We start from the raw sequence: 576716 nt of genomic DNA on the forward strand, positions 1-576716 counted from the left end.
AAGATTCCATCTTTAAATCCAGGTGTCCAAAACCAGCTTATGTACCCAATATTCTGTGATAATCTATGAGGGAAAAGAATCTGAAAAAGAATGGATGTGTGTGTATGTATAATTGAATCACTTTGTTGTACAATAGAAATTATCCTAACCTTGTAAATCAACTATACTTCAGTAAAACTTTAAAAAATGAAAAAACAAAACAAAACCAAAAGTGATTTAGATCTCTGTCCCTTCCTCCATGCCTAAACTTGTCCTCTTCTAGTGTCCTCTATCTTAGTTAATGGCAACATCATCCAACTTATAATATAGGCCAACAATCTAGGAGTGTGTTCCTTTGCCTACACCTGTGGCATGTGGAAGTTCCCAGGCCAGGGGTCCAACTTGCACCATAAGCTGATGCAGTGACAATTCCTGATCCTTAACCCGCTGCACAAGAGAACTCCTAGGAGTCACTTTTGTTGCTTTCCTTTCCTTCATCTTCCCATCCTAGTCCATTAGCAAGTCTTCTTGCTTTTTATCTTCTAAACATGTCTTCAACTTATTGTGCAATTGTCCCTTGAATTCTTTCACTTTTCATAACCTCTACCATCACTACTACTTTAAAATACAACACCCCTGCCCCAATTACAACAATTATTTTACACATAATTTTTCATAATTAGCAATCGAGTGTCTGTTATGGAAGATGAAGATCTGCTTTTCTACTACATTTTCAGAACCCTTCCATCTTTCTAGTATATCTATTTTAAAATTTCAGTTTGAATAGTAATCACTTTTACATTCTGACTACTTAAATGCTATTCACACTTCAGTCATGTACCATACCACAATTTTTATCTTTCTCTTATTTGAATAAGTGCCTTCTTTGCATCTTTAGTTATCATATGCTATCATTAAAAAAATCCTCAATTCTTCCTCAGAATTATTAATCTCCTTTCAATATATTTATCACATTTAATATGTGCCAGGTTCTCCTCCAAATGGTTTTAATCCTCATAATAGCCAATTGTAGTAGGTATATTATCCCCCAATTTGTCGATGAGGAAATTTAGGAACAGAGAGAAACAGTAAGAACTGGTATAAGGATCTAGGCATTTTTGTTCTTTTTCTTTTGTTTTGCTTTTTAGGAAAATATTTTATTTATTTTTATTGAGATGTAATTGATATATAACATTATGTTTCATATGTGCAACCTAATGATTCAATATTTGTATATATTGTGAAATGATCACCACAGTAAGTCTAATTAACATTTATTACCACATAATTGCAAAAATATTTTTCTCGTGTTGAGAACTTTTAAGTACTTGGCAACTTCCGAATATACAATACAATATTATTAATTACAGCCACAATGATGTAACATACATCCATGTTATAAACAGAAGGAAGAAGGAGGCAGAGAAGGGAGCAATGAGATCTGAAACAGGTTTATGGACCAACAGAGTGGCAGGGAGCACTGAGCAGAGAGAACTCAGCCTCATAGCAGCTTAGGGGGCAGCTAGTTATATATAGAGAGCGGTAGTTTCTATTTTTAGCACAGGGAAGATACAAGTTATGTGACAATTGAACAGTTTCTCCAACTGCTCTTGTCTTGCAGCTTTGTGTTTCATTTTGTAGTTACCACCTAACAATCCATATATATGTGTGTGTGTGTACATATATATAAAGTATATACTTCTTTATCCTTTCATTCACTGATGGATGGATGGATACTTAGGTTGTTTTTATTCCTTTGCTATTGTAAATAATGCTATTATGTATACTGAGGTGCACATATCTTCTTGAGTTGGTGTTTTCATTTTCTTCAGATAAATACCCAGAAGTGGAATTGCTGGATCATATAGTTCTACTTTTAATTTTTTTTGAGAACACTCCATACTGTTTTCCATAGTGGCTAATCAATTTACATTCCTACCAACAATCCATAAGGGTTCCCTTTTTTCCATATGCCAGCCAACACTTATTTCTTGTCTTGTAGATAATAACCATTCTAACAGGGGTGAGGTGTTATCTCACTGTGGTTTTGATTTGGATTTCCTGAACGATTAATGATGGTGAGCTCTGTTTCATGTGTCTGTCAGCCATCTGTATGACTTATTTGGAAAAGCGTTTATTTTTAAATTGTAGGCTTTTTTTTTCCTACTGTATTGTATAAGTGGTTTATATATTTCAGAAAGTTACTTCCTATTAGATATATGATTTGCAGATATTTTCTCCCCTTTGGTAGGTTGCCTTTTCATTTTATTTAAGGTTTCCTTTGCTGTGCAGATTTTTTAGTTTGATGTAGTGCCACTGGTTCATTTTTGCTTTTGTTGCCTCAGGCATCTATGTTCTTAACCGCTATGTTATGTGATCTCTCCTTGAGGGAGTAAACCAAGACTGAAGAGAATATGCAGTCTATTAAGCTGGAAGAGGAGAAGAAGAGTCACGTTAAAGAGAGATCACAGGCTTAGTGGATTGTGTATCTTCTTCTGTCTTGGCTTACTTTCTTATTTGGGTAGAGTACATGTTTCAGCAGCTTCCTGAGAGGGTATGTAAGATGTCAATTTTTAAGACCTTGAATATCTGAAAATGTCTTTATTCTTCCCTCATACTTACTTAGTAGCTTACTTGGATATGTCACTCTAGTTTGAAAATAAGTTCCCATCGGAATTTCGACAGCATTGCTTCTTTTTCTTTTGTCTAACACTGCTTTTGAAAAATCTGTTGCCATTTTTATTTTCACTCTTTTGTGGGTAATTTGGTTTTTACTCTCTGAAAGTCTTTAGGTTGGCCCTCTGTCCTCATTCTCCTTAATTTTACAATGATGTGTCTTGAAGTACTCCATTGTCTTCTTTTTTATTGAGAACTTCTTGGATCTCAATCTTTTGAAGATCATCTTGCCTTGTATCCTTCTCTCTCTTATTGGACTCAGACCTCCTGGACTGTTCCTCTAATTTTCTCATATTATCTCTTCCATTTCACATTTTATTTTGTTTTGCACTATTTTCTGGAATTTTTTTTAAGCTTTGCCTGTCAAACATTCCCTTGAATTTTCCATTTCCGCTTTATTAATTGAATTTCTAAGAGCTCTTCTTCTTTTTTTTTTTTTTTTTGCTTTCTGACTATATCTTATTTATAATATCCTAGTGTTCTTTCATCAATGCAATATTTCATCTCTTTCAGGACATTACTGATAGTGTTTTAAAGTTTTCTTTTGCCTGCATGATCGTTTCTTCAAAATTATGTTTTGTGTTTGAGAATTTCCTTATAAATCTGGTGACTCTTTGCTATCTATGTATATGTGTATTATATACATGTATATTTTATGTATACTCAAAATACCATGTAATATATGTATATTATAGTGGAACACACTGAAAGGCTAGTTAGAAGCTCTACAAGGATAGGTGGGGCTTTGTGACTGGGCTAAAAAATGTGTAGGGTGAATTGCCTGGGCTAAATCATATGGTACCCCCGCCCCCCAGTATTGTTTATTTTTTCCTCTCCTGTTGTGCTGATCAAATTCCCCAGAAATAAACTTCTCCCTGAAAGATTTAAGCCTGGCAGCCAGGTTTAGTAGGGAGAGTGTGAGTTTCATCCTTGACAGAATGCCCTTTTCCATATAGAGCCCCTGATCTCATCTGTACCCGCTGTCCCCTTGTCATACTCTAACCTTTACTCTTCTGTTTTGGTGGGGGAGAGACAGTTTTCCTGTACTGGAAGGAAAGAGTCTTAAGTGTGTATCTTCAGTACATTATAAACTGATGTTCAACCATTACTGTTTTCTCCCTCTTCCTCTACAGAAGACCGCGAGGCTTCCTAAGCCTTTGAAGACTTGTTTGTACATATTAGGTTGCTTCTTAGCTTTTCCACTGTCAATTTAGGATTCCACGTTCTTGGATTTGTTTTATTGCTGTTGCCTCCGACCCTATCATCTTCATTCTTGTCAGTTTTTGCTTTTTGTGAAAGTTCCCTCACCAGTATTTTATTTGGATTTCTGAAAGGAGTGGAAGTAAGTACAGCTCAGACTGTCACCTTAAACTGGAAGTCAAAATAACCTGTTAACCTCTCTTCATGTGCATACTCTTGCCACCCTCTAATCCACCCTCCAGACCTCAGCTGGAGTAATTTTTTGAAAGGCAAGTCACCTCTTTGCTTAAAATAGTTCATTGGTTTTCCTGTGGAAAGCTCAAAGTCTTTAACATGAACCGTAACCCCCAGCAGGGTCTGACTTCTTCCTGCAGCCTCCTATTGTCCTGTGCCCTCCTGTGTACTCTGCCCACACTGGCTTCTTTCAGTTCTCTGAATGCCACTAAGCCCATGCACTGCTATGCCTGGGGCACCACTCCTCCCTCCCCTTTCCCAGCAATTTCCCTTTACCTTGTTAACTCTTCTGTTTCTTCCAGTTCATCCATCACTTCTCTTCTCACCTTCCATGACCAGGCCAGACTCTCTTATGAAATACTCTCAGAGCAACATGTATTTCCCTTTTACAGCTCTTATCTGTGTGGTAAATTTACATTTAGTCGAACAATTCTTTCATTAATTTTTCTCTCTTCTCCTGGACTGCAAGCTTCATGAGAGCAAAGACCATTTCCACTTTTGCTCACCACTGTCTCCTTGGCACCTGGAGTTGTGTGTGATACATTATAAGAATTTAATATACATTTTTTGCAATGGAAAAAAAAATCAAAACTTGCTTCATTCCCTCATTCTGTAGTTAATTGCCGTCTTCCAAACTCCAAAGGGGAGCTCAGTGCTCTCTCCCCTCTTTCCATCCCTGGGAAGGAGGCAGAGGACCAATGTAGGTTAGACCTGAACCACAACTCTGGCTGTAGTCCTTAGGGACAGAATTTCTTTATGTGTCCACGTGACATGATGTCAAGCAGAATACCATGCACTGGTTATAGATTCCAGGGGAAGACTCCCACACTTCTGCCCATTGCACAAAAAAATACAATGCACTTGAGTCCTGAATGGGACAACATTTGACTTAACATAGAGAGAGACAGAGCATGATCAGCTTCAAAGGTGGGCATTGGTTCCCTGTAGCCAGCAGTTCTCTCCTGGCTGCTGACACAAGGTAACTGGCCTAGGCACTGCATCTCATTCATGCTGAAGTTAAAGGAACCCTGTCCCCTCACTTTATAGGACAATTATAACAGTGGGGTTGGTCAGACGCCATATGATGCACATGTTTTAAGCAAAGACAGAAGAATATTACTCATTGAGTAAGGATATTCCCGCATAAAGTGATAAACCAGGCATAGTCTATATGTGCTCTTTATTTAGTTATCTTCATTTTTTTAAAATTTTTCTAAACTTTCTACCATAAGTAGGCTTTTTTTTTTTTTTTTTTTTTTTTTTGCCTCTTGCCTGCAGCATGTGGAAATTCCTGGGCCAGGGATTGAACCTAAGCCACAGCAGTGCCAAAGCCAATGCCAAATCCTTAACTGCTAAGCCACTAGAGAACTCTCTGAATAGGCTTTTTAACCCTTGGTGGGGAAGTGTTCCAGACCCAAGGTCCATTCTTGCGTGTGTGTGTGTGTGGGGGGGGTTACACCCATGGCATATGGAAGCTCCTGGGCCAGGGATTGAAAACGAGCCAGATCCGAGACCTCCACTGCAGCTGTGGCAAAGCTGGATCCTTTAGTCCTTTGTGCTGGCCAGAGATCAAACCCAAGCCTCTGCAGAGACCCGAGCCTTTTCCAATGCAAGGTCTTCTGGACTTTGGTTTTCTCTCTTTGGAATTTCTCTCTCTCTCTGTTTTTGCTTTTTAGGGCCACACCAGCAGCATATGGAAGTTCCCAGGCTAGAGGTCGAATTGGAGCTGCACCTACTGGCCTATGCCTCAAGCCACAGCAAAGCCAGATCCAAGCCATGTCTGTGACCTACAGCACACTCACAGCAACACCAGATCCCTAACCCACTGAGTGAGGCCAGGGATCAAACCCGTGTCCTCATGGATGCTAGTTGGATTTTTAACCTGCTGAGCCACAGCAGGAACTCTTCTGTTTGGAATTTCTCTGTAGATCCTTGGCTCTTCCTCTTGCTTCTTCCTATTGTTTTATGTTCCTGGGACTGGATGGAACCCAAAGGAAGGAAGCAGAAGGAGACATCCTGTTTCACACATGGTCCTGCCTTTTACTAGAAATAGGATCTACAATGAGATTTGGGGGGCCAAATCTTCCTCTGTAATAATACCCAGAGATTTTATTCAGTGCCTTTTCTGCATGCCTCCTTTTTGTTAACCTATACATCCATAGAATGTTTCAAGATCTCAGTCTCCTCCATATTTCTACCATGGAGACAAGTCTTTCATTTATATTAGGCAAGAAGTTATCCAAGTTAGAATGCTGGGCTCCTGTTCAGTTATGATTTACTACACCATCACTCATTGGTTGATTCTGCTAAGTCTTTTGGATCTGACTTCTGTCTCACACAACTGAGCAACCTCTTTTATTTAATCAGTGGTGTCCAAACAGTGCTCCAACAATCCCTAGAGATTTTGTATATGTGCCCCTGAGGACCACTGCAGGGGACAAACTGGAAAGGAGCATGGAGGGCAACATGTTAAATTTCATGTTATATACTTTTCCTGGTGCTTTACTATGTGTCTTTAATGTTTATATATATAGGATATATAAGACCATTTTATCTCCACAACAACTCTATTATTGTCATCTTTGTGAAGAAACGGAGGCAGAAAGGTTCAGCAACTAAAGCGACAGAGCTAGCAAGTGGCAGAGTTATGCTTGGAACTATGGTATTCTGATTTCTGAGGAAACCTTTTTGATTTCTAAGTTATACAGTTGCCTCTTTATATCTATGGATTCTACTTCAGTGAATTCAACCAACTGCAGATTGAAAATATTTGTGAAAAAAATCCCAGAAATTTCCAAAAAGCAGGGCTTAAATTTGCCACATATTGGCAACTATTTACCTAACAGTTACACTATATTAGATATTATAAGTAATCTAGAGATGATTAAAAGTATACGTAAGTATGCATATATGCATAGGTTATATGCAAATACTACACCATTTTATACAAAGGATTAGAATACCCTTGTATTTTGGTATTGGAAGGGGTCTTGGAAATAATCTCCTGAGGATACTGAAGGACAACTGCACTGTAGCTTACTGTGTGTCAGGAACTGCTCTAAGTGCTTTACAAGCATTATTTCATTTAGTCCTCATAATGGTCCTGTATGGTGGATACTGTTATCTTCGTTCTACAAATGGCAAAGTCAAAGGATAAGGAATTTGTCCATGGTCATGAAGTGCCAGAGCTGGGATTTATACTTGGATCTGCCTGATTCAAGAGCCCACTGTCGTAATTTCTATGCTCTACACCTTCTCCTGCATATGATGACTAGTTGCAAGAGTGGGCTTGCCTTTTCTGCTATAGTATGAACTTCTTGAGGAAAGAGGGCTGAGTTCTTCATTTTAGTCTTTCAGAAGCTTTAGCAAGGTTCTTGACACCGAGTGCATGCTCAGTAAATGCCAGTTGAATTGAATGCAGATCAGGACATGCAAGAGGGTCCTCGGAGTTGAAAAGATGGAGAGACTCTGAGATTAAGTGATGAAAGTCTTTTCTTGTGGACGTTGAAGAACTAGGGAGCTCTGAAACTGTCTGACACTAAAATCATTCAAGAGGGTAGACAGTGCTACAGTTGTGGTAACATGCTTAGTGAGGCTAACTAGTTGCCCAGGCAGAGCCACAGAATGGCCATGGCTCAGTGTGGTTACCATTTTCAGGGTATAGTCTTCCGTTTTGCTCTCCCAGAATCTCTCTCTCTGTTCTCTAAAATGATTGGGTTTTCATGTTGACACACTAAAGGTTCAAGGTACTGTTCAATAACCAGAATACCATTCCGTTAAACCCAGTAAACTTGACTGATTTTCTTCTTTTGATTGTAATGGGGTAGTCATCAGAGAATGGCAGAAGGCAGACTAGAAAAAACAGTCATTCATTATACTCTTCTGTTTGGAGAAAATACGTGTGAATAGCAAGGGGATGGTCATCTACAAACCACAAAGGCAGCTGGCAATACCTGTCTAAGCCTCTCCAAGTGAAAGAGTCTGATCTAAGTACGCTTGTTCAGATGGGCCTTATAGTAAGTTGCTCATTAAATGTTAACTGTTACTTTTGTTAAGATGGGTGAGATGGGTTTCTTAGGTACCCTTAACTGGAAGACACTTTTAGAGTGTCTTTTTAACTCGTGTTCTATTTTCATGCTTAGCAAACAATCCTCTCATCTTTTGACTCCCTATTGAATGTGTTTATGGCCAATGAAGTGCTGGTCAGCTTGAGTTGATCTTAGGTTCACTTTACTAGTGTTTCTTCTTGTGAATTAATATTGACAATATTGACATTTTGGAGCATGGTTTCTGTGTGCTTGTTTAAAGGGAGTTTGCCTCAGAAGACAGAATCCTCTCCTTGTGTAATACAGAGCAGTGTTCTCTGGAAGCAAATCATTATGGTTCAATTCCTGGCTTGTATTATCTCTGCAACCTTGGGTAAGCTAAGTAATCTTTTATGCCTAAGTTTCTCTTATTTGAGAAATAGGAAAAATAACAGTACCTACTTCCAAAAGTAGATGTAAGAATAAAAATGAGATAGTGCAAATTAACTGGCACATAATAAACCCTCAATAAATGTTATCTGTTAAGTTCAGTTTCTTGAGCTTGCTAGGCTAGGACCAAACCTTAAAAGTTTGGGAAATAAGATAAATGCTACTAGAAGTTCCATCATGGTGCAGTGGGTTAAGGACCTGGTGTTGCTGCAGCTGTGGTGCAAGCTGCAAGTGCAGTGTGGGTTCCATCCCTGGCCTGGGAACCTGCACCACATGCTGTGGGTGAGGCAAAAAGAAAAAAAAAAGATAAATGGTACCTAGTCATTGAGCCCAGCTCCCTGAGGCGATATTTACTGCTCCTCTGTGGGAGCACCTTGACATTTGAAACACGAACACTTACGTTGCCTCAGATATTTACATATATTTACTCATTGAATGTTTCCAGCAACCCTAAGAAGGTATTAACATTAATCTCATTTTACAGATGAGGAAACTGAGGCATAGAGGCGAAGTAATTTGTCCAAGTGAGTAAATGGTGGCTCTTGCTCAGGGAACCACCTTTTTAATTCATTTGTTAAACTACCTCTTCTTTGTTATAGAGAATGGGTATTTTGCTCATGGAGTTCCGGTCATGGCTCAGTGGTTCACCAACAGGACTAGTATCTATGAGGATGCAGGTTCAATCTCTGGCCTTGCTCAGTGCATTTGGGGATCTGGCATTGCCATGGGTTGTGGTGTAGGCTGGCAGCTGCAGCTCCTATTTAGTTCCTGGCCTGGGAACCTCTATAGGCCTCCAGCGCTGCCCTAAACAAACAAACAAACAAACAAAAAGACAAAAAAAAAATTTGGAGTTCCCTTTGTGGCTCAGCAGTTAACGAATCTGACTAGGATCCATAAGGATGAGGGTTCGATCCCTGGCCTTGCTCAGTGGGTTAAGGGTCTGGCATTGCTGTGAGCCGTGGTGTAGCTCGAAGACCTTGCTAGGATCCCGTGTTGCTGTGGCTGTGGCAAAGGCCTGCAGCTGTAGCTCCAATTTTCCACCCCTAGCCTGGGAACTTCCAAATGCCACAGGCGCGGCCCTAAAAAAAAAAACCAACCAAAAAAGCCCCTCATTTTTCTCTCTTATCTGTAATACTGCTATAAAGTAAGTTTCTACTTTCTTAGTGAGTTTTGATTCCACCCATAAGCGCATCATGAATTATAACATGTGATGCGTTGCTTTGCAAATAATAAAATAAAACATAGGGTTGTTCACCAGCTCTTACATAGTAGGCACCACAGCACATGCCTGTAATTGTGCTTTTCACGTCCCAGTTTTCAAAATTGGCCCAAGTGTTCTCACGTTTCAAAGGACCAGAAGGTAGGAACAACAACTGTATAAAGCACTTCTTCATAAATGTCTATAAAACGGAAGAAGCATGCACGTATTAAGTCCCTGGGCGTTAGCACTGTACCTGGAACATCTAAGGCAGTAGCACTAACATTTCTTTGGCCTTTTAAAAGTGTTTACAAAGAGCCTTTCGGAAGATGCTTAGAACATATAACTGCAGCGCTGAAAGACGACGAAGAAATCGCAAGGTTTTCTCTGCTTTTGTATCTCTTCTTAACTCCTGCGAGTCACAAACCTTTGCCTAGTCTATCTTGCCTGTTGCCTACTGAAGCTTCTCATTACAGCAACCGGTAGTCCCTGAACTTTGCCTTAGAACGTCTCCTGAGTACAGGTTCCAAGGTTGGCTGGAATCTGAGCATGCGCAGGAGCTCAAAAACCCCAGCAGGGGCGAGAGCGCTCGCGGGAGCCACCTCCCTTTCCCTGGCAACAGGAAGCGAGCGAGCGTCAGAGCGCGTGCGCAAACGTGGCCGGGGCGCCGGGGTGGTGGGTTACGCCTGGAGAGCGCATGGGCAGACAAACTGTACGTCCGTTTGTCCGGAGCGGAGGGGAGAGTGGGCGCCATCTTCTTCTAGGCTCACTGAGGGCTCTACCTGTTTTGGGGAGGCAGCTTCGACGAGGAGTGCTCCCCGTCCCCAGCCTTGTGGTTCTGATTCGGCAGCAGCGGTGTGTGTTTACTGCCAAGTGCGAAGCAGTTACCCTTGGGGCGTCGGGGGCGGGGAGGGGTTGGCGGCAGGGACGGAAGCACAGGGAAAGGCGGGGCGGCGCCAGGAACTAGCGTAGCTTCTGCCGTTAGGGCACCCTCTTTCCTTGCTAAACACCGACTCCCCCGACAGCCTCCATGTGGTGTTGTGTTTGCACTTACCAGTCGGCACGAGAGTGAAGATCTCGAAGGATTTCATAGGTATTTTTTTCTTTGCTATGTCATCGTAGTCAGTGGTGGCAGAAAAGCGCTGAAGGCCCAGCTCATTAGGCTTGAGAGGGGCCAGAGTGTTTGAGTTAGGTGTGGGAGCAGTTCACCCTCTGGAGAGTTAGGGTGGAATGTTTGCCCTTGGGACGGTGTAACGGAAAGGCACGGAGGTTGGGCGGTCCAGGTTAATTTGAAGGCTGATTTTGGCTGAAGGTCTGGCGACAGCATCGGATCCCACGTAGAAACTTTGGCTTGGCGCGAAAGAAGGAAGCTCTGACCCCTGGGAGTATGGACAAAGGCTTTGGGCTATAGAAGCAATGCCTTCGGAGGACCCCCCCCCCCTTGAGGATGATGGATGTTATGGGAAAACCTGTGCCGTGTGGATTCGTCTTCACTTACGGTTCCTACTGGGGACTTTGGCTCTGTGTCGTCATGCCTTTGATTTTTATTTTAACCATCTGCATTATAAAAGGATAAAAAAGGCATATCGTCATAAAGAATCTTTGTGGACCGCGGTAGATTTTATTCTGCAGGGGAAACTCATGCATTTAGAATTGGAATGTGCTTCATCGTAACTTTTTTTAAGAAATAGTGGCAGTTTTCTCTCCTTCACCGTGTCTGGAAAATGACTTGCTGTTCTCTAGTTAAAATAAATGGATCTGAGATAATATCTATTTAAATTTAGCATTCCTCCCTTTGCCCTCAGGCTTAATTAGATGCACGTTTCCTGTTGTTTGTGATAATCGTGATCGAGTGGGATGAATGGTGGGATGAAATCAGCAAAATAATTTAAAATGAGCTTGGTAATTTCAGCGACTTGCCCTTAATTGAGCTTTTAAGGACCCACTTTTTTCATAGGTTGAAAGTTCTTACGGATCAGTCTTTAACACAGTCACGAAAATACTTTTATTGCATTTATAAGTAGAAAAATGTAGGTGCAGAGTACTGTAGAGTATTGTTGTGTTTTGCTTTTTTGTGTGTGTAATGCTCCAAAAATAGAATTTTTCGGGTTGCTTAAGGAAATATCTATGGGAACCACAGGAAAGGTGCTCATTTTGAGAGCTGGTCTCTTATAGGTAGTCTCCTAGGTGTTTTTTTTTTGTTTTTGTTTTGTAGAGGGATAAATGGTACATTACTATTTCAAGGGCAAAAAAGTTTAAGCAATAATTATATTTAACTGTGGAAAATTAGAAGACAGTTTTTATATAGTCGAATTGGAATTTATTAATTTGTACTCATGGAACTACTTAGTTAAAATACTGTTTTTAAATTAGGATAAATTACCAGACTGTTTTTTTTTTTTTTTTTTTTACTTTGACAAACAATAAGTATTCTTTGAAAGGACCTCAGCTTTTCTTGTAGGTATATTTATGTTCCCTTTTAAATTTTTTTAAAAAGTTTAAGAGGGATAAAATGTTTATTACACTGCTTTCTAAAAATACTTTAAAGGTAAAAAAGGAGTAGCTTATTTTGTGTAGGAAGGAGTCTTGGGACTTTAATGTGGACAGCTATTCCAGAAGCCATTTACAGTTTCTGTTAAAAATGTTGTAGATGTTGGTTTGCTGAAGAAACTAAGCTTTTTTTTTTTTTTTTTAATAACTTTCAGATTTTTTTCTCTAACAGACACTTTTTCATAACAGTTTTTCGGGTTCACATTAATACTGAGTGGAAGGTACAGAGATTTCCCATATGTCTCCTGCCCCCACACATGTAATGTGCAGATATTTTAACAGTAAACTTCATTAATACATTTTTTTTTGGCTGCACCCACTGCATATGATCTTTAACCATGGATCAAATCTGAGCACCTGCGGCAACACTGGATCCTTAACCCACTGCACCAGCCAGGAGTCAAACCCATGCTCCTGCAGAGACAGTGCCAGATCTTTAACTTGCTGTGCCACAGCAGGAACCCATTAATATTTTAATTATCAATTTGGTATTGATAATTCTGATGTGTAAAATGTGCCAGTTAATTTGATTGTTAGTTGACCTTATAGTTTAAGAAGTTTAATCTATGGACCTTTTTCAAAGCAAAATAAACCTTGTGGACTTAAAGACCATGTTTTCAGACACCACTTTGTGGAAGAGTGGTACTTAAGTGAATTAAAACATTTATTTGCACATTAATAACAAATTTATAATTATTAACTTAGCAGGTCTTTAAAAAAATCTACAGTAAATATTGTTAGTTTGGTATCTCTGTAAGTATTAGATGTAAATTTCCTTAAGGAAATATTAAATTGAGATTTTTCAGTAGTTAATACTGATACCCCCAAATATTCCAAATCAATGTATTTTTATTATATTTTTACTTTTTACTTTGTCATTTGGGTTTCCTCAGAATGCAGAACAGTTGTTTGGAAAGTAATATGCTTACTAGCATAATAAGATTCTGTGTTTATCTGCACATTTTGTGTTTGGCTTCAGATGAATTTTAATAGTAATTGTATTAGGAATTTAAGATGAGGAATAACAGGTGAGCTTAAGATAAAGAGTAGTATTAGTTGAGAGTTTTGTTTTTAGGGATACTTTACTATTTGTCTTAATTATAATGGAATCAGGAAATTTGGGTCCATGCTTGAAAGTGTGGGACGTATATGTAGAACTTAAAATTGTATCCAAATGGTAGCCATTGGTTTGGATTTATTGCTTTAAAAATTGGTTTTTGAATTTGAAACATTAGTGTTTTGTTCATTTGGTCTTATGAAAGGTAGGAGATTTACAGGAGAGTTGGACATAATGAGTTAGATGTTTTGTCTTTTCATGGGTGGAAGTGATGATAGATGTTTGGTGGGGAATTTTTGGTGTTTTTAAAATGTCATTTTACTTGTAGAACAGTTGTCTTTTTTTTTTTAAGTGGATATGAAATGTATATACAGTGAAATGCACAGACTTTACAAGATATTATTCATTTAGCCTTGATAAATTTATATACCTATGTACCCAAAATCCAGTCAAAATATATAATATTTTCATTACCTTTTTCCTTTTGCCTTTTCCAATCAAGGACTGATTGTTAAATTTTCAGGGTTTTTTTTTGTTTGTTTTTTAATTTGCAGATATCTGCTTGGAATTTGTACTTCCTTTTTGCTGAAGGATGATTAATTTCCCTTTGGAACAAAAACAACCATTTTATAATGCCCTTAGTTGTGGTTCCTTATATTGTTTCACCTTTAATAGGTAATTCTGTAGTGAATATCCTAATCTGGCGTTGTTTAAGATCGATTGCAGGGTCCAAGGATTAATTATATTTCATTTTCTTTCCACAGTTAAGTTGCTTTTACAGAATTAACAGGTCTCCAAGAAATAAAAAAAGGTAAGATATCCAGAGCTTAAGGCTTTTCACAGAGGCTTGACAAAAAATGTAAAGTAGAATAGTACATCTAGGTACAGGTGGCTTCTGTACTTTATATCTGGCCAATGATGCACTAGTGGTAGGCATTTTATTATCATGAACAGAAATTATATACTGACCATAGATGGCTTTTCTAAGTATATAAAATTCTTTGTGGTTGGTAAAAGTGTTTAATCCTTAAAGCTCTCTCATGTTTCATAGAAGATAAATCTGAAGATAGTTTGGTCTTGTTGTGAAGTAGCACTTGGCAGACTTACAAAGAAGATTTGATATTTTTGATGCTCATAGTTTATAGGATAGGTGAAATGTTTCTTCAAAGTAGCTGGTTTATTTGTATGTTTAGTTGGGAAAAAGTTTATTCTTTTTTTTTTAAGAATTAGATACATTCAATATCTCTGTGACTCATCTTTTTTTTTTTCATTTATAAATGCTGAGGAAGGTAGGAACCAAGTAATTATTAAAGTTAGTTTGGGATTAGGTACTTCAAAAATAAGACTTGCTATTATGTGTACCTTTCTGTCTGCAGGTCATTATTGCTGTGGTTTGAGCTCAGCATGGCTGTAGTCATCCGTTTACTGGGGCTTCCTTTTATTGCGGGGCCTGTGGATATTCGTCACTTCTTCACGGGATTGACTATTCCTGATGGAGGAGTGCATATAATTGGAGGGGAAGTTGGGGAGGCTTTTATTATTTTTGCAACAGATGAAGATGCAAGACGTGCCATAAGTCGTTCAGGAGGGTTTATCAAGGATTCATCTGTAGAGCTCTTTCTTAGTAGTAAGGCAGAAATGCAGAAGACTATAGAAATGAAAAGAACTGATCGCATGGGAAGAGATCGACCAGGATCTGGGGCACCAGGGGTTGGCAGCTTATCTAATTTTGTTGAGGCGCTTAAAGAAGAAGCAAGTAATTCTGGATATGGCTCTCCAATTAATCAAGATGCTGGGTTTCATACTAATGGTACAGGACATGGTGATTTAAGGCCAAGAAAGACACGGCCATTGAAAGCTGAAAATCCTTACTTGTTTCTGCGAGGTTTGCCTTACTTAGTAAATGAAGATGATGTACGTGTCTTTTTCTCTGGTTTGTGTGTGGATGGAGTAATTTTCTTAAAGCATCATGATGGCCGAAATAATGGTGATGCCATAGTAAAATTTGCTTCATGTATTGATGCTTCAGGAGGTCTTAAATGTCATAGAAGTTTTATGGGTTCAAGATTTATAGAAGTAATGCAAGGCTCAGAACAACAGTGGATTGAGTTTGGTGGTAATGCAATGAAGGAGGATGACATTCCTATGAGGACTGAAGAACATTCTCAACCAAGAGGAATTAATGATAGACATTTTCGGAAACGATCTCATTCAAAATCTCCCAGAAGGACACGTTCTCGTTCTCCTCTTGGATTTTATGTTCACTTAAAAAATCTGTCCCTAAGTATTAACAAAAGAGATTTAAGAAATTTCTTTAGAGATACTGATTTGACTAATGAACAGATTAGATTTTTATATAAAGATGAAAGAAGAACAAGATATGCCTTTGTGATGTTCAAGACTCTGAAAGACTATAATACTGCTCTAGGTTTACATAAAACTGTTTTACAATATCGCCCGGTTCATATCGATCCAGTTTCTAGAAAACAGATGCTGAAGTTCATTGAGTGTTATGAAAAGAAAAGACCAGCCTCAATAGAGAAAGAGAAGCTTGGACACATTTCACAAAAATACTCTCAAGAAGGCTACTCTGGCCAGAAACTGTGCATATATATAAGAAATTTTCCATTCGATGTTACAAAAGTTGAAGTGCAGAAGTTCTTTGCAGACTTTTCTCTTGCTGAGGATGATATTTACTTGCTTTATGATGACAAAGGAATTGGTCTGGGAGAAGCATTGGTGAAATTCAAATCAGAAGAACAGGCCATGAAAGCTGAACGTTTAAATCGTCGAAGATTCTTGGGGACAGAGGTTTTGTTAAGGCTTATATCTGAGGTACAAATGCAGGAGTTTGGTGTAGATTTTTCTTTAGTGTCCAGTGAGAGAATACATGACCATTCACAGTCGTGTGATAGAGATGATCATTTCCATTCATTTGATTCAAATGATCTACCGGTATACTCAGTTGGCCCTTCTGAAAACTTAAGGCATCAGCAAGAGGACTTGAGGCAACTGGACAGTTTCAAGCATTCCCAGGGGGATTTCCGACTGCCTGATAGGCGCCCTCCAGGAGACTTTAGGCATTCCCCAGAGGATTTCAGGCGCTCTCCGGAAGACTTTAGGCGCCTTCGGGAGGAACATTTCAGGCGACCACCTGAGGATGACTTCAGGCGTCCTTGGGAAGAGGACTTCAGGTACCCTCGAGAGGAGGATTTCCGGTACCCTCGGGAGGAGGACTGGAGGCGGCCACCAGAAGAGGATTTCAGACGGCCTCCCAAGGATGACTTCAGGAGACCACCTGAGGAAGACTGGAGGCGGCCCCCTGAGGGAGACTTCAGACGGCCACCTGAGGAGGATTGGAGGCGGCCTCCCGAGGAAGACTTCAGACGGCCTCCCCCAGGAGAATGGAGGAGACCACCTGAGGAAGACTTTAGGCGGCCCCCTGAGGAGGATTTCAGGAGACTTCCAGAGGAAGACTTCCGACGGCCCCACGAGGAGGACTTCCGGCGGTCTCCTGAGGAAGATTTCAGGCATTCTCCAGAGGATGACTTCCGGCGGCCACCTCCGGAGCACTTCCGGCGGCCGCCACCGGAGCACTTACGCCGGCCACCGCCAGAGCACTTCCGTCGACCGCCTCAGGAGCATTTCCGCCGGCCGCCCCAGGAGCATTTCCGACGGCCGCCTCAGGAGCATTTCAGACGGCCGCCTCAGGAGCATTTCAGGCGGCCACCCCAGGAGCATTTTAGGCGCCCCCGAGAGGAAGATTTTAGGCACCCACTGGATGAAGATTTCAGGGGCCCTCCCAATGAAGACTTTGGGCACCCTCCTGATGAGGACTTCAGGAGTCCCCAGGAGGAAGATTTTAGATGCCCTTCTGATGAGGACTTCAGGCGGCTCCCAGAGGAAGACCTCAGGGAAGCTCCGGAGGAGGACCCTAGACTTCCCGACAATTTTAGACTTTCTGGTGAGCAGTTTAGGAGCCCCCCTGATGATTTCAGAAGTCATCGCCCTTTTGTGAATTTTGGTCGCCCAGAAGGTGGCAAGTTTGATTTTGGAAAGCGTAATATGGGAAGTTTTCCTGAGGGGAGATTTATGCCTGATCCGAAACTAAATTGTAATTCAGGTAGAGTAATACCCATTAAGATAATGAATCTTCCATTTAAAGCTAATGTTAATGAAATTCTAGACTTTTTCCATGGTTATAGAGTCATACCTGACTCAGTTTCAATACAGTATAATGAGCAAGGACTACCTACAGGGGAAGCCATTGTTGCCATGATAAACTACAATGAAGCTATGGCTGCTATTAAAGATTTGAATGATAGGCCAGTTGGCCCCCGGAAAGTTAAGTTAATTTTGCTTTAGAAAGCATTTCTAAATTCAGTTACCTCCCCACAGTATTGATGCCGTAAAATGCATTTATGTTTTTTTAAAGTGTTGATTTTTAATTGTCTCATGAAACATTTAAATTTTGACTGTGAATAGAACAAATGTAAATAGTAGAATGTGAATCTGGTCTTCTTTTGCTTGCAAATTTCCATTCACTTTTTCTAACTTTAAATTAAAATGCTCATTTTTTTTTTTTCACAGTGGAGAGAACTAATTCCCTGAGTGCATTAATTTTTGTTGATGTCATAAGTAAACGTCAAGACTTGTATAAAGTAGAACTGTATTTGGGGAAGATAAGTTTTATATCCACTTTTGTTTTCATTCTGTAGTTTACATTTTTATTCAAACTGTATAAAGAAGTGGTCAGTGACTGATTGTTCAGGGTTAGCATTTTCATTGCTAATTGCCTGCAGACTTAGTGCCCTTTTCCTTGTCTGAGACATTACTGTGTTAATAAGCCTCTCATTAATCATAAGTAGTTCAAAATGGACAGACTGTGAACTTGAAGTTTACTTATGTAAAAAACTTAGCAAATTCTTAAAGTTTTCATGTTCATAACTTTCAAAGATTTATAAAAATAAAACTTGCAACTAAATAGACCAACTAATTAACTTGTATTTGTATAAAGAGGGAAGAGAATTACAGCTCCTTTTGTGATGGTTTCCATCAGCTACATTAAACAATATTTATAATAGGGACCAAACATTATGTGATAATAGTGTAGAGTGCTATGTATAATTCTGGTTTCTTCCAACATCTCATCAGCCAAATTGGTAAGATTTACTCAAAATACTTAAAAAAGTAATTATAGGTACAAAAGGACTTTCAGGCTTATGCTGGGAAGAATCTGATAAATGGATATAGTTTGTGTTTCTTGGAAGAACTTACTGATGATTCATGTAATTTGTAATTTTTATTAGGTTTTCATTTCTTAATTTCAAAACTATTCAAAGAGTCAATGATTAAAACTTAACGACTTCTGTGAGACTGAATTTTGACTTCTTTGATATTTGACATTTAGTGTAAACATTTTGCGAACACTGGATTTGATTTTCTGTAGCAAAATAATATTAATGCTAACATCAGGAACTTACCATGTGATAGGCAGTGTAAGTGCTTTACATGCATAATGTCAATATTCCCTAAGAAGCTGAGAGTATTTACTTCACAAATGAGATAATGAAATTTAAAGAGTTTAAGTAACTTGCCTAAAGTCATAGCTAGTAAATCTTGGAACCAGTTTCCACCCAGGCAGACTACTGACTTCAGTTCATGCTCTTAATACTTTGGCCTACTAACTTTGTTAAATGGTATTTTTAATTTTAGTAATACTGTACTAAAAATATTTTCAAGAGTAAAGAATATTTTCTTACCTACAGATAAAATGAGTATGCCCAAACATTGTTAATAGAAGACAGAGTTATATATCCAGGGCTTCCCTGGGAAACTTAACATTATATATTGGCTTCTAATTTAAAATTGTCCATTTTATTAAACATGATTTGACTTTGGCCTTTTATAGTTTACATAAAACAAAATTTCCTCACATCTGTGAGATATTTCCCACATTGATCAAATAAGATTAAAACTTGAATTTATTTACAGTAATTTAGTCATTTAATAGTAAAGTATTGCAGATGTAGAATACTTAGCCAGTTAGTACTTAAGTATTTTGGATTAATCATTAGTTATTTAATGAAGTCTAAGAAAAGTCAACCAAAGTTTCTGTGTTTTTAATTATGGTGAATATCCTGCTTGCTAGTAGAATGAATAAACTGGTAAATTTGGTTCAGAAAAGCACATCAGTATGGCTCTTGAAACTAGTATACTTATTAGCAGCTGGGAGAATGACAGTAGGAAGAAATGATAATTTCAAATGCTCAAAGATTATATAGATTGACTTATTTGATCAGATTTCTTGAGGAATGTTATTGGGAGACTTAAAAATGCTTCTAAAATATCAATAAATGCTAAAATGAAGCTTAAAGTAACACTTAATATGGAACTGCTTTTCAGTCTAGGTTAGGGTGGGACCGGTGATGGTAGATTAGAGGCTAACACAATGGTAAACACAGGCTTTGTATTTCGATTGTAAAGTTAATGGATTGATATGAATAATTTTACTCTCTTCAGTTTAATGTATTTTTTAACTTTTGAAAATAAGATTATTATAGAAAGCTGACTTAGGCTTGCGAGCCCTTTTGCTCATCTCTTCCCAACTCTGCCTTCAGTGATGGGTTAATATATTGGCTTTGATAGGAGTAGTTATACCATGGAAACTGGTAAATACAGAAAATCAGGACTTTCCACCCCAGAGAGCCAGTTTACCAGCATACCACCAACTTCAATCACATAAAAGAGAATGGTGTACTAATTCCTCCTGTACCCACTGCCCAGCTTCAATGATTCTCACAGCCAGTTTTGTTTGCCAATACTAGATAGATCAGGTATACTAGTGGCATACTGGTTCTCTAGTTTAATACCCAGTGGCATTTTAGTTATCTTAAAGCCAAACATTTTTGTCTCGAAGTTATCTGAAAAATACAGATCATGTCTAGAAGTAAACATAATCCCATAAGCAAGAGATAGGTAAGAATCACTATATTAGTAGTGCCCACATCACTTGCTGAGAACCCTGTAAAGAGCACTGGCTTATAGGCACATGTGTCTTAAGCAGTGACCCCATTGCCTCTCTCTTTGTATTTAAATGTTAGCTAACATTTATTGAGCTGTAACAGAGACTATATGATCTTTAATTGTATATGATTAACTGTGTCACTTAGTCCCAATAACCCTAATAAACCTACTCTGAAGATAGGAAATGGAGTCCTGTAGCCAACTAGTCAGGTTGGTTGCTTTTTTGCAAGGAAGCTAAAGAAGTTTTTACTTTTTTTGGGGGGGGGGGTCTTTTTAGGGCTGAGCCTGCAGCATATTGAGGTTCCCAGGCTAGGGGTTGAATCAGAGCTGGCCGCTGGCCTACACCATAGCTCGTGGCAATGCTGGATCCTTAACCCACTGAGGCAGGCTAGGGATCGAACCTGCATCCTCATGGATGCTAGCTAGTCGGGTTTGTTTCTGCTGAGCCACGATGGGAACTCCAGAGGTTTTTACATTTTTAAATGTGGTTACAGAAGTATCTTAATAGCCTTAATTTTGTCTCAGCTCACAAATTAGAAAAATATTTATTGTGTAGCCCCTTAAGAAGTTTGCCAGCCTATGTCTGGTTTAAAGTTTAATGTTAAGTTGAAGGTATTAATATTTCTTTGTCCTTAGAATATTTTTTTGAAGTAGAGCATATGTTTTATGTCAGAATTATTTGCTCATTGCTTTACACATCAGGCACTGTTTTAACTTTACAAATAGGGCAACTGATTCCAAGAGAAGCGAGCTACTATCACATGCAGCAAGGGGAATTTTTCTTTTCCCAGCCACAACACCAGGATTAAATACTGAGAAAAATAAAAATAGTGATATCCTCAGTTTCTTAAGAATATCAATTTATTTAGTTTTAAAATAATTTGAATATTTTATTTAAAAGTAGTCAAGTAATTTTATCTTATCACTTAGGACTGTTTTCAGGAAGTGCTGCTTTGTTAACAGAACCATGAATAACAAAGTCACAAAAGCTTTCTAGAGAGTCTTTATTTTTCTGTTAAGAATAATTGCTTTTTTGCGGTAATCCCAAATGGTTTTATAAATTGTCTTAATTTTTATATGCCTGACCAGCATCTATGAAATAAAAGTACAATTCCCATACAAATAAAAGCATCAGACATACTGAAAGGCTCTGATTAAATTGTTTTATGTTTTCAGGAATAAGAATGTGACTATATACTCTTATTGATCAGATAGTAGTTTGATAAAATTTTCATAGAATTTTTAGCGATTTATGGGTTTCCATGATGTTTTTTCAAGGCAACATTCCTTTAGATTCACAGCTTTCCAAAAGTTGGAGTGCCATGTGTAATGCTTTATTTAGTATGACAGTGGTTTCATTTTAAAGTGAGAATCAGGCTGAATGTTGCTTTTTAAAGCTAAAATTTATACTTTGTGTATAGTAGTAAAACACTGATATCTTACTGTTCCATTACTGTTTTTCAAGAACGATTACACTTGTTGAAAACTAAATTTACATATCAAATGATGAAACTTCAGGTTGTAGCAGAAGTAAAAAAAAAAAAGAAAAACTTGTCTTCGTTTAGAGCTTTATGGAATAGAATTTGTATTTCATTAGAATAACTATCTGAGGACCCTTTTTCTGGTGTTGAAAGCATGGTATCGTAAGCTAAAAGAAGCAAGTGGAATTGTTGGATCTTTGTTTTTTGTTATCTACCTAACTGTTGCAACCTCAGCTAGGTATAGTGCATCAATATGAAATACTTCTGAATACATACTGTTTTTTAAAAAAATGGAAGCTGGAGTTCCCTTCGTGGCTCAGCGGTTAAGGATTCTGACTAGGATCCATGAAGATGCAGATTCAATCCATGGCCTTGCTTGGTGGGTTAAGGATCCAGCATTGCTGTGAGCTGTGGTGTAGGTCACAGATGAAGCTTGGATCTGGAATTGCTGTGGCTGTGGTGTAGGCTGCCAGCTGTAGCTTTGATTCGACCTCTAGCCCAGGTGCAGCCCTAAAAAGCAAAAAAAAAAAAAAAAAAAAAAAAAAAAAAGGAACCTATACAAAAAGATCATGTGCTGCTAGATAGAATGTTGAAATAACTAGTGTGTAATATTCTTTAAAACCATCATTTTTGGTTAGCATAAATTTCCTTTAATAACTTCTCTGTTTCTGGTAGGATTTCATCTTGAGGTTTAATGTATCAAGCCAGTATAAAGTTTTACAGTTGAGTAATTCTGGATATCAAGTCATTTAAGATGAAAATGGAAATGCAAAGTTTACATAAGAAAATTAATTTTCTTCTTCGGTAATGTCTAAGTCTTCATCCTCTTCATCATCATCATCTTCTGTTTGTTGATCTTTTTTTAGTCGACAGGTGGATACCTGTTAAAAAAAGTTAATGTTTTTAAATTAACTAATTTAAAAATATTTTTACATGCTTGGTATCTTTTTAATGTGCCCTGTTAGAGAAGGACACATGAAACAAATATTCGAGAAAATGTCCATAAGCAATTTTAGCAATGAAAATTTCCTACAAATTAATATATTTTAAGGTTTGAAAACAGTCACAAAATGTTTTCATTCACTTATTATTTTCTGAATAAAAATGTATAACTAATCATTTGATTCCAGTTGGATACCACTACTTTAGTAATGTTTATGTACTGAAATATCTGACTGGAATTAAATGGATATAGAAATATTTTAAACAACTTTTAGGTTACAAAAAGAGGTATCAGAAAATCATCAAAGGGATGGCAAAAACAGTATTTCAACTAGACAACTCAAATATTAAACTTGAAAAATAGTGTGATTTACGTGGGATAAGTTGAGAATCTGAATTCACATGATGTTAATTTAAGTCCTGACTGTTGCCACTTGGATCATCTTGCTTCAGACTTTTCTGAGGGTGATTCCACCTCCCACAGAACATTTGGCAATGTCTGGAGACACTGTTGATTGCCACAACTGTGTGTGTGTGTGTGTGTGTGTGTGTGTGTGTGTGTGTGTGTGTGTGTGTGTGTGTGTGTGTGTGTGTGTGTGTGTGTGTTACTGGCATCTTGTATGTAGGGGCTAGGGATACTGCTCAACATCTGTACAATGCACAGGGTGGTATCCACCCCTTACTACGAAATTACCTGGCTCAAAGTTAATAGTGCTGAGGTCAAGAAACTCTGGGATTAGGTGTTTTAAAGTGCTCACAGATCTTGGCTAACTTAAATGAAATCATTAGATGTAAACAGTCAACCAAAACTTTGTACTGTAATACTAGATTATGGAACTTATGTGCAAGGCACTTAGTGCTGGAATTATATAATTTGGCTATGGGGAGAGATGCGTAAATAAAAAGCAGTAAATAAGTGTTAGAGGAGAATCAAATGAAAATAGAAGGTACTGATTGGGTTAAATTTACGTGAAAGTTTCATTTTGAAAATTTTAAAATCTAAAGGCTAGACGTGAAAAAGGCCATAGCTCTTTAAATCAGGAATTGGCACGCTATAGCTGTTTACTTCCTTTTTATCTTTAAAATTTTATTACAACATACTGATTTGTTAATGTATTGTTTATCGCTGCTCTTGGCTGGGGCGGAGAGCTTATGGGCCCACAAAATCTGGTATTTTCTGTGTGGCCCCTTAGAGAAAAAGGTGGTTGACCGTTGATCTAGATACCAGGTAACTCAGGCTTTCTGAATATAGAAGAAAAGATGCTTTACTTAAAGATATGTGCTTCTGGATCTATGATAATGTTCAACAAAAGCCCTTTTTAGGTATAATTTCAGTAAGCCATTAATAATGGGATTTAAACCCTTAGCAATTTGCTTTCAGAATTTGTGCTCTTCATATTATACCAGAGAACTAATCTAAGTTGGCCTCTTCATCCCTTCCACCTCTGTTCTCAAGAGTTCTGCTTTAGAGAGTAATATAGTGTAAGAAATAACAGCCTCACCTAGTACAATCTTACATCATTTTATGTATGAGGCAGAGGGTAAATTTTAAGAAGTCAAATGACTTAAGGGAAACATTTTTAGTAATGAACCAATTCTAAAGTGGCAGTTCAAACTATTACGGTTTTTAGCTTACCTGTCCTGTTCCAGATACACACTTAGTTGACAGTGATCTCTGAAGAGGTGACTTTGAATTTGCTCTTACGATATCTAAACGAGATGAATAATCTGGTGGACACAGAGAATTTCGGAAAACCTGTTGCAATGATAAAACAATGTTATAAACTAGATACTAAACAATGGAAATCTAGAAAGTCACAAGTTCCCCTTAGTTAAGAATTTTTTAAAGCAACTTCCTCCTCCCCATGCCGGAGACAAAGTTTCATTTATTAATCATAAGTTTAAAACAAAATACAAAAATATTTTAAGTCAGGAAGACGAAAGCTAAAAAATTCTAATGTAAGATAATCATTCCTGAAAACAGTCACTTGAGAGCTCTTGCAGGGGGAGCATGAAAAGTTCTGACCTTCAAAGAATATGAAAGCCAATGGGGAGACTGTAAGTCATATTTCTGATTCTTTCTGTTCTACCTATTCTCAATTCCTAACCAGTTTAACTTCACAGCAATACTTTTCTTTGTCTTTTTCAGGGCTGTACCCACAGCATAAGGAGGTTCCAAGGCCAGGGGCTGAATCGGAACTGTAGCTGCTGGCCTATGCTAGAGCCACAGCAATGTGGGATCTGAGCCAAGTCTGCCACCTACACCACAGCTCATGGCAACGCGGGATCCTTAACCCACTGAGCCAGGCCAGGGATCGAACCTGCATCCTCAAGGATGCTAGACGGGTTCATTAACCACTGAGCCACAATGGGAACTCCTAACTTCACTGAAATGGTGTGACAGTGCATTACAGAAGAGTAAATGAAGCCACTTTAATTTATGGATTCCAATCTCACTAGGATCTGGAATGCCATTTATTGCTTGTCAGTTCTTTTTCCTTAAAACAGTAGTTCCAAATATTACATGCTTTTAAACTTTTATCTATCTAAAAGCTGTCTTTTCTTCTTCTACCATTCTGTAACATAGAGAAGCCAAGTCTTTCAGATGTTGTTTCTTCATATTCCCTCCCCTTTCCCTCAACTCTTCACCCCATCTTTTTCCTTTTTTTTAAAGCAAATATCATTCTGATTCTCTCCAAGGTGGATTTTCCAATTAGCCAAAACTTCAACAAATAAAAGCTTGCTTTCTTCACAGGTTTCCTCTCCCAGCAAATAAGATTAAGAGCCATGTAAAAAAAAAAATTACTTCAAGGTATAACTTTACTCTTTGTCTTTTCTAGGGCCGCACCGATGGCATATGGAGGTTCCCAGGCTAGGGGTCTGATCAGAGCTGTGGCCGCTGGCCTGTGCCATAGCCATGGCCACACGGGATCCAAGCAGCCTCTGACAGCAACGCCAGATCCTTAACCCAATAAGTGAGGCCAGGGATTGAACCCGTAGTTTCATGGTTCCTAGTCGGATTCGTTAACCACTGAGCCACAACAGGAACTCCTAACTTTACTCTTTAAAAAACTTCTCAAAACATTTTATGTCATTTCCATTTGTCAGCAAACTACAATCAGGCTTTCCTCTTCCACTGAAATTGCGCTTGCCGTTTATCTTGCCAAAGTTGTCTTTTTGGCTTCATCTTCAACTGACTTCTTTTCCATGTATGCCATCACTTACACTCTTCATGTGCTAGCTGTCCTCTATTTCTTCACATCTCCTTTCCTACTGTTTGCACCTGAAATATTTTTTAAAGGATTTCCCTTAGGCCACCTTTCCTTTTTCTGTGACAGATCTTATCTACAGTGTTGATGGCTACCCTTCCACCAACACCCAGCATACTCTCTTCTGACAGCCATATTTATGTTCCTCACTTCTGTTCTCCTAGACAGCACTATGCATAGAATTTTCTGAGATGATGGAATGCTTGCTGTTTTCTGTGCTGTCCAAAAAAGCCACATGTGGCTCCTGAGCCCTGGAAATGTTTGTCACTGAAGCACTGAATTTTTAATTATAATTTAACCTTAAATAGCCAAATATGCCTACTGGCTATTCTATACTGGACAGTGTAGCTCTAGATTCACCTTTTTAATGAAAGACATTACCATAGGCAAGACCAAGCTAGAAACCTGGGCATTCTTATATTTAAAATAGAGCTACTTCTATTTTAATTTATTGAGTCTACACATCTTTAGCTTACTTGGGGGTAGCAGACTACAGACCAAAATATAATTTTTGCTACCAAAAATCTTTGTGGTGGCTGACGACTGAGAGTCTAAATGCCTTAGGTGACATTCGAGGCTTATAATTACCCAAACATACCAATTATACGTCACTTCTAGCTTATATACTTATATGCAGAACATGTTACACTGTGTCTTTGAAATGTTGGTTCCTTAGCCTGGAATTCCAGCATACTTACTCATTCTTCAAGCGCCAAGTCAAATGCCATCTTTTTTCTGCTTTCCCCTGTTCTCTAGTTAGTAGCACCTCATGTTCAAATCCTCAGTACAGCTTTTATCTGTTTTGTAATTACATATCTGTTTCCACAACTAGTTTTAAGTTCCTCTACAGCAAGAAGCCTTGTTTTATCTTTGCAACTCTTTCCACCTTAAGACACTAACCTGGTAAATGAATGATGTTAACATGAACTTAATTTGAATGTTTTGGAAAAAGGAGACTCAAGGTAGGGGATGTCTCTACCTTTTTCGTTAAATCTTTAAGTTCAGGTCAGACACAAATGGAATCAAGGGATGGAACCTAACACAAGAGGTAAGACTTGTGTTTTAGGGCAATGCAAGCATGCTAATTAGGTTATTTAATAGGTTACTGAGGACCCAATTATATTATGGTGCCAGACATAGAACCTGGCATCCTGGTATGATATCACAACTGGATGGATGACTCAATCTACTAGTACTTGGAAGAAATATATTTTTGCTAGAACGACATTCCTTTTTTTAGGCTTTTCTAGCAAAAATAAAGTTGAAAGTGGGAAATGGAAGATCATATACAACCCTTGGGATAATGTCTAAACCAATTAAATATTAAAACTAATCTCTTACTGCAAAACAACAGATTTACAGGGATATTAATTTACTGGCAATAATGCATTTTCCAATATGGTCCAAGATCTCTTCTAGGAGTGAGTCTCAAGATCTGAATATGCTCTGAACTGAATGCACAGAGATGATCTTTTGAAGGGGAAAATTGGCCTGACCATACTTTTTATGTGAAGAGCAAATCAGGTAAGATGATTTCTGATATAAATAGATGCAAAAAATTAGCTGCTGCTTCAGTCAGCAGTTCTCATAGAGTAAGGACTACTACCTAAGAACAGCAAGTTATTTCTCTGTTCCTCTCTACATGTTTTCTCTACTTGTTTCCAAGGAACCTTGTATTTAAAGGGTCCTTCCTCTTCTTGGTATCTGTTTGATGTAATTTTACCCCTGCTGGTCAGTCCCACACAACTCTGCCCAACCTGCTCTCCTCTCCTATCCACGACTTCTGTATGGCATCACAGTGATTGCTTATGCCTGCAGTTCATTACACCTCAGGACCTGTGTTTATCTATCTGTACTCTATGCCTGACGATTGTTGCCAGGTATCCTACTCATCTTCCCTCAAACTTTGGATTAAGATAACATTCTTTAATTCTCTAGACTATTTAGAATCCTCCATCACATAAACACTCACAGCATACTGTATTTTTTTTTTTTATGGGACTGGTTGCATTGTAAAACCTGAATAGTTATATACTATCTTTTTAATTACCAGTACCGAGCAAGCCTATATACAAACCTACATTTATTTCATAGCTTACTGATTAAGTCACACAAAACTAGTTATAAGCCAGATTCTGCTGTTTACTAGCTAAGTGGCTATGCCCAAGTTAAGTTACTTAAAACTTCTAAACCTGTTTCTTTAGCTGTAAAATGAGCATGATACCTCATAGGATTTTGTGAGGAGTGAGTGAGAAAATGCATGTAAGGCTTTGGGTGTTGTGTATGGCATAAACACTCAAATGGTAGCTCAAACTAATAAATGTTATTTTTAGCATACATAAGTGACTTATGTCATTAGTCAAAATGATATACTATTTCATGTAATGGTTTTACTTCTATTATATTTTTCTAGTTATTAAATTAACTCTTGGAACTCTACCATGGTTAATTTGAAAAGTTAAACATAAAGTCATTAAAGTTCAGCTACTCGTAATTGTATACAATAACATCTAAACCATTATAGTGTTCTAATTTAATTTTTTCACCCAAGCTAGTGTTCTCTTTTAAACATTTCTGTATTGATAGAAGAAGTGAGGTTACAAAGACATAATCCTGGAGTTCCAGGGTGGCTCAGTGGTAACACACCTGACACACCAGGGATTGAACCCACATCCATGAAGATGTGGGTTCAATCCCTGGCTTTGCTCAGTGGGTTAAGGATCCTGGCATTGCTGGGAGCTGTGCTGTAGGTTGCAGACACAGCTCGGATCTAGTATAGCTGTGGCGTAGGCTGACAGCTGCAGCTCTAATTTGACCCCTAGCCTGGGATCGTCCATATGCTGCGGTGCAGCCCTAAAAAGACAGACAGACAGACAGACAGACAGACAGACACACACACACACACACACACACTTCCTACCTCTAAATCTTCTTCTTCATCAATCTTCTGTATATTTTGGTAGGCAGAAGTGTAGACCTCTAAAGCTTTGCCATGAAATAACATTTCGATGGTGATAAATTCTGAAAATATTGTCTAAAAGAAACCAAATATTTGAATTTAAACAATAATATAAATTGCTTCATGACTATAGTAAATTTATTCCTTACTAGTCTTGGCATTTTATGAAAAACAGAGGTATCTGTTTTTTCACAGGACAGACGATGTAGAAAAGATAACAGAGATAAAAATAGTTGCAAAGACCCTCTGCAGCAAGACTTTCAAATTATACAAAATATTTCCTAACTCACCATTTACTTCCCTTTTTAAATCAGTTCTTGTATTACTTAGCAATTTATGATTTTAAAAAAAAGATCTAACTGAACTATATGTCGTACTCTGTTGCCAAGGGCCTATAAATATTAAAATAACGCAGTTCAGTTCTGAAGCTGTTACTTTAGCAACTATAACTGATGTTTAAAAGAATGTTTTGTAGACAAGAATTCCATCCCATTCATATTTCTGACTGTATGTAACATACAAGTAGTATTCTCTAACCACAAAGAGATTACTTGGTAATAATGACATTCCCACTTTTTTTTTTTTTTTTTTTTTTGCTTTTTAGGGCCACACCTGTGGCATGTGTTAGTTCCCAGGCTAGGGGTCAAATCAGAGCGTAGCTGCTGGTATACCACAGCTGCAGCAACAGCAGATCCTGGCCCCACTGAGCAAAGCCAGTGATCGAACCTGCGTCCTCATGGATACTAGTCAGATTTGTTTCCGCTGCACCACAGTGGGAACTCCCAATATTCTCACTATTGATATATCTGCATAGAGCTTTCCAGTTTACGGATACATGACTTGCCAAGTGTTGCTCACAGCTAGAACACTGAGACTTGGACCTCGGTCTCTGAGGTTATAGCTCTTGCTCATTGTATTGTGTGGTTCTCCTTGGAATCAATCATTTCCTTCACAAATAAACTGCAGGTAAACTACGAGCATGAGGACAATTTAGTGAACAGAGGTCAGATCTTGAGCAAAGAGAATAAATAAAGATGTGCATGGTGATCTAAGCAGGGGTGAGATAATCAGGCAAGGAAAGTATACAAACTGGACAAGTTTTCAATAAAAAGGATCTTACCCTTTTGTTAATTATCTGATCTCTTGTCAGAATAGAAAAAAATCAGCATTAATGTAGAAAGAACTGAGCAGAATAAGAATATTATAGAAAATACTCAAGCACTGTCCTGAAAGGGGCAAGATTAGACAAGGTGGATTAGGCTAGAAGACAGTAATAGTCAAATAACCGTTTTCTGGACTTGCCTTGTGGTTCAGTGGGTTAAGGATCTGGTGTCGTTACTGCAGTGACTGGGGTCACTGCTGTGGCATGGGTTCAATCCCTGGCCCCAGGAATTTCCATATGTTGAGGTGCAGCCAAATAAATAAATACATACATACCCATTTTCCTTCATTCCTGCTCTCCTGTGTTAGGCACCCAGAAAGGAGTAGTCCTGCACCTTAGAAAATAGTCATGTAGATATCCTTTAGTGTCCTGTGATTTTTTTTTTTCCCCTCTCCATCTCCATTCTTAAAGAATAGAAAACTATTTAAGGGCACATAAACAAGTCCCGCTTGCTACTTAGTGGAAATAGATCTGTAGTTGACAGTATCTGTTTTGGTATGCCAAGCATGTATGTTGGTTTAACTACAAAGACTGGGCTCTGGGATAAGAGCCCTAACTATGACTGACAATAACCTTTACTGTTACTTCACAGAAGGCTCTGGTATACTGGACCAGCAACTACTAAACAGCATTATGCCAAGATACAATTTTGGATTCTATGCAAGGAATACCTAGATACCCAGGAATACTTTAGAGGTGGAATGGCTTTTGACTAGGTCCGGGACTTCTCTTACTTGTCAGCCTTCCTAAGATAGCTGGCAACCTAGAAAGTGAGGGATTAAAGCTATATCACGCAAGTAATTTGGGTGTTAATCCTATTTTTAAATAATTTTACAAATGGACATTTTAGGTCTTTAATAGTTAATAACTAGTCACACTAGTTAATAACTAGTGAAATACAAATATTTATAGCCTTATTACACCTAAATTTGTAGGTGTAGGCTTAATTCAAATCTATTCCACTGTGGTAACTTTGGGGACTATGCAAAAAATTCAAAATAATTTAAAATATTTTTCAAATATTTGAATATAGTCATTAAATTCCTGATGCCCAGAATCTCTGAACATGATGTCATCTTTGAACTAACAGTTTTTTAACAACAGCATTTTATAGGAGTTCTGTTTCCCTTAGCTGATAAGTAAGCCCTGAAAAGTATGTAGATACGCCTGTCACTGAAGAATGCTATCTTTTGTTTATCTGTATCCTCTGATAAGAGAATCTATTACACTCTCATTGTGTTTTCTTTTAAAATTTTTTTCTTTTTGCAGCTGCACCTGCAGCATATGGAAGGAAGTTCCTGGGCTAGGGGTCGAACTGGAGCTACAGCTGCTGGCCTACGCCACAGCCCAGCAGCACCAGATCTGAGCTGCATCTGCGACCTTCTTCACAGCTTGTAGCAACACTGGATCCTTAGCCTACTGAGCTAGGCTGGAGACTGAATCTGCATCCTCAGAGAGACAATGTCGGATCCTTCCTTAACTTGCTGAACCACAACAGGAACTCCTACACTCTCAATTTTACAAGACAGTGGTCAGCATTTTCCTCAAATTCAGTTTCAATTACTGATAAAAAGTATTTTAAGAAGTATCTTTAATCAATAAATGGCTATCATTTACTGCTTGGTAGGTGAAGGAAAAATCACTCTCAAGTTTTGTGATACTTCGGTTTAATCCTTGATGATTTGACCTTTCATTTCTTGATAAAAACTATATACCTATTTAAGATGGGAATGGCCTTGTTAATTTTTTATACTATTTTTCCATCAACAGCAGTGATGGAGAATCAGTGGCATTTGTTATGCTAGTATCCTAGAATTAGAATTTTTGACCCAAGAGCCATGATGCCTTAAGATTATCACAGGAGAGATACATACTTGAGCACAGTGTGGAGGGAAAACCACCAGTTAATACTTTTTTTTCCCACTAACTAGAATTTCAAATACTTTTTTTTCCCACTAGTTAGAATTTCATAAACATTGGAAAATGGGCAGAGAGGAGGAAAATGCTAGCAAGAAACAGAAGAACTAGAGGACAACTGGTATAAGAAAGGACAACTTTATGAAAGTATTATGTTTTTGAAATAAAATGTGAGTCACCAGTGAGGTGGACTTTCAAGGATTCAATCATATTTAGAAATAATTTTTTTCAAATAAATAGAGCTTTTCAGTTACCTCATGTAATCTGCTTATATGGAATGTGTCAGTATGATCAGGGGACACAAGCATTAATGAGTTACTTTTTCCCCTCTATTTTATATGACTAGAAGGCCACTTGGGTACACACTTCATTATTACTACTGGTTGGGGATGGGGGAGCTAATATGAAATTTTCTTTTCACTGACAAATATTTTGCAAAGCAGAAATAGTAGATAAAAATGTGGGCTCTCGGAGCCCCTGTCGTGGTTCAGTGGTTAACAAATCAGACTAGGAACCATGAGGTTGCAGATTCGATCCCTGGCCTCGCTCAATGGGTTAAGGATCCAGCATTGCTGTGAACTGTGGTGTAGGTCGCAGATGTGGCTTGGATCCTGTGTTGCTGTGGCTCTGGCAAAGGCCTGCGGCTACAGCTCTGATTTGACCCCTAGCCTGGGAACTTCCATGTGCCGTGGGTGCAGCCCTAGAAGAGACAAAAAAAAAAAAAAAAAAAAAAAAAAAAAAGGCTGTGGATTAAGACAAACTTGGGTTCAAAACAAGACTGAAACAAATCACCTAATACTAACTTGTCTGTTCATTTTCCTCATCTGTACAATGGGAATAACAACAGTAGAAACATCATAGGTTTTGCCTTAAGGATTAAATGTAATCCAAGAAAAAGTGTATTATGGTAACTGGCTTAGAGTAAGTACTCAACACAAGTTAGCTATTTTTATTCCTCAAGATGTAAACCAGTTAAGTCATTAACCAGTTAAGGATAATGTTCCTTATAGTAACATTAGAGCCTCCATCTAATTTAGTCCTGTTTGATTAGCAAGCAAAATATTTAACAAGTCATAAAAAGTTAACATTTTGGGAAATAAGGGGGACATGACAGCTCTACAGTGTAGAGGCTATTCAGTAAATGATGTCAAGAGAAATTTTTATTCCTTTGAAGATAATAAAGTTAGACATCTACCTCATACCATATGCAAAATACAACTGCATAAAATAAAGTACTTAAAATATTTTACAAAATCATACAAATACTAGAGGAAAATATGAGCAAATAATTATATGATCTTAGGGATAAAAACTCCTTTCTAAGCATGGTAACAGGGCAGAAATCAAAAGGGAGAAGACCAACAGGTCTGACAGTAAAAATAAGACTTTCATAATATAAGCAACAACATGGGATCTCTTTAGTATAACAGGTTAATCTCAATATAAAGGTTTTTTTTTTACAAATAAGAAAAATGCCAACACTCAGTAAAAATATAGGCTAAGGAAAAGTATAATTTACTAAAGAAGAAATAAAATGTCATTAAATATATGAAAAAATATTCTGCCTCAAGAGTAGTAACTGCAAATTAAGATGGTATTTTTACCTATCATACTGGCTGTTATTAAAAATACTATACTATTTCATCACTTACATTGGAGTGCTCATGTGAGGTTCTGTAGAAATGTAAACTAGTTGGAACTTTGTGGAAGGAAGTTTAAATTTATCCAAATTGAAAGTGTATATGCTCTTTGAATCAGAAATGCCATTTCTAGTAATTTATCTCAAAAGAATAACTGAGGCAAAAAAGCTGATGTTTAATGATGCAATGAGACCTATAATTGCAAAAATAATCTAGATATCCATCAATGAGGACTGGTTAAATAAACTAATATATCCATATAGCAAAATACTATGAGGATACCAAAAAGGATAATAGGGATTTTTGTTTCTTGGCACAGATATGTCCACTGATATATTAAATTTTAAAAAGAGAGGCTACATATAGTATGCTTCCCTTTACATATAGCTGTATAGGGATAACATCACCACCTTTCTCATAGGATGTTGTGAGGAGGAAATGAGTTTATCCATATAGAATGCTTAGAATGTGTGACATAATGTCTAAGAAGGATGTTGTTGTTATTACTATATTTCTGTGTATATTTCATAGAAATAACCTGGAAGGATATAAACCAAATTGCTGATTATTTCTGAATAGTGGGATTATTACATTTTTCTCAATAATTTTATGAAAAAAGTTGATGATTTTATATTTTATAAGAAAAAATAAATACTAGAAATTAAATTTTACAGATGTTTTTTGCTCATGTCAGCTACTTCACCAATACTGAATTCCTGTCCCTGTCTGTTCTGACAGTGACCCTGGTCAAGGTCCTTTTCATGGATCTGAAATCCTCTTGATATCATGTAACTGATGACTTTTCCCACAGTGCTCATTGGGCTCAGTTTCCTCCCCCAGGGAGGTTAAAGAAGGAGCCAGAAGCTCTGCCCCCATCGGAAGCAGTAGCCTGGTAATAAGAGTGTTCTAAAAGAATAATAAAGAATAATAATAATGTTCTATGTCTATTTTTTCCAAAGTACGAGTGGCATAAACAATTTTGACTTTTCCAAGAATTTATCTTATAAACAGAAGTGTTTGTGAGACATGTTAATATCAGCATGGCAATATCTGAATATTATTATTAGAAATAAGGGGGGATACCTTTATTGACCCTTTTTTATTGACTTTTAAGACTTTGGGGTATGCAACTTGTCCTTCCTTCTTTATCATAAAAAATTTCAAATGAGGCCTAACTTTGAGAAGGAATAATTTGAGAGTAAGGAGGAAAGGTGTACAGAATAGAGATTCATAATCTTCACAGACTCTGGTATTGATCTGTAGAACTCATATTTCTGGGAGTTTGCCAGAGTCATTGGGGGGGGCCGTTATATTAAGACTGCACATTTTCACAGATGACATGATGTTGTATATAGAAAATCCTGGAGTTCCCGTCGTGGCACAGTGGTTAACGAACCCGACTAGGAACCATGAGGTTGCAGGTTCGATCCCTGGCCTTGCTCAGTGGGTTAAGGATCTGGTGTTGCCGTGAGCTGTGGTGTAGCTCGCAGACACGGCTTGGATCCCACGTCAATGTGGCTGTGGCGTAGGCCGGTGGCTATAGCTCCAATTGGACCCCTAGCCTGGGAACCTCCATATGCCGTGGGAGCGGCCCTAGAAAAGGCAAAAAAAAAGAGAGAAAATCCTAAGAAATGTGTAAACAACTATCAGCTAATAAGTGAGTTCTGCAAGTCTGCAAGATAGAAGATCAGTACACAAAAATCAACTATTTCTGTGCATTTACAATGAATAATCTGAAATGAAATTAAGTAAACAATTCCAATAGCCTCAATATTTATAAAAATACTTAGGAAAAAGTTTAAGAAGCATAAAACATATATTTTGAAAATTACATTGTTAAAAGAAATTAAGGATAATTTAAATAAATGGAAAAACACCCCGTGTTCATAGACTGGAAGAATTAATCTTAAAATGGCAATACTCCCCAAATTGATCTACAGATTTGATACAATCCCTATCAGAATTCTTGCTGACTTCTAGAAACTGATAAGCTGATTCTAAAGTCCAGACTGAATTTCAACAGATCTAGAAATGCCAAAACAGAACAAAATAGAACTGATTTTAAAACTTGCCTCAAAGCAATTAATCAAGAGAGTGTGGTACTGGCGTAAGGACAGACATATAGATACATAAAAGAGAAGGAGTTCAGAAAACAAAACCACGTCAACTGATTTTCAAGACTGCCAAGATTATTCAATGGGGAAAGAACAGTCTCCTCAACAAATGGTGCTGGAACAACTAGATAGTCACATGCAAAAGAATGGAGTTCAACCTTCAGTTTGAATAATACATAAAAATGAACTTAAATGGATCAAAGTCTTAATGAAAACCATAAAGTGTTAGAAGAAAACAGCTAAGTATGATCTCAGATTTGGCAATGGCTTTTTGGACAAGATATTAAAAGCATAAGCAATGAAAGAAAACATAAATTGGACTTCATTAAAACTAAAAAGCTTTGTGCTTCAAGGGACATGAACAAGACAGTGAAAAAAATCTCATGGAATGCAAGAAAATAACTGCAAAACAATCCGATAAGGGGTTTGTATCCAGAATATATAAAGAAATCTTAAATTGCACTAATGAAAAAGATAAGCCAATTAAAATTTAAGCAGAGGATCTGACTAGACATTTTTTTCAAGGACAATATCAAATGGCCAGTAAACATCAGCAAGGAAATGATAATCAACCCCCAATAAGATTCCATTCTGCACCCGGTAGGATGGCTATAATGAAAAAGTCTGATGAACACCAGGTTATCTGTTAGGACGGAGAAAAACTAGAACCTCATACATTACTAGTGGGAAAGAACAATGGTACAGCCACTGTGGAAAATGGTCTGGCAGCTTCTCATGTAACCAAAGATAGAGTTATCATATGAGGCAGCAATTCAACTAGGCAAATGTTTGAACTGAAGTGAAATGTACAAGATAAATGAAAATATGTCTATACAAAACTTGTACATGAATGTTTAGATCATTAATAGTAACAATCCAAAAGTCCAAATGATGATAAACAAGAGTAAAATCCATACAGTGGAATATTATGTTACCACGAAAAGGAATGAGATACTGGTGCATGCAACAATATGGATAAACCTTGAAAGCATACTACGTGAAAGAGGTCAGTTACAAAATCTATGTATTTTACAATTCCATTCATATGACATGTATGTTCAGAATAGCCAGATCCACAGAAACACAAGGTTAAGGATGGTTACTTAAGCCTGGGGTGGAGGCTGGAGGAGTGGGGACGTAAAAGCTTAAGTGTAGACCTTATTTTGAGGTGATAAACATGTTCTAAAATTGGTGATGGTTGTTCATATCTGAACACACTAAAAACCACTGGGTTGTACATTTAAAATAGGTGAGTTGGGTGGTTTATGAATTACCTATTTTTTAAAAGGTAGGTCTCTTCCTATCTTCCTTCCTTTGTGACCAACACAAGACTTTCCTCGTCCAGGGGCATAATACAGCAGGCAAAGAGAGGAGCCTGGAAGCCCCTTTCTCTGTGTCCCCTCCAGTGTCAGTCCCTTATTCCAGGGAAATGCCAGGTAGTAGGAATTGTAATTCGTGATATAATTGTAGTTCCTGATAAGGGATTGTAGTTGGGGTATGGGACTTGTGCTTCCTTTTTTTTTTTTGGTCTTTTGATGGCCATACCCCACAGCATATGGAGATTCCCAAGCTAGGGGTTGAATCGGCGCTTTGCTGCCAGCCTACGCCAGAGCCACAGCAATGCCGGATCCAAGCTGCGTCTGCAACCTACACCACAGCTCACAGCAACGCCGGATCCTTAACCCACTGAGCAAGGCCAGGGATCGAACCCACAACCTCGTGGTTCCTAGTTGGATTCATTTCTACTGTGCCACAACGGGAACTCCTGTGCTCCCTTCTTTATCATAAAAAATTTCAAATGAGGCCTAAATTTGAGAAGGAACAATTTGAGAGTAAGGAGGAAAGGTGTACAGAATGGAGATTCATAATCTTCACAGACTCTGGTATGAATTATCTATTTTTTAAAAGGTAGGTCTCTTCCTATCTTCCTTCTTTTGTGACCATCACAAGACCATCACCACACTCACTGCCCCAGTTTTGTAATCTGTGATGCTCATGGAATTGAAAAAAAAGCCAAAACTCTGTAGAGTTGGCCAGCATGCAGGTGCAACACTGAGGTGAGCCCAGAGACCAAAGACGCAAATTGCCGTGTGTAAAGAGAAGTTTTCAGGAATGAAGAACAGTGGTAGAGGAAGCAGACTCTCAATTACTAAAGAAGGTCTTGGGTGGCAATGAATCGGGTACACCTCACAAATCTCCAGTAGCATTTTTCAGATTAAGATTATTATTATTATTGTTTTTCCTAGGGCTGCACCCGTGGCATATGGAGGTTCCCAGGCTAGGGGTCTAATTGGAGCTGTAGCCGCCATCCTAAACCAAAGCAATACAGGATCCGAGCCATGTCTGCGACCTACACCACAGCTCACAGCAACGCAGGATCCTTAACCCACTGAGCAAGGCCAGGGATTGAACCTGCAGCCTCATGGTTCCTAGTTGGATTAGTTAACATTGAGCCATGACGGGAACTCCAAGATTAGGTTTTATTATTTACATCTTCCTTTTTTCAGTTTAAGAAAGGATGTCAGCAATTGTAAAACGTTATAAAGGGTTTGTCTCAGGCCAGCCTCCTGAGGTGCTTTTCATGAGTAGCAATCTACCATTACACAGCAGAGTGCAGACTGAAATGAAAGGCTGAAATTTTTTTTTTTTTTTTTTTTTTTTTTGCTTTTTAGGGCCACACCCAAGGCAATATGGAGGTTCCCATGCGGGGTCCAATTGGAGCTACAGCTGCTGGTCTATGCTATAGCCATGCCAGATCCAAGCTGTGTCTGTGACCTACAAGAACAGCTTATGGCAATGCTGGATCCTTAACCCACTGCCCAAGGCCAGGAATCAAACCTGCAACCTCATGGTTCCTAGATGGATTTGTTTTCTCCTTGCCACAACGGGAACTCCAAAAAAATTTTTCTTGATCTTCAGAACTGAAATGGAGACCTTTGAGCTTGGCCATCAGAAAAGTCAGACTTCTGAAATCTTATGAAACTATGATAGGAAGTTTAAAACAATAAAAGAGCAAATGAATGTTGTTCCATGGATTGTAGAGAGGAATAATTTATTTAAGTGAAAGTTTTCTTTGCTAATAGTTGTAAAATGACAAAAGAAAGGCTGTTCCAGGAAAATTTGCAGTCATCCTTGGATGACTTATTTGGAAGGATATAGCATGGGCATAAGTAATTCTCTAAATCTTTCCAAGATGCCAATTAAAAAGTCCATGATCCTGAAAAGACCGTCTCAAGTCCATGATCCTGAAGGTCTACTGATGTGATACACTAAAATAAGGCAATGCTGCTTGTGACATCATATAATCACAGATGCAGGTGTGTGTGGTTAGCTACTCTTATCCTATTTGATAATATGTATTTGAGAGCTTTAAGTTATAAAAATTAATGTTAGTGTATTATAATGGAAAGCACAGATGTAAAAATTACATAAGTGGTTTATAGTTCAGATTTTTGGGATTTTTGGCTATGATTCAGGAAAGTTACTTCATATCTCTGCTTAATTTTTTAAGACATAATATATGGATTATACCACCTCACTCTGATGGAGTTGCTGTAGAGATGAAAAGATAATTTGTGTAAAGTGCCTGGAATAAGGCCTGATACATAAAAACATAATAAATGTTAGTTTCCTTTGATTAAATAGTATTTTTGATAACGTGAATATCTGGCTTCTGACTGGGAATGTGGCCCCTTTATATGCCATTGTTTCCTTAAAAATATCATTTTATATATTTTTATTTACATCTTTTTCACACAGACTGTTTATGGGCTAAAAACAACCAATAATTTAAATCTATCACATATTTAAATAAGATTAGAAAACATATTTTGAACTTTAATTGTTAATTTGTTACCTTTATATCCTTTATTTTCTGCTTTTCAAAACTGTCAATAGTTTCCTCCAGATGGCGAGTTGTTCGGGTAGCATCCATGGTAGCTCTCTGTAATTCAGTTTCTGCCTACAAAAGTATTCCCCAACCAAAGATATTTAAAAAAAAAAAAAAAATCAGAAAGTCACAAATCATTTCACTCTGTTTTTGTAAATGCTACCACTGCAGCATTGGCTTTTTGCCACAACAGTGTACATCATTAAAGAATGTATTTTACTACGTAAAATAAAATGTCAGAATAAGCAACCACATGCAGAATAAAGAACTTTAAATCCATTAGATTCATGATCTCAAACAAAAAGAAACAAAAGTCTTCCCTTTTATTTACATAAAATCATTTCCCCCCATATCACCCTTGGATGATTTACTGTAAAACAATTTTCTACATTTTCCAGTGCTTTCACCTATTTTACTGTCACTGCCGTTTATCATACTCTCCTTTTTATACTATCTCTCTTCCCTTTAACCTTTCCTCCCCTCAAACGAAAAGACCTGTAACTTAAGTATTTTCAATTTTCTAGAGCAGGTAGAGTAGAATATACACTACAAATATTTATTTCAGCATAGGGTTTCTATTTGTATATTCTTTTTATAAGCTACTGCTACACTATTACTATTTAGTTAGTACTTACTACAAAATATATATGCGCACCAGTAACTAATAAATTCGATGGCAATTATAATGCTTTGCTTCAAAGTACTCATATTATCCAGATCTGTGTCATATAATCAATATGGTGGCCACCAGCCACATGTAGCAATCTGCATTTAAATTAATTATAATTAAATGAAAAATTAAAAACTGGCTACTCTAGTTGCATCTCAAGAGCTCAACCGACATATATATGGCTAGTGGCCACGCTACTATAAAGGGTAGAATATTTCCAATATAATCATGTATTTTTTAAAAAAATCATCTCTTCCTTAAGGATAATAGTTGCCCAAAAACATTTCAAGATTTTTGTTAAACAATAATATACATTTTAAAACATGGCCCAATTTTCTGATTCAGTTCTTTACAATAAAGTTTTATTTCCTATGCTAGTATTGTGTTTACTCAAAAGTATCATGTCATCATTTTAATAGCTAACGAACAGGAAAAAATTTGCAGTTGCAGTAAGTTTTGTCACACATAATGACATTTAAGCTCTTTTTCAAGAAAATGTATAAATTGAAATAAGTAAAAGAGTTTACTATAGGGATCCATCTCTTGACACATCACTTTATTACACACCTGTGACTGAAGTTTTTCATAAAGGAAAAAATACATTTCAAAGAGAACAATTTTCCAATAAATTAAAATCATATGCTCATAGAATTATATAATCTTGTATATAGGTTATATATTAACCATAACTTCATACTGTATATATACTCTTAAAACTAGGTTAATTCAGATACACAATTTCAAGAAACTAAGCATTTATTTGTTTGGGGCTATGCCCGTGGCATGCAGAAGTTCCAAGGCCAGGGATTGAACCCATGCAACAGCTATAACAAGAGCCCTAGCAGTGACAATGCCAGATCCCTAACCCACTGAGCCACCAGAGAACTCTAAACTAAGCATTTAAACATATTTATATATACCTCTATGTGTGTACATTTGCTATATAGGGGGTAAAGTTTTCTTAAAACTATGCAAACTTTTAACTTTTAATCATAACCTGTAATAAAAACAATTCTCTATATACTGGGCTTTGGATTTTTAAAAATACAACTTTATCACAGAAAATTCTAAAGTAAAACAGAGCTTCTCTCAAGATTAATATGAAAAAATTACTAACAGGTATTATGCATGTTAACGTTTTACTAACGAGAATATTCAAGCAGACTATTTTTCTAATACTGTTCATTACATATGACTCATGAAATTCTTCACTGTGACTACTTAGTTTTGACATATCTTTTCCCTGCCAATTTCCTGACAGTTTGATTTTAAAATCTGGAACAGTAAGTAGAGTTGGCTAAACTAGGGAAGAGCAGGGAAGCAGAAACCACAGCTGGAACAGTGTATCTTAATTTTCTGTCACTGTCTAGCAACTACTATTCATTTCTTAAAGTCTCAAATCCTTTCACTCCTGCATAGCAACTCACCCAAAGTTACAAGCTATTTTTAGAAAAGTGGATAGAGATTTCTATTTCTTCCTTTTGTTGAAAATTCTTTAAAATCCTCTTAATATACCAATTTGGGTAGGAAATACTTTTGATTAAAATATTATGGTACATTTTTGTGAATAAAGTCCTAATAAGGACTTTACCCTAATGAAAATTAGTTACAAGTGCAAAATGGCTTATAAAAGAGTGAGCCAGATTGGTGTGTTTTTCTTTTTTCCTTTTTTCTTGCTTTTTTAGGGCTGCACCTACGGCATATAGAAGTTCCCAGGCTGCTACAGCTGCTGGCCTATGCCAGAGCCACAGCAATGTGGGGTCTGAGACTCGTCTGTAACCCCTGCCACAGCTCACAGCAATGCCAAATCCTTAACCCACTGAGCGAAGCCAGGGATCAAACCTTTGTCCTCATGGATACTAGTTAGATTCGTTTCCCCTGAGCCACGATGGGAACTCCTGTTTTATTTTACATATTGACCTTTAATGAGCTTTTTTTGAATAGTCAGATGAATTTTAAGGGCCTGTGCTGGCAAATATTGTACATTGCTATGACTGAGTATTTTTATGTATACATTGAATGCATTTATATATAGACTGTCTTTTATTTTCTGGTCTCAGGTTGTCAAAATCCACTAGAGTTATAAATCTTTCCCAGTGAGAATGGCAATTCATCTATAGCAGTAATCTATTCAGTTGTTGCATTTATTTTCTCCCATGTGAACCCACAGACCTGCTTCATCTACGGTAGAAAACTACCTCCTCCATAGCAGTACTTAGAGCAGAGCATTTAAATCAGAAACATCTTTGTCTTAGGAATAGATTCATTTCCGTATTGAATGCCCACATTAATACCCCTAAATCAATCTTACCAGCCACTCAAAATTCCAGATGTGACATTTTTTTCTTTGCCCTTTGAACTCTCCTCCAAACAAAACACACATTTAACTTCTGGCTTGCATTCTTAAAAACTGGTGATATTCCCTAGCCTCTGTCTTAGTCCACAGTTGCCTGCCATAAATTTTCCAGTATTCTCTGGTTTGTCTGACTTGCTTGAAACCCAGACTCTTTAATCTTAAGCTTCAACTACTGTCTAGATATTTCTTTCCCAGCCTCTGGTGGACAGTTCCAGCCATGCAGCTGCTCATTTTTATTACAAGGTTGGGCATATGTACCTTTGGTCCAAAGGAAAGAGGACCAGGCTGTTGGCACAGCCCCAAATCACTGCTCAAGGGATTCCCCTCAGAAATGGAGATGTTCTGGAAACTCAAATGTCCCCAAAGAGCCATTCCTCATGTGGTTTCTGGCTAAAGTGGGCTGTAAAGACCTTAAAGAAGTAGGAAGGAGACATAAGGAATGAGAAAAAGAAGCAGTGGGATAAGTTAGTACTTCCTATATAATTGTACCTATCCCAGTTGCTGAATTAGCCAGATGCTATTTTCTACTCTTTTGTTTTTCATTTAGTTATAAACAAAGCACATTCTAGCTGATAAAATTTTTTTTTTAGGGCCACACCCACGGCATATGGAGGTTCTCAGCTAGGGGTCGAATCAGAGCTGTAGCTGTCAGCCTATGCCACAGCCTCAGGAGCACAGGACCTGAGACCTACAACACAGCTCAGGGTAAGGCCAGATCCTTAACCCACTGAGAAAGGCCAGGGATCGAACCTACGTCCTCGTGGATACTGGTCAGATTCATTTGCACTGAGCTATGACGGGAACTCCAAGAAATGGTCATTCTTAACAGAAGAGACTTGTTATAGTAGACACTCCTATTTTCATCTCTTTGTGTCCCAGCTGTGGGCCTTAAACTATACTCTTAAATCTTCTGAGGGTCTTTGGCTGGAAGTTATAATTGTGGTTTCACATAGTCGTTTTTTAAGATGAAGGGAATTTAACTGGGGAAAAAATTATTTTTCCTTCCTTTTTTTAAATGCAGAGTTGAGAAGGCATTGATGTATTATGGTTAATGACAGACCTTTACGTTAATTTTATAAGTAGTATTTAGTCACCATTTATATGAAAAATCTAAGAATTCTGTATTCTTTATAAAAAAGTCTACATTTATAAGCATTTTATATTTTGAAAATCTATTGTGGAAAACAACATAAGAGGACTGAATTAGGTTGTGTATTCTCTTTAAAATTAGCTAATTTCCACAGTGAGAATTTGGAAATGCATGCATTTTTCAAATTTATATTCACATTCTTTGCACATTTAAAAGTAGAAATGCATAATTTCTTATATATTTACTTTTATCGCATACCTTACAAAACATATTTTTAAAGACCAATACTCAAAGGATACAATAACATGTCGATCAGATGGGTTTCTCTGACGTGTTCTTTCTAACTGAGTTAACTGTTTAGCTTCTCGATTCCTTGCTGTTAATGTTGCTTTGAGGTCATCCTGCAAATAAGGCATTTTTTGTTAATAAACATCTCTGATTTATGTAATAAAATGTATACTTCTCTATTTTAAGAATGAAAGAATGCTCCCTGTTTGTCCATCACCACCACAGCAGCATCACCAGTGTTTGTTAGACTGTGCACATGAGTGTGTCTAACATCGTCTCAGTGATGTAATTTCATTGTACACACAATGTTTTGTTTTGTTGTTTTTTGTCTTTTTGTCTTTTCTAGGGCCGCTCCCACAGCATATGGAGGTTCTCAGGCTAGGGGTCTAATTGGAGCTGTATCCGCCAGTCTATGCCAGAGCCACAGCAATGAGGGATCTGAGCCGTGTCTGAGACCTACACCACAGCTCACAGCAACGCCGGATCCTTAACCCACTGAGCAAGGCCAGGGATCGAACCCACAACCTTATGGTTCCTAGTCGGATTCATTAACCACTGAGCCACGACGGGAACTCCATGTACACACAATTTTGATTGTGGTGATAGCTACATGTGTGTACACATTTGTTGAAACTGAGTGAACATTTAAAACTGGAGAATTCAATTGCATGTAAATTATACTTTAATAAAGTTGATTTAAAAACTAGAACTCTGGGAATGTAACGTCTACCATGGTGACTAGAATTAATAATACCATATTGCATTTTGAAAGTTGGTAAGAGTAAATCTTAAAGTTCTTATCGAAACAAAAAAAATTTTGTAGCTATGTATTGTGACATATTAACTAGACATTGAAATCATTTCATAAAATACACAAATATCAAATCATTATGTTGTACACTTGAAACTAATATATATCTATTGTACCTCAATTAAAAAAAAGTCACACTAATTTTTAGTTTTCATGCTATTGCCTGCTTTAAAACAAAAATATAAACATTCATTTAGTAAAATAATTTCTATCCATATATTTTTCATTTCTATAAATATTAACTATTTTAAGTTTCCATAATAAGCAAAATAATGTTTTATGATGCTACAGTAGTATACTTAGTAAGCTCAATAAAAATACTGTTATTCTCAAAAATGTAAGGAATAACACTTTACAGAGGGTGTAAAATAATGACTACTCTGTACTTTTTATTAAAAGGACAGTTATGGTAAAGCTCATGTTTTGCCAGAATACCTAGTAATAATAGAAAAGAAAGAATTTACTTACTCGTTTCATTTTTACAATGGTTCCATAAGCTTTCAAAGGTTCAACTACTTTGGCTTCAAGTCTTTCAACCTATTGAAAATTATTATAAAATATAATTGAAAAAAAAACAGACATATCAAAATTTAAATTCTGAGATGAAACCTGTGCTATCTAACCTGAACATAATTACTACACAGATTAATATTTGAAAAATTTTAAATTAAAAAGTCAGTTACCTTTATAAATAAAAGAATAATCTCCAGAAGCTGATAAGACTCAGAATCTAAACTCAAATACATTAAGAACTGTTAAGCTGAACCGAAACAATAAAAGCTTTTGGCTAAGTTTTAAGACATTGCAAGTTTTATTACAGCTACCACTTTCGGTGTGTTTAGCACAGTGATGGATACTTTACATACATTACATCCGAAAAGTAATAAATAGCCCAACTTTCCAGATAAGAAAATTGAAGCTTAAAAATATAGCATATTGGAAAAATTTCAAGCAACACAATCCTCAAAAGCAAAAAAGCCTAGAGGCTACTTTATTAGCTGTAATTTTTTTTTCCGCCTGGGGAAGCATTTGTAAATAATCAAAGCTTAGAGAACAACATAAATGGTTTCAGTGTTGCTGAGCTGTCAAACTGTATGGTTGATCTCTCTTTTAATTAGTACTAAACAGGTTTTCTTAAATGTTACAATTTTTATCAGATTTTTCTGATAAAAAGTCATTTCTCCTTTTTCTAATAGCACTAGTGGAAGGCACTAAAGAAACGGATTTTCTTTTCTAAGGAGATTATATAAATATAGCATAAGAAAAGTAACTCCTGGACTTTAAAATTTTCTTTTTCAAGATAGGTAACACTGAATGACATGTATTAATTTTTTAAAATGAACCTGTATTACTTTTGTAGCAAGAAAAAGCATGTTTTGATGATACATGTTTATATAATCAGTGAGTATATATCCATTCTTATTGTTGATTATTTAGTTTGTATAAGCAGAATGTATATGAATGTTTCACTTTAAAGATTTTAGGAAAAGAAAGAAGATCCACTTCTCACTGAGCATTTTAATATTAGGAATTTTAAAGTCAAAACCATGAATATTTGGGATAATTTATTCTGTTTCAAATAATCCATACACTGATTATTCAGTGTAAGGATTAGCCAGATTTTTTTTTTCTTTTCTCCTTTTTGTAGCCTACCTTTTGTTCATTGTTCTTTAGCACCTCCACCATTTGGTAAGCAAGGGAAATAAAGAGGAGAACAAATGTAAATCAATTCACTCTGCTATTTGAAAATAGTATAAAGGTTTTCTAGAAAGGGACACAAATTATTGGCCAATGTGGGATTTTAGGATTATCTGTGAGTATAAATTATTTTTGAAACAGTAAGTTTCCACTTAATGTATAACTGAGAGTTGCTTGTTACAGAAGAATATGACAAGAACTCAACATTTTCCCCCAGAGTACTCTCAAATGTAATTACTACTCAAATTTCTGTATGATTAGCAGTTATAGGTTCAAAGATCATTATGTTCTTTTTGATTTTGAGGGATTTTTTTGATAATTGAAATTTCTGCTTTAGGCTTTTCAAAAAGGACCAAAGGCACTGATGAGAAAAGTACAAAAGAAGCAACACAGCTCTAATTGGGCAACTTCTAACAAGTTAGAAGTTAAAGTTAAAACTTCTGACCTGTATCTTGAATCCTAAATTAAATACAAGTGAAAGTGTTTATGAGGTACTGAAGTAAATGGGCTTTTAGAAAGAAAACAATTACAATACCACCTTATTCCCTCTCCCCTACCCCAAAAGCAAAACAACAACAAAAAACTCCACAAAATTTCACTAATCTGCATGCATAATATAAATCAGTGCACTTTTCTTTTCCTTTCAATGAAACACTGGTCACCTTTCCAGAGCATGGAAGCAGCAGGAAAGATCTCTTGTCCATTTACTACTTAATCTCTCAAGTTACTGTTCCCAGCACTCTGCATCTCCAGACATACTTTAAAATACACCTACCTGGGAGTTCCCGGCTCAGTGGTTAACGAATCTGACTAGCATCCATGAGGATGCAGGTTCCATCCCTGGCCTTGCTTAGATGGGTTAAGGATCCCACATTGCCACAAGCAGTGGTGTAGGTCCCAGCCTGCTGGGATCCTGCGTGGCTGTGGCTTAGGCTGGCAGCTACAGCTCCCATTTCACCCCTAGCCTGGGACCCTCCATATGCCTCGGGTGCGGCCCTAAAAAGCAAAAAATAAAATAAATAAATAAATAAATAAAACATACCTACCTGCACATAAGACACAAGTCATGCTGCTTTTCTTCCCATAGGTACTATGTTTACCACCCCCTGTAAATAGCCACCCCTTGGCCAAAAGTTGGCAAATGAGGTGGGCACAAATTCAGGACTTCAAGACACCCTCGAGTTTAGTTTGAAAACAGTAAAATCACAGGAAGCTTCCCTTTAATAGACTCACACAGTGTTACTGACATGAAAATGTACGTTTATCATCAAGTGCGTTTGCCACTGCAGTTAGGTAGATTACAAGTCTTCAAGGCTCCTCCGTCCACTACTTCAGGGTTCATTCATAATATGACGCCGTGACCTCAACTCCATACCTCTGCTTGTCGATAATCCTGAAGTTTGGCAAACTCGTCAGCAAAGTTTTTCAGGCCCTGCTTTAAATTTGGGGTCTCTGTGGAGGCATATACGTTGATTTCATTCACCAGGAGGTCTGCTTTGTCTCGCAGTCTGGCAGTTTTCCGCACATAAGCAGCAAAGATTTGGCACAGTTCTCCAAAATGCTTCTCCACGTTTGTGACGGCATCTTGCAGTTGTTTCGTTTGAGCGTCCCTAGAGAAAGAGGTGACACAAAAAGGAAATCATTCTCATTTGGGATGAGATGGTTTCATCCTCACGTTAATTCGATATACTAACATTCCCGAGGCATTTTGCAGCTTTGAAGGCGCAAACCTTCAATGATCCCACCATCTCCCAAGGTGGAGCCGCCTCCTATAGGTCCCCATTCCGGGCCTGACCTCAATATCCCACAGTACAGGCGCTGGAAGAGGCCTGGCCCCTGGCCGGCGGCGCCGCGGCGCGGGTGGCGGGAGCCTGGCAGTTCCGCACTGCGCGTCCCGGACGCCCGGCTGCCTCCAGGCGTCTGCACTGTTCGCGGCACCGCGGGGGCCGGCGCCCGGGGAGCGTGGAGGGTTGGCCGCCGGGGCTCACCGCAGCCCACCGAGGTAGGCCCCAGAGCGCGGCAGGGACGCTCCAGCTCCCGGACCAGGGCCGGAACTCGTCGCGGAGGCTCACGGAGAGAGGCTTTTCTCCCCAACGCGAGCCCTCGAGTGTGGGAGACCCTCTGCCGCTGCAGCCCGGGGGCTGTTACCGGTTTTCCAAGCTGCGCCTCAACATCTTGCCTCGCGCACAGCCGGAGACCCCGGGCTGGGGCCCAACGACTGGGGCTCAAAGGCGCCCGGGCGTGCGCAGGGGCGCGTGAGCCCGAGAACCCGCCCCGCGCGCCGCAGCGCAGGCCCCGGCGTTTCCACGGCAACGCGGCGCGCGTCCTCCGCCGCGTCGGGAGCGCGGCGAGGGCGCGGGGCGGGCCAATCTTCAGGAGGGAGCAACAGGCCCCAGGCCCGCTCTCGCCCACGGCCCGGCGCGTCCGCCCGTGAGCTTCTGCCTGCGGAGAGTGTCTCTGGAACGTGGAAGGCGTGCGGCTGCCGGGCCTCTCCTACCGCTGCAGAGCTCAGCTTACCAGATGCCCGTCTCGGTCCCAACGAGCTGGACTGCGAGCAATTCAGGAAAAAAGCTAGTCAACCGGTAACGAGGAGGGAGACGTAAAACTGAAGGCCATTGGGGTCTAGTTTCTGCTTATGCGATGTTGAGTCTTAGAACAAAAGCGCAACTTCCATCTCTTTGTGTTGAATATGAAAGTGTGGGCTCTTGGAAGGAGCGGTGCTTTCCACCTCGTCTTTAGCTTTTCATTTATCTAACGAATATTAACTGAGTTCCCATTTTGTGGAAAAGATAATATTAAACACTGGGAATGATGCAAAGATTAGAAGATAACACCCCCACCCTCGCCCTGAAGGACCTTAGAATTTGATGAGACAGACGCTTAAACCTTAATATTTTCTTAGAGAAATAACGAACAGGAGCCTTTCACTTGCCTTTGAAAACCGTTGTCCTTGGCCTTCGTTTATGCCGCTCTTCTAGGTAAACATCTTTGGGACTAAATCTAGGCTTTATTTATCCCAAGAAACCTCCCTTAACAACTTCCACACACCAGACAGCATTAGGGTCCCATCCAGTGTAGAATCAGACTGTTGATTTTGTACCGACTCTGTTGTCTAGACTTTGAGATCTTGGAGGCAGAGGAAATGCTATCTTAGTCTCCTATTCCTCAGTGTCTTGGGTTGATGAAAGTTTGTTTTGGACAAACAGGTGTTTTGGAACTTCTGTTCTCTGGCATTCTAATGTGTTCCTCTCTCTTCCCTTCATTCATTCAGCAGGTTACCCATTAGGTACCAGGTATGTCCAGGTATTATGCTGGTCTCTGAGCAGGGCGTGGTAACCTGAAATCAGTCCTTGCTCTTATAGAGCTCACAGTCTCCTCTGAGGGATAGTCACTAATCAAACAAACACAGGTACAGTTGCATCTGAGGTGTGTGCTACTGTATCGGATTTTGCTGTGTAGCAAACCACCACAAAACCTTGTGGCTTACAACAGTCCTTTAGCTAACTCTGGATTCGGTGAGTGACCTGGGTGGTTCTTCTGCTTGGGTCTGCTCAGCTGGCCTCCTTCATACTTTTCTGCTCAGCTGGTGGCTGGATGAGCCAGGACGGTCTTACTCCCAAGTCTTCTGGTAGGAAGGCTGTGAGCAGGGGCAGCAGGGGCAACAGAGGCAACATGTTTGTGGCCACTTTTGCAATGTAACACAGGGACTAAGGAAAAGTATATGACACAGAGAGCATATACTGAATATTGATGTTTGGTTTAAATTATATGGGGAAAGGGCTTTGTTGCTAAAGTGACGTTTGAGCTGAGATCCAAAGATTGGGAAGTGAAGAGGGAAGAAAAAACAGATCAGAGAGAGGGACAGTAGAGGCAAATTGCCCTTCCCCCAACCCCATTCCCATTTCTCCCCCAGCTTCCATGTTTCAGAAAATGGTACCACCCACCAGCTGATGGTTCAGGTCAAAACCCTAGCACTCATCCTTCCTTTTTCCCAGGCACACTGGCAGTTCCCATCTGTCCTACCTCCACAAAACGTATCTTCAATTGTTCCTTTCTTCGTTTCTACATCACCACAATCCAGGCTACTATCATCATTCACCTTTGCTACAAACCCTCCTTACTGGTCTCTCCATGTCCATATTTACATATTGCAATGCAAAATAAAAAATGTGGATCAGACCATGCCAACCTTTCAAAGCTAGATGGGTCTGAATGTTTGTGTCTCTCCAGAATTTGCGTGTTGAAATCCTACCCCCTAAGGCGATGTTATTAGGAGGTGGGCTTTTGGGTGATGCTTAAGTCATGAGGGTGGAGACCTCATGAATGGGATCAGTGCTCTTATAAAAGAAGCCAGAGAGCTCCTTAACCCCTTTTGCCATGGTACCCAGAGGAAATAGCCAACAATGAGGAAGAGGCTCTCACCAGGCACAAATCAGCTGGTGCCATCATCTTGGACTTCTCAGACTCCAGGACTGTGAGAAATACATTTCTTTTTATTTTTTTATTTTTTGTCTTTTTGACTTTTCTAGGGCCGTTTCCTGCAGCACATGGAGGTTCCCAGACTAGGGGTCTAATCGGAGCTACAGCCGCTGGCCTACGCCAGAGCCACATCGATGTGGGATCCTGGGATCCGAGCCATGTCTGCGACCTACACCACAGCTCACAGCAACGCCAGATCCTTAACCCACTGAGCAAGGCCAGGGATTGAACCTGCAACCTCATGGTTCCTAGTCAGGTTTGTTAACCACTGTGCCACGACGGGAACTCCAAGAAATACATTTCTGTTTTGTTTTTGCTTTTTAGGGATGCACTTGCAGCATGTGGAAGATCCCAGGCTAGGGGTTGAATCAGAGCTACAGCTGCCGGCCTACACCACAGCCACAGCAGCTTGGGATCCGAGTCTCATCTGCAATCTACACCATAGCTCATGTCAATGCTGGATTCCTGACCCACTGAGCAAGGTCAGGTAGCAAACCTGCATCCACATGGATACTAGTTGGATTCCTTTCCATTGCACCATAATGGAAACTCCCATATTTCTGTTTTTTATATGCCATCCAGTTTTTGGGATTTTTGCTATAGCAACTCAACTGGGCTAAGACACATTTCCAGTGTGCTTAAAATAAGATTTTAAATCCTTACTCCGGCCATAAAGGCTGTATCTTGCTTACTCATGTACCATTTCTTACTACCCCATTGTGCTATAGCTACAATATGTTTCTCTCTGTACCTAGCATATATCAAGCTCATTTCAGAGTCAGTTTTGTGTGTGTTGATTGTCTTTCTACTTCCTGAGATGTTCATGTGGCTTGGCCACATCTCATCATATAGAAGTCTGCTTAAAATGTGCCCACAGAGCAAGGCTTTCTCTGATCACCTAGTTATTACCTTTTTTGGTTGCCTTTGAAGCACTTGCTACTCTCTGAAATTAACCTTTTTGTTTATATGCTATTTGCCTCCTGTGGCTGGAATATATTCTCTGTGAAACTAGGCACTTTGATATCTTGTTCATATTATCATCCCCATACCACCGCAGGCACACCTACTCATAGTAGGAAGTCGGTAATTAGCTAAGTTTATCAATGGATGAATGAGTGAGTGAATGAAAACCCCATGACAGAGCGAGCATGGTGTGTGAGGAAATGGAAGACAATCAATGAGGTTGGCAGGTGGGGAGGTGGTCCTGATGGTATGTGTTGTAGTTGGGGGGGCGGGTAGGTAGGGGTGAGGTTATGTAAGGCATTTTGGCCATGCTAAGGAGTTTGGTCCTTGTATTGATCAGTTTCTCCAGCGAGAACCCTATATATGGTTTTATTATAAGGAATTGGCTCATGGAGTTATGGAGGTGAAATCCCAAGATACGCAGTCAGCAAGCTGGAAACCCAGGAGAGCCGATGGTATGAATTCCAGTATAAAAGCTGGCAGACTCAAGTGTCAAGGGCAGCTGATGTTTCTGGCTGGATCTGAAAGCGGAAAAACACAAAATCTGAGCTCAAACAGGCAGGGAGAATTTCCTCTTCCTCAGCCTTTTTGTTCTAGCGAGGTGTTAAATTGGTTGGATGAGGTCTGCCCACATTAGGGATGGCAACTTGTTTTACTCAGCCTACCAATTCAAGTGTTAAGCTTATCCAGAAATAGCCTTATCAACACACCCAGAATAACTTTTGGCCAAATGTCAGGACAGCCTGTGACCTAGTCAAGGTGACACAAATTAGCCTTCATAGTTCTTGTCTTTGTATTTAAGTGAAGGTATTGATGTGTGACAGCAAGGTCTATCTTTTTTTTTATTTGGTCTTTTTAAGGCCACACCTGCGGCATATGGAGGTTCCCAGGCTAGGGGTCCAGTTGGAGCTGTAGCCGCTGCCCTACGCCACAGCCACAGCAACACCAGATCCGAGCCGTGTCTGCAACCCACACCACAGCTCATGGCAACGCCAGATCCTTAACCCACTGAGCAGGCCAGGGGTCGAACCTGTAACCCCATGGTTCTTAGTCGGATTCGTTAACCACTGAGCCACGATGGGAACTCTGGCTATCTTATTTATCAAGTAAATAAAGTCTTTTAGCAGGTGATATATATATATGTCATATATATATCAATATGATAGCAATTGTTGAACAAGTATTATTTATTGAATTGCACTCTTTCAGTCTCCACCCAAAATATGGGACAAAGTGTTCTAAGAACCTTTCTCCTGAGATCAGAGCTCTTTGATCTTATTCTCCTTTCAACAGACTCTTTTTGTTTGTTTTTTTAGGGCCACACCCTAGGCATATGGAAATTCCCAGGCTGGGGATCAAATCAGAGCCTTAGCTGCTGGCCTACAATACAGTCACAGTAACTAACGCCAGATCCAAGCCACCTCTGCAACCTTCACCGTAGCTCACGGCAATGCTGGATTGTTTAACCCACTGAGTGAGACCAGGAATCAAATCCACATTCTCATGGATACTAGTTGGGTTCATTACTGCTGAGCCACGATGGGAACTCAACAGACTTTTCAAAACATATATCAGCTCCGTTGCTCTCAAGTCTTTTCACTGCTTGGTGGCACTTTCTTTCTCATAGGCTACACTTTCTCTTAGGAAACCTCACATAGAAGAGGAGCTAGAGGCCTGGGGAAGCTAAGTCTTGGCTAAGGTCACATAATAAGATAAAGGAGATGGAATTAAATCTTTGCCTTCCTTTTCCTCCAGTGCTCTTTCCACTGTTCCAGGATCCAACTCCCCCTTCCTCCCCTTAAGGTTTTTTTGCAAAGTTCTTAAATGTATGTAAATATAAATAAATTACTAAGTAGTGAATGAATATCATTTCATGTTTGGAATAAGGAGAGCGTGTGTCAGTGATCAGCCTGTTAGTTGGTTGTATCATTCTCTTAGGATTATTGTTCCAGGTTACAATCTATATAACCAGACTTTTCAGTGACTTTTTTCTTTCTTTCTTTCGGGCCTCATGTGTGGCATGTGGAAGTTCCCAGGCTAGGGGTTGAATTGGAGCTGCTGCTGCCAGCCTATACTGAAGCAGTGCAGGATCCGAGTTTCATCTGTGACCTACACCACAGCTTACAGCAATGCCAGACACTTAAACCACTGAATGAGCCTGGGGAATGAACCTGAATCCTCATGGACAGCGGTCAGATTCGTTACTGCTGAGCCACAACGGGAATTCGTTCAGTGACTTTTCATAAACTACAATTGACTTTCCATAAACTTTTATATGGTATTTGTATATTTACAATCTTATTGTGTATAATATGGAATGGATTCCAATTTATTTACGATGGCGTAAAAGTTGTGGAGGCAAAGAGTTATATTAATTGCACTCACTCATTTATTGAGAACTTTTCATGTACCAGGTGCTGGATTTGCCAATCTTTAACCCAAGTGCTCTGAATAACGCGGAAAGAGACAACTTTACACATAACTGGATCATGAAAACAATTTTTTTCTAGTCTTATTTCTTTGGAACCTTAGAATTAATGATGTTGTTTACATTAGATTATATTTAAAAATTGTGTTATTGTTTTGTTAATATATCTCTTCCCCTACTCCTTTGTCCCATTTTAGAAATGAAGAAAGATGTTAAGTGGCCAAATATGATATATTGTATTTATTTTCTAGAGTTTATGGCTAAACAATATGGCCTCAAATACAGCTGTTCCCTGTTAAGAAGCTTAAGCAAATAGTTTTAATGCTGAAACATAGAAATAAAGCCTTTCCAGTAGAACTTTAGTTTTTTTGTTTGAGTTTATTTTTTGCTTTAAAAATTCAGTATTTGAGAGGATATAGGGGCTCCCTCTAGTGGTGAATTTGGTACTTAAAATTATTTGGTCAAGCACTAGAAGCCAGGGGGATAGAATGAAACTGCTCCAGAGTCCTATTTCATGTAAACCAGTTTTCCAGTCGAAATCATGTATAACTTGTTTTCTCTTTAGTAATTCAGGAGGGAATATTACTAAGTGATAAATCACATGGACTTTGATGGGCTCTGAGGTCTCACACCTGGGATTAAATTCTGGACTCCATCATTCAAGGGTTAGCATGCCTCAGAATCACCTGGAGGACATGTTAACCCTCCGTTGCCACCTCCCCCCCTCCCCAGAGTTTCTGATTCAAGAGGTTTGGAGTGAGATCCAAGAATACACATTTGTAACAAATTCACAGGTGATACTAATGCTGCTGGAACAGGGACCACACTTTGAGAAGTAGTGCCCTTGACTCCTAGAGTGATGAAACTGGGTCTTTTGTGGTTCCATATAAACGTTTGGATTGTTTATTCTAGTTCTGTGAAAAATGTCATGGGTAATTTGATAGGGATTGCATTGAATCTGTAGATTGCTTTGGGTAGTATGGCCATTTTTACAATGTTGATTTTTCCAATCCATAAACATGGAATAGCTTTCCATTTCTTTACATCTTCTTTGATTTCTTTGATTAAAGTTTTATAGTTCTCAGCATATAAGTCCTTTACCTCCTTGGTCAGGTGTATTCTTGATACACCTCACAAAATCAAATAATGATTTTGTGAGGTGCAATTTTGAAAGGTATTGTATTTTTGTATTCCCTTTCTAATATTTCATTGCTGGTATACAGAAATGTGACTGACTTCTGGATGTTAATCTTGTATCCTGCTACTTTGCTGAATTTATTAATCAGTTCAAGTAGTTTTGGGGTTGAGTCCTTAGGGTTTTCTATGTATAGTATCATGTCATCTGCATACAGTGACAGTTTTATCTCTTCTCTTCCTATATGGATGCCTTTTATTTCTTTTGTTTGTCTAATTGCTGTGGCTTAAGACTTCCAAAACTATGTTGAAGAGCAGTGGTGAGAGTGGGCATCCCTGTCTTGTTCCAGATTTGAGTAAGAAGGCTTTCAGTTTTTCTCCATTGAGTATTATATTTTCTGTGGGTTTATAATAAATGGCTTTGATCATGTTCAGGAATGTTCCCTCTATACCCACTTTGGCGAGGGTCTTGATCATGAATGGATGTTGGACTTTGTCAAATGCTTTTTCTGCATCTATTGAGATGGTCATATGGTTTTTGACTTTTGTTAATGTGGTATATGACGTTGATTGATTTGCATATGTTAAACCACATCCTTGTGAACCTGGGATAAACCCCACCTGGTCATGGTGTACAATCTTTTTGATATGCTGTTGGATTCCGTTGCTTAAAATTTTGTTGAGAATTTTTGTGTCTATGTTCATCAAAGATATTGGCTGATAGTTTTCTTTTTTTGATGGTATCTTTGTCTGGTTTTGGAATTAGGGTGATGACGACATCATAGAATGTCTTTGGGAGTATTCCTTCTTCTTCAACCTTTTGAAAAAGTTTAAGGAGTATGGGCACCAGATCCTCTTTGTATGTTTGGTAGAATTCGCCTGTGAAGCCATCTGGTCCCGGGCTTTTATGTTTTCATGACATATTCAATTTCATTTCTAGTTATCAATCTTTCTGTTCAGTTGGTCTATTTATTCTTGATTCAGTTTTGACAGGCTGTAAGATTCTAGAAATTTGTCCATTTCTCCTAGGTTGTCAAATTTGTTGGCATATAGTTGTTCATATGGTTTTTTTGTATTTCTCTTATGGTTTTTTTTGTATTTCTGCAGTATCCGTTGTGACTTCTCCTTTTTCATTTCTAATTTTGTTTATTTGGGTTCTTCCTTTCCTCTTCTTAGTGAGTCTAGCCAGGGGTTTGTCAAATTTTTTTACCTTTTCAAAGAACTAACTCTTGGTTTTATTAATTTTCTCTATTATTTTTTGAATCTCTATTTTGTTGATTTCCTCTTTGATCTTTATAATTTCCTTTCTTCTGCTGACTTTAGGTCTTTTTTGTTCTTCTTTTTCTAATTCATTTAGGTGGAAGGTTAAGTTGTCAATTTGAGATCTTTCTTCTTTTTTGAGGAAGGCCTGTATTGCTATGAATTTCCCTCTGAGCACTGCTTTTGTGGTGTCCCATAGATTTTGAGCAGTTGTGCCTTCATTATCGTTTGTTCCAAGGTATTTTTTAATTTCCTTCTTGATTTCCTCATTGACCCATTGGTTTTTTAGTAGCATGTTGTTTAGTCTCCATGTAGTAGGTTTTTTTCTCATTTCTTTTCCTGTGGTTGATTTCTAGTTTCATGTCATTATGGTCAGAGAAGATATTTGAAATAATTTCTGTGCTCCTAAATTTATTGAGGTTAGCTTTGTGCCGCAGTATGTGATCGATTCTTGAGAATGTTCCATAAGCATTTGAGAAGAATGTGTATTCTGATTTTTTTGGATGTAGTGTCCTGAAGATGTCAATTAAGTCTAACTTTTCTGTTGTTTCCTTTAGAATCTCTGTTGCTTTATTGGTTTTCTGTCTAGAGGATCTGTCCATTGGTGTGAGTGGGGTATTAAAGTCTCCTACTATGATTGTATTCCCATCAATTTCTCCCTTTATGTCTGTTAGTATTTGTTGTATGTATCTGGGTGCTCCTATATTTGGGGCATGTGTGTTGACGATAGTAATATCCTCTTCTTGGATAGATCCCTTAATCATTAAATAGTGTCCTTCTTTGTATTTCTTTATGTCTTTTGTTTTATTTATTTATTTATTTTTTGTCTTTTTGCTATTTCTTTGGGCCGCTCCCACGGCATATGGAGGTGCCCAGGCTAGGGGTCGAATCGGAGCTATAGCCACCGGCCTACACCAGAGCCACAGCAACGTGGGATCTGAGCCACGTCTGCAACCGACACCACAGCTCACAGCAACGCTGGATCGTTAACCCACTGAGCAAGGGCAGGGACCGAACCCGCAACCTCATGGTTCCTAGTTGGATTCGTTAACCACTGCGCCACGACAGGAATTCCCTATGTCTTTTGTTTTAAAGTCTATTTTGTCTGATATGAGTATTGCAACTCCTGCTCTTCTGTCATGTCTATTGGCATGAAATATTTTTTCCCACCTCCTCACTTTCAATCTATATGTGTCCTTTGTCCTAAGGTGAATTTCTTATAGGCAGAAGATTGAAGGTTTTTGTTTTTTTATCCATTCAGCCACTCCTTGTCTTTTGATTGGAGCATTCAGTCCATTGACATTTAAGGTGATAATTGATAGATGATTATTTATTGCCATTTTAAACCTTGCTTTCCAGTTGATTCTGATTCTCCATTCTTCCTTTCATATTTTGGTTGTATGGTCTCCAATTATTTCCTGCTTGAGTGTTTTTCTTTTCATTTTTTTGCGAATGTATTGTTTGGTTTTGATTCGTGGTTGCCCTGTTTTTTAAGTGTGTTAACCCCTTCCTATAATTATGTGTTTTAGCCTGATAGTCCTGTAGGTTCAAACATTTCATTACTGTACTAAAATTAAGAAGAAAAAAAAGAGAGAAAACAAAAAAAGAAAAAAAATTTAAAGAGTCTATTTATTTCCTTACTTCCCTTGCCCACATTTTATGATTTTTGACGTCTCTTTTTTTCTTTTTAATTTTATTTTGTTTTGAACATGTTCATGATTAAATCTGTATGCTGGCTTATTTGAGTGACTGCTCTCTGATTGTGGTTTCCTCAATCCTAGTTCTTCCTCTTTTTTTTTTTTCTTTTCTTTTTGGTTTAGAGAAGCCCTTTCAATATTTCTTTTAGCCTGGGTTTTGTATTGCTGTATTCTTTTAGCTTTTGTTTGTTGGAAAAATTTTTTATTTCCCCTTCTATTTTAAATGATATTCTTGCTGGATAGAGTATTCTAGGTTGCATATTTTTTCCTTTTAGCACTTTAAATATCTCTTGCTGAATTGGCAGGAACACCTCGGGATGGAGGCAGATGTTGCACGCCTGGGCCGAGCTTGTTTGAGCTTTTCTGGGCTGTGGTCCTTTTCCAGGGGGCTGGCGGTGCTGGGTGCTGCTCCGTGGGGGTGTGGCCCCCCTCCAGGGGGCAGGCAGGCCAGGGCAGGGAAAGCTCCTGCAGTGGTCAGCTTCCTGCAAATGGTGAGGCCAGCCCTCCAGGATGGCAGGCAGTCTCAGGTCCAGCGGGTGAGCATGGGGTAGGGGGAGGGGGGGATGAACTGGGAAGCACAGCTTTCTGATAGCTGGCAGGCAAGTGAGCTCACTGTGGTGTGGGGAGTATTCTATGGCTGCCTTCTCCTCTACCCTCCCCAACACTGGCGCCTGGTCTCTCCTGCAGATCCAGCTCTTCTGCCAGGTTCCCTCTGATGCGGCTTTCCACCCCCCAGACCTTAGTGTAGTGCTTCCTCCACCCATGACATTCATTCCGCTTTCTAGACTCCCAGGCAGTCTCCACACCGCAAATCCGACAGACCGCTTCCTAGACACCCAGGGCGGTTGCTTCCCTGTGAACCCGACTGACTTGTTCCTAGTTCCCCAAGCTGTCTCTGCACCACCCACCCCAGCCTGTTCCCCAGGGTCTAACCTCCTGAGCAGAGGTCTTGGTGCCCAGCCCCTACCCAAGCGTCTCTGTTTTTGGTGACTGTGCCAGTAGTTCAGATGATCTGTTCGGTTCTCATTCTGCTCTTCAGATATCAGACTTACGGCTGCACTCTTCTCTGCATCTGGAGATCCCTCTGATTTGGTTGATCTTTCCCTCGAGTAGGTGACTTTCCAGGGTATGGAATCCCTTTCTCCTCCACAGTTCTCTTTCAGGAGCGCCCATCCAGCCCTGATTCCCCTTCTCTCACTCTCCTCTTTTCTCTTGTTTTACCCAGTTGTGTCATGAGATTCTTGCTGTTATTGGAGTTTAGGTTCTTCTGCCAGCAATTATTGCTGTTCTGTGTGAGTCATTTAACCTGTAGATGTGTTTTTTTTTTTTTTTTGTTGTTGTTGTTGTGTTTGTGGGAAAGGGCAAGTGTATCCCCCTACTCTTCTGCCATCTTGTCTCTCTCCTCCATTTTGTGTTTATTTTTGTGTATAGTGTTAGGAAGTAATCTAATTTCATTCTTGTACATGTGGCTGTCCAGTTTTCCCAGAACCACTTAGTGAAGGGGCTGTCTTTTCTCCATTGTATATTCTTTCCACCTTTGTCATAGTTGACTGTAAGTGCGAGGGCTTAATTCTGGGTTTTCTATCCTGTTCTACTGCTCTCTGTCTTTGTGCCAGTACCATGCATTTTTGATGACTGTAGCTTTGTGGTATAGTTTGAAGTCAGGGACCCTGATTCCTCCAGCTCCATTTTTATTTCTCAGGATGTCTTTGGCTATTCTGAGTCTTTTGTGCTTCCAGACAAACTTTAAAATATTTTGTCTGAGTTCTGTGAAAAATGTCCTTGGTAATTTGATAGGGGTTGCATTCAATCTGTAGATTGCCTTGAGTAGTATAGTCATTTTGATAATATTAACTCTTCCAATCCAAGAGCATGGTATATCTTTCCATCTATTTGTGTCATCTTTGATTTCTTTCATCAGTGGCTTATAGTTTTCAGAGTACAGGTCTTTTGTCTCTTTAGGTAGGTTTATTACTAAGTATTTTATTCTTTTTGATGTGAGGGTAAATGGGATTGTTTCCCTATTTTCTCTTTCTGATCTTTTGTTTTTAGTATATAGAAATGCCATCGATTTCTGTGTATTAATTTTGTATCCTGAGACTTTGCCAGATTCATTGATGAGCTCTAACAGTTTTCTGGTAGTGTCTTTAGGATTTTCTAGGTATAGTATCATGTCGTCTGCAAATAGTGATAGTTTTATTTCTTCCTTTCCAATTTGGATTCCTTTTACTTCTTTTTCTTCTCTGATTACTGTGGCTAGGACTTCCAAAACCTTGTTGAATAATAGTGTCTTGTTCCTAATCTCAGCAGGGATTCTTTCAGCTTTTCACCATTGAGAATGATGTTAGCTGTGGGTTTGTCATATATGGCCTTTATTATGTTGAGGTAGGGTCCCTCTATGCCCACATTCTGAAGGGTTTTTATCAGAAATGGGTGTTGGATTTTGTCAAAGGCTTTTTCTGTGTCTATTGAGAGGATCATATGGTTTTTATCCTTCAGTTTGTTAATGTGGTGTATCACACTGATGGATTTGCGGATATTGAACAACCCTTGCCTCCCAGAGATAAATCCCACTTGATCATGATGTAAAATCCTTTTAATGTATTGTTGGATGTGGTTTGCTAGTATTTTGTTGAGAATTTCTGCATCTATGTTCATCAGTGAAATTGGCCTATAGTTTTCTTTTTTTTGGAGGTATCTTTGGTTTGGTATCAGAATGATTGTAGCCTCAAAGAATGAAGTTGGGAGTATCCCCTCCCATGCAATTTTTTGGAATAGTTTCAGGAGGATGGATGTTAGCTCTTCTCTAAATGTTTGATAGAATTCGCCTGTGAAGCCATCTGGTCCTGGACTTTTGTTTGTTGGAAGTTTTTTAATCCCAGTTTCAATTTCATTTCTTGTGATTGGTCCATTCATCTTTTCCATTTCATCTTGGTTTAGTCTTGTAAGATTGTACTTTTCTAAGAATTTGTCTATTTCTTCTAGGTTTTCCATTTTATTGCCACATAGTTGCATGTAGTAGTCTCTTATTTATGATCCTTTGTATTTTGTGATGTCCTGTGTAACTTCTCCTTTTTCATTTTTAATTTTATTGATTTGAGTCCTCTCTCTTTTTTTTTCTTGATAAGTCTGGCTAAGGGTTTATCAATTTAGTTGATCTTTTCAAAGAACCAGCTTTTCATTTCATTGATCTTTTCTATGGTTTTCCTTGTTTCTATTTCATTGATTTCTGCTCTGATCTTTATGATTTCTTTCCTTCTGCCAACTTTAGGGCTTGTCTGTTCTCTCTCAAGCTGCTTTAGATGTAAAGTTATATTGTTTATGTGAGCTTTCTCTTGCTTCCTTAGGTAGGCTTGTATTGCTATAAGCTTGCCTCTTAGAATGGCTTTTGCTGCATCCCATAGGTTTTGGAGTGTTGTATCTTTGTTGTCATTTGCTTCTAGTTATTTTTTAATTTCCTCTTTGATTTCTTCAGTGATCCATTGATTGTTTAGTAGCATGTTGTTTAGTCTTTATGTGTTTGTGTTATTTACAGTTTTTTTCTTGTTGTTGATTTCTAGTTGCATAGCGTTGTGCTCAGAAAAGTTGCTTGATGTAATTTCAATTTTCTTAAAAATTTACTGAGGCTTGATTTGTAGCCCAGAATGTGATCAATCCTAGAGAATATTCCATGTGCACTTGAGAAGAATGTGTATTCTGTTGCTTTTGGATGGAATGTCCTATAAACATCTATTAAGACCATCTGGTCTAATGCTTTCTTTAGGGCCTGTGTTTCCTTGTTGATTTTCTATTTGAATATCTGTCTATTGCTATAAGTGGTGTGAACAATGTCCTACTATATATAGCACAGGGAACTATCATCAATCTCTTGGGATACAGCATGATGGAAAATTAAATATATATATTTGTCTTTTTGCCTTTTCTTGAGCCACTCCCATGGCATATGGGGGTTCCCAGGCTACAGGTCTAATCAGAGCTGTAGCCACCGGCCTAAGCCAGAGCCACAGCAAAGCAGAATCCAAGCCGCGTCTGCAGCCTATACCACAGCTCACAGCAATGCCCACTGAGCAAGTGCAGGGATCGAACCTGCAACCTCATGGTTCCTAGTCAGATTCGTTAATCACTGTGCCACGATGGGAACTCTGGAAAATTATATATTAAAACATGAATGTATATATATATATGTGTGTATAACCGAGTCATGCTGCTGTAAAGTAGAAATTGGCACAACATTGTAAATCAACTATACTTTAATTTAAAAAATTGTTTTTTCTCTGCCCCATAGATTTTGGATCAATTTTTTTTTTGTTTTTTTTGTTTGGTTTCCAGGTATTTTTTGATTTCCTCCTTGATTTCATCAGTGATGCTTTGGTTATTTAGTAGCATATTTTTTAGCCTACACCTTTTTTTTTTTTTTTTTTTTTTTTTTTTTTTTACTGGTTTTACTTGTAGTTAATTGATTAATAGCATTTTGGGTAGAAAGGATGCTTGATATAATTTCAGTTTTTTAAAATTTACCAAGATTTATTTTGTAGTCTAGCATATGATCTATGCTAGAGAATATTTCATGTGTGTATTCTGCTTTTGGAAGGAATTATATATATATGTATATGTATGTATACAGTATTACATATATGTATATATATGTACATATATATATATACACATATGCATGTATATGGTTTGTGGATGTAAATGCAGTGTTATAGTTCCCTTTTGTTATTGTGTTACTGTCAATTTCTTCCTTTACATCTTTTAATGTTTACTTTCTGTATTAGTTGCTGCTATATTGTGTGAATATATTTTTACAATTATTGTACTTCTTGGATTGATCCCTTTATCATCCTTCTTTCTCTCTTAGTACAGTCTTTTGTTTTAAAGTGGGTTTTTTTATTCTGATATAAGTTTTGCTACTCTGGATTCCATTTCATTTCCATTTGCATGGAATACCTTTTCCCATCTCCTCTCCTTCAGTCAGTGTGTCACTCCAGATCTGAGGTGAGTATCTTTGCAGACAGCATATAAGTGGGTTTCGTTCTGTGTCTTTTCAGTCACTATCAGTCTTTTGATTAGAGCATTAGTCTGTTTACATTTAAAGTAATTATTGATTTTGTCCACTTACATTTAAAGCATTTAGTCCATTTCCATTTAAAGTAATTATTAATAGGTATCTACTTATTGTCATTTTGTTAACAGTTTTGTTTTTGTACTTCTTTTTTTGTTCCTTTCTTCTTCTCTTACTCTAGTTTCTTTTGATTTGATGACTGTCTCTATTGTTATGTTTAATTTCTTTCTCTTTGCCTTTCTTTTACTTTTAACTTATCTGTGTCTTTTTGTTTTAAATGAATTTCTTGTAGGTGCATATAGTTAGATATTTATTCTTTATCCAAACTGACAGTCTTTACCTGTAATTGATTTGTTTAGACCTTTTACAATTAATGAAAGAATTGAAATATTATTATTAAAATTTACTTCTTTTCTAGTTGTTTTATATATATTCCATATTTACTTTGTTGGAAGACCTGGTTTCTACTATTTCCTGATGTCTTTGTTAATGTTCTGTATTAGGGTTTCCCCATGTAATTAGAGTATAACCTATACCTATGGTGTAGGGTATCTGCTGGCTCCAGTTCAGAATGTGGCAATGGGATATAATCACTTCATGGGATTCCTCCAGCCTAGTGGTGCTTGACTGTGAGTGTACATTACACCTGAGGTGCTTTATTTTTTTAAATTAAAATTTTTTTAATTTTCAGGGACTCATCTGTGGCATTTGGAAATTCCAAAGCTAGGGGTTAAATTGGAGCTGCAGCCATAGCAACACCAAATCTGAGCCATGTCTGTGACTTACACTGCAGCTTACAACAATGCCGGTTCCTTAACCCACTGAACAAGGCCAAGGATTGAACCCACATCGTCATGGATATTAGTCAGCTGCTTTACCTCCTTTGAACCACAATGGGAACTCCCTGAGAGGCTTTAAAAAACACCAGTGCCTGGGAGTTCCTGTTGTGGTGCAGAGGAAATGAATCCAACCAGGAACCATGAGGTTGTGGGTTTGATCCCTGGTCTTGCTCAGTGGGTTGGGGATCCGGAATTGCTGAGGCTGTGGCATGGGCTGGCAGCCATAGCTCCAATTTGGCCCCAAGCTTGGGGGCCTCCATATGCCACATGTGCAGCCCTAAAAAGCAAAAAAATAAAAATAAAAAAAAACAATGCCTGTGTACTACCAATAAAAAATTTAATTTAATTTATATGGAATGCAGCCTGGTAGCTGATTGCTTTAAAACCTTCCCAGATGATTTTAATGTGCAAGCAGTTTCTAGCTTCTGGGCAGATCCTGAATGAGAAATAGCAAACTCTAATCTGATTAGTTTTCCTTGATGTTTGAGCTGTCTACTTACTTTCTTGTCTAATTTCTCTAGAAATTTGAGGATAAAGGGAGAAGTCCTAGAATTTCATTGAACTCAATATTTTCCCTCATAATCATTCCTAGGAAGAAGGTATGGGAGTATGATCCAGTCTTGGCAGAAGCTTTTCAATGTTGCTCTCCTTTACTATGCTTTCCATTTGCTTGTAATTTGTCGGTTTGCTTTTGCAACCTTTAATTATTTATTTATTTTGCCCAATATTGGAGGGTAAAGATTCTATGAATTAACTTTATCCTATCACTTTTACCTGGAAGTCTTTACAGTTTTTATTACATTATGTTATTTTCTCTAATGCTCATAATAATCCTGTGAAGTAGCTGTTGCAACAACAATTAATGCCACTGTTATTTCTATTTATACATTTCCTCATTTTACAGATTCCTAGCTTTCCTCCTTTGAAAAAGGAAGACAGTAATGGTGCCCACCTCATATGTTGCCTTGAAGATTAAATGAAAGCATATATGTAAGACCATTTTCACAACTCCAAGAAAATAGAAAGTGCTCAATGAATGTTAACCAATAGCAATTGTTTCGTATTAAATATTATCACTCATCAATATGAAGACAATAGTTATATTCTACTCATGGCCCATTGATTTTATTTCCTGGTCACATTAACTTTAAAATAATAAAATTAGATATAAATTATCATTTTTTTCTGGTGAAATTTTAAAACATTCAAACTAATATATTTTGGGCTTACGTTGTAAAGTTTTTTGTCCTTTGACTGGAAGATTACCTTCTCAAATGGATAATCTTGTGTTATCAACCAATTGTATTTCACATTTTATCTTCATAGTTCTTCCCATATGTATTTTTTAATATGTTTTCAGTGTTGGTATGAGTTTTTCAGAGTCTTCACAGATATTTTTGCTTAGTCAATGTATTACAAGTGATTACAGCCATTATTCTTTTTGTCAGTCCAATATCCAAGAGCTGGTAGGTAGAATCCCTTCCACCTGGCTCCTGTTTTGAAATATTCCTATTTTTCTTAAATGTTCCCTGGATTCGGACACAAAATGTCCCGGGACCACCTTGTACCTTCCCTTCTCAAGACTTGGAATCAGCCAGTTTTCTGAGGAACAGCTAGACATCACTCGAAGCTGAAAACTTCGAAGTCCTTATTGAAGTGTTATCTCAAGATAGTTTTGGGAATAGCTAGCCTGCTGAGAAGAGTTGAAAGCATCTCTTTTGACTTTTAGTTATGATAGTCACTGAAATAATATGTCTATCTAAAAAAGATAACAGTAGAATTTCATAGTCAAAAAGCTGGGTTAAATCATAGCTCGTTGTGCTCTTATACTTTTGACCTAAAGTAGTAAAATTCTAAAATAGCCTGTTTGAGATAACACACTGTATTTGTACTAAAGACACTTTTATGTGGTTTAATATACTCACAGGCATAGCATAATGAGATGAAAAAGCAGTGTCTCTTCAGATCACTAGTTTTTGGAAATACTTCTCATTGTGATTTTTAGCAGAATCTAATAGAGACAGTGTTTATATGACAGATACCATGGAGTAAAAAGTTCAGTCATTTTTCAGAATGACTTAGAATGTGTCTAAACAATTCATAAACAAAATTCTTTTTTTTTCTTCCTCTTTTTGAGGCCTCACCTGCAGCATATGGAAGTTCCCAGGCTAGGGGTTGAAGCTGCTGGCCTATGCTGCAGCAAATGCAGGATTCAAGCTGCATCTGCGACCTATGTCACAGCTTGCAGCAATGCCAGATCCTTAATCCACTGAGTGAGGCCAGGGGTTGAATTTGCATTCTCATGGATATTGTTCTGGTTCTTAAACCACTGAGCCACAATGGGAATTCCCTGAGATAGAATTCTGACTAATTTGTCTTTAATCAGTATGTGTTCAGATCTATATTCTGGAAGTAATTGAAACATTTCAATACTTTTTCAAAACATTTACTTCTTATTTAGATGATGTCATACTATCATAGAAAAAGAAATGATTATTTCCATAATTTAAAAAAGAGCATGTTGACCGAGCTCTGGCCTCAGCTTTGCCCAGGCTGACAGTGCTGCTCCTGGACGTGGCTCAGGTCCTACCAGACCAGCCCAACTCCTTTCTCCATCTCCATCTCCTCCTCCAGACCCCATCAACAAAGACATGGACCAGCAGCAGCTCCAGGAAGTCCCCTTCTCCCAAGAAACCCTTCCTAATTGGATCGGTGAGTTGGCATCAGCCCCTAGTGCACAAGCCTCCAGGAAGAGGATGTGAACTCACTTGATGATGGAGAGGAATGCACTTGGAACAGAAACAAAGGTGCTTGGAGTTCCCATTATGGCTCATAGGAAACAAATCCGACTAGGAACTATGAATTTGCAGGTTTGATCCCTGGCCTCGCTCAGTGGGTTAAGGATCTGGCATTGCTGTGAGCTGTGGTATAGGTCCCAGATGCAGCTTGGATCTGTTGGTGTGGCCCTGGCATAGGCTGGTGACCACAGCTCCAATTTGACCCCTAGCCTAGGAACCTTCTTGTGCCTTGGGGGCAGCCCTAAAAAGCAAAATGCAAAGAAAAGAAAAGAAAAGAAAAGAAAAGAAAAGAAAAGAAACATGCTGATACAGTGTATGCTCCCCACATTCTCTGGTGGTTGAGTAAGAGGGAGGGTGTGGGAATGGGGACACCTCTTCTTCCAGGGGTTAGATTTAGCATAAGATGACTGTTGAGGCAGCCCAACTGCCTTGCATTTCCTCTTCCTAGGGACCACCAAGCCTTCTTGATCTCCTCAGTCTTGTTGTGTAAGAGGGACTACCTCCTCCAGGAAACCTTTGACAGAAATGGCCAGGAACACACCCTAACCTTCAGCAGATGGGCACCGAAACAGACAATAGCCTGCTGTCAACTTTCTCATCAGTGTCAAAAGTCTCAGGGATGAGTCTTCCCTTCCTTTGGAAATATAATAAAAAAAACTACATTTCCCAGAAAAAAAAAATAAAGAGCATGTCTTAGGAGTTCCTGTAGTGGTGCAGCTGAAACAAATCTGACTAGTATCCACGAGGATGTGGGTTCGATCCCTGCCCTTGCTCAGTGTGTCAAGAATCTGGTGTTGCCATGAGTTGTGGTGTAGGTTGCAGATGCAGCTCGGATCCTGAGTTGCCATGGCTGGTGTAGGATGGCAGCTATAGCTTTGATTAGACCCCTAGTTTGGAATCTTCCATATGCAATGGATGCAACCCTATAAAGCAAATAAATAAATAAATAAGAGCACTTCTGGGAGTTCCCTCATAGCTGAGCAGGTTAAGGATCTGGCATTGTTACTGCCGTGGCTTGAGTTTGATCCCTAGCCTGAGAACTTCTGTATGCTGTAGTTGTGCCCACCCCACCAAAAAAACCTAACTTCCCAAAACAAAAAAACCCAGAAAACAACAAAAAAAGCAGAAAAAGAGCTCACCTCAAAATTCTATTTTCTTGAAAAATTCTCACATATTTATTGCTTTGTTATTACTATAAAATTTATATTACTTTTTAAAGATAGCCTAGAAAATTCAGATCTGCTGTTGATCACTCTTTAACTGATAGCCCATACTTCTCTCATAACATTTGATCACAATTGTAAGTAAATGCTTGTCTCGGTAATGAGTTTAATTTGTGTCTCTCTAGTCCTGCTAGTATGTAGACTGCTTGTGTACAGACACTATGCTGCATTTTTCAACAATGCATGCCCAGAAACTATTGCTAGATGATAGAGTCTTTGAGAGAAGACATCTAGGGAATTAGTTCACCTTTCTATTTCTATGTAGGACATTAGTGGATTCCGAACTCACATTCCTAAGAACTCTTCTGAAATTAGACACAAACTGTATTGGTAAACAAAGAGCTTGGGGGAGGCCAAGATGGGCATCTTGAGATGAACAGGCAATGAATTCCCCCACCATCTCGTCCCCTTTCTGCACTGTTGGCAGGGTCTATTCTTCTTGCTTAATCCAAAGTGGCTGCCCAAACTCCATACTAATCTGCACTTCACAGCACTGATGACATCACTGTCAATCATTCCACTGACTTTCCAGATCTGGTTCCTTGATCTGCTCTGTTAAGTCCCTCTTCTACACAATATCTAGGCTCCTCAAACAACTCTCTGCTAAATTGGATGACTTGACAAATCTATGGGCCACTGTGTTATCATGGACGTATTTCTAATTTGTTCTCAAATTTTCTTTTGGTAAATACTTTTTTTATTATAAAAGTTATTTTTATTGAAATATAGTTGATTCACTGTATTATATTAGCTTCAGGTGTACAACATAGTGATTCTATATTTTTGTAGATTATATTTCATTTAAAATTATTATAAAATAGTATTTGTATTCCCTTGCTGTATGTTATATCCTTGTATCTTTTTTATTTTATTATTTTATAAAAGTTTTATTGAAGTATAGTTGACTTACAATGTTGCGTTAGTTTCTGTTGTACAAAATGATTCATTTATATAAGATTTAAAATTATATAATATATAAAAACTGAATATATGTGTTTTTCGTATTCTTTTCCATTATAGGTTGTTACAAGATATTGAATATAGTTCCCTGTGCTGTAAAATAGGACTTTGTTACTTATCTATTTTATATATAGTATTTTATATCTGCTAATCTGAAATTCCTAATTTATCCCTCTCCTCCTTCTCCCTTTGGTAACCATAAGTTTTTTTTCTATGTCTGTAAGTATGTTTCTAGTTTGTAAATAAGTTCATTTGTGTCATATTTTAGATTTCACATATAAGTGATATCATACAATATTAGTCTTTCTCTGACTTACTTCATTTAGTATGATGATAATCTCTAGGTCCATCCATGTTACTGCGGATGGCAAAATCTCATTGTTCTTTTATGGCTGACGGATATTCCATTATATATATATATATATATATATATATATATATAAAACACATCTTCTTTAACCATTTATCTATCAATGAATGTTTAGGTTGTTTCCATCTCTTGGCTATTCATAAATAGTGCTTCTATGAACAAGGGAGCCCATGTATCTTTTTTTAAAATTACTCAATGAATTTTATTGCATTTATAGTTGTACAATGATCATCACAACCCAATTTTATAGCATTTCCATCCCAAACCCCTGGCACATCTCCCCACACCACAACCTGTCTCATATGGAAAACATAAGTTTTTCAAAGCCTGTGAGTCAGTATCTGTTCTGCAAAGAAGTTCATTGTGTCCTTTTTTTAGATTCCACATGTAAGTGATAGCATTTGATGTTGGTGTCTAACTGTCTGACTGACTTCACTTAGCATGGTAATTTTTATGTCCATCCATGTTGCTGCAAAGGCCATTATTTAATTACTTTTAATGGCTGAGTAATATTCCATTGTGTACATGTACCACATCTTCTTGATCCACTCCTCTGTCAATGGGCATTTAGGTTGTTTCAAATGGTCTTTGTATTTTTAGTTTTCTGAGGAATCTCTATACTATTTTCCACAGTGGTTGCACCAAATTACATTCCCATCAACAGTGTAATAGGGTTTCCTTTTCTCTGCACCCTCTCCAGCATTTATTGTTTGTAGACTTTTTGATGATGGCCATTCAGGCCAGTGTAAGGTGGAACCTCATAGTGGTTTTGATTTGCATTTCTCTAATAATTAGTGATGTTGAATATCTTTTCATGTGTTTTTTTGGCTATCTGTGTGTCTTCTTTGAAGAATTGTACATTTAGATCTTCTGCCAATTTTTTGATGGGGTTTGTTTTTTTGGTGTTGAGCTGCAGAAGGTGTTTATAAATTTTGGAGATTAATCCCTTGTCAGTCGATTAATTTGTAAATATTTTCTCCCATTCTGTGGGTTGTCTTTTCATTTTGTTTAGGGACATGTATATTTTTGAATTAAAGTTTTCTCCAGATACATGCCCAGGAGTGGGATTGTTAGGTCATATAGTAACTCTACTTTTAGATTTTTAAGGTAACTCCATACTGTTTTCCATGGTGCCACCAACAGTATAGGAGGGTTCCCATTTTTCCTCACCCTCTCCAGTATTTATTTATTTATTTATTTATTTATTTATTTATTTATTTATTTATTTATTTTTAGGGCTGCACCCATGGCTTATGGAAGTTTCTGGAGCTAGGGGTTGAATTAGAGCTTCAATTGCCAGCCTACCCACAGCCATAGCAATGCTAGATCTGAGCCGCATCCGTGACCTACACCACAGCTTGTGGCAAAGCTGGATTCTTAACCCACTGAGCAAGGCTAGGGATTGAACCTACAACCTCATGGATGCTAGTCGGGATCTTAACTCACTGAGCCACAGTGGGAACTCTTCTCCAGTACTTATTATTTATAGACTTCAATGATGGTCATTCTGACTGGTGTGGTTGATACCTAATTGTTATTTTGATTTTATTTCTTTTTGAATTAGTGATGTGGATCATCTTTTTATGTGCTTTTTGGGCATTTGTATGTCTTCTTTGGAGAAATGAGGATCTTCTGCTCATTTTTTGATTGGGTTGTTTGTTTTTTGTTATTGGGTTGTATGAGCTCTTTGTAATATTTTCAAAATTAAGCCCTTGTCGGTCAGTCACATTGTTTGCAAATATGTTCTCCTAGTCCATAGGTTGTCTTTTCATTTGTTTATGTTTTCCTTTGCTATGCAAAAGCTTCTATGTTTGATTAGGTCCCATTTGTTTATTTTTGCTTTTATTTCTATTGCCTTGGGAGACTGACCTAAGAAAACATTGCTAAGATTTATGTCAGAGAATGTTTTGTCTGTGTTCCCTTCTATGAGTTTTATGGTGTCAGGTCTTGTAATTAAATCTTCAAGCCATTTTGAGTTTATTTTTTGTATGGTATGAGGGAGTGTTCCAACTTCAGTGATTTGCATTTGGCTATCCAGTTTTCCCAATACCGTTTGCTGAAGAGACTATCTTTTTGCCATTGTATATCCTTTCCTCCTTTGCTGAAGATTAATTGACTGTAGGTGTGTAGGTTTATGTCTGGCCTCTCTATTCTGTTCCATTGATCCATATGTCTTTTTTTTCCAATACCACATTATTTTGATTACTGTAGTTTTGTAGTATTATTTGATGTCTGGGTGGCTTATGCATTCAACTTAATTCTTTTTCCTCAGGATCGATTTGGCAATCCTGGGTCTTTTGTAGTTCCATATAAATTTTTGCATTATTTGTTGTAGTTCTATGAAAAGTGTCCTGGGTAATTTGGTATGAATCTCATTAAATCTGAAGATTTTTTTGGGTAGTATGGCCATTTTAATAATATTATTTCTTCCAATCTAAGAATGACGTGTATCTTTCCATTCTTTGAATCATCTTCAGTTTTTATAAGACTTTTACCTCCTTGGTCAGTTTTATTCCTAAGTGTTTTATTTTTTTGATATGATTTTAAAAGGGATTGCTTTTTTGGTAAGTTTCCATTTCTGATATTTCATTGTTAGTGTAAATAAATGCAACAGATTTGTGTATGTTACTTTTGTATCCTGCTGCCTTACTGAATTTATCAGTTGTAGTAGTTTTTGTGTGGAGTCTTTAGGGTTTTCTATATATAGTATCATGGCATCTGCATATAGTGACAATTTTACCTCTTCCCTACCAATTTGGATACCTTTTATTTCCTCTTGTCTGATTTCTGTGGCTAGGACTTCCAGTACTATGTTGGATAGAAATGATGAGATTAGGCATTCTTGTCTTATTCCAGAATTTAGTAGGAAGACTTTCAGCTTTTCATCATTGAGTATTATGTTGGCTGTGGGATTGTCATAAACAGCTTTTATTATATTATGTTCTCTCTATGCCCACTTTGGTGAGAGGTTTTTTTTTTTTTTATCATGACTGCATTTGAATTTTATCAAATGTTTTTCCTGCATCTACTGAGATGATCATGTGGTTTTTGACTTTGCTTTTGTTGTGGTGTATTACCCTGATTTATGTATGTTGAACCATCCTTGTGACACTAGGATGAATCCAACTTGATTGTGGTATATAATCTTTTTTATGTGTTATTGGATTCCATTTGCTAATATTTTGTTGAGAAAATTTGTATTCATCAAAGCTATTGGACTATAATTTTCTTCTTTTGGTAGTGTCTTTATCTGGTTTTAGTATCAGAGTAAGAGTGGCTTCATGGAATGACTATGGGGTTGTTCCCTTCTCTTCACCCTTTTGGATGAGTTTGAGGATTGGTTTATTTAAGTTTTCTTTTTTTGTCTTTTTAGGGCCGCACCTGAAGCATATGGAAGTTCCCAGGCTAGGGGTTGAATCAGAGCTGTGTCCGCCAGCCTACACCAGAGCCACAGCAACAGGAGATCCAAGACACATCTGTGACCTACACCACAGCTCATGGCAATGCCAGATCCTTAACCCACAGATCAAGGCCAGGGATCTAACCTGTGTTCTCATGGATACTAATCAGATTTGTTTCTGTTGAGCCATGATGGGAACTCCCAGGACTGGTTTATAGAAACTCAATTTTAGTTTTTATCCTTTAACTTTACCAGATTCATCGATGAGCTCTAGTAGTTTTCTTCAGGACTTTCTATGGATACTATCATGCCATCTGCAAACAGTGACAGTTTTACTTCTTTCTTTCCATTTTGGATTCCTTTTACTTCTTCTTCTTCTCTGATTGCTGTGGCTAGGACTTCCAAAACTATGTCAAAGAAAAACAGTGAGAGTTGGCACCCTTGTCTTGCTCTGATCTTAGAGGAAATGCTTTCTTCTTTTCACTATTGAATGTGATTTTAGCTCTGGGTTTGTTGTATATGGTATTTATTATGTTGAAGTATATTCCCTCTATGCCCAGTTTGGAATATTTTCTATCATAAATGGATATTGAATTTTGTCAAAAACTTTTTCTGTATCTATTGAGATGACATATATATATATATATATGCCATCTCTATGTCTTCTTTCAAATAAAATCTACTCAGGTGCTGTCTATTTTAATTGTTTTTTTAGTATTGAGTTATATGACCTCAATGTATTTTGAATATTAACCCCTTATCAGACATGCCACTTACAAATGTCTTCTCCCTTTCAGGAGGCAGCCTTTTCATTTTATTGATGGTTTACTTTGCTGTGGAAAACCTTTTAAGTTTAATTAGGTCCCATTTGTTTAGTTTTGCTTTTGTATTCCTTGCCTGAAGAGCCAGATCCAAAAAAATTTAAAAATTTTAAGACTTACGTCAAAGAGTATAATACCTATGTTTTCTTCTGGAATTTTACGGCTTTAATTTAAGTCCTTAATTTATTTAGGGTTTATTTTTGTATATAGTATGAGGAAATGTTCTAAGTTTATTTTTTTTATATAATAGCTCTCCAGTTTTTCCATCACTGCGTATTGAAGAAACTGTCTTTTCCCCATTGTGTATTTTTGCCTCCTTTGTCTTAGAGTAATTTACCACATGTTCATGGGTTTATTTCTAAGCTCTCTATATTGTTTCCTTGAGCTGTGTGTCCTATTTTGTGCCAATACCATACTATTTTCATCACTGTAGCTTTGTAGTATATTCTGAAGTCAGGGAGCATGATGCTTCCAGCTATTCTTTTTTCCCAAGGTTTTTTGGCTACTTGGTTTCTTCTCTGTTCCCATGCACATTTTAAGATTATTTGTTCTACTTATATGAAATGTGTCATGGATATTTTGATAGGGATTACATTGATGGCTTTGGGTATTATGGACATTTTAACAATATCAATTCTTTCAGTCCATGAACATGGGATATATTTCTTTTTCTTGTATTGTCTTTAATTTCTTTCATCAGTGTCTCATACTTTTCAGAGTACAGATCTTTCACTTCCTTGGTTAAGTTTATTCCTAGGTATTTTATTCTTTTTGATATGTTTATAAATGGGATTGTTTTCTTGGTTTCTCTTTCTAATAGTTCATTATTAGTGTACAGAAAAGCAGCAGCTTTCTGTATATTAATTTTATATCCTGGAACTTTACTGAATTCATTATTGGTTCTGATATTTTCATGGTGGAGACTTTAGTGTTTTCTGTATATAGTATCATGTCATCTGCAAATAATGACAGTTTTACTATATTTTCTTGCCTTCCCATTTTGGATGCCTTTTGTTTCTTTTTCTTAACTGATTGCTGTGGCCAGGAGTTTCAATTCAATGTTTAATAAAGTGGAGAGAATGGGGATGCTTGTCTTTTTCCAGAACTTCAAGGAAATGCTTTCAGCCTTTCTCCATTGAGTATGATGTTAGCTGTGGTGTTTTCATATATGGCTTTTATTATCTTGGGATATGGTCCCTCCATACCTATTTTATTGAGTGTTTTTATCATGAAGGAGTGTTTAATTTTATCAGATGCTTTTTCTGCATCTATTGAGATGATTATGTGATACTTATCTTTCCTTTTGTTAATGTGATGTATCACATTGATTGATTTGCAGATATTGAACCATTTTTATATCCATGGTGTGTGAACCTATTTGTGTGTTGTTGGTTTGGTTTGCTCATATTTTGTTGAAGACACTTTCATCTATATTCATCAGATATTGACCTGTAATTTCCAATTTCCTCCTCCTCCTCCTTTTTTTGTAATATCTTTGTCTGGTTTTGGTATCACAGTAAAAATGACATCATAGAATAAACTTGAGAGTCTTTCCTCTTTATTTTTTATTTTTTTGGAGTAGCTTGAGAAGAATAGTTATTAATTGGTCTTTATATGTTTGGTAGAATTCCCCTGTGAAGCTGTCTAGTCCTGAACTTGTATTTGTTGGGAGTTTTTTGATCACATATTTAACTTCAATACTAGTAACTGGTCTTTTAAGATTATCTGTTTCTTTCTGATTCAGTCTTGGAAGATTATATAGTTCTAGGAATTTATCTGTTTCTTCTAAGTTGTCTAGTTTGCTAGCATATAACTGTTCATAGTATTCTCTTATGATTGTTTGTATTTTTGTGATATTGATTATAACTTTTCCTATTTTTTTTCTTATTTGTTCATTTGGATCCTTTCCTTTTTTTTTTTTTTTTTGTCTTTTCAGGGCCACACTCAGGGCACATGGAACTTCCTGTACTAGAGGTCAAGTTAGAGCTGCAGTTGCTAGCCTATGCCACAGTCACAGCAATGACAGATCAAAGCCATGTCTGCAACCTATACCACAGATCACAGGAATTCTGGAACTTTAAGCCACTGAGCATGGCCAGGGATCTAACCTGTGTTCTAATGGATACTAATTGGGTTCCTTTCCCACTGACCCACAATGGGAACTCCCCCTTTCCCTTTTTAAAATGAGCCTGGCTAATGGCTTATCAATTTTGTATATCTTTCTAAAACACCAGTTCTTGGTTTCATTGATCTTTTCTAGGTCATTTTCTTATCTCTTATTTATTTGCTCTGATCTTTACTATCTCCTTCCTTCTGCTGGTTTGCTCTTTGTTCTTTTTTTCTAACTCCTTTAGATGGTAGGTTAGGTGGTTTATTTGAGACTTTTTTCTTGTTTCATAATGTAGGTCTGTATCAGTATAAGCTTCTCTCTTAGAATTAGTTTTGCTGTATCACATAGATTTTGGAAGGTTATGTTTTTATTCTAATTGGCTTTAAGTTTGTTTTCTGATTTCTTTGATTTTTTTTCATAGACAGATTGGCTTTTTATATTAGCATGTTGTTTTTCCTCCATGTGATTGTATTATCCCCATTTTTCTTTTTTTAATTGGTTTCTAATTTCACACCATTGTGGTCAAAAGGATGTTTGATATAATTTCTGTCTTTTTAAGTTTGTTAAGACTTGTTTTGTGGCCTAGTACATGGTCTATCCTGGAGAACCCTCCATGTGCCTTTGAAAGAATGTGTATTCTGCTGGTTTGGGATGGATCTACTAAGTCCAACTGGTCTACTAAGGCCTGTATTTCCTTATTGATTTTATGTCTGGATGATCTGTCCATTGATGTAAGTGGGGTATTAAAGTCCCCTATTATTATTCTATTATTGTCAATTTCTCCCTTTATGTTTGTTAATGTTTGCTTTATATACTTAGGTGCTCCTATATTAGGTACACATATGTTTATGAACATTATATCTTCTTTTTTTTGTGGGGAAAAATTATTATTCATAATTCATAATTTATTATAGAAGTAATAGCTGTTATTTATTTTGCTGCTCTCCCCTATGGATTATTACTTATGTCTTCTTTTTTTATAATTTTTTTATTTTCCCACTGTACAGCAAGGGGGTCAGGTTATCCTTACATGTATACATTACAATTACATTTTTTCCCCCACCCTTTCTTCTGTTACAACATGAGTATCTAGACAAAGTTCTCAATGCTACTCAGCAGGATCTCCTTGTAAATCTATTCTAAGTTGTGTCTGATAACCCCAAGCTCCCGATCCCTCCCACTCCCTCCCCCTCCCATCAGGCAACCACAAGTCTCTTCTCCAAGTCCATGATTTTCTTTTCTGAGGAGATGTTCATTTGTGCTGGATATTAGATTCCAGTTATAAGTGATATCATATGGTATTTGTCTTTGTCTTTCTGGCTCATTTCACTCAGTATGAGATTCTCTAGTTCCATCCATGTTGCTGCAAATGGCATTATGTCATTCTTTTTTATGGCTGAGTAGTATTCCATTGTGTATATATACCACCTCTTCCGAATCCAATCATCTGTTGATGGACATTTGGGTTGTTTCCATGTCCTGGCTATTGTGAATAGTGCTGCAATGAATATGCAGGTGCACGTGTCTCTTTTAAGTAGAGTTTTGTCCGGATAGATGCCCAAGAGTGTGATTGCGGGGTCATATGGAAGTTCTATGTATAGATTTCTAAGGTATCTCCAAACTGTTCTCCAATATCTTCTTTATTATTCTTTATCATTTTATAATGCCCTCCTTTGTCTTTCATTATAGACTTTGTTTTAAAGACTGTTTTGTCTGATGTGAGTATTCCTCCCCAGCTTTCTCTTTGTTTCCATTTGCATAGAATATCTTTTTCCATTCCTTCACTTTCAGTCTATGTGTCTTTAGCTCAGATGTAAGTATCTTGTAGTAGCATATAGATAGGTCTTATTTTTTTTTTTATCCAATCAGCCACCCTGTGTCTTTTGACTGGACACTTAGTCCATTAACATTTAAAGTGATCATTGGAGTTCCCACTGTGGCACAGCGGGTTAAGGATTCAGCATTGTCTTTGTGGCAGTGTGGGTTTGATCCCAGGTGTCACAGTGGGTTAAGGATCTGGTGTTGCTGTAGATCACAGCAGTGGCTTGCATTTGATTCCTGGCCTAGGAACTTCCATATGCTATTGGTGCAGCCAAAAAAAAAAAAAAGAAAGAAATTTAAAATTTAAAGGAATTATTGATAAGTATGTACTTATTGCCTTTTTATTAACTCTACATTTCAATTCCCCCACCCATGTTTTGTGTTTTTATTTATATCTTTATGGCTATCCCTTATAGTTTTTCTAGTTGATTTTTAATTTTTGTTTCTGAATCTTTGTACTAGCTAATTTAAGTGGTTGATCCATAGCCTTTACCGGCAGGATTTTTCTTTTCCTATAATTACTTATTTTTTCTTGTAACCTTTTCTTTTCATTTAAAAATAATACTTTTTAACTTCTTGTAAGATTGGTATATTATTGATTAAATGTTTTAGCTTTTGCTTGTCTGAAAGTTCTTTATCTCCTCTTCAATTCTGAATAATAACCTTGCTGGGTAACCTTGCTTTTAATACCCAGCACTTTCAGTTTATCATGCCACTCCCCAGTGGTCTGCAATGTTTATGCTGAAAAATCAACTGATAGCCTTATGGAGTTTATCTTATATGTAACTATTTTTCTTTGCTGCCTCTAGAGTTATTTATTTAATTACTTATTTATTTCCTTTTTATGGCTGCACCCATGACATATGAAAGTTCCCAGGCTAGGGGTTGTATCAGAGCTGCAACTGCCAGCCTATGCCATAGCCACAGTAATGCAGGATCCAAGCTGTGTCTGTGACCTACACCACAGCTCATAGCAATGCTGGATCCTTTAACCCACTGAGTGAGGCCAGCAATCAATTCACATCCTCATAGATACTAGTTGGACTTGTTACCACTGAGTCACAGTGGGAACTCCTAGAGTTATTTTTTTTCACATTTAAATTAATACATTAAACTATTAAAAAATAAAATGATATTACAAAAACCATATTGCTGCCTGGCCAAAAAAAAAAAAATTTAAATCAGCCCATAAGAATATAAAATCTTATATAATCACCGTCAACAGCTCCTAGTGTATTAATGTTTTTTGATGTTTTTAAATGTTTTAATTGATGTACATCCAATCATATTATACTCTATGTTCTGAACTTAGATTTTTAACCAATACATCTTAGAGAGAGCCATAAATTTATTTACCCATCCCTTCACGCATCTCTGACTTATTAGGTGGTTGACTGGTGTGCAAGGGTCTGGTTATATCCAGATGTAGGTCATCCTTCCTCTTGTCAGTGGAGCTTGTATTCATATGGATGGATGGTTCCACTCTGCCTTCCAGAGAGGCATGCCCGCAACAGCTCTCTGAATGCCTCTTTCCTTAAGTCTTGGCAGTGCTTGTGCCATCATCAGATTTTGACATTGTCGCTCTCTGGTGAAAAATACTATTTTGCTTCTTCCTTAATTGACACTGCTTTTTGAGTGAAGTTGAGTGGTCCTTTTTTTATTACTCAAATGAATTTATCACATCTGTAGTTGTATAATGATTATAACAGTCCAATTTCACAGGATTTCCATCCCATAACCCAGGCACATCCCCCCACTCCCCAAACTGTCTCCTCTGGAGACCATAAGTTTTTCTTTTCTTTTCTTTCTTTTTTTTTTTTTTTGTCTTTTTGCCATTTCTTGGGCCGCTCCCACGGCATATGGAGGTGCCCAGGCTAGGGGTCGAATCAGAGGTGTAGCTGCCAGCCTATGCCACAGCCACAGTAACGCGGGATCCGAGCCATGTCTGCGACCTACACCACAGCTCACGGCAATGCCAGATCGTTAACCCACTGAGCAAGGGCAGGGATCGAACCCGCAACCTCATGGTTCCTAGTCGGATTTGTTAACCACTGCACCATGACGGGAACTCCGCATAAGTTTTTCAATGTCTGTGAGTCAGCATCTGTTCTGCAAAGAAGTTCAGTCTGGCCTTTTTTCTTTAGGACTCTCTAGGTATAGTATCATGTCATCTGCAAATAGTGATAGTTTTACTTCTTCCTTTCCAGTTTGGATTCCTTTTATCTCCTTGACTTCTCTGATTGCTGTGGCTAGGACTTCCAAAACTATGTTGAATAGTAGTGGTGAGAGTGGACATCCTTGTCTTGTTCCTGATCTCAGTAGGAATTCTTTCCACTTTTCCCCATTGAGAATGATGTTAGCTGTGGGTTTGTCATATATGGCCTTTATTATATTGAGATAGGTTTCTTCTATGCCCACTTTATGAAGGGTTTTTATCAGAATTGGGTGTTGGATTTTGTCAAAGGCTTTTTCGGTGTCTATTGAGAGGATCATATGATTTTTATTCTTCAGTTTGTTAATATGATGTATCACACTGATGGATTTACAGATACTGAAGAACCCTTGCCTCCCAGAGATAAATCCCACTTGATCATGATATACAATCCTTTTAATGATAGATGGATGCGGTTTGCTAGTATTTTGTTGAGGATTTTTGCATCTATGTTCATCAGCCTACAGTTTTCCTTGTTTTGTTGTATCTTTGTCTGGTTTTGGTATAAGGGTGATGGTGGCCTCATAGAATGAGTTTGGGAGTATCCTTTCCTCTGCAATTTTTTGAGATAGTTTCAGAAGGATAGGTGTTAGTTCTTCTCAATGTTTGATAGAATTCACCTGTGTAGCCATCTGGTCCTGGACTTTTGTTTGTTGGAAGTTTTTTAATCTAAGTTCAATTTCAGCTCTTGTGATTGGTCCATTCATCTTTTCTATTTCATCTTGGTTTAGTCTTGTAAGATTGTACTTTTCTAAGAATTTGTCCATTTCTTCTAGGTTTTCCATTTTATTGACGTATAGTTGCATATAGTAGTCTCTTATGATCCTTTGTATTTCTGTGATGTCCATTGTAACTTCTCCTTTTTCATTTTAATTTTATTGATTTGAGTCCTCTCTCTTTTTTTCTTGATAAGTCTGGTTAAAGGTTTATCAATTTAGTTGATCTTTTCAAAGAACCAGCTTTTCATTTCATTGATCTTTTCTATAGTTTTCTTTGTTTCTATTTCATTGATTTCTGCTCTGATCTTTATGATTTATTTCCTTCTACTAACTTTAGGGCTTGTCTGTTCTCTCTCGAGCTGCTTTAGATGTAAAGATAGCTTGTTTATTTGAGCTTTTCCTTATTTCCTGAGGTGAGCTTGTATTGTTATAATCTTTCCTCTTAGAATGGCTTTTGCTGCATCCCATAGGTTTTGGAGTGTTGTATCTTTGTTGTCATTTGCTTCTAGTTATTTTTTCATTTCCTCTTTGATTTCTTCAGTGATCCATTGGTTGTTTAGTAGCATGTTGTTTAGTCTCCACGTGTTTGTGTTTTTTGAAGTTTCTTTCTTGTTGTTGATTTCCAGTTGTATAGTGTTGGGATCGGAAAAGATGCTTGATATGATTTCAATTTTCTTAAAGTTACTGAGGTTGGATTTGTAGGCCAGGATGTGATCAGTCTTAGAGAATGTTCCATGTGCACTTGAGAAGAATGTGTATTCTGTTGCTTTTGGATGGAATGTCTATTAAGTCCATCTGGTTTAATGCATCATTCAGGGTATGTGTTTCCTTATTGATTTTCTGTCTGGTTGATCTGCCCATTGCTGTAAGTGGGGTGTTAAAGTCCCCCGCTATGATTGTGTTATTGTCGATTTGTCCTTTTAAGGTTGTTAGCAGTTGCCTTATATATTGTGGTGAACCTGTGTTGGGTGCATAGATATTTAAGATTGTTATATCATCTTCTTGGATTGATCCTTTGATCATTATGTAATGTCCTTCTTTGTCCCTTAAAATATTCTTCAAAGTCTATTTTTTTGGTATGAGTATTGCTACTCCAGCTTTCTTTTGATCCCCAATTGTATGGAATATTTTCTTCTTATGAATTTGTATTCACTTTCAATTTGTATATGTCCCTAGAAGTGAAGTGGGTATCTTGAAGACAGCATATATATGGGTCTTGTTTTTGTATCCATTCAGACAGTCTATGTCTTTTGGTTGGAGTGTTTAGTCCCTTAGCATTTAAGGTAATTATTGATATGTATGTTCTTATTGCCATTTGATTAATTGCTTTGGATTTGTTTTTGTTGCTCTTTTTTCTTTCCTTCTTCTCTTGTTCTCTCCTCTTGTGGTTTGATGACTACTTTTAGTGCTGTATTTGAGTTGATTTTTCTTTGTGTATCAATTGTAGATTTTTGGTTTGCAGTTATTCTGAAGATTTGATATAAGAGTCTATATGTATATGAGACTGTTTTAAGTTGTTGTTCTCTTAATTGCAAGTTCATCTCCAGTGTCCTGCATTTGTACCCACCTCTTCTCATGATTTCTGATTTTGGTGGCATAATTGTGTGTGGATGATTTTGTATCTTTACTATATATATACCTTTACTGGTGAGCCTTGTCATTTGTGGAATTATTGTTTCCTGTTGCTGTCTTTTCTTTTCTGCCTAGAGAAGTTCCTTTAGTATTTGTTGTAAGGCTGGTTTAGTGTTGCTGGATTCTCTCAGCTTTTGCTTATCTGTGAAGGTTTTGATTTCTCCCTCAAATCTGAAAGAGAGTCTTGCTGGGTAAAGTAATCTTGGTCGGAGGTTTTTTCCTTTCATCACGTTGAGTATATCATACCACTCCCTTCTGGCCTGCAGAGTTTCTGCTGAAAAATCTGCCATTAACCTTATTGAGGTTGCCTTGTATGTTATTTGTTTCTTTTCCCTAGCTGCTTTCAATATTTTCTCTGTCTTTCATTTTGGTCAGTTGATTATATGTGTCTTGGGATATTCCTCCTTTGGTTTATTTTATGTGGTACTCATTGTGCCTCCTGGATTTGAGTGAGTGGTTCTTTTCCCATGTTAGGGAAATTTTCGGCTATTATCTCTTGGAATATTTTTTCTGTCCCCTTCTCTCTCTCTCCTCCTTCTGCCACTCCTATAATATGGATGTTGGTGCATTTAATGTTGTCCCAGAGTTCTCTGAGACTCTCTTCATTTCTTTTCAATCTTTCTTCTCTTTTCTGTTCTGCATCCATAATTTCTACTAATCTGTCCTCCACCTCACTTATTCGTTCTTCTGCCTCCTGTATTCTGCTGTTAGCTGCTTCTAGTGAATTTTTTATTTCAGTTGTTGTATTTTGCATCTCTTCTTGCTTAAGTTTTATATCTTGAATCTCTTTGGTCAGTATTTCCTGTAAGTCATCCATCTTTGCCTCCAGTTTATTGCCAACAGTCTAAAGACTTTTTCCTGGAGGCTGAGAATCTCCTGATCACTTAGCTGATTTTCTGGGGTTTTTTCTTTCTCCCTCATCTGAGTTGTAGTTCTCTGTCTTTTCATTTTTATAGGTTTTTGGTGTGTAGTGATCTTTTTACAGATAATAGAGTTGTAGCCTCTCTTCTTTCTGGTGTCTGCCCACCTTGTGGCTGAAGTCAGTATGGGGGACTGGCTGTAGGCTTCCTTTTGGGAGGGGCTGATGCCTGCCCACTGGTGGGTGGAGCTGATTCTAATCCCTCTGGTGGGTGGGGCTTAGTCTCTGGATGGGATTAGAGGCAGCTGTGTGCCTGAGGGGTCTTTAGGTAGCCTGTTTACTGAGGGTCGGGGCTGTTATCCCACCTGGATTCTTGTTTGCCCTGGGGCTTCTCAGCACTGACTGACAGGTGGGGCCAGACTGTCCCAAAATGGCCACCTCCAGAGAAGGGCACTGCTGCTGAATAGCCCTGAGAGCTTTGCTTTCAATGTCCTTCCCTCACAACAAGCCACATTCACCCTTGTTTTCCCAGGAACTCCTCCTGGGAATCTGTGTTTGACCCAGATTCCTATGGAGACCTCGCTCTGCTCTGGGACCCAGTGCATGTGAAAATCTGTGTGCGCCTTTTAAGAATGAGGTCTCCGTTTCCCCCAGTCCTGTGGAGCTCCTGTGCACGAGCCCCACTGGCCTTCAATGCCAGATGCTCCAGGGTCTCTTTCTCCCAGTGCCAGATCCCCACATGTGAGAGTTTGATATGTTGCTCAGAACTCTCACTCCTGTAGGTGAGTCTCTGTGAACCAGTTAGAATTATTTTTTATCTTTAACTTTTTCCATTTTAATTATGATGTCTTTCTCTTTTTTTTTCATCTTGTCTGAGACTCTCTTTGTGTCCTAGACATGGGTGTCTGTTGCCTTTTTCAGGTTCAGGAAATTTCTGTCATAATTTTACTCAGTACCCTTTTTACCCCTTTCTCTCTCTCATTTCCTTCTTAGACTCCTAAAATGCACATGTTAGTATGCTTGATGTTTTATCAGAGGCCCCTTAAACTGTCATTTTTAAAATATGTTTTTCATTTTGGTGTTCTGATGGGTGATTTCCATTATGCTATATTTCAGATCATTTATGTTTTCTTTATCACCTAATCTGCTATTAATTCCCTACAGTGTATGTTTCATCTCACTTATTGTATCTTCAGCTCTGGCTGATCAGTTTAAAAAATATTTTCTAGTTCTTCATTAAAATTCTCAGGGTTTTCATTTATTATATTCTCCAGTTTAGTCAGCATTCTTGTTATTATTGGTTTGAGCTCTTTTTGGGGTGAATTATCTCTTCCTGTTTCATTAGGGTTTTTTTCAGAGTTTTTTCTTTTTCCTTCATTTTTACCATATTCTTCTGTCATCTCATTTTGTTTAATTTTGTCTCTATGAAATTAGGTGGATTGTTATCTATCCCAGTCTTGAAGGCATGTTCTTGTGTAGGAGCATCCCTATGCAGTCTGTGTGTGCGCAGATGCTTTTGTTAGATAACTGGATTTGAAGTAAGTAGGGGTCATGTCTTCTCCAGGGTGCACTGGCAGCCACCACGTTGGTGGGGGGTAGGACTCTAGAAGGAGTGGCTAGAGTCTGAACCAGGTGCAGGTTGGGGTTTTTCCCATGCTGAATGGCTGTCACTCTTCTATCAGGGGTTGAGGCAGCCTACAGGGCTGGAGCAGGAGTTTGAGGGAGTTGGGTTTCTCCCAGGTGTGATGGTAGTGTTTGTCATGGTTTGGGATGTGGCCTGAGCCTGAGGGCTTGGGTCTGCACTTATGGGCTGGTTTCATTTTTCTTCTAGTGTGAGCCCCTTGGTTAGTCTCTGTTTGTGGTGCGGGGGTTGTTGTCACATCACCAAGATGTCCTTACCCCTTCCCAAGTGTACACAGGGATGCATGCTATGATGGTGGTGAACTCTGCTGTGGAGTTAGCCTAATTCACTTTCACTTGTTTGCAGTTGGAAAACATGTGCTAGCAATGGCTGCCTCCATGCTGGTCAGAGGCAGGGCCAGCTGGCTCTGTTCCCTCCAAGTATGTGAATTATTGTTGGCAATGGCAGCTTCCCTCTTAGTGGAGAGCAGTGTCAGAGAAAGAGAGGCTGGAGCAGGAGCACAGTGTGGGCTGGGGAAGTGCTCTGGGGCAGCCCTGGAAGGGTGGTAAGAGCCCCAAGCAATTTTCAGTCTGCTACTCAGTGCCATTAGTGGGAGTACGCTAGTCTGTGTGCATGCTCTTTAATAGCAGAGTCCCAGTTTCTATCTTGTTTTTTCTCTCATTTTAAAAAGTTTAGTTAGAATTTACAAGTTTAGAAACTTAGAACTTTAGTTAGAACCTAAGAGTTTAGAAGTAGAGTTGATTTACAAGGTTGTGATCATTTCTGCTGTACAACAAAGTGATTCAGTCACACATATACAGACGCCCATTCTCTTTCAGATTTTTTTCCCATGTAGATTATCAAGGAATATTGGGTAGAGTTCTCTGTGTTATATAGCGGGTCCCCATTGGCTAAAGATTCCATATGCTTCAGTGTGCATATGCCAATCCCAAATCCCTGGCCCATCTCTCCCCCCACTAAGAGTCTCAGTTTCTTATAGCCCTCTGATAAGTCCCACTGGTTTCGGACCAGCTAAGAGGGTTCATATTCATGGTGTTGACCCCAGGGCTGGCTGCCTGTTGACCCCAGGGCTGGGGTGTCTAACATGTAACTCAAACTCCTCAGTCCACAGGGAGGATCCCTGGGCCTATATTCTCTCCTCACTCTATCCCCCACTAGTGCTGTGGGTCCCAACCAGATTTCTTCTCTTCCCTTCCTACCAGACTTGGTGTGGATCTTTATAACTGTGGTTGTAGAAGAGTTCTGCTAGTCCCAGATCAATTTCAGCAAGAGTCATTCTATATACAGCTGTAATTTTTATGTGTTTTTGAGGGGAAGTGGGCCCACCAGCCTCCTACTATGCCATCTTGATATTTATCTTTTGGTAGATATTTCTTTTCTGTTGACTAAAGTTTTAAAACTTATGGTGACACAAGTTTATTATTTTATTTTATTTTTTGTCTTTTTGTCTTTTTATGGCTGCACCTACAGCCTATGGAGGTTCCCAGGCTAGGGGTCTAACTGAAGGTGTTCCTGCTGGCCTGCACCAGAGCCACAGCAATGCCAGATCTGAGCCACATCTGCAACCTATACCACAGCTCACAGCAATGCCAGATCCTTAACCCACTGAACGAGGCCAGGGATGGAACATGCAACCTCATGGTTACTAGTTGGATTCGTTTCTGCTGTGCCGCAATGGGAACTCCAACACAAGTTTATTTCTTAATGAGATTTTACTATGTAGGCTGTTTGGTAAACTGTTCAATAACATTAACAATGTATTTGGAAACTTTTCTATAATAGAATATACATCTACATCATTCAATTTAGTGGCTATATTGTATTCTATGGTATGAATGTTTCATTATGCATTAATCATTAACCTTATGTTGGCTATTTAGGTTACCATGTTTTTGCTAAGATAAACAATACTGAAATGACCACCTTATAACCTTATCAATGTGCACAAGTGTGTTCAGTATTTAAAAAAAATCCTAAAATTTGAACTTCTGGGTTTAAAAGGTTTAAAATTTAAACTTCTGATTTTAAAGATTAATAGTGCTAAATTGCCCTCTAAAAATTTGTAATTTCTATTCCTTTTAGAGGCAGGGTCAAGTTGGCAAAGGAATAAGATGTGTTGCTAACCGTTTCCTACAAACACATAAAAAAATCTACATATAGAACAATTCATGCAGAACATCTACTGAACACTAACAGAAGAACTTAAATCTCCAAAAGGGGCAAGAAACCCTCCATATAACTGGCTAGAACAAAAAGAAAAAAAAGGGAGAGAGAAGAGGAAAAAAAGGGAATCAGGACAGGACCAGCACTCCTGACAGGGAGCTGTGAAAGGAAAAAAATCTGCACCCCAGGATGGGAAGATCAGCTGGAGATGGAGGGACTTCAGAATCTCAGAGAAAAGTGCAACAGCTGGATTGAGGAGTACCACCACCCCCAGACAACACAACCTGAGACCCTCTGGTCTCAGGGGCTGGGCGTAGACTCAGGCTCTGAGGGTCAGCTCTGGGGAGACGACTAGGGTTGGCTGTGTGGAAACAGCCTGAGGGGCAAAATTGCAATGCGTCATGGGCTGGGGAGTGGAGTGCCACAGCTGAGGGAATCTGTAAGGAGGCCTGGGTCCACAGGAGAAGCAAAGTACCATTGTTGGGAGGGTGAGAAAAGGTGGGGTAGGATACCTGCACACCCCCATCAAGGTGATAACAGTTTATATACATTGAGGAAAGAGACAATGAGCATCCAAACTAAAAGCAGGCATCATACCAAATAAATAAGTAAGAAGTAAGCCCTCACAAACCACCCAGGGGGTGCTCTCACGTGTAAATAGCCCTCCAAACCTACAGTAGTTGTTTTCCCTAAACTCACAGAATAAGAAAAATGTAATTAAAATGAAGAAGCTCATGAAATATTTCCAATCAAAAAAATAGGAGAATTCCTCCATAGGAGCAAACAATGAAACAGACCTCTGCAGCCTAATAGACACTGAGTTCAAAAAGGAGATAGTGAACATACTGAAGGAATCAAGAGCAAATATGGAGGAATTAAGAGCATATATGCACAGTAATGAAGATTACTTTATAAAGAAACTAGAAAACACAAGGAAGAACCAAGAAAAATCAGAAAATGCATTTGCAGAAATTCAATCTGAACTAAAGGCACTAAAGAGGAAAATGAATAATGCAGAGGAACTAATTAGTGACTTGGAAGATAGAATAATGGAAATCATCCAGTCAGGGCAGCAGATAGAGAAAAAAATGAAAAAATGTGAAAGCAGTGTTAAAGATCGATGGAATAATATAAAATGGGCCAATCTATGCATAATAGGGATTCCAGAAGGTGAAGAAAAAGAAAAGGGGGTTGAAAATATATTTGAAGAAATTATGGCTGAAAACTTTCCAAATCTAAAGGAAACAGATACCAAGAGAGAGGAAGCACAGAGGGTCCCAAACAAGTTGAACACAGACTCACACAAGACATATTATAATAAAAATGGCAAAAGTTAAAGATGAGAGGATTCTAAAGGCAGCAAGAGAAACACAAAGTATTAATTATAAGGGAACCCCCATAAGGCTATCAGCTTATTTCTCTACAGAAACACTACAGGCCAGAAGAGAGTGGCAAGATATATTTAAAGTTCTAAAAGGGAAATATTTGCAGCCTAGAATACTCAACCCAGCAATAATATCATTTAAAATAGAATGAGAAATAACAATTTTCTCCAACAAACAAAAACAAAAAGAGTACAGCAATACTAAACCCATTCTAAAAGAAATGCTGAAAGAGCTCCTCTAAATAAAAAAGAAATAGGATGGAGGAAATCACAATGGGAAAAAAATCACTTAAATAAGCCAGTATACAGATCTAGAAGAAGAAAAAAACTATAGTTAAATTGACGATAACACAAGAAACAGCAAAAGGACAAACATGAAGATGCTTAAAAAGGACTTCAAAATCATTAAATGTGGGGAAGGAAAGTAATAAAATCTAGACTCTCTCTTTTTTTAGAATGTGTTTAAGCCTATATGACTATCCAGCTAAAGTAGGCAGTTATAGGAAAGAGTTAACATACTTGAAAAACAGGGCAACCACAAATCAAAACCAAACACTACATTCACAAAAACTACAAAGAAGAGGACACAAGCGTAAAATAAAAGGAAATCATCCAGTCCAAGAAATAAAGAAATCAGAAACCGAATCAGCTGGGGAAGAATGTTTAAAATGGCATTAAATATGTATTTATCAATAATTCCTTAAATGTCAATTGACTGAATGTTTCAACTAAAAGACAGAGTAGCAGATTTGATAAAATAACAAGAGCCTACAATATGCTGCCTACAAGAGGCTCACCTTAGAGCAAAGGAGTATATAAGTTGAAAGTGAGGGGATGGAAAAAGATATTTCATGCCAATGGACAAGACAGGAAAGCAGAAGTTGCAATAGTTATACCAGACAAAATAAACTTTAAAAAAAAGGAGGGGGAGGGAGTGGGAGGGATCGGGAGCTTGGGCTTATCAGACACAACCTAGAATAGATTTACAAGGAGATCCTGCTGAATAGCATTGAGAACTATGTCTAGATACTCATGTTGCAACAGAAGAAAGGGTGGGGGAAAAACTGTAATTGCAATGTATACATGTAAGGATAACCTGACCCCCTTGCTGTACAGTGGGAAAATAAAAAAAAAAAAAAACAAAGGCCATAAAGAAAGACAAGGAGGAACACTACTTAATGATAGAAAGATATTATAATTGTCAATATATATGCTGCTAATATGGGTGCACCGAAATACAAACAACAAATACTAATAAACATAAAAGAAGAAATTGATGGGAACACAATACTACGAGATTTTAACACCCCACTCAATGAACATATCCTCTAGATAGCAAGTCAGTAAGGCAACAGAGACCCTAAATGACACAATAGCACAGTTAGATTTAATTAATATTTTCAGGACATTACATCCAAAAAAACTAGAATAGGGAATTCCCATTTTGGTGCAGTGGAAACGAATCCATCTAGTATCCATGAGGATGTGGGTTTGATCCGTGGCTTTGCTCATTGGGTTGGGGATCCAGTGTTGCCACGACCTGTGGTATAGGTTGCAGATGAAGTTCAAATCCCAAGTTGCTGTGGTTGTGGTGTAGGCTGGCAGCTGTATCTTCAACCCCTAGCCAGGGAACTTCCACATGCCTTAGGTGTAGCCCTAAGAAGTGAAACAAACAAACGAAAAAACAAAAACTAAAATATGCATTGTTTTCAAGTGCACATGGAACATTCTCAAGAATTGACCACATACTGGGGCACAAAACTAACCTCAAGAGTATTGAAGTTAATTTCTATTCCTTTTAATAGTGTATGAGAAAAGTGTATTTCTCTATCCTCTTGCCTTTATTGAATTTTTTATATCCTTTACATTTTTTTTTCTTTTTAGGGCTATACCCACAGCATAAGGAAGTTCCCATGCTAGGGATCAAATCAGAGCTGCAGCTGCTGTCCTGCACCACAGCTCATGGCAACACCAAATCCATAACCCACTGAGCAAGGCCAGGGATTGAACCCACGTCTTCATGGATACTTGTTGGGTTTGTTATCACTGAGCCACAGTGGGAACTCCCATCCTTGCAGTTTTGCAAATAGGGAATAATGCTTTCTCATTCTTTTTATTTGCATTTTTTTGAAAAGCAATAAATGAAGTTGAGCATCTTTTAAAACATATATTTGTTGTCCCTTTAAAAACATTTCATTTAGAAATAATTTAAAAACTGCAATTATAAAAACAGTACAAGGAAAATATGCACACACACTTTATTTAGTTTCAGCTGTTTCTAGCATTAGGCCCCATTTACTTTATCATTTGCTCTCTGCATGTTTGCATGGGTATATATATATATATATATATATATATATATATATATATATAGCATTGTGTGTGTGAATAATTACTGATCTACTTGAAGGTTATGTATAATCTTTTAAGTATTTCATTTATATTTGCTAGAAATAGAAATACTTTTCTAGATAACTATAATGAAGTTATCAAATTCATAATTAATATTGATACAATACCTTAGTCTTGCATTCATATTCTGGTTTTGTTCATTGGCCTAAAAATGTCCCTGGTAGCAGTTTTTCCACTCCAGTAAAAGATCCTATCTAGGGCAAGGTTTTGTATGTAATTGTCATGTTTCTTTAGCCTTCTCTGACATGGAACATTTCCACAGCCTTTCTTTATTTTATGACGTTAATATTTTGTATGACTGTAATCCTCTATGCCCCACTTTATTAATAGAATGTTCATCATTGTGCTTGTCTGATGTTTCCTAATAACAGACTGAGGTTATGCATTCTTGGCAAAAATGCTGCATAGTTGATGTTGTGTTCTCAGGGTCTCACATCAGGGGCATAGGTTGTCCATCTCTTCCTTATTGGTTATGGTAATATTCATATGTCAAGTCTTCAACCTCATCCCTTATACGTTAAGCACTGGGTTCAAAGATGAGTAATTCTTTTGTCAAGGACGTTACAGTCTAGAGATGAAGCAGAAATGAAAACAGAAAAAAAAATGTGTCGAATGATGTAATAGAGGCATGAACAATAGAGTAACTAAGTCTGCCCTCAAGAGTAACTGGCCAGGGAAGTTGGGGAAACTTCACAGAGATAAGTTACTTGATAGCATGGACTATTCTTATGGATATTTGTTTCCTGTACAGTATTTTGTGTTATACTCATTAAATAAGTATCAAATAAAAATATCTGTGTACCTCAAAATAAAACTGTGGAAAGATGATACAAAATGTTTTTACCTCTCTTTTTAGCTATCAGTTACAGAATTGAATGTTTTATACACTAAAGAGATATATTAACATGCTGAGAGAAAATATTCATAGTTTATTATGTGCAAATTGTGGTTTATAAACTTATGATGTAAGCTTTTCTGATATAGTTTTACATCCAGTTAGATTGCAAAATGGAAATATGTACAGAATCGTAGATCTTGATGCAAAAAAAGAATTTCAAGAGTGCATTAATTCCAATCTCTTCTCTTCAGGTAAGGCCAATTTTACAGATAAAGCCATGGTGCTCAGAGAAATTGAATGCTCCAACAAGATCAGAGTTATATAGTAATCAAGGAGTCTATAGACCAGATCTAATGCTAGGCATGTGCCTGGCAATAATTGGGATTAATCAATATTTGAAGAATGAATAGTATTCTTTCTTCCTAGTGCATTGTGTTATCCACTATTTACACTGAACTTTTAGGAATTCCTATGATTACAGTTCTGTTTGTGTTCTCTGAGGGTTGTAGCTAATCCTTCAAGTTGTATCTTAAAGTTACAAGTTCTGTTGCTGTGGACTAACACCACTCTCTAATAGAAAGATAACGTAAGCCATGTTTGTAATTATAAGTCTTGTAGTAACTACATTAAAAAAGTAAAACAAATTAATTTTCATATTTTATTTAATGAATATATCCAAAGTTTTAGCATTTTAATATGTGAATAAGGCAAAAATTACTGATATATTTTACCTTCTTGCTTTTTTTCGTAATTGCTTAGAAATCCAGTGTGTATTTTGCAGCCCAAACTCATTTTCTGCTCAGTATTTATGTGTGACTAATAGACCATTACTGTTAATAGTATGAAGTATGTGTTGGACAGTGTAGATATAGCATGACCTTCAGTAATCTACCTTTATCCTCTGCCCTGCTCAGTGCCAGCTGGCAAAGGGAAAACGTCCCAAAGAATTTCTTTTCCCACCAGACCTGACTGTGAAATAGTCTAAGCGTTATGAGTACAATCTTTATATTGTTCTTTCATAGAATTGTAGAATTTTAGAATGGAATGAGACAATACATTAGTACTTTAATAAACACACACACACAACCACTTGCTTCTCATGCTTATGATATCAACAGTTACTTGTGAGGTTTTCAGAATTACATCATGGATAATGTTTTTATCCAAGTTTCTCTCCATGTTCCCTTTATAGATTGATATATCATCAAGATAAAATTGCATACTCCTACATTTGAAGGGAGGAAAAGAAGGTAGCTTTGATGAAAATTTGACATGCAGATTTAAAATTCTCATTTTCATATGTCAGCATATTGATAGTTAATGTTTTTCTTTGCTGTTAATGAAGGTAAGAACCTTTGTTAACATTTCAAATTAGTAGGTAAAGATAATGTAGTTAATACATAGTCTTGGGACAACTGAGCACACATCTGTAGAACTGTAAAATAATAAAGTTGGAGCCTAACTTTTCTTCTGTACTACTATGTTGCCTACGAGACATTTTGTCTCATATATTGTGAGTGGAGTACAAAATATAAAGATAGTTGGGCAATGTCAACTTACACTGTATATTTCTACCTCTAGGAATGAATCCAACATGCATATTCATACAGGTGAACAAAGAAATATGTAAAATGTAATTCACTTTGTCAATTATTTATAATAACAAAAAATTAGAAAACAACCAAAATGTGTATCAATAGAAGATTGGTTAAGTGAATGTTGATACATCCATGCAGTATCTTATTATATAGTTCTTTAAAAATGAGAACTTGGGGGAAGGATCAAGATGGTGGAGGTGTAAGATGTGGTGCTCACCTCCCACAGACACATTAAAAAAACACATCTACCTGTAGAAAAATTCACACAGAACATCTACTGGATACTGGGAGAATTTGACCTCCGAAAAGCTCAAGAAACCCTCAACATAACTGGGTATAGCAAAAGAAAAAAGAGAGAAAACAGGAATCAGGACTAGACTAGCATTCATGAGAGGGAGCTGTGAAAGAGAAAAGGAAACCACATCCTGGGAAGCCACCTAACCAATGGGGGGATCAGGTGAGGTGGAGGGACTTGACTTTTCTCAAAGTCACTGATAAAAGTGCAGTAGCTGGACTGAGGAGAGCAAAACAGGGTGAGAGCTGCACAGATCATCTTGAACACTACAGGCTGAGCTACTTGGGTTGGGGCTGGGCATTGAGACTCAGGCTCCGTAAGTCAGTGCAGGGGAGAGGACTAGGATTGACTGGAGACAGCCTGAGGGGCTAAAAAAGTGGTGTGCCACTGGGCTGGGAGTGGAACACTACAGCACACAGGAGAAGCAAGATACCATTTTTGGGGAGGATGAGAGGAGGAGGGGTGGACCACCATAGGGATTCCCATGCACATGCACGTGCTCTCAGAGGGCAGGGTGTCCCTGGTGCAGGCTATGGGTGGTGAGAAGCCACTTGCTGGAGCTATGGGAGACTGGGTGCTTCTTGTGCAGGCCAAGAGGTGGTTGGGCACTTCTTGTGTGGGCTAAGGGTAGCAGGGGTGCTAAGCATGATGTGGTGACTCTTGTGTGACCTACAGGCTTCAGGGACAAACCACAGTAGTCATCTCAGAAACCAGAGGGAGGTGTGACCTGCCACCACTAGTGGTATATGAACAAGCATCACCTGAGGCCCCAATCACCTCAGAGGGGCACCACAGCCGATAGCCTTATGGGGGTTCCCTTATAATTAATACTTTGTGTTTCTCTTGCTGCCTTTAGAATCCACTCTTAATGGCACATTATCCATTGTGACCGAACACAACCTGTTGTTGCTTTCACACCCCTGGGAACACACCTGCCTTGCTGCTGCCACTGCCAAATGCTCTGGGCAGCACCCACATGCCTTATCGCTGTCCATTCCCAGGACCCTGCAACTAGGAGAAGCTTGTGTAGCACTTTCTGCATGGGCTAAGTGGGACAGGATGCCCCTTTCATGGTCTACAGGTGGTGGGGGCAAACCACTGCAGTTTCTCTGATTCCAGAGGTGGGCAAGGCCTTCCACCACTAGGGGGTCTGTGAACAGGCATTCCTTATGGCCCCAATCACCTCAGAGAGCACCACAGAGGAGGGCATTGTGACTGAACACCACCTGTTATTTCTCTCACTCCCCTGGGAACTCACACACCATGCTGCTTCCCCTGCCAAATACTCTAGGCACCTCCTAAATCTGCCAAAGGCTCATTATCACTTTACAGGGCCCTGCAACTAGGAGTAGCCTGCACCACCTTCCAGTAGGTCTTTGCTTCTGTCAAGATTCCAACAACCATTGCCTACCCATTGCCTCCTTCTCCCTGGATACACACTCAGCACCTGGGGATAATAACCTGGTCACACTGAAGAAAGAGACAGCAAATATCTATACTGCCACACCAAAAATAAATAGTAACCCCCCCAAAAAAAAACAAAGGGGTGATCTTGCAGGGAAATAGCCCTCCAAGACTAGTTTTGTTTCCATAAATTCACAGCAAAAGAAAAATACAAGCAAGATGAAGAAGCTCAGGAACCACTCCCAGTTAAAAGAACAGGAGAATTTACCTGAAGCAGCAAACAATGAAACAGACCCCTGAAGTCTGATAGACCCTGTGTTCAAAAGAGAGGTAGTGAAAATACTGAAAGAATTAAGGCTGAATATCAAGGAATTAGCAGATATAAACAGTAATGCAGATTACTCTCGAAAGGAACTAGAAAATATAAGGAGGAACCAAGAAAAATTAGAAAACTATTTGCAGAGGTGCAAACTGAGTTAAAGGCACTAAAGAGGAGAATGAATAATGCAGAGGAACTAATTAGTGACTTGGAAGGTAGAATAATGGAAATCACCCAATCAGAACAGTGGACATAAAAACAAATGAAGAAATATGAAAGCAGTATAAGAGATCTATGGGATAAAGAAAGCTGGCTAATCTATGCCTAACAGGAATTCCAGAAGAAGAAATTAAAAAAAGGGATTGAAAATATGTTTGAAGAAATTATTGCTGAAAACTTTACAAATCTAAAGAAAACATATCAAGATGCAGGAAGAACAGAGGACCCTAAACAAGTTGAACACAAACAGACCCACACCAAGACATATTGTAATAAAAATGGCAAAAGTTAAAGAGTGGATTCTAAAGGCAGCAAGAGAAACACAAAGTATTAATTATAAGGGAACCCCCATAAGGCTATCGGTTGATTTCTCTATAGAAACACTATAGGCCAGATGAGAGTGGCAATATATATTCAAAGTTCTAAATAGAAAATTTGCAGCCTAGAATACTCTACCCAGCAATAATGTCATTTAAAATAGGGGAAATAAATAATTTCTCCAACAAGCAAAAGCTAAAAGAGAACAGCAATACCAAACCCATTCTAAAAGAAATATTGAAAGTGCTTCTCTAAATAAAAAAGTAAAAAGAAATAGGATGGAGGAAATCACAGTTAGAAAGCAATCACTTAAGTCAGTAAACGGATCTAAAAAGGGGAAAAATCCTGCTGTAAAAGTGATGATAAACATAAGGAACAGCAAAAGGATAAACATGAATGTGTTAAAATAGGGCTTCAAAATCATATACTGTGGGGATGGAAAATAATAAAATCTAGACTTGTTTTTTAAATAATGTGTTTGAGCATATATGACTATCAGGCTAAAGCAAGCAGATATAGGAAGGGATTAATATACTTAAAAAACAGGGCAACCACAAATCAAAACCAAACATTATATACACAAAAACTAAAAAGAAAAGTACACAACCATAAATAAATGGAGGTCATCTAACCAAAAAAAGGAAAGAAACAAAGGAGAAACAGAATCAACTGGAGAACAAGATTTAAAATGGCAATAAATACATATTTATCAATAATTACCTTAAATGTCAATGGACTGAATGCTCCAATCAAAAGACATAGAGTGGCAGATTGTATAAAAAAGCAAAAGCCTACAATACACTGTGTACAAGAGACTCACTTTAGGGCAAAGGACACATATAGATTTAAACTGAGGGGATGGGAAAAGATATTTCATGCCAATGGATGAGACGGGAAAGCAGGAGTTACAATACTCATATCAGATGAAATAGACTTTAAAATGAAGCCCATAAAGAAAAACAAAGAAGGACACTATATTATTTAATGATAAAAGGATCCATACAAGAAAAGGATATTAGAATCCTCAATATATATGCCCCTAATAGAGAAGCACCCAGATACATACAATAAATACTAACAGTCAAAAAAGGAGAAATTGATGGGAATACGATAACAGTAGGAGACTTTAACACCCTACTCATATCAATGAACAGATCCTCTAGACAGAAAATCAATAAGGCAACTGAGATTCTAAATAGAAATGTTAGATTTAATCAACATTTTCAGAACATTACATACACACACACACAAATAAGAATATACAATCTTCTCAAGAGCACATGGAACATTCTCAAGGATTTGACCACATACTGGGGCACAAAACTAACCTCAACAAATTTAAGAGTATAGAAATTATTTCAAGTATCTTCTCTGACCGCAATGACCTGAAACTTGAAATCAACCACAGGGAAAGAAATGAGAAAAAACCTACTACATGGAGACTAAATAACATACTACTAAAAAACCAATGGGTCAATGAAGAAATCAAAAGGGAAATTAAAAACTGCCTCAAGACAAATGAAGTGAAGACAAAACCATTCAAAATCTATGGGAGACCACAAAACTAGTGCTTAGAGGGAAATTCATAGCAATTCAGGCCTTCTTCAAAAAAGAAGAAAAATCTCAAATCTACAACTTAACCCACCATGTAAATGGATTAGAAAAAGAAGGACAAACAAAACCTAAAGTCAGCAGAAGGAAAGAAATCTTAAAGATTAGTGAGGAAATCAATAATATAGAAGTTCAAAGAACAACAGAAAAAATCGATAAAGCCAAGAGCTTGTTCTTTGAATAGGTAAACAAAATCAATAAACCTCTGGCTAGACTCACCAAGAAGAGGAGAGAAAAAATCCAAATAAACAAAATAAGAAATGAAAAAGGAGAAATGTCAATGGATACTGCAGAAAAAAAAATAAGAGAATACTATGAACAATTACATGCCAACATATTTGACAATCTAGAAGAAATGGACAACTTTCTAGAGACTTACAGCCTGCCAAACTAAATCAAGAAGTTGATCAACTGTATGGACCCACCACTAGAAATGAAATTGAATATGTAATAAAAACACTCCCTACAAACAAAATTTCAAGTTCAGATGGCTTCACAGGTGAATTCTACCAAACACACAAAGAAGAATTTTACCCATCCTCCTTAAACTTTTCCAAAAGGTTGAAGAAGAAGGAATACTCCCAAAGTGTTCCATGAAGCCACCATCACCCTAACACCAAAACCAGACAAAGATACTACCAAAAAAGAAAATTATAGGCCATTATCTTTGATAAATATAGACACAAAAATTCTCAACAAAATTTTAGCCAACAGAATCCAACAACATATAAAAAAGATCATACACCATGACCAAGTAGGATTCATCCCAGGCTCACAAGGATGTTTCAACATATGCAAATCAATCAACATCATATACCACATTAACAAAAGAAAAGTCTAAAACCACATGATCCTCTGAATAGATGCAGAAAAAGCTTTTGACACAGTCCAACATCCATTCATGATAAAAACCCTTATCAAAGTGGGTGTAGAGGGAACATATCTTAACATAATAAAAGCCATTTATGACAAAGCCATAGCCAATTTAATGATCAATGGAGAAAAGCTGAAAGTCTTCCCACTCGAATCTGAAACAAGGCAAGTATGCCCACTCTCACCAGTTTTATTCAACATACTATTGGAAGTTCTAGCCACAGCATCAGACAAACAAAAGAAGTAAAACTATCCAAATTGGAAGAGAAAAGGTAAAATTGTCACTCTATGCAGATGACATGATACTATATATAGAAAACCCTAAGGACTCAGCCCTAAAACTACTCAAACTGATCACTGAATTCAGCAAAGTAGCAGGATACAAGACTAACATTCTGAAATTGGTCACATTTCTGTATACTAATGATGAAATATGAGAAAAGGAATACAAAAATACAATACCTTTTAAAACTGCACCCCCAAAATTAAATACCTGGGAATAAACCTGACCAAGGAGGTGAAAGACTTGTATGCTGAGAACTATAAAACATTACTCAAGGAAATTAAAGAGGATTCAAAGAAATGGAAAGATATTCCATGCTCCTGGATTGGAAAAATTAAAATTGTAAAAATGGCCATGCTACCCAAAGCAATCTACAGATTCAATGCAATCCCTATCAAATTATCCACGACATTTTTCACAGAACTAGAACAAACAATGCACAAATTTATATGGAACCATAAAAGACCCAGAATTGCCAAAGCAATCCTGAGGAACAAAAACTAAGCAGGAAGCATAACTCTCCTAGACTTCAGGAAATATTACAAAGCCACAGTCAATAAGAGAGTGAGGTACTGGTACCAAAACAGACATACAGACCAATGGAACAGAATAGAGAACCCAGAAAAAAACCCAGACACTTAACAGTCAATTAATCTTTGATGAAGGATGAAAGAACATAAAATAGGAAAAAGACAGTCTTTTCAGCAAGTATTGCTGGGAAACCTGGACAGTTGCATGCAAATCAATGAAACTGGAACACACCCTCACACCATGTACAAAAATAAATTCAAAATGGCTTAAAGACTTAAATGTAAGACAAGATACCATCAAACTCCTAGAAGAGAACATAGGCAAAACATTCTCTGACATCAACCTTACAAATATTTTCATAGGTCAGTCTCCCAAGGCAACAGAAATACAAGCAAAAATAAACCAATGGGACCTAAGCAAACTGACAAGCTTTTGCACAGAAAAGGAAACCATAAAAAAACCAAAAAGACAACCTATGGAATGGGATAAAATAGTTTCAAATGATGCAACTGACAAGGGCTTAATCGCTAAAATATACAAACAACTTATACAACTCAACAGTTAAAAAGCCAACAATACAATGGAAAAATGGGCGAAAGACCTGAATGGACATTTCTCCAAGGAAGATATACAGATGGCCAACAAGCACATGAAAAAATGCTCGACATCCCTGATTATTAGAGAAATGAAAATCAAAAGTATTATGAGATACCACCTCACACCAGTCAGAATGGCCATCATTAATAAGTACCCAAATAACAAATGCTGGAGAGGGTGTGGAGAAAAGGGAACCCTCCTACACTGTTGGTGGGAATGTAAATTGATACAACTGCTATGAAAAACAGTATGGAGGTATTTCAGAAAACTATACATAGAACTACCATAATCCCACTCTTGGGCATATATCTGCACAAAACTTTCCTTGAAAAAGACACAAGCACCTGTATGTTCATTGCAGCACTATTCCCAATAGCCAAGACATAGAAACAACTTAAATGTCCATTGACAGATGAATGCATTAGGAAGATGTGGTATATATACAAAATGGAATACTACTCAGGCATAACAAAGAACTAAATAATGCCATTTGCAGCAACATGAATGGAACTAGAGACTCTCATATTAAGTGAAGTCAGAAAGAGAAAGACAAATACCATATGATATCACTTATGTCTGGAATCTAATATATGGCACAAATGAAACTTTCCACAGAAAAGATACTCATGGACTTGGAGAAGAGACTTGTGGTTGCCAAGGGGGAGGAGGGAGGAGTGGGATGGACTGGATCTGGGGTTTGCAGATGGAAACTATTGCATTTGGAATGGATAAGCAATGAGATCCTCTGTGTAGCCCTGGGAACTATATCTAGTCATTTATGATGGAGCATGATGGAGGACGATGTGAGAAAAAGAATGTATACATGTATGAGTGACTGGGTAAATTTGCTCTACAGTAGAAAATTGACAGAACACTGTAACCCAGCTGTAATGGAAAAAAGTAAAAATCATTTAATAAACCAAAAAAAAATGAGATCTCGCTAATGTTCTGATATAAAATTCTCTCTAAGATATATGGTAAAGAGAGAAAAATAACATACAGTGTTGTATATAGATCAGGGGTCAGCAAACAACCCAGCTTAGTGCCTGTTTTGTAAGTAAAGTTTTATTGGAACACAATATCTCCCGTTTTTATGTTTTGTCTATGTCTGCCTTTGTATTACAGAATCGGTAGTGGTTAAGAGACCATATGAACTAAAAAGAAGAAAATAATTACTGTCTTCCCTTGAGAAAAAAATGTTGCTGAGCCCTGTATGCTACTATCTGTATTATATAACTTCCACTAGTTAAAAAAGAATATAAAATAATCAGACATTATCCCACCTCAGACATATATAGCATTTCACAGTTGTATACCTGAAAATATTCTCAGTGCATGTTGTTGAAATTCTCTACCTTTATGTTACAATAAAATCAAGGATACATTTCTATGTGATTTTTAATATGATCAGTCCTAGAAGGAAATTCCATTTCCCTATGATAGGAGCTATATTCAACTGAAGAGCAGTTGAAAAGGTGGAGAAGTTTGATCAATTCATAATTTTGTGTACAGAGTAACTGGTTTGAAGGGTTTTTTTTTTCTCCTTGAACTCACTATAACACCTACTTTGCTACCAAGTAAGTTGACAGAGTAGTGTTTTTACCAGCTAGCCATGTAACTAACACCACAAGCTCTCATAGTGAGAAGACTGGACATGATGATTATTAAAGCTCAGTGCTGGACTAACATGCTATCATCCTGTAGGTTCCAGCCTTCTGGTATACCCTGTTAGCATTCTTGCCTGCTGGATGCATTGCCTGGGCTTCAAAGGGGATGGTATAACCAGGCAAGGATAATCTGTTTGGACAGTGTTCTGTGGCTGATTTAACCTCCCTGGGACACTAGGATGGTGGCTGTAAAGCTAGTCAGGGTCACTCAGTTTGGGCTCCCCCACCTCCTTTTTTTGGAGAGAAAGTAGAGTTTATTGAGATAAGAGATGCTGCAAGTGCAGTTGGACAACTTTCTGACAATCAGGGAGAGCTGCTCCCGCTCCCCTTCTTAATTGCAGGAGAGAATGTTTAACTTGAGATTTCAGAGACAGCTAAATAATTTGCTGAGAAAAATTGCATTATACTCTGGAATGCATTATACCAGGTAACCAGGGAACTTAAATATTAAATACGTATATGTCTACCTATGACAAATTTGTGATACTATCCAGGCATAACAATAGGGTGACTGTGGCTTAATGTTAAATCTGCCTCATTCTGGTTGTTCTGGAGAGGCCACTTAGCAAGGTCCTCTTTTGGCCCAATGCTGAATGCTTTTCTTCTTTTTCCATCTTAGCTAACTCCAGCCTCCCTCTGTAGCCTGTGTAGTTGTTTTGATACTTTGATCCATAAAACTTTTCTTTTTAATGTAACAAAACATTTTTATAATACTTTGGACTCCCCCACAGAATAGAGTCATGGTTAACTTCTTGATATCTTCCCCATAACTTCCTCTGACTCTTGTTTCTTTATATTTTCTGGTTCCTTACTTGTTCTGACCTTGGCTTATCCATCTACAGTCCCCTGGCCTCTTCTAGTCTGGCCTCTGCCCCTCATTGGTACTCTGTATCTCAGTTTGTAGCCTTGCCTGGTTCAAATCAAAGCAAAGCAAAAACTCTGTTGATACCCATAATCACAAACATGGCCCTTGCACACCTGAGGGCGTATCAGCCAATAATTACTGCAACCAATCACCTTTTCCCCATTATCAGCACCCCATGCTTCTCTACATCCCAGATTCTGTGCTCTTGCATGGTTCTGTTTCAGGCTAGAACACATCTCTCATCACAGCTCTGCTGTCTCTGACTCCCCTGGAGAGATTTATACTCTCTTATTTTCAACACTCAACATTTTGTTCTTAATTCTGTTACTGTATTGACATTGTATGGAAATTATTATTTTTTGTGTGCTTGCTTGCCCCTTGATGGCCATTGTGCAGTAGCAAGTTTGTAGACGGTGCCCCTTGAACAATAGTAGTCACAAGTAAGTCTTCAACAAAAGGTTGATGAATGAATGTTCTGTTCTTGAAAACTCCTTGTGACCTTGTCTAAGGTTTTATGAATATAGACAGAATTATAGCAGCAAATTCATTCAATAGCAATATTTATTAAGTACCTACTCTGTGGCAGACTCTGATATGGTGCTTGGCATGCATCAAAGAGCAAAACAAACATCCCTGTGCACCTGGAGTTTACTTAGTCATGAGATGCCAGCAAAGAAACTTAGATGCCTTAAATAATCCAATTCTGTAGTATGTGGGAAAGGCAGTAAGTGCTACAACAAAAGGAAAAATAGAGCAGGATCAGAGAAATTAGCACTGCTAGTGTCAAGGCGGACAATCTCCACTTCCTCACTGTTTCTCTTAAATATGGCATCTACTAATACCTAACATTAGAGCCAAACAGTTGAAGCACTTTATGAGTTTATTTAATTCTCATACTAACCATATGAGAATGGTTAGTAGGCAGTATTATTCTCATTGGCTTCATTACTATTGATTAAGCACATTCAGAGAGAGGTTCAGAAAACTGACCAGGGTAACACAGCTAGTACATGGCAGGCACTCTGATCTAAAAGTGTATGTTCTTTTTCATTTTTATTATTACTATTTTTTATAGCCACACCTATGGCATATGGAAGTTCCCAGGATAGGGTTGCACTGGAGCTGCAGCTGAGGCCTATGCCATAGCCATGGCAGCACCGGATCCAAGCTGCATCTGTGAACTGTGCTGTAGCCTGTGGCAATGCCAGATCCTTAACCCACTAAGTGAAGCCAGGGATCAAATTGCATCCTCATGGAGACTAGCCTGGTCCTTAACCCACTGAGCCACAATGGAAGCTCCTAAAAGTTGAGGTTCTTAATCAGTATTAATTAGTACCCTGATATATATGAGGTGATATATTTCCTATATTCTCTACTTTACTTTTTCAATATATAGTAATTTTTTCCTTTTACAGATAATAGTTTTATTCAAAGATAAGAAATCTCTACAGCCAGGGGGCAGCAAATGATTGCTCTTGAACTATACAGGGCAAATGAAAAAGTGCAGATGTGTTTTTAAATTGTTTAATTGGAGTTAACCCCAAAAATAAGAAACTGGAAGACTTCCCTGGGCTTTTCTTTATGGTATTAGAATAAAATTAATTACTTTCATGTTAAAGAAACATTTAAAATTATTACTTTAAAATAATAAATTTATGGAAAGAATATCACCATCTTGATCTGAGTCTTGATCTAAATATCAGCATCTCTAATATTTTTCCATTTTGATTTTATAATATTTCAAAATTCCAGAATCTATATTCATTTACAAAGATTTTAATTACTGTTTTCACAAGAGAATGAAATAAAATGCATATTTATGTGAATAGATTCTGAATTAGAAATGGAATTTAAAATTTATGTATACAAGAAATATTTTTAAAGATTCAAAAAGGAAGAGAGTGGTGTGGAAAAATGATCATTCACTTAAATATGAATTTAGATTTTCTTTTTTTATTGTTTTTTTTTTTTGTTTTTTAGGGCCACACCTGCAGCATATGGAAGTTCCCAGGCTAGGGGTTAAATCCAAGCTACAGCTGCTGGCCTACACCACAGCCACAGCAGCACCGGATCTGAACCACGTCTTCGACCTACACCACAGCTCACGGCAATGCCAGATCCTTAACCCACTGAGTGAGGCCAGGGATAGAACCTGCATCCTCATGGATCCTAGCTGGGATCACTAACCATTGAACCACAAAGGGAATCAAATTTAAATTTTCTAAATTTTAAAAAGATACAATTGCTAGATACTGTAAATGAAGATTTGAGCTTCTTAAAGGGATAATACACAGAGTAGTGGAATGGGGTATTTGCTAGTAAATAGCAAATTGATAATTAGATAACCTAATGGGAAAACTGAACTTAGATCTTAGTTCTCTGAATCAGTGGAAAGAATTGGATTTGGGACACAGGGTTCTTAACATTCTGAGGGACATGAGTTTTAAAGCTGAGTGACATCGTAATTCATCATTAACCATCAAGAAGACACCAATCCCCAAAACAAAATGAGGAATGCAAGCATTCCCCTTGAGGAAGGGCAGGGTGACTGGCGGGGTGAAAAGAAATGAGGCAGAGAGGACAGTTCCAAGGCATTGGTGGGGGTGAATTTTGCTCCCTGGACTTTAGGTTCCTGCATGAACTTTTCCTGGAGCGGGGTTACCTGCCTGATATCTAACCGCCCCCCCAGCCTTACTACTAGGAGAGGGGGTCTGAAGTCCCCTCCCCCAAGGGTCTCTTTGCAGTAGGCCACCACCCAAGGTCGGTTTCTTTTATTTAGAAGAACCTCTTAAAACTAGTAAGTGTGCTAGAAGGAAACACATTGTGCTACCAGTCATTATTAATGCTTTCAGATAAGATTTTCTTGGCTAACTTTCTTCAGAATAGAGAGCAGGATTTACCCTTTCTCCCAGCACTCAGCCTCCAGATCTTGGTTTATGAACCCTTCCTCCTGGAGCCTCCCCTAACCTCCCTGAGGCCAAGGACCATGTATTGCTCTTGTCTGAATCCTTCTGATTCCAGCACAGGCCTGGCACAGACTCAGTGGCCAGAAGAAAGGGGGGAGTGTAGGTGTTGTTGGCTTAAAAAAACACACAATTGGGGCACAGTCTTCAGGGAAAAAGCCTGCTGTGGCCTCCTTTGCCTGGCAAAGCAATAAAGCTATTTCCCCCACTCCCCAAAATATGCACAACCTAAAAGTTGAGAGTTAAGTTTTATTTGGGGCGAAATGAGGACTATAGCCCTGGAGGCAGCATTTCAGATAGTTCTGAAAAACTACTCCAAAGAAGTAGGAGGTATGGTCAGTATATATGTGATTTTGGTGAATAGAGAGGTACATGCAACCAAGCCCACATTTTTACACAAGGTTGCTGCTAGTCTCAGCTAGTCCCTTGAAGATTACTGCTGGTCACAGGGAGTGGACATCACCATGAAGGATTTTAGTGCTATCTAGATATGAGGAAATGCAAGAATTGGGCTCATAAAATCTTTTCCCCCAAATATCTATCCGAAGACCTGTTCTGCCACTTTTCCCAGAGCACCGCATGCCTCATGTCTGCTCTCCACCCTGAGTTCCCTTCAGGGGGTGTTGAGGGTCAGTAGCTGCAGTGGTTCATGACTCAATCCTTGTAGAGGCAGATGGCAAGTGCCCATCTTCAGTTCAGAGCATAGGGAGACAGATGGTGGCCAGGAGGGCCTATGCTGAACAGGCAGGGCTTAGACCCCTGGAGTGAGAAGGAGGTTGTGGTCACAGCTTGCAGTTTGGCAGGTAGGAGGCTGTGAAGGATAGAATCTATTTCATCATATGGCTAAATGGCTGTCATTTGCCTAGGTGAGAGAAAATCATTATCTGGACTCTTCCAGGTTCTAAATTAACTCTGAATGCTACTTCCTGCCACCTCCATTTATAGGACTTTTATATTTGACAAAGAACTTTTCACTTCTTTTAATCAAATAACAAATTTAAGAAGAGGCCCTTTTGATGTATACATTTGCAGAATGGAGGAAAGTTCTACGTACTAGGAAACATGATATATTTAGTATATGTCCAAACAGATTTTAGATATAATATAAATATTACATAATATTTATAAATTTATATCATATGCATATCCAGATACTTATATATCTACATAATATTTGTATTTTTCCCTCGCCTTTATCCTTATGCTCATTGGCCCCATGGATGCTGCTTCATTGTCTCACATCCTTTGTATAGACTCTTGTCAGCTTTGAGTTCCTTTAGGGGCTCCCCCCGCTTCACCCCATCAATAACCCCAACCCCACCTCCTGCTGCCTGATGAGCTTTCCCAACTGTTATTGCTATAGAATCTGAACTACTGTGGAATCATATTTGTATCTCTCTTCCAACTCTTAAAACAGTCTGCTCCACATTAGTTTTAGTGCAGTTGTATTTTCAGCTTCCTTACAGGGTTTAGGTTCTTTGAGCTTTTTCGCACTATATCCTTTGCAATGCTGTGGACAGCATGTAGCAGTGTTCCTACTCTAGGCCTTGGCACTTGCTGCCCCTCTGTGGGATACCTGCTTGGCTAGCATCTCCACTTCCTTGAGTTTTTTTTTTTTTTTTTTTTTTTTTGCTTTTTAATGCTGCACCTGAGGCATATGGAAGTTTCCAGGGTCAAATTGGAGCTACAGCTGCCAATCTTTGCCACAGCCACAGCAACACCAGATCAGAGCCGCATCTGCAAACTACACCATTGCTCATGGAAACGTTGACTCCTTAACCCACTGAGAGAGGCCAGGGATTGAACCTGCATCCTCATGGAAACTAGTTGGGCTTGTTACTGCTGAGCCACAATAGGAACTTCCTTCCTTGAGGTCTTGACTCAAACACACCTTGTCAGGGACTAAAACCCTCCTGCCCCACATCATTTTGTTACTTCCTTTCCTGCTTTTTTTTTTTCTTTTCTCCTTAGTACAAAATATATCTCTTATTCTATATAGTCTAATATTTAATCTGGTTTATTTTTCTGTCTAGGCTACATGTTACACTGTCAGGAGACATGTTTCTACAATATTTTCTTAGCCTTTTTGCTTCTATTTTCTATGCTGAAAACTCCATCTTGTCCTGCTTTACTTTACCCCATATTCCTGCTTGAAAAACAGTCACAGTGCTGGTGGTAAATGACTTAAGCTTAAGAACAAAGACCTAAAGGCATAAGTTATTCATATGGTCAGCTGCATTGGTCTAGGTATGCTGGACCTGTGCAGATAGGCACGCCATTTGCATAGCATGATATGTCCTCTTAAGAATAAGAGGAAGATGAGCCTCATGGCCCTAAGGGGTTTATGAGGGGTCGTTAGCAGGATATTCATTAGCAAGGAGAACCAAGGTGCAAACCTAGGCACACCGGTTGCTACAGATAGGCATGCCATTTGTGGAAGCCCAATGATGGTTCTCTAGATGCTATACATGGATAGCCAATGCCATGCATGGATAGCCGATGCCAAGCTTCCTCAATGCTAATGATTGTTAAATACCTAAAGGTCAGAATAAAAGCTTAACCATCTACCAGCTATGTGACTTTTAAAATAATAAAAGAATGTGTGAAATAATAAAAAGAACTATATCCTGCACCTGTAACCTCCTCCTCACTTGACCTAATCCTAAAGAGCACCATAAAAGCAGTGTGTTATTTTCAGGTGGGGCTCTTGGTCCCTGAGACCTTGAGTCCCCCAGTTCCCACCTTTAATGAAGATAAATGTCTCTGTGTCTTATTTTATGTTAACTTTTTTCCTGAAGTTTCACAGCACCCGTTCTTCAGCCCTCACCTGCTGGGCTGGTCTTGGCATTCCATGAGGACAGAGGTTTCTGTCTATGTTGTTTAGACCTGTATCCCCAGTGCTCAGTGCACAGCAGGTGTCTAATAAGAATTTAACACGTAAAGGAATAAATAAATGGCAGCATTAAATAAACGCAGTAGAAATGAATCAGAGTATACAGGCATTGGATCTGAGCCTAGAACCGATGTCGAGGGAAATGAATGATTCTTTCCAATATGTGTAGAAGGGCAATAACTAAATTAATTCACATTTACTTGGATCTTTTAGGTTTATGAAATACCAACTAATTGTTTCATTAATGTTTCATATACATGCATATATATATAATTAAAAACTAAAGAGTGTATATAAAGTATATAAAGATTTCCAACCTATTTTCACAGACCAAAGGGAAACATAGGTCTTTGTCTCCTGGATTGTCAGAGAAATGATTACGCTTCTCAGACATCTGTTCAGCTCATCATTTTTGTTTCCTCCTGTGGTTTATACAATTGAGCCCATTGGTATGTATTTGTTTACATAATTTAGCATATGGTATTGGTCAGTTCTGACCATAGAAATGTCCTGAAGATTTGTGGTAGCACTGGGCTTTACAGTGTATGGTTTTGTCATTGAAAAATTAGATTTTTATACTGGCAAACAAATGAGTACTAAGCAAGTGTATAGATAGGACTTTTGAATAGAGAGATTCAGATTTCTCACCCCACTATAAAATAGTGAATTGCAACATTTAGTGAGCTAATACTTAAAGAGTAATTTTTTCTCTTATTAGAGGGAAGTTTGGACCTGGGCAAATTTGGAGAACTTGATAGTCCAGAATGAAACTTGAAAAACACTGGGACTTTTAGTACAATTTGTGAAAAAAAAAATTGCTATACATTTGAATGCAAATATTTTCCAGAAAGCATTGCCCTTGAAAAATTTTGAAATTTTGGCACAAAGAAAAAAATATGAGAAATATGATTACACTTATGAATATTATATGATTTTGCTTCTAGAGCAAGAAGACTTTATCTTAGAATTCTTGGTTCTGTCAAATAAAAAATGGACTTATGAGGAAAGACTTTATTTGAAAGGATTATTGCAAAAGGGGATGGGGCTATTATAATGTTGTGGGGGCCTACTGTCACAGAAAAAACACTGTACCATGAGATCATCATTGTCTTTTTTTAAAATTTAATTTAATTTTTATTTTTTAATTGCAATCCTTATTTCCCCAACACTTTTTTTTATACTGTACAACATGGTGACCCAGTTATACATAGATGTATACATACATTCTTTTTTCACACATTATCATGCTACATCATAAGTAACTAGACATAGTTCCCACTGCTACACAGCACGATCTCATTGCTAATCCATTCCAATGGCAATAGTTTTCATCTATTAACCCCAAGCTCCCAGTCCATCCCACTCCCTCCCCCTTCCCCTTGGCAACCACAAATCTATTCTCCAAGTCCATGCTTTGCTTTTCTGTGGAAAGTTTCATTTATGCTATATATTAGATTCCAGATAGAAGTAATATCATATGGTAATTGTCTTTCTCTTTCTGACTTACTTCACTCAGTATGAGAGTCTCTAGTTCCATCCATGTTGCTGCAAATGGCATTATTTTGTTATTTTTTATGGCTGAGTAGTATTCCACTGTGTATATATACCACATCTTCCTAATCCAATTATCTGTTGATGGACATTTGGGTTGTTTCCATGTCTTGGCTATTGTGAATAGTGCTGCATTCGTTGTCTTAAGAGTTAGGTAAAAAGGGCTTTTATAAGAGGAGTGGACAGGAATTCCCATTGTGGCTCAGTGGGTTAAGAACCCAGCTAGTATCCATGTAGATGTGGGATGATCCCTGGCCTCAATTAGTGGGTTAAGCCTCTGGCATTACTGAAAGCTGTGGTGTAGGTTGCAGATGAGGCTCAGATCCGCCATTGCTGTGTGGCTCAGATCTGGCGTGGCTGTGGCTGTGGTGTAGGCCAGCAGCTGCAGCTTTCATTTGACCCCTAGCCTGGGAACTTCCATATGCCACAGGTACAGTCCTAAAAAGAAAAAAAAAAAAAAAAAAGAAAGAAAGAAAGAAAGAGGACAAGTTACGGAACCAAACTCAGGTCTTCTTGCCAGTGTGCATGCACCATAAAGCCTACTGACACCTGGTTGTGGTGAAGGAAAGTGCAGCATTTATTGTAAAACACCATACAAAGAGCTTGGGACAGCTAGTGCTCAAAAAGTCTGAACTTCCCAGGGGATTCAGGAAAGCATTTTCAAAAGCCAGGTGAGGGAGAGGGAGGGTCTCAGGGTTTGTGATCAGCTCATGCATGATTCTCTGAGGTGCTGATGGGGAAGTAACCGGGTGGTGCACTTAGGTGCCAGTAGCCTGGGGGCTATGTGTGCTCCTGGACTTCAAGTGGTTAACTTTTTCTATGTAGCAGGGGTTTTCATAAAACAACTCAGGAACTGTGCATCAGATACTATTATTTAGCTACTTCACAGAGGAACTAAAGCAGGAGATATGGGGGAGGGTGTGTCCCAGGAAGTCCTGATAAGGTCCTGCTGGGTTCAGCCATGGCTAGCAAGAACCTAGTGTGGGGAAGTGGAGGGAAGGATGGCACGCAGGACAGGAGATCAGAGAATATTTCACCCTGACACCACCCTCTTCTCTGGGGGGACTGATAAATAGGGGCTGTATGCTGTCTCAGGCTGAGAGTGCGCAAGTTTAGGGACCTGAGAAAAAGGAGTTTAACCAAAGTTTGGTTATCAACCTTCTTTTTTTTTTTTTTTTGGCCAATGTGTGCAGCATGTGGAAGTTCCTGGGCCAGGGATGGTTGAACCTGCACCAGAGCAGTAACTGGAGCCACAGCACTGACAACACTGGATAGATCATTGCTAGGCTGCCAGGGAACTCCAGCGGTTACCAAACGTTTTGTTTCGATTGGTCAATGGGAAAAGGGGTTGAGCTAATCATGTGTAAGGCTAAGGCTGGCTTGGCCATAGGTCTCTGAGGGAAGGGTGGTTCTTTGCAGCAGACTGTTTTCCAGAATGCAAAAGAGTGGGAGAATTCCTATCATTGTCACTGTTTGCCAAGAGCACAGGGCTCAGATAAAACTCAACACTGCCAGCTTCTCTACCTGGAATAATTTTGGACAACACTCTTGTCTGGCCTTGTTCTGTTTTCTTTTTTTTTCTTTTTGTCTTTCTAGGGCTGCACCTGTGGCATACAGAGGTTCCCAGGATAGGGGTCCAATCAGAGCTGTAGATGCAGGCCTACACCACAGTGACAGCAATGCCAGACCCAAGCCGTGTCTTTGACCTACACTACAGCTCATGGCAACGCTGGATCCTTAACCCACTGAGCAAGGCCAGGGATCGAACCAGCAACCTCATGGTTCCTAGCCGGATTTGTTTCTGCTGCGCCACAATGGGAACTCCTATTTTCTTTATGAAAAGATTATAATCTGATGATTGCTAATTTTGACATTTGAAATTTCCTCTTCAGGGTGTTCCTGGAAGGGAAACTGTGAATATATAAAATATCTCATTAAAAGAAAAAGGTGTGTTTGAAGCTTTTTTCTTGCAGATATTAAAGGATGTGATTTTTCCAGTTTATGTGACAAAAATGACTTGAGGAAGCACTGCATATTTAATTGTTGCAAATGAGAATTGTAGTAGAAAAATCTTCTTTAAAACATTGATTAATAGAGATTAACATTTAAAAACTTTCCATAAAGGTAAATACCCAGGTCACCCTAAGCTATTTGCTTTGCCAAAAAAAAAAAAAAAAAAAAATAAAGACTACTACTTCCTGACCCTCTAGGAAATTTCATTCTATAAGAAATACTGTTGTTATGGCAGAAAGTTGTATAAGGATAGAAGGAATTAAAGATAAAAAGCTAGATATTTCATTCTGTTGTATTGTGTTTAAAAAGACCATCAAAACACAAAATTTATGTTTAAATCAGTTTGTTCTTTTCAGAACACTGTATTGGATGCAGTGTTAGAGATCCTGCCCATTTTCTTTTCTCTTGTAGGTGGGTATTTATATTAAATTCTAATTTTCCTCAAAGTACCTCAAAGAAAATGAGGAAAATGTATACAAGGTAAATTATAATTTTATTAATCCTCTGAAATTCCAAACATATGCAAGTAAATAAATAAATAAATAAAAATAGGCTGGAGGTGGGGGAACTTTTGAAGGACGTTTTGTAGGTGTGACCAGCTTGCAGGAAGATTTATTCCCACTGGGCCCAGACCTTGGGGAAAGCTGAGTTCCGTCACTTACCAGCTGGGGGAATCCAATGTCACCTAAAATTTCCAAGCTTTAGTTCCTCATCAGTTAAAGGCAGACTAGATAGTCTGTAAAGATAAGTCAAGTTTCAGGAATTTGAAAAAAAATTATGTATTTATTTTTTGCTTTTTTTTTTAGGGCTGCACTAGCAGCATATGGAGGTTCCCAGGCTAGGGGTCAAATCAGAGCTTAGCTGCCAGCCTACAGAACAACCACAGCAATGTAGGATCCGAGCCACATCTGTGACCTACACCACAGCTCACAGCAACACCAGATCCTTAACCCACAGAGAGTGGCCAGGGATTGAACCATCGTCCTCATGGATACTTGTCAGGCTCGTTATTCACTGAGCCAGATGGGAGCTCCTAGTTTAAGAAATTAATTGTATTGTCTTAAAGTCAGAAAATTCCTTAATTTAGGAAGCAACTTTTAAAACTTTGTTCATCAACAGATTTCCAGCCCTAAGAGTTTTGCCAAGGTGCCATTAGAGAGAAGGGTAAGAAAGGAGAAAAAAGGACAATATATACAGTAAAAGGCACAAGAGAGAGATTTTCCCTTAAAAGAGGTAAGTGCTCAGGGAAAAAAATAGTGTTTCCTGGTGACACTTTCCCCAGGATCCTGTACTCCCCCTCACCTCTGAAAAAAACTCATCCTGTCCAGATGTATTTATAGTGTCACCACATATGGCAAAGCAACTCCCCCCTATTTATGTATTTCTTTTCTTCCTCCTCCCCAGTCTCTGCAGAACCTTCACCCTCTCAGCATCTTAGCCTAGTTTCCAGAATTGGCTGCACCTGTGAGAGCCGCACCACTTTTTTTTTTCCTTAGAACCCAGTACAAACCGTGTATAAAGTGGCTCTTGTTGCTATTTCCACTTTTCGACAGTAGATGTCGCTGGTTTACTACTAAAGAGGTCTTCCTGGTTGTATTCCGTGTTCCCAGGTCTCATAGCAAGTTGCTGTGTTGTACCACACATGAGTTAGAAATGTTTGATTTTCATTTGTTTGTAATCATATCTTCCAGGCAGTAATTTTACAAATTTATGTAAAATCTGCAAACAGTGCTTCCTCGTTTTAGATACTTCTGTGGAAGGGTTATTTTTTCATTGTGATGCTGGTGGGTGGGGAACACTAACTCCTTGTCTTGGAGATCTCATTAAATCATAACATCCTCCGTGAGGTGTTGCGATGTTGCCTTTTGGAAAATGGATTTTAAAAAAAAGCTTGTATAATTGGCGATATCTTCCAGCTAAATCTTTGAAGTTCTTGTTCGAATTTTTAAAAAAACTTTTAAAATTATATTATCCATTTGGTTTTTTATGCCTTGTGTATATTTCCCTTTCTCTTTAAGCCATAAGACATTCTGTCATCTTAAAGGATGAAGTTCAGAATTAGTTTTCTGGAGATGGTTTGCCATTTTCTCTCTCTCTCTTTTTTTTAGGGCTGTAAACAGCATACGGAGGTTCCCAGGCTAGGAGTTAAATTGGAGCTACAGCTGCCAGCCTATGTCACAGCCGCAGCAATGTGGGATCCAAGCCACATCTTCGACCTACACCACAGCTCATGGCACTGTGGAATCCTCAACCCACTGAGCGAGGCCAGGGATTGAACACACATCTTTATGGATGCTAGTTGGGTTTGTTAACCGCTGAGCCAGGACAGGAACTCCACAGTTTTCTCTTAATGCTGTGCCAATAAGATGAAGGGAGCATTATAAAGCAGATACACATTTCTTCAAACAGATACCCAAAATAGACTGCCTCTAGAAAGATCTGCCTACCATTTGTAAAAATTTCAAAAATACCTTCATGGGAGGTATCTTAAGAATTTTCACAGAAAGCAGAATTATGGAGTATCTGAAGAAAATTTATCATACCATTAATAAATTTATAATTTTTGTAACTCTAGTGACTCGTGTTCCAGCATACAGCTCAGTTTATTTCACTGAATGGATGTTTAAAAACGTAAGCTCTTTCTTCCTTTTTTCCCATGGTATTTGACCAAATGCCACATAAAACCAAAAACCTAAATGCAAAAATTAAAGAAGGTTACTGCCATTAAAAAGATCTCTAAAACTCCCAGCCTTTCACAAAATCTTGCTTCATATTAGCTTTTCTGGAAAATGTCTTTTCAATTAAAAAAATTAATCAGTTCTTGAGGCTTTTGTTTAGGAGGGTAACCTAAATACATTTTAGGAGGTTATTATTATTATTATTTGCCTTTTAGGGCGCATTTTGGGCATATGGAGGTTCCCAGGCTAGGGGTCCAATGAGAGCTACAGCTGCTGGCCTACATCATAGCTACAGCAACTCAGGGGATCCGAGCCACGTCTTTGACCTACATCACAACTCACAGCAATGCCAGATCCTTAACCCACTGACTGAAGCCAGGGATCAAACCCACAACCTCATGGTTCCTAGGGGGATTCATTTCCACTGTGCCATGACGGGAACTCCTGGGAGATAAGTTTTTATGGTATCTCTTCCAACAGTTGAGTCCTGTCATTTCACTGCTTCCCTCTTACTCTCCAATTACCTGAATGTCTACACACTGAGCACGGTCCTTCTTCAACTTGACGATGGCTTAGTGTAGCTGTCAAGTCTAGATTTATTGCTTAGTTTGGGAAAGGGCTGTTTCAACAGCACATGCCCTGCAGATTTCTCAGAACTGGCAAAAACTGTTCATCTGAAGCAGTATATTAGCCTATACCTCATGTGCCTGTAATTCTGAAAATTATGTAGGGTTTTTTTCTTTTTTCTTTTTTTCCTTGAATAAAGTTAGAAATCCACAATGACAACAAAAATTTCTTAACTTCATCCTAACTCTGTGATATTGCTGTCTGGCAACAGCCACAGCCAAACCTACGATTTAAATTTCAAACTTAGTAAGTGAGAAATCATCCCTGAGCGCCAGAATACACAAAGCAGCAGTTGCAACAATATCCTTCTACAACACATGTTAGAAAGAACATCACAAACACATTGCCAAAATTATTAATTTTCTAGAAGAAAAACACACGAAGCAAATGTTCCTGTAGACCTAAGTCAGTACATGCCTTGAAAACTGCTTTAACTAGCAATAACATATAGCTGTTGAATTATATGTTCAAGACATTGGAATTTTTGTTAATTCATACTTTAACTGTTTCATAACTATACATATTTGAGGAAACCAAATAGCTTTTTTTTTTTTTTCCCCTTTTCTTTTTTGGCCACCCAGCAGCATATGAAGTTCCAGGCCAGGCATCAGACCCAAGCTCCAATTCTCACCTATGCTGTGGCTGTGACAGTGCTGGATCCTTTAACTCGCTGTGCCAGGCTGGGGAGCAAAACTGTGCCCTGGTGCTGCAGCGATGCCCCTGAACCCAGAGCACTACAGTGGGAACTCCCCACATATCTTTAAAAGCTGAAGTTCTGAGGCCTCAGACAATTTTCCAGGATTCAATCCCAGTTCTTTATATCTAAGAATGAAAAAAAGGAAAAGTAAATATGCAGGTAATATTGCCTTTCTACTTCTTCAAATTTCCCATGACCAGCACTGATTCGATAAAATAATTTCACTCAGGTGGTCTGTCCTCAAGTTCAACATCCCAACCCACTTTTCTCTTTTCCAAACAGTAGCATTTTTATTCCCCTTGTTTCTGTCTCTTCCTTCAGGTTCAAAATGCCCATGGCTATTTGGAATCTTCTGTCCCTCTTATTCCTCTTCTGAATCCTTGTGATCACTGGGTTCTTTCTTTGAAGCATTTCCCTTTTTCATTATTTAAATGTCTTCACTCTCATCTCTTCACATCGGGATTTGACAGGTCAAAATTCAAATTTGTCTGTTTACAATGTTGTGTTTGATGTTTTTCTCTCATCTTCCCAAAGAACTTAAGAGTCTAGACTTTGGCGCTGGTAAGAACAAATTGAGACTTTCCTGGTAGATTAAAACAGAACTTAGCCTGACTGCTATGATCTTTATTACTCCACAAAGACGGCACCACTTCTCCGCCTCTCCACCCCTTTCTGGGATCATTTTACCTGCCGGCCTTTTTTTTGCACCATCTCTGACCCAGCTTTGTTCTGCCCCCTCAGCTTCAGCCTATTCTTCATTCAGGGTGTGGACCAAGTCCCTGGATGCTGCCTTGTTTCCCTAGAGAGCCCACGTGGCTCTCGCCCTACTGGAAGCCGTGCGCTAGCACCTGTAATGCACATCCTGCAGCTTTCCTTGTGTGCCTGCTGTGGCCTCATGTGACGACTGCTACATCCCAGAATCTTTCAAACTCCTGAGGCTGAGAATATGAGCTTCTTTTCAATTATCCACCATGTTTTGTTGGTGCTGCTGGTGGTGATTATTTCCTCGGGGACCCTGAGGACTGCTCCTCCAAGCGATCTTCACTCAGGAGGCCATGGTTGTTCTTTGTTAGGAAACCACCTCCTTTTCCAGAGAGAGAGAGGATTGGTTTGTGGTTCCAAATGCTGCTGCTTCTTTTGGCTTTTAAAAACAACAGCTTTATTTAGATATAATTTACATACCACAATGCGCACCTGTTTTAAGTGTACAGACCAATACATTTTCGTGTGTCTACAGAGTTATGTGACGTCCACCATAATCTAACTTTAGAAGGTGTCCGTCACCTCCGAGAGAAACCGTGTGCCATTTTCAGTCATTCCACTGCTGGTTGGCATTTAACCCACCAGTGTTTTAAAATCCTGAATGCATTAGGACATCTCTATTCAATAGTGTGGTTATTATTGGGGGAAAGCTATTAACTAAGTTTTAATGGATCTTTTAATCTACTATAAATTTTCCCATCACTCACTAATGCTTAAAGCTACTTGGTTAGACACTCTTGTTTTAAATTTTTTTTTTTTGATTCATCAAACTCTGATGCATAAGAACATTTGGTTCCTGTGCAATGGCAGATCATTTTTTTTTTAAGGAAACTGTGTCAATAGGACAACTAATTCAACAATCTTGGATTGAATTGATGAGTCAATTTAGTTTTTATAACACTGTTAAGAGTGAATATTTGATCAAGAACATTTGCCATTTTATTCAAGTTAGTCAAATAATTTGAGTGTGTGGACAACTCTATCTGCATTAATTAATTTAAGAATCGGTGGCAAAGAAATAGGACCTAGTGCAAAAAGAATTTTCAAGGGAGCACCACTTTGGAATTTATCTATGTAGCTAGTTCCAAAGCTCCATCTGCTTTTTAAAAATTGACAATGGGGAGTTCCCGTTGTGGCACAGTGGAAATGAATCTGACTAGGAACCATGAGGTTGCATCCTTGCTCAGTGGGTTAAGGATCCGGTGTTGCCATGAGCTGTGGTGTAGGTCGAAGATGAGGCTCGGATCCTGCATTGCTGTGGCTGTGGTGTAGGCTGGCAGCTGTAGTTCTGATTTGACCCCTCCCTGGGAACCTAAATATTCTGTGGGTATGGCCCTAAAAAGCAAAAAAAAAAAAAAAAAAAAAAAAAAAGACAATAGAAACTTAAAGTTCTTTATTAAACAGATGTGCCTGGTGTGTCTAGTAAACATCACACTAATTTATAGATGGCAAATCAGGACCTGCAGTTACTATTGGGTAACTTAGGTACCTGTGACTGCTTCCAGTATTTGGAAACCATTATTGTACAAACCAGTGAATTTTAGTATGTCTCCAGAGTTATGATATCACATTAAATGTCACACTGTGATATTTGCTTTTTTCTTTATTATTTCTTCGTGGTTTTATGTGGAACCTGTCGATTTTACCCTCTAAATAGCCATGAATCTATTTATAGCATCTCCCAGTTGAAGAGCTTAGACTCTCCTGGTACAAGCCTAACTTGCATTCCTGCTTCTGCTCTCATGCCCTTTCCCTCTAACCCCATCCCCAAGCTGATCCCTTCACACTGCAGCCAGAGTGATCCCTCAAGATCAAGTCAACCTGCATCGACCCTCTTCTATGGGCCTCTGTTACAAGGAGAGCAAAGGGCAAGCCTCTCTGCACAGCAGGCAAGGCTCTGTGCTCCCTGCTCTGCCTGACCGCCTTTGCTGCCCATCACCTTGTGCACCAGGATATTCTCCTTTTTTCTTTTCTCTCCTTTTTTTTTTTTTTTGCTTTTTAGGGCCGCACTTGTGGCATATGGAGGTTCCCAGGCTAGGGGGTCTCATCAGAGCTACAGCTGCCAGCCTACATCACAGCTACAGCAACGCCAGATCCGAGCCACGTCTGTAGCCAGCACCACAGTTCATAGCGATCCTGGATTCCCCAACCCACTGGGCAAGGTCAGGATCAAATCCTCAACCCTATCGTTCCAAGTTGGATTCGTTTCCGCTGAGTCACAAAGGGAACTCCTGCACCGGGATATTCTAATAATGCTTTCCCGCTGGACGCTTCTCTGCACACACCCTCATGTTTCATGCTTCTCTTCAAGCAGTTCATTCTGCTTGCAGTGTTTGCCCTTCCATCTTTCTTGGTGCAGATAATTTGGATTCATTTACTTTATTTTATTTATTAGCTTTTTAGTGAACTTTCTTTTTTTAAAATTATAGTTGATTTACAATGTTGAGCTAATTCCTGCTGTACAGCAAAGCTATACACATATATGCGTTCTTTTAAAAAATACTCCTTTTGGAGTTCCTGTAGTGGCTCAGTGGTTAACGAATCTGGCTAAGAACCATGAGGTTGCGGGTTTGATCCCTGGCCTTGCTCAGTGGGTTAAGGATCCAGTGTTGCCATGGGCTGTGGTGTAGGTTGCAGACGTGGCTCGGATCCCGTGTTGCTGTGGCTCTGGTGTAGGCTGGTGGCTACAGCTCCAATTCGACCCCTAGCTTGGGAACCTCCATATGCTGCAGGAGCGGCCCAAGAAAATGCAAAAAGACCAAAAAAAAAAAAAAAAGTATTATTTTATCTACCATCTTCATGTATCATGTACTTACCATGTGCCAGTCTTTGTAAAAACCCCTTCACCATACGTTTGTCATACTTAAACATCGTAACAATGAATGTAAAAGAAATTATTATTCCCATTTTACGTCTAGGGAAATTGGGTCTCAGAGAGGTTCAGAAAGTTGCCCAAGTCACACAGCCATACGTTGTATAGCTAGAATTCAAGCCCAGAGGTGTTAGCTCCAGAGTCCATATCTTTTCCACTTAGTCTCAATGCCTCTTGGGAAGGTGATTTCTGGAAGCATGAGCCACAAAGTAGGCAAATTACAAAGACAAGGAAGTAGAAAGCAGGAACAGTCAGACATGGCTTTGGAGGGGGTAGCACTGAAGTAAGAGGTCATGACCAAAGTTAGGGTGGCTGAGCGGGTGTTCCTGGGTTGAAGGAGAAGGTCAAGCCTGTTCCATTTGTGAAGTGGGCATAGAAAGAGAGGGGATCATCTGCCAAAGGCATCGCATGCCCAGGCCCCATTTTGCAAGTGACTGTCCTCCATAGGACATGATTTGGTGCTCACTACTCATAACATGACCTGGGAAAAACTATAAATGGTTCTTCCCCTACTTCTAAGTCTCTGTCTTTCTCCCCCCACCCCCTGCTTTTTTCTTTTGCGAAAGCCATGAAAAAGAAGAGAAATAAATTTATGTAAAAAAGTATGTAAAATTAGTAAAGAAATACAGGGAAAAGTTTAGGAAATAAATCTAACAGAGTTGAGATTGGACACCAGATCATTTTCTATGCAAACATCAGATCCTCAGAGAAATGAGTTCTTTCTTTTGGGAGCTGAAGTTATATATGCCACAAATTATTTTTCAAGAAAATCCATTTGGCTCGATTTTAACTTCAATATTTAAAAGACCGGCAATCATCATTCTTTTTCACACTTTATGATTCTTTTGAGGTCCTATTTTCTCAACATTTGACCAAATTATTGAAACAGAAATGGAAAAACGTGGATTTCTTCCAAATGGTGTGAACATTGCTTTATAATTTTGTTAGCATGTAGAAGTGACAGAATGTTCTATAATTTTGTCTGCAAACTCTGAGCACGGACGTTTAGTTTAAAAATGAATATCATTTGTGAAAGTTGGTACATCACTTGCTTTTAGGGTTTCCAATAAATCCTTTTCCCTTTTTTTGGTACTGAGTTAAAACTTTGGTAGGCGAGCCTCTTTCCAGTATGAGGGCAGGTTCGAATTAACAATCTTTTTAAATTGAAAAAATGGTAAAAGTGTAGTGATAAACTGTGTGATAAGTGGTTGTGTAGGAACTATTGACATTGCGTGGTGGATTACAATTTAAAATGACAATTTTCATATGTATGTATGTATATACATTTATTCTTGCAAATTAGACTCATCCACATGCCTTTCCTTTTAGCTACATATCTATATATGATAGTACATTTTAAAACAGGATAGTTTATTTTAAAATGAGACAGAATTAAAAAATCCGACTTAGGAAAATTGAACAAGGGGGAGAATGAACTTTCTTTGACCTGGGATAAATGAAAAAGTGATTTCAACCAAAAATAACGTTTCTCCCTGCAGAGCAGGAGGGTAATATATGGAGAAACCTTTACAGCATCCAGACGTGTGATTTCAGGATACTGCCAGATGTTATATGTGCTCCAGGAGACCTCACAGAATTGGGTACGAAGCATGGAATTTGCTGCCCGAGTGACATGCAAGGGGGACCGTGCACCAATAAGGAAAGATTGCTGCCTGAATCAGGGCAGGAGAGCTGCTAGGGGAGGGGCTCAGGTGCACCCAGGTGCTGGCCTTGGTTTACCCCCATCAAACAGGAGGCAGATTGGAGTGGGGAGAACCAGATTCAAATCTTGCTCCTAATCCATTTTCTCATCTTCTTTCCCTAAGATGTGGGAGGAAAGGGCATGTAAGGAAACTTCAGGATTCACTTCAATTTAAATTTCAGGCCATGTTGATATGACTGCTGTGGTTAGGCCTGCCTATCTGCATATGTTCTCCTTTTTATTCTCTTTTACAAATGGGCTGATTTGTTAATTTATTCCTTCATTTCTTCCTTCACCTACCTATCAAACAGAAAGTGCACTATCATTTTGCTAAAATCTGTTGGTGATATAAGGCAGGGAGTCCATAAGGAACTTGTGAATGAGTGTTAACATCCACTGCTCATGGAATTCAGTCCAGTTGGTGGTATAGTCAGTAAATTAGTACAAAGAAGAAATAACCCATGATTACACATTGTGATGGCTGCCAGGAAAGAAATGAACAGGATACAATGACAGAGAACCATGCTGGGCAGAAAACGACTAGATAGTGTGGTCAGGGATAGCTTCTTTGAGGAGGGGGCGTAGAGGCTCAAATTGAAGTGGAAGAGGAACCAGCCTTGCAAAGAGAGGGAGCAGCATGTGCAAAGGCCCTGTGGGTTGCATTCCTTGAGGCATGAAGGAGCTTGGCATTTTCTTTTTTTCTTTTTTTTTGTTTGTCTTTTTTGCCATTTCTTGGACCACTCCCAGGCTAGGGGTTGAATCAGAGCTATAGCTGCCAGCCTACACCAGAGCCACAGCAACACAGGATCTGAGCCACGTCTGCAACCTACACCACAGCTTACAGCAACGCCGGATCCTTAACCCACTGAGCAAGGCCAGGGATCGAACCTGCAACCTTATGGTTCCTAGTCGGATTCGTTAACCACTGAGCCATGACGGGAACTCTGGTATTTTCTTGTTTTTCTTTTTTAGGTCACGTCCACTTCATGCAGAAGTTCCCAGGCAAGTGGTCAAACCACACCAAAGCAGTAACCAGAGCCATAGCAGTGACAACAGAAGATCCTTAATCTGCTGTGCCACCAGGGAACTCCAGAGCTTGGTATTTTCAAAGCACAGAAGGGAAAGTATTTTCTTCCACAGCTGCAGCTTTTGTGAGTAAGGGAGAGAGTGGCACACAAAGGAGGATGAGTAGGTAGAAGCTGCATTGTGCAGGATTTTGTACTCTATAACCACAGCAGTGTTGGATCTGAGCTGCATCTGCAAACTATACTGCAGCTGGAGGCAACACTGAATCCTTAACCCACTGATCCAGGCCAGGGATTGAACCCATATCCTCATGGCTACTAGTTGGATTCATTACCACTGAGCCACAAGGGGGAACGCCCAGTGCACAGTTTTTTAAGGTGAGGCAAGCAGCTTAAATTTTCTTTGAAATGAAATGTGGAGCCATTACAAGGGCTTAGGCAGGTGAGAAATACCAACTAGTTTAGGTTTTAAAAAGAATATTGGAGTGAAGAGCAGATGGAGGTGGGCAGAACAGAAAGCAAGGGAAGCCATAAATAGGCTTCTGCACTGACCTGGATGAGAGGACAGTGGCTGGTGTCAGGTGGTGACAGAGATGATAGGTTGAAGATAGGGCAGGTGAGCAGGGAGAGTGGGCAGGGCTGAGGATGGGGGATCTTCTCTCATCCTCTGTAGCCCTGTGGCTCTGGGAACACGGTTTGAAAATCACTAATCCATATACTATAAAAACGAGTTTGACTGACGTTTTCAGACACATAAAAACAATTTGTCTGAACCGACCAGATTCCCTCGTGGGTTAGTTCTTCTAAAACAAAGATTCTAGTTTGTTGTATTCAAAAGCTACGTGATGGTTTTTGATGATGGAAGTATATTTTATGGAGGTCTATCAACACTGTTTACTACACATGTTTTATTTAAAATGTTCTTTGGAGGAAATAATTTCCTAATCCTTGACTTTTCAGTCTTTATGATTGAAATCTCATAATAGAAAGTCAAGATCGAGGGGCGCAGCCTAAACAAGGGAAGACGCCCTCAGGAGGAAGAAAGAGCAAAGATGAATCGAGTCAGTGATTTAATGGCACACAAAAAAATCAAACTAAGTCACACTGCTGTGCTCAATCTTAATTTTTTAAAAAAACCACGATGTTCTTTCAATGAACACTGTTTGGAAGGTTAAGACAATGGTTTTGTGCTTTTTAGGCCTTAGGCAGGTTGTGCTTCTGTATTTAATTTTGCTGCAGCAACACGCGCCCTGATGGAGCTCCGGCTTGATTATTGTAATTCCCTTTTAGTAGGACTTCCAGCAGGGCTCTGCTGTCACTCGCAGCTCACACAGAAGCAGCGGCACATCTGCCGGCTGATTTGAGAACTGGCAATCATATTACCCCATCCTGTATAATTTGATCTGTGTGGGTCACCGTGGACTCTGGCAATGTTTCTTTGTTTCTCGCTCTCTTTCTCTCCTTTTTTTTTTTTAAAGGATGAAAATTACATTCCTCTGTATCCACGCCTATGTATTTTCGCAATCATTTATCTTTTCTGAGGGAGAATTGTGTGGCTTTTTACCTACTCTCAACTCACATGTCATTTTAGCCTAAAGGTATTCATGCTGTTTGTAATATGAATGACAAGGAAAAAACACACACACACACACAAAAAAAACTGGGAGGTAAGATGATGAGGAACTGTTTTAATAGATTTTATTTCTATTTAATCAGAGGCATATATTCCCCCGGATGAAGAGTTGAGCTGTTCTGTTCTATTCTATTCTATTCTATTCTATTCTATTCTATTCTATTCTATTCTATTCTATTCTATTCTATTCATTTAATTCCTTTCCTTTCCATCTTTTACTCACCAGTTCTTAACCTGACAACAGCCTGGAAGAGAAAGACAGCTGCTGCTGATGTTGCAGCTGTGTCTGTGTAATTTAGCTTTTGACCCACATGGTTTGTAAATGTTGGAAAAAGCTGTGGATGCAGAGGTCAATTCAGGAATCATGACACTGTGGGCTTCTCTGGACGGCCAGGTGCCTCTGTTTATTGTCTGATGAGCATCCTAGTTTAAGATTGTTCAGAATGATGGGAAATTAGTTTGGAAGAAAGATCATCAATCTATGTACACGACTCTGGTCTCTTACCCAGAGGGGAAATGTAAGACAAAGAATATAGATAGGGGGCATATCCTGCCTTCAAGGCCAGATGGGCATTGGACCTTTCTCCTTTCTTCTTTCCTTTCTCCCTTCTTTTCCTCCTCCCTCCCTGCTTTCCTTCCTTCCTCCCTCCCTCCTTCCTTCTCTCCCTTCCTTTCTTTCTTCCTTCCTACAAAGAGTCAGAACACAGACACAAAGACATTCTTTTCTAATTGGTGTAAAGATCAGATTAGTGATTATGTAGCTTTAGTAAACTAATCAAATTCCAAGAGAAAGCTGTTCATTTTAACTCTGTTTTGTCTTTTAAATCATAGAGTACTATGTCTGAAGATTTACTTTATACAAATACAGTGGAAGCAGTGTGTAAGAGATTAAAGGATACTTCATCAGAGTGAGGTCTAAGAAAAGCCAAAGAAAAAAGAATCTAACCAGTAAGAATTTTAGTAGATGGAGAGTTCTGCTGAGATCAGAGAGTGGTTTGTAGAGAGAAGTCGGAGGGCCATAATTGGTGCTGGATACAAATGGTTAAAGTAAGGAAGTCTTCTTTCATTCAGAGTGAAAGCCATCCTTGCTGTAAAGTAGCATCACTTTTACACAGTGTGGTCTCGGCAACGGGATTGGAGAACCTAATTCTTGTGACACTTCTCAACCAAGGAGTACTAAAGCTCTCAAGATAGTGCAGATATTCAGGGATACCCTTGGCTTCATAGACTTGCAATGACATATTGCTGGGATCTGGTAGGTAACAGAATTTGTTATTGGCTTTCAGAGGGATCTCAGTTTAGATTTGGAATCTCCAAGCCAAGAATGGGACCCTTTTTTCCCCTGCTGTTCATGATAAAAATCAGTCTTCAATTAAGCTCTCTCTTTGTCAGCACCTATGGGGCAGCGAGCCCATCATTAAAGGCACTGTTCTTGTGGATGAAGGACAGGTAACAATTAGATGCTACTTTATAGTATTTCTTTAAGCACTTAAGTGAAATTATTATATATATTTAGAAGTAGTAAACATTTTGTGTGCATATACTAGAATCAGTCAGTTCATGGACTCCAATAATGATGTGAAAAAGAGTTGTGCAGGGATCCAGCCTGTGGCCTCTGCAGGATAAGTCCATGGGGGAGTCTGACAGACATTGATGCATCCATCTGAAGGAGACATTTTCTAAATCCACCCTTGAAGGCAGAAAACCGAAAGCAAGTGGCAGGGAGACTTGAGGAAAATGCTTCCTCTTGGGATCTGGAAAGAAGTGGCCAAGGAAGATAGGACCCATGGCTTGGAAAAAATAGGGTGAGCTAAGAGGCTTCATAGACAAGTTTCTAGACTGTTTGATTAATAGGCTCCCCATGTTTTTTTTTTTTTTTTTTTTTTTTTTTTTTTTTACAAAAACACCTCTAAAGATCCTAAGGGGATTCCTAAAGTGAATTTCTGCATATCACATTATAATATGCCTAAATAATCATCTTTCAAGTTGTGTTATCTTAGATGGATCAATTCCACCAGACCTTTCAAGGGATCAGTATAACCTTATAGAAATAGCTAGACTCAAATTAAGTTGTGATGATTGTTGTACAACTATAAATATAATAAAATTCTTTGGAATTTTTTTTTTTGGTCTTTTTAGGGCTGTACCCACTGCATATGGAGGTTCCCAGGCTAGGGATTGAATTAGAGCTGTAGCTGCCAGCCTACGCAACAGTCACCGCCACAGCAACTTGGGATCTGAGCCGCATCTGCGACATACACCACAGTTCACAGCAACGCTGGATGCTTAACCCACTGAAGCCAGGGATTGAACCCGCATCCTCAAGGATACTAGTTGGGTTCATTAACCACTGAACCATGACGGGAACTCCCATTGAATTATTGAAAAAAGAAATAGCTAGACTCATAGGGAGTTTTGGTTTTGAGATTATTGAGTACTTTAATAAACACGTGATTCATTGTATTTCTTTCAGAAAATTTAAAAAGTGTGTATATATGTATTTTTTTTTTTTAGGGAAATGGCCAAAAACCTTATTGAAAAGCAGAAAGAGTACAAGAGGATTCATACCTTCTTGTGACCAAGGGCTGTCACTTCATGTCTCTTGCCCCAGTTACCGTGACCATAAAATGAGAGATCCAGTGTAGGTGCTTGGATTTGTTTAGCTACTTCTAAGTACATGAGGCCATTTGAGTGAAAATATCCTTTTCATGCACAGGGACTGTTGCTTATCTTTTTCACTGACCACGGTGGGGTGGACACTTACCTGGAGGAGTGGAGAAGGAACGTGGAGGAGCAGGGATGAGGGTGAAACTGACCCAGGAGAGGGAGCCTCATGTGGATTGATGACTCTAGCACACCCAAGGAGCAAAGCTGGACAATCTGTTTAATCTCATTAGCTAGCAATATCTCAAAACCAATCTTTGGGGGTTGACAAATCACATTTCGTAAGGACATTAAAAAATCTAGTATGATGTATTACCTTCATGTTATAAATAATATGACATTCACATCTGTAAAATACAGGGAGTGCATATTATTAGGAAAAAACCCCAAACAACCCAGTTCTTTAAATTCAACAGATTCGTCTTTTGGAAAACTCATCCCATTGCCCTCACGTTTCTCATTTTTCCCTGGACTGGTAAAAAATGTTATCTTAAGGGTCCATGGGTCCTAGGACTGGCATTTAGAAACTGGTGAGTCTTTTGAGAATCCATGCTCTGACTCTTGTTTGTATTTTCTGGAGGAGGAGGACTAAATGAGTGCTTGCCTGGGCTTGTTTAAAATCCCCAGAGTCCAGTGCTTAGTGCTGCTAGTCACGCAGGGTGTGGAGGGGAAGAACACCTCGCTGTCTGTTTCCTTCTTGGGGGACCATGGAGCAGCTCTGTGTGGGGAGGGAGTGCAGGGCATGAGTGCTTTTGGAAACAGTGGGGAGCGCTGCCTTGCAACCTTTGTCACCCTGCTGAGCTGATCTCTTCTTCGTCTTCAGCTTGGGTTTTACAATTAGAATGGTATGAATAACATAAATAAACTGATGGTGATTTACCTTGCTTTTTTAATTTCATTTCCTGGAGTTTTATGCCTGGAGTTTTGTGAAAATCTCCATTATCAGTCGGCGGGTAGTCCACCCATCTAAAATTATTTGTTGATTGTCAGAGAAATAATTTTCCCCCAAGGAAGTCCAGCACTGACATAGCACTGATTTAATTGTTAAACAACTCTGCTTATTTTTCCACAGCCTTTTGGCCATATGTAGCCTTTCTGTGTTCTGAGCGGGTTCCTAGCTGCGGTGGTGCTATCCATGTCAATCAGTGGACACTTGACGGGAAAGCCTGCTTCCAGGGGACTCAGTTTCCCCCTTTGTGTTGGGAGGATGATAACAAGACAGTCATCTGCTGGAGGCAGATAGGAGCTTCCATTGTCCTGTCATGATTCCCTAATAGAACTGTGCTCACCAGCAATGTTTCTTTAGACCAGAAGCTTCCTGCTTCCCGAAGCCACAATTTCATTTTCTTTTTCTTGTCTTTTCAGGGCCTCGCCTATGGCATATGAAAGTTCCCAGACTAAGGGTCAAATCAGAGTTGTAGCTGCCGGCCACATCAACTCCAGATCTGAGCCATGCCTGTGACTTACACCACAGCTCATGGCAATGTCAAATCTTTAACCCACTGAATGAGTCCAGGGTTTGAAACTGTGTCCTCATGGATGCTAGTTAGATTCGTTTCCGCTGAGCCACAGAGGGAACTCCTGAAGTCATGATTTCTTATTGCAAAGCTTCAGTATGTAAAGTGGCAAATGATCAATGTCCCTTAAGAGGAAACTAGAAAGCACCTTGAATTATTTCTGTTAGTGCATGGGAGCCCTCTGAGCTTGGGCATTTTTCTGATCAGTCTGTTTGGCAGTCAGGAGGCCAAAGTTAGTGTTGGCCCAGAGGTGCGCCACTGTGGAGAGAGAGAGGGTGAGTAGGCGACATCTCTCCTTGTTTAAAGTCACATGGGGACCCTCAATGGCATCCCTCTGATGTTTAGACCAGGTTACTCTTTCCCTCAAAGAGGAATGTTAAGTTCACTCTACTCGTTTACAACTGAATCTGCTGTATACAACTGGACTTACTGTCTTTTCAATTTTTAAGTTTTAGTAATGAAGTAGCTTTGAAAACCAGCCTTTTTGCTTTATGAAAACGGGGCCATTTAAAGGTGGGGGTGACAAAGAAAGGGGCCTGGATTAGGTTTAAAGGTAGCAGCCGGGAGAGTGATGGGTGAGTGACTGTTTGGATAAGACTTCTTGTCATTTTCCTCCTTCCTGAAAACACAGAGGTTCAGCTTCCCAGGAAACCAGAACACTGCCAATGTAATGCTTTCATCCTGCCATTCTCTAGGTCTCAATCAATGAAACCATGTAATTTCATTCGTCTGCAGTAAACATTCTATCTCATTTAAAACTTTATCAACGACCTTGACTTTTCACATTTGATCAATTACTAGGTGAACAAGTTTTCTTCCCTAAATGGTCCTTTCCATCCTCATCATAATTGCTTAATCCAGGACCCCACAGCTTCCTTGCCTAGACTCTGGTGTAGTTCTCCCAGCTTGCTTCCTTGGACTCAGTCTCTTAGTTCTAATCCATTGTGTGTGCTTGTTTGAGGACTTTTCCTTCTTCTACCCCCATTCGCATCATTATCTTCCCTGCCTTAACCAGTGCTGGGTGCATGGAGTCTCAGCTCTACTGCTTGAGATTCTCCAGCACTCATTTGCTGCACATGCATTTATTGAGCACCAACAATGCATCAGGCACAGTACTAGGGCCTGGACATAAGAAAAACATGCAAGCCCCATTTTTTTAATTTTTATTTTTTATGATTTTATTTTTTTCCCCATTATTGTTGGTTTACAGTGTTCTGTGAATTTCTACTGTATGGCAAAGTGACCTGTACATACATATATGTGTATATATATTCTATATCTCACATTATCCTCCATCACAAGTGACCAGATATAGTTCCCTGTGCTATACAGCAGGATCTCATTACTTATCCACTCCAAACATGACAATAGTTTGCATCTGTTAACCCCAACCCCCCTGTCCATCCCACTCCATCTCCCTCCCCTTTGGCAACCACGAGTCTGTTCTCCATGTCCATGAGTTTCTTTTCTATGGAAAGGCTCGTCTGTGCCATATATTAGATTCCAGATATAAGTGAAATCATGTGGTATTTGTTTTTCTCTTTCTGACTTAATTCAATTAATATGAGAGCATCTAATTCCATCCATGTTCTGCAAATGGCATTATTTTGTTCTTTTTGGGGCTGAGTAGTATTCCATTGTGTATATATACCACATCTTCTAAATGCATTCATCTGATGAAAAACATTTAGGTTGTTTCCATGTCTTGGCTATTGGGAATAGTGCTGCAATGAACATACAGGTGCATGCATCTTTTTCAATGCAAGTTTTGTCTGGATATGTCCCCAATAGTGGGATTGCTGGGTCATATGGTAGTTCTTCGTATAGTTTTCTGAGGTACCTCCATACTGTTTTTCATAGTGGTTGAACCAATTTACATTCCCACCAAGAGTGTAGGAGGGTTCCCTTTTCTCCACACCCTCTCCAGCATTTATTATTTGTTGACTTGTTAATGACGGCCATTCCGACAGGTGTGAGGTGTTACCTCATGGTAGTTTTGATTTTCATTTCTCTGATAATCAGGGATGTTGAGCATTTTTTATGTGCTTGTTGGCCATCTGTATATCTTCCTTGGAGAAATATCTATTCATGTCTTTTGCACATTCTTCCACTGGGTTGTTGGCTCTTTTATTGTTGAGTTGTATAAGTTGTTTGTATATTTTAGAGATCAAGCCCTTGTCAGTTGCATCATTTGAAACTATTTTATCCCATTCCATAGGTTGTCTTTTTGTTTTTTTTTGGTGGTTTCCTTTTCTGTGCAAAAGCTTGTCAGTTTGATTAGGTCCTATTGGTTTATTTTTGCTTGTATTTCTGTTGCCTTGGGAGACTGACCTATGAAAATATTTTTAAGGTTGATGTCAGAGAATGTTTTGCCTGTGTTCTCTTGCAGAAGTTTGATGGTGTCTTGTCTTACATTTAAGTCTTTAAGCCATTTTGAGTTTATTTTTGTACATGGTGTGAGGGTGTGTTTCAGTTTATTTACATGTGGCTGTCCAGTTTTCCAAATGCCACTTGCTGAAATGTTCTTGTCTCTTTTGTCAAAGGTTAATTGACCATAGGTGCCTGGGTTTATTTCTGGGTTCTCTATTCTGTTCCATTGGTCTGTATATCTGTTTTGGTCCAGCACCACACTGTCTTGATTACTGTAGCTTTGTAATATTGCCTGAAGTCTAGGGGAGTTATGCCTCCTGCTTGGTTTTTGTTTCTCAAGATTGACAAGCCCCACTTTTGATGAGCATCAGTTCTTGTTGAGGAGAGAGACATAAAGTGTACAGGGAAGTTCTGGGGTAGGGAAGCCTTTGCCAAGAAGATGACCTTGGAACCTGGTCTTGAGGGAGTGGAATTCATCAGAAAAAAGGTATTCCCAAGGAAAAGTAACTGTGAGTATAGATTCGAGAGGTGGCATGAATTCATATGTTAGTTCTGGATGTCTTGAGGGTGGGTGTTAGTAAGAGTGGCCGCAGTTAAGACTTGACAGTAGGGAAGAGGCAGGGCTGCAGCCAGGCTTCATGGTGGTTCTGCTCTCCCCAGCAGAGAGCTTAGGCTCCAACCAGGTCTGCCTTGTGCTATGTTGCTCCTTTTCCCAGCTAGGGCCTCACTGGCATGTTCCCCTCATTGGAACGTGTCATTTTCCCAGATCTTCCTATCTTTTAAGGTACAATTGTGCTCTAAGAATACTTGCTCTAAGGAGACTTCCTAGACTTCATGAACTCTCCTTACTGTGCCCTCTGTTTGTAAACTTTTTTAAATGGTAAAATTACATAACAAAAAATTTACTATTTTGGGAGTTCCCATGGTGGCTCAGCAGTAACAAACCTGACCAGTATCCATGAAGATGTGGGTTCGATCCCTGGCCTTGCCCAGTGGGTTAATGATCTGGTGTTGCCATGAGCTATGGGATAGGTCAAAGATGTGGCTTGGATGTGGAATTGCTGTGGCTGTGACATAGGCTGGCAGCTGTAGCTCCAATTCAACCCCTAGCATGGGAACTTCTATATGCAACAAGTTCGGCCCTAAAAAGCCTATTTATATATAATATATTGTGTAAATATATATATTATTATATATATAGAAATCTATACTAATATATATTATTAGTATATATAATATATATCTATATGTAGAACTACCATATGACCCAGAAATCTATAATAATATATATATTATATATAGAAATCTATAATAATATATATAATATATATTATTAGTATATTATTATATATATATATTATTAGTATATATATAATTTTTAACCACTTTTAAGTGTACAGCATAGCATTAAGCATATTCACATTGTTGTGCCTCTATCACCACCATTCATCCTCAGAACTTTTTAATCTTTCTCAACTTGAAACTCTTGAACAGTGACTCCCTATACTCCATCTTTCTAGCTCTTGGAAGCTACCATGTTACTTTCTGTCTCCATAAATTTGACTTCTTTAGGTACCTCCTGTAAGTGGAATCATACTTTGTCCTTTTGTGACTGGCTTCTTTCATGTAGCATAGTGTCTTCAAGTTTCATCCATGTTGTAGCATGGGTCAGAATGTCCTTCCTTTTTAAGGCTGAGTAATACTCCATTGTCAGGTATACACCCCCTTTGTTCATCCATCCATCCACCAATGAGCACTTGGGTTACTTCCACCTTTTGGCTGTTGTGAATAATGCTGCTATTAATGTTTGGGTCCCTGCAGTCACGTCTTTGGGTGTGTTTCTCTACTTTAAAAAAATTAGTCTACTTTACACAATTTGGTAAAAAATTATTTCTTTTCTCATTTATTACTGATCTTATTTTATAATACTTTGAACACCTACTAAATGGTATGGAATAGGCATTTCATATAGAGAAACATCCAGAGCCACTAAAATTTATCAAATGCTTATGATATACTGGTCACCATTCTGTGGGCTTTACATGTAATAACACATTAAATCCTCACTCTTAGAAGAACACTTATATCCCCATTTTATGGATTGAGGAAATGAAAGCACTGAGCAGTTATGTAACTTACTCAAGGGCGTATAGCAAGTCAGAGGTACACATAACTAATTCTCACAGCAACTCAGAAAGGCAAATATTATCATCTTCAATTATTCAGATGAGAAAATTATTGTTGTGAGAAAGTAAGTGTCATACCTAATACCACAAAGTTAAGAAGCAGCAGAGTTCAAATATAACCCCAGTTTACCTGACTCTAGTTCCCATCTTCTGCAGTGTATTTTATTTTATTTTATTCTATTCTATTCAATTTTGTTTTATTTTATTCTATTCTATTTTACTCAGTTTTATTCCATTCTACTCTATTTTACTCAATCTTATTTGGTTTTATTCTATTCTATTTTAAAACCAAATTGCACATTCTTGCAAGAGAATATCCCTCTGGTTATTGCATGTTTCTAAGTACATAGTCAGTGGTCACTAAATATTTGATTTCTCACTGTTAGGTTAATGAGTTGGTGAATGTGTAGGACTTAAGGAAAGGACATAATAGTTTTGAGTGGAGACTTGAGGTCTTTGAGGACAAGGGAATGGGAAGAAATCATTCAAAATAATACTTTAATGGAATAATTAGTGCTCAATAACCATGGTATTTCCAAATCCATAAGTAGGTCATAATACACGGAGTGCAGTGTTGCATATGCTGCGGTCCATGGAAAAAAAGCCATTGATGATTTGCAAAGCTACATTGCTCTTGTGAATAATTAAAATTTGCTAGTGAGATGAGACGCTCCAAACCCCACCAGGCTGCTGTTTCTGCTCCTGCCGTGGAGGGGCCTTTTCTGTGAAGAGGGGGGAGCTTGAGGGAAGCCAGGCAGGGAGGGGACAGTGACAGGGAGCGTCAGTGTGAGGATGGATGGCCCCGGAGGGAGGAGGGCACGCGTGAATTGAGAAGTAGGATCCATCCATTACATAAAAATAAACAATAGGCAACTTTTGAATCGTGGTGCTGTATTTCCTTCTGGGATTCAAACGACTACACAAACCACTTGAGCTTCATTTTTATGGTTTATGAAGCTCAAGGGAATTATATGCTCATAATTTATAGTTGCTGGTTCTGCGTAGTGTTTATGGCTCCGTATGCTATGTATGATGATATCGTGTGCATGCCTGTACACAGGGTTTAATTAATGACCTAGAGATTATCCTTGGCCTGACTTATTGATGCCTCTGGTTTGGAAAACATGTCCTCACAGGCTGAAAAATAAGAGCCATTCAGGGCCAAGAGCAGTATCCTAGAATTTGGAGTGAAATTTCATGCCACTCCATGCTTATATCAGCTGCAGACCCAGCGTTGGGAATTCTGCATGTGTTGTGCCCCTTTCCAGCTCATCCTCTAAGTTTCTACAGTAAGTGAAGCAATTAAAAGTTGAATTGTTTTCTAAGTCCTTTTGAATCTATGCTTTCCTATATTGTTTGGGAGACTGCAATGGATATAAAAGTTACAATTGATTTCTTAGTTGTTTTCTTTCTTAGAAAAGCAGTGAGTCTCCTCCATTTCCTGCAGTGAGGGGGGTGTTCTGCTGTGGAAGAGTGAGAGGATGTCTTTGGGGCCCACGTGTAAAGAGGAGAGGAAAGGTCAGTGGTGCAGGTTGGAATTTTATTAATTTTTTTTTTTTTTTTGTCTTTTGTCTTTTTAGGGCTGCACCCATGGCATATGGAGGTTCCCAGTCTAGGGGTCTAATCGAGCAGTTGCTGCCGGCCTACGCCAGAGCCACAGCAATGCCAGATCCAAGCCATGTCTGCGACCTACACCACAGCTCATGGCAATGCCGGATCCTTAACCCACTGATCAAGGCCAGGGATCGAAACCACAACCTCATGGTTCCTAGTGGGATTCATTTCCACTGCGCCACAACAGGAACTCCACTTTTATTAATGTTTTTCTTTAGAGTGACTCTGCTGAAGTTAGATTTTATTTTTATTTATTTTTTATTTTTTATTTTTTTTTGTCTTTTTTTGCTATTTCTTTGGGCCGCTCCCACGGCATATGGAGGTTCCCAGGCTAGGGGTCGAATCGGAGCTGTAGCCACTGGCCTACGCCAGAGCCACAGCAACGCAGAATCCGAGCCACGTCTGCAACCTACACCACAGCTCACGGCAATGCCAGATCCTTAACCCACTGAGCAAGGGCAGGGACCGAACCCGCAACCTCATGGTTCCTAGTCGGATTCGTTAACCACTGCGCCACGACGGGAACTCCTGAAGTTAGATTTTAGAATGTGAAAGTGACTTAATTAGATTGAGTTCAATGATTTTCAAACTTGAAAAAAATTCATAGTTCCTTTCTTTAAAGAAAAGCAAGTGTAGAAGCAACAGATAAAACAAATGAGTAGCTGTCTTTGTCGCTTTGGCCAGGTGAGAGGCAGTGTGTGGTGGTTGAAGGTATGAACTGTGGGAGGAGTTCCTGTTGTGGCTCAGCGGAAACAAGCCAACTAGTATCCATGAGGATGTGGGTTTTCTCCTTGGCCTTGCTCAGTGGGTTAAGGATCCCATATTGCTCTGGCTGGGGTGTAGGCCGGCAGCTATAGCTCCAATTTGACTCCTAGTCAGGGAAGTGTGACCCTAAAAAGCAAAAAGCAAAAAAAAAAAAAGCAAAAAAAAAAAAAAATATGCACTCTGGGAATTCCCACTGTGGCACGGTGAGTTAAAATCCAACTGCAGAGGCTTGGGTTGCTGCAGAGTTGCAGGTTGGGTTGCTGGCCCAGTGCAGTGGGTTAAAGGATCTGGTGATGATGCAGCTGTGACCTAGGCCGCAGCTGTGGCTTGGATTCAGTTCTTAACCCAGAAACTTCCATATGCCCAGGTGAGGCCATAAAATTTTTTAGAGAAAGGTACGAACTGTGACAGGTTGGGTTCAGGTCCCAAGTTGTCCCACTTACTTAGAAGGGCAAGGTACTTAATCTCCTCTTGCCTCAGTTTCTCCATCTAATACAATGCTGGATGATAAGAATAAACTTGTCTAATGGGACTGGTGTCAGGTTTAAAGAAAGAAGTTGATGTAAGTTAACTGCTTAGGCTGTCTCTGCCTTGCAAGTGGTACCTTCTATCAACTACTGCTATTGTGTTTAACCTACTCAAGCCTCAGGGAGGCAGCCTGAAAACCTCTTGAGTTCTTGAAATATGTACTGAATACCGGCCACTGGTCTAAATGCTGGAGGAAGGGCAGTGCATGGAACAGTCTGCTTTTCTGGCTCTTACATTCTGGTGGTCCAGCCCCAGGGTTGGCAAACTTTTTCTGTGAAGGGTGGGATATATAAATGTTTTAGTCTCTGCAGACTCTATCTGTCATGACTGCTCAGTTCTGCCATGGTATTAAGCAACCAAAGACAATACATGAATGAATGGGCATGGCTGTATTTTAGTAAAATTTGATTTATAGAAGCAGGAGGTGACTGGGTTTGGCCTGAGGGTAGAGGTTTTCCTTTCCATGGTCTACCTTAACCTTTTCTTTATAAACAAGACAGTTGAGGTCCAGGTCACATGATAGTGACAAAATCAAACTAGAATCCTCTTTCAGACACCCTGTGTGAATATTTTCCATCCTGTGATGCTCTCTGGCTCTGTGAAAGCCCAGCCTTCTCTCTTATCTTCTATTAAGCTGCACAGTGAGATGCTGAGGAGGGGGTGACCAGGGGTCTTACCAACAGATCCTGCGATTTGCTTGCTTTTGTATCTCTCTCTCAGTTAATGTATCTACTCATTCAGCAACTATGTATTAGGTGCCTATTGTGTACCATGTACTGTTGGCAGTGGCTAGTGATTAACAAAGTCATGGTACTTGCCCTCTTGGAACATTAATTCTAGAGGGGAGAAGGGAGACGGTAAACAGTACACAAAACAAAGGAGTAAATTATCAGATAATCGGGAGGATCTGGAGTATAGGGTTTCCGAGGTGGTCAGAGTAGACCTCACAGAAAAGGTGAAATTGTGACGGAACCAAACTTGGGTTTGTGCGCCTGGATGCAGTAAAGCCAATCAATGCCGGTTGTGGTGAAGGAAAGTGCAACATTTATTGCAGGGCACCAAGCAAGGAGTTTAGGGAAGCTACAGCTCAAACACTCAAACTCCTTGATGGGTTTCAGCATAGCATTTTTAAAGGCAAGGTAGGGAGGGGGTGTCCCAGGGTATGTGATCAGCTCGTCCACAGTTCTGATTGGTTGGAGGTAAGATAACAGGAATTAAGTTTACCAGTCCTTAGATACCAGGAGGCCTGGAGGCTTTGTGCTCAAGATCATTAAGTGGTTGATGTCTTTCATGTGGTGGGGGTTTTTGAATCTGTAAAACAGATCAGGAAATGTGGCTCAGGTACTATTATCTAGCTACTTCAAGGAGGAGCTAAAAGCAAGGATATAAGGAAGGAGTCTGTCCTGGGAAGGCCTTGCAGTGTCCTGCTCAGTTACAAAATTTGGGAAAAGCTTTGAGGGAGAACATCAGCAGAGTAAAATCAGGGCAAGAGCCTTTCTGGCAGAGAGAACCACTGGAGTAGAGGGTAGATCCTGTCAAGAGTGTTGGAGTTTCCAAATGGTCCATCAGGCTAAGGATTGAGTGTTATCACTCTGCAGTTCCGGCTACTGCTGTAGCGTGGTTTCCATCCCTTGCCTGGGAAATTCTGCATGCTGTGGGCACAGCCAAAAAAAAAGAAGGAGTGTTGGAAGAATGGAAAATAGGCCAGCGTGGCTGGAGAGGAGTTGCGGGCAGAACAGGAGTGAAGGTGGGGCAGGGCAAAGACCATGCAGCATCTGTGAGCCTGAATGCAACTGGGAAGCATTGCAGCATTCTGGACAGAAGACTGGCATTCTCTGGGAGAAGCAGCTCCTTCCAGGAGCTCGTGCGAATGGAGTGTAGAAGCAGACTGGTTAGAGGCCATAGCATATAATCCAGATGATTGGTGATGTTGACTCAGACCACGGGAAGGGGGAGTGAGAGGAGGCCAGATTCTGAATATATACTTTGAACATTGCACTGATCGGCGTTTTCAACAGATTGAAAGTAGGATATGAAAAAATGAGAGGAATTAAAGATGACCTTCAGCTTACAGTCTTCCTCTGATTCCTGGGCTGATCACATGAACCTTCTTTTGTGTCTGGGAGACCTGGGGTACAGAGAGGAGGGACTTGCCCTGGGTCCCAGCTGCACGTCTGGGCAGTTCTATCTCCCTTTCCTGTTCACCATCGTCTGTGCCCTTGGGTTAATCTTCCTTCTTCCCTGATGCCGCAGAGCTGGGTGCCCCTCCTCTATCCTTTCCTTGTTGTTCTGTTTTTACTTACCCCTGTTATGAGATGGTCCTCTCTGTTTACTGGTTCCTCCCCAGAGGTTAGCTCTTTAAGGGCTCCTAGCATAGTGCTTGCCACATAGTAGGTGCTTAGTTAATATTTGTTGTATGAAGAAATTAAATTTTGTCAAACAGTGTCCTCCAAATTTCCAGCCATTGCTGTTCTTTAATAGTTTTTCTTCTTTCACCGACTTTCCCTTCAGTGTTTTCTTTCTTTCTTTCTTTTTTTTCCCTCCTAGAATCTTTACTTGGATTTGCTTCATATTTTCTATTTGAAGAGTTTCCCTAGAGCCTGTCACATTGAAAGGAAAAGTTCTTTGATTTTCATTTTAAATTACATCCGTTAAACAGTAACACATCAGGCAGTAAGGCATTTGATATTTTAAATCTCTCTTTTTACTTTCTTTTGGTTCCTCAAAAGGTCTCTTGGGGGGCATTCTAGTTCAGAGCATCTTGAAATTCTGCCAGGACTGGGGCACAGTTGCTGCAGCGTGTATAATACTTGAATGTGTGAAGTGCAGCTGGATAATGCAGAGTTTACTCACGCCCAGAGTGTAATGCATCTGTCTACACCCGGTCCTTTCCTTTGCCATTACTCTTAGTTGAGCATGTGCTATAAAAACCACCAGGTGTCAACAATCTAGGCAACTAAGCCCTGACTAAATCTTCTCAGGATGAAAGTGCACCTGCCGGAAGCATCTTCCAGAACTGCCAGTTGCTGAACTGCACATTCATATAACCCATTGCTTTTAGTTAAATTACTGCTCCAAGTCCTGCCACCTACAAATGACAACATTGGGTTAGAGTGATTACTAGGTAAAATACCCATTATTTACAATGACTTATAAGATATTTTTAATCTTCTTGTATATTATTTTTTGAGGGATATGTGAGTCTTTTTATTGTCTTAAAAGGTCTGTGACCTAGCAACAATTATTGGCTGTCATATTTTTGGCTTTATGACCCATTGATCATAGTCTCATTCTTTTGAGCTCAACAATAAAATAATAGACAGTATTTATAGGCTGGCATCATGCTGAGTGTCCAACATGCATTCTTTAATTCTCAAAATCCTAAGGTAGTTGCTATTATTATTATTGTTCCCATTTTATAATTATAATTTATAGTTTTTTTTTTTTTCTTTTTAGGGCTGCACCAGCAGCATATGGAGGTTCCCAGGCTATGGGTCCAATCAGAGCTACAGCTGCCAGCCTACACCACAGCCACAGCAACTCCAGATCCAAGCCACATCTGCAACCTACACCACAGCTCACGGCAACACCAGATCCTTAACCCACTGCGCAAGGGCAGGGATCGAACCCGCAACCTCATGGTTCCTAGCTGGATTCGTTAACCACTGCGCCACCACGGGAACTCCCCTACCAATTATCTTAAGTGCAGAGGAAAGCTTCCCTGTTCCTCTTTTTCCCATTTAAGTCCTCCCAAATCTCACCTTTCCTCACATCTATTGCTTCATAGTATTCAGAATAATTTCACAGCTATTAATCCATTTAATCCTCCAACCAGTCATTGGAGGTAGGTGTTATTGTTCCTATTTTTCTATTGAAGACATCGAGTCTTAGAGAAGTGGTCTGACTGTACAGAGATGAGGCAGAAGGGAAATCAGAGAAATTCAAAGCGGGAAAGTGTCACCCCACCATTACTGGCTTTGAAGATGAAAGGCCCCAAGCCTGGGAAGATGAGCAGCATCTAGAAGCTGAGACCAACCCCTGGCCAACAGCTGGCAAGGAAGTAGGAACACAACCCTGTGGACACCTTGATTTCAGCCTTTTGAGACACTTAGAGTGAAATAACTGAGCCTTACTGTGCCCGGCCTCCTGACTCCTGGAGCTCAAGAGAAAATAAATGTGTTGTTTTAGCTGCTAAATTTGCGTCTACAGTGCTTTTATCAGTTACAGTGACAATAGACTACAAATACAGTCACCAAAATTGTTCCCTACTGTTTCCACTGGCTTCCTGGGACAGCACCCAGCATTGTGGTCTCTAAAAGTGAGCCTTCTGCCCAAGGTGTGCACAGGATGATTCATTTAGGTAAAGAAAACAACCTCAGAGTTCCCATCACAGCTCAGTGGGTTAAGAATCTGACATAGTGACTGTGAGGATTTGCGTTCAATCCCTGGTCCCTCACTCAGTGGATTAAGGATCCTGTGTTGAGGCATAGGTCTCAGATGCTGCTCAGATCTGGCTCTGCTGTGTCTGTGGCATAGGCCAGCAGCTGCAACTGTGATTCAGCCCCTAGCCCAGGGAACTTCCATATGCTGCAGGTGCAGCCCTAAAAAGAAAAAAAAAAAAAAAAAACAACAAAAACCCTCTTTACTTTATAGTTTTGTGTAGGTTTTATAATCTAATTAATGTATTAGTATATTGGAATATTTATAATGTGTACATTATGTTGTCTGCTCAGTAGTTTCTTACTGATGGGGTTACATGATCAAAAAGCATGTTGAACGGTGACATAGTGGAGAGGGGCAGATGTCAAGACAGTATGTCTGTGTAGCAGAACGTTCACTATATTTGGAGTTGGAGGGATCAATTTTGTCTCCACCTATGATAGAAATCAGCCCATTGACTTGGGCTAAGACACTTCATATTTATGGCTCACATTTTCCATGCAACCTGAGGGAGATTCCTTGAGCTGCCTTGAGAATGTTGTCTTGTCTTGCTGACATCCAAATCAGTAACTACCATCTCTGAACCATGTCTTTGTTCTGAATGAGGGAAAAAGAAATTTAGACAAAAACAAAACAAAACAAATAAACAAAAAAACCCAGGTTTTACCGAGTTGGCTGGTGGTTTGGTAAAACTGATCGTTGTGTTTGACTGAATGGACTTAACACAGTAAGCTACTTCTGGGCAAATATTTTTCTGATTTACTTTTTAAGTCTTCCAATTGTTAATCTGCTACTTTGCACCAGATTAATAATAGCATTTTGCAGGATCAATGGGTGGACTTCATTAGGTAAAATAAAAATGTTACATTAAAAATGTAACAATATAAACAATATAAATTACAGTGGTATCTTTTAGTTCTTACCCCAGGGCTCAAGTTGCCTGACTCCTTCCATTAGACCACAGCATCTCAAGGAGACCAGCAGTAAAACTGATGTCCTTAAGGATATTCCAGTAGGACTGTTAGAATAATATAACTCCATGGATATAATACATATCATGTGCCAGACGTTCTTCTAAGTACTTTGTATATATTCACTCAATGTTCACAATAACAATATTGATTTTGTACTGACATTACTCATTTATTACAAGGTGGTAAAGCAAGGCACAGAGAGGTTACAGAACCTGCCAAACGTCACACAGCTAGTACTGGCAGAGCAGGCATCCAAAGCCAGCAGGCTGCCTGTCACCACCACGCTCTGTTGCTTCTCCATGGGAGGAGGTGGCGAGGTAGGCTTAGCAGGACTCTTTTCTCGAGGACCACCTTCCTTCCCCAGGGACCCAGAGCATGGGACCAGAATGGGAGAACCCAGGGTGGGATTTTCAGGGTGGCCATGGAGAGAGGTAGCGGGGACTTCACGGCCCAAAGGGCTCTCTGGCCTCAGGAGAATTAATTAAATTTTCTGAGTCACAGTTTCTTCATCTGTCAACATGGGGCTGACAGACCTACTGGATGGGGCAGTTGTGAGGATGCAATGAAGTGATGGGGATAGCATTGCTTCAGGCATGGAATGCAGCAGGTGCTTAATGAATCTTGGTTGAACTGCATTGTGCCCCTGGTCTGAGTGGCTATGGAGCCCAGAAAGTCTTAATACACAGGAAAGAGAATTTGTCCTACTGCCTGCGACACAGCTTTGCCAACATGGAGCTCAAGCACACCGTGTCCCAAGCCTATCCCAGGACCTCCTCCCTCCATCCTGACTTGCCTCTCCTCTGTGCCCCTATCCATGACTTCACTGTTCCCCCAGCATCCTAGGTTGGGAAGCTCACCCATAGCCAAACAGCCGCAGAGCTCTTTTGAATCTGCCTCTTTAGCCATCTTCCTTTTTGTTTCTTTGTGGCTCAGGATTTAGCTCAGGTTCTTGTCAGCAGGTTTGGATTATAGGCACAGACTCTTCACCCATTTCCCAATCTCCATGCCTCCACATTGCTGCTGGTTATCTGGCCAAAACACAGGCTGTCATATTGCTTCCTCACTAAACTTTTTACCTTTACACTGCTCTTAGTGAGGTTGTATGTAATCTGGCCCTTTTCATGGTCACATCCTGTCCAGGAACAGGATGTGCACTTGACAGTGGTATCTTGTCTGTCTCTGGAGAACTTGAGTGTGATGGTAGTGCCTGGATCATGTGTATCCTGGCAAGGGAGCTGCCAGCCCTGGGGGTTGCTCAGAATAGCTAGTCAGAGATAGAGGGTGACTAGCTGCAGTCCTTGCCAGAGCTTCCCACTTTCCACCTTCTACACACATCATTGTCACCAACTCTCCCTCCAGAGTATATATAAGGAGAACAAAGCCAAGCCTTTGAGAATTTGCAGAAACCTGGGAAGGGCTCTGGAGATAGTCTCCATATCCAGAATCTGGGAGATACCATGTATAAAAGCTTTGGTTTCTAAATACACAATTTGTAGGCCCGAGATATTTTTGGTCACTAGGCTATAATTTAAAGCACCTGAAGGAATGTATTAATAATTATCTTTGTGACTTCTAAAATGTAGATACCACAATCTTCATCACCATTTTATCTACCACCCAAAAAATTACATTTAAGTGTGCATTTATTTTCTTTTCATTAGAAGAATATAAGCAAGTCATTTCTTCCCATTGTTTAGGCAAAAGACCAAAACTTTACTTATTCATTAAATTTAAAACTTTTCTCTAGTACATAATTGTGTATTAGTTATTATTATTATTATTATTATTATTATTTTTGCTTTTTAGGGCTATACCCGTGGCATATAGAGGTTCCCAGGCCAGGGGTAAAATTGGAGCTACAGCTGCAGGCCTAAGCCACAGCCATAGCAATGCCAGATTGGAGCTGTATCTGTGAGCTACACCAAAGCTCATGGCAATGCCAGATCCTTAACCCACTGAGCGAAGCCAGGGATCAAACCTGCAACCTCATGATTACTAATTGGATTCATTTCCCCTGAGCCACTATGGGAACTCCCTGTATTAGTTATTGTTCTAACAGTTTATACATCTTATTCATTAAACACTATGAGCTAGGTGCTATTATCATCATTCCCATTTTTTAGATGAGGAAACTGAGGCCCAGAGAGGTTAAATCACTAACCAGTGTAACAAAGCTAGTAAGACTTCGTGATCTGACTCCTGCCTAGCTCACATACCTCATCTCATTGCTCCTTCTCACTCATTCTTTCTGGTCATCTATATGTCTTTGTGTGCATATGATGCGCCTGGAATATACTCTTCTCTGTTCTTCACTCAGTTCCTGGTGGTAAAAATATTATATTATGAACTTACTTGAAAGTGGCAGAATTGTAATAGCCACAGTTCCCTTGACAATGGGGATGGATGAACCTTAGTTAAAAGATCTAACATGCTTTTTTCTGTTTACCTCCCTCACATCTGTGCTTCTCCAAATCTTCCCCATCTCTCTCGTCTCCATTCACCCTTATATCCTTTCCCCCCTCATTGTGTTGAGAGGATCATTGTTCATCCATGCATTCTCTTCCCTGTTTTTATTGGGAGGACCACCGTTCATCCTTGTGTTCAGGCTTCCCCATGCCACAATGGGAACTCCTGTCCACCTTTTTTTTTGAAGTATCTTTCTTTTTTTTTAAAAAACTTTATTAAATATTTGGAAAAATGGATTAATGACCTATTGCAGAGTTAAACATGAATATGGAAGAAGAGAGAGTTGAATAGTTCCAAAAAAATTTCTGCTGAAAGCAGCAGAGACTAGGGGGTGCTCAACCTCGGGATGATTCCCTTCCCTTGATGACAAGAGGGGATTTAACTACTCAGGGAATAAAATGAGCATGGGTTGAGGGGGCCCTCCCACCACTCTATGTTTCGTACACCTGTTGTCTGTCCGTGGGGCCCCCCAATCCTGCTGGTGGGAGGCTCAGGGATGAGTGCCTGATCTACCGTCACCAAGCAGAGCAGCTGTGCTTTTCTCCCTTCCCCAGTGCATGGGGGTCTCGCTGGGAGGGGCCTACAGAAGCTTAGTGCACTGGGTGCTTTTCTTTCCTGGATACTTGGGGGGCTGCCCAGAGCCCATTTGTCCAGTGGGAAGTAAAGTCCTGGAGGAGAAGCTTAGTTGTTTGGCTGAATAGCAGAGGCTTTCTCAGCCTAACTCTCCAAGGAGTTTCTGCTCAGGCCTCCCAGGGTAAAGCAGTGATTTGCAGCACTTTTAGGCTTCTTTATATTCCAGTTTCATCTCTCCCCATTGATTTTGCCATTTGTGGCTTATGATGGAAATGTGGATAGCGGATACAGATGGAGCAGTTACTAGATGCGTCTCTCTATTTTGTAACCCGGGCACTCCTGGGGAATCAGCTGCATGGGTATTTGCTTCCTTAACTCTTCCCTGGGTTTCACCAAGTTGAGGTCGCCTGGAAGATGGTTGTCAGTTCTGTGGATTGGTTCACACTGTACAATGTGAAAAGGGATGGAAAAACTAAGACCACCCAACATCAAAGCTTAGAGGACAATATAAGTACATAGCTTGTGACCTTTTATATTAATTTTATGAATACACTTTGCTAAAACAGGATAAAAATACATTATGTTTGAATAGTTTCTTTCTATTCAGTTCTTAGGAGGCAATGAAATGTTTATTTTGCTGCAGCTTGAATATGATGCTGGCATCATAAAGAAGGCTGGTATTTACTGTGCTTTAAGAAAACTCAAGTGGCATGTCATATAGGTAGAGGCCAGTCTGGAACACAGCTTTGATCTGAAAAAGGAAGTGGAAAAGGCCTTGAAGTTATGAAGCAGGAGACCCACGTTGCTGCATGAAAGCTGCAGCCCCTCAGCACCTCTCACTCTGTATTCCCACTTAGTATTCTAGCCTCAACATTTTCAGGTGTCAGAAAGAATGGATGTGTGTACAACTGAATCACTTTGTTGTACAGCAGAAATTATCACAACATTGTAAATCAACTATATTTCAATAGGACTTAAAAATACATAAATATATATGTATATTTTTTAGGTATCTTTTGTCCCCAGCCTCTAGCAGCTAAGAAGCAGCAAACTGGAAGAGGGCAGAGAAAGTTGCAAGTCACAATCATACTGGAAGACAGAAATGACAGCTGACAGCAAGGAAAGTGACAGCAAAGCTCAATCAGCAATGCAGGACTGCTGTAGACTAGCTAGGAAATGTTGGCTTTTGTTGGCAAGTCCAGGGTAGACCCAGTGGGGATTGCCTTCGGGCACAATGCACAGGATGGGGACATTGGAGGGAATGGCTCCAGCTAGGAGGATGTGAATCTCTAAATGTTCATCAATTTGCCAAGCCAAAGAGCTCTGCCTGGGGAAGAATCTGGCAGAGGAAGCTGGGCAAGTGTTGCCTGGTTCAGAAGAGATGCTGGAGGACCAAGAGTTGATTTTCAAGATAGGTGTGCATGAGTGTTAAAGTGTAGTGTGCTGAGGTTGACGTTGGTGGTTAGGTTGACTCACAAACTAAATTAGAAGAGTTTAAGTTTTTGATGGCTGAGTTCCTTTAGTGTAACCATTGCACAAAAACCTGCTGCAGATGGGTACCTTCAAGATATACGTTCTATGGATGGAGCACAGTGATCCTAGGGTATGTGATGTACATAGTATGTAATGCCTTTTTTTCTAATTATACAGAAAGAAATTAAGATTTAGGTAAGTAGGAGTTCCTATTTTGGCTCAGTGGGTTAAGAATGTGACTAGTATCCATGAGGATATAGGTTCTATCCCTGGCTATACTCAGTGGGTTAAAGATGCAGCATTACTGCAAGCTCTGATATAGGTTGCAGATTCAGCTTGGATCCCAAGTTGCTGTGGCTGTGATGTAGGCTGGCAGCTGAAGCTCTGATTCAGTTTCTAGCCTGGGAACTTCCATTTGCTGAGGCAGGTGCGGCTCTAAAAAAAATTTAGTTAAATAAAGATTGGCAGTAGCATTTGTGTGACGCATAAATAAATATACACATTTTTGGAGTATACTGAAGTCAATTACAAAATAAATAGTGTTTGAAAATTACCAGTCTACAGAATGATATGGCTCTATCAAGCAGTCTATTTTTTCCTTTTTTTTAGGGCCACACCCAAGGCATATGGAAGCTCCCAGGCTAGGGGTCAAATCGGAGCTGCAGCTGCTGGCCTATGCCACAGTGATGATAGATCTGAGCCACATCTGCAATCTACACCACAGCTCATAGCAATGCTGGATACTTAACCCACTGAGCAAGGCCAGGGCTTGAACTTGTGTCCTCATGGATACTAGTCAGATGTGGTAACTGCTGAGCCATGACAGGAATTCCTAACATTTTATGCTCAATTTATGAATAGTATCACAACACTTCCATTTTTAGGAACACTCTCCAATGCTTCATCCTGAATCTGTTGTCTTTCCTCACCACCACACCTCATTCGTGCCAAGTTTTTGCAGGGAGCTCCTACTCGCTGCATGCACTCTCTGTCTTCCTTTGACTTTTCTCTCTCTACAATCTGGATTCTGCCCCAGGATTCCATGGAAGGAAACTGCCCTTGTTTTTATGCTCTGGCTTTAACCATGAGTAATCACATAATGCCAAACTGAGGGTGAACTTTAATTGCTCATTTTTTATTGGTATATTGGATATTCTTTGGTATTTTAATCATCTTAACCATTCCTTCTTTTTTGAATATCCTTTCTGTCCACCTCTATCTGTACACCTGCTTCTTTTTCTTTCTTTCTTTTCTTTTCTTTTTTTTTTTGCTTTTAGAGCTGCCCCCATGGCACATGGAGGTTCCCAGGCTAGGGGTCTAACTGAAGCTACAGCTGCCAGCCTATACCAGAGCCACAGCAACACCAGATCTGAGCCATGTCATCGACCTACACCACAGCTCATGCTGTGCCAGATCCTTAACCCACTGAGCAAGGCCAGGGATCAAACCCGCAGCCTCAGGCTTCCTGGTTGGACTCATTTCTGCTGCGCCACAGTGGGAACTCCTGTCCACCTTTTTTTTTTTTTTTTTTTTTAAAGTATCTTCTTTCTGTCCGCACTCATAACTACCTACCTTGGAAACCATCTCTTTCAGGTCAAAAATGGTAAACATCATCTTTAGTCTAATTAGTTCCTGCATCTCTAGTTCCTTCTCTGATGAACACCAGCATCTGCTCTATTGCCTGAGACTGAACTTCAACTCCTTCTACTGATGAGCCAGTCGAAGACATTCTTCACTACTATGTTTATGATTGATGGTATTTCCTTTTGATTCTTTGAGTTTACATCTCCCTGCTTACATTACATTTCCTATTTTTCTTGCATATTGTTTACCACCTTTTTTCATTAGGGCCCTTTACATATTAAGTGGTTATTTAAAATTCTCTATGTCATAGATGTCAGAGTTATGATTGAAGTCTATCTCATGCCCAAGACCCTCATTGTCCATCACCAAGTCCCATTACTTCTCTTTCCAAAATATCTCTTGAAACATCCTCAGTTTTAGTCAAGGTATCCGGGTGTCTTGTCTGGATCCCTGTGGTTGTCTCCTGACCATTCTCATCTCCAGGAATGCACTGGTTCAGTGGATCCTTTAAGTGTCATTTAAGATCGTCCTTATGAAGTCTCCCAATGGCCCATTCTCCTTAATATGGAGTAGAGTGTCCATCTATGGCCCCTCACCTCTGGTCCCTTACAATTTAGTAGAAAAGATGAAAGGCTCAGGGTCTCGAAACAGGGATAAGGATGCATTTTATATGAATTTTAAAATTATCCCTTTAATTTCTATTGCTTTAATTAAATGATTCCTTTAAATTGGGATCTGTTCACAGAAGTAAGAAAACAGATCAAAGAGAAAAGTCCCATAGAACAGATTTTAATAAATGACTGTGTATCAATACAAAGTATGTTTCTTTGTGATCACATTAACGTATTTGTACTTGAACCGAGAAAGGGACTGGATTGAAATGTCTTTTATTTTGGCCACAACCGCAATAAAGTTCTGATGGCTGTGATGTGACACATTATCTGTCAGAACATACATGAGCCTGGACACAGGTAAGATGAGGGCCCCCAGCATAAGCCTTTGACCTATTTTCAACCCCAGGCGCTCTTAATTCACTTCCGAAGACCAAATGAAGTGATAACCGTAACGTGCCACCAGTCTAGAATTTAGCTGGCCCTGGAGACATTGCATTAGTGTCCTATGGGTGAGGTCTAAATTAGATGGCAGTCAGGTATGTACACAGGAATGGTCATTACGGCGGGCAGATGTGCACGGCTAATGGCTGGCAGTGGAGATTGCTGCAGGGGGAATTCCTTGATAAAAATGAGTTAAAATGAGACAATTGATTATCCAGAAGGGTGCTTTTCTACAGACTGCACTTTTATTGGTGAAGGCAATCAAAGGGGAAAAAATTGAGCCATTAAAAAAGAAAGCCACTATAATGTATTTATTTAATATCATCTATGTAGCACACAACTATATGCATATATATGATTTTTTTTTCAGTCTGAGTAAATTATAGGAAATACTGCTTTTATTTTTTTTCCTAAATAAATGGAAATGGGAGGCTGGCACATTAAGGCAATGTAGGAACCTAATGTACAGGGGCAGAGGGACTACTTCCGAAAGAGCTAAATCTTTATCCGTGTAAGCCAGACTGCCCGTGATCTCGTTACACCGCAGAGAGCTTGCAAGCATTGCTCCCCAATCACAAAGAAAAATCAGCGTGCAAGTGACCTGTGTATTAGCATCTCTGCAAATCTCAGGCAGGAGCTGAGATTTATATACAGTTTACACACCCCTGAGGAAATACCCATTTTATGCCATCGATAGGCCAGATGTATTTTCCTCTGTGAAATGTGATCAGAATGTAATTAGAAGAAAATATTCTATGTATTCAAAAACAAATACACAGTATTCTTTAAAACTCCATGGCAATTTAGAACAGGAGGCGATATCAAATTAGAGGAGTTGTGTGGAAGTGTTATTATTGCGTGATCAGGCCTATGAAGTTATATTTGTGATAGTGGGATGATCAGCGTGCTATATAGCCATTGAGCTGAATTGAAAATTTCATGTGTTTGAAAAAACTTTGAAGAGGATTACTAATGTGATAAAATATCTCACATTAGGTAGTGTGATTCCTTGAAAATGATAGTGTGGATTTGAGTCTTTTTTTTTTTTTTTCTTTCCCTCCAGAACCAATTTTACATAGAAAGAGAAAAAAAATGAAGATGGTTTTGGGGAAAAAACACACACATTTCTAATAAAACTTGCTAGAGCAATCATACAGACTGCTATTATTCTACTGCATCTGTGCATTTTACTGTAACAAAGTGATTAATATGCTTCAAAATTTGAACTTATGGACTCAACTATTTTAGTGTCATATCCAAATACACAAAAACCCTACACATCTAATTTCTATGTAATACCAAGTAGTATACAATTATATGTGTATTTATAATGTTTAGGCATTTGAATGGATTGTGTGACATAAGTGTGGACAATTATATACAGGAACATGAATAAAACATGTTCAAATGCATAAACAAGGCAGATACCAGCCAAAAGACCTGTATATATGCATGACGAATTAGGATGATAATTCGCCTTTTAATCTCTCCTAGACTTTGGATCACAATATTATATATAAGACTGAATACTTTATGGGAAATATATGGGGAAAAAGGCATAATTTATAACCTAAATACTACAAGGATTTTAATCCTTTTTTTTATATGAACCGAAAAAGGTGAGTTTCTCAACCTCTCTGAAGAGGTCCAAAGAGAGGATAGATTAGTGGTCTTGGATTTAAACTCAGGATTAACAGGACTTGCCCCAAACTGAAGGTATTAGGAGCCAAATTTACGAAGCAGAATATTCTCATAAGCAGCTTCTGGCCTCATCTGGGATTATTGATGGGTTCCAAGGAACTAGTAATTCATAGATTTACTCTGGTATTTGTCAAACCTTGTAAATGTGAAGAATGTCTGAAGAGAAGGAGGGTTGATGGCTACACATTAAGGATTAAATAAGACATGGCACTTAAAAAACATGGCCCTGAATGCTTGGATATTCCTCCCACTGCGAGGCTGGCCCATGTCCCTTCCCTTTGAATCAAGTTGGGTTTGACTGTTTCAACACATAGCATGCAGTGGAAGTGATGTCATGTGATTTTGAATCTCCATCAGAAGGGACTGTGCAGTGTTCACCCCGTTCTTTGGGAATGTTCTCTCCAGGAGAAGCCGGCCACCTGGTAAAGACATCTCCACATGCCAAGACCACCATGCTGGAGAGGCACCTATGGGCCCTCTGGCTGACAGGGTGTCTTTGCAGGTCCTGAAGAGCAGAGATAAGCCATGCTCCCTTTTCCTTCTCCAGATCTCTGACTCTCAGAGTCTGTGGGAATAATAAAGTTGTTATTTTATGCCACTTTTGGGGTGTTTGGTTCTCAGCAACAGTTACTGAGACAAGCCCATATTTCCCAAACTTATCTTTAATAATTATCACTTGGGGAATATGTTAGAAACAGGTTCCCACATTGCACTCACAGACGTTCTGACTTAAGAGGTCTGGCCAGGGTAGGAATGGAAAAATCTATTTTTAACAAACAGTAAGGAAAGTTAACTATAGTAAAATGACCCCAAGATGCCAAATGATTTGTTGGCCAGTTTGGATATATGGCTTCTTAATGGCAAACATATTTCTCTGCGGTGGCGTGGGTTTGATCCCTGTGGACTAAAGATCCCGCATTGCTACAGCTGTAGTGTGGGTCAAAGCTGCAGCTTGGGTTTGGTCTCCGGCTGATGAACTTCCATATGTTGTGGATGCTGCCGAAAAAAAAAAAAAAAAAAAAACTATTGTAGAACACACTGTTTATAGATCTATTTTTCTAGTCCCACATGTGAAACAGCAGTGAACAAGACAATACACTCTCATTCATTCAACACTAAATTGGAGCAATGAGGGGGAGGCTGATGAAGTTTGGGTAGGAGGGAGTTTTACAGAGGAGGTGCTGACAGTGGTGTAACTGGCTTAGGGGAAAAGAAAGGTATCATAGATGGGGTTTGAAAGCAGGAGGGAAGGCAGAGAGTGAATGAGCTCCAAGATTCCACTGCAGTACCGCCTTGGGCACTCCCTTGCATTTGTTTGTTATTATTATTATTACTTCTAACAACAACAAAGGCAGCTGCCAAACCATCTTTTATTGAGCATTTCTTTTGTGTGCATTGCCCACATCCACTCATATCTGTCTCCAGGTCTTTCTAGTGCCAGCATTTCATCTTACTCCTCCTTTTTAATCCTGTGCTTAGTGGGTACCTAGTGCAAGGCGAGCAGGCCCATAAAAGTTTGCTGAATAATAATAATAATAAAAGATAAGAGGTAATATTTACAGGGCTCTGATTATGTGACAGACTATGTGCTGGGCACTTTAGATCATCCTGTTTATAGCAAATCTATCATAGAGTAAGATCATCATCCCCATCTGACAGCAGCAAGAACTGAGGCTGATTTGTGACTTGCACAGGATTGGGAGCTGTGGCCCCTGCACACTCCCTTAGGAAGGCTGACTTCTGAACTTAGCTCTGAATGCATTAATAAAGCTGTAAAAGAGAATGAACAGAGTATGTCTCTCTTGGCCCCTCCACACCCTGCCTCTGTCAGGGGCATCCTTCCTGCTTTCCTTGCCCAGCTAATCCTACTCAACCTGCACTGTCCTCTCCTCCTGTAGCTCTGGCATGACAAAGCCTCAGCCGCAGTTGAAATGACTGGTTGTCTGTCCTTTCCTCTAGACATTAGGGAAGGGCTCAAGCTTGTCTTATTCCCAGCGCCTAGCACAGTGGCATCAAGGGACAGGTCCAGGGCATTGTTATTGAATGACATCCTTTATGTGCCTACTGCACGCTGCATGCTACAGCTGGGTGTGTTGTATACTCCAGCGCACATGGTATTAAGTATTGGGGAATCAGAAATGGGAAAGCCAAACCGCCTATTCCCAGAGATCCCACTGGTTAATGGGGACTGACAACGAAACCAACAGGGGTAAAATCTCTGACTGGAGGCAGAGATGGAGAGTTTGTCTGGACATACAGCCAAAACAGGAGATCCTCAAGCACTCCTTGCAGGGTGAGTCCTGGTGAGTCAGGTGGACGTGGGAGGTGGGGATAGGAAGGGCATCTAGGCAGAGGGAACAGCATGAGTGAAGGTCCAGGGACAGAAGAAGAACAAGGCACATTTGTGCAATGGCAGGGAGATTGGCCATGCTGGAGGCAAGGATGTGTGGGCCATGGCAGGAAATAAAATTGCCAGTGGCAACAGGGTAGGTCATGAAGGGTTGGATCAGGTTTGATTAGGTTTGAACTATGTCCTTAAGGAAATGGGGGAGTCCTAGGTATACCTCACATGATAAAAACTTAGAATCACTTCTGCCAGGGAGGGTTGAATAATAAGTAGGGGACAGGAATGGTATTGTCCTGCAGTGCTTGCAACAATCCCAGATGAACTGGTGGTGGCATCCCAGTTGAGAAACATATGACGTAGTAACACTAACTAAAATCTGGAAGGATAGGACCCTAATATTTACACAGTTCAGGATAAGGAGAAGAAATATTTTCTCTTGATGCTCTTAAAGTGCCAAACATACAGGGAACAATTTTTAAAGGGCTGATGCCATAGAAAACTAAAACAGCAGGATTTTTACTTTTGAAAATGAATCCAACATTATTTTAATCTTTCGACTCAATAAAATATACTCACTTATTCATGTAGTCATTCATTTAGCCAGCATTTATTGAATTTTTTTTTATGGGCAAAGCACTGTTCTAGGATTAGGAGCTACAGTATGAAGATAGGCAAAGACTCTGCCCTCATGCAAGAAGGAGTTTACAATCCCCCAAATTCCAAGGGGGAATAAAACATGAGAGAGATGATTCAATTGCTTCTTTGGCAGCCAAGAATTATTTATGTGGGATCTCTGAAAATATAACGAGGGCCACATTTCTTCATAACTAGACAAGCTCGTAACCCCAAGGGTGTATGCACAGTCCGTGCCTTGCAAGAGAGGTAGTTGGAGACTGTGTCATTAAAACCAATTGCCAACACATACCCAGGGCTGCTCAGGGACTCAGAGAATTGAGGATTTATTTAAAATTGGGAGGACAGAAGAATTGGCACCTGTAGGAAATCTTACCAGTGCAGTAATGTTAACTGTCATATATATTTCAGTAAAATCAGTGGTTAAACATATCAACATTGACCTGATTGGTTGCAAAACACAAAGATTGCCAATATTCCTTTTAAAGCAGAATGGATTTCACCTTCTTTCAGCTCATTTCCCCAAACTTCTTTGCTGGGGTCAGGCAAGCAAGAAGAAGTACTCGTAGGCTATAAAGAGGGTGTTAATTTTTATCATCATTATTTAATTAATTTATTTTTTATGGTGGTGGTACTTCAGATAATGTTCTTAATTTGATGGACTGGAAGAAAGAAAGCTAGGATAGTTTCCTTTTCACTAGCTTGATATAACTGAAGGAGAGACCAAGAGAAACACTTGCTGCCTAGATCTAAAGCCAAAGATACAACAAAGGGGTAGAGATGTTACTCCTGGTAGAAGAAGTGAACAGAACTACAATTAACCACACTGAGTGGCAAGATCCTTTACTGAGACATGAGCTGCTTTTACCTTTTCTGGGTGAGAGAGAAAGTGGACACTCCTTGGATTCAATGACCTCCAAGAAAGGAGGCCCCAAAGGGAACTTCCTGTCTTTGGTAAAAGCATACACTAGTTGAGGTGGTTATCCTAATCAAGAGAGAGGGTTAAGAAGAAAGAAAAGAGAAGGAAGAACAGGAGAGGGAAGAACTTATCTGATCTGCTCTCTCACATCGGACCCAGGGGAGGCAGGGCTTGGATGGGAATAGCTATATGAAGGCTGGACCCTTGGCACAGATTTTGCTAGTCAAGGCAAAGATTCCACTACCTATTTTGGAGCATTTAGTTCCATGCTTCTCCTTGGACAAAGTGAGCTTGGGCCGTAAATCATTAGCTGTGACCATATGGTTGGGAGAAGGAAAGTCTGTCTCTGTTTTCTGGGTGCTAAGTCAGCCTCCCAGGTTTCTGTGAGATTTTAGAGAGGGAAGGATTTTAAGAACTGTGAAGCATCTGAGAGCTTATACTATCTGCAAGCTGATAAGTTAACTGATTACTGTTTGATGGATGCTTGCAGAAGATATTGAATGCCTGGATCAGAGATGAAGGGTAGTTTATTCACAGCCAGAGTATCACCAACCTTTGCCTTGACTCCCTCAGCCCCCATGCTCATAGGTGGGTTATTTTATAGGAGGGAACCCTGAGTTCAGGGAATGCCAGGCTTGTACAATGGTCAGTAAGTATGCCTGCCCTTTGTTCTAGAGGTAGATACTCTCTCTGTCTTCCTCTTTTGCTATAGGAATATCTTTGAAAACATGATCTGGAACAAAGGACAGTTAGTGCCTCTGCTCATCAGCTGTGCAGAAACATGAAAGACCTGTAGAAACTTGGACTTGAAGTCAGATTAATTTGGTGAAAAGAAAATGAAGAAATACTGGGAGTTCATGATGTGGCTCAGGAGAAACGAGTCTGACTGGTATCCATGAGGATGCAGGTTCGATCCCTGGCCTCACGCAGTGGGTTAAGGATCCGGCATTACAGTGAGCTCTGATGTAGGTCACAGCTTGGATCCCACATTGCTGTGGCTGTAATGTAGGCTGATGGCTACAGCTCCAACTCTGACTCCTAGCCTGGGAACTTTCATATGCCATGGGTGTGGCCCTAAAAGGCGAAAAAAAAAAAAAAAAAGAAAATGAAGAAATTCATTTCTGGTATTCCTATTGTTGCTGAGCAGGTTAGACACCCAACATAGTGTCTGTGAGGATGGGGGTTCAATCCCTGTCCTTGCTCAGTGGATTAAGGGTCTGGTGTTGCAAGCTGCAGCATAGGTGGCAGATGTGGCTCGGATCCCATGTTGCTGTGGCTGCAGCATAGGCCAGCAGCTGTAGCTCTGATTCAATCCCTAGCCTGTGAACTTCCATATGCCGCAGGTTCAGCTGCAAAAAGAAAAAAAGGAAATATGATATTTCTTAAAAAGAATTGTTAGAATAAATTTTATACCTACTATACTGCAACGTGCCAGGTACAATGCTAATCCTTTATGTGAATGATCTCAAGTAAAAGCAAGGATTTTGGATCCAAATTCAAATTCTGGTGATTACTTCCTGAGGACATTGTTTAATCTTCAGCCTCAGTTTGCTCACCTGTGAAATGGGGATGATTTCTGCCTCAAAGATGAAAACTAGTAATATTATTTAAAGGCACACAATGTAATCATACTAAATATATGTGAAAAACAGGATAATGAAAGACAGGAAAAGAAAGAAGTCTTGTTTTTCAAGTCTTCCACCTTATCTCTGATCTTCTCATTCTTTTTGAATTGGAAGTCTTTTTGAATGGGCAACTTGGGTTTGAAGTTCGAATTCAAGTTTTCCATACCTGCATCCCTCACAGCTTTGTTTGAGTTGATGTACAATATAGAAACATTGTTACTTCTCAGAGAAAATCAAGTCTAAAAGGTAGGAAGACCTGAAAGTCCAAGTTGACCCAAAGACCAAATATTAGATCAATGGACCCAGAAGCCATCTAGGTCCTTAAGAACAGGCTGTCCCAAGAATAGGCGTGCAGACCGTGAATGGGTTACCAATGGGCCTGAATAGTGGTCCCCTCAGCAGGAATGTTTCTGGGGAAGGGTCTAAGGGGGCTGGAGGCCCCTCCCTGGGCCAGTCACCCCTGACTGAGAACAGCCCTGACTATAGCCTGGTAACAATAGTTAATAATACTGTAGTGTGTATTTGAGAGTCACTGAGGAGCAGATCTTACAAGTTTCATCACAAGAGAAATAAATATGTAACTATGTAAAGTGATGGATATTAAATAGACTTATTGTGTTGGATCACTTCACAATACATACAAGTAGTGAATCATTATGTTGTACATATGAAAAGAATATAATGAGTCAATTATATCTCAGTAAAGAACAAATCTTATTTTCTGTGGCCAGGACTTGTGAAAGGTTGGGAAGCCCCGATTTAAGGATTGACCACAATGGAGAGGATTGTCAGTGGAGGTAGGAAGAGGTAGGCTAAAGTGTCATTACAAAGTTCAAACTGAACTCAAGATTTATCAGGTCCAAGCAAAGACAGGGTGGGTGAATTCCTGGAATCCGGGAAGGTATTTTTTTTTTTTTTTTTTTTTTTTTTTTTGCTATGGAGTTGCCCACATGGGCTTGGGAGCTGGGTCTTATCTGTAGGGTAAGACATACCACTTGGTTACAAAGAAGAAACCTATGTACCTGGAAACTAGGGTGCCAGTGCCAAAATGAACCAGGAAACCAGAATAAAGTCCTAGCAATTGTCCAGGCTATTGACTTGAGGCTCCTTGCACTTCTTCAACTTAGGGCAAGCTGGTAAGCTTGAGATAGGAGCAGGGTCAGATTTTAAAGTAAAGGCTTAGGTGGATTTATCTTTGAATGTCAGGAGGGAGGCCAGGCAAGGAGCCAAGCAGACTGCAAAGCCACCCTCTCTTTGGGCTCTTGCGGATGTGCTGTCAAGTCTAGACTCCTCTAGCCAATCACCCTGCCCGTATCAGCATTTGTTCCCTGCTGAAGTTAAGGAACACTTCGGTTCTGTTCTGCCATATCAGATCATAGGATTTTTTTTAAAATTGAGCGGGTTAAGTAATAAGCTCAGATAATCATGCTCAGTCCTTGCAGCAGCAGTTGAGTCATTTATTAATGCAGGGACATTAATCTGCTCTATTATAAACAGAGGATAATTACCCAGATGATGTGTGAAGCTCTTTCTAAATTTCCTTTCTTTACTTAGTCCAACATAAGAACTAACATATGGTGCCTTTGCCTTGGGTAAATGTGGATAAGGTCAGTTATGAAGAAAGCAAAAATTGATTGATGAGTGGGTGTGGTTTCAAGAATCAATCAGTCAATAAGGACATTAAGGCCTTCTATCACTCAGTGTAGGTTTTGATGGTCAAAAAAATAAAAGCTGTTGGCATGTACCCCAAAGGATTTGTACTCTAGCATGCGAAGGAGGACTAAGCAATAGAAGTCAAGTACGGTGGGTGAGAACTTGGGAACTGTTGGAGGGGGGGACCCTCCACCGTGCAAGATCTCGGATACATCAATAACCTGTTGGAGGAAGCTAGGCACATACAAAGATAATGTTCACAACAAATCTGATTTGCATCTTCAGCTTAAGGCAAGGAGGGTTCTTTAAGAAAATAAAGAGTTCACTCCACTGTAAGGTGGGAGACTGTAGAGAAGAGGCAAGCCTTTAGAGAAACAACAGCAAGGAGAAAAAGAAGACAAATGATTGGTTAACTAGGCTTTGATGCCATTTAGGAAAGGGAGTCGGAATGACAGATCTAGAATCCATGCTAAGACATTTGTAACATTTCTTACACTTTAAACTTCCTGTGTTTAAGTTCTTTCCCCTTCCTTCCTTCCTTTCCTTCTTTCTTTCTTTTAGCTTTTTTTCTCCATGGTGATTATCAGTGGGTTTGGGGAAAGCAAACAAATTTCAGGATGTTGGAGCTGGTGGAATGTTAGTAACAGGAGCTGTCCTCATAACAACTCCTGTTCAGTTGTTTGTTGTGCAGACTGCCCTCAAGTTCCTTTGTCACTCTCAAAGCTCTGCCTTACATCCTTGTCCAGTGATGGTCATTTGAACAGGAACTGAACAGGAAGAGGGAGCCATCTCCCACACTGGTGTGGATGCTGGCTGGAGAGGAGAGGATGCCTGGAGCAGGGAAGACACAAATTGGGGGAGGGGTAGAAAGAATTCACTAAAAACAGGCAATCGAAGCAAGGGGAGACTCAGGAAACAGAATTCTTTTGAGGAGCTCAAGATACTGGGATGACACTAATTCATGCTTGAGCACTTTTTTCAATTGATTATCTATTTTTGCCCCTCAGTTTAAGAAAGTTTTAAGAGGACAACAGGGAGCTGACATTTGGGTTATAAAGGCCCCCGTGTTTTCCTTTGTGGTAGCTAGGAGGGGGTGTGTACTGCAGAGGCTGTGTCCAGCTTCATAACCAACCTCAAGAAGCTGTGCAGAAGAGCAGGAAGGGAGCAGACCTTCCATTACTGGGCCCTCCAGCAGAGAAGGAAAGGAAGCCTGCCCGTGGGTTTAAGAAATTTTCCTGGCCACCTTTGTAGTTTCCACAGAAAGCAATAGCTCTCTGGTGCCAACTGCACCCAGGGAACCTGTCAATTGGCAATGCAAGCATTATAATTTCCAAAAGGGGGTAAGTGGAAGGGCAGAAAATTCTTGGATGAGATCTGTCTTCAGTTTGATTCTGAAGTGTGAGAGGGATTTGGCTAGGCAAAGAGAGAAATAATTAAACGATAGCTCCCATCTCTATGTATTTTCCACGTGTCAGGCCTGTGCTATTTTACATATTTTATTTCATTTAATCCTTGGCAGGCTTATTGAAGAAATGAGCAAAAATGAGGTCTAGAGAGATGAAGCCCAGCTCCCGGTTGGTGGTGGAGCTGAGTTTTGTATCTAAGAACCCCTCGTGCCACTGAGTATTTTTGGTCATGATACTCTGGGGTCTCCATAGGCCAGATTGTGTAGGGTTTTAAACCCATTAGTTCCTCTGTAGAGAAATGCTGGAGGGAAAGAGCGTGGATGTGGTAGATGAGGCAGTGGAAAATGGGAATTGTCTGCAGTAGGGTACCTGTGAGGGGCACCATGGAGACTTGCCTAATCAGTGCACAGACTCACACTAGGAAGAAACAATCATTTGCTTCTTAAACCTTCCAAGTCCTCCCCACTTTGGCTGGCTGTCCCCTTGACCTGGCTTTTTTTTGCACAGTCACTCTTGTCTTCAGGTTTTGGAGCAAATATAATCTCAAGTAGCATTTCTCAAACCACTGACCAATTGATTTCATGGTCCTTGTATTAGTTATCTGATAAATATCTAACAAATTACCCCAAACTCAGCAGCTTACAACAAGATTTATTATCTGTCTCACATTTTCTGTGCATCAGTTATCTGGGAGCTAGTGTTCTGGCTTGGGATCACTCATGAGGCTGCAGTCAAGCTGTTGGCTGGGTCACTTGAAGGACTGGAGGATCCACTTCTAAGACTATTCATCTATTGCTGGCAGGCCTCTGTGTCCTATTGAGGACACTTGGTTGCCACATGGGACTCCCCATAGGCTGTCTAAGTGTCCTCAATACATGTTAGTTGGCTTCTGCCCCAGAGTGAGCCAGAGAGGGTGACCAAACAGAAGACACAGTGTCTTCTGTAATTTAATATTTTTTAAAAATGATTTTTATTTTTTCCATTATTACTGGTTTACAGTGTTCTGTCAAATTCTCTACTGTACAGCAAAGTTACCCAGTCATATATAGCTATATATCTATATTCTTTCTCTCACATTATCCTCCATCATGTTCCATCACAAGTGACTAGATATAGTTCCCTGTGCTACACAGCAGGATCTCATTGTTTATCCCCTCCAAATGCAATAGTCTGCATCTATTACCCCCAGACTCCCAGAACATTCCACTCCCTCCCCTATAACTCAATCTTGAAAGTGACAAACCAGGACCTCTTTCGCATTGTACTGGTCAGTCGGACCAAGTCCATACAAGGGGAGGGGACTATATGAGGATGTGGACATCAGGAGGTAGGATCACTGGGGACCATCTTGGAGGCTAGTGACCACCATCCTCCTTACTTTCTTCAGAGCATGTATCTCAATCTTAGATTTTTTTGTTTATTTGTAGATTGTTGGGCTCTTCCCCATTAAAATGAAAGCTATCCTAGGGCAGAGATACTTACCTGGTTCACTCCTAAATTTCCAGCCCTAGAAGAGTGTCTGACACGACACCAAATGAATGAGTAGGGGACTGAACTGCTTGGCCAAGTATAGTTAGTCACTAACCAACCTCAATTTCTTCTAACTTAATTCTTTTATCACATCAGTTTGTCATTATGTTAAGATATGACTTATAAGATCACTGAGTGGACAAAAAGGCAGGAGTTTGATTTTTTTTCTATTTGATAAATAATTTAAAAGAATTAACTAATATGTTATTCATCTTTTTTTTTTTCCCCTACCAAAGACAGGCTCTCATAATCAAAATGGTCTGGTATAGCATATCATAGCTCAAAATTGCTTTGAAATTCTACACTTCACTTGATAATAACAATGCCATGCTTAAGGAGATTTATATTATAATATTTATAGGAAAACTTATATTTACAGATGAAGTGTTGAAGGCTTGGAGAGGTCAGTGACTTACCAAAGCGATACACTTAGTGGTAACATGGGGACCTAAACAAAGCCTGTCTCCAACCTAAGGACACTGTCCTTGAGCTCCGATTGCCTTTGTTTAACGCTTACATAGTCCTTCTCCCGTGGTAATTTTAATAGTCTTATACAGAATGATATTTTCAGAATAGCTATTCTCAGAATACTCTCTTTCATATTGCATGGAATGTTTCTTGCACACCAGGGTGATTGTATTAACTTACCATTATGGCACAGGCTTTGAATTGTTTATTTAATTTAATTTAGTTATTTTTTGACTCCCTGCTGTGTGTACCAGAACTGGGCTAGATGCTGCATAGAAAAAAGGTGAATAAGATATGTGCTTTGATTTTAAAGAAAGACATTTCTTGAATTTTCATTCCCTAATTCTAAAAGCAAGTTAGGTGTTTTTCAGAATTTCTGAGAAATATAGAAACGTATAAAAAAGAAAAAAATTGCCGATAAACCCACCTCCAAATGTTAACTACCATTAACATTATGGAGTATTTCCTTCGTGGTTTTTCATGTATATGTCTGTCTGTCTGTCTGTCTGTCTGTCTAGGTATCATCATCTTCTATCTATGTACTTCCCTATAATATTTTAATGCAAGAAGAAATTCACATTAAAATTTTCCCCATATCTCATTAAACATGACTTGGCCTCTAACCTACCTGAGCTTGGGTTGGCCGATGACTCTCTTGAGGTTATAAAATATCCCAAAGGCTTACATAACTGAGAATATTGGGAGGACTTACGATCTTAAGCTGTGGTTCCATCCCTCACAGACCACTCAGTGGTGGTGCTCCCTGGTGTCAGGGCCCACACGAGGATGATAATCAGGCCCCAGATCTCCAAGAAGCTTGCACACCTGTGGGGAGCATAGCATAGAGCCTGGAAACAGAATCCCATTACTTGACTCCTCCATCTCCGAGTCTTTCAATATCCAACTCTCTCTGTAGTTCTGTGCCATCTTCTCTGCTACCCTTAAAAAAAAAAAAAAAAAAGTCTGGCTTGCTTACTCTTGCTGTGACTGAAATACCAAAGATGTTTAATCCATTTTGGAGCAAAAGAGCCTCCAACCTTACAGGACTTGCTGTTCTTTAATGAGAAGGAAGAGGAAAATTATATTTCCATCTTCTTGCTAATGATGGCTCAGCAGAAAAAAAAGACAAGATGCTAATTAATTTATTAATTACACACACTATCAGTACTTCTTTCTACCTACATTTAAATTTATTATTATGATTTTTTCCTTTTAGGGCTGCACCTGCAGCGTATGGAAGTTATCGGGCTGGGGGTCGAACCCGAGCTACAGCCGCCGGCCTATGCCACAGCCATAGCAACGCAAGATCCAAGCCATGACTGTGACCTACACCACAGCTCATGGCAACACCAGATCCTGACCCACTGAGTGAGGCCAGGGATCGAACCTACATCCTTATGGATACTAGTCAGATTCGTTTTGGCTGTACCACAATGGGAACATCCAACCTACATTTAAATTTAAATGATACGTCCAAATATAGTTTTGTATTCTGCTTTTTAATTTCATGCCATAGTTTTAATTATTTTATAAGAAACAGAATTGTCCTGGCCTCAAAGAATAAACATTTTTTTGAGTCTAAATCTTTGTTCAAACCTATGATCGATTTTTAGAAGAAATAATGGGTTTCTGCTCTCAAAAGTTGACTTCTGGCTTGGGAATGAGAGTGAGGCAGGGAGATTATGAGAGAAATAATTTTCACGTAGGTGGTGGATCGAGACAGAATACTGGGCGCAAAGGTGGCAAACGCCAGCAAGGTGCCAGCGACAGTGATAGATATGCCAGGATGTGTTTAGGCATGTTTCTTTAAGTCCTCAGACAGTTGGCATTTTAGATGTGACCCTGAAAGAGTGGTGCAGTCCAAAGCCTTACTCCCCAAGTGTAGCTTCAGACCGGCAGCATAAGCAACCTGGGAGTTGCTGCAGTCGCAGAACCTCAGACCCAACTCCAGACCTTGATAATTTGTCGATAGCATGGCTGTTATTCCATCCTCAGTCTTTGTGTTCCAACCAGCTGAGAAGCCTGCATTTTTAGCTTGGAGCCTAATTTCCCTTTCCATCAACAGAGAGCCCATGTTTGAAAATGCATGAGCAGTTATTGCTATTATGATGATGACTATTATTACTATTAGCTTGATTTTATAGTGTATATTTTCTTTTAAGAGCTGAAAAGGCTTAAGAAATATTATATCACTAATCCTTACAACATCACTGTGAAATAGGTAGGTGGCAAATATAAACAAGTGTCAATATTATGCTAAATCATACTTAAGTATATGGTGTGAAATCCTGAGTGATCTAATGAAAGTGATATCTTTTTGCTGCTGGGGAAGTATTTTATGTTTATATCTCTTATGTTAAATCTCTGAGGGATAGGGCTGGGGGAATCTGTCATGTTTTTCCCCACTTCTCATTTAAATAATGTTCTTTTTGCATTTATATTAAAAAAATTTAGATATATTTTGAAAAAATTCTTGGCCCTAAAGGGATTTTACAGACATGGCCTCAGCAATGCCCATGTATAAGGGAAACAGAGATATTTAGAATTACCAAAAAGAATTGAAATCGAAGATTAATTTAATCCAGTCAGCTTCTCTATTGAAGCATTTCTGGACTGAGTCCAATCTGTCTTTCCATCTTGCCAGTTATGTGTCAGATTAGATCCTCCCAAACTTTAGTCATTTTTAAATCACATTCACTAATTCTATTATTTATCCTTAAAAACAACTAATTAAAAAAATCCTAAATACATTTTCCTTAAAAAATAAATTTTATATTACCACCACAAATGGAAGACTAGTAAATTCTATTTGGTGTAAAATAGAGTAAAACTAAAAATAAACACCATGAAACAACACTTGCTTATTAAATTCTAGTCTTTAGACTTTGAGTCTGAGGCTGGCTCTTTGTAAAAGAGATTAGTAAGTACTGGAGTGGGGTGAAAGATATATTGGCACCAAACTAAGATTTTCCTCTTGAGGCAATTAGGAAAATTAACAGAGTTTCTAGGAGATTATTTTGCTGACTTTATAATTCAATGTTATTGAATGCCTACATGTATTCTATTTAAAATTGTCTCCTTTGTAATTCCCACTGTGGCACAGTGGGTTAAGAATCCAATTGCAGCAGCTTAGGTCCCTGCAGAGGTGCAGATTTGATCCATGGCCTGGGAACCTCCATATGTGTTAAAAGTCCAGTGTTGCCGCTGCTCCAGTGTAGGTTGCAGCTGTTGCTAAGATTCATTCCCTGGCCTGGGAACTTCCATATGCTGGGAATTTGGCCATAGAAAGGAAAAAAAAAAAAGGTTTCCTTTAACTGCCATAATTTTAGACATTAATTCTCAGAAGTGACCATGATGGCCTAGCCACAATTTCCCCCATCGCTTCTACTTCCTCCCACTAAATACTTCCTGCTCTGAGCCTTTGTAAAGCTTCTCCCATCTGATTTGACTCCTCCTTTTCTCCGACCATCTGAATCTTTCCAGCCTTTAAGATGGACTTTAAATTCTTCTGGGTGAGATTCCTTCATTTCCTGGGCATGTGGCAATCTCAGTCTTTTAAATCCCCTTTATAGCACTCAGCTCATGTTTATCATACACCAACTCAGTTCATAGAGAGTCTTCTTGGGGGAGAATCCATCTTCTTTGCCAGCTGGGCACTAAGCTTTCTGAGGGCAGCAGGGCAGCGGAAGCTCCTTCCGTGTGGTGCCTTGCAAGGAGCAGATGCTCAATCAGAACCTGTTGCTTATTGGAGAAAAATTTATCTGAATCTGCTCTACTCATGGTTTGAAAATTCCTGTGCTAACTAGAGCTGTATCTACAGTATATTGACAGCTCTTAGGGTTCCTGATAGACCTTGTCACTCTATTCAATGCCATTATAGTAGAAGTAGAAAATTTGGGAGTTCCCGTTGCGGCTTAGTGGGTTAAGAACCTGACACAGTGTCCGTGAGGATGTGGGTTCTATTCCCGGCTTCACTCAGTGGGTTAAGGACCTTGCATTGCTATGGCTGTGGTGTAGGCCAGTGGCTGCAGCTCTGATTCAACCCCTGGCATAGGAACTTCCATATGCCACAGGTGCAGCTGTAAAAAGAAAAAGAAACCTTTGGCAACTTGATTTCTGCTTTGACCTGGAAGTTATGGTTTATGCTATTTGTGACATCCTTAGGGCCCTTAGGAAAGCCCTGTTAACTCAGAGAAGGTAAATTAAACCAAATGGTAACTTAGGGTTTGGATTTGACCTAGTAGCCCAATCATCTAGAACTCATGGAAAGCATTCCTGGAAGAAGCAAAGACAGCATCTGAGACCACCCAGCACGGTTTGCGTTATTCAGGCCATCAGATCAGAACTTCCTTCTTCAGCGTGCAAGACTTTTCAGACTCTCCCTACCATGATGTGATTTTTAATGTAATCCTTCCTTTTGGGCTCTGTTTGCCCGGTTGATTAACTGCATTTGTCTCATATCCTGAAAGGTAATTGTTTCGAAGACATGGATGCAATATTCCCCCAAAGATCACCACATTTACAAACACACTGTTACTGCTGAAATCTTGATATTTCACTTGGGCAAAATTGAAAGCACTGAGATTGTTATCTAAATACTGATAAACTTCCCCGTTTGAAATCTGTCCATTGTGTAAGGTTACACTTGATACAAGTTTAATGATATTTGATGGCTGCAAGGACTTTCTTCAGGAATGCACTCTTCACAGAGGCCTTGTTTACATCCAGAAACTTTTCAATTTTTTTTTTCAGAAACTGCCAGAGTATATTTTAAACAATATAGACAATTTATTATAAAATATTGGAACTCACATAGGAGTAAGATGTCAAATTCAACCAAGAAAATCCGTGGTTCCTTCTTATTTTTGGTTAGAGGCGTTGAGATTGCATTTTCATGGCCTTTGTAAAATTGCCAATATCTGTAGGAATATGAAGGGGTTAATCCGTTCCGTTTACTTAAATATTCCAAACCACGATGAAAACATTTTTGCACCTAAGAGGAAAGATTGTGGGTGAAAAACTGAAGATACATGATTTATCACTCCCCTCACAAATAAAATTTATTCATTGCATCCACCAGCCATCACACAGATGGTCAGAAAATTGGCTTTGTGTAGGGATGTGGATTCAGGCATGAATATTAATATGAGACAGATGTAAACGCATATTAATATGCATTTGCTTTGCATGGACTGACATTACAATATTTTCATTAAAGAAACTGCATTTGAAAAGAAAGTATAGGTCACCTTTTACAAAGCATAAAATTGGTAGAATATATTTGTGGGCTCTGGAAAACTGCTGTTGATAAGAAATGGAAAAATTAATGTTGAATCTGTGGTCGGATGTTTACAACATAGCAAAGAGGCATCAGAAAGATTTTGCACCTCTGATTACAATTAAACTATATTTTCGAACTTCAACCGTTCAGGGTACAGGCTGCCACTCAAGCAGTCTAGGCAGCGAAGCCCTGTTTGGAAATGATACATAGACAAGTGTAAATTATGAGGAGTCTAAGATAAGCTAAACTATCTAGAATGATCCATTCACATCCTAAGACACAAATTTTCAGTGTGCGGTTGCCGTAATGGCAGTGATTCATAAAAATATAAGATTTATGCAGGCATGGTACTTTGGGATTTTTTTTTTTTTTTTTTTTTTTTTTTTGGTGTGGGACAGCATTTATGCTCACATCAGCGCCAGCATCTGTGCTGTTAGTATCTGCTTATGGTAGCATTGTGCTTCCTTCCCAAGTGGAAGGAGAGAACGTGACATTGTAAAAAGCTATTCACATGCTTGCTGCTTTGTGCTCACAAACCATTCACAGGGTGTTTTGCCACTAAAATACTGCTTACTGGAGAGAACAGCAGCTTTCTTCTGTTTGCGAATCCCTTAAAACTGCTGTGTTGGCTCTTCAGACAACGTGATTACATTCCAGCCCATGAACGTGCAAGTTAATAATTATAAATGATCTGTTATTGATTATTCACTTCAGTGACTTCACTAATCCTTACAAAACCTCCATGAAGCCTCTGGCTTCCACCTCTAGCTCCTGTTTCCCCCTGACTTCTTCATGCCTTTCCAACTGCCTGGTCAAAAAATTCATCTGGGAGTTCCCGTCGTGGCTCAGTGGTTAATGAATCCGACTAGGAACCAAGAGGTTGTGAGTTTGATCCCTGGCCTTGCTCAGTGGGTTAAGGATCTGGTGTTGCCGTGAGTTGTGGCGTAGGTTGCAGACGCGGCTTGGATCCCGCGTTGCTGTGGTTGTGGTGTAGGCCGGTGGCTACAGCTCCGATTAGACCCCTAGCCTGGGAACCTCCATATGCCGTGGGAGTGGCTCAAGAAAAGACAAAAAAAAAAAAAAAAAAAATTCATCTGGAGGTCTAGCCATGTGTCCACGAAGGGAGCTGACATCACTCCCGGTAATGCATGGAAGCGTGGAATGAGTATGGAACCTGGCCTGTGGTCAGGATGCTTTGGGTTTGAATCCTCACTCTGCCTCTCACCGGCCACGTGACCTAGGCAAATAATTGAACTTTTCTGAGGCTCAGTGTCTTAGGGGATGGTTTTGCCAGTTTCTACAGTTATTTTCATATAATTGCTTGGTGCGTTGCATGTGAGAACCTATGGGGAATTGCTCAGCACTCCTGGCACATAGTAATTTCTCAGGTCTATTTTCACAGTTTTCTATTTCTTTTACTGGCCCAGCAGTTTTCCCCACCTCTCTGTCTCTTTACTTGGTTATTGTTCATTCTGTCTCTTATTTCATTTTCACTGTCATTGTTCTGCTTTTGCCTCAATTATGCTTCTCCTAGTGTATTTATTATACAATGGTTTCATAACCCTTTTCCTTATTTCCTCATCTAAACCATGGGACAGACTTATTTTCCTAAAGGTCTGCAGCAAGCAGATTTCTTCTTTGTTCAAAATCTGTCAGGGGTTAGCATTAGTTATCAAGTAAAACCCAAAACCCTTAGTTGGCAGGCAGGCTTTTTTTTTTTGTTTGTTTGTTTTTTGTTTTTTTTGGCTGAGCCTCTAATCTGCTGCACCCACTCCCACAAGGCCAGCCTCTGTCTGCTTATGGCCCGTCTCTAGTACTACTTTTCCCCAAACCTGGTCTCATCCCTTTGCTTTGGCCTGGCTTGGATTCCATCTGAAAGAGGGCCTCCCCATATCACCTCCTGGTGAATTCCTACCTATTCAGATAACTTCTCTCTCAACACCCATAGCATTTGATTTCAGACTAATGCAGGTTTATTTGACAAACATGTTTATGGTACTCATTTATTTATTTAATGATTTTTATTTTTTCCATTGTAGCTGGTTTATAGTGTTCTGTCAGTTTTCTACTGCACAGCAAAGTGACTCAGTCACACACACACATATACATTCTTTTTCTCACATTATCCTCCATCATGCTCCATCACAAGTGACTACATATAGTTCCCAGTACTATACAGCAGGGTCTCATTGCTTATCCACTCCAAATACAATAGTTTGCATCTGTTAACCCCAGATTCCCAGTCCATCCCACTCCTCCCTCCTCCCCCTTGGCAACCACAAGTCTATTCTCCAAGTCCATGAGTTTCGTATCCATGGAAAGTTTCATTTGTGCCATATATTAGAGTCCAGATATAAGTGATATCATATGGTATTTGTCTTTCTCTTTCTGACTTATTTCACTTACTATGAGAGTCTCTAGTTCCATCCATGTTGCTGCAAATGGCAATATTTTTTCTTTTTTTATGGCTGAGTAGAATTCCATTGTGTATACATACCACATGTTCTTAATGCATTCATCTGTCAATGGACATTGGATGTTTCCATATCTTGGCTACTGTAAATAGTTGTGCAATGAACACTTGGATGTATGTATCTTTTTCAAAGAAAGTTTTGTCTGGATATATGCCCAAGAGTGGGATTGCTGGGTCATATGGTAGCTGTATATGTGGTTTTCTGTGGTACCTCCAAATTGGGAACTCTAATTTATTTAACCTTCATTACAACTTTAATTACGTGTCCATTCTACAGGTAAGGAAACAGGCTGGGAGAGTTAGGTAGCTCCCTTGGTCACAGAGCTGTGAAGGAATGGATCTGGGTTTCCAACCCAGGTGGTCTGGAAGCAGGATGTGTGTTACTAACCACATATGTTCTATGCCACACTGCTTCTCAACTTCAAAATTTCTAGTATTTCATGTGTCTTTTTACCCATCCTATTCCTATCAAGGTACTATGGTAGTTCTCTTCCAAGCCTTCCACTAAAAAATCAAGAGATTATTTGTTTGGATTATTGAATCTTTTAGCCTTTACTGAGTCAAAAGTTTGAAGCCAATGTTTGAGTGTAGCTAATTGATGATAGTGGATTCTCTATCATATATGTCTTCATATATTTATATATTGTATTTCTTCTGGAGACTGATATAAAATATTTTCACTCTGGTTCCATAATTCTTACATGGCATTTATATACGTTGTTCACATACTAAAGATTCTCAACAAGATGGGTTGTCTTACATTAAGCAGGCCAAGAACCTTCTTTGCTTCTAGGCATCCAGTGGTTTCTAGGTGGAAAACAAGCCTTTTTTACTCCCGGCCTTATTTCCAGTGGCTGGCATATTATCTGGAATATGGCTAGAAAACAAACACTCAAAAGAATCATTCTATTTCCTCATGTTGTTCTAAGTACTCTTAGTAATAAGTTATTTATATGTTAATTTATTCCTTCATGTTTGTTATGATCACCCTTGTTGTGGTTTTTAAAGTTGCAATGCAGAATTCCAAATCTAGTCACTTCTGAAGAAACAAAGAAATGAATCTTTATTTCCCACTTGAGACTGGCTGGGCATCACAGAAAATAGAGCCCAGGGTAATTACAGAATATATTTAATAGGTCCCCTGACCCTACTTCTCTTCACTCGTGTAGACATCCATTTTTTTAAAGCAAGAATGCCTAGTCAGGGGGACATATTTCTGTTTAGGAGACCCATGGATGGATTTGGGGTACATGAGATCACTAAAATCCCATACATGATTGCATGTAATCTGTTTCAGGGAGAGGGTCTCTCATTTTATTTCATTTTATTTATTTCATTCTTTATGGCTGCACCAGTGGCATATGGAAGAGCCTGGGCCAGGGATTGAATCTGAGCTGCAGCTGCAACCTACACACTGCAGCTGGGGCAATGCTGGATCCTTTAACCCACTGCACTGGGCTGGGGATTGAACCTGCACCTCTGCAATGACTCTGCTGCTGAAGTTGGATTTTTAACCCTCTGTGCCACAGTGGACACTGTAAGAAGATCTTTCAATTAAAAAAATACTTTCTCTTACATTATTCTTATGGACTTTTTAAATGATGAAAGTAATATGTTGACACTGCAAAAAAAATTTCAAGTTGTGCATAAGAATATCAAGTACAAAAATTCAACCAGCACAGAAGCATATCAAATAGGAAGTTTGAATTCATTTTTCCCCATTTACCCTCTACATTCTTAATCTCAAAAAGGATCATACTACAATTATATTTGATAACCCACTTTAATAATATGAAGTTTTATTTCTACATAAGTATGTAAAGACATACCTTTTAAAATATTGATTTTGAAATAATTAATGATGCACAGCAAGTTGCAAAAAAATATATAGAGGAGCAGTTCCCATCCTGGCTCAGGGGAAATGAATCTGACTAGTGTCCATGAGGATGCAGGTTCGATCCCTGGCCTCGCTCAGTGGTTAAGGATCCAGTGTTGCCCTGAGCTGTGGTGTAGTCTGCAGATGTGGCTCAGATCTGGTATTGCTGTGGCTGTGGTGTAGGCCGGAAGCTGCAGCTCTGATTCAACCCCTAGCCTGGGAACTTCCATATGCCACAGGTGTGGCCCTAAAAAGCAAAAAATAAAATAAAATAAAATAAAATAAAATAAAATTTAAAAAATGCATAGAGAGGGGTCCTGTGTTTCAGGACTAATGGTAACATATTGCATACCTGTTGTACAATATCAAGCCCAGGAAACTGACATTGGTAACTGACTGCAGAACTTGGTGCTATCTCACCAGTTTCATATGTATCTCTGTGTATGTGTGTGTGTAGTTCTATGCAATTATACCATGTGCAGATTTACTTCACTACTATGATAATCAAGGAACAGAACTATCCATAATCACAGGGATCCCTCCTGTCACCCCCTCTGTAGTCACATGTACCTCCCTCCCTGATATCCCTAATCCCTAGCAACACTGATCTGTTGTTCAGCTCCATAATTTTTTACTTCAAGGATGTTATAAAAATGGAATCACATGACATGTAGTTTTCTGAGATTTTTTTTTTCTGCATCATTTTATTTAAAAAGTTTTAAATACATTTAAAATTTTTTTTATTTTAATACAGTTGAGTTACAATGTTGCATTAGTTTCAGGTGTACAGCAAAGTGATTCCATTATGTATACATATAAATATATATATATATATTCATTTTTACATACTCTTCCATTCTAGGTTATCACAAGACATTGAGTATAAGTTCACAGGGATTTGCTTTTTTCCTCACTCAGCATAACTCCCTGGAGATTCATCCAAGTTGTTGTGTATGTTAATAGTTCTCTCTTTTTGTGGCTGAGCAGTATGCAGTACCATAGGGGTGTACCATAGTTTGTTTAGCCATTTGCCCACTGAAAAACATCTAAGTTGTTTTCAGTTTTTGGCTATTATGAATATGGCTGCTATGCACATTAGTGTAAAGGTTTTAGTGTGAACAAACATTTTCATTTCCTTGGAGTAAGGGCCCAATGGTGCAATTGCTGGCTCATATGGTGAGTGTATGTAGTTTTATAAGATGTTATAAAACTTTCTTGAGGTCTATAGCTTCTCTACAGATTATCTAAAGAAGCTATGACTCTAATAAACTTCAGCCAATCTGACATGACCTATATTTGGCCCGTGACCCATTTGCTCCAAACTGCCATGTAAAGAAATCTCTCCGTTCTCATTCTTCCTTCTGCTATTACTGGGCATTTTGCACTAAAACTTGAGAAATAGCTCTTTGATGACATTTTCTCATCATTCACAACCATGGTCCTAGGACTCCCCTGACTCTTATCCATCTACAGTCTTTTCAACATCCATTTTACACAAGCGAAATCAGCAGTAATTCTTGCTTTCAAGGATTTTGACTGTGTTCATCATACAGTACTGTACTTGTTTATTTACATTGCTGACACTCCATTTACTGGTTGTTAGTGTCTACTCTGTTAATTCTGTTTGTCTGTCTGTCTTGCTTGCTTGTTTGCTTGCTTGCTTGTTTGCTTGCTTGCTTGCTTTTTAGGGCCAAACCTGTGGCATGTGGAGGTTCCCAGGCTAGGGGTCAAATCGGAGCTATACCTGCCGGCCTACACCACAGCCCAGCAACATGGGATCCGAGCCACATCTGCGACCTACACCACAGCTCATGACCACACTGGATCCGTAACCCACTGAGTGAGGCCAGGGATCGAACCAAACTGGCATCCTCATGGATCCTAGTCGGGTTCATTAACCACTAAGCCACAAGGAGAACTCCCTGTTTTTTCTTTTTTGGCCACCCCATGTCACATGGAATTCCCGGGCCAGGTATCAGATCCAAGCTGCAGCTGTGACCCATGCTGCAGCTGTGGCAACACTGGATCCTCAACCCACTGTGCTGGCCATGGATCAAACTTGTGCCCCAGTGCTTCAGACACCGCCGATCCTATTGTGTCACAGCAGGAACTCCTAATTCTGTGTTTTATAGACATTAAGTTCTTTTCACTTACTCTTGCACTGTATTCCCTATGTCCTCATTGAAATCCTGTGTTAGCTAGCATCCTTTTTCTGGAAGGAAAACTTGTAAGAAAACAGCTCTGCTTAGGCTGGTGGTAAGAGATGAATTTTCTAGTATAGACAAGGATGATGACACAAATAGATAAAAGCCAAGATGATGCAGGCTTATAATTTATTTTACATTACATTTTCACTAGTGCTTCATTCACTGGTACTTGGCTTGAAATGAAAAAATGAACATACTGACCAGCCATTTACAAATATAAACATAAAAATTCCCCAAATAATGAAGCAGATAGTTTGGGCCTAAAATGTCAGCCAATATTTAATGTTCTCAGTTTCTTTCTTTCTTTTTTTTTCTGATTATTAGCCTGTTTGATCCGACATCTTTTTTTCAACTTGTAAGTCCATACTGTTTTATCTGATTCTGGAATCCAAGTATCCAATGATAACTTATCAGCGCCAGACAACTTGCATTCTGGAAAGTACTTTCAATTTGCTGCATCTGATTTATACCAGATCCTCATCTTCAAGCTCTGATTCCAGGGGGGTATCATGTCCTCAACATCAAGGCTCTCTGCTTAGTCTTGGTTGAAACTTGACTAGATTCCAAAGAGTGTGCGCAAACAGCAGAAATATTTTGTTATTTCCTTATTCTTTCTCTCTCCTTTTAGCTAATGTTTCTCAAGAGCTAATTAAGTGCCAGGCATTGTGCTAAGTGTTTTGCATGCATTATCTCATTTTATGTTTATAGCAACTTTGGGTACTTAGACCATGGCTGTCGTATATGAAAATTTCCTTCCTTCTAACACATGGACTGGTCTTATAGCACACTGGCTTCTCAAGGCCACTTCATTATTCTCTGAGGGCTGAGTCCTTCAGCTGCTCTCTGCAGAGGGATGGGCTCTGGCAGGTCAGTTGAACTTGTTCCCAAGCCTGTTTTGCAGATGTTTTCCTTGTTGGAATTATAATAATTGATTAAATATTATGTAAAATGATGACATAAAAACGGTAAAGAGATTTTTTTTAATGAAAACAAAGTGAATGTTTAGAAAGTTTTAATACAGCAAGTCACTGCCACTTTGTTGTTACACTTAGTGTGGGGAGAAAATTCTAGAAGAATTTTGCATTTTTCCAAGTGTCTATAGGTTCTATTCCCCTTTGAAGAAAGTAAAACCAGAAATTATAGATACATTATGAGTGTGGTTTATGCAAGGAAGAAAAAAAGGCTTTGGCACTATTTTGTAAGCTTGATGAATGTTCATTTATATGTTTTAAGTTACAGTAAAATAATCGTGGTGTATTTATATCATTTTAGGACTCCCCTCTTAGCTGACATTTTGCTTATGTAACTAATTCCAGGACTGAATGATGCAGCATAAGGAGCCTACAACAATACTATACTGGCAATTTGTAGATGTAAAAACTGAAGCTTAGAGAAGTTATTTAACTTGTCTTCTTTTTCCAGAGAATTCATGATGTCCTTGGATAGGGCAAAACTAGGATTGGGTACACATGTCTTATATGTCAGGAAATTGTTTGATCCTATGTCAAGATTTTTTTAAACTTTTTGTTGGTGACTTAAACCATTTTTGATGATGATTGTTACTAAAGCTAAAATATTGTAACATGATAATTAAAATATTCAAGAATGTTCAATAAAAAAAAAGGCAGGTTATAAATACTTCATGTAATACAAACCAAATTTGGAGAGAATTTAAATATATATATATATATATATATATAAATACACACGCACGTATGTGTTTTAGATTATCATCACCATCCAATACATATTATCTCCACATAAAATAGACCAAAAGAATTTATACCAAGTATTAATGATTGCTATTATTTCTGAGTGGTAAGAGGAGTGACTATTTATTTATTTATTTTGCTTTTCTATATTTTTTTCAAAATTGTGTCTATGCATATATAATACTTTTATGATCATATAAAATGTTCTAAAAAATCATGGGCTTGATTTTTTTTCCTTTTCCCTTTACACCCTAAAAATATGCTGTTTGGCCCACTACTACCGTCATCTCCATAATGAGGCACAGAGTCAAATATCTTCTACAGCAGTTTCCCTTTGTCTGGCCTTCTGGACAAATTGCCTTAAAAAACAGCCTTCCTTTCTGACCTGCTTTTCTCTGATACCTGACAATTCATCTCAAATGTTTCTCTCCTGGGTCTCCCAGTGCCTTATCGGTGTGCGTTCTGAAGAATTGAATGCAATACGGGTTGATTTAACAGAGCTTCTGTCATCCTACATCTCTATTATGTGTAAGATTATAAGAAGTTTCCTGTCTTGTGACCTGGAATGGCCCAGCTAGAATGAATAATTCCCTGTAGAGTTTTTGCCACTCAACTCTTTAGGCTTTACCTTTTTAAAAATGGAAGTTTTCTAAGAAAAAAAATAACATGGGTCAACATATTTTCAGATTTTGTTTATTATACACCTTTAGTAGATGCCTGAGTTGTATAAATGTGCAAATGGAAGCTGTCTCTTCCTACCCACCTGGCTTTCTCTGTGTAATTCATTCCGTTATGTCTGTCTTTTCTTTTTGATGTAACAATAGCTGATATGAGGATGAATTGTAATGTTACTTGTCTGGAGTCTGAGTGAAGTACGCCTGAAGAATACAGTGATGGAGCAAGGGGGATGTGTCTATGTGAAAAACATGATTTTTTTTTCTTTTTTTTTTTATCAGCATTGATGGAAAAATTGCCAGCCAGTACGCAAAGCTTTTAGTTAAAAACAAACAAAAAAGTCTGAAGTTACAGTTTTCCACAGGAACTTGATAATAATTCATTAAACTCTAACAATTTAATCTAGAAATCAGCGATGGTGGGGTGCCTCTGTGTGAAGTGTAGAACAGCTCTGAGGTTTGGTGCAATTTTCTTTCTTTTTAATCTGGCACTCAGGGTGTTTCCAATCATCCTGGCTTCACAGTTGGGAGTTTTTCCTTGGTATTCTCAGAGATTGTACAAGGAATGATAAAACAGCTGTTATCAGGCTGTGTGAGAATTCATCTCTTCTCTCACCACAATAGGAGAGTGCAGTACAGATGTTGTTTAATAAGAACTTAAGAGACAGGGTCAGCCTGTCCAGGCTGGATGAATGCAAGGCTGTAATTGCTCAAATTCAGGGACACATGTCCCCAAGATATGCTTTGACTTCTCTGGCTTTTCTGCCTGAGCCCTTTGAGGGGGGTGGCACAAGGATGTCTGTGGATATATATTGATGTGTGTATGGGTAAACAGGGAGAGTGGCAGGTGGCAGATTTGAAAGTCACAAAATGTTATATGAACTTTTCCTTTGTCTTCTAAGTGTAAGACTCTTAATGGGACAAGAACAGCCCTGAGAGAGCAGTCTTCAACTTTTCTTGAAAATTCAACACTCAGTGCTAATCCATCTGCCAATCAAAACTCAGAGGCAAATGGAAAGTATGTAAGGATGAACCAAATACCTTATTCATTAAGAATTTTTCATGAGCAAAGAACCAGAGAGAATTCACTCAGATGATCCCTTGAGACCATGTCTAAAAACTTTTGCTAACAATAAATGGACCTGCAGAGGCCTGATTCTTCTCTTGGTCTAGCAGGTGATGAAGGCTTCCCAGCCATTTGCAGGACTTGGTCCTTTCCAATTGTTAGATACTTGTTGCACCTTGGTGAGGAAACAGATCACATGCTAGTGTAATAAGAGCTCTAATGAAAAGAACCTCATAGGAGGAGAAAGTTTTATTTATTTTTTTAAATTTTTAAAAAAAATTTTATTTTTTTGTCTTTTTGCCTTTTCTAGGGCATATGGAGGTTCCCAGGCTAGGGGTCTAATTGGAGCTGTAGCCGCAGGCCTACACCACAGCCACAGCAATGCAGGATCCGAGCCACCTCTGCAGTTAACACCACAGCTTACGGCAACACCAGATCCTTAACCCACAGAACAAGGCCAGGGACCGAACCTGCAACCTCATGGTTCCTAGTCGGATTCATTAACCAGTACGCCATGACGGGAACTCCAGAGAAAGTTTTATTTTTATATAGTACTATCACTTCTGGCTATCTTTTTAATGTAAAGCCAAAATATTCTCACTAATCAAAAAAAATTTAAAAAATAGAAGAGAAGTAAAGTATCTTTGAATCGTAATCCCATTATCTAAAGATAATTATTGATAATATCTTGGTATATGTTTTTCCATACTGTTTCTTAGGCATGTGTAAAACAATCCCTACAATACAGGTTAGTTTTTGTATATAATAATGGAACCATCACATTCATGTCACTTAATAATCTGCTACTTTCACTTGATAATACCGTGGTCATTAGTTCATATCCATACATTAAGTCTATGTCATAATTTTTCTTTCTTTTCTTTTCTTTTTTTTTTTTTTTAATGACTGCACCTATAGCATATGGAAATTCCCAGGCTAGGGGTCGAATCCAAGCGGCAGCTTCTGGCCTATGCTACAGCCATAGCAACTCTGTGTCTGAGCTACATCTGTGACCTATGTGCAACTTGCGACAATGCTGGATCCTTAACCCACTGAGTGAGACCAGGGATAAAACCCAAATCCTCACAGACACTATGTTGGATTCTTAATATGCTGAGCTGCAATAGGAACTCCCTATATCATAATTTCAAATGGGCAAATAACAGTCAATTTTATGGACTTATCATTAGTTATTAAGCTGATTCCCTACAAATGGACACTAAGTTTGTTTCCACTATTCTGCTATTATAACATACTCTGGCCTGAATACTTTTGTAATCATTTTTTTTCCCCACACATTCGATAAATTACATTAGGGAGTAGAATTTCTGGGGAAAAAAATTGATAGCTGTAGCCAAATTGTCACCTAAAGATGTTAAAATAATTTATGTTCCTGCTGATAGTGTATAAGAATTTCTGTGTACCCTCAAACCCTTGCCAACATTAGTTTTGTGTTTTAAAAAAATCTATATTAATCTGTTAAGTTAAATTACTAGCAGTTCTCTGTCCTGATTCACATTTTATTAATAATTAGAGCATCTTTTATATGCTTGAATGCCATTCATATTTTTCTTTTTTTAACTTTTTAAATGAGTTTTATTTTTTCCATTATGGTTGGTTTACAGTGTTCTGTCAGTTTCTACTGTACAGCTGTATTTTTTCTTTTACAATCTGCCTCTTGATAACTTTTCCTCATTTTTTTTTCCTATTGAGCTATTTATATTTTCCTAATTGATTTTTTTTAGGTTCATTATATACTAAGTGTATTAATTATTTTGTCATCAATTTCTATCCTAGCCTCAGATTTGTCAACTGACTTTTTAAAAACTTGGTTAATGGTTTGCATCAGACAGAAACTTTAAAAATGATTATAATCCAATCTATCAATATCTTTCCTTCATGATTTCTATCTTTGGTGTAGTTCCTATACAAAATTTTTTAAAAATCAATTTCCTTTATATTTTCTTCCAGTACTTTTATAATTTATTTGTTCCTATTTGAATCTTTAGCTAGAATATTTCATGTATTCCAGGATACAGCATGTGTTATGAACTTATCAAAATTTTCTCCTTAAATGGTCAACCAGGTTCTCCATCATTACTGACCCTAATAGGCCTTCACCTGCATGCCAGCTCTGCACTCTGTCCCAGCCTCCTGTCACTGTCCAGCTGAGTGACAATGGTTGTGTCATTTTACCCCCCATCTTCCCATGAGTAAAATGCTTATTTTAAATAAGAAAACTGAGGCTCAGAGAGGTCAAATCTTAAAAGAACTCATCAAAAAATCAACAAAATTCACAACTAAAGGCTGAGCAATCTTCAACCAAATGGACTGGAAACCTTGAAAAAGATATCCTACTCCAGAAGACAAAGAGGAGGCCACATCAAGAGGTAGGAGGGGTGATTAAGTGATATAAGCAACCCCATACCTCCCAGGTGGTAAGCCCCACAGACTGAAAAGTAACTGGTTCACAGAGACTCACCTACAGGAGTGAGAATTCTGAGCCCCACATCAAACTCCCATGTGTGGGAATCTGGCACTGGGAGAAAGAGCCCTGGGAGCATCTGGCATTGAAAGCCAGTGGGGCTTGTGTGCAGGAGCTCCATGGGACTGGGGGAAACTGAGACCCCATTCTTAAAAGACACACACAGACTTTCACGTGCACTGGGTCCCAGGGCAAAACAAAGTCTCCATAAGAATCTGGGTCAAACCTGACTGCAGTTCTTGGAGGACCTCCTGGGAAAACAGGGGTGAATGTGGCTTGTTGTGAAGGAAGGACATTGGAAGCAAAGCTCTCGGGAATATTCAGCAGGGTGCCTTTCTCTGGAGGTGGCCATTTAGGGAAAATATGGCCTGACTTGTCAGTGCTGACAAGCCCCAGGGCAAACAACAATCCAGGTGGGATCGCAGCCCCAGCCCTCAGTAAACAGTTTGCCTAAATACCCCCCAGGCACATGGCCAACTCTAATCCCATCCAGAGACAAAGCCCTACCCAGCAGAGGGATAAGAATCAGCTCCACCTACCAGTGGGCAGGCATCAGCTCCTCCCATCAGGAAGCCTACAGCAAGCCCCCATACCAACTTCAGTCACAAGGGAGGCAGACACCAGAAGTAAGAGAGGCTACAACTCTATTGTCTGTAAAAAGATCACCACACCAAAAACCTGTAAAAATGAAAAGACAGAGAACTACAGCTCAGATGAGGGAGAAAGAAAAAACCCCAAAAAATCAGCTAAGTGATCAGGAGATTCTCAGCCTTCAGGAAAAAGTCTTTAGACTGTTGATGCTGAAGATGATGCTAGACATTGGAAATAAACTGGAGGCAAAGATGGCTAACTCATAGAAAACACTGACCAAAGAGATACAAGATATAAAACTTAAGCAAGAAGAGATGCAAAGTACGATAACTGAATAAAAAATCACTAGAAGCAGCTAACAGCAGAATAGAGGAGGCAGAAGAACAAATAAGTGAGGTGGAGGGCAGATTATTGGAAATTACGGATGCAGAACAGAAAAGAGAAAAAAATATTGAAAAGAAATGAAGAGAGTCTCAGAGAACTCTGGGACAACATTAAATGCACCAGCATCCATATTATAGGGGTGCCAGAAGGAGAAGAGAGAGAGAAGGGGACAGAGAAAATATTCCAAGAGATAATAGTTGAAAACTTCCCTAACATGGGAAAGGAACCACTCACTCAAATCCAGGAAGTGCAAGGAGTACCATATAAAATAAACCCACGGAGAAACACCTCGAGACACATATTAATCATACTGACCAAAATTAAAGACAAAACTGAATTAAGAAGAAACAGACCAACTGAACAGACCAATCACTAGAAATGAAATTGAAGAAGTCATAAAAACACTCCTTACAAATAAAAGCCCAGGACCAGATGGCTTCACAGGCGAATTCTATCAAACATATAAAGAGGAACTGGTGCCCATCTTCCTTAAACTCTTTCAAAAGGTTGAAGAAGAAGGAATACTCCCAAAGACATTCTATGAGGCCACCATCACCCTCATTCCAAAACCAGACAAAGATAACACCAAAAAAGAAAACTATAGCCCAATATCTTTGATGAATATAGACGTAAAAATTCTCAACAAAATCTTAGCCAACTGAATCCAACAACATATCAAAAAAATTATACACCATAACCAGGTAGGGTTCATCCCAGGTTCACAAGGATGGTTCAACATATGCAAATCAATCAATGTCATACACCACATTAATAAAAGAAAAGTCAAAAATCATATGATCATCTCAATAGACACAGAAAAAGCATTTGACAAAGTCCAACATCCATTCATGATCAAGACCCTCGCCAAAGTGGGTATAGAGGGAACATTCCTGAACATGATCAAAGCCATTTATTATAAACCCACAGAAAATATAATACTCAATGGGGAAAAACTGAAAGCCTTCTTACTCAAATCTGGAACAAGACAGGGATGCCCACTCTCACCACTGCTCTGCAACATAGTTTTGGAAGTCCTAGCCACAGCAATTAGACAAACAAAGGAAATAAAAGGCATCCATATAGGAAGAGAAGAGATAAAACTGTCACTGTATGCAGATGACATGATACTATATATATAAAACCCTAAGGACTCAACCCAAAAACTACCTGAACTGATTAATAAATTTGGCACAGTAGCAGGATATAATATTAACATTCAGAAGTCAGTCACATTTCTGTATACCAGCAATGAAATATTAGAAAGGGAATACAAAAATACAATACCTTTCAAAATTGCACCTCACAAAATCAAATACCTCGGAATACACCTGACCAAGGAGGTAAAGGACTTGTATGCTGAAAACTATAAAACTTTAATCAAAGAAATCAAAGAAGATGTAAAGAAATGGAAAGATATTCCATGTTCCTGGATGGGAAAAATCAATATTGTGAAAATGGCCATACTACCCAAAGCAATCTACAGATTCAATGCAATCCCTATCAAATTACCCATGATATTTTTCACAGAACTAGAATAAACAATCCAAAAGTTTATATGGAACCACAAAAGATCCAGAATTGCCAAAGCAATCCTGAGAAACAAAAACCAAGCAGGGGGCATAACTCTCCCAGACTTCAAGCAATATTACAAAGCCACAGTCATCAAAACAGTGTGGTACTGGTACCAAAACAGACAGACAGACCAATGGAACAGAATAGAGTACTCGGAAATAAACCCTGACACCTATGGTCAATTAATCTTTGACAAGGGAGGCAAGAACCTAAAATGGGAAAAAGAAAGTCTATTCAGCAAGCATTGCTGGGAAACCTGGACAGCTGCATGCAAAGCAATGAAACTAGAACACACCCTCACACCATGCACAAAAATAAACTCAAAATGGCTGAAAGTCTTAAATATAAGGATCAAAGGATCAATCCAAGAAGAAGATATAACAATTTAAAATACCTACACACCCGGAGTTCCCATCGTGGTGCAGTGGTTAACGAATCTGACTAGGAACCATGAGGTTGTGGGTTCGATCCCTGGCCTCACTCAGTGGGTTAAGGATCTGGCGTTGCCGTGAGCTGTGGTGTAGGTCGCAGATGCGGCTCGGATCCCGAGTTGCTGTGGCTCTGGCGTAGGCTGGCAGCTACAGCTCCGATTCGACCCCTAGCCTGGGAACCTCCATATGCCCAAGAAATGGCAAAAGACAAAAAAAAAAAAAAAAAAAAAAAAGAAAGAGAGGAAAAAAAAAAAAAAAACCTACACACCCAAGGGAGGTTCACCACAATATATAAGGCAACTGCTAACAACCTTAAAAGGACAAATTGACAATAATGCAAAAGTAGTGGGGGACTTTAACACCCCATTTACAGGAATGGACAGATCACCCAGACAGAAAATCAATAAGGAAACACATACCCTGAATGAAGCATTAAACCAGATGGACTTATTAAATATCTGTAGGACATTCCATCCAAAAGCAACAGAATACAAATTTTTCTCAAGTGCACATGGAACATTCTCTAAGATTGATAACATTCTGGGCTACAAATCAAACCTCAGTAACTTTAAGAAAATTGAAATCATATTAAGCATCTTTTCTGATCACAATGCTATACGACTGGAGATCAACAACAAGAAAAAAACTGCAAAAAACACAAACATGTGGAGACTAAACAACATGCTACTAAACAACAAATGTATCACTGAAGAAATCAAAGAAGAAATTAAAAAATACCTAGATGCAAATGACAACAAAGATATGACACTCCAAAACCTATGGGTTCCATCATTACTGAATTTTCCATTATGTCATTATTGTTTTGAGAGTCTTTATCATATTATTAATTCTGATATACACTGGGTCTATTTCTGAATTTACTCTTCTGTTAATCCAAGCATTCTTTTTTTTAAATTTCTTTATATATATATTTTTTTCTACTGCACAGCATGGTGACCCAGTTACACATACATGTATACATTCTTTTTTCTCTCAGTGCTACACAGCAGGATCTCATTGCTAATCCATCCTGAAGGCAACATTCTGCATTTATTTACCCCAAGTTCCCAGCCCCTCCCAGTCCCTCCCACTCCCTCCCCTTCCCCTTTGGCAACCGTAAGTCTATTCTCCAAGTCCATGAGTTTCTTTTCTGTGGAAAGTTTCATTTGTGCCATATATTAGATTCCTGATATAAGTGATATCATATGGTATTTGTCTTTCTCTTTCTGACTTATTTCACTCAGGATGAGAGTCTCTATTTCCATCCATGTTGCTGTAAATGGCATTATTTAGTTCTTTTTTATGGTTGAGTAGTATTCCATTGTGTATATATACCACATCTTCCTGATCCAATAATCTATCAGGGGACATTTGGGTTGATTCCATGTCCTGGCTATTGTGAATAGTGCTGAAATGATCTTTTTTAATCAGAGTTTTGTCTGGATATATGCCCAAGAATGGGATTGCTGGGTCATAAGGTAGTTCTATGTATAATTATCTAAGTTACCTCCATATTGTTCTCCATAGTGATTGTACCAGCTTACATTCCCGCCTACAGTGCAGGAGGGTTCCCTTTTCTCCACAACCCCTCCAGCACTTGTTATTTGTGGACTTCTTAATGATGGACATTCTGACTGGTGTGAGGTGGTATCTCATGGTAGTTTTGATTTGCATTTCTCTAATAATCAGCGATGTTGAGCATTGTTTCAAGTGCTTGTTATCCATCTGTATATCTTCCTTGGAGAACAGTCTATTCAGGTCCTTTGCCCATCTTCCATTGGGTTGTTGGCTTTTTTGCTGTTGAGCTGTATAAATTGTATATTTTAGAGATTAGGCCCTTGTCAGTTGTATCATTTGAAACTTTTTTCTCCCATTCTGTAAGTTGTCTTTTTGTTTTCTTTTTGGTTTCCTTTGCTGTGCCAAAGCATTCTCTGGTTTCTCTTCAGATTGTGTAAATCTTTCGCCTTTTAATCCATCTATTCTTATACCAGCACCATGCCCTTTCAGAACCTGTAAGAGAATACATTGACTAGCTGGAGTGCTTATCCTTTTATGTCTTCAGCCATTGCCCCATACCACATTTCCATAGTGGTTAAGAACATATGCCTGTACTTGACTCCAATCCTGTCATTTATGAAGTATGTAATCACAGACAAATTATCCAACTCTCACTTAGCTTATGCAGTGATTTATTCCTGTGTAAAATGAAAATAATACTTACCTCACAGCATTGTTTTGTAAAGCTCTACTTGCAGGGCCTGTACTATAGTATGTTTGTTCATAATAGGAAGACATTTAGGACGTGGTACCACTCATGGTTTTGCTTATGACTTCATTGGAGAGACTGTATAGGCATGAAAAGGGAGGTGACTAGGAGTTTCTGTTGTAGCTCAGTGGGTTAAGAACCCAACATAGTATCCATGAGGATGCAGGTTCAATCCCTGGCCTCACTCAGTGGGTTAAGGATCTAGCATTGCTGCAAGCTGCAATGTGGGTCACAGATGAGGTTCAGATCCAGTGTTACTGTGGCTGTGGTTTAGACTGGCAGCTATAGCTCAGATTCAACCCCTAGCCCTAGGGATCTTTCATATGCCATAGGTGTGTCTGTAAAAAATAAAAATAAAAAAAAGGAGATGACTTGATGACACACTTCAGAGCAAATATGCACATTCCAACCATACCTTCTAGCAAGAGGCAGACTCAGTGCCACCGTGGCAGGGACAGAGGTATGACTAGGGCAGCTGGCTGTTCAAGTCAGACATTTCAGTGTAGAAGTGGCTTCGTTTGGATCTTAATGTGCACTTAATGTTTGGACATTGGTTCTCAGCTTTGTGGAGCAGTTGATCTGGAGTCAGCTCAGATCTGGAGTACCAAGTAACAACCATCAAGTATAAGTTTTGAGGTTTATCGGTTCTGAGAAGATGCATTATCCTAATGAAACAAAGCTTACCCTCAGATCATGTGACTTATCCAGAAAGGATGGTGATCTGTCTTCTGCTGGCCATTTTCATAAGCACAGCACAATTTCTTTCTCTCTCTCTCTTTTTTTTTTTTTTTGCCACAGCCTTAAGTGGCTTGAAGTGGGATCTCAGTTTCCAGACCAGGGATTGAAACTGTGCTGCTGCTGTGGTGAGAGCTGAATCCCAACTGCTCAACCACCAGGGAACTCCCGCTTCCCTCATTTTTCATGTCTACCAATCACTATGATGCCCAAGTTTCCCCAAACAAGTCCATTGCAAGTACTCAGATGCAGTTGTAACTTACCTGGTACCTTCTTCCTCATGAAGCCTGAGTCTCCTAAATGGTTTATGAATACGGATTTCCTGTCTGTAAGGCCAGCCCTTAATACCCTATGTGGCACTAAAACAGCTTGATGCGATTTATATTAATTTCTTAGTCTCCTTTTCTATTCCTTAACCAGCCAGTTCTTATGCCAGTCTCTCATAGCTGGATTAATGATTTCCATACCCTAAAATAGAGCTCCTTCAGTAATAGGAATAGGCATTTTTTAACACAATGTTCATCTCTTGTTCACTATTGAATCAAAACTGACAAATTCACACTCACACTCTTTGCCCTTCATTTTTCTTAATTACATATCTTTCTTCTTTTGGTACTTTATAGATAAATATAGTTGGTTAGGTTATAACTTTTTTTGTCCATGCCCATGGCATGTGGAAATTCCCTGGCCAGGGATCAACTCCAGTCCACAGCAGTGACCCAAGCCTCTGCAGTGACAATGCCAGATCCTAACCCACCTGCTACAAGGGAACTCCAGATTATAACTTTAATTCCCTACATTCTAGCCCTTAGCTGTCAGGCTTGGTGGCTTCCTAAGTGCAGGCCACAGCACATTTATACACCAGCTCTTAGGACATGCTAATCTCTTGTTTCAATGGGTTGTTGTTTCTTGACTGTCTCCACATTTAGAGCATGTGGATTTTTGAGTATAGTTTCCAAATGAGCAGTGACTTCTTTTTTGCTACTAAAAGGAAACTTGCGCTCTCATCCTAGTTCCCTTTTCCATGGATGACACAAGAAGAGGGAGTTTCAGTTTTCATATATAGTGTTATCTCTCTATACCATAATAGCAGGCTTCATTGTTCTAAACTGCTCTTGAAAGAGACAACCACTACTAAGCCATTACCTATATATATTTTTATCACCTACTATTCATTATAATGCCTTTGTGTCTGTCAGCATTACCAGAGGCAGCCAGTATTTATTAGGTATCTCCTGGATGTGTGACTTTATGGTAGGTGGTGCCAAGGGCACTTATTTAGAATGAAATATTACAATGGAGGAGGGTGACAATTTTTCTCTACAGGCCACTACCCTACCTTTCCCTGTTGTTTAGGTCACAAGGTTGGTCAAATTACTCATTATTTCCTATGGGCTCTGTTAGGATAGCCTAGAAATATGAGTGTGTTTGTCTTTTGTATTTGATGGCTTTTGGGTGAACTTGCAAATACAATTAAAAAAAAGTCCCTTCCATTATGTTCACACTTTAACACACAGTAAAAAGCAAAAAAAAAAAAAAAAAAAAAAAAAGAAGAAGAAAGAAATCCTGGAGTTTTCTTTCATGGCTCAGTGGTTAACGAACCCAACTAGGATCTATGAGGACGCAGGTTTGATCCCTGGCCTCATTCTTTTTTTTTTTTTTTTTTTTTTTTGTCTTTTTGTCTTTTTGCTATTTCTTGGGCCGCCCCTGCGGCATATGGAGGTTCCCAGGCTAGGGGTCCAATCGGAGCCATAGCCACCGGCCTACGCCAGAGCCACAGCAACGCAGGATCCGAGCCGCGTCTGCAACCTACACCACAGCTCACGGCAACGCTGGATCATTAACCCACTGAGCAAGGGCAGGGACCGGACCCGCAACCTCATGGTTCCTAGTCGGATTCGTTAACCACTGCGCCACGACGGGAACTCCCCTGGCCTTGTTCTTTGGGTTAAAGATCTGGCGTTGCTGTGAGCTGTGGTGTAGGTGGCAGGTGTGGCCTGGATCCCATGTTGCTATGGCGTAGGCTGGCAGCTACAGCTCCAACTGAACACCTAGCCTGGGAACCTAAATATGCCACGGGTGCAGGCCAAAAAGACAAAAAAAAAAAAAAAAAAAAAAAAAAATTAATACCATGCACCTGTGATTTGGAAAAGAGCAAAGTTTTCTAAGAGAAAGAAATTGTACGTGTGTGTGTACCTGCATATGTGTGAGCTTGCATACTCGAGTGCATGTGTGTATCTCAATCTCAAGTAGCATAATAACTTCTGCTTTCATTTTAGCATGTATGCAGTGGATCTGGTTTTACTTAATATGAGGTATGAAAATATTTCTGGGCCTATTTATCCAATAAATGAACGTAATTACATATCCTGTCCCTGTGAGGACTTAGTGTTCACTTCTGGGAATAATTTTTGATTTACTGGCTTCTTATCAGTATAGATTTTGAGCTGCTAATATTTTTAGTCTTTGCATTCATCAACCATCTGCTGGTCTCGTGGGTCTGGGGTGTCTGTCCATTTCAGCACATAGGGTATGCCCTTTAACCCTACACTCTCTTGGTCTCTGGGGTGTCTGTCATTACATCATGGAGTCCTGCTAAATACAAAGAACAAATCTACCAAGATTTTTTGGAGTTTTGGATGCCTTTTTATTTTGAGAATGATAACTCATTTCTTATTCTTTGCCCTAAGTTTGTTGGCAGGCCAGGACAGTCCAGGTGCTATGAGCATTTTATTGTACCCTAAGAGGGACTTACATTGTATTAAATACAGAACAGACTAACTCACTGAACAAGGCATTTCATTGCAAAGGAATCCACTTTATCTACATGATAGTCATTATTATTATTAATACAATATTGATAAGAAATTTCAGTGCATGCAATGCCATCAATTTACACAGCATCCAGATATTTATTAGGCTTTAGTTGGCATGTTGTTATATGTTTTCCATGTCTGTCTTTTTATTCAACATAGGGAAAAATAGATACAATTGCCTTGTTTGGGGAGGTATCAGGGGGAATTGGAGAACCAGACAGACCTGGGGCTGGATTTTACCTCAGCTCCTCTAACTCAGTAGTGAATGAACAACTTACTCTCACCTCCGGTTTGAAAGTTATATCACTTGGGTTCCAGTCAGGAAGCAGCAACCATACCAGTTATATTAACAGAGGGAATTCAATATTACAAACTGTTGGAGTTCCTTTGGGGCTTAGTGATTAAGGATCTGGCATTATCACTGCTGTAGCTCTGGTTACAACTGTGGTGTGGGTTTGATTCAGAACTTCCACATCCCACAAGCATATCCAAAAAAAAAAAAAAATTTAACTTGGGATTTGAGAAATGAAAAGGTTAAAAATGAACACGTAAATATCATGGAGGTGATTATGAAGGAAGCAGCTACCACCCACAGGCTGGGGAAACAAAAGGAAGAAGCTGGAATTATTAAAACTCAGGAGTCTGGAGGAGGGGCCCTGTGGAGTTTGGATGCAGATCTCTGAGGAAGTTGTGCTGGCTGAGCTGAGGTCACTGGAGGGCAGCAGCACAAGGCTGGTTCTATGAGTGTCCATCCATACTTGAATCATTATTGCTACTGGATTGAAAACTACTATACTTCAGTCTGGAATGAGCTGCCACCAGGGCTAAGAAGTGTTGCTGAGATGATGCTGACAAGACCAGGATATGAAACTAGAAGCATCAAATCTCCTTCCTTCTGCAGCCTTTCGGTTTCTCTCTGGTGCCTCCTATTGGCAGAGCTTAACAGGGAGCAGCTGGCAAAGTGGAAATGAGGTCTGCAGAATCTCAGCTCCATCTTAGAAAGCAGAACAGAGAAGGGTGGTTTGAAACTAAGAAACAGTTGCTTAATAACCAGGAGAGGGGTGATGATATTACCTATCCCATAGATGGGTTGTCATGTTAGCATTATTAATATTGAAATTTATGTAAAGAATTTAGTATGATGACTGGTTCATATAAGGGCTAAAACTCATCAGCTCTTTTCATTTTGCTAGATGTACTAAATCTTCTACCAGCCTACTTATTGAAGGTGGCCAATTAAACTGTGGTTCTCCATTTTGATTTTTCCATTTTGGCCCCGATCCCACCCTAGTAGTACTCATATGTTACAGATTAGTAGGGTTAGCCCTGGAATCTATTGGTTATTAGCCATGAACATTGGGCACATTAATTAAGTTCTCTAAGCTTCAGTTTACATCAAATGAGGTAATACATGTACAGTGCTTCACTCAAAACCTGTCAAATAAATATTTGGTGCCATTATTGTTGTCACCACCATCACTATCATTATTTTCAGGAGTGTGGAGAAATTGCTGCAACATAATGTCAACTTAAGGAGATCTCTTGAGGTGCAGCAAGTTAAGGATCTGGTGTTGTCAAGCCACTGTGGTGCTTAAACTTCCGCTGTGGCCCAGAACTTCCATGGGCGTGGCCCCCAAAATAATGTCAACCTAAGATACAACATTTAAGGAGCCAGCTTTCTCCAAAATCACAAATGAATAGCTTTGTCTTCTGAAACTTAATCATTATTGTGCAAAGTAAACACAGTTTATTTTCCTCTTTTTTTTTTTTTTTTTTTTTTTATCTTTTGTCTTTTTAGGGCCACACCTGCAGCATATGGCGGTTCCCAGGCTAGGGGTCTAATCAGCGTTGTTGCTGCCAGCCTATGCCACAGTCACAGCAACCCAGATCCTAGCCGTGTCTGTGACCTACACCACAGCTCACGGCAATTCCAGATCCTTAACCCACTGAGCAAAGCCAGGGATCGAACCCTCAACCTCGTGGTTCCTAGTCGGGTTTGTTTCTGCTGTACCATGACGGGAATGCCTCATTTTCCTCTTTAGCCTCCCTCAATTTTGTTTTTCAAAAGATTTCTATTTTTTTTCTTTTTTAATTTTTCTTTTTACAGCAGCACATGCAGCATATGGAAGTTCCTAGGCTAAGGGCTAAATTGGAGCTGCAGCTGCAGGCGGCCTACACCACAGCTACAGCAACACCGAATCCGAGCATCCTCTGTGACCTCTGCTGCAGCTTGTGGCAGTGCTGGATCCTTAGCCCACTGACCGAAGCCAGGGACTGAACCCACATCCTCACAGATACTAGTAGGCTTCTTAACCCACTGGGCCACAATGGGAACTCTGATTCCTATTTTTCTAACCTATTATCCGTTATTCTGAAAGCAGCCAGAATTTCCAGTTCTGTTTTGCACTAGCATATATGGAGACCTAAAGTTTCTAGGACTTTCCATGAGTTGTGTGTGTTTGTAAAAAGGCCTGGAAGGGATTTGAAAATCCATCATGTCACTATCAGGGACTCTTGAATTCTGAAGTGCTCCTGGCTTCCACTAGCTCAGGGATATGGAGATTGTCACTAGAAATTCAGTGTGAGTGCTGTGCATGGTAATGCAGTACATCATGGCTGGGTCCTGAGGCAAGCTGAGGACACCCCGGATTTGATGCATTATGCATGAGAGGGTGTAAGAAATAAAGGATCAATCATCTTCTCCCTCAGATAACATTGATCATTTGCTACACATTATTTGGCTGGGTTCTGTGCAGATTTATTTTCTCCAATGAGAATGAGAAGCAGATTGCCTGTTTCCTTAATGAGCAATGACATCAATTCAGCCAAATCTACCCAATGCTTTGGATGACTCCCTCCCTCTCTCTCCCCCCTCCCTCACGCCCTCCCTTCCCCCCCCCCCATCATACTTAGAAGAAATGGGGACAGCTTCTGAAGAGGGTGCCAGCTCTGGGAAGGTGGTGACAGAGTGGGAAAATTGGGTCTAATTCAAGGTGATGAAAAGTCTCTTTCTCTCTATTTACATTTTTTGCTTCTTTAATTTAAAGCCATATTTCCACTCTTCATTTTTCCAGATGGCATATTCTGAGGGGCTGATCCGCAGAAAAGGCCAAGTGAAAAGTCATCCAATAACAAGGAAGGAAAAAGCGGGCATGCAGAAGGCACGGATAGGTTGTGCCGCTAGGATGCTCTAGGCAGGCTGGAAGGGCACAGTCACCGGGAGAAACAGCAAACACCAGTCAGAGAATATTATCCCAATACTCCCCAGTCAACACTAATGAATTATAATAACATTGGTATCAACATGTGAAGATGGAGGTGAAGTGTGTCTTCTGTTGATACAGTACTCTCTTCCTTGTGGTAGCGAATAGGCAGTAAGAGGACGTTGGAGGGGATGCGGGATCCAGGATTGAGAGGAGATAAGATGTCTTGCTGGGGTAGGGGCAGCCATCTCCTCCTTCAATCAGGCACATGTCCACTGAGGGAGGCAGGTGGTGGGACATCGATTAGCTGAGGATGGGCAGCTGGGGAACTGATGGAGCAGGCTACTGATGGCAGGTCTGAGCTGGCATGACGTCATGGCAGAATGGGCCCCCTGCACGATCAGTTTGCAGGGAGACCCCATGCCTAAGGAAAGCAGAGATTGCAGGCCCCCATAAGGGGGATCCTAAGGGAAGGGAGGTGTGCACAGGTGGATGGAGCACCAGGGCCAGGAGACATCTGGGAGGTCCTGCCAACAAATGACCATGGTTCAGGCCCTGGAAGGAAGGAGGACCAGGTGGGACACCACCCAAGGAGGGGTTGAGGGGAATCAAAGCCTCCCAGAGGAGACAGTTCTCATCGCACTGCAGTGTACCCACACCCAGAGTCTCAACGTCACACAGAAACATGTTTGAGACTCTTGGAAGCTAATTAATCACAAACCATGATAGCACATCGAATCAGTGATGTAAAGTGTGAACTTTAAGGTCTGGCTCTATTTTTTTCCTGCCGAGGTGTCAATAGGGGAGTATTCACTTTTACCAAGGTAAAAGTGAAGAAAAAAGATCTGGGATGGGGGTGCATTTTCTGGAGTGCATACTTCTGCTCCGTCAGGCCTGCTTCCCACTCTGAGGCAGGTGATCAGAACCTGGCTCAGGAACAGGGCTGGGGATACCCAGTTACAGAAGCAGATTTCTTCCTTCCTTCCTTCCCTCCTTCCTTCCTTCCCTCCCTCCCTCCCTCTTTCTTTCTTTCTCTTTCTTTCTTTCTTTCTTTCTTTCTTTCTTTCTTTCTTTCTTTCTTTCTTTCTTTCTTTCTTTCTTTCTTTCTTTCTTTCTTTCTTTCTTTCCTTCCTTCCTTCCTTCCTTCCTTCCTTCCTTCCTTCCTTCCTTCCTTCCTTCCTTCCTTCCTTTCTCTCTTTCTCTCTTTCTCTCTTTCTCTCTTTCTCCTTTTTAGGGCCACACATGCGGCATATAGACATTCCAAGCTAGGGGTCAAATCAGAGCTACAGCTGCCAGCCTATGCCACAGCCACAGCTGCGTCTGCGACCTATACCACGGGTTATGGCAACACTGGATCCTTAACCAACTGAGCAAGGCCAGGGATGGAACCTGCATCCTCATGGTTACTAGTTGGGCTTGTTACTGCTGAGCTGCAATGGGAACTCCCCCCCCCCTTTTTTTTTGTCTTTTTGGCATTTCTTGGGCCGCTCCTGGGGCATATGGAGGTTCCCAGGCTAGGGGTCTAATCGGAGCTGTAGCCACCAGCCTATGCCAGAGCCACAGTAACGCAGGATCAGAGCCGTGTCTGCAACCTACACCACAGCTCACAGCAACGCCGGATCCTTAACCCACTGAGCAAGGGCAGGGATCGAACCCGCAACCTCATGGTTCCTAGTCGGATTCGTTAACCACCGTGCCACGACGGGAACTCCCCCCTTTTTTTTTTAATTTAAAAAAATTTTATTGAATTTATTTTAAATGTCTTTTGTCAGTTTTTTTGTTTTTTTTTTTTGTCTTTTCAAGGGCCATGATGGGAACTCCTGTCAGTTTTTTTAAATTAGAGTGTAGTTGATTTACAGTGTTGTGTCAATTTCTGCTGTACAGCATAATGACCCAGTCATGCATATATATATATGTGTATATATATATATATATTATTTTTCTCATACTATTTTCCATCGTATTATACTCCCAGAGATTGGATAGAGTTCCCTGTGATGTACTCATTGCTTATCCATTCTAAATGTAAGAGTTTGCCTCTATTAACCCCAAACTCCCCACTCCAACCCCGCACAGCCCGACACCCCCATTCCCCTGCTGGCAACCACAAGTCCAGAAGCAGACCTTCAATGGAGAATAGAAGGAGAGGCTGGGAGGGTGTTGGAGGCTTAGCTGTGATAATAGATCACTCCATGCCACACATTGTGTGCTAAGACTATAAAGATTTCCCCATAAAGTTAGGTGTTAGTAACATCTTTTCATTCTGTTTCTGTCTTCCCTTCCTCTTTCCTTTTCTTTCTTCCTTCCTTCCTTTTTTTTTTTTTTTTTTTTTTTTTTTTTTTTTTTTTTTTTTTAAGCAGATGGAGGAATTGTAACAGAGAAATTAACAATTAACCTTTCCAGTTAAAGGCAGTTAGAGAGCAGATCTCTAATCTGTTCAGTTGTGTCCAAGCCTGGTCTCTGGACCACTGTGCCACATTATGTACCAGTGACCTGATTTGGGTGTTACATCAGAGTCACTCCTACTCAGAGACTTCCCTGAGCCAAACTATCACCTTGCTCATTCCTGAAAGTGCATCATCTTAAGATCAGCTTACATTTGGGGAGTTTCAACCTCAATGGGGTGTGGATGGTATTAACTTGAAGTCAGATCCTAAACTTCCTTTTATTTGGTACCCAAATCTAGATCATTACCTCATTTATTTCAAGTCATCTCTTTGTATTTAGCACATTGCTCTAGCCTGTCAAGATCAATTTAAACCTTCTGATAACAGCAGATTCTTCTTTCTTTTTTAATCCTGTGCAATGTGAAATGAAAGCCACAACTCTTCTAAAAGTCCCTCCTGTTTCTGAAAGCTTTGACACATTCAGCAAAGATCTATTCCTTAGTGCCTCTGTGTGTTGTGTTTATTTTCTGCTTTGACAATTTGTGGAGTATAACTGCACCCAAACGTGCCTTTTATAGGCAAACTCTTTGGGGCCAGGGCTCTGCTCTTTGTTTTGGAACATGCTACCTATAATAGAGCGCACTGTACACCTGGGGCTCCAGAGAAATAGTAACAAGTATTTCTCACTTCGAGAGCTGCACAGCCCTTTCAGGCAGCCTGTTAGCTTTCTTTAAAGAATATCGGAGTGACCGCTTTCACCTTGACATTGGAGATCCCTGACCCTCTCCACGCGTGCTGCCGGCCTGGTATCTGCTTCTTTACCGTTTGCTGTTTCTGCACTGCCCTGGGGAGACATTCCGGAGAAGTAGCACTTGGACTCGCAGATGATGCTCGCTTTTATGGATGTTTGGATTCTGACTCCAGCCAGGCAGCCTTCTTCCCCTCTTCCCTCCCCACTGCAAAACCTCCACACCCACCCCGTTTGTGCTGAAACGTGAATCCCGGATGATTGCCAGTGGACAAAAGCCAGAACAGGAGGAGGCAAAGAGGTGGTTGGGGGAGATAGTATTTGCTTTTTTGGCAGTAATAACAATTAACCAAAACCTGTCTTTCACAGATTTTAGCAAAAGGGTCTTTGCTTTTGGTTTCTTTCTCTGTTTTTCTCATGAGGGGGCAGAGTGGGCGGGGGGTTGCTGCTTTCTTTTGTTAACTTTAAAAAGAGTAGTTTAAATATAGTTCACATCCCTATTATCATCTTTGAAATACAGAAGGAAAGAAATCCTGGTTGGCTCCAGTGGGTTTGGAAGCAAAGTTGCCTGCTTTGGCTGCAGCCAGATTAGATTACTGTAATTCCCTCAAGTGGCACTTTTGCCAACAAGTAAAGTGGATCTTATGAAGGGCCAGGACTCAGTTGAGAAGGAGAGGACTTACACCCGTAAATCATCTATATTTGTTCTCAGATTTAGAATAAAATAAAATCACCTTTTAATTCCCCCACTTGAGTTGCTATTGTAGAAGGAGGGGCTGCTTTTTAGCAGAATGATGCTTCAAATTCTTGAGTCACCTGGCTCAGTCTCATGCCTCTGGCTTTCTTGGCAAACCAAACTCCATCATTAGATAGTGCTTATTCCCAATCAAATTGTCCTTTTAAACATTTCTCTTTATTATGCTTGCATCTCATTCACTCACTGCCAAAGTAGTCAGGCCAAAAATTGTGTATCTAGGAAATTACTATATTTTCCTGTGCTGCGTGATATGTACATGTAATCGATATTAACTATATGGTATTAACTATATTAACTAATTTTTTTTTTCCAAAGAGTGACTTTATTTTTAAACTGACTTTAATTTCTGCTTCTGAGTCTTCAGCTTGTTTTCAAATAAAACCTCACCAATGCACTCATTTCAAATAAAGCCTTGCCATCAGGTCAGGAGCTATTTGTCCAGTTCATGGTTTAATTTGTTCAGTATTCAACTGGATCAAGATTGTTTTCTCAGTGCAAAATCTCTTCCTTTCCTTTTCTCCTGATCTAACTTCTAAATGACACCGAGGGAAGGAGAACTCACTCTCATGATGGTGAGGGTGGAGAAGCCACCGTGCATTTTCTGTTCTGTTGACATTCCTTGAGTCCGTTATCCTACTCTGGATACCTGGATATCCTACTCTGGACACTCTGGATACCTGGAGGAAGCACAGCAAATCAGCTGTCCCTCTTTTCATGCCACAGGTGCCTGCATTCCCCTCCCCTCTGGTTGAAGGTTCCTCTCCCATGGGTTCCTAGAATTGTTTATTGCTGATGATGGGGGTGGGGTGAGGGGTGGGAGCCTCCTCTCTTGTCTTTGTGCATTTGCCTACATACTCCTGTTTCCTTCTAGTCTCACAGGGCTGGATAGGTTTGCAAAGACTGTCACTCTCCAGCTCTACCTGGAAAATGTATTAGCAGTAGTATTTTTCCCCCAGATATTCCAAATATCACAGGAGAGAGCCCGGGGCAGCCCTCAAGCTCCTTGTTTGTCAGAGGTGGAGAAGTTTGATAATTTGAAATGGAGTCATATTATTCTCATGCTTTTTGAGGGGAGCACTTAAGTGCTTTAGTGGTGTAGTTGCTTATTTGGATGTCTGAGTTTTGATTAAAATCCAGAAAGGAGGGAATTCCTGTTGTGGAACAGCAGAAAAGAATACAACTGATATCCACGAGGCTGCGGGTTTGATCCCTGGCCTCACTCAGTGGGTCGCGGATCCAGCATTACTGTGAGTTGTGGTATAGATTGCAGATGAGGCTTGGATCCTGTGTTGCTGTGGCTGTGGCTGGCAGCTGTAGCTCCAATTGGACCCCTAGCCTGGGAACTTCCATATGCTGTGAGTGAGGCCCTAAAAAGCAAAAAAAAAAAAAAAAAAAAAGGGAGAGAGTAGAAGTATATAGCAATGTATTATGGAACCAGCAGTAATCTAATATAGTATTTGCACCAAGGGAGAGGCTCCACCAGTCAGAACTGGAACCAGCACAGGGGGTACACAGGCATGAAACACTTATTAAATGTGTGATGTCAGCCTGGAGAGATAGCTTGCAGACTGTAACTGGATCAGGACAAAATCTTTTAAACTCACATAGGCAGTTCCTGTCATGGCACAGTGGAAAGGAATCTGATTGGGATCCATGAGGACGCAGGCTGGATTCCCTGGTCTAATTCAGTGGGTTAAGGAGCTGGCATTGCCATGAGCTGTGGTGTAGAGGCAGTGGTGTAGGTTGCAGATGCAGCTCTGATCTGGCATTGCTGTGGCTGTGGCGTAGGCCAGCAGCTACAGCTCCGTTTCAGCCCCTAGCCTGGGAGCCTCCATATGCTGTGGATGCGGCCCTAAAGGGCAAATAAATAAATTAATTAATTAAAAAAATTAAAAAATAAACTCACATAGAGCTGAGCTATGATACCACTTCATTCATTTCTCAGGTCACAACCTTGTTATTTTTGGTTCTAATATTGTATTGTTACTGTAAACAGGAAAGTGTTGAACTTTAGTAAAGGAATAGGGTATGGAATGCCAATGAGTGAACCTATATTAAGAAAAAATAAAGAAATTAAAAAATTTTTCTTATCTCTTAGCTCTACATCAAAAGAAAGAATAATAAATTCATATTTGTGTGTTTTAAGTTAAAATAAATGATTAAAATTATGTATGTTTTATGTTTTATAATTATTCTTTTTAAAAATGTACTGAAATATAGTTGATTTACAATGTTATGTTAGTTTCAGGTATACGATTCAGTTATACATTATATAGAAATATATATATATATATATTCTTTTTTTTACATTTTCTTCCACTATAGCTTAATGCAAAATATCGAGTAGAGTTCCCTGTGACATATCATAGGTACTTGCGGGTTATTGATTTTATATATAGTGGTGTGTACATTTTAATTTTAACTCATTTTAATAAACTAGGAGGCTTGGATTATAATTCCTTGCTTCAATAGAATTTTAATCAAGTAGCCAAAGACTGGTTGTGGTTGTACTGAAACCAGCGGAATGCTTCTTGGGACTTAGTAAAGTGTAGGTTCTTCTGTCTCCACCCAGAATGAATTCAGCCAGAGGCAGAGTGACAGGGAAAGAGGACGACTGTGAGAAATACAAGTGGGTGGGCAAAGGGGATGTTGCTTTGAGAACTTAGTGGGTGACAGTTTTATAATCAAAGGAGAAGTGGGAGGGGAGAAGACCACCTTCTTCCTCACTCTTAAGTAGATGTCAAGCTTCCATCCTCAGCTCCCCCTCCTCGTCAGGCAGGGGTTTTCTTTTGTCTCCATGGTCCAACTGGGAGTGTCATGGTGCAATGGGAATGAGCAAAACGGCAGTAAGTTTTTACTAAAATACGGTAAATTTTCTCAGGTTTTAGTATAATGTCACCGTTTCCTGTATTTTTGTTTTTCATGTGTGCAGAGAAGCATGTCCTAGGAATCATTAACTTACTAACCTCACTGGGTAAGATGTGGATTTCATTCCACCATTGTTTTATCATTGGCAGGCATGCTTCATGCTTCCGTTGGATGGTTTTGTTGCGAAGCAAGCCTTATTCGTTTTGTTGTTAATCAAGCCTGCTTTCTTGAGTGATCATTAACTTACAGGGTCTTCCCTCTCTTCTCTACTTACAATCCCTTAGTGGGATTGACAGTTTAATCACCTACTTTGGCTCTTTACTCTGTCCCTATTAGTACTAGATTTTATTTGAGGCCATATTATATCTAAAAAATGTACATTTAACTTTTACAAGCAAATAGTGTAGGAGAGACATGGGAATGAACTGTCTGGGGTAAGAGCTGATTCTTCCTCATCACGTTCATTTTAGAACTATGTTCACTGAGTGGAATGGTTAAATTATGGTTAAATAATTTCTTTTTTCTCTTGTGCTCATGCTTGCTCTTATTCTCTCTCTTTTGCTGATATCATAGAGTTAAATTCACATTAATTAAGTGCACGTTTACACTTTATTGTTATCTCCTTTTCACAGACGAAGAAATAAAGCTTAGAGCAGTTGAGAAACTTGTCAGCTTCTTGAAGCTTTAACAACCAAGGAGAGCATTTTGCTAGCAAGCCCTGAGGAATGTTTAGGCTTGCATCTGAGGATAGGAGAGCTCTCTCCCTCTGTGTTTCTTATCCATTATCACCCAACTATTTGCTTAAAGTCAAAACATAGTTGTCATTCTTGATTCCATCCCCCCACACTCAGCTCAGCTCTTTCTCACTTTCTATGCAATAAATATTTAAAATCTATACATTTCCTTAATTTAGGCCGCCATCATCCCTCACATGGATAGGAAGAATTTGATAGCAGTAAGTGCTGTATGTGTGCGTAAAACACTTACCATATACCAAGCATTACATCTAGCACCTTACTTATATTATGTTTAATTCTCACAATTTCTCCTTGAAGTAGTGCTAATGTTCTTCTCATTTCAAAAACAAGAGAACAAAGACACACACAGAGATTAGAGGCAAAGATGACAAACAGCATCTCACTTGATTTTCCTACCTTAGTTTTGTTTTCTCCAATTCACTCTCCACAACACAACTGGAGTGATAATTTTAAAATAAAAACTTTATTTAAAATTTTAAATGTGCTGCTCAAGGAATCAAAAATCTTTTCCTCTCTTTCTGGCCTCTGCCTGCCATTTTTGAGCCCATATTCTGTACCCCCATTCCATGGGGCCTTAACTGTGTAAGAAGAGTCTTGATAGAAAATTAATGGTGGAAGTTGAAGTACCATGGCTGGTTTAGGAGGAAAGCTACCTTTGGATCAGGACCTTCTTTGTGCCTTTGTTAGACTCCTTGTTCCAAAGATGGCTGCAGAAACATCTCTCCCCTCACATGGTCTTCTCACAGTGTGGCACTCTGAGACGTAGGGTCTTTGTACCCGTCTCTTGAATCTGAGTGGGTTTATGCCTTAGGCCACTATGACATTATGGAACTTGCAGTGCTAGGTCACAAACTGTGATGCATGTTCTGCAGCGATCAGTGGAATGCTCTGGATCTTGAAGCTTCTCTGGGAGTAATCCAAAGGACTTGAGGCTGCTGTGCTATTAGGAAGCACACAGTAGCTCAAGGGGAGAGACACATGGAGAAGCCCTGATACTACCGAGGACAGAGACGTGGCTAGCCACCAGATCTTACAGTGCCAGCCATTGTGTGACCATAACTGCATGAAAGAATTGGAGTAAGGATCAATCAGATCCCGCATAATGACCCAGAGATAATAAAATGATTATTGCTATTTTAGCAAGTAAGGTTTGGGACCCCTTGTCATGCAGCAATGTATAAATTGGAGACATTTCCTTCGATTCATGCCACTTGAGAGTGTAGCTATATGCATGAAGAGGACACTCAGTGTTTGTGCTGGGATAGGTGTTTCCCTGTGCTTCTAGACTACCATGTTCGAGGATGAGTTGAGGCAACTCCAAAAGGCGAGTGGCTGAGACAATTTTGTGCACTTAAATTCTGCTTCTTACTGAACTTTCAGCATCTTGGAATGTTGCAGGTGATGAAATTCACATTTTATCAGTTGATGATGCTGGCAGCTGTCTCCTGCATCGATTACGTGGCTTGGCAGGGAGCTAGCTCATCAGAAGAGCACAAGGTTACCAGATACAAATGCCCTGAGCCCTAGCCTGGAAGTTCCCTTGTTAAGTAGTCCTTGGATGTTCTCTGTTCCCCTCCCCACTTCTTGATAAATATTTCTGCCAGCACTGGGGTGCAGATCCCTCCATGGAGCATTTTTCATGGTGCATCCACGGTGTTGGGCTCACTACACCCTCTGTGAGCTCAAGGAATTATAGGTGCTCCTGTTGCTGCTCTGCTTGTGTTTTTCTCAGTAAATCTCATTTTAGGCTTATTTTGTGTGTCCCTAGTGGTGACCTATACTGTTTCTCTGTGCCTCTTACAATAACAAGTAAGATCAACGGCCAAAATAATCTATGGATTTAGCCAGCCTAAGCTGGATTAATAGTGACAAAATGGGAGGTCCTTTTCATAGTTAGCTCTGAGGATACTTCAGCAAAACATCTCCCTGGATGGCTGTCTCTGTGCCTGATATTTCACCATTAGAGCTTTATCCAATCATGATTTTTTGAGTGCCCTCTATATGCTTAACTGTGTGCTAGTTATTAGAGATACAAAATTGAAAAAAACATTGTCTCTGTTTCCAAAGATCCTAGAGTTTGTAGAGGGAGACAGACATTGGGGCTGGCAGCTGCAGTTTCAGGATGCATGATGATAATGCTGGGGCAGAACTATGCCTAGAGCATTATGGGAAAGAAATCTAGAGGGGAGGCAGCAGAAGTCAGGGATGTCCAAAGAAGGAAAAATGTCAGAGCTTAGAGCTAAAGATGAAGATGGAATTGGCCAGGTGAATGGAAGGAAAGGTGAGAGAAAGTCTGCCCCATTTCAGGAACTGAACAGCCATTATCTGCTTCTGGAGATTGAAGAGCTAAAAGAATGGGAAGAAGAGCTGCAGGAGGGGTTGGAGAGTACAAGAATGTGTTAAAGCCACTTATGGGGGTTGGGCTCTATTTTAATGGCAATAAGGAGCTGCTCCTTGTTCTTAGGCTGAGGAGGAACAGGATAAGATTTGTCTTTTAGGAATCGTACCTTAGCTATAGTGTAGAGTGGATTGGTAGGTGGTCATTCAGGTAAAAGATGCTGGTGGATGAAGAATGATGGTTATTAAGTTTTATATCTCCAACATATAGCCAGTGGAGAGGGTGGAAAGGACAAGAAAGGGGATCTAAGTTTTGTTGAGTATCTGCTATGCAGCAGATATTCTATCAGATACTTTAGAAATGTTCTCTCTTTACTCTTAATAAATAAATTTAATTCTAGGTACTATCACTCTAGGCATTTAGAGACAAGGAAATTGAAGCTCACAGTAGTTAAGTAACTTTTCCAAAGTTACAGTTGGGAAGTAGCTGAATTACAATTTAAACCTGAGTGTCTGGTTCTAAAACCTATTCTTTTTGTACTATTGCCTCAATTTATTTTTAGTGAATGAGTGGATGTTTTTGTCAACAGAAAAGGTAGAGTGAATGCTATCAGTGATGCCTTCTTAAGAGGGTACTTCAAGTTGGGAGGAGATGGGAGGTGACTTCCTTCTGGTCCTAGGAGCCAAGTTTCTAGCAAGGTAATAGTTCATGAAGTGTAAACTCTCCATGTGTAAGCATTCCTTTTGAACAGGATATTTTAGACAGCATTACACAATTCATATACTTGTCATAAATCTAGCAGATAGCTTCATTAGTAGCTTAACAATGTAATATCTTACAATAGTACCAGGCAGCTTCTAATCTCCTTGTTTAAAATTAGCTTAATATTCTGAGAAGAGGAGAACCATGTCTTTCTTTTTATTTTGCCTTAAATGATGGGGGAATCTGCAAACATGATCAATTCAAGAGAAATTTTATTTAAAAAATGCTTAAATCACCTTAACATCTCAAATTTTGTGCTCTAATCTTTCCATCTAGAATATACTGGTGACTTTAGTCAATACTTGACCGACCTGTGGGAAGTCTGCTTTATAGAAACATCCGTGATAAATTGCTGCTCTCTTAAAAGGACCTATAGCAACTAATATTTTATTTTAATAATGAAAAACTTTTGCTGGAAAAATTGATGCTTGTTTTGGCAATTCCAGCCTAAGATACCATGAAAGGGAACACACTAGGTCTAATGGATCCATTAAAAACCTGAGTGAGAAAATGAACACACTAGGTCTAACGGATCCATTAAAAACCTGAGTGAGAAAATGTGAGTCTCATTCTGGCTAGGTTGCTTGCCTAGGTTTTTTTTTTTTTTTTTTTTTTTTTGCACATATAAATACAAGTGTATTTATTTGAGAGGGGCATCTTGTAATATTTCTGCAGCTTGCTTTTAACTTAATGTCTTTTGGCTCCCTCCCTTCCTCCTCCCTTCCTCCTTTCTTCTCTCCTTCCCTCCCCACCGCACACCTCCACCCAACCTTCCTTTCAATACAGAAAGATTCTTATCTCATTCTTTTAATCTTCTGCATAGAGCTTAATAGTGTGCATTTAATTTTTCTCATACTCTAATTTTGGATTGTGGGTTATTGATGTGAACATGCTTGTTTATGCTTCATTGCAAGAGCACATATTTAACTGTTGGTAACTGGGCAGTTCACAATGAAGAAAATGATCATTTAAAAGAGAATAGTATTTCTTGAGGTTAAGTGTTCTTATAGGTAAAATGGGTAGTTAGATTAGATATAGATTAAATTATCTTCCTAGCTCAGACAAGTTTATGAGATGCTTAAGGATTTTTTCTTTTTAGTAAAGTTATTACAATTTTCTACATTAGCCATCACATGTATTCCAATTTTTTCTTATTTTCTGTTATAGTAGTATTTTTTAAAAATTATCTCCCCCTCATCATCTATCATCTATTTACCACCTACCATACCTACTAAGAAAAAAAGCTGTTCAGTGTCAAATATGAGGGTACAAAAAACAAAACAGTCCCTACATTATAGTTCTGTCTAGTCTTCTGTTTCCTAATGTATCTTGTATGTGTATGTGTATGCGTGTGGGATTAGGTGCATTACACACACACACACACACACACACACACACACACACACACAGAGTTGTGTCCTGGTAAACGTTTATCAATCAGCTCTCCTGGAAGAAAAAAGAAAAGCTCTAATTCATAGGATTTTCCAATTTCTTTGAGGTAACTGTTCCCACTGTAGCCAATTTTAAGGTACCTATGGTTAAGCTGATGAATGTGGAGGTGAGAAAAATGCACAAAGCTGGCTCTAGCACACCTCTGAATGTAAGCAGTCTGTGGAATGCTACCTGCTCTCTACCTAGTATACACTCCACAAACTGAACACTAAGCTTAAAACTAGCCTATACAAAACATGTTTTCTATTTGATTCATGTTCATTATGATCTCTACCTTAAGTTATAGCTCTCACTGTATGACCAAATGCGCATACACAAAAGCACATATATGCACATAGACCCAAATTCTATTAATTTTTATGATCTCTATGCATTATGAAATAACGTATAAGTAAACAACACTAAAACATGGTGCACATTTTTTTCTTCCTAAGCCATCTATCCTTTCCAATTTAAAGTCAAAAGAACTTTAAAAATCTGTATTTCTTAAAGTTCTAAGCTTTTAAGTCCTTCCTCATGAACTTATCTATTTTGTACCCAAGATTTTCACTGATCAGTTATTTCTCAAAGGAACTAGGGCTGGAAATACCCCTAAATGATTAGATCATCAAGTCTGAGAATGATATAAATTTGATATACTTAGAAATCCAAAAAGCTGCACACTGTATTTTGGTATTTAGTCAATCACAGAAAGTCTACAATGCGTTGACTGTTGACTGAATGATGAGCATCAAACATAGAGTGTAATTAACACAGACAGAAGCTTACTGCCAACAACAGTTTGAAACAATTTTAGTACTCTATTTCTTGCCAACTTTGATATGTAAAGAACACTTTATAGCATGATTGAGAAATTTTTTTTTTTTTTTTTTTTTTTTTTTGCATGGGGCACTCAGCTGGTACCCCTATAGCCTCCAGAATAGTGGCTTTCCCAGGATGGGAACTTAAGGGTATTTGTTGGATTGAACCAGATCCATATTTTTTCAAATTGGTCCTCAGACACAATTCTTATTAGTAAATTCTCATTGAATTTCATGAACCAGTAGTAACATATTCTCTGTACGCTTATGTAGTGAGGGAGCCTATAGTAAGTGAGAATTTGCTGAGCTAGTGAACATTTTCCAAAGGAGAAAAGACAGTGATGGATTCGTATCTTTTTCAGTCCAAAGAAAACTTTTACAAAAGTTACTATAGGGAATTTGAAGTTTGTGCTGATCCAAGAATTTATCTGTGATCAAATGTTCAAGAAGAAATATCAGCTCCAAGTTATCCATTAACAATTTATATGCTACAGCGGGAACCATATTTGCTTTGACACCTGGGCAATCAGCTTGAATTTTGAGCTGAGATAATTGTCAGAACGTAACTGTTATCTGCAACTCTTGACTGACTTTAGGATACAGTTCAAAGTCAGGAGCTACCTCACTTCTGGCCACTTCCTTCCTTCTTCCCACAGGTCAGTTGCTGTTTCTCAAAGCAGTCAAGCGTCTGACACCTCTGTGCCACAGCAGACTGGCTCTTATTTCTTGATAGCTGCCTCTTCCCATCTTGACACTTTCCCCTCATTGCTGACTCAGCTTGTTTATTCCTCTAACTCATTCTTCTAAACCCAGTTTAGACAATTTTCCTCAGGATATCACTTGCACTGAATGACCATCCTTCGAGGTTGTGCAGTAATGCATTTATCAGTGTCTATTACATTGCCTGTCTGTCTCTCTTGTAGGCTGTATTTTTTTTTTTTTTTGGCTTTTTTTAAGGGCTGCACCTGTGGCATATGGAAATTCCCAGGGAGGAGTTAAATCTGAGCTGTAGCTGTGGGCCTGTGCCTCTGTCACAGCAATGCCAGATGCGAGCCACCTCTATGGCCTACACCGCAGCTCATAGCAACACTAGAATCTCAACCCACTGAGTGAGGCCAGGGATCGAACCCACAACCTCATGGTTACTGGTTGGATTCATTTCTGCTGAACCATGAAGGGAACTCCCTAGACTGTATATTCTTGAGAAAGATTGATTCTTATTTCCAGGACCTAGGACAGCCTTGGCAAATGGTATGTACTCCAATATAACTAAAATTAATAAACAAATGATTTATCAGTTGAATATTCATCTATTCAATCTTGGACTGTTTTGTTAATCAGGATTTTTTGTTTTAACAGAAAAACAATTCAAAGTCACTTAAGGAAAATCAGGAATTTATAGTTCAAATAACTGAGAGTCCACAAAGTGGTGATAACTCTGGGCATATTGGATTCAGGCCTTAGGTGATGCCATTAGAAGTTTCTTTCTTCCCATGTCTACTTCTTTTTTCCTCTGGGGTGTTTTATCCAGCAAGCTCTATCCATGTGAATGGAAAAGATGGTCCTTAGAGCTCTAGGTTTATAGCTTAATACAGATCACAATTTCAGAATGACTATGCTTGGCTTTTTGGATTCTGTTACTGAATCTAAACTCTTTCTGTTTGCCACAGGACAGGCCAATAAATCGAGACAAATTGTTGGGGCAAGGAATAAAAATTTTATTCAGAAATCCAGCAGGCCAAGAAGATGGCGGATTAATGTCCTAGAGGATCATTTTACTCAAGTTAAGATTCAGGCTTCTTTTATTCGAAAAGAGGAGGGATGTGTTGCTTGATGCAAACTTCTTGGTGTCAGAATCCTTTGTCCTTGCATCTGTCCACAGAGGTCAGGTCATGATGTTCCTGTAAACCTCCAACAAGACAAATGTTATTTTCCGTTCTGCAACTTTTAATCTCTGTGTGAACTAAAGAGTGTTACACTTTTAAAAGTCAGAGCCTTGAGAATGGGCTATTCTGTATATTTCAGGCTGTAGGAAATATTCTTTTACAAAAGGTGCAGAGCCAGCATGACTAAGCTCAGGTAACAGAGTGTAAAAGTTAGAACTAAAGGAATAGCTCCAATATGGAGTCAGGTTTGTCCTTCTCTGTTACACAATCACTGTGCCCAGGGTACAGTGCATATTTTGATTGGTAATATGCAAGCACCTATAGAAGATAGGACTCCTTGCAAAAGGAAGTGATATGGGCAGTAAAAAATAAATGACAGCAACATCTTCTCAGATCCACCTCTTAGAGTGATGACAATAAAATGAAAAATACACAAATGGGACTTAATTAGACTTAAAAGTTTCTGCACAGCAAAGGAAACCCTAAACAAAACGAAAAGACAACCCACAGAATGGAAGAAAATATTTGCAAGTGAATCAACTGACAAGGGATTCATCTCCAAAATTTATAAACACCTTCTGCAGCTCCATAAAAAAATAACAAAAAAACCCATTACAAAATGGGCAGACGATCTAAACAGACAATTCTCCAAAGAAGACATACAGATGGCCAAAACAACACATGAAAAGATGTTCAACATCACTTGTTATTGGATAAATGCAAATCAAAACCACTATGAGGTACCACTTTACACCAGCCAGAATGGCCATCATCAAAAAGTCTACAAACAATAAGTGCTGGAGAGGGTGTGGAGAAAAAGGAACCCTATGACACTGTTGGTGGGATTGTAACTTGGTGCAACCACTGGGGAAAACTCTATGGAGTTTCCTCAAAAAACTACCATTTGATCCAGCAATCCCACTCCTGGGCATCTATCCAGAGAAAACCATGACTCGCAAAGACACATGTACTCCAATGTTCCTTGCAGCACTATATACAATAGCCAAGACATGGAAACAACCTAAATGTCCATCAACAGAGGAGTGGATCAAGAAGATGTGGTACATGTACACAATGGAATATTACTCAGCCATTAAAAGGAATGAAATGACAGCATTTTTAGCAACATGGATGGACCTAGAAATTATGCTAAGTGAAGTCAGCTATACAATGAGACCACCAACATCAAATGCTTTCACCAACATGTGGAATCTGAAAAAAGAACAGAATGAACTTCTTTGCAGAACAGATACTGACTCACAGACTTTGAAAAAACTTATGTTTTCCAAATGGGACATGTTGAGGGGTGGGAGGATGCACTGAGGGTTTGGGATGGAAATGCTATAAAATTTGGTTGTGATGATCGTTGTACAACCATAAAGGCAATTAATTCATTGAGTAATATAAAAAAGAAAGAAAGGGTTTTATCTGGTTAGAAATTATTCAGAAAAATATGTTTTAAATAATAAAACTAGGAGTTCCCGTCATGGCACAGTGGTTAACAAATCCGACTAGGAACCATGAGGTTGCAGGTTTGGTCCCTGCCCTTGCTCAGTGGGTTAAAGATCCAGCATTGCTGTGATTTGTGGTGTAGGTTGCAGATGCGGCTCGGATCCTGCGTTGCTGTGGCTCTGGTGTAGGCCAGTGGCTACAGCTCTGATTCGACCCCTAGCCTGGGAACCTCCATATGCTGTGGGAGCGGCCCAAAGAAATAGCAAAAAAACAAAAATAAATAAATAAATAAATAAATAATAAAACTATTATCAAAAAAAAAATGAGAATGGACTATCTTGTAAAGCCAGAAATTAAAGACATGCTCACAAAGCAAAAGGACAGAAACATATTAAAGGGACAGAGAAGGCAAATAAAAGAGCTCCCAATTTCTAAAATTGAAACAGTTTAAGGAACAAAATAGTGAGTGTTGGCTTATAACCCAAAGTGTAAAAGAAATATCAATGGGTTCATACTAACATTAAAAAAACTGAATAACAGAACACTGTAAACCAACTATATGGAAAAAATAAAAGTCACTAAAAAAATTATTGAATAAATAAGTAAATGAGGAAGAGACAAATCTCACATTCAAGACAATTCCAAGTCATTTATACAGGTACTGCTCCCCTCAAAGAATGAAGTTTAACACCCACCTTGTGTGCCCTATGCTTAGTGACATGCTTCCAAGTAGCAGAGTGTAAGAAGGAGGAGAGAAAATAAGACGGAGAAGCCTAGCAAACACAACCTCAGTCAGGTGATCAAGATTAATATCCACAGTGATAAATCAAGTTAATAGTATATAACCTTGATATTATGTGATGAGAATGGCCACTAACTCTGAGATCTTCTTCCCAAAACCCTATTCCCATGGTCTAACCATGAGAACAATATCAGACAATCCCAAATTGAAGCACATTTTACAAAATACTTGACCAGAACTCCTCAAAACTGTCAGAGTTATCAAAAACAAGGAAATACTGAGGAACTCTCAAAGGAGGAGACCAAGAAGACACAATGGCTAAATACAATGTGGTACCTTGAATGGTATCCTAGAACAGAAAAATACATTGAGGAAAAATTAGTGAAAGCCTAATGAACTGTGGAGATTAGTTAATAGTAACTCACCAATTTGGTTCCTTAGTTGTGGTATATGTACCATAATAATGTAAGATGTTAACAGCAGGGAAAACTGGATGACAGCATAGATCAGAACTCTCTATACTATCTGTGTAACTTGTCTATAAGTCAATAATTATTCTAAAATAAAAAGTTTTTTAAAAAACAATAAATAAAAGAAAGTGGTAAGGAACAAGATATGGGTGTAGAATTATACAACAAAGTCCAATATTTAAGTACTTGGAAATTAAGCATCCTTCAGACATTTTTTTATGTGAGTCTTTGTGCATTTCAGTGGGCTTAAGAAAGATGGATAAAGTAGTTAAATTTGCCTGGACACATGGCAACTTTTAAATATATATATTGGTTAATCATATTGCAAAATCAACAACGGTGTGTAGATACCCATTATATTTTTTACCCCCATATTACTTCCTTTTTTAAATTTATTTTTATTTTTATTTTTATATTACTCAATGAATTAATTACCTTTATGGTTGTACAACGATCATCACAACCAAATTTTATAGCATTTCCATCCCAAACCCTCAGTGCATCCTCCCACCCCTCAACATGTCCCATTTGGAAAACATAAGTTTTTTCAAAGTCTGTGAGTCAGTATCTGTTCTGCAAAGAAGTTCATTCTGTTCTTTTTTCAGATTCCACATGTTGGTGAAAGCATTTGATGTTGGTGGTCTCATTGTATAGCTGACTTCACTTAGCATAATTTCTAGGTCCATTCATGTTGCTAAAAATGCTGTCATTTCATTCCTTTTAATGGCTGAGTAATATTCCATTGTGTACATGTACCACATCTTCTTGATCCACTCCTCTGTTGATGGACATTTAGGTTGTTTCCATGTCTTGGCTATTGTATATAGTGCTGCAAGGAACATTGGAGTACATGTGTCTTTGCGAGTCATGGTTTTCTCTGGATAGATGCCCAGGAGTGGGATTGCTGGATCAAATGGTAGTTTTTTGAGGAAACTCCATAGAGTTTTCCCCAGTGGTTGCACCAAGTTACAATCCCACCAACAGTGTCATAGGGTTCCTTTTTCTCCACACCCTCTCCAGCACTTATTGTTTGTAGACTTTTTGATGATGGCCATTCTGGCTGGTGTAAAGTGGTACCTCATAGTGGTTTTGATTTGCATTTATCCAATAACAAGTGATGTTGAACATCTTTTCATGTGTTGTTTTGGCCATCTGTATGTCTTCTTTGGAGAATTGTCTGTTTAGATCGTCTGCCCATTTTGTAATGGGTTTTTTTGTTATTTTTTTATGGAGCTGCAGAAGGTGTTTATAAATTTTGGAGATGAATCCCTTGTCAGTTGATTCACTTGCAAATATTTTCTTCCATTCTGTGGGTTGTCTTTTCGTTTTGTTTAGGGTTTCCTTTGCTGTGCAGAAACTTTTAAGTCTAATTAAGTCCCATTTGTGTATTTTTTATTTTGTCATTACTCTAAGAGGTGGATCTGAGAAGATGTTGCTGTCGTTTATGTCAAAGAGCGTTTGGCCTATGTTTTCCTCTAAGAATTTTATAGTGTCTGGTCATATATTTAGGTCTTTAATCCATTCTGAGTTTATTTTTGTGTATTGTGTCAGGGAGTGTTCTCATCTCATTCTTTTATGGGTGGCTGTGCATGTTTCCCAGCACCCCTTATTGAACAGGGTTTCACTCCTCCATTGTATATTCTTGCCTCCTTTGTCATAGGTTAGTTAGTTGTCATAGGTGCGTGGGTTGAATTCTGGGCTTTGTATCCTGTTCCACTGATCTGTATTTCTGTCTTTGTGCTGGTATCATATGGTTTTGATGATTGTAGCTTTGTAGTATAGTCTGAAGTCCGGGAGCCTGATTTCTCCAGCTCCATTTTTTTATCAGGATGTCTTTGCCTCTTCTGGGTCTTTTGTGCTTCCAAACAGACTTTAAAATATTTTGTTCGAGTTGTGCGAAAAATGTCCTTGGTAATTTGATAGGGATTGCATTGAATCTGTGGATTGCCTTGGGTAGTATAGTCATTTTGATAATATTAATTCTTCCAATCCAAGAGCATGGTATGTCTTTCCATCTGTTTGTGTCATCTTTGATATCTTTCATCAGTGTCTTGTATTTTTCAGAGTATAGGTCTTTTGTCTCTTCAGGTAGGTTTACTCCTAGGTGTTTTATTCGTTCAGATGCAGTGCTAAATGGGATTGCTTCCCTAATTTCTCTTTCTGCTCTTTCATTGTTAGTGTATAGAAATGCCATTGATTCCTGTGTATTAATTTTGTATCCTGCGACTTTGCCAAATTCGTGGATGAGCTCTAACAGGTTTCTGGTAGAGTCTTTAGGATTCTCTACGTATAGTATCATGTCATCTGCAAATAGTGATAGTTTTACTTCTTCCTTTCCAATTTGGATTCCTTTTATCTCGTTGACTTCTCTGATTGCTGTGGCTAGGACTTCCACAACTATGTTGAATAGTAATGGCGAGAGTGGACATCCTTGTCTTGTTTCTGATCTCAGCAGGAATTCTTTCCACTTTTCCCCATTGAGAATGATGTCCGCTGTGTGTTTGTCATATATGGCCTTTATTATATTGAGGTAGGTTCCTTCCATGCACACTTTCTGAAGGGTTTTTGTTTTTTTATCAGAAATGGGTGTTGGATTTTGTCAAAGGCTTTTTCCGCGTCTACTGAGATTTTTATTCTTCAGTTTGTTAATGTGGTGTATCACAGTGATTGATTTGCAGATATTGAAGAACCCTTGCCTCCCTGGGGTAAATCCAACTTGATCATGATGTACAATCCTTTTAATGTATTGTTGGACTCAGTTTGCTAGTATTTTGTTAAGGATTTTTGCATCTATGTTCATCAGTGAAATTGGCTGGTGGTTTTCTTTTTTTATGGTATCTTTGGTTTTTGGTACCAGGCTGATGGTGGCCTCATAGAATGAGTTTGGGAGTATCCCTTCCTCTGCAATTTTTTGGAATAGTTTCAGAAGGAGAGGTGTTAGCTCTTCTCTAAATGTTTGATAGAATTCACCTGTGAAGCCATCTGGTCCTGGACTTTTGTTTGTTGGAAGTTTTGTAATCCCAGTTTCAATTTCATTTCTTGTGATGGGTCCATTCATCTTTTCTATTTCATCTTGGTTTAGTCTTGGAAGATTGTACTTTTCTAAGAATTTGTCCATTTCTTCTAGGTTTTCCATTTTATTGGCATATAGTTGCATATAGTAGTCTCTTATGATCCTTTGTATTTCTGTGATGTCTGTTGTTACTTCTCCTTTTTCATTTTTGATTTTATTGATTTGAATCCTCTCTCTTTTTTTCTTGATAAGCCTGACTAAAGGTTTATCAATTTAGTTGATCTTTTCAAAGAACCAGCTTATCATTACATTGACCTTTTCTATGGTTTTCTTTGTTTCTATTTCATTGATTTCTGCTCTGATCTTTATGATTTCCTTCCTTCTAGTAACTTTAGGTCTTGTCTGTTCTCTCTTGAGCTGCTTTAGTTGTCAAGTTGGCTTGTTTATTTGAGCTTTTCCTTGTTTCCTGAGGTGGGCTTGTATTGTTACAATCTTTCCTCTTAGAACAGCTTTTGATGCCTCCCATAGGTTTTGGAGTGTCGTATCTTCATTGTCCTTTGCTTCTAGGTATTTTTCATTTCCTCTTTGATTTCTTCAGTGATCCATTGGTTGTTTAGTAGCATGATGTTTAGTCTCCACGTGTTTGTGTTTTTTTGCAGTTTTTTTCTTGTTGATTTCCATTCGTATAGCATTGCGGTTGGAAAAGATGCTTGATAAGATTTCAATTTTCTTAAAGTTACTGAGGTTGGATTTGTAGGCCAGGATGTGCTCAGTCTTAGAGAATGTTCCATGTGCACTTGAGAAGAATGTGTATTCTGTTGCTTTTGGATGGAATGTCCTATAAATATCTATTAAGTCCATCTGGTCTAATGCTTCATCCAGGGCCCATGTTTCTTATTGATTTTCTGTCTGGTTGATCTGTCCATTGCTGTAAGTGGGGTTTTAATGTCCCCCACTATGATTGTGTTATTTTCGATTTGTCCTTTTATGGTTGTTAGCAGTTTCCTTATATATTATGGTGAAACTATGTTGGGTACATAGATATTTAAGATTGTTATATCTTCTTCTTGGATTGATCCTTTGATCTTTATGTAATGACCTTCTTTTTTCCTTAAAATATTCTTTATTTTAAAGTCTATTTTATCTGATATGAGTATTGCTACTCCAGGTTTCTTTAGATTCCTATTTACATGAAATTTTTCCTTCCATCCTCTCATTTTCAGTTTGTATGTGTCCCTAGAAGTGTAGTGAGTCTCTTGAAGCCTGCATATATATGGATCTTGTTTTTATATCCATTCAGCCAGTCTATGTCTTTTGGTTGGGGTGTTTAGTCCACTAACATTTAAGGTAATTTTTCATATATATGTTCTTATTGCCATTTTATTAATTGCTTTGGATTTGTTTTTGTTGTTCTTTTTTCTTCCCTTCTTCTCTTGTTCTCTCTTCTTGTGGTTTGATGACTATCTTTAGTGTAGTATTTTTTTTTTAATTTTTATTTATTTATTTATTTATTTATTTATTTTTATTTTCCCACTGTACAGCAAGGGGGTCAGGTTATCCTTACATGTATACATTACAATTACAGTTTTTCCCCACCCTTTCTTCTGTTGCAACATGAGTATCTAGACATATTTCTTCTCAATGCTACTCAGCAGGATCTCCTTGTAAATCTATTCTAAGTTGTGTCTGATAAACCCAAGCTCCTGATCCCTCCCACTCCCTCCCCCTCCCATCAGGCAGCCACAAGTCTCTTCTCCAAGTCCATGATTTTCTTTTCTGAGATGTTCATTTGTGCTGGATATTAGATTCCAGTTATAAGTGATATGATATGGTATTTGTCTTTGTCTTTCTGGCTCATTTCACTCAGTATGAGATTCTCTAGTTCCATCCATGACATAATGCTACAAATGGCATTATGTCATTCTTTTTTATGGCTGAGTAGTATTCCATTGTGTATATATACCCCATCTTCCGAATCCAATCATCTGTCGATGGACATTTGGGTTGTTTCCATGTCCTAGCTCTTGTGAATAGTGCTGCAATGAACATGCGGGTGCATGTGTCTCTTTTAAGTAGAGTTTTGTCCGGATAGATGCCCAAGAGTGGGATTGTGGGGTCATATGGAAGTTCTATGTATAGATTTCTAAGGTATCTCCAAACTGTTCTCCATAGTGGCTGTACCAGTTTCCATTCCCACCAGCAGTGCAGGAGGGTTCCCTTTTCTCCACAGCCCTTCCAGCACTTGTTATTTGTGGATTTATTAATGATGGCCATTCTGACTGGTGTGAGGTGGTATCTCATGGTAGTTTTGATTTGCATTTCTCTTATAATCAGTGATGTTGAGCATTTTTTCATGTGTTTGCTGGCCATCTGTATATCTTCTTTGGAGAAATGTCTATTCAGGTCTTTTGCCCATTTTTCCATTGATTGATTGGTTTTTTTGCTGTTGAGTTGTATAAGTTGCTTATATATTCTAGAGATTAAGCCCTTGTCAGTTGCATCATTTGAAACTATTTTCTCCCATTCTGAAAGTTGTCTTTTTGTTTTCTTTTTGGTTTCCTTTGCTGTGCAAAAGCTTGTCAGTTTGATGAGGTCCCATGGGTTTATTTTTGCTCTAATTTCTATTGATTTGGGAGACTGACCTGAGAAAATATTCATAATGTTGATGTCAGAGAGTGTTTTGCCTATGTTTTCTTCTAGGAGTTTGATGGTGTCCTGTCGTATATTTAAGTCTTTCAGCCATTTGGAGTTTATTTTTGTGCGTGGTGTGAGGGTGTGTTCTAGTTTCATTGCTTTGCATGCCGCTGTCCAGGTTTCCCAGCAATGCTTGCTGAATAGACTTTCTTTTTCCCATTTTATGTTCTTGCCTCCCTTGTCAAAGATTAATTGACCATAGGTGTCAGGGTTTATTTCCGGATTCTCTCTTCTGTTCCATTGGTCTGTCTGTCTGTTTTGGTACCAATACCACACTGTTTTGATGACTGTGGCTTTGTAGTATTTCTTGAAGTCTGGGAGAGTTATGCCTCCTGCTTGGTTTTTGTTTCTCAGGATTGCTTTGGTGATTCTGGGTCTTTTGTGGTTCCATATAAACGTTTGGATTGTTTGTTCTAGTTCTGTGAAAAATATCATGGGTAATTTGATAGGGATTGCATTGAATCTGTAGATTGCTTTGGGTAGTATGGCCATTTTTACAATATTGATTTTTCCCATCCGTGAACATGGAATATCTTTCCATTTCTTTACATCTTCTTTGATTTCTTTGATTAAAGTTTTATAGTTCTCGGCATATAGGTCCTTTACCTCCTTGGTGAGGTGTATTCCGAGGTATTTGATTTTGTGAGGTACAATTTTAAAAGGTATCGTATTTTTGTATTCCTTTTCTAATGTTTCATTGCTGGTATACAGAAATGTGACTGACTTCTGAATGTTAATCTTATATCCTGCTACTTTGCTGAATTTATTAGTGTAGTATTTGAGTTGATTTTTCTTTGTGTATCAACTGTAGATTTTTGGTTTGCAGTTATTCTGAAGTTTTGATATGAGTCTATATGTGTATACGAGATTGTTTTAAGTTTTTGGTCTCTTAATTGCAAGTGTACCTCCATTTTCCTGTATTTGTACCCACCTCTTCTCATGATTTCTGATTTTGGTGGTGTAATTGTGTGTGGATGATTTTGTATCTTTACTGTATATATTACCTTTACTGGTGAGCCTTGTCATTTGTGGTCTTTTTTTTTTCCTCTTGCTGTCTTTTCTATTCTGCCTAGAGAAGTTCCTTTAGTATTTGTTGTAAGGCTGATTTAGTGTTGCTGGATCCTCTCAGCTTTTGCTTATCTGTGAAGCTTTTGATTTCTCCTTCAAATCTGAATGAGAACCTTGCTGGGTAAACTAATCTTGGTTGGAGGATTTATCCTTTCATCAGATTAAGTATAACATTCCACTCCCTTCTGGCCTGCAGAGTTTCTGCTGAAAAATCTACTGATAACCTTATCAGGGTTCCCTTGTATGTTATTTGCTTCTTTTCCCTAGCTGCTTTCAAGATTTTCTCTTTGTCTTTCATTTTGATCAGTTTGATTATATGTGTCTTGGGGTATTCCTCCCTGAGTTTATTTTATATGGTATTTGTTGCACTTCCTGGATTTGAGTGAGCGGTTCCTTTCCCATGTTAGGGTAGTTTTCGGCTATTATCTCTTGGAATATTTTTTCTGTCCCCTTCTCTCTCTCTTCTCCTTCTGGCACCCCTATAATATGGATGTTGTTGCGTTTAATGTTGTCCCAGAGTTCTCTGAGACTCTCTTCATTTCTTTTCAATATTTTTTTCTCTTTTCTGTTTCACATTTGTAATTTCCACTAATCTGTCCTCCACCTCTCTTATTCATTCTTCTGCCTCCTATATTCTGCTGTTAGTTGCTTCTAGTGAATTTTTTATTCAGTTATCGTACTTTGCATCTCTTGTTGCTTAAGTTTTATATCTTGTATCTCTTTGGTCAGTGTTTCCTATAAGTTATCCATCTTTGCCTCCAGTTTATTTCCAATGTCTTGCATCATCCTCAGCATCAACAGTCTAAAGTCTTTTTCCTGGAGGCTGAGAATCTCCTCATTGCTTAGCTGATTTTCTGGGTTTTTTTCTTTCTCCCTCATCTGAATTATAGTTTTCTGTCTTTTCATTTCTGTAGGTTTTTGGTGTGGTGATCTTTTTTACAGATAATAGAGTTGTAGCCTCTCTTCTGGTGTTTGGCCCCTTGTGGCTGAAGTTGGTCTGGTAGCTGGCTGTATACTTCCTGATTGGAGAGGCTGATGCCTGCCCACTGGTAGGTGGAGCTGATTCTAATCCCTCTGGTGGGTAGGGCTTTGTCTCTGGATGGGATTAGAGTTGGCCATGTGCCTGGGGGGTATTTAGGTAGCCTGTTTACTGAGGGGCAGGGCTGTGATCCCACTTGTATTGTTCTTGGCTTGAGGTTTCTCTGCACTGATGGGTGGGGCCAAATTTTCCACCTCCACAGAAAGGCTGAATATTCGCAATAGCTTTGCTTTCAATGTCCTTCCCTCACAACAAGCCACATTTACCCCTGTTTTCCCAGGAGGTCCTCTAAGAACTGCCGTCAGGTTTGACCCAGATTCTTATGGAGACTTTGCTTTGCCCTGGGACCCAGAGCACGTGAAAGTCTGTGTTTGCCTTTTAAAAATGGCATCTCCACTTTCACCAGTCCCATGGAGCTCCTGCACACCAGCTTCACTGGCCTTCAATGCCAAATGCTCCTGGTGCTCTTTCTTCCAATGCTAGATCCCCACACGTGGGAGTTTGATGTGGGGCTCAGAACTCTCACTCCTGTAGGTGAGTCTCTGTGATCCACTTCCTTTCCAGTCTGTGGAGCTTCCCTCCTGGGATGTATAGGGTTGCTTATATTAACTAATCACCCCTCCCACCTCTTGATGTGGCCTCCTCTTTGTCTTCTGGAATAGGATATCTCTTTGAAGGTTTCTGGTCCGTTTGGTTGAAGATTGCTCAGCATCTAAAAAATTTTTTTTGTTTTTAGGAGAAAAGTTTAGGTCTAGTCCTTCTATTCTGCCCTCTTAATCTCATCTCTCATTTGTTTTTCTTTTTCAGCCACACCCATGATATATGGCCGCAGGAACTCCTCCGTTCTCATTTTCTATATTCTGCCTCAGTCCTAGAATCATCCATTTCTCTAAGAGCCCTGATTTCTTTAATTGGAGAATGGATTTGTGTTCATTGTACTGAATATCTTTACTTCTACGCCCTCTCAGTGGGTATAGATGCATATGTACTCATTTCACTGTTTCCTTTATTTATTTTTTCTATTTAGGGCTGTACCTGTGGCATTTGGAAGTTCCCAGGCTAGGGGAAGAATCATAGCTGCAGCTGCCAGTCTACACCACAGCCATAGCAACACAGGATCCAAACCATATCTCTGACCTACACTGCAACTCATGGCAATGCTGGATTATTAGCCCACTGAACAGGGGCCAGGGATCAAACCCTCAACCTCATGGATTCTAGTCAGGTTCATTACTGATGAGCTACAATGAGAACACACTGCTTACTTTATTATTGATTTTTTCTTGCTCATCTGTGTATGCTTTCACCTTTTCTTTCAGTTTGATGCATATCTTGTTTTCTCCTGACTTCAAAATTTGGCCCTATTTCTTGGTTATCCTTTTATTGAATTTCCTCCTTGATTCAGTGACTAGAATGTAATAAGTAATGTGTTCAGCTTCACCCAGCTCTTGAAATTGCTGCTCCTCTGCTCTGTCCTTGCAGACTACATGTTCTCCCCAGGACTTACTGGTGACACCAGATGCTATAGAACATACAGACAGGTCTATTTCAGGACTCTGTTTTGAGAAGCTTATACTATAATTACATGACTCTGTTTGAAAAATATGTATTCTTTCAGAATATCCATTTTCAATAAGCAGCAAAGTGATAAAGTAAATATTTTGTGCCAGATAGCTGCATCAGTTTGTAAGCATTTCTAGAATTCTCCTCTGGAAAGATAAGACATTCTCTGAAAATTATGGTCTTATTGGAAAGGAGGTGAAAACATGTATAAAGTAGACCACCTCAGAATTAGAAGTGGATATAAAAATTTTCTGATGACTCTATTTTTTCAATGGATATATTTGACTTATGACATTGTGTAAATTTATTTATTTATTTATTTATTTATTTATTTATTTATTTATCTTTTCTAGGGCTGCACCTACAGCATATGGAGGTTCCCAGGTTAGGGGTCTAATCAGAGCTGTAGCTGCTGGCCTATGCCAGAGCCACAGCAACTAGGGATCTGAGCTGCATCTGCAATCCACACCACAGCTCACAGCAATGCTGGATCCCTAACCCACTGAGCGAGGCCAGGGATCAAACCCGAAACCTCGTGGTTTCTAGTCGGGTTCATTAACCACTGAGTTATGATGGGAACTCCGAAATTGTGTAAATTTAAAGTATATATTTTAATTTATTTTTTATTCCTTCCTCCTTTTTTTTTTTTTTTTCCTGCTACTAGTAAGGACAAGAATTTATGAAAGATTTGAGGGGAATTTAAAAACCAAGCCACGGTAAACAATGGTAAGGAAGAAAGTGAGATTTGTTCCCTGAGAAACTGGATAGGAGCTAAACCCTTGCACAATGAGGAGAGAAATGAATGCCCATACACTTCTTGTAAGATGCAAGCAGATATTTTAAGACTGGATATAGCCTCAGGTCCTTAGGCTAGGCATCAGCAGAGCATATGTCACAGGGTTCTGATTGAAGAAAAGATTCAGGTTCGCTTAACTATATAGGTCTGGAAGATAAAACCAGAATTAGATCAAGCTGAACAATATGAAGTTTAGTGAGGAAATTATTCCCTTAAATTTATCCATTTAAATAATAATAAACATTTACCTTAAGTACAAATTAGTAAACATTAGTATTTATTTATATTGATATGATACATTTTCTCAAACATTTTTTTTCCAGAAAAAAATATAACCAGAACATAGTCTCTACTGTCATTTATGCTTCGTGGTGAAGGCTAGTTTATTTCAGGCATGCATTAGATCACTCTGTCGTCAGTCACTTACTGAACACTAATGAGCAAACATTATTCAAAGTCTTGAGACGTTTTAAGTCATCTGTGGTCTTTGTCAAAACCATTTTTTGATTCCAAATTTTGGGAGTCTAAAGGAGACCACTATGTAAGGAAGGAATAAAGTGTTATAGGTGCTGTGATAGAAGTGAGTGTTGAAGTTCACAGTTAAGGAAGAGACAAAAGATAAATCACTTCTACTTCAGCAGCTCCTCTATTGCAGGCACAGGGCTTGCAAAAGAAACCAAAGCTATTCTAACAAGTCCTATAAACTGAAACCCATAAAAACATGGGAAAAGGATGCAGGAGTGCTTTCTCCCCTTTGCACTCATTCTCATTCTCCCTCCTCCCCTCTCATTCTGCTTCTTACCCTCAGAGCAGAGGTTGGGGCTTCAAGTTTTGAAGTATTAACACAATTGAGCACTTTATAAATTTTCCTCAAGGGAATGTTTTTAGATTTCATGACCAGGGAAAACAAACTGATTAGGACTTTAGGAATTTTTTTTTTTTTTAATTTTTGTCTTTTTCTAGGGCTGCACCCACATCATATGGACGTTCCCAGGATATGGGTCTAATCAGAGCTGTAGCCGCCGGCCTACTCCAGAGCCACAGCCACTAGGGGTCTAAGCCTCATCTGTGACCTACACCACAGCTCATAGTAACGCTGGATCCTTAAACCACTGAACGAGGCTGGGATCGAACCTGCAGCCTCATGGTTCCTATTCAGATTCGTTAACCACTGAGCCACGGCAGGAACTCCGATTTTAGGATTTAACATGGGTAAGGTGTGAAGGAAAGAGAACAATGACAAAAGATGAGTCAAAAATGATCCGAATTATCAGGCCTGGTGAGTAGGAATGAATGAAGTTACAGTCACAAGAGTATAGCAGTCTTTCAATGCAGATGATAATAGCTAGACAGTGTAGGTTCAAATCCCTGCACAAGCTACTTAACCCCTTTGTACTTCAGTTTCCTTATCTGTATGGTGGTGAGGGTAATTACTGTACCCACTTTATAGTAATTCTGAGTTAATTATATATAAGAATTCTGTGTTAATACATGTAAGAGTCTTAGAAGAGTGCAGGGCACAAAGTCAGTGCTATGTGGGTAAGTGTTGGCAATTGTTAAGTTTATATATTGAACATCTTCTGGGTGCAAGATGAGGAACTTCAAAAGATCTGTCTGGTAGGGTTCCTTCCACAATTTTTATTGGCAAGTTCTTCTAAATCCTCTCCATTCCAACAGTTTTTCATAATCATTTTTTTTTAACCAATTTAAGGAAATAATCTTCCCTTTCTCTGTACATCTTTTCTCATAGGCCACCATTTTCTATTGGGCATCATATCTGACTGTTCATTAAACCAGGAAGTATATGTAACTCTGAAAACAATGACTTAGAGTGAAAACATCTAAGGTAACAGTGCTTAGATAATGAAAAACCTGGTTTGCTTTGCCCAGAAAAGACTAAAATATTTATATGCCATTTTCCAATGGCAATCTTTACATGCTCTGAGGGTTTTTAATTATGATCACCAATTGTTAAAACTATCAAAAGCACATATAAAAACAGCCATGTAGACTCTAAACAGATTAGCTATAATGTGGCATTTTTAAAAATTGAGCTGCTTTAACTGAACATAGCATTTGAAAATAATAAAAAAGTGTTGAAAATGTAGTCCAAAAAAAATGGTCACTCATCAACTTTCTCTTTTTTTTTTTTTGTCTTTTTAGGGCCACACCCTCGGCATATGGAGGTTCTCAGGCTAGGGGTCTAATGGGAGCTGTAGCCGCTGACCTATGACACAGCCACAGCAATGCCAGATCCAAGCCATGTCTGCAACCTACACCACAGCACAGGACAAGGCTGGATCCTTAATCCACTGGGCAAGGCCAGGTATCAAACCCACAACCTCATGGTTACTAGTCAGTTTCATTTCCTCTGTGCCACAACGGGAACTCCCCTCATCGGCACTTTGAATTCAAAAACAGAGGTTGAAAGTGCACCATTATTTACAGGCCTAGTGTCTTTGTTGTGGGTCTGTGGGCTGCCTTTTTGTCTTTAGTGGTAAAGAATCAAAAACATAACATTATCACATTTCTGCTTTTCGGAAATAACCATGAGATTAAATTAGAAAATCTTTTTGAAATTCTCGGAGACTTGAAGTGTCAGTAAGTTTCAACAAAAAACTAATATTTAAGTTAGTAAGTAAAGATGTGCGATGCTGAAAAATTATATACTTAGGATTTACATCTGCTAAAGAGAGAATCCAGAAAATAGTTTTAGCTTTTAGTAAAAAGTTATACCTTTTAAATTTTAAAAAACTTTGGTCACAATTCTAAATTAGTAGCTAAAAAGATGTTCGGGAACCTAAGTGAAATACAAGGAATGGCTGCATTTTAAAAGAAACTGCAAAAAGAGAAACACCAATGCAAAATCTTCTCCTGACTCTCTTGGGCTCACAAAAAGAAATCCACAATATTTTCTCTGTCAGGATTAGTTTTAAGATAAAATCTTAAAAAAAATAGCTATGTGCCTTAGGGAATTTCACTGACTTTTCCTGTTCCTAAACATTCCTCTCTTCTTAAAAGGACTTTCAGTGGGGTTAGTTTCTAAATTAATCCAGACATTTGAGGGCAGTTGGGCCCTCTGCACTTGAATAATTAAGTGAGAACCATTAGAGGAAAGGCTATACATTAGTAACTTGGAGGAACCAAAGTGGATGAACCACTTTTCAGAACCTGCATGACAATTTTGAAAATTAAACCCAGTTAATAGAAAAAAATGCTAAATCAATGGCCATAAAATTTAATGGGTTTATAGCAGCCTTAACACAGTAGGACTGAATTATCATGTTAATTTAATTTCCATTTCTAAATGAACCAGAAGGCACAATAAAGGTCAATTAACCAGCTACCTTCCCTGTCTTCTTTTTCTTTTACTGCCGGTTTTAAATCACATTCAGCCCCAAAGCACTCACACTGCTTCTGGAAACTCATTAGTTTTTCTTGAAATTAAAACAAAAAAAGAAAAAAAGGAAGAAGAAACAAAAACTAACAACTAACCATGTGCTGAGAACAACCACTGAGAATGTGCTACAATTACTGGGATATATGTATTCAAAGAAAAATCTTTTACTCTTGTCACATTGAGGCTACAAACCTAGTTAAACCAAGCCTAGGGAAACACACAAGTTAAAGGTCCCGATTATAGTGTTTACCGAGTGTTCATCTACACTGAAAAACCTGTGTATGCTACTCTTAACATTTATGAGGCGAATAAGGAAGGGAACTCCATCTGTGTAATGTGAGTCTGTTGTTAGTACAGTGAGAACCTCAAGATTTGTACAGCCTGCATTTTTCACATTGAAATGTGTTACTTTATATAATAGGTTTTATTTCTTCAAAAAAAGAATAGAAAAAAAAGAAGTCAGTTTTGTCCTCTTCACCATCAAGAAAATTCAGTCCTTGTTTTTGGTGTACTTAATTTATTGTTGCTATGGATTGCCTGTAGTTTGATACCTTATCAAATCACCAAATATTCTGGTCTTTTCCAGTGGTACAAAAAAAAAAAAAAAAAAAAAAAAGCACTAGGGTGGTGAACAAAGTATATTTTTATTTTGCAAAATGTATAATCACTGAAATTGTTTCTAATTTCCAATATTTGCTATAATTTGAACACTGATGTGGAGGTAATGCAAAAGTCATAATTTTGATTTCAGTAGGAATCTCTATAAAATCAAATAAGGAATAGTTGTAAAGGATCTAACACCAGCTATCAAATAGATGTCAATGAAAGTTAACCTTTTCCTTTCTCCTCCTCAGTATAAAGTAGAAAAATTCATTACTTAAGTTTAATTATTTGGAATTATTTCTTAGGATTATAGAACTGTAAAAGATCAATAGCTTCAATAGCCTTGTTTATGAAGTTCTTATAACAAATATTGCTGGGAATAATCAATAAACTATCTATAATAGAAATAAAAAAATAATTTCATTCAAGTCAAGTGAAGAACTATAGCTTGGGAGACACAGATTCAAGAAGCACTTGAATTGTATTCTGCCAGACTACGAAATGGGGGAGGCTTGGGTAGGCAAAAAGTGCAAAGTTACATAAGTTGTTTGCAAGGATCAGGATTAGGTCTGGCAAGAGGTAAGAGTGCTTGTTAAGCTAGGATTGGTTGGGATCCAAAATGGTTGTATAGTTAGTTATAAGGGGAGACCCTGAGACCATAAGGTTGCAGCTGGCAGCTGCCAGTGATACTGTTTTGAAAATGACTGATGGTGTCCTTCAATTTGATACAGTTCAGGAATTCAAGTTCTGGATGCTGCAGGGATGCGTCTGAAACCATATTTACAATGGCCACTTGCCTTCATTTTGGATGCCTGAACCACTTGTCAGAACAAAGAACAAACATCAAATGTAACAGGGGTATTCTCTCCCAAGATTTCAAAAGAAACAGATTAGCATGTACACAGAGTCATTATGACCTTTGTGTTTGGGAAGGGACCCTCATCTTTGAAGGAATACTAACACTGATGCCCCAGGAGAGGGGGATTTATCACTGTCTTCAAAGTGGACATTCTAAACAATCTGGTAAATATGTTGCCACAATTCAGCGTCTGTCTGCCAGTGCTGAATCGAAACTCAGAGACAGAGTTTGGGGTAAAGGAGAAAAAAAATAGCTTTATTGCTTTGCCAGGCAAAGGAGAGTCACATCAGGCTAATGCCTTAAAGACTGTGCTCTCTCTTAGAAAGAATTGCAAGGAGTTTTACAGTAAAAAGGAGAAAAGCAGATTTTCCTATAGGAACCAGGATGGGGAGAAACATACATTCTTTTTTCTTAGTCGTCAAAGCTGGAGTCAGGAGGTGTTCATGGTGGTGGCCTTCTGGGTTATTGCCCAGAATAACAGTACTTGCAAAAAGGGCATAATGATCAGAGGTTAGAACAAACTAGGAAAGTTCCTGAAAAACATCATGTGCTAATAATCTTTAACCCACAGGCAATTATGCTCAGGGTGCCGAATTTTTAGCTTATGGGTGATTGTGTTTAGGGTGCAATTAAGTCAGGGAGAAGGACAAGGAAGGACTCTAAGCTATTCAATTTCAAAGTATTCACTTCAAAAGGAAGTGTAAGGAATACAACTTTTCTCTCAGGGGTATGAGGCACCTGCATCAAATGCACTATTTTTTTTATGGTTAAAGCAGATGTAGAATGCATGTTAGGCAGACCACAGCACAGGCTGTTCCAGTTAGCATAATATTCAAGCCAAATCATGTATAAGCAGAATGATGTTCCCACTCCTCAGTATATGAAAATTTCTTCCATCACATAGATATTACATTTAAGTGATATGTAGATCAGAAGTCTAAGGCTATGGAGTTCCCCCTGTAGCACGCAGTGGGTTTAGAATCCAACTGCAGTGATTTGGGTTGTAGTATATGTTGCAGCTGAGGCTTGGATTCAGTTCCTGGCCAGGTAACTTCCATATGCTGCAGGTACAGCCATAAAAAGAAAAAAAAAAAAATCTAAGAATATGACTAATATCTATTTTTTCAAATAAAAACATTTAGTTCACCTTTAATTAAAAAAACCCTGCTCCTTTGCCTCTCCTTCACGCCTAAGATTATCTATCTATTATCTATTATCTATTATCTATCTACTCCTACCTTCTCTCTCTCTTTCATTTCAATATCTGTCATTTCTAGAATGATATTGAGAAATATAAGTAGGATATAATGACCTCATGGAAATTTTTGGACTAAAGTGAAAAAATATATTGCGTGCAGAAACATTAACACAGGAGTATATTCTCAATATACAGATTTGATAAATAAATTTATATCCTAGATGCGATTGGTTTTGAGGCATCATTTTTTTCTCTGAAAACTTGTAGGCTAGTGACAGAACCTAATCTTTCTTTAAGTTGCAACCTGTTTATACACTTCGTGAACTGAAGTTTGGCACTTGCCACCAGCTCCTACATGGATTAAATCATGAACCACTTCAGCTGCCAACCCACAGCACCCCCTGAGAGGAGTTCAGTGTGAAAATCAGGAGTGAAGCACTCCTGTGCTCTGGGAAAACAGGAGGAACAGGTCTTCAGATAGCCAGATATTTTTAGGAAAAAATTTTATGTGCCCAATTCTTTCATCTCCTCATAACTAGAAAAGCGCTAAAATCCTTCATGGTGATGTCTGCTCCTTGTGACCTTCAGGAGATCAGCAACAACCTTTTGTAAAATGTGTGCATGACTGCTTGTGCCTCCCCCTCACTTTTATCATATCCTGATTTCCCCCTTTCCTCTTTGGGGCCGTATTTCAGAGCTCTCTGAAATACTTCTGTCTGATCTCTAGTTAGGGATAAAACAAAGAATGTCATGGTCATTTGTGAATGCAGTCACCACCAAGGGTGAGAGCCTGTGAGTCCTGTAGGCTGTAAAAACTCAGGATACTGGCCTGATAGCTGAGGTGCAAATTAAGGAATGACTTCAGTGAGCCCAGCCTCTTTTTTTCCTGCTCCCTGCCCTTAGTTGCAAAAACTCCTATATATCTTAGCCCCTCCCTCACCTCCTTGGAATGGTTTCTCAGGGCTACCTGAGATGCTGTCTCCCTGGCTTAAGTCCTAATTTCACCCCAAATAAAACTTAACTTTCAACTTTCAGGTTGTGCATTTTTTTTTAAAGTCAACAACTTTAAACTCTTCTGTAATAAAATAGAAAAAATTGAAATTTTGTGACTGAAATTCTTTTAACATCAGATACCTTTAAACCATTTTGTTAATTTGATGTGTATAATAAGCAGTGCTTTTATGGGATAGAGGAATTTGTGCTGTTTCACTCCTGATGAACATTGGGGTTGCAGAGTAAAGCATCCATCTTGTCACAGGTGCAAAGGCGATCTTCAGTGAATGAGATCTCTCCCTCCCCTTCCTCCCCTCCCCCCCCGCCCCCTCAGGGCTCTCTGTGAGCTCTAGAGTGCAACCTCTTGCAACCTCGGAGCAAGTGATTTCAGTGTGCGCTATGGCCTCTTGCCACTGCTGTTTTCTACAATTGATGAGGATACCGTATTAGAGTGGATTTTCCAAAATTATTTCTGATTAACTGAGTGGTTTCATATCATATGTTGTAATGATCCTGTCCTCCCCCACCTTTTTTTTTTTGAGACTGATGACATCTTTGAAACATTAGGCCATCCTGTCATGAATTATATCACTTAACCATTGATCTGATTTAGGTGTTGGAGTTACTAAAGTCCCTGGACTGTGATGGACCACGTGCAGGCAGGGAACCTAGAGGAGCAGTTTAGATACCTGATAGGATAAGAGGAGAAGAAAGAAGAAAAATTGTAACGAGAGTAAGAAGGTAGGAAGAGAAGAACAGGAGGAAGTTGGAGTAAGGCATGCCCTTCATGACCGCATTCATGGGGCAGAGCTCCCCTTTCCCGGCTGTGCCTGCACACACCACACACACCTACATCCCCCCCCCCCACACCACACAGACACACACACAGACGCGTGCACACACACACACACACACACACACGCTGCACACCACACACACAGACACATACACCATACACCACGCCACCCCCCAACATCCTCACACCACATCTCTACACCACACACATATACCACCCCCCCATGCACCACAGAGACAACCACACACTGCACACCATACACAGACACACACACATACTGCACCCCCCACACCCCCACAACCTCATACTATACACACAGCTATACCAAACACACACAAACATGTACCCCACATACCCCACACCACATACACAGACCACACCACATACAACACACACACACACACACACACACACTACACCCCACACCACACATCTGGACACACCCACCACACGCCACCCTCCATAATACCCTCTACACCCCACACACCTCTATACCACACACACACTGTACATCACATCACCCCTACACTACCCCCCACCACACACACACCACACATACACATACTCACACATCCACACACATATCCCATACCATATACACACACAAGCCATACAACACCCCCCCACGTACTCTCCCATACCACATATATTACACACACACACACTCACACACCCACACTCTGCTCATTGACCCCTGCCCAGCATTGCTTCTGGCACTTACTTGCTATGTCATGGTCAGGTCCAAAGATTATTGAATTGAGAACTTTACATCTTGAGGGTTTTAAGGAACTTTCTTCCAGGTGAGAGGCTGACTGGTATCTCTCCCTCCCCAATATTTCATAACCCTATGTCTCCCAGCTGTTGTCTTATTAGAATATATGTATGTTTTCACAATGCTTCTGCCATTTGTGTGGTTTGGGGAAATCACTTTACTTTTCTGGGGTCTGGTTTCCTCAGTGGTGAAAGGAGATTGCAATTGATATTGAAGGAATTTCAAGCTCCAACACCATGTGTTTCTCTGAGGTCTCACTTAAAGTGTGAAGTAAGGATGTAAGGCAGGATCAAAATGCCTCAGGTTTCCCCCTTTCCTTCAGTTTACTTATCTTGAACAAAGTTAACTAAATGAAATGAACTTATTTTCCTTGGAAAATGATGTATATGTACATATGCATATATACATATACGTACATACACATACATATTTATGTGTAGGTATATATTCTACAGTAGTTTGAATTTTTAGTAATGGTGGTAAGTGCCTTGAAGGAAGACTTTTGATTTTGTAAAAAAAAAAAAAAAAAAAAAAAGACAGTAAGAAGAGAAAACGTTCTGTTTTTTGACCTCTAAAATTTTTGGACTGGACTGTCAATTACATTCTTATTATTGAGATGGGTCTTGTGTATGTATAGATGTGTTTGTTTTTAGTTTCAGCCTGCTAGGAAAACTGGAGAAAAGTGGTAGTCATTACTTACTGGGAAACATCTGTCAATTTTTTTGTGGTACAGTGTACATGTATTTTAATGACACTATTTTATATTAGATTTTGGCGAGAGAGCCCAAGACACTGGGAGATAGAGTCGGATGACCCACAGGAAATGGGCCAGGTGGCTGACTGGTAAAGGAAAACACAAATTTGGTTCATAGAAGGATTGATATAATCTCATTAAAAATGTGTTTGCTGAGAATGTAAATTGGAAGGGAAATTCTTGGGATTGTTACTTTTTTTTTTCTTTTGGGAGGAGTGAATAAATATGTGATGTTAATACAGCTTGGGTGTCCTTCCCTCCCATTATGAAGATGCTGTCAGGAGAAGATCACAGTGATGAAGGAAAAGGAGGGCCCTTCCTCATGGAGAGGAGAACCATTCAGCTGTCCCTGTGCTCCATCCTGTCCAAGGGCAGCTGAGAAGGGAGGGACACAGGTGACAACTCAGAGCCAAATGGCCCCCCTCTATTTTTATTTCCCAGATGGAGGTTGAATGTTCTCATTTTAGAGTCACTTGTTCCTTGCGATTCTGAGACAGGAGATGATGGTTTCTCCTTCTCGAAACTCTATTTCTTTCTTTCTTGTTCTGTAAAGAAAAGAAAAACAAAACACTAAGATCATTTCTCTGAGGTGTTCCTTACATTCAGAAAAACCATGCATGGATAGAGCTGTGTGCTGTATGAAGGGGTGTGAGCTGCCCCACTCCTTCCCAGAGGTTGGAGAGGCTGCTGAGGATACTTGTAGCCTGGGCATTGGGGGGGAATGAGGATCGCTCAGGTAGGTACAGAAAGATAAGTGTGATGTGCCTGAGAAACAAGTAAATAATCCTGAAATCCTTGGGGCACCACCCCAGATATCCATTATAATCAAAGAGAGAGTGGCTGTTTGATGCTCCAATTCATCCATACATTCACTCATCTGCCCAAAGATCCACTGAATCAGTATTCATTCATGAGCTCTTTTCTGTGTTGGGCACAGATGCTCTGTGAGCAAACAAAATATGTCTACTAAGGGAAGATGCGGTAACAATAGCTTTGGCTCTGAGGTTTACAATTTGCCTGACATCGTGCTAAGTTATTTACAGGCATCATTTCATTTAATCATCCTTATGACCCTATTTTTTCAGATGAGAAAACTGAGATGCTGAGACTCTTATGAGGCTTGCTCAAGATCACAAGATTGCAAGTGACAGAGCTAGTCAGTGTCAGAGTAAGATTTGAACTTGGAACTGTCTTACTCTGGAACTTCCCAGAAAGAGGTCATTGCACTAGAAAATGATCAATATAAAAATGAAGCATACCTGGGGATGGAGGAATCAAAGGAGAGGGATTTGATCCACTTTTGCAGGGGGGGTGTCAAGAAAGGCATTTTGGACATAGTGGTTCTTGAGGTTAACATTAAACTATGGACCTGAAAGAGAAGATGGAGGGACTGTTGGAGATTCTAGGCAGAAGGAATAACTTGTGAAAACCAAGTGTGTGGGAGGAATTACAAATGCTTCTCTGTTTCTGAAACATAACCAACAGTGCAAGGAGTGGTGGGAGATAACCCAGTGAGGTGGGGTGGGGCCAGATCATGGCAGCTCTTTTAGAGTCTACAATGGATACAATGCCAAATGATGAGTTTGGATCTGTGCAGGAGTCTAGGAAAAATGGACATAGCAGGTGCAGTGGGATGGGAAGGAGGGAAGAGGGGGAAGATCTGATGACTGATTGGGTGGACAGAGGGAATGAAAAAAATGGAGATGGTTACGATGCTTCTCAGAATTTTAGATTGGTGTGTGGGTGGGCATGACAATGATTTACACAGAGGATTAGGAGGAGAACAAAGTTCAGAAGAGTGCTGAGCAGTTTTATTTTTCACCAGTCTATAGCTATAACCACATTTTATTATGAATTTTTTAGGAGTTCCCATTGTGGCTCAGAGGGTTAAGAACCTGATGCAGTCTCTGTGAGGATGCAGACTTGATCCCCGGCCTTGCTCAGTGGGTTAAGGATCCAGCATTGCCACAAGCTGTGGCATAGGTTGTAAATGTGGCTCGAATCTGACATTGCCATAGCTGTAGCTCTGATTCAAGCCCTAGCCTGGGAACTTCCATATGCCACAGGTGTGGCCATAAAAAGAAAAAAAAATATAGCAGGTTAAAATAGTAATGCATAGATTTCACATGTCCTATGACTTACAGTTAATTATTAACTGTAATAATTTCATACCTTTCTTTCTTGCCTGAGTGAAATTAAATAATTTACTATAATCTCAAAAAATAAAACAGAGTTAAGTCAGCTGTAATTTTATGGCTACTAATCAGGATAACACTCACTATACATGGTTCACTTATTGGTCTATGGACCTTATCTACACCAATTCCATTCATCTTGCCTCTAAGGATATTAGCTTGAAACCCAAGTGGCATCATTCATTCTGGAGTTCCCTCATGTCCTCTTGTGGATGGAGGTCTAGTGATGGGGGTCTACCGGGGTGAATTTGAGGATGGTACAATCCCCATGGCCCAGTGACTGAAACACAGGAAGACAGTTTTGTGAAAATAAATCAGAGAAAGCAGTTTCGCTCCAAGCAGCATCAAGATGGAATATGAACTTTCTTCCCACTCTCTACATTTGTATTCCAGTAATGCTGGTTAGAAGCTATGTGATATGTGAATGTTCATAGCAGCATTATTCATAATAGTCCAAACTGGAAACAACCTAAATGTCCATCAACTGATGAAGAGATAGACACAACTGGTAGAGATTCTATGGAATACTACTTGGCAATGAAAAGGAAGAAACTACTAACCTCTGCTAGCTACTTCATGGTTGAACCACATACTATGCTAAGTGAAGGAAACCAAACACAAACAACCACATATTGCAGGAGTCCATTGCTAGGAAAAGATAAGTTTATGGAGAGAGAAAGTAGATTAGTGGTTGCTTCAGGCGAGGGGTGGGATGGATTAACTTAAACAGGCATGAAGGATCTTACTGGGATAAACATGTTCTTAAACTAATTTATGGTAATGGTTACAACTCTTTGGTAAAGCTACTAAAAATCATTTAACTGTACCTAAGAAATGAATGAATTTTATAAAATGTAAAATATATTTCAATAAAGTTATTATTATTATTATTTTTAAAGAAACTGGGAGTTCCTTTGTGGCACAGCAAGTTAAGGATCAGGCATTATCACAGTAGCAGCTGGGGTAGCTGCTGTGGCACAGGTTAGATCCCTGGCCCAGGAGCTTTCACATGCTGTGGGCAGAGCCAAACAAACAAACAAACAAACAAATAAAACTAGAGTGAACTTTGGCCAAGTCATTGAATTTTCTTGTTTAATTTCCCTTCCCTGTAAAATGGGGTGGCGAATATTTATTTATTTATTTGTTATTTTTTAGCACCTGAAGTATATGGATATTCCCAGGCTAGGAGTCTAATCGGAGCTACAGCTGCCAGCCTACACCACAGCCACAGCAACATGGGATCCAAGGCACGTCTGTGACCTACACCACAGCCCATGGTAACACTGGATCCTTGACCAACTGAGCAAGGCCAGGAATCGAACCCACATCTTCATGGATACTTGTTGTGTTCATTTCTGCTGCACCATAACGGGAACTTCCAGTGGTAAATTTTTAGACCTTATTTAATCTCCATTTAATTCAGTTTATTTCTCACTCCTTGTCCCTAGCTCCTGGCCCTGAAACATTTTTTTTGGAACCACTTTCTGCATTTTATTTCCCTGAGTTCTTTGAGAGTGTGGAGCTGGCTTAGTTGTTTCACTCTGCAGTTAATGACCCCAATGGATGCCCACAGAATCCATCCCCACTCAGCTTCACTTCTGATGTTGGGATTATTTGGGGTTCTGCCTACAGTCTTTTGGGACTTGTTTGCAGTATTTCTCTGACACCTGAATATCATTTCAGTCCCTTATTTCTACTGGGCAAGTTCATCAATCTTTCCCCTCATTTATTCTAGAAAGTCTTTTTTGGTTCAGTTTTGCTAGAGACACCTCTCCTGATATTACAGATTCACTTGAATATATTACAGATTCATTTTTATTTTTATACTTTGTTATTTCAATATAATTTTATGAGGATGCTGTGTATGCTGTCAAAATCCCACTGAGGACTGAAAGACTTATTTCTCCAGGTGCTCAAGGCTGCTTCTTCTGGGAGAGCCTTCAACCAATGACTCATCAACTCAAGGCTCAACCTTTTCACCCAGCTTGCTACAATTCAGGAGACCACCCAGCTTCAGAGCCTCCTGCAGGGTCAGCAGAGGCCTTCATTGAGAATCCATTTAGCCCAGCTTCTCCCTCTATTTTTTCTTCCTTTCCCTTCCACAGGTGTTGACCCCAAGAGTATCCTCTAGTAAGCTGTGTTCATACTAGCCTCCAATTCTGAGCCTGCTCCTCAGAGAGACCAAACAGCAACAAATGAGATGTGAATACATGTGTTTAGTTAGCTAACTGGAAGGCTTTTTATAGTGCTTATTTTGAGATCATGGGCCTTTTAAAATAAGATAATGAAATGTATGACTTCTTTCCATCCAGAAGATGGGGTTTACTTCTCTCTCCAATATGAACTCTCTCCTCTTCACTTCTGATCAGAGACATAAAGCTCAGCTGGGCTCCCAATTCCTCTTTCCCTCCTTCATCACACAGCTGCTACCATGTGACCCTTACTTGTGAACTCAGCTGCCCACTTCCCAGGACCAAACTGGCTTTAAGTGGAAAATTCTTAGAAGTTTGTCTTAAGTCAGGTTTTCTTGAAGCAGACTGTAAGATGAGGGTATGCTTGCTTTATTAAGGAGGTGTCCAAGGAGGAAGGGAGAAGGAGAAGCAGGGCAGGGCAGGGAAGGAAAGCAAGCAAGGTTAAGATCTCGGAAGAGTTCTTTGGAGGTGGTGTGATGGTTAGTTTTATGTGGCAACTTGACTGGCCACAGCAGGCCCAGATTAAGCATTATTTGTGAGGTTGTTTTTAGATGATGTCAGCATTTGAATTGGTGGACTCACTAAAGTATTTGCTCTCCCCAAGTTCTTATAACTTGGGCATCATCCAATTCATTGAGGGCCTGGATGAAACAAAAGTGGAAGGGAGAGGAATTCATTGTATTTTTCCTGCCTCATTGTTTATGTTGGGACATCTCATCTCATCTCCTTGGCTCTCAGACTAGGGTTAAAATGCCACTTCCCCTGGTTCTCAGGTCATAGTCAGAATGAATTACACCACAGGATTTCCTGGGTTTCCAGCTGGCAGAGGTCAAGAGGTCAGATTGTGGGACTTCTCAGCCTCCATCATTAAATAATCCAAGTCCTCATTATCTATGTATCTGTCTATCTATCTATCTATCTATCTATCTATCTATCTATCTATCTATCTATGGAGTCTGCTTCTCTGGAGAACCCTGTCTAATATGGGTAGCTTTGCCTGATCCATAAAAGAACTCTAGCAAGTAACCTACACCTCAGAATTTTTCTACCAGAGGTAGAAGAGATGAACTTTTGTACTCTTGTACCCATTATTCAGATTGATTGACAATGAATTCCTGTGGTGGAGCTGTAAACTGGGATGTAAACTCCTAGTTCCTTCTGCTTCTCTGCCCAGACAGGGAAAGCCAACCAGTACATTGAGGGTTGTCCTCCAAAGGATACACACGAGTGCTGGTCATTGGGAGCTAAAGCACACAGAGCTTAGTGAAGGGACATTCAGAAGTGGTGGGAAGGGACTGCGGTGGTCTGGGTGGACCAATGATATCATTTTCTGCAAGTTCCATCACAAGCATCCTCATTGTGCCAGTCTGCAAGTTCCATCACAAGCATCCTCATTGTGCCAGAATTTTGATAGTATTCTGTCTCTGGCATAGTAGAACTTGTAGAATATTTAATTTTGTGGGGGACTGTATTCCGATGAGCCTGTTTTGATAAGTTAACTGCAAAATTCTCCATTAAATAATGAAATAAGTTAATCTTTTTATAGAGTTCATTCTGCTCTCCACAGAGCAGACCAATAAATTGTGAGATTATTTGTTGGGGCAAGGAATAATGACTTTTAATCTGAAAGCCAGCAGACTGAGAAGATGAAAGACTAATGTCTCAAAGAACTATCTCCCCTCAGTCAGAATTCAGTCTCCTTTTTTTTTTACATGAAAAGGCAGGGGGAGTCGTTAGTCGCAAACTTCTTGGTGCAGAAATCCTTTGTTCTTATAGCTGTCCACGTAGGTCAGCTCATGATTTTCCTGTAAATCTCCAACAAAACAAATGTTATTCTCTGTTCTTCAACTTTTTAATCTAAAAATGTAATACTCCTAAAGGTCATATCCTTAAGAATAGGCTATCCTGTATATTTCAGAGTTTAGGTAGCATCCTTTTGCAAAAGGTGCAGAGAGGGGATAGCTAAGCACATGTGATAGAGGTTAAAGTAAAGAAAAAGGAAGAGATCTAATACAGAGTCAGATTTGCTCTTCTCTATTACAATTTAGGATAAACCTCCAAAACTGTTAATTCCGATTATATATTCAGGAACTAAGGAAAAGACTGCCTGGTGAGTCCACAGACCCAGTGGATCCATGGCAGGCTGGGCTTTGGCCAGGATTCAATTTACTGCATGCTCCTCCCATACCCCAGATCTAACAGTGGGATTATGTTAATTATATTACTGAGTCCATGTTCATTCTGCTCTCTTCAAGCAGGCCAATAAATTGCGAGATTATTTGTTGGGGCAATGAATAATAACTTTTAATTGGAAAGCCAGCCCAGGTTAGAGAGAAACAGCAACATCACCAGGAAGTTCAGCCATAGCTGAAGGTCTGAATACACAAGTATTCGAAAGCATAAGCTCTGCTGTAATTGGCCAAGAATAGTCAGGACTTATCCAGTAATGAGAAACTTCCTTATTTTTGCTTGATTCCAACTCAGGACCAAAGATCAAAAGCCAAATATGCTCTCTAAATCAATCTCATAAGATGCCCTCGGAGTGAACCTTCCTCCAGGTTCCTCAAGCAAACACTTGCAATCAGAACCTACCTAAAGTCTTTCCTTATTTTTCACTATAGAGCTTTTCCACCACCCCTTCTGCCTTTGAATCTATGCCAAACATGAATGATGGTGGCTGACACCCTTGCTGTAGGGAGTTCTAAATAAATAGCCTCTGTTTCTTATCATTCTGGTGGTCTTCATCTATTTCAACATGGCTTTCTTCTTTAGGCAAAAGCTGATGGTAGGTGAGGCTGTCACCGAGCTTGGCTCATTGATACTAATGAGGATTACTGAGCTCCAAAATTGTAGTGGCCAGGTGGCTACACTTAACAGCCAGAAGCCAGGGGGTTGCAATTTTTGGGAACACTGCCAGAAATGAGTGGCAGCCAAGGAAGCTTAACCTACAGAGAATTACAGAGAGAATAGTTAACAGAATATAAATAATAGTTAAGGGATAAAATAGGAGTCAAAGATGGTACTGCTCAATAAATGTTTTTAATCAAAGAAAACAATCATAAAAGAACAGGAAACTGAGGGTGGTCACCCCAATAAAAAAGTCACATACCTTCTCCCAGCTTTCACTACTAAGCCAGTTTTCAGATCCAGACCCGGTGCCTGAAGAGGTGAGTGCATTCCAGTGGGAAAGATTCTGTATCATCACGATGAGTATAAGTGGTAATGATTCCTCCAGCCCTTTTGCAATGGGACCCATGGCTATTTGTTTGAGTAATTGTACAATGGAGAAAGGGAAATATTAGGACATTTCAGGAATTGTCAGACATGGGATCTGACATTGATACTTGGAAACCTGAAGCATCATTATGGTCCCACTGTTAGATCTGGGGTATGGGAAGAGCATGCAGTAAATTGAATCCTGGCCAAAGCCCAGCTTGCCATGGATCCACTGGGTCTGTGAACACACCAGTCTTTCCTTAGTTCCTGAACATATAATTGGAATTGACAATTTTGGAAGTTTATCCTTACCTATGATAGTGTGTAGGGCCAAGAGAAAAATATTTGAAACTCCCTACCCATATCCCTAGCCAAGGTAGAAGATAAAAAGAAATATCATATCATAGGAAAGAGAATAAAAATTAGTGTTACTCTTAAGGACCTCAAGAATGCAGTGGTGGTGGTCTCCATCATATCACCATTTAATTTACCAGTCTGGTCCCTGCAGAAACCAGATGGATCTCGGAGAGTGACCATGGACTACCACAGCCATGATTGCAGAAGCTGTAGCAGAGTGGCTCTAGTTTGCTAGAGCAGATTAACATGATCTTGTTTGGTAATGGGGCTCTTTTCTTTCCCTGTCAGGGAAGAAATTAGAAAAGGTTTGCATTTACGAGGAGGGCAAGCAATATACATTTATAGGTTTTCCCCAGGACTATGTTAAGTCTTGGGCGTCTGCCTTAATATAGTCTGAAAATATCTAGACTGTTGTGACTGTCTGTAGAATATCCATTTATTTACCACAATATTGATACCATGCAGATCAGGCAGGATGTGCAAGAAGAGTTAGCATGCTGGATACCTTGGTCCTCAGTCTATAGAGTGGAAGATAAATTCTACAGACTTTAGGACCTGCTACTTAGGCAAAATTTTCAGAGGTCCAGTAGTCTTAAGGTCATGCCAAGACATCTCCATGATATAAAACAACTTGCCTCAAAAAAAAAAAAAAAAATGGAGTTCCCGTCATGGCACAGTGGTTAATGAATCCGACTAGGAACCATGAGGTTGCGGGTTCGATCCCTGCCCTTGCTCAGTGTGTTAATGATCCGGCGTTGCCATGAGCTGTGGTGTAGGTTGTAGACGTGCTCAGATCCTGCGTTGCTGTGGCTCTGGTGTAAGCCGGTGGCTACAGCTCCAATTGGACCCCCAGCCTGGGACTCTCCATATGCCTCCGGAGCGGTCCAAGAAATAGCAAAAAGACAAAAACAAAAACAAAATATACAACAAAAAAAAACAACTTGCCTTAACCTTCATCCACATCACAAAAAAGTCAGCACATTGGGGCTATTCAAGTCCTGGAGGATCACATTCTACATGCAGGAATACTGCTCCAGCCCATATATTATATGACCCCCTGAGGCTGTCAGTTTTGAGTAAAACATGGAACAGAAAAAATCTCTACAGCAGTTTCAGATTGCATTTGGGTCATTCACTCCAACAAATCTAAGTGACCATGCATTAAGAATTGCTTATCATGTGTTGGGTTCTGTAGGCATATCAAATTTTAAGTTGAGTGGACCCAGCAGCAACCCATTCTAACTTTGGTTTTCATGGTATTACCAAGTTTGAGGACCAGATGGCATGAGTAGCTCTACCACCCATGTCATCCACAATGGTTGCACCAGGCCCTATTCTTCAGATCAAACCTGGAAGAAGGTTGAGATGAAGAGGGAAGTGCACAGAACCAGCTGAAGGAAGAGGATAGACCTGAGGTTGGTTTATGGATGGTTTGGCTTGGTGCATGGATTCAGGCCAAAAATGGATGGCAGAAAAAATACAGTCATAGGCAGGGGTGGCCTTGAAAGATAATGTTGAGAAAAAAAAATTTCTTCCCATGTAGAGCTTTGAGCTGTGTACCTTGTCACCCACTTTTTGAGAAAGAAGTGGCCCATTTATCTGGACCATGATGGATGCCTGGCCAGTTTCATCAGGTGCCAGGGAGGAAAAAAGACAGGAAGATCAGAGATAAAATCTGGGGTTGAGGTATGTGGATGAACATATGGAAGTTAGCATGAAGTATGATTTTTGTGTCATTTATTAATTAGTGCTTACTAGAAAGTACATGCCATTCAATGGCATTACAATGATCTAGTGGACAATTCAAGTCAGACAATTACATTAGCCAGGCTTTGTCCTTTTCTACCTCAGAACTACACTCTAAGCATGTGAATGAAGAGTCCACAGAGGCAGAGGTAAAGGCTATTCGTGAATCTAACAGCATAGATTCCCACTCATTCAAGGCAAATATTGCTATTGCCAACTCAGAGTGTCCAACCTGCCAGCAATGGATCTCAAGGCTGAGCCCATGACAGGACACTATTCATCATCCACCAGGTACTTGGTGACGAGTTGACTACATTGGGCTCTTTTCATTCTGGAAGTACCAACAATTTGCTCTAACAGGGATTAACACCTATTGCGGATGAGTTTACCTTTTCTGTCCACAGAACATCAGCCAGTACCACTGTCTGGAGGCTTCTATGATCTACTGCATTTGTGCAATGAAGAAAATGGAGGAGTGGGCCTATTATTGCCTATTATCATGGAGTTCACTGGTGGTATCTCATTTTGCACCACTCAGAAACTGTCACTCTGACAGAATATTGGATTGGCCTGTTGAAGGTGCAGCTAAAGGGCCGCCTTGAGCACAATACCCTGCAAATATAGGGTATCTTGATGAGCAGTGTAAGGGAAGATTCTCAGGTTGGTATTTCCTAGTCAACTTGATTGTTGATATTCTCAAGGGATGTAACCTCAAAATCACTACTCTGGAAAATGATTTTCCTTGTAATAAAGTATAACTCAAAATGAAATGATCTGTTTACATTCAGTGATAAGAGAACAACAGGGCCAAGCTCAATGCCCTTATGCTCCATCAGAGCTTTTCTCTCTGCCGTCTGTTTCCTCACACCCTTCTCTCCTGTTTTTTTTTTTTTTTGCTCTAGGCAAACCATATTACAATACATGCAATTCAAATTTACATATGAATATTATGAATTATGATATTTTTGGAATTCTAGCATCACTTTGAAGTGCTCAAAACCATAAATGTTGTATTTGCCAAATTCTATAGAAATTAGTAGTGTTTGTAAATTATTTTGATTTAAATACTGGCCTTTTCAATTGCATAACTTTCCTTAGAATCATAGGCATCTTCTAGCCCAGGTCTTCCATACATTCCATTTGGAAGAAGCTTTTCCCATTTTCGTACTCAGTTCTCTTATAATACATTACCCTTTAAAGGATAAAACAAATATGTGCAACGCAAATAGCATCAAGTGGGACAATGAATTTCATACATAATAAATAAATTTGATAGTGTAATATATGGATCTAAGGCAATCTTGGTCTGTCTTATTAGGGACCAGAACCATTTATTGTGTGATAAGAAGTCCCATCTCTAGTATTCATTTGGATGCTAAAATTCTGGGAAATGCATTGTTAGTCCTAAAATGATTGCCTTATTTTGGACCCAGCTGCATGTGGGTTATTACTATTCTCATATCCAAAGGAAACATTTTTCTTTACATATGTGGTTATTTGACTTGAAATAGGTAGAATCAGTATTAGATGGATTTTTAAAGAGATTGATTATATTCTTATAGGAAATGTGGAAGAGTGTGATACTGCAAAGAGGTATAAAGACTGTGTAAGAAACATGATATATTGACTAGTTAAGTTCATTATTTCAACAAAAGTAGAGGCTTTACCTTATATCTTACCTTTTAAATAGTATACTTAGTCATAGGTTCTGATAAACAATAGTAAATTTTATTTATTATTCAATGATAAGTATTTTTTATTTGAATTCTTAAAGATTTTTAACCTTTCAAAATTATGCTATTACTCTGTAAAAGAAAACTCAGTGAAACAAAAAAAAAATCCCATAAATATATTTTCACACCCAGAAAACATATGCAAGAAGAGCGAGAACACGATATTGAGTTTGGTAGAATAAGACTTTGTTCACTAAGAACTGTTTCAGAACCACCTATGGAATACAGGAAGTGACCTACTTAAAGTTTAATGTCAAACAGCAATGAAGAACCAAAGAGCTATAGCTTAAGAAAAGCCATAACATCTCTATTTCTGAGGAGGCAAGAAGAAGGAAGAAGGTAGTCTCATACAATATCTGGTGGCAAAAAAACTTTCCATGGTGGACGAGTAATCAATTTTTCTGTCTTGGGATGGGGAGATAAATTTTCTATTTAGTATTATTGCCTTTTCAGGAGTTCTTTTTTGTTTTTTGTTTTGTTTTGTTTTGTTTTTTAGGGCTGCACCAGCTGCGTATGAAAGTTCCCAGGCTAGGGGTTGAATCAGAGCTACAGCCACCACAACGTGGGATCCAAGCCACATCTGTGACCTATACCACAGCTCATGGCAATGCCAGATCCCTGACCTGATTGAGGCCAGGGATCGAACTTACATCCTCATGGATACTGGTCAGATTCGTTTCCACTGTGCCGCAATGGGATCTCTCTGTAGAATTTTTTTTTTGACAAACATGGCAGGATGGCCCAAAGGAAATATTCTTAGTTCTAGTAAATACAATCCATTTTCTGTAAGCTGACTAGCTGAGCACCTGCTATGTGCTTGTTATCCTTCTAGGTGCAGTGGAATTTACAAAGATAAATAAAGGGCAAACTAGCTTTTTCTTTGAGCTTTTTTCTTTTTCTACCTTGTGCCAAGCATGTAACGAGAATTCTATGAAATGAACATTATAGTACCACTGTTTTTTCTCTTTTTAGGGCTATACCCATGGCATATGGAAGTTCCCAGGCTAGGGGTCAAATCAGAGCTGGAGCTGTCGGCCTAAGCCACAGCCACAGCAATGCCAGATCTGAGCCACATCTGTGACCTGCACCACACCCTAAGGCAATGCTGGATCCTTAACCCAATGAGTGAGGTCAGGTATTGAACCAGCATCCTCATGGATACTAGTCAGGTTTGTAACCCACTGAGCCACAACTGGAACTCCTATAGTACCACTTTTATACATAGGGAAATGGAGATTTGAGAGATTAAATAATGTGTTATGAATAATATGTTAATGAACCTGGATTTGGGTCTGCTTGCCTGACACACAGCAAAGCTGATCTACTGACACTGGGTTGTGATGAAGAAAAGTACAGTGGTTGTTGAAGGGTGTCGAGCAAAGGGAATAGGCATCTAGTACTCAAAAGACTAGAACTCCCCCAGTGGCTTTCAGGGAAGTGTTTATCAAGGCAGGGTTGCCAGGTGCCTGATCAGCTTATGGACATTCTTCTGATTGCTTGGTGGTGAGGTAACAGGGTGATGTTTCATACTCAGCTTCATTGACCTTCTGGTCCCAACTGGCCTGGAATCTACATGCTTAAGATCAGCAGTTTCCATCTGGTAGGAATCTGTTTCGGTAAGAACAACTTAGAAATGTGCATGAGATATTATAATCTATGTCATTCAGGGAGGAAATAAAGGTCCTGTGACTCTGCCATATGGCTGATATATTGTGAAGCTGTTACCAATTCTCCTGGCCCAATAGCTGTTCTTTGTTATTACATATTCACATTTCCCTAATTATTAACTTTTGAGCCAGGCTTCTAAGATTCAGAGGAGGCCTGAAACAAAGACTTTTACTTCTAGATATGTGGGTGATAAGGGTGGGGGGGGAGGCGACAAGGGATGGGGGCTTGTATACCAGAGAGGGTCCCAAATGTTCCTGCTCAGTTTCACTCCAAGTCACATACCTTGTGGATGATAACCATGATATCCACTTTGCAGGGCTGTTGTTCTCTTTAGTACAAAGTAGAAGCTCAAAACAAATCTTCCGGGAGGGTTATCAGTATGTATTTGGAAGTTATTTTACCTTAATGCTGTTTTCAAACTCATCATTCAATTATCACCTGACTATATATAACATGTTCAATTTAGTGTTGTTTTAGAATATTTTCCTATGTATTATTTTAGGCCATTAATAACACTATGTAAGCTTCTTTGAGGGCTGAGACCATGACTTATATCAGCAAAGTAAACTTTCCCTTCTTGACCAAATTACTTCTTGCTCACAGACACTGCTCAGGGAAGATCTAGGATTCACTTTTGCTGAGTGAACCATCATGCATTGGTTCTCACTAATGGCAGTAAGAATGAAGGATGAAGAACATGAAAAATCAGAATGATAGATAAGTATGCTTTAAAACAGTGACTTTCAGGGAGTTTCTGTCGTGGCTCAGTGGTAATGAACCTGACTATTATCCATGAGGATTTGGGTTTGATCCCTGGCCTTGCTCAGTGGGTTAAGAATCAGGCATTGCCATAAGCTGTGGTGGAGGTCGAATATGTGGCTCAGATTCCATGTTGCTCTGGCTGTGGTGTAGGCTGGCAGCTGCAGCTCTGATTCAACCCCTAGCCTGGGAACATCATAGTGTCGCAGGTACGACCCTAAAAAGCAAAAAATGAAATAAACTAAAATAAAACAATGACTTTCAAATTTTTGTCTGAAATATATAGTAAGAAATATAATTTTCTTCGTAATTAGCATTTGTGTGTATATGCATGCACTCTGGCCAAATTTTTAAAAAAATTCAATGAATTTGATTATATTTACAGTTGTACAGCAATCATCACAACCTAATTTTAGACATTTCCATTCCAACCCCCTAGCCCATTCTCCCCGCCCCACAACTGTCTTCTTTGGTAGCCATGTTTTCGAGTCAGTTTCTGTTCTGCAAAGAAGTCCCTTGTATCCTTTTTTTTTATATTCCACATATAAGTGATAGCATGTGTTTTTTGGCCATCTGTATGTCTTCTTTGGAGAATTGTCTGTTTAGATCTTCTGCCCATTTTTTGATGGGGTTGTTTGTTTTTTTTTGGTATTGAGCTACAGGAGGTGTTTATAAAATCTGGAGATTAATCTATTATCAGTTGCTTAATTTGTAAATATTTTCTCCCATTCTGTGGGTTGTCTTTTCATTTTGTTTAGGGTTTCCTTTGCTGTGCCAAAACTTTTAAGTTTAATTAGTCACATTTTTTACTTTTGTTTTTATTGTCATTACTCTAGTAGGTTGATCTGAGTAGATATTGCCTTGGTTTATATCATAGAGGGTTTGGCCTATGTTTTCCTCTAAGAGTTTTATAGTATATGGTCTTATATTTAGGTCTTTGATCCATTTTGTGTATGATGTTAGGAAGTGTTCTAATTTCATTTACATGTAGCTGTCCAGTTTTCCCAGCACCACTTATTGAAGGGGTTCTCTTTTCTCCATTGTATATTCTTGCTTCCTTTGTCATAGATTAGTTGACTGTAGATGTGTGGGTTTAATTCTGAACTCTCTATCCTGTTCCACTGATCTATATTTCTGCTTTTGTTCCAGTACTATATGGTTTTGATGACTGTAGCTTTGTAGTATAGTCTGAGGTCAGGGAGCCTGATTCTTCCAGCCTCATTTTTTTTTTTTTTTTTTTCCCTCAGGATCGCTTTGTCTATTCTGGGTCTTTTGTACTTCCAGGCAAACTTTAAAATATTTTGTTCTAGTTTTGTGAAAAATGTCCTTGGTAATTTGATAGGGATTGCATTGAAACTATAGATTGCCTTGGGCAGTATATTCATTTTGATAATATTGATTCTTCCAATCCAAGAGCATGGTACAACTTTCCACCTGTTTTTGTCAATTTTGATTTCTTTCATCAGCGTCTTATAGTTTTCAGAGTACAGGTCTTTTGTCTCTCTAGGTGGGTTTATTCCTAAAGATTTTATTCTTTTTGATGTGATGGCAAATGGGATTGTTTCCCTAATTTCTTTCTGATTTTTCATTGTTAGTATATAGGACTGTAGTTGGTTTCTGTGTATTAATTTTGTATCATGTGACCTTGCCGAATTCATGGATGAACTCTAACAGTTTTCTGCTAGCATCTTTAAGATTTTCTAAGTATAGTACCATGTCATCTGCAAACAGTGATAGTTTTACTTCTTCCTTTCCAATTTGGATTCATTTTATTTATTTTTCATCTCTGCCATGGCTAGGACTTCCAAAACTATGTTAAATAGTAGTGGCAAGAGAGAGATATCCTTGTCTTGTTCCTGATCTTAGCAGGAATTCTATCTTTTCACCATTGAGAATGATGTTAGCTGTGTGTTTGTAATATACGGCTTTTCTTATGTTGAGGTAGGTTCCCTCTATGCTCACATTCTGGAGTGTTTTTTTCAGAAGTGTGTGTTGGATTTTGTCAAAAGTTTTTTTCTGCATCTATTGAGAGGATCATGTGGTTTTTATTCTTCAGTTTGTTAATGTGGTGTATCACACTGATTGATTTGTGGATATTGAAGAATCCTTGCATCCCTGGAATAAATCCCACTTGAACATGGTATATGACCCTTTTAATATATTTGATAGATTTGGTTTGCTAGTATTTTGTTGAGGATTTTTTGCATCTATGTTCTTCAGTGATATTGGCCTGTAATTTTCTTTTTTTGTGATATCTTTGTCTGGTTTTGATATCAGGGTGATTGTGGTCTCATAGAATGAGTTTGGGAGTGTCCCTTCCTCTACAATCTTTGGGAATAGTTTCAGAAGGATAGGTATAAGCTCTTCTCTAAATTTTTGATAGAATTTGCCTGTCAAGCCATCTGGTCCTGGACTTTTGTTTGTTGGAAGTTTTTTGATCACAGTTCCAATGAATACTTGTGATGGGTCCGTTCATCTTTTCTATATCATCTTGGTTTAGTTTGGAAGATTGTACTTTTCTAAGAATTTTTCAGTTTCTTCTAGACTCCTATATGTGTCCATTTTATTGGCAGTTAGTTGCTTGCAGTAGTCTCTTATGATCCTTTGTATATCTATGATGTCCTTTGTAACATCACTTTTCATTTTTAATTTTATTGATTTGAGTCCTCTTTTCTTTTTCTTGATGAGTACAGCTAAGAGTTTATCAATTTTGTTGATCTTCTCAAAGAACCAACTTTTAGTTTCATTGATCTTTTCTATGGTTTTCTTCATTCCTATTTCATTTATTTATGTTCTGATCACAATGATTTTTTTACTTCTGCTAACTTTAGATCTTGTCTGCTCCTCTCTCTCTAGTTGCTTTTGATGTAAAGTTATGTTGTTTATTTGAGCTTTTTCTTGTTTCCTGAGGTAGGCTTATGTTGCTATAAACTTCCCTCTTAGAATGGCTTTTGCTGCATCCCATAGGTTTTGGAGTGTTGTATCTTTGTTGTCATTTGCTTCTAGGTATTTTTCATTTCCTCATTGATTTCTTCAGTGATCCATTGGTTGTTTAGTAGCATGATGTTTAGTCTCCCTGAATTAGTGTTTTTTTTCAGTTTTGCTTTTTTTTTTCACTTATTGATTTCCAGTCATATAGCATTGTGGTCGGAAATGATGCTTGATATGATTTCAATTTTCTAAGTTACTGAGCCATGATTTTTTGGCCCAGAATGTGGTCAATCCTAGAGAATGTTTCATGTGTACTTGGGAAGAATGTGTATTCTGTTGCTTTTGGATGCAATGCTCTATAAATATCTATTAAGTCCATCTGGTCTAATGCTTAATTTAGGGCCTGTTTTTCCTTGTTGATGTTCTGTCTGGATGATCTTTCCATTGCTGTAAGTAGGGTGTTAGAGTCTCCCACTATTATTGTGTTATTGTCAATTTCTCCATTTAAGATTTTTAACATTTGCCTCATTATATTATATTGAGGTGATCCTATGTTGGGTGCATTTATATTTACAATTGTTATATCTTCTTCTTGGATTGACCCTTTGATCATTATGTAATGTCCTTATTTGTCTCTTATAATATTTATTTTAAGGTCTATTTTGTCTGAAATGAGCATTACTACTCCAGCTTTCTTTTGATTTCTGTTTGCATGGAATATTTTCTTCCATCCTCTAACTTTCAATTTGTGTGTGTCTCTAGAAGTGAAGTGGGTCTCTTGAAGACAGCATATATATGGGTCTTGTTTTTGTATCCATCCAGGCCAGTCTATGTCTTTTAGTTGGGGCATTTAGTCCATCTACTTTTAAGGTAATTATTGATATGTATGTTCTCATTGCCATTTTGTTAACTGTTTTGGATTTGTTTTTGTTGCTCTTTTTTTTCCTTCTTTCTTCTCTTGTTCTCTTCTCTTATGGTTTAAGACTATATTTAGTGTTGTATTTGAGTTGCTTTTTCTCATTTGTGTGTGTATCTATTGTAGATTTTTGGTTTGCAGTTGCCCTGAAGTTTTGATATAGGTGTCTATATATATAAAAGATTCTTATACGTTGTTAGTCTCTTAATTGCAAGTTCATCTCAATTTGTACTCTCCCTCTTCTCATGATTTCTGATTTTGGTAGCATATTTGTGAGTGGATGATTTCCTACCTTTAGTACATGTATGCCTTTACCGGTGAGCCTTGTCATTTGTGATATTTCTTTTTATAGTTGTGGCCTTTTCTTTTCCAACTAGAGCAGTTCTTTTAGTATTTGTCATAAAGTTGGTTTAGTGGTGGTAAATTATATTAGCTTTTGCTTATCTGTAAAGTTTTGATTTCTATTTCAAATCTGAATGAGAGCCTTTCTGGGTAGAGTAATCTTGGTTGCAGGTTTTTTCCTTTCATTGCTTTAAGCATATTGTGCGACTCCCTTCTAGCCTGCAGAGTTTTGGTTGAAAAATCTGCTGATAACCTTATTGGGGTTCCCTTGATTTTGTTTCTTTTCTCTAGCTGCTTTCACTATTCTTTAATTTTGGTCAGTTTGATTTATATTTGTCTCAGGGTATTCCTCCTTGGATTTATTTTGTATGGTACTTGTGATTTCTGAATTTGAGTGAGTGATTCTTTTCCTATACTAGCGAAGTTTTTGGCTATTATCTCTTCAAATATTTTCTCTGGCCCTTTCTCTCTTCTTCTGGCACCTCTATAATATGGATGTTGGTATGTTTAAGGTTGTCCCAGAGTTCACTCAGATGGTCTTCCTATCTTTTCTTCCTTTCTTTTCTCTTTCATTTCTTCCTTCCTTCCTTCCTTCCTTCCTTCCTTCCTTCCTTCCTTCCTTCCTTCCTTCCTACCTTCCTTCCTTCCTTCCCTTCCTTCCTTTTCTTCCTTTCTTTTCTCTTTCTTCTTTCTTTTCTTTTCTCTTTTCTTTTCTCCTCTCTCTCTCTCTCTCTCTCTCTCTCTCTCTCTCTCTCTCTCTCTCTCTCTCTCTCTCTCTCTCTCTCTTTGGCTTTTTAGGGCTGGACCTGCAGTATATGGTGGTTCCCAGGCTATAGGTCAAATTGGAGCTGCTTCCGGCCTATGCAATGACAACAGCCACAGCAACGTGGGATCTTAGCCATGACTGTGACCTACACCACAGCTCATGGCAATGCCAAATCCCCAACCCACAGAGTGAGGTCAGGGAGCAAACCTGCATCCTGTGGTTACTAGTTAGTTTTGTTTCCGCTTCAGCTCAAGGGAACTCCTAGGCTGTTTTCATTTCTTTTATTTTTTATGATTTTTTTATTACTCAAATGAATTTATCACATCTATAGTTGTATAATGATCATTCACAGGATTTCCATCCCATAACCCAAGCACATCCCCCACCCCCTAAACTGTTTCCTCTGGAGAACATAAGTTCTTCAATGTCGCTGAGTCAGCATCTGTTCTGCAAAGAAGTTCATTCTGTCCTTTTTTCAGATTCCACATGTTGGTGAAAGCATTTGATGTTGGTGTCTCATTGTATGGCTGACTTCACTTAGCATGATAATTTCTAGGTCCATCCATGTTGCTAAAAATGCCGGTATTTTGTTCATTTTAATGTCTGAGTAATATTCCATTGTGTACATGTACCACATCTTCTTGATCCACTCCTCTGTTGATGGACATTTAGGTTGTTTCCATGTCTTGGCTATTGTATATAGTGCTGCAAGGAACATTGGAGTACATGTGTCTTTGCGAGTCATGGTTTTCTCTGGATAGATGCCCAGGAGTGGGATTGCTGGATCAAATGGTAGTTCTATGTTTAGTTTTTTGAGGAAACTCCATAGAGTTTTCCCCAGTGGTTGCACCAAGTTACAATCCCACCAACAGTGTCATAGGGTTCCTTTTTCTCCACACCCTCTCCAGCACTTATTGTTTGTAGACTTTTTGATGATGGCCATTCTGGCTGGTGTAAAGTGGTACCTCATAGTGGTTTTGATTTGCATTTATCCAATAACAAGTGATGTTGAACATCTTTTCATGTGTTGTTTTGGCCATCTGTATGTCTTCTTTGGAGAATTGTCTGTTTAGATCGTCTGCCCATTTTGTAATGGGTTTTTTTGTTATTTTTTTATGGAGCTGCAGAAGGTGTTTATAAATTTTGGAGATGAATCCCTTGTCAGTTGATTCACTTGCAAATATTTTCTTCCATTCTGTGGGTTGTCTTTTCGTTTTGTTTAGGGTTTCCTTTGCTGTGCAGAAACTTTTAAATCTAATTAAGTCCCATTTGTGTATTTTTCATTTTATTGTCATTGCTCTAAGAGGTGGATCTGAGAAGATGTTGCTGTCGTTTATGTCAGAGAGCGTTTGGCCTATGTTTTCCTCTAAGAATTTTATAGTGTCTGGTCATATATTTAGGTCTTTAATCCATTCTGAGTTTATTTTTGTGTATTGTGTCAGGGAGTGTTCTCATTTCATTCTTTTATGGGTGGCTGTGCATGTTTCCCAGCACCACTTATTGAACAGGGTTTCATTCCTCCATTGTATATTCTTGCCTCCTTTGTCATAGGTTAGTTAGTTGTCATAGGTGCGTGGGTTGAATTCTGGGCTTTGTATCCTGTTCCACTGATCTGTATTTCTGTCTTTGTGCTGGTATCATATGGTTTTGATGATTGTAGCTTTGTAGTATAGTCTGAAGTCCGGGAGCCTGATTTCTCCAGCTCCATTTTTTTATCAGGATGTCTTTGCCTCTTCTGGGTCTTTTGTGCTTCCAAACAGACTTTAAAATATTTTGTTCGAGTTGTGCGAAAAATGTCCTTGGTAATTTGATAGGGATTGCATTGAATCTGTGGATTGCCTTGGGTAGTATAGTCATTTTGATAATATTAATTCTTCCAATCTAAGAGCATGGTATGTCTTTCCATCTGTTTGTGTCATCTTTGATATCTTTCATCAGTGTCTTGTATTTTTCAGAGTATAGGTCTTTTGTCTCTTCAGGTAGGTTTACTCCTAGGTGTTTTATTCGTTCAGATGCAGTGCTAAATGGGATTGCTTCCCTAATTTCTCTTTCTGCTCTTTCATTGTTAGTGTATAGAAATGCCATTGATTCCTGTGTATTAATTTTGTATCCTGCGACTTTGCCAAATTCGTGGATGAGCTCTAACAGGTTTCTGGTAGAGTCTTTAGGATTCTCTACGTATAGTATCATGTCATCTGCAAATAGTGATAGTTTTACTTCTTCCTTTCCAATTTGGATTCCTTTTATCTCGTTGACTTCTCTGATTGCTGTGGCTAGGACTTCCACAACTATGTTGAATAGTAATGGCGAGAGTGGACATCCTTGTCTTGTTTCTGATCTCAGCAGGAATTCTTTCCACTTTTCCCCATTGAGAATGATGTCCGCTGTGGGTTTGTCATATATGGCCTTTATTATATTGAGGTAGGTTCCTTCCATGCACACTTTCTGAAGGGTTTTTTTTTTTTTATCAGAAATGGGTGTTGGATTTTGTCAAAGGCTTTTTCCGCGTCTACTGAGAGGATCATATGATTTTTATTCTTCAGTTTGTTACTTTTTGTGTGTGTGTGTGTGTGTGTGTGTGTGTGTCTTTTTGCTATTTCTTGGGCTGCTCCCGTGGCATATGGAGGTTCCCAGGCTAGGGGTTGAATCGGAGCTGTAGCCACCAGCCTACGCCAGAGCCACAGCAATGTGGGATCCAAGCCGCATCTGCAACCTACACCACAGCTCAGGGCAACGTCGGATCGTTAACCCACTGAGCAAGGGCAGGGACCGAACCCGCAACCTCATGGTTCCTAGTTGGATTCGTTAACCACTGCGCCACGAGGAGAACTCCTCTTCAGTTTGTTAATGTGGTGTATCACAGTGACTGATTTGCAGATATTGAAGAACCCTTGCCTCCCTGGGGTAAATCCAACTTGATCATGATGTACAATCCTTTTAATGTATTGTTGGACTCAGTTTGCTAGTATTTTGTTAAGGATTTTTGCATCTATGTTCATCAGTGAAATTGGCTGGTGGTTTTCTTTTTTTGTGGTATCTTTGTCTGATTTTGGTACCAGGGTGATGATGGCCTCATAGAATGAGTTTGGGAGTATCCCTTCCTCTGCAATTTTTTGGAATAGTTTCAGAAGGGGAGGTGTTAGCTCTTCTCTAAACGTTTGATAGAATTCGCCTGTGAAGCCATCTGGTCCTGGACTTTTGTTTGTTGGAAGTTTTGTAATCCCAGTTTCAATTTCATTTCTTGTGATGGGTCCATTCATCTTTTCTATTTCATCTTGGTTTAGTCTTGGAAGATTGTACTTTTCTAAGAATTTGTCCATTTCTTCTAGGTTTTCCATTTTATTGGCATATAGTTGCATATAGTAGTCTCTTATGATCCTTTGTATTTCTGTGATGTCTGTTGTTACTTCTCCTTTTTCATTTTTAATTTTATTGATTTGAATCCTCTCTCTTTTTTTCTTGATAAGCCTGGCTAAAGGTTTATCAATTTATTTGATCTTTTCAAAGAACCAGCTTTTCATTACATTGACCTTTTCTATGGTTTTCTTTGTTTCTATTTCATTGATTTCTGCTCTGATCTTTATGATTTCCTTCCTTCTACTAACTTTAGGCCTTGTCTGTTCTCTCTTGAGCTGCTTTAGTTGTCAAGTTAGCTTGTTTATTTGAGCTTTTCCTTGTTTCCTGAGGTGGGCTTGTATTGTCATAATCTTTCCTCTTAGAACAGCTTTTGATGCCTCCCATAGGTTTTGGAGTGTCGTATCTTCATTGTCCTTTGCTTCTAGGTATTTTTCATTTCCTCTTTGATTTCTTCAGTGATCCATTGGTTGTTTAGTAGCATGATGTTTAGTCTCCACGTGTTTGTGTATTTTTGCAGTTTTTTTCTTGTTGTTGATTTCCAGTTATTTAGCATTGGAAAAGATGCTTGATAAGATTTCAATTTTCTTAAAGTTACTGAGGTTGGATTTGTAGGCCAGGATGTGATCAATCTTAGAGAATGCTCCATGTTCACTTGAGAAGAATGTGTATTCTGTTGCTTTTGGATGGAATGTCCTATAAATATCTATTAAGTCCATCTGGTCTAATGCTTCATCCAGGGCCCATGTTTCTTATTGATTTTCTGTCTGGTTGATCTGTCCATTGCTGTACGTGGGGTGTTAATGTCCCCCTGTTTCATTTCTTTTCAATCTTTTCCTGTTTTATTTTCTGCATCAGTGATTTCCTCCAGTCTGTCTTCCACCTTGCTTATTCATTCTTTTGCCTCCTCTTTTCTGCTGTAGGTTGTTTCTAGTGAATTTTTAAAATCTCTTTTATTGTATTTTGTATCTCTGCTTGCTTAATCTTTAATTCTCCTATTTCTTTGTTCAATTTTTCTTATAATTTATCAGTCTTTGCCTCCAGTTTATTTGTAAGATCTTGAATCATCTTTACTGTCTTTAGTCTAAACTTTTTTTCATGTAGATTGGTAATCTTCAGATCAATTAGTTGTTACTCTGTTTTTTTTTTTTTCTTATTCCTTCATCTGAAACATAATTCTCTGCCTTTTCATTTTGTGTAGATTTTTAGTGTGGTCTCCTTTTTGCAGACAGTAGGAGCCTCTTGTTTCCTGATATGAGGGACTGGTGCCTACCTACTCATAGGTTAGGTGATTCTTTTCCCTCTGGTGGGTGGGGCTTTGTCTCTGGGTGTTCTTAGAGGCAGCTGTGTGCCTGGGGGCTTTTAGGCAGACTATTTGTTGATGGGTAGGGCTGTGTTCCAACCTGGTTTGTTTTTGGCCTGGGGCTTCTCAGCCCTGATTGGTCTGGCCAGATTTTTCCAAAATCGCCACCTCTAGAGGAATTGATGCTGATGATTTTTCCTGAGACCTTTGACTCCAATGTTCTTTCCCCACAATGAGCCATAGTCACCCCCTCTTTTCCCAGGAGATCCTCCAAGAACTGCAGGCAGGACTGACCCAAATTCCAATGGAATGTCTGCTCTACCCTGGGACCCAGTGCACATGAAATCCTATGTACACCTTTCAAGAGTGGAGTCTTTGTTTTCCCCATTCCCATGGAGCTCCTTCACACCAGCCCTGCTGTCCCTCAATGCCAAATGCTCTGGGAGCTCTTCCCAATGCCAGATCTCCAGGCATGAGAAACTGACATGGGGCTCAGAACTCTCCTGTGGGTAAGCCTGTACAATATAAGTTACTTTCCATTCTGTGGGCTGCCCACCTGGCAGGTATGGGGTTGCTTCTATTACCTATTGCCCCCATCCCCCCCCCATCTTGATGTGACCTCCTTGTCTTTTGGAGAAAGATAGTTTTTTTAATCATTTACATTCTATTTTGTTGAAGGTTGTTTAGCAGGTGGTTGTAATTTTGTTGTTTTTGTGAGAGCAGCTGAGCTCCAGTCCTTCTACTCCACCATCTTAACCTCATCTTCAGTCTAATGTTTTATGAAACAATACTTACCTTACAGTTGGCAGACTCTGACCTATTCTATTCTATTCTATTCTATTCTATTCTATTCTATTCTATTCTATTCTATTATCATTCCATTCCATCCCATTGAAAATGCTGATCATAATCCACTAAATTGATTTAATGACTCACTAATGGATCATGTCCCATGTTTTGAAAAATTTCTTTAAGACATTTAAAATGCAGGGCACTCTACCAATTTTAAACCTCCTATAGTGTCTAGCATGGTACTAAAATAACACTGGGTAATATGATGTGGTAAATTGCCTATTTGCTTCAATTCTTTACCTGCTCTGCCCCCGTGCCTGTGTACTTTGCTGTGATACTTTCTAGTGTATACCTATTTTGATACTGGCATGGGCCATGTGACTTGTTTTAGCTGATAAAGAGTTTAGTAAACATGACACAATTGGAAGCTTAAAAAGTGCATGTACACTGGAGCTTGTTTGATCTTTCCCTTTTGTCTCGTTATAACATGCCCAACTACCTTCTGGAGGCGCAAAGACAGGATCAGAGGTGTGATCAGAACTGAACTGCTCCAGATGTCCCAGATGAGGCTGTCCCAGATTAACTCATAACCAGCCAACACTGATATATGAGTGAGCCCAGCCAAGATAAGCAGAGGCATCTAGCCATCTGGCCAACCACTCCAGACTTGTGAACAATAAACATTTACGGTTAAATGCCATTGAGGTTTTTGGGTTTGTTACATATTATTACTGTGGCAACAGATAACATCACCTGGCTCTACCCAGTCATGTACCACTACTCCTCATGATATACCTGTGTAATTTGAAGCCTAGTGGAATCAATCAAAAACTCCCCCATCCAGTCTTCCTTCCCCTATGGGTCAAAATACTACTCTCTGATCATCTAATCATAGGGATAGTCCTTAGGATATCTGGTTTCCTCAGGAAATTGTTCACAACCTCTAAAAGATCCCATTTTGACTTCTGGGGATATACCATTGATATTGTTAACATTTAAGAACATTATAGAGGCACAATGTTAATATAGAATGGCATACTCTATAGAGTATACACAAATACTTTGGCATGTCACTGTGTACCTGAGCAGGACCCATTGGAGCCCTCCCAGGGCAGGCCCTTCCCCCATATCCTCTGGTTTACTCCTCTCTGAAGTATAATATGTATCTTGTTGGAGGTTTACAGTAACATTGTGACCTGCCCTCTGTGGACAGTTACAAGAACAAAGGATTTCTGCACCAAGAAGTTTGTAAAACTAACTATGCCTCTCCCTTATCTTGCCTTTAGAAATACTTTGCAATTTTGCTTTAGGGAGTTCGGTATATTTTGGGGGCATGAGCCACCTATCTCCTTTCATGGCTCTGCAATAAGCCTTTCTCTGCTCCAAACTTGTCAAGCATATGGACTTGCACTAAAAAGTGTTAGGAATTTATTTTAAGGCATAACAGCATGAGAGTCTACTCTTTCTTCTTGTTCTTTCTGATTTTCCAGCTCTTTGTTTTAGGATTTCCAATTACTCCTATTTCCTTTACATTTTATTAATTCCCCAGTAGGTACCCATATTCCCTGTTTGTTGTTATGGAATGTATATATATATTCCATGTAAAACTTAGACAACTGGGGATCCACCAAGGAGCAAAATCACTCACTGCTGTAGAAAATCTGAAATAGGTGGAAAGATCCTATTTGTTGTGGATATCATCAAAAAAGTTTGACTGTGAATGGGATAATTATTCAAAAAATCAGCCTCCACCCCTCACTCTGATAGCTGAGAAATCCCTATGCCTAGACCAGAAGTGCATTTGTTTACAACATGTTGGAGACAGCTCATTGCTTCCATCACGGAAGCCTTGACATGGTGGCGTTACTTATTACCAACCAGCTTGGGCTTTATCTTTCCTAAGTGAGTCTGGGATCCAAAAAGTGACCAGGCCTCCTAGAGGGAAGGGTCCTAACTCCCTAACAGAAATTCCTGGTCACACCATCTTTCAAATGCACCAAGCATAGCCATATTTTCCAGACAGGTCCCAATGACAGAACCAGATTTACTTTAATCTTCACATCTTTCTTGTCTTCTCTGGGTATTGAGTTCTTTGGCTTATGAACACTTGGATCCCAATAATTCCTTTAGCATAGTGGCTTTCAATTTTAGTTGCACTTTGGATTACCTAGGGAGCTCTGTAAAATCTAGATGCCCAGGCCATATCCAGATTAATCATATCAGAATCTCTAGAGGTGGGTCTCAGGCATCAGCACTTTTTCAGAGTTCTTGGAATAGTTTCATTTTGTAGCAAAGCAGAAAGTCATTGCTCTGGTGAATTTCTTATACCATGTTCCAAGGCCTCCACTTTTGATAAATTGGGATGCATTAAGCTTCTCTCATTTTGGGGTTGAAAAACTAGATTATACACACTGATGTGATGTGATACACACACTCTTGTTAAGAAGACTGTCCTCTCAAGACCTCTTTCTCTTTTTTACTTTTTTCGTTTGTGAAAAAAAAAAATCACCCCACCATGGCTATTAGTCAAAGAATAAAGTAGTCTTATTTAAAATGTGAAGTATATGGCTCAAATTCAAACCACTCCTATCTCAGAAGAAAGTCTTTCTGTCCTAGTATGAAACTCTTAAGTCTTTTAAATTTAGCATATTATGTGAGGTAAATGTATAATGGTTAAATTAAATTGTAATGTGATTTTTTCTTTACTCATAGCAAATATATTATTCTACCACGTGTCTATATTTCTGAAATTCTCAGGTAAGTTTGTAAATTACCAAGAACAAACAGGATCATTCCTTTTTTTCAGACTGTCTAATTTTAAGTACTGACTGCCATGATATTAAATCTTCTGTGAATTCTTAAACTCTAAGGATATTTCAAGATGAACACAATATTATTTTGGCAGGGAATTGTTTATATGTGTGTGGATAGGGGTGATACTTGCTCCTATATATCTCTTTAACATGAAAGAAGCTGGGTTTAGTTTGCTTCTTTTTTAAATTCTCCTAGGATCCAGGAGAAATGCTCAAGAGTAAAAAGGATATTATTTCACTCTAAGAGCTCATATTGATGGAAACTTGGAAATGAAAGCAAGTATGCATAGGTACAGAGGTCACAAATTTTAAAAGTCTGAATTACCTCTGGTTTATTCATCTAAAATGAAAATATTCTTCAATCATCAAAACCATGTTTATGGCTTATTTGGGAAAATTTATCTTAAAACCAGATACAGATCTTGGAAGGAAACCAGAAACCTGGACAGTACAATTCACTTGGGGTCAGAGGCACAATTGCTGGGAGATTGAAGTTTTACTTATTAAACCTGCAATATTAAGATTTGGGGAATATAAAAGAAAAACTGAAAATAAGTTCCTAGAAGTAACTGTTTATCATCAGCTTTAGATGAAAAAACTAGGAACTGTGTTTATCTTAAGGAATAATTACTTAGCTCTCTAGAGTTTGCTTAAATGACTTCAAGGACCAAATTTATACCTTATGTGCTGTTAAATACTTTTTTCCCCTCAATCTGTTCAGGATGAGATACTTATTAGATTTCTGCTTGTTCATTCTTTCAGCATGTGTTTATAGAGTGCTTACAATATACTAGATTCTACCAGGTCTCTGGAAGTACAGTGATGGAGAAGATGGTCCCTGTCTTTGTGGATTTTATAATTTAGCAAGGAAGATAGCAATTGAATAAATAAGTCACATATATGGCACATATATATTGTGTTAAGTGCAACAAAGGGAAAAGTAGAGTTGCAATGAGAGTCATTAAGTTAGGGATTGCCTTTTTTCAGGTGTTAGGGATGATTTTCCTTAGGAAATGGTATTTTAGCTGATGCTAGTTGAACTGGTGTTATCTCACATGTACTGTAAAAATACATTTTAATCAAATCATTGAAATTAGATATTTATTTGTAAAAGAAACAATTCTATGTAATCAAGGGTCTAGGAGGCTTACGTGAAATTTAATTTAGGAAATTAGTGCCTCTGTAAATTCATAGAAGCCAAAAGTTAACAGCCAAAGTGGCAGAAATGACTTGAAAGGTCATATCCATTCATTCAACAAATATTTGCACAGGAGAAATAGACAAAACCCCCTGCCCTCTTGGAGCTTGCACTGAAGTGGAATGGACAGTCACTAAACAAGGTAAATCAGCAACACACAGAGCATGTTGAGTTATTGATAATTTTAATGGAGGAAAAATAAGGCTGAAAGGGGTTTAAGGAGTGTTGGGATTTGCAAATGCACTGTACCCTTCTTTATACATAATTCCTTGGAAGAAAACAGACTCTGATTCTACTCATAGATCAGCTACTTGAATTGCAGATGGCTGGAGTTGGTACTGCATTTGAACATTCACAGTCATTCTTTAGAGCTGTCATCCCTAAGTTGTTGTGTGTTATTTTTTACAAGGTGGGTATTATCATTCCTATTTTACAAATGTTATTTTTCTCATCACTGTGATTGGCAGGCTTCAGAAAGGGAAAATGCTTATGTAGATGTTTTTGACTGCGGTAAATGGAGAGCTTCAGCTATTGGCTGAGGGACTTGTGCAGAATCGAGACAAATATGGTTTTACCATTTATATGTGGGAAAAATGAATCCATCACTTTGATCCATAGTTTCTATATTTTTAAAATAGAGACCTCCCTCAGTATTCACGAAAGATTCATTCCAGGACTCCCTGTGGACACCCAAATCTGCAGATGATCGAGTCTCTAATAAAATAGTAGAGTACAGTTGACCCTCTGTATCTGCAAGTTCTGCACTTGTGAATTCAACTAACCGCAGATCAATTTTCCTAGATTTTCTTAAGAGTTCCCCAAATTTTTGATCCTGGGTCAGTTGACTCCTTGGATGCTGAACCTGTGGATACAGAGGGCTGACTGTAATTGGCTTGGAGCAGATCTGTAAAACTCTTTTAAACCTAAAGACTTTCTTCTCTGAAAGCTCTTTACCTTTTCCAGGGAGATTTTTATTTTCAGAGATGTCTACCTTAATTTTGAAAGCATGCTGACTACAGTATTTTGCCTGTGTTGGCTAGTGGCCTTTCTGTCAGACAAGCAAAGAACATACTGTGATTGCATTAACATAGTCTTAATAATAATAACAAATATTTTTGTGTTCCTAGCTACGCACCAGGTGCATTTCTCAGCTTTTTACTTCCAATCCTCATGGCATTTTACAAGGTGAATGTTATTATTATTTCCATTTTATAAATGGAAAATTAAAAAACGTTAAGTAATTTGTCAAAGCCACACAGGTAGCAAGAAGAAGAATTAGGAATCAAGTTCAGGAAGTCTATGTCAGTGGTCTCCAAACATTTTTTGAACACACATCCCATTAATAAAATACTTTTGAGGAGTCATCCCAATACATGTTTATTTATTGATTTAAAATTGTGTGTTTGAAACATAAAAAATCCATAAATTAGAGCATAAAAATGAAAACTAAAGATAAAATATTTTAAAATTAATTTTCAAGTTTTGTTAATGGTACTTTTTTTTGCTTTCATAATGTGGTTGAATAAATTTTATTATTTTTGGTTTGAATCATAGACTACACTTTCTGATTCAACTATTCAAAATCTGTTTCTAAATTCTTAGCTGAAAAAGATGCTTCACAAATATGCTTCAGTCCTTACGGAAGAGGTACATTATCAGCTGCCCTTAATTATGATGTGTATTTGTCAATCATCCACCCTTTATTCAAAGGCTTTTAAAAATTGTTATTGTCTAAATTCTGCAAAAAAAAAAAAATCCTGCCATTCTTGATTTAATCAGTTTCTCTTTCATACTCCTTAGAAGGGGGTGCATTTTTGCATTTTAACAAATGATATTAAAACCAACTAACATTATTTTGAGAATGTTGAAACTGGTTACAATATTTTGTTTCTACTTTTTTTTTTGTACAGATAAAGGAGATTTTAGATTTTTTTTTGTCTTTTATTTTAGGGCTGCACCTGCGACATATGGAGGTTCCCAGGTCAGGGGTTGAATCGGAGCTGCAGCTGCCGGAGCCACAATCACAGCAATGCTAGATCGGAGCTGCACCTGCGACCTACACCACAGCTCACAGCAACGCCGGATCCTTAACCCACTGAGGGAGGCCAGGGATTGAACACGAGTCCTTATGGATGCTAGTCAGATTAGTTTCTGCTGAGCTACAACGGGAACCCTGGGATAAGGGAAATTTTAGATGAAACATCTTGCCTTAGCCTGGGTTTGCCAGAAAGTAGAACCTGGGTTTATTTAGAACTGTGTAATCTTAGGGAGAGGGAGGGACAAGAAGAGGGAGAACCTGTTAAGGATGTATCATTGAATTGGTCACTGTCTTTATGGAGCATGACTGATTTTTGGTTTGGAGAGAAAAGGCTGTATAAATGATTTCTTCTCAGGACAGTCCCTCCAGGAAAAGGAATGGGCAAAATGTATTGTCCAGCTCCTACCTTCCATAGTTCAAAAATTCACTTTGGATTGCACTTGTGTGGGTGCTCAGTGGGGTCCTGTAGCCTTTCACTGCCTTCAAGTCAACAGGAAAAACCTAGAGCAGGAGGCAAGAAAGGAGTATCCAAAGACTGGGTGCTCTCAGCTTGTGTCTACTTGAAGGACACCACAGTCAATGCACCATACAGGTACTGGACAGGAGAGAGGTGGGGTGGAGAGTATTGAAGTGACTATAAATGTGACTGATAGACACACAACTTGTCTTTGGCAACAGAAATCTGTAACTGCACATTTTCAAATAAATAGCTTAAAAATGCTTTTCTTCCTCCTTCCTTCCTTCCTTTCTTTCTTTCTTTCTTTCTTTCTTTCTTTCTTTCTTTCTTTCTTTCTTTCTTTCTTTCTGTCTTCTTTTTTTTTAGGGCCACATGTGTGGCATGTGGAAGTTCCCAGGCTAGGGGTCTAATCGGAGCTATAGCTGCCAGCCTACACCACAGCAACACGGGATCTGAGCCGAGTCTGCAACCTACACCTCAGCTCATGGCAACACTGGATCCTTAACCCACTGAGTGAGGCTGGGGATCGAACCTGCTACTTCATGATTACTAGTCGAGTTCATTAACCACTGAACCATGATGGGAACTCCCTAAAAATGCTTTTCTAAGCAACATTTTTTAAAAAGCATTTACTTTTTATTTATTGTTAAAAAGTCACCTATATCTACCCAGGTACAATAAACTGCAACATGCTGCAATATGTTGAAACAAAGAAAAGGGGAAGACTCCATTGTGAACTGTTGTTACTTTGTCCAAGCTCCTCTGCTCACTGCATGACAGGCTAATAAATCAGGAGATGAGTTTTGGGGGCAAGCAATAATGACTTTATTTAGAAAGCCAGCAGACCAAGAAGATGGCTGACTAATGTCCCAGAGAACCATCTTGCCCGAGTCAGAATCAGACTTCTTTTATACTAAAAGGGGAGTGGGTATGGTAGGTTGTTGCAAAATTCTTGGTATCAGAATCCTTTGCTCTAGCAGCTGTCCACATAGGTCAAGTCACAATGTCCCTGTAAACCTCCACCAAGACAAATGTTGTTCTCTGTTCTGCCACTTTTTATCTTTATGTGAATGGAATAGTATCGTACTCTTAAAGGTCAGAGGCTTGAGTTTGGGCCACTCTATATATTTCAGGCTATAGGCAATGTTCATAACTGGAAACAAAAGCAATAGAATGCTAAGGTTAAAGTTAAAAAAAAAAAGATCCAATACAGAGTCAGACTTTTCTTCCCTATAACACTGCTACGTGAGTGAACCCTTTTCTTCCCCTAGATACTTACATGCTATGTTGAGTGCCCAGCACACAGGCTAACTCATGCACCAGGCTCAACCTGTATACTAAATATTCCCATTTTCTTATCTTTTGATTGAAAAAAAAATAGAAAAAGATGTTCTAATATTTTCTAAAGAAGTTCTAATATTTTATTTCCTCAAAAAAGTGCTTTACCTTGCCCCATATTTTGGAGGTGAGCGGTGTGGGTCTTCTAAAACATAAGGGGAATGAGGTAGTACATTCATAAACAGGGTTTTGTAATACAGAGTTTGAGAGTATGAGACTTTGTGGCCATTAAGTCTTGGGTCTCAATCCTGCCCTTCCACCTAGTGCTTTGTGTAGCCTTGGTTGGACTACTTAATTTCATTTTCTTCATCTGAAAATGGAATGATAAAACCTCTGTAGGTCTGACACATATTGTCCTATGAGAGCAAGCTTCCTTATAACAGTAGCAGTTGACAATAACAGGGGAAGGAGAACCAGTCGAGCCTCAGACTGTGTTAGGATTGCTCTCATCCTAAAGCAAGGTTTACAAGGTACCAGGGAAATGAGTTTTCTGTCACCTCCTACTCTTCCAAGATCTCTTCCTAGCAGGAATGACACTGGGGAGGCCAATGGGCAAGAAATGATGCCTATGAAATTATATGATTTATTATCCAGACTGACTTAGCCTAGGAGCTCTGGAATATGGAACTTAAATAATTTTCCTTATTCTCATTTTTTGAATCACAGAATTCCTTCCAAAGTTCCTTCTTGGATGTTTTCTTGAGATGCAGAAAAGTAGAACCTATGTTAATCTGGTTTTAATTACTATATTTTAGAGGTCTATAATTTTTTCATTATAATCATCTCACCAGCATGGTGAGGGGAAGGATCCTTCTTTCTGAGACAACATTTAACAGAGCACGGGTTGTTCAACTCTTTGGAGCTTCTCCTACACTGACTGGAACACTGATATTGGCTTCCTTTAATTTCATGGTCACAAGCATGAAACATTTTCTCAGTTCTGCCTGTGGCTTCTCCCTAGTTTGTGTCTCACTGAGATAAGGTCTCCGTGAGTTGTGTACTTTCAAATTTAACTCATTTTATTTCTACTAATCATAGTTAACTTTACCCTCTCACATGCAGTGAATTTTACTCCTGGTTTTTCTTTCTAGCTGATAAGGTCCATGCAACAACAATAATATCCAGAAGGAAGTTTTCTAAATAATAAACAACTTTCCAATTACAACCACCATATCAAAAATTTAATATATAGATCCTACTAATATATAATGATAATGAAATACATATGAGAGTTTTTCTTCTCAGTTCCATAGGTCCTTATCCAATCTAGCTTAAAATCCCAGTCCTTTGTGCATAAGAGCAAGCTAATGCTGTAGAGTGGGATTTCCATGAAAATGTGAGCAAAGAAAACATAGTTGAGTGTATATGCTATGACTTTCTGTATTAGTCAGCTCCCTCCAGGCAATAGTAGCTCTCAAAGCAATGAAGTAAAGAAAAGGCAATAGAACATCCCCACCCTTCTGTCTCTGCTCCATTAGGCTCAGGTTTTTATCGGATACTGAAAGATGGGGAGATGGTACTTGGAGTAGCCCAGCATCTGTGGAGAATTGGGAAGGACAGATTTTATATCAACATGCTTATGACCAATGTCTCAAATAATTTTATGGCAGTGACTAATTTTAATTGTGTGTGAGAGAGAGACAGAGAGAGAGAGAGAAAGAGAGAGGGAAGAGGTCTTTCAGGAGGATGGGAGAGTCTGGTACCTACTAACAGTGGAGACAGCCTTAGGGGCACTGCTGAGTATGAGGAGAGGGTTGCTGTACATTTATTTCTGACATTGACTGGATGGAGACTGAAATCCCTCTCCCTGGGAATTGTGTGAACTCTGGTTGAATTTCTTTTTCCTTTTTTAAATTTATTTTTTAATCTCTGAGAACTACTAAATTTTTCTCCCTGTTAAAGATATAAAACCACTGTTCCATCTACACCAAAACTTCAAAAAGCAGCTCTCACAGGAAGCTTAAGTTAGAATTATTTGAATTTTATCACTTTTCCCAAAAAGACTCTTCCTATGGGATGCAGACCCCCTGATGCCACAGAACATTATTTTTCTATAACTTTCATCACTTTTTCCTCTATTTGTGTGTTTTATTATCTTCCTTTGCTACTAGCCTATAAACTGCTGTTCACCTGTATGGCACTGAGGCTGGCGCTGTGCTGGACTATAGTCTGGATACAATAATCTGGCTGTCTATAAACAGGACTTTCATGCATTTGTTGAATACTGAGTAAATTCTTTCACTTTATTCCTCCAAAAATGCCCTCAGGCATATTTCTTTTTTTTAATGACTGTTTTTAAACATCATGCATCTGTAAGAATGCACAAAAATATACCTAGGTCTGTACTTTATATTCTTTACTTCCTGGACTGCTGTTTCAAGAAATAAAACAAGAAGGTATATTGATTTTTATTTCTTCTGGCTTCAGCCACACACATTTCCATGTAGTTTCAGACATTAACCACTGAGGCAGGCACTGGCATTATAGTTTGGGGAATTTTGATGACAGCTTTGGTCTAGATAGCTCATTCATCTTAGGACACATGTCTCCATCTGCCAGGCTGAGGTGTTTTTTCCAAGAAGCATTAGAATACACTGAGAGTGTGTTTGGGTGTGGGGAGTTTGAGTGTTAGAGTAATACACCAAGCTGATGCCTCAACCACAAAGGGGGCTGAGTAGAGCTCTAAGACAGATGCAGCAGAAGTAATATACTCTCAGGAGAGGAACAGTGACAATTTTGATGAAGGAAAACAAACTTCACACATGCCTAGCAGCTTTTCCCTTAAGAAACCCATAGCTTTGTAAGAGCCAAAGAAAGAGTTGAAGGTTGAGAGCCAAGTTTTCCTATGTCTGTGGAAATGGACAGGTTTTACTCCAGTGAGTAATCTTCTTGAATGTTCCATGGCATTTGAACATTTGTTTTCTCTTTTCTGGCATGGAGCCAGTTGTTTGGCCTGATCCGAAAACCACTGAGTGCATTTCTCTGAGGAGCTACATTTGGCTACATGTGCACTGGAGGACTACAAGATATAATTGCTTCCTCTTTTCTTCATTTTCCCTGTTAATTAACTATTTCCCCTTTCCTCCATCTGGTAAAGAGAAGGCCACAGGAAACAAAGCTACTGTTTCCCTTTTGGTCTTAATTTGTGTTCAGTTAGAAGAACAATCTGGCAAATTAACCAATAATGTGTTAATGAAACCACTTGTTTAGTAGCTGGGGTTGTATTTGATGTCATCTAGAGGTTAGAGCCAGAAAGTTTATTCAGCCTTCAAAATGACCCAATTTTAAACTGAGGTAAAATATATTTATTAAAGTCCCCATGGGAAATAGGCAGATGAATGATCTACTTTAGACCTTGCTTAAACATTCACTGTTTTGGTTGACTGTAGCCTTGGTTGGAGGGCCATCTTAGACTATTTGCATGTGGATATTTTAAGGGACTCAGAGTGGGGAGGTCAGCCTGGGAAAATCATTTTATAACATGATGGTATCCTTGCTCAGAACACTGATTTGAGCCTCTGATTTGTTTGCAGGAATCCTCTAAACTTAAGTCCCCATGCAGCCTACAAAAAGTGTCTTGGAAAATGATTTACCTTCTTTAGCTTGAAATTGGATCACAATCTAATATAACATAGGTTTTTTCCTCTTTCATTCTTTTTCTTCTTCTTCTTTTTTTTTTCTTTTTATAGCCACACCTCTGGCATATGGAAATTTCTAGTCTAGGGGTTGAATCAGAGCTGCAGCTGCAGACTTACACCACCGTCATGGCAACACTGGATTTGAGGCACTTATGTTGCAGCTTTTGGCAGTGCTGACTCCTTAACCCACTGATGGAGGCCAGAGAATAAATCTGCATCCTCACAGACACAACATCAGGTCCTTAACCTGCTGAGCCACAACAGGAACTCCTTCTCTTTCATTCTTAAATTTTTTTTGTTGTGGTCACATACACATAACATAAAATTTACTTCCTTGGTTAATTACTCAATATTTAATGTTTTTGATGCTAGAGTAAGTGGAATTGTTTTGTGATTTCCTTTGCATATTAACCATTGTTAATGTAAAGAAAGACAACTGATTTTTGTGTTTTGACTTTGTATTCTGCCACTTTGCTGAGTTCATTTATTAGTTTCAGTAGTTTTATTTATTTATTTGAATCTTTAGGGTTTTCTGCAATATAAGATTATATCAGCTATGTACAGAAATAATTTTACTTCTTCCAATTCAGATACCTTTTATTTATTTTTTTTCTTGCCTAATTCTTCAGTTATAATATCCAGCACAATTTTGAATATATGTGGCAAGAGGAGACATTCTTACCTTGTTCCTAATCTTAGAGAAAAAACCTTCTTTTTTTTACCATATATGTCTTTTAATATGTTGAGATGGTTTTCTTCTATTCTTAGTTTGATAAGCTTTTTTTTTTTTATCTAGAAAGGGTGTTAAATGTGGGAAAATGCATTTTTTTTGCATCAGTTGAGATGATCATGTGATTCCTCCCCCCTTTCATTCTGTTAATGTAATATATTCCATTGATTGATTTTTGCATGTTGAACTATTTTTGAATTCTAGGAATAAGTCAGTCCCACTTGGTCATGGTGTATAATCTTTTTAATATATTGCTAAATTTGGTTTTTTAGTACTTTGTTAAGGAAATGTCCCATATGCACTTGAGAAAATGTGTATGCTGTTGTTGAGTACAGTGTTCTATATATTTCTGTTAGATCTTATTGACTTATTGTGTTGTTTAAATCCTCTCTTTCCTTAATTATCTTCTGATTGGTTGTTCCATCCATTATTAAGAAATTGTAGAACTATTTCTACCTTTAATTCTGTCATTTTTTTGCTTCATACATTTTGCTTGTCTGTTATGAGGTGTGTAAATGTTTATAATCATTATATTTTCTTGAATCAAAACTTTAATATATAATGTCCTTCTTTGTTTCATAATTTTGTTTTGATTTAAAGTCTATTTTGTATGATATTACTATAGATACCCCTGATCTATTTTTGTTACTACTTGCAGGAAATATCTTTTTCAATACTTTGACTTTCAGCTTATTTCTGTCTTTGGATATAAAGCAAATCTCTTGTAGACAGCATATAGCTGAATCATGTGTTTCTCCATTCTTCCAATCTCTGTCTGTGATTGGAGACTTTAATCCATTTACATTTAAAATAATTATTGATAAGGAGGACTTACTTCTATCATTTGTTTTCTAAATGCCTTAGAACTGCCCTTCCCCCCATTCCCACATTACTATCTTCTTTAGAGTTTGGCTGATTTTTTTTTTGTAGTAAAACATTTATGTTCCTTTCTCATTTCATGTATATTCTATAGCTATTTTATTTGTGGTTATCATGGAGATTATATTTAACATCCTAAAGTTAGAACACTGTAATTTGAGTTTTTAACTTCAGTAGCATATAAAAGCTCTGATTCTTTATAGAGTTGTCCCCACTCTTGTGGCTGTCAATGTCACAAAATTACATCTTTATACACTGTGTGCCCCCGAACATAAACTAATAACAATTTTAAATACTTTAGCCTCTTAAATTATATAGACAACAAAATATGAAGTTACAAATGAAAGTTACATTTAGACTAATAATTAAAACTTAGAATCTTAAATAATGTAGAAAACTAAAAGTGAGGTGACAATCCATGTTACAATAATATTAGATTTTATAACTGCCCCAGTATTTACCTTTATTGAAAACTTTATTTCTTCATATCGCTTTGAGTTACTGTCTAGTATCCTTTAATTCCACCCTGCAAGATTCCCTTGAGTATTTTTTTTTCATGAAAGATATAGTGGTAAAAATCTTGCTTGGCCTTTGTTTACCAAGGAATGTCTTAATTTCTCTCTTGGTCTTAAAGGAGAATTTTGCTGGATATAGGATTTTGGCTTATAAGCTTTCTTAAAAAATTTTTTTCTTTTTTCTTTTTTAGCACTTTGAATATATTGACTTGTTGACTTCTTGCGTCCAGAGTTTCTAATGAGATATCTGTTAAGAATCTTATTGAGGATACCTTGTGTGTGATGATTTGCTTTTCTCTTACTACTTCCAAAATATTCTTTTAGTATTTTGAAAGTTTGCTTATAATGTGTCTCAGATAAGTCTTTCTCTTTATTCAACTTGGAATTCATTAAGCTTCTTGTATGTTTACATTTATGTCTTTCATCAAAGTTGGTTAGTTTCCAGCCATTATTTATTCAAGTATTTTCTCTGCCCCTCCCTCTTGCTGTTCTCCTTCTGGGACTCTCACAAGGTGTATGTTAGTCTGCTTTTTGTGTCCCACAGGTCCTTTAGGCTCTGTTCACTCTCATCGTTTTTTCCTTTCCTCAGACTTAATAATTTCCATTTTCCTATCTTCTTTCTTTTTTTGGCCTGCTTAAATTTGTTTTTGAGTCGCTCTAGTAAATTTTCATTTCATTTATTGTAGTTTTTACTTCTAAAATTTCTTTTTGGTTTCTTTTTACATTTTCTATCTCTTTATTGAATTTCCATTTTTTTCATTAATTGTTTTCTTGGTGTCTTCCACATTTTCCTTTAGTTCTCTGAGCATCTTTAAGAGAGTTGTTTAAAAGTCTTTGTCTAGTAAATATGCCATCAGGGATAGTTTAGGTTGATTTACTTTTTTCATTTGAATGTGCCACACTTTCTTTCTTCTTCTTCTTCTTCTTGCTTTTTTTTTTTTTTTTTTGTCAAATGCTAGACACTTGAATCTAATAATGTGGTAATTGTGGAAATCAGATTCTCTTCCTTTCCCAAGGATTACTATTTATTATTATTATTCTTTTTCTGATTGCTGTAGGCTCTCTCTGTGCCAAGAATCAGCTCAAGATGTAAATCAAGGTCTTCTCAGGTCTTTTCTGAGCCTGTACCTTTGCCTGAAAATGGGAAAACTTTCCAATTTGCCCTATATATGCAGTTGCTTTCAAGTGTTCTAGTCTTTAATATCTGTAACCCTAAATCAGAATAAGAAAAATGCAGTGAGGAGAAAAAAAGGATGCTAACCCTTAAACACGATGGAAATCACTTCAATGAGAGGTGGAAGGGATTGCAATAATGGGCGGAAGTGCAACAACTTTGGCTACCTTTCTGCTTGCACTTTTATGATTAGAAGCACCAGATAACTTATATTTGGAGGAATGTTCCTGTTTTCTCCACCCTTGTTCACACAAGCTGTGTGAAGGTTATTCTTGGAACATGTGCAGAGCTGCTGGATGCTGGAGATCAGCTATTCCTTGGTGATTGAGAAGACCCTGATGTGGAGAGAGGTCAGACTAGACCAAGGATGGAGGTGGCAGAGACCCCCGCCCAAAGGTCACAACCCCTTGGAGGGCTTTGGAAGCCCCCTCTGGCTAGTGGCATCTTCCACCAGCATTCCATAATGACAACACCCTGATTATGAGATCCTGAGGTCATACTCCTAGCCTGGAGTTCCTCCTTCAAGTCCTAGGTGGCTACCACCATATTCACAGATGCAGAGAGAGACAGGGTTCCCTTTTCTTTGTAGGCTTTTTAGTGTTGTCTATTCTGACCAGTGTGATGTGATAACTCATTGTGGTTTTGATTTGCATTTCTTTAATAATTAGTGATGCTGAGTATCTTTTCATGCTCTTCAAGTGCCTGTTGGCCATCTTTATGCCATCTTTGGAGAAATGTCTGTTTAGGTCTTCTGCCAATTAAAAAAAATTTTTTTTATATTGAACTGTATGAGCTGTTTGTATATTTTGAAGATCAAGCCCTTGTTGGTAGAATCATTTGCAAATATTTAGACTGGTAACATATTCTTGAGGCTTTGTACTTCACCATGACATAGTTAAAATGATAAAAAAAGAGGGTTCTTATGTCATGATGTTTATATTGCTGGCTTTAAAAAAAATCAGAACCTATAGCTTCTTTGTGAATCATGAAGAATTTATAGCATGCGTGATTCTCAAGACTCAATATATGTTCACTGTTTTATTACCATGGTGGCATCAGTGTAGAACTTGTTTTCTAAAGGTAATTTTGAGATGCAACATTTTAGCATTTGTGTATCATCAGCCCTTTCTCTCATGGGTCAAGATCCGATGACATAGATTGCTGAAGTTTTTACTATTAGCTGGACGTTATGCTTAAGTATGATGTGGGTAGGAGGAGAAGCAGAGACCAAGTTCTAATGCTTTTGGTGGATTTCCTTTTATGCAATTTTTATAACTTCATGATAAGAACGTAGAAACTCTTTGTTAGAAAGAAGCCTTGGAGATTATCTGTGGCTTATTTGTGGCAACTATAGAGAGGGAGAGAAGTTAGAAGACATTAAAGAGGCAGGAAAGTGATGATGAGGGTCACCATGGGAGAGATGAGGGGGCATGAATTGTGTTGGCAGTAACTCAAATAACCTCCCTCTTTCTCCTTTCATCCTTGTTTTCCTTTCATTCTACTTCTCACCCTTTTCCAAATGGAGACACATCTGAGTGTATCCCATGGCCTTGTCTTTTTTTTTTTTTTTGGTTTATAGGGCTGAACCTGTGGCATATGGAAGTTCCCAGGCTAGGGGTAGAATAGGAGCTGCAGCTGCTGGCCTGTGCCACAACCACAGCAACGCCCAGATTCGAGCTATGTCTGCGACCTAGACCACAGCTCATGGCAATGCCAGGTCCTAAACTCACTGAGTGAGGCCAGGGATGGATCCCAAATCTTCATGGATCCTATTCAGGTTTGTTAACCACTGAGCCATGAAGGGAACTCCTCATGGCCTTGCCTTTTGACCATTTTCTTTACCCATTCTTTCTTCAGTCTTCTATATATCTTGGGTCATAAATTGTCTCTACTAATACCAAAGTGGACAAAACAATATAAAGCGAAGTATTGGTTTAAAACATATGAGGGGAAATTTAAAGACTTTTTAAAGTTCTTATAGGCTGTATTATTACACACTAATAATTATTACTTAGTGAATGCCTTCTATGTGTCAGAAGATTTATTAAGCAATGCGATTACACAATAGAAAAGACTCAGTCTCTGACTCTAGCAACTCATTGACAGTGTGAGAAAATATACACATAGGGATTTAAATGCCACAATTACTGTAATGGAAATATAATTATGTATCAGGTACAATAGGAAGTGCCAAGAAGGAGCTTTGAAGTTTGCTTGAGAGGAAATTAAGAGATAAGCTTTTTTTAAAAACTGCAGTAAAAATTTGTCAAGTTGGAGATGGGCCAGGGGCATTCTAGGAAAAGGGAACACAATGCATGGAGAGAAATAGTAGAAGTTTACTGTGGGTGTAATGTGAGTTGTGAGGTTAGAAATGAGCAAGAGATCAATAAATAAGGAGAAAGATCACAATGGGTGCTATATATCATAGTTTTTCCCTTGGGTAATGGAAACCATAAAAGGATTTCAAGCAAAGAAGAAATAGAATCTGAATTGGGTTTTAGAATGTTCTGTGTATAAGATTGAGTGGAAAACAGCTATTTTGGAAACAGAAAGAACATTTAGGGGATATGAAAGTGGCCTCTGCAATTGAACTTAAAACAAGGTAATGTTTTGACAAAGAAGGTATGGTTTTAGGAGTTCCCATTGTGGCTCAGCAGTTAACGAATTTGACTAGGAACCATGAGGTTGCGGGTTTGATCCCTGGCCTTGCTCAGTGGCTTAAGGATCCGGCATTGCCATGAGCTGTGGTGTAGGTTGCAGATGTGGCTCAGATCCTGAGTTGCTGTGGCTCTGGTGTAGGCCTGTAGCTACAGCTCTGATTAGACCCCTTGCCTGGGAACCTCCATGTGCCGTGGGAGCAGCACTAGAAATGGCCAAAAAAAAAAAAAAAAAGGTATGGTTTTAGAGATATTTAAGAGAATGAAATGTATAGGACTTAAAAAGTGATTGGATATATTCAGGATTTGGTTTGAGGGATGCACAGATATGATTTTATTTATTCATTACATAAATATTTATTATATATTTACCATGCCTCAAGAGAAATGGTGAGTCCTAATGATACCTAGATAAAAAGAGATAGGATCTGCCTTCAAAGGGTTTGAACTTTAGTGGAAGAGACAAGACACTACAACTGACAGGTGAAATAGGGTGTTTGCACAATGGAGTTGTGACTTACCTCCAGTAAAGACTTCAACAAAGGGTTGTAGATGACTTCATCATTTATGGACATGCTGAGCTTAAATAACTTACAAAACATTCAGCAGAGGTGGATTATTACCTGCTTTGATGGGACCAAAACTCAGAAGACACACACTTGGGGATAATCAGGGTTGAGGTCACAGTCAAGATCTTATGAGTGATGAGACCATGATGGAGACCGAGTAGTGTCATAAGAAAAAATGGGCAAGAAGAGAAGCAAATCTTATAGGGCAAACAGGGGAAGAGATGCCAGCAAGGTAGGTGGAGCAGAAACTGCCGCAGAGCTAAGAGGAGAGCAATTGCATCTTATCTCCCACTGCTCTTAAGAGTCTTGCTTTTGTGGTACAAAGGAGAAGAGCACCTGTGCTATTTCTAATGTCTATTTTGGTACCTGATATGAGCAGGTACTAAAACAAAATGATGATTTAGTTAAATGTAATATAGGGATTGAGAGATTCATTCTTTCCTAACAGTGTCCTTAAGGAAATAGAGAAACACTGTAATATACAAAATATGAAAAGAATTGAACTTTAATATTTACTGAATTTTTGATCAGGGACATTTTTTCCCTATATTTTATCACCAACTACAGGCAAGTTACTTGTCCTTATTTATTATTCTTGTGCTATGTACTTCAGTGTCTTCCTTGGTAAAATCAGTGGATTGGGCAAGGAGACAAAGTCCTTTTTGGTTCTAAAACTCTCAATCTGGAGACATAATTAGCAGTTCAAGCTGAAGAGATGATGTATTATCAAATAAAGGGGTACTGTCAGTTTTTACTGATATATTATCTTATTGAGACATTAAATATTTGATAGTGGAACTCTGGATATTGATTTTTTTCCCCCAGTTGCAAATGGCCTTTGCTTCTGGAGAATGGTAGACGTTGCAGAATTGTTTATACCAGTAGATTGTGTCCCTGCAAAAAGAATGTCAAACAGTGCATCTGGGTATTGTCTTGATAAATTACATGACTCAGTGATCACTGACCCACATTTTGTAATATGATTTTATAAAACCCGTGTGACAACACTAATGGAGATAGATGAACTGTCGTTCTTATACAGTAGAGGCCAACATTGTTCTTGGAAAAAATAGTGAAAATAGGAAATGAAATCACAGATTTGCTATTATAAGATTTTATCTAAAGAAATACTGTTAGGTGGGTGGATATTCTATGCAGGAAAGTTGTGAGAATTTCAAGCGAATTTACTTCATGCTAACCAATAATACCACTTTGTCAAAGTAACTGTTTATGTCTTTGCTTCTAGAATTTGCACTGGCATAGCACCAGGTGTGGAATAATAGGCTTGTGCTCTGTACATATGCTGGGGTGCATGATACTTTGGCGTCTGCAGTCTTGGTCTGGGATTTCCTTTTTATGACTTCATTTTCGTGGCAGCAGCCTCCATTGAGGATTCACAGCAGAAAAAAAGACGCTGACCTTATCAGTGAAGATTTTAGCCTTACTCATGAAAGGAAGAGGAGTACCTCAGACAATAAATTCACCTGTGTTTACAGAAAAAGCATTAGGAGAGTTTTAAAGATTTCCTTTTCTCTTGAAACATAGCAGCTTGTATTGTTTTGTCATGTAAGCTGCTGAGATAGGAGGAATTTAATGAACATCAGGGTACAAGACTTATTCACAAAATCCCTTTCTGAACTGAACATTTGTAGTCCCAGAGTTTTGTGTGTCTGTTCCAAATTTGGAGTCCAAGTTTTGGATTACTGAAAAAAAAATCAATTCTGGACTGGCAACTGCATGCAATTATAGCTACTCTTCTAATAGCATTCCTTTTAATAACAGTAGGAATCTGAAGAGATGCTAACTTGGTTTTTGCACAGTTTTTGAGAATAGAGTTTCTAGTCTCTATCTGCTAATGTTAATATTCTATTATTTTGTATCTTGGTCCTTCATGGTCAGAATCAAAGTGGTGGCAGAAAGGTAAAGCCAAATAAGAACATCAGATAATTTAGGTTTATGAAATGACTTTTCTCCTCATTTTTTTTTTTTTTTTGGATGCACTGGGGGCAAGGAAAATGATGAGGTTAGTTTTGGTCAGTTTGAAGTCATAAGCCTATTGCATATGCAAGCAGAGATGTGAGCCTAAAGGTCAGATGTCACCATCTGCAGGCGTTAGTTGAAGTTTATGTGGGGATGAGATTACTCAAGGGAGAGCATGAGAAATGAGATAAGCAAACTGCTGAGAGGAAAATCTTGGTAAAGATCAATTTTTAAGTGGCTGTTAGAGAGAGACAAGGAAACTTAAAAAAGAAGAACCCGTCAGTCATGAGGAAAATCTTGAAGGTTAAGGCAGAAGAGAATTTAAAAAAGAAGGGAATGGTCAACAAGGACAAATGCTGGAGCGAGATAAAGTAATAATGGCATGGGGACGTGTCCATCGTATTTGTCAACCAGTGGGATGTTCCTGACCGTTGTGAGAGACGGTTTAGTGGAACAGTTGAGCCAGTAACCCAGGCTGCAACAGACTGAGGAGTAAATAGGGAAAGAGCAAATAGAGAAAATACTATTCTCTTTTTCAAGAAACTAGTTTTTCTTCAACGAAGTTACAGTATTGTGTTGGGGGGGAGGGGTTGTATATTAAGCTTTCAAGAAGAAAGAAGGGTTTAAGTAGGTCATAATGATGGCAAGAAAAGTTTATTGTGATCTCTGCGGGGGCTGGTTTTGGAATTTTACCAAGACAATACAATTTGACAGAACATGGTGTTGGGTAGATTAGATGCAGGCTTATTTCAGTAAACTTTCTTGGAAGAATATGGAGTGCAAGCTAGGACCCAAGGAGGAAGGCCAAGGGCTGGAGGTTATGGAGCAAATCTCTTTAAAAACAGTGTGTTCTGGGGTATTTTTCCCCAAGCTCATTACTCCAGGCTGGTCATGAGAAAAAACATCAGAGAAACCCAAATTAACGAACATTCCACAAAATATCAGACCAGTACTCTGCAAAACTCTATGGCTATAAAAAACAAGAAGAGACTAAGAAACCATCATAGACTAGAGGAACCTAAGGAGATGTGACAACTAAATGTACTCTGGTCACCTGGATGGAATCCCAGAATAGAAAATGCTGTTAGTGGAAAAGCTGGTGAAATCTGAAGGAAGCTTAGACTTTATTAATATAGATGTACAAATGTTGTTTTCTTAGCTGTGATAAGTGTACATGGTGATGTAAATTGTTAACATTAGGGGAAATCGGACAAAGGGTATGCAGTAACTCTCTACCTTTGTAACTTTTCTGTAAATCTAAAATTGTTCCAAAATAAAAAGTTTATCAAACCTTCCTTTCAAAAAAATAAAGATAAAAATAAAAATGGTGGTTGAAGGTTGTAGTCTGTCTCACCATGGAATTCTAAGTCATGGGTATGGGAAGATTATCCTCAAAGTCCAAAGTGAAATTCATCAATAGCCTTGATCATTGACAAATTTCCAAAGAAAGAGGATCCTAGAGGAAATAGGCTATAGAGGTAGTGGAGGAGTATTTTGAAATAGTGGGGGTGGGATTGTATGAAATGGGTGGCACTGATAAGCATATGGAGAATATCAGTGGAGGTCAGAGAACCACTTTTAAACTTGTTTCTCAAAAATTTTATGACTCAGTGTCATGTATCTTGTGAGAAGGCTACTCATGGTTGATGACGAAGACAGACAAAAATGAACTATTGGATCCTGTGTCAAAACAAAACTTTAATATCCTTGTACAACATCCGTGACAATGGAAGTGTTCAAAGGTTTAAGAAAAACCAAAAAGTGAAAAAAGAGGTGTTCAGGATCTTTTAAAAAGGATGTCCGATAGAAGGGGGAGTCAATCCCCCAAATTGTGAGCTAACTACTGAATTAAAGAAGGCAAAAATGAATGTACAGTGGCAAAATTGTTATAAGTATTTACTTTGGTTCTTTAGTGACATAGAGGTAGGTATGTTTATGATAAAATGTATAACAGAGTCTCAAAGTGGGAGGGGTCCAAACTTTCTTCCAATTAAAAATTCCCTTTCAAATATCAACAACCCAGGTGAACATCTTCAGTATCTTGGGTTCATGACTGGATATGTTTATCTTTAGCGAACATCTCTAAGAGATGGTGTAAACCTCTTTAGTGACAGGAAGATCACAAGACATAACGCCGCCCATTCCATTTACAAATTCTAAATTTCTAGTCATCCAGTGCCTTACAATTCCTCGCAAATTCTCTTTTCTAAAACTATCTAACTTATACAGAGATTTCACTCAGTGGTGCTACTTTAATCCTCTGTAATTACACTTAAAAATTTTTTAAGGGCCTCCGTGCCTTATTAAAGGGTATATATATGTATGTGTGTGTGTGTGTGTGAGTGTGTGTGTGTGTGTGTGTATTTAAATTACCTACCTTACAGGTCTTCAAATACATTGACATTGGGTATCAGGATCTAGAACTGGACATAGTTCTCCAAATGAGTTGGTGGTATTTAGTGGAGCCATTGCCTATCTTGATCCAAACACAATAGTATCACCAAGAGTCTTTTTTTTTTTTCTTTTAAATCTAGCAAGGGGGTCACAGGGTTCTCTAATATGATGATTTTTTTGACCTTAGAATTTATAGTTTTATATGAAGTGCTATAAAGTCAGGCTTGCTCATTTTATTCTTCTACAATAGATTATTTTAAAAACATAAATTCAGTTTAAGATTTTACTTTGCAGGTTAGGACCTTCATCTTATCCTGTGGAAAGCTTCCCAAATGTTGATAATGTTAAACAATCAATTTGCCTTCTTCACAGCTTTTCATCATCTGTAAAAAGATTCTGCCCAAGTTCTTGACACATTTGCTGAATAAAGTAGAATCAAGGAGAACATGTAGAAAAATTCTAACAAAGTTCTTTCTATTTGCTAACAATTTTATGCATTGACATTTTATAGGACAGTTTCCCAAATACAAATCCACCTGCTTCATTGCTACCCAGCTCACAGCTTTCCACTGTATCCACGATAGTATGATGAGAGACTGTCAAATGTCTTGGTGACATCAATGTTCATTTTCTGGCTTAATACCTTTCAAAGTTTCTCCATTACCTTCAGAATAAAGTCCAAAATCTTTGCTATGTCTTTAGGGTCTGACTTCTGCCTATTTTTCCTACCTTTCTCTCCTCAGGCCTCATTCTTCACTTGAATTCTATGTTCTGGTCTTCCTGGTCTTCCTGCAGCTCCTTAAGCCATCACGCCCTTTCTCAGCCCCTGTTGTCTTCATTCAGCATGTTCCTGGCCCCTGGTACCCAATCTTGAGCCGTTTTGGCCTGGCTTATTTCTCTTTGTCCTGACCTTGCTGAGATGCCAATCTCTCTATTTTCCCTCATCCAAGACATTCCTTCGGTCTTTCTTCTGTACACCCATGTTTTGCCCCATGAAGACTGACCTTGCCTTCTTTCTTTCTTTCTTTTGGTTTTTAGGGCCACACTTGTGGCATATGGAAGTTCCCTGGCTAAGTATTGAATCGGAGCCGCAGCTGCCAGTCTTCGCCACAGTCACAACAATGCAGGATCTAAGTCATGTCTGTAACCTACACCACAGCTCATGGCAACAACAGATCCTTAACCCACTGAGTGAGGCCAGGGATCAAACCCAAATCCTCATGGATATTTGTTGGGCTCATTATCACTGAGCCACAGTGGAAATGTCCAGATTTTGTTTTCTTTCTATCTCTCTCTTGACTGAAATCCACTTGAAGGCAACAACTGTGTTTTGTTGGGTATTTCATCCCCAAGACTTTTTGGCACCCAGCACATAGTGGGCACTCAATATATTTTCTTTGAATCCATCATGATTAATGTTTGAATGAACTTTGCTTGTGATATTCTTTCCAACCTCTCTCCTTGTAATATAGTAACCATATGAAAACAGTTTGCATTGAATTGTTTTCAGCAACCTCATTCTGACCTCTGGTGACCACCTCTTTCCCTACTAAGTGCACACAAATTATCTAGTGAAGAATACACTTTAAAATGTTGCTGGGTATGAAAGGAAAACTCATCTGGCTTTGGATTATGAAATCCCCCCCCTTTTGAAATCTGAGGCATTTGCTTAGCTCTGATCTTCTGGCAATTTTCCCATTTCCCTCTGATTTTTTTTTTCCCAGGACACTAGCAGCTGCGATAACAGCTGCAAATTGTTTTAATTGTCTTAGATGTAATGCATCTGGACTTGAACACATTTGAAAGCTGCTAGACACTCTTATACTCTCTCCTACTAAGATTTGTGCTCCATGCATTGCAGCCTGAATGTCATTCTCCTTCATGGAGGAAAATGGAAGCAAATAAACAAAACAATTGTTCTGCTTGCTTTCTTTCATCCCCTTCATCAAGCAGTTAACTTATCCATTCCTTTGTATTACTATTAAAAACATAGCCTTAAAACACAACAACAGCATTCTTTTTTTGCTCTCATTTAAGCTGAGATCTGGAAGGTTTTATTGGCCAGGTTGGTGAGGCAGGAGGAATCTAAGTGAATAAACTGGAAACATTGATCCTATGTATGTATCCGAGACCTACTTGGTGCCAGACATTTTGTTAGATTGAGATCTTGCTACAAATATGTCTTATTCTCTGTTGTTTAGGAGCTCATGGTCAAGTAGAGAGTGTTGAAGACCATAGCATTATATTTCAATTAGCTGTGCATCAACTTTGGTTAAAAGGAAAAAAAAGAGGTGCTGATAATTATTTTGTATGATTTAGATTTATATCCATCCATCCACCCAACTTTTAAGTCATGGTTCTCAAACACAGTTGTACGTTAGAATCACCTAAAGATTCTGAACTGGGTAGCAAATAAAGTAGGTGGATTTGTAACTATGTGGAAAATTTTGTAACCCAATAAACCAACTCAGTTAGGATCTCTGAAGTCTGGAGGCCTAGGGGGCAGTATCTAGTAAAAGCTCTTTTAGTGAGTCCATATTCAGAGGGTGAGCATTTCTGATACCGTCTTAAGTGCTTACTGTTTGTTTAGATAGGATGTGGCCAGGTCCTGGGAAGGATATATACTATCTTATGTAATACAAATCATTGGCTTGTAAGACCTAATACTTTACTTGAGTAGACAAGGCATTCTTATGGAAAAGAGCAAAGCGAAAATGCAAGGTAGTGTATTAAATGATTGAGTCAAAGCGAGAGGTAGAAGCAAAGAAAGAAATACTGTGGAAGTTACAGGTCAAAGGAGACAAATCACCGGCGTGGACTATGAGGGAAGAGCGAGGGCAGGTGGGTTGAAGTTGGACTTTGGAGAAAGCCTAGGATTAGGTGGGTGGTAGGACAGGGGTGTGCAGTCCTGTTGGCGAGTCCATAAACGAGCAAAGACTTGATGTCAGGGGAGGGCACGGAGTATTCCAGGCATTTTATAGACCAGATTAGCAAAACTGAGCAGAAGCCTTATACTGATGAGCAGTCAGACTAAGATTATAGTAAGTAAAGCCAAATATGGAGAACTTTGTATGCTATTTTGAGGCACTTTTACTTTAAAATATAGTCAACGTCTTTTAAGAAAAGAACATGACCCTAATTTTTAAACATTTCTCAGATCTCTTTTGAATGAGCAAATATTGTAAGTCACTGATCAACCTCAGCTTTGCTATTGAGTTAGAATCTGTAATATAAATTTGGAAAAGAAGAGTGGAAGCTAGACCTCATAGCCAAATGGAAGTATTCTCCAGCACTCAGATTCACTGGTGCCAGTGTGGAGCCAGTAAATGTTTAACAACCTGGAAAAAAGCCCTGATGTATATAGTGTTTGCCTATTTCCATGCTGTAAATACTACCTCTATGACCAATATCAAGCTACCAATGATTTAAAAATCAGCTTGCAAAATTCCTGAAAATTTAGCATTGACTTTTGAGATGGAATGATCTGACTTCAGCACTCCCCTGCTTGCGCTTGCTACATGAATTCTCTCATCATAATTATTTGCCTCTGGAAGATTTGACTTTGAAGGATAATATTCAGTTTAATCTAAATGTATGTAAAAAACAGGGAGTGGTGATGGAGACAATTCCTAACCCTTTCAACGTAGGGAAACTGAAAGAGCATTTGAACATCCATGTCTTAGAAAATGAGATTCTAGAAACATCTTCCACCGAGGGGCTCAGGCAGGCTCAGGGTGTGGATGGGGCTCTTCTCACCTAAGGGTGATGGTGTTTCCAGCAGAACTGTTGAGGGGAAATATGAATATGTTGGATAAATCAGATTTCCATGCAAGGGTGCTTTGAACGCTCCTGGAGGAATTGGAAGCAGTCATACTCTCCTGATACTCAGCTCCTGCTGCACTGGATCCTTTCAGCTTTTGCTTCTGAGCGCCCTGCTCGCTTCGTTCCCAGATAGCAGCACCTGCATTGCTTGTAAAAGCTCTTTGCAAGACTCTAACCGCCATCAGAACTGGTCTGATTACATTTACCCCGCCACAGTCCGACATCATTCCCACTGCCAATTAGCTGTGGTCCTTCCTCCCAGCTGTGTGGGAGTGAGAGCGCAGGGTCCATTCCCAGCATCCAGAGGCCACCTGAGGCCCGCACTCAGCTGATGCCAGCCCTGCAAGAGCAGCGCCACCACAAAGCCCTTCTGTCCATCCCCATTTCCCTATTCTTCCCCACTTGAAGAACAAGTCATATGTGGGTAGGAAAGCCATTTAGTCAAAAATAAAGACTAAAATGTTTTTTCCTCCAGATAATGTGCCTGGTTCCGTCCCTCGGTATTATGCTCCATAATGCGCCGCGTGCAGCCGTTTTGTCATTGCTTTGGGTCATCCTTGCTCACAATTGGTTATTTACTCAGGGGCTTTTGAAATTATTGAGTTGACACATCTGTCAGACGGCAAAAGCAGAAATGCTAAAAGGTCACTTGGAGAGAAACCAGCTGCTCCAGACAAACCTTTCTGCCTCCAAATAGCACAATCATTACAGCCTGGCAGATGGGGCCTCTGCTTTCATTTCAGGCTCTCCTCGCCTTCAGGTATTTAGTGCCACTACCTCATTGCCAGGTCAGCCAGGCCTCTTGTAATTACTCACACAATAGGCATCTCTCTGCTTAAGAAATGCAGCTTCATTTTCTCTAAAGAGGGAAGCCCCATTCCTCACAGATATGAGCTACCCAAGGCTTGCCATACACTTTCCTACTAGCAGATTGGTTTTGACAGTGGTAAGTATGTTTCTATTACTTCTGCAGCCTTCATTACATCCGGAAACATGAGGCCTGGTTTGATTTCAGTTTGGAGGATTTCTGAGGGTCTCTGAGTAGATGGCCTCCAGAGAGTAGGTCTGGGATTCCCTTTTCCTTCCACCTAATCCTTCCTCATCCTCACCCAGCTCACCTCTGTGAGCCCCTGAGGAGGTGTTGGGAGGAACAGGGCAAAGGCGATGTCTGTTTGTGCTGCTCCATGGGGAGGTTTGATTTAGATGACTTTTCAGTCTTCTGGCTCGCCTGAGGCTACAGAATATGAAAGGCGTGTGTGTGTGTGTGTGTGTGTGTGTGTGTGTACACGTGCCTGTGTTTATGGCAGTGAGAGATAATGTAAAATGAAAACTAAAAATAAAAACAAGCTGTGGCTCAGCAGAAACGAATCTGACTAGTATCCATGGGAGGTTGGATCCCTGGCCTTGCTCAGTGGATTAAGAATCTGGTGTTGCTGTGGCTGTGGCATAGGTGGCTATAGCTTGGATTTGACCCCTAGCCTGGGAACCTCCATATGCCACTGGTGTGGCCCTAAAAAAGACCAAAAAAATAAAAAAATTAAAAAAGCTGATGTTGAACCTTAACCATACAGGGAGGAGATTCATTCTTCCATAAAGTAGGTTCTTACAAAACTCCACTTTGGGGGACAATTGTTATGTCAGTAACTGTAAGAACAGCATCTTAACCTTTCAGAGCAGTAACAAATAGTCTGATAAATATAAGGCTGTGTCTTGCAAACTGGGTGGCCATGAGTGTAGTTTTTAGAAACCCTAATTTAAACATGGCTCCTTTCCTGGAAGCAGTACTATTGCCAGCAGTAAGATGAAAGTTTACCCTCTGTCATTAGTGATATTTCAGTGCATAACTTCAAAAAGCATCACAATGAGGTATACACACAGAGCTGGGGATAGAAAGGGTTATGGGTATTGCTTCACAATTATAATTAGTTCCAAAATCATCACATAGTGAGTAGGTCACTTGAACTTGATCTTCTCTTTCAGCCTGCTGGGGCTTCCCATATAAATGAACATGAACCTTGGAGACTTCACTTGGGAGATGCTATCAGAAAACTTCCAACAGGGGAGTTCCTGTCATGGCTCAGTGGAAACGAATCTTACTAGTATCCATGAAGATACAGGGGGTTAAGGATCTGGTGTTGTCATGAGCTGTAGTGTAGGTCGCAGATGCAGCTCCTTGGTGGCCTAGCGGTCAAGGGTCTGACATTGTCCTGTTGTGGGACACGTTCCATCTCTGGCCCAGGAACTTCCCCATGCCACGGTGTATCCAAAAACAATAATAAAAATTTTTTAAAAAGAGAAAACTTCCAACAGAAAAACAATAACAAAACCTTCAATAACAAAGTATCACAATATAATTAAAATTAATTTCTCTTTAGTACCCCCTCCGCCCCCCCACCCCATTCTGCTACCTTGCCCATTAGTCTTCATTTTCCACCTTTGCATTCTCTTCATTCTACCTTTTATTCTGGGGGTTAAAAAGAGACTCTGCAGTGAGTTGGCTTCAGGGCCTGTAAACTCCAAGAGTAACTACTATTAGAAGCAAAAAAAAAAAAAAAAAAAAAAAACAAAAAAGTGGGGGGAGGCTCTCTGCACCACACCTCGATAGTCCCTATGAGAACTCAAAACGTTTTGTTATACATCATAGCTGAGTCTAGCTGTGAATCGGGAACTGGTGAGACATTTGTAAGGGAGACCACCTGTGTCAGCATGACCTACTTATTCTAGGAAATTCTTCCCCAATAAGATAAAACTGTAAGCCAATGAATAACTTTATTGCTTGCTTCAGGGAATTCTTGCAGATGACTTTATCTGGGCAAAGAGTTTGGTTACATGGGCAAACAGTTCTATCAGGATGACAGATTGCTCATTCAGGCAACAGTTCACTTATCAGATAATAGTTATTTATTACCACTTGCTTCAAGATATTAATATTGCTGAATTCACCAATCCTGAATTACTCTGTCATGAAATTTGCCTAATCTCCATTAATTCTCCACCTTCAGAGACTTCACCTCAAATCACATCCCCAAATCTTATTCATGTACTCTTGTGATTGCCTTCCTAGAGACATTTCTGAGAGGTTGCCAAGATGCTGTTCTACACTACTGCAGTAAGTCTAATAAACTTGGTTTTACTCAATCAACAGGTTTTCTATTTGGTGGTCTAACTGGGGTGTGTTGATAGTCAACAAAGCGGACTAGTTCCAATCTTGAAACAAATCACTGCAAGAAGAGAAAACCCTCTGAAGAGACCCAGGAGAATTCTGATTTAGCAGTAATTCAGAACGTGAGTGTTGGAAGGAGGTTACAAGATAGGTTTGGAGCTTGTAAGTATTCTACAGGAGTTCCCAATAGTTCAATAAGGAGAGAAAATGGTAGAAAAATAGACTCCCTGTGATTCATGGGACAGGAGCAGGAATCATTATAATTTTGATATTAAATAATAAATGATTTTACTTTGAGATCTCCAGTTGTTAAAACAGGAGGGATACTTAGGCAGAAGTCATAATCTGGTGCTTTGGAAGACAGGGAACACCTAAGGCAGAAGGGGTGGGATCAGGAAAGACTATGCAGGAAGTAGCTATCATGTAGGGTGGGGCTTAAAAAATGAGTAAAATTTCCACAAGTGTGTTTGTGTGTGTATATATATATGTGTGTGTGTGTGTGTGTAGCTATGTGGAGGTGGGTGGTAAGGACATTTACAAGAGAGCAGTTAAAGAGGTAGAATAATGAAACAGTTAAGGGAATGGGCATATGATTAAGACGGCAGTAAAATTGTTAGGGGATTGTGGGCAAGGTGCTTGATTTCTCCAAATCTCATCTATAAAGTAAAGCTATGATACCTACTTTATTAGGGTTGTTACAAGGATAAAATGAGATTGTGTATGTAAAGTGTTTAGAAAATTATGTGAATCTAGTAAAGACTCATTAGATGGTGGCTATTACCATTATCATCATTTGTTATTGTTATTATAGGCAGAACAGCAGAAAAGACAATGGAAAGCAAGCTCAGGGCACATTCAAGGAAAGACTGATGCTTGCGTTATGCATACAAGAAGAGGAGAAAACAATCTGGAAAAGTTGAGGCCACTTGTAAAAGTCTCGAATTTATTTTAAAAAGTATTTTCAGTAGGCGGAGGGGAGCCTCTGTGAAGGATTTTTGAACAGAGGATTGACATGACCAAGTCAAGCTGTGCACTGATAATTTAAAGGTTGGGTGAGGGGAGAGAAAAGACCAAAGTTACAGAGACCAGTGAGCTGGTAGGTTATAACAAAGTTAAAAGGGTAGTGTTTCTAATACCAAAGATAAATGCAAGAGAGTGTGTGGAAGAGTTTGGGGTTAAAATTTCCTTTGGTCCCTTTAACTCAGACCACACCAGTCAGCACAAAGCTCCAACCCTTAATATAAGACACATCAAGTGAATTTTAGCCACATGTTTATAATCAGCTCACCAGGCTAGTATTGCTGTTTACACTCTGATCCTTCTTGCTATTTGAGACCTGAACACAGGGCCTGCGAGATGAGTGTGTAGCAAAAGCAACAAACTAATGCATCTGAACTCTGTACAGTTTACATTATATTTATGTTGCCTCAGAGGTGACTGTAGGATTAGGGCCCTTTAAGAAGCTGAATGTTGAACCATCCTTGTGAACCTGGGATGAACCCAACCTGGTCATGGTGTATAATTTTTTTATATGTTGTTGGATTCGGTTGGCTAAGATTTTGTTGAGAATTTTTGCATCTATATTCATCAATGATATTGGGCGATAGTTTTCTTTTTTGGTGGTATCTCTGTCTGGTTTTGGAATTAGGGTGATGGTGGCATCATAGAATGTCTTTGGGAGTATTCCTTCTTCTTAAACCTTCTGAAAGAGTTTAAGGAGGATGGGCACCAATTCCTCTTTATATGTTTGATAGAATTCACCTGTGAAGCCATCTGGTCCTGGACTTTTATTTGCAGGGAGTGATTTTATGACCTCTTCAATTTCATTTCTAGTGATCGGTCTGTTCAGTTGGTCTGTTTCTTCGTGATTCAGTTTTGGCAGGCTGTAAGATTCTAGAAAATTGTTCATTTCTTCCAGATTGTCAAAATTGTTGCCGTATAGTTGTTCATAGTATTCTCTTATGGTTTTTTGTATTTCTGCTGTATCCGTTGTGATTTCTCCTTTTTCATTTATAATTTTGGTGATTTGGGTTCTTTCTCTCCTCTTTTTACTGAGTCTGGCCAGGGGTTTGTCAATTTTGTTTACCTTTTCAAAGAACCAGCTCTTGGTTTTATTAATTTTCTCTATTGTTTTTTGAGTCTCTATTTTATTGATTTCTTCTTTGATCTTTATAATTTCCTTCCTTCTGCTGACTTTAGGTCTTTTTTGTTCTTCTTTTTCTAATTCGTTTAGGTGGAGGGTTAAGTTGTCAATTTGGGATCTTTCTTCTTTTTTGAGAAAGGCCTGTATTGCTATAAATTTCCCTCTGAGCACTGCTTTCGCAGCATCCCATAGATTTTGAGAGGTTGTGTCTTCATTATCATTTGTTATATTTTCTCAGGTCAGTCTCCCAAAGCAATAGAAATTAGAGCAAAAATAAACCCATGGGACCTCATCAAATTGAAAAGCTTTTGCACAGCAAAGGAAACCCAAAAGAAAACAAAAAGACAACTTACAGAATGGGAGAAAATAGTTTCAAATGATGCAACTGACAAGGGCTTAATCTCTAGAATATATAAGCAACTTATACAACCCAACAGCAAAAAAACCAATCAATCAATGGAAAAATGGGCAAAAGACCTGAATAGACATTTCTCCAAAGAAGATATACAGATGGCCAACAAACACATGAAAAAATGCTCAACATCGCTGATTATAAGAGAAATGCAAATCAAAACTACCATGAGATATCACCTCACACCAGTCAGAATGGCCATCATTAATAAATCCACAAATAACAAGTGCTGGAAGGGCTGTGGAGAAAAGGGAACCCTCCTGCACTGTTGGTGGGAATGTAAACTGGTACAGCCACTATGGAGAACAGTTTGGAGATACCTTAGACATCTATACATAGAACTTCCATATGACCCCGCAATCACACTCTTGGGCATCTATCTGGACAAAACTCTACTTAAAAGAGACACGTGCACCCGCATGTTCATTGCAGCACTATTCACAAAAGCTAGGACATGGAAACAACCCAAATGTCCATCGACAGATGATTGGATTCGGAAGAGGTGGTATATATACACAATGGAATACTACTCAGCCATAAAAAAGGATGACATAATGCCATTTGCAGCATTATGTAATGGATGGAACTAGAGAATCTCATACTGAGTGAAATGAGCCAGAAAGACAAAGACAAATACCATATCATATCACTTATAACTGGAATCTAATATCCAGCACAAATGAACATCTCCTCAGAAAAGAAAATCATGGACTTGGAGAATAGACTTGTGGCTGCCTGATGGGAGGGGGAGGGAGTGGGAGGGATCAGGAGCTTGGGCTTATCAGACACAACTTAGAATAGATTTACAAGGAGATCCTGCTGAGTAGCATTGAGAAATATGTCTAGATATTCATGTTGCAACAGAAGAAAGGGTGGGGAAAAAATTTAACTGTAATGTATACATGTAAGGATAACTTGATCCCCTTGCTGTACAGTGGGAAAATTAAAAAAAAAAAGAAATTTAAATAAAAAAAAAAGAAGCTGAATGTGTTGTTTTGTTTGGCTTCAGTTCTACAAATTCTATCCTACTCTAACTTTTTACCATTTAGGCACCTAAATTTGATGCCCTCCCCTTCCTTTGGCACTCACATCAATTTAGGAAGGAAGCATGAGCAAATCCACTGAATATACTATTTTTTGAATCAATTCTTCTATGCTTGATCTACTGGTGTTCAAATTTATTTCATCAGTGGCTTTAATTTGCACTAAACAGAAAAACCAGGAATCAGAGCAAGCATCAGGTGATACTAATTGGTCGATCAGTGTTAATTATCAGGTGAGTGGCCAAATAATAAAGCCATTCACAGACAAGGACAAAGTGATTTTAAAAGTATCTCTTTAATAAGGCCCCACTTCCCGCCAACAATCTAGTAGCCTTAGAGCCATTACTGTTACTTACAGTTGCTCTTGTTAAAGATTATATTTTCAGACAGAGGACAAGAATTAAGAATCGAGATTTAAGGACAGAGACACAAATCAGAGTGAGTGGAAGCCACACAGGGAGGGGGTTAGCTCCTGATATTCATTAATGAAATGAAAACACAATGCATTTTATTCTTTTTTTTTTTTTGAAACTTTATTATTTATTTATTTATTTATTTATTTATTTTGTCTTTTTTTTTTTTGCTATTTCTTGGGCCGCTCCCGCGGCATATGGAGATTCCCAGGCTAGGGGTCCAATTGGAGCTGTAGCCACCAGCCTACGCCAGAGCCACAGCAACGCGGGATCCGAGCCGCGTCTGCAACCTACACCACAGCTCAAGGCAATGCCGGATCGTTAACCCACTGAGCAAGGGCAGGGATCGAACCCGCAACCTCATGGTTCCTAGTCGGATTCGTTAACCACTGTGCCACGACGGGAACTCCGCATTTTATTCTTAAATAGTTAAGACTTTGAAAAATCTAAGAACAATCTAGATAAAGTCCAAACCACCTTCAGAATTTATCAACAAACTGTAACTCCCCTTTCAGGATTGGGATCATATTGTGTATATGGTGTGGTCTCCTGATCATTTTACTTAACAGACTGTGAGCGTTTTTACATGTTTTTCCTTAAGACCCTTTGACTGTACAGTTAAACTACATAAATTCTAGATCATATTTTAACCTCCTTATGTGAGAAGGAGAATATGAAAAAGATCAGAGTGGAGAGGGTTCTTCAGGGTCCATTGATTAAGTAGAAGCCCCTTGTGTGGAAGAAAAGGGTGGTGGCCCCTCTCTCCTCCAGTCATGCTGGGAAGTTAATATGAAATGATGCTGGGAGGAGAAGGATGAAACCATATTAACCTAATTGTCTCTTCTTTGAATTTCTTAATCCACAGAAGAACTAATTCAATCAATGTTTCTCAGGGTACCCTCCTATACTGTTGGTAGGAATGTAAGTTGTGTGGTCACTATGGAAAACAGTAAGAAAGTTCCTCAAAGAACTAAATACAGTCACCATATGATTCAGAAATCCCTCTCCTGGGCATATATCCAGACATAACTCTAATTCAGAAATATAAATGCACCCCTATGTTCATAGCAGCACTATTCACAATAGCCAAGACATGGAAACAACCTAAATGCCCATCAACGAATGCATGGATAAAAGAGATGTGGTGCATATACACAATGGAATATTACTAAGGCATAAAAACAAACAAAATAATGCCATTTGTAGTAATATGCATGGACCTAGAGATTAACATACTAAGTGAAGTAAGTCAGAAAAAGACAAATGCCATAGATATCACTTATATGTGGAATCTAAAATATGACACAAATGAATGTATCTATGAAAACAAACAAACTCACAGACACAGAGAACAGATTGTGGTTGTCAAGGGGGAGTGTAATGGGGAAGAGATGGAGTGGGAGTATGGGTTTAGTAGATGTAAACTATTATATGTAGAATGGATAAACAATAAGGTCCTACTGTACGGCACAAGGAACATATTCAACCTTCTCTGATAAACCATAATGGAAAAGAATATGAAAAGAAATGTATTCAGTTTTAGATGTATGGCTGAATCATTTTGTTTTTAGAAATTAACACAACATTGTAAATCAATTATACTTCATTTTATTTTATTTTTCATTTTTTTATTACTCAAATGAATTGATCACATCTGTAGTTGTATAATGATCATCACGATCCAATTTTATAGGATTTCCATCCCACAGCCTAACCACATCCCCCCACCCCCCAAACTGTCTCCTCTGGAGATCATAGATTTTTCAATGTCGCTGAGTCAGCATCTGTTCTGCAAAGAGGTTCAGTCTGTCCTTTTTTCAGATTCCACATGTCGGTTAAAGCATTTGATGTTGGTGTCTCATCGTATGGCTGACTTCACTTAGCATGATAATTTCTAGGTCCATCCATGTTGCTAAAAATGCTGGTATTTTGTTCATTTTAATGGCTAATATTCCATTGTGTATATGTACCACATCTTCTTTATCCACTCCTCTGTTGATGGACATTTAGGTGGTTTCCATGTCTTGGCTATTGAAAATAGTGCTGCAAGGAACATTGGAGTACATGTGTCTTTGCGAGTCATGGTTTTCTCTGGATAGATGCCCAGGAGTGGGATTGCTGGATCAAATGGTAGTTCTATGTTTAGTTTTTTGAGGAAACTCCATAGAGTTTTCCCCAGTGGTTGCACCAAGTTACAATCCCACCAACAGTGTCATAGGGTTCCTTTTTCTCCACACCCTCTCCAGCACTTATTGTTTGTAGACTTTTTGATGATGGCCATTCTGGCTGGTGTAAAGTGGTACCTCATAGTGGTTTTGATTTGCATTTATCCAATAACGAGTGATGTTGAACATCTTTTCATGTGTTTTTTGGCCATCTGTATATCTTCTTTGGAGAATTGTCTGTTTAGATCATCTGCCCATTTTTTAATGTTTTTTTTTTTTGTTATTTTGGTATTGAGCAGTAGGAGGTGTTTATAAATTTTGGAGATGAATCCCTTGTCAGTTGATTCACTTGCAAATATTTTCTTCCATTCTGTGGTTGTCTTTTCGTTTTGTTTAGGGTTTCCTTTGCTGTGCAGAAACGTTTAAGTCTAATTAAGTCCCATTTGTGTATTTTTTATTTTATTGTCATTACTCTAAGAGGTGGATCTGAGAGGATGTTGCTGTCGTTTATGTCAGAGAGCGTTTGGCCTGTGTTTTCCTCTAAGAATTTTATAGTGTCTGGTCATATATTTAGGTCTTTAATCCATTCTGAGTTTATTTTTGTGTATGGTGTTAGGGAGTGTTCTCATTTCATTCTTTTATGGGTGGCTGTGCATGTTTCCCAGCACCACTTATTGAACAGGGTTTCATTCCTCCATTGTATATTCTTGCCTCCTTTGTCATAGGTTAGTTGGCTGTAGGTGCGTGGGTTGAATTCTGGGCTTTCTATCATGTTCCACTGATCTATATGTCTGTCTTCGTGCCAGTATCATATGGTTTTGATGATTGTAGCTTTGTAGTATAGTCTGAAGTCCAGGAGCCTGATTCCTCCAGCTCCATTTTTCTTTTTCAGGGTGTCTTTGGCTATTCTGGGTCTTTTGTGCTTCCAAACAGACTTTAAAATATTTTGTTCAAGTTCTGCGAAAAATGTCCTTGGTAATTATACTTCATTTAAAAAAATTACCCTTTCTGGGAGTTCCCATTGTGGCTCAGCAGTAATAAATGTGACTAGTATCCATGAGGACTAGGGTTCGATCTGGATCAGTGGGTTAAGGATCTGGCTTTGAGGTGAGCTGTGGGGTAGGTTGCAGTCTCTGCTCAGATCCTGTGTTGCTGAGGCTGTGGTATAGGCTGCCAGCTATAGTTCCTTTTTGACTGCTAGCCTGGGAACTTCCATATGACATAGGTGTGGCCCTGAAAAAAAAATCTCCTTTTCTAAGTTTGGGTTTTAGGATTGTTAACACAGAAAAATATAGCCTATGGGTCAGATTTGTCCCTTTGCTTGTTTGAGGGATAGTCCATGAGCTAAAAATGTGTTTATATATGTCAATGATTATATAATAGCAAAAGAAAAATAATATTTTGTGACACATCAAAATTTATGAACTTCAGAGTTCAGCATCCGTGTAGTTGTATTGGAACACAGCCATGCCCATTCATTTACATGTTGTCTCCAGCTGTTTTCTGTGGCTGCTTTCCTACTATAATGGCAGAGTTGAGTAGTTCAGACAGAGACTGTATGGCCTGAAATGCCTAAAATATTTACTGTTTGTCCTTTACAACCAAAGGTTGTCCACCCTTGTTCTAGAAGGTGAATTTTTATACTCATATACATGTTCTTCCTAGAATAGTAAAAGGAATTCTAGGCCCTTAATAACGTCTTCCTGACATCACAACCTTGTATCCACTTGTTGCTTAGCATATTTGTTTCAAATAAATGAATCTTTAGTAATAAGAAACTTGCAGCCTGAATTAACTTTCCACAGCAGTGCTAACACTTCAGAGCCTTACTTCTCACTTGTCAGAGGTCCGTGTTACCATGCAATTAGAATCATTTATTAGAGAGACAGAGAGGAAAAAAAAAACTTTTATTAGGTTATTTCACTAAATTGAAAAAATTTAAAATATTCTGTTATCATAAAAATAACAGGATTTTAATGTCTTTGCAAAGCCCTTTGAGAAATATTGGATGATAATGAGAACTGAATGTATAATGAGAAAAACTACATGCTAGTCAGCTATTTATTCAAACACTATTTCACACACTGGAAGATAAAATTACCTGGATTTGTATCATACACTCTGTGTCTCTGTCTCTGTCTCTCTCTGTGTCTCTCTCTCTCTCAGATACACACACACAAAAAACCTCTTTCTCTCTCAAAAAGCTAAGTCCAAACTGGCTACTCTATAGACAGTGGTGGCTGAGGTCCATGCAAATCATATGTGTTTTCACAATACGAGTCAGTTGAATTGTTATGCATCAGCTCTTTTCTTTATTCACTATGTGTTATTTATTAAATGTGGGGAGAGCAACAATTTCATGTGTAACATGTAATAAGTATTAATAAAAGCTACCTATTATTGTTATTATTGTTAGCTACTTGGTTAACCTGAGTATGTCTCCAGATACTATTTTGGAGGCCAGCTAATAGAATGCTATCTCTAACTCTTAGACACACAACTGGAGAATATACCAGAGATAGAATTCATACTGTGTCTCCAATAATGTTTTCCTGTATGTAAGACCAAAAATGAGGTGTTTTCATGGTTCATTTAGAACAACAGGGATAGTGGAGAAATAGATCATGCTTCTGTATAGAATCTTGACACAGTTTAGTTGCAGAATCAACTTGGACCCCATATTTGAGTATGGCCAATAGTAGCTTTAATTAACAAAAAGAGTATTGGTAAAAAGAAATTTGAATGTTTTTAGACATGTACTCTTAGGTTTGCCATCGTCTCTATTTCCTAGCAGTTAATACTTTATCTGTCATGTCTCTAGAGGCATCTGAATTTGTATCCCTTGATTAGAAACAACACTGATGAGAAATCCATTAGAAGGGTGTTTTAAGCTGTATGTGTGTGTGTGTGTGTGTGTGTGTGTGTGTGTGTGTGTGTGTGTGTGTATAGGTAAATAATTAATTCCTCTGCTATTTTCCTGCTTTCAAATAATATTGTTAAATAAAGCATCCTGGGAGTTCCTGTTGTGGTTCAGCAGGTTATGAACCCAACTAGTATTCATGAAGATATGGGTTAGATCCCTGCCTTGCTCAGTGAGCTAAGGATCCAGTGTTGCTGTGAGATGTGGTGTAGGTCATAGATGTGGCTTGGATCTGGTGTGGCTATGGCTGTGGCTGTGGTGTACAGTGGCTCCAATTCAACCCCTAACCTGGGAAAAAAAAAAAAAAAGCATCCCAACTAAAAGTAACTTAAGGCAAATTCTCCAGTGCATTTCTTGTATCTGGTAGTGAAAAAAATTCCCTTCTCTCCTTATTTTGTAATACAGTCTTCTTACTATTTACTCTGCTCAAAAATCAAAGTAAGAGGGTATCAGCTCATAGAGAGACGACACTCTGAAAATGTGTGCATCTTTGGGTGACATGAATCTGCTTTTTTGATCTGAGGGTATGATAATACCCTCTAGGGAAAGAGCAAAGCATTTTCCTATCCAAAGCAGTATGAACACGAGCCAGAGTAAATGGGTAGAATGAAGAGGCTCAGACATTACATAGACACCTGTCCTGTTCATTGTTAGACATAGTACCTTTGCTCTCCAGTGGCTCTGAGTAAGTTTGATTTCTTTCCCAATCACCAATTATGGGATATTCTGAGAAAGTGACTTGGTTATCTTGGAGACCTAATGGTAATGGAAAAAGAAAATGTTGGATAGAGCTGGACATGATACTAAGGTTGGAAAGAGATTTTTTTAAAGAGTTTGTGGCTGCCTGATGGGAGGGGGAGGGAGTGGGAGGGATCGGGAGCTTGGGCTTATCAGACACAATTTAGAATAGATTTACAAGGAGATCCTGCTGAATAGCATTGAGAACTTTGTCTAGATACTCATGTTGCAACAGAACAAAGGGTGGGGAGAAAAAATGTAATTGTAATATATACATTTAAGGATAACTTGATCCCCTTGCTATACAGTGGGAAAATAAAAAAAAAAGTTTATAGAATATCCTTTTTTTTTTTTTTTTGGTATTTTTTAAGATCTGCACCTATGGCATACAGAAGTTTCCACCCTAGGGGTCTAATTGGAGCTGTAGCCAAGGGCCTACACCACAGCCACAGCAAGGTGGCATCCAAGCCTTTTCTGCAAACTGCATCATAGCTCATGGCAATGCCGAATCCCTGACCCACTGAACGAGGCCAGGGATCTAACCCACAACCTCGTGGATACCAGTCGGATTTGTTTTTGCTGCACCACAATGGGAACTGCCTATATAACTGTTTTTTTTTTATTTTTTTTTATTTTTATTTTCCCACTGTACAGCAAATATATAATTGTTTTTATAACCAGAAGGCATATAAGGAAAGGATACTCGGGTGGGGAAAAAACTATAAAAATGAAATGTGGACCCTGATCATGTAGGGTAGTTCAGGAATACATCTGCCCTTTCTGGGGACTTGGCCCCTCTATGATAGGATGCTCCTTACCAAAAGTGAGTTAGTTCCATTTGCCTCTACGTGGGGACTTGAACTTTTGATTCTAGCCTTGTTCAGCACCTGTCCACCTGCCTTCAGGTCTCTGACTTTAGTCCAAGCTTGCTGAACGTTCATCTGCCTGTTCTTTCATCTGTTTGCCTCATCTTTGCCCAGTCTGACCTCCTTCCTCTCTGCCCTGTGTTGCAGAGAACCAACTTTAGATCATATACCATGCAAAGATTTGAAATAGATAAAGAGATCGCAGCTCTTCATTTTTGAAGGTTTATAGTGTAAAGAGAGAGAGCCACATGTAGGTCCTAAAAAGAGATAGACGCAAAGAGTTATGGGAAAATGAAGGAGGACTTAGTCCCTGATATTTGCATAGCAAAATGTATTCACAAATAGTATCTTGCTTAATCTCCTGTTTTGCTTGTGATGCAGGCAGTATTTTCTCTCATTGGAAGGTGTCACCCCATCCTGCCTCCTGCAGCCTCTCCCATTCACAACCTCGGGCCCAGTCCTCTTCCTCTTTGCCCACTCCACCTCCTTTTCACCCTGCCCCACCCCCCACACTCCCCAGGACTCCTGTCTGAGATGCAGTATCTAGCACATGTCCAGGTCCCAGCCCTGGTCCAACTTCTCCCAGGGTTGGAATTCAGCCATTCTCACTGGATGTGGCAATCTGAGCTTAGAAGTGAAAGAATAAACAATGCATGGAAGGAATTCCCTTCGTGGCTCAGTGGTTAACGAATCCAACTAGGAACCATGAGGTTGCCGGTTCGATCTCCGGCCTTGCTCAGTGGGTTAAGGATCTGGTGTTGCCAAGAGCCGTGGTGTAGGTTGCAGACGCGGCTCGGATCCCGCGTTGCTATGGCTCTGGTACAGCTCCGATTTGACTCCTAGCCTGGGAACCTCCATATGCCGCGGGAGCAGCCCAAGAAATGGAAAAAAGACAAAATAAAACCAAAAAAACCAAAAACAATGCATGAAAGATTAAAGCCCTAAATATACTAAACTTGGGGATAAAAAGTACTAAAAAACAAAAAAAAATTTCTTCTATGTTTGGAACAAAAAGAAGTAAGCCCTTTCCTGGAGGATTTAATGTTAATAATAGAGGGAAATAGAAATTATTATAGTCCTATTTGGCTTCTACATTCCCTAAAAAGAAATAAAAATCTATCAAGGATTAGCATTACCTGAAAAGACCCTAAAAGATACCTTTGACAAAGCAAAGAAGTAGGAAGACAGATGTTTTAGAGGAAAGAGGGCCAAAGTGGGATATTTATAAAGTTTTTAGTGGCCTGGGTTAAGACAGGTCTTTCAGTATGGGGGCCTGATTTGGATTGGGAAAGTTCATGAAGTCATTGTTTAGGATTGATGGCCAGGTGGATTTTGTAGGATAAGCAAATCATGCTTTGAATCTGGTTGGGATCTCTGTTGCCTAGGGAGGGAGCTATTAACTCTGATGGGGATAGTAGAGTTGTTCATTGTTGGTGGAAAGAAATTTTCAGACTTTTCTTGAAACAAAAAACAATGCAACTTCATTTTCTTGCAAAACTTCCTGGCAGAATTCTTGTGGAATATTAAAGGCATATTAATGCAGACAGGTGAATAGCAAATTCATATTAATAAAAGGCAGTGTGCAGATGGTTTTCATTCTCAGTGCAAGCAGGCAAAGTAAAGAATACTATTACGAGAAAACAGAATTCAAGATAAATATGGAGAATAGAATGAAATTACCTCCATTTAAAAGGAATTCGATTCTTGAGGAATTATACATACAAATGTTTTCTTGTAGACATGTAAACTTGTAGATGTTTAGGCGTTTTCTTAGATTTTGTGCCAGTAGTCCAAGAGAAATTAAAGAAAATGTGAGGGAGATAGCAGAATACCAGAAATGAACAAAAGTTGCCTGGATTTTTAAAAAGATGACATTGCCCAGTAAGGCTGATTTTAATCCTGTAGAAAATTCTAGACTGCACAAAGAAGTGACTGGTTTAGATGGATCACTAGGCATTGTGATTTCCATGGTGAGCAAGGAAGATGTGATCTTTTCCCACGAATCCTTCTTGAAAATAAATTCACGATCTGAACACCATTGTAAAAATGCATTTCCACTCCGTTATTTTGGCTCAAGCCAAGTATCTTGTCCAGGTCACAGCCCCAGTCCCCCTAACTGGTGTCCCTGCTTTTAACTTTGTCCCCCATTCTCCTCATAGATTTCAGAGTGATCCTTTAAATTACTTTTGGGAACTCCCAAATCAGATCCTCTTGCTTAACTGTTTAAAATCTTCCAAAGGTGCCATCTCAAAGCAAAATCCAAAATCCTTACACTGATCTATAAGGTTCTCCAACAGAGTCTATCTAGCTCCCTATACCCAACTGACCTCATTTCCTGATAATTTCTACCCTGCTGACTCCCTCCAACCCTACAGGTGTCTTGGTGCTTCTCTGAATGTCAAGAAATGACATGCCTCAGGGCATTTGCACTTGATATATCTGTGCTTGGGACACTTTTCCCTCACTTCCTCTGGGTCCCTCTTCAAATACCATTTTATAAATGAACCATTTTCTAATAACCTTATATTAGAAGATACTTTCCTTTCTTAGGAAATAAGATAGTATTTCTAATCTTTTCTGTCCGGAGTGTCAAGTTATAAGGGCCTTGGTAATATTTTACTTTGGCTTTTACTCCAGTTGAGATGAGGAGCCACTGCAGAATTTTGAACCAAGGAATGACATTAATTTATACTTTAACGGGAATCCCTAAGGCTGCTGTGTTAAAAATAAAGTGTAGGGGATGGGAACCACAGTGGAAGCAGAAAGTCCATTTAGATCTATTGTAGGAGTTCCCGTCATGGCTGAGTGGTTAACAAATCTGACTAGGAACCATGAGGTTGCAGGTTCCATCCTCGGCCTTGCTCAGTGGGTTAAGGATCTGGCGTTGCTGTGAGCTGTGGTGTAGGTCGCAGACACGGCTTGGATCCCACGTCGCTGTGGCTGTGGTGTAGGCCGGCGGTTATAGCTCCAATTGGACCCCTAGCCTGGGAACCTCCATATGCTGCGGGAGCAGCCCAAGAAATGGCAAAAAGACAAAAAACAAAAACAAACAAACAAACAAAAAAATAAAATAAAGCTATTGTACTTATCCAGGCAATAGATGGTAGTGGCTCAAATCAGGATGATAATAGTGGGAACTGATTGGGTTTTGAAAATGTACATATGTATAATACATATATATAATTATAACCCATATTATATATATATATATATAATTTTTTTTTCTTTTTAGGGCCGCATCCATGGCATATGAAGGTTCTAAGGCTAGGGGTCCAATAGGAGCTACGGCTGCTGGCTTACGCCAGAGCCACAGCAACGCCAGATCCCAGCCACTTCTGTGACCTATACCACAGCTCACAGCAACGCCGAATCCTTAACCCATTGAGTGAGGCCAGGGATCCAGATGGAAACACAATCTCATGGTTCCTAGTCGGATTCGTTTTTACTGAACTAAGATAGGAACTCCGGGTTTTGCATATATTTTAAGGTAATAAAGCCTTAAAATTTTGTGATGGATTTGATATAGTGTGTGATAGAAAGAGGGGATTTAAAGATAATTTCAAGGATTCTGACCTCAGAAACTCTAAGTATAAAGGTGCCGTGCACTGAAATGAGGAGGGCTATAGAATGGCAGAAAATTTTGAGAGGAGAAGATCAGGAATTCAATTTTGGTCCCACTGAGTTTGAGATATCAAATAGACATCCAAATGGTGATATGGAATAGCAGATGGTTATACCAGTTTGGAGTTCTTGAGAGAGAAATGGATTTTAGATATAAATTTGAATGTCATTGGCATATAGATGATGTCTTAGCCTTGGTTTTCCAGAGAGCAGGGCCTGATGCTAGAAGGAAGTGTTAGTACAGAGAATAGAGTCTAGAGCCAAGGGGAGGGGAGTGGGGAAGGAGCGAGAGCTAAAATGAGGTACATTATCCATCTGGTTGCCTCTCAATGGGACTGTTTGATCTCATGGATATCTCATAAGACATTTTACAAAGTACATTTTAGGATAATTTTCTTGGGGACTATATTAGTTGTCTTGAGCTGCCATAAGAAAACATCATAGACTGGGTGGCATAAACAACGAAAATTTATTTTCTCAGAGTTCTGGAGGCTAGAAGTTCAAGATTAGAGGGCCAGCATGAATGGATTCTGGTGAGAGTTCTCTGGCTGCCTTCTTGCTGTGTCCTCATATGGCAGAGGGAAAACTCTGATGCCTCTTCCTCTTCTTATAAGGACAATAGTTCTATGGGACTAGAACTCTACACCTCTGACCTTATTTCACCTTAGTTACCTCCTTACAGACCCTATCTCTAAATACAGTCACATTGGAGGTTAGAGTGTCAACATATGAATTTTAAGGTACACAAATCCATCCATAGCACTCTGCCCTACTCCCCCATTCATGCCCTTCTTTCACACAAAATACATTTATTCTATCCCAACAGCCCCAATGTCTTAACTTATTCCAGCATCAACTCTAGAGTCCCAAGTCTCATCTAAATGTCATCTAAATCAGATATGGGTGAGACTCAAGGTGTCTCATCCTGAGGAAAAATTCCACAGCAGAGACAGAGAGCAGAGGAAGGATTTCTCCAAAGGCTTCAAACTCTCTTTGTACATAGTTTTACCTGCAGGCTATAAATTGCTCTCAATTCCCTAGATTGTGCATTCCTGGATACCCAGTAGGGCCTGCTTGGCATCTAGAGGGAAGCGCTGGATATGAAGTGAGAGGCTACACAGTGTGGCATGACGCAAGGCTATGTCAAATTGCACCTGCATGAAGTTGTTTGGAGCCCAGGTGGAGCTGGTTGGAGCAGTGGTGGCTGGAACAGGGGGCTGTAAGCCAAAGGGATCTGAAACAATCCGTGATAGGGCAGACTCAGGAGAGAGACTTTTCCCATTGTCTCCCACATCTCCTAGCCAACTTAAAATACCTATGTTTAAAACATTTCTGGCAGAACTTCCATGCCTGCCTGCTTGCACCTCTCACATGGGTCCTATCTTAATAAATTTATTTCTTGCCTAAAAAATTTTCTATTTGCTTATGATGCTGAAATTATATTAATATGGAAAAAGCATTTTATTCTACTATTAGAAATAAAAATTTGAATTATAGTTTGATATCTAATGAAATGACCAAAAATCATCACACTGATTAGTAATCAAGTAATTAGGGTACAATTACTAATAGCAGGTCCTCCCCTTATCTGATGGAAGGAAAGGGAAGTTAAATGACATGGACACTGGAAAGGGAGAAGAAACTTCACTAAAGAAGACATAAAGAAGAAAAGAAATGGGATTCAGTGGGAAATACTGAGTGTCCTGTATTTGCCTGGCACACTCCTCGGTGCTCCTAGGCGCTGGTGTATAGCAGGCTACAAAACAGGCTAAATCTGTCTCTAGGGTCAGGGTTGGAGGAAGAAACAGACGTTAAGCAAACAATCAAATGAAAAATATGTCCTTGAATATAAACTTTACAGTTTATATTCTAGGATATAAACTAGGATAGAAATAAACAGTGAGTAATGAAAGGATATTATTTAAATAATTGAACAGGAAATCTAAAATAAGATGAAATTTTAGTAGTGATATAAAGCAGTTGAGGGAGGATGTCAGACCACTAGCTGGATAAAGAGGCTTCTGCACAGAAAGAATAGCTTGTGCAAAGGCCCTGAGTCAGGAGCATGCTTATCATATTCAAGGAAGAATAAGAAGGCCAATTTATTTGGAACGGACAGAGGTAGGAAGAAAATGGAGGCAATGAATCAGAGGCTTGCATGGTGATAGAGCGAAAAAGGACAGTTTTTTTGTTTGTTTGTTTTTTGTAGGCTGGTTAATTTTCTGAGAGTAAGCCCTGTTTACTTCATTTGGATAAAGACTCATAGAAGGCCCAAGGCTTTGTACACTCCCAGTTTAATGGGAAGCACCATGTGTACATTTGCTTATAATATTTCCTGAACTCCTGACTCATGTCTTTCATACTCTGCAGGTGGCAGAAACTTCTACTTCAGAGAGAAAAGAGTTGAACATGCCCACCACCCAGCACAATGACTCTGTTGTATCTGCTCTAATGAATCCACCTTCCTTTATTCTTCAAGACAAGCTTTCCCCTTTCTCCTGTCAGTTTGGGCTCTTGGTCCCATCCTCTGAATATCCTAGTTTGTAGTTACCTTCTCACTCTCTGTTCATTGTAAACTTCTTTTCTGTTGGTATTTTGTCTCTATCTTCTAGAAAGGCTCAAACCTGTCTCATCTGATGACAAACTCTGGCTCTCATCAATGCCTTTTTTCTCCATCCATAGCCCAGACTTGGCGTTGTCTTTACTCATTATATCTTTTTCTATCACTTTTATTCTTTATCTGCCTCAAATCTTGTTTCCATACTACCTCTCCACAAGATCTCTTTCTCTCATTTCATCAGTGACTTCCCCTTTGCCATAAATGGTTCATACTTCTCAGTTTTCACTTTATGAAACTTTTCTGAAGTTCCTTTTAAGAACTCTTTCCTTTTCTGGCTTCCATGATGGCATTTGTTCCAGTTTTCTTCATTCCTCATTTCTTTTGTCCTTTTCCACTTGCAAATGTTTTTATTCTGAGGGGCTGAGCTTCCCAAATCAGCTTGAAATAGTGATCCCCTCAGTCCTTTCAGTGGCCAGAGCCCACAGGCTCCTTGTCTGCAGACTTGAGCTGCCTCATCTGTCAACCCCAGGGGGCTGCACAAATGTTTATGTGTCCTGACATAAAAAAGCTGGAAAGCATTGCCCTGGGATTCCATCTTCAGCCCTCCGCATTTTATATTCTAGATACTCTTAGTGATTTCTTTCACTCAACTTCTCCTTATATGGAGATGAATTCTGAATCTCTATCTCTAGCTACCATTTCTCTGTTGAGTTCTAGATCAATACAATTTAACCAAACACCTCTTCTTGAATGACCCTCAGATTTAAAATGTGAAATAGTAACCATTTTATCTCCAATCCTGTTCTTCTCAGTGAATGATGTTGCCAACTATCTACAAATGTGGAAGTGGTTCTTACTTCTTTTTTTTTTTTTTTTTTTTTTTTTTTTTTTTTTTTAAATTAAATTTTATTTTCCCACTGTACAGCAAGGGGGTCAGGTTATCCTTACATGTATAAATTACAATTACAGTTTTTCCCCCACCATTTCTTCTGTTGCAACATGAGTATCTAGACATAGTTCTCAATGCTATTCAGCGGGATCTCCTTGTAAATCTATTCTACGTTGTGACTGATAAGCCCAAGCTCCCGATCCCTCCCACTCCCTCCCCCTCCCATCAGGCAACCACAAGTCTCTTCTCCAAGTCCATGATTGATTTTCTTTTCTGAGGAGATGTTCATTTGTGCTGGATATTAGATTCCAGTTATAAGTGATGTCATATGGTATTTGTCTTTGTCTTTCTGGCTCATTTCACTCAGTATGAGATTCTCTAGTTCCATCCATGTTGCTGCAAATGGCATGATGTCATCCTTTCTTATGGCTGAGTAGTATTCCATCGTGTATATATACCACATCTTCCGAATCCAATCCTCTGTCGATGGACATTTGGATTGTTTCCATGTCCTGGCTATTGTGAATAGTGCTGCAATGAACATGCGGGTGCATGTGTCTCTTTTAAGTAGAGCTTTGTCCGGATAGATGCCCAAGAGTGGGATTGCAGGGTCATATGGAAGTTCTATGTATAGATTTCTAAGGTATCTCCAAACTGTTCTCCATAGTGGCTGTACCAGTTGACATTCCCACCAGCAGTGCAGGAGGGTTCCCTTTTCTCCACAGCCCCTCCAGCACTTGTTATTTGTGGATTTATTAATGATGGCCATTCTGACTGGTGTGAGGTGGTATCTCATGGTAGTTTTGATTTGCATTTCTCTTATAATCAGCGATGTTGAGCATTTTTTCATGTGTTTGTTGGCCATCTGTATATCTTCTTTGGAGAAATGTCTATTCAGGTCTTTTGCCCATTTTTCCATTGATTGATTGGTTTTTTTGCTGTTGAGTTGTATAAGTTGCTTGTATATTCTAGAGATTAAGCCCTTGTCAGTTGCATCATTTGAAACTATTTTCTCCCATTCTGTAAGTTGTCTTTTTGTTTTCTTTTTGGTTTCCTTTGCTGTGCAAAAGCTTTTCAGTTTGATGAGGTCCCATGGGTTTATTTTTGCTCTAGTTTCTATTGCTTTGGGAGACTGACCTGAGAAAATATTCATGATGTTGATGTCAGAGAGTGTTTTGCCTATGTTTTCTTCTAGGAGTTTGATGGTGTCCTGTCGTATATTTAAGTCTTTCAGCCATTTGGAGTTTATTTTTGTGCATGGTGTGAGGGTGTGTTCTAGTTTCATTGCTTTGCATACAGCTGTCCAGGTTTCCCAGCAATGCTTGCTGAATAGACTTTCCTTTTCCCATTTGATGTTCTTGCCTCCCTTGTCAAAGATTAATTGACCATAGGTGTCAGGGTTAATTTCCAGATTCTCTATTCTGTTCCATTGGTCTGTCTGTCTGTTTTGATACCAGTACCACACTGTTTTGATGACTGTGGCTTTGTAGTATTTCTTGAAGTCTGGGAGAGTGATGCCTCCTGCTTGGTTTTTGTTTCTCAGGATTGCTTTGGCGATTCTGGGTCTTTTGTTGTTCCATATAAATGTTTGGATTGTTTGTTCTAGTTCTGTGAAAAATGTCATGGGTAATTTGATAGGGATTGCATTGAATCTGTAGATTGCTTTGGGTAGGATGGCCATTTTCACAATATTGATTTTTCCAATCCATGAACATGGAATATCTTTCCATTTTTTTACATCTTCTTTGATTTCTTTGATTAAGGTTTTATAGTTCTCGGCATATAGGTCCTTTACCTCTTTGGTTAGGTGTATTCCGAGGTATTTGATTTTGTGAGGTACAATTTTAAAAGGTATCGTATTTTTGTATTCCTTTTCTAATGCTTCATTGCTGGTATACAGAAATGCAACTGACTTCTGAATGTTAATCTTATATCCTGCCACTTTGCTGAATTTATTAATCAGTTCAAGGAGTTTTGGGGTTGAGTCCTTAGGGTTTTCTAGGTATAGAATCATGTCATCTGCATACAGTGACAGTTTGATCTCTTCTCTTCCTATATGGATGCCTTTGATTTCTTTTGTTTGTCTAATTGCTGTGGCTAAGACTTCCAAAACTATGTTGAAGAGCAGTGGTGAGAGTGGGCATCCCTGTCTTGTTCCAGATTTGAGTGAGAAGGCTTTCAGTTTTTCCCCATTGAGGATTATATTTGCTATGGGTTTATCATAAATGGCTTTGATTATATTCAGGAATGTTCCCTCTATACCCACTTTGGCGAGGGTCTTGATCATGAATGGATGTTGAACTTTGTCAAATGCTTTTTCTGCATCTATTGAGATGATCATATGATTTTTGACTTTTTTTTTGTTAATGTGGTGTATGATGTTGATTGATTTGCGTATGTTGAACCATCCTTGTGAACCTGGGATGAACCCAACCTGGTCATGGTGTATAATTTTTTTGATATGTTGTTGGATTCGGTTGGCTAAGATTTTGTTGAGAAGTTTTGCATCTATATTCATCAATGATATTGGGCGATAGTTTTCTTTTTTGGTGGTATCTCTGCCTGGTTTTGGAATGAGGGTGATGGTGGCCTCATAGAATGTCTTTGGGAGTATTCCTTCTTCTTCAACCTTTTGAAAGAGTTTAAGGAGGATGGGCACCAATTCCTCTTTATATGTTTGATAGAATTCACCTGTGAAGCCATCTGGTCCTGGGCTTTTATTTGTAGGGAGTGATTTTATGACCTCTTCAATTTCATTTCTAGTGATTGGTATGTTCAGTTGGTCTGTTTCTGCTTGATTCAGTTTTGGCAGGCTGTAAGATTCTAGAAAATTGTCCATTTCTTCCAGATTGTCAAACTTATTGCCATATAGTTGTTCATAGTATTCTCTTATGGTTTTTTGTATTTCTGCTGTATCCGTTGTGATTTCTCCTTTTTCATTTATAATTTTGGTGATTTGGGTTCTTTCTCTCCTCTTTTTAGTGAGTCTGGCCAGGGGTTTATCAATTTTGTTCACCTTTTCAAAGAACCAGCTCTTGGTTTTATTAATTTTCTCTATTGTTTTTTGAGTCTCTATTTTATTGATTTCTTCTTTGATCTTTACAATTTCCTTCCTTCTGCTGACTTTAGGACTTCTTTGTTCTTCTTTTTCTAATTCATTTAGGTGGAGGGTTAAGTTGTCAATTTGGGATCTTTCTTCTTTTTTGAGAAAGGCCTGGATTGCTATAAATTTCCCTCTGAGCACTGCTTTCGCAGCATCCCATAGATTTTGAGAGGTTGTGTCTTCATTATCATTTGTTTCAAGATAGTTTTTAATTTCCTTCTTGATTTCCTCATTGACCCATTGGTTTTTTAGTAGCATGTTGTTTAGTCTCCATGCAGTAGGTTTTTTCTCTTTGCTTTTCCCATGGTTGATTTCTAATTTCATGGCATTGTGGTCAGAGAAGATACTTGAGATAATTTCTATGCTCCTAAATTTATTGAGATTCGCTTTATGTCCCAATATGTGGTCGATTCTTGAGAATGTTCCATGAGCATTTGAGAAGAATGTGTATTCTGATTTTTTTGGATGTAGTGTCCTGAAGATATCAATTAAGTCTAACTTTTCTATTGTTTCCTTTAGGATCTCTGTTGCTTTATTGGTTTTCTGTCTAGAGGATCTGTCCATTGATGTGAGGGGGGTATTTAGGTCTCCTACTATGATTGTATTCTCATCAATATCTCCCTTTATGTCTGTTAATATTTGTTGTATGTATCTGGGTGCTCCTATGTTTGGGGCATATATGTTGATGATAGTAACATCCTCTCCTTGGATGGATCCCTTAATCATTAAATAGTGTCCTTCTTTGTCTTTCTTTATGTCTTTTGTTTTAAAGTCTATTTTGTCTGATATGAGCGTTGCAACTCCTGCTTTTCTGTCATGTCTATTGGCATGAAATACTTTTCCCCAGCCTTTCACTTTCAATCTATATGTATCTTTTGTCCTAAGGTGAGTTTCTTGTAGGCAGCATATTGAAGGTTTTTGCCGTTTTATCCACTCAGCCATTCTGTGTCTTTTGATTGGGGCATTCAGTCCATTGACATTTAAGGTGATAATTGATAGATGATTATTTATTGCCATTTGATCCTCGTGTTCCAGTTGATTCTATGGTTCTCCATTCTTCTTTTTTTTTTTTTTTTTTTTTTTTTGGTTGGATGGTCTCCTGTTATTATCTGCTTGAGTGTATTTTTTTTTTTCATTTTTTGCACATGCAATATTTGGTTTTGGCTTGTGGTTGCCCTGTTTTTTAAGTATGCTAACCCCTTCCCATAATTGTGTGTTTTAGCCTGATGGTCCTGTAAGTTCAAACACTTCATTATTATATTAAAATTAAGAAGAGAGACATACATACAAACAAAAAGGATTATTTACCTCCTAACATCCCTTGCCCACATTTTATGGTTTTGATGACTCTTTTATTTTTTTCTTTTTAATTTTATTTTGTTTGAAGCATGTTCATGATTAAATCTGTATGCTGGCTTATTTGAGTGACTGCTCTCTGATTGTATCTTCCTCAGTCCTAGTTCTTCCTCTTCTTCTTCTTCTTCTTTTTTTTTTTTTTCTTTTCTTTTTTCTTCCCTTTCCTTCCTTTCTTTTTGGTTTAGAGAAGCCCTTTCAATATTTCCTTTAACCTGGGTTTTGTGTTGCTGTATTCTTTAAGTTTTTGTTTGTTGGGAAAAATTTTTATTTCCCCTTCTATTTTAAATGATATTCTTGCTGGATAAAGTATTCTAGGTTGCATATTTTTTCCTTTGAGCACTTTAAATATCTCTTGCCATTCCCTCCTGGCCTGTAGTGTTTCTGCAGAGAAATCAGCTGATATTCTTATGGGGGTTCCCTTGTAGGTAACATTCTGTTTTTCTCTTGCTGCCTTTAGGATCCTCTCTTTATCACTAACTTTTGCCATTTTTATTATGATGTGTCTTGGTGTGGGTCTGTTTGGGTTCCGTTTGTTTGGGGCCCTCTGTGCTTCTTGTATCTTGAATCCAGTATCCTTTAGATTTGGGAAGTTTCCAGCGATAATTTCTTCAAATATATTTTCCATTCCTTTATCTTTTTCTACTCCTTCTGGAATTCCTATTATGCGTAGATTGGCCCGTTTTATATTATCCCATAGGTCTCTTATATTGCTTTCCAGTTTTTTGATTCGGTTTTCTGTCTGTTGACCAGATTGAGTGATTTCCATTATTCTATCTTCCATATCACTGATTCGTTCTTCTGCATTATTCATTCTGGTTTTTACTGCCCCTAGTTCAGTTTGCATCTCTGCAAATGAATGTTCTAGTTTTTCTTGGCTCCTCCTTATATTTTCTAGCTCCTTTCTGAGGGTATCTGCATTGCTGTTCATATCTTCTCTTAATTCCTTCAGTATTTTCACTATTTCTCTTTTGAACTCCAGGTCTGTCAGACTGCAGAGATCAGTTTCATTGTTGACTGTTTTAGGTGAGTTCTCCTGTTGGTTTGACTGGGGGTGGTTTCTCAGCTTCTTCATCTTGCTTGTTGTCTTCTTTCTCCTGAGGGAGTTGTACTCTCCGTTATCGGGTAGTGCTTGCCTTGTCACTGCCCTGGAATATTTCCTGAGGGCTGTCGTTGTTGGTCAATCTTTTTTTTGAGACAGTGTGGCTTTTCTGGAGTGTTGATGGGACTAACAGTGTTTCTTTGAAGCAAAGGAGGACTTCCTGAGGGCAGACAGGACTGGGAGGTCCACCCCACGATGGTAGCAGATTTCACTTGGTTCTCAGCACCCCCTGGGGTCTTGGGCGGGTAGCAGGGCCTTTGGAGGCTCAAGAGGCTCCTCCCCAGAACAGCCCGACTCAGAAAGACCGTCTGAGATCTTTTCCCAAGTCGGCCAGGCTTGTTGCAGCTTTTCTGGGCTGCAGGGGGTCCTGCCTGGAGCTGGCAGTCCTATGCAGCTGGTCCACTAGGTCTCAGCACCCCCTGGGGTCTTGGGCGGGTAGCAGGGCCCTTGGAGACTCAAGAGGCTCCTCCCCAGGACAGCCTGACTCAGAAAGACCGTCTGAGATCTTTTCCCAAGTCGGCCAGGCTTGTTGCAGCTTTTCTGGGCTGCAGGGGGTCCTGCCTGGAGCTGGCAGTCCTATGCAGCTGGTCCACTAGGTCTCAGCACCCCTTGGGGTCTTGGGCGGGTAGCAGGGCCCTTGGAGGCTCAAGAGGCTCCTCCCCAGGGCAGCCCGATTCAGAACGACCGTTTGAGATCTTTTCTCGATTCGGCCAGGCTTGTTGCAGGTTTTCTGGGCTGCAGGGGGTCCTGCCTGGAGCTGGCAGTCCTATGCAGCTGGTCCACTAGGTCTCAGCACCCCCTGGGGTCTTGGGCGGGTAGCAGGGCCCTTGGAGGCTCAAGAGGCTCCTCCCCAGGACAGCCCGACTCAGAAAGACCGTCTGAGATCTTTTCCCGATTCGGCCAGGCTTGTTGCAGCTTTTCTGGGCTGCAGGGGGTCCTGCCTGGAGCTGGCAGTCCTATGCAGCTGGTCCACTAGGTCTCAGCACCCCTTGGGGTCTTGGGCGGGTAGCAGGGCCTTTGGAGGCTCAAGAGGCTCCTCCCCAGAACAGCCCGACTCAGAAAGACCGTCTGAGATCTTTTCCCAAGTCGGCCAGGCTTGTTGCAGCTTTTCTGGGCTGCAGGGGGTCCTGCCTGGAGCTGGCAGTCCTATGCAGCTGGTCCACTAGGTCTCAGCACCCCCTGGGGTCTTGGGCGGGTAGCAGGGCCCTTGGAGACTCAAGAGGCTCCTCCCCAGGACAGCCTGACTCAGAAAGACCGTCTGAGATCTTTTCCCAAGTCGGCCAGGCTTGTTGCAGCTTTTCTGGGCTGCAGGGGGTCCTGCCTGGAGCTGGCAGTCCTATGCAGCTGGTCCACTAGGTCTCAGCACCCCTTGGGGTCTTGGGCGGGTAGCAGGGCCCTTGGAGGCTCAAGAGGCTCCTCCCCAGGGCAGCCCGATTCAGAACGACCGTTTGAGATCTTTTCTCGATTCGGCCAGGCTTGTTGCAGGTTTTCTGGGCTGCAGGGGGTCCTGCCTGGAGCTGGCAGTCCTATGCAGCTGGTCCACTAGGTCTCAGCACCCCCTGGGGTCTTGGGCGGGTAGCAGGGCCCTTGGAGGCTCAAGAGGCTCCTCCCCAGGACAGCCCGACTCAGAAAGACCGTCTGAGATCTTTTCCCAAGTCGGCCAGGCTTGTTGCAGCTTTTCTGGGCTGCAGGGGGTCCTGCCTGGAGCTGGCAGTCCTATGCAGCTGGTCCACTAGGTCTCAGCACCCCCTGGGGTCTTGGGCGGGTAGCAGGGCCCTTGGAGGCTCAAGAGGCTCCTCCCCAGGACAGCCCGACTCAGAAAGATCGTCTGAGATCTTTTCCCGATTCGGCCAGGCTTGTTGCAGCTTTTCTGGTCTGCAGGGGGTCCTGCCTGGAGCTGGCAGTCCTATGCAGCTGGTCCACTAGGTCTTAGCACCCCCTGGGGTCTTGGGCGTGTAGCAAGGCCCTTGGAGACTCAAGAGGCTCCTCCCCGGGGGAGCCCGTCTCAGAAAAACCGTCGGAGAATTAGGTCGATCTATTCACGGCCTGGCTAGGCTTGTTCTAGCTTTTCTGGGCTGCAGGCCTTTTTTAGGGGGCTGGTGGTGTTTGGTGCTGCTCTGTGGAAGTGTAGCCCCTCCAAAGGGCAAGCAGGCCTGTGCAGGGAGAGCCCCTGCGGTGGTAGGCTTCAGGCAATTGTTGAGGCCAGCCCTCCTGGATGGCAGGCAGCCCCAGGTTCGGCGAGAGCGTAGGGGGTGGCGGGGGTGGGGGGAGGGAATGCACTGGGAAGCACAGCTTTCTGCTAGCTAGCGGGCCTGTAAGCTTGTTGTGGCGTGGGGGGTATTCTATGGGGACCCACCCCTTCTTCTCTCCCCTCCCCAGCACGGGCGCAGACCAGGCTCTTCTCCCAGGTTCCCTCTGAGGCGGCTTTCCACTTCCCCGCCCCTAGAGTATTGCTCCCTTCCTCTGCGACAGCTTTGTTTTCTAGTCTCCCAGGCAGTCTCTGCCCCGTCAAATGGTTTAGAGACCTCCCAAGCAGTTTCCGCTCTTCCCCGCCCCCCTAGCCCGGGGACTAATCTCTGGAGCCGAGGTCTCGGTGCCCAGCCCCCACCCCCAGGCGTCCCCCGGCCCTTTCTTGGGGACTAACCTTCGGAGGCGAGGTCTCGGTGCCCAGCCCCAACCCAGGTGTCCCCCGGCCCCCTCTCGGGGACCAACCTTCAGAGCTGAGGTCTCGGTGCCCAGCCCCCACCCAGGCGTCCCCCGGCCCTTTCCCGGGGACTAACCTCTGGAGCCGAGGATTCGGTGCCCAGCCCCCACCCAGGCGTCTCAATTTTTGGTGACTGTGCCCGTAGTTCAGATGGTCCGTTGGGTTCTTGATCGTTTTTCCGTACTCCGACTTACTGCTACACTCTTCTCTGCATCTGGAGATTCCTCCGGTTGGTTTGATCTTTCCCCGGTAGGAGACTTTCCAGGGTGCGGGATCCCTTTCTCCTCCGCAGTTCCCTTTCGGGAGCGCCGGTCCCGCTCGGATTCACCTTCTCTCACTCTCCTCTTTTCTCCCGTTCTGCCCAATAATGTCACGAATTTCTTGCCGTTATTGGAGTTTAGGTTCCTCTGCCAGCGATTGGTTGTTGTTCTGTGCGAGTCATTTCTTCTGTAGATGTGTTTTTTTTTTTGTTGTGTTTGTGGGAGAGGGCGAGCGTGTCCCCCTACTCCTCCGCCATCTTGTCCTCTCTCGGTTCTTACTTCTTTTAACTTCATTACTCTCCCATCTAATCAACATCCAAATCTTGAATTTTGTTTTGTTCTACCATGTCTAGTCTTTTCTTGTCCTCATTCTAGTGCCACTTTATTTCAAGCCTTTATAATTCTTTATTTGAAATCCTGTGGTAGATCCTTCCTTCTTGTCAGAGAGTCACACATCCTTGCCTCAGTGAATTCAAACAACATGGTCTAGGGTTTGCTTTGGCTGAAGCCATGTGAATGGAAGTTCCTCAGAGTTGGCCGTACTGCAAAGTTTGAGGGCATAGTCCTCCAGGCTGCTGATTCTGCTTAAAACCTTTGACACCAACTACAAATTTAGAGGGAAGAGTTCACACAAGACCACTCTTACTTCTAACACCTAACACAGGTTCAGGGGTTCCCTAAACCACACTCAGTTTTGATATTTGTCAAAAAGACTTGAAGAACTCATAGAAAGCTATTGTATTCACAGTTTCAGTTTATAGGAAAAATATATAGATGAAAAATCAGCCAAAGGAAGCTGTGCATAGAGCATAGTCTGGAAGGCTTCCACTGTGCTCAGGATCAATGTGAGACTGTATGCATAGAGTATTGACAACCAGGGAAGTTCACCTGAACTTTGAGTTCAGAGCTTTTGTTGGGGCTACATTACACAGGCATGATTTATTGAGTAATTGCTCAGGTGGTTGACACAAACCACCTATCCTAAGTCACATAGTTGGTTTTTGCGGCATGGTCCACCTCCACTTAAGACTAGCAGGTGTTGCTGGCCCTTTCTTAAGATTCATATAGCCAGCCCCTGCCTTAAATGAAATCATTCCTATGAGGCAGGACATAGATTATCTCTCAGAAGCTGAGAGCAAAGGTGAGATCACTCTTTGGGCAAAGCTAGATTCTTTACTACATAGAAATGTAATGGATCACTTTTTTTTTTTTGCTTTTTAGGGCCACACCCATGGCATATGGAAGTTCCCAGGCTAGGGGTCAAATCGGAGCTTCAGCTGCCAGCCTACACCACAACCATAGCAACTCAGGAGCCAAGTCAAGTCTGTGACCTACACCACAGCTCATGGCAACACTGGATCCCTAACCCACTGAGCAAGGCCAGGGATTGAACCCACATCCTCATGGATACTAATCAGATTCGTTTCTGCTGCACCACAATGAGAACCCTGGTAGTAGATCACTTTTGAGCAGCAGCTTTCAATACCAGAATGGGAATTGCTAAATTTCTTTCCCTTTTGCTATCTGACTATCAATGGCCTAGGTGAATTAACTTGGACCTGTAGTTAAGAAGAGGTGGAGCTGAGTTAAGCTAACCCAACGTGGCCATGTAACATGAGCAAAAAATAATCCTTGATGTTTGTAAGCCTCTGAAGTTTGGGGCTTGTTTGTTTCTACAGTGTAACTTCTGGGATGGGATTGACTAATGGATGACATCTGCTTCTCCTTTTTGTATCTGCTAGACCTGCTGAAACCCAGGCATCAATGAAGCCTGTGTTTCCACTCCCCAGTGGTAAACAAACCAAGAAGCCCACATTTCCACCAGGCCCCACCATATCTCTGCTCACTTGGATCTACCTTCTCCCTTGGCCACAGGCTGCTTAAGCCAGGAGCAGTTAGGACCTGATTTTCAGGGAGGGAGGACAGAAGCCTTGCCATATGCTCCAATCCAGCTTTCAAAACAATAAATCGGGGATTCTGATTCCTCTTTGGCTGTGTATGTCTGCTCTCAAAGGGTTAAGAACTCAGAAAGGGAAAGATGATTGCTCATTAACTCCAAACCCCAGAAGTGGCCATCAGGACAAGGCTAAATCTCCTGACTTTAGTATTTTCTGGTGGGCAGGACTGGGGTGGGTAGGAACTGATGGTTCAGATAGATCTCATTGTTAATCCATTTTGAATATGACAGGCTATTCCAAGAACAGTAAACAGACAACAGTGTGTTTGCTGTTAAAGCCTATAAGAAGGAGCTAGTGGGGAGGTCTAGGAAAGAATAAACATTTTGGTTTAAATCCATTTGGGTCATCTTCTAGGATGGACTCAGTTAATGGATGAAGCAGCTGGCATTTTCAGTGCATCTGAGGCCATCATGTGCACAGGCAGGAAAGCCAGAAATTGGCTGATGGGCTGGCCTCAGTGTAACATGTCAAGAGGGCAGGAGAGCCTCTGAGAGGGAGCTGGAGTGGTGGGTGGCTCTTAAGAGGAAGCCAAGAGTCTATATTTGATCTAGGAGGTAAAAGGATAAAGTGGTTGAAGCGGTTCACAGAAGAATTAATTTCCAGGGAAACAGGATACTTAGCAAATTGTCTCTTTTCCTGAATTGACAGATATGATAGGAACTATAGTAATACATCTCAAAGGATGAGCAGTTTATTCTCAGGGGTACTTTATTTACTGAAAAGTAAATCTCACTGAGAACCCGGCTGGAAATATCTTTTCATTTACTATATGCTCTCTGCCTGCCTTGCCTTTAATAGAAAACAAGCCAAGAATGTTCTCAAATAAAACTAAAGAACATACGGCCACTAGTGAGTTCCAGAGGAACATTTATAACAATAATTGCAGACAGAGGATCATTCTTTTAGGGATCTTGGTTCCCAGGCATCCTTGCTGAAGTAGAACAGAACAGTACTGGGCAGCACTGGGGTGGATGCTTTCTATAAAGTTCAGAGCTAGTCAGCCGGGACTCAAGGGGAGAGGAAATGTGGACAGAAAGAAAATATCCAAGAGATGGATTTTTTTTTAAAGGGTAGGAGGACCTTAGAGGAAGTATGTTGAACAGTTTATTAACTCATAAGTTGCTACATTTTTTCCTTCTCTACTTTTTCTTATTTTCTGCCTTCTTTTGTGCCAAACCCTCTTCTGCTTCTGTCTCCACAACACTAACAGCCCTGGGCAGAGAGCAAAACAGCATTGACTCTAGGAACACACGATACTGTTTTGTAAAATCAACAGAAGAGTGACAGTGACAAAGGCAGGACAGCCAAAATGAAATAACCACGTATATAGAGGGGCTGTCTTCCCTTTACATGACCTTCATCGACATGTACTAGGTTTGGTGCAGAATCCAGACTTTCCTTCCTTTTCTACTAAGGGGCAGAGAAAGCAGCTCCTGAGATGCTTGTGGTGGGTTCAAAGCCATCAAAGTGTCACCTTTCCAGGTCTCAGAATCTGAAAGATACTTTTCTTCCCATGAAAATAATTTCTTGGTTGCCTATTGAAACATGCATCTTTGACAAAATAAGCCAAGCTGTGGGGCCATGGTATTATCTGGTGGGAGTCAATGCATGTGTAGTATATGATGCGGTCAGAATACTTCCTTCTCCCAGTTGGCATCATTTCTGTGAGGACAGCTGCCCTGGGGAAGCAGAGCATGGGGTGTATGTGTCAGGGGGGTGGCGCTACGGACAAACCAAGGTCTGGATTATGGATGGACTCCTGTCAGGAGGATGGTGGAAGGCTCTGGTCAAACACAGGGCTGCAGGAGGACACTGTGTGTTTACACATGCATGTTGGGAATACAGAAAGGGGATGGAGAGTGAGAATTGAAAAGGGCTAGTTATGAGATAAATATTTTCTACTTCAGAATTTTCAGCTTCTCCTCTGACAGTACCACTTATTTCTTGACTGAATCATCTTAATTTTCTCTAGTGGTTCCTCTAGGAAGCTTTTTCTCTAGTGGTTTCTCTAGGAAGAATATGTGCATTTTAAGCCAGTAGAACTTATTTTTTAGAACAGGTTTAAATTTTCAGAAGAATTGAGCATATAGTTCAGAGATTTGTACTCACTCTTAGAGTTCCCCCCTTATTATCTTGTGTTTATGAGGTGAATTTGTTAGAATTGGTAAACTGATATCAATACATAATTAACTAAAGTCCATAATTACATTGTTTCACTCTTTGTTTTGTATAGATCTATGGGTTTTGGTAAGTGTATAATATCATGTATCCAACATTACAATATCATACAGAATAATTTCATGGCCTGAAAAATCCCTGTGCTTCACCTATTCTTGCCTTCACCAATATTCATTCTTTCACTGAAAATGGTGACTAATGCAATAGTCAATTAAATATATATGCATATGATATATGAATATGCAAGTATATTTGTGTCTATATATATATAAGCTTGTATTTAAGTGATGCAGTTTCCTTCTGGCTGCTTTTAAACTATCTCTAATAAGATAAGAAACTGTGTATGTGCATCTACCTTGAATCCAAGGTGTTTTCTTTGCTGGGACAATATTATCATCTCTCATTAGACGATAGATGGGTTTATAGAAGGTCACACTTATCACCTTGACACTATCATCATAAGCCTTAAGATGTCCTTATAAAGGCTGGATGCCATGGAAACCAGTATTATAAATCAAGATCCAGCACTGCTGAACTTCCCTTAATAAATCAGGCATAGTTGGCATATATGCATTACAAAGAATTAAAAGTTGTTCATGTGGAATGATTTTATATCGTGTAATATTGTCATTAAGTTTGCTTGTCCTGATGTTCCTTCATTGTTGGTATTTTTATTTAGCTTAAAAAACAAACAAACAAACCCTTTTATCATCTTACCAAGTATTTAAAAGTAGATATTTATAATAATACATTGTGAAATAACTCAATGCATTTTTATTTATTGTTTTGCTTTTGAGATTTATTTTTTTTTTTTTTTTTTTTTTTTTTTTTTTTTTAATTTTATTTTCCCACTGTACAGCAAGGGGGTCAGGTTATCCTTACATGTATACATTACAATTACAGTTTTTCCCCCACCATTTCTTCTGTTGCAACATGAGTATCTAGACATAGTTCTCAATGCTATTCAGCGGGATCTCCTTGTAAATCTATTCTAAGTTGTGTCTGATAAGCCCAAGCTCCCGATCCCTCCCACTCCCTCCCCCTCCCATCAGGCAACCATAAGTCTCTTCTCCAAGTCCATGATTGATTTTCTTTTCTGAGGAGATGTTCATTTGTGCTGGATATTAGATTCCAGTTATAAGTGATGTCATATGGTATTTGTCTTTGTCTTTCTGGCTCATTTCACTCAGTATGAGATTCTCTAGTTCCATCCATGTTGCTGCAAATGGCATGATGTCATCCTTTTTTATGGCTGAGTAGTATTCCATCGTGTATATATACCACATCTTCCGAATCCAATCCTCTGTCGATGGACATTTGGATTGTTTCCATGTCCTGGCTATTGTGAATAGTGCTGCAATGAACATGCGGGTGCATGTGTCTCTTTTAAGTAGAGCTTTGTCCGGATAGATGCCCAAGAGTGGGATTGCAGGGTCATATGGAAGTTCTATGTATAGATTTCTAAGGTATCTCCAAACTGTTCTCCATAGTGGCTGTACCAGTTTACATTCCCACCAGCAGTGCAGGAGGGTTCCCTTTTCTCCACAGCCCCTCCAGCACTTGTTATTTGTGGATTTATTAATGATGGCCATTCTGACTGGTGTGAGGTGGTATCTCATGGTAGTTTTGATTTGCATTTCTCTTATAATCAGCGATGTTGAGCATTTTTTCATGTGTTTGTTGGCCATCTGTATATCTTCCTTGGAGAAATGTCTATTCAGGTCTTTTGCCCATTTTTCCATTGATTGATTGGTTTTTTTGCTGTTGAGTTGTATAAGTTGCTTGTATATTCTAGAGATTAAGCCCTTGTCAGTTGCATCATTTGAAACTATTTTCTCCCATTCTGTAAGTTGTCTTTTTGTTTTCTTTTGGGTTTCCTTTGCTGTGCAAAAGCTTTTCAGTTTGATGAGGTCCCATGGGTTTATTTTTGCTCTAATTTCTATTGCTTTGGGAGACTGACCTGAGAAAATATTCATGATGTTGATGTCAGAGAGTGTTTTGCCTATGTTTTCTTCTAGGAGTTTGATGGTGTCCTGTCGTATATTTAAGTCTTTCAGCCATTTGGAGTTTATTTTTGTGCATGGTGTGAGGGTGTGTTCTAGTTTCATTGCTTTGCATACAGCTGTCCAGGTTTCCCAGCAATACTTGCTGAATAGACTTTCCTTTTCCCATTTGATGTTCTTGCCTCCCTTGTCAAAGATTAATTGACCATAGGTGTCAGGGTTAATTTCCAGATTCTCTATTCTGTTCCATTGGTCTGTCTGTCTGTTTTGATACCAGTACCACACTGTTTTGATGACTGTGGCTTTGTAGTATTTCTTGAAGTCTGGGAGAGTGATGCCTCCTGCTTGGTTTTTGTTTCTCAGGATTGCTTTGGCGATTCTCGGTCTTTTGTGGTTCCATATAAATGTTTGGATTGTTTGTTCTAGTTCTGTGAAAAATGTCATGGGTAATTTGATAGGGATTGCATTGAATCTGTAGATTGCTTTGGGTAGGATGGCCATTTTCACAATATTGATTTTTCCAATCCAGGAACATGGAATATCTTTCCATTTTTTTACATCTTCTTTGATTTCTTTGATTAAGGTTTTATAGTTCTCGGCATATAGGTCCTTTACCTCTTTGGTTAGGTGTATTCCGAGGTATTTGATTTTGTGAGGTACAATTTTAAAAGGTATCGTATTTTTGTATTCCTTTTCTAATGCTTCATTGCTGGTATACAGAAATGCAACTGACTTCTGAATGTTAATCTTATATCCTGCCACTTTGCTGAATTTATTAATCAGTTCAAGGAGTTTTGGGGTTGAGTCCTTAGGGTTTTCTAGGTATAGAATCATGTCATCTGCATACAGTGACAGTTTGATCTCTTCTCTTCCTATATGGATGCCTTTGATTTCTTTTGTTTGTCTAATTGCTGTGGCTAAGACTTCCAAAACGATGTTGAAGAGCAGTGGTGAGAGTGGGCATCCCTGTCTTGTTCCAGATTTGAGTGAGAAGGCTTTCAGTTTTTCCCCATTGAGGATTATATTTGCTGTGGGTTTATCATAAATGGCTTTGATTATATTCAGGAATGTTCCCTCTATACCCACTTTGGCGAGGGTCTTGATCATGAATGGATGTTGAACTTTGTCAAATGCTTTTTCTGCATCTATTGAGATGATCATATGATTTTTGACCTTTTTTTTGTTAATGTGGTGTATGATGTTGATTGATTTGCGTATGTTGAACCATCCTTGTGAACCTGGGATGAACCCAACCTGGTCATGGTGTATAATTTTTTTGATATGTTGTTGGATTCGGTTGGCTAAGATTTTGTTGAGAATTTTTGCATCTATATTCATCAATGATATTGGGCGATAGTTTTCTTTTTTGGTGGTATCTCTGCCTGGTTTTGGAATGAGGGTGATGGTGGCCTCATAGAATGTCTTTGGGAGTATTCCTTCTTCTTCAACCTTTTGAAAGAGTTTAAGGAGGATGGGCACCAATTCCTCTTTATATGTTTGATAGAATTCACCTGTGAAGCCATCTGGTCCTGGGCTTTTATTTGTAGGGAGTGATTTTATGACCTCTTCAATTTCATTTCTGGTGATTGGTCTGTTCAGTTGGTCTGTTTCTGCTTGATTCAGTTTTGGCAGGCTGTAAGATTCTAGAAAATTGTCCATTTCTTCCAGATTGTCAAACTTATTGCCATATAGTTGTTCATAGTATTCTCTTATGGTTTTTTGTATTTCTGCTGTATCCGTTGTGATTTCTCCTTTTTCATTTATAATTTTGGTGATTTGGGTTCTTTCTCTCCTCTTTTTAGTGAGTCTGGCCAGGGATTTATCAATTTTGTTCACCTTTTCAAAGAACCAGCTCTTGGTTTTATTAATTTTCTCTATTGTTTTTTGAGTCTCTATTTTATTGATTTCTTCTTTGATCTTTACAATTTCCTTCCTTCTGCTGACTTTAGGACTTCTTTGTTCTTCTTTTTCTAATTCATTTAGGTGGAGGGTTAAGTTGTCAATTTGGGATCTTTCTTCTTTTTTGAGAAAGGCCTGTATTGCTATAAATTTCCCTCTGAGCACTGCTTTCGCAGCATCCCATAGATTTTGAGAGGTTGTGTCTTCATTATCATTTGTTTCAAGATAGTTTTTAATTTCCTTCTTGATTTCCTCATTGACCCATTGGTTTTTTAGTAGCATGTTGTTTAGTCTCCCTGTAGTAGGTTTTTTCTCTTTCCTTTTCCCATGGTTGATTTCTAATTTCATGGCATTGTGGTCAGAGAAGATACTTGAGATAATTTCTATGCTCCTAAATTTATTGAGATTCGCTTTATGTCCCAATATGTGGTCGATTCTTGAGAATGTTCCATGAGCATTTGAGAAGAATGTGTATTCTGATTTTTTTGGATGTAGTGTCCTGAAGATATCAATTAAGTCTAACTTTTCTATTGTTTCCTTTAAGATCTCTGTTGCTTTATTGGTTTTCTGTCTAGAGGATCTGTCCATTGATGTGAGGGGGGTATTTAGGTCTCCTACTATGATTGTATTCTCATCAATATCTCCCTTTATGTCTGTTAATATTTGTTGTATGTATCTGGGTGCTCCTATGTTTGGGGCATATATGTTGATGATAGTAACATCCTCTCCTTGGATGGATCCCTTAATCATTAAATAGTGTCCTTCTTTGTCTTTCTTTATGTCTTTTGTTTTAAAGTCTATTTTGTCTGATATGAGCGTTGCAACTCCTGCTTTTCTGTCATGTCTATTGGCATGAAATACTTTTCCCCAGCCTTTCACTTTCAATCTATATGTATCTTTTGTCCTAAGGTGAGTTTCTTGTAGGCAGCATATTGAAGGTTTTTGCCGTTTTATCCACTCAGCCATTCTGTGTCTTTTGATTGGGGCATTCAGTCCATTGACATTTAAGGTGATAATTGATAGATGATTATTTATTGCCATTTGATCCTCGTGTTCCAGTTGATTCTATGGTTCTCCATTCTTCCTTTCTTTTTTTTTTTTTTTTTTTTTTTTTTTTTTTTTTGGTTGGATGGTCTCCTGTTATTATCTGCTTGAGTGTATTTTTTTTTCATTTTTTGCAAATGCAATATTTGGTTTTGGCTTGTGGTTGCCCTGTTTTTTAAGTATGCTAACCCCTTCCCATAATTGTGTGTTTTAGCCTGATGGTCCTCCTAACATCCCTTGCCCACATTTTATGGTTTTGATGACTCTTTTATTTTTTTCTTTTTAATTTTATTTTGTTTGAAGCATGTTCATGATTAAATCTGTATGCTGGCTTATTTGAATGACTGCTCTCTGATTGTATCTTCCTCTGTCCTAGTTCTTCCTCTTCTTCTTCTTCTTTTTTTTTTTTCTTTTCTTTTTTCTTCCCTTTCCTTCCTTTCTTTTGGTTTAGAGAAGCCCTTTCAATATTTCCTTTAACCTGGGTTTTGTGTTGCTGTATTCTTTAAGTTTTTGTTTGTTGGGAAAAATTTTTATTTCCCCTTCTATTTTAAATGATATTCTTGCTGGATAAAGTATTCTAGGTTGCATATTTTTTCCTTTGAGCACTTTAAATATCTCTTGCCATTCCCTCCTGGCCTGTAGTGTTTCTGTAGAGAAATCAGCTGATATTCTTATGGGGGTTCCCTTGTAGGTAACATTCTGTTTTTCTCTTGCTGCCTTTAGGATCCTCTCTTTATCACTAACTTTTGCCATTTTTATTATGATGTGTCTTGGTGTGGGTCTGTTTGGGTTCAGTTTGTTTGGGGCCCTCTGTGCTTCTTGTATCTTGAATCCAGTATCCTTTAGATTTGGGAAGTTTCCAGCGATAATTTCTTCAAATATATTTTCCATTCCCTTATCTTTTTCTACTCCTTCTGGAATTCCTATTATGCGTAGATTGGCTCGTTTTATATTATCCCATAGGTCTCTTATATTGCTTTCCAGTTTTTTGATTCGGTTTTCTGTCTGTTGACCAGATTGAGTGATTTCCATTATTCTATCTTCCATATCACTGATTCGTTCTTCTGCATTATTCATTCTGGTTTTTACTGCCCCTAGTTCAGTTTGCATCTCTGCAAATGAATGTTCTAGTTTTTCTTGGCTCCTCCTTATATTTTCTAGCTCCTTTCTGAGGGTATCTGCATTGCTGTTCATATCTTCTCTTAATTCCTTCAGTATTTTCACTATTTCTCTTTTGAACTCCAGGTCTGTCAGACTGCAGAGATCAGTTTCATTGTTGACTGTTTTAGGTGAGTTCTCCTGTTGGTTTGACTGGGGGTGGTTTCTCAGCTTCTTCATCTTGCTTGTTGTCTTCTTTCTCCTGAGGGAGTTGTACTCTCCGTTATCGGGTAGTGTTTGCCTTGTCACTGCCGTGGAATATTTCCTGAGGGCTGTCGTTGTTGGTCAATCTTTTTTTGAGGCAGTGTGGCTTTTCTGGAGTGTTGATGGGACTAACAGTGTTTCTTTGAAGCAAAGGAGGACTTCCTGAGGGCAGACAGGACTGGGAGGTCCACCCCACGATGGTAGCAGATTTCACTTGGTTCTCAGCACCCCCTGGGGTCTTGGGCGGGTAGCAGGGCCCTTGGAGACTCAAGAGGTTCCTCCCCAGGGCAGCCCGATTCAGAAAGACCGTCTGAGATCTTTTCCCGATTCCGCCAGGCTTATTGCAGCTTTTCTGGGCTGCAGGGGGTCCTGCCTGGAGCTGGCAGTCCTATGCAGCTGGTCCACTAGGTCTCAGCACCCCTTGGGGTCTTGGGCGAGTAGCAGGGCCTTTGGAGACTCAAGAGGCTCCTCCCCAGAACAGCCCGACTCAGAAAGACCGTCTGAGATCTTTTCCCAATTCGGCCAGGCTTGTTGCAGCTTTTCTGGGCTGCAGGGGGTCCTGCCTGGAGCTGGCAGTCCTATGCAGCTGGTCCACTAGGTCTCAGCACCCCTTGGGGTCTTGGGCGGGTAGCAGGGCCCTTGGAGACTCAAGAGGCTCCTCCCCAGGGCAGCCCGATTCAGAAAGACCGTTTGAGATCTTTTCCCGATTCGGCCAGGCTTGTTGCAGCTTTTCTGGGCTGCAGGGGGTCCTGCCTGGAGCTGGCAGTCCTATGCAGCTGGTCCACTAGGTCTCAGCACCCCCTGGGGTCTTGGGCGGGTAGCAGGGCCCTTGGAGGCTCAAGAGGCTCCTCCCCAGGACAGCCCGACTCAGAAAGACCGTCTGAGATCTTTTCCCGATTCCGCCAGGCTTGTTGCAGCTTTTCTGGGCTGCAGGGGGTCCTGCCTGGAGCTGGCAGTCCTATGCAGCTGGTCCACTAGGTCTCAGCACCCCTTGGGGTCTTGGGTGGGTAGCAGGGCCCTTGGAGACTCAAGAGGCTCCTCCCCAGGGCAGCCCGATTCAGAAAGACCGTTTGAGATCTTTTCCCGATTCGGCCAGGCTTGTTGCAGCTTTTCTGGGCTGCAGGGGGTCCTGCCTGGAGCTGGCAGTCCTATGCAGCTGGTCCACTAGGTCTCAGCACCCCCTGGGGTCTTGGGCGGGTAGCAGGGCCCTTGGAGGCTCAAGAGGCTCCTCCCCAGGACAGCCCGACTCAGAAAGACCGTCTGAGATCTTTTCCCGATTCCGCCAGGCTTGTTGCAGCTTTTCTGGGCTGCAGGGGGTCCTGCCTGGAGCTGGCAGTCCTATGCAGCTGGTCCACTAGGTCTCAGCACCCCTTGGGGTCTTGGGCGGGTAGCAGGGCCCTTGGAGACTCAAGAGGCTCCTCCCCAGGACAGCCCGACTCAGAAAGACCGTCTGAGATCTTTTCCCAATTCGGCCAGGCTTGTTGCAGCTTTTCTGGGCTGCAGGGGGTCCTGCCTGGAGCTGGCAGTCCTATGCAGCTGGTCCCCTAGGTCTTAGCACCCCCTGGGGTCTTGGGCGTGTAGCAAGGCCCTTGGAGACTCAAGAGGCTCCTCCCCGGGGGAGCCCGTCTCAGAAAAACCGTCGGAGAATTAGGTCGATCTATTCATGGCCTGGCTAGGCTTGTTCTAGCTTTTCTGGGCTGCAGGCCTTTTCTAGGGGGCTGGTGGTGTTTGGTGCTGCTCTGTGGAAGTGTAGCCCCTCCAAAGGGCAAGCAGGCCCGTGCAGGGAGAGCCCCTGCGGTGGTAGGCTTCAGGCAATTGTTGAGGCCAGCCCTCCTGGATGGCAGGCAGCCCCAGGTTCGGCGAGAGCGTAGGGGGTGGCGGGGGTGGGGGGAGGGAATGCACTGGGAAGCACAGCTTTCTGCTAGCTAGCGGGCCTGTAAGCTTGCTGTGGCGTGGGGGGTATTCTATGGGGACCCACCCCTTCTTCTCTCCCCTCCCCAGCACGGGCGCAGACCAGGCTCTTCTCCCAGGTTCCCTCTGAGGCGGCTTTCCACTTCCCCGCCCCTAGAGTATTGCTCCCTTCCTCTGCGACAGCTTTGTTTTCTAGTCTCCCAGGCAGTCTCTGCCCCGTCAAATGGTTTAGAGACCTCCCAAGCAGTTTCCGCTCTTCCCCGCCCCCCTAGCCCGGGGACTAATCTCTGGAGCCGAGGTCTCGGTGCCCAGCCCCCACCCAGGCGGCGCCCCCCGGCCCTTTCTTGGGGACTAACCTTCGGAGGCGAGGTCTCGTTGCCCAGCCCCAACCCAGGCGTCCCCCGGCCCCCTCTCGGGGACCAACCTTCAGAGCTGAGGTCTCGGTGCCCAGCCCCCACCCAGGCGTCCCCCGGCCCTTTCCCGGGGACTAACCTCTGGAGCCGAGGATTCGGTGCCCAGCCCCCACCCAGGCGTCTCAATTTTTGGTGACTGTGCCCGTAGTTCAGATGGTCCGTTGGGTTCTTGATCGTTTTTCCGTACTCCGACTTACTGCTACACTCTTCTCTGCATCTGGAGATTCCTCCGGTTCGTTTGATCTTTCCCCCGGTAGGAGACTTTCCAGGGTGCGGGATCCCTTTCTCCTCCGCAGTTCCCTTTCGGGAGCGCCCGTCCCGCTCGGATTCACCTTCTCTCACTCTCCTCTTTTCTCCCGTTCTGCCCAATAATGTCACGAACTTCTTGCCGTTATTGGAGTTTAGGTTCCTCTGCCAGCGATTGGTTGTTGTTCTGTGCGAGTCATTTCTTCTGTAGATGTGCTTTTTTTGTTGTGTTTGTGGGAGAGGGCGAGCGTGTCCCCCTACTCCTCCGCCATCTTGTCCTCTGCTTTTGAGATTTAAATTTAAATTCTGGTGGGTTGAGGTCAGAGGGGAATGAGTTACAAGATGATCTTCCCCTTTAGTGACTGAAGATGCTTCCATGGCACAACAAAGCACCTGACTTCTGCGTGGTCAGTCATGGTGCTAGTTGGCCCTGGGAGGAGTTAACTCATGGGCTGAGTCCATGTCCCAGAAATGATTAAACCACACGCTCTGCCATCATCTCATCTTCATGATTGGCTCCACATCAGAGGAGGCACCAAGAAGAACTAAGTGTCCAAAGCCTCAAGGAATGGCAGAATTTAGGAAGAGTGGATTAGTGGTGCCTTGCTACTCAAAGAAAAATCAGAGGGTGTGAACACCCACATTCTGGGAACTTGTGAGGAATGTGGAATCTCAAGCCCCTCCCCAGATCGCCTAAATCAAGATCTGTGTTTAATCATGATCTCCAGATGATTTGTGTGCACATAAAATTCTGAGAAGCACTGGCGAGGGGGCTAAGAACACGTATTCTGGAGTAGGAAGGCCATGGCCTTGAATTGCAGCTCCATTACTTTTTAGTGGTAGTATCTGGGCAAATTTCTCACTTTTTGTTTCTCAATGCTTTAACATGGGAATCAATATAAAGTGTCCAGCCTAGTGCCTCATGTGTAGTGGTGCTTGCATCAGCTGTTATTATAGCTGGGGAGAGGTTAGTGGGACTGGAGAATGCCAACATAGGTGTGAGAATAAGCCCTAACAAGAAAGTGTGAAAATCAGTGAAAAATGGCGAACAATCTTAAAATGTAGGAGATGCCTTAGAGAGAGGAGATAGTCTAACCAAGTCCCCTGGTGACTTATAGGGCCATGGTCCACCTCAGTAGTACATTTTGGCTTCTCTGGTATGTATAAAATATCTCTGATATTTAGGAACTCAGTTCTTTGCCTCAGCAGGTTTTCAGAAAAGGAGGAAAAAGATGAAAAAGGATGCAATCCCTATTAGAATCACAGGGGGCCATGACTGGAAGGACCTGAAAGGTGATCTGGCCTAAACATTCATTTCATGTCTCAGTTTCCACCAAAACATTGCCCAGTCTGTGATTGAATACCATCTGTAACTGAAAAAGTTCCACTTCTACTGAATTCACTGAGTTGTGCCTGCTGTCTGTGGGCAGAGAAGCATTTTAGAAGTTGGCTGACTCAGATATGTAGTATCCAACTCCTGAACAAAAAGAGAATTTCAAATAAGTTATCCGTGTTTGCAATCACATTTGTTGGATCATCTAGTTCTAGGCATCAGGTCAGGGGCTAAGGACAAAAATCTGAGTGATACATAGAGATCATACTTCTGTTGAGTTCATAGTCTAGATAAGGGACAGACATATAAACAATATAATAATGCTTGTATTATAAAAAGACAATAATAGAAAGATGATAGAGGTGGGTGGAGTAATAGAGAAAAGTATCATTCTTTGGTTGAGATATGCTGGGGATTTGTTAAGAAGAGGATTTTGAACTGGGTCTTGATTACAGGTTGTTAGGGTTTGCTGAATGAAAGAATAGATGGGCATGTGTGTGTGTATGCACATGTGTGCATGCATGTGTGTGTGAATGTGTTTGAAAAATGTGCATGTGTACCTGAGGGGAAGAGAGCATCAATCCTGAGATTGGCCCCTATTCCATCCTTCCTTTACCAGGTTATTTGGAAGTATTATTTCTCATCTGTGAATATCAAGTCTAAACAAGGACAGTTCTTAGTGGTTTTGTTTGTTTGTTTGTTTGTCTTTTTAGGGCCACACCCAAGGCTTATGGAGGTTCCAAGGTTAGGGGTCCAATTGGAGCTGTAGCCACTGGCCTATGCCACAGCCACAGCAACACTGGATCTGAGCTGAGTCTGCAACCTACAACACAGCTTGCGGCAATGCCGGATCCTTAACTCACTGGGATCGAACCCGCATCCTCATGGATTCTAGTCGGGTTTGTTAACTGCTGAGCCATGACGGGAATTCCTTTCTTAGTGTTTTTAATAAATAATACTGCTTTGCAAATCCTTCATATTCACTGTGATTTACAAAACAAAAATGAGTATAATTAGATGCAGAAAAATCATTCTTCACTTTATAGAAGGATTTATTTTCAGAACACATTTTTTTTGTGCATTTCAAATGTAATTTGTCTTTTACTCTCCAGTATTTTTAAAAATTTTTTCCCTTTTTTTTCTCTCCAATATTTTGAATCTCTGTAAGTTCTCTTGTAATATTCTATCTACTTTCAATACACATATTTGGTAATTCTTTTGATACATTTCACCTTGTTTACCTGAGAAAAACTTCTAAATATCTGAACACTTATAAGGTTATCTTTGCCTTTTGGGATAGCAACTTGACACAAAATAGCAGTTTGTTACAAAAGGTGTAAATGACTTCGAAACAGATGGATTATATTTCTGTGAATAAATACAGTTAAAGGTTTAAAAGCTTGGAGAAAAATATGTGCTAGAAACCAATGGCTGAACAGGTGTGCTGGGAGGTGTGACTAACCTCAAAGAGCTAAGAGTCCCCTTCTGAGTCCCAATCAAAATGTTCCTTTGGTTACTCATGTCTGTTTATCCACACATGGTTACTGTTCCTTAGTGTTTGCAACTAACTTGAAATTTTCAGAGTTAGACTATGTGGCACACACATGAAAGGAACCATATTTGAAACCACTTCCTCATAGCTTAGACCTACCAACTATGGCAGGCAGTAGTCACATCATTTCTAGCTCCTGGCTCTGTTGTCAATGGGCACTTGTTGCATCCAGTAATTGATTCTATTGCATCTCTGGAGTTTGCATCATTGCATCATTGAGTCAGGTCTAGAGTTTGCTCAATTAGATAGGACCAATAAGCTGAATTCCCAAGCAAATCTGATGTTTGATATCCAGAAGAGGGCAGTAGGACACAAAGATTAAATCCTGGTCAACCAGACACTACAATACATAGTGGCTGCTAGCAACTGCTCAGCATTGGACCAAACACTCACCTTCCCTTTGACAGTCCATGAGCATAATGGGAGGCTAAGAGAACTAACACTTTCTGCCACCCTACTGTGTATCAAGCTCTAACGAGGTATTTTTCACCTGTTAAATCATTACAATCTTGAAATGTAGGTGATATACTACTTTCCTTTGTATTCATGACAAAATCAATGCTCAGAGAACTCAAACAACTTGCTGGAGGTCACACAGCAAGAAGGAAAACCAAAGTTAAAATCCAGATCTGACTCCATGGGCTCTATTCAACCATATCAGAATTCGATTACTGACCCCAATTTTCATAAACTTACTGATCCTGGGCAAGTAATTTGACCATTTAGAAATCCAATTTCTTCATCTTTAAGGTAAGGCTAGCAATATCCTCTTACTTTTAGGAATTAGTGTCTGGATTGTTTTTTTACATGATAATCTCTATACAACGTAGTGAGTTTTATTCATTGATAGTATTTTAATTTAGAATATAAATTATAGAAAATTAAATCTAGCAGGGACACAAGAGTGGTATCCAATACTTTCATCTTAGAGATTATGAAAACAAACCTGGAGGGTTTCTATGATTTGCATATGATCAGAAAACTTGAGAGTGACAAACACTGGGACTCAGGACTGGCAACTCTTAGCCAGCTTTCTCCTCTCATTTCTGTGTACCATTAGTTATGGAGACAGACACAGATGACATGATGATAATAGCATTGCTGATGAGGATGAAGATAACAATAAATGTGTCTGAGGAAATGATAGAAAATTTACTTCATTTTAGAAGGAATTTATTTTATTAGTAAATCCTGCTTTTCTTGTTCTCTCTGTAAGGGAGATCAATATGTGTCTAAGTCTGTAAAATTTGTCTAAGACAGCTGACTTACAAGAGGGTGGGAAAGGCCAGTGCATGCACAATTGTGATACTTTCCAAATGAGAAATGCTAAAATGCAGACTCTAATCAATGCTAATCTTGGATTTCTATGATTCTCTATTAGCAAATCTTTCTGGCTTTCCCAAGAATCTGTGATGGGAAATTGGCAATTTGGAAACAATGTGAGAGATGGATCTAACATAGCAGTGACTCTTTTGGAAGATTTTTAGGTAACTCACCATATTTTATTCCATTTCTTATGGCTTCTTTGTTTAAAAATTTGGTATAATATTTCCAGTCCTCCAAATCTTACACTCCTAGAAAATTGGATAAGAAGAAGGAAAACAAAAAGAGAAAGAAATGAAAGAAGAAGAAGGGATTTCCCATCATGGCTCAGTGGGATAAGAACCTGTCTAGTATCCATGAGGATGCAGGTTCGATCCCTGACCTCATTCAGTGAGTTAAGGATCAGAAGTGGCTGTGAGCTGTGGTATAGGTCACAGACGTGGTTTGGATCATGCATTGGTGTGGTTGTGGTGTAGGCCAGCAGCTGCAGTTCTGATATGACCCCTGGCTTGGGAACCTCTGTATGCCGCAGATGAGGCCCTAAAAAGCAATCAAAAAAGAGAAAGGAAAGAAGAAGAAATCGTTTAGTTTTCATCACCAAGGAGCTGAGAGGCAAAAGCACCTTGTGTAGTGTTTGGAGAATTTCCTGGTTTCCACTGGCTTCTGGATTTATGGGCTAGAGCTAGGAAAGTTGATAGTCAATTAAACAAATTTAAGGAGCTTTCTATTTAAATGTACCTTCAATCAGAATAACTGGTTTCCTTAATTCACCCAAATATGTTTTTTGTGTGTGTTAAAATTGTTTGAAAATAGAGATGTATAATAGTTTAAGTGCTCTATCCCCTTGCTTACTCTGGGCATAATTTCCCAGATCTCATACGTTTCTTTTATTTCATCAGATAATTAGGGCTCTCCCTTTTCCTTGCAGTGTTGGGGAAAGAACTTCTCAGGGGTCCGAAGAGAGGAAATTTAGGTGGTGAAGCATGAACTCATATCCCCAGAGCTCAAGAATGGCTGTCCTGGAGGTCGAGGGAACTGACAGGTGGAGACCAGTGATGTTACTGCTTCCAAACTCAGCACCTAAACATCTGCATTGCTCATTGGCTATTAGTCATATAATGCCTGTTCCAGTTTTCTGTTATCCCTGGCTAAATCTTAGACAGGCATGCTTCAGAGATATTGCAAGTTTGGTTCCAGACAACTACAATAAATCTAATACTGAAACAAAAGTGAGTCACATGAATTGACTGCCTCTTCTTTTCATGAATTATTTCTCTGTAGCATGCAATGCTATTTGATAACATTTTATACAGAGAACTTCTTTCAACTTTGGAGTCAGTTTTCTCAAACAGTGTTGCTGCTCTATCAACTAAGTTTATGAAATATACTAAATTTTATGTTGTTATTTCAATAATATTCACAGCATCTTCACCAGGAATAGATTCTATCTCAAGAAACTGCTTTCTTTGCTCATATCTAAGAAGGAATTCCTCATTTGTTAAAGTTTTATCATGGGATTGTGGCAATTTTGGTCAGATCTTGAAGCTCTACTTCTAATTCTAATACTCCTGCTATTTCTACCACATTTGCAGTTATTTCCTACAATGAAGTTTTGAAGCCCTCAAAGTTATCCATGAGGTTTGGAATCAACTTCTTCCAAACTTCTGTTAAGTGTTGATATTTTGATCTCTTCTCACGACTCACAAATGTTCCTAATGGCATCTAGAATGGTGAATTCTTTCCAGAGATTTTCAATTTATTTTGCCCAGATCCATCAGAGGAATCACTATCTGTCGCAGCTATAGCCTTACCAAATGTATTTCTTATAGAATAAGACTTGAAAGTAAGTGTGATTCCTTGATCCATGGACTGTAGAATGGATGTCGTGTTAGCAGCCATGAAAACAACATTAATTTCATTTTAAATCTCCATTAGAGCTCTTAAGTGACCAGGTGCATTGTCAGTGAGCAGAAATATTTTGAAAGGAATCTTTGTTTCTGAGCAGTAAGTCTCAAGAGTGGGCTTAAAATATTCAGTTAAATCAAGTTGTAAACAGATGTGCTATCATCCAGGCTTTGTTGTTCCATTTATAGAGCACAGACAGAGTAGATTTAGCATAATACTTAAGGGCCCTAGGATTTCCCAGTGGTAAAGAACGTTGGCTTCAACTTAAAGTCACCAGCTGCATTGGCCCCTAAGAAGAAAGGCAGCCTCTGAAGTCTCTGAAGCTTTGAAGCCAGGCATTGACTTCTCCTCACTAGCTACAAGAGTCGTAGATGGAGTCTCCTTCCAATATAAGGCTGTTTTATCTACATTGACTATCTGTTTAGTTAGCCACCTTCGTGAATCATCTTAGCTATACCTTCTGGGTATCTTGCTGCAGCTGCTATAACAACACAACTTGCTGCTGCACCTTGTACTTTTATGTTGTGGAGACAGCTTCTTTCCTTAAAATTCACTGACCTGGAGTTCCCGTAGTGGCGCAGTGGTTAACGAATCTGACTAGGAACCATGAGGTTGCGGGTTCGGTCCCTGCCCTTGCTCAGTGGGTTGACGATCCGGCGTTGCCGTGGGCTGTGGTGTAGGTTGCAGACGTGGCTCGGATCCCGCGTTGCTGTGGCTCTGGCGTAGGCCGGTGGCTACAGCTCCGATTCAGCCCCTAGCCTGGGAACCTCCATATGCCGCGGGAGCGGCCCAAGAAATAGCAACAACAACAACAACCAAAAAGACAAAAGACAAAAAAAAAAAAAAAAAAAATTCGCTGACCAACCTCTGCTAGCTTGTACCTTTTCTTCTGCAGCTTCTTAACCTCTTTCAGCCTTCATAGAACTGAGGAGAGTTAGGGCCTTTCTCTGAATTAAGCTGTGATAAGGGAATGTTTTGGCTGTTTGGTCTTCTATCCTGATCACTCAGACTTCTCCTTATTAGCGATAAGATTGTTCCACTTTCTTGTTATTGCTGTGTTCACTGGAATAGCACATTTAACTTCCTTCAAGAACTTTTCCTTTGCATTTGCAACTTATCTAACTCTTTGGTGCAAGAGAACTAGCTTTCAACCTGTCTTGGCTTTCAATATGCCTTTCTCACTAAGCTTAATCATTTCTAGCTTTTGATTTAAAGGAAGAGGCTCTTCCTTTTCCTTGAACATTTAGAGGCCACTGTAGGGTTATTAATCAGTCTATTTTCAATACTGTTTTGTCTCAGGGAATAGGGAGAGGAGAAGGAGGGAGATGGTGCATTGGTCAGAACTTACACAATATTTCTTGATTAAGCTCACTGTCTTATGTGGGTGTGGTTTGTGTTATCCCAAAATAATTACAATAGTAACATCAAAGCTCACTGATCACAGATCACCATGACACACGCAATAGTAACAAAAAAGTTTGAAATATTGCAAGAATTACCAAAATGTGACACAGAGACACAACATGAGAAAATGCTTTTGGAAAAATGGTGCCAATAGATTTGCTCTACCCAGAGTGGCCACAAAACTTTAATTTGAAAAAAAAAGGAATATCTACAAAGAACATTAAAATGAAGGGCAGCAAAATTAGATTTGTCTGTATTTTATTTATGTATAATGATTCAGTATCTTGTCTCCATTATAGATGTGCCCAGTCTCAACTCATGCCCAGCACCTAGACTGGTGCCCTAAACACAGGTTATGATAATGCTTATTGATCATTTTGAATGATCTTATGAATAGGAGAAAACTTCTGACTTCTGTCCAATCCTTAGGAAGATGGATTTGAGGATATAAGATATAAAGAAATAGGAAAAAAAATAACCAAATGGATTGATAAGGTAGTCTGCTATTTTTTTTTTTTTTTGGTTTTTAGGGCTGTACCTGTGGCATATGGAAGTTCCCAGGGTAGGGGTCCAGTTGGAGCTGCAGCCACAGCAACGCAGAATCTGAGCCACATCTGCAACCTACAGCACATGTCAAGGCAATGTTGGATCCTTAACGTTCTGAGTGAGGCCAGGGATCAAACCCGCACCCTCATGGATACTAGTCAGATTTGTTTCTGCTGTGCCACAACGGGAACTCCAAATCTGGTATCTTCGAATGCAGAGTTTAGCACATGAACAAGTGACAGTATTGCTTGTGAGTTGCTGAAATAATTCTTCACACATTGCCCTCTGAATGGCAGCAAATTGTGATAGAACACTGCTAATTGTGTCAGGTGTGAGAGAGAAAAAGTCCTGGAGGATAGAGCCTGTGCTTTCTATAAGGTATAGAAGGCCTGTTGCCTTGGGACACTATTACTTTTGCATGGTGGATGTTTGATGGAAGTTATAACAATTTAACCTTCTGTAACATTCCTATAAAGAAACCGATTGAACACACACACACACACACACATACACACACAGATATTTATGTATAATTTTTCACTGAAAAGTCTTTAGTTACCCATAGAGGTGTTGTAATATTAGATATTAGAATGACCATAGAGATAATAAAGTAGGAGATGAAATGATCACAATAAATATTGAATACTTGCATTGTCTATGATAATAAATAAGGAGCTGTTTCTCCTTGAAACATGGTCAGTGATATAAAAGGTTAATATTGGTCAGTAGTGTTTAATACAGATTAGTGGTGTGTTGAGTTATGAGAAGAACAAAGGTCTGACTTTGCCATTTGTACAGTAGGCCCAATGATGGATATTCAGAATATCTTGTCTCTCATCATTCTGTAACACCACTATCATTTTTATCATAAAAGAATTATGTTACCCCATATATGAAAAATGCATTCTTGAACCACTGTGAATTAGTTTTTAATGTACTGTGACCTTGGATTGCCCTGGGATATTAATGCTAAATGATTACTTCTGAATGCTTTTTGAATAGCTGCATAGTGCAATTAAATGTGCAATACATCATGGATGACATAGCTAAACGCCTCTTCTGGTCAAGGAACCCAAAGAGGTCTTGGGAATGACGGTAATTCTGCACTGCCGAGGATGGGAGAGAAAAAAAAAAATCTCTTATTAGTAGTGAAATAAGTACAGATAGGAGTAGAGGATAACCTTTTCCTGGGGTTAGTCAATGGGAAATACATTTTTGATTAAGAACCATAAAGGAAGATGACTTTTGATTACTGCCAAAATAGTGTCCCATTATATCTGCCAAACACCCAAGGTGAATAATTGTCATTAGTCTTTCTGAGTGACAAGCTGCCAGTCTATGTGGGTATGTATATGTGCTTATGAGTGTACATGTGTGTGTGCATGTGTAAAAGTGTAGATAAAAGAATAAAGAATTCAATTCTTATTCTAGCCCTCTTTCAAGAATGCAATTATATTGAATTTGTCTCAATGTAGAACCTCATAAATTTTGCACTTAGTCAAATCTCTTTTCATCTAATTATTGGACCTGGGAAAATGGTGACAGATGAAAGGGTGGTATGGAAGAGCCAAGTTGCAGTAGAAGGCCTTTTACCTATAGGTCAGCAGCTTAAATCCAACCTTGTTAGCTGCTGGCAAGAGGTGATTACTGTCCTGCTGCTTTTGAGCTCGTGGCCAGAGCCTAGTTGTTAGCTGACTCTATAGTCTACAGAAAAGCCCAAACCCAGCGGCCCCCACAGTCAGAATTAGGCTTATCTGTCTAGCAGATGCTCTTTGTTTTTAGGTGACAGAGCTACGCAATGAAAACTCTACTTCAAAATGGCCCACTACTAATGTTGTTGGGTGAGTGTTTTGGGGATTTCAGTCTCTGAGCTAGCAACAAAGGGAATATAAAACTAATGCAGAACTTATTTAATCTCTCTTTAACTGGTGCTATTTTAAAAAGAAAGCATTAAAAAGGATTTTGGTTCTGTTTCATGAAAATGAGCTGCAATTGTGCAAGTCAATCCAACTTTAGAACTCAGCCCTAAGTGCATCAACCCCACTGGGTCCAGCCCTGCCATGGTCTTATGCAAGACCTACTGGAGGTGCTGAATCAATATTGAAGTGCTCCAGTGAGTGCCTCCCAGAGATCCCCTCCAGTGTTATAACCTCAGGAAGCCCAGAGATGGAAAATACATTTCCCCGGAGGTTAGCCTTCCCCATTTCCAACCTCTCACTCCCTGCCCCTGCAATTGGGACTTGCTCGCTGATAGGAAAATATGACTTTGTATTTTAGGTTGAATTTTTAAAGTTGAAGTATAGTTAATTTATAACATTGGGTTAATTTCCGTTATACAGCAAAGTGATTCAGTTATATAAATATATATTTATATATACATTCTTTTCCATTATGGTTTGTCACAGGATATGGAATATAACTCCCTTTACTTTTACAGTGAGACTTTGTTGTTTATTTATTCTATGTATAATAGTTTGAACCTGCTAATCCCAATTCCCCATTCCATCCTTCCCCATCCCCTTTCTCTCTTGGCAACCACAAGTCTGTTCTCCATGTATGACAGTGTATTTTAAATGCTAGTGTTTTGGAGTAATGTACTGATACTTATTTTCTAGAATGATAATGATATAAATTTAATGTAAATATTAATGCTCCCACCTCAACTTATTGAATTATTGGGTGAGCATTTTAGGACATTTCTATGAGTGTACGTGCACAGTTGCTACTCTAGAGTTCAGCATTCTGTTGCTGTTTATTCATAGAGATTTGCATTTTATAATTATTTATTTGTATATTTATAACTTGCTTCCCTAGTAGACTGCCACTTCCAGGAAGCCAGGACTTTGCTTTTGTTTTATTCATTTTTTTAAAGTAACTTGCACCTAGCACAGTACCTGCTACATAAAGGGTTCTCAATAAATTGTTGTGGGATGAATGAATGAATGAACACACTTGTTAGGGATGTATTTATAGGCTTCAGTGCATGTAGAAAGCAGTCTAGGAAGAGGAAAATAGTGGGAGAGTAATTTTATGACTAATCAAGTTATGAATTTAAATATGAAAGATACAATGTGGATGCAAAAAATTCAAAAATCTTCAGTGAGGCAAAGTGGAATCAGAAAAGCTTCAGTGCTTCTTTGCTGGGTTTGCAGCTCACTAGCCATGAGCTAATTCTCTTCTTAAATGTCTTTGAGAAGCTCTATTTCCTTCAAATTTCAGAGCAGGAAACAGGCCCTGTTTCAATTCAGACTCTCACAATTTCTGGCCTGGATTATGGCAAGAGCTTTCTAACTAATTTCTTTGATCCAAGAGCTACCAGCCTTCTCTTAGATCACTCCTTTCTGGAGCTGCCAAGGAAATCTTTCCAAAATGCAAATCTGATCATGCCTTGCCTCGGCTTAAAAGTTTTCAATTGCATCTGATTGCCTTTAGGATAAAATCCAAACTTCTGGTGTGGTTTACAGGTCTTTCTTGACCTTACCCTTCTCTGTTGTCCATTCTTATATCTCACACCTTCTGTCCAAATATGTGAGCTCTCCCAAGCCAAGCTGCCCCACTGTGCTACACTTTTGCCAGGGATAGTTCCTTGCTTCCCTTTGTCTGATTAACTCCTTTCCTTCCTTCAAAACTACGTTAGATTTTACCTCTTCCAGGAAGTATGTCCAGATACCACTTCACCCCTCTGCCCATTGTCCACTCCCTGCAGACATCTTTCTCTCATGTTCCATTACTCTGAGGCAGCCCAGAGTACACAAATTATTGTGACTGAGTGACTCTGGTCTGAGCTTTCACTAGCTTTTGAGCACCTTTTCTCTCATCTCTGATTCTCTGGTGCTCATAGAACCTCACATAGTAGATGCTTAATAGGTGTGCATTGAGGGAATCAGGGGCTCATTCACTACCTGGTGATATTTGAGTTGGCTATTGATAGACTTTGACGCTTGCAGGGATGGAGGGTCAAGGGTAAAGGAAAGAATGAGGGAAGCACAGTTGGTCTGCCGAAGTCAGCTGATTAGATGTCAGATCTTTGTTTTATTCAGTGCAGTATCAGATCTAAAGCCAAGCCAAGCAAAAAAACAAATAAAAAATCCCAAAAAGCCGCTGGAAAGAAAGGTGAACATTTGTTGGCTGGGCTGCTGATGATATGATTTAGGTGCAAATAATCGCTTCCTTCTTTGAAATCCTGTATTTCTCTTATGGACATAACTTTACATTGTGGTTATATATGCTCTTATCTTAGTTTGTTGTATTGGTCAGCTTATATTAGTTCTACTGTGTAACAAACAACTTCAACATCTTCCTGGTTTACAATGGTAAAGATTGAGAACTTGCTTGTGTTTCATTTCCATCATGAGTTGGTCATGGTTCTGCTCCATGTCAGGCTAATGAAGAACAAGCCACATTTCTCTCTAGGATATTGCTGGGTTTGTGGCAGAGGAAAAAGAGAAATCATGACAAAGTACACATCTGGCTTTTTAAAAAATTGAAATATAATTGACATATAACATTTATTAGTTGCAGGTGTACAACATAATGATTTAATATATGCATAATATGTGAAATGATCGCTACAATTAGTCTAATTAATAACCATCACCACATACAGAAAATGATACACATTTACAAATTTTTTTCTTTTGATGAGAACTTTTAAGATTTTCTCTCTTAACAACTTTCAAATACGCAATATAGTCTTATTACCTATAGTCACCATGCTATATATTACATCTCCAGGGCTTACTTATTTTATAATCAGAATTTTGTACCTTTTGACCACTTCCCTACCCCCCCCCCCCGACTCTGGTAACCATCAATTTGTTCATTATATCTATCAGTTTGTTTATTTGTTTTTGTTTGTTTTTACATTCCACATATGAGATCACATATGGCTTGAATACTTCTGCCTGGAGACACTGCCTCGGCCTACGTTCCCTTAGCCAAAACAAGTCCTAAGTGGAGATGTATTATACTCCTGTGGGGAGGGGGGATGGGTGTCAACTATTGTGAACAATAGTGTAGTTTATCACACTGTCCCACTGGATTGTAAACTCTTGGAGGGCAGGAGTTTTGGGGTTGTCTGATTTACAAGTCTGAAACTTTGCCAAAGCACACTACTTTTTTTTTTTAATAAAGAGCAGAAGGGGTATGCTTTGGAAATAACAAAGATTTATTTGGAATAGCATTCTTTTTTGTCGTCAATTATGTTTCAGTGTGTGTGATAATAATTATTTAAAAGCCCTCATTATTTTTTCCGATGAAATATTTAATGATTGATATCAATTGATTGAATATATTAATTGGTTGCTTGTAACAGAATTTTACATCACTTACAGAGGCATGTTTTATTTTCCCAACTACGCTTGACCGACTGCTTGATATCAGTTCTCCATCACTTCTTCCATAGCAAATCCCACAGCTTGTATTTGGGGCCATCTGTGATCTGGCACCAAGCAACATTTCTAGCTTTACCCCTGGCCACTTTTGTTGTCCCCCACATCCAGCTACAACGAGCTGCTCCCTTTCCTTCTGTGTATTCTGTGATTTCCCACCTTAGTGTCATTGCTCTGCCTGGAGTGACTCATCGTCCCATCAGCAGATGTTCAGTTCCTTCTTGGTTCTTGCAACCTATGTCAAGTACTGCTTCTTTCACAAAGTCTTCCCTGATCACTTAGGGGATGTAATCAACACCCACACTGCAAGGCCTTTACATTCTTCTTTCTTTTTTTTTTTTTTTTTCTCCTCGCTATTTCTTGGGCGGCTTCTGCGGCATATGGAGATTCCCAGGCTAGGGGTTTGGTCTAACCGGAACTGTAGCCACCGGCCTACACCAGAGCCACAGCAACGCGGGATCCGAGCCGCGTCTGCAACCTACACCACAGCTCACGGCAACGCCGGATCATTAACCCACTGAGCAAGGGCAGGGACCGAACCCGCAACCTCATGGTTCCTAGTCGGATTCGTTAACCACTGCGCCATGACGGGAACTCCTACATTCTTCTTTTGGCAATTAATTTGCTCTATCTTTTCAATGAGGTTAGGACCATATCCTTTGTATAATTTGAACACAATTTGAAGGTTTGCCATGGAACATCTGAAAACTTGGGTGAATTTCTTATCCTCCAAGTCTTAAATACTTCATTTGCAGATGGGAGTGGTAATAATAACACAACATATTGGATAAGTTATGTGAAGTGATTTATCACCATCCCCAACATATAGGAAGTGCTCAGTTAAATGAAAGTCATTACCAGATGTAGTTATTTATTTACTGGATAGAATTTCTCTGCTTCACTTTCCTATCTCCCTCAGTGACATTGCACAGAGAGTAGGTGAAATGTAGATATTTTTTGAGTGAATGAATGAATAAACGAAATGATTCTAGAAAAATGACCATGGGCTCACCTCTTGGGGAAAACATTGATACTAGACTGAATCTTGCTTCTCTTCCCTTTAGCTGAGTTTACTTAGATTTTTAATAACCTAGTTTCTACTGCTGGCTGTTACATATACAGTGGTAGGGTGGGAAGAGAGATGAAAACAGTTACAAAAACACTTAGAAGGTGTCCCGTGGTAGAGGATCAAAGAAAGCGGGATGAAATATCCTCCTAATATATTTGAAATAGGAAATTATTGTCCAGTGAACCTAGATAAAACTGTTTTTGGAATTCCCATTGTGTCTCAATGGAAACGAATCCAGCTAGTATCTATGAGGATGCAACTTTGATCCCTGGCCCTGCTCAGTGGGTTAAGGATCTGGTGTTGCTGTGAGCTGTGGTGTAGGTTGCAGATGTGGCCCGGATCCATTTTGACCCTAGCCTGGGAACTTCCATATGCTGCAGCTATGGCCCTAACCCCCCCCAAAATAAACAAAACAAACAAACAAAAATGTTTTGTATATCACCCCCATTAGTTATTAAAAGTGTCGTATTTTTTCTTTCTCTCATTATGGTAGACTGAATAAATAATTGCATCAAAAACAGAGTCAAAATTTTTCATTGTAAATCCTTGGTATAATACAAACATTTACTGAATGTTAAGTGGCAACTCCAGAGTAATCATTTACCAGGTCAAGAGAATGCTGTTGGGAAAAATCACAGGCTATATATTTTGGAAATCTTGTAATACATTAATGTTTTCAAATACATGCAATTTCTCTCTTATAAGCTATAAATAACATTATAGCTCATTTTAGAGCAGGGCATTCATTTAACTCTTTAAAAAGTGACTCTTTTAATCAAGCTAAATGTCACTTCTTTCTTAAATTGTAATGTTGTCAAATTTTAGGATCCTTGTCCCCTAACAAAGACAACTATAGGAATGGCCTAAGTGTCAGCAGAGGAGGAATCCAGGTGCTGGTTAAGCTGGATGCCTCGGCTCAAAGCCAGAGTGGGGTTCAGCCCCTGGGTCCATATGAAGATAACTTGATCTTGGGACACATTTTTTAGTAAATCAAGTTCTTTTGCCATATTATAATTTGCGTTGCCAATGTAACAAATTACCGTAGACTCAGTGGCTTAAAATGGCACAAATTTATTCTCCCCTGGTTCCGGAAATCAGAAGCCTGAAATGACTCTTAGGTGATAAAATCAAGGTGTCAAACGTCAATCCAACTCCAGGATCCAGGGGAGAATCTGTTCCTTGCCTCTTCTACTTCCAGAGACTGCTAAGATTCCTTGGCTTGTGACGACATCTCTCTAACATCTGCTTTTGTGGTCACATAACTTCTCTTTTACTGGAGTCAAAATTCCCTCTACCTCCCGTTTACAAAGACGTTTGTGATTATCTTTAGGGCCCACCTGGATAATACTGCTATCTCCCTACCTCAAAACCCTTACATTTAATCGCATCTGCCAAGTTCCTTCCTTTGCCACATTGCTAACATTCATAGGTTTTTGCAATTAGAACATGGACGTCTTTGAGTTACCATTCAGTTGACCACATGTCGCCTTTCGAAAGGTTCTAAGGAGTTACTGTTGTAGCTCAGTAGGTTAAGAAACCAACATAGTCTCTATCCCTGGAGTTCAATCCCTGGCCTCTCTCAGTGGGTTAAGGAACTGGCATATGTGGCTCAGACCTGGGCTGTGGTATAGGCCAGCAGCTGCAGTTCCCCTACCCTGGGAACTTTCATATGCTGCAGGTATGGTCCTAAAAAAAGCTTTTTTTTTTGTATTCAGATTATCATATTGACTTAAAAAATGGAGAATAAAGTATTGGCTTTTCCCAAAGGGAGAAACAAGGCATTTCAAAAGGCTATAGATTGGGGAATTTAGGGGTAGGTTGAGAATATTCTGATTTTACCTCTGAAGTGTGCCTTATATAATTTGGTTACCAAGGCACAGTTTGTCCTGGTCATTCTGTGAGTTTGGGTTTGTTTTCTGTATCCAGATCCATGGGGCACAAATCCATTGATGGGATGTTGAGGTATGAGAACCATCACAAGACTCGTTTCATTTTGCACAAAACAGATCTGTTGGCACTGAGTGGTCTAACCTACAGTCCCTCCCCCCTCCCACCTGTTATCACCGTGTGATCCCAGGGGGCTAGGATCACATGGCAAACCTAGTAAGTTACTAGGAAAAAAAGGAATTGATTCTCAATCTGCTGGAAATTAGAAATGGAAAAATTCATATCCACCTTTTTCAATTATTGTGTCTTTCCTTATAAGTCTGGGTAGAGAATAGTTTAAACCTTAATTCTGATGGTTCTTAATTTAATGTGTTTCATTAAAACCTCTGAGAGTCATTTAATTTTATGGAGTTCAATGCTAATATTCAAATGCGTTTCTTCTGAAAAAGATTTTTACCTTGTGTTATAGAGATTGAGCTTCCATTTTTAACACATATGTTCTTAGTGCTTACGTTAATTTCACTACTTATCTTTAAAATTGGCATATCATTGTTATTGTTATTATTATTATTATTATTATTATTGTGTATTGACCAAACTGAATGCCTCATTCTCGAGGGACTGCTGTCAGAGTTATATAATACGAGAACAATGGGTGAATGTTGTTCATTTTAAATGTGAAATTATAAATCAATTACAGTGGTGGCTAAAACCCCTTCATGACATGCCACAATTTACTTCCAATGACATTTAAACCTATCTCACATGCTGAACAATCTGTAATAAATTATGATTTTTTTTTTTTGCTTCTGAAATGAAGCTATAATTATGACAGTTGAATTCTTGTTCTGGGAAATAAGGTGGCATTTAATTCCTTGAGAACAAATGACACTCACAAAAGAACAGTTAATTATTCTCAGCTGCAAAGGAAGGGAGGAGGGGAGAGAAAAATTATGAAAAAGAACATGGTAGCACTTTATGTGAAGTGTCTATTAACTAATCCTTAACTAAGGCTGAACTACAATTGAACTTCCTGGGCTGCCCTTGAGCCCAGGTAACGCTTTTTAAAAAATTTCAGTTCTCAATAAAACCCAAACGGGAGGAATTTATCCACCTGAAACTTCCTCTGTTCCTTGCATATGATAATACAAATGTTCTCACAATCAGCCTTGGTTCAAGAAAGCAGACCTACGTTCCAATCCAATTCCATTGGGGGGCGGGGGAGTGTAGGATAGTATTAATTTTCAATTATAGCCAACCTCATTCAGGTCTTTACCGGCTGTAGTCATTTAATCCATAATGCAAATAAAAGGAAAGGATAGCACTGTGCCCCCAGAATTTGTGTGTTGTTGTTTGTTTCTAGTTTAAACAGCAACTGTGCTTCCATTGGCTTTCCTCCACTGGCCCTTTCCTGTTCATTCTGGCAAGAAGCCCTAGTGCAATTGAATATGCCAGCAAACACGAGGCCACTCTTCCTTGCTAGTCCTGACACCATCAGCTGTGATGTTAGCAGCCTGCTATTAGAGACGCCTCTTTCTTTGACTTCCCTTTCTTCCTTGGGAGGAATAGATACTCTAGTGGAGGGCCCTGCTGAGTGGAATTCCCCGTTTTGACTGCAATTAGGGATTGTGACTTGATTGATTTGGGGGCTCTCTGAAATGTAGCAGGATCAACACAGTTGCACACAAAACAAGGCATAATCCACTGGGTTAAATTAACGTTAAATCAGAGATGATTGGATTAATTGCTATTACATTTTATCTTCTGTGCACATGTGCTGTTGGCAGGCTTTCAGAGCCTTTTTAAAATTAGCTTAGAACTGGATGGAAATGGTACAGGTGCAAATGATTTGTGCACTGGGTCTTTCAAGTACACAGTGGGCTCATAAGAAGGTGCATTTTTTTCCAAATCATATTTTGGATGTGATTTACGAAAAACTGCACCGAGAATAAACTTGGCATCACCATAAAGAAGCTATAGATGTGTTAAGTGGCAAAAGGACCCTGTTGGCTAGACTATAACTTGGAAAATGGATCCCCTTAATACTGTGGCCTTGGCACTAGCCCTCTGTTCAGTTTGCTTGCCCTCACGGGAGTCTGTGGGGTCCTGGTCACAGATGACACAGAGCACCTAGTCTGGAATCTGATTTCTTCAAAAGCTGTATCTCTTCAACAAATTTCAAAGGTGAAAAATTCCATGATGGTTGTTAACATGATGAATCTGTATAACAGAGATCGTGTGGGATGTGAGATTGAAACCTCAGTGGAATGATCAGATCCGGGGCACAAAGCAAAGGCAATCAAAGGCTGGTATCATTTACATACCCATTTGCCCATCAGCCAGTGGCTCAGGCTTAGTGCCGGCCTGAGGGTATGAAAATCTGCAGGAAGGAAAGTTTCTGTGTTTAGGAAACAGGGTGATTGAAACTCCTTTTTGAGATCATTCGTGTGCATATAGCACTGTAAGCAGGTACTGTGGAGGAGACAAAGACCTCATTCTAAGGCTTATCATATTTTGGATGAATGCAAATAAATAGCTGAGAGTGTGGTCTCTTCTTTCCTTTGGCCGGTTATACTCTGCTGACAATGCCAGGCTTGTGAGAGCAAGAAGTGAACATCACAGGCATTTCCCACCCCTGGAAGTCACCTTTCTGTAGGCCCTTTGCCTCTCATGTGTCTGCTTTTGTTTGGTTTCCTGACCTGAGCATTTTAGCTTCTTCTCTGGCCTTGCCTGGCTCACCCTGGCCCATCCCTGCTCCTGGACCTGATCAGATCGGGAACCTCTGTATGTGCTCTGGCTTCTTAGACCAGTTTCTGCCTGGCTCCTGTCTTTCAGCCTCCCTCATTACCCCTCTTGGACAATTTTTCCCAGCCTCCACTCTAGGCCATGTTTGTTCTCCAAAGAAAAGACACTTTGATCTATGCAAATATCCAAATGCATCAGCAATTGGGACCTGGGCTCTCAAAATTATCTCAGCTAATTACAAAACATGTTTCACCTCTTCATACATTATTTTGAAAGGTCAACATATTTGTGATTAAGTTCACACAATGCCAACAGGTACAATGAAAAGAAAGTTTCCATACCATCCATGACCTCTGGTTTTCTGATTTCCCACTTCAGAGACAACTATTGCTACTGAGTTTTATTTTTCACCTGTTCTGCCAGAAACATTATATGCATATACAAAACATATATATATATATGTGTGTGTGTGTATATATATCCTCTACCTCAGTTTTACATACAAATGAAATGATAGGATATTCTGCACACTCTATGTCTCCTGCTTATTGTTTGCTTAGACGTATGTTGAAGATTGTCCTAGATCAGTGTCATTCTTTTTAAAGTGTCCACTGTCTTCCTGGATGTGTTATACTTTATTGAACCTGCCATCTACTGATGGATAGTTAAGCTTTTTTCAGTTTTCTGGTTTCATAATATTTAGCCTAATTTTTTTTCTTTCTTTTTAGGGCTGCATCTGTGGTATATGGAAGTTCCCAGGCTAAGGGTCAAATCAGAGATGCAGCTGCTGGCTTATGCTATAGCTTGCAGCAATGCTGGATCCTTAACCCACTGAGTGAGGCCAGGGATCAAACCTGCATCCTCATGGATGTTAGTCAGGTTCTTAATCCACTGAGCCACAATAGGAATTCCTGAACCTAATTTTTAATATACTCATGATTTATATCTAAAAATAACATTCCTAGAAATAAAATTTTAAGCATATTATTAAAAAATTTCAACTGCATTTTATGTGATGTTTTAACACTTAAGAAAGGGGTACAGGGAGTTAACAAACCTGACTAGGATCCATGAGGATGTGGGTTCGATCCCTGGCCTCACTTAGTGGGTTAAGAATCTGGCATTGCCATAAGCTGTGGTGTAGGCTGGCAGCTAAAGCGCTGATTCAACCTCTAGCCTGGGAACTCCCACATGCTGCAGGTGTGACCTTAAAAGGGGCAGGGGCACAAAAAAATGTATGTGCAGCTTAGTGAGCCATTGCCAGTGAAATGCATGTGTGACTGCTGTTGGGGTCAAGACATACTCTTTCCACCACCTCAGAAATCCCTTCCCAATCCCTTCCATTTCTCACTTGTTTCCTTAATCTTAATACTATAACTTAGTTTTTCTTGCTTTTGAGCTCCATATAGCTGATTTATATAGTACTATAGACAAGGTTTGTGTCCTCCCCAAATTCAGGTGTTGAAACCCAATCCCAAACTGATGTGTAGGTCATGAGGGTGAAGCCATTGTGAATAGGATTAGTGCTCTTATAAAACAGACCACACAGATCTTCCTCCTCTGCAGCAGCATTTGCAGACTCAGTGGGAAGACAGCCATATGGACTGGGAAGAAGGCCCTTAAGACTCTGAATTTGCCAGCAACTTAATTTGGACTCTCTGGACTCCAGAACAGCGAGCAGTGTTTTCTCTTTAAGCCTCTGGTTTCTGTTATAGCATCCTGCAGGCTAAGGCACAAAGTGTGCAGTTTATTTTGTCAGGCATCTTTGCTCATTGTATTTGTGAGGGTCGTCCATGTTGTTTCATATGACTATAGATAGGTCATTTTTATTGATGTGGGTTATTCCACTGAAAGAATACACCACAAATTACTTATCCATTCTGCTATTAGTGAATTTTGGTTCTTTTCAAATTTGGCTAACTTAAATAGTGTTACTTGCACACACTACTACTGGGTATATGCTCGGGGAGTGTGATTGTTGGTTGATGAGTTCTACCTAAGTTCACCTTTAGCATATAATGAGAAACTCTTTTCCAAGTTTATATTCATACCAGCGTGTGTAAGAATTCCCCTAGCTCTACATTCTTGCAAATAGTTAATAACACCATTATTTCTTTTTAAGACATTCTGGCAATTGCATAGAGGCATATCACTGGGGTTTTAATTCATATTTTCCTGATTACTAAAGAAGTTGAGTATGTTTCCTTACATAGGTATTCTCTTTGTGAAGTACCTATTATAGTTTCTTGCCCATTTTTCTTTTGGACTGTAAGAGCTCTCAAAGTATTTCATATATTCTTGTTACCAGACTTTTGTTGACTTTATGACTATAAAACAAACATTTTCTTCCAATCCATGGTTTGCCTTTTCACTTTCTTAATATTATCTTTTGATGACAAGATATCCTAGTTTTTCTTGTAGTCCAATTTAAAGGCTTTCCCTTTATGGTGATTTTTTTTTATTCTACATGTGTGTTGCCTAAAAAATATTTTCTCAGTTCAATGTAAAGGAGATATTCTCTTATATCTTAAAGTGTTATTGTTTGCCTTTATCTTCTAGGAATTGATATTTTACTTGTCAGGAGGAAGGAGTCAAGTTTCCCTTTTCCCACGGGGATATCCAGCTGACTCAGCATCATTTACTGAAAAGCATCCTTTTACTCTGATTGCATTCTTATGTTGTCATAAATCAAGTGACTGTATATTTTTAGACTATTTCTGGACTTTTTTTTAGTCCATTGTTCTCTTTGTCAAACCATCACCAAAACACATTTCTTAATTATCGTAGCTTTATAATAAGTCTCTTATCTAGTGGGGCAAATACTCTCAGCTTGTTCTTCTTCAAGAGAACTTGCATATTCTTAGCCGCTTACATTTCCACATCATTTTAGAAATGGCTTGTCAGTTTCCTCAGAAGTAAAAGTTGAGGTTTTAAATATAATTTGTAACTTTATAGAAAATCTGAGGGATAACCAATATTTTTGTAATACTGAGTCTTGCTACCTCTACATATTACTGGACTCTTTGTTCATGAGTGAGATTGGCCCATATATTTCCTTTCTTATAATGGTTTCATCAGGTTTTCTCATCAAGACTATGCTAGTCTCATAAACTACTTATATATTCTCTAAGGGGTTTATGTAGATTTGTGGTTATACACTTCACCAATAAAACTTGGATCTGGAGGTAGGAAGATTTTTATTTACTGACTTAACTAATTTAATAATTATAAAACTATTCTGTTTTTTTCTATTTCATAGATTTTTTTTAGGATTTGCACATTTTACAAAGGTATATAATATATATAATATATACATATATAATATATATATACATGTATACATATATATAAATTATTTTTAAAGAAATTTTAATTTCACAATTAAATTCAGAGGAAGGTACAGAGATTTTTTTATATACCCCTTGCCTTCACACATGCATAGCCTTTCCAGTTATCAATATGACTCACCAGAATTGCGTGACACATTATAATCATCCAAGTCCAGAGTTTACCTTAGGTTTCACTTATGGTAGACTTTATATGGGTTTGGGCAAATGTATGATGACATATATCCATTGTTGTAATGTTATAGAGAGTATTTTCACTGCCCTAAAAAATACTTTGCGTTCTGCCTCTTCATTCCTTCTCCTACTCCCAACCCCTGGCAACCATTGGTCTTTTTACTGTCTATATAGTTTCACTTTTTCCAGAATGTCATATAGTTGGAATCACATGGTATGTAGTCTTTTCAGATTTGCCTCTTTCATTTAGTAATATTCATCTAAGTTTTCCCCACTTCTTTTCATGGCTTGACAGAGCATTTCTTTTCAGCATTGAATATTATTCCATTGTCTGTATGTACAACCATTTATCCATTCACCTACTGAAGGGCATCTTGTTTGCTTCCAAGTTTTGACAATTACTACTATAAACTTAATAAAGCTGCTATAAACATCCATGTTTAGGTTTTCATGTGGACATAAGTTTTTCACTCCTTTGGGTTAATACCAAGTAGATAATTGCTGGATTCAGTGGTAAGAGTATGTTTACTCATGTAAGAAACTGCCAAATTGTCTTCCAAAATGGCTGTACCATTTTGCATTCCCACAAGCAACAAATGGGTGTTCCTGTTGCTCCAAGTTCTTGCCAGCATTTGGTGTTTTCACTGTTCCAGATTTGGACCATTCTTAAAGACTTGTGGTAGTATCTCATTTTTGTTTTAATTTTAATTTTCCTGATGACATATGATATGGAACATCTTTTCATATATTTATTTACCATCAATGCATCTTCTTTGGTGAGGTGTCTGCTAAGGTCTTTGGCTCATTTTTTAACATGGTTGCTTGTTTTCTTATTGAGTTTGAAGAACTCTTTGTATATTTTTGTTAACGGTGCTTAATCATTTCTCTCTCTCTCTCTTTTTTTCTTTTTTCTTTTTTTTTTTTTTTTGCAAATATTTTCTCTCATTCTTTGGCTTGTCTTCCAATTCTCTTGTCTTTTTTTTTGGTGGGGGGCACCCCACAGCATATGAAAGTTCCTAGGCTAGAGGTTGAATCAGAGCTGGCCTATGCCACAGCCACAGTAATGAGGGCTCCAACCAACCTACACCATAGCTCATGGCAATGCCAGATCCTTAACCCACTGACCGAGGCCAGGGATGGAACTTGCATCCTCATGGATACTAGTCAGATTCATTTCTACTGAACAACCATGGGAACTCCTCAAATTCTCTTGAATTGTATTTTGCAGAGAAGAAATTTCTAATTTTAATGAGGTCTAGCATATCTATTATTTCTTTCATGGATTATGTATTAGTGTTATACCAAAAAAGGCATCAGTGTATCCAAGGTTACTTAGGTTTTCTCCTATGTTATTTTCTAGGGGTTTCATATTTTGCATTTTACATTGTGGTCTCTGATACATTTTGAGTTAAGTTTTGGGAAGACATTAAAGTCTGTGTGCAGATTCTTTTTTTGCATGTGTATGTCCAGTTGTCCCAGAACCATTTCTTATTTATTTATTTATTTATTTTGGGGGGGCATACCTGAGGCATATGGAAGTTCCCAGGCTAGGGGTTGAACATAGCCTATGCCACAGCCGTAGCAATGCCAGATTAGAGCTGTGTCTGTGACCTACACCACAGCTCACAGCAATGCTGGATCCCCATCCCACTGACGAGGCCAGGGATTGAATCTACATCTTCATGGATACTAGGTGGATTCGTTTCCATTGAGCCACAAAAGGAACTACGCCCAGAACCATTTCTTGAACAGACTATCTTTGGTCCATGGCATTGTCTTTGTTCATTTGTCAAATATCAGTCGACTATACTTTGGGGGTCTATTTTGGGTCTCTCTATTCTGTTCCATTGATCTATTTATGTATTCTTTTGTCAATACCTCACTGTCTTGATTACTATAGCTTTATAATGTCTTAAAGTTGGGCAGCATCAGTCTTCTAACTTTATTCTTTAATACTGTGTTGGGTTATCCTGTCTTTCGGCTCTCCCATAAACTTTAGAATCAGTGTGTTAATAACTGTAAAAAACTTCCTGAGATTTTGAATGATATTGAATTGAATCTGTAGATCAAGCCATGAAGAACTGACATATTGACACTATTGAGTCCTCCTATCAATGAACGTAAATAGCTCTCCATTTACTTTAATTCTTTGATATTGTTTATTAGACTTTTGTAGAGGTGTCTGTTAAGGGCTTTGGCCCATTTTTTAACATGGTTACTTGTTTTCTTATTGAGTTTTAAGAACTCTTCATGTATTTTGGTTCATAGTCCTTTATCAGTTCTATTATGAGAAAATATATATATGAGGAAATACACATATTACATATTTTGTTAGATTTATACCTAGGTATGTCATATGGGGGGTACTACCATAAAAGATACTGTGATTTTAATTTCAATCCACTCATTCATTGTTGATTTATAGGGAAGCAAGTTGACTTTTTAAAATTAACATTTTGTTCTGCAAACTTGCTACAATCACTTACTAGTTGAGGAAGATTTTTGTTGATTTTTTTGAGATTTTCAATATAGTCAATCATGTCATCTGTGAACAAAGACAGATTTATGTCTCTCTTCCCCTTATATTTACCTTTCATTTAATTCTTGCTTTATTGCATTAACAAGTCTTGCCAATACAACATCAAAAAAGATGGGTGAACATTTCATTCATTGTATTTCCAACAATACTGTCTTAAAATCTTTTTTACAATGTCATCTTGTAATTTTTTTTCTTGTCTTTTTTAGGGCCACACTGCAGCATATGAAAATTCCCAGGATAGGGATCAAATTGAATCTGCAGCTGCCAGCCTATGCCATAGCCACAGCAATGTGGGATCTAAGCTTCATCTGTGACCTACACCACAGCTCACGGCAATGCCGGATCCTTAACCCACTGAGCTATGCCAGGGATCGAACCCATGTCCTCGTGGATACCAGTTGGGTTAGTTAACTGCTGAGCCATGAGGGGAACTCCAGAGTAATCTTTTTAATGTCCTATGATGTTCCCCATTTCATACCTGAATTTGTTATTTATGGCTTTTCTCTTTTTTTCTTGATTTGTCTCATGGAGAAGTTTATCAAATGTATTGATTCTTATAAAGGAACTATTTTTGGTCTGATCAATCCTTTCTATTGTATTATATCAATTTCTGTTCTTACCTTTCTAGTTTCTTTTATTTAGGTTTATTTCACTGTTCTATTGCTAACTTTGAGATAGATGTTTAGTTTTTTATTCCATCTTTTCTTCTTTTGTAAGGAATACTATACATGTCCCTCTGAGAATGAACCTAACACATTCCACCGTATTTTAATTATCATAAGTTAATCAAATAAGTATACTCAGTAATTCACACATATATGGATATTTTCTAGGTGTTTTTTTTTGTTAGTGATTTTAAGTTGTTAAGATTAATAGAATTGTGGTCATAGAACATATTTTCATCATCAAAATCCTTTGAAATTTGTTGAGTTTCCTTGGTGGCTCAGCATGTGGTTGGTTTTTATCAATGCACAGTGTGTGCCTGCAAATAATGGGTATTCTGTAGTTGATGGGTGCTGTTTTCTATAAGTCAACTATTTTAAGTCTATTATATTATTCAGAGTTTCCAAATGTTTAGTGGTTTTTTTCTCTATTTCTATCATTTGCTGAGAAAATTGTGATTATGTTTCCCACTATGATCATTGGCTTTTACATTTCTCCTTGTAGTCCTGTCTGTTTTATTTTTGTATTTTGAGATTATGACATTAGGTATACACAAATTAAGAATGAATTAGGATGGGAGTTTCCATTGTGGCTCAGTGGTAATGAACCTGACTAGTATCCATGAGGTCATGGGTTAAATCCCTGGCCTTGCTCACTGGGTTAAGGATCCTTCATTGCCGTGAACTGTGGTGTAGGTCACAGATGTGGCTCAGATTCCTTGTTGGTGTGGCTGTGGCATAGGCTGGCAGCTATAGCTCCGATTCAACCCCTAGCCTGGAACTTCTTCCATGTGCTGCAGGTATGGCCCTAAAACAAAAAGCAAAATAAGAAAAAGAAAAAGAAAATGAATTAAGATGGTTGATGCTTTCTTATGATGTTTCCCTCTGTCTTGTGTGGGTTTTTTTTCTATTTTGATATTAGTATAGTTTCATCAGCTCTTTTTTTGTTTGTTTGTTTGCTTTTTAGGGCTGCACTCATGGCATATGGAGGTTCCCAGCCTAGGGGTACAATCAGAGCTATAGCTGCCAGCCTACGTGACAGTCACAGCATTGCTAGATCTGAGCTGTGTCTGCAACCTACACCACAGTTCATCGCAATGCCAGATCCTTAACCCACTGAGCCAGGCCAGGGATCAAACCGGCAACCTCATGGTTCCTAGTCAGATTCATCTGTGCTGCGCCACGATGGGAACGCCTGTCAGCTTTTTTTGTATTAAATAATCATTAAGATTGCGAATTGTATCTTTTCCATCCTTTTATTTTCAACTTTTTATTTCTTATTTTGAGATGTATTATTTATAATCAGCATATAGTGAAGTTTACAATTCAATATGACTGCTTTTGTGTTTTAATAAGCATATAATAAAAAATTACTTACATTTGGGGTTTAAATCTCCTATTTTATATTCATTTTCAATTAACTTAACCTTCTGTATGTTCCTATTTTCCTTCTTTCTTGCCTTGTTTTTTGGGAGATTTTTCTTAATAGTCTGTCTTTGTTCTCCTACCCTAAGCCAACATCAACTTGGTAGCTATATAATTACTATTCTTTCTGTGGTTATCCTGAAGAATACAAAATATATCCTTAAATTATCAAAAACTCATATTGCTTGATTATTTTATCCATTTTCTTGGCATTATGGTGGTCTTGAAATACTTTAATTTCATTTACTGCTCTCTCAACTTTTGTGCTTTTTTTTTTTTGTCTGTCTCAATTCTATGCACTGCTCCTTTGACTTTCTGTGTTTCATGTTTATTATTTTTCTTCTTACTTTACTTTCAAAAATAGAAAAAAACCCCTATCTTTATATAACTTATATTCTTATATGGGAGACAGTCAACATAAAAATAAATAACTAAAATGTATAGTCTATAATATGGTGATAAATATTTCAGAGAAAAGCAAAGCAGAGAAGGAAGATACGGAATGTTGGGAAGCATGATTGAAATTTTAAATGAGAGTGATTAGGGAAGATCTCCGCAAACAGTTGCAGTTTGAGCCAAGGTCTATAGGAGTTGAGGGGATAAGCCATGAAGAAATCTACAGAAGAGTATTTTGATGCACAGAGAGCTATAAATGGAAATGCTCTGAGGTACAATTGTACCTGACATCTTCCAAGATCAGCTAAGAGGCTGGGGTGGCTGAGTTAAATGATATGGGAGAGTAGAAGTAGGATATCAGAGGGGTAGTGAGGTTTTTTTATAATGAGATAACAAGGTGGCAGTCAAGTAATTTCACTAGGGCTTTGTAGAAAGATTATTATGATGCCATGAAACTCAAGAGAAGCAATGGTAGTTGAATGCAAAGTACAACCTTTTTAGCTTACATTTTTAGAGGGCTTTTTATATCCCAGGCACTGTATTAAGTATGGTATGTGCAAGACTTTATTTCATACTTAATGTATAAGAAGAATATATATTTCACACAGGTTAATTAACTTACCCAAGCTCACAACTTGTGTGTGACAAATCTGGAGAGTCATGTGCATGTGGTCTCTTAATTATAATCCTCTATTTCTCTGATCTGACATTTAATGACAAACATTCACCAGTCATCTGGAGAGATGTAGCTCTGCATTCACTGGGGATGAGTTTTTCTACTCACTCTTCCTTTAGTAGACAGAGCATCTGCAAATGATCTCAAGAGCTGGACTGGTTTACCATGTGGGTCATTCACTTAATCCATGTTTTATTAACACATACTACACACCTAATTCTGGGCCATTTTTTCTTCACAAGGATGGAGAAAGATACCATAGATGGATATATCCAAATTAAATGTCATTACTGAAAAAAATCATGTCCTATAGAGGACATTGGCAAATGAGTTGTTTTAACCTAAGAATCCAACTGTAGCAGCTCAGGTTACTGTGGAGGCACAGGTTGAATCCCCAGTCTGGCACAGTGGGTTAAAACTTCCCACATTGATTTCCGCAGCTGTGGTGTAGGTCTCAGCTGCAACTTGGATTCAGTCCCTGCCCTGGGAACTTCCATATGCCACAGGTGCAGTCATAAAAGAAAAAAAATATTTTACTTACATCTGGGTGATCAATTATGTTCCTTTTATACTTTATAGAGTATAAAATACAAATTAAATGAATAGACTCTGCAAGAAAAACCTGTACTTGAAATAATCCAATGCTGCATTTGTAATATCACAAATGAGTAGCATATGCATTCTTTAGTTTAACACCTTTATATTCATGCCTGATTAGCCCTCCTCTGGAGGAGGGATGTTGGCTAATCTGACCTCTGTGGAGCAATCAGGAGGTTGTGCAATTCATTTTATTTTGTACACAATTTAGCTCAAAACCTGAAGATTTATTGATGCAATGTAAAACATTAGCTGGCAGGTAAAAATAAACTTGTTAATGTATGTGATTAAAACAGCAGTTAGAATAAACTGAAATGTTTGCAACATCAATGGAATTAATAGAACTTAAAATATTCAGTGAATCAATTAAAAGTCTTCTTCAGGATTCAAAAAAAAAATGTGTATTTATGTCCTTAACTTTCAAATGAGCACTGGGAGAAGAAAGGGCCAAACCTTCTGTCAGAAGGCGTTTAAAGATTTCAAGGGCATCTGAGTGTTTCTAGGTCCAGCCAGCTTCTGAAGGAAGCCCTAGTGAGCTGAGTGGCTGACATCTCGGAATGCAGGCTCCAGACTGTGCTTCCAAGAATTAAACAAGAGAAGCACGTGAGAGCAATTGAAATGGGTCCTGGCCACACTCCCTGAAATTCTGCAACCTGGTTAACCTTTGAGAAGAGCACAGCTTCCTACCAGGATGAAAGTATAAAAGAAGGTGATAGTTTCTCAAGCCTGTTCTTCTCTAATGGTCACCCCAAAGACCTTCAAAAGTTTCAAGCCAGAAGTTTTAGGCTGAATAATCTTGTATAAAAGTCCTTGGGAGGAATTAATTGGACAGCATCATGTGCAAGCAATGGAACACAGATATTATCTAGTTCCCAAAACTAGATTAATTAACCTCCATTACTCCCACTAATAAACACATTAAATAGGCTTTTTAAAGCTATGTGTTTATGCTTTTACCTCCAGGGATGGGCCACTGGAAGTGCCCATTGTCTTCATAACTGTTCTGCAATGCAAAGTTCAAGTTTCTCTTTACATTAATATGAAGTAGAAGCCTAAAATGGTAAAGCTGGGGAAATTCTTTAGTTCAGACTATGATTGTCTAAAACCTTATTTAAATTTTGAAAATATATTCATGCCTTATTCCATGTCTGAGTCCCAAAGATATCTACTTCTTCACAGGTTAACTGTACCTTACACAACTTCTATGATGGCTTGTTTCTCACTGCATCAGTTGAAAGCAGGGCAGAGTCAGAAGTCCTGCAGTCATAACTACTGGATTTGTGAAGCTGACATCAGGATTTATGAATCTGTAAAATTTCCTACTGGTTTCTTAGTGCCCAGGGCTACAAGCCACAGTGTAGCCCTAGACCCAAACAGTGAGGGTCAGCTTTGGCCCCACACTGCTCATGGCCATTTTCCTGTTGCTCTTCCAAGGGCCAGGAGACAGTGGGGAGATGGCTGTGGGATTGTGCTCACTTAGTCTAGACTACTTTTCTAGACTGTTCTCTGAGGAACTGAGTCCTCAAAATTCCTGCTTAAAACAGAAGGCAGGCTTTTAAGGCCACAGTGTGTCTCACAAGAGTATGGACTATGGTGCTGTGGGTGTGTGTACCCCTAGATCTAAGGGGCAAATAGTGGGTGGCTGTTTACAGGGGGAGGGAGACTGCGCCTAGGAGCTGAATGGAGCTTAGATGTACTGGTGCACCCAGGCCCATGGGTTGAGGGAGGGTGGGAAACTTGAGGCTGACCACACAGTTAGGGAGCCTCTATCTGTGCTCTTGCCCCACAGCCCTGGAAGGTGCTGCAGCCAACCATGGTAATGGCCACATGAGGAGACAGCTGTCTGTGCCTTGGGTGGCTAAAAAAAGACACTGAAGACATAATTTGCTTTTTGTATAATCAGGCCACCCAAGATGGTTGTTCTCTTGCTCTCTGTACATCCCCTGCTTGACCAGTGCCTGCTTCACCTACTCCTACTCACAGGACTAACCTTCCTAACTACTTGCCCCAGGCCCCAGCTAGTAATATCTCTTATCAAAGAGGCGGTAAGTGGTGTGCCCCTCTGCTGGTTTCCCTGGGGATTAATGAGTCAACCTGATATAATTCCCCCTGTAACTGGCAATTTCCCCTTCCACCTTCTCTCTCCGCTCCCCCAGAAGACTGCCACCATGTCCTGCCAGCCATCCTCAGAACACAGCAGGGTGTTGCTCCAGGACCTTGTGTCAGATGTGTAAACTCCCTTTCCATTAAACCACTGATGTCTCTGTTGCTGATCCAGGCTAGTTCTTCAGACTTAAAGCTGGGCAAGTATTTAGGAAGGTCCTGTATGTCTGCAGGGTGCAGTTCAACACCTTCTCACCAATGTTCCCTTGGTATTTTCCTTAGCAACTGAAACACTCCCTTGACATTTTACTGCTGAGATTACCAGAAGTAACAAGGGGTTTTCATTGTTCATTCTACCTTCCTTCTAGTCTCAGCAACTTGTTCCCTATTTTATTTTATTTTTGCTTTTTAGGGCCTCACCTGTGGCATATAGGCTTTCCAAGGCTAGAAGGCTGAATCAGACCTGCAGCTGCTGGCCTACACCACAGACACAGCAATCCAGGTCTGAGCCTCGTTTGAGACCTACACCACAACTCATAGCAATCCAGATCCTTGACCCACTAAGCAAAGGCCGGGGATTGAACCCACATCCTCATGGATACTAGTCAGATTAATTTTTGCTGCACCACGATAGGAACTCCCTTGTTCCCTATTTTAGCACCTCCTATAGCTCCTCCTATTTGCATATTCCTTTTCTAGCAGAGTCTCCCTGCATGATCCAACTATCACCCTTTACCTCATCCACCAACACCCATTCAAGTTATTTTTCACAGTATTACTTCCTATGGTCATTTACTTAGGCCCCACAAATGGCTTCTATTACCTTTGTTTTAGTCTAATCCACAGTTTGTGATGATGAAGTTTCAGGTGGAAGGGGTGTGTGCTGTCTCTTACTCTGTATATATGCATTTGTGGGTAGCAGAGGGAGGGGAGAGGAGGAGAAAGCACAGTGTGTGTTCTGCAATGGATAACTTGAAAGCACAGAATCTTGAGACTATATATTATTCTAGGATTTATGACATTCGAAGACTCATAAAAAGAAAAATTCATTCCCTGTGAATAGCAGGAAGAGCAATTTTTTTTTTTTCCTTTTCCCTCCCTAGAAAAAAAAAATGAAGAATTACCATGTATACCTCTTAGCCAAGAGCTTAAATTCTGATCTAGGGACTGTTGGATAGATAGGTAGAATCCCACTAATTCAGGTTAAAAAAAAAAAAAAAAAGACAACTTGAGACCAAGAAAGTTCATGTGTTTGAGGGGTGAACAATGCATTGAACTGCCATGAGGTAGGAGGACTTAATTCTGATTCTTATCATCCACTATCTGTGTGACGTTGGGCAGTTTACCAAAGTACTTTCACCTTCAGTTTCCTCATTGGTACCACTTAGCATAATATCTTCCCTGCTACCTTACAGGGTGGTTGTGGACATGAGGTGAGACAATGACTACAAAAACCCCTTGTTACTGGAATAGGCATGCATACAGAATAGGCATGCATACAGAGCCCCAAGATCTCTCCCAAGCTCAGCTATGTCTGACACCCAGACCCCATCAACATGGCAGTGCCTGTGCTTGTGTTTTCCCTCCAGTCACTGTCTCCAGGATATAGAAGCTTGTTGGCAAAGGGAAAATAATACAAGACAAAATTCTGCTTCTGTCATACAATCCCTTATCTCATTTTTCTGTCCTGTTTTGTAAATAGTGATCTACGTATATTTTGGTGAGCCTACAAGATTACACCAGGATTCCCCCAAATAGCTCCTTATATGGGAAGGGTAAACTGTCTAATCCAGGGAGGCTTAATTCTATGAGACATCAGGGATTTAAGGGTTAGGATGGCAGTTGACCATTATCCAGCCATGATGGACCTTTGGGCATCATATTACCTAGCCTATTGCAACCCTAGTTTCCTCAGGAAGAACTCTAAAATGAATATTTTGAATAATATAATTTCTAGTTCTCTTTCAGCTCTAAATTCTATGATCCTGAGCCTACCACACATGCTCAGCTTTTCTTTCTTTCTTTTTTTTTTAATGATGACCAAGCAAAAGCAAAGCCAGCCAGAACCTAAATAATCAAAAATAATTAACCAATTAATTACACATTTTATTTGTTCAACAATTGTTTTTTGAATATCATCTTTATGCCAGTTCTAGGTACTAGGAACAATGGGGAAAACAAGATATGCAAGATTCCTGCTCTTATGGTGCTCACTGCTCAGTAGAAAACAAAGAAGTAGAAAGAGAATAAGGAATGAACAGAGACATGTGCTATCCAATGTGGAATTGTAAGTTCACCAAGTTAATCATACCTCCTCCTCCCCCAAGTTCCAAGATTTGTGAGGAAGTATCAGCTTTTAAGTAGATTTAGAGCATTTAATTTGCTTGCATGGGGAGAGCTCTGAATTCTAACCGCTAGACCACCAGGGAACATCTAGTTTGCTTGCACAGAAAGAAGGAAGGGAAAACAAATTGAAAGGAATTCTGAATCTTTGAAATTATTAACTCTTTCAATTTCGAGGGAAGGAAATCTAACCACTGCCCCCACCCCAAATGAGCAATCCTTGGTTGCTAATTATCTAAATACAGTATCCAATAGATGAAGTTTTTCTATGGGAAAAAGCTGGCCCATGGGTCACAATCTAGGCATTCACTAGCATCTTTGATTGTTTTTTGGTTGTTTTTTGAACTTGCCCAAGCCATGCGAAGTTGCCAGGCCAAGGGTTGAACCCAAGCCACAGCAGTGACAACACCAGATCCTTAACTGCTAGGCCACCAGGAAACTCCTCATTTGTATCTTGATCAAGTATATTGATAGGAAAAATAGCCCAGCTATGAAAGAATTAATTTGAAAGCATATAAAGCCTTATTAGCACAGTGAAACAAGTTACTATTTATAGTTTTTTATTTTTATTTTTTTGCTTTTTAGGGTCACACCCACAGCCTATGGAATTTTCCAGGCTATGGTCAAATTGGAGCTACAGATAACAGCCTACACCACAGCCACAGCAATGTAGGATCTGAGCCATGTCTTCAATCTATACCACAGCTCACGGCAATGCTGGATCCCCAACCCTCATGTATTCTAGTTGGATTCATTTCCACTGTGCCTCAATGGGAATGCCTACAAATTTTTTTAAAAAAGAGAGAAAACAATATGTGTATAAAGCTGGTAAATAAGCAAACATCAAACTTAAAAACTGGTAAGAAATAGTTTTGAATTTCATTGAATGGCCACACTAGAAACAAATCAGTGAAACCCAAGGAAAATGTGACATTAAGTTAGAGAGAGAAAGCTTTGTGGGTGTTTCAAAGGACTGGGTGTTTGATGTGCTGGCCCCTTATTACACCATATTTCCTCTCTAAATATATGGCTTTCCTTTCCCTTGATTTAGTGATGTTATGAATGCTACATGTATGCTTCACAGTCATAACTATAGCCATTTTATTTGACTCATGAGTGGAACAAAGTCGGAAGAAAAAAAAGAGTATGAAAATTTTATGAATTTACAGAGAGAAAGTTGAAGGAGGGTTGTTGGGGAAGGAGGGATGGAGAGTGATGAGGTTGTGTGGACCCTTCAGAAAAGCCTGACACACAACCAGGAGATAAATAAGTCTTGGAGAGCTAATGCACAGCACAATGACTGCAGACCACAACGCCGTATTATACATCCAACTTGCAAAGAGACTAGATGTTAATTATTCTCACCACAAAATAGAAATGGTAATTATTTCATGAGTTGAGATGTCAGCTAGACATTCATATTGCAATATAGAAATGTATCAAATCAACGTGTTGTACATTAAACTCACACAGTGTTATATGTCAAATATATTTCACTCAAGAAAAAGGAAGACCAGTTTAAAATTCACCCAGATGTAAAGGGTAAAAGGCAAGAAATAGGAGGTTAGGGAGAAGAGGGTGGGGAAATGAGGGTATTTATCTCATGGCCACGAAAGATAAGTCAAAGATTGTCGTCAGGATGGAAAACAACCCTGAGTATCGTCATGGTACTGGTGACAGACTGGAACCTATAATTTATATTTGGAATCTTTGCAAATCAGATATTTCTGTGTTAAAGTGTGCCTGTTTTTTGAACATTTGTCTTGGATGAACCAGTGTTTTTAGCCATGCTGCATTTTCTTTTAAGACAAGCTTAATGCTCTTCTTTGTCATTCAGCAAATCTGTCAGAAAGGGATGAATTGCTGACAATTTAGCACCAACTACAGTCTATTTTCCTCACTAAATGCTGAATTAGAGACTTTGCACAAAATATGGATTTCTAGAAATTTCTCTGCAGAGGTTAATGTGCTTAAAGGTCAGCAGGGTGTGTTTTGGAAGAACATAATATAAAGCATTTAAAAAATATAGATTTGAGAGGTCTTTTGCAAGCTTCATTGTCTAAAATGCAATGCTTAGTTTCTGTGAGATTAATATACCCACAAAAAAATCATTACTCATACTTTGACTGAATTGTTTCCGAAGCTACTATAACACCAAATCTATATTGAGTCCAATATGCACAGGCAACAGTGCAACTGTAACTCAGGCCAGTGTGATGATGATGTTTAAGTAGAAAGTGAGATTCAGGGAAAGTGTTTTGCAACAATGTCTCCTCCAAATAACAGAGTATTTACTGATCCACCAAGAAAACGCCAGTGTTCGAAAGGACTGCGGGTGCCACAAGCAATTAGTGTGCCTGTGAAGGATCTTTGGCAATTCTCAGAGAAGACAGGAAAACGTTATATAGAATGTGAAATGCAGGGGTCATTTCAAAAGTAATGGATACCGACACAGGGCTACAAACAATTTTAAGGTTTACACATCACTCAAAGAAATTGGATTAGAGCCAGAGAAAAAGATGTTTTATATTACAGTTTCAAAAAAAAAAAAAAAATCTTAAGGGTATTTGATACAAGACAGTATAATATCTACCTTCTTTTGAAATGTAATGTCCCCATGAAGGCAAAGGGTTCTGTGTCATTTCTGAGGTAAAATGTTACCATTTTGAACATGTTTCTTTCCAAAAGACTTTACAGCAACAATAGCCTGTACATATGAAAATAGTTTACAAGGGACATGTAAATAAAGTACCTAAATCCTAGTGTTCAAAAGTCCTATCTTCTGCTGAAAGAATTACTTATCAGCTGTTTCATAACCTAAATTCTCAGATAGGAGCAGACTGCCATTTGCTTTTTAGAAACACATCAACTAGTTTAGTGCTTTGACTCAGACTTGGGATGGCACTTGTGGGCATGAAACCAAACAGGGCCCTATGGGAATCCTGAGCACAAGGCTTTCTGTGTCCCGCATTTTTTATTTTTAGGGAATAAACTTTAACCTCCATGACATTTCCTGAGTTCCAAAGGGCAGGTTCTAACAGTTTCTGATCAGGGAAGGGAGGGGATGCAGAGAGTAGGGAGGAACAGTCAAGAAACAATAGTACAACCTTTGGGCAGGGTCCTGGTTTCTCCTCAAGGAGTATATGTAACAATATCTCTGAGTTCTTCTGCAGAACTAAAACACCCAACAAATGAAAACAAGAGAGGAGGACCAGTCCTGGAGCCACTAAATACCAACTTTGAAGAAGAATGAAAAGCTTGCATCTACCCTGATCCTTATCTGTGGCCCTATTTTCTACTTCCAAACAATAAAACACCTCCTAATCTCTCCCAAGGGAGGGCATGGTCTTTAGGGCATTAGCCTGCTGTGCATGCCTCCTTTATCTGGCAAAGCAATAAAGCTATTTTTTTTTTTTCTCCTTTGCCCCAAACTCTGTCTCCACATTTCTCTTCAGCACTGGTGGACAGAGGCTGAGTTTTGACAGCAGGCACTGGTTGGAAGGGTGGTCGATTCCTCGAGGCAGAGCTCTGGGAGCCATCATGAAAGCTACCTCCATTTCCGTGGGCACTGTAGTGCTTCGAATGGTGGCCTCCACGAAGATAGCCCTAATTCCTCAATTCGGTGGATATTACCTGATTTAGAAAAAGCATCATTGCAAATGTAAGTCAGTCAAGAAAATAAAGAAATCATCTTAGATTGTGTGGGTGGACTTTAAATCCTTATGATGTCTTTATGAAAGAAAGGTAGAGGGAGATGTGAGACAGACGAAAGGACACAGAAGGTAAGGCAATGCGAAGATAGAGAAGAGGCTGGAATGATGGAGCCACAACCACAGGAAGTTGAGAAATGCCAGAAGCCACCAGAAGCTGAGAGCAGTAAGAAAGGATTCTCCCCTAGAGCCTCATGAGGGAGTGTGGCTTGGTGGACAGCTTGATTTTGGACTTTCGGCATGCAGAGCTGTGAGAGAATAATTTTTATTGTTTTAAACACCAGGTTTGTGGTAATTGTACCTACAGTGACCATGGGAAGTGCTACAGAAACCTTTAACTCCTATGGTTCTTATATACTGAAGAAAGAATGGGGAGCCATGTAGAACATGGCCTAGCCCCCCTCACCCTCCATGTCATATCCTGCACTTAGGTCAAGTCATAAACACACTGGGGGGTGACAGAAAAGATGGAGCAAGTGGTTCCAAATTCCAAATGTGTGAGGAAAGATAGGATCCATTTCTATCACATGCTTACTGAAGTCTCTCTTTGCTTCCTTTTTACTTGCTCCTGTCCACCGTTTTGGCCTTGGGAAGAGGTGGGCGGGTAGGACACAGGAAGAAGGAAGGATTAACAGGAAGCAAGGAAGAAGCTGAAGGTAGTAAGGACTTTTCACTGACAAAAACATAAAATTACAGTAAATAGATGAGGAACCTGGGAAAAATAAATGTACAAACACACAAACAAAAATCCTAGACTCAGGTGTTCCCATCATGGCTCAGCAGAAATGAATTTGACTAGCATCCATTAGGTTGCAGGTTTGATCCCAGGCCTTGCTCAGTGGGTTAAGGATCCGGTGTTGCCATGAGCTGTGGTGTAGGTCACAGATGAAGCTCAGATCTGGTGTTGCTGTGGCTGTGGCGTAGGCTGGCAGCTATAGCTCCGATTCGACCTCTAGCCTGGGAACCTCCCTTAAAGGAAAAAAAAAAATTCCAGACATAAACTCAGGATAAATATAAATTAACAATGAGAGAGCAACGTAACTTTTTTTCACAACCTTAACATTTGATGAAATTCGTAGATTATACCATCAAATTAGGAAATCAAGTATTTCTATGTTTTGCCAGAGTTGCTTAATAAAGGACACACAGCAGTGACATGCATAACATCATTTTAAAATAGATTTTGGAGGGCAGGGTCTGGAATTGTCTGGAGTATATTTTGGCTTGTTCTTGGTCCCTAGTTTTTGTCCCCCACTCTCTCTCTTTCCCTCCCCCGCCCCCAACCTTTGAGGTGGAGTTCCTCGGGGTTCCCTTAAAGAAGGTAAATCTTCCTGATCTTATTTCTAGTTCTCCTCAATCAATTCAATTTAGGACATTAATTCAACAAATTAACTTATCTCTTAACTAGTGTATTTTAGCTTTTGGTCCCTTGGATTTTAGTAGGTTGCATATTGATGTTTTATTAGGAAAATTTGATTTCATACAGGTTTCATAAAAAAGCAGCCTTGCCCTCTAAAATCTAAAGTAATGGAGGCTCCTCTAAGTGAAAAGAAATATGCATCTAGACAACCCAGGGGACTCATTTGAGCTGGCTCATGTTCAGGTATCATCCGGGGCTGGGAACATTTGAAGATGCACCAAGGTAACTGCTCTGACAGCTGCTACTTGTGAGGAAACTCTTGTCTTAGGGTTAAAAAGAAGAAGGCAGTGCTGTCAAAGTGAAGATAGATTCAATTAGCTTCAATGCAAACAGTTGTAGGAATGCTTTGCTGAGTCAGTTTACACAAATGGCTTTGTGGAATGCCCTCATAGAGACCACAGTTGCTCCAGAAGATGTCTGCTCAAAAGGCTTAACTGCTATGGCCTCAACCTGGATCTTCAACTTTCCTGATCTGTCCTTCATTTTTCATTCCTCCACCATGTCCCTCTGCACATCTTCCATTTGACCAAGCCTAGCTGATTAACAGTGACGTCATGCTCACCTGTCTCTTCATCCTGCGTTATTGATTTCAAGGCCCTGCCCAACCCAGACCTCCCAAACATGGTTACATCTTTCTTCCTCCACATTATGCATGTCACTCTGCTTGGTCTTAGCTCTTCTCTCATATGCCCTCTTTCATAATTGATGCTCTTTCTGATTTTCTCCCACTGAACTGTGACTTCCTGGACACTTGTGTCTTAGTCGTCTTTGTACAACTCACAGTAACTCACTGGGGACTTTTTCTCTTGTAACTGTTCAGTAAACATCATTTAATGAATTAAAAAAAATCGCAAAGGGAGTTCCCATCAAGGTCCAGTGGTTAACGAACCCAACTGGTATCCATGAGGATTCAGGTTCAATCCCTGGCCCCTCTCAGTGGGTTAAGGATCCTGCATTGCCATGAGCTATGGTGTAGGTCACAGACACGACTTGGATCTGGTGTTGCTGTGGCTGCGGCGTAGGCTGGCAGCTATAGCTCCGATTCAAAACTTAGTCTGGGAACCTCCATATGCCATGGGTGAAGTCCTAAAAGGACCAAAAAAAAAAAAAAAAAAAAATCACAAGGAACTTCTAGATAAAAATGTGATTAGGACAGTTACAAAATAATTTTAATTTCCCAGAGTTGCTAAAGAACCCTGAAAGAACAGTTGCCTATATTCAGAAATCAAGTAAACGTTTGAGAATTAAGCAAATTCATTGTAGTCAAAAATATTGGAGCTGGCCCAGAATTTGCCTTGTGCAAGTTACTTTAGATGGGAAAATCAAAGATCATTGTTGCCAAACTCATAATGGTTTAGAGTATCTTGCTTGGGTTGTGGGAACATTCTCGTGGTTGGTCTCTATCGTTCATGGCATTTCCCCTCCAAACCACAGTCTTCAATAAGGAATATTTAGTAAACTGAAAAGTGACTCTGTCTGTATCCTGCCGTCAGGATGATGTCTAGATGCTGTGGCCTGACACATTACACCTTGATGTCCTTCCCCTGCCTGCCTTTCCATTCGCGTCTCTGTAGATTGCTCATGCTCTCCTTTCAGATTCATTTCTTTTTCTCTGATCCCATGCTTCCTTGGTCCTCTGTTTTTTTGGGGGAGTTTTTTCTTGGAATTTACTCCCTCCTTTCATTTTTAAAAAGAATTCCTTCTTATCCTTTTAAATCAATTGAAGCAAATTCTCCAGGTGCCAAATCAGTTGAAGCAAATTCTTCAGGATGAGTGTGTTCCAGGTGCAAATGTTATCATAGCACCTTCTAGGACAGTACTTCCTATACTCTGTCATAGTAATTGATGTCTTTGTTCAGTTCCCTATTGAGGGCCAAGATCATGTCTTATTCACATGTCTGGAGCTTTGGGAATCTGTAGTACAGAAGAGAAATTTTAGGCAATGATGAAGATTGAGATTCCTTCAGAAAAACATGGGGACTAAAAATGCATCAGGCTGAGGAAGGGGACCCAATGAAGACCAGCTTTCGCGAAGTCAGCAGAAGAAAAGTATCTGCTAAGGAAGACTAAAAAGAAAGAGGAGAATCAGAAGAGATCCACATTTGGAATCCAAGGTAGGGAAAATGTTTATATTGAAAAAGTGTTCAGCTGCATGACATACAGTAAAGAGAGCAAGTTAAGTAGCATTAAAATGTACTCATTGGATTTGCTGCTTGGGCACTCATTGGTGGCCTTTGCTGTAGATCACATGGTATTTTTCAAGGGTTTATAATACAAACTAACACTCTCTCACACTCAGATACATATGACGTAATTTGACTTGAGCCTTTGGGATGACTAGGTTAAAGATCTGCCATAATCTGTCCTTAGGGATTTAGTCCAGGCTCTCAGCACAAAGAGATAATTGGCACAAGTTGAAGAAGGAGGATATACTTCTGTGCTTTGGACATGGTTTTAATCCAAACTCCTATAGTATAATACAATCTTACATACTTCATCAGATTCTCAAAACCTCACCTGCTTGCCAGGCCCTCAGCTGCTTCTGAACCTGACTGGTCCTCTGGGCTCCTGTGCAATTTTGCCACCTGAGGCTGTCCAGCTACACTCCCGGGGTCTTTGGCCCTTCCAGTCATGTCCAGGCTTGGATGCAGAAGGACACTGTAGGGATGGGCTTCTTTGGCAGCCATCAAGGGAGTTGGGTGACCTGACTTAGAATTTGGGGAAAGAACTCCGAGTGGGGTGAAGCTGGAATGCTGGAAGTGGGAAGGAGCCATGCAGATAAATTTTCTCTCCTTCCTCCTTGAATGGACTGCTTTGAGCAACTTCTCTGCACAGCATGCCTGGAGTCATCCCAGGTGGCTGAGTGGCTGCACGTGCTGAGCCACCAGCTGTGCGTCTTTGCTGCTTAGGGTAAAGCAATGGTCAGTGCAGTGACAAGCTGTGGCTTCCCAGATTTGTCCTGTCACAGTTGTCTTTCCTTAACTCTCTCTTTTCAAAAAAAGCACCCCTGTCCAGGCTCTGCTGTCAGTGGAACCCAGGCTGAAACATTTCTTTCTTTCTCTTTCTTTCTTTCTTTCTTTCTTTCTTTTTCTTTCTTTCTTTCTTTCTTTCTTTCTTTCTTTCCTTCCTTCCTTCCTTCCTTCCTTCCTTCTTTCCTTCCTTCCTTCCTTCTTTCTTTCTTTCTTTCTTTCTTTCTTTCTCTTTCTTTCTTCCTTTCTCCCTTCCTTCCTTCCTTCTCTCTCTTTTCCTTCCTTCCTTCCTTTCTTTTTCTTTCTTTCTTTCTTTCTTTCTTTCTTTCTTTCTTTCTTTCTTTCTTTCTTTCTTTCTTTCTTTCTTTCTTTCTTTCTTTCTTTCTCCCTTCCTTCCTTCCTTCTTTCTTTCTCTTTTTCTTTCTCTCTCTCTTTTTTCTTTCTTTCCTTCTTTCTTTTTCCCTTCCTTCCTTTCCTTCCTTCCTTTTCTTTCTTTCTTCCTTCCTTCCCTCCCTCCCTCCTTTCTTTCTTTCCTTCTTTCTTTTTCCCTTCCTTCCTTCCTTTCCTTCCTTCCTTCCCTTCCTTCCTTCCTTCCTTCCTTCCTTCCTTCCTTCCTTCCTTCCTTCCTTCCCTCCCTCCCTCCCTACCTCCCTCCCTCCCTCCCACCTTTCTTTCTTTCTTTCCTTCCTTCCTTCCTTCCTTCCTTCCTTCCTTCCTTCCTTCCTTCCTTCTTTCTTTCTTTCTTTCTTTCTTTCTTTCTTTCTTTCTTTCTTTCTTTCTTTGTTTCTTGTCTTTTGTCTTTATATGGAGGTTCCCAGACTAGGGGATGACTGGAGCTGTAGCTGCTGGCCTACATCATGGCCAAAGCAATGCCAGATCTGAGCCGTGTCTGTGACCTAAACCACAGCTCACAGCAACACCAGATCCTTAACCCACTGAGAGAGGCCAGGGATTGAGCCTGCAACCACATGGCTCCTAGTTGGATTCATTTCTGCTGTGCCAGGACAAATTCTGAAGCTGAGACATATCTTTAGCTCCCCTTGTCACTTTTGATGCAGGTGATCATGGAAATACCAACAGCAAAGCCCACACTTTTCTAGTCAAGATCGGACCTGTCCTTTCCTTCCCAACCTCATGGTGATGGATAGAGCAAGAATGTCACCTGATTTGAATGACATGAATAATTCATTTTGACTGATATCCTGCCTATTTCACAAAAGTTAGAAGATTGAATTGAATTAAAAAAATGTTTATTTGGGGGTGAGAACCTGAGATCCACATGCCAGTGCATCATTACAGCACCAGGCTCTGACTTACTTTTCTTGGCTGCACATGGCAGGAGAATAGGACGATTTGAGTTTCTGGGAGAAGAAAATTTTGTCAAAACTCCACCTATCTATTGAGTCCACTGTCAGCTGGGTCCCACCTACACAGGTGTGAAATTGTATTACTGTTGGAACAAGAGTCCGCTAGGTTCAAAGTAATAAATATTATTTTACTTAACTGAGAGGTTTAGAGTTGTTTCTTAGGCTTTTGGCAAAGCTCCCAAAGAGGACAAGTGAACTCAGATATCTTGGAGAAGAAGGAATAAGTTAAATGCTGGAATCTGGAGCCAATGAATCCCTTAGCAGCTGGACAAGAGTTGAGAGATTCTGAATAGGAACTTAGGGGAGAAAATAAAATCAGTAACTGCCAAATTCTATTTCTAGAAGTTTGGTTATGAAAGGAAGAATACACAGGGTGGTTGCTAGAGGAAAAAGCTAGGACAGGGATTTCATCTTGTTGCTATTAACTTTTTCAATTTTGGGTAGATTTTGCCTATTTGCACACTGAAGGGAAGGAGCCATTCATTGAGTGAGTGTTGCTGCAAAGAGAAAGTGTTTTCTTTGATCCCAGATGACTCTTGGCATCTCATGTGAATTCTGATTTTTTTTTTTTTCAATTTTTGGCCACGCCTGGTATATGGAGTTCCTGGAACCAGGGATCAGATCCCAGCTGCAGTCTTGACCCAAGCCACAACTGTGGCAATGCTAGATCCTTAACCCACTGTGCCAGGCTGGGGATTGAACCCGTGTCCCAGTGCTCCCAAGACGCTGCCATGGTTCCATAGCAGGAACTCTGAGTTCTGAAATTTTATGGCCATTTCCCTGCCCCAGGCATCAGTGTCCCTTGTTTGTAAAATGAAGACACCACACTAGGTGGTCTCCATAGTTGTTGAGATAGACGGTAGGTTCACAGGCATTTGTTTTGCTGTGAGAAGGTGTTAGGGGCCTGTATTGACTTGTTTTCAGGTCCCCCACTGTTTCCTCCATGTCTGAATCTCAGAGCAGAAATACATAGTGCACCACTGACCACCTTTATTCTAAGGGCAAAGTTCTCATTCTGAACACTGTATAGAACACTAGGGTGTAGTAGTAATGAAAAATTAAAACTAAAAAAATAAAAGATGGAGTTCCCATCATGGCTCAGTGGAAATGAATCTGACTGGCATCCATGAGGATACAGGTTCGATCCCTGGCCTTGCTCAGTGGGTTAAGGATCCAGTGTTGCTGTGGCTGTAGTATAGGCCAACAGCTACAGCTCTAATTTGACCCTTAGCCTGGGAACCTTCATATGCCACAGGTGTGGCCCTTAAAAGACAAAAAAAAAAAAAAAAAAAAAAAGAATACTTTGATAGATTGGCTGCACAGATTCTGAAGCCCTAATGGGCCCAAGGAAGATGGCTGAAGTATAGATGCATAGAGATTAGGCCAACTGTAGACAGAGAGGGGGGAGGGGAGAGAAAGAGACCATGAGAAAGAGAGAAAGAAGAGAGAGAGGGGAACATGACTTTATCATTGAAATAAACATCAGGAGCTCCCAGGTTCTGTTCTTAGTTGGGCAAGTCTTCTTGAACTCTCAGGCCTACCAAGCCTCTCTAAAATTCAAACTCCCATATCTCCCTTTTGTCTCTCTGCAAGCTGGTGAGAAAGATACACACAGTCAGAGTCTTGCAACTTTTTCTTGTTTATTCTCATTTGTCATCCCAAACAGCTTCTGTGACTGTTAGCTGGTCGATGTTGAGGACACAGTTGAGGTAGCCTCTTAAATAGGTGAAGCACATGTATAATTTGGCTGAGTGGGGATGGCAGCCCTACTAGCTCGATTCTAATTTCTGAGAACCTACAATATCAAGCACTGTGCCCCCAGCTGGTGCTCAGTAGTGAACAAAACCACTGGGGTCCCTGAGCTCATGGGGCTTCCATCCTGATCAGGCTTTCTCTTGGGGGCCTAATCACATATTTTGTGTAATGTTAAATAATTCTCATTTTTCATAGATACTTTAGAAGAATGATGCAGATTTTATGCATTCAATGAACAATGTGTTGAATACCTACTGTATGCCAATGAACATTCGAGGTGTTGGGGATAAAATGTAGAACAAGACAACTCTGTTCTGCCTCTTTGGAGTTGATGCTCGAGTATGGAAAATGGAAACTGAGGGAATAATTACATGCAGTGTGGTAAGTGTTATGAAGAAACACAGAAAATTGAAAGACATACATGCTGGTGTAAAACTGGGAGGTCAGAGAGCAGTTGCTGTCAAGGGCAGGTTCAAGATCCTTAGAGCTCATTCTCAACTAGTTGAGTTTGGCAAATGTAATACGGAGTACAATTTTCATCTCTCATTTGACTTTCTTCTCTTACCTGGAATGATTACGGGTCTTCTCCCTCTGTGATCAGTTGCTGCTTGCCAGGGAGCATCCTCATTTAAATGTTAATATAAACAAAACATTATTGGGAAGGTAACTTTGATGTAAATAACCAAATAAAGGGTTCTAAAGACAAATACTAATTATTTAAAAATTATCTGCCATGTTTGATTCTTTGTGCCAGTTTTTATGAATATGGATAGTTGAGAACTGACTGTAAAATACTATTTCTGGCAGCTAACTGATCTCTTCCAGAGACCAATTTAAGTTTTATTATCTATGCTTGATTCTTAAAAGAGTGTTAATGTTTCACAATTACTTCGCTGTGTATCAAATTAACTGTATCCTTGGGAGTTCCCACTGTGGCTCAGTATTAACAAACCCAACAAGTATCCATGAGGATGTGGGTTTGATTGCTGGCCCCACTCAGTGGGTTAAGGATCTGGCATTGCTGTGAGCTGCAGTGTAGGTTGCAGATGCAGCTTGGATCTGGCTTTGCTGCAGCTGTGGCTTAGGTCAGCAGCTGCAGCTCCAATTGGACTCCTAGCATGGGAACTTCCATATGCCGCAGGTGTGGCGCTAAAATATATATATATATAACTGTGTCCTATGATGCTCTACGAAAGAATTTCTTAAATTCTTGCTTGAGATGCTCATGACTTTCTTGCTGTGACCATTAGCTAGCTGATGCTGCAGTGGCCAGAAACACAATCAGATGGTCTCTTAAATGGAGAAAAACACCTATGATCTAGAAAAGTGGAAGTAGCTTGGCTCTAGCTTCATTAAGACGTGATGCTTTGGACTCATATTATCTTTCCAACTACAGCTAGAATAGGCTAATCCACCTGTAGACACTAGAGAGAGAAAAAGGCCTTGGAAGATCAGGAGCCAAGACCTGAGATTAAGAAACCAGACATTCCTGTTACATGCATTTTTATGTCAAAACACAGGTTCAAAAACCATGTACATCACAACTCACTGAAAAGAGTCAAAATGTAGTCAGAACAGAGGTAACCCCAGTAGCCACTAAGTTCTTAGACGATGTAAGTTTCTATAGCCTAGAAAACTACATCCTAAATTTCAAAGCTAATTTCTATCTTCTCCAAATCTAAACCACACATGTCTTGGAACCATGTCAGAAGGGCTTTCTGGAGAATGGTTCACTCTGTGACCCATCTCTCAGGTCCACTGTAAAATGGGATCAGCTAGGTATTGACCGATGTCACATATGGAGGAGATACAAACCAGATCTAAAGCCAAAGACTAAGGTTGTTATGGGTTTAGAGTTCTCTGACTTGGGAATAATTTGAACATTTTTTTTGTGACCCTGATGGAAGCTGTGGATTCTCTCTCCAGAAAAAGGCACATGTACATGTATACATAAAATGTTTTTTGTTCTTTTTAAGGGGCCATGGGCCTCAGGTTAAGAACTCTTGGCCAAGAGGCAGAATGGAAACAAACCACTCTTACTGGACTGGAATATACTCCCATTGAGTCTTCTTTGGTGTTGACATAAGGGGTCTCCAGTCATCTGTGGAGAGTTCATGTTCCAGTCTATTCACTTTGATTCTTCTCATTTCTAACCACTGTTAGCTGATAGAAATCCCACTCAGCCCCAAACACAGTATCACATAAATTCATAGGATATCAAGTCTAGTTTTATAATAATAAAAATCTCTGACCTTTATTTAACATTAACCTCTTTCCTTTCAAAATGAGGAACTGGAGTCCTGGTCCGTTTCAAACTGGAGACCCAAAGCTTATGTCTGGCAAGGGCTTTGACTGGCTCCTTTTTCATTTCCTTCACACTTATTCATTATTCCTGATCCTGCCGGCTGCGATTTCTGAGTCCTTGAGAGTTTGAACAAGGCGAAAAAAAAAAAAAAAAGGAGAAGGAAAGAAGAGGAAGGGCAGCAGGAAAGGCCCCATTGACAGGTACTATTGTGGTCTGGCTTTAATTTGATGATACTACTGCTTTTCCATTTCCTTACAAGATTTAGTAGACTCCATAAGAGTAAACTGAGGTAATTTTTGGACAGCAGATGCTGCTAGTGAATTCTTAACCACTGCAGGTGAGGATCAAAGAGCCTTCTGAAGAAAAGGAATACTTATTGATGTCTCTGGCTTGCTTTGGCACCATTGAGCCTTAGTAATTCTGAACATTTATTAATAGTCCACTGAAAGAAAAGGCATATTCACATCTGACTTTCCTCATTATTAGCTCTGGAGAGCTCCGTCAAAGTCTATGTGCATATCTTAGCTTTATTTTCTCTCTATCCCCTATTCCCCCCAATCCTCCACCTGTATATGTGTGCATACAAACACACACACTCACACATCCAGCCTTCAATATAGCCCTTGTCTAGGCTTTGCCTGCTTAATGGAGTTGAGCAAACACAGAGAGTCAACACTTGTCAGTTTTAGCCTTTCTGGATGGATAGGGGAGAATGTGTAGTGAATAGAAGGACTGTAGGCTTCGGAGACAAAAGAAACCACATCCCAAACTACCTGTCTCCTTTACCAACTGTGGAACTTGATGAGTCATTTATTATCTCAGTGGTTAGTTTTCTAATTAGAAAAAAAATGAGCACAATAATAACCCCTTTATAGCCATGTTGGATAACCAGGGACGATGTCTATAGGGCATCTGACACTTTGTAGGCATTCAGTGAAAGAGAGCTATGAAGGTTATTTTGAAAACATACCTCAAGTCCCTTTGGTGCAGATGTTTATAAGCCCAGCACATCAACACCCCTTCTTAGTCTGCATCAAATATTCAGTGTGTCTTCCAACACATTTACTGCTTTGAGAAGAAAAATAATACTAAGGCTGAGGTTATTTTTCTCTTGCACATGTGGTTTCTCATAGTTCTACATGTGTGGCTTGGTTCTTGGATTCCACTCAGTCATTATGCAACATCCTGATGTTCCAAAGATGCTGTGTTGGAGAGAAAAGTACATTTAAAACAGACATAAGTAAGAGAGGCAGATTCGTTGGTGGTGGAGAAAGATGAACTTGGCCAGATGTTCCCCAACCTCCCACAGGCTGTGACTCACAGGTGGCCCCTGGTGCCGTGTGCAGCGGCTCAGGGGATAACCTATTCTCCCAGCTGAGTTCTCCATCACAGTTAGGTCAGAGCCTAGATTTATGAGCTCCTGGAGAGGTGGAGTACAGATGGAGAAAATGTCAACTTTAGCTTTTGTGAGAGGATCAGGAAGGACCTTTAGGAATTGCCACAGCCATGACTTATTAGAAAGTTTATACTCCTGTGTGGCTTCCCTATGCTACTAACTTCTTCCTCTTCTGCCTCTGCACAACTTCTAATTATGCCTATGGACTGCATCCTTATTCTTGACCTCCTTCCCTCTTAATATTTGTTGGAAGCTTCTTTTATCTACCTTTGTGGATGGATCTGAAATTCCACATGGTCACACATATTCCTGATTGACGGCAGAACTCAGAATATGGGATTGCCTAAGTCAGAGAATTTGAAAATGGAAGTTGTCTTTGCTTTCTCTCCTTCATTGGTCATGACCATGGTGTTGTACCAGATGAACTGCTCTTCATGGCTATGCCTGTTGATGCTGAGGAAACATCCAGTATTAAACGATGTATTTTGCTAAGCATTTCTTTACCCTTTTTCTGGGAAAAGAGGAGCGAGAGTGAGAGGGAGAGAGAAAGAGAGGGAGGGAGAGAGAGAGGGAGAGGGCAAGAAAGAAAGAAGAAAATGAAAACATTTAATCTGAGTTTCTTGTTTTTATATGGAAAATAAATGAAATATTCTAAATAGCCCATGGAATGAAAAAAAGACTCAATTTGGGAAGTGGAACTCACTTTTCACAAAATTCAGACACTTTCTCTAGAAATGGTTCTGTTCTACTGCTAGCCTTTTTGGTGTATGACTCCCCAGCCTCTATACTAGCCAACAGCTGCTGGCAATTTTGCAATGAATCTCCCCTTTAATTAATCAATTGGGGTCCACATGGAGGAGGTCTGTATTTACTGTGTCAAAATTTGACAAAAGCATGCATGAAAGGGAATCAGGCATGCAAAAAAAATCCAATTTCTTTTTGACTGTATTCAAATAGTAATCAGAAAGCTGCACACAAGAAACATGCAACTGCCTTTGCATAGACAATAAATGTGGCATCTTTTTCTATGAAGGGGGGCATGCTTTGGTTACTGGAATAAACACAATAGTACAATAAGATCAAGAACAGAGTAATATGTTGAGGGAAGAAAAACAAAGGTCATAAATCCAAGAATTGGAATAACTGAGAGTTGTTAGGGAAGGAGAATTATGGCAGAGAGGGAGGTTTACCATTCTATCTTGACATAAGCAGAAACATAAGCTGAAAATATGTCTCGAAGTGCTATTAACATGGGACAGTTTTGCTGACAGAGAGTGAAGGACAGTTGCGGAACAAGGCAGTTACAAAGTCCGGTTACAAAGTCCGCTTCCTGACATACTCTAAGGAATGTGGAATGTAGGAAAATGAACATATTCATCTAAAAAGCTGCAGGGGATGGAGGTGGCCTCATGTGAGAGCCAGATTTCAATGAAGATGGGCAAGGAGAAGGTGTTCCATGAGGAAGTTCAGGATAGAAAGGTGTTTGTTAACAGGGAAAATGCTTCCAGAAGGAGTGGCTATACCATGGAATGCATTTTGCTTTATTATTCGCTTCATGCTAATATGCACTGCAATATATGCATGCCAATATGTATGTTGCCAATATGTGCGTGCCTATATGTACGTAGGCATGTGTGTATATGTAGCTTACATATATAGTCTATACTCTTCCAACCTTATCAATTTTATTAGAAAAGTAAAGTATCCACAACCTCAAAGCATTTGCAAAGGCTAGAAAATCTCTTTAACCAAGATAATTTTTTAAAAAAAACTATAAAATAGCTGAATTAAACTGAAAAAGAGAAAAAAAGTTGAATATGGTACAAGACACTCTGGAAAAATGTTATACACATATATTTATATATAAATTATGTAAGTCATATATATATATATATATATATATATATATATATATATATATATATATATATATATGACAATTCCGGGGGAAATAAAAGAAGGTAGTCTGGAAGTAATGGGGTGTGCAGCACCTATCTAGATACCCGGGGCTTGGCAATTCCACAGCTTCTACTCTTTCTAACCCCTAGCTTCCAGAGTCAGGCCATGCTAGATCAGGGCCCTTCTGGGGGCGACTTCCTGCCCCAAGGAGTCAGGAGGAGAGAAAAGGCAAAACTCCTGCCAAAATGTGTAGGGTACAGCCGGGGTGGGTGGGTTTGTCTTGTTTTTCTGCTTCATATATTGTTTCTCTCTCGTTAGAAGTGACACTGCTGACAGCGTTCTTTCTCGGAGGCAGTTTACATGCCACAGAATGTGCTGAAGTCGTCTGGCAGCTCGCATGATGAGGGTAATCATGCTCCCAGACGCGGTCCTCGTGCACCTGCGCTTGGCGGAGGCAGCGGGTCCTCACCCCCGGCTGGGCTCCTCCCCTCTCTCTTCACAGCTCCCCTCCTCCCCCCCGCGCATGGGCTGCTCTCTTCCCACCCGGGAGTGTCAGTGAGGGATCTGGTGCGAAGGGGTGGGAGATTGAGTCTTTGCTTCCCAGTGTGCTGTCACCTCCTAATGTACTGGACTCCTGGGAGTGCATGAAGGCTTCTTATATGAAGAGTAATGGGCTAACTTACACAGCAAGATGAGAAAACACATACCACTTAGCTCTCTAGCTGGGTAGAGCCAGAGTCCGGGTTAAAACCACATGGTAGGAAGCAGCTGTCATGTGCTGGACTAAAGTCTATTTCTTGTGGAATGTTCTCGGAAACATCATTAGTTATTGCGAATAGGGAGCGAAGTTGTTGCTTGAAACACAGAGGCAGTCCGTTATATGTAACAAGTAGTTACTGAATCACTCCAGCTCTCTCTCCTCTGGATACTGGTAGCCTCTGCTGGCTCCAAGCGACTCTCCAAAAATGTATGAGAGATAAGCACTTATTTTCTATTTTAATGGAAAACATGTGCTCCAAGAATTAAGAGGAGGGTTTGTTAACTGATTGACATGGGTGGGATGCCAGATCTGGAAGGGAAGGCAGAATTTACATAAGGGTAGAGAAAGAAGGATCATGAGACAAGCAGAGATTTAAAAATTTTTCCAGGTCCTATGGGATGTTATTAGAGTTGAGGGAACTCTATCCAATCTTGTGGGATAGACCATGATGGAAACGAATATAAAAAAGAACACATATGTATATATATGTATGTGTATATGTATGTATATGTATATCTATATATCTATATATAACTTAGACACATTGCTGTACAGCAAAAATTAATAGAACAATGATACTTTAATAATAAAAAAAGAACCAATATTAGGTCATGAGTGTTCACCAAAATAGTGCTTGGGGGAGCTGTTACTATATAACACAGTTGGTAGGAACAAATATGAAAACGGAGAAAGAGAGGGAGAATGAGATAGAGTTGGAAGAAGGGATTAATTACTCCAAGAAGGAGAATTTGAATCTTGAAATTTAAAAAGTTGAGACTTTGTTGGTCTTAGAAGGCTTAAGGAAAGATTATCCCAGTAGTTAACAGGTAAAATTTCACTTGCATAATAAGAAGCCTAGAAAAGGAGTTCCTGTGTTGGACTGCAGCTTGAAGGAGAGAGGGTAAGGTAAATAAAAGAGAAAATGAACAAATGCCTTCACTGTGAATGGTTCCATGTGTCCTCCCTTTTTCTTCTAGGACTTTATTTTTTTTAACGACCTGTATATCATTTTGAATTATTTGGAATTTTAAAAAAGTGATTCAGCTACTTTATTGTCCTGTTCCAGTAAATAATACATTTCCCTAATAACAGTGCTAGTGCATGGGCTGTATGGTGTGGAGCTACTACTGTCTGTTAAAGAAATTAAACTTCTAGGTCTTTGTTACAGAAACAAGAACCTGAAATCAATTGTGGTGGATGGGAAGGCATCTGCCCAGTCTCCTCGCTGCCATGTTTTACTTTTTACCTCCCATTGCCCTGCATCTAATGAACTATCCTATCTGAAGGATTTTCTGTTGTGTACTTTCTACTCCTTTCTATGCCCATGGCAACTATCCATACTGCAACGCCCCTGCCTTTCACCTGGACATCGTCAGCTTATCCTCACTCAGTCCAAACAGCACCATTTGAGCATTCAGGTAGGAGCTGGGATTGTAATTATGCATGAGAGTCAGTCCCTGTTTTTAAATTGTCCTTAGTCTAGTTAAGGAGCAGGACAAGCAAGCTGACAATGGAAATACTATTTTAGAGCAAAGAAATGGAGACATTTTCAGCACATATAGGAGGGCCACCCAACTGAGGCAGAGGTTCAAGGGTGATTTTGGAGAAGGAAGGGATGCCACACTAGTCAGAGAAGGCAGGTGGAAAGGAAATGACTCAGCAAAGGTTTGGAGGTGTGAGTGGCCATGGCACGTTCACGGAACTGTGAGGGGTTCTGAATAACAATCCCAGGAAAGCGGGTAATGGGAAGACAGTAGCTAAGCAAGGAGACAGGAGCCGGCTGTGTTGGGTCTGTGTTACATTCGTTTGTCATTGTCACGCATCTGTTCATGGATTTGAGTGTTTACTATGCACAAAGCTAGAGACTAAGCACCATGTCTTTAAGGAAACTAAGAATCATTTTCATCATTTGTTGATGAGCAAAATCACAGGTGAGGTGACGTTGGCACTGGATGCAGAGAGGAGAAAGGGCTGACCAATGCCTGACTGATGCCTGACCAGTGACCTTCTACCTCTGCAGTCCCCAGACCTCAGCTGCAGAATGCAGCTTCACTGACAGTGCAACTAAATTTCAGGTTAACTTTCCTCTTTTTGTAGGAAAATATAAATCTGCGAAGGATGATGGGGCATTCAGCAGTGAGGAAATGAGTCAGGGACTAAGTAGAAGCGAGCTAGATGGTTGGGCAATTTTCTTAAATGCTATATGAAAGGAGAATCTTGAAAAGGAATAAGGTTTGACTTGACTCCTTATTCAGAACTTATAAACATGCTGGGCGGCATGCACTAGGCAGAGCATCAGTGCATTAGGAGCTGTAATCTAGTTGAGTTTCTACAAAGTAACTCCAACCAAGAAATGAAAAATGAGGGTGTTCGATTTCTACAGAATCAATTTTTCAAAAAAAAAAGGTAGTGAGTAATGGATGCAACAGAATGGAATAACTGAATAATACAGTGGAAAGGAATTAGGAGCAAAAAAGGGAAATGAGAGTGCTTAAAGATAACCTTATCCAGGGCAAAGGGTTATAAACTACCATTTTTAACCATAAAGGTACTCTTAGGCTGAGGAAAAGAATAAGAAAAATAAAAAGTAATTTAAGATAAAAAAAGAGAGAAACATGAAATATTAAACACACGGGCCATGCAATATTGAAAAGGTGGAGCAAAATTAAAATAATATATAAGCTTTGACAGTTTCCACTTTTGTTTAAAGCTGTGTTGCTTCAGCCTGTCTCCCAAACCATTGCCACGTTCCTGGTGGCCCTTGCTCAAAGCCTCTGGGGGAAACACTGAGCTCTACTAACTTTTCCTTTCTCTCTCTCTTCAGGCAACTCAGAGTTACTATCCCTTCTGTCTGCAAATACCAGTCCAGCCACCCAGCTGGATGAGTCTTTGTTAAACTTCAGGTCTTGCTCCAGTTCTTGGAATTATGCAATAAAAGAGAGTGCCTGCTTCTGAGACAGAGTGACCAAGGTTCTGGAGACAAAATGATGAAGCTGAACTCTCAAAAAAAGGTGAACCTCTCCTTCTGGAATCTGTGCTCTTGAAGTCTCTTTCCTCTTTTATATATATTATACATACACACACACACACATATATAAATTTTATTGAAGTATAGGTGATTTACAGTGTTTATTCCTGCTGTACAACAAAGTGATTCAGTTAAACAAATACACATTCTTTTTCATATTCTTTTCTGTTATGGTTTATTACAGGGTGTTGAATATAGGAATATGGTTCCATGTGCCATACGGTGGGGCCTTTTTGTTTATCCATCCTGTGTATATACTAGTTTGCCTCTGCTAATACCAAACTCCCAATCCTTCCCTCCTTCCCCCCACCCCCTGGCAACCACAAGTCTGTTCTCTAGTCTTTGAGTCTGTTTTTGTTTCATAGATCCTCTTTGATTTTTTCTTTCTGAGGATTTCTTTGCCTCAGTAGTCCCTGACGTATAGACCCAGACTAGTAGTAGCATCACATTATCTGGGAACTCATTCAAAATGCAAATTTTTGAGTCCTGCCCAAGAGCTACTGAACCAGAAGCTGATTCTGAGTGAGCCCTGGAAATCTGTGTTTACAGGTCCTTCCGGCTGGTTCTGATACACATTCAAGTATGAGAAGGCCTGTTCTGTTTTTTGGTCCAGCTTTTTCTGAACAGTCATTCCCAGTGAAGCCCAGGCCAGAGTCAGGTGCTTCATACACGTGCCCTTTCTTAATCCTTAAAAAAACCTTGTAAAGTTTTTTTTTTGCTTTGTTTTGTTACTTGCCATTCCGCAGAAGACAAAACCTTGGCTCCCTTGGATAAAGGAGCTTGCCCAAGGTATTGATGATAATAAGGAAAGAGCTGAGATTTGGATTTAGGTCTGGTCAATTCCAAAGTCTCTGCTCCTTTCTCTATATACCACCATTTTCTCTGAGCATCACAACCTCTTCTAGTTCAACTTTTCATTTCCCAGTGAATGCTTTCTCCTCCTTTTAATCACCTCCATCCTTCCTTAAAATAGGTCTGTACTTGACTGTCATTCACTGCCTTCTGCTTAGCAAGAGGGAAGGAGGCTCTTTTCAGGGTAACTCTTCCAGTCTGTGTGCTCTCATCTGAGATTCCTCCTCCTCCCTGTCTCTTGGTCGTTTTCTATCTTTCCCTCTCCTTTGTTTTCTTTTCACTAGCTCTTCTGATCCTTTTACCTCCTCCAAGAATCGATTGTCTCTTTCCTTCTTTCTTTTATTTTTATAGTGATTTTTACTTTTTCTGTTATAGTTGGTTTACAGTGTTCTGTCAATCAATTTTCTACTGCACAGCAAAGTGAACCAGTTACACACACACACACACACACATATACCACACCACACCACACACACACAGTTCTTTTTCTCCCATTACCTTCCATCACACTCCATCATAAGTGTCTAGATGTAGTTCCCAGTGTTATACAGCAGGATCTCATTACTTATCCATTCCAAATGCAATGGTTTGCATCAATTAACCCCAGACTCCCAGTCCATCCCACTCCCTCCCTATCCCTCTTCTTTCATTTTGAACCATCAGACTCCCTTGTCTTCCCTTCCTGTTGCCTATTCTCTTACTGAGTATCTCGCCCATTCCCAGGATTTCTCTTTGGGTGAAATCCAAATCTGAGGTTCCAGGCTTGGCCTCTTTTCCATGCTCCAGACCCATGGGTCAAACTTCTTGTTGGCTTTCGTATTCAACCTCAGCTCAGTGTGCCTAAGACAGAGCTGATGGTTTTTCCCCCAGATCTGCTCCATGTCTGGCTGGTGAGATCATTCTCCATCCATTCTGTCAGGAGAGAAAACTTGAACTCAGCTCTCCTTTTCACACTCTTTATCCAATCAGTCTTCTTTAAAACAGTCTCAGTTATTTTATCCAACTAGATTATAGGCTCTTTGAGGGATGGACAGGATCTTATTCCCCTTTTATCTCTACAGCTAGCTCATTGCTTTGCATGCTATAGGTGCTCAAGAATCGTTAAGAGAAATATCAGGGGATTTAAAAAGTAACGACTATTATTCTCATAGGAAGAGGAGAGAAACAGCAGACACTCCAAAGGTAAGTTAAAATAATTTATTGACAGCCAAGGTGACTGTTAAAATGCATGCTGAATTATTAGTCCCAGAGGAGCAAGCGATGGAGACCAGAAAGACTTATCAAATAATGAATCAAAGGATGGTCCCCATAGCTTTCTGTTAAGAGGCAGAGATATTTCAACATCTCAAGAATCAAGTACTACAATCTTTTATGAGACTAGAAAATCATTGTAGGTCTCATAAATTTCCCTCTTCTCATTGTTCCAAAGGCTTAATTTAGGATGAGTCACTCCATAAATCTAAGCAAAGATGACTAATGATTATAATAACAATATCATAAATTATATAGTGCTTTTCCTTCAAAGGAAAATTGTATCTAATTTATTCTCACAATATTCCCCATTGGTTGCCAGGACCAGGGATCATTATTTCCATTTTTCAGCTACCTGGGCATGGAAATGTGCCTTCTTCCTTTTCCCCATGGTCACGCCATACCCTGTGGCTGCATCCTCATGTCTACTTCCAACTGGATTCCTACTCCCTCCCTGTCTTCTTCAGTCTCGAAGCCTCCAACTGGTTTTCTTTCCTTCTCTTTGCCATACCACACTCCCAACCTGATGTAAGAAAATGTAACTTGTTCATTGCCTAGCTCATCGGCCCAGAAATTTGGAAAACCTAACCCAGAGTGAATAAAAAAAAGGCAAAAAACTATGCAAAATGAATTTTAAGTCCCTTTCCTGATAATAACTCTGATGCACTCCTCTCCTATAACAGATATTTAAAGTTACTGCAATTTCAGTTTTCCTTTTTGCTATGTTCATTTCAGATACCCCAGCCTATTCTCATCTACTGACTGTTAACTCCAGTGAAACAGGAATAATGCACTTCACTCACTGTTTATCAAATTATACAAGATGGTATTAAACACATATTATTTACTTATCATAGTATCTGAGTCATTAGAACATGATTCCATATCCTTTGATACTAAATTTATTATTTGGTCCATAAATCTTTTTATAAAAACTTAAGCAGAACTTTAGAATATTTTCCATAGTAAACCCTGGCAATGAGTTAATCTATGAACAATTATCTTAAGAATATAGTGGCAAAAAATGATGTCGAATTTTATTAATTATTTCTTTGTGAATTCAATTTGCTTTTTTATGTATTATTTTAAATGACTTCACAAAATGGTAAGGAAAAGAGATATTTTCATTTTTCCTTTTGTACATGGAGTTGTAATACTTCATTTACCCATTTATTTGTTCCACAAATGTTTGTTTTTTGTTTTTGTTTTTTTTTCTTTTTTGGCCTCCCTGCAGCATATGGAGTTTCCTGGGCCAGGGATAAGAGCTGAGCTGCAATTGTGATCTATGCTTCAGCTGCGACAACATCGTATCCTTAACCCACTGTGCTGGGTGGAGGATTGAACCTGCATCCCAGTGCCCCAGCAATCCAGAGATGCTGCCAGTTCTTTTGTGCCACAGCGGGAACTCCACTCTCCACAAGTATTTGTTGATTGCTACTGTGTGCTAGGAGATCTGCGGGTGCTGATTACCTAGTAATGAACAAATCAAATAGTCCTTGTCCTTGAGGAGCTTAGAGTTTAAAACTAGACACAGACCCTAAGTGATGCAACACATGAAAGGAAACACACTTTCAGATTATGATGTGTGTTATGAAGTAAAAGATTTGAGAGGCATGCAACTTATAATGAGGAATTTGTGAAGGCCTCTTTGAGAAAGAGACATTTGTTGCAGGATGATGGGTAAGCATCAGGCTGAATGGCATGCAGACGACTCACACAAGGGGATGACCAGAATCTGGCAGAGAACCTGCCAAGCAGAGTGTAGCCTGATGGAAGTGAGTGGGAAGAGTGTCACAAAATGAGGCAGGGAGCTGGCATTCAAGCCCAAGTCTTCCTGATTACAGAGTCCATGCTCAAAGCCATTCTCCTGTATAGTTGTTCATCCATTCAATAAAAGTACAACATCTAATTGTCCCTGGATTAAGGATTTGAGCTGTTATTTTAAGTGTAAAGGGAAACTATTGAGGGATTTTAAGCAGAGGAATAAGTAGAAGCAAATTTTTATTTATTTTTTTTAAATTTTGTTTCTTGAGAACTATGCTTTATTCAGAGGACTCAAGCCTCTCAGGTAACTCTAAGGGACCACTCCCAAGAGGTAAGGGAAAAACCAGACTATATAGGAGTTTTGCAACAAAGACCAGGTAGCTGGGACATCTAAAGATTACTGTTAATGAAAACCAGACATCTCAAGTTAAGGAATTTAGGGCTTTTCTATGTGTGGGACAATGCCAGAGTCTGGGCTTATTGAAATCATCCCTTTGATAGGCACCTTGGCTGTCTAGGGCCAGTATCCTGTTCTTTCCCATCCTGATGGCTTCTGGCCACAACATCCTTTTTTTTTTTGTTGTCCTTGTTTTTTTGTTGTTTTGTTTTGTTTTGTTTTGGCTCTTTAGGGCTGCACCCAAGGCATATGGAAATTCCTGGGCCAGGGGTCGAATCAGAGATGCAGCTGCCCACCTACACCACAGCCACAGCCATCACATTTTTATTGTTAAGAACCACTCTGACTGCTTTGGGGAGCACAGGTTGGAGAGGTATGAGAGTAAAGGACTAATCAGGAAATTCTGAAGTTAATTCACATGGGTAAACATCAGGGTGGTCACTCCAGAGGCGGTCAGCTTTAACATATATTTTAAAGTCATGTCAGTGGAACTTAGTGATGCATTGGAAGGAGCTGAGGTGAGGGATGTGGGCAAATGAGATGCTCTAAGTCACTGTGTCTCTGAGGTTACAGCTAGAAGGGACCTCGGATGTTGCTGATTGAAGGCCTCATTTTAGAGAAAACAGAAGTGAGGTCCCAAGGAGTTCCCATCATGGCTCAGCAGAAACAATCTGGCTAGCATCCATGAGGATGTGGGTTTGATCTCTGGCCTTGCTCAGTGGGTTAAAGATCCGGCGTTGCCATGAGCTATGGTATCTGGCATTGCTGTGGCTGTGGCCTAGGACAGAGGCTACAGCTTCGATTCAACCCCTAGTCTGGGAACCTCCATATGCTGCAGGTGTGGCCCTAAAAAGACAAAAAAAAAAAAAAAAAAAAAAGAATTGAGGTTCCAAGAAGAGAGGTAAGGTGACTTACCCACACAGTGATTTTTCTATAGGTAAAGAAATGAGTGTTATTCAAGGCTAGAAGGAAGAGGCAGTGGGATTAAATATAGTCTATTTATATTTAATTCTTACCTCTAAGAAAAATAATTGAAATAACTATTACGAGAAACTCACCACTTATTCTACAAATATTTGCAAGAGGTCTGAGCATGTAGGAAAAGTTTCCAGTCCCCTTTTCTGTAAGTTTAAGTAACTCATCTCCTAATCTAGTCAGTTTCACAGTCTAATGGCTCTGTAAAATAAGTCCCTGATATTTACCCCAAGTTTCACTTGTCCAATGTCAGATGCTATATTTTATTTGGAAACATAATAGAAACCAGTATTTCCTGGTCTGTCTTTAAAAGGAAAACAGGGAGCTTTATTCTTTATGTGAGTTATGTTCTTGCATGCCAATTTTATTTTTTTGTTTCTTTCTTGCTGATGCAAGAAGAATTGATGGCTAAGAAATGAGTCACAGTTCTTAGTTCTGTATTGGTTGATGTGGCCTATTCTTTGAACGTTTGACTATCTGGTCCAGTAAATTATAATTTTTAATCATCCTCTTGGGAGAATTAGGCTTGCATTCAATGATAATAATAACTATGTTTTAATAATGATAACTAACACAGACAGAGCCATTTCCTGTATGCATAGGCACTGTACTGGGGCTCTTAATATACACTATTTGCAAAGAGTCATACAGCTAATGTTGACAGAACTGGCATTCAAGCCAAAGTCTTTTGGATACAGAGCCCATGTTCAAAGCCATGCCCCGGTATTTTTATTCATCCATTCAGTAAAAGTCAAGCATCTGTATGCTAGGACTGTTCCAGGAGCTGGGAATATTGCCATGAAAAAAGTGGACAAAAATCCATGCTTTCATGCATTTCTATTCTATGTGGGGGCAGAAATGGGTAAGGTAATGAAGCAGAATAAATAAAATATATAGTGTGCTAGAAAGTGATAAATGCTATGCAGAAAAACAAATCCAGGTAAAAGGATGTGTTGAACTTTTAAGTGGAAGGGCTGGGGAGGGGGTCACTGAGGAGGTAGCTTTTCAGATAAGGGACTGAGTCCTGTGGCTGAGGAGAGGAAGAGCATTCCAAAGACAGGGAGCAGCAGTGAAAAGGCTTTCCTTCAGGAGCTGCCTGGCATGTTTGGGTATGACCAGGGAGGCCAAGGTGGTGGCAGGGTAGGGAGTGAGGGATGCAGTTAGGGATGGAAGGTCAGACTGTCCTGTAGGGTCTTTCAAGCCAGGGAAAGTTCATTTCTTTATATAGGTTATACAAAAATCTTGTATCAAATGCTATTTTTGTCATGCTATTTTGAGGGAAGGCTTATTCATGTGGTGTTGGATGTCTCTGAGAACCGAAAAATGATGGTGGTGTTTCTCTCTTCCCCTGAGGAAAGTAGGGCTGACTTAAGAAGTCAGTTTTGTGGCCAGAATTTTGGTAGCCAAGAGGTACATAGATTTTATTCAATTTCGTAACTAGTGTGTAAATCCATTTTTATAGTTTTTTAAAAACTTTTATTGAAACATATTTGTTACAACATTGTGTTAATTTCTGCTGCACAATAAAGTGGTTCAGTTTTGTATATACATATACATATGTATTCTTTTTTTACTCAATGAGTTTTATTACATTTATAATTGTACAATGATCATCATAACCCAATTTTATAGCATGTCCATCCCAAACCCCCAGCCCATCCTCTCACCCCCAACCTGTCTCCTTTGGAAATCATACATTTTTCAAATTCTGTATACATATATATTCTTATTCATATTCTTTTCCATTATGGTTTGTCACGGGATATTGAACATAGTTCCTTGTGCTATGCAGTAGTAGGGCCTTATGTTTATCCATTCTATATATAATAATTTGCTTCTGCTCATCCCACATTTCCAATCTTTTCCAACCCTACATTTTTTTATGGTGTTTTAGAGCAATGTTTCTCAGACTTGAAAGTGATATGCAACCACCTTCATGGTGCTAACACAAATGGATTCTGTTTTTGAGGTGGACCTGTAGCCAAAACTGGCCTCTGTGCACCAGTTAAGTCTTGGAGACAGAGTTTGGGGTGAAGCAGAAAGAACAACTTTATTGCTTTGCCACAGCACTCTTAACACCTTTGAAACTGTGTCCTCCCTTTAGAGGGGACAGTAAGGGGTTTTATAGGTTTAGTTTGGTGAAAAAAAGGGCTGTTGATAAGAATTAGGGTGCCTACATTCTTCCCCTTCCATAGATCATTTCAAAGTCATCAAGGCCAGAGTCAAGCAGTCCAGTGACAATTACTGGTGGTCTTTGGGTTATTGCACCTTGGCCTTCTCTCTGCTTGAAGACTGCTAACAAAAGAGAGAGGGTATTAGGGAGTGTTCATTCGAATTACAAAAGAAAACACCAGGTGCAATATAACCCTAACTAGAAAGTAACCATTAGTAACAAGTTAGTGGGCCAAGGCAGGACATAACATAATGGAGACTGTTTGAACTAGTTTTTTCTTGTATCAGTATTTCCTCATCATTAACTCTTGAGTCAGCCTGTTGAGACTGATGGGGAGGCGGCACTGGGAGGCTAAAGAAAAAGCTTTTCACTTCAAAACACAACTCAGGGGACTGTACAGGGTTTCAAACCTGCATCTCTAATCAGCTCTCTGATGAAGTCAGTGCTGTTTGGTCCGTGGTCCACACCTTGGGAAGCAAGGCTTTAAAGTTTGCAGAAAACTTAACAGCATCTCATTTGCATTTGTCTCTTCATCAGCCCCCCGAGTTAACTGGTTCAGATATTATCATCTTTATTTACAAATGAAGAAATTGAAGTTCAGAGGGGTGAGATGACCTGGCCGAGGTCATATGGCCAAATGATAGAGCTGTGACTTGAATTTAGTTTCTGGGCTTCTAGACAACAGCTGCCCTGATGACTTTTAAGCGCTAATATATAAAAGCACGCTAATGAATGTTTTTCGCTGGTGCTTGCTTGTGCGCGTACACACACACACACACACACACACACACACACACACACACACACACACACACGACTGGGGGGGGGGGTGAGAAGACCTCACTAAAGCTGCAGCTGCCCAGAGGCCTGCCTTGGCAGCCATCTCTGGAAATGATCCAAACATCACTCCATGCTCTGCACATGTCCTCCCATGTGCCTTCCTTCCTGGTAAGGCCAGCCCCACCTCTGATGGGAACATTTTCCTCACTTGTACTTTGCACATGAGCTAAACTGCCTGTACCTCTGAGGTGACCTAGTCCCATGCGCTTGCCCAAGTCAGAAAGTTATTTACTGTCAAGCTGGAAAATACTGCTCTTCTCACCCAAGGAGAGCACTGTATGCAGAAGTGAAGCACAGCGCTTCATACTGAGTGCCAGCTTTCTGGGATGAGCAGAAATCTTTGAAGCATTTCCAACCAAATCCTTAGAGAGGTAAACATATTTTTCAGCTGCAGGATTCCAGGTTAAAGAAGTGTGTCCCCCACTTGTTTACAAAGCAGCGCAGCAGCTGTTCGGAGGCCTCCACCCCCCTGGACAGACAGGCATTTGGAAGATGCACTGAGCCCTACCAGACAGTCTGTGCATGCTCCCCACTCCCCATCTCCGGAGACCTCATCACCATCAGCCACTGGCAGCGCCCAGAGCTCAGAACAGGAGTGGCACAGGAGACACTTCTGGCTTCTTGGATTCAGTTTTTCTGTGTTCTTTTCATTAATGTTAAAAAAAAATCACGCTACCTTTCAAACTTATCTGCAGATGGTGATTAAGGAAAAACTCTTACCCGCATTCTCTCTTGCTTCCTAATCCCTAGAGACTCAGCTTCAGAGACACAGGCATGAGTTTCTTGGGTGCTGCGGTGAGAACTCTATTCCCAGCCTCTTCCTGTGCGCCCCTGTTTACCAACTCAGCTCGTGTGCTGTGTCCTCTGTCCAATCCTTCTTGGACACGCCACTTTACAGGGATTGCTTCTAATTCCTAGGATGCAAAGGGTTTTTGCTGCTATTGGACATTTATCCTATACTGCCTTGGATGGTTAGAATAGTAACAGAGATGACAGTCGCTAGCCTGTAGAGTGTAATTCCCATTCATTTCACACTGTGCTAAGCACTCTGTGTGGATCATCCCATTTATCCTTCACATGGACCTCATACGGTTGGTATTATTATCCCCATTTTTAAGATGGGAAAATTAAGGCATAGAGAATTTAGGACTAAAATTTGCCCAAGGTCATACAGCTCCTAAGTTAGAGTTCGCACTAGAACAGAGTGTGTTTAGAAACATCAATAAATAAAGATAATGCCTCTTCTCCTATTGTGCTGTAAGCTCAGATGAATTTATAAACATGTCTATATTTCAGCAAAATCTACTATGAAGGCACTTCTACTTAATGCTACTACCTAATACTACTACTGTTGTTAACAACTCTAGGGAAATGATTAGGTTGTTGTAGTGGATATGTAGTGTGTGTCTGTGTGTCTGTGTGTCTGTGTGTGTGTGCTTGCTTAAGATTATCTTTGGAGGAACCACCCTATTTCCATTTTAATCCATGTGATTCGTTGTCTTCTCCTTGCCCCCTTACCCCAAACCTGGCACTCAGTCTTTGCCAATTTGAATAGTTCATACTACTGGACATAGGGATGAATAAGGAGCCTGATACAGGAGGACACATTCGAGGTTGTGGTGCATATCAAAGAGTTATATAAGCCTGAGTCTACTTGGGGCACCTTGTCTCTTATGAGTGCAGCCAGCCCAAGAAGAAAACCAATACAGGGCTGAGAGACATAGAAACAATGTCTTAAGGAGAGGTTTGAACCCCTGAACCCAGCTGAGATTTAATCCTTGACTTTTCAGCTATTAAAAAAAAATAAATTTTCTATTTTTGCTGAAGTCTTTTTTGAGTTAGGTAGTTTTCCCCCTTATAATTGGTTGAGTCCTGATTAATACAACCCATTAGGAAAGACAAAACAAAACGTTAAACTGACACTAGAATCAAAGCACCTGGCCCCTTCTCCTTTAAATAACAGTCATTTGACCAGCATAGGGTTGCTCTCTTTTGAAAACCTAGAATTTATTGCTGTCCAATAGTACATTCTATGATGACTGGGGTGTTCTAGAAATGGTCAAGACTGGCCCTGCCCAATGCAGCACTCCTCAGTCACATGCATCACGGAGCACTTGAAAAGTGGCTATTGTGACTGAAGAGCAGAATTTTTAATTTATTTACATTTAGTTAATTTAAATTTAAATAGATACACATGGCTAGTGGCTATCATATTGAGTAGCAAAGACCATCTTTGCACTCCGTGAATGAATGTAGAAATGCCTGATGACTCCATTGCAAGAGATGGAATGGCCAAAAATTATTAACTTCCTCACGCTGTTTCTAATGAACTTCCCAGGAGTCTGTTCTCTGTTTCTGAATCCAAAGCTCATGCTCTTTCCCCTCTAGGATGCTCAGAGAGGTGAATCATTGTCTAAGTCTTCCATAGTTTTTGCCTTATCAGCTCTGCTTGTGTAAAGGCAGATGAAGGCAAACTCTTACCTTTTGAACATGGCTATCCTGCTCTGGTCCCTCCACCCTAAGACCTGTGTGAGACAGGCCCTGGCACATCTTTATAGCTCCTCAGGGTCTAGATCATGCTAACACTTGTAGAAATGAATATAGAAAAACAGACATAGGAATATCCATATCAGTCTCATTGGTCCTCCAAGTCTGTGTAAGTTTACAAAAAGGTGGAGGCAAATCTTCAGATATTAGTTAACTAGAAATTCATCTAGTTGTCAAGAGCTTTTGGAATCAGGAAGACTGGCTTAAAATCCCAACTCCATCATTTAGCATGTGTGAGCCATTTATGCTCTTTGAATAATGAGTTTTTGCAATTGAAACAATGGGGACAATGGTAGTTATCTCATGGCATCTAAGTATTTAGTGAGACCGTACACATGGAAGACATAGAGTGTGCTCTGTAAGCATCCACTGTCTTTACTACTGTTTCACAGTATTGTTAATGTCCACAAGGTAATGTAAGTAATAAAGTGCACAAAACATGTTGATGATTCTTTAACAACTTTGCACATTACAGCTCTTCACTAGCTTGTGGCATCCTTGGCCTGAAATTCAGCCGAAAGTCTGAATGAAGTTCCTCTCAGAAATTACACAGTATTAATTTAAATAAATTAAATGAAGATCTCTGGTCAGAAAGATGAGTGTCTGCTTGGGATGATTACTCTTTTTCACTGCTTGGCAACTTCCTTTTTATCTTTTAAATATGTCAAGGGTTCTTGCTGGTGGGTTTTAAATAGTGCTCTTCCTTCCAAAGGCTGAAGTGCTGAATATCTATTTTAAAACCTGGTGAGGAGGCCACCTCTTGCCCTGACTGCTTACCCAGGTGCTGTTTAAAAAGATTAAATTGGAATTCAAGAAGTATTTGTTCTAAAAATATTTGTTGCATACCTTCTACTTTTCAGACCCTGCTTGCTACTCAGGATATAGCAATGAACAAGGTGGACAGGATCTACAGCTGCCTTCATAGAGGTTACAATCTAAAGATGCTGCCTGATGACTAAGAGGCATGAGGGATGGTTTAGTGCTTTGTTTATAGGGTACTCATCATCTCCGCCAGGTAATTTTCTCATTGAGGACCGCCTATAGATATGAAGGCTTGATGAAGCCTATGGGTGTGTGTAAATGGACTGAAAGAACTTTGTTTGATTAGATGCTTAGTTTTGAATTCTCATCATGCAAAGAGAACTCTTCCAGGTTCATGTGAGATGGCTTAATGGATGAATCCATGTGCAATGGCACCATTCCATCGATTAGAGGAAGGAGGAGACTTGTACAGTCATATTGTCACATATTGCAGTTCCACAAATTGTCAGTTCATTTTATCCAGATTTCTGTCATACTCGCTTCAAAATAGAGTAGAAGCCTTTCAGAATAAAAAGACTGGGAAGCAGGTTCATTGGCATCAAATATCTCGATATCTGGAGAATCCATTTAAAGTGTTCCTTCTGCAAACATTAAAGCAATATCCATATTACTCCATTCACTGGCAGGATTTCGGAAGCACAGAGTCTGCTCAATTCTCTGGGGGGCAGCTGTGTTCAGTAGTTTGAGAGCAATGTGGTTCTGTGAATTTATATGATTACAAAAATTATTTTAATGGGATCCTGTTCTTCATTTCCAGAAACTGCTGTGTTAGGATTGCAATAGAAAAAATCAGGGGATCAATGGGTGTACAAAGCCAGACTTTCATGTCTCATGGTCTATTCTGACTTAATTCCATCATGGGTGACTGCACTACACAACTGTGATAACTCAAAAGGGACCCCCAAAAAAATGGCAATTTTTTTTTTCCATCTATGGCTGCACCTGCACCATATGGAAATTGCCAGGCCAGGGATCAAATCTGAGCTGCAGCTGGAACCTGTGCCACAGATGCACAGTGTTGGATCCTTAGCTCACTGCCCCAAAGCAGGAACTCCAACACATGGAAACTTTGATTTACTTTAGTTCCTTTTACTTTAGCAGACATTTACTTAGTCACATGCCCCATTAAGTGAAATTAACAATAGTCTGCATGTGCATGGATTATCTTCTATCCTTCTCACCCCATTCCTCTGATGAAGGTATTCTATTTGTTGCCATTTTACAGAAGAGGGTATTAGGATTCAAGAGTTAAAATGACATGCTCAAGATGAGGCTGTAAGGAAATGATAGACCTGGATTGTATGTAGGGGTATTTGACCCCAAAGCCCATTCTAGAAACCTCTATACCTGAAAGCATGATGCATTTTTAGCTTCTTTGTAGTCACTGCAACATGGATCAACATAGTTAAGATCTCAATAAACAGTCAATTTATAAGTTTGAGGCTCTATGACAGAGTGTCATAGGGGATGGAGAGCTGAGGTTTAATTCAAATAAAAGAGTAATTTCTTCAGTACCCGCTTGATCCTGTTGTGATCTGCCACTTCTCTATATGTTCGAAATTCAAATAAGCTAGGTGGGAATCATCGGCCCTACATCCTGGTTAATATCTCTGCTGACCTCCAGCTTTATTCTTATGCCTTCACACAGGTTCTATTTTTGAGCGACTTGATGCAAAATGTGTTCCCTGCAAGTTTCCAAAAGACATCTAACCTCACAATACCATGTTTTTCTATGACTTTTCCTGAAGGTTTGGAGGTTACTTTGCACAGTTAAACTATTTTGCTAGTGTCCTGCTGGCAGTTGGCTTTCAAACTCGCCTTCCCCTTCTACTGCTCCCTGGCCCCAGACACCCAGGATCATACACATGCTTCCTGAGTCTTCAAAAAAATCCCTGCATGGGTCCCTCTGGGGCACCCTTTTCTACCAGATTCCCAATGAAACAGTGTCCATCCTCCTTTATCTTTCTTTTTTTTTTTTTTTTTGGAAGCCAGTAAGTAAAATCCTCTGTATTTCTCTACTTACAATTTTATGTACATTCTCATTTAGGCCTTACAACCATTCCTTGAATTGGTGTTTTGCCCTCACTTTAAGATGACAAAGCAGACTCAGAAAAGTTGTGATTTGTCCAGGTCCAGTTGTCACCAGGGGAGCTGTGTTGGGAACCTGAGCCCTCTACCCAGATTCCCATGCTTTCTCCACTCTGTCCTGCCTCCCCTGTCTGACAGATGTGCAGGGAAGAGGAAGAAGGATTCTTCCTTAGGTAAGCAACTCTGTCAGTGTTTCTCAAGGGAGTGCTACTGACATTTGGGGGGAGGGGGATGATTTTCTGTACAGAAATGTCCTGGGCTTTGCAGGCCCTACCCACAAAATGTTGGTAGTGTCCTCCATTCGATGCGGCAATGAGTGAAACGTCCCTATACATGTAAGGTCCCCTTTTGGGAAGGGGTGGCACCTCCCCATGGAGAAGAGCTGGGGATTGATAAATCCTCATTTCCATACTAATCAATTAATTGTAAGACTGGTATGGATAGAACAGCCCCTACTAATGTTAAAATGGCATCAGGAAACAAAACGTCCAGAGAACAGAAGAGGGTAGGAAAAGGTAGATCCCATGGAATGCCCAGACTACATGGTCACTCTCACCCTGGAATTAGGCTGTGAGTAGAGTCCAAGAAAGCAGGGAAGGCAGGACCAGGAAGTGGTGCTTTGGAGAGAAGCGGGAAGGAAGGAGCTGCCATTTAGTGGTGGAGAAACCACTGGGTACGGAGGAAGGAGGTCTGGATCTGGTCTTTGCTGGGCTGTGAGTAACAGTGTAATTCTAAGCACTCACCTCCTGTCCTGCGGAAGGAGAGAGTTGGATTGAGGGCGGCCAAGGGTCCTCTTGGCTGTGTTTCTCAGTTTGGGGACCTTGGGAAATGAGAAATGCTGGCCATTTTGTTTACTGAGAGTTCTTAATCTTTGGTGGTTGTGTACAGTTTAGCTGCCTAATGATTTCCATGCTTCTCAGCTGCTTTAGCCTGAATCATCCTTATCCCTTAGGAGGAAGGGAAGTCCAAGTCCATGATCTGATTCTGTTTAGAAAGCATAACCCTCGGGCCCAGGCTCAGGACTTGTGCTGCCCTATTTATCCCAGCTGGCAAGTCACAAGCTCTGGGTTAGGGAGATACATGATCTTAAATGTTAGCAGAGTCAGATGTGCTCAATGGAAACAGTCTGGCTAACTCACAACAGATTCTCAGCCCTCCTGGCTGTTCTCCAGAAATCATGTCTGGTAGGATTTCTGCAACAGATCTGATAGTTGCTGACTTGGAGAACTTGTAAGCTGTTTGTGAATTCACAGTGAATGGCCCTAATTCCAGACACAAATTCCCATTGACAGTAAGAGACTGGAGATGAACAGAAAATGCATTGAAAGCGTATTTGTGAAGTAAATGTGTGTGTGTTTATGTGTGTGTGTGTGATAGAGAGAGAGAAAGAGAGAGAGAAGGAAGGAGAGTGTGTGATGAGAAAATAATTTAGGTTGGTAGAGGCTGGACAATCTCTAAATGGGATATTTTACATAGAAAGCTGTGTTGTGAAGGAAGTTAGACTGGAATGATGAGTCCTAATGATTTTCCTAACACAAAACATAACTTAATCTCACAAGGCATTCTTCCAAAACATAGCATGCTCTACTAAAAAGCCAGTGTGTAACTTTGATAGTTGAGAGAAACAGGATAGGCAGATATAAAACATAGGAGGCTTGCTCAAACTTACCAGAATTACTTTTTATTCTTTTTACAGTCACACTGGGAGCAAATGGAAGTTCCCAGGCTAGGGGTCAAATTGGAGCTGCAGCTGATGGCCTATGCCACAGCCACAGCCACACTGGATCTAAGCTGCATCTATGCCACAGCTCAAGGTGATGCCGGGTCCTTAATCCACTGAGTGAAGCCAGGGATCAAACCTGCATCCTCGTGGATACTGAGTCAGGTTTTTAACCTGCTGAGCCATACAACGGGAACTCCAGACTTACCAGAACTTCAATATTGGTTTTGGTTATTGTGTGTTACAGAGTATAAAGTAAAGTTATTTTGGTAGATGATCAGATTCCTTCCTAAGAACTTTTCCTTTTTGAAGCACTAATGGCTTCTAGTGTTTTTCAGTTATTCAATACGTATTTCTTGGATCCTGACTCCATCTCAGGTACCATGCATATACTACTTTTTTTTTGTCTTTTTACGGCCACACCACTGGCATATGGAGGTTCCCAGGCTAGAGGTCTAAACAGAGCTATAGCTGCTGGCCTACACCACAGCCATAGCATCACCAGATCCGAGCAACATCTGCAATCTACACCACAGCTCATGACAATGCAGGATCCTTAACCCACTGAGTGAGGCCAGGGATCGAACCTGAAACCTCATGGTTCCAAGTCAGATTCGTTTCTGCTGTGCCACAACGGAACCTCTCCATACACTACTTTCATGTGTACGAGTATGTGCACATATGTCATTGGTCAGATAGTCATTGTGGGATTATGAAAATAGATAGGAGTTGACTATTTTAATAGCTTTTCAGGTTTGCTGTTTGTTTGCTAAACAATGATTCCAAAAGACAAAAGGAAAAATAATACTATGCCTAAAAATTGATTGTGTGACTTATCCATTAGTCAGTTTTTTGCTGTTAGCTTCTGTCTGGAAACAGCTTCTCAGGATGGGCAGATGCATGCAAATAGTTGCGTAGACAAGTACGAAATTGTTTCTTTGTAGACTAAACAGTGTTTGAAGAGACATCTTAAGGCTTACTTACTGTGAATCTAGAGAAATGAAGCTGTGAGGGATACTCTTAGATGGGTGGTGTTGGCAAGCTAATTTTGGAGAACTAGAACTTAACTAGGTTTATTGGTAGAACATCCCTTTCCAGTCTGTGTTATTGAAGACTATGTTAAGAGCCTTTATGGAGTTCCCATTGTGGCTCAGCAGTAACAAAACCGACTAGTATCCATGAGGACGCAGGTTTGATCTCTGGTCTCACTCAGTGGATTAAGGATCTGGTGTTGCTGTGAGCGTGGTGTAGGTTGCAGAAGCAGTTTGGATCCTGTGTTTCTGTGGCTGTGGTGTAGGCTGATAGCTACAGCTCTGATCTGACCCGTAGCCTGGGAACTTCCATATGCCACATGTGCAGCCTAAAAAAACAAAATAAATAAATAAATAAGTAAAGTCTTTAGAAGTGTGTTAGCTCTTTCAGATGGCAGATTAGCAGTGAACACTTTTATCTAGTACTAACTTAATAACATCTAAATGGAAACAATGGCCCAAAGGAGTTAAAATAACTCCTCCTATTGCTCAATCAGCTGACCAATTATACAGACTGATTACTCTGAATCAGAAGAACAACGTCTGGTAAATAAAGACAAGAACAACAAACCAGGAATCAGATCATTTGGTTGAGTGTCTTAATACTTGTTCTGGTTATATAGTGTTATGTACCAATCATCACTAAGATAATTTATTATTTTCTCTCATGGTTCTGTACATTGTCAGGGCTAAGTTGGATGCTTTGCCCTTGGGTTTCTCCCATCTAAAGTCTTGACAGGCTGATGCACTCATGTGGCTGGTGTGATGATGGCCATCAGCTAGGAGTTTAGCTTGGATTGTGGACTGAAGCACCTGCAGGTGTTCTAGCGGCTTCTTCGTGTGTCTTGGGCTTCTCACAGCCATGGTAGTTGGGCTCCTCAAAGAAGCATCCCAACAGCTAGCATTCCAAGTCTCCTTTTGATCTTGCTTCTTACATTCTAGGATGTCACTTTTGATGCATTGTATTGGTCAGAGGCAAGGGGAAGTTTAAGAAGAACACATGGAATGGACACTATTGTTGTGGTCACCTGTGAAAGATACAATTTGTCATTATGCTTATACTCATTTTATACATGTGATCACATTGTCATTTTTAAGACATATTTGGAAAAAGGATGATGGTAAAAAAGATATAACACAGTGAAATAAAAGAATGGTGGAGTGGGAGTTCCAGTTGTGGCTCAGTGGTTAACGAACCCAGCTAGAATCCATGAAGATGCGGGTTTGATCCCTGGCCTCGCTCAGTGGGTTAAGGATCCTGCATTGCCGTGATCTGTGGTGTAATTTGCAGATGTGGCTCGGATCCCACATTGCTGTGGCTCTGGCATAGGCTGGCAGTTACAGCTCTGATTGGAGCCCTAGCCTGGGAACTGGCAGTTACAGCTCTGTTTGGAGCCCTAGCCTGGGAACTTCCATATGCTATGGATTTAGTCCTAAAAAAGACAAAGAGACAAAAAGACCAAAAAAAAAAAAAAAAAGAAGAAAAAAAGAAAAAAAGAATGGTGAAGTGCTCTGACATCATACTCACTTGGTTTTGAATCAAGATTTCACTCCCTTTAAATCTGTGGGATATTGGTCAAAAGCAGCAACATAATTTGTGTTGTTCTGTGCAAAATGAGCTATTTCCCAAAACTTGAGAATTTTAAGATAGTAGCATCAGATCATTAAATCCAAGCATGGGGTCCTTTTAAGTGCAGGTTACGTATCTATTAAGCACCCCTGGTCATGGTACATAATACCTCTGAGCTTTGATCACTTCTTTGAATTGGGCTTGTGGCCTCTCATGCTTGGGCCTGCCTGGGTCCTCTTACCAAGGGACATCAAACCCACATCTGCCTCACATACCCATCTGTCTTTGCCTCCCATCAGATTCTACTGATCTGATCTCCCTCCACTGCAGCAACACCTGATCATGTCCCCTCTGACTAGTGAGAACTTTTAATTTCCATCTATACTGACCCAGTGGATTCCTCTAGAGGCCTGTTAGAGGTTGGATTGTGTTTCCCACAAATTCACATATTTGAATCCTAATCCCTGGTGCATTTTCATGTGACCTTATTTGGAGAAAAGTTCTTTGTAGAGATCACCAAGTTAGAATAAGGTCATTAGAGTGGGCTGTAATCCAAGAAGACCAATGTTCATTAAAAAGTGGGAGATGGAGTTCCTGTCGTGGCGCAGTGGTTAACAAATCCGACTAGGAACCATGAGGTTGTGGGTTCGATCCCTGGCCTTTCTCAGTGGGTTGAGGATCTGGCGTTGCCAAGAGCTCTGGTGTAGATTGCAGATGCAGCTCGGATCCAGCGTTGCTGTGGCTCTGGTGTAGGCCGGTGGCTATGGCTCTGATTAGACCCCTAGCCTGGGAATATGCTGCAGGAGTGGCCCTAAAAAAAAAGGCAAAAAGACAAAAAAAAAAAAAAGTGGGAGATTAGAGAGAGATTCAAATATAGGGAGAAGGCCATGTGCACATTGAGATGGTCCTCTGTCAGCTGAGGAGAGAAGCCTGAAATAGATCCCTCCCTCACAGCCTTCAGACACCTTGCTGACACCTTGATTTTGGACTTCCAGCCCCCGGAAATGAGACAATGTGTTTCTGTTGCTAAAGTCAATGGCTTGCGGTACTTTTTCATGGCAGCCCTAGCAAACTAAGAGCAGGCCCTTCCAACATAGGAAACTTCCAACAAAGTCCCTTTTGTTCCTGAAGGGAAGGTTCTTGTCTTGTTGCAGAAGGAATTCAGAAATGAGTTGGAAATTGAAAAAAAAAAGTGAAGATTTAAGTGAAAAATACCCCTTTTAAAGCGAGGTGGGCAGAAAGGTGAGCAGCTCTGTGAACTTCTCTGACACACTTATTATAAGGGGCATCCAATTGCATGTGTGGAATATTCACTGGGAAGGAGGGGTTTGGGGTTCACATTCCTTAATTTTCATTCTAGCTCTACCTTCCAGAAGGAAGGAGGGATTTTTGTCCTTAGCTTTGATCAAAAGTGTCACGGTATTGGTGCATGATGGGAATTTTTATCTGCGTAGCTAATTTTATTATAATTTATTGTGATGAGGGCATAATGAGCAACAGGTTACATTTGGGCACTGGAGATGTGCGCCCTTTTCCACCTTTCTTTGTCTGCCTCCAGGACACATATCACTCCACAATGTGTGGCTTCCTATCAGTCAAGAGGTGCCTGCTTTTCTTTGTCTGCCCATGGACCCTGCTATTTGCATGATGCATAATTTCCTGCCATCTGGCCTTATTCCCCCTTCTCTGCTCATACCTAGCTATCTGCCTGCTATAGCACTTTTCTTGGTTCCTCGGCATTCAAAGATTCAAAGCCTGTGTGGTGGAAATCACTCTTTTTATGCCCCAGAGCATGATTCTGTCCACAGGGGGCAGGGGCAGAGGGGTTTACTTCCAGGCCCACAAACACACACCTTGCTGAAAAGTCTGGCCTGTGCCCTGCAGGTCTCTTGGTTTCTTGAGATTCATATTTCTGAACCATCTCCTTCACTGATGTCCACATCTCTACTTGTGTCCAGCCTGGCCTTGCCTTCAAGTAGACAGCATTCAGTGGCTTCAGACCATCATTTCCTCCCTCCATTGGCTTCCTCCTAACTAGGAAGAGTGAGATCAAGTCAGCCCTCAAGTCTCCTCCAGCAAGGAGTTGCCAGTGTCGGGCTCTGCTTCTTCATCACTAGGGTGACAGTGGGCCAGTCATGCCATCAGGGCCACAAATCAAATGTAGCTGATTCCTTGCAGTCAGTACAATATTGTTTCCTCTGCCCTCCCCAGGAGCAAGTGGTCAGAACCATAATGACTCCTAATGGCAGCTGGCAGGTCTACATCACATCTTGACATTAGCTTTTAGCTATTTTTTTTTTATAGCTGCCAGTGCGCTCAGTCAAATACCTGTCTGTCATCACAATCAGACAGGTCTTAATGTCTCTGCATTACGGAGGAGGACCTCGGCTCCCTTCCAGCCCGTTTATTATGGTCCCAGCGTAGCGTTTTATCACACATTCCTCACGCATAGCCTCCTCTCCACCACCACGGAAATCTTCCAAGTTGGCAGCTTTAGTGTCTACTGCCATTAATCTTCACTAGGCTGGGATCACGGGGCAAAGGATGATTTATTGCAATTACCTGTTATAGTGCAGAGCTCAGGTGAGCTGGGCTCACATGCATTTACTGGGCTCCCTTCCATTCTCCTGCAGCCAAGGAGTAAAACGTGTCTGCTTTGTTGCTATGTATATCTTCTTGCATTTAGCTCATCAAAGGTTAGTTAATTAACGGAGAAGTGAGGAAATAGATTTAGATAGTAGTAGGGTTATGTATAGACATGGTGAAGCCTGGCTGTTCAAAGCCAGAACTGACACTGACATTTGACAGTCCATTTAATTTCTTTGTTGTTTCTGCATTTTAAGAAACATCCAAAGGAAATTCAAAATTGCACTTACCTGCCACTTTCTGCACCATCTGTTCCAGGTGATTAAAACCAATCTGCATATAGTGTGTTTCATTTCCAATTTCTCGCTCCCTGGGATGGCAGGGGGCAGTGCATGAAGTGGGGATAATGTGTGCTTGGGTTCTGCTGGTGAGAAAAAGGAGGGGGTGGGGGTGGAATAACAGGGAAAAAGAAAGTTCCATGAAAAGCTCTTTGCAGCAAAAACAAATGTATTCCTAAAAATGGCCCATTGTTTCCCTGTTACCAGCTCTGATGGCACCTCCCTGTCTGCTCTAAGTATTTTTTACTTAGAGCTTCAATCCTCTCATGTCACTGGCCTGATGAGAAAGTGACAATGTTCAGGATGGATTAAAAAGCCTTTTTTGTTTTTTTGTTTGTTTGTTTGATTTTGTTTTTGCTCTTGTATCTGAGATCTTATTCATTCCCAAGTTGGTTATAGTCTGTAGGAAATACTATTTGATGTCTATATGATGGACAATGCGTCATTAGTTCACTACTGGAGGGTTTTTTCCCCCCACACCCACAGCATATGAAAGTTCCCAGGCTAGGGATTGAATCTCAGCAGCAGCTGCAACCTATGCCACAGCTGTGGCAATGCCGGATCCTTAACCCATCTGCACCACATCAATGCCCTGGAGGGGGCATTGAACTAAAGGATGTCTCTCCCTCTTCCCCTCCTCCTTCCTTTGCCCCTCTCTCTCTCTCTGATGAAGCCAGCTACCATGTTGTAAACTACCTATGGAGAGACCCACATGGAAAGGAACTGAGGGTGGCCTCTGGCCCTCAGTCAGGGAGGAGCTGAGGCCCTCAGATCAAACTCCTGGGAGAAACTAAGTCCTGCCTATAGTGTGAGGTTGGAGGGAGATCCTTCTGCAACTGAGCCTTGAGCTGCCTGTAGCCTAGCTGGCACCTTGATCAAAGCATGTGAAAGACCCTGAATTACACTATCCAGCCAAGCTTTCCCCATATTCCTGACTGTGAGATAATGTGTTATTTTAAACCATTACATTTTGGGATATTTTGTTACACAGCCAGAGATAACTAATACAACATGAAAACTTAAAACACACAGGAATATTTCCATGATTCTCTTTGCTATAGAGAGGAATTGGGGAAAGGGCACACTTGCCTTAGAATCATGTAAGGAGTACAAAATGACCCATAAAATAATGATACAAATATTTAACAAATCTGAGTGACACAGAAACCAACCAACCAGAAGTTAGCCTTGTCACTGAGCAGGCTGCTGGAGGCATGCCGTGGTGCCCAGGCCACAGTGCCTTCTGGCTTTTGACTTGTGGAAGTTTCCATGTGGTTCTGGGGCAACTTGGAGGTATTCGGGGCTCAGAGTAGGGTTATTTATCAACTGGGGTGAGTATGTCCATGTTTTAACATCTAGCCTGTCCATAGTAGTGCCTCTCTTCTGGATATCAGCCTTGGGCTAGTTCAAAGAGGTTCATTTCAGGTATATCATCTGAATCAGAAGGCACAGGAGGGAGTGGGGTGGGAAGGTAGGAATCCCTTTTTGTTCTTCCCTTTGACTTACTGAAGAGAATCTTATGGGTTCCAAGTCTCCAAAAGACCAGAATCAGCTAGCTTTTCCATTTGCTTATCAGTAAATCATCTATTATAAGCCCAAAGGTTTCAGAGAACATACCCTCCCACAGCTGGAAGCCCAGGTTTTGCTCTGACATCTTCTCTCCCGTTTTCATGCATTAGTGAATGTTATTCTACAGTGTGCAGGAGCCTGGGCAAGGCAGGCCTTTTAAACATTCAGCTGCATGCTTGAACTGGGGAAATCACAGCTGCTCCTCGCTTTTGATAATGCCAGGGAAATTGGTAAATAAATAAATAACTAGGGCCCAGGGTTCATTTACTAAATACCCCAATAGTGCAAGCAAACCGCATCAGGCACATCAAAGGAAAATAAAAGCATAATTTAGTAATAACATGGTCTCCTGCAGCCTCCTGCTTAACTCAAGTGTTAAGTTAAAAGAGGTAAATCAGGGGTTTTGCAGCACAATTTTATACTTAGTCTTCTTTTTCTTTTTTTTTAAAAAAGAACAGGATCTGGGACCACTTCCTATGTTAGCAGGATCTGGCACAGTTTTCCTTCCTGTGAAAGGGGAGACTTTCACAAATAATTGTTACCCATTATTCTTTATTTACCCTTCAACTAAGGACTCTCCTCTCCTGTAAGGAACATGCCAACGATTAAAGCATTTACATGTATTTGAGGCACTTTATACCCACCAGGTCAGGAACTGGTTTTCAGTTTGGGTGTGGAAGAAACAGCACAGAGCCCAGGCTCTGATGGAGGAGGCTAGTCTGTCAGGAAGAAGGAAAAAGATGATGCAGGTAGGAGGCAAGAAGAATGCAGGGTCTTCTAGGATATCTTCCAAATGGTCTTCCTGTTCCCAGGGACATCCAAACCTTTAGGTACCTAACATCAGGGGATAGGCAGTGTAGAGATGGCACTGGGAGTGCCCTTGGTCAGCCTTTGTTACCTTATAATCAGCCAGGGGTGGTGCAGTCATGTTCCTATCACATTGGACTGCCTACTCCCCTCCAGCTTCTCAACCTCAGGCCCAGAGTTCCCTACCCTGGCTAGCCCTTGGGGGTTCATCACGCTCGAGCTTTGTGGCCTGATCTTTCCCTGGTCCCATTTGCTGAAAACTGACTGCACCCCTGTGCATGAACCCCATTTTGTCCTCATTTTTCACTACCTGCCCTTCATCTGGGTACTGGGTATTTTCACTTACAGCATTTCCCATGGTTTAGTATTGAAAACTGCTCCTTCTGCACCCCCTCCAGACTGAAATGGCTCTGTCCATCAAGTCCTTCACTAAATGCACCCACTGGATGGAGATGCATGGTATTGGAGTCAGGTTGCCTGAGATCAAAGGCCAACCCTCCTATTTAGTAGTAGGCAAGTCCCCTTGACTTTGCTAAGCTTTGTCGTCCCATTATTCAAAGGGAAATTTCTCCAAGGCTCAAATTTTTACCTTAAAATGAGAATCAATAATCCCTAATTTGTAGGATTGTTGTGAGGATTAAATAATATAAAATGTTTCACATGCTGACTGACACATAAGGTACCCTCAATAATTGATATATACACAATTGTACACTCCTTTATACCATTGATCTTCCTTTGAATATTAGATGATTTTATCCCCTTAACCTCCTTTCTAGGTAAGTACCATTATTATCTCCCTTGTGCAAGTGGTGTTAAATAACTTGCCCAAGCTCATACATCCATTGGAGAGAGGCTTTTGACTGTAGGTCTAAATCCATAACCTGTTTCCAGATTTCCTTAAAATGATGAGCTATTTACTTTCTCTCTTTCCTTTTCATTTTGGCCAAGAGCTGATGAAGTGTTTATGATTCAAATGGTTTATCCATATGAAAGGATAAATTGAGAGAGGTGAGAAGTCAACACAGGTGTAATTAGGCAGATCATCTGCTGTTGATAGCGACTCTCCCAGATGTCAACAAAACAAGTTACTAAATAGAGTGGATGCTGGTTGTAAACTTGAAAGTGAGCCATGCCTTGGAATATCAAGAACCACTGCTGATGGTAGGAAGCAATAGTATAATTAATCCAACACACGGATACACAGTAATTTACATTTAGATATAGAATCTATTTAATACCCATACTGGTTAAGGTGGGAATGTTGAATGCATCAGCCAGTTGGGGAAACCATGCCATAAAATCATGTCTTTCAGGGGCTGGAAACCTGTCCCCACTGCTCTCAAGTTCTCCTTCCCACCTACATGCCAGGCAGCCTCAAGGAAGCTCCTCCTAAGTTTCCTGTCCTCCACATGCCTCCCTGGTGATCTGAAGAAAAGGAGGTATATTCATTTATTTTTTTCTTAGGATACACCTGAGTGACTATTTGAGGCATATGGCAACATCCTTGGCCTTTTCTCACATGAAGGTTGGTAGATTGGACTCTGGAGGTTCCTTTGGGAAGTTGCTCTTGACCTCAGGGTTTTTTTTTTTTTTTTGTAGAAAAAACCAGAAATGTCTTTCCTGTCTAGATTGTGCTGGGCCATCAACAGAGAATGAAGGAATAAGAGAAGAAGTGGACAGTGCCTAAAGTAAAGGCTTTCTAAACAAATGGGGCAGCATTCAGACTTAATAAAAGGTTGCTGCCTGATCAGAAGTGGCCTGGGACTGTGTAAGACATGCATACCAGAAGTGGAGAGATACTGCTTAGTTTTATTTTGTTTGGCCTGCAGAGAATTTTATAATTTGAATTTCATTGTTGATATTTATAAATCAGGAGATATCATATGAAAATCTAGATTTTTGCTTTTGCTTGAAAAATGGGGATTTCTGGCGACAGTGGACCCGTACTTCCATGGATAATAATTAGTTGGAGCTGAGTGATAGCTAGCTCCTTAGACAAAGGCTGGCCTCCCCAGGTCTGTCCATTCCTGGGTAGGACACTATATAATGTCTCTTGGATCTCAAAATTAGTGCATTTGCCACACATCTTGAAGGTCACTTTGTTTTCCTTCCACTCTTTGTTCTTTCTTATTCTATATTGTTTTACATTGTTCTTATACTTGACCTATTTGCATTATGGCAGCCTTATTAAATTGTGATCTCTGTTTTAGATCAATACCAAATATATATCATTCAGAAGCTGAGCACTGGCATCAGGAAGCCAATCAAGAAGATCTGTTCTATGAGGAGAGTTACTTATTGGTCAACCCAATCTGGGTTCCAGAAAAGTGACTCTTGGGGACACAGTCCCATTCAGTTCTTCCCCCTGAACACCTGAAAGAGTTTGTTGGACCTAGGACTTTATATGGACAACAGCATAAATGAGTGGAGAATAATACAAAACATGGTACATGGAGTACAATGACTACCTGGGTCACTTGAATTTTTTTTCTTTTTTTGCTTGAATTTTTTTTTTTTCTTTTTTGGCATATGGACTTCTGTGCCAGGGATCAAATCCAAGCCAGTTGCAGGCCACACCACAACTGTGGCAATGCTGGATCCTTCTTCCCACTATGCTGGGCCTGGGATCAAACATAGGTCCTGGCATTGCCATTGTGCCACAGTGGGAACTCCTCACTTGAATATTTACCAATTTGCACCACCTAGCATTGCTTGGTGCCTGGTATTGCACTAATCACATCACATCCATCATATCACTAATTCCTCTTAATATCCCTGTGATAATATTGAGGTAACTGATAATAGTAATATTAGGTAGGACCCAGCTTTAGCCAACATTTTATGGGTGAGAAAACCGAGGACCTGATAGTGTTAGGGGTTGCCACACCACCACCTGCCACCAGGGATTCCTAGCCAGTAGCCTGACTCGAGAGCCCAGTTGCTGAATTATCACCTCCCCTGCCTTCCTGTCTGCCAGAGAGGAGATATCAACAAAGACTCCAAGACCTGCACGCGAGCTCCTCAGGTGTGGAATTTGTGATGAGTGAAAGGAATATCAATTGAGTACCTATTAGAGGATTCTATGTTGAAGTGAAAAACAACAGCGCAGAGCCTCCCCTGTTAAACCAGATTGTGCAGAAGCCCTGTGGACTCTGGCAACAGTAGGTAGAGTGGAGGGCTGGGTTTTAGGCTGCTTTCCTAGTACCGTCTCCAGTTATGCATACACTGGGAAAGACCAAAGCTGTAGAGGCAGAGTCCTTATGGGACTCTAATGCCATGTTATGTGGCACTGCTGGTGTTTTGTGGAGTGACAGTTTCACCACCTATGCCATGAAGTTTGTGGGTAATACAGATGCTGGCAGCAGCCCTGGCATTGAGGACTAGATTCCAGATGCACCTCAGTGAGGGTGTGATCTCCCTGCTTTCTGTGCTTTGCGCCACAGCGTGGCTCATGCTAACAGAGAGCTTGTACGAAACTTCACTGCCATTGCCCCGTGTCCTGCTGTAAATGGGGAGGGCCTCAAACTCTGTGTCCCAAGGCCAGGAGCTAGTGTGCTTTCATCATTAAAAACACTGTCTCAGGGCTTGGGTGGACCTGGTTTGAATTCCAGTTTTTGTCATTTAGTAGCTGTGTGATTTGGGCTTGTTAATTAACCTCTCTGTGTGCCAGGACTCATGTAAGTAAGTATCCACTCTGTATTAGAATTTCAATGATAATTAAATAAGGTGATTTTGAAAAATCACTCAGTATAATATCTGGGTGCATAGTAAATACTTTATTGGTAATTTTATTTTAAATACAATCAGGAGCAGATGGAAAACATATGTGGGTCTCTTTTACCTAGCACCACCAGAGGAACTGTTAAACCACATTTCTTTGATTCCAACTCACCCTTAAGTGTAACATCATCACATTCATAACTTTGGGGGAGAAAAACACAAACACATTGAACTATTTGTAAAGCACGTCATGGTTTCAGGTGCGAAACTACGAAAAAATTTCTCTTAGAATCGCATAAATGTGAGTTATTATGCCTGAGATGTGCCTGATCAACAAGACTTTGCTTCATTTTTCTTCTAGCATAACATCCAAAGGAACCGAGTCCAACTGAAAACTATCCTTGTCATTTCTCTTGCAAAGTCTTTGATGTGCGCTTGTCCCTTCTGTTTCACACACTGGTCTGTAGTAGAGAGAATACAAGCTCTTCCTCCTTAGGGACACTTTCTTTGCATGAGCCTCAGTTTTTCCATCCATGAAATGGGACACTTCCCACCTCGTAGGTTTGTTGTGGGAATTAAATGAGACAAAATAGACAAGCCACCCAGCTGAATTCCTTACCCAGAAAAGAAATCTGTAGGTTCTTGTCTGTTCCTTCTCACTTTCACTCAGCTTGCACTACATGGATTAGAACTAAGTGACTTGTACATGAAGGAAGTGTTGTGGGATGCATGGAACATTTCTGAATTTGTGTGTGTGTGGCGGGGGGCAGTTTAGGGCCACACCGTGGCATATGGAAATTCCCAGGCTAGGGGTCGAATCAGAGCTGCAGCTGCCGGCCTACACCACAGCCACAGCAATGCCAGATCAGAGCTGTATCTGCAAACTATGCCACAGTTCATAGCAATGCTGGATCCTTAACCCACTGAGCAAGACCAGGAATCAAGCCCCCCACCTCCCCACATCCTCATGAATACTAGTTGGGTTCGTTGCCCCTAAGCCACAATGGAAACTCCCATTTCTGAATTTTTTTTTTTTTAATTAAAGGATGAATTGGGAGTTTGGGAGTAGCCGAGGCAAAATATTATATATAGGATGGATAAACAGCAAAATTTTACTGTAGAGCACAAGGAAATACATTCAATATCCTGGGATAAACCCTAAAGGAAAAGAATATATGTGTATAACTGAGTCACTTTACTGTACAGTAGAAGTTAACACAACATTGTAAATAAACTATACTTCAACATTGTGTGTGTGTGTATATATATATATATATATATGTATATATATATTTTAAAGGGAGCTCTTTTATGTCGTAGTATGTTAAGGATCTGGCCTTGTCACTGCAGCACTTTGCATTGCTGCTGTGGTGTGGGTTTGCTCCCCGGCCTGGGAACTTCCATGTGCCACAGCTGTAGCCAGAAAAAAATTCAAAAAAAGAAGAAAGAAAAACAACTACCACCACCACCACCAAAAAAAATTAGACCACTGAGAATTCTTAGCCTGTGTGTTTAGTCAGTATAATAAATACCAACATAATATATAATTGTATATTTACAATATATACAATTGTATAATAAACACTGTATGATTAACACCAACGTGATAAGCTGGCTGCAAAGCCCCCAAATTAATTTTACTACCTGCTGGAAGGTAGCCCTGAGAATAGGTTTCTGGCTGGTATCAGCAGAAGAGGGGCTCCTCTGAAGAACTGGTGCTCATTCAGAAGGTCTGAGATGACAAAGCAAGCATGAGAAATGACACTCCTGCTCTTCTCAGTCAGAATTGGACTGCATTAATTGGTTCAACTGTTTTTAAAAAAAATTGTTTTTAGGGCTGCCCCTGAGGCATAGTTTCCAGGCTAGGGGTCGAATCAGAGCTGTAGCTGCAGGTCTACACTACAGCCATAACAATGCCAGATCTAAGCTGCATCTGTGACCTACGTTGCATTTGTGACCTACGCTGTATCTGTGACCTATGCCATACCTTGCAGCAACATTGGCCAGCCCTTAACCCACTAAGTGAGATCAGGAATTGAACCCGCATCCTCATGGATACTAGTCAGGTTTTTAACCCAATGAACCAAAATGGAAACTTGGTTCAAGTATTATTTTTTAAAGTGCCACCTTTCACGGGATACTGGTCTAGGCTGGAGACACATAGATAAGATAACAAAGCATGGGCCCTTGCCCTGTGGAGTGTGGCGTCTAAAAGGGGGGACAGGCAGGGACCAAGAAGAGAAATCAACATAGTATTATAAAATGGGATAGCACCATGAGGGAAGAGAGCAGTACGCAGGGAACAACAGGAGGATGTGGGAGGATCAAGCCTCTCAGGGGGGCTGACATCTGAGCTGGAAGAAGTGCAACACGCAGCATAAAGAGAAGGCTGAGGAACAGCATATGTGAAGTCTCTGAGATGAGAAAGACTTGGCACGCTTTAGACCTGAGTAAAGGCCATTGGGCAGGAACACAGTGACCAAGGGGACAATCTGTTCTCAAACAACTGATTTGCTAATTACTCTAGTAATACGTTGAGTGGAACCTAAAGAATGTTTATAATCTGAACATATGATTTGAACTTCCAAAGACAATATGCAGAAAACGGGACATGCAAGGGAGTTTGCGTCTTTTCTTCTCACGGTGCAGCATGTCAGGTAACACCTCCTACATGTGTTGCCTGTGCTTCAATTCAAGCACGGTTTGGTTTCTCCTGCTGGTACTTACTTCATCCCAGAGGCATCGTATCAGATAGCTGCTGGAACTGGATCAGACCATCCAGAAAGCAGTGAGTCAAAAACTCAACAGTTCCCATCATGGCTCAGTGGAAACGAAAATGACTAGTATCCCTGAGGACGCAGGTTCGATCCCCGGCCTTGCTCAGTAGGTTAAGGATCGGTATTGTCATAAGCTGTGGTGTAGATCGCAGACAAAGCTAGGATCTGGCATTGCTGTGGCCAGTGGCTGCAGCTCCAATTTGATCCCTAGCCTGGGAACCTCCATATGCCTTGGGTGTGGCCCTAAAAAGACAAAAGACAAACACACAAATAAACAAAAACTCCACAGAGAATGAAGTTTTTCTCCCACTAGTAGGATATTTGAAAATGGTTTCTTTCACTTTTCCTTCTAGAGAAGTGCTTTTTTTTTTTTTTTTTTTTTTTTTTAATGTTATGGCTGCACCCACAGCATATGGAAGTTCCCAGGCCAGGGATTGATTCCAAGCCACAGCTACAACCTGTGCAGAATCCTTTAACTGTGCAGGCCCAGGGATCAAACCCATGCCTCCCCAGTGAAGTGAGCTGCTGCTATTGGATTCTTAACCCACTGAGTCATGGCAGGGAGTCCAGCAGTGCTTTTATTAACAGGTGCTGTGTTCTGAATGTTTGTGTCCCTCCAAAGATATACATGAAATCTGAATGCCCCATGTAGTGGTATTAGGAGGTGGGGACTTTGGGAGCTGCTTAGGTCAAGGAGGTAGGGCCCTTGTGAATGGGATTAGTGCAATTATAAGAGAGACTCCAGAGAGCTTGCTGCCCCTCCCACCATGTGAGGACACAGCCAGAAGATGCCAGCTATGAACTAGGAAGATGGCCCTCACTACAGTGCCACCATGCTGGCAACTTGATCGTGGACTTCTCAGCCTCCAGAACTATGAGAAATTTCTATTTTTTTAAAGCTACCCAGTGTGTGGTATTTTGTTATAGCAGCCTGAAAGGATTGAGACAATAAGTATTGGATAAAAAAGGTATATTAAAAAATAAATTTGGAAAGTCTTGGGGGATGGATGATAAACAATATTAAAACTTACTTTATTTCAAGCTTTCTAGGAGCTTTCCATCATCTTGGATTTCCTGAAATATTGTGATAAATATTTATATTTCCATTGAGGTAAAAGTTTAACAAATGGTATTTAAAATTCCTTTGAAATAAGATCTTGCAAAATGACCCCATTTATTCTAACATATGTCAGAATCAAGATAATTAGGTGAGCAAAGCAGATATATGTCACCATACAAGGAACTGATGGAACAGAATTTAAGCTGGGACATTATGGATTATAGTATTTGTATACGTAGTGAATTAATTCCCTTTGGAAATGAATGACATAAGCCACGATCAGCAAGATATATCCCAGGGAGTATGTAGGTGCCAAGGGGTCTCTCATTAAACTGGAATCATGGATTCATTTGTGGGAATGGGTCGTTTGGGGAAGAGTCTATAAATAAATGCCCTCTGCAAAACAGTCTGAGCTGGACAGGGAGGGAGATGGAATTAAGGGAGAGAATGGAGTTGAGCTTCGCCATATGGTCAGTGCCACAGCCGGGCAAGCCTGTCAGGGGTAGGCACGCTCGGAATGCAGGCGAGAGGGAATTGTCCTGAAAGAACTACATACATTCCACCAGGAGGAAATGAGGACAGAGGGCTGTGGGCAAGAATCTGCTCAGTGACTGACACTTGTGCTGATCGGAGCCAACACTGGATGTTGAATCATGTCTATACAGAGTTGATTAGGATGGATGGGAGCCTTCTAATGCCCTAAAAACATTCAATCCAGGGCAGACCATACTCATCCAAAGTGCCATATACAAGATTGGCTTGTGTTTTGCAATGCATGTGACTGAATTTACTCAACTGATTAGAGGCATATGAATAGATCTACCAAGAAAGTCCTTTTTCTCTACATCTCCCCATCCCAAAGGTCTTCCCCTAGCTATGATTTCCCCATAAAAAATATGTTGGTTATATTAAAACTTTAAGCTTTCTGGATTAGATGTAAAGCAATGCTAACTGCAGGTATGACTTTTCCTATGCAGACCCTGTGCCTCGTTGCTATGAATACATTAGAATTTGCTAACAGGGTGGGTGTTTGCCGTCTGCCTCCATTCCATCAGCAGGGGTTGATATTGGGGTTGTTACAGGGGCCTTGGGAGCTGATCATCATCCCTCCCTTCTCTATCATGTTGTCTTTCTGCATGCAATCCTGATGAAAATGAAGTCCCGTACCTGGAAAACTATGGATGGTATATGCATATATACCATTTTGCATGATAAGGGGTTTTCCAAACTTAGCCCCTTTCTTGGAGTAATAGATTTATGGTAATTTTTATGTCATCCATTCAGATGTTTAGTGTAAGAAGCAGGAAAAAGATTCTAGCTCATTCAAGGTTTGCTTTGGTTCCTATTCCCCACAGCTCACCCACAGTGCTAGACACAGAACTTTTCATGACAAATCACTAACTCCCGAGATGCTTCAGTTAACCTAATGGGCTTAGCCTTGTTAGTGAATTAGGCTGTCTCACACACACACTCACACACATATATTATAATCTTTTAATGTTCTGCTGGAAGGATTACTTGAAATCTTTGCAAGAAAGAATAATTATCACAGTTATGGTTATATTATCATATATACAAACGACCTTAATGCCATCTAAAAATGTATATCTCCAGGAAAACTCAGGTTTCAAATCCTAAGAGCAAGACTGATATTATGCAACAAGGCATTTTATGACATAATAATGGGTTAATTTACTTACAATACCCTGTAACAGTTGCTAAAATTAAATTATCCTTTCACCCATTTCAGTGCTTTAAAATACCTTGCTTAAATCTATTTCATTTTCTAGCATATGTGATGTGGTATAGTTTCCTAGAGTCTGGAATTATTTTCTTTCAAATACAGGTAGCAAAGAAAATTCTTGTAATAAAATGTAGCTCTTCTTGTACTTAGGATTTTGACATATGTAGTCTTCAGGGATGAAGCATGCCATTCTATTCCAATTTTCTCCTGTGATGCCTAAGATGTGTCTTAGAAGGAGATCCAAGGGAGGGAATAGTTTGGTAGGAAGTCGTACTCAAAATGGCCTTGGCTGATGCTCTGAACTGTCTGGTTTTCATATAGAATTTGGGACAATAAATTGTATTCTGGTGTTTGGATTGGATGCCAGAGCACTCTTGGATGGGGAAAATGTGTGTCCTCTGTCTTACTTGTCTATACATTTTCCTTCTGGCCAAGAAGCTGTCTCTCACTTTCTCTTTTTATAAAGTCCTTCTGGATCTTGGTTGCTTTGGCTTTAGCAGGCTCTACCAAATTTATCTAACATTAATGTGACTATTCAATTCTATACTTGTGTCTGAATAAAAGTATTAAAAGCTTGGCAGCATAAAGCAGGTTCATGTAAGTATGTCACTCAATCAGTACATGGCCACATGGAAGAATCCGTGATTGCCATTCGAGTTCACACAATTCCCTGACTCTAAAAGAAACAAAAAATACCCTAACTGATTTCTGAAACTGAGAACTGGTTGCGTGTCACCTAACCCATAATTTGTGTATGTTATGGTGAGCCTAAGATACAGTTATACTGCTGATAAACCTTTGCAGCAGATGCACCAGAAAGTCTTAGAAAAGTACATCTCCCTTCTAAGTTATTAAAGCTTTACGTTTTTTCATATTGCATTTCTAGTGTAGAGTCTAGGATTATTGATCTTGAATCCCCCCCCAGCATAATTTTTTTCAGGCTATTCTATGTGGATTTATGAAAGTGCCTGTTAGGAACAATAATAATTAAGAATTAAGATTGAGGTTTTCTATTGATTCTTTATTCCCAACCTGAGATCTAGAAGTTGATTTCTGTTTTACTTTGAATTATTCAATTCCACTTGTGTTTATAAAGCACCAGCTGTATATCCAGTCCTTGGTGATGTGAGGAGTTCCCAAAGGCATTCAAAACTTGGTCTCTGTTTGGGAATTTACAGTAACATTAGGAGGCGAGATGCACTTACATTAAACAACCAAGAGATCGTCATTGTAACGTGGTGCCAACGCATGTGATGCAGTGACCTTAGTCCTCCAAGTGTGAAATGTGGACCAGCAGCATCAGAATCTTCTGGGAGTTTGCAACGAATGCAATCTGCATTTTAACAAGATCTGAACATTAAAATTTAAGAAATTCTCATATAAACAGTGAGCACCAGGGAAAGATGGGGTTCGGTGAGGCTGGAATAGAGTGGAGTTGAGGGGAACAGCTTTGTAGAGAACAACTGAGGCTCTTGGAAGGGGTTTAGGATCTGGGTAATGTGGACCAGTAGGTCTTAAATTATCCTCTGCATAAAAGCCACTCCCTGGGGTTCTTGTTAAAATGTCAGTTCTTGGAGTTCCCACTGTGGCATCATGGGTTAAGAAACCAACTGCAGCAGCTTAGGTTGCTGGGGAGGCACAGGTTTAATTCCTGGCCCGGTGCAGTAGGTTAAGGATCCTGCAGCTGTAGTATAGGTCTCAGCGGCAACTTTGAATATGGCCATTAAAAAAAAAAAAAATGTGGATTCTTAAAACTCTTCACCCTTTCCTGAATGACAATCTGTGGGATGGATCCTAACAAGATATAATTTAAACAAGGAAATTTTATAAAGTACTTTTGAGAAATGCAGAAACAGGTTAAAATGAGTGCATGCAAAGAGGGGTCTCACGTATTGAGGCCATGCCAGCTTTGTTGTCTGTGTTTCTTCCTGAGTCCCTTGCCTGCTTCATTTCTCACCAATCTCCGTTCTGGTTTATCCTCCTTACTGTTGCTGGAGGGAACTACCTAAAAACAATTCAGAATGCTTGTTTTGCCCATTGTGAAATTCTGCTCTTGCCTAAAGCTGGACTCATGCTTGGTGGGGCAGGCAGCCTGGCCAGCACTGGCCCTTCCCCTCCTGTCCTTCCACTTCATCTCCCAGTGCTTCTCTCCTCTGTCCAGGCAAACTGCGTTTCTCCCCCACCCAGAACACCGGGCCTTCCACCCCTGAGCAAATCTTCGCTTCTATTCCTTCCTTCTCTATCTGGCAAATTCCTTATCCCTCACCCTCAGTAGTCCTTCCGGCAGAAAAAAACAAGATGTTGTCTTTTTTGCAGAGCTGTTTGCTGTCTATATTCTAAAGCTGGAAACTGATTTCAACTGAAGAGGTGGTGCTTCTCTTTGTGGGAGGGGGGCAATTGAACAGGCTTTTGAGTATGGGGAAAAAAAAAAAAAACAACATTTATAACTGTCACTGGGTCACTCCCTTCTTGAATTTTTCTCCTCTCTGTGTTCTTCTTGCCTGTGTCATTTTTCCCAGCCTCCTTCAGCCCTTCCCTCTTCCCACCTTCCCTGCTGCCATGCCTCAAGATGCACCCTTGGTCCTGCTTCTATCTCTTTAGCTCTCTGTTGAATACTCTGAGCGAGTTTATCCCCCCTTCCTCTAGGCTCGGGCTGCTGCCCATATGCATTTGGTTTTCCAAACTCCATCTTCCAGCTCTTGATACATTTTTGTCCTATTTCTAGTTACAATGGAAATAGTTGTAAATAGCAATAATGAAAATTATTGCTATTGGGATAAACTGAGATAGTGGCCTTGGAAAGTTTAACACAGTGGTGAGTGCTCCATAATTTTAAGCTGTTTTATCCTTCACAAAAACAAGAGGATGACAAAAGTCATCATCACCCATGATGGCTACCAAAGAAAGGCACAATGCATAAGGCAATTTCAGGCAGATTAAAACTCCAAGTCAGCTGTGGCCTTCAAACAGTCAAGGTCCACTGAAAGTTATTCTTAGTGATGTGAAAATTAATTCTCTTGGAGTTCCCATCGTGGCGCAGTGGAAATGAATCTGACTAGGAACCACGAGGTTGTGGGTTCGATCTCTGGCCTCACTCAGTGGGTTAAGGATCTGGCGTTGCAGTGAGCTGTGGTGTAGGCTGGCAGCTACAGCTCCATGAGACCCCTAGCCTGGGAACCTCCATATGCCGCGGGTGCGGCTCTAAATGGACAAAAAGACAAAAAAAAAAAAAAATCTCTTTTTGGAGTATATCCAGATTTCTACCTCTAGACACAGGATAGCATAGTATTTCTCAACCTCCCAGGGTTGGTGGGGCTCTGTGACCAGCTGTGGCCAGTGAGTTGTGAGCAGAGGTGATGTGTGTCATTTCTGGAGCAAGCTTTTAATGCTGTTCCAAGATTCTCCAGAGCACACTTTTTCAAAATGTTTCAAATGATGGCTGCTCTATCAGCCAGGCTTCTTGGCTCATAAGGACAAATGGCATGCAAGGTCACTGTCTTTCATTTATGAGGTGAATGCTGACTTATGACTAGGTTCAGTGTACATGAAGTAACATGAGTGCCTCTCCAGGGCTGGGAGTGGCAAATCACCACTGCACTGTGTGGCCTGGCTGCTAGCAATCCCGTAGAGCATCCTCTGTGCAAGTACCTGTTCACCTAGACAGACTGCTCCAAGTTCACGAAGCATCCCTTATTATGGGGTGACTGAGCTGGTTGCTGCTTTCAGTTTTTATTCCAGTTGTTAATGGTTTATTATTATTATTATTTGGCTGCACCTGTGGCATGTGGAGGTCCCCAGACCAGGAATTTAACCCGCATCACAGCAGTGACAATGTCAGATCCTTAACATGCTGAGCTACCAGGGAATTTCAATGATGAATTATTAATAACTTGGTTTCCTCATATCAGTTTAATTGGTTGTGGCTTTTTTAATCATACAGTGTGAAGGATGCATATTTATTTCAGCAGTATTTTTGGTCTATAATTTTCTAATAACTTAACTTTGAGGCCATAGTGGTATTATAATTCAAGTGTAAATAATCTGTATATTTTCCTAAAGAAAATATATGCATTCTCCATCAAAAATTTACTTTCAGAGAGCAACATGGATGGACCTAGAGATGATCTTATTAAGTGAAATAAGTCAAAGACAAATATATGATATCACTTCTTTGTGGAATCTAAAAAAATAATACAAGTGAACTTATTTACAAAACAGAAATAGATCACAGGCATAGAAGAAATTCCTATGGTTACCAAAGGGGAAAAGGAAGGATAAATTAGAAGTTTGGGATTAACAGATACACACCACTACGTATAAAATAGGTAACTAACAAGGACCCACTATGTAGCACAGGGAACTGTATTCAATAACATACAGTGGAAAAGAATCTGAAAAAGAATGCACACACACACACATATGTATATGTGTGTGTGTGTGTGTGTGTGTGTGTGTGTATATAAACTGAATCATTTTGCTGTGCACCTGAAATTAATGCAACACTGTACATCAATTATACTTAAATTTTTTTTTTGTTGTTGTTGTTGTTGTTGTTGTTGTTGTTGCTATTTCTTGGGCCGCTCCCGCGGCATATGGAGGTTCCCAGGCTAGGGGTTGAATCGGAGCTGTAGCCACCGGCCTACTCCAGAGCCACAGCAACTCGGGATCCGAGCCGCGTCTGCAACCTACACCACAGCTCATGGCAACGCCGGATCGTTAACCCACTGAGCAAGGGCAGGGACTGAACCCGCAACCTCATGGTTCCTAGTCGGATTCGTTAACCACTGCGCCACGACGGGAACTCCTAATTTTTTTTTAAAAAGAAAAATGCGCTTGTATAGTAGCCTTTTATTGGTGACATGCTCCCTTTATATCATGATGATTCTGAAAGACAAGTATTCTTATTTTCCAGAAATGTCTACAGAGACAGAGGCAAGGTGAAAATTTTCTGTGTAAGATTATGTTTTTCTCCAGGGGAAAAATATGAGCAATTAAATGATGCTGTTAGCAATGTTTTTAACTTTTAAATTTTGAGCTTCTGTAATGGTTTTTTTTATTATTAAGTTCTGGAGCTTTGGGAAGGGTTGGCAATGTGAGTCACAGGGTCATTGGCCCTGCGATGGGAGCTGGAATAAAAATACTTGAAAGTCACTGACAGATACCTTTTTAGGAGCCCTGGTGAAAGGCTCAGTCTCTTCTGTGATCTCGTTCAAAGATCTTCAGGTTTTACAGATGTGAAAGGAGGCAAAAGGAGAAGGGTTAGATTTATTTTACATGGCCCGAGAAAAATGTTGCAAATTTCAGTGACACCCATAGCCAATTAGTAGGCAGTGTACGAGGTTGGATTGTGGACTGGAGGACAAGAGGGAGTTTTGGAGACTGTGTTTAGCGTAAGATAAGACCCATTCAAAAGCGTTAAAAACCAACCAAACAAATGAACCAAAACACAGGAAAGCAAGCCTGCAGGCTGAATTTAGTTCACAGACCTGCAGATAGCACTCTGTTCCAAAAAGTGGACACAGGTGCATAAAGAGAGAGTGTTATAGAAATGTTCGCTTTGGTTCCATTTTAGACTCAGTTTCTAGTAGTCACTGCATGAAGCTGGAAAGGGGATGCATGTCATCTTACTGGAAATAGATACCAAGATTTAAGCACCCTTAATCCTAAATCTTTAGAAAATACATGCTTTCTTTTTCTTTGGAAGGATAATTTTTAATGCATAAACTTAGCTTTTTTTTTTCCTTAAAAAAAATTGTGTTGTTTCTGCCTCTTCTCCCTTTTGGAGGGCTCCACTTGCATATTTGATGCTTCTGGAAGGCAGGACATACCTTGGTGCACTTACTTGGAATTCTGGAAAACAATTGCTTGGTCGTTTGTTGTTTTGTTTTCCAATTTTGACTTCTCTTAGATAATTCCATCAGAAAGTTACTGAGGATGACATGTATTTGGTATAGGATACTTCAGTTTCAAGCAGCTGTAGATTATCTTTATTTACCATAAGCACCTCAACACTTGCAGTTTGAAGGTTATTTTTCTTGGAGGGAAAAAAAAATAAGCAAAGTTGGAGATGGATAATTCTGCCTTTTCTTTGTCATCCTGTCAACATTATATCACCTACTCCAAGCAATGGGTCAGTCCATTCCTTTATATTTTTTGCTCTCATAAAATTCTAACGACCTATTTATTGTCTTTGGCATGGTTCTCCAAGCCTCAGCTGGTTCTGTACCAAACAAACACTAATTGTTCTGATGCTGATTTTGATCAAGATCTTTTAGGATGCAGCTTTGTTGGAGAAATCCCTTCAGAGCCACACCTGCTTCTTTGATTGCCTTGTCTCTCCTGTTTCCCTTTTTGATCCTATTACACTTGACTATCAGACATGTGTTTGATTATAGCCTTTCATCCAAAGAGTCTAGGCCCATGGTAATATATTCATCATTCACCCTTCCCAAACATTTTGAAATCTGCTCAACTAAAATCAAGGATACTTTTCTGGTTATGCATTCAATTTGTTTTATTATAATTCAAACTTACTGTCAACACAGCTACTTTTTTTTAGTGTAAGCCTCAGTGCTATTTCTGATCTGTAAAATGCAGACAGCATCTACCTTTTGGGGTTATCATGGCAATTAAATGAGAGATACTTTTAGCACAGTACCTGCTCTGATATAGGGGTTCAGTAAAAGGCAGCAAATAACTTCTTTTAAGGCGTAAAACTTTCAGTAGAGTGAATCAAGAATTTCTCAGATGCTTTACTTTCAACAGAAGAAGAAGAAACTTCTACCATCAGATGATGAAAAGAATGATGGTGATGATGAATCTGGGTACCATTTATTGGAACACTCATTATATACCACTATTTACCTCTACTAGCAACCCTAAAAAGGAGGCAGCATTATTATTATTCCCATTCTACAATGGGAGAAACTTAAGTCTAAGGGGGTTAAGAAACATGCTTAAGTGGTAGAGTCCAGATTCTGACTTTCAACTTTGTGCTCTGGATGTTTTGATGACCCCTACTGATAAATAGTCTATGCCAGGTTGGCAATAGTTCTTGACAAGCCTATCTGCTCCATCTCTTATACCCACAGTGACACAGCTTCCATGCTTGCCTCCATTAGCCTCACCCGCTTTTCTCCATGGTGCCTTTACTCTCAGCTCTTTGTACATACACACATTTGGATGCCTCCGAGTTCTTAACAGGTGATATTTTCCTAAAAGTTTGTTTTTTCCTATGTAGTTACTGTTTGGCTATGTTTAACCCTCCTTTCCTACTTTACCTTTATCTCAATGACATCTCAATCCAATTCTACAACTTTCTAGTCCTCTCCAGTGATTAATTCAGCTTCTGCTTAGTGATTAAGCTTCAGTCACACTGATTTCTAATCTTCAGTGTTTGATTTACTCCAAAGCTCTCTTCTCTCAGGATAGGGAAGAGTTTCTAGCTTCAATCCAGAGCAGAGTGGAGCTTGTTTTCTCTGTGCACTTCCTTCTGCCTTTCTGTGCAGAGGTCTTTAGGATTGGACTAGGAAGGAAGAAGAGAGCAGCCTACAATTTTTTCTGACTGTCTTTGGGGTTCTTCTTTCCTAGCCATAGGTCATCATCATAGCTTAGTGCACAGTAATAGATTGTGATTGTTAATTTTATGTGTGAACTTGACTAGACAATGGTTAGCAGTTGTTTGATCAAACACTAATCCAGATGTTGCTGTAAGGGTGCTTTTAAGATGCGGTTATCATTTACAATCGGTTGGCTTCAAGTAAAGCAGATTGCTCTCCATAATGTGGGTGGGGTTCATCCAATCAGTTGAAGGTCTTAAAAGAAAAGATTGAGGTTTCCCAAAGAAGAAATTCTACATTCAGCCTGCATCATAGGAATTCTTCTGAGTGTCCAGCCTTCAGGACTACAACATCAACCCTTACCAGAATCACTGGGCTAGCCCTACCTATTTTGTATTTGCCAGCCCCAACAGTGCCATGAGCCAGTTCCTTAAAATCACTCTCCCTCTGGAGAGAGAGATCCTGTTGGTTTCTGTTTTGTTTTTTTTTTTTAAACTTTTTTTATCATGGAGAATCCTAATACTGTAATAATTCCTCAGATGTTAACTATATAAAATGGGAGTTTTATATACACCAGGGAAAGTTCAAGATGATTTTTTGGGATGTTGCCAGAAAACATTAGAATTTCTATCTATAGGATTTTTTTTTAATCAAAAAAATTTAGAAAAATTTCCAATTTCATGAATGTTTAATATATAAATCGACATCAGCATCTTCTCTGGGTCCACATATCAGATGGTTACATTTTATATATAAGGCCTGGAGGTTCATCGGTAAGAAGGAACATCCCACAAAACAGAGAACTTGCCTGTGGTGACTTCCCACATTCACTGGCTGTTAGTATGTTTAGGCACTTCGCAATGACCTAAAAATACATTTATGATTAAATATATTTATGGAAAATATTATCAAATTTTAGTTAAATCAATTTTGATACAGTAGGCAAAGGATTTTGTGATCTTTACAAAGAATCCAGGCACAGGTTGAAGTCAATGCTGATAATGCCAGCACACACAACAAAGATTTTCTTGCCTCCCTGTAAGTGTTTCTTCATCTCTATTTCAAGGATAAGATTGAAAATCTGACACATTCCAATCAGATATGACAACACAGTCACCAAAAGTTCTTCTCATTCTCAAGGAGACTATTAGAAATACAGATTTATAGTCATATCTTAGCCTTGAGTTTGCATTACTATTTAGTTGCTTTCTGTACATTCTAAGAAAAATACCTGAAACGTAAGTATATCCTGATCCAGTTCTGTTGTCTACTTTCTCATTCTCTGATAGTATATAAATACATGGAGGGAAGGAAGGATTCCAAGATAATTCAAAGTTTCAATCCTGGGTGAATGGATGGAATATGATGTGGAAAGCTGAGAACTAAAAGGTAATAGGTTAAAAGGTTTTGAACAAGTTAAGTCTGAGGCTGAAGATATATAAGAAAAACCTAAATAATTCACACACACACACAGAGAGAACCATACTTAAAGAATTCCATTTTGAAGAACCTGAGAACATTTATAAATTCAGATTTTTATAAATGGAAGTGTATTAAGATAGTATGCCAAAGAAAGGTACTATATTATACTTTGAAAAATACAGCTATTGGAGTTCCTGTTGTGGCTCAGTGGTAACAAACCTGACTAGTATCCTTGAGGACACATGTTCAATCCCTGGCCTTACTCAGTGAGGCCAGTGAGCTTCAGTGTAGGTTGCAGATGTGGCTTGGATCCCGCATTGCTGTGGCTGTGGCATAGGCCGGTGGCTGCAGCTTCGATTCAACCTTTAGCTGGGAATTTCTATATGCTGTGGGTGTGGCCCTAAAAGGACAAAAATAAATACAGATATTAACTGTTGAGTGCCTTTATAGATAATAAGATATTTTGAAGAGAAATTGTTTGTTTTAAAGTGGCGGTGCATAACGAAAGTACAAATACTATTTATTTATTTATGTCTTTTACCGCTTTGCTTCTTCCTCCTTTGGTAACCATGCATTTGTTTTCTATGTCTATGAGTCTGAGTCTATTTCTATTTTCTATTTTTTTACCGTGCCATTTTAGTTGTCTATTTTGCAAAGAAAACATACAACTTTTTTTCAAAATATTACTTGTTGCACATTTATGAATTTCAGAAATCTGATATTTTTGAGTGATTTCTCACTATAGGTACATGGATAGATGAAAGTATAAGGCAATAATGCCATTGTCAGCCCAGCATGGAGAAAAACCAGTGGAAACTCAGGCAAATCAGCATATCCCAGCTAAGCTCCATGCAGTTCATGCCCCTGCAAAATCTGAGCCCGCTATAAAGCAAACCTCTGAGGCTAAGATCAAGCCTTTTTCCCTTCAGCCTCTGCATGCTCCTCTCTTCTCCCCTGCCATGACTCCACTCCCTGCCACGCATCCATCTACTGCTGAAATGAGGAACAATAAGCAATTGGAAATGAGTTGAGTCAATCTGAGTTGAGGGCTTTAGATCCCATGAGAGTTAACTAGTCTGAGTTCATCTTACTCATCTGCTTGGTCAAAATTCTGCAAATGTCATATAGCATTTGACAGTGTCCTGTGTGGCTTATGTGTCTACATATATGTAAATTGATTGAGCAGATCTAGTTCTTTAAAAAAAAAAAAAAGAAAGAAAGGAAAAGAAAAACATCCCAATGCATATAGTACCATGAGGCAAAATATCTGATTACGAAGTCTAAAACTGCTTTGTGTATGTAATTTTTGAGAAAAAAAAATTACAAGCCAGCAGCAATGAAGTGCTTAGTGCAAGACTTCAGTTTTCAACCTTACAGCTATTACATTTCAATCGGAGCAGCGGGAAGATTCTGCTGATCCTAAGCTAACGAATGTCAAGAAGGAAATAGCTTGCTTTCTTCTTTTAGCAGGTGGTTATTGTTTTAAAAATGAAGAGCCTCAAACCTGGCTGGAATCCAAGGCATGTCACATAATCCTGATCTAGAGATATGCAGCGAGAATCCCCAGCCCCCAAATATTTGATTAGAGCATATGTAAATTGTCCTGTGTTTTTGGCATGGGCTGAATCAGAAATGACAATGTGGATTATGATGTTCTTACACAATCAAAGGTTATTATTACTATTCTTTGTCCCCAAAGGAAGTAAAACTTGTTTAGTTGGGAGGTCTGATGCTTCTTGGTATGGGAGATAATTTCTGCTGATCTTCAATAAGGAAATAAACAGCGAAGGTAACATTTCATGACATCCTATGAATATAACTTAGATTTCTTAAAAAGTTAGTAGCTTAACTAGCACTGAAATATGTAGTCACTCAAAGAACTATGGGCAGTTTTCTTTCTTGGCCCCAGTTTCTGAGGGCTACAGTAACTGACCTTGAGCCAAAATCAGAAAATTTGTTTTCAGAGCCTCAAATATGTATCAAAATCATTTAGAGATAGTATATTAGCAGAAATATGAAAAAGACACATTTTCTTGTTGTATAATTAGTGGACAAGGAATTTCAACATTTATCTACTATGTGTATAGAAGAGCATGGGCAGAAGTTAAAAATCACTGTAATCATACATGCTTAAGTTTGAGAGTTTGCAGAAAACAGCACCATCTTCTCACTGATATCCCTAGTTTGATCCCATGCATTTGGCTACAGAGTTCGTGCCCTAACCCCAATCCAAATAGAGTTAAAAAAAAGCTAGGCAGTGCTTTCCTTATCATAGTGATAAAGCCACACCCGAGACTGAGTTCACCAAGAAAATGACATTGCTGTGATTTAACACAATAAAAAAAACTGGAATTATATGTATTTAATATAACGTGCCATTTACAAAGAATGACTGGTTGTCTAGAGAGCAAATCCTGGGAGCGTGGGCATTTCATGCACAGCTCACGCATGATTGGTAAAACAACCAGAAATGTTTCTATACAAGAGTTGCCAGTTAAAAAAAAATCAAGTGAAATCCTTTTAGATTAGCTCCAGAAGGAGTTAAATGATTGGACTGAAAGTGTTTCTTACCTTAAAGAAGAAAGAGGGGGAAAGGAATAGAAAAGGAATGCAGATGAAACCGGTCTTGCCTGGAGGTGGAAATGTATGCAAGGCCTCTGAAGAACAGACAATAGAAAACTAATGAGGTAAAAAGTCTGGCATGATTGTGATCTGATTTTCACAGATTAAACTAATGTCAATGAGGAGAAAAGAAGAGTGAATGAGCCTAAATGGCTTCGAGACACCTGCAAATAATTGTATTTCCAGCAATAGATTGTTCGCGCATTGTCTTATATAGCGTTTTACAGCGGACAGAATGGAATGGGGATTTGGATGACGGTATTCTTGCCTCCGCACTCCTCCCCGCTCCAAAGCTCCAAACGGGCACCCTTCTTATGCCCCCACAGCAACAGTGTCCCAGAAAGGAGCTGCCCCCTGATCTCTCCACCTGTTTTAGAAATTACATAATTCTATTGATAAGAAAATTCTTGAACCTGCATCCTAATCTTTAGGAAAAAAAAAGATTTTTAGTATTAATATTTTATAGCACATTTATGCAGTATATGGGTTGCAATTCTTGGTAGAATTCTAGGGCTTATTTTTGAGTCATTTATTTGGGCCCTTGGGCAGATATTTCTGGGCACACATTTTCCTCAGAATTCAATTCAAGTGAAGTCCTTTTGTAACCAACTAAATCTTTTGAATCGCAGCTCCATATGAGGGGACATATTCCTGTTTCTTTGGGCAACACTCATAAAGCAAAGTTATTAACAATTTTCTAAAGGCTAGAGGAGGATAGAGGGGAGTAAAATCGATATAATTATGCTTAAAACTTGAAATCTTTCACTCCCTTCTGGGAAACAAGAAAAATGAAATGAGGATCATTGTAAGACAATCACACTATTTAGATCCTGGTAATTAATCACCGATGTGATAGGTATGTAGTGAAAACTTTATTTCAAAGTTTATATTGAGCTAAGTGTCTAATTAGCTTAATGTGACTTAGTCTGACCAGAAAACAGTTTGACGTGCCATGAAAATATAATTTGATTTTAAAGGAAGAGTCATAATCCAAGCAGGGTAAGAAACTTATGTTCACTTCTTCATGTATTCTATTTTTTAGTGTCATATTTATTTGACCTATAATTCACATAAATTAAAATTCCCCCTTCAGAGTGTGAGTTTTGACAAACATGCAATCATGTAGTCACTGCAGCACCAAAATACAGCAGAGTTCTCTTAGCCACAAAAATTTCCTCCTTTGACCCCCCCCCCCCGCCCCAGCTCTGGTAACTGTTGATCTGTTTTCTTAAATAGTTTTGACTTTTCTAGATGCTTATGTTAATGCATTTATATAAAGTTAAAAGATGATTACACAGGTCATTGACTAATTTAAGACATGACTTTTCAAGACAACAGTGCGTGTATTTGTCTGGTGCTTTCTAATGTTTAAAGCACTTACCACATGTGCTATCTCATTTAATTCTGACAGCAACCCCAGGAGGCCAGCAGGGCAGGTGTTGTTACTCATAATTTACAGATGAAGAAGCTGAGAGTCCAAGGACACCATGGCTTGCTCAAGGTCAAAGCGTGGGTAATCCTCAGCACTGGCTTCAAAGCCTGAGACTCTTGGCTCCCAACGTAGTGGAAACTGACAGGACAAATTCTGAATAATAAATATAAGCAGAGGTAAATGCTGTCAGAGTTTAGTATTTAGGGTTGTGGTAGCTAAACTCGTAGGAAAATTCAGCCACCAGTCTCTTGTTAATTCATAAAAGATTGAAATTAAAGAAAAAAAAACAATTTCACTATGTTATTAGGTTGAGCACTTCTAAAACAAACAAGCAAACAACGACGTATTGTAAATTAGACCATTTTGGAATTTGTGTAATTTAAATGGCTGAGTTATTTTATGTTAGGAAAGTGACTGCACAATATTCATTAGCTAATTTTCTTGATTTTTTTTTTTTTTAAAAAAACACATTGGGCCAAATTACACTTTCAGAGATGCCTGCAGAATTTTAATTAACATAATAGATCTAATTTCAGTTCTTTATGTAGTGGCTTCCTTTTGATTCAGGGAGGTGTCGAGCATTATAATTCCCCCTTTTGTAAGGGAAGAAAAATCAGTTTTTGGAGGCCGAGTTACATACCCGCAGTGGAACAGTGACTCATAGGAGAGTTCATCATTGGCATACGTTTTATGAAAGTGAAGTTTCTGCCCTAATAATTTGGCCAAAGATGGTAAAATCGATGACATTCACATTTGTCCAATTGTGTTGCTTAACTATGCTATCGTCCCTGTTGCCCTACCCCAACCCCCTCATCTGTTTTGTTTTTTGTTTTGTGGAAGGATAAGAATCACAGGAAAGACAAAGATCTGAGTATATTAAGTGAACATGTTAAAAAATCCACTAGAAGATATCATAATAAAACCCAAAATTGTGTTGTTTATATCTATGCGGGAATGTGTTCCAACAAAGCTTTGCAAAGACTATAGCATAAATTGTCACCATCCTCCTGAGAGGTAAGCAGTAATATCAAAAGCCAATGGTTTATTTAAATTTAGGTTTTTTTATATGCATATGATTTTTACGCAAAGGAACTTGATGATGAAAGTAACACTCCATAAAAAATAACCTATTCTGTGTCATTTTGATGTCTGAGGGTTTCAGGATTTGAATGTAAATGTATAGCATCTCAGGACTGCACACTAGGGTTAGAACTCTGGGGGGAATGGAGTCACCTTTAACATCTTAGAGCTATTATCACTTGTCTTCTGGATCTATAGTTTAAAAATATGTGTATTAGCAGGAGCTAGGGAGCACTGGAGGCTTAACACAAGCAGCTGTTAATTATAAAATTGCAGTCATTTGTATTTCACTAAAAATGTTGATATGGCTTTCGAAGAATTTTTTGGAAGGCATTAAACCTCTTTCATCTCTGCATATGATTTCTACATTTGCTCTCCTCTTTCCCCTAAAGAATGTCTATTCTCCCTTCAGAGCCCTATCAAGGCTCATAAAACCAATAAAATATCTTTTTTGGAGCAAGCCAAAATGTATTTGAAGGAATTAGGGTTGATCTGGGAGATGCAATGCTGGTGTTATAGCAAATTAGTTCTGTTAAATATGAGTAGGACGAGTGTTCTGTATATTGTTCTGCAATAAAATCTACAGTTGTGGGTATGCATGTATATGAATGTAGGACTCATACGGAGAAAGCTGCTTGCTGGTGTCAGTAGGTATTTAATCACAGTCATGCTGCAAGAAAATAAAAGATTGGCCAAGGACAATAGATTTTTCTGTAGAAGCTATAGACATCAGTAGACTGTAAGATATATTTCTCATATTCAAGCCTGTCTTTGATTTTGTTTACACAACAAAGTTATTATGCTAATTACATGGTAATATGCTGCCCCTGAGGACTTTCTCCGTTCATAGCATCTACTTGAGGATGCAGATTTGGAGCCAATATGTGATTATTACTATTTCAAAATAATATGATCAGAATGACAGTTTCGCCTTCTAGGGGAGTGAGTCTTCACTAGGCTCTTTGCTGCTGAGTGTGGGGTGAACAGTGAACAGGAGGAAGAGTCCAGGAGAGTTTGGGCATTTTTTTTTTCATGCTGTTTTAAGAGAATGTGAGGCTGGACAACACTTTGGATTAAAGAAGAGTCTGTGTGTGTGTGTGTGTGTGTGTGTGTGCGCGCGCACGCCTGAGGACAGGGGTGATCTGACACTGATATGTGTACAGCATCACTAGGGGGAGCTCTTGGCTGGCTGTTCAGAGGCTTGACCATTGTAGGAGACAATTTTTCTTTGTTTGAAAATTTACAAATCATCAATAAAAATGCCACAGATATGGCAGAGGCTTTGGGGCTAAGTCACTGGCTCCCAGTTCTGACTTCAGGTGATGGTGGTGATGGGTTTGTCCCCTCTGCCCAGCAATTATTTTTCTGTGTTCCCATCATTTAACAGGTTTCAGAACCACCGTAAATATTTCTTTTCACCCAGAGCTAGAGCTTCTCTGCAGCCTACTCCTGAAAGACTCTCCACTGAAGCTTGGTGGGAACAATGAAAAAGTATACATTTACAAAAGCCTTTTCTTTTCAATCTGTACTCAGATCAATTAATTAAATGAGGATAGAAATAGGTTTGCCATGAATGACATCGTAATGCTGTTTAAAAACTTGGGAAATCTGTGATTACAAATGCACCTGATTAAAAGAGTCGTTAGGGCGAAAATGATCAGCTGAAGAGACAGAAAAATTACTTGAAAATCTTTACAGTGTAATCACTTTGGGAAGGAAAAGAGAATATGCCAGTGCTAAGATAATGGTGACACTGGCTTAGACAATTTGGGGACAATTTTATTGTTCTTATTCTCCAAATCTTCTCTTCCTACCCCTCACCAGGTTTTTTTTTGTTTGTTTGTTTTTTGTTTTTTGTCTTTTTAAACTGGAGGAAAAAAATAAAGCAAAGTGCTTCTTTCCCTACCATGTTCCTTCCCTTTTTTCTCCACTCTAATGACATTTGGCAGGCTCGGCTGTGTAATGCTTGACTGGTTTTATTGTTGTCTGTTCCCAGTGGGGAATAGTTGACACTGCTCTCTGTTTCCAATTGATATCCATTTTCAACAATATTGCTTTCTATTAGATTCCTGCACAGTTTGTGCCAAGCAAACTGAATATTTACTGGGCTGACCGCAAAGCCTTCAAATCAACAAACACTAGAATAAGCAAAATATGCATTTTTAAGATCAAATGTTTTCAAAGGCTCCTTTCAAAATTATTATTTTTAAATGCACTGTGAACTGCAGATTAAAGGATATTATATTGCCACTTCTGTCAGCCCATTTTTATTTATTTATTTTCACACATTAAATAATGGGATTAAACAAGGAAAGAATAGTTGTATACACTACCTAGTCAAGGTTAAAAGCAATTCAATTTTTCCATATTTAGCAATTCCTCCTTCTAGGCAATAAAGCATGTTTGCTCATTGCTTTTTTTTTTTTTTTAATGTAGCCGTAGTTAATAGCATCACAATAAGCAGAGCAACTGTGTCCAACAAAATCAAGAGACAGACAACCATTCTGAGTCTTCCTCAGTGGCCAGAGGCCCTGTGTTAGAAATGAGGGATAGAAAATTGGATTTTAGCCATAAAGAAAGCCGAATAGCCAGTGAATTACATAGCATTTTTCAACATCTTTCCTTCAATTTGCTAAGCAAAGTTTTCATTATCTTTTTTTTTTTTCCTGCAATCAGGGGATGCAGAAGTTCCTGGGCCAGGGATTGAACCCACTCCATAGAAATGACAATGCAAAGTCCTTAACCACTAGGCCACCAGGGAACTCCCAGTTTTCAGAATCAATTGTATACCCTGCCTACCCCGAAGTGCATCTGGAATATAGGAAAGAAAGTAGATAGGTTTTTGGAGATAATCAAGAAAAGGATTTAAAAAACAGAAAAAAAAATGTGATGTATGATGACCTCTTCAGGAATTATTATAATATGATGAAACCTATTTAGTTGTTTTTTAAAATGCTGTAAATCTTTTACATTAAAGTAGAAACAAACTATAACAGAATGTATTTGCAGGAAATGTATGGGTTAAATTGATGTAATTCTTGGCAATTCAAACAAAGAAGCCTGCATGAATGACTCATATTAAGAGCAGTCTTATGAAATGTTACAACCAAAATGATATCTAGACCACCAAATTCGCATGATAGAGAAGATAAAGCCACTTTATGTAGATGCTCACTAGGTGTAGGAAAAGGATTATGAGCCAGAGTCTCCATTTCAAAAGTTTTCTCCCTGTCCAATTTCTTTCTTTTTTCCTTTCCTCCATAAATATTTATTGAGTATCTACAGCAGCAGCCTCATTTCTTTCCAGGCAGAGACAATTTCCCTGGTACCATTTCCTGTGGCCATCCTACCTGCCAAGCACTTTCCATACTTATCACTGACCCCCCACAACAACCCTACGTTCTGAAACTTTTATTTTATTCCCCTCAAACTCTGTGTATATTACAGCTGAAACACACTGGAGATGTTAATGATCATCCACCATTTGAAACATCCTAGAACATGTGGTCAAGTAGAGATTGTGCAGGCCTGGCAAACAGCAGCCTGGGTCTGATATGCTGGGTGGTTCTGGGAAAATCCCTTACTCAGCTTCACTTTTCACCATCTGTGTCTTGGTTTTTCTATTTGTAAACCAGGCATAATTAAAACTGCCCACTGGGTCTTTCACAGGCATGTTGGGAGGATTAGCAAGCACATGCAAACTTCCTTAGCTCTTTGAAACAGAGGTGCTTTAAGAAATCCAAAGCAGGCACCTTGTGTGCAAGACATTGGCTGCCTTTATGTTTAAACCTCCACTTTTTGAAGTTAAAAATGGTATTCTTTGGCTAGAACACAGAGCACAATTAATCAGCAGGATCTCAGTCAAAAATATAATTTTCATGGATTCCAGGAATGCCCAGAAGCTCCTGGCCAGTATGGAACTAGCGTAACAGGAAGATGGAATGCTGGGTATTCTGGATGGCTGTTCTAGGAACTCAGGGTCCTTTCTAATACCGTCACTGACCAGCTGTGTCAGCCTTGACAAGAGGCTTCCCCTCCTTCAGCTTCCTCACTTGCAGAAATAGTGTGCTTTCTGACTGCCTCACAAGATTGTAGATGGAATGAATATAAGGAATGCATAAAAATATTTAGAATGATACAAACTATTATTTGTGCAAAACATGTGCTATTGGTGACTTTTGAAAATGGGTTGAGAGTCCCAAATTTTCCCTTTGGACTAGCTGCAATTGCATTAAAACATTGCAATACAGATTATTTAAAGAGTAGAAAGCCTTGTTCTCCTCATTGTCTCTTAATTAGTTTTTCTGTCATTAAATTTTGATTGTGTTTCTGGTTGAGTATAGAGGCACTTACAAGACAGCTATTTCTCTCAGTGCTTTGTTCCTGAAAAGTGCCCTCAGATGGAAGATGCATTTCACTCTTGTGGAAAATGTGCATGACTTTTGATCCCAAGGTGTTTTCTGTCATGAACCTTGTCCAGGAATCTGTAGCTAAAATATACAGTATGCTAGCTGCACAAATGATTTTCTTGGTGTTTCTGGACCCATTTTACCATTCTCACCTATGACTATATTTCCCAGTGGTATCAGAACTCAATTATGCTTTACTTGATGCATCCACTTTCCAAATGCAAATGATTCTTTGTCAAAGCGGTGAATGTACAAATAACAAAAGAGAGAAGATCCATTTCATTGAGATCTGTTACTTTGGCAAATACTTCATTTAAATTGGATTGGTAAGATGGAACTTCCATGTTCTCTCCACGACTTGCAAGCCATCCTTGGAAAGCAGACTTGAAGCAAAGTCACCTGGGGGTTGATGGCCCAAGGTGTTTGGAATTACCTTGGTGGTGGGGTGTAAGTCATTTGTATGGATAGAAGAAAGGTATTAGGCAAAGGAAGGAAGGGCGGAGGAAATCACAATGTGTTCCCTTAATTCCACTAAGGTAAAATCAGGTTAAAATAAATTCCTCTATCCTGGAAGGGGAAAAAAAGACCAAAAAAGTGGGTTTTTGTTTTGTTTTGTTTTGTTTTGTTTTTGTTTGTTTTTTAAAGGCAAACAGGCAATTGCATGCATTTCTCTTCCCTTCCTCCTTTATACCCTGAGCCTCTATTATTCCAGTTTGTTAAAGAGGAGATATTAATCCAAAACATTGGGCCTACTTCCATGTCATGTCTCCATGGGGTTTAGAATCCTAACCTATCCCTTGAAAGTATGCAGAACCCAGGCTAGTGCCATGTATGGGGAGCTCAGTAGCCCAAAGAGGAGGGAGCATGGGGTAGACAGGTAGACAAGGTAAGAGATGAGACAATAGGTGTGGAGATGGCATTTTGGAGGTGTCAGATGAAGAGCTTCACTGTGATGGTGGCAAAGATAAAGAAGTCAGGTGGAGGACATTGATGCAGGAGGATGAGCCTGAAGCTGGCCTGAACCAGTCATTTCCTTAGTGGTCAAGCTCACTAACTTAGTGAGTAACTGAACTGTCAGGACCTCAGGCTCTACATCTCCAAAAAAAAGGGGCATGATCTTCAGGAAAGTTGGAAATAACAAGCGGAAGAGCATGCGTAAATGCATGTTGTCCAAATCAAATGATATGCAAACATGAAGGCCTTTTAGGGCTGAATGTGAAGCTGGCACGACTATGGAAGCAGGAGGGGCAGCCTGAAAGCATCTTGGGTTGCAGCCATGACTGCCCTCCCTCCATCAGTCAGTGTCTGGGCTGATCCTGCATGGAGCCTCCCTTTATTTAGGAAGGAGAGAGGGACAGTGTGCACCCAACATGCAAAACACGGCTCAGGGGTAGAGCTTTTGAGATCTCACCTCAGAACCTTAGCCTCGGGAGGCCATCCAGCAGAGCACGCCACCAGTGAAGTGACTTGAGAAAGAGGCCGAATTTAAAACGTCTTCACAAAGGAATAAAATATTATCAGCCCAGAGACAGAGTCTGTGAAGGCATGGTTTATTGTCTGCGGTTGGCTGGATTTCATAAAATGAAGAAAATCAAACCAGAGGCCTGTTTGTGGAGTTGGAGCGTGATTGTATTTTTAGTTTTCTTAACTAAATAAATCCATCACTTGACAAAGAGGAGAGTGTAGTGGATTAGACAGAGAAGGTATGATTGAAGACTTGAAGGCAGGGTCAGCTCCAGATACATTGATCACAGTCTCATTAGGCCTGGAACAGAAACAAAAATGAATTTGAAATGTGGGGAGGGGAGGGGGACAATAGAAGGGAGAACGAAGGGAAATATCAGTACGTTTTGTAACAGTGTGATTCATAACACACAGATGAACTCAGACATTGAGATAAAATTCATTGGTTAAATTCCTGACAGATACTGAGCCAGGGTAAAACATTTCTATCACCTCATCTCTCACTCTTTGTCTTTCTTGGTAAATAATTTTTCAGCACAGAAAAAGTGTTCTACTCCTGATAAGTATTTTTGATGTTGTAAGGCTGCAAAAGTGTATTCCGAGTGAAGTCCAATAAAATAGCAGTCCTAGCAGAGACAGACAAAAATGAGCATGGGACAGTTATTGCTATTGGTAGGTCATTCCTCTGATTTAGATATGTAAAAGCATATATAAGTGGAGTTCTCTTTGTGGCTCGGTGGATTAAGAACCTGAAACAGTGTCTGTGAGGATGTGGGTTTGATCCCTGGCCTCGCTCAGTGGATTAAGGGTCTGGCATTGCCGTAAGCTGTGGTGTAGGTCACAGATGCCTCTTGGATCTGGTGTTGCCGTGGCTGTGGCATAGGCCTACAGCTGCATCTCCAATTTGACCGCTAGCCTGAGAACTTCCATATGCCATAGGCATGGCTATAAAAAGAAAATTAAAACAAAAACCAAAAAAACATATATGAACAACAAAAGAGATAGATAAAAAAGTTGGTTGACTGTTTCATTAAATTGGAAGTGAAGCTCATCACAAAATTTTGTATTAGGAGGGAGTGGAATAATTGGTGAAATTATTCCTAAGACTTAAATTCAGTCTTCAGGGTCCTTCATCAGCCATCCCACTGTCCTGTCCCTCATCGAGCTCCATACCTCATTATGTTTCATTTGAAAAACATAATTATGTTCTTCAAACCATTTTCCTCTTCTTGTCTGCTGCATCCTTTCTTTTGCTCTTGCTGTTTCCTTTGCCTGCCTTCTCACTCTCTTTTGTTCTCTTGCCATAACAGTCTGCATGAGCTGGTGGAGATCTTCCTTAGGGCTCCCTGAGTAATCCATCCTGGGGTTCAAGGGAGCCCAAAAATAAATAAACACTTCTCTTCCCCTGCTGTGTTCTGAATCAGTTGAGAAATAGAAAGAAATAGATATAGGACAGATGAAGCCTAACATATGATCTTTAGCCTGATAAGACTGGAGAATGTGACAAGTGGATTGGATAATCCAGAATCCAGAATTAGAAAGACATTAACCACCATCCCCCCACCTCCCACCACTTCAGGCAGAGCCAGATCACTGCAGAGATCCACCCTGTCAAACTTAGAGCAAGTTTATGGTGTGCTCTCGCCACTGGCTGGCAGGCTCACTGACTAAAGTAGGAAGAAGGGACAGGGCTACACAGAATCACTTCCTACCCCAGCTCATCAGCTGACAGTGTGACTAGAGTATGGCTAGAGGGGGTAAGAGGCCAGGGGGGTTTCACTGGTGCAGCTTCCCCTACATGGAAACATCAGGAGTAGGGAAAGTGTGATTCTCTAGTAGCAACCCCCTTTAGAAAAATTTTTACAGGGGCTTGTTCTATTAAGTTGTATATTTATATATTTTGATTATTTGGGTGTTCAGTCAGGGAAGCAGAGCCATTATGACTACTAGGGGATGAGGAATTTATCACAGATATTATACATTGCACAGTTGTGGGAGCAACTGAGGTCTCAAAGGGAGAGTTGGGTGACCAGAGAATCACCAAACATTCATCCTAAAGCACTGGGATGGGTGAAGAGTAGGAGGAGAGCAGAGTAGCTGACCATATCCAGCTTCCAAAGTGAGACCTTGAAGGAGCAGAGCATGGAGACCTTCTGGGAAGCTGTCACCCCTGAGTAGTCACTGCCTCTGCAGTCCTGTCACAAAGCATTTAATGGGGACCTGGGGTGGCTGTGGTCAGCAGTGCCACAGTCAGGGAGAGCAGGACCTGAGGAGGAGGAGGAAGGCAAGGACAAGCAGGGCCTCCCAGCACTTATGGTCAGTCTGTCACCTTATCAAAATGTGAACAACTTGAGAGTAATGGAACATTTCTGTTTCAGCTTTTCCTTTGGCCAGTTCTATCCTGGCGTCATGGAGAAAGTAGAGGATTTAGGAAAAGCAGTTCTCAGCTTAACCAAGTGGGTGGTAGAACAATCCAGCAAGTCAACACTTGGACAGCATGGCCTCTATATACTCCTCTTTTAGCCACATTAAATATAAAGACGAGATAAATCTTACTTCTGTTAACACAATACAATTAAAAATACTTTCACCAACCCCCTGAAAAGCATAATGGTCTCTTGTGTCAATTTACTCATCTTTGGGGGATGTTCATTCCTTTTCCAGTTCAATCATATTCAGCCTCTGATATTCTGTAACTTAAATGTTACAGATATATAATGTTAACCATTATGCATACCCCTGGAGTTAGTTTGTAGGGGAATCAGAAAGAAAAAGAAAGAAAGAAATATATTCATATCAAAGTTAGGAAGAAATACTAATAAGTAATATAGTCCATTTTTTGGTCACAGTGGCACAGCTTGTACTTATAAAATCCTTCTTCTGGTAACCTTGTCCTATTCCCTTTGCCCCCAACAGGTACCTCAACTCACCATGGTTTTTGCTTGAAGATGGGAGGGTAACCTAAACCTTTACTCCTGAGGGGCCTATGCTATTAGCAGTCCCATCTCTACAGAGTTACTGTAATTTTCTATTTACTTTTATCACAGAGCATGGGAATATTAAAAGGTGTCTGACATATTGCATAGTAGTGTGGTATAATAAGAAAATTATTTGGTCCTTGTCCCCAGTTTCTAGCACATCTCTCCTAAAACCGTTGAGATTTCCTGAGTGATCAGGGTGATAGGAGTGTCTTTTTCTCTAATGAGGGGCCTCTTGGTGAGAAGAAGCTTTAGGATGGGGGTTGGAGGTCAGAGAAATCGTGTGATTAGAGGGTAGATACTTTCAGCCCCAACCCCAGCCTCTGGGGAAAGGAGAGGGAACAGAGATTGAGTTAATGGTCAATGGCTAACAATTTAATCAATCATGTCTATGCAATATAACCTCCATTAAACCCCCGAAACAGTGGGATTTGGAAAGGTGTGGAGTTGGTGAACACATATATGTGCTGGAAGAGTGGTGCACCTGAACTCCGTGTGGACAGAGGCTCCTCCATTCGGACTCTTCTGGCATTGCCTTATGTCCTTTCCATTATAGCTGTCCATTTCGTTTTTCCTTTTTATGTCTTCAGGTGGGGCACATGGAAGTTCCCAGCCTAGGGGCTGAATTGGAGCTGCAGCTGAGGACTACACCACAGCCACAGCAACACTGGATCTGAGCCACATCTGTGAATCAGAAAGATTTGCAGCTTATGGCAACACCAGATCCTTAACTCAGAGAGTGAGGCCAAAGATCAAACCCTCATCCTCACAGAGACAACATCAGGTCCTTAACCCAATGAACCACAATAGGAACTCCTTAGCTGTCCATTTTATCCTTTGTGATAAGGATAAGTAAGTATGGCATTGTCCTGAATTACCTGAGTTGTTCTAGCAAATAATCAAACCTGAGGAGGGGAATTGTGGAAACCCCTGACTTTATAGCTAGGTTGGACAGAGTGTGTGAAACCTGGGGGCTCAACAGTTGGAACTGGCCTCTGAAGTGAGGACAGTCTTGTGGGACTGAGCCCTTAAAGTTGTGGGGTCCAAGTCTCACTAAGATAGTGGCAGAGTTGAATTAAATTGTAGGACACCCTTTTGATGTCAGAATTGGTGGGAATAAAAACACTTCTCAAGTAGTAAACCAATTGCTCCTTTATAGAATCAATTGCCCAATCAATAAAGTATCTCTTCTTTGACTACTGGTTTACTGACATGCAGAGCCCCAAATTGTGAGGATAAGAAGCAAACATTTCATTAGTAGATGGTTATTGGTAGTATGAGAAGAGTCATTTCTGTTTCCATCCCTTGATTTTCATACCTGAATCCTAGGTATAGGAGAAATAGTGCAATTTTACAGTTACTAACCTGGAATATTTGTTGCATCCTGAAGAATATTATACCATGCCTGCAAAGGATTTTCACTCAGCCGGAAGTAACTGAGTCTTTGAAGGCCTTTCCACCAATCAAGCCAGTTGCTTCGAGGATGAGGACCATGGTAAGCCCAGCATAAGCCAATGACCCACTCTTTGCTGAAAAATGGGTTCCCTGATGAAGAGCAATACTGTGTAGATAGTGAATACATCATTCTGTAAGACAGTAGATGGGGTTTTTGCATTGGTATTATGGGAGGGGATGACAAATCCGTATCCAGAGTATGTGTCCATGCCATGAGAACAAAGCTCGGCCTTTCATGGAAGACCACATGGAAGTGGTTCAGTGTAATCCACCTGCCATTAGACGGGTGGCAGTTTCCCCAGGAGATGGTGTATAACCATTATACTAGGGGCTCTGTGTTCATCTCTGCTGTGGACAGTTTGCACATTCAACCCAATGAACATGCTTTTGGGCCCAACACAAATTGTTGACTCACAGAACCATGAGTAATAAGTGTTTTAAGCTGTTCATTTTTGAGGTCGTTTATTGAGCAGCAAAAGCTAACAAACAGAAATAGATACCTAGAAGTAGAATGCTGCCATCAAAAACCCTAAAACATGTGACACTGGTTTTGAATCAAACATAGCATGTTGTAACTCAGAAGTTAGAAAACACACCTAACAAACTTGTGGGTCTGGTTAAGGAAATTTTGGGGCAAAATATGATATATAGGAAGAAAGAGATGAACTAAAGAAAAAACTATTTGGTTTACATGCAGAGAGTAAAGGAAATATAGAGCATCCAGGACTTTCTAGATTAGAATATAAAGTTGTTGTTCATTTCCAGTCTTTCCAGTTTACAAGAGAGCCTTATAAAATCTAGTCAAAGGGATGGCTTTAAGGATCTTGTGAAGACCTCAGAATGGTTTATGATGGTTCCTACAAGATTCTCTCAACTGGATAAGATTGTTTCTAAAGATCTCGAGGGCATTAACCCATAGCATCCTGATTTGCTTCCCAAAGAAGAAAGGACACAGCATAAAAAATTGTGTGTATATCCTTTGTCTAGTTATATCCTAGCCTGATACATAAGAAACTCACAAAGTTTTAAAGGGGGTTTTATAAGATTATAGAGGGACCAATACAGTTGAAAGTGAAAAGATGACTCTGGGCCCTCAAACGTCTTTGAGCAGAAGGAGAATGAGTAAAGCTATTTCTCTGTAAATAAGGGCTATTTTTTATGGTAATATGCACATGACTAGATTCTTGAATTACTATGGACCAATGACTGCAATGTACTTCCCATTTCTCCTTTTTATGCACGGAAATTTTTATTATAATTGCCTTGTTGCCATCTCACTGTCATAGCTATGTATATGGGGGAAGGGAGCAAATAAACTTGTCTGCTTTGTCCACAGATTTTTGGAGTAAGAGGAGTCATATGCAAAAAGCTGTACCCAAGGGATGTCATCCACTGCTGGACCAGATGCATTTCATGAGATGCTTGACTCTGAGTCCAATTTTTGACAGCCTTGGAAGAAGGTGAATTCATTTGACAAGTGGGAAGAATACAAATAAATAGAACCAGTGGGTGACTGTGGTAGACGAAATATGGTTACAAGTTATTTGCAGCTCATTTCATAAAGAGCTAAATTTGGTTTCTCCATGGTGGCTGGCTCATGACTTGATTTGATCAACAGGATGAGGCAGAAGGATGATGTTTAGGCTGTGGATCTAAGCCCCTAGAAAGCTTGGAGCCTCTGCACTTGCCCTCCTGGAACTTGACTGCTCTATGAACAAGCATGTTCCCCTTTTTCCTGTGGAGAGAAAGATCTAGTTGCCTCAGATCTGCTAGCTGTCCCAGTTGAGGCCCAGATATGGGAGTGAGTTCATCAGACTCCATGTTGGGCAGAGACAGGATGTCTCAACCCAAATCTCCAATCCAGAGAATCATGAGTGAATAAATGATGATTTTAAGTCATGGAGTTTGGGGGTGGTTTGTTACCGAACAAAATCCAGTTGAAACATACTTACATTTGCAGCTTCATGTATGACTTTTGTTTTCTACTAAGATTGTAACAATCTTGAAAGCAGTGACTGTATTTTATGATTTTTGTGACTTCTATAACACCAAACACAGGGCTGGTACATAAGGACACTGTATGAGTGATTTTTATGTGCCTGAAGTTCTTATTCCTCTGGTCAGAGAGTTAAAAAAAAATCAGAAAAAATATTTAGGCTAGATTAAGCATATCATAGGGTCTACTGCTCCCCTCACTCATTTTTTTCCTCCAAAAATGGGGAGATATTTGATCTTTAATCGCTGTTCTTCAGGATCAGAGAGAACCAGATTTTTCATTTGTTTTACTGTCAGACTCTCAATGGGTAGTAAAGAAGGACCTACTACTTAATGAGATAACAATTTTTAAAGATAGATAAAAAAGTTTTTGGAAGCAGGGAGTATTGGCCTCAACTCTGAACCCTTCAGCCAGTGCCCACCTCCTTCACTGGGCTTAATAAACAAAGCAGACAGGTAAAAAGGAGGCCATTGAGAGTTCAAACAATTGCCTGGATCATCTTACTTCCTTCTTGACCTGATTCTGCTCTGCTCCCATTTCCTCCTGGATCCTGACCTCTGGTTTCCTCTTCCTTTGGAACTTGGCATTGCTATTAAGTTTTCCTAGCTTGAACCCTTAGCAATCTCTATAGACACTGGCTTATACTCACACACTGCATCTTTCCTCTTCATGTTGCCTTAGAGCAGATATCCCGACCTAAATTTTAGCTCCTCATGGACTAATCTCCTGTTCTGGATTTCCTCCAGTGAAAAGGAATCAACTGCCATGAGTTTTCATGGGCAAAACAATTCCATAGACTAGGGAGTGAGAAGGACGGCCCTGTTCACACCTCTGGGCTCTGACAGGGTACTGCCTTAGCTATAGCGCCCCAGAACAATCACCTCATGGGAAGATACTTGAAGCTGGCATGGTGTGTAACGAGAAATGAGCCCTTTCTTTTACATACACTTTCTAACTCTTCTTCCCAAGGGCTGTTCAAACTCTGAAGGAAGGGATGTCCTCCAGGTCTGTCTTGTTTATTCTGGGAGAACGCTCCCAAGAGATGCTGCAGAAGTGAGCTGAGAGGTGGGTGGGGACCTCCAGGGAATGACTCTGTATCCACTGATCTATTTTCATGCTGTCAGGTCTTGGAGGTAGTTGGGTCAAGTCAAAGCTGGCTAACCAGACAAAGGAAAGAAGTAAAATATTCTGCTTCCACTTACAAACCTGGGTTGTAATAGTTCCTCCTGAAATGATCTTGAACATACCCCATGTGTTTTCCCTTGCTGGAGTTTAGGGAGATGGCTCCCGTGCCCTGCATACTTAGAGCAGCAGGTATATGCAGAGCTGTGCTGAAGGCACCTGTCCCTTCAGCCACCAGGCAGCTTTGCTTCATTCTGCTTTGAATGTGGCTGATGCTTAAAAGGACCCTCTCATAGAATTCCACTGGCCTGGAGCATCCAGCATAAAGTTTAGATACAAGTTCACACCCTCCTCGTTTTTTAAGCCTAAAAACTATAAAGACCATGCTATGTATGAGTTTTAATTTTGTAATACAGTTGGAATGTGACTTGTTCCCTTTATGCTTCTTTGAAGAGTCCAGTGTGGAATCTCTAAAGTAATAGTTACTAAAAACATGGGTGGGAAGAGTCAGCAAATGTCAATACTGCCTTTTTGTGTATGAGCCCTTGCTAATACTTCACTAGTCACCCAAAGAGAGAAAGGTGTGTGCCCCTCAGTCCCCTTGCCTCCCCGTGTGTGTTTGCTTGATTACTGCAGGTGTGCAAGAGCCTTTTCCGTGTAAAGCCACATGTCCCTGCACAGGAGCTTGGGTTTGGGAGTGCATTTGTCAAAGGCATGCTAACTCCTGCAAAACTCCCTGAGAACATTGTAGAACACCTGCATACTAATGGTTTTTATTGTTGGAATGGTTTTATTGCACAATCAAAAACCTACAATTGTATCATAGAAGCATGCTACATGGTTCCGAATACAGAAATTGGCTGTGAACTTCACTGCTGACACTTTATTTCTTGTAATTAAACTTTTACTTTTATTTCACCTATTTTATCCCATAAACAGGGAAAGAAAATAAAACATATGGATGGAACTGCGGGATGTTGTGGTTTAGTCCATGTTTTTGGTATTTTTAGCTGTTCCCAATGAACCTAAAGACCTAAGATTAGTACTTGAAGTATATTAAAAATAAATTCCTTAGTTAAGGAATACTGAAGAGCTGGCTATATACTTAGCTTGGAATCTTCTCTATTTCCTTGTCTTGCAAAAAGTAACAGACCACAATTGCCTGTATTTTCTTTCATTTCAAAACCACTTCTGCTCCAAAGACCATGAACCTGAACTGAAGAAACAACTCTTTCCTGCTGGCGTGAGATAATTCAGTCTCCATGATGTCTTAATCCTGGGCCTCCCTTAATTGACTTCTAACTGTGCTGAACGGTAGCTGCTAGGAGTTGCAATGTGGATCGCAATTTACAAGGCACTGGAATCGTTTCTCCTCCTCAAATTAGTCCTGAGCTATACTTGAGAGAGAGAGAGAGAAAGAGAGAGAGAGAAAGGGAAAGGCTTTACCTTGCTGGCTGTTTTGACACCTCAAGTGAGACTTTCTTACCATTTCAGAATAGATGGTTGCCTTTTAACAATTTAGTTATAGGGACAGAAAGGAAAAACCATCAGGGCTGCTGATATCTCATCAACTTCGTCTTAATAAAGTTGCCTCACGGCCTATCTTGTCCTTGGGAATTGGAGAACACCTAATAGTTTTAACTTCCATGAGGCGTTGTTATTGTTTTGAAACCCTGTTCTGTGAGTGAATCCCATGTAGAGCAAAGATCATCTCCCTTTCTTTTTCCATGGTTGTCTCTAGGATAGATCTAGACCTAGGCAGCATGGAAAAATAAAATGAAAGTTACTTTTTAAGTGGCCTTTTATGGTTTTTTAACATCATTTCTACCTATCCTACCTAATTTCTTCCTTTCTACCTTCGATCCCCAACTTAGAAAGCCACGATGTATGCACATATGTATAGTGGGTATAGGCACTCTGTTAACTCTTGGGATAAGTAAGATATGGTTAGAGTCTTCAAAGAATTCATAGTCTGAAAGGGAGATAAATAATAATGGTGATGCCATTTGGGCATATAAACGTGAAGCTTCCAGGAATGCAGACAGGGAGGGGCAGATGGTAATCAGGCCCAGAGGTAGGCGAGGGCCAGTGATGAGAGGTCCTACCCGCTGTGCCATGAGCTTGAACTTTGTCAAGTAGAGGTGGGGAAGCCCTTAAGCAGGGAAGAAAACTGTTCAGCTTTGTGCTTTCTATAAGTTGTCGGGCAGCGGGGTGCAGAGCAAATTCAAAAACAGGAAACCTATAACAGCAGGTCAACTAGAGACTGATGCGATTATCCAGGACAAAAGCCTGAACCAGGGTGGTGAAAGCAAGAGTTTAGGTTTGAGAAATAGGTTAGATCTGCAGGCCTGAGACTAAGTGCATTGAAGGTGATTTAGAGGTCCATGAAGTCTACAGAATTGCCACAGAGGATGCTCTGGCTTCAAAGAGACAGGATCCTCCATTCAATGTGTGAAGCTCCTCCAACACGCAAAAGTGATTGTAAACATATAATGATGCGGTAAGGTTGTGGGGCTGGTGTTAATGAACCAGGCCCTTACAGATGGGTATTCAGCTATAAAATCAATTCTTTTAGGAATTCCATGAGATCTGGTCTTTCTCATTCTCAGGAATTTTGGAATATTTATGGGTTAGGATAAATGGGGATAAATGGGACTGGGAAGATTGAGGCCAGTTTTTAGCTTATGAAGCCTAGGATTTCCATTTCTATGTGTTTCTTGATTGACAGCCTTGTCTTTTGTCATGGGAATGAATCCTCAAAGCTTTTAGGAGAAAGCTGGTGTTCTGGGTTTTGCACTTAAACTCCTTTAATGGTCTGCCTTGTTTTCTTCATTCTTGTTTCCCTCCATCCAGTACCTGCATTCTTTTTTTCACACCTTACCATTTAATAATTCATGGACCTTTGCAAATGTTGTTCCTACTTCTGAAATTTTTCTCCCAGAGAGGCAGGCCTCCTGGGTTGTTGTGCAATTCAGTGAGACAGTGGGTGCTAATGTGGGTATGGACACACCCGACACCAGAGTCAGCTTTATGAGTGTCTGACCTGTGCAGTTGCATAAGGTCTTCTCCTTGGCTTAGTATTTTGCTGTCGCCTTCTTGAAATTCTTTCTAATTGAGCAAGGGGTCTTGCATTTTCATTTTGCTCTGGGCTCCTTAAATTATATAGCTAGTTCTGCCTGACACAAAATAGGCACAGAATAGTGCCCTCCAAAGAGCTCTACAATCTCAACCTGAGATTAGAAGGGAAGCTGAGGGGCCACCTCTAATAAGTGTTGGGCTTTGGTGATGTCTTCATTTTGTACTTACCCTGAAGGTGAGCTGTTGCTCCTATTCCCACACTGCTTCCTGTGAAGCATATAGATTTTCAATTCTGCTATCCGCTTTCTCTCATTTATTTAAAAATTCCATACTGAGATCATTCTTTTATCTTAACTACTATTTTTATCCTCCACCTGCCCCCTCTCCCTACCAAGATAAACACATTGGCCACCAGCTGTACATAAAATAAAAAAAGCAAATTCCTTTCTGATTTCATCAAGGTTCAAGTTGCAGGGGTTTTTTGTGTGTGTGTGTTTGTGGTATTAAAACACACTTTCAAAAATATTAATTTAAAAAAAAAAAAACTAAGTTACTGAGATAGTTTGATTTTGGCACCTGCCATACAACTTTAAGGTTTTAATATCTTTGTTGGTCATCGATTGACTCTGAATTTTGCTCTGATGAAGATTATTTGTGCCGGAAAGCTACACTGGGTTGAAACATTCTGCCACAATAATCCCTATGGATTAGAGCATATTGAAGTACAATCATGGGAGATAGAACGCTTCTTTTAAATCACTGAGCCAACAAATGAGGTCATTTGATGCTGAGAGACTGTGAACATCCACGAAGGGTTTGGTTCACAAGTAACATCAAGCTGGTTTGGGCTGGCCTATCCCTTAGTTGGTGGTGGAAATATTAAAGTTTATTTTTCATCAATCTCCCTTTGCTTTTTCATCCTCCCAAATCACTAGTTGTAAGATAACAAACTAAAATGTGGTTGAATCTCCATGTAGCTAAAACTAAGTCAACTATTTTTTTTTTAAATTTGCTTTAAAATTTCAATGATTTTAAAATGGCAACATGTTTAAGCACTCTAAATTGGGACCATTTCAGGTGTCAATTCTAATTGACAATTCAGGAATATTTACTTTGCATCCCCCTCAAATGCTTTGAGATGGAAAATTGAATGAAAAGAAAAATGGGAAAACAAACAAATTGGAATCATGCCTGGCTTGTTTACTTTAGGAAATCTCTTAACACTCATTTTAATCAATTGAAAAGAGATGGTTCATCAGATCATAGAATTTTAGAGTCGAAAGGAGCCTCAGAGCTTATCTCATCTGACTGTCTCATTTTATGGATGAGGAAACTGGGACCAGTGAGGGGAAGATGCCTTCCTAGCATTCCACGGCTAATTAGCAGCTGGGCAGAGAACCCAAGGCTCCTAATGCCCAGCCTGGTGTCTTTTCCAGGCTGGATTACTGCCTCATTTTCATACCAATTTAAACTCTTTATATATTTCTAAATGTGAAAGCCTTATAAAAGTAAATTAGTGAGCAGAGAAAGAATATATTTTTCAATGGAATGAGAACTTTCAAGCACACATCTGAATGTTGACTGGTGCTGGATTCAAAGCTTTTTTTTTTTTTTGTAGCAGACAAATATTTGTAAATAGCTACAATTGCTCAGAAGTTCATTTAAAATTCCTAGGTCTAACATCATAAAGGAAAAATGCTTATGTCTAAGATCAAAGAAAATAAGTCCCCAAAGAAAATAAAATCCCATCATTTCAGATGTTCTTTCCAAAAATAAAAGAAACCTAAATGATGGGATATCAAACTTTTCCCAGAGTGCTTATCAATAGGGTGGACCATATAATTTATTGTCCAAACTGGGTCATTACAAGTTATTTTTTCTTTTCTTTTTGGCTATATCCACAGCATGTGGAAATTCCTGGGCCAGAGATTGAACCCCCACCACAGCAGCAACCTGAGCCACAATATAATGACAACATTAGGTCCTTAACCTGCTGAGCCACAAGGGAATTCCCCAAACTAGGTCTTTTTTTGAGAATGAAAGCAGACATTATAAATATTTTTGTTGAGGCAACATGTACAAAGTGGGACTTTCCAGGGCAACTAGGACACATGGATCACCTTATATGTGAAATGATAAAAAGCTTACATAATTAAATTTTAACAATGTGCCTGGCAAAGCCTCAGGGACTTCCATACTTAAAAGTCTCTTTTACTGGTCAAGAAGGTAGGGGCTTCAGTGTTTTATTATATGAGGTTCAAATATTGTACTAAAAGTCAGAAGTGTGAGATTTCATCATTTTCATCTCCTACAATGAGAGGTTCAGAAGTCTTTTCTGTTCATCTGGGTAGAAAGCAGTGAAGATCTTCTAGGTGTCTCTCCCTCACTCTTCAGCCCTTCTCCTATGGCAATTTTTTCCACAAAGTTTCTCTTTCCAAGACTTCTGTGAGTGGTGAAATTCAAATAGGAGTTTTCAGTATTGAATGTTTGTCTGAAAACAGCTTCCTAGTGAGGAAGGTTTCTTTGTCCTGACAAGAGAGGTTGCTGCTGAATTTGCTTTTCTCACTTTAAGTTGGTTTTATAATGGAGTTGTTGAAAGCAATGAAGGGTTTGGAAAAATACCCTTGGTGCTGTGAAATAGGAACCATTTCCAAAGCTTGTTCAAAATCTGATTACATTAGCAATTTCTCAAATCCATTGTATTAGCTTTGTAATTTGCTTCCATGACCCACACAATCTATTGACACAGTGTCTTTTTTTTTTTTTTTTTAAGGAGGAGAGAAAGACCAGTCTCTCTTTGGAAAATACCATCTTAAAAAAACTTGGAAACAACAGATTTTTGACTGGGCTGAAGGTAAGATCCAAACTGACCCAATTTACTTGTCCTTGTCTGCAGTGCAGGGAGCTGGGATATTTGCCTTGATAGCTTTTTTGGGTTTTATCTTATTTTATATTTCTTTATTAAAGTGTAGTTGATTAACAATGTTATGCCAGTTCCTGCTGTACAGCAAAGTGACCCAGTCATACACACACACACACACACACACACACACACACACACACACATGCATTCTTTTTCTGATATTATCTTCTATCATGGTCTATTCCAGAAGATTGGATATAGTTCCCTGTGCTATACAGTAGGACCTCATTGCTTATTCATTCTAAATGTAGTAGTTTGCATCTCATACCCCCAAACTTCCTGTTTATTCCGCTTCCTCCCTTCTCTCCCTTGGCAACCACAAGTCTCTTCTCTATGTCTGTGAATCCGTTTCTGTTTTGTAGATAGTTCGTTTGTGCTATATTTTAGATTCCACATGTAAGTAATATCATATGGTATTTGTCTTTATCTTTCTGACTTACTTCATTTAATATGAAAATTTCTAGTTACATCCATGTTGTTGTAAATGGCATTATTTCATTCTTTTTTATGGCTGAGCAATATATATATGTATATATAGCACATCTTCATCCATTCATTTGCTGATGGACATTTAGGTTGTTTTGGCTATTGTGAATAGTGTTGCTATGAATATAGGGGTGTATGTATCTTTTTGAATTATAGTTTTATCCAGATTAATGCCTAGCAGTGAGATTGCTGGATCATATGCTATTTCTATATTTAGTTTTCTGAGAAACATCCATATTGTATGCATAGTGGCTGTACCAAGTTACATTCCCACCAACAGTGTAGAAGGGTTCCCTTCTCTCCACTTTGGGTTTTAGACAGCCCTTTAAAGTAGTATGTGTAGGCTGTGCTCCTAGAAGTTTTTTCTAAAGGGAGGGAAACTGACATTTAAAAATAGCTAATGTGCTTATTGATCCTAGAACATGTACCTAGACCCTCATACCTAATGTACCACTTATATCTTCTCACCTCACTTTCACAACAGTCCTATGAAAATGTAAACCATGATTCAACCCAGGCTGCAGGTGGGAAAACTGAGGCAGAGAGTGGAGGCCTCACGTGGAACAGGCAAAACTGTGATTTTCAGGCAGTTTTGTCTGTTCACCTTGCACTTAACTAACCACTCTGTTAGACAATCTTGGATTTACCTCGATATTGAAAGAATTCTCTTCACAGAAAGCCAACCACCCAACTATCAGAACCAGAATATTTGCCTGCTATTTTGGATTGAGTTGTGCCTCTGCAAAAGGATATGCTGAAGTCCTGAAACCCAATAGCTCAGAATGGGATCTTATTTGTACATTAGAGTTTTATCAGGGGTAATCAAGTTAAAACGATGTAATGGGAGTTCCCATTGTGTCTTAGCAGGTTAAGAACCCAATATAGTGTTCATGATGATGTGAGTTTCATCCCTGGCCTTGTTCAGCAGGTTAAGGGTTGCAAATGCAGCTCCTGGCTGGGGCAGAGGCCCGCAGATGCAGCTCCAGTTAGACACCTACCCTGGCAATGGCAATTTCTATATGCTGCAGGTGTGGCCATAAAAAGAAAAAAGTGTGGGTCTCAATCTAATGTGAATTTTGCCCTTATTAAAGGGGGGGATTTTCACCTTGAAGGGGGAAGACAAAGTGAAGAGATACAAGAAGAAGATGGCTATTTACGAGCCAAGCTATAAGCTATCTTCAAGGAGAGAAGCCTGAAAGAGGTCCTTCCCTAGCTCCTTCAGAGAGGGCATGGCCCTGCCAGCTTCTTGATTTCAGATTTCTGGCCTTTGGAGCTGTGAGACAATCAGTTTCTAGTGTTCTTGGCCACCCAGTTTGTGGTACTTTAGTATAGCAGCTCTAGCAAGCTGATACACCTATTCTCCCACATTTCAGCAGGTGAGGACTTGCTCCTTGCCCTTCTACTTTCTTCTCTGACGTGGCCAGTGCAAGGAGGAGATAGGGACTAGGATCTGGCTGGATGTGCTTGAGCTGGTATAGGGTTGAGATTGTTCCCAGCTTCAGGACTGAGGTAGATCCCTGCTGCCTCACCATGGACAATTAAGTATTATTTCACTATGCTTTTGTAAGTGTATTTGAGTGTGTATACCTTGTTTATATGTTTATATGTTTGTACTGTATCATGATAGAAAATTTGTTTTTCAATTATGGATTAGAGTTAAAACAGTCTGAACGCCGCTGGAAACTACTTATAAAGTTTTATGGCCTTTAACGTCTTTGTTTACAAAGGCAAATCAATTTAAGATGAACATCAAGGAAGGCAACTTTGAAGGATTTCACAAGTCTAAGTGTAAGTAGAACTTAGGATGGTCCTATCATAGAATAAACATATTATACTTGATTTCCTAATGTGACATGGAAATTGTACTTATTTTCTTTTGTCTTTTTTGTCTTTTTAGGGCCTCACCCCATGGCATACGGAGGTTCCCAGGCCAGGGGTTGAATTGGAGCTGTAGCTGCCGGCCTACACCACAGCCACAGCAATGTCAGATCTGAGCTGTGTCTGCAGCCTACACCACAGCTCATGGCAATGCCGGATCCTTAACCTACTGAGTGAGGCTAGGGACCAAACCCATGCTCTTATGGATACTAGTTGGGTTCGTTAACCACTGAGCCACAACGGGAAACTGTACTTATTTTTAAACTCACTGTCCCTACCTGTATTAGGCCTCCTGACTCATTCCACCTCCCTGAGTCCTTGTCCTTCTGCCATTCACCACATAGATTGGGGGTCCCTCAAATGAGGAGCCCACAGCAGTGGATGCAGAGGAGGTGGCCTATATGGTGGCTCTGATCTTATATTCCTCAGACCAGACAACAGTGATTCTGAGCAGACTCCCTTTTCTCCCTTTCATACCTCCAGTGGTTTCCAGTATTAACTCTAGTGGCATTAATTGATGGGAGAATGATCTGTCACAGCTGTTGAATAATGCACACATTGATGATTTCTTAATAACTTAAAAGCCCTTTTGATGGGGTGAGGAGAAGGAAGAAAACATGTTCCACCTCCTGCAAAGGGGGAACAAAAACCTTCATTCAAATGATTCACAGGAGGAACCTGAGAACTGCCAGGTGAGACCTGACCATCAGCTTCAGGGGGAAGGAACCTGGTTTATCAAACTCACTGCTACGTCTAAGTGCAACCAGCAACACAAGTCTACTATTAGCTGGAAATAATAAACTGCTCAATGAAACCAAAATTATGAAGGCCCAGCCAGGAAACTCTCAAACACTCATGTTTACAGCACACCTGGTGAGTATTTTCACAGTAAAGTATAAAATATGCCCTTTTAAAAATAGCATAAAATTGGTGTCACAGAACACGGACACCTTTTAAGCCTTAAGCCAGAGTTTACAGAGTTTATAGACTCCTTATAACTCTTTGCTATAACTTAAAAAGTCTAGAATAATGAGCGTAACTTGATGAGTTGTAGAGGTCAAAGCAAACATCTTCAGTTTCTTATCTGGAGAAAGCCTAAGTATTGTTATGGAATTGCTTTGGCCCGGGGAAAAAAGTCTTGAGAACTTGAGTCAAATAAATTCCATCTTCTCCTTGATTTTTACTGTAGAGCCAAGGGCAAACTACTACAGAAGAAACTTTTGGTTGAATAAGGTGTTGACATAGTGGTAACCCATGTTAGGTTGAAATTTCATCACACCAATATGGTTGGGCCAGGTAGAGGTGACTCTAGCCTTTCTCTCTGTCTTTCTCTCTCTCTCAGTTTTTTACCTTGGAGACTTGTAATATTTTGTGGGCCTTTCTTGATTCTGGAATCTTCCACACTCATGTAAACTACCTTGAGTTTTATCCTTTGCCATCTCCTCTTGGCTCACCTCCAAGTCTTTTACAAAGTTTTCAATCACAACCATAACTACATAACTCCCCATATTCCTCTCTTTCTTATCTGGAATCCTGGTGGTCTCTCTGTAATGGAAAAATTTTCTGTGTCCTGGGTCCTGGGAAACAAATATTGAGATGGGTCTGGGAGGTACTGTCAGGGCCATCCCCTGTGGGAGCTTAATGGAAGCAAGATGGAGTCAAGGGAGAAGTTGGCTATGATGTGGTCACAACACATGTGCAGCTGACCCCACCTGGAACCTTCCACGTTGTCCCAAATGGAGAGAAGGGGGTTGGGTCTTTGTAAACTGACCTCAGAAAGCGCTAGAGTCTGGCTGCCCTGGAGAGGGACATGGTCTTGGATGAGGCAGCTCCTGGCAGCTGAGGGCAGTTTTCCTGGGAAGGATCTCGGCTGTCAACAGACCTAGCAACTGGAGGATGAGTGTTTGGCCTTAAAAAGGTGGATCTGGGTGGATACCACTGTATCCATCACAGCCTCATTGTAGAATCCCCATATGAGGAAAGTAAGCCCTTCTGGAGAAATGAAGGCTGCTGGTAGCATTAAGAGGAATTTCATATCTTTTCTTTACCTTTACTGAAATATAACAAAACAGATGTCGTCAGTACAACTTTCCATATCTTAAATCAGTAATAATTAATGCTCTACAATTAATCACTTATTTCTTTCATCATCTCCTTCTTGATAAGTTTTAATAAGATACTAATAAGTGTGTTTTTCTTTGCTTTCTTTCTCTTTTATTTTTAAAGGCATATGGAAGTTCCCAGGCCAGGGTATGAATACCAGCCGCAGCTGCTACCTACGCAGTAGCTGAGGCAACCCTGGATCCTTTAATCCACCGAGTGCCGAGGATCAAACCTGCACCTCTGCAGTGACCTAAGCTGCTGCAATTGATTCTTAACCCGCTACACCACAATGGGAACTCCAGTGTTTTTATTTGTTATAAGTAATACCGGAATGATTTCTATTATCTAAGCACATGCTGTATAGTAGACATTTATTATTTTATTCAATTGTCATAGGACCCTGTAAGAAAAATACCATTGTCCCTCTTATGGATGGAAAAATTGTTAGTCCAATTCTCACATATATGGCAAAACTGGGGTCTGAACCCAGCTGACCCTGGAAAATCTCCTTTTTAAACCCTATCATGTTGTATTTTATCCTAGTAAATAGTTTATTTTCCTTTCTGGTCCTTCTTGCATGTACCCAATGCCTCTCTGATTTTTGTTTGCCCTCATTTCTGAAATCTGACTGCAGTCTAAGAAATAAAGATATGGAAGATGTTGTGGGAACCTGCACTTAACCTCCTTGGAGCAGTTTTGTGGGTGGGTGGTCCTCAGAGAGTCCCTCCTCCCTCCTAGGCTGGAGCCCCTGCTGTGTGCCCCTGACCCCCCCTCCATATGCTGATGCTGCCCTACAGTCTCTGTTGGCTTTCCCTTAGCTCCCTAGTCTCTTGAGATATCCCCCTACAACCCCAACCCATACCTTCCCAACCTCTTCTCCTCTAATCCATTCAGTTTCTTCTAATTATTAGTAGGAATGACTACTGCGGTCCACAAATTCAGATCTAAAATTCTCATGGCAACAGAAAGGGAATAAATAGGTACATTCCTACATCCTAGAATTTCAGGCACAGGGAAGAAGGATTGAGATGAAACTACTGTATATATAATAACTTGGTCATTTTATGGTGTCCTTTTATCAGCATGTTTCATATCTGAAATCTGGTTTAGCCAAGGCAATATACAGACACAGACACACAGACACACACACACACACATAACATATATATATATATATATATATATATGTATATGTACATAGTATAGTAAGACTATAACAAAAGGAATCTTATCCAGCTGGTTCTGTCCTAACTTAAAGTGTGCCATGTGGGCTTTAGAGAAAAAAATCAGGTTGAGATGCTCAGCTGAAGCCTTTTTCATACTAGAATGGCAGAATTAAAATCTCATTTTTTTTGAACTAAAGAAAGGATAGATTTTCATCTGTCTGAGATAATTTAATATAACCTACCTGGAGGCAGGAGAGAATGGAGCAAATGATTCTTCCAGTCATCTCTAGCTCTATAATTATATTTTTAGAGAGAAAGAATAAAGATTCCTGCTGCTCTGCACATTATTATACATCTTGAAGAGGATTCAGAGTTTAATGTTTGTCATTCAGCCACTTTCCTAATTTTATGTCTAATTAGCCAAAAAATTGAAATTTCAAAAATATTCTTGATTTGTGAAATTCCCATATGTATTTCAATTACAAGGCTTTTTTTTTTTTTTTTTTTCTGTATTCCTTCTAGGTGTGCAGCATTTAGTTAGGGATAGAGGGGAAGAGGCTGAGGGAGGAGGGCACAGGCCAGTCTCTGGGTGTTCAGAGTCCATTTGGAAGGAAGATATATTTGCAACCAATTAGAATGAGGTGTTGAGTTGAAAGCATTGTGGTCATTTAATGGAGACACAGACGTGGGCTCACTGATTGAGCTGGAGGTGGGAGGAGCTTCTTCATAAAAAGCTGATGTTGAAACTGGGTTAAGGGTGAGCAGATCCTCATTCAGGGTGAAGGAAGGAAGAAAGGAAGGAAGGAAAGAAGGAAGAAAGGAGAGAGGGAGAGAAAGAGGGGAGAATGATGGAAGGAAGGAAGGAAAGAAAGAAGGAAGGAAAGGAGGGAGGGAGAACAGTCCTCTGAGCCACCTCTTCACTGAGACCCTTCCCTGGCCTGTTGTAATTAACTTTCAACCATTGTGTCTACTCTAAGGGATCTGAGGGCTCAGGACAAAAAGCCCAAAGCTCTGTCAGGATTCTTCATTTCCAGATGGCCCCACCATTGCTACCCACCTGCATTTCAGATTAGGAGGCAACACACAACTCTGTACTCCCAACCTATCCAAGTGTTTGTGAAGGCTGTAAGCCACATCACAAGTTCATCACACCCTAGTCAGAATGCTACTTCCCAGGAACCACCCCCCACAACAAATGATTCCTACTGAGAATGCCTTGTTTCCCTGATCTTCAAAAAAAAAAGTAACATTTTTTCTCAAGACTGGTATTCCCATAGAGATAAATCTCTCCTCCCATGTTTGTCTTATTTTGCAAGATGTTTTTAAAAATATCATTGCATATATAACTAATGGTAGCTGATTTTCCCTCTCACAAGAGGCTTGACTTTCTCAGGGACCATAAGGCTGCAAAGGATGAGTGCTTTGTAGGGTTTGTTGCAGTCATCTGACCACAACCCCATGCTCAAGGCCAGCACATGTCTCCATGTGAAGGAAGTGAACTTGAACTTCAGTACATTTCAGTTTTTCAGTACATTCCTAACCACACTTGTACTCCTGTGGTGCTCAGATTACCCCTCTTGCCTTCAGCTAGTTTTCAACTATTCCCTCTGTGAGTTATCAACTTGAAGATGTTGTCTACACCACAGAGACGTGTCCTAAAGGTGGAACCACAGGCACTGTGACTGGCCCATGTGGAAATGTTGCAGTGAAGGACCTGCTTGCCATAAACCAAAGAAGGTAAAGAGCTGCTGGGGCTAAAATTTTTCAAAGGTGGTAGAAGCTGCGTTTTCCACACCCACAGATCCTTGCAAGGACAGTCTGGACTTCCTAACTTGTAGGAACCAATGGATGGTCACCTCTTTGACCCCTGTGAACTATCTCTATTTCCCACTTTTCTTGAATATCCAGATGTACAGGAATCTAAGGCACTGCTTCTTATTCTCAGACCAAAGACTATTTCGTCAGCTTTGAATTTCCTCACAATTATGCTTGTCCATTTTAGAGCATCAGTCTCTGTGACACTGAGCATTTATTGTACTTCTTTGTTTCCTCATGCCTAAAGCAAGCTCAATACCCTGTGATCTGGAATCTACCGTGCACCTCTCAAAAAGCTTGTTCCATTGAGCTCTCTTTTTCTTGCCCATATTTTCAAAGAATCCCTCTCTTTTGCTCATGAGGGTCCTTCCCGTTGCTCAATGTACAAATGTTTTTCACCCGATCTCCTCTTTTCTTCTTTCTCTTTAATTCTTTGCAAGTTGACACCCTTCCCCTACAGTCTGACATAACTCTCTCTAAAAACACCAGTGACCCTCTGATGGTCGATTTCCATGGACACTTCTTAGTCATCTTATTTGGTTTCCTCACAGTATTCACCACCGCTGACCTCTCTATCCACCTTAATCCGCCCTCCCCCAATTTGGTTACTGCACTGAGTGCATTGATCTTCTTTCCAGATGTCTTCTCTTATACAACATCCTTAAATATGGATATTTATGTAAATATTGATGCATGGATCTCTCATCAACCTCTTCTCTTCTTCATCCTTCTTGAGCTGTCTTATTTACTCCCATAGCTTAAAATCCATCTGTTGACTCTGAGCCCTTATCTCCCCTTCATCCATCTCTCCTATGCCCCAAACATAAATGTTCAAGTTTCCAATGGGCACCTACACCAGGCCAATCCAAACACCTCATACTGGCTCCATCCCAAAGTACCCTCCCCACCTTCAATTCCTTTACTCTCTCTCTCTGGTATTCCTTAAGAGGTTCCTGGTACCACTCTGTACCCATGATCCTCCTGGATTTATTCCCCTTCTTTTTCCCACATAGCTAATTGAATGACAAATCTCATCTGTTTCACCAGCCCAAGACCTTTTTTGTCTATGCCCTCTTCCCCTTCTTATTGCCACTACCTCCACACAGGCACCCATCACTTCTTATATGGACCATTTTTCTGCTTCCCTTTCTAATCTCATTTTTCACCATCCATTCACCACAAGCATAGTCAACCCATCACAAATCTGATTATGTCAATGCTTAGTCAGAATTTTCCAAGGTCTCTCATTGCTCAGAACAGGGAAAGCTGTGGCCCATGGGCCAAATTTGGCCTATCATCTCTTTTTCTACAAATAAAACTCATGTACACATTCAACTCTTCAATATGTGAAAGCAGCCATAAACGATGAAGAAGAACTGTACCTTTGTGAAAGATGGTATAAGGTTTACAAAGCCTAAAATATTTACTATCTGACCCATTACAGAAAAAATTAGCCGACATCTGGCTTAGAGGATTAACCCAACATTCTTAGCATGGCACAAAAAGCCCTCCAACATATGTTCTCTGTCTGCATGTCCAGACTTGTGTTCTTTAGCTCCTTCTTTAATAGAAAGCAATATTAGAGTTCTTTTTTTTTTGTATGTAAGGCTGTGTAACATTTTGGTTAACAATGGAATGCACAGCCAGGATATCAGGTTGAATCCTGACCATGCCAATAATTAGCTATGTGATCTCCGACAATTTACTTAACCTCTTTATGATTTAGTTGCCCATATAGAAAATGGAGGGTCTTAATTCAGAGAGATTTGGAAACATATTGACTTAGAGTCTCATTTTATTTGTCTATAACATAGAGGTCATAAAATTGTCTGTTGGGTCATGGTGGTATTGTGAACCAAAATGTATTTTTGAGAGCAATGTTAAATATTTCAGAATATTCTCACTTGAACACATCAGTTTTCTTAACTGACTTATCTGACATTTGGTAGAAACAAAAATTCACATGTCAATGGAAATAGCAAAGAAATGGCCAATAGAGGTATTAGCAAGGTATTTTAAAGTTTATTGAAAAAAAGATCCCCTTTTAAACAACAGTCATCCCATTTGTAAATTTATCAAAAAAATCCCCTTTAAAAAATTATCCCATTTTTAAATTTATCGAAAGAAAAGGATCGCCTCTTAAAAAACAACTATCCCACACTGTATGTGAGTGTTACATAAGCTGAGAAGGACCATGTATATGTAAGGTGTTATGTGTAGATGTTTGTGCTCACCTTGTCTGCTTCTGTTCATTGCATCGCTGGAGGAACAGTACTTGTTTTTGCCCTCTTACAGTTAGGTGGGATCGTGTGACCAGTTTGGCCAATTAGCTGTGCCACTCCATTACTTCCTAGATGAAGCATTGAATTATTGGTGTGAGTCTCACACTTTCCTCCCCTGCTGAGGACGAGCTAGGAGGGCAATATTCCAAATGATGTATTGACAAGAGGGCGGCACCACCCTCAGGCGGAATTACTGAGTCCTTATGTGGGAGCAAGTCTCTCCAGAGGGTTGCCTGGTCCCACAGTTAATTTCGTGACTGTGAGAAATGAACTTTGGTTGGATTCAGTGGCAGAAATTGGGGGATTGTTTGTTCCCGCCCATAACCTAACCTATCTTGGATGATTATTACATAAGAGAATAATGCCTTTCCCTCCCCTCATGTTCCTAAGCCAGTGGAATTAAGTGGATGCCCTGGGTGAGTAGGGTGGGCTTCCCAAAACTAAGCCTCCCTGCCTGGATCACTGGAAGGAGCGGGTCTGTTGTTCTTCGCTCCTCAGGAAGGGACGGCCCTTTGTGATTGCTCTTGGATGTTTTCCCTCTTTTAATTAGCAGTTTTTGTTATTGTACTTGGGAGGCAAAGCTCCAGGAGTAAAGGCCATGGCTTTAATGATAAATGCCTCCTCAAACATCTCTAACCTGAAAATAAAATAACATAAAACCTCGCAAATGAATGTGGTCGCGGGCGGCAAATGTCAATTCTGCCATTGTATGGATTTAAAATCAAATGTAAACAATGTTTGAGGAAACATTGACCTGAATCGAGTCTTTTTTTTTTTTTTTTTTTTTCACACTGGTAATTAGTTCTGCAGCAGCAGGCTCTGGCTGAAAGCTGGGTCAGGCCTCCCTCCCCTAGGAAGCTGAGAACATTCTCACTGCAGCCAACCACAAGACAAGCCCCCTGGGAGGTTGTCTGCTGAGGCTGCCACTTCGTCCACTTCTGGTAAAGGGTGGGTTTCTTGGCAAATGCTCCCTTACCTTGACTTGTGAGGAGTGGGTATAAATTCTTTCTTCATTGTGGACAGTAAATGGGGTGGGGAGGCTTGGGTAGGGACAATGGAGGCTAAAATTCCTGAAATCCGACGACAGGCAGACTTAACCAATGTTGGGAATATCAGAACTAAAAATATTTTAGTGAAAAAAATGATAAATGACATAAATTACAACCCCCCTCATATTTTGGAGCATACTAATGGCTACTGAAGTCAAATTATCTGAGGGTTTCTTATTTTGCTTTTGATTCTGCAGTTTCTTTGATAATCAGAATTCTTGGTAATGCATTTTCCTGATTCATAATACAATGGGTAAAGATGGATGTTTTCAAAAATTTGGGACTGAATGGCCAGCTTAAATTTTCCACAGTGAGCACTCTCAACTTTAGGCCCAATGAACAGATATCAGATTGTGTGTAAAAAGCATAAATCAGTTAATAAATGAGAATTTGTACCTCTGTAGCCTTTACTCAGAACTCACTACAAATGCTGATCTGTCCTTGTGACCAGCCATGCCATTTCAAATTCATTTGAGAGCCTTTCGTTAGGAAAATATTCTCAGATCATCAAGATTATTGTCCCTGTTTCTAACTTACAGAACCAAAAGAAAATAAGACTCTACCTAATGAGGTGAAAAAATCATTTAAAAATCAGATAAGTACCGAAGACTTCAGTATTAACAATTTATTATTATAGTATTCAGTAACCTTAGGCAGGCTGGATAGAAATACTCTCTAAAGTGCTAAGTAGAAAGAATTTAATGATTTCAGTTTAATTCCCTGTTGCACTGAAGTCCATTTTGGAATGAAAAAATAAAAACCATCAACATACATTATATTAAAGGTCTGAGTCTCAAAAGCAATTCTAATCTTTAGCTGGAAAAACAAAGTATCTGAAAATGCTTCCTGAGTCTAGTGAAACTTCATCATTCTTGAACCAGTCTACCTCTATCAATAGCCAGTTCCTCTGTTATGACAGTAAATTAAAATACCATTCTTTGCCTTAACAAGAAAAATGAATAAGAAGAATATGAAATTTAAATGACTGTCGAATCAATTCTTTGGCTTGCTTTTTCATATCTTCTTTCTTTGCTGAGGCCTTAAATCTGATATCCTTCAAATTTCCAGGACAGAGAAGAAAATGGTTCTTACCTGCCTGCCCTCTTTTTCTCTCTTCTGATCCTTCTGGTCTTTGCTCATCATTTTTTTTTTCAGGTCATTACATCCCTTCTGGATTAATTTCTTTAATATCCCATTGGCTGGGCTGCCAAAACTCATTTCTTCATTACTATTCTTTGCTTAAGGGTGGCAGTTGCTGAAGCCTCCACCACATCCCCTTTGATCTGCCTTGGATTTTATTTTTTTATAACATCTATTTCTTTTTTCCTTCTTTGTTTATCCCAGTGGCAGAAAGAGAGGATTAATTATTTCTATGAAGCCAGCACTTCTCTTTATGTCAAAGTGCTAGGAAACAGAACACATTTATCTCGAGAAAGAGAGGATTTCTTCATCAGTTGCAACTGGGGGATGGAAAATTGGACATGGGATTCACAGAGGGCAACGTCTCTGTTTGAAGATCCTCCTCGCAGAACCTGTCTAATAGTAACAAGTGTCTGCAGGCCTAAATCCAACTCCTAAATAAGCCTCCCTGTCTCTAACCCTGCATGCCTCCAAACTCATCCCAGAGTAATCTTTCTAAAACACAAAAACAATCTGTTACTTCTTAGCTCTGTACATTTTGTGGGCTCTCCAGTGCATTCAAGAGAGCCCCCAGATCTTTAGCATAAAAATGACTTTGTTTTTTCCTACTAACTTCATGTCTTCCCATTTCTTCCTATCAAGTATCCTACGTTTTAGTCATACTGAAATATATGGGTTCCCAGACTGGGCTTTAAACCTCTATTCTCCCTCTTCAGAAGGCCCTTTCCTCCTTTGTCTACTTGGTAAAGTCCACCCATTTTTCTTTCTTCCTTTCTCCCTTCATTTCCTTCCTTCCTTCCTTCCTTCCTTCCTTCCTTTTTTTTCTTTCATTTTATGGCCATATCCGCAGCATATGGAAGCTCCCAGGCCAGGGATTGAATCTGAGACCCAGCTGTGATTTACACAGCAGCTGCAGCAATGCTGGATTCTGCAACCCACAGCTCCAGGCTGGGCATTGAACTTGCACCTCTTCAGCGACCTGAGCCTCTGCAGTCAGATTTTTAACGCACTGCACCACGGTAAGAACTCGCCACACACTTTGTAAGACTGAGTCCAAATGGGGAAACTTTTCACATTTGCCCAAGACCTACAGCTTCCCTATCCCTGAAGCCCTTTATGTCCAATGCAAGTGTTGTGCTTATTACATTCAACATCAGTATCTACTTGCTTGGACTAGTCACTAGATTTTGAGCTGCTTGATGACAAGATTTCTGTCTTATCTACCTCTGAGATCTCCATGCCCCATTAAAGAGCCAGGAATACTGTGTGGTTAGAAAATATTGTGTGCTCAGATAAATGAATGAATGAATATGTAGTGAAGTAATTCAATATTTCTCATTAGCTGCATGCCATAAATTATGAATCTGTCTAGTTCTATTTTTCTTTTTGGTAGGGAATAAGAGTATTCCCGAATGCAGGTACTTAAGAGTTGTTACTGTTGTTATTCTAATTAATTAAGACTCATTCTTTCAATAATATGAATTGATTGTGTATATGACCTGAATTTATCAGAAAATTGTGGCTTCCTTTTTATAGTTTTAAGGAACTTCTCATCTTTTTCCTTGAGAAGCCATATTTCTGTTGGTTTTCTGTAGGATTTGGACCCTGTTCACTTTAAGAATGCCCTTTCCCCTTTTGAGTCCTCAAGAAAAATTGCACTAATGACCTGAATTTATCAAGGTAGCATTGGCTTAAAAATTGAGGTCATACCATTGTACGCAATTGTTTTCCTCTCTTTTTCTTTATTTCATTTTATGGTTTTATTGTGAGCCCTGTACTATGTTACTAAATAGTCAGGATAAATATAATTATCACTTTCATAATACATCACTTTTTGGTTATCATCTTCCGTTATGTTTTTATTCCTACAGTCATCATTATCTATTGAAGTATTGGTTCATTCAGTTTTTTTAATGTGTGTGTGTATACTTTGTTTATATAGTTATATGTTTGTACTGTGTCATGATATAAAACATTTTCTCATTATGGATTAGAGTCAAAAAATTTGAATGCCATTGAAAACTACTTATAAAGTAGTTCTGAGACTATTACCCTTTAACATTTTTTTTTTTCTGTCTTTTTGCCATTTCTTGGGCCACTCCCACGGGATATGGAGGTTCCCAGGCTAGGGGTCCAATGGAGCTGTAGCCGCCGGCCTACGCCAGAGCCACAGCAATGTGGGATCTGAGCCGCGTCTGCAGCTTACACCACAGTTCATGGCAACGCCAGATCATCAACCCACTGAGCAAGGGCAGGGATCGAACCTGCAACCTCATGGTTCCTAGTTGGATTCGTTAACCACTGCCCCACGACGGGAACTCCTACCCTTTAACATTTTTATTACAAAGGCAAATCAGGTTAAGATCAATGTCAAGGAGGGTGACTTAGAAAGATTTCACAAGTCTAAGCTATATGAGTAGAGGTTAGGATAGTCCTGCTATGGAATAAACGATATTATGCTTTATTTCCTTGTGTGACTTATAACTGTCCTTATTATTTTTAAACTCACTTTTCTTACCTATATCGGGCCTCCTGACTTGTTCTGCCTCCCTGAATCCTTGTCCCTCTGCCATTCGCCATGGTAGATTGAAGGTTAGGGGTCCCTCAAATGAGGAGCCCGTGGCAATGACTCAGCTTAACATTGTCAAGTATTGTTCCTACCTTTGGCAAACTGGCTGAATCCTCTGCTCTCACTCCAATTGTGTTCTATATGTTGTCAAACCTATGGCATGTCTCAGAAGGAGTGCCTTCAAATCAGGATGGTGGTACCCACTTAAAAAATCCCATCCTATATTCCTGCACAAGCAGTATGACTATTGATTCAGGGGATAGGTATCTTCAGAACTCTTGAATTTTATATTCTTGTATTAACACCTGGCACATTCCACAGACATGAGGCTTGTAGCACCTCTTGTATAAATTTTCCACAGTTCATCTCCATGATTCACCATTTCTAATGTTAGCAATTTGCAGTAATGAGCCATGGGTTGACACCCAGGGTGGGTGAGACAGAGGCAATGTTCAATCTACAGCAAGTGGCAAAGAGTACTTGAGGGATCCATTCTCTGCATTCTGAAAGCATCTTAATGATCCTAAGTGCTTTGAATATTTAGAGGAAGTTCAAAGGCACTGAATCAATTGTACATCATTTCAGATATACAATACATAAAACTTGGGAGCTGAAGGAACGGTGTCTATTTTCCTGCAAAGGCTGAAGAGGCGCTAGATAGAAGAAGATTGAAGTAATGTTTTTGGAAGAAAGAGTAATGTGTATTTCCTTATGTGTGGACGGTTGGGTTCTGTATGTACTTTGGTAAAGATGAACATATCCAGGCCTCCTTGAGAATCATAAACTATCCCAACCTATTATTTTTTCAAATGTCTTGCATTCAGCAAAACACTAAACATCTTTAGTTGAAGACTACTTCGTATTTAGTTTTAAAAGATTTATTTATAAGAGAATCCAAGATTGATGTGATTCCAAAATCTTTTATGATTTTTACAATACGTGTAGTTGGATAACTTTAGAACTGAGTCTTTTATAGCAATTTTTGTGATAATGAGAATGAAAAATCTATAATTATTAGAACATGCCCATTATTGCTATGTAGACTGAAACACTTAGTTCAGAAGGTCAATGTCTTAATATAAGAACACATGCCAACAATTTGATGAATTGCATTTTCCTTTCTCTCAGTGTAGCCCTTGAATATTGCTCTGTAATTGGAGAGAGTAGAGATTTCTAGTTCCAGGAAACTCCTGCCAGTTATTTTTAGATCCTTTCCTGTGCTTTTCTCTGGTGTCCACAGAAGGCATCTGAGCATCTACAAAGTGGAGGGGACATGGCCATTGGCTTTAGACTGCACAGGGTTTGAATCCTGGCCTTGCTGCTGATTGGTTGAATGGCCCTGGGAAAATCACTTCACCTGTTTAAGACCTACTTTCCCCACTTGTGGAAAGAGTGACATATCAGGTCATAGTAGCTTTCCTGGCTGCATTCTTGTGAGAATTAAATGTTATTATATGCAAAATGAATAATACAAGGTTGGCTAGGGGCAGAGAGTCAGTGAGAGTAACGGGCCCAGAGATGCTGCCCTGGTCCCTCTCCTCAGGCAGTGGTTTAGAGTTATCAAGGCAGAAGATATGCTGCTTTCCTCACCGTGGGCACCACTGTCTGTTCTCTGATTTCCACCATTGCCTTGTTTACTAGTCCAGCAATATTGCTGTTGTGCTTTTTCAATATCAGACAGGCCTAAAGCCTGTTCAAAGTCAACTGTGTCCCCCTGTGGGCCCCACAACAGAGTGGTCTTCTCTGAAGTTCCTAATCAGAATTTCTGACCTCTGTTTCCTTTGCCCTCTTCAGGCTTCTTCACTGTGCGTCCCACCTGGCCTTCTTGGCAATGAACTTTCCTTTCCTGTGTAGAGAACAGGGATGGCCTGAGAGGGAACACAGTCCTCTGTGTAAAATACATCCCTCTCTCTTTTTTTGTAGTGACTCAGTGTTCACAAGTATTATAAGGATAGTGAAGGTACATAGGCCAGAAGTTAAACTATGTCTTTGTAGCAGACAGCCTGGACACTGTAGAAGTAGAAAGCTGGTAGAAGTCTCTGTTTATTAACAGTGGATCAGCCTTTTATCACAAATCTGGCCTTCCTTTTCTTGTCAAGATATCAGCCCTAAGGGAGAGGTGGTCATTCTTATGATATGACCTGATATGGCATGATATGATATGACATGACATGATATGATGTGACATGATATTATATGGCATGATAAGATATATAATATGAAATTACATGATTAGTCAAGCTTCATCATTCACAGATTCCATATTTGAGAATTTGCTTACTTGCCAAAATTTATTTGAAATTTCAAATCAATACCCCCTATAGTTTCAGTGACTCTCACAGACACATACAAAGTGAGAACAATTTGGATCCTCCCTAAGGATGAGTTTCCAGCTGAGGTTGAACAAGGCATCCCCCTGTTCTTGTCTTACTCTCATACAGTAGAGACCAGGGGATGGAGAGAGGGGGCAACAGTGCACTGGACCAGGTTTAAGTCCCAACTCTGGCACATGTCAGGGAGTGGCAGTGGGCAAGCCACTTAACACTTTGGAGATTCATTTCCCCTTTTGTAAAATAAAGAAAATAAAATCTACCAACCTGAGTTTTTAGAATTTAAGATTGTGGTCTCTGTGATATATACACGTATTTATGTATACATATACATTTCCTGGGAGCAATGGTTCGGGAGTCATTAATACACTGATTCAATGTATGCAGAGACTTTATAGAATGTAACTACTACAAATAATAAGAATCAATCTTTATATGTATAGTGTGTGTGTGTGTGTGTGTGTGTGTGTGTGTGTGTGTGTGTATCTCCCAGCGGAAGAGTAGACTGGGAATAATAACTAGACCTTGGCTTCAGTATCATTTCTGTCAACTGATGTATGACCTGAGCCAAGTTTCTTTACCTCCGTGCCCCATAGTTAGGAAAATTTAGGGTCGCCTGCCCTCCCCATAATAAGGGCTTGTTGTAGGGGTGAAACTTGTTTAACAGACATGAATTTCCTTAGAAACGTGTAAAGCACTCTAATAATGGAAAGCAGTATTATAATCTGGGTCCTGTCCAGCCAGCATGAGCAATCAGGAGGCTGAATCGTCCTTCTATGGGGGCTGTAGCCTGTGGTGGATTGTTCTGATTTAGTGTTTGTTTGTATGTTTGTTTATTTATTTAATCTTTCTGGGAACTTGTATTGAAAACTGATTGTGTGCCCAGGCCTATATGAGATGTGCAGAATACAAAGGAAAAGGCAAGATCTATCTCTTAAGATTCTTACTGTGGGAGGAGACAAACATGCCATATGGAAGCTAGGTTGTAATATTCCAAACTTCCATTCTTCCTCTAAGACCCAAATTCCTCACATGGCCCTGGGTCTTCTTATGACTATGGGATTCTCCCATATTTGTACCAGCTGTGTATTTGTATGTGCTTGTATGTATGTGAATAGTTATGACTGCTCGGAGGTAGAAATGGGCATGAAAATAACCCTGGTACTTGCATCAGGTGCAACTAACATCTATGAAAATTCCTCTTTCATTAATACTCATTTCCTGGGAGTCTTGTGGGATGTGTGGTCCTTCCTCTGGAATTTGAGTCACGTTCCTTCATGCTAGAGTGATCAGCATATGGAAATTCACACTCATCCACATATGATTCCTGAGAGTTAAGTGCATCCATCAGCTGAACAAACTGCATGCACTTCAGAAGTGCTCTGTGTGAGGCATGTTGGGTTATCATAGCAGTATTTATCTAGCAACTTCAGGTCTCTGATCTTATGTGAAAGCAATTCTTACACAACATATGTACATACAAGCCAAAAATTGTCTTAAATGTTTATGATATTTCAAATGCCCTTTCAAATTGTCTTGATGATGTATGGAAAATAGGGACTAAGTTATAGGCTTCCTTGGTAATTGCTTTGACACAAGATTTGAGTGGACATAGTACTTGTCTTAAAAGAGCTGAAAGAAAACTTTCTAATCATCAGTCAAGTCTTTTCCTTCACAGAGAAGGCCTGGAGTGCTGAAATGGATATCCTAAATTTTTTATTGTTTGTATGAAAATATAATGCAATTGGTTAGTGTGAAATATACTTCACATGTCTCCCTCCATCCTTCTCTTTGGTTTCTCCCTCATTGATTTGACATGGAAAATCCTTCATTGATTCATTTACTCATTTACCCATGGGCCTTCACTTCTGGAACTAGTAGCATCAGGGGACAGAGAGAAAAGACATGCATTGAAGGGCTGTTGAAATATTTGTGGATACCCATTGTTCTCTGTGAAACTCTTAAAACTTCATTCTAGAGCTTAGATATTGTCTCACCTTTCACCTTTTAACAAGTTCCTGGTTTTATTTGAGAAGCTAGCAAATATGTGGCCCATGATTATAACATCTGGTTTGACAAACAAACAAACAAAACAGAAACAAAAATTTAAAAGCATTTCACTCAGGATGAGATTCTCTAGTTCCATCCATGTTGCTGCAAATGGCATTATGTCATTCTTTTTTATGGCTGAGTAGTATTCCATTGTGTATATATACCACCTCTTCCAAATCCAATCATCTGTCGATGGACATTTGGGTTGTTTCCACATCTCCTCAGAAAAGAAAATCATGGACTTGGAGAAGAGACTTGTGGCTGCCTGATGGGAGGGGGAGGGAGTGGGAGGGATCGGGAGCTTGGGCTTATCAGACACAACTTAGAATAGATTTACAAGGAGATCCTGCTGAATAGCATTGAGAACTATGTCTAGATACTCATGTTGCAACAGAAGAAAGGGTGGGGGAAAAACTGTAATTGTAATGTATACATGTAAGGATAACCTGACCCCCTTGCTGTACAGTGGGAAAATAAAAAAAAAAAAATTTAAAAGCAATAGACAAACCACCATAGACACAAGTGAACAGCTTGTTTGAATGTTTGAGACACTATATTCTGGACTTAGAATGTCTCCCTTTTCTGTGTTGAGTACTAGAAAGCCCAGAGCCAAGTTTATGTCTCACTTTTCCACAGATACATTTTAGGATGTTCTGCCAGGCATTTTATGTACTCATCTCACTCTTTGGATTCTCATTTTTCCTACCCCTTATTTACCCTTTGCCATTATTTCCTTTCCTCAGTTATCTGTTTTTTAATCCCCTTGTACTATATATATGGTATGAAGTATACAAAATCATTTTTGGAACAAGTTGGGATTTGAACATGTAGACAAACATATGGTAGGCAATTGGCAATAAGATATTATTCCTGCCCTAATTTACACAATTTAGTAGCCCGAGAGTCATAGAAACACATAAAACAAATTACAATGCAGTTTTCTAAGTGCTATAAAGGTGGTGTGGACACAAGGCTACAAGGCACACGATGGAGGAGGCATCACTAGTTCATTCAGTAGCACTTATCTGTGCTTGCTATGTGCCAGCAATTCTTTTGGGCCCTGACTATACAAAACTCCCTTAGCCCCAAGGAGGTCAAGTCCCTGGGGACCACATACATGTAAGCAAAGAACTATACTGTAACATGACTCATTCTAAAATTGAGTACGTGTAAAATCCTGTGAAAACACAGATGAGGGGCAATTAATTATATCTGGGAAAGGAAACCTCAAGGAGAGAAAGAGTTACTGAGAGGTGATGACATTTTAGCTTGATCTCGTGCATAACAAATGACTTCCTATAAGGTATTTTCCACCTGTTTTGAATTAACTAAAATGATTAGATCTTAGAATTTATAAAGGTCATCTCTGCTAGGATGGAAAAAGTGGATCATTCTTATAAAATATCCATTTAAAAAGAGCCAGCCTGATTTTGGATGGCTACCAGAATGCATTAGTGCTAAAATTTATAAGAAAGAAGGTTTTGAAACTGAGTGGGGATACAATAATCAGGGGTGTGATTAAAAAACAGTGCTAATAAATATGTATACAGAATTTATTATATACAATATAATATGAAATAGTAATTATAGTTTCCTACTATACCATATTGTCTCTTAGTTTGTCCTTGACTGATTTAGGCCTAACTTTAGGGAAAAACCACTGACCAAGGAGGTAAAGTGAAATCTTACTAATATCTGTGGAGAAATAATGCTATGTGTTCTCCAAATCTACTTCATTTTTGTTCTGGGTCCGCTGTTGAACTCTATGTCCTGTTACACTGTCTGATATCTGCCACTTCCAGATAAAACTCTATAAAAGTCTCTCATGCTTGATCTTCTACTCTTTGACTTTCCCTTCCATGGGGACCTCCTGTTGAAGACAGTGGTGTCAGGAGATGGAAAGATCCTGGGTCTCTGGGGTACACGCAGAGGAGGGCTCTCCAGGAAAGCTGTCTGTCTAGGAATCTCTGCCCTGGTTTTGCATGAGCGAGGTCGTTTTGTTTGTTTGTTTTTGTTTTTGTTTTTGGCCAACCTTGCAGCATGTGGAAGTTCCTGGGCTAGGGATTGAACCTGTGCCACAACAGCTACCCAAGCCACTGCAGTGACAATGCCAGATCCTTAACCGACTAGGACACCAGGGAATGCCAAGGTATTATCGTATGTTGTGCAAGACCACTGACATTTGGGATTGTTTGTTGTAGCGGTTACTCTATCCTAGTGTACTCTCCATTGAAGTGATATCAATGCTTTCAGCTGTGCATTTACTTCCTTTAGCTCCCCCCATCTGTTCTCATAATCATGTACCACACTGCGGTTGATTCAATAACTATTTATAGAATCTATGAATTAAGGTCTTTAGACCTTGAACAGGATTAGTATTGCCACTTTGATCTATCAAGTATGCGTACAATAGGGCATGAAAATAAATAGGTCATTCAGTTCTCAGCGGAGCTACATTCTGTTGGCTGTGACTCTGGTAACACTCATATGGGACGCCTCAGAGCAGGCTCCCTGTGTTAGACCCAGGACGCAGACGCATAATGTCAAGAAAGCCTCTTGTAAAAATGTTTGGAAGTGGCCACCCAGCATGCAAGGCATGGGTCAGCTCACTTGGCCATAGTCCTCAGAGGCCTGGATTTGTTTGGCAGAGCTGTAAAGTTTAAAACTAGTTGTTTTCAGTTGTGAGCTCTGAAACTATTTCGATGACATTCTAATGTACCTGAATGAGCAATTTATTCAATCAAGAATATTTCATAAGCATTTCCTGCACATCAACTAGTTGTGGCTCTAGTTATTGGGATTAACACAGTTGCTCCTGCCTTAGAGAAGATTATAACCTAGGAGGGGAAAAAAACATTTAAAATCTAGTGAGAGGCAAGAGAGGGTATGCTGCATTTATTTTATTTTATTAATTTTATTTTTTGGCCACCCCATGGCATATAGAGTTCCTGGGCCAGGGAGCAAATCTGAGCTGGAGTTGCAATCTATGCCACACCAGCTGCAAAGCCAGATCTCTAACCCACTGTGGCACCCCGACCACTGCAGACACATGGAAGATCCCATTGTGCCACAGTGGGAACTCCGTATGCTGCATTTAGATTCAACATCTCCTCCTCTTTTGGAACAACAGCAACAACAAAAACGTGGCTATGACTTACATATTTTAAAGTCAAAGCAACTCCAAAAAGAGATTCTCTGTGTGTGAAATGAACTTCAATTCCTAAGGTCCCTAACTTTGTTTTTTCTCCTTGATCATAGTGGTTCTGGTGTGTGGGGAACTGGGAGTGAGTGCAGAAGGTATATTTTTAATTAAATGTCCTGACTGATTTTAAGACTATGATGTGTATGCATTTATGTGTGAGTAGGTGGCCATATGTCTCTATGTAGGCAGCTACACATAGGGGAGGATTTCCTTTTTTATACCCATCTCTAGGTTGTTGGTTGCCAAGATCTTATAAATGTCTTAGTTAATTCCTTAACAAGGTGTCAAATAGTGAATTATTGATCCAGCAAGTGTGCTTGGTTTTCTTGCATTCAAATTCCCGTGCCTCTAACATGTCACTCATGTTGCTCTGACAGTACTTTCCCCAGGCTTGTCTTACTTCCCAATTTACCTACTGAAAACACCTTCAGGAGCTTGCATTGCTGACTGAATTATATCCATCTCCCTAGCAGTTTCACTGCCCTCTCTGCCCCACGTAGGTTTCTCATGCCATCAATGGCACCTCTCTTGTCCTTACCCACAGGCCCTAAATCCTGAATGTTCTCTCAGTCCCACGCATCCATCAAGGCTGTCCCAGGACTCCTCACCCAGCATGCTTCCTGAGCTCCAGTTGTCCTGCAGAAATGCCCATTATCAAGGGTTGGAGCTGAAAGATCTCGTGGCTGAGTTCAGCCCCACAGATTGGTCACTAGAAGGAATCATGGCAAAGGTGGCAGAGGACGTCTGTGTGTCTTAATATATAAGATGGATGGCAGGACCTCCTCAATTCTGCCCTCTCTGACCTCTCCCTGGAGAATTTCCAACCATTCCTCAAAGTCAGTGGAGAGTTGGAGATCTGCTGTCTTTAGAAGTTACAGTGTGGAGGGATGAAGACTGGGCAAGGATGCCTAAGGATTTAGGATCTGGAAGTCTAGCCTCTTCTTTATGGCTGTTGTAAGTCACCTGCCTCAGCATCATCTGGAAATTATAAAATGCAGAATTCCAGCCTCTCAGGAAACCAACCAAAGCAGAATTTTCAAGTGGATGAGGCAGCCCTCAGACATCAGCATTCCGCGTAGGTTTCTGAAGTCTGAGATCCATTCTACACAGATGGGCAGATAGTCTGTGAGAAAATCCTGATATCAGTACTGTTACTGCCACAAGCAAAGTTTTCTTGGCTTTCATTTCTTTCTTTGTTCTCATTAGTGTTTGGCCTCCCAGCTGCCATGAGTATAGCAGAAAAGTAGAATCCAAGAAGTGGTTGAAGGAGGTCAAACCAGGACCACACCTTCCTGTGAGTATAAGTCCTTGACAATCCCAAGGAAAAAAATAAATTGCTATCAGGAGGGGTGGGGAAATTATGCTGATATCCACTACATCCACCCACTATTTTCCTGAATGTTAAGCACTGGGCAGGCAGACCTAAAATGTCTCCAGTCCTTACTGTGTCCTACTTCTCATCTCTCACTTCATTCCCATCCTTTCTTTCTTTATTTTTCTTTTTTATAGACACAACTGTGGCATATGGATGTTCCCAGACTAGGTGTTGAAACGGAGCTGCAGCTACTGGCCTACAAGTTGTACGTGCAACCTACCCTGCAGCTTGTGGCAACACTGGGTCCTTAACCCACTGAGTAAGGCCTGGGATCAAACCTGCATCCTCACAGACACTATGTCTTAACCCACTAAGCCACAAAAGGAACTCCATTCCCATCCTATTTCTATAACTTTCCCTCATCTCTAAATCCTGGTGATGTTGCTATAACCAATGGTGAGATATTGGAAGGTACTGGAAGACTATAAAGAGACATAAAATTATATATTTTTATATTAAGTTTGTATTTATTTATTTGTCTTTTTGCCATTTCTTGGGCCGCTCCTGCGGCATATGGAGGTTCCCAGGCTAGGGGTCAAATCGGAGCTGTAGCCGCCAGCCTACGCCAGAGCCACAGCAATGCGGGATCCAAGCCGTGTCTGCAACCTACACCACAGCTCATGGCAACACCAGATCGTTAACCCACTGAGCAAGGGCAGGGATCGAACCCGCAACCTCATGGTTCCTAGTCGGATTCGTTAACCACTGCGCCACGACGGGAACTCCTTAAGTTTTTATTTTTGAATATGTTCTATAATGTATACAATGTACAATGAAACATATACATTTGTGACTGCTAATACATAGAGTCACATGATGCATATACTCACTTTTCTTTAATTATGTACATCTTCAAAGAACTTTCCTACCATCTGTTTTCACAATGCAGCAACCCGATCATCTAAATGTTAGCCAACCACTGGTGCCTCTTTCTCCATGACTCTGTAAGGCCTGGGAATTTTGTGCTTTGGACTCTCCCAGGGCTTTAATGAATTTCCTTTTGATGCTCATCCAGTGGAAGCAGCCTTGCTATTTGACATTTTGAATTTTTCATTTCAGTATGTGACCTTGCAGGGTGTTGTTTTGAAGCAACCAAATCCGGATTTCAGTCTAGTAAGTTTAACCCTTCCTGTTTCTCTACCAAGGTCATGGCCAATTAAATGCTTTTGTATTCACATAATGTGCCAGACAATTAAAGCTGATCCTCAATTAAAAGTCCTTCCTCTTCCACCTATGGCCTACCTCAAATTATTTCATGTGACCTTGTGAATTTGAGATACAAAATGTTTCCATTTTTAGCTTCTTCTCCACCAATTAGATATATCAGAATATCTAGTTATTATTAGCAAATATCCATCAATACACATGAAGTGAAGTATGTATTTGCACAATCCAGAGTCATTTAATTTCTTTCTAAATTGGGCTCTTTTTGGTCCAAGGATCATTTTTTTTTTAATAATAGATCTAAATTTATACCAGTTGGTTACTATTTCCAGGACAGCCTTGTCAGCGACATAAATCATCTCATTTCAGCAGCTCCAGTAAATAATTGGGCCTCTGAGACACTGTTTTCCATCTTCTCTGCAGAGAGCTCCCTATAACCTCTGGGTTCTCCCCTGGGTGTGCAGGGTGATGGTGCTGTTGCCTCTGGCCTTTTCATTTATTATTTATTTCACTTATTGCAGGATTCAGGACAAATTGGAATTGGCAAAAAATGGAGACAGAATCTGTGGAATGATAATATCCAAAGTACTCATGATTACCTGAAATCGGGGTGGCGGGGTGTGAGCGGACAAGTGGAAGAGAACAAGAGAAAAACAAAATGAAATATCATTTCATGTCAGAATACTTCACACAGACAGAAACACTTGTAACCTAGTGAATTTTCAGATCTCATAACAATAACAAAAGGCTGGTTTCATTTTTTTTTTTAATTTTTGTTTATTTATTTCATTGTAACTGGTTTACAGTGTACTGTCAGTTTTCTACTGTGCAGCATGTCCGCCCGGTTACACATACATGTATAGATTCATCAGAAGGGATTAGACATAGTTCCCAGTGCTATACAGCAGGATCTCACTGCCCATCCATTCCAAAGGCAACAGTCTGCCTCTATTAACCATAATGGTTTTTGATTTGTTTTGTTTTTGCAAGTCAAACAGAGCCTCAAGGGCTTGAAGCCCAGAGGAGAGCTGGTCTAAGCCAGGAGCTCTATGAAGAAGTTGACAGACTTGCCGTCTCGCCTCCTTGGGGCAGGGCCTCTCCCATCTAAGCCTCACATTTTCCCATAGTAAACACCCAGGGATTGATCACACTTCCCTGTCCCCAGAGGATCAAAAAGTCAGCTCACTACTAGGTTCTAATAAAGCTTAGCTTCTAATAAAGCTCTCTCCTCAGTTTCAGGTATATGAAATACTTTCCAGCTTTTATGCAAAAATTAATTTGCCACCATTGAATGGGATTACAATTCAGTAGATTTTATCATTTGACTTTCCTCTTGGACCAATTCTTCTAAAAACAGGGAGCTTGTAAATGATACCTGATGGATATCAAGTAAGATTTTACTCAAAGGCAGCCTCAACTATGTCAGGTATGTATCTGGTCCAGCAGTCAAAATAGAATAAATGCTTCATAAAAAAATAGCATTGCTCCTGTCTTTTGTTTTATATATATTTATTCTGTCTTCCAGAATTTTAGAGTTTAAAAAAAATCCTAGTGGTCATGTGATCCAGTGATATGTGACCCTGGACACAATAATAGGTGGGTACTATTATTATCCATAGTCTTCAGGTGAGGCAACTGAAGTCTAGAAAAGTGAAATAATTTACAGAATCAGGAGTTCCCATTGTAGCACAGAGGAAACAAATTTGACTAGTATCCATGAGGATGAGGATCTGATCCTTGGCCTTGCTCAGTGGGTCAGAGATCCAGCGTTGCCATGAGCTGTGGTGTGGGTCACAGACGCGGCTCAGATCCCGAGTTGTTGTGGCTGTGGTATAGGCTGGCAGTTGTACCTCTGATTGGAACCCTAGCCTGGGAACTTCCATATGCCAAAGGCTCGGCCCTAAAAAGCTAAAGTAGTAGTAGTAATAATAATAATAATAATAATTTATAGGAACGTCCAGATATTTAGGTCACATTTAAACTCATGCCATCTATTTGAAAGTTTTGTTCCTCTATTGCTGTGTAACCAATCACCCCCAAAATTAGACACTTAGAAGAAAAATAATGACTTATTTTCTTGCACAGTGTCTGTGGGTCAGGAATTCAGGAGCGTCTTAACTGTGCAGTTCTCACTCAGGACCCCTGGCGAAGTTTCAACCAAATGTTGGCTAAGGTGCTATTGTCTAAGGGCTTGACTAGGACTAGAAGATTCATTTCCAAGTGGCTCATTTATATGTCTGACAGATTAATGGTGACTGCTAGCAGGGGTCTTTTCCTGCTTCCATGTGGGTCTCTCTTCAGGGCCATTGAATGTCCTTCCAGCATGGTGGCTGGCTTCCCCTACAAAATATGATTCAGAGGATCAAGGCTGAAGCAGCAATGCCTTTCATGATCTTGCCTCAGAAGTAACATACTGTTCCTCTCATCTGTTGATCATACAACCAACTCTAATTCAATGTTTGAAGGACTATACAGGGGTATTAATACCAGGGGTATGAAAAATTGATCATATTGGAGGCTGATACCATAGCAAACTATCACTTACTCTCTTTTTTTATAAGCCTCTCTAGTCTATCGCTCTTAGTCTAGGTGGTTCATCATAGTTACTCAATAAATATTAGCCTAGCCAATGAACTCAAAAAATATTTGGACTTAAAGAAAGAGAAGAAACCCAGCATTTTGAGATGTTGCTAGATAAATTATATAACTTGGATCTTCACAGATTCAATGATTCACGTGTTCCATCTGCTTTTCCTTTTTAGAAGCTGCTGGCCTAACTTCCCTATAAGATCATAATCCAGTGATGGTATAGGGACCCTTGCAATTGAGGTTGCCCTATCCATTGACAGACACAAGGACGGGTTTGGTGGATTGATGCCTCTCAGTGGATCAGTCTTCTCCCTGATGATGTCCCTAAGAGAGCTCCTATAGTAACCTCCAGTCCTAGAGATAGCCATAAAACAGGTTTCTTAGATATTCCATTTCAGATCCAACCACAAGTCAATTCTAAAGTGTACAAAGAGCTATAAATATCCCCAAGCATTAATAATGCCAGTTGGTATATATAAAGAGCATATTGAACATGTTTCTTTGGGAAGAAGATCATTTTATTTTCTCATCTCTAACTTATTAAATGATTATTAAGATGATTATTCTTCATCTTGTATATTAATTAATTCATTAATAAGCCTCTGAAACACTAGTTAGGACAGGAACTCTGTCTTTGCAGAAATGATGTCTAGTGTGATGTTTGAAAATACGATGCTCTTTCAGTTCCTGCTCCTTTCTTGTTCCAAGGATGTCATTATCAATACTAATATAAATTTTTCATTGCTTGAGCCATTACAATATACAGGGAATAGATTTTTCAATTTTTCAAGTTCCACTGAGTATATTAGCAAAATTATCTGTCGTCAGCAGGCATGTGGCGACGCTAGTAGCATCTCTGATTTTGATTGTTCTAAATCTTTTTATTTTTACAGGTCTCCAGTAGAGAAAAGGCCAAAGCTTTATTTGAAAAATTTCCTCCTCACTCATTCCTTTTGATAGCTCTCTCTTATATCTTTTATCCTCTTCTCTGAGTCTAAAAGATAAATACTTAAAACAATCTAAGAGAAAGGATATGTATATTTCATTGACAAACTTGTGAGCTTTTAAAAATCATGCTTTAAGTAGCTTTATTTTATTAGTTATTTTTAGTATCCCTATAAGTTAGGGCAGCAAATTATTAAGAGAGAGTGTTGTTTTTTTTTGTTTTGTTTTGTTTTTGTTTTTAGGGCTGTACCTGTGGCATATAGAAGTTCCCAGGTTATGGGTCAAATAGAAGCTACAACTGTCAGTATATGCCACAGTCACAGCAACACAGAATCTGAGCCATGTCTGTGACGTGCACCACATCTCATGACAATGCCAAATCCTTATTCACTGAGCGAAGCCAGGGATTGAACCTGCAACCTCATGGGTACTAGCTGAATTCATTTTCTCTGCACCACAACAGGAACTCCGGAGAGAGATTCTTGATTCATGCAGATTTCACTATACCTTTGGAGGGAGGTCTGTGTAGAGACAGGTTTCAATACTCAGTTTAGTGACTATCCTGGACTCATACAAAAATGACCTATGGCATCTTGAACTGTCAACTTTTTGTAATCTTCATGAACTACAAATGATGGCTTTCCTTTAGAATAAATTTTAGATTTCAGTGTGAAGAGCAATATGCAAGAAGAATATAGAGAAGAATCATTGCAAGAAGCATTCTTTTTGTTTTGTTTTGTTTTGTTTTTTAACGGCTCACCTGTGGCAGATGGAAGTTCCTGGGCTAGGGGTAGACTTGGAGCTGCAGCTATTGGCCTGTGCCAAAGCCATGGAAACATCAGATCTGAGCTGCATCTGTGGCCTATGCCATAGCTTGTGACCATGCCAGATCCTTAACCTGCTGAGTGAGGCCAGGAATTGAACCCACATCCTCAGAGAGACAACATTGAGTCCTTAACCTGCTGAGCCATGATGGGAACTCCTATAGCAAGCATGTTTAATTGAAAAGGTGAAGTCTTTCAGGCCAAGTAACTTGATGATTTTATAGAACAGCAGATTTAGGAGGTGGCTTCAGGATCTGAATCTCAATTCTTCTTATATGAGAACAGGGAAAGAGAGGACATGGGCACAACCTGATGTCATATGGCTGAAAAGTGGTGAGTGGCCCTCAGATCAATAGCTTCTGAATTTTTGTCAGGGACTTTACTGGACAGGTTACATTATCTCAGAGCAAAAAGATGAGAGTGATTTGCCATGGAATTTGCTTTCTTTAAATTTAGGTTATTCAGGGGAAGATACTAAAGAATAGGTTTTTTTTGTTCACTTGTTTGAAATATTTGGTTCAAGTAACGTATTATGTACAGAGAGTCCAGCAAATGGTCCTTTATTGTTGTGTGTTGTTGTTGTATGTTGTTTAGATCCATCCATTGAGCTTGAACTTGCAGCATCACATAGACAACATTATCAGTGGACCTGAGGTCACTGATATCTAGATGAGTTTCTTATCACTACTGAGAATAAATTTTCACAAACTTAGTAGGCCAAAGCAATGCAACACAAATTTATTATTATAAAGTTCTGGAACAGAAGGCTGAAAACAAGAAAGGTGTCAGCTGGGCTGGTCCTTTCTGGAGACTCTAGCAAAAATCCATTTGGTTCCTTTTCTATCTCCCAGAGGCTGCTTGCATTCCCTGGCTTATGGCACCTTCCAGCAATAACATCCCTCTGACCTCTGCTTCTCTCATCACATCCCCTTCTCTGACTTTGATACCTCTGCTTCCCTCTTAGAAGAACTTTTGTGATTGCAATTGTCCTCTCTGGAGAATCCACATCATCTCCCATCTCAAGGTCCCAATCACATCTGCAAAGTCTGTTTTGCCATAAAAGGTAACAAACTCACAGCTTCTGGAGATTAGACTGTGGTCATCTTTGGTGGCGGGGCGGGTGGGGGGTGCGATGTTCTTCTAAATTGACATCTAAACTTGATATTCAGTTTAAAAAATGAGTATGATAGTGAAAGCCTTGGAAAGGGGCTGAAGATGTCACCCTGAGTCTGATTTATAACACTTCAACTGGATGACCTTGGACAGCTTATTTGACCTGATGGTGCCTTTGTCTCTTCATCTGCAAATGAATAGATAGAAATAAGAGCCAGAATGTCTGATGCAAGTCGTATACTGACTCATTCATAATTCTTTTAAAAATATTATTGTGCACCTCCTTCGTGCCAGGAAAAGTTCTGGGTGTTGAGGACATCATGATGAGCAAACATAACAGGGGGTTTGTCTTAGAAACATGTATAGTCTAAGAAGACAGTTCTCTGTTGCATTTGTAATCATTCTAAGTTTTGTAAAACATCAAATAGGATGGCATGCTATACTATATGGGGGATTTGTGTAATGATAACTTATAATGAAGAATTTGATCTACAAGGGGCTTGGGGAAAACTCTTCTAAGAAGGTGATTCCTGAGTTGAGATCTAGAGACTATGTAGGAGTTAGGGAGGCAGAGAGGGGAGGGGAGAGCATTGAAGGCAGAAGGCTGAGCATGTGCAAAGGGAGAAGGGAGGAGAACATGTGCAAAGGGCCAGAAGAAGATTATTGTGATGGAGTGAGAAGAGTAAGTATATGCCAGGACATATCCAAACATGCATACATTTAACAAGTGGCCACAGGCAAGTCACTTAACATTGTGAAGCCTCAATTCCCTTCCACTTTAGTAGAAATAGAAATTGCAGCTCTTAGATTGTGTGTGGGTTTGATAAGAAAATGCACGTAAGCACTGGGTGCACAGCATGAGAATCTTAGCAATTTTCCTAATCTTTAACTCATTTACCCTTGCATTACCTTGTGATACAAGGATTATTAACCCCTTTTATAGATGAAGAAACTGAGGCAGAGAACATTAAATAATTGTCCAGGGTCATATAGCTTGTAAATGGCAGAGCAGAGATTTGAGCTGAGGTCTGTCTGCCTGCATGGACCTGGTGCTCTCCACCACTTGTCACTGGCCCTAGAGGGTGGCTGCAGGGATAGCACAGGCATTTTGCGAAGTAAATCTAAATCCGTAAATAAAAGGATTGTGATTATTCTTATTGCCATCCTACCTATATTTTTCCTTCGATTATTACATTATAACAAAGGGAATGTAAGCTGGCTGAAGTTGATCCGTTTTGTTTCTTCCCCCAATTTATTTTCTCTCTAAGCAAATTCCAGCTAAAGCTAAAGAGCACAGGATTAAGTAGGAGATGCAAAGTGCAGTTGTGTCTCATTGACTCTGGCCCCATTCTTTTGACTTGGGTGCCAGAGCTTGCTTCTCAATTAAAAGTAAAAGTAAGAACAGCTTATTTTCTGTTATGTGCTTATATTCTGGAAATCAAATGTTTGGCAATTCAGTAATCTGATAAATTGGGATAATCAAATAAACCACTTGCATTTTATCTAATTTAAAGACAGAGTACAAAAATATATTTAACAACAAAACTATATTTAACTTTTCATTAATAATTTCAAAGATGCTTCAGAACCATGCTGTTTCTCAGGATCTCTGTCAATAATCTTTGCCCTGATAAAGTGCACGAGTGCTGGCTTAATAGTCATTGTTAGTTAGTGAACTGCCAGATAAGGGCTGACCCTTACTGGAAATTGTCATACTCTGAAATTTGAGTTTAATGTTTTGATTAATTCTGTACATTTAGAATAATGCAATGATTTCTTTGAAATAGCCTCCTTTTAATTTCATCATTAATGTAAAAAAATCAAAAGGATTATGTCTCAAGTGGAAAATGCATGGTCCTCAAATGCTTTCCCAACCAAAATAAATGGATATGGAATGAAAAGAGAGGGAACATCCATTTGTCAAGTTATAGATTTTTTTTTTTGATTCCTTCAGATGTCAGACAGCTGTAGAACATGAGTCTTTGGCAATTATGATGCCAAAAAGGTATTCAAGGACAGAACTATTTTCATAAACACTCACAAAAAGCATCTTTGGTTTTTTGTTGTTGTTGTAGTTGCTTTAAGATTGTTTGGCATTTGACAAGAGTCTAACATGAATTGACACTTAGCTTCTATGATCCTAGAACTCTAATCCCTCCTAGGTATTCAGAGGAAGAACTCGACTCTTGAAAAATTGTGATAGAAGTCATTATGATAAGATATACCTTACTGTTAGTGTACCTATAACTAATCTCTGGTCATTGAAAGCTGGGTCCTTGAATAGAAGGCACGGACAGCTTGAAGCCAAGCTCTCAAATCTGGAGCCAACAGCTTATTTTAGGCAATGGCTAAAATAATACAGTGAAATTCCTCTCTCTCTTAACAAGCTTCCTCCAGTCATGAAATTCCCTTTGCTATGCTGCAACCCCAAAGTAAAAAGGAGAACATGTTCAGATATTGAAAAAACCGTAGGCTATTACCTACTTTATCACTCATATCAAAGACACTGAAAAGATAGCACATGTACAATTGATGGATTATTCTCATCATGAAAGTCTGATGACCCCACTTGGGCTTTCAAACAAGGCATTTAATAACCACTGCCTTGTTAAAAGGTGGAAAATGATCTGGCTGGTGGCCTGATAGGACGAGGCTTTATTGATTTTACTGAGGCCCTTGATTTGTGAGATCACAGGCTTCTTAAGGGCAAACTTAAAAGGAAGCATTAAGATGGATGAGTAATTACCTGTGTGATGGATGTCATTCTGTAAATATCAGGATTGGGTAGCCTCTCCTTTGGGTATTAATTGATGGAGAAGGGAAAGACCATAGGCGAAGTGTCACTTCAACTACTTTTAGTCTTTTTGCATATTTATGAATTAGCTTTGCTCTGGTAGAAGTACTGAGTAGAGATGATATTAAATAGATCAACTTTTTTTTGTATGTTTACATGTTGGTTTACCAGGAGGAACTGGATAGATTGTGACAGGTGCTAGAACAGCAAAATGATGTTTCAAATGTTACTGGAAATTAAGAAAAGAGAGAGAGAGAAAATAATTTTGCAAATGTCTTTAGCTCTTATGGGTCTGTGGCTTCCTGGGGCCAGGCTGAGCTTGAGACAATACCAAAAGCGACCATTGGTGGCAGACTAGGGAGGGAGATACTGAGTGGGGATCAGTGCAGAGGAGGTGTGGAGGCTTCATAGGGTTCCGGAGAGTGGAGGTCAAGATGCAGAACTCTGGGCAGGTGGAAGGCACTTGGGAGAGGAGAGAGTGGAGCCCTGGGTGCACAGTGTTCTCTGCATTGGCCTTTACTGCTTAAGAGATTGTTCCATGCAGTTCTCAGGCCCTTCTCCTTTGAATTGATGTCACTAATTGTGACTGAATGAGGCTGTTGTCAGGGTGGAGAGGGAGTGGCAGAGGAGGCTGCATTCACTGGACACCACTGGGCTACTGAGCACAGGTGATGCCTGAAACTCCTTTAACATTGAAACACTGAACTGAGCAATCCTTTGGAAGTAGGGAAAAGAGTAATTTTTATCTTATCTGTTGGATATGGTAGAAAGGATGTGAGTTTTGGAGTCAGACAGATGGAGTCTGGTTTCCAATTCTGGCTTCATGCCTTATCTGGGAAAATTAGGCATGTTTCTTAATCTCTCTTAACCTCACCTTTCCCTCATTTACCTATCTATTTATCTATCTCTAAACAAACACACCATATTTTTTTAAGAGAAATGGAATCACATTGAACATATTCTTTGAAGTATGCCTTTTTGATTAAATTGTTTATTATTTTCATTTAGCTATCATTCATTTATATATCAAATATATATTTTGCAATACTATATACTTAGTGCTATGTAACAGAGGTCAGTAATGATTTAAACATGATTATTATTCTCAGAGAGATCCTGGTTTAATAGAGGCAGTCACATATGTAAATAAATAAATGCAGTATTATTATAGGTGCTGCCATGTATTGGATAGATTATGTACTGGACAGATTAAGGGCATAAAAAAATGGAGTAACTGAATTTTCTGAACAGAGAAAGGAGATAGAAACTCCTTATAAACAGTCTGGATGTGAGGGAGCAGGTATCTGCAAAACAATATTACATGAACTTGGGTGAAAGATTATGTGGACTTGTTGTAGAGATTCTCTCTAAGATTCCAGATTCTACTGGGAAGAAGAAAGTAGGGCCTTATTTTTAGCATCTTTGTCTATTTTATTGATCTTGGGCAACCAACTGTTTTTCTTCTTGTGGGAATCCCAAATGATTATTGTCCCGTAGAGGTCAAATGATATCCTGGGCCTCCTCTGCTAGGAGAAGTTGCTTGGCTGTTAAGCATCCTCCAAAGCCATCATTAAGAAGCAGTTATTTCTGATGTAGATGATGCTGAATCTTCCTACTCATTCATGTAGGCAGGAAGTTTGCTCTATAGGCTGCTGTGATTCTGCTGGCTTCCATTCTGTGGGTTAAGGAACAAAGTTAGTGTGTATCATAATGCAGGATGAGTGAGCCACCAAAGAGCTCACTGGTGATGTGAATTATTTGTAAAATATCATACAGGTTTAACTTGATTTACACTAGATAAAAGCATAGCATGTGTATGCAAGTTCCCAGGCTAGTGGTTGAATCAGAGCTTTAGCTGCGGACCTAAGCAACAAAACAGCAACACTGGATCTGAGCCACATCTGCTACCTACACCGCAGCTTTCAGCAATGCCAGAATCTTAACCCAGTGAGCAAGGCCAGGGATTGAACTCACATCCTCACGGACAGCATGTTGGGTTTTTGACCCACTGAGCCACAATGGGAACTCCAAAAATACTTTTTTTAAAAGGCAGAGATTTAAGACTGAAATCATGGATGTGAGGTGCTAAAGATATCTATCAGTTTCATCATTAAATCTATGACTCTTTTTTGTTGAAAGAAGAAAAACAGTTGGGATGGCTTTTGGGAGTATAGTCTGCTATATAATGTCATACCATGTATATATAATATACCAGTAGAATACAATATTAGGGATATAGAATATTGGGGAGATTCTACTTCTACTTGGGAACTCAATGACTAGAATACATTTTTCATTATACAGGATTTATGTATTTGTATAAAATTGGCTTTTTTTACAGAGAAAAAATGAATATAGAAGGTATTTTTACTGTGTCAGAAGCAATCTATAGTGAAGTATTGTAATAAATTGTGAATGCATGTGACAGATATTTGAACTTTTTCTCTTCTCTCTTATAAATGTTATAAACTCTAACACTACCACGGACTAACTATTTTGGAATAATAAACTGTCAGAAATATCTTGATGTCACAGAGAAAAGAAGAAGAATAACAAAGACCAGTTTAATATATCTTTCTGATTTTTATTTTTCTTCTTATTTTAAGTCCATTATTCATTCCTCAGCTTAGAGCTCTTATTCCAATATGTTCATGGCCTCTTTCCTACGAAAGCCCTGCTCTTGTAACTGAAATTTAGCCTGGGAAATCAATTCTGTACAATGGGTTATTACATATTTTGCTGATGTGGAAATAGTGCATACTGCTGAAAGGCAGATCCTATCCTCTGAATGTGTTCATGAGTACTAGTCCATTTGGGAAGACACCTACTGAAGGTGTTTTGGAGAACAATTTTCATGGATAATATTTAGATTTGAGCACATGCAATGCTTTTATTCATAAAATTATCAATATTTTTCCCCCAAAATATAACCATGGACTGTTAGAGCCTTTTGTGTAGTGAAAAACAATGTTTCCTAAGATGATTGAGGATTATATAATGAAGGCACTCTGAATAGCTTGATTGGAAACCATGGGAACCTTTTGAACTGCCCAGAGACTTTGCAGTAGGTAAGCTCCAGCTCAATCTCCATTCCATTATCTGTGTGACATGTCATACAACCTCTTTAGCCCTTGAATCTTCATCCATGCAATGGAATTATTAATATCTAATCAAATGATATTTATAGAGGTCCTTATCCATTGCCAGACATGTTGTGAATTTTAACAAATGATGTAAATTATCAATAAATGTTAATTCATGGAAAGCTTTGAAAGAATCTCAATAAATGTTAATTCATGAGAAGCTTTGCAAGTAGCTCCTCTCTCCCATGGAAGTGAACTACCTAGATGATTTGTCAATAACTTAGTTTACTTTCAGAAAAATCCTAACATGAGGATTCTAAGATTTTCATTTTCACATAATTGCTTAGGTGGATGTATTAATTTGCCCAGTAGCCCAGTAGCGCATTAGCATGGATTTCCACATGGTAAGTTGAATTGAGCCATATCACGTTGATGTCTAACAACCTAAGAATGAATGCTTAAGAAATACCAGGCCGGAGTTCCCTAGTCGGATTTGCTCAGTGATTAGCAAATCCGACTAGGAACCATGAAGTTGCAGGTTTGATCCCTGGCCTCACTCAGTGGGTTAACAATCCGGCATTGCCGTGAGCTGTGCTGTAGGTTGCAGATGCGGCTCGGATCCTGCGTTGCTGTGGCTGTGGTATAGGCCGGTGGCTACAGCTCTGATTAGACCCCTAGCTTGGGAACCTCCATATGCCATGGAAGCGGCCCAGGAAATGGCAAAAAAAGCCAAAAAAAAAAAAAAAAGAAATACCAGGCCAAAAAGGAGAATAAAATTCATATATAAATTTAATATAAAATGTTGAAGTACCATTACATGATATTAAAATATTTTTTCTCACAATACATGACTATTAGAAAATTTAGAAAAAAAATATCAAAAAAGAAGAAACAGTTCCTTTTTCTATTGCTCAGATATAATTTACAAGTGTTAACATCTCAGTATGTATGTGTCTAGCTCTTTCTCTAAACAAACACACCATATTTTTTCAACAAAAAGGGAATCATGTTGAACATATTCTTTGAAGTACGCCTTGCTTATTATTATCATATTTTCAAGTCTTCGAATTACTCCAACATGTTCCTGTGGCTGTATAATATTCCATCATACTTTCATCAGTCCTCTATTTTGGACATTTATGTGGTACCTAGAACTCCTCAGCCTTGGTCTGTTGGGTGAGCCCAAGTGTAGGAAGTCACAGGGAACAGAAGTAGAGCCACCAGACCAAGTCAAGGCAGCAAACTGCTCAACCTTTTCACATCTAGTTATGTGAGGCAGTACAGCTCCTCATTTCTAAAGCAGACTGATTAGGGTTTTATTTACTTATAGCCCAACATATAGATCAAAGAATATCAACTGCACAGTAATCAGAATTTAAGGCTTTTTGTGCTTAAAATTCTAATTTTAACAATATTACTCCTCCACCTCCCAAGTTATACTGATTTTTTTTTTTTTGTCCGATAAGCAAGTGGCAAAGCATCTTGGAAAATATGGTAAAGTTTATTTCATGCTGCATGAAAAAAAGTTTATCGCCATAGTATGTAACAATCTATGGCTCTTCTACATTACTATTCTGAAAGACGAAAGTTATCCTTTCTCCAAAGAAGTTTTATCCATCCCTATTCCCCCTCTCTCCCCCTGCTTGTCTTTATTTGCATGAAGGATTAGTCTAAAAGAACTCAATCTTGTTACCAAGGGTACTGTATTCACGTTCTCCCTTCGGCCATCAGTTCTTGCCGCAGTGTTATATAATCCATTAACTCTCTGAGTGACCCACTTTCTTGCCCTCTAATTTATCGTGTACTTATGTGGACCAAAGGAAGCAATAGATTCAAAAGTTCTTTGAAAGAAATACACACTTTCTCTATCCACTTATTATTATCATTTTTTTTTTTATCTTTGGCCTCTGATTCTACAATTCTGTTTCCTGTTTTCTGGCTTTGCTTTAACTTACTCTTGGAAAACTCCAGCTTCAGATCTTTAAATACTAGTAATTGTAATTGCAAGCTGTTTCACCTTAGAAGATGAAACTTGAATAAAACACTAAAGGAAATGAGGGATATCTGACAGAAAAAATTTACAGACTAAAGAAACAGCAAGTGCAAAGGCCCTGTGCCAGGTCTTCAGTAATTGTTAATTGTTCAGGTGGGTATCTGCTATTTCCCACATGGCATCTACCATTCTTTCTCCTCTGGTTTGGCTCATTATAGCCTTGTTTTTCATCACTGCTGATACCCAGGCTACAGGTATGCCAGGGACACACACCAGAGGATACTCTACTTCTAGTGCAGCTCTTGAAAAGGCCAGTGCCTAAGAATGGCTGTCATAATACTCTTTCACGGGAAAAAACTGAGGTCTGATTTTGAGAGTGCAGAAAGTATGGCCATCGCTACCAACATACACCAATGGTTCAGATAACACAGCACCAATCCCATTGAGCCTCCTCACATTCTTTGGCTCTAAAAATTCTTTCTGTCTCATCTCTCTCAAACCCACTGGATCTTAGCTAATTCTTTCTTTTTTTTTCTTTTTAAGGCTGCACCTGTGGCATATGGAACTTTCCAGGCTAGGTGAATCGGAGATGTAACTGCACCTAGACCACAGCCACAGCTAATCCAGATCTGAGCTGCATCTGCAACTTATGCCTCAACTTCAGGCAACAGTGGATCCTTAACCCACTGAGTAAGGCCAGGGATTGAACCCTCATCCTTAGGGACACTATGTTGGGTTCTTAACCTGCTGAGCCACAATGGGAACTTTGACACTACTCTGACACTAGCTAATTCTTGATCTTTCTTATAGTCTCAAGTTAAAAATATCTTCCAGTTGTAAGCCTCTCTGTTCTATCCCTGTCTTGTCATTACTGAGTTTGTGTCACTCCTCTACTCAAATGCTTCAATAGATGCCCATCAAGTAAAAGTAGGTAGAGTCACATTGACCTGTTGGGTCCTACCTGCTCTTACCCTTTCACTCTGACCCCACCTTCCACTACGTTCTACCTATTCACTCCACTGCTTCCTGGACTTACCAGACATGGTTCTGACTCAAGGCCTTTGTACCTGCCAATCCTTCTGTCTGGAAAGTTTTCCCTCAGCTATCATTCATTTCCTTCGTGTTTTACTCAGGTGCCCTCTCAGGTAGATGAGAGAACTGGCCAACCTGTCTAACATGTCAACCCATCTCCTTAGTTTCGTGTTCCCTTCCCTGATTTGTTTCCTTTAGAACTAAATACCTTATTTTATCTATTTAAATACTACCTATTTTATTGAGATATATATTCTTGGCCCACTGCTCCCCATCCTTACCAAGCTATAAGATCCTGGTGGGCAGGGATTTCTTTGTCCTTCCTTAACGAAACTGCAGTATTCTCAATGCCAGGATCTCAAATACTTGCTGAAGGCTAGAGCATTGCATCTAGGTATCCACTGATTAACTAGTTATTTATTAATTTTACTTCATTTTATTGAAAATTCTTTTCCTTGGGACACAGACAGGAGGACAAAAAGGCTGAGGCAGAGGATAGTTTGAGTGAAGCTTGTCTTATTGAACTCAGAATGGCTGTCTACCATTTTCCCAGTGTCATTCAAGGAAGCTCCGGCTTCCATCACCCTGTCCCAAAATTTCTCCAGACATTTCCAGGAATACCCAAAACCCAAATTCTGGGACACAAAACTACTCTGGTGCATTAAAATTAATAAAAATGAGTGAACCCTTATGTATGACAGGAATAGACTTCTACTGTAACACAATTTAGGTATGGGATAGCAATTATTTCTGACAGTCTCATCAAACCTGTAAAAAGAACATGTATAGGGATATATGCATGAAGAGGAAAAAATTTCTTTTTTACCTCCAATGTTAAAACTTCCTTTTATAGTGAAAAATCAGTACACCAGATCTTTTACTCTATTTAGAGGAAAAAAATTACTATGCAGGAAGGGAAAATCTTGTATATTAAAATTTATAAAAATATTTTTAAAGTCTTGAACCACAGACTTTTCAATGGATATGAGCAGGCTGTGTCTTTCAAACAGAATTAGGTTTTAAAATTCCTGTGGTGTTAGTGGGAAATTGCTCACTACTTTGTTCTTCAAATGGCATCCTTGGCTCTTGAGAAAGATTTTTGAAAGCCTTTATTTGATTCTTGACAGCTGTGCATTCTTCCAGGCTGCCAGATGAGACTCTATCTTGTCTAAATGTAAATACCTGGTTACCTGACTCCCTGTCATGGAGGGCAGTTTATTCTTTTTGTAGGAAGCCTTGATTTTAAAGAAAGAAGAGACTGAAAGCCTTCATTAGCAGGCAGGCTTCAAACTGTTTCCAGACACTGTGTTTACTCCTAGAAAGCAGACTTTGTTTTCATGCCCAATAAGTATGAGGAAGCAATAAAATCAGTCCGGTAAATGGGTCAGTGACACAGAGTAGGAGCCCACTTTGGTCTTGCAAACTACCAGGCTGCTGCAGTGCCAGGAATTTGGCCACCAGCAGATTGGGCTGGGGTGTGCCCACTTCCCCTCTGCCCTAGGCAATTAGGATGCAGATACTCCTAAGCAGGCAGGGGCAGAGCTGACAGGAGGAGTGGCTTTGACTTATTCTTGTGCAGTCTTAACGCCTTGAATGAGAGAGCCTTGGAAATGCTGCTTATAAAATACACAAGCACACACACACACACACACACACACACACACACACACACCCATAAGCCATTAAATGTTTATGTGTTTTTTTCCTCCCTTTTCTTGGTGGCGGTGGTGGGAGCCTAGAGTGAAATTGCACAATTTATGCTGTCATTTCTGCAGCACTTCTAGCAAAGGATCTAGGTGTTTCTTCTAATATCTCCACTGCAACTTCCAAATCATAGTCTTCCTGCGTTAGCTGAAAGCATTAAAACCAGAAATTACCATAATAGTGCTATTTACCCCTCATTTATGGAACTACTAGTGTTATTTTTCCACTGACTTTAAGAATGCATTTCAACCAGCAGTAGTTTTGGTCTGGTTGATGAAGCTCAATTGTACTTAAAAAACACAGTTGGGCGTTGTATCTGAAGACTAAACCAGCAGGCTTGTCATTTCACGAAAGGGACTACCAGAGGTTGCAGTCCTTGTAATTGGAGAGTGTTTCATCTAGTGTTTGAGGCTGTGGACGAATGCCTTATTTCACAGCTAATCATCTCCATGTGCTCATGTAACTGGACCAGTGTTTGAAAGAAGACCGCACATTTCAACAGCACTACAAACTAGATGTAAGAAATTCTATTTCACTTTATGTAAAAACAGAGCTGAAAGTGGGATGTGAGTGAGATATAAACCCTGGAAGAGTTGCTTAGCTGGAACCAAAAGGTTGAAAGGAAAACGTGGTGTGCGTGTGCTTGTGTGTGTGTGTGTGTATGTGTGTGAGTGTGATAACCTGAGGTTGTTAGCACAGTTTTACTTCATTGATGTTTTATTCTCAGGCATATAGCACTTGGAGACTCTCTGAACTCACAAACAGCCCTGATTATGGTGTTTGTGACAGTGCCACAGGGTCTTTGCATTATTTATCCCAGTCTGCTTTACGCATCCCGCTTTCTGGGAATATTTTTCAGATGGAATCACTAATTAGCACATATGTGGAAACTTCTCAAAGCTGCTCAGCCCCCTCCTCATTACTTTTTAATTTTTTTTTCTTCTATTTGCCTAATGTATGTCAAAGATAAAATTTAGAATGATGAGTTGGGGGAATTTTCAAACTGAAATGCATGGATTTCATGGGGAAAAATTAGTCAAGAAAGGGACCTTTTATATGATCAGAAAAAAAAAAAGTTCAGTTTCATCCTAATGGAGAAAGGTGTTGGTTCAGTCCATAAGGTATTCTATGGAGGAGTTTATTAGTTAGACTTTAGGAGGGCTTTCTCTCTAAAATAGCTTAATAATCCTGTAAACTGTGCCTTTACTTATCAGTGCACATCCTGCTTTACTAGATTATGCTGTAGCCTCCTTCTATTACCTTTCTATGCTTTGAATCCTGTACATTGTGGGCACAGTATTTTCCAAGTTAGAGCACAATCCACCCATGTAAGAAGTACCTTTTTTTTTTCTCATTTTGAAATGCTAAGAATAATGTGAAAACAAAGTCTCTGAATCTTTGCATCTCCTTTCCTAGGTTTCTTCTTATCACTTTATGTCAAAAAGTAAATTATTTTCCATGTCACATAGCAAACACATGGCATGAAATGTGAAATCTTAGGCAATGTCATTTTTAAGATGTCAAAAGAATCTAGGTTCAGCCAGAAGAAATACTTCTACTAAGAGAAAAAAAAAAGTGAAAGCACAGAGATATTTAAAAATGGATCATCAAAATAAAACAGATTTCTTAACCAAAGAATTCAAACTTGGCAAACTATTTTGAATCAGGTAGGATGTCATTCCCTGAGTAACACAGGCATCCAGAAATATACTTTGTAGGCAGAATGGTGTGTGTGTGTGAATTATTGGATTATTGTGTTTAGGGATCTGCTATACAGCTTATTTATTACAGTTGCATTTATTTTCTGAAAAGCACAGTGTAAACATGTTGAAAACCATCAGAGTGTTCTCTGCAGAAATACACAAGCAAATAAGGTCTTTTAAATGGTGCTTAACTTCAGATATAAAATGTATAGTTATTCAGTCAAGTAGCTAGTTACAAACATCATCTAGAGGACCTAATAAATAATATTCTTTTTCTAATTTTTTTATTTTTATTATTTATTTATTTATTTTTCCGTTGTACAGCATGGGAACCTAGTTACACATACATGTATATATACTTTTTTCTCCCATTGTTGTGTTGTGATGTAAGTGTCTAGACATAGTTCTCAATGCTATACAGCAGGATCTCATTGTAAATCCATTCCAAAAGCAATAGTTTGCATCCGTTAACCCCAAGTTCCCTATCCCTCCCACTCCCTCCCTCTCTCCCCGGGCAGCCACAAGTCTGTTCTCCAAATCTATGATTTTCTTTTCTGTGGAAACGTTCATTTGTGTTGCATATTAGATTCCAGTTATAAGTGATATCATATGGTATTTATCTTTCTCTTTCTGACTTATTTCACTCAGTATGAGAGTCGCTAGTTCCATCCATGTTGCTGCAAATGGCATTATGCCATTCTTTTTTATGGCTGAGTAGTATTCCATTGTGTATATATTCTACATCTCCCTAATCCAATTGTCTGTCAATGGACTTTTGGGTTGTTTCCAGCTCTTGGCTATTGTGAACAGAGCTGCAATGAACACACGGGTGCATGTGTCTTTTTTAAGGAAAGTTTTGTCTGGATATATGCCCAAGAGTGGGATTGTTGGGTCATATGGTAGTTCTATGCATAGATTTCTAAGGTACCTCCATACTGTTCTCCGTAGCGGCTCTACGAGTTTACATTCCCATATTTAGTTTTTTGGTTTGTTTTTTCTTTTTAGGGCCACACCAGTGGCACTTGGAGGTTCCCAGGCTAGGGGTCTAATCAGAGCTGTAGCTGCTGGCCTACACCACAGCTCATGGCAATGCCAGATCCTTAACCCACTGAGCAAGGCCAGAGATCAAACCTTTGTCCTCATGGATACTAGTCAGATTAGTTAACTGCTGAGCCATGATGGGAACCCCTCTCTCTCTTTTTTTTTTTTTAAATGGTTGCATCTGCGGCATGTGGAAGTTCCTGGGGCAGGGGTCGAATTGGAGCTGCAGCTGCTGACCTATGCCACAGCCACAGCAGGGCTAGAATTGAGCCGCGTCTCTGACCTACACTGCAGCCTGGCAATGCTGGATCCTTAATCCACTGAGCAAGGCCAGGGGTCAAACTGCATCCTCAGTGACACTAGGTCAGGTTCTTAACCCACTGAGCCACAACAGGAACTCCTAAAATAAATGATATTAATTGAAGAATTTTTTAAACTTACTACCCTAACTTCTTTTGCATTATATTTCCATTGTCCTAAAATCTAGTGCTTAAGGCTTAGGAAATGAGAATTAAGATTTGTGTATCCATTATGGTCTTAAAGCAGTGCTTGTATCTGTTGGAAGGAAACAGCATATGGGCTCATCTTCTGTGCCAACTCCAATCTTAAGAGTAGCAGGCTGCAGACTTAGCAGGAAAGGGTGTTGAGATCTAGAGGTAATATCTGTAATTGTTAGAGAAGGGGGTTTGTGGCAATGACAATACACATACCAGGCATTTCCATCCCTCATCTAAAAGTTTACGCTCATTTGTGCAAGCTTGTTATTTTAACAGCTGACTTACAGATGAGAAAACTACATAGCATTTTGTTCCAAACGTAAGGTAATGCAAGATGCTCTAACTCTGTGCTGTCCAACAAGGTAGTCGTCAACTGAAACATGGTATTGAGCGCTGGAAATGTGTGGCTAGTCCAAACTGACGTATACTGTAACTGTAAAAATACGTATTGAATTTCAAAGACTTAGCATGAAAAAAGAATGTGAACGTCTTATTAAGATTTTTATATTGTTACATGTTGAAATGGTATTTTGTATATATTGAGTAAATGATATCATTAAAATTAATATCACCTATATCTTTTTACTTTTAAAAATGTGACTACTAGAAAACTTAAAAGTACATTGGTGGCTCACATTTCTGGCTCACATTATATTTCTTTTGGATCATGGCGTTCTCAATTAACATCTCTTCTCGCCTTTCATTAGCTCTAATGTTTAAATATTTTAGCCTTTAAAGACACACTGTGGTTTCTTTTCTACTATGGTAGAAATTCTTCATTTTTTTTTTTCAAAACATTTAATGTACTTTCCAGAAAACATAAGCTTGGGCTTTTGCTCTCACCTGCTCTTCTGTTTGGAGTGCCAGTCTACTTTTGTCCGGCCACCTAGTGAAAGGACACCCATTTATTTTTCAAGACTCATTTTCACTCATCTCTGGGGTATAAGGCATAAAATTAAGGATTAATATTATGGGCTGCCTTGATGTCTGGTGAACTTGGGAAGGCCTCCATCAGCATCACCCCAAGTTCCCTCCTCATTCTGCTTCTCTGGACAAACAACCCTCCTTATCAAGAGGACCAAATGCAGTGCCTGCTTAACCCTAAGTAGTGGATTTCAGTCCCCTGCCACTCATAGATGTATTGAAACAAGCCCATCACATCCTCTAGTGTGAACTGGGAGCATCTCACCCTCTTGGTACTACTAAGGTTGCCTCCCATTCACTCCATTCTGAGTACAAGCCCAATGTGACTCTGCATGCCCTGTGATATCCTCCTCCCCCAGGGATGTGAGTATATGTGACTAATAAACTGTTGTCAATCTCTCCTGCACAGTGCTGGGTGTTATGTGTTTGTCCATCCCCATAATCCTAGGGCAGAATCTCTCCCCATCACCAGTGAATAGGAAGTGATTAAAACAATTGCCTTCCCTCTTAATCCATCCCTTGCCCCCTTCCCAGGAGGTGAACTAGCCATCCCCCTTCTTTGTCACACTCCATATGTACTGTATATCCTTTTATCTCCATAACCAGACCTCTCAATTGCAACAATTTACTTATATATCTGTGTCCTTCTATTAGAAACTGAAAGGTGATGGTAGCAACAATTTCTCATGTGTTTTTGTATTTTTGGTACTGAGAACAGTACCTGGTACATAGTAGGCCTTTGGTAAATATTTGATGAATAAATAAATTTTGAAAATCATTACATAGTTGATTAGAAATTACTACTTTTTTTTTTTTTTTTTTTTTTTTTTAATGGCTGCACCTGTAGCAGATGGAACTTCCCACGCCAGGAGTTGAATCCGAGCTGCAGCTGTGACCTCCTCCATAGCTGCAGCAATGTTGGATCCTTTTAACCTGATGTGCCAGGCTGGGCATCAAACCCACACATCCACAGTGACCTGAACTGTTGCAGTTGGATTCTTAACCCACTGCGCCATAGCAGGAACGCTAGGATTTCATACCTTTTTAAATACAAAGAACTAAATTGGATTTATCTCTATCTATTAATTGCCAGTGGATAGGTAGGTATCTGCTTATGCTGCAATTTGCTGAGGAAGAGAGTGATTAATTTGAGGTAATGGAAGAGAACTAGTGTTTTTCACTTGGGAAGTCTGTGGGTAGTAGAAAGCAAAGAATGACCTTGGGAATAAATTCAAGAGAATTACTGTGTACATACGATTGTTTGATTAACCACAATCTGCCTTTCAGGGAACTATAGTTTAAATAAATAGATATTCTTTTTAAATTTAAGAACAAGGAAACTGCTCAGTGTGATCATGGATAACTCAGACTTGTTCAAAGGGAAATGTAGTCCATGTCAATGGCATAAAGAGACCTAGAGTAGATGGGCATTTGGTGGGAAAAACAATGAGATGAATTTAATCTCATAGACCTGGGCTGAATCCAATGGAGTTAGCAAGCCAGGGCCTGTAAGTGATTAGGCTTTTACAAGGCAAGGTCTTGCTCTTAAGTCATCATGATGCTTGCACCACAGGGACATTAGGACCTGCAGAGTCATGGGCGGAAGAAATCACACTGAATCAATCTGTGGCCTTTCCATTGGTCCCTACCAGAGCCAAACATCTGGTCTCCCACTGCTCCTCTGTGAACTTGACCCAGAAGACAGGAGGAGCATCCAAGAGCCAGAGCACTGTAGTGCCGCTGTTGTTCAGTTCTCTCAAATGTTCCCATTTGATGAAAGAGTGATGGTATGTTGTCTCTGGGTAAACTGATTTTCTTCTATCACTTATCTGGACAAGCTAGACCTCGCCAAATAACAATTAAAAACAAATAAAATTAGAATATATAATATGAAATTCTTATTTAACTACATTAGAAATTATTAAGATAGCTTATTTTTTAAAAATGTCAGCCTATGTTGGATAATTATCCTAGTGGGGAAGTACTTCCTTTTGTTCCTCATTTTTAATCTCTCTATATTTTTGATATCAAATTGTCCTATCCTTGACATAATTATTGTAATAGTAGAGAGATAGCAGGTTTTTTTTTTTTTTTCTTTTTATGTCTGCACCTGCAGCCTGTGGGAATTCCTAGGCTGGGGGTGGAATCGGAGCTGCAGCTGCAGACCTACACCACAGCCATGGCAACACCAGATCTGAGCCACACCTGTGACCTAGGCCGAATAGAACACTCATCCTCACAGACACTATGTTGGGTTCTTAACCTGCTGAGCCACAATGGGAACTCTGATAGCAGGTTGTTTTAATGTCCTCACTGAACAACAGCTTTTATCATCTGGCCCTAAATAGTTTTGGAATATGGCTGGTCTCTGGCAATCCTGTCTGGACTCATTGGTTTGTAATGGAATTGATTCTTGGCATTGGAGTAGTACAGGAGCAAGGATGGGGCAAACTAATAAACACATCCCAAAAGCCAAAAGAGGTTCAGTAGCCGGGCTCTTCCCTGGCCAGTTTTCAGCTTCTAAACAGTCTTCTACACTGATATTCATGGCCTCTGGCCCTGAGGATCTTCAGGGTTCAGAAGACAAAATTCGCAGCTTATATATCTTAGCTTCAGTTTATATCTCAGTCTGCAGATTGTCCTGTACTTAGAGTTAAATTAGAGTACCTTGTTTAAAAAATCTTTTCTGGTTGCCTGGTGATTTAATTTTTCAGCCCAGATATGATGGTGTCTGCTTTTCATTTTCTGGGTGTTGTTCACAAGGTTCTGGGACATGGTAGGAGGCTGCCAGCAGAGCAACAGCAGACCTTGGAAGGCCAGGCCCCAGGCGTACTTTGTAACTTCGGAGTCACAGGACCGGCCTCCTGGTCTGCTGCAATAGCTCTGGCTTCAAGAAGGAAGGCATGGTTTCTGTTCTGCAAAGCATCTTGCATTATTTTTTAAACATTTTGCCTTTGATACATACCCAAGCACCACACATTTTTCCCCCTTAATTTTTAAACCTACGTACACTTCAAGGGAAATTGAATCCATATGTTTCTGATTCATTTACACACAACTCATCAAAATGTTGTTTTAAAAGAGCTAAACTCAAATCCCACAGGGGCTGAGTGGGTTTCAGACTTGGCTGAAGGCTCTCCCTTCCCAGGTCATGGCTGAATGTGAGCAAAACCAAGCTCTAGTGAAATCAGAACCCTCACACTTCCCAGAATTTGCATGAATAGCACCTCTCTTTGAGGTTCAGCTGGAACGCGGTGACTTCTTAGCCTGCAGTCAGCTTTCATTGGCACAGCTGCCATGGCCTGTGCAAAGAAAAAGGAGAGAAAGAAAAATCGCTCTTGACATTGTTCTAGCCAAACTGGAATGATCCACAATCTTCTAGGGAGCCTCTTTGTGTATATTTGCTGCCTGATTGTGGACTCATAAAATCATGGAGTTGGCAGAGATCCTGCAAGTTTATTCTCCTGCCTTCAAACAGGCCTCACAAAATTCCTAAACAAACAGTAAAGCTATCTCGATGACTACCACAAATCATGCTATATTGCAAAGGTTAGTTCATATTTCCTTTTAGGTAATTCTGACCAAAGCTCAACAACTCTCAGTGTCAGGAACTTTGTCAAATTTAGATGCATGTACAAGGTCTGTATCCTTGCCCTCAAAGAAATTGTTGAGGTTCCACTAGTTCTTAGGTAATGAACCATGAAATTGTCCCATTGTGCCACTTGATTCCCAATAACCACCGAGATGAGCATGGAGACTGGCAGGGCAGCCAGCAGTGAGAGGTTTTGTCTGTGGTTAAGAAATGTTCCTTTTTGCCTGAATTGATCAGGAAACTTGGTTGGAATGGCTGAAAGAGCTGTCAACATCTAGACATCTCCACCATGAAAATTTCTGAGGCAATCACAGCATCAAAAATAGCACTTGGGGGGGAGTTCCCGTCGTGGCTCAGTGGTTAACGAACCCAGCTAGCATCCATGAGGACGCAGGTTTGTTCAATCCCTGGCCTCACTCAGTGGGTTAAGGATCCGGTGTTGCCATGAGCTGTGATGTAGGTTGCAGATGCGGCTCAGATCCCGAGTTGCTGTGGCTGTGGTGTAGGCCGGTGGCGATAGCTCCAATTCGGCCCCTAGCCTGGGTACCTCCATATGCCGCTGCTGGTGTGGCTCTAAAAAAAGACAAAAAACAAAACAAAACAAAACAAAAAATAAAACAACCAGCACTTGGGGTTCCATTCTTCCATTGCTAGTACAGAAAAGAGGACTACCAGCTGTTTCATGCACCATTGAAAGCTTAGCAAGGTGGTTGAGATGCACAACGGTGAGAAGGAATTACCTAGCATCCTATGCAGCTCAGGACTCTGAAAGCAAGGCATTTTCTCTTTGACAGAGGGGGCCCCAAACACAGTGGCCTCTGACTGATCCTCAAAAGAATGGGTGAACTTTCCAATAGAGGTTTTGATTAATGTCAATTAATGTAACTGCTCTGAAATGGTGGAGCCTCATTAGTAACAAGAAGCTCTGTTAGTTGGCACTGAAATGGCATCAGGCATTCAGCTAAATTCCTGTTTTCCCGGGGGGCAACCAGCCCTTGCAATCTGCCTGGGGCTTTTGGCTCTACAGCTTCTCCCCACATTAAACAAGTGAATGCTGGCACTCTGGTGGGTTCACAAACCCTGACAGATGTTTCTTTACAAAAACATGCAGGCCCAACATCCCCTGAAAACCTGAAATGAATGGTGTTCCCTCTCTTTTTGAACTTTCTCCACATTATTTATTTATGTATTTTCATTAAAATCCATACTAAGAAAATATTATACTGAGCCTGGCCCCAGAATAACACTGTATGGATGTTTTAGGGATTTTAAACACTTGCTTATTGTTTTTAAAATTTTTCTTTCGGTTACTCAAGTGTTAGAACTGTTTAATGGTTGTGGTCTATTCCTCTGGGTGATTATGATCTGAAGATACTATGATTGGTTGGTTGATGGAGCTAAAAATAAAAGTACCGCACAGTCTGTCACAAGGGCACCCTTGGTATAGGCTCCAGAAGGCAGTTTTGAAAATCAACGTGATCTCTTGGCAACTGTATGAGAAGTGAAACACAATCATCCTTGAGGGTTCAGAACCTGGCAAATAAATTTTTTCCCAAGATCCCAGTATGATCAGAATATAGTTAGACATGGGATGTGTCTCCCTATCTTTCCTCTAAAGAGTTCTACTGATAAAAAAAAAAATAGCAGTTACCACCCCTGGTGCCCTGATATATGTCCTGCTTGCCCGTGCTCAGCATAATATTTACATCATCTGATTAGGTAAAGACAAGCAGGTGAAAGGGAGCAGCACATCACAGCTTTTACGCAGATGGGAATGCTGGGGACTCCAGAGGGCCCAACTACTTCTCTGGAGGGCAGTACAGTCTGGAAGAGGAGAAAAACACAGGAACAAATGTACAGCCCAGCAAGGATATTGTAGAAGGAAGGAGGATGTTATTCTGCAGAGGTGAGAATTCCGGAGAGAGCAGAGAGTAGTACTAGCCAGTAGGGCTTGTAAATGAAAGGGGGGCTTCAGACCCAAGCTCATCTGGTTCCAATACCTGCCAGGAAAATGAGAAATAAAAATGAAATGAATGAAATACCTCAGTGCTATTTACTACGACACGTTATTGGACTACATTGCATAAGAAAAAAGGACTTGTGCAAAGGTGAGGTATTCTGTTTGGAGTGAGTGTCATGTGAATGGCCAGGATGAAGCTCAGAAACCACCTCCTCTGTGATGATCTCCCTAAGGTCCAGGCAGCACATCCTCCCTTTCTCCTCTGCAGAATAACATCCTCCTTCTTTCTAAGGTACCGTTGATGGGCTGTTCCTTTGTTCCTGGGCCTTCCTCCTCTACCAGACTGTACTGCCCTCCAGAGAAGGAATTGGATCCTCTGGTGTTCCCAGTGCCTGGCACAGCACTTGCCACAGCCTGGATGGCTTCCAGTGGGTGTATAGTAAATGGGGTATTGCAGAAGCTGGTCAACAACCCAAGAAGCATGAAGGCAGCAGACAAGAAGGAACAGGACAGTGCCTCATGGGTTTTGGTGCTAAATCAACAGAACTTGAGAGCTGATTAGACTTGGGACTTTCATGAGATGGGAGTTAGTGAAGGACACTTATGACTAATTTAACATAATTATTTTTCCTTTTCAAAAAACCACTTAGTAAATCATGCGGAGGATTACTACTGGGAAAGGGAGGAATTAGCAAAATCAAATCTTCCTCAAACTTTCTTTTAAAGGAAAAAAAAAAGGAGCCCTCATTGTTGACTTAAATTATTTTTAATATAATATTACATGAATACAAAAAAAATGCTTGTAGTTCTATATTTCTTATACCTGGACTGTAATACAACTATAAAATCGAACTGAATTCTCAAATGAAAGATAAACCAAACTAAAAAAAATCTGAACAATTTAACTCAATAACATTAACTTAGGTGACCGACGATGCTTTGCTGAAACAAAAATTGTGTTCACTGTATGAATCTGGCTCTGATGGTCCCAGTGTGATTCTTCCTGCTGGTGACACAGGGAACTGTGTATCCAGGGTCAGGGACACTGATGACATAGGATATCAAGGAAGACAGGGCTTTCTTCTAACCAGGACACGCAGGCTGGCCCTCACACAGCCAAGACACATTGGGGTTGGAGACACACAAAGCCTTCTCGGTCCAGGGGCTCCCAGTGTCAGAGCACACCTAGCAGGGGTGTTCCTCTCTAACCACCCACCCAGGCCACATCTTCTTGGGAGTCTGCGCTCTTTAGGTAGGTGTGTACCCTCTAGGCCTGACTCCCTGTGGCTATTCTTACCACCACCTGCCTGAGATCTCAGTATATGTCCTTTTACTTCCCCAGGAGAAATCTAGGGGACACTTAGTCAGGCTTCTAAGCTTCCCTCTGCAGGGGCTGCCAAAGACTTATAAAGTATAGAGGCTGAAGAGTAGTATTGAGGGCACTGGAACTGGATACAGGCTCTCCAATTGCATCTCAGCTTCCATACTGGTAGCCAAAGGTACTGGGCAAGTTATAGAAGGGCTCAGAGCCTTTTCATCTATAAAAGCACCTTGAAGAGGCATGTTTAACATTAAATGAGTAAATACATGCAAAGCACCTAGAACAGTGCCAGGCACATCGTAGATTCTCAGTAAATGTTATATTATTATATTTTCATCCCTTAGGTCTTCCTTTTTTGATGGAGGAAACAAAGATGTAAAAGATTCTAATTCATACAACTGGGGACCCTCTCTGCTGAGATGACGTGACCTTGGCTTGCTTCATTCTGGTGGGACCAGTCAGGGGTATGCCATGGAATTTAGGACAGTTTTCAGTAATGCCTCAGAGTGTGTGACAAGGTGGATTTTTTTTACCATGTAAGCCACTTGCCTATGAGTACTGATGGGCAGGCTGCTGGAGGTGAGGCATAGGACTTGGCCATGTAAAGTAAACTTTTTGTTGAAATTTTTGCTACCCTGGAAGTGGAGCACAAAGAGGTGCTGGAGTAACTCAGACCACTTCCTGTCCCACTTCAGCAGAGGGGGTGGGAGTGTGGGCAGCAGAGCTTGTGCTCTGTTTTATTACCGATGTCTCCAGTGCCCTGAGCACTGTGGGGGCAGGTAGCTTGTGATTTATTTTTTAAAAACTACAAAAATATTCACATAAAAATTTACCATTTTAACCATTTTAAAATATACAATTCTGCGGCATTACGTACATTCACAATGTTGTCTAACCACCACTCTTAGCTAGTTCCAGAACTTTTTTGGGGGGGTCATGCCGGTGGCATGCAGAAGTTCCCAGGCCAGTGATTGAACCCTCACCACAGCAGCAGGACTGCTGCAGTGATAACTCTGGATTCTTAACCCACTGTACCACGAGAGAACTTCCTTAGAGCTTTTTTTAATCATCCCACATAGAGCCATTCAGCAATCACTTTCCTCATTTTCCTCTTCCCTCAGCCCTAACAATCACAAATCTGCTATGTGTGCCTCTTTGGATTTCACTATCCCAGACACTTCATCTGAATGGATTTATGTCTGTTGTCTTCCAAGTAGCTAATGTTTTCAAGGTTCATCCAAGTTGTAGTATGTGGAGTTCCCGTCGTGGCACAATGGTTAAAGAATCTGACTAGGAACCATGAGGTTGCGGGTTCGGTCCCTGCCCTTGCTCAGTGGGTTAACAATCCAGCGTTGCTGTGAGCTGTGGTGTAGGTTGCAGACGCGGCTCGGACGTTGCTGTGGCTCCAATTAGACCCCTAGCCTGAGAACCTCCATATGCTGCTGGAGTGGCCCAAGAAATAGTAAAAAGACCAAAAAAAAAAAAAAAAAAAGTTGCAGGTTGCAGTATGTATCAATATATCCTTCCTTTTCATGGTTGAATAATATTCCGTTGTGTGGATGTACCACTTTTTGTTTATCCATTCATCATGGTTGAGTCTGTGGGGAATTGGTGAACTTTTCTGCTAAGAGACAATTGGTCCACGGTTGCCAGGTGGGCCCAGTATTTTCAGACCTTCCATGTTTTTTAAGAATTCAGGAAATTTAGATATTATGGGATATTTCCTAATGCTTAAATACTGTCTACAATTTAAAATTTTGGGGAAAACCACAATGCGAACTATGTTGTATGTCAAAGAAAAAATCTTAAGGCAAAATCTGGCCCTTGGGCTACTATTTATGAGTTCTGGTCTACCCTTTCTATAAATAGCCTCTTTTAATGATATATTTAGTGTCATTTATTTTTATATTATAATCAGAATTTTCCAACATCTTTTTATATAAATGGCTTAAGACATAACCTGTAATATAAAATGGGTGTGATTTTTGCAGAGAAAGTTTTGGCTAACCTCTGGGCTATGTGGACAATTAAGAAAATCATCAGTGCTTATTAAGAACTTATTTATTTATATGAAAGAGATCAAAACCCTGCTATGCCATGCTTTGTTCAAAATGAATACTGTTGGCAGGTCCCAGCACAGTCTTTGGTACAATCCAATTGACACCCTTCTTGCTTTCAGAACACAGTACATGACACAGGCAGACAGGCAAACATAATTAAACACTGGCCCAGATAGGATTTTCCTTAATTAGTTGTGAGTTTCTATAATAAAAATACCTGGAGATTTATCTGACTTCAAAGTCCCATTAAAGCTGTGCTGCTTTTGTTGCTTTGAAAATTTGGGAGTTTAGGACTCCTTGCCTCATGCTTCTTAATGATGATAATTATATGATATGCTTAAAAGTGCTTTTGATCTTGGCCTCTCAAAGCACTCAAGTGAGGCATCAATTCCCTCAACCCACTCCAAGGCAGGCCTTCCTTGTTTACGGGCAATGTGTGCTGACATGGATGTCACATACATTGCTGCTTCAGAGAGACTCTACCAACAGCAGTGGTGAAAATGCACAGTTACACATCTAAACTCACCAGTTTTAATATCAATCTGCGGAAATACTGTAAGACCACACACCTTCATGGTGTTCTATATATCCTTTTGTCTCATTTAAACAAAAAAACAAAAAATTCATAGAGGAACCAAATAATACAGCACCTATTAACTGGGCAATGAATTTCTTATTCATTCTTTTCCTTTCCCTTTGAATAGTTTCTCAGAGGGCAGTTCACTAAACAGGTGACAGGTGTTTGGTGTAAATCTCAGGCTAAAAGGAACAATTCTCTACCTTTTTTATAGTTCCTCAATCTTGTTGATGAAATCGTTCAGAGTACAGTGAATTTCTTTATGTATCTGTAACTGATTTTGCTTACCCATGTACTTTGCTGGAATGTTAGCTTCTAGTGTTTCTTCATCCATGGGGTAAGCTACAAATAGAAATTAAAAGTTATGAAATTAAAGCTTGGTTCTGGCACAAAGTTTTTGAGGTAATAAAATCTATTACAAGCAAGTTAAAGTTAAGTGAGATTTTCTTCCAGAGGCTACTTCAATTTATACATCTCTTTACCTTAAACAATTGAATAAATCTTAGATTTGAACAGATGTTCCATGAGTGTGAGTCTAATTTGAGGAAGTTTCCCAAAATGCATATAGAAGAGAACTTGATATTTTGAGATTAAAAATAAAATATAAAGGCATTCTCATTGTGGCTCGGCAGCAATGAATCCAACTGGTATCCATGAGGATGCAGGTTCAATCCCTGGCCTCATTCAGTGGGTTAAGGATCTGGCGTTGCCTGAGCTGTGGGGTAGGTCATAGACATGGCTTGGATTTCTGAGTTGCTGTGGCTGTGGTATAGACTAGAAGCTGCAGCTTGATTCAACCCCTAGGCTGGGAACCTTCATATGCCTCATGTGAGGCCCTAAAAAAAAATGCAACTCCTGTCCCCGCCCAAAAAAACCCAAAAAAACAAAAAACAACAAAAAAGAGAAAAACACAAAGAGCATACTCACTTGTTCACAAGTGAGGCCTAGAGTATCATTGCTTCACCCTATTACTGGCTCAGAAACAAAGAGGATCAGGATCCAGTAACGTCACAAATAAGTGTTATAAACACATATAACTGTAAACTTCTAATGCATAGGCAGAAGCTTGATGTCAGAAAAGCACACTCATTTTGTGTGTCCAGATCCAAAAAGAAGCTATTGGATCAAAGAAAATTAAGGGCATTGTAAATGAAACATAATAAAACAAACAAATCTCATCTTAAAAATGGTAAGATTAGATGGAAGAGCAATATGAGTCTCTTAATTACCCTGAACATCCATATAAAATACACAGTTTTATCTCAAAGACCATGGTGTACTATTTTTCTGTGTGGTGAATGGGTTTGTAAAGCTAAGAAAAGGCAAGAAGAGCTAATATTTATTATAATTTTTTCTATGTGCCAGAACTGTTCTAAGGTCTTTAGATGCAATATTCACACTAGCCTACATTGTAGGTGTTGTTTCTCAAGTTTAGAGCACAGGAAACTGAGATATGGACAGGTTAACTAACTGGCTAGAAGACAATGTTAATAAAAGAGCTAGGACTATTACTCAGAGCTGTCTGAAGCCAAAGCTTACATTCTTGTCCAATAGATTATTCTGCCTGGAGGAAGCAATTTTAGATGGAAGACAGGGGACTTGGAACCAATAATGCTAGCACAAGAAAAATCCATCTCGTCATTTCATATATTGTTTCTTCTGTGGAGCAGTAAACACACACACGTAGACCGAGGGAAAGAGAGAGCTATACCATTATATTTTATAAATCTGGGAAGAACTTTTAGATTAGCCAAATCTATAAGATACCACAGTGGGTGTATGGATACTCAAAATACAGCCAATAGACCTAATAATATGGAAACATTGAAAATAATTTTTTTTTGGTCATCTTGGTCTTTATGAAAGCAAAACCCTGTGTTAGCAAAGTTTATTCAAATTTTGGAGCTAAGGCAAATGCAAGTCCTTTCCAAGGTTATAGTGGACCATTGTTTAACAGCCCCTCGTAAAGATTAGATCTTTGCTTTACCTTCCATTTACTAGTGGTTAAAGCCCAGACCCTATGAAGACAGGTCAACTTGGAGAGTCTCCCTCGGAGAGATGTAAACCATTAGTAGCTTAACCCTAAAGGTTACAATTTTTTTTTTCCTGATAGACATTGACCAGGTTTGTCTTCAACTTAGCAACCTTATTTTAACACACATTAACTGAGTGACTAGATAGTGTCTGGTTCTCCAGTTTGCCTCTAAACCAGCTTTTCTACCCCACTACTTCCCCCATTAACAAGTCAAAAGGATTTTTGATGTGTGCTAACTTTCTATTTGCATAAGAATCATTTTCTTTTTTCTTGTTAAAAAATTAAACTTTGACATATGTGAAGGCTGAAGTCATGAAATGGATAAATCTGAAATAAAGCATTTAAGACAGATCTAAGAGAGAAGACTCCAGATGAATAAAATGTAGAGATCAGGTATATTGGAAACCCCTTAAACCTAGATAGCTTACAGTCCAAGCAACTTCCACCTTTGCTTGGGTAGGAACTAGCTGGAGAAAGCTGGAAGGGGCCGGTATGACTACTATGTCCCAACAGAAGAAGAGACAGGAGTTCCTGTTGTGGTGCAGCAGAAAAAAATCTGACCAGGATCCATGAGGACGCAGGTTGGATCCCTGGCCTCATTCAGTGGGTTAAGGACTCTGCATTGCTGAGAGCTGTGGTGTAGGTCACAGACATGGCTGGGATCCCACATTGCTGTGGCTGGGGTGTAGGCTGGCAGCTACAGCTCCGATTTGACCCCTAGCCTGGGAACCTCCATATGCCAACAGTGTGGCTCTAAAAAAATAAAAAGAGAAAACAAAAATAAAAGGAAGAGACAGACTGGACTTCTCGTTTTTTTCCCAGGCCCCCAAAGAAGAGCAGTCTACCCTTCCACCATCTTTTACCCTCTCAAGCTGAGTAGATCAGAATGAGACTGATATCCTGCTTGTATTTAATGCAGAGGGAGAAAACACTCTGAGTTTGTCGTTTCAGTAAATCAAAGGTCAGTCTATTCAAGCAGTTATCTGAGATGATCTAAGCAATATGTTTTAGAGAAGTGCTCCTTAAGTATGCTAGGTGGCCTATGGGAGAGCAGCAATTACCCTCCTAATGGACTGTAGACTGATCCAAAAATGTCAGGCTTTTTTTTTTTTTTTTTTATTGTGAATGATACACAAATTCTTTCTTTCTTTTTCTTTTTATGGCCACCCCTGTGGCATATGAAAGTTCCTGGGCTAAGGGTTGAATCCAAGCTGCAGTTGCAGCCCACGCCATAGCCGCAGCAATGCTGGAAACGTACCCCACTGAGCCAGGACAGGGATCAAACCCACATCCTCACAAAGACCTGCTGAGCTACAATGGGAACTCTTATTGCAAATTCTTTAGATTTCTCTTTTATATCTGATCAAGACTACTTGAGAGCAATCTATCATATCTTAATATTAAAAACAAAACTAGACTTGCCATAGTTCATGGAGGACCCAAAGTTTTCTACATATTGCATACATTTAGAAATATGTAAGCTCTGGGAGAGAAAGGATTTGTTTTGTTCACTGCTCTATCCTCAGCATCAAGAAAAATGCTTGATGCCCCAAGAAGATACTTGATATTATTGGGGTCTGTACTGAAATGTTTGAATAGATGAAAGCTTCTCCTTCACAGGTGCATAGGCATCAAGTTGATTTAATTTCTCACAATTTGGGGGAAGGATACAATGTTATTATTACATCAACAATTTGTTGTGATTTTCAATTGATGCTAATCTTGCCTTAGAACTATAAATTACTGTTAGTTTAGCTTCATCACTACTAATTTTAGTGTAATGTGGGCTGTTTGGCTAACCCTACATTGTGTAGCTCTGCACATTTGCATCAACATTATTTTGGTCTATAATTTTCCAATAACTAGACTTTCAGGCATGCCTGCAGTGAGTTCCAGAATAAATCATCTATACATCTAGAAACAAAGCAGACACATACACATATCCTCTGCTGCCTGATGCTGCCAGCCCTCATCATGTGCTGCCTATATATCTGCCCTATTTTAATAAAATGTACTATCAAAATAAATGTAACAAAAGCACTAGATTATTTTTAACTTTATAAGTCATTGTTTCATACTATACAACTATATGTGAGCTTATAATTAACTTGTGTATTTTGTTCATCGTCTTTTTTTTTTCTTGATCATTGGGTTCTTTATTTATTGAAAATCAGGGGCAGGTGGGGATGGAGGGAATGGACTGTCATGTTTCCCATCCCACCTCAGTGTCTGTTCATCAAAAAGGTGAGAGTCACTGTTTCAGAGCCCATTGCTTATGGTTTAGTCACTGGCCAAAAGCACTATCTAACAAGATACCAAAGAAGCCCAACTCCTCAGAGAAAACCTCCAAGCTCATCAGCCTTCTATCTAATTTGATGCTTCCTTTATTCATTTCTTGGGTTTCTGTAACAAATCACCACCAACTGGGTGGCTTAAAATATCAGAAATTAATTTTCTCACAGTTCTGGCATCTCAGATTCTGAAATCAACATCTTAGAGCCTTCCTCTTAGAGATTTTGAGGAAAAAATCTATTCGGGCTTCTCTCATAGCTTCTGACGGCTGCTGGAGTTCCTGAAGGGAAGGTTCTTGTCTCATCACAGAAGAAATTTAGAAATGAGAAGGAAATTGAGGGAGAAAAGTGAGCATTATTCAAGTGAGAACTATGCCTTTTAAACAGAAGCAGGCAGAGAAGTGAGCAACTGCTCTGTGTTTCTTTGGCATGCCTGTTATAAGGGGCATCCAATTCATGGGTGGAATATTCACTGGAAAGGAGGAGTTTGGAGATCCTATATCTTAATTTTAATTCCAACTCCACCTTCCCAAAGGGAGGAGGGATTTTTGTCCTTATTTAGCTTTGATCAGCGGTGTCATGGCATTGGTGCATGATGGGTACCTCTACGTGCATAGCTAATTTTATTACAATTTTGTTGTAATGACGGCGTAATGAGTACCAGGTTACATTCAGACTCTGAAGATTCGTGGCCTTTTCCCTCTTTTTTTTTTTAATTGAGGCTTTACACCCCAAAATATGTGGTTTCCTGCCAGTCTGGGGGTTCCTGCTTTTCTTTGCCATCTGGCTCCATGCCCCCCTCTCTCTGCACATACCTAAGCTCTCTGTCTGCTGTAACCCTGGTAACCCTCGGTTTTCCTCAGCTTGTAGACACATCATGCCAGTCTCTGCCTCTATATTCAAATGGTGTTTTCTTCTGTATGTATGTGCGTCTGTGCCCACATTTCACTCTTATAAGGATACCAGTCACAGTATTAGGGTCCACCCTAATCCAGTACGACCTCATCTTAACTTGATTACATCTGCAAAGACCTTATTTTCAAACAAGGTCACATTCACAGGTACTGGGGATTAGGACTTGAACACATCTTTTAGTGGACATAATTCAAACCACTAAACACTTATCTATTGATTCATTTCTGGTTTTAATCCTCTTGGCCCTGTGTCTTGTCTTCCTATCCTCAATTAGCCCCATTTTATTCAGTGTGCTGATGTTTAAAGCCCCCTCAGAAGCTTCCAGCTTGACCCCCATCCAGCGTCCTCTAGCCCTCACATCCAAATTGGGAATATGCTTGCTCAGAGTAGGTCCTTGATAAACATCTGCTGGCATGATTTAGTGCCAAATAATAATACAATATTTTTTTTAATTTGAAAAATCAATACTGCAGAATGACTACCTTCAAAATTGCTAAGAATTTAATATATATATGTATGTATAAATATATATATATATGTATATATATATATTTTTCACTGAAAAGTCAAATTCAAATGGCAACTGGACAAGATAAAGCATATGTTATTGGTCCATTAATGTACTTTGTGCCTTGGTGCTTCACAAGGCCCCCAAAGGCATGCACAATGGCCCAAACATAAGAAATATCCTATTGTGTATCTTTGTGTGTAATTGTGCTCCAGACAAATCATGTTAAACTGTATATACTGCTCTTTAAATTGTGGATTTGGAGTTCCCATTGTGGCACAGTGGAAACTAACCTGACTAGGAACCATGAGGTTGCTGGTTTGAATCCTGACCTCGTTCAATGAGTTAAGGATCAGGTGCTGCCGTGGGCTGTGGTAGAGGTCACAGACATGGCTCAGATCCTGTGTTGCTGTGGCTGTGGTGTGGGCCAGTGGCTGTAGCTCTGATTCAACCCCTAGCCTGGGAACCTTCATATGCCACGGGTGCGGCCCTAAAAAAAAAAAAAAGCAAAAAAAAAAAAATGTAGCTTAAGGGCATTTTTATTTGTTATGTTCACTGGTACTTTTTAAAAGGTGCCTAAGTTCATCTAAATGAACCTGTTGAGAACCCAGTTAGAGACTGCTGAGATGGATTTGGACCTCCCTTAGTTAATTGCTTTCTATGTGCCAATCAGTGTACACAGAGCATAGGTGTTTTGTTTGACAAAAGCACTATGATTCTTCACCAGACATTGTAGGGAAATTGTTAGAGCTCGGCCTTAGGAGATATTTATCAGGTGCATATCATTATCCTAGCATTTTCCCTTTATACTGCAATTGTCTGCTTCTAATGGTCTACACACTAGTTTTGAAGGTATTTAAGAAAAGATATCATGTCTAATTCAATTTTGTATTATTAGTAGTGTTTAGCGTGTGCATCACTTAATAAGCAATTGTTGAAAGTACAATCCCTTCAATGCATTACTCTAAATGCAAGGGAGCAAGGAAAGAATCATCCAAAGAGACAAAATAGTCTTCATATGTTATTTGTCTAAACCAGACGAGATCAATAATAACGATAAAAAAGTATTGAAAGTAAAGCCATGAAAAAAAATCCTAGGTAAATATGAGCTAAAAGAAACCTGAGTAAAATGTAATATGATAGACTTAATAATAAAAGCAGTATTCACATTGAACCTTTTAAAGAAAGAGTATTAGAACAAAACAATTAATAAGCTTTACGTAACAAACATTCATGGAACTTTGTAACTAACAAATTCAGAAACTCACATGCTTGTCAATCACACAGGACCCTTCCAAAAAATTATTGTATAGTAGTCCAAAATGCAAATCTTAAAAAAATACCAAAAAATTAGAATAATTAAGACCACATTTTTTACTATGATGAAATTATTTTAGAAGTTAGAAGGGAAAATAAATACAGAGCCAAATGAATACCATACATTTGGAAACCAAAAAAACATACTTCTAAATAATGTGTGGATTAAAGAAGAAATAATAATGGAAATAAAAAAGTATTTAGAAGGAAAACAATAAAACTTCCAAACATCAAGACTTTTGGGATGAAGCTAAATTACTGCTTAGCAGCTATTTATAATTTTAAATGCCTACATAAGAAAAGCAGAAAAATTGAAAATTATAAGCTAAGCTTCAAGTCAAGAAATTAGAAGAAAGGCATCACAGTTAGTCCAAAGAAAATAGAAAGAAAAAAATGTAAATCAGCATAAACTAAAGGAATAAGCATTTTTTGAAACAATAGAAAAGATTGACAAAAGCAAAGCTGATTTCTTTGAAAAGACTAATACCATTAAGAAACTTCTGGCAAAATCAATTAAGTAAAAAAAGCAAAAAAGTAGAAACAGTAATGTTAGAAATTTTTAAATAGTACATAAGAATGACTACAGTAGTGATGAAAAACAAAAATACAATCCATGATTTATGCCAATAAACTTGAAATTAATTAAAAATTTTGTAAAGAAGTATTGGAAAACCTGAATATACTAAAGAGTTTATTTCAATAATCAAAAACTTATCATGAAAAAGTACAGATGATTTTATAGATTATTTTGCAGTGAGTTTTCTTTGAAAGAATAAGTAACCTGTATCTTAATAGAAATTGCTTCTGTAAATAATAAAAGCTGGGAACTCTTTTTATGATGTTTGTATAAACTTAATGCTAAATTCAGACACTACAAGGAAGGAAATTAACCCCATCTACAATAAAGAAGATAATAACACCTATATTTAAATTGAATATTTACTATGTTACAAGCACTTTGCATGTATTATCTTATTAATACTAACAACTCTAGGATGGCCTCATAAAGGCTACAATTCCAATATGAGATCAAAGCAAGGATTTGGGGAAGGAAGACCCAGTTACAGCCTAATTCCTTGAAACAGTTAATTTCCCAGTGCTTTAGAATGTCTGGTCAATGATTCCATGGACCAAGACCTGTGTTGAAAAAGTAAAGAAACAATGAATCTAATAATCAAGGCAATTGATGATATATCTGTTGTTGGTTGTACTTAAAATTAAGTATAGGATGGGATTCCAGATTAAGATGGTGGAATAGAAGGACTGGAGCTCAACTTCTCTCCAGCAAAATTCACAACAACAAAATTCACAACTAAAGGCTGAGCAATCTCCACCCAAATGGACCAGAAACCTTAAAAAGGAAACCCTATTCCAGAAGAAAAAGAGGAGGCCATATCAAGAGGTAGGAGGGGTGATTTTGCTATATAAACAACCCCATACCTCCTGGGTGGGAAGCTCCACAGACTGGAAAGTAACTGGTTCCCAGAGACTCACCTATAGGCATGAGAGTTCTGAGCCACACATCAAACCCTCATGTGTGGGGATCCGGCACTGGGAGAAAGAGCCCCTGGAGCATCTGGCATTGAAGGCCAGTGGGGCTTGTGTGCAGGAGCTCCATGGGACTGGGGGAAACGAAGACCCCATTCTTAAAAGGCACACACAGACTTTCATGTGCATTGGGTCCCAGGGCAAAGCAAACTTTCCAAAGGAACCTGGGTCAAACCTGACTGCAGTTCTTGGAGGACATCATGGGAAAACGGGTGAATGTGGCTTGTTGTGAGGGAAGGACATTGAAGGCAAAGCTCTCAGGAATATTCAGCAGCTGCCTTTCTCTGGAGGTGGCCATTTTGGGACAGTCTGGCCCCACCTGTCAGTCAGAAGCTGAGAAGCCCCAGGGCAAACAACAATCCAGGTGGGATCACAGCCCTGCCCCTCAGTAAACAGGCTACCTAAAGACCCCTCAGGCACACAGCTGCCTCTAATCCCATCCAGAGACTAAGCCCCACCCACCAGAGGGATTAGAATTAGCTCCACCTACCAGTGGGCAGGCATCAGCCCCCCACATCAGGAAGCCTACAGCAAGCCCCCATACTGACTTCAGCCACAAGGGGGGCAGACACCAGAAGTAAGAGAGGCTACAACTCTATTATCTGTAAAAAAGATCACCACACCAAAAACCTATAAAAATGAAAAGACAGAGAACTATAACTCAGATGAGGGAGAAAGGAAAAACCCCAGAAAATCAGCTAAGTGATCAAGAGATTCTCAGCCTCCAGGAAAAAGACTTTAGACTGTTGATGCTGAAGAAGATGCAAGACATTGGAAATAAACTGGAGGCAAAGATGGATAACTTACAGGAAACACTGACCAAAGAGATCCATGATATAAAACTTAAACAAGAAGAGATGCAAAATACAATAATTGAAATAAAAAAATTCACTAGAAGCAGCTAACAGCAGAATACAGGAGAAGAACGAATAAGTGAGGTGGAGGACAGATTAGTGGAAATTACAGGTGCAGAACAGAAAAGAGAAAAAATATTGAGAAGAAATGAAGAGAGTCTCAGAGAACTCTGGGACAACATTAAATGCACCAACATCCGTATTATAGGGGTGCCAGAAGGAGAAGAGAGAGAGAAGGGGACAGAAAAAATATTCCAAGAGATAATAGCCAAAAACTTCCCTAACATGGGAAAGGAACCACTCACTCAAATCCAGGGAGCACAACAAGTACCACATAAAATAAACCCAAGGAGACACATATTAATCAAACTGATCAAAATTAAAGACAAAGAGAAAATCTTGAGAGCAGCTAGGGAAAAGAAACAAGTAACATATGAGGGAACCCCAATAAGGTTATTGACAGATTTTTCAGCAGAAACTCTGCAGCCCAGAAGGGAGTGGCATGATATACTCAATGTGATGAAAGGAAAAAACCTCCAACCAAGATTACTCTACCCAGCAAGGCTCTCATTCAGATTTGAAGGAGAAAGCAAAACCTTCGTAGATAAGCAAAAGTTGAGAGAATTCAGCAACACTAAACCAGCCTTACAACAAATACTAAAAGGCAGAAAAGAAAACACAGCAACAGGAAACAAAAATTCCACAAATGACAAGGCCCACCAGTAAAGGTATATATACAGTAAAGATACGAAATCATCCATGCACAATTATACCACCAAAATCCTAAATCATGAGAAGAGGTGGGTACAAATGCAGGACACTGGAGATAAACTTGCAATTAAGAGAACAACAACTTAAAACAATCTCATATACATATAGACTCATATCAAAACTTTAGAATATCTGTAAACCAAAAATCTACAATTGATACGCAAACAAGGAATCTCTGGAGAAGAAATGTACCTCATAGTAAATAAGTGCATAATCCACCATGAAGGGGGTCATTTGACATCATTCTTGGAATGCTGAAGTCTCCTTAGATCTGATTCTGATTTTCTCTCCATCAAAGAATTTATGATAATTATAATTAAATAATGAAACTGTACAATTAAATAATACAGTTCTACAATTGTATTATTAATAATCATTTCTCTCCATGGTACAATGTAAGGTCTATAATGTCTTGTTTATCACATCACCTGGAATGGTGTAATGCCTATATTGAAGAATCAATAAGATGTAACAACTTGTGAGGACATATTTATATAGTTACACTGTTTTTTAACCAATTTATGCATTTTATATTTTACTTATTTTCAGAAGGTGTATTATTTTTGTTATTCTTACCAGTTAAGTTATTCTTTTTATTATGCTATATAAAATATTTAATGGTATATAAGGCTTTCTTCTTTATAAATTTTAGTTGCACAATATACACAATTTTAATATAATGCTAATATTTAAAGAAAAATTGAAATGTAATAGATAATACTAAGTAGTAAAGATGAAAGCCATACAAAATGCGATAAAGTATAGAATAAATTTCCTATTTGTCTCAGCATATTTTCCATTCCCCTTCTCCAGAGGGAGTCACTTAATCTGTTTCTTAAGATCTATGATATAATAATCTGTGTGGATGTAATTGTTTAAATATATGTATTTTATTCTGTAAGAAAAATAAAAATAAAATTAAAAAAAATAAGTATAGGATGAAGGAAACACCACATCTACACAGAACTTTACCTCTGTCACAGCTCCCTGTCTTTTAATGGTGGTTTGATTCTCTGGTATGTAACTGTCTTTAGCAATAATGAATTGGTGAAAAATTATCCAAAAATATTAAACAAAACTTAATCTTAAAAGGAACTCCAACTCAGTATTCTGTCATTGATGTTTCACATTCTGTTCTGCATTGCTGGTGTCAGCTTGTGGGACCAGTGTTAGTGAGGAGACCCAGGGGGCCTTCTGTCTAATATATGCAAGAGCTGGAATGTTGGATGTCTTTTGTGGCAATAGCATGCAGTGGTAAAGGAATAGGCTTTGCTTTAGAATAATTTGGTTTGAGTCTTAGTTCTGCCACTTTCCAGCTATGTAACTCTCTGGGAAGGTCATAAAGATTTATGAACCTCAGTTACATTGTTTGTAAAGTGGGAATAATGGTAGTATCTATGTTGCAGACTTATTGTGAGCATTTTACTAAAGAACACAAGGAGCTAAATGGAACCTGGTTAGCTATTATAAAAGACAAATATAAGTTGATAACCTTTGTTAGATATTCAGTATCATGATCTACTTTCCACCTAAACACCAATTTGTCCCATTCCCTCTCACTCCTTAGGGACTTTGCTTCTCAACTACCTCAGCTGAGACTCTTCTGCCTCATCATCTCTCCCTCTTTTCCCCAAAGACTAAAATGATGCTTTACCAGTGTCCATAAAAAACAAACAACTATGCTTGTGTCTATTTTTACCTTGGATTAAGACCTCCTTTTTTGTTCCCTTTTGTAGCAAACAATTTAAGAAGAAACCTTGTATTATATTGAGTCTTCCTTTCTCCACTCTCCTTTCTTTAGCACAATCAGGTTTTTTTGTGCTATAAATAGTACAATTATTTTTTTTATTTATTTTCTTTTGAAGTATAGTTGCTATACAATGTTATGTAAGCTACAGATGTGCAGTAGAATGACTCATAATTTTCAAAGTTATATTCTATTTATAGTTATTACAAAATATTGGTTATATTCCTGTGTTTTACAGTATATCCTTGTAGCTTATTTTATACCTAACAGTTCGTACCTTTCACTCCCCACCCCATTTGCAATTTCTACCCTCCTCAGTGGTAACCATTAGTTTGTTTTCTATGAGTTTGCTCCCTCTCTCTCTCTTTTTTTTACTGCATTCACTAGTCTATGTATTTTGCATTTTTAAATTTTTAAAAATTTTAAATTTGTATTCTTAATTTTTAATGTAGTTGACCTACAATATTATGTTTTTGTATTTTTTAGATTCCGTGTACATGTGATATCATACAGTATTTGTCTATCTATGTCTGACCTATTTCACGTGGCATAATGCCCTCCAAGTCCACCCATTTTGCTGTAAATGGCAAAATTTCATTCTTTTTTAAGACTGAATATGTTCTATTGCATATATATATATATACCAAATTTTCTTTATCCATTCATCTGCTGATGGACACTTAGCTTACTTCCTTACCTTAGCAATTGTACCTAAGGCTGCTGTGAACATTGGGATGCATATATCTTTTCAAATTATTATTCTGAAGGGTTATTTGGATATATAGCCAGGATTGTTTTGGCTCTTCAGAGACTTTTGTGTTTCTATGCAAAATTTTTAAATCATTTGTTCTGGTTCTTTGAAAAATGCCACTGGTAATTTGATAGGGATTGAACTGAATTTGTAGATCACTTTGGGTATTAATATTTTAATAACATTGAATCTTCCAATAACAATAACACGGTATATATTTTTATCTGTTTACATTATCTTCAATTTCTTTCATCAGTATCTTATAGTTTTTAAAATAGAGGTGTTTTGCCTCCTTAGGTAGTTTTATTACTAAGTATTTTATACTTTTTGGTGGAACAGTACATGGGATTGTTTCCTTAATTTCTCTTTATGATAGTTTATTGTTAGTGTATAGAAATGCAGTAGATTTCTAGATATTAATTTTGTATTCTGAAACTGTACTGAATTCATTGATGAACTATTCATTTTCTGGTAATGTCTTTAAGATTTTTGATATATAATATCATGTCATCTAATGGTGCCATTAGGGGCTGGGAACTAAAACTCAGGCTTTGGAGATCAGATTCAAGGAGAGAACTGGGGCTGATTCCATGGGGAAAAAATAGGTTGACCATGAAGAAATAGCTTGGAGGTACTAGAGTCTAAGATGACCACATTTGGGAGCTTAAGCTGAGGAAACTCAAGTGCCTAGAAGCCAGAAACCTTTGTTTGCGGGTGCTGGAGGGAAAGGCAGGATGCACCACTATAGCTTTGTTCCCTGAACACACTCTCAGGTGATAGAACACCACCTACACCAGCTCCAGGAGCCATAGTGTGAGTAGCTACTGCTTGGCAATGGAAAAACATATGCTGCCCCCATCAAAGCTACAGAGAGAAGTCACAGGGGCTGCTTAGCAAAGGGAGGGGTGCAGGAACAGCATCTTTCTAGAGCAGCTGCCAACTCCCCACCCATGCTCCAAGAGTTTTCCCAAGAACAATGAAACACTGCCACCTCATAAACCCCCATCCCTAGCAGCCACCCAACTCAAGGAGAGGTAGCATTATATTGCTGCTCCCATCATGTGCTCTGGTGCATGTGAGCCACCAGTACTCCCTGAGAACTCCAGTACTGGGCACCAGCTGCCCCATCTATATACCTGCTGTCAAGGGGACCACAAACATAGAAAATTAGACAATATGAGATGACAAAGAAATATATTTCAGACAAAAGAACAAGATAAAAGCACACAAAGAAACAATTAAATAAAGAGGAGATAAACCATCTACTTGAAAAAGAATTCAGAGGGATGATCTTGGGAAAAAAATGGGGCATAGATAGAGAAGTTACAAGAAATGTTTATCAAAGAGCTAGAAGATTTAAAGAACAAGCAAACAAAGATGAATAGAACAATATCTGAAATGAAAAATACATGAGAAGGAATCAATAGCAGGATGCCTGAGGAAGAAGAACAAATAAGTGAGATGGAAGAGTAGTAGAAATCACTGCTATAGAAAATAATAAAGAAAAAATAATGAAAAGAATTTAGGACAGTCTAAGAGAGCTCTGGGGCAATATTAAGCATTACCAAAAATTCACATCATAAGAGTCCTAGAAGGAAAAGAGAGAGAGAAATGGCCAGAGAAAATATTTGGATATCATAGCTGAAAACTTCCCAAGTATGGGAAAGGAAACACTCAAGTTGAGGAAGCACAGAGAATCCCATATAGGATAAACCCAAGAAGAAACACAGTGAGATACATACTAATCAAACTGGCAGAAATTAAACACAAAGAAAAAAATATTAAAAGGCATAAAGGAAAATCAACACATACATATAAGGTACCCCCATAATGATAACAACTGATTTTTCAGCAGAAACTCTGCAAGCTAGAAGAGAGTGGCAAGATATATTTAAGGTGATGAAGGGGAAGAACCTACAACCAAGAATTCTCTACCTAGCAAGGCTCTCATTCAGATATGATGGAGAAATCAAAAGCTTTACAGACAAGCAAAAGCTAAAGGAATTCAGCACCGCCAAACCAGTTTTACAACAAATGTTAAAGGAGCTTATCTAGATTGAAAAGAAAAGAGCACAGCTAGAAACAAGAAAATGGGAAATCTCACCAGTAAAGACAAAATACAATAAAGATAGGAAATCATCCACACAAAAATATGATATCAAAACCAGCAATTGTGAGAGGAGGAAAGTACAAATGCAGAATATTGAAAATGCACTTGAAATTAAGGACCAGCAACTTAAAACAATTTTGCATATGTATAGAATGCTAGATCAAAACCTCCTGGGGACCACTAACCAAAAACAAAACAAAACAAAAACACAATAGACACACACATTAAAAAAAAAAAAAAAGAAAGAAAACAATCCAAATACAACACTAAGCCATCAAATCACAAGAGAATAAAAGAAGAGAAAAAAGTCCAACATCAATAAATCCACAACAGTTAAGAAAATGACAATTAGTACATATATATCAATAATTACCTTGAAACAGAAAATATGAATAGGCCATTCATAGGTACTGAAATTGAAAATGTGGTTAAAAATCTGCCAAAAAACAGGACCTGACGGTTTCACCAGTGAAAATTACCAGACATTATAAGAAGTGTTAAAAGCCATATTTCTGAAACTCTTCCAAAAAATTGCAGAAGGAACACTCCTAAGCACATTCTATGAGGCACAACCACCTTGATACCTAACTGGCTGCCCTGCTTCTTCTCTTGCTCACTTGTTTATTTTACACAAAGTCAATGCAGGTCAGATCATGTCATTCTCCTGCTCAAAACTCACTTTTTCTCATTTCATTTTGAATGAGACATACTCTGACATCCAAAATATGTCTATGTGAATTTGCCCCTGCCAGTTTTTCTGCTGTTCCTTCCTATGGCTTTCCCCAAGACATCATACCCTTCAGCCATGCTTAGACTTCTCGTTGCTGGAACAGATCACAGTATTTCCCTGTGGGACTTTTGTACCTGCTGTTTCCTCTTTCTGGGGGGACTCCTCCCCTGGTTTGTGCATAGCTACCATCATTCATATCTTTACTCCAATATCACCTCAGAAAGGACTTCCTGGCTACCCTGTACAAAATAGCAACATTCCCTCTTGCATTATTCTCTATACTTTATCTTGCTTCATAGCAGAATAGATATTATTTAATAGTTTATTTGTCTCTTTCCCCCAGTAAAATGTGAACTCTATGAAAACAGGGACTTTGTTTTTTTCCTGTTATAGCCCCTGCATTTTGAAAAATGGCTATAGAAGTAGCACTAATAAGTCTTGACAGATATAAGCAAAAGGAGTGCATATTTGTGCATATAGAGTTGACTTTCTCTTTTGCAGGAGAGAAAGCTTTTTGCAGTGTTAAGTGTGAATTTCTGTTGCACACCCAGAAAAATTGAGGGAACATCACATAGAATGAAAGACTATGTTATTTTCTCTTTTCCATTTTCTTGCATGAAGTAAAGCTGACAAGTAAATAGCCAATAGATGGCCAACTTCAAATGCAGAGAAACACTGGTATTTTTTTTATAAGTCATCAGCCAGATGCAACCATCTTCTTGTCCAGCAGCCTTCACATTGACATTACCTCCTTTCTCTCATCTTACTCTTCTGTTCCACCTTACCACCATAGTTGATTTAGAAGTTGTAAGCATACAGACATATATGGCAAGGGGCATCGGCTGATGAACAGCAGGTACCTGTTTCTCCAGGGCACCCTATAATTGAATGTAACAATGGAACATGTCAGATGATTTGTTGATCACAAAGACTGCTTAGGTATATATCCAAAAGGTGGCATCAGAATCTACAAGGGTGATTGTCCAAAGCCCAAGCCAATGTGCACTTAATGGATGAAATTGGAAATCCTGGTGCTTCTTTCCAATCAGAAGTCAAACAAAACTAAACCCACAGACTTTAGTAACCAAAGACTCATGGATCTGGATAAGATCAGGTAGCTTCCTATCTAAATTGCTTTATTGTAGCCAAGGGGTCTAATTTAGAAAAGTTATGAGACTTGTCCAGAGTCACAAGCCAGCCAAGACTCCCCCTTCTCCATCATGTGTTGGATTGGGTACTGATGTCCAGATACTATGGTATCTGACAGCCACCTTCCAACAGAATATCTTCCTTTTGGAATAACATGCCCTTGATCAACTCCAACCCCATGTTTATTTCCTCTGAAATGTATCAAATTACTTTGACTTTGGATTTCATTAATATAGGCTCATAAGAGGGAGTTCCTGTCGTGGCTCAGTGGTTAACGAATCGACTAGGAAAAATGAGGTTGTGCGTTCGATCCCTGGCCTTGCTCAGTAGGTTAAGGATCCAGCGTTGCCATGAGCTGTTTTGTAGGTTGCAGACTGGCACAGATCCTGCATTGCTGTGGCTCTGGCATAGGCCATCAGCTACAGCTCAGATTAGACCCCTAGCCTGGGAATCCCCATACATCGCAGGAGTGGCCTTAGAAAAGGCAAAAACACAAATATAGGCTCATAAGAAAGGGAAGAAATTGTTTGCCCCGGTTCTCATTTCTATAGAAATAATGGAAGCACCATCTTTTTCATGAGGCTTGTAATCCAAATTCTTGGTCATAGTGACTTGGTGTGGCAGTTTCTTCACATTTATAAGCAAAAATTGTTGTACTGAATTAATCTTTATAAATGATGTCATTTCCATGTAACTAGCTAACAAGCAGTATAGCATGATGGTAATGTACTCATTATATAACATCTTAGGAAATCTCTTGAACAATTTGGAAATTGAATCCTGTGTACTATTTTGGTGATGACTTAAAAAGCAGTAATAATGGATCATAGCCAAATCATTCAAAGATTTTAGTAAAGGATAATTTAATGTTAGACAAAATTATGGCTATATTTAAATTTTCTGCAAGTAAGAGTTTAGAACAATAATAAATGGAGTTTATTTACAGAACTCTTTTGTTAGTTTGTGAAAATAAGTCACAAGGAAACACCATTTTACAGAAAGAATGTAAGAGGGAGAGAAAATGAGGCATAGAAAATTCAGAACTTTTCTAAATTCTTGCCATTTGGGAAAGAATCATGTCTGGGACTCAAAAAGTTAAGTATGTTTTCTAAGTATGATGAGCTGAAAAAAACATGGATTCCGAAGCCAGAATCCCTGCCTTCAAATCCTAGCTGTGTGACCTTAAGCAAGTTACTTAATCTCTCTGCCTTAATTTATAGGAAAGTACGTTTCCTCTTCCATAAAGCAAAGAAAATAACAATACCTATATCTAGGGTTGGTATGAGGATTAAGAAATGCAAAGGGCTTAGAACATTACTTGGTAGTACATGTTCCATTAATCTTAGCTCTCATTATTTTATCAATTTATAAGCCAGAGTGTATTTTTCAAAGGAATTAGGATAAGAAACCACATAATAAAGGAGGGGAGGTGGGGGAAGAGAAGAATAAAGGAAAAAGAAGAAGAAATAAGGAGATGAAGAGGAAAAGGAAGGAAGGAGGGAAGGGCAACATTTTTCCAGAGTGCCACTGGTGATGCAGACCGGCCCCGTGAAGGTCACTTATTTCCTTCCACTGGATGGAAAGCAGGGGAAGCAAAACCAGAAAGGGTAGGAAGCTGAGTAAGGACGTGATTCCAGGCAAATCCCAGTCTCAGTTGATCCTGCATGGGAGTTACACAGTATAAATTACACTTCTGATTTTGTCCCAACACTGGCAAGAGAATTCATAATCCTGTGCCTGTCAGTCATTGATTGACCTGCTTCAGAGACCTGTTATCTCCAGGCCCTGTTAAAAACCCCCTGTACAAGCAAATCCAGGAGCAGACTAACACTTCTCTAGATTCTCCAGAGTCATAGGTGGGCAGTTAGAAGGAAATGCCCAAGAAAGAGCCCAAAATTTTTTAAAACCTGGGTGAAACATGATAAGATCTATCTAATATGAAGTGCTTGTCCCAGTTATTCTTCCAACAGGAGGCTGGTGATGGGCCTATAGCTTGAGCACCAGGGATTCAAGGTCAATGCAGAAAGAGAGAGAGAGAGACAGAGAGAGAGAGAGAGAGAGAGAGAAGGTTCAGCTGAGCAGGGGAGTGCTGAGCATATCCACTTCTTTGAAGCAAAGACACCTAACCCAAGTGTGTCTTCAGACACATTCCACAAATAGAAATTTGAGTGATTTAAATGATTGGGTGATTTCTGTTAGAACAATTAGAGGTTTTCAGAAGAAGACCAACCAATATGTTTGATTTTCAACGGGAAATTTTAGTTCATTTCATGATCCTATTTTTTTTTTTAATAAGCTCAGTGAGAGAGTGATGTTAATTTTGTCTTGTGTATAACGGATAACATTTCACCAGGCGATCTGTCACACTCCTCACACTCCACGTAGTAACAGAACTTATACAGACTGCATGTTTTGGTATTTAGGAAGTGGCATCTATATTTACATATTACTATGTATATATAAATACATATGTGTATAGCTATAAATATACATGCATCTACATACTTCTTATTTGCACATACACGGATATGTGGAGAGACGCATCGCAGCCTAGAGTGCAATTCAAGATGAACTTTTTGGATTCAGCTTCTGGTTATCAAGCTGCTTATCAGATTATAAATACATAATGCTCTACACTCTTCCTTAACCTAGACAGTTACCAGGCAAATTCAAGGAGGAGTTAGTATTTTCCTTTATCCCTGAGAGTTTCTGGCAAACTCTAAAATGTCAAATCATAAATAACTAATGCAATCTACTTTGAACTGAAACTATTTGCCATCACCATTAAGACGCGATTAAGTTTAACTTCAGTGAAATCAGTTGAAGATACTTCTGTAAATTGTTTTATCATCAGAGAATAAATATGTTATGAAACATTACAAATATGGCTGTAAACATAATATTTTAGTGAAAGCAGAGAACTTAGTTTGCAAATTCCACTCTGATACGTATTACAGGAGTGAGTTGGGACAAGTCCATTTTTTTCCGAGCCTTATAAAGGAACAATAGCCATCTAGGCTACATATTAGAATTAAATGAGATGATTTGAAAAAGTACTTTGTGAACCTTCAAGTGTTTCATGGTTTTAAAGTTTTAGGATCATGGTGGCCATAGTTACAATCAAGGTCAAAGTGATAATGGAGATCATCAAGGAGTCATCAAGCTCCTGATATTAACTTATATTCTTCAGCGGGAAGCTCTGATATTGTTTAGATATATTTACCCATCTGAACAGAAACATTACTGCAGATCTGTAAAATTCACAATGAAAATAAATATCTTTAAAATGTGTCATTTGCAGAATTTTCTAGTGTTTTTGCTTTGTTACTTTCAAAGTACTATAGTATATGTATCTATCTTGGTAATGATAGTATCTACATCTATTTTTTTCTTAACTAGGAGGAGACATTCCAGGGAAGTTATAACTTCAGTAGTGTTCAACTAATTTATCTTGATGTTTGTAAATACTCTTCTAGCTGAGATAGTAAGAAATGCTATCTCAATTGCACAAGTTTCAAACATCAAGGATGCAAGGCCCTGTATTATTTTTCTCAACTTCTGTAAACTTGTGACCCACAACCAGTCTTTCTCTGCTGACTTTCTCAGCCTGAATCCAGCATGGTAGAGCCTGGTGCTTAGTATTTGTGTACACTTGGACAGGTTAGTTACAGTCTCACATCAGTTTCCTCAACTGCAATCATGAGACAATAAATATGCACTTCACATGGTTAGATGTTATAAAAGAAAGTGTCATCTTAGCTCCTGGAACACAGTAGGCATTTAATAAATATTCCTTCTCCTTCTTCCCCTTCCTACTTCCTATCCTCTCCCACATCATTCTTTTTTTCTTTCTCTTCACTGTGGTTGGTTTTCAGCAACCTTAGGGTCTCACCTATTTGCTCATTTATTTTTAAACCTGATGTTTAAATTTGTCATATCCTATAACTGGAAATACTCTAAGATACTCTGCCTTAAATCCCTAGGTGCTGTCTAGGGAAGGGTCGAGGAGACTTAGCACTTATTCAGAGAAGATAACAACGATGTATAGTGCCCTTGAAGGTTGAGAGTCCTTCCCCAAAGAGCAGTTAGAATGATGTGGCAAGAAACACTTCTCTTTACATGCTCAGGGTCCATGAGGAGTAACCATGTCAATGCCAAATTATGAGAAAACTGCTTGGCAACACCAGGGATCATTCCATCCATTTACCTGGTGTCAGCTGTCACCAGTCACGGTCGAGTGTTGGTTGCCAGGTTTAACCCTGAAGCATATCTTACTCAGGTGGAAACAACAGAAGGCATTGAGATAAATAAATGAAGGTACTTATTATGAGGTGGCAAGGAGAAAAATTTAGAAGACTGTTCTCTGCTTGCTAAAATATCAGTCAAGAAGAAATTCTTTGGGTTGTGCATGGAATGGCTTTATAAAGAGTTTTACTTGATGTAGACAACTAGATCCTAGTTCCTCAGAACAAGGAATGTAATATATTCTTACTGTGATTTGTCCCCTGATTTTCAGTACATCTGCCTTGGTTTCTTTGTCTTTGGTCCTGTATTCTTTGTCTTTTGTACTATAATAATATCCATAGAATCACAACATCTAAATGCTGAAAAGACTTGTGAGGGCACTTAGTCCACAGTTGTTCTAGAAAACAGTCATGCAGCTTACCTCATACATTTCTATAATTATATTTTCTCTTACATTGGTCCATAATCTGTATCTCATACTTGGATTTAGGAAAGAAAAAAACCCTTAAAGATGATATGTATCTGCTCTTTTCAATCTTTTTACCCCCAGAATCCTCTTCCTCTCCCTCCTCACCCACTCCCCCCCCGCCTTTTTTAAGGCCATACCTGTGGTATATGGAAATTCCTGGGCCAGGGGTTGAATGGGAGCTGCAGCTGCAGGCCTATGCTACAGCCACAGCAACACAAGATCTGAGCTGCATCTGTGACCTACACCAAAGCTTGTGGCAACACTGGATCCTTAACCCACTGAGCAAAGCCAGGGATTAAACCTGCATCCTCAGTCTTTTAAGATTTTACACTAATTGGATGATGCTCACTCACATTATAGAGGATAATATGCTTTACTCAAAGCCTACCAATTAAACTGTTAATTACATTAAAAAAAAATACCTTCACAGCTTGACCATAGACAATTTGACACATGAAATTAATCATTTCAATGGACATAGACAGGTTGGACCTAGGACAAAGGACAAATAAAGGGATGTTGAGTAATGACAAAGGACCAGATGAAGCTGGAGACCACTGTTTTTAAATTTATTTACTTATTTAATTTTATTGGAGTATAGTTGACTTACAATGCTTTATTACTTTCAGGTGAACAGCAAAGTGAATCAGTCATACATATAAATATATCTATTCTTTTTTCCCATATAGATTATCACAAACTATTGAGTAGATTTTCCTGTGCTATATAGTAGGTTCTCAAGCATCTATTTCATACAGTAGTATATTTATGTTGTTCCTACCCTCCTGATTCTTCCTACCAATGGTTTCAACTATGGGAATTTTAAGATTGGTTTTGAAATCTGTGAGTTTGTTTCTGTTTTATAAATAAGTTCTTTTGTATAATTTTTATTAGATTCCACATATAAGTGATAAGATATTTACCTTTCTCTGTCTGACTTACTTCACTCACTGTGATAATCTTTAAGTCCATCCATGTTATTGCAAATGGCATTATTTCATTATTTTTTATGGCTGAATAATATTCCATTGTGTATATGTACTATATCTTCTTTATCCATTCTTCTGTCGATGGACATTTAGGTTGCTTCCATGTCTTGGCTGTTGTAAATAGTGCTGCAATTAATAGCGGGGTGCACGTATCTTTGCGAATTATGGTTTGCTCCAGATAGGTGCCCAGGAGTGTGATAGATTTAGGTTTTAAGGAATGGAGACCACTGTTTTATTGTGTTACTACTCCCCATGTTTGCTGGGATTTTCTCAAGCAGTGCTTGTAGTTTAGAAGGAGGAATAAAGAAGAGGAATTATGAGAACATCCAAGGGATAGGGTTAAGATCTGATATCTTGTAAGGACTGTGAGCAATATGAGTGGCAGGATATTTATGTAATCAGCATAGGTCAAAACCAGTCATGGAAATGAGTCTGCATTACTGAGATGCAATGAAGTGATCTGGAGATTTCCGTCCTCAATGGCATAAAATGCAGGGGTGGTGGGAGTAGGCATATGAGAGAGGTGACAGGTTGGAAAATATAAGAAACTACCAACAAAGAGTTAAGTGCTAAAGTTGGATAGTACATGTTAGAATAATTCAGAATGATTACAAATCCAAGAAGTAGAGTGGTTTTGATGGCCATTGGATTTGTGGATGATAAAGAACTATGAGATCTGGATGTGGAATAGGTCTTCCATATATTTACAGAGCCACCTAGGATGGTGACCAAATTTGGGCTAAATCTGAGTTATAAACTAATGTTTATAATTAATGAGGGACATAATAAAAAGTTTGTGAGACAGTGACAAGATACCAAGTATCTTGGTATCAGTGACATATACCGAGTCAGTGGTATGTGACCTGATGTCATATGCCTCAAAGATGGAGTGTGGAAAGTATTATAATTTGGAAACAGCCAGGCAAAGCAAAAATAATGCCAAAATCTCTCCATGAGACTTGTGGAACTATGAGTGGCAGGAGAATAAGATGCCCCCATCAGGGATGATGTAAGGAAACCAGCATAGTGATTTTGGTTAAGGCCAAGATGGGGAAAAAGTATCTAATAGTAAGTTTGAAGATACACATGAAATCAGGGTTTGAGAAGGTGCCATTAAAATTCATTAGAGCAACGGAGGTTCTGGATTTCTATACAATATGGGGTTACAGATAGAAAATTGATTAGAAGTTGGGCCTTGGAGTCTTGTCTGGAAGCAGCATTTGCAGATTAAGTAGCTTATTTCCTTAGATTACTGAGCGTATAAAATCTATAATCCATCCCTTGGCTTCTCTGCTCCTTGGGATAGAGGTAGTGATGGTGAGGCTAGAGGACTTTGGGATGAGAGAATGGAAGATCTCGAGGGCTAATATTTTAGCTCATGGTGATTGGAAGTCAATTGAAATGAGCTGGTATTCAGGTTTCAGGAGTCTTCCATGACTGTTCAAAGAGAACCACAGCAGATGAACTCAGGTTGTAGAACAGGTGCTACAGTGGCCATGATGAGGTAGATTCAGGTTTAGGGCTGGCAAGTCAAGGGCCTAGACACTTGGTTTATTCCCATTCATCTTCTAAAACATTTCAAAAGTCACTTTATAGAAAATGATTTTCCTGACTCTCCCCTCTCATATAAAAAGTGTTACTTTCTCCTTTACCCTGAACATATTTTTATCAGCGCTCTACAACACCTTGTGGTTTATATCTTTATCTTCTATCCATGTGTTTTACATATGGTGCTGAGTGTCTGATATTTAATACAAATATGGACGTTTTCACTGTCAGAGAATAAGTGGCAAAGCTGAGTTCAACTCAGTAATCCATTCATTCATTTGATAAAACATGTAGTGAGCACCTACTATGTGGTAGGATCCTGCTGACTTGGACCTACAGAGGTAATCATGATGGAAATTGGTTTGTACCCTCATACTGCTTACAACTGAGGAAGATTTAATTTCTTGATCTCAGACAAACATGAAACACTTGAAAAGGTATCAGTGGCAATATCATGCAGAGCTCAGATTTCATTCTTTAGGATCCCAGAGGCAAGAGATTTTCTAATGTCACAATTTGATTAGTCTCTTTCAAGCAGCATTATTTATTGCTTCACCTCTCAACCTCATATTATGTGTCTGCCCTAATATGCCCCAGCAAATTCACGACAGTGAGCACATGGCTCTTTCTCAATCAGAGCAAGGCTAGCCATCAAGGAGAGCAGTGTTTAGAACCAGATCAGAGGTCTGGGGAGGGGAATGGGTACAGACTGTACTAGCCAACATGCTTCTAGGTGAATTGACAAAAAAGAAAGGAATTCTTGGTACTCAAGATGAATATTGGAGAAAACAACATGGTGCATGTTACAATTTAATAAGCAAACAAAGGTATATAAACAGCATTCCTCACCATGTATATGTGGTTCATGTGTTGAAAGAAAATGGGACTCATGTCTCAGGGGGACTGAAACAGCAATTATCAGCTTTGCTTCATTGATGCTTCTTCCCTTTTCACTTTCCTTTTTCTTCCCTCCTTCTATTCAACATTTGAAGGTCTTACCTATTTCTTCTTTATTTCCATAGAGAGAAGTACCTTTTAAGTTTGACAGTCTCAGTGGTCTACCAATGCCAGAGCAGCATGGCCCATCCACTCCCTTCACCTGTCAGAAAAGGGATGCTAGGACTGAGGCAAAATGTTCCATCTCAGTCCCTTCAGGAATAATTCATTCCACAAGACTCTTAAGGGATAATCTTCATACTCTTTTCTTTGTGTCCTTCATCATGATTCCATTGTCAACCATGTGAGCTCAGCTGTTAACTGCTCACTTAAATAAAAATGATCTCTCCCCCACCCTCATTTGCCCAGTAACAGCCTGACAAACAAATAGCACCTGCTGTTGCTCACAGAGTAACATTTAAGAAAATGGAAAACTAAAGGCGCAAAGCATGAGAATCCCACTAATGCCTGATGACTGATCTTGTTAGTGTGCATAGTACGTCCTCAGATTTTTCCACAACCTTAGATCTCTCTACTGAACAACCACAAACACACACACACTCACAAAAGCACTTTGGAGCAGGCTGCATAGTCACCACCTCTCCACCCTCTGCCCAGAGCTTGATTGTCAGTCTTATACACAAACCCAGACAATGCTCTCAATAGGCGTCTTTTGGGGAGACAATTGTGGAAAGCATGATAACGGGATTTGTCACCCTGATGTGGCTGCTGTTTCAGCAAGCATTTCAATAATGAAAGAAAGTTTTATTAATTGTAAATGTGAATGAATTTCAGCTGTCTCCTCTTAAAAAAATTCTTTTGGAAGAAAGCCAATTAAAATCATCTGTCTAATGCATCTCTTCAACCCCACTGCAACAATATGTCAGTTATAATAGATGTCTAATAAACTCAGACTTCTCAGGACAGGGTGCTGAGCATGCTGAAAGAAGGGAGAGATCAGAGCCTCTACCTGAAAAATATTTGGAGGTGACTGATGAAATTTTTCTCTGTGAAATTTTAGTCCATAGGGTGGTGGCAATAGGGGTCATTTACAATATACCAATACACCAAGACCCAGTGGATTTCAAAACGGTGATCTTCCCTACTGGTGGCTTGGCACACTAATTGTCATCCTTCCAGGGAACTATGGAAATTGTCAAAATCTATGGCCTGGCTACCTTACATTCAGAGGAGAAGCGTTGATGTGAAAGAGAATGCACAAGTGCCTTTAGAAACCAGAGCCTAGGCAATCGTGCTGGGACTTTCTCTTTCATGAGGAAATCTTCATGTAAATCCTATCCCCCTATGAGTGTGAGACTTTAGTTTTCACTGTCTCAGCTGCTGCTCCAGGCTGCTCAACTACCTGACATTACTTGTTGAAAGCCAAACTGCAGTTAGTCCATTTAGGGCACTTTGCTCTTTCCTCTGGAGTCCTAGTCAAAGACACTGTCTGCACTGTGATGTCTAACCCACTGTCGAGACCAGTCCACCCTCACTAATGTCCCAGTCCTGCCATTGTGCTCACAATAACATCACTATTGTCTTTGCCAACATCAGCATCACCTCCACTGCCACGACCATTGTTACAGTTGGTGCTAATAGCGTGACATTTCTGCTATTGTCTACGGTAACATCATGGGCATCTTCATTACCACTGGCACCAGAACCATTAACGTTTCTGTGGCAAGCTGCATAATGACTCCCAAAGATATCCAGGTCCTGATCCCTGGAACATGAAAATATTACCAGATATGACCTAAGGCAATTTGAAGATGTGATTAAATTAGAGATCTAGAGGTGGGGAGATTATCCTGGATTATCCGGAGTTTCCAGTGTAATCACAGGGATATTGAGAGTTAGTATTTCCCAAAATGGCACTTTGATGCTGTTCTTTACCAGGGAAGGGGGGAGTTAAGATTAGCAGCTTAGATATTTGTGGAGAAGGCCTCTGTTCCTTTTTTAATCCCAGACTGTTCCTTAAGGATGGTATGGGATTGATCTCAGACCAACAGAAGGCAACTGCTCTGCCAGCAAACTATAAACAGGTGCTGGCCTATTTGTTTTCTTACCTCAACAGTTCAAACCTCAAATAGGAAGAAAATATCTTCTCTCCAATATCTCTTGACCTATGGTCTCAGCCACCTGAGATCATACAGATGATTTTGAGAATATTCACGTGTGGGTGAATTTCATGCATAAAAATCGATAGATACAGGAATGATTTTTTCAGTCTTTTTTTTTTTCTTAAATAAACCCAGTGATAACACTATTTGATTTGTCATACTCCCACAAGTAAAAAGGAAGCAGTTAGAATAGGAAGAAAATGATCGATTTTGTTTATTACCATTGGTAGAATTTACTAACCATCTATTTGCACATGGCTGCATCCTGGGTAGTGTGGCCTTGCATTTTTGGAGCCACAATGAGCCTGAATCATTTAGATTAGATGACTAACTAATTGAATTTACCACATAATTAGCTCATGGTTTTTACTTCACTTTGCCACGCAAGCCTATTTTAAAAAGTGAAACTCATTCTAATTTAACTGTTTTATAAATAGTTTAAACCAAGGCTTGGTCAATCTATTTATATAGTTGGGTAAATAATGTATCTCTTTTGAGTTATACTTTTGAAGAGGCAATGTAGTATTAATATTTTAATAATAATTTATTTTTTTCTTTACAAAAGTAATATGATTATATGACAAACACTTTGACAAAAAGAAAAAAAAAATTACCTAATCTTATCCCTCATACATAATCATTTGTAGCAATTTGCTTTTTATCTTTCACTTTTTTCCTATGTCTATAATTGTCACATAATTAAAATTAGAGTGTAGGTAGCATTTAAAATACCTTAAATAAAATATTTTTAAGTCTGCATTATTTTCATTGAAAATTATGGATAATGATCATAGCATATGAATTATTTATCTAATACTTAAATCAGAACTATCAATATTAATGTTTTATTTTTATTTATTTTTAATTACTACTATTATTATTATTTCATCTTTTGTCTTTTTTAGGGCTGTACCCATGACATACGGAGGTTCCCAGGCTAGGGGTCCAATTGGACCTGTAGCTGTTGGCCTACACCACAGCCACAGCAACGCCAGATCCAAGCCATATCTGTGACCTACACCACTGCTCACTGCAAGGCTGTATCCTTAACTGACTGATCGAGGCCAGGGATCGAACCCACAACTGATGGTTGCTAGTCAGATTTGTTTCCACTGCGCCATGATGGGAACACCAGTATTAATATTTTAAATGTAACAAAATGTTTTTTCAGATAATATTCTGAAAAGCAACTTTAGAAAATTGAAAGTACACCGAACATGATTTGTCTCTTTCTATTTGGTATAATAAATTTATCTTTTACCTTTAAGACATGTATGACCATCATCATTGGTTATTCATAATGGAGTTTTTTTCTGGGTGAACTGGAGCAATCAAACAAAGAGTAAATCTAATAACCTGTCAATAGAGGTTATGTTTAGTACACATCAGTGCAGTCTGACAAATATGATTCTTAAAGCTAAATTTATGAGCATTTCCATCAGCTCTTATGTGATAATTAAAGTATACACTGCTAAGCCACACTACCAACTAAACTTAGACTTCCATAAAGTGGCTTTGACACTGTACATTGTAGTGAATTATCAATGTTAAGGATTAAAAATATTATGTGCATGTAAGTAAATATTTAATCTTATTCTCTAAGATAACTTGTTTAATATAAACGATCAAAATAATTTCCACTTCTATTTTCAGTTATATAGCTTTAAAATATCTTCAATATAAAGCAGATAAAGAATTCACTATATAGGTTTTCTTCTCTATGTTTCAGTTTCTCTGACAATAAAATGACAACATCTTCTTACTGCTTATATAAAAATGTTATTCGGAAAGAATTATCTATAAAAGCATTTAGAACTATAAAATTTCCTTAAGAAGCAAAGTAAATGCAAAAGAATTAAAATTATACAAATGGAAATTAGCAAACATTTATAACACTGAGATTAAATTAAATACAAAGTACAAAATTTTAAAAATTTTGGTGACAATCAAAAACTCATCTGGAGCATCTTGGAGACAGAGTAGAACAATGGACATGGAATTTGGAATCAGTTATTTGGGTTTATTTGGGCTTAAATCCTGGCTCTATTCTCTCTTAGTAGTTATTTAGAATAAGTCACTTAACCACTTTGAGCTTGATTTTCATATAATCATATTATTGTTACACAGTGGTCTTCTCAAATGTATAATCTTTGCAATAGGCATTGTTCTAGAGCTATGCTGTCCAGCATGAGAGCTACTAGCCCCACATGACAATTTAAATTTAAATTTCTTAAAATTAGATACAATAGGAGCTCCCTTTGTGCCTCAGGTTGATGAACCCAACTAGGATCCATGAGGATGCAGGTTCAATCCCTGGCCTCCCTCAGTGGGTTAAGGATCCTGAGTTGCCATGAGCTGTGGTGTAGTTGCAGACACGGCTCAGATCTCACGTTGCAGTGGCTGTGGCAAGGCCAGAAGCTGTGGCTCTGATTTGACCCATAGCCTGGGATCCTCCATGTGCCATGGGTGTGGCCCTAAAAAGCAAAATAAATAAATAAAAATAAATACAATAAAATTCATTTTCTGAGTTACACTAGCCACATTTCAAGGGCTGTGTGGTTAGTAGCTACCATATTTGACTGTAAAGATATAGAAAATATTTCCAATATCACAAAAAGTTATATTGACAAACACTGGTCAGGGCATAACTTTTGTGTGACTAAAAGAAAAGTTGTGTGTTAAAGGATTTTAGAAAGAGTGATTAAACAAAATAAAATATATTTCTATCCTCCAGCATATCTTGGAGGCTTTGACATGTATAACATGGACATCCAAAAGAATGACATTCTGGCAGAATGGTCTTTTCAGATAAAAATCACTGCCCCCTCATCTTCTTTTCTTGCAAACACAACCAAGGTTTTGTTATTATTTGGGATGATTATATTTTCTCTATTTCACAAATTATATATAATGTGGCTATATTCCATATATAAGAAAAATTGTTATTATGTATTTGGAAAAGGTCCTTTGATCTCAAGGAAAAGCACAATGCCTGAGCTAAGAATGTACTTGAGACCTCGTTCGGAAATGCAAAGAGAAACCTGATATATTTCCAGAATATTTCTAATTCCTGATGGGAGAGATAGACCTGTGTTGATATTCATATAGCCTATAGTAATTATTTTAAATTGCTCATTGATAGTACATAGAACTACTACTGAATGCTCTAGGCATTCAGTGTGGTTGTTCCACTCTGACTGCCCATAATGTGAACATCTTCCTTTCTTGTGTGATATTTCAGCTCACAGTGTCCCACTGGTTGCTACTTCCCAGTAGTTGTTCACCGCACGGCCTCTGGGAGTCTTACCATATAACTGCGCAGATGGATATTTTGCCCCAGATTCCAAGAGACTCTTGTGCAGAGCTCTGGGACTCTTATATGTCAAGTTTCCTCCTCTTCACTTCTCTGTCCCATGAGTTTTATCTGTCTTAGCATTCTGAGACTCAGATGTCTGCTCCCTCATCTCAGGGAGACTTCTGCTTTATGTGCGGTCTACTCCTTTCCACTCTATGGCTCAGAAAATGCCTCCCACAAGGACTGTGGTGACGAGAGTCTTGCTTTATTTGTCTGCTTTCTCTCAGGGATCACAGTCCTGCATTGCCTGTTATCTGAAATCCGAAAACTGTTTCATGAATGTTATTTAGTGTTTCCATGTTTGCGGTGAAGAAAACTGGCTTGGTACTAGCTGGAAGCAGAATTACTCGTCGACTTTCCCAGTGCACATCGGATCAGCCAAAGGGGGTGTGTGCTGTGTGTTTCCCAGGTTCTGGGACTTCTAAGAAGGACTATGTTACTGCTTGTAAAGGAACTGTTTATCAGCAACCCCATTCACTGCTTAATAATGAAGTGATGTTTTCAGCATTTTGCATTCTAATATGATAGTTTTAACTTATTCATGTGCTTTACTATTTTTTTAGTGAACATGGGAAACTGGTTTGGGGGCTTAGGCTGTGATAAAATATGTTATTTTTTTTATTCAAAATAATGGGAAATAGTCTTCTACTTAGCTAAATCACAGACAAGTTCTAAATTTTAGAAATTTCTGAATCACTGATATTAACAGGGAGATGCCTTTATGTGTATAAGGCATTAACTGTTCTTGCACACACCTTGTCTGTCTTTTTTCATAACTATATCCTAAGGAACTAGTGTTCAAGATGAAACTCTATGATAATGACCATACTGATCATTATTATAAATATTATACTTATTAGATATAAGTATATAAGTATAACCATTGCTTTTGGATTTTTAATTTCTTGTTTTAATTAAATGAATCATATTGATTTAATGAATCACATTCTCTGTGCTTGGCTAACTACTAATGTAAGGGAGTCATGCTCCTTCTTCACGAGATATAAGGAACTCAGAATGGATAATATCCAGTCAATACACACGTTTAGCAAGATTTAACAAAATATCATTCAGGTTAGGTGGGGCCATAGTTTTATTATTTGACTAAACATTTAGGGGTGTGTCTGAACTATAGTCAGTTCTATCAACATCTGCCTTCTCAAAGTATGGAAGTATACTAAATTAATGCCAGTTGAGAGATATGAACACATTTTCTTAGAACCCATGAATTTTTGGCCCTGTCCCACCCGCAACATATGTGTAACCAAAGGTAAGTGTATAAATATAGACCCATACATCATAGGTCTGAATGTAAGTTTCAAATCAGTTACTCAGCATTTCAATAAAATATGTCCAAACCTGCAACCTTAATAGGGGTATTTTCATAATGACCAGAGAAACAGGTTTGAATGTAGATTTCTTAGATTCTTCAGTGTTCCTGTTCCAAAGTAGTGGGTTAATTTATTCCCATCCCATAGCTTGCCCCCAGCTCCTTTTTTCCTTGGCTTTCCTTCCCTACAAAGATCTTTGTATACATACTTGTAAACACCTAGCCTACATAGCCAAGTTTGTCCACACACTTTGCTGTCCCTTGGCCACCCCCTGGGGGGTAGAGGCATATACACCAGTGGTAAATTCAGACTTCAGAAGCACTGATCCAAGGACAAGTCCCATTTAGGTCATAGAAGAGGATCCTCAGTCATTTGGACAGAGTATCAGGCATGATTTGGCAAGGCTTCCATGAGACAACCTCACTGGGTCCAGTACACAGAGGCATGGCACTGGGGGTCGAGAGCAGTTTCTTTAAATGTCCAGGCCCAGAGAAGTGCCTCTCCTAACTGGACCTAAGACATTGGGATTATAGATATATGGGAATGTAAAAGTTGGGAAGTTAAGCTATTCACATAGTAGTTTTTTGGGATTTTGTTTGTTTGTTGTTTTTTGCCACAATTGTGGCATATGGAAGTTCCCTGTCCAGGTATTAAATCTGAGCTGCAACTACAACCTACGCCACAGCTGCACCAACCTTGGATCCTTAACCCATGGTGCTGGGCTGGGATAAAACTCATGCCTCAGCAGTGACCCCAGCCACTACAGAGATAATGCCAGTCCTTAATCCACTGCACCACAGGAAGAACTCCTTCACATAATGGATTTCAGTGGCATACACTTCTAGTTATTTGACCAATATCCACATTCCCTTCTTATGAATAGAACACTGCTTGGTTCAGGGCTGCAATGCTTGCAATTGGGGGCAACCATACAATAGTGTTCTACTCAATAACGCATAGGCGAAATTATTCTAGGGATTTATGTGAGAGCTTTGTTCTCCTGATATAGACTCTCCCTGCCCTTTTTGGTGCTTTCTTCTTGTCTGGACCACCTGTGTGATCTTGAAGGTGGAATGACATCTTTATAACCATGAGATAGACTTAAAGATGAAAGTCACATGGTAGAGATGACATAGCATAAATATAAAAGAATCCTGGAACACTGGTGATATTAAACAATTGCAGGGAGTTCTCGCGGTGGCTCAGAGATAACTAACCCTGCTAGTACCCGTGAATATGTGAGTTCAATCCCTGGCCTCGCTCAGTGGGTTAAGGATCCAGCATTTCCTTGAGCTGTGGTGTAGGTTGCAGACGAAGCTTGGATCTGGTGTTGCTGTGACTGTGGTGTAAGCCGGCAGCTGGAGTTATGATTACACCCCTAGCCTGGGAACCTCCATATGCAGTGGATGCAACCCTAAAAAGACAAAAAAAAAAAGACAAAAAAAAAAAGAATTGTATAACCAGCCTTCTTATGTAAAAATAACCCCCTGTGTGACTAAATCATTAAAGGCATACCATTTCCAATAAATGCATCTAAAAGCAACTTCTCAAAAATGCAATCGACTTACATAAGCTCTGTTCTTCAAAAAATGTGCAAGTTTGTTTGCTGCTTGTTAACTTATACCAGTAATAGGGGAAACTGATCAAATTTTTCAATTAAATTTATGAATTACATTTTTGTCTGTCCATTAGACTTTAAATACCTTGAATATAGGGACTGAGTTTTATTTATCATTTTTCCACAATGTTTTACACATAATCTGAAACACAATTATATTAATAACACAAAAATAGAGAAGTGTTAAAAGTTTGGGTAAAAAATTAATTTTTGTATACTGAGCCCCTTCTATTGTGTCTATTGTGCCATAAATCATTTATAAACAAGGTAGATAGTAAAACAACATCTTGAAATAAAATGTAACAGGAAGGATGCTCTATATTTTCTGCTGTTTGTTCATGTTGTTTCTCCAATGTTCTTAAAAAAAAAAAACAGACTTAAGGTCTAGTCTGAGAAGTTTGATTTATACCAGTAAAAAGACAATGGATGAATATCTTTCTTTCTTGGTTATTCACTAACAATTTCCAAGAAAAAAAAATTAGGCTAAATTTATAAATATTTAAATCAATCTTAGTAATGAAAATAATATTTTTAATTGTGATTTTGTTAAATATCTTAACTACTGTCTTTTGGGTGATAACAGAGTCTTTATTCATTTCCATAAAACAAGCACCCTGAATATAGTTTTCCACAGAAAAATAGAATCTTAAGGATAGATCAGAATACGCAGTGGCAGAATTTGGAATCTGACATATCAGATGTGGGAGATTTTTTTTAAGAAATATAAATTTTTTCCACCTAATTTATTGTGTCTTTTTTCTTTTGAGAAGAGAAAGGCTCTATTCTTTGATTTAGCATCAGTCTTAGCATATATACATATGCAGAAAATAAAAATGATATATTCATGTTTTTACTTGAAGTTTCCTCTGTGTCTACTTTAAGATCCAAATAAATTGTTTGAAAAAAATAAACAAGATCATTTTCCCCTAGTTTAGAAAGTATAAGGTATTAGATTAGCAAAGAGAGTGGGTTTGAAGATAGGCAGACTTAACATTTAGATTTTTTTTTTTTAGCAAGGGTACTTGAATATGAAATCATCGGTTCTTTGTAGATAGGAATGTTTTCTTTTTTATACTTAGTTTTCTTTGAATGAAGCACAGTTGGTTCATTAAATTTAGTTTCTTTCTGAAATGCACTCTGTGAACACAGGCCATAAATTCCAACATATTCACACTGCACACAAAAGATAATATCTGCTTGTAATGTGTTCTGCTTCTATTGACATCTACGAGCTTCTTCTCCCTCTTTCCTCTTCCAAATTAAAGGTATGTCGAATATGATTTATGACTTACTTCCTCAGAGGATCTGAACAGAAACTATTATCTCCTTCAAATCTTTTGTGCTATCTTTATTGAAAATTTTCAGAGAGACCTGAACCAGTGTACTTACTATTGACCTCAAAGCTATGGAAGCACAAATTTTGTGCTAGAAAAAATAGAACAAATAAAAGATCTAGAAAGTATACACATTTAGAGTTATAAAAAAAGGACTGCACTATGTTCTGATTGACAAGAATTCAACAAATTACATCATCTGGGCACAGCTAGCTTAAAAAAATAACATTGAAAAAATGATTCAGTTTTCATATTTATGGCATTATAATCCATAGGTATGACATAAGAATTGTTGCAAAGAGGAAAGGCTAGAATAAAAATAAGCTATCTTTGGAGTTCCCATTGTGGCTCAAGGGATTAAGAACCCAACATAATATCCACGAGGATGTGGGTTTGACCCTGGCCTCACTCAGTATGTTAAGGATCTGGCATTGCCACAGCCATGGTATAGGTTGCAGAGGCAGCTTGGATCCAGTGTTGCAGTGGCTGTGGCATTGGCCTGCAGCTGCAGCTCTGATTTGACCCCTTGCCTTGGAACTTCCATATGCCACACGTGTGGCCAAAAAAACAAAACAAAACAAAAAGCTATGTTCTATATACCTAAACATATTGGCATTCATAGTAAATTGAACTAAAACTAAAAATGAGTAAAATCTGGTGGTAAACTTACCAATATTCATTTCAAGCTCATGTCAGTTAACTGGGCCTTAAATCTGCTGTCATCCTAAACTGGAAAAGGGAAAACTTTGTTATGTTTCTTCCTGTTAGGATAGACTAGTTTATCTGCTTATTTATTCATTTAATAAACATTTTAGTGCCTCTATATGAAGTGATTCCTACAAATAAATGCAAAATCCTGATATGTGAAATAATGTAGGTATGTGCAAAGTACAGTGAGGTCTCAATTCTCTCTGGGGAAATAATGACTTTTTGTCACTCCCAAGGCATGGAGAAGTTCCCAGGCCAGAGGTCAAACCCATGCCATGGCTGTAACCAGGGCCATAGCAGTGACAACACTGGAAACCTTAACCTACTGAGCCATGAGGGAACTCCAAGGCAGTGACTCTATTTATTTATTTATTTATTTTTGAATTTTTGCCTTTTCTGGGGCTGCTCCCACGGCATATGGAGGTTCTCAGGCTAGGGGTCTAAATCGGAGCTGTTGCTGCTGGCCTACGCCAGAGCCACAGCAACTCGAGATCCAAGCAGCATCTGAAACCTACACCACAGCTCACGGCAACGCTGGATCCTTAACCCACTAAGCAAGGCCATGGATCGAACCTGCAACCTCATGGTTCCTAGTCAGATTCGTTAACCACTGAACCACAATGGCAACTCCTTCCTTTTTTTTTTTTTTTTTTTTTTTTTTTTTTTTTTTTTTTAGTGACTCTTGAACTGAGTCCTGGGTCAGGGTGTTTCAAAGTGGAACTGGAGAAGCTGCCACACCAGAGGGTAGGCAGTGGAGATGAGACAGAAGAAATGAAGGGAGAGTCAATATTTGACTTGCTTTTCTGGGTGAGGGAGAGGGAGACTCCCATCATCAACCTGATGAATAGTGTTGCTATTTACTGAGATGCAACAATATGAGACAGTAGATGATGAGATAACTTCGAACTTTGCTGCATTCTAATTGCTTGGGACTCATGCAAGCGGTTATTCCACTAGCTGCTGGTTCTACAGATCTATTGTTCATGAGAGAAGATGCTGCTGGAGCTAAAAGTCTTTAGCATAGTGATACTCTCTGAAGCCCTTGGGTGGGTGAGCTCCCTTGGGGAGAGAAGACATGAAGACTGGAATGGCCAATGGCTTTGTTGGCCTGGAGCATAGCATGGATAAAAGAGAGCAGGACAAGGTATTGGAATCAGGAAGCCTCAGAATGCCAGGCTGAAGAAACTGGATTTTGTTTCCTAGGTTCTATGGAACAATTTGAGGTTTTTATAGTTCAGTGTTATTTGTCAAAGCCTGGTTTCAGAGGATTCGTTTCGAGTGAAAATTAGGTGAAAGCCAGATGACCCAAGTTGGAAGCAACTGTTGATGAAAGGTACTGAGGATCTGGGTGCAGATGACCCAGATCTTAAGGTTCTGGAGAAGGTGTGGGGTTAGAGACATTCCAGTGACAGATTCTATAAGATTAGGAGCTGAAAGGATATGGGGAAAAGAGTTATATGACCAGGAAGATATTAAGCACCATTGAGAGGGGAGAATGCTTGAGTCAAAAGATTTTCGGACAGATGTTGATTAAGGTTTCAAATTTAAACAGGCTGCATTGGAGGGGAGGGGAGCTATCCCACAGGCTTGGACACCTGACCTCAGCTCTGACCAGAGCCAGGGAAGCTGTCAAGGATGTACTTAAATAATTGGGAGGCATGTGAAGCGAGGTGATAGCTGATTCCCTGAGAATGTTTCCTGTCAGAGAAACACCATCCACACTGAGACCCAGGAATAAAAGAAGATCCACTTGAAAGAGACTCCTAGAAGGGCTTTGTGGTTCAATTGCCATTGGATAAACTTGGTCTATGTATGAAAAACCAGGAGGCTAAGTAATATTTTTGGACTTAGTGGTTACAATGTTAAACTGGACACCAATCCTGAACTTTGTATTGTGTTGCTCACAAGCTTAAAATAATTACTGCAAACAATATTTAGGGGTTTTTTTGAACATAATGTTTTAACTCAAGTTCAGCATTTCAAGCAAATTTCCTGATAACTCTGGCTGATGACTGACACGTAGGATAAGCTGGAGAAGTCTCCCAACAAAGCCAGTTAGAGGCTACCAGTTTCCCACTATGAGTTCAGAAAGCACAATGCCTACTGTATTATTGACTCTTCAATGTATACTGTGGTTCCTGACGTTTCCAGGGAACAAGCATGGTAGCCAGCATTGTTTTGCAAAACACCTTTCAAAACTGGCTCCTAGATTTGCCTTACCTGCTGACATTTAAAAATAACTGAGTTGTTTACTCTGTTTTCATTTCTTGGAACAAGTAAGAGTGAAAAAGATACTGTTAGCATTTGGGACCTGGAGCCACAGTTGGAGATGCATTCCCCCCTCCCCCCTTCCTTCTTGCCATATTTTTTTTAAAGGAAAAGTTGTTATTTTTGTTGATTGGCCAATTAGAGGAGCTGGGGGGTGCTATCTACTTGTAAGTCTCGAGTCTATTATGTAGCCCAGAGCAGCCTCAGTCTTGCCCTAAAGAGACATAAAAGGATACACTTGCAGTTAAGTCTCTGGGCAGATGAAGGAACATAAACCATTGATCACAATGCGAAATGCTGAAAACTGAAAAGGAATCCAATTTATTTTAAATAAAACTACTCTGTTCTCCAGTGACAGATTCCAGAATCAGACAACAGAAAGGAACTGACAGCAGATGTTTTAGAGCCAAGACACAGAGAGACTGAGTAATAGTATAGAAAAGAAATTGCTTTGAACTTCACCCCTGCTTTAAATACTTCAAATCAATAGGGTCACAGAGCTCTTTAATAGAGTGATGAGGTCTTGCCCTAGCAGATCTGCACAGTGACAAGTTGATATGCGTCCTAGCAGTGGGGTCATAAAAATGGCAGGCTTCTCCCTGAAAGGGGGCTTTGTGTGAATGGAGTCCATTGGAGTGACTCCCCTGTATGGCCACTCTCAAGAGCTGGGCCCTAATAGTCTCCATCTAAATGGGACTGACCTCATGAATTACCTCAGGAAACTTAATCTATAAACTGGCTTCTTCTTATGCAGACTGATGAATTCTTGTTTATTCCTAAATGGCTGTCACAAGACCTATTCATCAAACTCTTAAGGGGGGAAGGAGGCTCACAGAAGCCAGCCTCAAGTGCAGCACCGTTAAATAATCATTAGGCTTCATGGCTGGTCTTGAGACCCACTCCAAATCCACAAAGCAGGCTTCTTTTTTATTTTTTAAACTATTCATCAGAACTGCATTTAGATGAGATTCTGACCTGATTTAAAAAAAAAAAAAAAAAAGTGCTTTTTGTCACTATCAGTTTCATGGCTGTGTTCTTTCTCTTTGGAGAGTTTTTTTTTTTTTTTTTTTTTTTTTAACAAAAGTAAAAGAAAATAAAGGCAGATGGCCAACTCTTTTCAATATCCGTTTGCTTTATTTGAGCAGTTTAATGTAGTGAAACAGAGTGAAATGTTGCTACTTGCTAAATGGTAAACAACACCATTACCCAGAATTCTGCTGTAGATTGGTACAAAACAGGGTGCTGGTGATTAATTAAACTGTTGTTGTAATTGTAATGCATGATACATAATAGATAGTGTGCGGTGTATTTTAAAAGCAGCAAATTAGCAAATAATAACTTTCCTACATAGCACATCTCCGTTGCTTGCTGCTAATGCATAAATAATCAAAAATAAAAGGCTATTATGCAACTACCTAATAAAATGAATGTTTCTGATGTTCACCAATCTGTAAACATGTGCTAGTGAAGCTACACACCATGGCTGCTGTGGGTCAGATGCCCCTGGAGGCGAGAGGAAGAAGTTTCTCCCCAGTGGGCTTTCCGCTGTCTACTGAATTATAATGTTCCCCATTCTATTAACAGTCATACATGCAGTGGTCTACTGTGCAGTATGCTTCTGTGGGATACCAATCTGGGTTATAGAAATGGCTGCACAAATACTTTTTATAGAGGAAACATAAAATGATAAGAAATTTTACGATGCCAAATTCATGTTTTGCCTATTCTATCACTGTGACAATTTTTAAAAATTTGAATGTAAAGATTATCATTTCTCTTCCCCAATCCTTTCTACCTGAGGTTCTCTACCAGGTGGTAGGAAAAGAAAGAGACCTGAAAGAAAGTAATTTGGGCAAAGAAGTGCATGCTGGCCACTCATTTAGTCTGAGTGAGATAAAAATGCACAAAGGGAAAGAAGGGGCTCAGGTGACTTCTGTGAACAAGAGAAACTTTCAGCACAGTGTCCTTTTCCCTTTCCCTTATCTTATTTAAGGTGAATGATCAACCTTGGATATTTCTCTTTAATAGCTTTATTGAGGCATAATTTACATGCCATAAAATTATATTTAACTGCCCAATTTAGTGATCTTTAATAAATTTAGAGTTGTGCCACTGTCACCACAATCCAATTTTAGAGCATTTCTATCACTTTCATGTGCCCCTTTACAGTCAACCCCTGTTCCTACCCCCAGGTTCAGGCAACCACCAATCATTTTATGTCCCTATAGATTTGCCTTTTCTGGAGCTTTCATGTAAATAGAATCTTGCAATATGCAGTCTTTTATGCCTGGCTTCTTTTACTTAGCACATCCTTTTGATGTTTACCCATAATGCAGCATATATCAGTATTTCCTACCTCTTTGTGACTGAATAGTATTCCATTACATAGATAGACCACATTAGGTTTATCTGTTCACCAGTTAATGAACCTTTGGCCATATGGTTTCATTTCTCTTGGGTAGATTACTAGGAATGGAATTGTTGGGTCATATGGTAATTTATTCAACCTGAATTTTTTTTTTTTTTTTTTTTTGGCTTTTTAGGGCCACACCTGTGTCATGCGCAAGTTCCCAGGCTAGGGCCTGAATAGCAGGTACAGCTGCCAGCCACAGCCACAGCAACGTGGAATCTGAGCCACGTCTGCAACCTACACTACAGCTCACGCAACACCAGATCCCTAACCCACTGAGTGAGGCCAGGGATCGAACCCACATCCTCATAGATCCTAGTTGGATTCAGGGACCATTGAGCCACGATGAGAATGAGAGCTCTCCTTTTGCAAAATGGAATTGCTGAACTCCAGGACAGAGAGCTGATGGTAATTTGTACCCCGATGGGACTGGGAGATCCTGGGTCTGCTTACATATCCACCATTTCCACTCATGTGACCACTGCCACAGTCCCTTTGCTCACCCTACTGTTCCCTGAAAGATAGCGTCTCTCCTTCAAATACCCAAAGGCAAAAGAGATCAATCAATTCAGACTTGGTCAGCACTGCTTTGGGTTGACTCAGATTATCAGAGTCACAGAGCCATAATATTCTGGGACACTGTCGAAAGCCTGCAGACCATGATGTCTGGAATCGAGGAGACACAGAGCTGGTGAGTCTTCCTTCAGTCATGTGTTATTCCACAAGAACAGACTTTGGCAACACAGAAGCTCCCTTTATGTGATGCTGTTTGAGTGGGCTTTTCCTTGCCAATCTCATAAAACATTTTCCCAGGAGGTATGGTGACTGGGGCTTCATGTTTCCCACCTCACTCAACCATTTATTCATGGTGATGCAGGAGCCTCTGGCTGTTCCAGTTCTAGGCCTTATGTTTGGATACATGGCCACCTCCAATGCTTACTACTACCAGCCTTTGGCTTGGACTGCTGATAAACCACACTTCATCCCATCTGCACTCTTTAAAAATGAAAACAAATGATGACTTCTCCAAGTGTAATCTAGTAAAACTCTGATCAATGCTATAAAGCAAGATGTAGTTGATTGCTGCCTGGCATGGAAGGGATGCACTTCAACACTCATCATCCTCCTTTAATAGTCCAGGTAGCATTTAGTCAATAAGAACTCGATGTGTGTGTGTGTGTGTGTGTGTGTGTGTATTCATCCTTCTTTGCCAGACACAAGATTCTGTTCTCTGCCCCACAGGGGGATTCAGTGAAGCTCAAAAAAAAAAATTAGCCAAGTGAAACAAGGACATCCTGGAAGCCAAAAGCGGTATAAACCCTGCAGAGTGAGCTGCCCAAAATTCTGCAGGATTCAGAAGTTTCATGGAGCATAGACACTTCCTGGTGGGAGATGAGAACATTATATACAAATAACTGTTTACACAGGGTGTGTGCCATGAACAGGTTCTGCTTGCCTGTATTTGCTTCTTCTCTGTGACAGCATGATTTTTTAAATAGCGCAAGGCCAGGGTAATGCTTTTATTTACCTAAAATTGCCATGCTGGGGATCTGGGAAGTGGCACAGAGAGTGTCCCAAGGGAAACACATTCATATAGAATAACGCAATCGGACAAGGGCAGGGTTACCTGAGTCTCAGCAATGCCTCACAGGGGTCTCCCTAAGGTAGCCTCAGCAATGTAGCTAAAGACTGGGATGTACCTGGGATGAAAGATGTGCCAAAAAGTTTAATTAGTTTTATTCTTTGGGCTGCCAGGATTCGAGACTCACATAAGCCACTTAAAGGAAAACTAGACATTTAAAGCATAAATGTGATTAAAAATTAGAAGTGAAAGACCACCCAGATCCTGAAAAGCAATAAGGATCTTTTATTTGCAGCCATTCTTCTCAATCTCTCTACCTGCCCCACCCATTATCCACCCATTGCTGATTGGCCAGTTTCCGAGTCTTCGGCAGGACAGCAGGAGAGAGCACTTCTGATTGGCCACACAGAGATGTCATGCCCATAGAGTAGAGTGCTTTGCTCCAGTTACTTCATAGATTACTTGCCAAACTCTGAATGACTCTTGAGGCATTTCATCCTGTACATTCATTGGATATTTCTGTGCAAAGGCTGGGCAAGTATTACTTCTGCAAGTTTGGAAATAAAACTGTTCTTCAGAGAAAGGGAAATTGAACAGGATGAGAAGTGGATTAATCAACTCAGTGTAGAAGTCAAACAAAAGGGGAATGGTTCATGTTCATGCATAAAACAAGTAAACAGACAAAGGCTGATATATAGGAAAGGATTTTTATTTGAATTTGCGGCAACTGTTTATGAATTAATTCAGTGAATATAAATTGAATTCTTACCTGTGCAAGACATAGGTCTTGGCTACTTAGAAAGGAATAGGTGAGGCTGAGTGGAGTACCTAAGTAGTACAAGGAATTACTACTTGAAAAGCCTGAGAATCAGATAGTTTGAGACTTGCTTAAAACCAAATGGTTGCAAGAATTGTCTGGGCTTGAACCCATGTTTCTGTGGCACCAAAGTCCATGCTTTCTATTAGACTGCCTTTCAAAGATGGATATGGCTGGTTTTCTCCATCTAGGAGTTTAAATATGATTAGAAAAAATAAAAGTGACTTTCATAAAAGAAGATAGTGGAATTCCTGTCTGTCTCAATGGTTAACGAATCCGACTAGGATCCATAAGGTTGTGGGCTCGATCCCTGGCCTTGCTCAGTGGGTTAAGAATCCAGTGTTGTGTAAGCTGTGGTGTAAGTTTCAGACGCAGCTCAGATCTGGCGTTGCTGTGGCTCTGGCATAGGCCGGTGGTTATAGCTCTGATTAGACCCCCTAGCCTGGGAACCTCCATATACCGCGTGTGTGGTCCTAGGGAAAAAAAAAAAAAAAAAGACAGAAAAGAAGATAGTTACTTCCCCTGATAATATGTCAGAAATGTTTTTTATAATAATGCGAGTTATCACTGTATATGGTGTATATCTATATATGAGCATATATAGGTATACACATACATATTCTTTTCACTTTATAAGCACTATACGGAGACTAAATCTTCAGTGTTGAATATACACATCATTTGTTTGCAATTTACAAGATGTAGTTTAAGACTTTGTTTTCTTGATCGATTATAGATGACATAGAGCCTCTAACCCAAATTGCATCAGCTCTGATATGGCTTCCATCTAATCTGCATTGGTTCTGGCTCCACAAAACTTGAAGGGTTTACTAGCACATGCTTATTTGTTTAGGAGTCATTTCATTTAACAATGGCTGTTAATGATTTTTACATGATTTGCATAAGAGTAAAATTCTAATGCCACTCCTTATTAACTTAGCTAATTAGACAATTTCTAAATGGTAAAATAACTCAAACCCGTACTAAAATGACTTTTTGATCGTTTTTTTTCACTTAATTTCAAAATCAAAAGCTAAATTTGATTTTTTTCTGAAGTAGTTCAAAGAACTGGTATTTAGATTTAAGGTAAATTGTAAAAAATAAAAAGCCTCTCAATATTAAAAAAATAAACAAAAAACCGTATAAAGAATCGATATGACCCCTCAGCGGTATGAACAGCTTGTCCATATACTTGAGCACCAGCAGGAATTTCTGATTCTTACCATCTCTGATCCCCAAAGTCTGTTTGTTCTTCACATCATGGCATCTGGGCTCATCTTGGTCTTGTTCTGTTTGAGTGCTCTGTTCATGGTGGATACGATGACCTGGGTTTCCTTTTTACCAAGTAAATAACTCATCAAGGATGTAGAGCTATTCTTTCTCTGTTGTTGGTTGATCTGTTTTAGGACTATCCTCTCCCACAGGGGTAGGTGTGATTTGCTTGCCCCTTCTTCTCCATTTTGTGCTGCTCAGGGTGTCTCTGGGAGAATGCTGGAAACAATTGAATACTTTCTTTACATGTCTACTTACTCAGTAAACTCAAAATTATAAATTTGCACAGCAGAACATAAACTGTTTTTTATCAGCTAGAAGAAGCTGTGCTTCTAGCTGAACCTGGAACACCGCGTCCCAGAAGGTAAGGGTAGGTGCTCAAAGAAGGATGGGGACGTGTCAGAAGGGCAAAGAAGCTAACAAAAAATAGTCATTGAAAGTTTGATGAGGAACAGGCTATTTACGTAGTTTCAAGGTACCTCCCTTCAGACTGTTATTAACTGCAAAGAGGGAAAAAGTAACTTTACAGATGTGAATTCTGGCAGATGTCTTCAGCCTAGTGATCAAAGTGAATACCATTCTCATCATGGGGGAAAAATATTTGTAACATGTGAGGTGATGGATATTAACTAAATTTGTGGTAATCATTTCATAAAATATACATGTATCAAATCATTCTGTTGTACACCTTACACTTATATAATGTTATATATCAATTATATCTCAATAAAACTGGGGTGGGGGAGTAAACACTATCAACAATAGGACGAAGAGAAGAACACGGCATCATTTCTGTGATTTATCTGCATGACCTGAAGATGCATGACCTGAACGTAACCACAAGGAAAACAAAATACAAAACAGTCCTGTCATCCTCACAAGAGTCAAGGTCATGAAAATTAAGGAAAGACTGAGGAACTACTCTAGATTAAAGGAGACTAAAGAGACATGGCCACTAAACATAGCATGTAATTTTGAACTGGATCCTTGTGCTGGACACGCTTAGTCAACTGGTGAAACTTGTAAACTCAGGACTGTGTGGTTATACTGTGTGGTTATACTGTGATTTTACAGAAAGTGCTCTGTTTGTAGGACATCAAAGTATCAGGGGATGATCAGGCAACAGGTCAGCATCTGATTCTCAAATAATTTAGGAAAAGAATGTTCTTTGTACCATATTTATAACTTTTATATAAATTTGAGATCTTTTTTAAAAATAAAAAAAAGAAGCTGTGGTATATATGTGAGGGGCATGTCTCACACATATTTTCCCAAAACTCTCAGCATAAAAGTCAGTCTTCTTTGTCTTCTCTTATAATTATAATCAATCAGAATGTAAGATTTTTCCAGAGTTTATACCTAGAGAAATGATAGTATCTTACTAAAAAACTAGTAACCCATGCACTTTTATTCATGTGCTTTCTTTGATTTTGTTTGTTCTTGGAACAGATTTATTTCAAATTCCATTCTCTCTCCCAGAAACTTCTGCCTCAAACAGGGATAGTTTATATTACTTTATTTTATATTTTACTGGGTTGATATTAATGTTTCTTTGACTTATTTTTTAAGAATTTTATGACATTATTGGATATTACAAAACTGGAAAACATTTTATTTGGATTATTTGATCTCCTAAACTTTGAAAAGTAGAATGAAAGTCAAAATGAGCATGAACTAAAAATAACCTGCTTTCCTTAGAAACCAGATTTTCCTCCTATTAGCTAATGATAATTTCCTGTTTTCACAGGTTTGTTAATATAACATCTCCAACCCCAAACATTATATTAATAAAATTTCTACTTTAATTGTATTCCTCTTGGCCAGAAAAAATATGCATGGTTTCTATATGACTTTTACTGAACACTACTCATCCATACCATCATTTTTTTTTTCTTTTTTGCATTTATAAGTTATCATTTGAAAAAATTAGGATGAGAGTTTTCTGAGTTTAAATCCATTGGAGAGTGAGTATTGAAGCGGAGATGAAAATTCAGTTCTCCGTTCTGAGTTTAATACTCTTCTAAGAGTCATTATTATTGAAAAATAGCATCTCAAAAGCTGGGAGTATCTTAACAGCTTCTGGCTCAATCTCAGCCAAGAACCCAATGGATAGGAGAAGTTATATATACCAGACGGTCTGAGGAGTTATCAAGGGGGTACCAGCTTGTGTTCACATTCCATGTGTGCAAACTCATCATTTTTGGTCAAAGTTGTAATCTCAAGATTTTCCCTGGATGCTCTGGCTCATCTCTCTTTGCTCCCAAATGGTCAGAGTTCAAACACCAAGTAATAAGAATGAGCCAAATATAGTTAGGAAAAGAAATTTTCTCTGAAGAAATTTTTACAAAATCTTGTGCCCCAGAAGTCCTTGCCCAAAGGTTTGGCTAATACTGTCAGATTGGTCATACTTTTATTGGTTTATGCTTCCCTGGAAAGTCTATACAATTAACTTCCTAGGACATTAGTCCTCCCTATTCACAATAATTCAGGAATAAATTAATGAAGTCTTTTTCAGGAGGAAGACGGCTAGGAGGACTATACCAAGAAAGTTCCACACAACTTCTGAAACACTTCTGTGTTTTCTGTTTCCATTTGTACCAAGGATATCAGAATTGCTCTCAAGTTCCAATTGCCTTTTAGAAGAAGGAACAACTTAACAGATCCTGAGATGCTAAGACTGGGTCTGAGCCAGAGATACTAAGTGCTGAACATTAACATTTGGCCAGTGACCATGAGGTCTCCTATATGCAGTCATATATCTCTTCTTAAAAGAGAGATGTCCTTCCCAATCAACTTGAAAAACAACCCTAACACACTCATTATTTAATGTGCTTTTGTAAATAAGCTGACAGAACATTCTGTTGTAAAAGAAACTGCTCTTCATTCATAGCTGAGATCAACCCTAGGAACCTAAGAATTTAGAACCACTCAGTCCTCACAATTCACATAAGTTAATCTTCCATCTATAGTAAATGATATATTTTATTTATTAAACTTGGTGATCACCTGCATTCATAGTCAAAGAATCAGTGATGGCAATTTTTCACTGCAGTCTAAAATTTTTAGTCCGTAACAATGACGTTCTGATTTAGATAATGCTTAGCATTCTACTAGACTCTCTACACCAATATACTGGCTCTTTCAGGTGAACTAAAGAACTTTCAACTGCTTTCTATATAAATACATTAATCACTCATGTATTTTTATACCATTTATTAGAAATCAATTATTATAGAATACTCAAAACTCAGAGACCAATTTATTTTCAAAAATCAATTATACAGTTAGGCTGTATAATGCATCAATTGGTCTAACTAATTTTGTCCTTTTGGAAATTATTAATAATTTACAAATATATATCAATAATTTAATAGAAATAATATGTTAATAATTCATCTACCTGCATTTATATATATGACATAAATATAAATTTCTGTGACAGCACTAAATATAAACATGGGATATGAGGATATGGAGAATGCTATAATCCATCATTTTCAACCCACCTCACTGCAAAGCATAGTTGGGGTGGATGATAGAAATAGCACCTGTGATGGGCTCATTCCATCTTGTAATCTAATCTGGAGGCAAAAAAGCAGAGCAATTGCTTCAGGCCCAGCAAGAACACAGACATGACATACAGACATACAGATACACACTCAAATGCACACATAACATACACTTTCACAGACACAGCATAAAAGAGGCCAAAGAAGACCACTCCCAATGATCTGTAAGTCTAAACTGGTACAATATAGAATATAAACAGTTTTCTGTTTCAGTTTCACCTTTGTACTTATTTCACCATAGTACTCTTCACTACACCTAGTATAGTTCATTCACAGTAGAAGTTCAGTTGTGTTTTTTTGGAAAAAAAAATATTGATGAAAAAATCCACAGTTTAATAATATCATTTTACGATAGTTTCTACTGTCTCTAAATATTTGCTTTTTGAAAGAAACACAGAAAAAGTAATTGTTTTATTTTGCTTTGGTACTTTCCTTATTTGGTCTGGTGGAGATATTAATGAGAATTTATAACCTCAAAGCAAGTATTGACACAGAAAACCGTCCAAACTTATCCACAAGCTGGGTCATCAGCTGCTAGACAATAGAGAGTCCTTTCCTGATTAAATGCTCACAAGTCTTGCAGTGTCCTACACTGCTTTTTTTTCCCCTATAAAAGAATATGAAGTAAAGTGTAAGCTACAGCCAATTTGTAGGGGAAAATAACACTAAATTTATTCAGTGTATGATGATAAACACATGTATGTCAAAGATAAATTTCATGCTCAGAACCCATGACATTCTTGGTATTTTGCTAAGACATTCTTGTGCAATTCTTAGAATCTTAAATATTTTAACCACTTTAGGGCAGAAGCTTCTGTCAGACACATGTGCTTTGGCACTAATTACTCTACCTCTTTGATTTGTCTTCACATTTTCAGTGCTGCAAAGTATTCCAAGAAAACATTTAGATAGATTGTCAGGAATTAGAAAATTGAAATACTAACAAAGTAATCCCAGCACACTACTATTTTTCCAAAGTAAAAACTTGGATTGTTTCAAGATACATCATTTCATCAACCTTAAAACTTTGATAGCAACAGGATTCTGTTTTGAAACAGTTAAATTGCATGAGGACAAAACAAACTTTAGAAGCAAATGTTTACATTCATATACATGTATTTTTAGAATCATTGTCAGTCATTATAAATAATGCAGAGCCTTTTCTGAAATTCAGTCCAACATTTTTTTCCTACTTAAGTGGGTATTTACTTTCCCAGTTTTAAGGATTATTATTTTTTTATTTTTTATTTTTTTGGCCAACTTCATAATGTCAGTAGCTTCTTCTTTTTTTTCCTAAAATAAATAATCAATAGAAATGATGGTGATTTAACATTTCCTGGTGATAACATAAGAACATGTGTTATGGTTGACACCCAATCCTAGAGAGATTTGCCTCATGTCTTAGAGTGTTCCTTCTAGAACCTAGTTTCATAAAACGAAAAAATTCATTTTTGATGGGATTAACTTTTGTAACAGATGAAGTTGTTCAGAGGATTTATATTATGATAGGAAAGTAACCTATTGCCAGCTATTTGGGTGAATAATATAGAGAACTTTGGGATGAAATTATGCTCTTTGTAAAGCTAGCACCAAGTAATTAGTTTCCTTTAGGAATTTAGTAAATCATTTACACTTAAATTTTGAAAAAGTAGAAAGGAAGACACTTTCTGATGCATTAAAGAAATATAGATTGCCAGATCTGCTCCTTTGTCGCTCTTAAATGTTTCTATAATATGAACATTTCAACTAAATAGAATCTCTCTATTCCAAGAAGTATTTGCCACTATGACCCACAGAATGGAGTTACAATGTCCCATCCAGTACTGAATGCTGAGAGTAAAGCTGAAGAATAGAAGGTGGGGGGAGGGCAAGAGGTAAGAAAGGAAAGTGAGTCCAAGTTCTTGACCTGAAGGAACTACAGCCCCTGGACACCAAGCAGCTGCCTCTGACTCAACTCCCTTTGTGAGATGTGCCCAAGCTGCCCAAATCCTACCAGGGTGCCTGGGTCCTGACTGCAATTTGCTGCAACTAGGTCAGGGACTAGCTCTTGGTTCCCAAGTTGCATGCTTAGAGCAAATATGGTCAGAGTAACATTTCCGTATCATTAGTTGAGTTATTACAGGCAGAGTTTCAACTGAACTATAAACCTGAGACTTGTCTAACCATGACTAGGAACTTCCATTTCTAGAGGCAGGGAAATTGGCTTGGTGACTTCTAAGGTCCTTTTTCAGTTCAAAGGCCCTCTGGTTTCCTGCTGAAGACTAGACAGATGGGACAGCTGAGAGAAAATAAAAGGTTCTGGGGATTTTTAGTGGACACATTTCACACATCATAATCAGAACCCGACTTCTTGTGTTTGCCTTGCGAACCCATAAAACTAGAAAAATAAATTATTGTATGTAGAAGGAGTTTAAATCTCTAAATTTAATTTTTTTTTCTGGGGAGTTCCCTTCATGGCTCAGCAAGAGAACCCGACTAGGATCCTTGAGGATGTGGGTTCGATCCTTGGCTTTGCTCAGTGGATTAAGGATCCAGCATTGCCATGAGCTGTGGTGTAGGTCACAGACATGGCCTGGATCCCACGTTGCTATGGCTGTGGTGTAGGACAGCAGCTATAGCTCCGATTCGACCCCTAGCCTGGGAACTTCTATATGCCACAGGTGTGGCCCTAAAAAGGAAAAAAAAATTTTTTTTTTTTTGTATGTGAGATAGAAAACAAAGAACATAAAATTTTTACTGTTTTTTTTTTTTTAGGGCTACACCTGCGGCACATGGAAGTTCCCATGATAAGGGTTGAATTGGAGCAGCAGCTGCCAGCCTACGCCACAGCCGTAGTGACATGTGATCCAAGCTGCATCTTGGACCTACACCACAGCTCACCACAATGCCGGATCTTTAACCCACTGAGCAAGGCCAGGGATTGAACCCACGTCTTCATGGATATTAGTTGCGTTTGTTACTGCTGAGCCACAATGGGAATTCCTGAACTTAATATTTTTACTTAAAGGATTTGATTGTCTATATATTGAGTTAATATGATTCAGACTTAACACAAAACCACTAACTCTTTTCAGTTGGTCAAGTTTACTTGACAGCAGTCCTGATTTTCAAAAGAATGACAAAATGTTCCTTGTCTTCCTCCCTTCCTGGCTTACATTTCAGATCTGTACGTTCTCTGCACCTGAAAAGATGGGGGAAATGGGAGTTGTCCTTAAGATTGTCAGATTTAGCAATTAAAAATGTAGAGTGTCACTTAAATTTGGATTTTATATTTTAATATGACTTTTTTTTAGTATAAATATGATCCATAAATGTGTCTCATGTAATATTTGGGACATACTTATACAAAAATTTTTTGTGGTTTTTACCGGAAATTCAAACTGGGTATTCTATGTTTTATCTGTCAACCATATCTAGCCTGTGTCTTTGCTCTGTTTCCATGAGTGGCTGACTTGAAAATATGCTCTATAGAGCTTATCTGTCTTGCTGCTCAGAGATCCAGTGCTTTTCAGATCTTCCCACTTTCACCAGAGTCACCATGACCTCAAGCTTCTCCCAGACATAAACCATTTTGCTACTGGTTACAAATCCTAACAGCCAGGAGCATTTAAGATTCCAGTGATAAACATAAAACAACTTGTTGCACTGAATATCTTTTTTTTTTTTTTTTGTCTTTTTAAGGCTGCACCCACAGCACAAGGAGGTTAGGGGTCTAATCGGAGCTACAGCTGCTGACTTATGCCACAGCCACAGCAAAGCAGGATCCAAGCCACATCTATGACCTATACTACAGCTCATGGCTCTGTGGATCCTCACTCCATTGAGCAAGGTCAGGGATTGAACCTGCATCCTCATGGATGCTAGTCAGATTCTTTTCCACTGAGCCATGACAGGAACTCCTCCTGCATCTTGATGAAATTCTCACTGTTTATAATTTTAGATGTCAGCAAAAGAAGAAGAATGTACCAAATCCTCACTAAAGCTTGACAACTGAGACCTGAAACTCTTGGGCTTGAATCCCACCTCTGCCACCTGCAAGCTGTATGAGCAGAAGCAAGCTGTTTGAATGCTCAGTCTTGACATCCTCACTTTCAAATTCATGATAATGAGGGAGTTCCCTTTGTGCCTCAGCAAGTTACAAACCTGACTAGTATCCAAGAGGATGTGGGTTCAATCCCTGGCCTCGATCTTTGGCATTGCCAAGAGCTGTGGTGTAGGTCGTAGACGAAGCTCGAATCCAGAGTTGCTATGGCTGTGGCGTAGGCTGATAGCTGCAGCTCTAATTCAGCCCCTAGCCTGGGAACTTACATATGCTGGAGGTGTGGCCCTAAAAAGAAAAAAAAAAAATTTGATGATTATGTTAGACAGTAATAAAAGCCACCTTGGGAGAAGGATTAAATGAGATAAAAGAGATTAAGTACTTAGCGCAGTCATAATAACTGCTATTTCTAGTACCATTTTTACCATCACTACCTCAACAACTACTGCTATCACTAACATTATGTGCAAGGCATTTTGACAGACAATATAAAGTGATTATTAAAGTTCTCGTGGGGTGTTTTGGAAGTAGCCTGGCTCCTAAAGAAATAAAGAACAATACAAGCCAGTAGGTTCTAAATGCCAAATGAGGGTCACAGATGGATAGACTACAGGAGCTCAGAGGAGGAAGGGACATTGGCCACATCTCTGGAAGCATATGAGGATGGAATGGCTTATGTCTTACTATTTTATTTTTCCATGGGAAACTTCCTTTTAATGGACATCTCCAAATGCAGATAACTAATTGCTCAGTATGGCTCTCCCAGCTGCCTTTGGTCTTCTCACTGTAAAGAACAGAAGCAATCTCTCTAGAATCACCAATAACTTTCCTCAGATCGAATTCAAAGGCCATTATTTCTTTCCGTATCCTTCCGTTTGTTTTTAACTATCTGTTGATAATGGATCATTCTTAATATTCCTTTTTAAAAATATATACGTAACTGCTTGGCTTTCTTCTTTCTGCCTTTTGCTTTGGATGTCAGTTCTGTGCCTTTTCTTTCTACTCTTTTCTACACTTTTTACTTTTTAAGTTTGTTGATGCAAATGGTTACTGTTGCTCATTCTATTTCAACCTTCTAAAACAGTCCTTTCCCCCTAATCACTAAAACATCTCTCTCCTGAAAGAGGAATATCTGGTAATGTGGCACATTTATAAAAATATTCACTGTAGTTTTATACAGTCAATTCATAAAAGTGGAATCAATATAAAAGTAGCATTGCACAGAACAGAGTAAGGTGACAGCTGTCCACTCAGCTAAATTAATATTTCTAATTTAATTGAATCATTTGGCAAGTTTCCTGGGTTGACCCGTGTAGTTTTTCTATCTACCCTCCCCCACACCAGATATCAGGTTGCCACTTCAATAAACAATGACCAATGATAAGCTTTACATTTTTCTGTTTTTTCCCTATTTTCTACAGTGACGACCTTTGACCTATTCCTGACATTTTTTTGAAACAAGCTTGCACCAGGGACCATAACAAGTTCAACAACAGAAGGAGGTGGAATGTCAAAGGTGATGGGGACTCAGAGAAGGAAAGGAGTGAGGAAGTTTTCTAATTTATCAGGAGTCCTGCATTTTTTAAAAACTATGAGTTATATAGCCCTGGAGTTCCCGTCGTGGGTCAGTGGCTAATGAATCCGACTAGGTTGGATTCATTAGCCATGAGGTTGTGGGTTCGATCCCTGGCCTTGCTCAGTGGGTTAAGGATCCGGCATTGCCGTGAGCTGTGGTGTAGGTCGCAGATGTGGCTGGGATCCCATGTTGCTGTGGCTTTGGTGAAAGCCGGCGGCTACAGCTCCGATCAGACCCCTAGCCTGGGAACCTCCATATGCCGCAGGTGCGGCCCTTAAAAAGGCAAAAAAGACCAAAAAAAAGACAAAACCTATAAGTTATATAGCCTTAAGGATATTATACAAAGTAAGACATTCAGCAAGTGAAGGCAGAAAGCCTTTCAGAGCACCAATTATGTGTCTGGTTCTCATGGTTCAAAAATCACGAAAACTAAGCAAGACATTGTTTTATAAAACTAATGAATCAACAGAACTGGTTTGTTTGGGTAATCCACTCTTCAAAAAGAAAAAAAAAATTAAAAACCCAACTTGAGAAAAGTGAAGTGCGTGGCTCTGTCTGGGGATTCAAGAGGATTTGGACATTAACAAACAATAAAGTAAAACGAACTATCAGTCATTGATTAATTGCCTTTTAGCATTGAGGGTCTTCTCAAAGACATAGTTTGTAAGCCACTTTCCACAGTCATTTTCATGTAGAAGAATATTTCCATTTTAATAGGGACAAAAAATTCTTACAAAGCTTTGTCATTTGCAAAGATTTTCTTTACATACAAATGAAGAGAACAGGATTAGTAGTCAGAAAACAAAACAGGTTTTGGTTCAAGCTTTACCACTTTCAAAGTCATCAGTTTTCCCCTCTGTAACAAGGGAATGCTACAAATTAACTGAGTTTTCCTAAAACACTTGTCCCTTGGGACCCATATAGATATCAAGAATTTACACCTCATTTTCCAAATTATATAAAAGTAATTATTATTATTATAATAAGGTATACTAATTTTGAAGCAAAAAAAAAACCCCAAAAGACAAATGGTTTCTTTATATTTGTCTGTCACTCAGAAATGCTTGTCAGAGTATATAAGGAATTTAGCTTATCAATTAATTACATACATGTACATGGACATCTTGAACATGGCAATCAGCAAATATTTGCTAACAGACTTAAAATGACACTGATGAATAGCAAAATAAAAAATTTCAACAAGTAACTCTGAAGATTTTATGTTCATAATATTAAAGCATCAAGTCCTACTTACCATTCTATCTGAATTACATACCCTGTGTGGTAGGGCAGATTTTGCACTGATGCATCCCAGAATAGGCCTACCTGTCATTGAAGGCCAGCATCCATTATGATTTGCTGATGTTCATGCCATAGGTGTTAGGGAGTTTTAGCATCATTCCTCCTTATAAAGACATTTTTAAATTGCAAAAATAATTAAATGATACTCAATTCATTCTCACCATACTAAATTATTAGAGAGTCACTATTATTTGTTATTTAATTACCTTATGGGAAAGATCTGTGCAACTATTTTGTCCCCCTTCTTAAGCAATATGAATAATAAATTGCATAGAAATCTATAATAGTGATAAATATTCCCATTCATGAAACTTTGTATTTTATAGTTCTTGTTGGCTGTATCTACACATTGCTAAACATCTAGATGAAAATGTCAAAGGACATTAAATTAAAAATTATTCAGATGTTTGGAAGTATATTTTATTGGTATCTTTCTTTGTTATAGATTTTGGAAATGTCTTGGATGATAAATTATTTTCCAGCCTACATACAGATAGATATGTGGTATGTTGACGGGTTAGCAAATGTTCAAGCAAATAATTGTTCATATTGATGACTGAAAATCACCAGAAGGATCACTATTGCTGATTTTTCTTTTGCCTCAGGCTGTAATATGGCTCAGCACAGCACTGTTCCCAATTCTGTGACATTTTCAATTTTGATATTTTATTTGTCATGATTTTTTTTTACTTACTTTGAGCATGTGGTAGTGATTGAGATCAATGGAACAGAATTAAGAACCCAGAAACAGACAAACACAAATATGCTCAATTGATTTTTGACAAGGGTGTAATAGCAATTCAAGGGAGAAAAGGAAGCCTTATCAATAAATAAACAATTAAACATCATAAGCAAAAAAAAAAAAAAAGTAAATAAATGAACCTCAAACTAAGTCTTATATCTTGTGCAAAAATAGTAACTTAGAATGGAATCAAATATAAAACATAAAAATTTTAAAACTTTTAGAAGAAAACATAGGAAGAATCTTTGGAATCTAGGGCTAGACAGGGAGTTCTTACACTTGGCACCAAAAGCACATAAAAACAATCATAAATTGGACTTCATCAAAATTTATAAATTTTTCTCTTTTAAAATCCTGTGAAGAGGATAAAAAAGACAAGCTACAGAATGAGGGGCTATGAGGGGAGGTGTGAGAGTGGGGGTAGAATATTTGAAAAACACATATGCAACAAAGGAAAATTATCTAGAATATATTAAAAACTCTCAAACTGAATGCTGGTAAAGAAACACAATTCGGAAATGGACAAAATCATGAAGAAAAATTTTTCCGAAGAGGATATACAGATAGTAAATAAGCAGTGAAAAAATGTTAAATGTCATTGCTATTAGGGAAACACAAACTAAAACCATTTCACCTATCAGAATGGCTGAATGAAAATAGTGACAAAGCCAAATGCTGGTAAAGATGGAGAAAATGGATCACTCACACATTGCTGGTAGGAAAGTAAAATTTTACAGCCATTCTGGAAAACAGTTTGGTAGTTTTTAAAGACCCAGCCATTGAACTCTTGGGCATTTATTCCCCCCAAAATGAAAACTATGTTCGTGATGTTTTATAGGAGTTTGACTTGTGAAAGCCCCCAAATGGAAATAAACCAGATGTCTCTCAGTGAGTGAAGAGATTAACAAACTCTCAAGCACTTATAGCATGGAATACTACTCAGCAGTAAAAAAGGAACAAAGTGTTGACACATACAACAACCTCGATGAATCACCAGAGAATTAAGCTCAGTGAAGAAAAAAAAATCTCCGAAGATTAGGTACTGCAGGATTCTGTTGATAAAACATTCTCCAAATGACAAAATTCTTAAAATGGAGAAGATAGCAGTGATTGTCTAGGACTAAGAAGAAGGTGGTTGTGGGAGAGAAGTGGTCATGACCATAAGGGGCAATAGGAGGAACCCTTGTCAAGTGATGCAAATGCTCTACATCTTGACTGTGTCAACATAAATATTCTGCTGTATACTAGAGTTTTACAAGGTGTTACCATGGGGGGAAACTGAGTAAAAGGCAGAGGTAGGGAAATCTCCTTATATTATTTCTTCTGACTATGTATGAAGCTACAATTATCCCAAAACTAAAAAAAAAAAAAAGAAAGAAAAGAAAAGAAAAAACTTAAAAAATATATTTTTGGAGTTCCCAACGTGGTGCAGCAGAAACAAATCCCACTAGAAACCATGAGGTTGCATGTTTGATCCCTGGCCTCACTGAATGGGTTAAGGATCCCACGTTGCCGTGAGCTGTGGTGTAGGTCACAGACACGGCTCAGATCCAGTGTTGCTGTGGCTCTGCTGTAAACCGGCAGCTGGAGCTCCCATTAGACCCCTAGCCTGGGAAACTCCATATGCCATGAGTACAGCTCTAAAAAGACAAAAGACAAATATACATATATATATAATTGAGACATTATTTATCTTGATTACCGAGGTTTTGGTGTCTCCTTACATTTTATATCTGAGAAGAGTACTTTTCTTACCTCACTCTAATCTCAGCTCTAGAAATCAGATTAAATGAGGAAGAAATCAGAATGAATGGAAATGGAAAAGAATAGTTAGAATTTCCTAAGAAATTAGTCTGATTTCTAGAACCAAGATTAGAGTGAGGTAAGAAATGTTTAGGGCTGAAAGGCCATTGTCTTGGTCTAAGAAGTGCTCTGCTTGCTTACAGTGATTGAATACTTTAAGATATTGGGGAAATAAGACCAAAAAGATACATAATGGAGAAGACTAGAAACTACAGAAGGTTCAGGAAAAGTTTAGAGACACAGCCCTTTGGAACAGAATATTCCACAGCACTTGTAGGCAGGCACAAAGAGAGGGGATATTATGCAAATACAGATATTTCGAGAAAGAAGACAAAATAAGGTTTTTGTTGTTGTTTTCCTTCCATCACTCCCTCCCTCCTGCTGTGAATCTTGCCAGGAGGAATCTTGGAATGCTAATGTCTCAGTATTTGACACAGGGAGTGATAATTGCACAGCGGCCAATTGATTTCTGACTCACCCTTTGCAGATCGGTCCTGCAACCTTGAATTCATCGCAAGTCTCCCGGAGTTGAGCACAGCAACAGCAGAGCCCACCTTACAATCGGATAATAAAGTTTAGTCATGCAGCTTAAAATAAAATAAGCAAGAAGCAGATGGTAAAAGGACAGAATGTAGTGTATTTAATCTGTCCATGTTTGCAAGGAAGCAATTGTCTTCTTAACTCCAGAAAAACAGAGCAAGACAAACAATAATGCTTCTCTTTCCTGGGCACATATGACAACTCTTTATATGGGTGATCGGGAGTTTGGGGTAATTTGACCCTCAGCTTGCTGAATTCTCTTTCCTGGAACCAGGAAACTGAGCCGGCCCACTTCTCCCTGTAGGCAATCAATGCAGGGGAAAGTTTAGCAGAGCTTGGTCAGTAAACAAACAGTGCTGATCAAAATGATAACATCCAAATGAAACCAATATTGGACCAAGAGAACCTCTCAAGACTTGGGGTGGTGATCTATAATAAAAGAGCTCTCAGTGCAAATGGACAAGTGTTACACGGTTCAGTGTACATTGTTAGGCAGCCACTGCTATGATGAAGTAGCATCATGGAGATTTCATTCCAATTTGGCCTGTTTAGAATCCCTGCAGTGCTGGAGAAGGGTGACAGGAACAAATGACTTTGCCCCTCAGGGTGAGGGGGTGCTCTGACATGGAAATCAGGAAGGCTGGCTTGAGCTCTTTGCCTGGAATATATTCTTAGTCCAGTTCAGATTGTGCCTGTTTATATTTTAATGTCAATTAAAGCCATTGCTCACTGCCAGAATGGAAGCATCCTGTTGAAATCTATATGTACAAAGGAGGTAGAGCTGGGCAGCTAGGGAAGAGGCTGTGAGGAATCGGGAAGAAAGGTTAAAAAGTAAGGGAAAAATGCTGTTAAGGCCAGTAATATTTTTTCCATTATGTTTAATCATGTGACAGAGAAAACATTAATAAAATCTGCATGTTTTAAAAAAGAATCCATTGTAATAGAAGGAACTGGGGATTGATCCAAAATAGAACTGGCCCTAGTTCCAACATCTGACCTTGTGCTCCATTACATCCTTGGAGAGTGTTCAAAGGAGGGAAGATGCCACATGACCTGCCAGTACATGAAAGCCATTCCCTTTAACCACAGAAGCTGGTCTTTGTGCTTAGGCTTCTAGAACACAGATTATGCTTTGTGGTTTACTACTGAAAGTCAGGAACCAAATGAGGAAGACAATAAGGAAATGGGCTCCCCTTTTTCATTGTAAATCTATTCTCAACCATTCTGAGTTTTTAAACCTATTATGCTTCAAAGCTTTCTTTGTTTCTCTGGGTTTCTATCCTACAGACCTGTAGCAAACATCTCAAACCTTAACTTCCATGTTTTCATTTCCATCCACCTCACTTGCTCATTCACCAATTGGGCCTTACCACTAGAGTTAATATAGTGAGCAATGGTTGTTGTTTTCATAGGATGTACTCCTAAGCAGGAGAGCAGATTTTAATGAAAGGAGAGGGAGAAAATGAAGTAGACATGCAGAGGGATACAACAAAGGGGGATGGTGACCAGCTCTCCCAGTGTGCCTCCACTGAGTCGTTTCCTAAGACAATGGCCTTTCAGTCCTAAACCCAGGAATGTTCTAGGCAAGCTGTGATGAGATGGCCACCTTAGTAGGAATTCCTGGAACCTAGTTTTGTTCTTGCATTTGATTCTGAAACAGGAAAGAAGCAGGCAGGGCACAACCTTTAAAAGAATGATGAAGCCATTGAGTATACAATAAAAACTGGTTAGAACCAACTAGGCCCAAGATGATGGAAGGTTTAACTTCCAGTGGATCTTGGGTCTCATTATGCACTCATTGTAACACTTTAGCAGCTAAATGAATGCCCACAGATGCCATGACATACCATAAAATGTCAAAAAGTGAGCAGTGGCCCAATTTCTGGAAATCCCCACCCCTTCCCCTGAAATTGTTGAAATAATCCTCCCACTTGTTAGCCTATGAAATTACCCAGCCCATAAGAACTAACCGCCCCAGGAGTTCCTATTATGGCACGGCAGAAATGAAATGAATCTGACTAGGAACCATGAGGTTGCGGATTTGATCCCTGGCCTTGCTCAGTGGGTTAAGGATCTGGCATTGCCATGAGTTGTGGTGTAGGTCGAAGATGTGGCTTGGATCCTGTGTTGCTGTGGCTATGGTGTAGGCTGGCAGCTGTAGCTCCAATTTGACCCCTAGCCTGGGAAAATCCTAAAAAAAAAGAACTAACCACCCCATATTTCAGGCCTTCTGCAACAGTCTTCATTCTAAGGACTGTGTATCTTAACTTTGTCCATCTCTCTCAATAAATCTACTTCTTACCTATCACTTTGCCTCTCGCTGAATTTCTTCTGTGCTGAGACATAAACAGTCTGAACTTGAGTAAGTCCTAAGACCAGGTGAGTGATTTTAATTAAAAGACAGGGGGTTCAAGTCCCAATCTGGGTTTTAGTTTGAGTCCTAGCCCATGAGTTCAAGTCTCAATCTGAGTTTCAATTCTATGAGACAGTTTTCCTTTTTTCAAAAATATTTTTCCGGTTTGAGTTTCTGTTACTTGCAAACCAGCATCCTAGTAAAAAATAATGGAATTGTGTTTTCTACTTTCTAAAGAAATTTTGAGTCTCACAGCAACTCATTAAGACAAAGTAGATGATATCCTCATTTTAGAGAGGAGAGAATGGACTTGGAATACTGGGAACATAACATCAAGATTGTATGGCTAATGGGTCAGGTAGCAAAGTGAATCCTCTTTCTTCTACAGAAGGAGCTTTGTTCTTCTAGGAAAGCTCTTTCTCAGATATGCAGGGGTTTAAGCATCTTGCAGAAATGGTTTCTGCAATTCATGGGCAAGCTGCTGGTTACAACCTGCTCTTTTAAAGACTCCTACCCACACCTCTACTTTGCTAAGTCAGGGGGTTGTGTACACTTTCTAAACCTTGCGTTAAACTCTACCATTGTCACCCCTTTTCTATCCATAGTCTTCACTGCAGCTTCACTGCATGAAAAGTGGGAAAGTAAGAATAATCAAAACTCAGAGATTACCTCCCCTTGGGTCTTTACATACCTTATCTAATTTAATCCTAAAGGTAATTGTGTATGTTTTACCATTTCATCTTACAGCTAAAGAACCTGAAACAGAGATTATTAGGTGGCTTGTTCAAGGTCACCCAGCTATTACCAAGTAGAACCATGATTGAGATCTAAGAGCTTCTGACTTGAAAGCCCATTCTTTTCTCCCATATATAAGACAGACTGCCAGGTAGACAGATGTACTATATCAGGAATATACTTTTTTTTTTTTTTCCCTACATGGGCAGAACAAAAGGGAGTCTATGAGAAGTTCTGGGATGGAAAAAGGCCAGTGAGAATGTCAGTTGATTCTGGATGCCCAGTTTTAGGCTTGTACTTTACAGGGCAATTCCAGAGATGCTACCACAGGAGAAGCCCCAGGATACATGGTAGGTAGTTTCTATTCAGGAATCATTTATACTCTGGAATTTTCACCTTCATGTATTTGGAAGCCCCTCAGACTGAATGTACCTTGAGAGGGAAAAAAAAAATACAAAAAGAAGGAGAAAAAGATATGATCTTTTGTTTAATTATTTTTTATTTCATAAGTAATGATATTTATTATAAAGTCATAATAATTGAATTATAAAATTATTAAAAATAGAGATGAACAAAGCAAATTATATAAAGCCCTCCTTAATATGCCCCCCAAATCACACTGGTAAAGCTTTTGTTATTTAGTCTCACTAGTTAAAATCATACACGTGCACTTTTTACCAAAAATGAAATCAGATAAAATTGGTTTTATTTCCAACCATTTATTTCAAACCAGTTTATTTCCCTTTCAAAAGTAAATTTTGAATATCTGTACACGTCAATAAACAATAATTCTTACTGTTTTTTCCTAATAGCATAGAGCATTAATTTTTATCCAGATAGGTGCCAATAGTTATGCTTTTTAAGTGCTGTTTCCTTTTCTCTGTCCCCATCACCAAAATTCAGGCCTATCCATGAGTAATGCAGTGTCTGATGAGCTGAAGTATTTAGTAAGCTAATGTTCACTGTCCACAGCAGGAGGCCCGCACAGCTTGGCTGATGAGAAATGAACTGCCTGAAGCGATCTTTTAATGGCAACTAATTTCCCATATTTGATTCTCAGCTTAGCCAACTAATATCTAGTTCAAGCGTGACAAGGCATTCACAGTTCCTTTTGAAAGTTCTCTATCTGAGAAGCCAAACAATGTGTTCAGGGCCATCGTGACCTTCTGAGATCTTGTCCTGGCTTTTCCAGACCAAACTTTGATCAGCCGGGGTCAGTGATCTCAGGGAAAAAAAAAAAAAAAAAAGATTCTAAGGATGTGTGTCTTCATGTTGAGAACTTTCTTTTTTAAATTCTATTTTCAGATAAGTTTGCAATGAAAATTACTGGGCAACAAAGTTTGTAAATGACCACTACGACTCTTCAGAGAGACCATACCCCTAATCCTTAAGAATATTTTCATTTTCTGTTTCTTCCAAATCAGTTTTACATCAATCAGTCTTTCTTACTCCTAATGCATTCAAGATATCTAATGTGTGTTAAGCTTCTCTATCCTTGCCTTAAACAAATCCTATTACTCTGTGAGTCTATCCCATTACACAGTGATTACTGAATAGAGCTCAACTTAATTGGATACGATCATGTCCTGGGATGTAGAATTATCATCCAGGAAAGTTAGTGTTTTTAGTTATCACCAATATCCCTATTTCTGAGATATTATGCATTTAACTTTTTTCTAAATCTATAGAAATTTTGATTAACATTTTTACTAAATGGCTCTAAATATTTTTATTAACTGTAGCATGACTAGATTCAGAGGAATATATATTCAAGGATTACTTGCTCACAAGTTTTATAGGCAGAGAGGTATGGGTAACCCAGTGAATGCTGATGGGCCTGAATTGTAGGTGCATGGCTGTATGCGCATGTGCATATATGCATGTGCGCGCGCGCACACACACACACACACACACACACACACACACTGAAGTTGTATCATCAAAGGAAAGTGCCACCTCCCACCCGTGACCTCTATTCCACAGTCCTGGTTTCTGGAAACCAGAATTAGGAATATTTTTACTTTGGACCAGATCTTCATTTTTCAAGTCTAAGACAATCCCCCTGCTTTGTTTACAAGTCAGTAAGAAGGACACTCTCAAATGGTACCATAAATCACTTGCCTGGAGCCCAGCCTGATACAGGCAGCATGGTGAGCCTCAGAGAAGGAAGAGAGTCAGGACTGTCAGGAAGCATGATGGGCTGTGGTCCTCAGCCTACACTGACTGCAGCATGAACATGCTCCTGTAAATCCTGGGCTGTTCCTTCTGGGGAGTTACCTTCCCAATAAACTAGACTCAAGTGGTTTATTCCATCCTAGACTTTTAGGAGGAACTGAGATCATTGTTTGATTGCCTTAGAGAAAATTTGGTCCAAAGACTCCTTTGACCCAATATCCCCTGAAAGTGCCAAGAAAGCAGTTTTCCTAGTTGCAGGTTCACAGAACTGAGTCCATTGGCAGACTGGTTGTCTAGTGTGGGAACTTTTGTTCTTCTATGAAGTCTAAGAACTTCCATCATCTGTCTTCAACATCCTTACCTTCAAGTGATATGAAACCACATCACACTGTGGTTAGAGAAGTAGGTTCTGGAGTCCAGCCAATACAGTTTTGAACCTCAGCTCTGCCACATGTTTTTGTTATAATCTCAGACAAAGTTAAGCATCCTTCCCATGTCTCAGTTCCTCATTTAGCAAGGTGGGGAAAATGATAGCAACCATCTTATAAAGATGCACAAGGAATAAATTACATAAAGCTTGCAAAGTTCTTAAATAAGTGCCTAAAACATAATAAATGCTTAGCTGTTGTTAACTATACCATTATCATCATTTTCATTTTATCTGTATGTTCAAAACTCAGTCAAGTTAGGAATAATTTCCTTGTTATAGAATTTTAGGTACTTTGTTAGGGCACATACCTTAATAGTTCGTGTTTAGTAGATGACATTTTCATAGCTAATGCTTATCAATAATCAGACTGCAGATATTGAAGACTTTAGAAAGCTCCGCCTTTTCTATTTCCTCGATATTTTCGTATTTTGTTTTGTTCTGTTTTATTTTAGGTTGAATTCTGATAGAAGTAAATAACCATAATCTTTAGATTTCTATGCTTTTTTTCAGCTTATTGATGAGAAGAAGAATGGCTTAAAAAGTGTCAAAGATTGCCATGGAAGGGAAGACTGGCACTGAGTGTTTTTGAAGGATAGGAGTAAACAACTCTGAACCTTAAATGACATTTACCGTCCATAGTGTTAAAGTATTACTTAATAAAATGTCTTGTTTTTCCTTTGCTACACTGTCTAGTATGGTAGCAATTAGCCTCAAGTGACTCTAAATTTAAAGTAAATTAATTTAAATAAAATAAAAAATTTAGTTCCTAAGTTCCCACTAGCTACACTTTAAGTTTTCAATGGCATGTAGTTCGTGGCTACCATATTGGACAGTGAAGATTTTTAGACATTTCTAGGAGCACAGAAAGTTCTACTTGGAATGCTTGACTCTCTGGGGTGCAAAGAGGAAAAGGTCACTTTCTGGGTGGCTGAGGGTATGTATAGATACTTTCCACTCTCCTGTGGTAATCACACTACCTAGACTTAAATGCCCTAAAAATGTACTCACTCTTCAAATTTAGAAGACTAATCTAGTTTTGACCCAAACGTTGACCCTTGGATTAGTGTGAGGGACTTTCTTAGATCTGGAGAAAGTCAAGGGAAGTGGCTTCAAGGGTGGGTCTGTCAGGATGACTTCAACTGAGTTGTTACCTGTTACCTGGCAGTGAGAGAGACGGTTCCCTGGGGGGTCATCCCTACCATGTGGAGGAGGAAACACATTAAACAGACCAGCACTAACAGATACAATAATCCCACTGGGGTTCAATTTGATCTGAAATAGCCATCAACACCATTACTTAATACCAGCACTAATAATGAAAGATTCAATGAATAATAATAAGATTCAGTTTCCACTTGAACATGACTATTATCTCCATTTTGAAGAACTATGAATCATTGTTTTTAAGTGACTTGCCTAAATTTGGATATTTGGAATTGATGTAGCTACATGGGATTTTAATCCAGATTTTCTGATTTCAAATCCTGGGTTTTCTTCCATAAACTAGGATATGTTGTAGCTTTAATAATAAATATAGTGTAAATAGTATCTTTGCCAATGGAGTCAGATTATTTATTTTCTCCTTGGGTTAATGGCTTATCTTTCATTAGCATGAAATTCCCATACACATATGATTCTAATAAGAATGTCACAAATATGATATGATATAATTATATAAAATATAATTTTATTTTCACAGAGTAGGGTGCCATGGGTGCCAAGCAAAAGTACTTTTGCCCTATTATTTCTGAAAAACTCACCTGGCATATGCCAATCAGGTAATTGCTTGCGCAAATGCATCATTAGGTACACAATTACCTCATTTGAAACACAAATTCAGGGCTGAGTGGAAGTAATCCCACATATGCAGTTCTGTGAGTGTACTCTTCATTACACCCAATATGGAAAAATTAGCCCTTAAATCCTTTTCCCACCTATGGCTTTCTGTTTCCTTCACTGATGGTACCCATTAAAATCAAACAAACATGATGTGTTTTCTGGACATAAACAATCAGTCACTTTCCATCATCGCTTTTTGAGTAAACATGTACATAAAACCAAGTTGAGTATGCAAACTTCACCTCATTCTATCCAGGCAGAGTAGTTCTCCCTTTACCCCAGGCTCCAGCTGACATTCTATTTCATAACTGTTTGCATGGAAATGATGAAGCCTTTATTTTATTTTATTTTTTTTCTTTCCAAATACATTTGGCAAAATCTTCCAAGCTGTCTCCTTTATGGCAGAATATTGTCCCTGGCCCATTTATATGCTAATTACCGAAGTGTTACCTTTTACTGACAAGTATTTACATGTTAATTAACTTTGGGAGGAGGGTTAGAAAGACTAGTTTGCCCTGTTTAAAGTGATAAAGGGGAGGCTCTTTCCTTTCAGGAAGAGAACAAAGACAGTATCATAAAAGGAAATTATTTAATTACCTCCTCCTAAGAATTAGAAATATGTTTTCCAAACCTTTCTCTCTATAGAGGAATTCTCCAGATTGTGACCCAAGGCTCCAAGGAGCAGGTAGTGAACATTTTTCCTTTTAATCTGAGATCCAGGTGAACACATCTGGTGTGGGGAATCTAGGTCAGTGATAGTGAAGGAGGAAAAAGAGAAAAAGAAAAACAAGCTTGGAAATAGTATAGTTTTAATTGAGTATACCCGAAAATAAATGGATTCTATGAAATCCATGCAAGTGAATTGGAAATAGTCTTGATCTCTTACATTTTTACTCTGGTGCATGTCCTGGCAATCACTGAAGGAATAGGAAGAGGTGGGATGTGATAGAAAAATGATGTGACAGTGAAAATGATGGAAACCTGCTGTGACAATGTGATCAAAAAAGGAGTGTTCCGCAGGGGGCAAAAAACACCTGAGAGTTGTGAGTTAACCTTTATTGGGGCCAAGATGCTGACTATAGCCCTGGAGATAGCATCTCAGGTAGCACTGAGAAACCACTCCAAAGAGGTAAGGGGGAAGGACTTTAGTAAGGGGTGAGTATGTGCAGTCAAGCACACATTTTGGCAGAAATTTGCTACTAGTCACAAGGAACAGATATCACCCATTAATGCTTTTAGTGCTTTTCTAGATATGAGGAAATGCAAGAATTGGGCTCATAAAATCATCTCCTGAAAATATCTAACTATCTGAAGACCTGTTCTGCCAGTTTTCTCCCAGAGCACAGAGTGCCTCATTTCTGATCTCCATTCTGAAATTTTTTCAGGGTGGGTTGAAGGTCAGTAGCTACAAAAGCTTAGGACTTAATTCTTGCAGAGGCAGATGGCAAGTGCCAATTTTTAGTTGGCAGAGTCGATAATGTTATAAGAACTAAATGAAGAGTACTTTGAATTCAATGTACAAAAGGAATCTGGAAAGTGAAGCAGATTAAATGGGATTGTTCAATTGAGGCATATGAAAAATTTTAAGAATATATTTGAACAAAAACCATTCAAATTGTGCAACACCAAACTGGAATTGTTCAGGTGGGGGATGCCACCACAGGAGGTAAGGGAGAGACTTTTTTTTTTTTTTTTTGCTTTTTAGGGCCATACACATGTGAGGTATATGGAGGTTCCCAGGCTAGTGGTCAAATCGACCTGCAGCTGCCAGCCTGCACCACAGCTGCAGCAGCTCCAGATCTCACCTCAGCTCATGGTAATGCCAGATCCTTAACCTCACTAAGATGGCCAGGGATCGAACCTGCATCCTCATGGGTACTAGTTGGGTTCATTAGTGCTGAGCTACAATGGGAAATCCAGGGATAGACTTTTATGGAGACAAGGAGAAAGAAAAGCAGAATATTATTCTATTGGCAAGAGCTTACGCAGATGCCTTATTTGGGAAAGGCTGTTTGGCTCTTTGTGATTGGTTCTTCCTAGGACTCCATTTCTTAACCTTGAGGCATTACAGGCTTAGGTTTTGGTTCTTATACCTAATGACCTACTATTTAGCAGGATCAAGAAGTAAAGCAAGCACATAAATGTTTGTCTTTGCCACCATGTGAAAGATACTTAGGGAGACAGATGATTTTTTTTTCTTTTTAGGGCCGCACCCACGGCATATGGAAGTTCCCAGGCTAGGAGTCAAAGCGGAGCTGCAGCCGATGTCCTGTGCTACAGCCACAGCAATGTGGGGTCTGAGCTGCATCTTCAAACTACACCATAGCTCATGGCAATGCTGGATCCCTCACCCACTGAGCAAGGCCAGGAATGGAACACACATCCTTATGGATACTAGCAGATTTGCTACCACTGAGCCACAACAGGAACTCACATAGGCAATTATTTAGTAATGGTCAATACTTGTCTCTCTAAGTTTTGCAAATATCTATTCTTTCTCAAATGATATCATAGACTTATTTGAAATGTTCAGAGCTTTAGGTAAATACCAGCTCATACCTAGGATAGTCTGCCTTTGTCATCCTCTTCATGCTCACCCTAATCCCACTCAGACAGCAAATACTAGCGATTTTACCTCCTCTCCATCTTTAAAACACATCTGCCCGTGCTCTCCCTTTCTGTTACCTTTATAGATCCTCATCATTTATCCCCTCAATATCACTAAAAATCTCCTACCTGGTCTCAGTGGTTCCAGCGTGGCTAGTCTCCAATTTGTCTTCTACACTTGGTCAGACTACACTGCATCCTCAGTTTCCTGACTTACCTGTTTACCAAGCATTTACTGGGAATTTTCCATGTCAAAAGCCCAGCACTAGGTGTGTAAGTTTTACATGACCTCTTGCTCTAAGATATTTGAATGGACCTAGCACACCACTTACTTACTCTTCACCTGCAGATAGGTAATCATTTTCATAAAATATAATAAATCTTGAGTAAACTATGCTGTTAGCTATGAACTTTGGGTTGAGGTATTTTGCGTTGAGTTCAGTAGGAGAAGATGGAAATTTTCTTAGTTTTCTAGATAGTTAAATATGTAAAATTTACATCATTCTTCTCTAACAGCATAGATCTGTCCTACTGATATAGTTATCTTTAGTGACACTCCGGCTCAGGAGTCATGGAAACCTAGAAAATTCAAATTATCCTCTACCACTTCTCTATTCTTCAAAATGGAAGTGGTAAAACATACAAAATGGGAAGGGAAGTGGGAACTTATGTGCATTAATATATAGAGGGAGAGGAAAATATAAGAGAAAACAAGAAGAGGTAAAGGAATCTTTGTGTGTGTGCGCGCGCGTGTGTGTGTGTGTGTGTGTGTGTGTGTCTGTGTGTCTGTGTGGGAGAGGACACGGAGATAGTGGAGGGAGGAATAAGGCAGGCTAGAAAGAAAAGACACAAATAATTCTGATTTCACTAGAAACTATCATGCTAAGTGAAGTCAGCCATACAATGAGACACCAACATCAAATGCTTTCACTGACATGTGGAATCTGAAAAAAGGACTGACCCAACTTCTTTGCAGAACAGATGCTGACTCACAGACATTGAAAAACTTATGGTCTCCGGAGGAGACAGTTTAGGGGGTGGGGGAATGTGCTTGGGCTGTGGGATAGAAATCCTGTGAAATCAGATTGCTATGATCATTATACAACTACAGATGTGATAAATTCATTTGAGTAATAAAAAAAAATAATTCTGATTTCAAAGTAGAAAAGTGTCCCTGATAGGAACATAAAGAACTATAGAGTAAATGTTTTATATCTATTTAAATATATTGAAAATTAAACTCTAGCAATAGATACCATTTTTCATCTGAAGATATATTTGAAAGATTTTTTTTTCTATAAAAAGGAAACATGATATGCTAGTAGGGTTTTATTTGTAAATCTAAGCATTATGTGAAATCTCAAACTTATCAAATGGGAGAGTGTGTAACAGTATTTGGTAGAAAGGAAGTAATTTTCTGATTGTGTTCTGCATAGAGGAGCATTATTGTCCTTTTGGTTTTTCTTTTCTTTCTTTCTTTCTTTTTTTTTTTTTTTTCACTTTCACATTTTGTTTGGTCTTCAGCCAAAAGAGGAAATAGAGTCTGAGTGCCAGAACTTGGGAGGATAATTAGGGCCTTTCCTCCAACTGGCTGGCTGTAAGCAGGCAGTGAGAGCTCTTTCTCTAGGAAGTAGCAATCTGTAAGAAGAGAAAGCCCAAATGTTTTTCATTGTTGTTGTTGTTGTTGTTCTTGTGCCAATATAGCCTCAGTTTTCACAGTATTTATACCTCAAAAGAGCAGGGTCTAGACACAGATATTCCTGGTGAGATGACATAACCATCCCACCCAAGCCTGGTTGAGAACCGCGGATACACGGAGATTAAAGGGTAATTAATTGGCCCTAGTTTAAATTTGGTGGGAAGGATATGTTGGAAAAGGGTATGCATACAATATTCAACAAATCCTTGGTGATGTATTGTTTTAATAACACATGGTAGACTCTGTCCTATGTGGTAGAAATATATTGATAAACCAGATCATCTGCCCTCATGGAGATTAGTTTGGTGGAACTATACTTACTTGTTAGCTGTTTTAAAAAATCTAGCTTTATTAAATAGTATGCATACAATATTCAACAAATCCTTGGTGATGTATTGTTTTAATAACACATGGTAGACTCTGTCCTACGTGGTAGAAATATATTGATAAACCAGATCATCTGCCCTCATGGAGATTAGTTTGGTGGAACTATACTTACTTGTTAGCTGTTTTAAAAAATCTAGCTTTATTAAATAGAAAGCTTGCTTTTAGATAGGAATAGTTACTAGTTACTGGTTATATTAGGACAACAAACCAATTTTTCCTTTTTAATAAAAAGTAGAAAAGTTGTGGGACCCCAGAGCCCTAATTAAACCCCACCTCTTGCTCTACATTTGCTGAAAGCGTATTCTTAGTGTAGACAGAATATCAAGGAGAAAATTAAATCCGCTTATATTCTGTTTAGATACCCAAATGTAAGAGATGAGTAAACGTCACAGGAACAGACTCTTGGGGAAAATTCTACATTAATAAAAGGAAAAAAAATTATAATACTTGATACTTTGATAAAGTTCTTTCATGATACACACACACACACACACACACACAACACATTGGAATCTTCTCATTACTGTTCATTTTTACTTGATAAAATTAAATATAACAAGAAAGAAATGGGAGTTCCCGTCATGGCTCAGTGGTTAATGAATCCGCCTAGGAACAATGAGGTTGAGGGTTCAGTCCCTGGCCTTGATCAGTGGGTTGGGGGTCTGGCATTGCTGTGAGCTGTGGTGTAGTTTGCAGACGTGGCTCGGATCCCACGTTGCTATGGCTCTGGCGTAGGCGGGTGGCTACAGCTCTGATTCGACCCCTAGCCTGGGAACCTCCATAGGCCGTGGGAGCAGTCCTAGAAATGGCAAAAAGACAAAAAAAAAAAAAAAAAAAAGGAAGAAATGGTTAAAATTTTCTGAGACTTCAGAAGTTTTTACACCCAAAGTGATGAAAAGAATTCATTGGATGTCCAGTCAATGATTCTGGTAATTCTTTAGTATGATGAAGATGCTGTAAGATGTGAAATTAATAAACAATTGTCTTAATTTGGGGTAAACATTATTTTTCAGTCTCTGTTTCTCAAGTCTTCTATTGTTTAAAATTTTATTTCCCTTTCCTTTTGAACACTCGAGTTAAGGACTGAAGTGTTCACATAAGAATTTCCCCTTTTATGTAGCCCTCTCAAACCCCACTGTTCACATCCACTTGAAACACACATAATTATAAAAGATGAGAGCTCCATTATTATCCTCTCTCCACCCTATATCCTCACAGGTGCCTGGCTACTTCAGGAGTGCCAGCTAATCACAGGGAAGATTCATTCTTGCTCAGCTGCTTTGTCTGATCAACTCAGGAATGAGTCCAACAAAAGTGGTCTGCTTAATGAAACTGATTTTCATTTTTCCTTGTTAGTTTATTCAGGATTGAGACTGTGAAAGGACAGAACGTAGTGAAGAATAACAATGACAAATTCATTTTTCTGATCCCTAATTTTATTTTGATACTTTTTCTTCTTAAAAATATTAAATATAGGAGTTCCCATCATGGCTTAGCGGTTGACGAACCTGACTAATATCCATGAGGATGCAGGTTCTATTCCTGACCTTGCTCAGTGGGTTAAGGATCCTGAGTTGCTGTGAGCTATGGTGTGGGTCGAAGATGCGGCTCAGATCCGGAGTTGCTGTGCTTGTGGCATAGGCTGGCAGCGATAGCTCTGATTTGACCCCTAGCCTGGGAACCTCCATATGCCATGGGTGCAGTCCTAAAAAGACAAAAAAAAAAATTTTAAATGTAAACATTTAGCTATTTGTGCATTTTTCCTTCTTACTTATCTTCCCCTGCTTTCCCCCTTTATGAAGAAGGATTAAAAAATCCATACTTCTAAGTGCTGAGATGATCCGATAGACCTCTGGTTTTCAGCTCTACTGTGGAAAAGAATCTATACAGGTGACCCTTGAACAAAGCAGGGGTTGGGGCACTGATCTTCCATCCCAATGAAAACTCACATGTAATTTATAGTCACCCCTCTATATCCACAGTTCTGATCCAAGGAGTCAAAAAACCAAGGATCAGGACTCAAGCAATCAGGGTGTGTAGTGCTGTAGTATTTACTTTTGAAAAATTCCGCATGTAAGTTCACCCATGCAACTTGAACCCATAGTGTTTAAGAGTCACCTATACTCCATTGTGGAGCCTGACACTGGCTCTCTCATCCCAGAAATTCAGGAAAGCATCCCCACCAGAAAAAAAGGAGGGCAGCAAAGTCAGGACATTATGAGCTTGTGTATAAAATTGTGGAATTATGTGGTTTTTTTCCTCACATACATTAATTGTACTTTTCAGCTAATTTTTCCTCCTAAAAACTATTATTACATAATTCAAAATTCATTACCTCGTAAAGCTGCAATTCACTTTTCTAACTTTCTAATTCACTTATTTTGTTCAGGGTAACACACAAAAGAAGAAATTGAGTGAGATTTATATTCTCCTTTAGTGGCAGGATCAAAATAAAGGAACACTGGATAGAAAAGAGGGACTTTGTGTCAGAAATCTTTTAATCACAAGTAGCAGACATCTAGAGTTGAATGGACTTATAAAAAAGGGGTGAAGTAGTGTCTTACATAACTAAGAGTCCTGAAGTAACCAGGTGAAGATTAATTCCATAGATCAACAATGTTCCCTGAAGAACCCATTTCTTCCCTTCTCCCTGTCTTCTCTATCATCTTCAGCTGGCTGTTCACAATATTTTCTCCCTATTTCCTCCCTATTTCTATCTAATAGGAAAATATAGCATACCTTGAAAAATTTCTTTTAGAGGACAGCAAATTTCTTAACACAATTCTCCCAACATAAGTCTACATAAGCAAATGCATCTGGGTGTCTGAATGGTCCAGTTGGTCATGTTCTCTGAACAAATCACCATGCCAGGAGGATGAAGCCAGAGAACCACAACTCATCTATTGCCCCATACACACTCCAGGAGGAGATATTTCTCTGCCTTAATTATCCCAGGACCAGGTACCAGGAAACTGGGACATATCTCATAGCTTAGAGTTTAAGGAAATTATTCAAACTAGACAGTCTTAAATGGTTCATCCTGTCTGATATTTCCTGAAGAGACTCCAATAAAGGCTCTAGTCTCAGACGTGCTCTTGTCACCTGACCCTTGGCATTTACCCTGTGGCCCTATGTAGCATTTAGTGACCCCTGTCTAGGACTCTGAGGATAATAAACTCTTTTCCTGAAACTTCCTGTGTCTCCTCTTGTGGCAGAGCCTGATTGACTATCACATAACAGGACACGGAAAAGTCCATTAGTAGACTGATTTTATATCTCAAGAGAATAGACATTTAGGCACAAGGATTGTATGAGAATGACATTGTACTAAGTTATCCACAAGTTATGGAATAACGACAGGTCATGACCTGTATCCTGTCATGATGACCAGTCTGTGGGTGTGATATGCCCAGAAAGGACTGAGAGTAGTAGTCTTAGCTCCAGAGACCCTCCAGAGATCTCGCAACATGGTCCTACAATGGTGCTACCTTCAGCAGAACTCAGGGTCCACAGTATATATCTTAGAGAAAATTCCAGATGTTAGGATGTCAAAAGATCTTCCCTTAAACAATGATTTTTTTCATTGTAGTGTATAGAATGTATAACTCTTACTCTACCAACCTAAACATTTAAGAGCCTTCACATTCCTCTATTTTCTTTGAATCAAACTAAATCCAGTTAATTTCTTTGGTAAAGACAGAGAATATAATTTTAGACATTAGCAAGATTTTTTCATCTAGTTTACCTCCTCCTCCCGACTTTCCCACCTTTACATCTCTCTCCTTTCCTTACTCCCTTCAAGTAGTCTTTAAGAGTTTATATCTCAGAAAAATTTTATTACACTTTGAAATAAAGACCTTCACTGCCATAAGGGAATGTTAGCATCTGACCGAATTCAGTAGGAAGGGGGAAAATGCAATATGAATAAATAAAATTAATGAGTCAAACCATTATATTGCCACGTTACCATGCAATATATTCTAGAAAGCGTTAACATTAAGATTCCTGTAATGTATTATTTCTCCAGCACTTGGAATGGATTGCCAAAGGAAAGTATGCAAGAGCCTTTCCTGGAGGTCTTAATGATAAGCCTGAGAATTTCCTAACATAGAGGTTTAGGAGTGCCTTACAGTTCTTCAAATTCCTCTGCTTCTCTCAGCCTCCAGAATTTTCTATGCAAGGAATGCTTTCCCCTCCACTCTTCACCTAGTAAGTCCTATGCATTCAAATGACTTGAACTCAGAAGTGACCCTCCCTGAACCAAACGATGCCAGCACATCCTGTCCTTTTCCTTAGCATACATAGAGTTTGCAAATAGAATGTGTATGCCATTAACAGGTTAATATCTACTCTCCCTGCTAGACAGTCAGACTCATGTGGCCAAGTACCATGTTCTCTTTCCAAATTCCAGTGCAGTGCCCTTTATAGAACATGTGTTCCGTATATGTTAACCAAATCAGTGAACATAGACTCATTTCACTCAGAAGAAAGAAAATGTCTTAGAAATAAAAGAGAGAAAAAAATTATTTTGAGTGCCCAGAAGTATGACAGACTTATTATTTTATTCTCACAGCAACCTAAAATGGTAGATGACAGTATCCCCATTTTGCAGATGAGAAAACTGAAACTTCAGAAATCCACTTACTTGAGATCACGGTCAGAAGATACCAAGAATAGCCAGAGCAACTCTTGTGTGTTTTTCTATGGTCCCATTATCAAAATCATTTGCCTCTTTCATTGACAGCTTCTGAGGCAGTGAAAGCGGGGAATGCAAAATAGTATTTTTTCCATAGATGGAATAGACAAAAAAGGAATCATACTGATGAGAAAAAATAAAGAAAAAGACATTGAAACTAGCTCTGAAAATCTAATGAGAAGTGTCATTGTTTCCTGTGTTTACCCTCTCCCTTCATCATGGGTAAGAAATCAACACTGACTCTAGATCTTCATAGAGGACAAAGTTGTATGTAATGGGAAGTTCAATGTTCTCTGAAGCCTGGTGTGCTTGTTTCTACAAAGTCAAAGGGACCATTGCTATACTGATACTCAGAGATTTACTTTTTTTTTTTTTAATGTTTTTTAATTGTAAAGGCCAAACATCTGCATATGGGTAATTCAGAGATTTACTTTTTATTTTTTTTTTTTTTTTCTTTTTAGGGCCACAGCTGTGGCATATGGAAGTTCCTGGTCTGGGGTCAAATGAGACCTGCAGCTTCAGCCTATGCCACAACCATGGCAATCTCAGATCTGAGCCACATCTTATGGCAGCTTGTGGTAATGCCAGATCCTTAACCTACTGATCAAGGCTAAGGATGGAATCTGCATCCTTATGGACACTATGTCAGGTTCTTAACCTGCTGAGCCTCAAGGGGAACGCCTACATTTCTTCCTTGTATATGATTTTACCAGGGTGGCTTTTTTCCAAGTGTCCTTGTAGAAAGTATAGGACTACGCAAGGTTTACAGCCATCGCTAGGCCTGCCAACGTGAGGGGCATTTCCACCAAGCATGCTGATCAGCGTTCACTGGCCCCAGCAGTGCTAATTTTGTGGAATGTGCCAAGTTCTCTGCTTTATGTCTGCTTCAGCCTTTCAAGCAAAGGATCGTTTTTAGCGGATGCCCTTGTCAGCTGTTTCTCTGAGAATAGGGCCTTTGATAACATCCAGAAAAAAAGTAATTGTGCCACCGCCCCTGCTTCATTTACATAACTGAGATTGATGAGAAGGGAAGGAAAGTGTTTACAGTGCAGGAAGATAGGAATTTCGGGATTAAGTAGGAAGCAAACCGAAATGAGCTGTCTGGGGTAATTATGAAACACATACTTCATATGTTTTCATTAGATATTGCTATTATACTACACAAGGCAACAGAGTTTGATTAAACTATAGTTTGGTGTATAAATGTATGCATAAATTACAGGGAAAGTAGTTACTTCATTACATTTCAAGAACCCTACAGGGACATTAAATAAGTAGAAATTTAGTCATTAGTTATACAGCATTAGAATAAAACCATGGACAGGCAAGGAGAATGGAGTCACCAAAAGGCTAAGTGTGCCCACCAAACAAGGCCAGTAAAACTTGAGGATGGGGGATTAAAAAAATAAAAGCCATGGTGGCAATAAAGTACACATTATAAAAAGCCACTACAACTTCATGGTTATTATTGGTATCTATTGAAAACAATATACTTGAAATAATCTTTGTGTAAGTTATATGAACTAGTCTGCTACTATGATGTTTACGCTTTTTTCAATGCCCAATACACAATGAATGTGTCCTCACTGTCCTAGGATATCTTTGAGAAAGACTTGGAGAGCCACTGCTATTCCTCAGGTAGTCAAAAGTGACTTTCATCTTCCCTGTTTAGTCCTTTGTCCATAAACCACCCACATCTGGTCCATCGGAAGCTCTGCCTGAGTCTTATCTTGTATTAGAGGTAAAGGAAAAATATGTTTTCTCGAGCCCCAGCCATAAGTATTCTCTCTCCTCCCCAAACACTTATTGCTGTTTTCCTTAGTTAGCCGCTGTATCAAATGGAACTGATTTATTATATTCACTCAACAAATATTCTTTCCACAAATATTTGCCTACCAAGGGAAAGACAGAATGTTTTACTTTCTTAGGCTGCTCTGTAACAAGTTACCACAAACTTGGTGGCTGAAAACAAAGAAATGTGTTGTTTCATAATTCTGGAGGCCAGACGTCCAAAATCAAGTTGGTAGGTTGATTCCTTCTGGAAATCATGAGGGAGAAACTGTCCCATGCCTCTTCCCCACGTCTTGTGTCTGTTGGCAATCCTTGGCCCTTATTGGCTTGCAGACACAAGGCTTCAATCTCTGCCCAGTCTTTGCAATGCTTTCTTCCCTTTGTCTCCCCCTTTTCTGTGCTATATAAGGACACTCTCATGGATTGAGAGCCCCCCAAATCCACCAGTTTCATGTCTTCATTAGACCTGTAAAGTCTTGTACCTTATTCCAAATAAGTTCACATTCGAAGGTGAACATACATTTTTTGGAAACACTATTAAATTACTGCACATATTAAATTGGATTTGACTTAAGAAATTATCAGAGTTTTAGATTACAAGTTGGAGGCTTGCTAAATGTCCCACAGATATTTAGCATGTTAGGTGGGCGTGAACAAAGTCCTGATTGAAGCTCAGGATCAGAGCTTTTGCCAATTCCTCTGATGTAATGGGATGACTCAGAACAGTGTCTTCAAACTGTGGGTAGGAGAATTCTAGGTTTCCCAAGAGGCATCTAGCAATAGGGGCTGAAATGGTTAGAGGGCCCTCTAGGTAAATGATCCTTCAACTGGAGTGGGTGGGCTTTTCCCTGTCTTATGTACTGGGGTTCAGCGTAAAAAAAAAAAAAAAGTATTTGTAAAATCCAGTTCAGAAATGATTGAAAATAAGTGACCAAGTGTTCCATTGCCCCAGGGAGTTCCCGTCGTGGCGCAGTGGTTAACGAATCCGACTAGGAACTATGAGGTTGCGGGTTCGGTCCCTGCCCTTGCTCAGTGGGTTAACGATCCGGCGTTGCCGTGAGCTGTGGTGTAGGTCACAGACGCGGCTCGGATCCCACGTTGCTGTGGCTCTGGTGTAGGCCGGTGGCCACAACTCCTATTAGATCCCTAGCCTGGGAACCTCCATATGCCACGGGAGTGGCCCTAGAAAAGGCAAAAAGACAAAAAAAAAAAAAAACAAAAAAAAAAAGTTCCATTGCCCCAAACACATATTTTCAAGTAAGGAAGCACATTACAGCTTTCAAAATTTGGCATGAAATTAACACCATCGCTTTCCAAGGATCTGAAGGAATGGCTCACAGGGCTGGTGAGTTTCAAGAGGAGAAATGAGTACATGGGAAGGTCCAGACTCTGAGGTACTACTTTGCCCGGTAACCTCTTTTCCTCACTGTTTTGAAACCAGCAGCTTCAAATATGATTGGAGCTGTGGGTCACTGATATATTCTGAAAACAGAGCAAAGTGTTTTATAAAAGGCTCCTCCTTGAATGCTAAGGGGGTGAATGTTAGCAGCTTTGAGTCAGGTTTGTTCATTGTCCTCCTACTAGCAAACGCCTAGGAAAAAAGAGCAACCTTGGGTTGTGACGAAAAGACTCAGGTCCAGGTACCGTGGTGATTATTCAGGGCGTTGAGAAAAGCTCCTTTAATGCACATTCAGGCTTCTCAGCTCTTCAGCAACCCCAAAGCTGTGAGACTGTTGGGAGTTACAGAAGCTTTCTGGACTCTCACATCTGTTTATGAATAACCCCAAACTCTAAGCTAAGCAAATCTATTTAACTCACTGTAATTATAAATATGAGCTTTTATTATTCAAATGACTTCTTCATATGCCTGGAAAACCACCTTGCAAAGCTTATTAAGAACCACAGAACAGAAATCTTTGTTCTCAGGAATGACAGATGTCTTAAAGCAAAATAATAAAATACTGAATCTCCCCCAAATGGCAGCTTTTTATTGTAAATGAAGAATAGATATTTGACCTCCAAACCAGTGGCTGTTTGGCCACTTGCTGCTTCATCTTGATTAATAGGCTTCTACTTCAGTTGGTTGGGGACGCTCATTATGGAGTATTTCCACTGAGATCATGTGTCGTCAACTCCTACAACCCCTCTCCTCTCTTTCCCTACTTCCCCACCCCACCAACACCACCAAATAATGAATTATTCTAAATTCTACATTCTCTGACATAACTTTGATCATAAAGGCCATGTTAGTCATGCTGGATTCTCATTCTGTGGTTTCTAATTAGTTTTGTGGCCTTAATTGAAATTTGTTCATTTGGAGATGGGACTGGAAAGGGGAATTGGGGGAAATGCCCACCTCCATTAGAGCATGTCTCATTTCAGAAGGAGCTTAACCTTGGGCACCACTGGCTTGGTCAGGGGGCTGCATGTCTCAGTGATGACCCAGAGATGAAGGCTTGTTTCAAAAGTTGAGGCAGTGGGGTCACTCATATTCTTTGAGGGATACCCCAGATAAGAGGTAAAAGGCACAGGCTCTGGGTAAAATTCTGCTGTCCTTTACTAGGTGGTGACCTCAGGCAAGGTCCTAGGCTCTCAGTCATGAACATTACATAGATTAACATGGATACAGTATTTGGAAATATATTTGGCACTTTGTGTATGTTAGCTATGAAACAAATCAGACAAGGGCTTGTCATCTTCTTCATGATCAACCGATTGATTGATTGGTTAATTTCAGATGCTGGTATGAAAAAAAAAAAAAAGCAGGAAAGGAACTAAGGCCCAGTTGGAGAAAACACTTGACATAAGCGGGTTAGAAAGGAAAGAGTGTAGCTGGAGTGTAGGGTAGATTATGTGAGAGAGGCAGGTAGAGGCCAGTTCATGAGAGGGCTTGCCGGCCACGATAAGGAAATTGGATTTTGTCCCAGTGTAATGAGAATCCACTGGAAATTATATTGTGAGATTTATGCTTTTAAAAAGATCCTGTGTTTATTGTATGGACTATGAGTTGTAGGAGAGGGAAGGAGAGTCAGGAAGGCCAGTTAGGGGTCCATGTCATGAAAGAGTACAGGGTTTGGAATTGAAAGATCTGTGTTTTACAACAGTGTGATCAAAGGTAGGCTTTCTGAGACTTGCTTTTCATAAGCAAGGGGGAGCAGGGAACATGGGGAACAGTAGTACCTTGCAAGGTTGTTATCAGGATGAAAAAAATCATGTGTGTAGAATTGTTTACTGAACGGTAATGATAAACATAAGTTCTTAAGAATATTTGTACAACTACTTAAAATAGTGTTTTTACTGTATGATTCTCACTATGTGCATCAGAATCACCGGAGGCACTTATTAAAATGACAGAAGTTTTTGTTCAGATTTATAAACTTCTACCCTTATTTTCTAGTCACCAATGTTATTCTGACTAAGGCAATACAGGGTAGTAACAAATGGTGTGCAGGGTGGGGGCAGAAGAGTTTGTTTTCAAATTCTGGTTCTGATTTGACATTTAAATTTTTTTTTTTGTCTTGTCTTTTTAGGGCTGTATCCATGGCAAATGGAGTTTCCCAGGCTAGGAGTTTCCCAGGCCAGGAGTCGAATAGGAGCTGTAGCCACTGGCCTATGCCACAGCCACAGCAACACAGGATCTGAGCCATGTCTGCAACTTATACCACAGCTCACAGCAATGCCGAATCCTTAACCACTGAGCAAGGCCAGGGATGGAACCCACATGCTATGGATCCTAGTCAGTTCGTTAACCACTGAGCCACAATGGGAATTCTGACATTTATTTATTTATTTATTTATTTATTTTTTAATGGAGTTACGCCCGGGTTGTCTCATCTGTAAAACAGGAATGATAAAGCACTTTTTTTTTTTTGCTTTTTAGGGCAACACCCGTGGCATGTGGAGGTTCCCAGGCTAGGGGTCTAATCAGAGCTACAGCTGCCGGCCTACACCAGAGCCACAGCAATGCCAGATCCAAGTCGCGTCTGTGACCTTCACCACAGCTCACGGCAACGCCGGATCCTTAACCCACTGAGTGAGGCCAGGGATGGAATCCGCAACCTCATGGTTCCTAGTTGGATTCATTTCTGCTGTGTCATGAAGGGAACCCCCCCTTTTTTTATAAAGCACTTTTTTATTGGATTTTAAAAAGTCTAACCACTAAACAGTTAATCACTGTACCTAGGAAGGGTCTGATTGGACACAGATGTTAGTGACGGACAAAATCATTTAGGACTGACCACTTGCAAAGACACTTTGTGAGATGCTCACAGTCTTAGAGAAATGACAGACAAATAAGCTGATAAATATATTGCCATGTAATAACTGGCACAATAAACAGTTAAAGGAAAGAACTGTAGATAAAATAGAAAATTCATGCTGGTTGGTGACTTTTGGTTTTGATTTGCATTCTGTGCTGATGTCTTTTTTTTTTTTAGGCTGAGTTTGGTACTTTTCTATTTTAGAATGGTTAAACCTGGCTAACTTAAATGACAGTTAAAATACTATTTAAATATTTGGTTCTGAGAAGTGAGCCTAGGAGAAGGAAAAAGATTGCAAAAGCTTTACTCCCTTTATTTTTCTTATAGGCTTCCTCCTAGTTTGTGTTCCAGTAAACATTTATATTTATAACCGACTGAATAAGCTTGCTTCAGCTTTAAAGAATTCAATGCAGTCTGGCTTTAGCTATGGAAACATTAGCAAAGCTGAGAGTATGACTTTCGAGCTGAGTATAAACTGGAGTTGGAGAAAGAATCTTTAAAAGCTTTTGCTTTAGGCGTGAACTTTTTAATTTTCTGTTGATCAAAAATCAGCCGAAATTTAGTAGTGGCTCTTTATTGTATTCCATGAAATAACTTAGTAGGTGCTGATTGTGGTAGAAGGCATGTAAAAATTTGCATGTTCTAGGAGGCACAGTGTACACAAAATATAATATAAGTGGGCTATGGGGGGGTAAGGACTGTGAATGCTGCAGGAATTTAGAGAAAGAAAACAGGAGGATTCTTGAGCTGGGCCTAGGAGGAAGGTTAAGGAAAAAAATGTATATTCTGATAAAGATATTCTAGTACTTGATTAGTGTAGGGTACCTTACCAAAAATCAATCACTTTTCTTTATAAAACCCATCATATATTGAGAGAATTTTTTTTTTTTTTTTTTTTTTTTTTTTTTTGTCTTTTCACGTGCATATGGAGGTTCCCAGTCTAGGGGTCTAATTGGAGTTGTAGCCGCCAGCCTACGCCACAGCCACAGCAACACCAGATCTGAGCTGCATCTGCAACCTACACCACAGCTCACGGCAATGCTGAATCCTTAACCTGCTGAGCAAGGCCAGGGAGCAAACTGACAACCTCATGTTTCCTAGTTGGATTCGTTAACCACTGAGCTATGACAGGAACTCCTGAGAGAACGTTTTTGAAATTATAATCTACTCCTACATTTCTGGAATTGATTTCTTCATTTTCCACAAACCTTATAATATATTGTCTTTCTTTTTTAGGACTTAAGAGGAACAAAACACATTGACCACCAAGGGTGTGCATCATTTTGCTTGAGGATTAAATACAGGCCCTACTGTGTCAGTGTCACCCAGGACAAGCTAAATAAACTTCCCTAACCTTCATTTTCTGATTTTCACTGTGTGAATAATAATAGTACTTATCCCATGGATTTTCTTTTTTTTTAATTGGTGAGTGGCATATTTAGACATAGGATTGGATAGGAGTCATGGTCAGTTTAATCCAAATGGTTTATATATTTGAGAGCTTTAATTCAAGAAGTGAATGATGGTTACACTGTAAAAAAAATATCCCTGAGTTAACATTGAGTCTCTGGGAAGCAAACGCCTTCCCAGATTTACACATTGAATATTCAGCCAAGCTAGAAACATATGAAGAAGTCTTTCCATTTAATAACATCACATTTTCCTTCCAAATGTGGACCACGGCAATCTAGGTTATGTCCACCTCTTCACTGCCAATTTAGTCCTTGCTTAAGCTGGTTTCCATCCGAATTTACTGGGGAAGGCTCTCAGAAGTGCCCTTGGGTAACCAAATCCTTTTTGACC

At 39.4% G+C, this 576716-nt stretch overlaps 3 protein-coding genes across 26 annotated transcripts; 2 read left to right on the forward strand and 1 right to left on the reverse strand.

Moving 5' to 3' along the window:
• Positions 1–10411: 10411 nt before the first annotated feature.
• Positions 10412–18750, forward strand: RBM12B (RNA binding motif protein 12B). Of its 7 annotated transcripts, XM_085022038.1 has the most exons (5): positions 10487–10617; positions 10788–10855; positions 13924–14044; positions 14134–14180; positions 14746–18750. In XM_085022038.1, the coding sequence occupies exon 5, from the start codon at positions 14774–14776 to the stop codon at positions 17732–17734; it is 2961 nt and encodes a 986-aa protein (XP_084878164.1). In that variant the 5' UTR covers positions 10487–10617; positions 10788–10855; positions 13924–14044; positions 14134–14180; positions 14746–14773; the 3' UTR covers positions 17735–18750. The 7 variants fall into 7 exon arrangements, with proteins under 7 accessions (XP_013852064.1, XP_084878164.1, XP_084878162.1 ...); XM_085022036.1 differs by having other exon boundaries at positions 10487–10855; XM_005662972.4 differs by lacking the exon at positions 13924–14044.
• Positions 18751–21382: 2632 nt separating this feature from the next.
• Positions 21383–48922, reverse strand: CIBAR1 (CBY1 interacting BAR domain containing 1). Of its 14 annotated transcripts, XR_014843656.1 has the most exons (10): positions 48830–48922; positions 48057–48291; positions 45452–45520; positions 44143–44285; positions 43053–43204; positions 39736–39840; positions 30484–30542; positions 29008–29121; positions 24455–24574; positions 21383–22757 (listed from the first exon to the last, which is right to left on the reverse strand). XR_014843656.1 is itself a non-coding variant. In XM_005662973.4 (9 exons), exons 1-9 carry the CDS (start codon positions 48853–48855, stop codon positions 22665–22667), a joined length of 870 nt encoding a protein of 289 aa, XP_005663030.1. In that variant the 5' UTR covers positions 48856–48922; the 3' UTR covers positions 21383–22664. The 14 variants fall into 14 exon arrangements, 10 of the variants coding, with proteins under 10 accessions (XP_005663030.1, XP_084878167.1, XP_084878165.1 ...); XR_014843655.1 differs by lacking the exon at positions 43053–43204 and having other exon boundaries at positions 44184–44285; XM_005662973.4 differs by lacking the exons at positions 30484–30542; positions 43053–43204 and adding an exon at positions 41006–41011 and having other exon boundaries at positions 44184–44285.
• LOC106510026 (uncharacterized) lies at positions 48307–402406 on the forward strand. 5 transcript variants are annotated; one of them, XM_085022049.1, is made up of 12 exons: positions 48307–49263; positions 324345–324450; positions 325215–325515; positions 353302–353438; positions 360484–360738; positions 364911–365096; positions 367005–367220; positions 370634–374086; positions 385763–385917; positions 387855–387985; positions 398750–398875; positions 399647–402406. In XM_085022049.1, the coding sequence occupies exon 1, from the start codon at positions 48417–48419 to the stop codon at positions 49113–49115; it is 699 nt and encodes a 232-aa protein (XP_084878175.1). In that variant the 5' UTR covers positions 48307–48416; the 3' UTR covers positions 49116–49263; positions 324345–324450; positions 325215–325515; positions 353302–353438; positions 360484–360738; positions 364911–365096; positions 367005–367220; positions 370634–374086; positions 385763–385917; positions 387855–387985; positions 398750–398875; positions 399647–402406. The 5 variants fall into 5 exon arrangements, with proteins under 5 accessions (XP_084878175.1, XP_084878177.1, XP_084878179.1 ...); XM_085022051.1 differs by lacking the exons at positions 324345–324450; positions 325215–325515; positions 387855–387985 and adding an exon at positions 376043–376137 and having other exon boundaries at positions 370634–370721; positions 373900–374086; XM_085022053.1 differs by lacking the exons at positions 324345–324450; positions 325215–325515; positions 367005–367220; positions 387855–387985; positions 398750–398875 and adding exons at positions 356950–357155; positions 376043–376137 and having other exon boundaries at positions 370634–370721; positions 373900–374086; positions 399647–401191.
• The last annotated feature ends 174310 nt before the right edge of the window (positions 402407–576716 follow it).

This window comes from Sus scrofa, chromosome 4 (genome assembly GCF_054392235.1).
Source record: "Sus scrofa isolate SSC_HxYL_T2T_F1_AM1 chromosome 4, Sscrofa_HxYL_maternal_Yorkshire_Landrace_v2.0, whole genome shotgun sequence".
NCBI lineage: Eukaryota > Metazoa > Chordata > Mammalia > Artiodactyla > Suidae > Sus > Sus scrofa.

What these genes read in the sequence shown, in the direction of transcription:
- RBM12B (XM_013996610.3), top strand. An exon ending in TCTCCAAGAAATAAAAAAAG is followed by an intron (nt 14,181 to 14,745) that starts GTAAGATATCCA and finishes TTCTGTCTGCAG; the next exon opens with GTCATTATTGCTGTGGTTTG.
- LOC106510026 (XM_085022049.1), top strand. Translation starts at nt 48,417, where the DNA reads ATGATCCCACCATCTCCCAAGGTGGAGCCGCCTCCTATAGGTCCCCAT.
- CIBAR1 (XM_085022039.1), bottom strand. Translation starts at nt 48,855, where the DNA reads ATGTTGAGGCGCAGCTTGGAAAACCG. An exon ending in AGGCGCAGCTTGGAAAACCG is followed by an intron (nt 48,292 to 48,829) that starts GTAACAGCCCCC and finishes CTCTTTCTCTAG; the next exon opens with GGACGCTCAAACGAAACAAC. An exon ending in AGAAAATAAAGGATATAAAG is followed by an intron (nt 29,122 to 39,735) that starts GTAACAAATTAA and finishes GGTTTCTTTTAG; the next exon opens with ACAATATTTTCAGAATTTAT.